Source organism: Oncorhynchus mykiss, chromosome 3 (assembly GCF_057628025.1).
Source record: "Oncorhynchus mykiss isolate SJ-2025 chromosome 3, ASM5762802v1, whole genome shotgun sequence".
Taxonomy (NCBI): domain Eukaryota; kingdom Metazoa; phylum Chordata; class Actinopteri; order Salmoniformes; family Salmonidae; genus Oncorhynchus; species Oncorhynchus mykiss.
The window spans coordinates 87,246,035-87,739,039 of NC_143024.1; the positions used below are offsets into that span (position 1 = coordinate 87,246,035).

The following is a 493,005-nucleotide window of genomic DNA, read 5'->3' on the forward strand; positions in this document are numbered from 1 at the left end:
CTCAGAAAATAGATGGGGGGCAATCAATTCACATATGGTATCGAGGGCACAGTTGAGGGCAGAGGGAGGTCTATAGCAAGCAGCAACAGTGAGAGACTTGTTTCTGGAAAGGTGAATTTTTAGAAGTAGAAGCTCGAATTGTTTGGGTACAGACTTGGATAGTAATACAGAACTCTGCAGGCTATCTTTGCAGTAGATTGCAATACCGCCCCCTTTGGCAGTTCTATCTTGGCGGAAAATGTTATAGTTTGCGATGGAGATTTCCGAGTTTTTGGTGGTTTTCCTAAGCCAGTACTGCAGTGAGAGCAGTGAGATAAACAAACTTAGGGAATAGGTTTCTAATGTTAACATGCATGAAACCAAGGCTTTTACGGTTGCAGATGTCAACAAATGAGAGCACCTGGGGAGTGGGAGGGGAGCTAGGCACTGCAGGACCTGAATTAACCTCCACATTACCAGAGGAACAGAGGAGAAGTAGGATAAGGGTATGGCTAAAGGCTATACGAACTGGCCGTCTAGTACGTTCGGAACAGAGAGTAAAAGGAGCAGGTTTCTGGGCGAGATAGCATAGATTCAATGCATAGTGTACAGACAAAGGTAAGGTAGGATGTGAGTACATTGGAGGTAAACCTAGGCATTGAGTAATGATGAGAGAGATATAGTCTCTAGAGATGTTTAAACCAAGTGATGTCATCGCATATGTAGGAGGTGGAACAACATGGTTGGTTAAGGCATATTGAGCAGGGCTAGAGGCTCTACAGTGAAATAAGACAGTAATCACTAACCAGGACAGTAATGGACGAGGCATATTGACATTAGAAAGAGGCATGTGTAGCCAAGTGAACATATGGGTCCAGTGAATGGTTGGGCTGACTGGGAACACGGCGATTCAGACAGTTAAGCAGGCCGATGCTAACAAGCTAACAGTTAGTTGGCCGGGGCTAAACAAGCTAGCAGATAATAGACCGGGGCAAGCTAGCAGTTAGCAGACCGGGTTAGCAAGCAAGCAGTTAGCAGGGGCTAGCAAGTTAGCCTTTGGGGGACGTCGCATTGGGGGTAAGGTTGTTTTTGCCTCTTCATGTGGTGACGTCGATAGACCAGTCGTGGAATTAGTAGGGTTCCAAGTAGCTCTGGGTAGCTAGCAGGCCTAGCTGGATAGCAAAATGGGCCTTCAGCGGGTGTCGCGCCTGAGGGGCCTGTTGGAGTCCTAGGGCAGATTATGTCGGTATTCCAGTCGTAGAGGATCGGCGGGGATCCGTGCCCCGTAACGGCAGTAGAAGGTGTCCAGAGTAGTAGCCCAGGAGTAGGCTTCGGTGGTAGCACAGGAGCCCTGGCTGGGCTAGCTTCAGGCTAATTGGTGCTTGCTCTGGGATGGAAACGCTAGCCAGGAGTAGTCACCCGGGATTGCGGTTAGCTAGTTGCGAAGATTCAGATGAAAATGTTCAGTTTGCATTAGGAATCCGGGGATATGGGGGGATTCCATAGTAGATCTATTTGTTGTTCGAACTGGTGAGAGCTTTCCGAGCTAAACATTAGCTGATGACCGCTAGCAATGGTTTGCTGACTGATAGCTGGTGGTTAGCTGGCTAGCTTCAGTTGAGGGATTCCAGATCCGAAGTAAATATAAATACTATTGAGAAAAAAAAACAGATCCACGCCACATTGGGTGAGGCGGGTTACAGGAGAGTATTTAGAAGTTGAGGTTTAGCAAAATAATATAAAGATATGCGAAGAAAAATATGTAAAACAATATGTACAAGGGACACGACAGGACAAAGACATCTGACTGCTACGCCATCTTGGATTTCTTTCTTATATGTAAGGGATGAATGCAGACGCTCTGTACATTATCTGGAAATGATGGACGATGTGGTAGGGATGACACGCTGCCTAGTATAAAGCCTATGTGTGTGTTATTTATTGTGTGACTCATCCTCTATTAAACATCACCTCCACTGATATGACAGGAGTCAGCTCTTATGACCAAATTCTGTCTCGTCTTTCAGCTTCAAGTCTGTCCCTGCGTGTTTGTCTGAATTCAAGAGGGAATTCAGTTCTTCCGTGTCAGTATTGTCAAGGGGCCGCAGTGTCATACAGTCGATTAGATCTCTAAGGAAGTTAACAGCGATTTTACAGGTGAATGGATTTACCAGAGTTTACTCCGCAATTTGGTCTTTTGCTATTTTCTCATTCCTGACTGGGAAGGAAAGAAGGAGTCAAATCCAGGATAGTGTGATTGAGATTGCATGTAAGTTCACAGGCAGTACATTAGAGTAGGTCCACATGCAGTACTCAACAGTAGACCTATAGGCAGTACAGGACATTAGTCCTACAGGCAGTACTCAACAGTAGGCCTACAGGCAGTACAGGACAGTTGGTCTACAGGCAGTACAGGACAATAGGCCTACAGGCAGTACAGGACAATAGGCCTACAGGCAGTACAGGACAATAGGCCTACAGGCAGTACAGGAATCTAGGCCTACAGGCAGTACAGGACAATAGGCATACATGCAGAACAGGACAGTAGACCTACAGGCAGAACAGGACAGTAGGTCCTACAGGCAGTACAATACAGTACAGTAGACCTACAGGCGGTACAAAACAGTAGGCCTACAGGCAGTAGAAGACAGTAGGCCAACATGCATTACAATACAGTAGGTCTACAGGCAGTACAGGACACTAGGTCAACAGGCAGCACAGGACAACAGGCCTACATGCAGTACAGGACAGTAGGCATACAGGCAGTACTCGACAGAAGGTCTACAGGCAGAACAGGACAGTAGATCTACAGGCAGTACAATACAGTACAGTAGGTCTAAAGGCAGTACAATACAGTAGGCATACATGCAGTACAATACAGTAGGTCTACAGGCAGTACAATACAGTACAGCAGGTCTAAAGGCAGTACAATACAGTAGGCATACATGCAGTACAATACAGTAGGTCTACAGGCAGTAAATTACACTATGCCTACAGGAAGTAGAAGACAGTGGGCCTACAGGCAGTACAGTACAGTAGGCCTGCAGGCAGTACGGGAGAGAACAGTATGTCTACAGGCAGTACAGTACAGTAGGTCTACATGCAGTACAGGACAGTAGGCCTGCAGGTATTACTGGACAGTAGGCCTACAGGCAGTACAATACAGTAGATCTACAAGCAGTACAGGACAGTAGGCCTACAGGCAGTACAGGACAGTAGATCTACAGGCAGTATAATGCACCACAGTAGGCCTACAGGCAGACAGGACAGTAGGCCTACAGGTAATACTTGACATTAGGCCTACAGGCAGTACAATAAAGTAGGTCTACAGACAGTACTCGACAGTAGGTCTAAAGGCAGTACAATACACTACATTAGGTCTACAGGCAGTATAGGATAATAGGCCTACACGCAGTACAATACAGTAGTCCTACAGGCAGAAGAGGACAGTAGGCCAACAGACAGTACAGTACAGTAGGCCTACAGGCAGTACAGTACAGTACTGTAGGACCTACAGGCAGTACGGTAGAGTACAGTAGGCCTACAGGCAGTGCAATACAGTAGGTCTACATTCGGTCCGCCATTACAGGTGTGAGGAGTGTCAGAACAGAAATGACAAGATTATTTTGTAATGAAGTTATTCCATCAAATGGCTGTTTTATGCAATAGAATAAGGGGTTATTAGAACGCTCGTCTGTGCGTGTTCTACTGAGGATGGGCCTCTGGAAGATTTACGATGTCTTTGGTTGATACCGCATTCCAGAGCATGAGTTAATGTTTCTGTTCTATAAGGTACCAGGGAGAGATGACTCCAGAGCCAGACCCTGAACTACTGTCTGCTGTGAATTATAAGTATTATAAGTAAATATACAGGGGCATAGTGACATCATATGCCTGGTATTTGTATTTGTATTTGCTATTAAAGATCCACTTGGGAGCAGCTACTCTTCCTGGGGTTCATCAACATTAAGGCAGCTTATATACAATTTTAAACATTACATAACATTCCATAACACTTAACCCAATACATTTAGTGTGATCCCTCAGGCCACTACTCCACTAAATACGTATTTACAATACAACATCCATGTGTGTGTGTGTAGAGTGTGTGTCTTAGTATGTGTACGTGTGTCTGTGCTTGCGTGTGTGTCTCTTCACAGTCCTTGTATTTAAATCTGATTCTACTGCTTGCATCAATTACCTGATGTAGTACTGTGAGCCTCCCATAGTCTGTTCTTGACATGGGGATTGTGATGAGAACTTTGGTGGCATGTCTTGTGGGGTGGACATGGGTGTCTGAGCTGTGTGCTAGTAGTTTAAACAGACAGTTCGGTGCATTCAGCAAGTCAACACTTCTTGCAAAAACAAGTAGTGATGAAGTCAACCTCTCCTCCACTTTGAGCCATGAGAGATGTACATACATATTATAAATGTTAGCTCTGAGTGTACTGTAAAGTGCCTTGCAAAAGTATTCAACCCTGTTGGCGTTTTTAAATGGATTTTTATTTGGATTTCATGTAATCGACACAAATAGTCCAAATTGGAAGTGAAATGAAAAAATTACTTGTTTCAAAAAATTCCACAAAATATAAAACGGATAAGTGGTGAGTGCGTATGTATTCACCCCCTTTGCTATGAAGACCCTAAATAAGATCTTGTGCAACCAATTACCTTCAGAGGTCACATCATTAATTAAATAAAGTCCACCTGTGTGCAATCTAAGTGTCACATGATCTGTCACATGACCTCAGTATATATACACCTATTCTGAAAGGCCCCAGAGTCTGCAACACCACTAAGCAAGGGGCACCACCAAGCAAGCGGTACCATGATGACCAAGGAGCTCTCCAAACAGGTCAGGGACAAAGTTGTGGAGAAGTACAGATTGAGATATAAAAAAATATCAGAAACTTTGAACATCCCACAGAGCACCATTAAATCCATTATTAAAAAATTGAAAGAATATGGAACCACAACAAACCTGCCAAGAGAGGGCCACCCACCAAAACTCACGGATCAGGCAAGGAGGGCATTAATCAGAGAGGCAACCAAGAGACCAAAGATAACCCTGAAGGAGCTGCAAAGCTCCACAGCGGAAATTGGAGTATCTGTCCATAGGACCACTTTAAGCCGTACACTCCAGGGAGCTGGGCATTACGGAAGAGTAGCCAGAAAAAAATAGGCAAAAATAAACACATTTGGTGTTCGCCAAAAGGCATGTGGGAGACTCCCCAAACATATGAAAGAATATACTCTGGTCAGATGAGACTAAAATTAAGCATTTTGGACATCAAGGAAAACGCAATGTCTGGCGCAAACCCAACACCTCTCACCACCTGAGAACACCATCCCCACAGTGAAGCATGGTGGTGGCAGAATCATGCTGTGGGGATGTTTTTCATCGGCAGAATTTAAGGAATGGATGGCTCTAAATACAGGGAAATTCTTGAGGGAAACCTGTTTCAGTCTTCCAGAGATTTGAGACCTGGACGGAGGTTCACCTTCCAGCAGGACAATGACCCTATGCATACTGCTAAAGCAACACTCGAGTGGTTAAGTGGAAACATTTAAATGTCTTGGTATGGCCTAATCAAAGCCCAGACCTCAATCCAATTGAGAATCTGTGGTATGACTAAAAGATCGCTGTACACCAGTGGAACCCATCCAACTTGAAGGAGCTGGAACAGTTGTGCCTTGAAGAATGGTAAAAAGTCCCAGTGGCTAGATGTGCCAAGATTATAGAAACATACCCCAAGAGACTGGCAGCTATAATTGCTGCAAAAGGTGGCTCTACAAAGTATTGACTTTGGGGGGTGAATAGTTATGCACGCTCAAGTTTTCTGTTTTTCTGTCTTATTTCTTGTTCGTTTCACACCAAAAACATATTTTGCATCTTCAAAGTGGTAGGCATGTTGTGTAAATAAAATGATACAAACCATCCAAAAATCAATTTTAATTCCAGTTTGTAAAGCAACAAAATAGGAAAAATGCCATGGGGTTGAATACTTTTGCAAGCCACTGTATATTTAAAGTCCAGCCATGCTGCCCTGTTCTGAGCCAATTGTAATTTTCCGAGGTCCCTCTTAGCACCTGACCACACGACTGAACAGTAGTCCAGGTGTGACAAACAAGAGCCTGTAGGACCTGCCTTGTTGACAGTGTTGTTAAAAAGGCAGATCAGCGCTATATTGTAGACAGACTTCTCCCAGGTTTAGTGTTTAGTGAATGATCTGTCCCAAATACAATGCTTTTAGTTTTGAAATATTTAGGACTAACTTATTCCTTGTCACCCATTCTGAAACAAACTACATACCTTTGTTAATTTAAGTGTTGCAGTGATTTCACTCGATGTAGTAGCTGACTTGTATAGTGTTGAGTCATCCGCATACATCGACACACTGGCTTTAATCAAGGCCAGTGCCATGTCATTCGTAAAGTTTGAAAAAAGTAAGGGGCCTAGACAGCTGCCCTAGGGAATTCCTAATTCTACCTCTATTGTGTTGGAAAGGCTTCCATTAAATAACCCCCTCTGTGTTCTGTTGGACAGGAAACTCTTTATCCACAATATAGCAGGGGGTGTAAAGCCATAACACATGTTTTTCCATCAGCAGAATATGGTCGATAATGTCAAAAGTCGCACTGAATTTTAACAAAACAGCTCCCACAATCTTTTTATCATCAATTTCTCTCAGCCAATGATCAGTTATTTGTGTAAGTGCTGTGCTTGTTGAATGTCATTAGTAGTAGTGTCTGAAAGTCTGCTGTCAATGTAATTACAGTAAAATTGCAAACACTGTTTTTTCCAAAAGTTTATTAAGGGTTGGTAAAAGGCTGAGGTGTTGGCTATTTGAGCCAGTTAAAGGGGCTTTACTTTTCTTGGGTAGCAGAAACCTTTTGCTTCCCTCCAGGCCTGAGGGCACACAGTTTCTAGTAGGCTTAGATTGAAGATATAGTAAATAGGATTGGCAATATCATCAACTATTATCCTCAGTATTTTTCCATCCAATTTGTATGACAGTGGATTGTCATTGTTGATAGACACTAATCATTTTTTTACTTCTTCCACACTCAATTTACAGAATTCAAAATTACCAAGCTTGTCTTTCATCATTTGATCACTTATTCTTAGATATTTAGTGTCAGCCTTTGTTGCTGGAATGTCAAACAGGGACTAGAGGAAAAACAGGAGTACAGGAAAAACGTTGACGAGATGAACTGGAAACAGACAAACAGAGAACACAGGTATAAATACACTGGGGAAAATGGGGAAGATGGGCGACACCTGAATGGGGGTGGAGATAAACACAAAATAAGTGAAACAGATCAGGGTGTGACAGAATGAGCCATCTGATTCAATGAATGATGGAGCTGAGTTTGCATTTTTGTCCAAAGTTTAATTTAAGATGCTCCAAAGCTTTTTAACTATCATTCTTCATGCCATTTATCTTTGCTTCATAATATAGTTTCTTCGTCTTTTTATTCAGTTTAGTCACATGATTTCTCAGTTTGCAGTACGTTTGCCAATCGGTTGTGCAGATAGACTTATTTGACATTCCTTTTGCCTCATACCTCTCAATAAAATTGTTCAATTCTTCATCAATCCATGGGGATTTAACCGTTTTTACAGTAATTTTTTTAATTGATACAATGGGTGCATGCTTATCAGTAACTGGAATAAGCAATTTCATAAATGTGTCAAGTGCAGAGTCTGGTTGCTCCTCATTACACACCACAGACCAACAAATATAATTACATTAACAACATAGGAATCACTACAAAACGTATTGTATAACCTCTTATACACTATTTTAGGACCAGCCTTTGGAACTTTGGTTTTCCTAGATATGGCCACTATATTGTAATCACTACATCTGATAGATTTGTATACTGCTTTAAAGCAGTATTATGCAGCATTAGTAAAGATGTGATCAATACATGTTGATGATTTCATTCCTGTGCTGTTTGTATCTATGCTGGTAGGTTGACTGATATCCTGAACCAGGTTGCAGGCATTAGTTGCATTTTTTTTTAAGTATTGAGTGGGCAGCTTGAAGAAAGTCAATCAACATTTAAATCACCAAGGAAATACCTCTCTGTTGATGTCACATACATTATTGAGCATTTCGCACGTGAAAAGGGCTTCAGGAACGGGCTTCAGGGCGTTAGCCATATTACTTCAATAGTATTTAACTTGAGATCCTCTCTAAGTTTTACAGGAATGTGGTTCTGAATATTTGGCATTTCTGTCTTTTACGTAATTTATAACCATGTATCGCTACCACTGTGTCATCAAATGTATTATCTAAGTGAGTTTCAGAGATCTGTTACTAGAAAATTATTGACTTCATTAACCTTGTTTCTTAAGCTACATATGTTAAAGTGGGCAATTTTTTAGCACATTTCTGAGATTTTTGATTGTTTTCATTGCTTTACTGGGAAGCTTAGCAGAAGTAGACATGCTCATGTTACTTCTGTTAGTGCAGTGTGCTAACTCAGTGCTAACATCATAACTCTGGTTCATAGGCACATGATACTTCATACAATAGCTGTAGAATCAGCAGAGGCATTCAGGGCAGTTAGAGAGACATCAATTAGGTTACTTACATTGTGTCTTCCAATGCCCCTGGGATAATGTACATTTGCTGAAGCATTATGAGAACTCAGCGACACAATGGTAGGGATTACCTGAGCTGGGCTTGGGTCATTGATAAGTCACTGTCTCAACGCATTCTTAAAAAGCTGTGAGTGGATCCAGGAACCTAAATGATTTGGGTGGATCCCATCCTCCTTATAAAATGAGCTTTGTTTCGAGAAGGTATCAACATTTTCAATAAAATGTTACACCCACAGAATTGCAATACTCTCCTAGCCAGTTATGGAGAGCTAAAAGTCTGCTGAAATGTTCACTGCCAAAGGGCACAGAGACAGATAGTAGACCCAGTTCTTTAAAATCCATATTCAGCTGTTCTAAGCTGCCCTTCATAATGCCATTGTATCATGCATTAACTATGATGGACACAATTTCCTGATGCAAGTTTAAAATGTTTGGGAGCAGCTTATTTATGTCTGTACTTGTGCTCCTGGATATCACAACATTTTTTGCTCCAGAGACTGAGACATTGCTCACCATTGAACTGCCCAATACAACAGCCAGAGAAGGGGATGGAGAAATCTGCCCATTCTTACCCCTCACACAATTCGTTGAACCTGTCACGGGCCTACGAGAAGCAGGATAGCATATGGCCGCTGCTCCCGGCGATAGGTCCAGACTTCCCACTGCAGGCAGTGCCCCGTCAGATCCAGAGAGAGGGAAAGGAGCCAAACTCGATGATGAAGCCACTGCTGGAGTCAGCGTAGTTGGGGTCTTCACAGCCGTTGCAGACACAGGCAATCCCAGAGAGGATGGCGCAGGTAGATCAGGCACCAGTGCAGTGAAGCTTTTCTTCATTTATATCAAATCACAGACACCCCAGTCCGCTTCGCAGCATGCTGCTGCCTTAAGTTTCAACGACTTGTGTAATGGGACCAGAGCTGATTGGAACAATCATCTTACTGTTCTCTGCCATTACAAGATGGAGGAGCAAAAGCAGATGGAGACGACTTCCTTGGCAGGCTAGTTCCAGGTAGCACAGGCCAATCGGATAGGGACAGATGACAAGGCAGGGGTAAATCCATCAGGAGTGGAGAATGAGAAATTTCCAATTTGAGTTTTCCCAATAAGTTCACGCAAGATTGTCATTTGCTTGCTAAGGATAGCCACCTCATTCCTGTAATCCTCAGAAAACAAACAATTCCCTCATTGGAACTCAATATTGTCCCCAGACAAGAGCGTAATAAACACAGATTCTACAGCGTGGAAACGTTTGTTAGCTATTCCAGGCGAAGTGGGCTCCGTTGCAACCTAGCTAGCAAGCTGGCAAGTTGGTAGCAGGTGTTGCCACAAAAACTTATGAAGAAATAAAACTAAATAAAATGTTGGAAACAACAGGATGAATCAACAGGTTCAGGAGGTATCCAAGTACATGACAGGAGATTGTGGAGTTTGTGAAGTTACGTAGCATGCCGATATAAAGAACTCAATGACAGCATACATTTGGGGGCAGCAGGTAGCCTTGTGGTTGGGCTAGTAAGTAAGGTTGCTAGATCAAATCCCCAAGCTGACAGGGTAAAAATCGGTCATTTGTCACATCCTGACCGTAGTTCTTTTTTATGTCTCTATTTTGGTTTGGTCAGGGCGTGAGTTGGGATGGGCATTCTATGGTTTTCATTCTATGTTTTGTTCTGTGTGTTGTATTTCTATGTGTTTGGCCTGGTATGGTTCCCAATCAGAGGCAGCTGTCAATCGTTGTCTCTCATTGAGAACCATACTTAGGTAGCCTGTTCCCACCTGTGTTTGTGGGTAGTTGTTTTCTGTCTCTGCACCAGACAGAACTGTTTCATGTTGGTCTATTTTTGTTATTTTGTCTTAGTGTTCTGAGTTAAAATAAATATTAACATGGATACTTACCACGTTTTGGTCCGATCTTGACTACTCTTCATCAGACGAAGAGGATCGTTACATCATTCTGCCCCTGAACAAGGCAGTTAACCCACTGTTCCTATGCCGTCATTGTAAATAAGAATGTTCTTAACTGACTTGCCTAGTTAAATAAAGGTTCAATCAAATAAAGATGCAGTGTGTAACTTCTTTGTCCTCTCGGGTCAAAGGACAAAGTCTATTCTGAAACAAAACCACACATTCATGCAGGCGCGCACAAACACATTCCAATGCTTATGTCTATGATGTACCATAACACAAATACATACAATAAAGCCTGTTTTAGAATCTCTTCCCTCTTGTTGTCCGTCTTATTGGCGGAATCCCCTTTTACATCATGGCATCCCTTCGCCCCCGCCAGTCTTAGCAATCACCTCAACATATCCTGTTGCCATCCTGTCCGCGGTTGTCCTGCTGCTCACCAAGGGACACATTAGCCTTGCTTGATGTCTGGAATATTTGACCCTGCACTCTGAGAGAAGTAAACAGTGAGAGCACATAACAATCAGAACCTAGCAAACGGTGGGGCATGGAAGCGAGCCTGTATCGTGCCATCAGGCTTCACCCACTTGAAGAGAATTATAACGTGGCTGTCACGTCCTGACCTTAGAGAGCCGTTTTTTTTCTCTATTTGGTTAGGTCAGGGTGTGATTTGGGTGGGCATTCTATGTTTTCTATTTCTTTGTTTTTGGCAGTGTGTGGTTCCCAATCAGAGGCAGCTGTCTATCGTTGTCTCTGATTGGGAATCATACTTAGGCAGCCTTTTTTCCCACCTAATGTTGTGGGTAATAATTTATTTTCTGTGAGTGTTTGTGTGCGCCACGGTTGCGTCACGTTCGGTTTCTGTTTACCTGTTTTTTGGTTAAAGTTTCACTTTATTAAAGATGTGGAATTACATGCACGCTGCGCCTTGGCTCATCAATGACAGGGAGTTTGAAGACAGTGAACGTGACAGTGGCTCATATTGGGAGGATTGCTACACTATAATTGAACTGATTAATCATACGATTATGATTGTGAGCTTAGTAAAAGTATGTATTTTACTATTAATATGGGATGCGTTGCATCATAGGCCCTACAGATCAAACATAGTAGCTAAGCTCAGGTAAACCCTAAGATAAAGTTAAGCATTCCTTTGAATTTGACTTAGAACACATTATTTTCCCAGTGCTGGCCTCCAGACTGCTAAACCATACCCCTTGCGTGAATATTTGAAAATGTCCTTCTGAGCAGCATGAGGTAACATTGGACCTTTCACTCACTCCTGAACACATTTTGTGAAATTCTCTAGCCTGGTCCCAGATCTGTTTGTGCAACATAAAATGGTCATTGTCATGCCAAATGAGTTGGCAAGCTAGAAATTCTCCCCTCCTCACATTCTTTGACAACATACTAAGCCGTTCAGGGCCTTTGACAACATACTAAGCCATCCAGGGACTTTGACAACATACTAAGCCATCCAGGGCCTTTGGCAACATACTAAGCCACCCAGGGCCTTTGACAACATACTAAGCCATCCAGGGCCTTTGACAACATACTAAGCCATCCAGGGCCTTTGACAACATACTAAGCCACCCAGGACCTTTGACAAAATACTAAGCCACCCAGGGCCTTTGACAACATACTAAGCTATCCAGGGCCTTTGACAACATACTAAGCCATCCAGGGTCTTTGACAACATACTAAGCCATCCAGGGCCTTTGACAGCATACTAAGCCACCCAGGGCCTTTAACCGCATACTAAGCCACCCAGGGCCTTTGACAACATACTAAGCTGTTCAGGGCCTTTGACAACATACTAAGCCATCCAGGGCCTTTGACAACATATTAAGCCATCCAGGGCCTTTGACAACATACTAAGCCATTCAGGGCCTTTGACAACATACTAAGCCATCCAGGGCCTTTGACAACATACTAAGCCACCCAGGGCCTTTGACAACATACTAAGCCACCCAGGGCCTTTGACAACATACTAAGCCACCCAGGGCCTTTGACAACATACTAAGCCATCCAGGGCCTTTGACCACATACTAAGCCATCCAGGGCCTTTGACAACATACTATGCCATCCAGGGCCTTTGACAACATACTAAGCCATCCAGGGCCTTTGACAACATACTAAGCCATCCAGGGCCTTTGACAGCATACTAAGCCACCCAGGGCCTTTAACCGCATACTAAGCCACCCAGGGCCTTTGACAACATACTAAGCCGTTCAGGGCCTTTGACAACATACTAAGCCATCCAGGGCCTTTGACAACATACTAAGCCATCCAGGGCCTTTGACAACATACTAAGCCATCCAGGGCCTTTGACAACATACTAAGCCATCCAGGGCCTTTGACAACATACTAAGCCATCCAGGGCCTTTGACAACATAATAAGCCACCCAGGGCCTTTGACAACATACTAAGCCATCCAGGGCCTTTGGCAACATACTAAGCCACCCAGGGCCTTTGACAACATACTAAGCCATCCAGGGCCTTTGACAACATACTAAGCCATCCAGGGCCTTTGACAACATACTATGCCATCCAGGGCCTTTGACAACATACTAAGCCATCCAGGGCCTTTGACAACATACTAAGCCACCCAGGGCCTTTTACAACATACTAAGCCATCCAGGGCCTTTGACAACATACTAAGCAACCCAGGGCCTTTGACAACATACTAAGCCACCCAGGGCCTTTTACAACATACTAAGCCATCCAGGGCCTTTGACAACATACTAAGCAACCCAGGGCCTTTGACAACATACTAAGCCACCCAGGGCCTTTGGCAACATACTAAGCCATCCAGGGCCTTTGACAACATACTAAGCCATCCAGGGCTTTTGACAACATACTAAGCCACCCAGGTCCTTTGACAACATACTAAGCCACCCAGGGCCTTTGACAACATACTGAGCCATCCAGGGCCTTTGACAGCATACTAAGCCATCCAGGTCCTTTGACAACATACTAAGCCATCCAGGGCCTTTGACAGCGTACTAAGCCATCCAGGGCCTTTGACAACATACTAAGCCACCCAGGGCCTTTGACAGCATACTAAGCCATCCAGGGCCTTTGTTGAATTCAGACAACACAATGCTTGCATATTTTAAACAGCACTGGCAGGAGACAGCTCCCTGCAGACAGTTGTATTTCCTACATTTTCAATGATGCCACAGTTGCCTTTTTTTTTTAGATGGTAGATGTGATGGAAAGGAGGTTGACAAAACTGTATGAAAGAAGATGGGTGCTTCTTAGGACCTCTTTAACGAGGACAGTAATCATTTTAAGCCTGAACACTTTCCCCTAATTATATTTTTCAGTGACATAATGTAATGTATTTGTGGAAATTGCATTTGATTATTGCCCAAAACTAAACAAACCCTATATTAGCTCATTATTAGTCAGTTTATTTGACCTTTTGAATTATTTGAACAACCATTTTTTTACCTCACTTTATTCATATTTACAGTACCAGTCAAAAGTTTGGACACACCTACTCATTAAGGGGCTTTTCTTTATTTTGATGATGTTCTACATTGTAGAATAATAGTGAAGACATCAAAACTGTGACATATGGACACATGGAATCATTTAGTAACCAAAAAAGTGTTAAACAAATCTAAATATATTTTCTATTTAAGATTCTTCAAAGTAGCCACACTTTGCATTCATGACATCTGTGCAAACTCTTGGCACTCTCAACCAGCTTGATGAGGTAGTGACCTGGAATGCATTTCAAACAACAGATGTGCCTTGTTGAAAGTTAATTTGTGGAATTTCTTTCCTTCTTAATGCGTTTGAGCCAATCAGTGTTGTGACCAGGAAGGGGTGGTATACAGAAGATAGCCCTATTTGGTAAAAGACCAAGTCCATATTATGGCAAGAACAGCTCAAATAAGCAAAGAGAAATGACAGTCCATCATTACTGTAAGACATGACGGTCAGTCAATCCGGAACATTTCTAAAACTTTGAAAGTTTCTTCAAGTGCAATTGCAAAAACCATCAAGTGCTGTGATGAAACTGGCTCTCATGAGGACCGCCACAGGAAAGGAAGACCCACAGTTACCTTTGCTGCAGAGTTCATTAGAGTTACCAGCCTCAGAAATTGCATCCCAAATAAATGCTTCACAGTGTTCAAGTAACAGACACATCTCAACATCAACTGTTCAGAGGAGACGGCGTGAATCAGGCCTTCATGGTCTAATTGCTGCAAAGTAACCACTACTAAAGGACACCAATAATAAGAAGAGACACGTTTGGGCCAAGAAACACGAGCAATGTATATTGGACCAGTGGAAATCTGTCCTTTGGTGTGATGAGACCAAATTTGCGATTATTGGTTCTAACCGAGTAGGTGAATGGATGATCTCCACATGTGTAGTTCTCACCGTGAAGCATGGTAAAGGAGGCGTGATGGTGCTTTGCTGGTGACACTGTCAGTGATTTATTTAGAAGTCAAGGCTACCACATTATTCTGCAGTGATACACCATCCTATCTGGTTTGCGCTTATTGGGACTATCATTTAGTTTTCAACATGACAATGACCCAACACACCTCCAGGCTGTGTAAGGGCTATTTGACCAAGAAGGAGAGTGATGGAGTGCTGCATCAGATGACCTGGCCTCCACAATCACCTGACCTCAACCCAATTGAGATGGTTTTGGATGAGTTGGACTGCAGAGTGAAGGAAAAGCAGCCAACAAGTGCTCAGCATATGTGGGAACTCCTTCAAGACTGCTGTAAAAGCATTTTAGTTTAAGCTGGTTGAGAGAATGTCAAGAGTGTGCAAAGCTGTCATCAAGGCAAAGGGTGGCTACTTTGAAGAATCTAAAATAGAAAATGTATTTTTATTAACACTTGTTTTGGTTACTACATGATTCCATGTGTGCTATTTCATAGTTATTTCATAGTAATATCTTCACTATTATTCTACAATGCAGAAAATAGTAAAAATAAAGAAAAACCTGTGAATGAGTAGGTGTGTCCAAACGTTTGACTGGTACTGTATGTAAACAATGTGATGGTTGGTTGTAAAAAAACGACTTAATTCATCTTAAAATTTGAAATCCTTTTAAAATATCTCTACTTGTCAAGTGAGGACTGCCTTTACTTTGCATCTTTCTATAGCTGTCTGTCTGTCTGGATGGACTGTCCTTCCTCAGGGACCTGTTTGTCCTCTGACTCCCTCGCCACGACGCTCTACGGGATGCTGTGGGCTCTGTATGATGATGTCATCACAGCTGGAGTTCATTGATTGACAGCTCGCCATTCTCTCTCGCGACCTGCTAAGACAGAGAGTTTGGGCTTATGGAGTCTGAATGTTAAGAATCAGCATTCACTTTGTGGGGGAATGGATGGGGAATGGATGGGGAATGGATGGGGAATGGATGGTGGTATTTAAAAACAAATGGGAGTCATTTCAACAACACTTGATTCTTTATCCTGTGGCAGGCGACTCAATACTGCTTCTTTCCATGAGCTCCTACGAAAAACAAAAACAAACAACCAAAACATTTTTGGCAGTAATATTGGGTAGTAATTCTTATCGTGAAATGTTTTTATAACAATTTCAGAAAAATAGGTAACTGTTACTTGACATTCTACCCTAATACCATATCACACCTATGGTGCAAGACTAATGCAGTTGTTTTTCTAACAGGAAGATAGGCATAACTACTTGACAGTGTTATGACCTCTCGGTGTGGAATGCCTTCATCTGAGCATACCAGACTCGTTTAACTAAGACGGGATGCTAAATAACAGGAATGGTGTGAATGGGTATTGTTCCTGTATTCCCTAGTGACCCCAACATGAGCACATTTTTCACATGCCACTGCCTTGCCAAGTGTTTGTAACGTGAGCCCTGGAGAGACGGACAGAACACAGAGAAGAGAGAGGGGGGAGAGAGGGGGGGAGAGAGAGAGACAGAGAGGGGGGGAGGGAGAGAGTGTGGGGGGGAGAGGGGGGGGTGGGGGGAGAGAGAGGGCGAGAGAGAGAGGGGGAGAGAGAGAGAGGGCGAGAGAGAGGGAGAGAGAGGGGGGGAGGGGGAGTGAGAGGGCGAGAGAGAGAGAGAGAGAGAGAGAGAGAGAGAGAGAGGGAGAGAGAGGGGGGGAGGGGGAGAGAGAGGGCGAGAGAGAGAGAGAGAGAGAGAGAGAGAGAGAGAGAGGGAGAAAGAGCAAGAGGGAGGGAGGTGTGAGGGAAGGAGGGGAATAGGGAATATCTGTTACCCAGTCTGGGTATCTATCGCTGCTGCTATAGATCTGTTTCAAAGGCATATACAGTGCCCTCCTAAATTATTTGCAACCTTTGAAAAGATGTCATTGTTTATCAGCTTGATTTTACACTCAACAAATCAAAAGGATTCTAACCTGAGTTAAAATTGTTTTATTATTTTATGCCAAATCATGCATCACAATTACATCCAATTATATCCCAGATGGCGTAGCAGTAAGATGTGTTTGTTTTTGTCCCGTGTAAATGTTCCGGGGTTTTTTCCCCGTTTTTTGTATACATTTCAACATATTTCAACCTCTTTTTTTCCATTTTCAGATTACATATATCACCCAATGTGGTACGGATCTGCTATTTTGTAGACCTTATAACTGGAACCTCCATCAGAAGATAACCATCAGAAGATAGCCAGCTAATTAGCTACTAGCTACTTAGTCATTGTTAGCCACTGCTAGCGGTCTTTACCTTTAGCTCAGACACCAGCCGCTTTAGCCCGGATAGAACAATAATACCTGCCAGTCTGCACAGTGCGATATCAGCCCTGAGCATATCGGTCTGCTTTTTTTCCACTATATCACCGGATTCCTGCCGCAAGCTCTAGACCATTACACCAGGTCATCGCAACTAGCTAGCTGCTACCGAGTGGCTATTGTGGCTAACGCCCTTTTCATCTATTGCTGCTCACGTGACCCTATGATCACTCGGCTACACAGCTGATGCCTGTTGGACTGTTCATTAACAAGGTACTTAATTTTGTTTATGTTTTGGCCCCAGTCTCGAACTCAGGCCCTGTGTGTAGCTAACTGACTCTCTCTGCCCATTCATCGCCATATACCCGTTGTTGTTGTCTTAGTTGCGTACCCGTTGTTGTCTTACCCGTTGTTTTCTTAGTTCTCCCAATCAACACCTGTGATTGCTTTATGCCTCTCTCTCATATCAAAATGCCTTGTATAGTGTTGTTTAGTGTAGCTCTCATTGTTTTATTTTACTGCGGAGCCCCTAGTCCCACTCAACATGCCTCAGATAGCTCTGTTGTTCCACCCCCCACACATGCGGAGACCACACCTAGCTTAACTGGCGCCTCCGGAGATGCAACCTCTCTCATCGTCACTCGATGCCTAGGTGTACCTCCACTGTACTTGCACCCTACCATACCCTTGTCTGTACATTATGCCCTGAATCTATCTTACCACGCCCAGATATCTGCTCCTTTGATTCTCTGTTTCCAACACACTAGACAAACAGTTCTTATAGCCTTTAGCCGTACCCTCATCCAACTCTTCCTCTGTTCCTCTGGTGATGTGGAGGTTAATCCAGGCCCTGTGTGTCCCCAGGCACTCTCATTTGTTGACTTCTGTAAACGTAAAAGCCTTGGGATCATGCATGTTAACATCAGAAACCTCCTCCCTAAGTTTGCTTTATTCACTGCTTAAGCACACTCCGCCCACCCTGATGTCCTGGCGTGTCTGAATCCTGGATTAGGAAGGCCACCAAAAATTCTGAAATTTCCATCCCCAATTACAACATTTTTCATCAAGATAGAACTGTGAAAGGGGGCGGAGTTGCAATCTACTGTAGAGAAAACCCTACAGGCAGAGTTCTGTCATAATATCCAGGTCTATGCCCAAACAGTTCGAGCTTCTGCTTTTAAAAACCCATCTCGCCAGAAGTAAGTCCCTCACTGTTGTTGCTTGCTATACACCCCCCTCAGCTCCCAGCTGTGCCCTGGACACCATATGTGAATTGATTGGCCACCATCTATCGTCAGAGTTCAAGCTGTTAGGTGAAGTAAACTGGGATATTCGTAACACCCCAGCAATCCTACAATCTAAGCTAGATGCCCTCAATCTCACACAAATTATCAAGGAATTTACCAGGTACAACGCCAAATCCGTAAACATGGGCACCCTCATCCTTACCAACTTGCCCTTTAAATACACCTCTGCTGTTTTCAACCAGGATCTCAGTGCTCACTGCTTCATTGCCTGCGTCTGATAAGGGTCCGCTGACAAAAGACCAGCCCTCATCACTGTCAAATGCTCCCCAAAACACTTCTGTGAGGTGGCCTTTCTAATCGACCTGGCCCGGGAATCCTGGAAGGATATTGACCTCATCCAGTCAGCAGAGGATGCCTGGTTGTTCTTTAAAAGTGCTTTCCTCAACATCTTAAATAAGCACGCCCATTTAAAAAAAAGTAGAACTAAGAACAGATATAGTCCTTGGTTCACTTCAGACTTGACTGCCCTTGACCAGCACAAAAACATCCTGTGGCATACTAGCATCGAATAGTCCCAGCGATATGCAACTTTTCAGGGAAGTCAGGAACCAATATATACAGTCAGTTAGGAAAGCAAAGGCTACCTTTTTCAAACATATACTTGCATTCTGCAGCACTAATTCCAAAAAGTTCTGGGACACTGTAAAGTCCATGGAGAATAATAGCACCTACTCCCAGCTCTCCACTGCACTGAGGCTAGGAAACACTGTCACCACTGATAAATCCACGATAATCCTAAATTTCAATAAGCATTTCTCTACAGCTGGCCATGCTTTCCACCTGGCTACCCTAACGCCGGCCAACAGCTCTGCACCCCCCTCAGCAGCTGGCCCAAGCCAGCCCCTCTTCTCCTTCACCCAAATCCAGACAGGTGTTGTTCTGATAGAGTTGCAATATCTGGAACCTTACAAATCAGCTGGGCGAGACAATCTGGACCCTTCCTAAAATTATCCGCCGCCATTATTGCAACCCCTATTACTAGTCTGTTCAACCTCTCTTTCGTATCGTCTGAGATTCCTAAAGATTGGAAAGCGGCCACAGCCATCCCCCTCTTCAAAGTGAGAGACACTCTAGACCGAAACTGTTACAGACCTATATCCATCCTGCCCTGCCTTTCTAAAGTCTTCAAAAGCCAAGTGAACAAACAGATCACCGACCAATTCGAATCCCACCATACCTTCTCTGCTATGCAGTCTGGTTTCCGAGCTGGTCACGGGTGGACCTTAGCTATGCTCAAGGTCCTAAACGATATCATAACTGCCATCGATAAGAGACAGTACTGTGCAGCTCTCTTCATCGACCTGGACAAGGCTTTTGACTCTGTCAATTACCGTATTCTTATCAGCAGACTCAACAGCCTTGGTTTCTCTAATGACTGCCTCGCCTGGTTCACCAACTGCTTCTCAGATGGAGTTCAGTGTGTAAAATCGGAGGGCCTGTTGTCCGGACCTCTGGCAGTCTCTATGGGGGTGCCACAGGGTTCAATTCTCGGGCCGACTCTTTTGTCTGTATATATCAATGATGTTGCTCTTGCTGCGGGTGATTGTTTGATCCACCTCTAAGGATACGACACCATTCTGTATACATCCGGCCCTTCTTTGGACACTGTGTTAAAACAGACCTCCAAACAAGCTTCAATGCTATACAAATCTCCTTCCGTGGCCTCCAACTGCTCTTACATGCTAGTAAAATTAAATGCATGCTCTTCAACCAATCGCTGCCCGCACCCACTAGCATCACTACTCTGGATGGTTCCGACTTAGAATATGTGGACAACTAAAAATACCTAGGTGTCTGGCTAGACTGTGAACTCTACCTCCAGACTCACATTAAGCATCTACAATCCAAAATTAAATCTAGAATCGGCTTCCTATTTCGCAACAAAGACTCCTTCACTCACTCTGCCAAACATACCCTCGTAAAACTTACTATCCTACCGATCCTTGACATCATTTACAAAATAGCCCCCATCACTCTACTCAGCAAATTGGATGCAGTCTATCACAGTGCCATCCATTTTGTCACCAAAGCCCCATATACTACCCACCACTGCGACCTGTATGCTCTCGTTGGCTGGTCCTCGCTATATATTCATCGCCAAACCCACTGGCTCCAGGTTGTCTATAACTGTCAGAGCAGCTCACAGATTACTGCACCTGTACATAGCCCACCTATAATTTAGCCCAAACAACTACCTCTTTCCCTACTGTATTTATTTTATTTATTTATTTTGCTCCTTTGCACCCCATTATTTTTATTTCTACTTTGCACATTCTTCCACTGCAAATCTACCATTCCAGTGTTTTACTTGCGATATTGTATTTATTTTGCCACCACGGCCTTTTTTTGCCTTTACCTCCTTTATCTCACCTCATTTGCTCACATCGTATATAGACTTGTTTATACTGTATTATTGACTGTATGTTTGTTTTACTCCATGTGTAACTCTGTGTCGTTGTATGTGTCGAACTGCTTTGCTTTATCTTGGCCAGGTCGCAATTGTAAATGAGAACTTGTTATCAACTTGCCTACCTGGTTGAATAAAGGTGAAATTAAAAATTAAAAATAGAATAAAAAGTCTTTGCTATGTAAAGCTCTGCCTTATCTCAGCTCACTGGTCACCATAGCAACACCCACCCGAAGCACGCGCTCTAGCAGGTATATTTCACTGATCATCCCCAAAGCCAACACCTACTTTGGCCACCTTTCCTTCCAGTTCTCTGCTGCGAATTGCAAAAATCACTGAAGTTGGATCGTTGTCCTCCTGGAAGAGCCAACGACAACCTAGTCTAGCCTCCTGGCAGAGGCAGACAGGTTTTGGCCTAAAATCTCCTGGTACTTGATGGAGTCCATGATGCCATGTATCCTAACAAGGTTTCCAGGGCCTTTGGAAGTAAAACAGCCCCACAACATCACAGATCCACACCATACTTCACAATGGGTAATAGGTTATTTTCTGCCTGACCATTGCTCTTTTTCTGTTGTTTGTTGCCAAAAAGCTCTATTTCAGACCATAGAATCTCATTCCAATCAGATTTTCAATGACATTTAGCAAACTCCAGGTACATACATTTGTGGTTTGGCGACAGCAGAGGCTTTCTTCTGGCAACCCTTTCAAATAACTTGTTGGCATGGAGGTGCTGTCTAATTGTAGTTGTGGAGACTTGTTGACCATGAGATGCAACCAACTTCTCCAATTCTCCAATTGTGATCCTTGGAGATTTGTTTGCCACTTGAACTATCCTTCTCACTGTGTGTGGGGGCAAAATACACTTGGGTCCTCTTCCAGACAGGTTCTTCACAGCTCCAGTTGTTTTACATTTCAAATTATTTTCCTAACAGTGAAGATGGGTATTTTCAGGCATTTAGCTATCTTTTTATAGCCATTGCCTTATTTGTGAAAGTCAACCTTTGTCTCATCCATTTTGATGGATGACTAAGGATGTTTAGGCTGTGTGTCACCTCATATTTGTACCCCAGTGAAACAGGAAGTCATGGATGACCACTTAAGAGTTCCCAAAGACTCAGATGAACTTTAAAAGTTAAATCTTAATTGGAATATATATAAACTAGATTTTGTTCATAAGAATTTCTAAGGGTAAAAATAATTGTGACACGAATGTTTATGATTAAAATCCTGATTTTTTGACGAGAATAATTTTTTTCTTCAAACTATTTTAACTAAATTAAAGGTTAGATTCGTATGATATTTTGAGCGTAAGATCAAGCTTATAAACAACAATAAAACATTTTCACAGCCTTTTTTGTTTATATTTACCTAGGCTGTACACTGCAGGGCACTGTGCTCTTGTGTTTGGTCATATGCGCACTTTCAAGCCTAGGCGCCCCGCTAGCGGGACAACATCCGGTGGAACTGGAGGGTGCGCAATTCAAATACATAATCATAAAAATGATGGATATTAAACATTTAGGTATATATATAAGTGTCAAATATCGGTTGAAAGCATATTTTTTTATTAATCTAGCTGTCCGATTTACAGTAGCTATTACAGCGAAAACATGCCATGCGATCGTTTGAGGACCTTCCTCTGATTTGTCATCCACAGGGGCCCAGCTATAACATGTGTCATTTTGTTAGATAAAATCCTTCTTTATATCCCAAAAAGTCAGTTTAGCTGGTGCCATCGATTTGAGTAATCCACTCGTTCAAAATGCAGAGAAAGGAATCCAAAAATCTACCCCTAAACTTTGTTTCATGTCAAAATATGTTTCTATTTACTCCTCAGATACCCTAAAATGTAATCAAACTATAATATTTCTCACAGAAAGAAGTATGTTCAATAGGAAACCGATTTTAGCAGGTATGTCCTTTCTTCATGGCGTGCGCAAATACGAACTTCCAAGACTGTGTCCCTGTTCCTAATCTGATATTTCTTATTAGTTTTGGAAGTTTCAAGCCTGATACCTTGACTATAGACTGCTGACACCCTGTGGAAGCCATAGGAATTGCATCCTGGGAGCTAGAATGGAGTATTCCTTATACTTGCCATTGCCATTGTAAGAGCATGGTCTCTCTCTCAAAAAAATTCAGGTTGGTTTTTCTTTGAATTTTTTCCTACCGTATCTATTTTAAAATTTCTACAAACTTCAAAATGTTTTCTTTCCAATGGTACCAATTATATGCATATCCTGGCTTCAGGGCCTGAGCTACAGGCAGTTTACTTTGGACACATCATTCAGGCTGAAATTGAGAAAAAAGGGGCCTAGCCCGAAAAAGTTTTAATTGGCCAACGAATGACAAGTCATCTGGCCAATCATGTGATGTAAAGAAGGGCTCAATCAAACCCTTGCCCCAAGCCCCGTTGCCGATTAGGGGTAGTTTACGCATTTAAAGCTTCCTCTTATCCAGTACTTTCAGATCTGTGAGGAGCCTGAGGCTACTCTGTAAGAACAAACATTTTGTAGTTGCTGAGAAAACTGATCAAATCCTTAAATAAATAGAACATGAAAAAAATCCTGTGAAAAAAATACATTGTTTTTTAGACACCTGTGAACAAATCACATGAGAAAAATATCACACAAAAAAATATAAACTCCTCACGAGTCAGACAACTGTCATATTTTTTTCACACGTTTATTTTTCTGCTTTTTTTCCCTCCAAAGGTTTATTTTCACCACTTCCAGCTACATCTGGTCTCCCATTCAGGGCCCTGCTAAAGGCCGCTACAAGCTCCACTTCACTGATCTACGTGTGTGGGTGCACATGGGTGGAGTCGGTGTTTTAGCTTCAGAAGCAAACCAGAAGTAGGATGGATGCAGGGTGCCATGTTGCTGGAATGAATGTGACAAATCTTGCAACTGGAAAAATGACAGCAAAAGCAACGGCCAGGGTAACAGCCAAAGACATGGAAAATTGAGGGAGGTGTTTTATTTTATCATGTTATCAAACTTTATTTTCACTTAAAACTTTCCATTTACAAATCATTTGTTATTGCATTTTCGAAATTATTTCACTGTAATATTTCGTTTTTCTATCAATATATTTATGTTTATGTTTTGCTTTCTAAATCATTATTTTTATTTGCAATACTAAGAATTTTGTTCTCAACTTCAGAAGTTTTGCTTGATATTAATGGCAAAAAAGTAACTCACTCACTAGAAGAAAAAAAAGTTTTATTGTCACATCCACTGGATAGGTGCAGTGAAATATCTTGTTCCCCTGGAACAAATTAGGGTTAAGTGCCTTGCTCAAGGGCACATAGACCAATTTTTCACCTTGTTGGCTCAGGTTTTTGTACCAGCGACCTTTTGGTTATTGGCCCAACACTCTAACTGCTAGGCTAAAGGTATTTAAAGTGGGAATCCTTAATTGAAACATCAACGAAGTGTTTCCTCGCCACAGTTTCAGTAAAAAGCTGATGGATGGGGCTGGAGAAATGCAACCATTCTCAAATCCATTCAATACACTTTGGATGCAAGGACCGACCATCCATGATATTAAAATTATATACTGAACAAAAATAGACAGGCAACATGTGAAGTGTTGGTCCCTTGTTTCATGAGCTGAAATAAAAGGTCCCAGTAATTTCCATAAGCACAAAAAGCTTATATCTCACAAATGTGTTTACGTCCATGTTAGTGAGCGTTTCTCCTTTACCAAGATAATCCCTCAACCTGGCAGGTGTGACATATCAAGGATATGCAGTTTTGTCACACAACACAATGCCATAGATGTCTCAAGTTTTGAGGAAGCGTGCAATTGGCATGCTGAATACAGGAATGTCCACCAGAGCTGTTTCCAGAGAATTTTATGTTAATTTCTCTAATGTAAGCTGCCTCCAACGTAATTTTAGAGAATTTGGGAGTACGTCCAAACGGCCTCACAACCGCAGACCACATGTACCCACGCCAGCCCAGGACCTCCACATCCGGCTTCTTCAGCGATGGGATCGTCTGAGACCAGCCACCCGGACAGCTGATGAGACTGTGGAGTATTTCTGTCTGTAATAAAGCCCTTTTGTGTGAAAAAACTTTTTTTTATTGGCTGGACCTGGCTCCGCACTGGGTGGGCCTATAATCTCCCAGGCCCACTCATGGCTGTGCCCCTGACTAAGAATGTTTAGGTTGTGTGTCACCTCATATTTATACCCCAGTGAAACAGGAAGTCATGGATGATCACTTAAGAGTTCCCAAAGACTCAGATGAATTTCAAGAAGTTCAACCTCAATTGGAATTTACATCAACTAGATTTTGTTCATATGCCCAGACATGTGAAATCCATAGATTAGGGCCTAATGAATTTATTTCAATTGATTTATATGAATTGTAGCTCAGTAAAATCTATGAAATTGTTGAATGTTGCGTTTATATTTGTATTTTATATTCAGTATAGTTTTAACCATGTTATGAGGCTATACGGCGGTTGTTTACGTTCACTTCGTTTACAAACATTGAAGTACAAAAGCTTCTATTTGAGGTTGTGATGGGGTACGTCAGTTGAACTAAGCTCATGAGGCATTTACAAGTTATATTCTTCAAGAATCAATAGGTACATATCGTTCATTTCTAAGTCCAAAAATGTATGTAGGAACAAAGGATTGCCCCTTTAATTTGTCCCAGTGACATTGAACGTGATCCATTAACCTGCCCCCCCAAAAATGTATTGTGTCCACTATTTATGTCCCGCAAAATGGTTCCCTTTATCCATAATTTGGGCTTTTTAGATGCGGTCGCTCTAATTCCACTCGTGGAAACATTGATACTGCAGTATGTGAACACGTTATTTTCATAAATTGAGAAGAATGACAGTTTTTCAACTCCAAATGTGAACATGCAATTCCACATGTGAAAGTGAGATTTTTACATGTGGAGTTTTCTTACATGTGAAAATGCAAATTAGATTTTCACTTAGGTGGAATTGCAATCTTATTAGTGACAATACATTTTCAAAACAATGCAGTTTTTCATGACTGTTTCATATGACTCTTCTTATTCGTTGCTGCTCATCTCAGCCAAGAGGCTGCAGCGGAGGGAAGCAGGGGAGAGAGTGTCGACTGACACAGTTTCAGAATCCAGGGAATTTAAAATCTGCATGCCCCGTGTGAATTGCAGCATCTTAACGATGCTTCCGAGAACTTGTCGAGCCCTCTAAATAGCATCGCCAGGCTTAGTAGGTCTCCAAAATAGTTCTCGCTTGAAAGTGGCAGTGAACTAGAGACAGTGGAAATCCCAGGCTCAGATGTCAAATCACTTCCTGTATTTTTGCCATGCCAGAGACGAAGCTGCCGAGTTGACTTAACTGCTGTCCAGAGGGTATACTATGTACCTGGTTTTATAAGTTATCGAAGTAACGGACATATGTCAAACAGACAGACAGGATCAAAGTTGCCTTGTGAACACCGTTCAAAGGAAGTCAACATGATTTATGGTCCGGCCATCATATGATTTCCACATGTTACAGCTGACTGACATATAAACACATTTCATCACATTCATGGATAGAACACACCAATGTTGCCCTGGTGTTTTTTCGCCCTGTCGGAATGCTCTCCAATATTGACATGGCCTGGGAAAGAAACGCGGAGCAGCTGTTTCTCATGCTGGTGCTGGGTTAGATGTTAGCACAACAAGATCTACAGTTTTAGGTTCGCTGGTTCATTGCCCTCTCTCTCTCTGTACAGCTACAAGTGGTTCTACTTTCTATAATCTATCCTGCAGAGAAACAGTGATTAAAATGGTCATGGGCTTCCCGTAAACGGCAAGGCGTGCTTTGATGACGGGGATGTTTTGTGACTGGGCTCGTTTAACTTGTTACAGATCGTTACAGTCCCACACTAATCAGGACTCTGTTGTTTATGTCTGTTTTCTATTATTTGGTCCCATCAACAGCAAGGGAATTAAAGTCAAGGTGTTTTTATGACAAAGAAAAGTTACTTGAATAACATTGTACTTCTAGTTCAAGACATGAACATCTTTCAGGGTTCATTTTATTATTATTTATTTGATGTACATTTTGCAGCTGATATGCCCCTCTGTTTATTCTAAAAGGCAGGACTATTTAAAAGGACAGGAAAAACATGGCCTCTCTCTGAGATTTTCGATTTATTAGGATCCCCATTGGCCGACGCCAATGGCAACAGCTGGTGTTACTGGAGTCCAGTATATAATGAAAAAAGACATTACAGACAACAGACTTCACAATTTACATACATTTAGAGAGTTGATAGAATCATGAGAAATGTCATGTGTGTCATTAGCAACAGCCGTGCAGACTATGAAACCACAACAGCCTACAGCTCCCTGTCAGAGATACTGTACAGTGGTGCCCCGGGTATGACTCTGGCGGGTCAAGCCCTTAGACCATGCCCTGTTTGCTTAGTCTGACATTTCTCATGGAAAACCCTCATCTCTTCCGTAACGCAAATGTATCGCTGTGGTACCTTGGGTCGATTCTTCAACTGTTCAAATAACGGGATACACTCCCCCGCTGTGATGATGTGTTTGGGTTGCCATGTTTGCAGTTCAACACCTGTACAGCATGTGAAAAAAAAGTCAGAGCTGAATCTGGGTTTTGACACAAAGAATGTGTACAGTGGTACAGTATAGTAAGCTAATCTTCTGACTTCCGGCGCCGACAGAGATGGCCGCCTCGCTTCGCGTTCCTAGGAAACTATGGAGTATATTTTTTTTCTTACATTGGTACCCCATGTAGTCTTAGGTTGAATTACATACAGTCGGGAGGAACTACTGAATATAAGAGCAACGTCAACTCTCCATCATTACGACCAGGAATTAGACTTTCCCGAAGCGGATCCTGTGCTTTGCCCACCACCCAGGACAATGGATCGGATCCCAGCCATCGAACCAAAACAACGTCGCGGTAAAAGGGGCAGACGGAGTGGTCTTCTGGTCAGGCGCCGGAGACGGGCACATCGCGCACCGCTCCCGAGCATACTACTTGCCAATGTCCAGTCTCTTGACAACAAGGTTGATGAAATTCGAGCAAGGGTAGCATTCCAGAGAGACATCAGAGACTGTAACGTTCTTTGCTTCATGGAAACATGGCTCACTCGGACACGCTATCGGAGTCCGTACGGCCAGCTGGTTTCTTCACGCATCGCGACGACAGAAACAAGCATCTTTCTGGTAAGAAGAGGGATGGGGGGGTATGCCTTATGATTAACGAGACGTGGTGTGATCATAACAACATACAGGAACTCAAGTCCTTCTGTTCACCTGACTTAGAATTCCTCACAATCAAATGTCGACAGCATAAACTATCAAGAGAATTCTCTTCAATTATAATCACAGCCGCATATATTCCCCCCCAAGCAGACACATCGATGGCCCTGAACAAACTTTATTTGACTCTATGTAAACTGGAAACCACATATCCTGAGGCTGCATTCATTGTAGCTGGGGATTTTAACAAGGCTAATCTGAAAACAAGACTCCCTAAATTCTATCAGCATATCGATTGTGCTACCAGGGCTGGTAAAATCCTGGATCATTATTATTCTAACCTCCGTGACGCATATAAGGCCCTCCCTCCTTTCAGAAAAGCTGACCACGAACCATTGATGGCAGCATTCGTGTAAAATTGAAAACACAAACCATTGCTTTTAACCAGGGCAAGGTGACCGGAAACATGACCGAATAAAAACAGTGTAGCTATTCCCTCCGCAAGGCAAATCAAATAAGCTAAGCGTCAGTATAGAGACAAAGTAGAGTTACAATTCAATGGCTCAGACACAAGAGGTATGTGGCAGGGTCTACAGTCAATCACGGATTACAAAAGAAAACCAGCCCCATCGCGGACCAGGATGTCTTGCTCCCAGACAGACTAAATATCTCCTTTGCTCGCTTTGAGGACCATACTGTGCCACTGACATGACCCTCCTGCGGACTCTCCTTCACTGCAGCCGACGTGAGTAAAACATTTAAAAGTGTTAACCCTCTCAAGGCTGCAGGTCCAGACGGCATCCCCAGCCGCGTCCACAGAGCATGCGCAGACCAGCTGGTTGGTGTGTTTATGGACATATTCAATCAATCCTTATCCCAGTCTGCTGTCCCCACATACTTCAAGAGGGCCACCATTGTTCCTGTTCCCAAGAAAGCTAAGGTAACTGAGCTAAACGATTACATGCCCGTAGCACTCACTTCCTTCATCATGAAGTGCTTTGAGAGACTAGTCAAGGACCATATCACCTCCACCCTACCTGATACCCTAGACCCACACCAATTTGCTTACCGCTCCAAAAGGTCCACATACGACTCAATCTCAACCACACTGCATACTGCCCTATCCCATCTGGACAAGAGGAATTAAAGAGGAATACCTATGTGAGAATGCTGTTCACCGACTACAGCTCATCAAGCTCAAGACCCCGGGTCTTGACCCCGCCCTGTGCAACTGGGTACTGGACTTCCTGACGGGCCGCCCCCAGGAGGTGAGGGTAGGTAACAACATCTCCACCTCACTGATCCTCAACACTGGGGCCCCACAAGGGTGCGTTCTGAGCCCTCTCCTGTACTCCCTGTTCACCCACGACTGCGTGGCCATGCACGTCTCCATCTCAATCATCAAGTTTGCGGACGACACTACAGTGGTAGGCTTGATTACCAACAACGACGAGACGGCCTACAGGGAGGAGGTGAGGGCCCTCGGAGTGTGGTGTCAGGAAAATAACCTCACACTCAACACCAACAAAACAAAGGAGATGATCGTGAACTTCAGGAAACAGCAGAGGGAGCACCCCCATATCCACATCAACGGGACAGTAGTGGAGAGGGTAGTACGTTTTAAGTTCCTTGGCGGACACATCACGGACCAACTGAATTGGTCCACCCACACAGACAGCGTGGTGAAGAAGGCGCAGCAGGGCCTCTTCAACCTCAGGAGGCTGAAGAAATTTGGCTTGTCACCAAAGCACTCACAAACTTTTACAGATGCACAATCAAGAGCATCCTGTCGGGCTGTATCACCGCCTGGTACGGCAACTGCTCCGCCCACAACCGTAAGGCTCTCCAGAGGGTAGTGAGGTCTACACAACGTGTCACCGGGGGCAAACTACCTGCCCTCCAGGACACCTACACCACCCGATGTCACAGGAAGGCCATGAAGATCATCAAGGACAACAACCACCCAAAGCCACTGCCTGTTCACCCCGCTATCATCCAGAAGGCGAGGTCAGTACAGGTGCATCTAAGCAGGGACAGAGAGAGTGAAAAACAGCTACTATCTCAAGGCCATCAGACTGTTAAACATTCACCAATAACATTGAGTGGCTGCTGCCAACATTCTGACTCAACTCCAGCCACTTTAATGGAAAATTGATGTAAAAAATGTATCACTAGCCACTTTAAACAATGCCACTTAATATAATGTTTACACACCCTACATTACTCATCTAATATGTATATACTGTGCTCTATACCATCTACTGCATCTTGCCTATGCCATTCTGTACCATCACTCATTTATATATCTTTATGTGCATATTCTTTATCCCTTTACACTTGTGTGTATAAGGTAGTTGTTGTGGAATTGTTAGCTAGATTACTTGTTGGTTATTAATGCATTGTCGGAACTAGAAGGACAAGCATTTCACTACACTCGCATTAACATCTGCTAACCATGTTTATGTGACAAATAAAATTTGATTTGATTTGATTTGACTGCCATCTGATTAAAACTAAATATATTTTTATAGTTGGCGAAATGTTTCTCAATATAATTTTACATGATATCTTGTATCAGTGTTGTCACATCTCCAGTCGTTTTCATTTTCTGTATTACTACAACTGGAAAGCCAAACCCTTAATTGATTTGACAGATCACAAAAAGTAGGCCAGCCAGCAGTGGCTACAATAAGCTTTCACTTTACCTTGAAGGCACCTGAACAAATGCCAGTTGAAATGTTGCCACCAAACAGGCTAGATGGATCAGACCTAGTCTGCTCGCAGGTCAAGGAGAGTTCAGGATAGTACACCAGCAGAAGGCCATCATACCAGGAGCGCCCGGTAAGAGTGAAATAAACACAAAGCTAATGTAGTGGCAAATACCAAAAGGTACAAGTTATCTGAAATTATCCCAAATACAGGTTGCCATAAAAAAGTTTGTCGGTTTGAATCTCACCCCACCCCTTAATTAAGTCTAAACCTAACCAATGAACATTTCTTAAACTCAACTAACCTTACTCGCCTAAACTGTGCCAATCACATTTCTGTCACTGCGTTATTATTTAAACACTGCACTTCTAATCTTCACTCACTTGTAGAATGTTAAACATGACTTAATCCACCTTTTAAAAACAATGCCAGATCATATGATAATATATTATGATCAAGCTAATACAGACAGAGAGTGTTTCCCCACCTCACCTTAAGCCCTAGCACTTCTTTCCCCTTCAGGTTTCAGCACAGAGATGAAGCTAAATGATCTATTTGGTGGCTGCACACATCCAGGCAGACCTTTGTGTGCGTGCCGATTGAGCTCTTTTCATCTCTAAATCAGATGAAGTGGGACAGAGGCAGCGTTTCAAATGTCACTTTAATTGAGCAAAATAATGTTGTTAGGTCCCCCAAACAAGGAGGAATAAAAAGACTGCATTGTCTGTGGCAGAAGGTAGCCATCTGGAAAGAGACGATAACAAAGTCTATTTTTTGTCTGCTGTGAACCCCTCTGACCTTTGTATAGTGCAGGATAACCTGGTTAAATAGCAGGCCTGGCTAGGGAAAAAGTGGTCAGTAATATGGGTAATTGGCTTTCATAGAGCAGGTGTGGGTGTTCTTATTTGGCCTTGAAAAGTTGTGCCTGCTTCTTTTCATGTACAATGTGTTCTGCTGTGACTACGTCGTTATGCCACCGCGTGATATAATAACATGCCTGATGATAAAGTCCCTGATGTTAATGCATAAATACAATGGGAATAAACACATTGTAACCTTTTGGCGGCTTATGGTTTTAACCTCACTGTAATCTGCAGGCTGATGTGCACAACCTGCACAGGACAACCTGCCAACATGCTATGACATATTACGCAATCTCATATGGGCCATTAGTTCCCATTAGGGAACATTCTTGCTTCAGTGAAAGAGCAAGGCAAGGGACCACCAGTGAGTACACTTTGTGGGAGCTATACATATATGGAGTTACGTATGCAAGACATCATCTCTACAGGGAGTTGAACATCAGAGCAAGTGAACAAGATGAATGTACAGTGTAGCCTACCGCATCGTGTGAATGTTCCATTTCCCACAGCATTTACCAGTTCCCATGTGGCCTAAGATTAAATTAGTCTACGACTTCAAATATTGGCTCATTTAATACTATCTTCTACCCTTCTGCCTTCTGCTTGAATCCTGGAAACATGCACTTAAGAATGCTTGGCTTGATGCTCCATTCGTAGCCAGGCACTATGCCATTCATGTACTTTGGCTAGCTGTGGCTTTCATGCATGTACTTTGGCTAGCTGTGGCTTTCATTCATGTACTTCGGCTAGCTTTGGCTTTCATTCATGTACTTTGGCTAGCTAATACTCTTCAGTAATAAAAAATGCTTCACAAAATAATTTAGAAGCAAGTGTCACTTGAGACACATTTGACAAAGCATCTGAGGTAAGGACCTACCTGTAGTACCCATGCAGTGTGATCCGGTCAGGTCAGAGAACAACATCCACACAAATATAGTATTATAGTAACAGTCAACAACAGTATGACTGTTACTATAAGTCCTGTCTTGTACCACATCACTCATGTCTGATAAATTGATACAAGTAGTTTTAAAGGTGCAGATTGCAGCTTCTATTTCCAGCCATTGCTTGCGTGTTGTTTTGGAAGACTGAATGGGGTGTGGGGTGTGGGGGAATACTGTAAGAACCTCCCAACCATAACCAATCACTTGCCTTGTACAGATCTGTACAACAAAATATTCAATAGCTCATTAGGAACAGCTGTGCGATCGAATTACAGTTGTCTAACGTATTAATTCAGCTATAATGAGTGGCTATGCAAACTCAATGTATCAACACCTTTAACAAGAAACATGAGTGTAGAACAAATAGCTCAGTTCACTGAGGCATTATCACCAATTTAAGTCAAAAGTTAGTTTGGGTTTTTAAAAACAAACCATGAAACACTTGTTAATGAAAAGGTATTTTGGTCCCCCAAAAATATGACATGCCTTTTGAAGTTAGCATATTTTATCGACCGGTACCCACAGGGTATAGATAAGGATGTATGAATTAATGAGCTCTTGTCCATCCAACTGTATAGCTTTTGACAAAGTGAAATGAAGTGTGGATTATTATTGTGTGCAGTGCACAGGAACATTTGCTTAGGAAATTATCTATTCTACGCTGTTGTCAACCTAACGTCAATGTTAAAGGTTAAACTAACATCACTATCTTTACACTTCGGCAAGAGCATGCCCTGACAAGCCAATGCAGTGGTAACTACATGTCTGTTTCCTTTAAAAGCTGCCAATTAGACCAATTAGCTATTTGAGGAGTGTAATGGGATTTGACTAATGATAAAGGAACAGTGTCTTTACAGGGTGTCAAGAATGTTTCACTGTCTGCAGAGTATAGAAAAGAAAACAATGTAGCTATGTGCAGCTATTCACAATGTTGAACATTATAATGAATTACACATAGTTCATAATGTCACGAATCCCGTTTCCTGAGTCTGTTTTTTGCCTATGTTCTTTCCTGGAGAGTTTTTTCCGGCGTCCTGGAACGCACCCTGTCTGGTTGCCGGGCAATGTAGCCAGTTGGGGTTTCTGATTACCCGCACCTGTATCCCATCAGCTATCTGCACACCTGGTCCTGATCATCATCTCTCCTCTTCATAAGCCCGGACCTGACATCCATTCCCTGCCGGATCGTTAGCCATGAACAGTATGTTGTGCCAGAGTATCAGCCTCAAGTTTGATAGAAGTTGTTTTGTTGTTTGTTACATATTGCTTGCCTTGAACTTACCTCCGTTTGTTCTGTCTTCAGTTACTCACCCGGATCATTTACCCCATTCCCGCCTGGTCGTCTGAGGATTCCGCTTCCCCATTGGATCCACCTATTTACTCCCATCAACTCACCACCGCTACCCGCTACGCCACCTGGATATATCTACCCATTCACATTCACTTGTAAATAAATACTCACCTTCTTCCTACTCTCCTTGTCCTGGTCTGCTTCTGGGTTCGATTTTGAAGAAACGTGACACATAATGCATTACGATGAGTGATTAATGAGCATTCAAAGGCTTTCCTCAGTTTGTTTGGAGTTTACCACCCCTGAGGTCTCAGACTGGAATAATTCACATCTGTACTTCTTTCCTCAAGTCGTAAGTGTCCATGGACAATTCGAAGACCAGCTTTCAAGGCTACACGGCTCATAATACTCTATTCTAAGTCATTCACATGTTTTATTTGAGAAAGTTTCTTACAATTGTCTCAATGGGATGACTGTCATTTTCCATGCTGAAATTTGTGGATGACCATTTTGAGACATTATTCATTTTCATTAGGGTAATGTGATCCCTACACAATTTGATCGCATTTAATTTGTGGTCAATTTGTTACCTCACATCCAGCCCAGATGAAGAGTTGAGTGATTACATGTACTGACCATAGGGTAAAAGGAATGCCCAATACAGAATGTCTTAATTGGAGAGATTATTATACAGGTGAAGTCGGAAGTTTACATACACTTAGGTTGGAGTCATTAAAACTTGTTTTTCAACCACTCCACAAATTTCTTGTGAACAAACTATATTTTTGGCAAGTCGGTTTGGACATCTACTTTGTGCATGACACAAGTCATTATTCCAACAATAGTTTACAAACAGATTTTTTTCACTTATAATCCAACGTATCACAACTCCAGTGGGTCAGAAGTTTACATACACTAAGTTGGCTGTGCCTTTAAACAGAAAATTAGAAAATTCCAGAAAATGATGTCATGGCTTTGGAAGCTTCTGATAGGCTAATTGACATTTGAGTCCATTGGAGGTGTACCTGTGGATGTATTTCAAGGCCTACCTTCAAATTCAGTGCCTCTTGTCTTGACATCATGGGAAAAAATTGTAGACCATAAGTCTGGTTCATCCTTGGGAGCAATTTCCAAACGCCTGAATTTACCACGTTCTTCTGTACAAAAAAATAGTACGCAAGTATAAACACCATGGGACCACAGCGATGTCATACCGCTCAGGAAGGAGACGTGTTCTGTCTCCTAGAGATGACGTGTGAAAAGTGCAAATCAATCCCAGAACAACTGCAAAGGACCTTGTGAAGATGCTGGAGGAAACCGGTTCAAAGTATCTATATCCACAGTAAAACGAGTCCTATATCGACATAACCTGAATGGCCGCTCAGCAAGGAAAAAGCCACTGCTCCAAAACTGTCATAAAAAAGCCAGACTACGGTTTGCAACTACACATGGGGACAAAGATCATACCTTTTGGAGAAATGTTCTCTGGTCTGATGAAACAAAAATATATAATGACCATCGTTATGTTTGGCTTGCAAGCCGAAGAACACCATCCCAACCGTGAAGCACGGGGGTGGCAGCATCATGTTGTTGGGGTGCTCTGCTGCAGGAGAGACTGGTGCCCTTCACAAAATAGATGGCACCATGAAGAAGGATAATTATGTGGATATATTGAAGCAACATCTTAAGACACCAGTCAGGAAGTTAAAGCTTGATTGCAAATGGGTCTTCCAAATGAACAATGACTGCAAGCATACTTTCAAAGTTGTGGCAAAATGACTTAAGGACAACAAAGTCAAGGTATTGGAGTGGCCATCACAAAGCCCTGACCTCAATCCTATAGAAAATGTGTGGGCAGAACTGAAAAAGTGTGTGCAAGCAAGGAGGCCTACAAGCCTGACTCCGTTACACCAGCGCTATCATGAGGAATGGGATAAAAATTCACCCAACTTATTGTGATAAACTTGTGGAAGGACACCCACAACGTGTGTCCGAACTTAAACAATTTAAAGGCAATGTTACCAAATACTAATAGAGTGTATGTAAACGTCTGACCCACTGGGAATGTGATGAAAGAAATAAAAACTGAAATAAATCATATTCTACTTTTATTTTGAAATGTCACATTCTTAAAATAAAGTGGTGATCCTAACTGACCTAAGACAGGGAATCTTTACCAGGATTGAATGTCAGGAATTGTGAAAAACTGAGTTTAAAACATATTTGGGCTAGGTGGGACGCTAGCACCCCATCTCGACAACATCCGGTGAAATTGCAGAGAGCGAGATTCAAATTACAAAAATCGTAATATTAAACATTCTTGAAAATACAAGTGTCATACATCATTTAAAAAAGTAACTTTTTGTTAATCCAGCCGCTTTGTAAACCAAACCTATTGTGCGCTGTTCTATGAGATTCCAGATCACAGCCGGTTGTGATACAGCCAGGAATCAAACCAGGGTCTATAGTGATCCCTCTATCACTGAAATGCAGTGCCTTAGACCGCTGCGCCACTCGGAAGCCATTTATGCACGGTTACAAACTGGGTGGTTTGTTTGAGCTCGGAATGCTGATTGGCTGAAAGCCATGATATATCATACTGTATAACAAGTGTATGACATTTGTGCGTGCTTTTTTACTGTTACATTGGTAACCAGTTTATAAAAGCAATAAGGCACATCAGAGTTTTGTGGTATATGGCCAATATACCTCGACTAACGACTGTATCCAGGAACAGCGCTTAGCTGTGGTATATTGGCCATATACCACAACCCCATCGTGCCTTATTGCTTAAATATACTATTTGGTTTATCACCAGGTCAATAATAGGTTATAGCGAGAGGTCTTTCATAGGAAATATGAAACATTTAACACGCTATTATTTTGATTTTTTATTTAGCCTTTATTTATGCAGGTGTTTCTCATTGAGATAAAAATCTATTTTTCAAGAGAGACCTGGTCCAATAGCAGCAGGGGGAACAAAGTTTCAGACAAAACAATTTACATACACTATCACAACATTGAACAAAACTATTAACATGCACACAGTACAACAATTACATATTACGTACAGAAACACAAATGTCATAACTTAAAAGCAGCTGTCCTAAAGACAATTATACTCTTCTGTAATGCTTGCATCAACCAAGTGTTTAAACTCCACCAACTTGACTAGATGTTCAGGAGAGAATTCCAGGACCAAGGAGCTGAGTAACTAAAACTATTTCTACCATCACCTGTTCTCATTCTTGGTACTGTTAAAAGCAAATGAGAATGGGACTGTAATTTATATTTATTTACTGATCTGGTTAAAAAGAACAGAGAGAGTGGTATTTTACCCAATATGGCCTTATAAATCAGTGTATACCAGTGATGAAGCCTATGCATGGTCAATGATGACCAGCCAATGGCGCTGTAGAGATCACAATGATGTGTTAGTTTGATTGGTAATAAACCTGAGGGCTGGATGATATACTGAATCAAGTACTCTCAGGGTAGTGGTTGAGGCCTGCATATACTGTAACATCACTACAACCTAAAGCCGCCAGTAATGAACATCGTACCAGCTCCTTCCTGGCCAGAGAAAAACAAGCCTCATGCCGGTAATAAAAAGCTATTCTCAGCTTGAGCTTGCTTATCAGGTTCTCCACATGAACAGTGAAGCTCAGCTTGTCATCCACCCACACTCCCAAATATGTGTACACTTTGACTTGCTATATAGTATGTCCAGCCAATGTAACAATGGCATGATTAGTAACATGCCTGGCATTTGAAAATACCATGCATTTTGTTTTACCCAAATTCAGGACCAGCTTCAAATCATACACATTCTGTTGTATGATGTTAAATGCTATTTGGGCATTTTCAAATGCTAAAGATAAACTACTACCACTTGAATAAAGAACAGTGTCACCTGCATAAAAAGTATCATCCGCTGTTTCAATATGATCCCCAATGTTGTTGATATACAAAATCAACAACAGTGGGCCCCAAATGGAAACCCTGAGCACAACTCTATGAACTCAGATTTACAGCCATCCGCCATTACACATTATGTAAAATTGTATGGGTAATTTATAAACCAATCCAGAGCATGACCAGTAATTCCACAACATTTTTACCTTTGCACTAACACAGCATGGTCCACGGTGTCAAATACCTTGGACAAATCAATGAAGACAGACACACAATGTAACTTCTTGTCAAGAGCACAGTGGATGTCATTAAAAACCTTCAATGTTGCTGAAACAGTGGTGTGGTGTGGCCAGACCTAAAACCTGATTGCATCCCATTTAAGATGTTGTTTTCTTGGAGGTTGGCCTTCAGCTGCCTACTAACTAAGGACTCCAGTACCCTAGACAGTACAGACAGTTGTGATATGGGTGGATAGTTGTCAAGTAGAGAAGGTTCTCCATCTTCCAGGAGAGGCTGTACAAAAGCAGATTTCCATAACTTGGGGATTTCCTTATCGTCAAGCGTGAGGTTAAAAATAGATGTTAAGAACAATGACATCAACAATGATATCTGCAGTTCGGTGTAGGAGACGCTTCACACACTTCTGAACCAGAGAAGGATGAGAAGGAGAACCTGGCAAAGGAGTGCACTTTGGCTGAGTTGAATGTAAAAAACTATTATACTTGAGGTCATCAACAGTGTGTCGTGGAACTTACCACCAGGGACACCTAAAGTCAACATTAAATGAATCATTATTTATTATCAGCAGGTTCCAACAAACTTAATGCACCATAGTACACATCTGTCGGGAGCTCCGCCGAGGCAGTCCCGTTAGTTCTCTATTATACTGCTTACACAGACAAGTTATATTTTCATGATTTACAATATTCATTGTTCATCATTACTTCATCATTAACGTTTGGTTCATGCAGGTAACCGACCAATACCTCACAAGGCTTCTTCTCTCCAAGCTGAGACCTTGAAACTGAGACACCCCTTTCAGTCATCAAAGCAATGTTCTGGGCATACTGTCAAATTGCTTATACTGATATTGAGGATTCCTCCCAGGCAAAATCTATCAGTCACAGTCGAATTGGTTATTAGAAAAGCACTAACATAAAATTCTCCTTCACAAGTGCTTTAACAGCCAATCATCCTATTCCTCACCATATGTCCTCTCTTTCCTCAGTTTCTTCTCTCTGACTTTGACAGCTCCTCAACCTGAACTGTCATCACAAAGCGGCAGGGGGATGCTTGAGAGAGAACCAAAGTCACGACAAACCCTCGAGGTAAGCAGTTACTGCCTGCGGTTCCCTTTGTCAATGTCAAAGCCAAGGGCAATCTTTACTGATGTTTGTGGCGGTATCTCACTGCAGGTTTGAAGTAGGCTATGCTAATGATGATCGACAACGAAGTTGAATCTGGCCACATTAATGCAATTGCACTGATAAAGCGTCACATGATATAGAGTCTTTATGTATGTGTTATGAATGACCGAAGGTGTCTGACTTTATAGTAAGTACAGCGTCACGTGATATAGAGTCTTTATGGATGTGTTATTAATGACCGAAGGTGTCTCACTTCAAGCTAAGTATTACAGGACTCTAAATAAAGTGTCAATAAATTGGTTATTAACCTTCTGCTGATTTCTGAAGGATCTCTCATGATCCACAGGTTACTGCAGGGTGAGAGAGCTATTTAAATAAGTAGATGGATCTGAAAAAGGCTGCGTTTGTGTGTGTGTGTGTGTGTGTCAGAACCAAGATGATTTGGAGTAGTCCAATCAGGTATTCCTCTTCTGTTCCCATACTGGAGACCAGGGCTTGATTACAACCTGTTACAATGGTGCCAACATTTTGTGGCTGAACTTTCAGTGGGGGGAGTGGGTGAATGACTTGACTGGGCCCAGCACCGCGCGGTAATGTTCATTTTTGTTGTGTGCGTGTTTGGGTACTGAGGAACATGTAACTCTGTTCCAAAAGAAAGACACTTTCAATTTCTTTAAGTTTCTTTCATAAAGGTAAGTGTTACTGAGTGTAACGTTGTCCCCAGGCTATGGAACACACATCACATATAAGCCTGGGATATCAACCATTCAAAGTTGGCCTTAGTGGGAGTGATCATAGAATTCTGTAGGAGTGACCTTACTGAGTAAACTATTTGTCATCGTCAACACTTAACCTTTCTGATCTCCCCATCCCGGATCCGGGATCGTGAATACAGACTCAAGCTCATTACCATAACGCAACGTTAACTATTCATGAAAATCGCAAATGAAATGAAATAAATATGCCATCTCTCAAGCTTAGCCTTTTGTAAACAACACTGTCATCTCAGATTTTCAAAATATGCTTCTCAACCATAGGAAAACAATAATTTGTGTAAAAGTAGCTAGCTAGCGTAGCATTTAGCGTTAGCATTAGCGTTAGCATCCAGCACGCAACATTTCAACAAAAACATAAAAGCCTTCAAATAAAATAATTTACCTTTGAAGAACTTCTGATGTTTTCAATGAGGAGACTCTCAGTTAGATAGCAGATGCTCAGTTCTTCCAAAAAGATTCTTTGTGTATTAGAAATAGCTCCGTTTTGTACATCACATTTGGCTACCAAAAAAACCCGAAAATTCAGTCCTCAAAACGCGAACTTTTTTCCAAATTAACTCCATAATATCGACTGAAAACATGGCAAACGTTGTTTAGAATCAATCCTCAAGGTGTTTTTCACATATCTCTTCGATGATATATCGTTCGTGGAAGTGTGCTTTCTCTCCTGAATCCCAGGAGAAAATGCCCGCACCTGAAGATTACGCACAAATTTAGACAAAGGACACCGGGCGGACCCCTGGAAAATGTAGTCTCTTATGGCCAATCTTCCAATGATATGCCTACAAATACGTCACAATGCTGCCGACATCTTGGGGAAACGAGAGAAGGTCTAAGCTTATTCCTGTCGCATTCACAGCCATATAAGGAGACATTAGAAAACAGAGCTTCAGAAATTCTGCTCATTTCCTGTTTGACGTATCATCTTGGTTTCGCCTGTAGAATGAGTTCTGGGGCACTTACAGACAAAATCTTTGCAGATTCTGAAACTTCAGAGTGTTTTCTTTCCAAAACTGTCAAGAATATGCATAGTCGAGCATCTTTTCGTGACAAAATATCGCGCTTAAAACGGGAACGTTTTTTATCCAAAAATGAAATAGCGCCCCTAGAGATGCAACTGGTTTTTAACACAGTCATAAAGTCACAATTATGGCTAAAGCCTGCTAATTTCTACAATTTGTCTTGTTAAAATGTGATTTTAAATCTAACCTTAACTAAAGACAGCCAAGCTTGATGCGTTTGTCCACCAGACCATTTGAGCGGAAGTGTCTTGGAATGAGATTAGGTGTTTTGTGATTAACATGACATCACGTATGCCAGCCTTCAGCACAACATGTCACCTTTTATAAAGCACATGTTAATATCATATTCGACATAGTGGGTTATGTCACATTTGACATTGTTGATGATGTCACACAGTTATGCCACATTTATCAACCCTGTATTAAGCAGGGCTCTCCAGAGGATGGTGCGGTCTGCACAAAGCATCACCGGGGGCAAACTACTTACCCTCCAGGACACCTACAAACCCAATGTCACAGGAAGGCAAAAAATATCATCAAGGACAATAACCTCCCGAGCCACTACCTGTTCACCCCGCTTCCATCCAGAAGGCGAGGTCAGTACAGGTGCATCAAAGCTGGGACAGAGAGATTGAAAAACAGCTTCTATCTCAAGGCCATCAGACTGTTAACTAGCCATCACTAGCACAGAGAGGCGGCTACCCTACATACAGACTTGATATCATTGGGCACTTTAATAAATGGAACACCAGTCACTTTAAGAATGCCAATTTAAGAATGATTACATATCTCACATTAGTGTACATACTATGTACTGTAGCCTTCACTCTTTATTCTTTACTATCTATTGCATCTTAGTCGCTCTGTCACTGCTCATCCATATATGTTATACTTATATATTCTCATCCCATTCCTTTACAAGATTGTGTGTATTAGGTTTTGTTGTGGAATTTGTTAGACATTAGCTTTGTTGTGTAATTGTTAGATATTACCTTGTTAGATATTACAGCACTGTCGGCTCTAGAAGCACAAGCATTTTGCTACACTCGCAATAATATCATTTTATTTGATTTTATTTGATTTGACATACGGTTATGGGGACTTTGTAACACATGTATGTAGTTCCTATGAAGGCATTATGGAGGGTTTACGAAGCCTTTATAAGCTGTATGTCATTTAAAGCGGGACCAAAAATACAGTACATTACATTCTCAGTGAACCACTACAAGGCTGTTCCCACTAGAATAGTATGGAGCACAATGTGACCCGGAGGATTCTGTACGATCCAGACACATGTACTGTATCAGAAAATATATGACCCACTTCTGTTTCTCACATTTCCACACTATCCTCTCGGGGCACTTTAAACTCAGCATTTTGCTCGACATATGGAAGCTGGAATTCATCCTCCTGCAAACTGTATAGATACTGTACAGTCTCCAATACTTCCGTTGCGCTGTCTTAAGCTGTGAACAATTGGACTCTGTCTTTCATGCATATGTCACAAGTTATCATCATTATGTGAAGGGGTTCATTTGGGATGGTTGGGCATGGGATACCCATCTTGACTTTCATTAGTTATTAGCTCTTGACCATATGGAAGTATCTCGGTTGTAAAGCAAGTGGATTGATTGTTTTACTTGAAGTCTACAGTTTCAGAGACGTGCTTTAAGATATCAGATTCAGAGAAACATGAATATACTCACGACACATAGAGGAACCATGTGTTTATTCCAGGAAGGCTTCAGTGTACAAACCAAAGAAAGCATTTTGTCCCCCTGCGGCATTGGTCTTAGCTTGTTTTGGACCTTGTGATGTTCAAACTTGTTGGTAGAAATCTTCAGGGGGTTTCAGAGTGAGAAAACAGCTGAACGGATTGACTTCACTGAATACCAGCCAGTGAAATGGAAAGATAATGAATACCCACAATGGGAAAACATCCATCTCTTCCTTATTTCAACATGCTAGTCTTTTCATTCTCTAGGCATTTGTCATTTCAAATTTTAGTTATGGAATGTTTTCAATTTCATGGTAAAGTTTGATTCCTGTACATGTCTCAGATCATTATACAAACCACTTTATTTGAGTTGATATAGGCACTTGGCACGTGTTCCAATGTAAGTCAATCATTATTTATAGTATCCTAATATCCTAATCCTAATAGTATTGACAGCGTTGTAATACAACTATTTTGGGGGGAGACATATTCGCTGAAAGAGTTGCTTTCCAAAATGCTTCAGCTTTTGGCAGTTGGAGCCCGTAGAGAAACACTGAGAGGATGCATTTCCTCCCTGTGAATCAGACTTGGGTTCAAAAACTATTTGAAATATTTCCAAAAACTTTAGCTGTGCTTGATTGAGCTTGCCTGTTGTAAAATGAACCAATAGAAAAGTCCCAACATTCCAAACACAACCCGCATGGCTGGCTCAAGCAAATCTTCAAAAGACCTTTGAAAGATTACAAATAGTAGTTGAACCCAGGTTGGCTCTGAAGTGATTTGAGTCACTATATTTTATGGCAACCACCAACCTTTGACTGGTCCTATTGTGTGCTCCTCTCTGTCTATGACAGAGCCTAGCATTAAACAGGAAAAAGCATGACAAGGGTTCAGCTAGCACGTGTTGGAAGGTCAACACACTGCTTCATAGCTTCACTCAGAGGCAGGACCTCTGTGTCTTCATGGCGACACGGGTCCGGTGTTAACGTTGATTTAGACCACACATCCATTTTCATTTTTAGTCAATGGTGAGTTAGTATCAAACAGTTCATAATCACTTGTTCTGTTGACATTAATTGTTTGCCAATAATCTGACAATGATGCTTCATTATTGCTTCGTTGTTCTTTACCATGCAGAAACAATGGATTTGACAGCTATACTCATGTACTACATTCTGCCTCTTCTGTTGCTCATACGTTGCACCCCATTTGACAATGAACCCCCCCCCCCCCCCTGTTTGAAATGAGGAACACATTAGAATTGGGAACATGTCAAAGACAGGAAAGAGATGATTACTGGGATATGAGAAAGCTGGAGCCACTCTGACAAGCACAGTAACCCATTATAACACATGAATAAAGCTGCTAGGAAGAGGTTTTATGAGGAGATATGTGTGACAATGGCAGCATTGTCACAAAGGTTGAGCGGGGGTGAATGAAAGAGAGCCGTTCCTGGAAATCTTGATTGGTGATGAAGTCCATAAGCGTTTCCCTGATTGCAGAGCTTCTACAAAGCAATTACGGGCATATTTTTAGTGCAGGCAGTGAAAGAGAGACATATTAATAGTGCATTCTCCATGGTGATTTGGGGATGTCAGAGGAGTGAAGCCCAGTGGGATTGTATCACCACTACTAACAAGCCTTTCTTTAAACTCTGTTGAATTGTATTGTCTTTTCTTGTTTTGGTCATGTCAGATGTCAGAGCATTTTGAAATGTATTAATGAGAATGTCAACACGTCTGGGAAGATGCTCATATTTTAGTTGTCGGTTCTGATGATGACATTAAACCAGAGACATGTTTTTCTTGTCACAAAGGACTTCATTGCAAGACATTTTGAGGTTAGGAAATGGTTGCACTCCTATATTACCCTAAACTGTTCCAACATTGTATTCCCAGTGTAATATACACTCTGGGAGCAGTATTTGTCATTGTACTTTGTTGATTCAGTCTTTCTACATACTGTATATGGGGGGAGGGGGATGGAGGGTGATGGAGGGGAGGGGGAGGCAGAGGGGGAGGGGGGAAGGGGGGGAACAGAGGGGGGAGGGCAGAAAGGCGGAGGGGAGAAAGGGGGTGGGGGGGCGGGGGTGATGGAGGAAGACAGAGGGGGGGGGAGAAAGGGGGGAAACAGGGGGTGAGACGGGGGGGGGGGGGGTCTAAGTCAGCAAGTAGCAAAGTCGATCTTATACAAATTATTCTAATAATTCTGTTAACATGGGGTCGAATGTTAACCTGAGATCTACACGGTTAATGTCTGACTTTGGCGTCGATGATGCATGACTGACAAGCCCATATTAAATAAATTCATTGCTAGTGTTAGAGATAGAGTTCTCTATGAAGTTGCCAAGGTACGTGGATCATTTCTTACTTTATATTTTGCAGAAACGATCCCTTTAGGCAAAAGATCAGTTCCCTGTCTAGCTGTCTGTCATTTCACTTGGGCAGACCTAAAAGCAACAGTAAATGAAACATACTCAATATGAGCTGTAAGCTATTAGGGAGACGTTCTGTGGCAAGGCATGAGGGATCGCATTTCCATTGAGCTGAGCCCTGCTCCTTAATGCCGTCTTCAGCCAATGAGCTGTTACAATATTTTTTTTAATGTTCTCACAATTCCATAGACGCTACATTTGACATAGAAAGTGTCATCTCCTTTATTTCACATTGTTGGGATGTAGAATTCTAGTTTGCTCCAAACATTCTCAAATTAACTGTATTTCAGCTCTGTTGCGAAGCATGTTATTTTGTGTTTTTTTGTGATCAACTATGCCACATCCTGTATGCAAATTATTGTGGTTGGGAGTTTTCCTTCTTTCATGAGTCAGGAGTGGTCCGGGAAAAAAAACTGTTGTGAGTGGCGAGAAAAGGTCAGAGAGCGTGTAGTACCCGAGTGGTCACTCTCGGTCGGAGTCAAAGTCTGTGTCTCAAACCAGATTAACTCTGCCCAACGGTAGATGACCAGCCTGTCTGTACCCAAAGACCTTATAACTAGCAATGCAACAAACAAAACAATGCAAGGACACCTAAACTTTAAGGACAGACAGACTGAATTCTGCAAACAAAAAATGATTAAAGGACTTTTGTTGTGTCTGTTATGTCTGTTACGCCCGTTGTGTCTGGTGTGTCTGTTATGCGCGTTTTGTGTGCTGTGTCTGTTGTGTCTGTTATGCTTTTGTTGTGTATGTTATATTATGTCTGATGTGTCTCTTATGTATGTTATGTCTGCTGTGTCTCTTATGTATGTTATGTCTGCTGTGTCTCTTATGTATGTTATGTCTGTTATGTATGTTGTGCCTGTTATGACGGTAATACATTTTGTTTCTGTTGTGTCTGTTGTGTCTGTTATGTATGCTGTGCCGGTTATGCCTTTAGTATGTATGTTAAGTCTGTTGTTTCTGTTGTGTCTGTTGTGTCTGCTAAACCTTGGTTACGTGTGTGTTGCCTTTGTTGTGTCTGTTATGTCTGTTGTGTATGCTGTGCCGGTTATGCCTTTGTTGTGTCTGTTATGTCTGTTGTGTATGCTGTGCCGGTTATGCCTTTGTTGTATCTGTTAGGTCTGCCTTGAATATTATGTATGTTATACCTGTTATACCTTTGTCGTGTCTGTTATGTCTGTTGTGTCTGTTATACATTTGATTTGTCTATTGTGTCTATTATATATGTAATACCTTGTGTCTGGTATGCCTTTTATGTATGCTATGCCTTTGTTATGTCTGTTATACACTGGTATGTCTGTTATGTCTGTTATACCTTTGTTATGTCTGGTGTGTCTGTTAAGGCTTTATTATGTCTCTTATGCCTTTGTCGTGTCCGTTATGTCGGTTGTGTCTGTTATGTCTGTTATCCCTGTGTTATGTCTGTTATGTCTGCTGTGTCTGTTATGCATGTTAAGTCTGTTGTTTCTGTTGTGTCTGTTATGCCTGTTATGTCTGGCATGCCTTTGTTATGTCTGATTTGTCTGGTATGTCTGTTATGCCGTTGTTATGTCTGTTGTGTCTGGTATGTCTGTTATGCCGTTGTTATGTCTGTTGTGTCTGGTATGTCTGTTATGCCGTTGTTATGTCTGTTGTGTCTGGTATGTCTGTTATGCCGTTGTTATGTCTGTTGTGTCTGGTGTGTATTTATTATGTATGTTATGTCTGTTGTGGCTGTTATGCCTGTGTTATGCTCTTGTTGTGTCTGTTATGTCTGTTAAGACTTTGTTATATCTGTTATGCCTTTGCTGTGTCTGTTGTGTCTTCAACCCCTTAGTGAAAGCAGAATCATAGCCTACCAGACTTGTGCCCCGCCGACCAAAGAGAGAACCATAGAAATAAAAAGTGTGGAAGTGATTCTCCCCCGTTTCTTTTTATTCAGTCGTGGTGAGAGAAATGACACAAACACTTGTCTGCCAGGGGGTAAGTGGATAGGGGGACGCACGTCACCCTGCCTTGTTGACAAGCTCAGGAAACTGATTTGAAGGAAGGAAGGAATTGTTCATGCATTTTTTTTGGGGGGGGGGGGGGGGCAAAGTGCTTTTTCAACTTTGAAGACGGGTAAACAAATAGCATTGTTAATGGGAGACCAGCCAAAAAAAAGAGCAAGGAAAACAACACAGGAAGGAGGTCATTGTGTTGCTGGCTTTCTTCCTACAATATAAAATCAAATAAGACATTGTATTTGTCACGTGCGCCGAATACAACAGTGAAATGCTTACTTCCGAGTCCTTAACCAAGAATGCAGTTTTAAAAAGTAACTAAGAAAAATGTGCTAATTAAACAAAAGGAGAAATTGTAAGAATAGAATAAAATCAATTTGCAGGGGTACGTGTCAGTCGAGGTAATTGAGGTAAAAATGTACATGTAGGTAGGGGTCAAGTGACTATTTATAAATAATAAACAGAGAATAGCAGTGTATGTGAAGAGTGTGAAGGAATGTGAACGTGTGTGTGTTTTATGTGTGTGTGTGTGTGTGTGTGTGTGTATGTGTGCGTGTGTGTGTGTGTGTGTGTGTGTGTGTGTTTTATGTGTGTGTATTTGTGCGTGTGGGTGTGTGTGTGTGTGGCATCAATATGCATGTGTGTGTGTTTTGTGTGTGTGTGTGTGTGTGTGTGTGTGTGTGTGTGTGTGTGTGTGTGGCTTCAATAGGCATGTGTTTTGTGTGTGTGTGTGCGTGCGTGCGTGCGCAAATAGTCTGGGTAGCCATTTTATTAACTGTTCAACAGTCTTATGCCTTGGGGGGAAGAAGCTGTTGAGCAGCCTTTTGGTCCCAGACTTTGCGCTCCGGTATGACTTAGGTGGCTGGAGTCTTTGACAATTTTTAGGGCCTTCCTCTGATATCTTTCCTTTTTAAAGACTGCCTAATCCAGATGACACACAGTCAGGCCATAATGATGAAAGGAGGTAGCATATTTTCCTGATTCCTTTTCTATTTCATTTGTATCGACACTTTACTTTGCACAGGCCCATAAGGTCACAGTGAAATTGTGAGCGTGAAAGAATATAAGCTGACCTAGGCAAAACGCCATTTTGACAATGAAGGTCTCAGTGGTCACCGAGGAGAATTTTGCTGTTGAACTCTATAGGCCTATGTGTTTCATTTATCAGGAATACCAACTCTGGTTGGTTAATGAATCCAGACTGCTTGAATAACTGGGACTTAAATTCACATATAAGAGTAAATAGCTCATGTTTCAGCTTCAGAGGTTAATGTCTGAATAAATAGCTCATGTTTTAGCTTTAGGGGTTAATGTAAGTATAAATGATGCACTACACTATGGGCTTTCTGATATGTATGACCATACCACAGGGGAGGACGGCTCATAATAATGGATGGAAATAATGGGGTAAATGGAGTGGTATTAAACACATGGAAACCATGTGATGTGTTCCATACCATTCCTTTCATTCAATTCCAGCCATTACTATGAGCCCGTCCTCTCAATGAAGGTACCACCAGCCACCTGTGGACCATACATTGATGCTATTTATTCCCCATGGTGAACCTTAGCTGCTTTATTAAATATGTCCTCATGTGTGCTCCGCTTGACTCCATTGTGTGTGTAAAGGTTATATTTGCCAAGTGTGTCAATTTCTTTTCCTGAAATATACCATCAGTGTCAGTGTTTCCAACGTGAGTGGAAGCACCTGTAATGTCCTCCACAGTTTCCGAGGAAGCCACATGTGTAACAGAGTGAGGAGATATTAATGACAAAGGACATTCATACAATGCCATCCTTCATATGTTGGAGATGGAAAATCTCCGAAAGGAAGAGTCTAATACATTGACCATGCTGGGGTCCAACTTCCTCCTGGAAAGTACTCAATCTATTTTATTACTATTGTATATCATCAAAACAATGATATTATAGCTGTCAGGGATGCCAAATGCTATTTTTGCTTGGATTAAATAGAGACGACTGTTATACATTGTAAGGACCACACATCTACAACTCATGCTGAAAAGATCTTTGATGAAAATGTTATTCGAACAATCAGCTTATTTTTGTATTTTTATTTCACGTTTATTTAACTAGGCAAGTCAGTTAAGAACAAATTCTTATTTACAATGACGGCCTAGGAACAGTGGGTTTCCTTGGTCAGGGGCAGAACAACAGATTTTTACCTTGTCAGCTCGGGGATTCAATCCAGCAACCTTTCGGTTACTGGCCCAATGCTCTAACCACTAGGCTACCTGCGCCCCCTATTTGCCCCACTGTTGACCTCATCCCTGTGCAGTGACAGTTTAGTCTGTTATCATCCTTATCCTTTACTATCTGAAATCAGTATTATAAAGTGCATTCGGGAAAGTATTCAGACCCCTTGACTTTATCCAAAAATGGTTTAGTCACAGTATTATTCTAAAATTGATTACGTTTTTTTTTTTCTCACGTCAATCGACACACAATACCCCATTATGATGTAGCAAAAACTGTTTTTAGAAATGTTAGCAACTGTTAAATAAATAATTATCACATTTACATAAATATTCAGACTTCTTAATCAGTACTTTTTTGAAGCACCTTTGGCAGAGATTACAGCCTCGAGTCTTCTTGGGTATGACGCTACAAGCTTGGCACACCTGCATTTGAGGAGTTTCTCCCATTCATAATCACAGACAGCTTAAACAATGTTAAACAGATGTGCTATTCTCTTGCCAGACTGTGGGGTTTCATCCCTGTCAATCATACTGTGACAGTTGCACTTGGAGCCATGTCTGAACTGTCAAATCAAGAAGCATGGATGCAGAAAAAGGTCATGAATATCACTGGCTTTCAATAAATTCCCTGGTAATCCTGAAATCCTGGTTGGGGGACTCCTGGAATCAGGAAGAAATAAGCAGGAAATTTGTAAGCCTCCATCCAGGATTTTTGGAAAACCAGGGACTATATTCAGTGGCGATTTTAGCATGTAAATATTGGTGGGGAAAACAAATTTTTTGGGGGGATGCATGCCAGCAAAGCCACTACACTACACAACACTAAACAGTACATTAAATGCACTATAACGGTGACAAACGTAGCCCACCTACATAAGGGCCTACATAAAGCTGACCCACCAGCAGAGTCCCAACACCTTACCACTGCTACACCTGGCGATCAGCAGAGCCTTGTCGGCCAGCGAAACAGTTAATTCAGCCTCATTTACTGGCTTTTAACAAAATATAGCTAATATGGCTGATTGCTTAAACAAATGTGGTGTCTAATGACAATTGAGATGTTTGAACTCTGACCTAAGGGGACGACGAGCGCATAAGAGGAAATCCGTCATTTCATTTTTTTTCACCTTTATTTAACCAGGTAGGCTAGTTGAGAATAAGTTATTATTTACAACTGCGACCTGGCCAAGAATAAAGCAAAGCAGTTCGACACATACAACAACACAGAGTTACACACGGAATAAACAAACATACATAAATTAAGACATTAACGAGCTAGCTAGGAAGGTCAATATAACTATTTGTTCAGAACATTTGAAATGTACAGCAACAGAATTCAGAACATGGGCCGTTCTTACAATATTCTCCCTGTACACCAAGTCAGAACCGTAGGATAAATAAAGGGTGCATATAAGCAGACAATGAAAGGTCTTACAACATTTGATGATTACATTTCTACATGTGCACCACCAAGTCAGAACTTTCTTAGCTACAGTATACTCATCTCCCTGGCATATTACATAATTTATGCAGCAGCATACAATACATTTTTGGACTCACTTGAACAGGAAGGTGGCACAGTGGTCCGTCGTGGGCAGATTTTGTTATCAAAGTTTGTCATTCTCTGGATTTATGGTGCTTTAAAGACAACTGGGAACTCGGGAAAAAAGCAAGGTTGAATGACATCAGTGATCTTTGAGTCTTACTCTAGAAGAGGCCCAAGTTCCGACTAACAATTCAGAGTTGGATGACCATTCAAAATGTATTTTGCCAGTTGGAGCTCATTTTTTTCAGGGTTCCCAGTTGTCTTGAACTCACTGAAGTCAAATTTCCCAGTTCCGGGTTCAGTTGTTTTGATCACGGCAGAAATCATGCTGGATTTACAGCTAGGCCAATGTTGAATGTTGATCATTTTAAGCTTGGAAAAGAGACCCTTAAACCCAAAATTGTAACCACACTCCCACTCCACTGAATAGCAGGCTAGTGATTGCTTTGAAATGCTTTCAGTTAGCCACTGATTCCTTCCGACCCTCTCATTGTTGAATTTGCGATTTCCAACTTGCTGTGTAATGATCATGTCCAATGGCCGATGAGCATCGATATGTTTTCTCTATAATATCTCTTCATTATTTATCTTCATATGACAAGAATTAAAAATGATTTGCAAGTAGATTGACGACTTGATTCATGATGATGACTGCTAGATAAGATTTTCAAAGTATGATATTGATATGATCAGTCCAATCAAATCTACTGTAGATATAACATGATTTGCTGTCATTTTATCTGTGGCCAATGACCTTGAGCCTTCTTGGATGGGCACATCTAATGTAAATTCTATGGCAGCACCCATTGGGCTTCAATTTTGTAGCTCTACCCTTAGATTTGGCAGTGACTTAGAGTCCCCATGAGTGACAGAACACTGAGCCAATCATGGTGCAACTAGAGAACATTACCAACCACTAACATTACCTCCGTATTTTCTGCTAGCTGCCCCACAACCACCATCACCATAAGCACTGAGCTAGGCTGAAACACCCGCATTTTGTAGCTGCCTTAATCAAGAAAGCAAAAAAGAGACCATGTTTGTTTGGAGGCTTTATTAACTCAATGATTTATTTAGATTTTTTTATTTGTTTGCAAACTGATATGTGACACAAATTAATGCCAAAATATTATGCATTTTTATTAATTTTTTTGCTAAAAATGTTGGGCTCAAAACAGGCTCTGCCTCAGCTGTCCTGAATGTCGGTTCACCACTGAATGTATTGAATGTTCCCAGAATGTTGTAACTTGGATAACATCTATGAGAAGTGACCTCATTTATTAGTCATTCATAATAACAGAACATTCAGGGAACTGAACTAAAATCACGGAGAACATTCAAAGAACATTAAAAAAAAAAACATAGCCAACGATCATAACCAAAGGTGACAAGCAACATTCAGAAAATGTAGTAAAAAATCATGGATAACGTTCAAGAACATAGCCAAAGATCAGGAAGAACAATCTGAGAAATGTTGGAGGACATTGGATGTTGGAGAACAATGTTGGGGAACATTCAGAGAACCTATCAAAAGATGATGGAAAACATTTTGAGAATGTAGCCAAAGATCACAGTGAAAATTCTGGGAATGTAGCCAGTGGGCAGAGAAGTGAAGGGCCTCTCCCTGGGTCAGCAGCCATCTTCTCTGGAGACTATTACAGAGGGAAATTTACATCTGCTTTACACTCCCTCTAAAGCTGTATGGAAATCCCATTGAATGAACTGTGACTAGTTAACATGTGAAAGAAGGAGATGTTGGACTCCCATACAATAAGTACTGTAGGAACAACGACAGTGTAACACGCCTTTGTGGGTTCAAACCCGGGTCTACCAGCCTGTAGGTGGACCTGATAACCACTGCTCCAATAAAGGTTTCAGTATCTCAGTATTATTACCTATAATTACCTAAGAAAATATCAACAATTGGCCATGATATAGAAAACACAGCCTTAAATCAAAAATCTAATCAAATCAAAGTTTAGTGGTCGTGTACACAGATTTTGCAGGTGTTATGGCAGGTGTAGCGAAGTGCTTATGCTCTTAATAAGTAAAGAAATCCCAATTCCTCAAGGTTTTCATTTCATTAATGCTTTTGATATTGAACTGGTACTAGTTCAGTCCCCTGTCTCATTAAATCAAATAACATTTTAAATTATGAGAAGTGCGATCCTGCTGCTCTGTGCAATTATTATCCCCGCTCTGACAGTATTTTCTGCCCTTCTCTTCCAACTTTATTCATCTAGAAATAGCTCTGGCCTACTAATGAGGCTCTTTCTGTCTCAGGCTTCATTTGGCACAGCACAGAGACTCAGCTGGCTATCCCCCACAGGTTCACTAGACTTGTCATAAAATTTGATTCCAGATTCCTCTGTGTCATCCTCTGGAAATGAAGCTTGATCCCAGATTCCTCTGTGTCATCCTCTGGAAATTAAGCTTGATCCCAGATTCCTCTGTGTCATCCTCTGGACACAAAGTTTGTTTCCAGATTACCCCTCCTCTATGATATCCTCAGAAAACGAAGCTTGATTCCAGATTCCCCCTCCTCTGTGTCATCCTCTGGACACGATTCCTGGGTTCCAGATTCCTCTGTGTCATCCTCTGGACACGATTCCTGGGTTCCAGATTCCTCTGTGTCATCCTCTGGACACGATTCCTGGGTTCCAGATTCCTCTGTGTCATCCTCTGGACACGATTCCTGGGTTCCAGATTCCTCTGTGTCATCCTCTGGACACGATTCCTGGGTTCCAGATTCATCTGTGTCATCCTCTGGACACGATTCCTGGGTTCCAGATTCATCTGTGTCATCCTCTGGACACGATTCCTGGGTTCCAGATTCATCTGTGGCATTCTATTTTCTCTGAATGATTTTAAAGAAAAAATGCATCAGGCGTTCCTCGCAAAACCCGCAGATAACGAATTCAAAAAGTCACTCGCACATCTGAGCTCTTCGTGCAGGTGAAGATGACGTAACTTAAAATAACTGCCGTTGATAGTTTCACAGTTTTTGTCACACTTACGTGTCGGCTCCAGACAAGGGGGCAAGAGAAGGAAAGGAGGAAAGAGAAAGAAAGGGGATTCAAGCCTCTTCAAGACTCTTGCACTTCTCAGTCTGCGAATCCCTGTCATTGACGATAACACCATTGACGATAATACCATGGAGGATAACATCATGGGTGGTAGTCATGGAGGAAAACATCATAGAGGATAACACCTAAAACCCTGACAAACTTTTACCGATACACAATCGAGAGCATCTTGCCAGGCTGTGTCACCGCCTGGTATGGCAACTGTACCGCACTCAACCGCAAGGCCCTCCAGGGGTGGTGCGGTCTGCACAACGCATCCCTGTGGGCAAACAACCTGCCCTCCAAGACACCTGCAGCACCTGATGTCACAGGAAGGCCAAAAAGATCATCAAAGACAACAACCACCCGAGCCACTGCCTGTTCACCCCGCTACCATCTAGAAGGTGAGGTCAGTACAGGTGCATCAAATCTGGGACCATGAGACTGAAAAACAGCTTCTATCTCAAGGCCATCAAACTGCTTAACAGCAATCACTAACTCAGAGAGGCTGCTGCCTACATAGAGACTCATATCACTGGCCACTTTAATAAATTAATCGCTAGTCACTTTAAACAACGTCACTTTAATAATGTTAACAAATCTTACATTATTCTTCTCATATGTATATACTGTACGCTATACTGTACCTATTGCACCTTGCCTATGCTGCTCGGCCATCGCTCATCCATATATTTATATGTACATATTCTTATTCCATCCCTGTAGATTTGTGTATTTTAGGTAGTTGTTGAGGACTTGTTAGATTACTTGTTAGATATTAGTGCACTGTCGGAACTAGAAGCACATGCATTTCGCTACACTCGCCTTAACAACTGCTAACCATGTGTGTATGTAACCAATACAATTGTATTTTATTTGATTTGGATGATAACCCAATGGAAGATAACATCATGGAGGATATCATGGAGGATAACACCATGGAGAATTATATCATGGGTGCTGGCCATGGAGGATGACATCATGGAGGATAACATCGTGGAGGATAACACCATGGAGGATAACATTGTGGAAGATAACACCATGGAGGATAACATTGTGGAGGATAACACTATGTAGGATAACACCGTGGAGGATAACATCGTGGAGGATAACATCGTGGAGGATAACACCATGGAGGATAACATTGTGGAAGATAACACCGTGGAGGATAACATTGTGGAGGATAACACTATGTAGGATAACACCGTGGAGGATAACATCGTGGAGGATAACATCGTGGAGGATAACATCGTGGAGGATAACACCATGGAGGATAACACCGTGGAGGATAACACCATGGAGGATAACATTATGGAGGATAACTCCGTGGAGGATAACACCATGGAGGATAACATTGTGGAGGATAACACCATGGAGGATAACACCATGGAGGATTACATTATGGAGGATAACACCATGGAGGATTACATTATGGAGGATAACATCATGGAATATAACATCATTTGATGGTGGTGGTGGTGTGGGGAGGTTCACTGAGGTTTTCCTCATAAGTGATTGAATCTGGACACATTGGCAGGCATGTTCAGTCTCACTGTGAATGGGGGAAAAAACTGTTAAAACATGGACACTGACAGCGCAAGCAGACTGACAGAGAGTCCCACTGAACCCATCGTTGTTCTAAGAAAAGAAGGACAAATGGGAGCAGTGGTCGCTCTGTTCCAAATGGTCACAGACAGATTAATCTTGCCACATGTAAGAAGTTTCCATGGGGCCTTCCCACCACAAACCACTGGGACGGCTAATTTCGGTTAACACGAACCCAACACACCCCTCTTCCTTCCCCTTCCCCAGTTGATCTGAGACTACAAAAGGGAGGGGTGGGGGACAACAATTTCTTGCTCCACAGAACACTCTTCACTCAGTTCCCTGTTGCGCTGTAGGATATTGTAAATACCTAACCCTTAGGGCAGATGTTGTGCAAATCCCGGTCGCTCTCTGTTATGCACATTACCTTAGGGATGGCTTGGCAGCCATACTAGACTCTTGCTAAGAGAGGGAGGGGGTACGGTCCACATTTTAGGACAACCTCAGCCTCACGTAAGGCGAAGCTGACGATGTCCTAAAATGTACACTGTAAAGGAGAGGGGAGTAAGCTCAGAATGACTCTGTAAAATGCCTATTTTTCCCTTCAGCTCCTCCTTGTCCTTCCTGCCCAATCCCTTGTAACTGCTAAGTCCTTGAGGACACTGTGCAGTCTCCTTCACTCAGCCACCACACCCTTGGTGTGCAGGAATTCAGGAACACTTTCACAGAAAATGTGTTGTCTAGCGAAAGCACTCTGACCTCTCCACCTCAGTGCTGTTGGATTTTCCATTTGGTCCTCGCCCTACCTCGCCTTTGTAGTCTTTGTAGTCCTCAACTCATGTTTCCATTGCATTCGCTGATAATAGCCCACAAAATGTAATCAGTGGTCATGGTTTTCTGCTATCCAAGTGTTAGTTGGTGCATGTCGTTCTAGTCTAGACATACTGTAGTTCAATTTAACATTTCAGATAAAGCTATGAGGTATCTATTTTTGAAACCTTGGATTTTTTTTTGACATACAGTCAATTGCAAATGTAATAAATATAATAAAATGTTCTAGAAGACTACTGTGTTGCCTGACTCTGGTTGGACCAGGCCTGAGAAATAACATGGCATCTAAAACTGCTCTTTAGGTTTGAGAGGTCAAGGTTCATCCTTGGGCCCACCACTGCCCCTTTATGGTGTTTGGCAAGCTCTCCACAACAGACAGTAAACTGTGTGATCCCACATTCCACCCTTTCCCAGAGCCTAGATGTATTGGGCAGGGGCAGAACAATGGCAGGAAATAGACAAAGATTACATTTTGTTCCTAGAGGTGGAAACTTCTTCGGAGGAAAACCTAACTGAAAAGGGATGCCACTCAAATCAAGCCCAGAATGGGAGGCAACCAGAATGTCCTAAAGCCAACAGTGGATCAAATCAAGGATCCTGTACTAAACTCTCCCAGTGTGCTCTTTTTCTCCACTCCTTCATTGACAAAGATTTAAAAACATGGAAAGCAATACGAAGGATGCCTTCCAGGAATATGCTTTCACCTGTACAAGGGCAAGAATAATCTGTATACTGCATATGCAGTGTGTATCATGAATGCAGTCTCTGCAAACCTGGAACATTCCCTTTAAATTTCAATTGCCATATAACGCGGATCTTCCACCACATGCATTGAATCTAGGCCCAAGTCTCTGATGTTAGATGAAAGAAAGAGACAGAATAAAGGGTAGCCTCAGCCCTACATTAAAGGCCTAAATTGGTGAAAGAAAATTGTGATAAATAAAGAAGTATACCAGTTTTATTTATTCAATTGAAATTATTATTCAAATTATTATTCAACAAATATAAAGTAATATCTATAGAGTTGAGGTGGGACGTTTACATACACCTTAGCCAAATACATTTAAACTCAGTTTTTCACAATTCCTGACATTTAATCCTAGTAAAAATATGTTGTTTTAGGTCAGTTAGGATCACCACTTTATTTAAGAATGTGACATATCAGAATAATAGTAGAGAGAATGATTTATTTCTGATTTGATTTCTTTCATCACATTCCCAGTGAGTCAGACGTTTACATACACTCAATTAGTATTTGGTAGCATTGCCTTTAAATTGTTTAACTTGGATCAAACTTTTCAGGTTGCCTTCCACAAGCTTCCCACAATAAGTTTGGTGAATTTTGGCCCATTCCTCCTGACAGAGCTGGTGTAACGGAATCAGGTGTGTAGGCCTCCTTGCTCGCATACTCCTTTCCAGTTCTGCCACAACAAATCTTCTATAGGATTGAGCTCAGGGCTTTGTGATGGCCACTCCATTAGCTAGACTTTGTTGTCCTTAAGACATTTTGCCACAGCTTTGGAAATATGCTTGGGGTCATTGTCCATTTGGAAGACACATTTGCGACCAAGCTTTAACTTCCTGACTGATGTCTTGAGATTTTGCTTCAATATGTCCGCACAATGTTCCTGCCTCATGATGCCATCTATTTTGTGAAGCGCACCAATCCCTCCTGCAGCAAAGCAACACCACAACATGATGCTGCCACCCCTGTGCTTCACGGTTGGGATGGTATTCTTCAGCTTGCAAGCCTCCCCCTTTTTCCTCCAAACATAACAATGGTCATTATGGCCGAACAGTTCTATTTTTGTTTAATCAGACCAGTGGAAAAAAGTACGATATTTGTCCCCATGTGCAGTTGGAAACCGTAGTCTGGCTTTTTTATGTTTTGGAGCAGTTGCTTCTTCCTTGTTGAGCGGCCTTTCAGGTTATGTCGATAAAGGACTCATTTTACTGTGGATAGGATAACTTTTGTACCTGTTTATTCCAGCATCTTCACATGGTCCTTTGCTGTTGTTCTGGGATTAATTTGCACTTTTCGCAGCAAAGTATGTTCATCTCTAGGAGACAGAACACATCTCCTTCCTGAGCAGTATGGCGGCTGCATGGTCCCATGGTGTACAGAGGAATGTGGTACCTTCAGGCGTTTGGAAATTGCTGGATGAACCAGACTTGTGGAGGTCTACAATTTTTTTCTGAGGTCTTGGCTGATTTCTTTTGATTTTCCCATGATGTCAAGCAAAGAGGCACTGAGTTTGAAGGTAGGCCTTAAAATACATCCACAGGTACACCTCCAATTGACTGAAATGATGTCAATTAGTCTAACAGAAGCTTCTAAAACCATGAGATCATATTCTGGAATTTTCCAAGCTGTTTAAAGGCACAGCCAACTTAGTGTATGTAAACTTCTAACCCAATGGAATTGTGATACAGTGAATTATAAGTGAAATAATCTCTTTAAACAATTGTTGGAAAAATTACTTGTGTCATGCACAAAGTAGATAGTGTCATAACCGACTTCTCAAAACTATAGTTTGTTAACAAGACATTTGTGGAGTGGTTAAAACATGTGTTTTAATGACTCCAACCTAAGTGAATGTAAACTTCTGACTTAAACTGTATATGGGGGGATATAACCATTCCAGCTCTGCAGATTTTGCTGCAAAGACAAATAATGAGATAATTTGTTTTGGTACTGTTCATATGTACTGTTGCTTGAATTTGGTCTCAGGTTCAGGAATGGCTGAAGAATTGCAACATTTACCTGGAGTCTGCAAATAGCACTGTTGGGTGGTTTAAAAAGTCATAGTCAATCTATAAATAATATAATAATACACTTAGCAAAAATGTTGAATCTTTAATTTGCCATCTGTAGAAATTATGAGAATAGAACGGTTCAGATCTTTTGTGAAACATCACAGAACAGTTGAAAAATACAGTGCATTCAGAAAGTATTCAGACCCCTTTCCTAATTCCACATTTTGTTACGTTAAAGCCTTATTCTAAAATGGATTAAATTAATTATATTCCTCATCAATCTACACACAATACCCCATAATGACAAAGCGAATATAAAAATAAAAATGGGAGAACCTTCCAGAAGGTCAACCATCTCTGCAGTATTCCACCAATCAGGCATTCATGGTTGAGTGGCCAGATGGAAGTCACTCCTCAGTAAAAGGCACATGTTTTTTAACATCAGGGACTGGGAGACTAGTCAGGATTGAGGGAAAGATGAACAGAGCAAAGTACAGAGAGATCCTTGATGAAATCCAGCTCCAGAGCACTCACGACCTGACTGGAATGAAGGTTCACCTTCCAACAGGACAACGACCCTAAGCACACAGCCAGAGCCCAACTTTAATCCCAAAAAACATCTCTGGTGAGATCTGAAAATGGCTGTGCAACGATGCTCCCCATCCAACCTGACAGAGCTTGAGAGGATCTGCAGAGGAGAATGGGAGAAACTCCCCAAATAAATGTGTGCCAAGCTTGTAGCGTCATACCCAAGAGGACTAGAGGCTGTAATCGCTGCCAAAGGGTCTGAATACTTATGTAAATGTGATATTTCATATTTTTTATTTTTAATACATTTGCAAAATATATATATATGTAAACCTGTTTTTACTTTGTCATTATGGGGTATTGTGTGCAGATCGTTGAGGGGAAAAAAAATGAATTAATACATTTTAGAATAAGGCTGTCACGTAACAAAATGTGAAAAAGTCAAGGTGTCTGAATACTTTCCGAATGCACTGTATATGGCAAATAGAAATCAAAACTGGATGGTCTTCAGAGATAGATGGGAGGGGTAGGGTGGGATGAGACTAAAAACAAACTAAATGTAACTATAGTAAAATATACTGTGTCGGTAAAATCTATATAGTGCATGTGTAGAAGCCTAAGTGTTGCCTGTTCATTTGTTTACTAGTTTAGGGGTGATAGGGCTAGGGGAAAATAATAAAGGAAAATATATTTTATATATATATACTAACAAAAACATATATATGAGGGATTAGAAACGTAGCAGACAATTACATTGACGGAAGCCACAATCTACTGTATCTGCTATATTAAAGCTTATAAAAAAAGAAAGAAGGGGAGCCGGAATTAAAGGCTGTTGGGAGGCCACTTTGGCCTAGAGTACACTTCTCCATTCATGATGAATGATGAAGCTTTAGTGTCATCACAACACCCAGAACCATGGCCTGCCTACTACAGATGCAGGATCTTAATTCGATCAAACTTTTGTTTCTGAGCAACTTTGTAATTTTCACTTTTAAATTTTAGACTTGATTTGCCCTAACAAAAAAATATATCAACCCCTAAACAAATGTCCATTAATTAGAATAATATGATATAATATTTTCCTGCTGAAACAAACAGGCTCAAATTAAGATCCTACATCTGTATGGCAACTCTCTGCTTGTGTTGACCAATATGGAAGTCAATATGGGCATTTGGAAATGGCTACACATCACCAATAGTGCAGTAGTTTCACAATTTGTTTTATTAATAGGCATGTTTTCTGACTTTATTGAACAAAATGAAACATTTCAGCTCACTCAGTCCAAGTTCATTTCAGTGTCAGCATATTGCACCCGGAAAGAGATACAACGTGTACTGGCTAGATTAGGGCCATTGTTTTAAGAAATATTAAAATTATTATTGTCTTCTCTTTCAACCAAAGTTTAGACAAACACGCATCCAATGGAGCTTCCAAGGGGAGGGTTGATGTCATCACATGCTGTAATGGGATGAGTGTGAATTTATTGCCCCGTGAATCCTTATGACATGATGATTCCGACACTTCCTGAAGCGCCACCCAAAGCAGGTCGCCACAGCAACCAGAATTCAGAGTTGTTGACTCACCCTGTCACCTTTCGCCAAGAGCTGAAACCGTTGTCCCCTAGAGTCCTAGGACTTCAATCTTGGTTAGCTGGCTAATCTTGACAGAAAAGCAGTAGACGCTACTTACTATAACATACTATAATTTATTATCTGCAGTCTGGGGATGATTGCAGAGACAGTGGCTGAGGTGTTGGCAACTGCACAACATTTGGCAGCCCTACAAGGGCTGGGTTCATCTTTCATATGCATACTCTAGAAACCACGGGTCATGGACTTGACGTGTGTACATTGAATGCCTTGGGAGCTTCAAGTCGAATAAATAGTTTCTGTTTGCTGAACTGGATTTGTACTTTGTTGGCATGTCACTGCTTTGCAGCATGGAACTTTAATACAGAGTGGGCGTCGTTACAATGAAAACTGAGTGGAAAATATATTGCATTTAATGGTTTCGACAGATGTTTTATCAGTGCTTTGACAGTGCGAACCAATCTCGTTCAGACAGTGCCACAGAGATGCTATGATAAAAGGTCAAATAATACATAACTGTTTTTAACTGCTGTCTATGTTCTTTTACAACGGTGCTTACAACAAAGATGATCAATGTTATGTTGATGGATACATTTAATAAGTGACCCTTTTCCACCAAATGTCTTGGGAATATGACACCAGGATGGCCCTGGAACTGAAGAGAACTGCTGAGCCACACACAATTTCTACTCCCCATTAGCAGGAGTCTGGGTAACGGTAACCGAAGAAACCCTGTCCGTTGGCACCTTTTAAAAAGCTTGGCAGGGGACTGTGCTTCACGGAATGGGTAATATAACTCCTAGGATATATCCTCCGTTGTGATGATGCACATCACACAGGCTGCTGGATTGTATCTTTGTCGCCACTGAACCCCCACCCTTTGGGTACTCTGTTGACCTTGCACGTCAGTGATGTGTGCTTTTTGGCAGGCTTCACAGTGAGTTACAGCCAATGAAGGGATCTAGTTCTCCCAGTGGATGCTGACTACAATCTAGGAACGGTGTCATGTTCATCACTCATCATTATTTTATTTATTTCATTTTATACTGATTATAATTTTCTAACAAATTGAAAAGTTTAATAAAGACTAAAACGTTGTTTAAACCTGACAGTTTTATAATGCAATAATAACAATGGCATTAATGTATTGTATTTATAATGTATTTATATTGTATTACTATAATCTGATGCATCCATCAATCATATCTTTATAGAAGTACAGCTGTAACTATACAGTAGCTATATTCAGTTTTATAAATAAGCTCCGATATATCCTGTATCTTAGGCAATGTCCAGGGTTTAACCAACACACAGACACAGAACCACAAAAGGTCAATTATACAAAATACTTTGTGCTCTAAAAATACAACAAATATTTCAGTGACCCAGTTTCGGTTAAAAGGCCAAATAACACCAAGTGTTCAAACCTTTCTCCAGATATTTATGGAAACCACGCGTTTGATGTATTTGATACCATTCAACTGATTCCACTCCAGTCATCACCACAAGCCGTTCTCCCCAATTAACCTAAGGTACCACTAAGCTCCTGTGTTCAACTTGCATAAGGGGTGGTGGGGGTGAGCTATTTCCCAAAGACATCAACATGTAACTAGAGAGCTCCTAAATGTGAGCGACATGACCAGTCTATTGTTTAAACATTATTATATGCTACTTGTGCAGTTCGAAGTGGATTGACAGGCCAGGTTAGTCATTGTTACCTTGACTCATTCCCGTGTATAATGCAGTCAGTACCACAGTGGTGAATAAAATACACATAACTATTATGCATTCCTGGAGAAGCTCTTCAATAAATAACACTGCTTCCCAAAAAAACACCTTTTAAATTATTGTCAATTATACCGACCATTCTTTGTAGAAATACTATTTCTGCTGTACTAGGACATTGTTGATGTTTTCATTGTACGAGTGACTGCTTTAATTTAGACATATTCTTAAAATGTGTGAATAGCAGCAAGGTTAACAACGATCTGTTGAAATCTGTTGAGAAATAGATAATGTTTCTAGTATTTCTTTCCTTAACAATGGGGAACCAGCTGGGGAGCCAGTTAAAACCATTCAACACTGACCCAATGTTAGAACATGGACACAACTTCACAACATGACTAGACTGCAACATTCTAATATCTTTGAAGACTTGGAACCTGGACACAACGTCACAACATGACTAGACATCAACATTGTCATATATTTGAGGATCCAACAAATCCAGAACCATTCCATGAAAACCACAGCTGAGGCTCTCCCATTTCATGTTCATCTCTATCTCTCTGGAATTTTCAAGGAAGTGTTTCACAATCACATGTAATACTAAAGTTAATAAGAGCCACACAGATGTTCCTGCTGGGGGAAGATGATTTGAAGTGGCACCATAATCTGACGTTTGAACTATCCTGTGGGACAGTGAAAAGGTGAATTGACATTTAATTTAATAAATGTTCCTTGTTTAAGCTTGGCAGATAATAGTTGGAATATACTGTGGGACAGTGAAAAGGTGAATTGACATTTAATTTAATAAATGTTCCTTGTTTAAGCTTGGCAGGTAATAGTTGGAATATACTGTGGGACAGTGAAAAGGTGAATTGACATTTAATTTAATAAATGTTCCTTGTTTAAGCTTGGCAGGTAATAGTTGGAATATACTGTGGGACAGTGAAAAGGTGAATTGACATTTAATTTAATAAATGTTCCTTGTTTAAGCTTGGCAGGTAATAGTTGGAATATACTGTGCGACAGTGAAAAGGTGAATTGACATTTAATTTAATAAATGTTCCTTGTTTAAGCTTGGCAGGTAATAGTTGGAATATACTGTGGGACAGTGAAAAGGTGAATTGACATTTAATTTAATAAATGTTCCTTGTTTAAGCTTGGCAGGTAATAGTTGGAATATACTGTGGGACAGTGAAAAGGTGAATTGACATTTAATTTAATAAATGTTCCTTGTTTAAGCTTGGCAGGTAATAGTTGGAATATACTGTGGGACATTGAAAAGGTGAATTTACATTTTATTTAATAAATGTTCCTAGTTTAAGCTTGGCAGGTAATAGTTGGAATATACTGTGGGACAATGAAAAGAAAGTGAAGCAAAAACATTTTCCTACTGAAGAAGATGATTTGAGGCGCACCACCATCTGGTCTTTGGAATATCCTGCGGGACAGTGAAAGGGTGAACTGAAATTTAATCATTGTTTAAGACTGGTTAGTCTCTCCTCTGGCTTGGTAGGTCTGTCCTCAGGCTTGGTAGGTCTGTCCTCAAGCTTGGTAGGTCTCTCCTCAAGCTTGCTTGGCAAGTCTGTCCACAAGCTTGGTAGGTCTCTCCTCCAGCTGGGTAGGTCTGTCCACAAGCTTGGTTGATCTCTCCTCAAGCTTGGTAGGTCTCTCCTCAAGCTTGGTAGGTCTCTCCACAAGCTTGGTAGGTCTATGAGGATAAACAGCTGCGGTCTCGATATGCTCCGTGATCCCCATTAATGTGATTTTAGCATCTTAATGGTCTTCATTTCCAAGCTAAGGGCAAAGGAGCAAGGAAACATTTCTAAATAATTCCTGCTTTGTTTATGGAGCTGTCCTATCTAAATACATGCTGGAGATTGAATATTAGGCCCATTTATTGTTGTTGGTGTGTCCAAAGGAACATACTTGGATAAATGAATACTTGAATAAATGTCAACTCAATGTTTCCATGTTGGTTTATAAACAGAATTCAAACCAACTTTGTCCAAGCAATGATTTGATTAATAATGAAGGATTGTTTCATTTGCATTGTCATGCCAAATTTAAACTACAGTGCTTCAAAGCACTGCACTAGTTTCTCTTCAAAGTACAACAGAGAAGGAGGTGTCATTTAAACCACTAACGATTGATTTGGGATTTACATTAAAGTTTGAATTGCACGCTTCTCATGTCAGGATTATGCTTACTTCAATGTAATTTCAACTCTTTCAACTCTCTATCAGGATGGATTTCCACTAGCAGTTTATCTTGTTGTCTATATGCACAAGACATTTTTTTAACCTTTATGGGACTCCATATGAAGGACATGCTTAAGTCGCCTGATGACTACAAGTAAAGACAAAAACCCCCTGGCCGGTGATTTCCCATAATCACAGGAAGGCTGCATATCGTGCTCATGACCCTCTTACTTGAGAGTGTAAAGTGACCGAAACAAATATTTCCTCTATTTACTCTAGTAGTACTCACCATTGTTAGTGGTCACCCGTCTACTGGCTCTCATAAACAGAGTCTATTACAGACTCTTCCCTGGTTTTCTTAGAGTAATCACTGCAAACGGTGCCACTGTACATTCCAAGGGGGTCAGACGATGACAGAGTTAGCTTAAGCAACTCGATGTCTTTATGAAACTTCACAAATAAACAATGCTCTCTGACTAATCATGAGATACTCAACCTTGCCCTGATACAGTAAGGACCTGATGGCACTTCCACACAGGCATACAGTCCAATCGGAAATTATTCAAATCCCTTGACTTTTTCCACATTTTGTTACGTTACAGCCTTATTTTAAAACGGATGAAATAAAAATCTACACACAATACCCCACAATCTATACACAATACCCCACAATCTACACACAATACCCCACAATGACAAAGTGAAGTAAGTTTTTGTGATGTTTTTTTGCAGATGTTTTTTTTTAAACTACAGAAATATCAAATCAAATCCAATGTTATTAGTCACATGCGCAGAATACAACAGGTACGCAGAATACAACCTTACCATGAAATGCTTACTTATGAGCCCCTAACCAACAGTGCAGTTTCAAAAGAATACAGATAAGAATAAGAGATAAAAGTAACAAGTAATTAAAGAACAGCAGAAAAAAATAACAATATATACAGGGGGTGCCGGTACAGAGTATATGTACGGGGGCAACATTTAGTTGAGATAATATGTACATGTAGGTAGAGTTATTAAAGTGACTATGCATAGATGACATCAGAGAGTGGCAGTGGTGTGGAGGGGGGGCAATGCAAATAGTCTGGGTAGCCATTTGACAGTATGTTCAGGAGTCTTATGGCTTGTGGGTAGAAGCTGTTTAGAAGCCTCTTGGACCTGACTTGACAGACCGGTACCGCATGCCGTGCGGTAGCAGAGAGAACAGTCTATGACTAGGGTGGCTGGAGTCTTTGACCATTTTTAGGGCCTTCCTCTGACTCTGCCTGAAATAGAGGTCCCGAATGGCAGGAAGCTTGGCCCCAGTGATGTACTGGGCCGTTCACACTGCCTTGCTGTCGGAGGCAGAGCAGTTGACATACCAGGCAGTGATGCAACCAGTCCGGATGCTCTCGATGGTGTATCTGTAGAACCTTTTGAGGATCTGAGGATTCATGCCAAATCTTGTCAGTCTCCTGAGGAGGAATAGGTTATCTCATGCCCGCTTCACAACTGTCTTGGTGTGCTTGGACCATGTTAGTTTGTTGGTGATGTGGACACCAAGGAACTTGAAGCTCTTAACCTGCTCCACTGCAGCACTGTCAATGAGAATGGGGGTGTGCTCGGTCCTCTTTTTCCTGTAGTCCACAATCATCTCCTTTGTCTTGATCCCGTTGAGGGAGAGGTTGTTGTCCTGGCACCACACGGCCAGGTCTCTGACCTCCTCCCTATAGGCTGTCTCGTTGTTGTCGGTGATCAAGCCTACAATTGTTGTGTCATTGGCAAATTGAATGATGGTGTTGAAGTCGTGCCTGGCTGTGCAGTCATGAGTGAACAGGGAGTACAGGAGGGTGCTGAGCACGCACCCCTGAGGGGCCCCTGTGTTGAGGATCAGTGAGGCGGATGTGTTGCTACCTATCCTTACCACCTGGGGGCGGCCCATCAGGAAGTCCAGGGTCCAGTTGCAGAGGGAGGTGTTTAGTCCATGGGTCCTTAGCTTATTGATGAGCCTTGAGGGCAGCATGGTGTTGAACGCTGAGCTGTAGTCAATGAATAGCATTCTCACATAGGTGTTCCTTTTCTCCAGGTGGGAAAGGGCAGTGTGGTGTGCAGTAGAGATTGCATTATCTGTGGATCTATTGGGATGGTATGAAAATTGGAGTGGATCTAGGTTTTCTGGGATGATGGTGTTGATGTGAGCCATGACCAGGCTTTCAACACACTTCATGGCAAAAGACATGAGTGCTATGGGTCGCTAGTCATGTAGGCAGGTTACCTTAGGGTTCTTGGGCACAGGCATCCTCTTAAGGATCGGACCCTTTTTTTCAATTTTCGTCTCAAATGACATACCCAAATCTAACTGCCTGAAGCTCAGGCCCTGAGGCAAGGATATGCATATTATTGGTACCATTTGAAAGGCTAAAATTTGAAGTTTGTGGAAAGGTGAAAGGAATGTAGGAGAATATAACACATTAGATCTGGTAAAAGATAATACGAAGAAAAATACAATCGTTTCTTGGTATTTTTTTGTAGAATCATCTTTGTAAGGAAAGAGGAAGTAATGTGTTATTCCAGCCCATGTGCACTTTATATTTTGGCCACGAGATGGCAGCAGTGTATGTGCAAAGTTTTAGACTAATCCAATGACCCATTGTTTTTCTGTTCAAAATGTTGTATCAAGACAGCCCAAATATGCCTGATTTGTTTATTAATATGTTCAAAACTCTGCACTCTCCTCAAACAATAGCATGTTATTATTTCATGCTATTGGCCTGTCTAAAGGTCTTACTCACATTGGCTGCAGAGAGTGTGATCACACAGTCTTCCGGTACAGCTGGTGCTGTCATGCATGTTTCAGTGTTATTTGCCTCGAAGCGAGCATAGAAGTAGTTTAGCTCGTCTGGTAGGCTAGTGTCACTGGGCAGCTCTCGGCTCTGCTTCCCTTTGTAGTCTGTAATAGTTTGCAAGCCCTGCCACATCCGACAGAGCCGGTGTTGTATGACTCGATCCTGTATTGACGCTTTGCCTGTTTGATGGTTCGTCGGAGGGCATAGCAGGATTTCTTATAAGCTTCCGCGTTAGTTGGGGTATGTACGTACGGTCAATGTGGGGACGACGTTGTCGGTGCACTTATTGATGAAGCCAATGACAGATGTGGTGTACTCCTCAATGCCATTGGAGGAATCCCGGAACATATTCCAGTCTGTTCCAGCAAAACAGTCCTGTAGCATCTGCTTCATCTGAACACGTTTAATGGATCTAGTCACTGGTGCTTCCTGCTTTAATATTTGCTTGTGAGCAGGAATCAGCAGGATAGAATTATGTTCAGATTTGCCAAATGAAGTATGAGGGAGAGCGTTGTATGCGTCTCTGTGTTTGGAATATAGGTGGTCCAGAGTTATTTTCCCTCTGGCTTTACATTTAACATGCTGATAGAAATTTGGTAAAACTAATTTAAGTTTCCATGCATTTTAGTCCCCGGGTACTAGGTGCACCGCCACTGGGTGAGCATTTTCTTGTTTGATAATGGCTGAATACAGCTCATTCAATGCTATCTTAGTGCCAACGTCTGACTGAGGTGGTATGTAAACAGCTACGAAGAATACAGATGAAAACTCTCTCGGTAGGTAGTGTGGTCTACAGCTTGTCATGATATACTCTACAGGCGCGCAATAGCTTGTGACTTCCTTAGATATAGTGCACCAGCAAAAATACTTAGTCCCTACACACCTTGTTTTACCAGACGCCGCTGTTCTATCCTGCCGGGACATCGTTTAACCAGCCAGCTGTATGTTGATATTGTCGTCGTTCAGCCACGACTCCGTGAAGCATAAGATGTTACAGTGTTTAATGTCCCATTGGTAGTTTAATATTTCCAGTAACTCGTAGATTTATTGTCCAAAGATTGCAGGTTTTCTAGCAGAATTGAGGGAAGTGGGGATTTATTAGATCGCCTCCGAATTCTCAGAAGGCAGCCAACTCTCTTTCTCAAGCCTCTCTTTCTCTGCCTCCTCTTCACGCAGATCACGGGGTTCAGGGCCTGTTCCCAAGGGATCCGTATATCCTCCACCTCGGGCTCGTTAGAGTCGTGAAAGAAGAAAACGGATTCTGTTAGTCCTTGGTGAGTAATCGCAGTCATGATGTCTAGAAGGTATTTTCGGTCATAAGAGAGGATATGTATGAAATGTACAACAACATGTACAAAATGAGTAAGAAAATAAGTTACATACAACGCAGATAAACTAACAAAAAAACACAATCGTTTGGGGGCACGTAAAACGTCTGCATTCTACTCCGGCGCCATCTTATTGACGTAAGTATTCAGACCCTTTGCTACGAGACTCAATTTCGCTCAGGTGCATCGTGTTTCCATTGATCTTCCTTGACATGTCTCTACAACTTGATTGTAGTCCACTTGTTGTGAATTCAATTGATTGGACATGCTTTGAAATGGCACACACCTGTCTATTTAAGGTCCCACAGTTGACAGTGCATGTCAGAGCAGAAACCATAAGGTAAAAGGAATTGTCAGTAGAGCTCAGAGACAGGAATGTGTTGAGGCACAGATCTGGGGAAGGGTAAGAAAACATTTCTGCATTATTGAAGGTCCCCAAGAACACAGTGGCCTACATCATTCATAAATGGAAGAAGTTTGGAACCACCAAGACTTTTCCTAGAGCTGGCTGCCAAGCCAAACTGAGCAAGCAGGGGAGATTAACCTTGGTCAGAGAGGTGACCAATAACCCGATAGTCACTCTGACAGAGCTCCGGAGTTCCTCTGTGGAGATGGTTGTCCTTCTGGAAGATTCTCCCTTCTCTGCAGCACTCCACCTATCAGGCCTTTATCGTACTGTGGCCAGATGGAGTTGGCAAAAGGCACATAAAGGACTCAGACAAGATTCTCGGGTCTGCTGAATCTAAGATTGAACTCTTTGGCCAGAATGTCAAGCGTCACGTCTGGAGGAACCCTGGCACCATCCCTGTGGTGAAGCATCATGCTGTGGGGATGTTTTTAAAGCAGCAGGGAATTGACAACTAGTCAGAATCGAGAGAAAGATGAATGGAGCAAAGTACAGAGAGATCCTTGATGAAAACGGCTTCGGTCTTCGGGATAAGTCTTTGAATGTCCTTGAGCGTGGAACATCCCTGGTGATACCTGAAAATAGCTGTGCAGCAATGCTCCCCATCCAACCTGACAGAGCTTGAGAGGATCTGCAGAGAAGAATGGGAGAAACTCCCCAAATACAGGTGTGCCAAGCTTGTAGTGTCATACCCAAGAGGACTCGAGGTTGTAATTTCTGCCAGAGGTGCTTCAACAAAGTACTGAGTAAAGGGTATGAATACTTATGTAAATGTGATAAACCTGTTTTTGCTTTGTCATTATGGGGTATTGTGTGTAGATTGGTGAGTGGGAAAAAACGATTCAATGCATTTTAGAATAAGGCTGTAACGTAACAACATGTGGAAAAAGTCAAGGGGTCTGAATACCTTCCGAATGCACTGTACACGTCTGTGCAGGTGAGCTCTGAAGACCTACCGTACATACCCAGGGAGAAGAAGTCACACATTGATATATGATTTCTTGACAGATTCGAAGAGGGATCATCCAGATATCCCGATAGATTCCTGACACAGAGGCGCGGACATGTAAATTATTGCTTTGAAATGGTTGACGCAAGAAATGGAACAAGACACTTATGAGCTCTTGAATTTCCTCAGGCAGTTATATACTACTGAGTCAGTAACTCTGTAATGTGTAGTAGATTGACCCAGTTGATAGTTGATGGGAATTTCAATATTTGTATCATCCCTCTTGCTTAACACAAAAGCATTCACAGTCATTTCTTAGCTCACGGAAATGTACTTGGTCACTATCAGGAGCTACCCCTTGAGATCATCTTTCACTTCAGTTCATATCTAAGTCAACAACTTGCATTCAGTGGCTGTGTCAATGATCCTTTCCTTTCAGAGGATAAAAAAATAGCCTTATTTTTTATGTATTATTTTAGAATGTTCAATTGACCCAATGTTCTGTTCCGGATGACAGTAGACGGTTTTAGCTGGGAGCAATCCAAGCAATCCAATTCAAGGCTGCATCTCTGGTCAGTGGGCACACACACACACACACACACACACACACACACACACACAGCTCTGGTTACCCACACACAAGAGCTATGTCCTGACTTCTATTCTCACTCCGTTACGATACACCTGTCTTCGCACACCAGACCGTTTGGGCTGACGCAAGTTGGCCGCTGCTTCGGAACTTCTCTCCGTTGGATCTCAGTGGATTATGCACATAGCATTGGACTTGGTGATTAAGGGCCTTGTTAGCCATACATTATTCCTGTGGGTGTGCAGGTCAAAAAAACTGGTTGGTGGGACACAATCACTACTGTAATTGTTGGGCTTCCACAACTAACCTTCTACTGATGTTTTACTCATTCTCTTTGTTTTGAGAGGATAAACTTGCAACGTGTTGTTAGGCTGCCAAAGCCATTAGAGAAGAACTGCTGTTGATTTCTCACTGCTCACAAAGGTAATGCTCACAAATAAAATCCTCACATAGGTAATGTTCACAAAGGTAATGCTCACAAATATAATCCTCACATAGGTCATGTTCACAAAGGTAATGCTCACAAATAAAATACCAAAATAGATCATGCTCACAAAGGCAATGCTCACAGAGATAATGCTACATAAAGATAATGCTCATAAGGATCATGCTCACAAATTTAATCCCCACAGAGGTAATGTTCACAAAGGTAATGCTTACAAAGATAATGCTCACAAAGTTAATGCTCTTATTTGTGCTTTTATTCATGGTGCTGGTTTGGCCTCTGGGAATGAGGGAAGAGCATCCAGGGCAGACCTTGTTGTTACAATGCCAGGGGATGAATCTGATGCTGTTCAATTTAGTGAGCTGTGCCTAGGTGAATACAGAGTTACAGTGTTTCAGGAAGATTCTACTGCTTTAACAATCTGTGCTGTTTCAGATATCTGCAACAGCCATCACAATTACACACTATGGCACAGCATTTGTGATTTGACGACACGTGTGCATTGTTAATGTAATGAGCTTATGTCAGGTAGATAGGTGCACATGTACAGAATGTTCTATAATACATGATGCATGATTTACTGTCCAGAGTAGGCGAGCTACATTGGTTATTCATTCAGTACTTATTTTTATAAGGGCACTGCAATACAATATGTGTCCTGAACACTGATTCAAATAACATACAGGGTTAGCATAGCTGCTCAGTGAAATGACAAACAAGCAGTCCATTGCCTTGGTCACATTACGCCAAAGCCTCCTTGGGTGTTTCCCGAGGCACGGAAAGACAGATCCGACCAATCCGAACCTTCCTCGCAGCAGTGACCCCTACAAAGGGACAGAGGGGGGGATGACTGAACACCCTCTCAAATATCAGCACCTGTCCCTGTTGTGTTTCTGGGGGGGGGGGGGGGGGGGGGTGTAATGGGAGAGAGGAGTGTCCTACTCTTCTCAGAAAACTGAGGTCAACCAATGAACAACTCCACGTGACGGCCCACAAGAGGATCCCCTCAAATTCATACCTGTCTCAGGCTATCGTTAACTTCTTATGGCTGCAGGGGCAGTATTGAGTAGCTTGGATGAAAATGTGCCCAGGGGTGCCCAGAGTAAACTGCCTGCTCCTCAGTCCCAGTTGCTAATATATGCATATTATTAGTAGTATTGGATAGGAAACACTCTGAAGGTTCTAAAACTGTTTGAATGATGTCTGTGAGTATAACAGAACTCATATGACAGGCAAAAACCTGAGAAAAAATCCAAACAGCAAGTGGGAAATCTGAGGTTGGTCGATTTTCAACTCAGCCCCTATCTAATACACAGTAGGATATTAGTCAAGTTGCACTTCCTAAAGCTTCCATTAGATGTCAACCGTCTTTAGGAACTTGATTGGGGATTCTACTGTGAAGTGGACCCGAATGAGAGGGGAATGAGTCCGGTGTCTGGCAGAGTGCCACAGGCTGGTCACGCGCATTTCACATGAGAGGGAGCTGCGTTCCTTTGCTTTCTGAAGACAAAGGAATTCTCCGGTTGGAACCTTATTGATGATTTATGTTAAAAACATCCTAAAGATCGATTCTATACATTGTTTGACATGTTTCTAAAGGACTGTAACTGAACTTTTTGACATTTTGCCTGCAACTAGTGAATGCGCTTCGTGAGTTTTGATTTGTTTACCAAACAAGCTAACAAAAGTAGCTATTTGGACATAAATGATGGACATTATCAAAAAAATCTAACATGTATTGTGGAACTAGGATTCCTGGGAGTGCATTCTGATGAACATCATCAAAGGTAAGTGAAAATGTATAATGTTATTTCAATCTGACACAGCGGTTACATTAAGGAGAAGTATATCTATAATTCCATGTTTAACACTTGTATTTTCATCAAAATGTATGATGAGTATTTCTGTAAAAAGAAGTTGTTAACCCTGTAACCTCAATTACACCGCGGTGTGTCAATCGTGGATATGGTAGAGCTGGTATTTGTTTTAGTGTAAATCCTACTGCTATATTCTCTCCAGTGACAGTCTAAAGATTCACTAGAACCCAAGATGTAATGGAATGAAGCAGTAGAAGTAGCAACTAGTATTCGTAAGTGGAATAGGTTAAAACACAATGAAGTAGTAGAAGTAGTAACTAGTATACGCAAGTGGAATAGGTTAGAACACAATGAAGTAGTAGAAGTAGTAACTAGTATTCGTAAGTGGAATAGGTTAGAACACAATGAAGTAGTAGAAGTAGTAACTAGTATTCGTAAGTGGAATCGGTTAGAACACAATGAAGTAGTAGAAGTAGTAACTAGTATTCGTAAGTGGAATAGGTTAAAACACAATGAAGTAGTAGAAGTAGTAACTAGTATTCGTAAGTGGAATAGGTTAAAACACAATGAAGTAGTAGAAGTAGTAACTAGTATTCGTAAGTGGAATAGGTTAAAACACAATGAAGTAGTAGAAGTAGTAATTAGTATTCGTAAGTGGAATAGGTTAAAACACATTGAAGTAGTAGAATTAGTAACTAGTATTCGTAAGTGGAATAGGTTAGAACACAGCTCTGTTCTGTAAATCCCCCGTGCACCCTTCTATCTCTCTGAAGTTCCAGCATAGTAGTAGTTCTTTCCCGCTTCCTTCCAAACCTTCTGAAATATCATGTCGTTACTAAGAGTTTAGGTCCAAATTTGTCAAACTCCCCTCCAAAATACAATACACCCTAAGAAAAACGTTGAATTATCTCCAAATCTTACAAAAAAGTTAATGTGACCATCCAAAAGTTTGAACAGTAATCTTAACATCTCAACTGTGCTTACATAATGGCTAGATCAGCAATCAAAGAGTCCAGTCATTAGTCTAACAGTCCCTAAAGTCCAGCTGCACGCAAACCACCTCTTGTTGTTCTTGTTCAAAAACTGTGTACTTTTCAGATAACCATTTCCAAGTTCCGCAAATAAACAGATGTTTATCTCCGTAAAAAAAAGTTGTCTCAGTTCCTAAGGATACATCGCCGCTATCAGCAAGGGCCTCTGTAATTGTTTTTATTGAGCAAAGACCCTTCCTTTGCCCCATTTCCTCTGCTATCATAGGGAGTGGGGGTGATTAGATAGGAAAAACACACAAGTTGGCGCCTTCCCTTCCTGCCTTGCAGCCTACAAGAGTCTGAAGCTCAGTAGGGTTAGACCGCTCTCTGCTATCCTCACTTAGGTGGTGGCCAGACTATAAACACTGGGTTTTCCTGGCACCGCTGTGATGGTGTTGCCCGATTGTTGATGAAGGACACCGGCGGTTGATTCTCATGAAGTCCTGTGTTTTGTTTGGCCAATCGTCAACAGGTTGAAGTCTGTCAGGCCACAGTATATAGGAAGGTCAGTCTGTCATTAACTTCTGATCAAACTCCCTACACATTGTTGGGGGTTACCCTGGGGGTTGGGTGTGTGGGCTACACCAATGCCATGATTACTGTATATATGTGATAACCTTTGTTTGCTTGCAATGCGCAATGACGGACAAGTACTGGGTAAATGGAGATGTGCTGCTTTAGTTCTCATGCTGAGAATTGTCTGTACCTGCTGATAGTCATGCAGCCTCAAGGCCGAGATAGCAGAGTGAGAAACCACAGACTAGACATGTTTTTCTCATCTTAGATACTTTGTATCTAATCCAATGCAACAATGTTAAGATTTGATTAACGGTAGGATAAATAAAAAATGAAATTAAAAAATGTGTCACATTTAGCAGATGTTAATGCGAGTGTAGCGAAATGTTTGTGCTTCTAGTTCCGACAATGCAGTAATAACCAACGAGAAATCTAACCTAACAATTCCACAACAACTACCTTATACGTAGTGAAAACAGAGTCAATAACACCTGAGGAAAGAACCAATGGGAGTGACAGATTTAGGGAAGATAATCAAGGAGGTGATGGAGTCCAGGTGAGTGTCATGAGGCGCAGGTGAGCGAGACGATGGTGACAGGTGTGCGAGATAATAAGCAGCCTGATGACCTAGAGACCGGAAAGGAAGTATAGGTGACAGCTGGTTTGAATCCCTGAGTCGACTAGGTGAAAAGTCTGTCCTTGAGAAAGGCACTTAACCCTATTTGCTCCTGTAAGTCACTCTGATTAATGACAAAAATATACTCTGAACAAAAATATAAACGCAATGTGTTTATGTCATGAGCTGAAGTTAAAGATCTCAGAAAAAGCTTATTTCTCTCTAATTTTGTGCACGAATTTGCTTACATCCCTGTTAATGAGTATTTCTCCTTTACCAAAATAATCCATCCACCTGACAGGTGTGTCATATCAAGGAGCTGATTAAACTGTATTATACAAGTGCACCTTGTGCTGGGGACAATAAAAGGCACTCAACACAATGCCACATACAGGTATGTCTCAAGTTTTGAGGGAGCGTGCATTTGGCCTGCTGATTGCAGGACGGTCCACCAGAGCTATTGCCTTAGAATTCAATGTTCATTTCTCTGCCATAAACCTCCTCCAACATCATTTTAGAGAATCTGGCAGTACATCCAACTGGACTAACAACCACAGACCACGTGTGGGCGAGTGGTTTGCCAATGTCAACTTTTGAACAGAGTGCCCCATGGTTGTAGTGGGGTTATTGTTAGGGCGGGCATAAGCTATAGATAACAAACACAATTGCATTTTATTGATAGGAATTTAAATGCCAAAGATACCGTGATGAGATCCTGAGGCCCAATGTCATGCCATTCATCTGCCGCCATCACCTCGTGTTTTAGCATGAGAATACACAGACCCATGTTGCAATCTGTACACATTTCCTGGAAGCTGATCATCACCCAGTTCTTCCATGGCCTGCAAACTCACCAGACATGTCACCCATTGAGCATGTTTGGGATGCTCTGGATCAACGTGTACGACAGCGTGTTCCAGTTCCCGGTACTATCCAGTAACTTCACAGAGCCATTGAAGAGGAGTGGGACAACATTCCACAGGCCACAATCAACAGCCTGACCAACTCTATGCCGAAGCAGCTGTGTCGCACTGCATGAGGCAAATGATGGTCACACCAGATACTGACGGGTTTTCTGATCCACGCCCCTACCTTTTTTTAAAGGTATCTTTGACCAACAGATGCATATCTGTATTCCCAGTCATGTGAAATCAATAGATTCGGGCCTATGGAATTTATTTCAATTGACTGATTTCCTTGTATGAATCTTCGAAATTGTTGCATGTTGAGTTTATATTTTTTTTCAGTATTCATGGGTTCCCTATTGACTACAGTGGATTCATATACAGTATACTGTATATATTCAAGAATAAACCACGTAATCTGTCAACACTATTCCCTCTTGTCCCGTTGTCTCCAAAGACCCCAAATATATTCTTAACCCTGGGCAATATTTTCCAGACATGTCAGTGGTACCATGAAGGCCAGAGACAGCGCCACAGACATCTCTTTCTTGGCACTGCCAATCCTCTGGATGTCCCTTTTTTCCCCCTCTTTTCCTCCCGCACCAGGCTTCGTTAGAGAGCCATGGGAGAATAAGAGCGCTGATCCGTGAGGGGAGAACCGGGGTTCTCTGACACATTTCACTAGCACTCATAGCGGGATGAAAACAGCTTTCTGGAGCCCACTAAGCACAATGGGAAGTTGGACAAAAGGAGGGCAGCATTTTGCCATTTGGGTGCATTGGGTGCATGTGGTTTGTTGGCTGTTTCAGCAGCAGTGCACGGCACGTGCTCTGCTTCTGTTTTACAGCATTTCGGTTATTACTGACAATAATATTGAAGGTTCATCTCCTTCCTTTAATGCATTTTGAACATGTGTCAATCAAAAGCTACTTCGTGCATTATGTGCCATTTTTTACCAGGATGTGAATGAAGACCTGTCCATGGATTTGAATTAATGTCTTGAGGTTGCGACTAAAGATTGGGCTGTTGGAGGACAAATCATTTTGTTCACTTAGAGGCTTAATACAGTCTGTCTTGCAAGAGAAAAATACTCTTGAAGTTTCATGACAGAAAAAAGTGGGAAGCTATCATGTAAGTAGCTAGAGCAAACATGAAACAAAAGAACAGTGTGCTGAGAACTTATATTTTCGCTCTACCAATTTTCATCCCACGCATCGTTCAGTCTTTGGAGATCTGAGTCACTGAAACAGAATTCAGAGTTAAACAAAAAATGCTGGAAATTATTTAACAGTAAAATGATTTGCTGGTACTTATGAGGTTTTGAAGGGCAGTCTGAGTCTGCAGTTATGTTTTGTGTAATGCATGTTACCGTCACATTTGGAAGCTAAGCGCAGGTGACAGTGGCCCAAAGGAACCTTGTCCTGCTTTATCCAACCATTGGTGTGGCAGACCATGCAATATTCAGGTCATTCTGCAGGAAGGCAAGTTGGCATTGCAGCATTAGACCGACACGAAAGCGTTCTGTCTCAGGCAATATACTGTAGAACTGGACTTAAAAGAGGAGTGCTGTGAGATGGGGGTTTTTCTCTCTCTCTTTATGCAGACTTTTAAATGAAAAGGTCTAAAAACATACGTGTGGACTGGTGTGAGAGCATTAGGAAGCGTTGTAAAGGGTCATTTGTGGACTGGTGTGAGAGTGTTAGGAAGTGTTGCGAAGGGTCATTTGAATTTCCAGACATCAACTGCAGCTAGTCGTGACCAATCCTACAGCAGTAACCTAGCTGTACAGAGTTATAATTAATAAGATAAGTTAAAAGATGTGAGGTTATGGGAACCATTTAGTTACTCATAGGTTTTATTGTCATGGTATGTTATGATGATTATACACCTTTTGTCCCTAGAGAGTTGCAAGAGGGACAGCGTTCCGATGTGGTTAATTTCTTGAGATGGTGGATTGGTGCATCCATTTAGCTTAACTAATAGTCTCAATGCCCACCCACAGAATGAGAATACTACGTGGACTGTTTGAATTCGTTAGACTTCCCTTTGGAATCTATTCAGATCCCACAATGTAAAGACCAGTACGTACAGGGCCAATTTAAGGTTTATAAAGTACTGTATTATATTGATTACTGATCAAGACTGTAAAACCTGAAACTGAAACCAGCAGGACTGTGGAACTTGAAACCAGCAGGACTGTGGAACTTGAAACCAGCAGGACTGTGGAACCTGATCCTGAAACCAGCAGGACTGTGGAACCTGAACCTGAAACCAGCAGGACTGTGGAACCTGAACCTGAAACCAGCAGGACTGTGGAACCTGAACCTGAAACCAGCAGGACTGTGGAACCTGAACCTGAAACCAGCAGGACTGTGGAACCTGAACCTGAAACCAGCAGGACTGTGGAACTGGAAGGGCCTGTGTTGTATGATCATGGTTTAAAGTCAGTAACTCAGGGTCTTCAACAACTCTCCCATGATTCTATCTCCACAGCAAAATACTAGCATTGTCATTGTTTTTCTACTGTTCCGTTTCACATAGGATGGGATTAGATGTTTTCACATAGGATAGGAGGTTTTCACATAGGATAGGAGGTTTTCACATAGGATAGGATGTTTTCACATAGGATAGGAGGTTTTCACATAGGATAGAAGGTTTACACATAGGATAGGATAGGATATTTTCACATAGGATAGGATGTTTTCACATAGGATAGGATGTTTTCACATAGGATAGGATAGGATATTTTCACATAGGATAGGATGTTTTCACATAGGACAGGAGGTTTTCACATAGGATAGAAGGTTTAAACATAGGATAGGATAGGATATTTTCACATAGGATAGGATGTTTTCACATAGGATAAGATAGGATATTTTCACATAGGATAGGATGTTTTCACATAGGATAGGATGTTTTCACATAGGATAGGATAGGATATTTTCACATAGGATAGGATGTTTTCACATAGGACAGGAGATTTTCACATTGGATAGGAGGTTTCACATAGGATAGGAGGTTTCACATAGGATAGGAGGTCCGAGTCACCTTCTGTGGTAGATGTTTCCTTGCACTGTAACTTTTGTCATTTCTCCCAACACCAAATCCCAAGCGGTTCATCAATAATCTAGGGACATGAAGTGTAGACCATTGAACTCTTGTGGATTGAGATGGAGGTTTGGAAAAGCACACTTGAATTGAATTTACATTCCCCATCAACACCCATCTGTTTCGTGAATTTTGCTGCTTTTTAAAAAATGTATTTTATTTCACCTTTATTTAACCAGGTAGGTTAGTTGAGAACAAGTTCTCATTTGCAACTGCGACCTGGCCAAGATAAAGCAAAGCAGTGTGACACAGACAACAACACAGAGTTACACATGGAGTAAACAATAAACAAGCCAATAACACAATAAACATGTCAATGACACAGTAGAAAAAAATAAAGTCTATTAACAGTGTGTGCAAAAGGCATGAGGAGGTAGGCAATAAATAGGCCATAGGAGCGAATAAATACAATTTAGCAGATTAAAACTGGAGTGATAAATGAGCAGATGATGATGTGCAAGTAGAGATACTGGTGTGCAAAATAGCAGAAAAGTAAATAAAATAAAAACAGTATGGGATGCGGTAGGTAGATTGGGTGGGCTATTTACAGATGGACTATGTACAGATGCAGCGATCGGTTAGCTGCTCAGATAGTTGATGTTTAAAGTTGGTGAGGGAAATAAAAGTCTCCAACTTCAGTGATTTTTGCAATTCGTTCCAGTCACTGGCAGCAGAGAACTGGAAGGAAAGGTGGACAAATTAGGTGTTGGCTTTGGGGATTATAAGTGGGATATACTGTACCTGCTGGAACATGTGCTACAGGTTGGTGTTGTTATCGTGACCAGTGAACTGAGATAAGGCGGAGCTTTACCTAGCATAGACTTATAGATGACCTGGAGCCAGTGGGTCTGGCGACTAATATGTTTCGAGGGACGGCCAACTAGAGCATACAGGTCGCAGTGGTGGGTAGTATAAGGTGATTTGGTAACAGAACGGATGGCACTGTGATAGACTGCATCCAGTTTGCTGAGTAGAGTATTGGAAGCTATTTTGTAGATGACATCGCTAAAGTCGAGGATCGGTAGGATAGTCAGTTTTACTAGGGTAAGTTTGGCGACGTGAGTGAAGGAGGCTTTGTTGCGAAATAGAATGCCGATTCTAGAATTGATTTTGGATTGGAGATGCTTAAAATGAGTCTGGAAGGAGAGTTCACAGTCTAACCAGACACCTAGGTATTTATAGTTGTCCACATATTCTAGGTCGGAACTGTCCAGGGTGGTAATGCTAGCCGGGCGGGCGGGTGCGGGCAGCGAACGGTTGAAAAGCATGCATTTGGTTTTACTAGCGTTTAAGAGTAGTTGGAGGCCACGGAAGGAGTGTTGTATGGCATTGAAGCTCGTTTGGAGGGGAGGATTCTAAAACAATCAATAGTTAACTGATAAACAGTACGGTCATGACAGGATTATTATAAGTAAAAGGGAGATGGGTGTTATAAAAAGGCATGAGAAACCCGCACACTTCTCTTTCTCTTGCATTCATTTCTCTAATCCAAGATGGCGTATGCATCCTTCGTATGTATTTCATATAATTTTTAAATATTTTAATCTCAGTCTCAACATACTCTCCTGCAACCCGCCTCACCCAATGTGGTATGGATCTGCTATTTTCTATACTTTAGAACCGGGAACCCCCAACAGGAACTAGCAAGCTAACTAGAGACTAGCTAATAGTCTGGTTAGCCTGGTTAACAGTCTATACCACGCATTTCAACCCAGAGCTTACCGGACTGCTCTTTCTCCACATCTCCGGTTTCCTAACGCAAGCTCTGAACTGGTTCACCTGTTTTGGTTAGTGATTATTGGTTTATTTCACTGTAGAGACTCCAGCCAAATATGCCTTAGCTTGCACTTTTCTTTTACCTCCCACACACGCGGTGACTTCACCTGGTCTAAATGATGTCTCTAGGGACAAAACCTCTCCCATCATCACCTCATCACCTCTCTCAATACCTAGGTTTACCTCCACTGTATTCACATCCTACCATACCCTTGTCTGTACATTATACCTTGAATCTATTCTTCCGTGCCCAGAAAGCTGTTCCTTTTACTCTCTGTTCCGAATGCACTAGACAAGCAGTTCTTATAGCCTTTAGCCGTACGCTTATCCTCCTCCTCCTCTGTGTCTCTGGTGATGTAGAGGTTAATCCAGGCCCTGCAGTGCCTAGCTCCACTACCATTCCCCAGGCGCTCTCATTTGTTGACTTCTGTAACCATAAAAGCCTTGGTTTCATGCATGTTAACATTAGAAGCCTCCTCCCTAAGTTTGATTTACTTACTGCTTTGGCACACTCTGCCAACCCGGATTTCCTAGTCGTGTCTGTATCCTGGTTTAGGAAGGCCACCAAAAATCCTGAAATTCCAAACCCTAACTATAACATTTCCCGACAAGATAGAACTGCCAAAGGGGGCGGAGTTGCAATCTACAATTCGAGCTTCCACCTTTCCAGAAACAAGTCTCACTGTTGCCGCTTGTTATAGAACACCTTCTGCCCCCAGATGTGCCCTGGACATGCCCCCATCTATCTTCATAGCTCTTACTGTTAGGTCACCTAAACTGGGACATGCTTACCACCCCGACCGTCCTAAAATCTAAGCTTGATGCCCTCAATCTGACACAAATTGTTAATGAATCTACCAGGTACAACCCCAAATCCGTAAAAATGGGCACCCTCATAGATATCATCCTGACCAACATGCCCTCTAAATACACCTCTGCTGTCTTCAACCAGGATCTCAGCGATCACTGCCTCATTGCCTGCGTCCATAATGGGTCTGTGGTCAAACGACCACCCCTCATCACTGTCAAACGCTCCCTAAAACACTTCAGCGAGCAGGCCTTTCTAATCGCCCTTTCCTGTGTATCCTAGAAGGATATTGACCTCATTCCGTCAGTTGACCTCATTCCATCAGCACTTTAAAAGTGCTTTCCTCACCATCTTAAATAAGCATGCCCCATTCAAAAAATGCAGAACCAGGAACAGATATAGCCCTTGGTTCACTCCAGACCAGACCGCCCTTGACCAGCACAAAAACATCCTGTGGCATTCTGCATTAGCATCGAATAGCCCCCGCAATATGCAACTTTTCAGGGAAGTTAGGAAACAATATACACAGGCAGTTAGGAAGGCAAAGGCTAGCTTTTTCAAACAGAAATGTGCATCCTGTAGCACAAATTACAAAATGTTCTGGGACACTGTAAAGTCCATGGAGAAAAATAACATCTCTTCCCAGTTTCCCACAGAGGCTAGGAAACACTGTCACCACCGATAAATCCACGAAAATTGAGAATTTCAATAATAATTTTTCTACGGCTGGCCATGCTTTCCACCTGGCTACCCCTACACGGGTCAACAGCCCTGCACCCGCCACAGCAACTTGCCCAAACCTCCCCCATTTCTCCTTCACCCAAATCCAGATAGCTGATGTTCTGAAAGAGTTCCAAAATCTGGACCCCTACAAATCAGCTGGGCTAGACAATCTGGACCCTCTCTTTCTAAAATGATCCACCGCAATTGTTGGAACCCCTATTACTAGCCTGTTCAACCTCTCTTTCGTAACGTCTGAGATCCCCAAAGATTGGAAAGCTGCTGCGGTCATCCCCCTCTTCAAAGGGGGAGACACTCTAGACCCAAACTGCTACAGACCTATATCTATCCTACCCTGCATTTCTAAGGTCTTCGAAAGCCAAGTTATACAGATCACTGACCATCATACAGATCACTGACCATTTTGAATCCCGCCGTACCTTCTCTGCTAAGCAATCAGGTTTCCGAGCTGGTCATGGGTGTACAGCAAATTGGATGTAGTCTATCACAGTGCCATCCGTTTCGTCACCAAAGCCCCATATACTTCCCACCACTGTGAACCTGTATGCTCTCGTTGGCTGGCCCTCGCTTCATATTCGTCGCCAAACCCACTGGTTCCAGATCGTCTTTTCTAGGTAAAGCCCCGCCTTATCTCAGCTCACTGGTCACCATAGCATCATCCACCCGTAGCATGCGCTCCAGCAGGTATGTTTCACTGGTCACTCCCAAAGCCAATTCCTCTTTTGGCCGCCTTTCCTTCCTGTTCTCTGCTGCCAAAGACTGAAACAAATTGCAAAAATCACTGAAGCTGGAGACTCATATCTCCCTCACTAACATTAAGCATCAGCTGTCAGAGCAGCTCACAGATCACTGCTTCTGTACATAGACCATCTGTAAATAGCCCATCCAACTACCTCATCCCCATATTGTTATTTATTTAATTTATTTTGCTCCTTTGCACCCCAGTATCTCTACTTGCACATTGATGTATACAGCACATTAATCTTCTGCACAGCTATCACTGTTTAATTGCTAAATTGTAATTACTTCGCCAAGACGGCCTATTTATTGTCTTACCTCCGTAATCTTACCTAATTTGCACACGCTGCATATAGATTTTTGTTCCTTATTGTTTTATTGACTGTACGTTTGTTTATTCCATGTGTGGTTGTTTGTGTCGCACAGCTTTGCTTTATCTTGGCCAGGTCGCAGTTGTAAATGAGAACTTGTTCTCAACTGGCCTACCTGGTTGAATAAAGGTGAAATATATATATATATATTTTTTTAATTGTTGGTATCACTTATTGTTTATTAAAGCATATGTGTCAGCCTCTTGGCCTTCGTCAGAGCTTTGTTGAGTGTTTGCAATTTGCACCCACAAATAGACATTGCTCCACCCACATCATTCCAGTGTGTCCAAAAGGATTGGAGTCAAAAGAAGCCCTTGTCTCTGAAGGTATCGCCATGCAACAAGACAGCTCAGATGTGCAGGTGCCTTTTTTTAACTCTGTTATTAAAAGACCAAACAGTTGTCCAAATGCTTCTTGCTTAAGTGATGTCATCAAGAGTAATTGCATTGAACACGATCTGGAGTCAAGATCATCTTCACTGAAAATGTTGAATTTATCTATCTATTAAACAAACACATACACCTACCATTTTGTGTAATGGCTTGTTGTGCAGTTATTGTACAAATATTTCAATATCTAACTGTTGCTGTAGCAATCCGAAGTGATCACAACAAAAGGACATTATGTGACTTTCCGATCAAAATGAGACAATTCAAATAGTGTATCTTATTTTGTCTGTTGAAATAGACAATATCAAAAAGTGATTTGCTAGTAAAGTATGATTGTCTGATATAGATTCAGATAAAAATCAGAGAGAAAAACTGATTTTACACAAATATATATTTTCACATCCAAAGAATAAAACATATACAAATGACTTTCATACAGTAGATTGGAGGCAGGGTGTGTAGACTTCCAAAGACACACATATATATATATACAGTACAGTTGTAACATACAATACAGACATTGTCCTTGAAAATACTTTGTAGCAAGTGCTACTTGAAATATCAAAGTCGTCCAATATGAAAACGGCGTTGAATACAGTTTTAAGATCAGATTAAGTCCTTTAGTGAGAAACTGTCCTGCAGTCCGTGTCACATTCTGACAAATGTTACGAAACAGGATGCATTTAATTCACTTGCCATAAATACAGCTAGCTAATATGCAGATGTATCTGAGAGTTGGTACCGACATGTGTTCTGATCCTATACACACGCGTGTGCAGTGTCATGGTGTTCATTTAGTTACCAATGGTCACGGTATGATTATGATTGAATAACGTTCCAGTGTTCCTCTTCCTACAAAAAACTGGAAAAACAACTCCAAAGGAAATTACAGATGCAATTCAGGCATCATTAACCCTCCAACGGAGGACACAGGCAACATGGAGGTGTGGCTTTGTTTGTACCCTTGTGCAAAGCTAACAGAAAGGGCACAAAGACCATTCATTTAAATGTCCGACTGATGGGTAAGGTACATACTCTAATAATCGTGCTTCCTCTAACATCAACACAAACATCAAAATGGTACAAACAAAAAAGCAAACCCCTCTGACAACCTTCCACACACTGCTACATTAGACAGCAGCTTCCTATTTCATTGCCTCGCATACACCCATAAATACTGTGGTATATACACTGCACATTCACAAAACAGTCACAGCACTCACCCCCTGCAAGATTTACAACATATTTACATCTGATTGTGAGTTGGTTCTAGCATTTGGATGAAAACATTACGTTAATAAAGTTATGAAATCCAAATGAATGATCCAAGGAGGAAATTATGTGTAATATATGAACATACTGAATGAAGTGTATATGTATCACTGAGAGGAATGTAATGTTGATCCTATGTATTCCATAGATTTAAAACAGTGCCATAACCAAATTTCATCATTGAAGTAATATTCAGTTGTACAAGGACAGATATTGGCATACATTATAATAGTTGGTAATGTTAAAGCTTGTAACTTTTCACAAGTTTCTAATCACCAAAAAAGTGACTGTACTGTATCTGTTTGTCAGGGTTTCCATTAGCTGGTAATAGCCGGCTTTTAGCCGCTAAAAAAATACAAAAGCCAATAAATAAAATTGGCACCGGCCACTTGTCTGGGAGAAAAAAATTAAATAAAATTCAAAATAATGCTTTTTAGCCTATTAATGGAAATACCAATTGATGTAAATGCATTTCACCAGTCATGCTTATAAGGCTATGCGCTAATTTGCCTAATTTAGTGGAATTAAATTGGCGCATGTGTATATTCGCAATGTATCTTATTTATCACACACTCACAGCATACAGATACAGAACCTTTGTACCTTTGTGTGAAAAACCTGTTAGACCGCTTTTATAAACCCAGTAATTGCGCAACAATTGTAAATGCAATCCTGCATTAAAAATAGATTTTGGGCCACAATTAAAATTAGTTACTATTTTTTTTCTCAACTGGTAATTGTAGCACGCTTCCCATTCGCCATTGAAATACATAGGGAACGGAAGGCAAGCTCTGTCATCATAAGGTCCTGTGTTCAGTCGGTAGAGCATGCTGCTTGCAATGCCTGGGTTGTGGGTTTGATTCCCACAGGTGACCCATACAGAAATGTGTGTACTCACTACTGTAAGGTGCTCTTGATAGATGTCATATTCTATTTGTCTCCCCTTCTCGTAAGCCTGTTATATTGGACAGTGTCATTTTTATTGATCTGTTTGTAAGTGTCAGCAGAGTAGCCTACCCTGTAATTTGTCTTATTAAAAAGATTCTGCTAATGTCTCCAGTCAAATAAAGTGTAGTAGAATTGCATGATGTGTTTTTCCCAGAAAGAATAAACGTATATAGCCCAGGCTACTATTCAATACACACTCCGCCATTAATTGAAATGTATTTTTTTGCGGACAGTAATTGAGTTATTAGCTTAAATTCTGACTATCCAATCTACTCATCACATTATGAATTGTAGACTATCTTACATAAGTCTACAAATGCAATGATGCACGGAATGCTTAATTATAAAGGTGTAATTTTTTATGGTGAACATTTGCTTCCCCAAACTTGAAACTCACGTGTCACATATACATATGCTAGCTCGTGATTTTGCTGTTCGTTACTCGTGTTGTTGGCTGAGGAAAAGTACATGTGGACAGTTATTCTAACATCTTCAAAGTGCGCAGTAAGGACACAAGTCATTGCATCCTCAATTTGCATGTTCTGTTCAGATTAATTACAATAATCTAAATGTGATTTATGTCATTCTGAGCACAGTGGGTGGAAGCCCTAATCAGGTTACGCACCCAATGCATATGTGTCCAGTAAATGTCTCGAAGATCCATTAAATTAAAATACGCCTGTCAAATTTCCAGCGACACATTTTCATAATGGAAACCCTGCTTTGTGTATGGTTGCTGCAAGTGTAACCTTGTCCTCAACTTTAGCCTAGATTCAGCTAGACTGGAGGAACACAGAACATAGCCTCATAGTGGTATAGTTGTAATGTGTAAAAATAACCGACAAGAGCGATTCTTGGTTTGGCACAAAGCAAGTCACAAATAGCATTTTTTTGGCAAACAGCCAAGCTTTATCTAAACTCATAATATCATAATTTGGATTGTCAAACCTCCTTTTGACTTGTACAGTCATGTTGAAAGGACTGCCCAATATTTAAATGCTTTAAGACAAATAATCAGAATATATACATTTGTCTTCCTCTGAAAAGTAGAAGAGCATGTTAGAACATGGATACTTAAAATATAGTGATTCTCACAAGGCAGATAAAACGATTAAGTGCCTATTCAAACATGTTAATTGAAGGTAGCAAATGTAGTTTTTTTCAGTGTGTATAATTCTTCTATTGTTTATCCCTTCTTTTTTTGGGGGGGGGGGGGGTGCTTATGCAGCAAATATCGGGAGAACAATTCAGTTCTCCAACGTCGCTGTGTGACAGTAACCCAGTAACCATAGTAACAAACTGCAGCCCCCCCCAACCTCCATTCCCAAACACCCTGCAACCCCCACCACTTCCCCCACCCCTCCCCTCATTCCCAAACACGCTGCAGCACACCCTCCCCCCTCCTTCCCCCAACCACCATTTCCAAACAAGATGCAGCCCCCACCCCCCTTCCCCACCCCTCCCCTCCATTCCCAAATACACAGCAGAGTTAGCCTTTCTTCAGGCAAACGGGTTCTCCGATTTTAAGATGGAGGTCTCGATGTCAAGGCAGCCCCCTTTGCCATTCAAGTGTTCTGTGTTGCTGTCGATGCTGTAGCAGCCCTGGACATCGGTGATGGACGAGGCTGTGTATGAGGCGGACCGCATGGCATCCGAGTGGGTCAAGGTGCTCCCGAACTGCATACGGTACTGTTTCCAATGTCTCCTCAGAACACCTTGCACCTGCCAAGACACAATGTGGACCATTTGATTCAGTACACAGAATATACATGAATACAATTAGCAATGAATTACTTTCATGAATGACTAAGAATGAATTAACCCTAATTGCAAGACCATCCATGTATCTTCATACAGTATTTGCCTCGCCATCCAGTCATTTACAAGGACCATATTGACCCTTGTCCTCTCCATGTGTTTTGTGAAGCATGGCTGTCAAAGGAGGTAAAGGGCCAAGCAAACCAAATCCATACCCAAATTACTACTTTGGTACAAAACCCTCTCTAGCACTACTGATACCACTCTGTGGACGGTCCCTTGACTGTCTCTGGATGCCTGCCAATGCTTTCATGATCTCTAGTCCAGGGGGGAATCCACTTCTGAAGCTCACACGCTCCTATGCAATGCTCTGGAAGGTCAAGGTCCCAAGATACATCCCCAGGTCAACTCCCGGGGAGGGTATGCAAAGAGGAAGTGTCCTAACCTCGGCTTATACACACAGGGGGCTGAGGACAAGGAGGTACAGGGGAGGAGAGAATTGCAAAATTCCTGAAACAGTCCTGGAAAATTCCCAGTGAATAGGCTGGCAAGGGAATCATCCAACCTAGAATTCTTTATCTGGGATTTCAGAAAACCTGATGGGCATGATTGTGGGTGAGAAACATACCTCTCCGTTGAAGAAGCAGAAGATGGTGGCCACCAGCAGCCCCTGAAAAAAAAAGTTGCCCAGTCAGGTGATAAATGCATCATAATTTCCCGAGGAGAATGTCTCAAGTTCTCTAACAGCAAAAAACTGTTGAGGCATGTGGCAGAATGCTGATTTTCCCACTTTCATGCATTTTGGCAGCAGGTCTTTCGAGGAGCATGTAAAACAAGTGTGCGAGACAGAGAGAGAGAGAGAGAGAGAGAGAGAGAGAGAGAGAGGAGGAGAGACAGAGAGAGAGAGAGAGAGACAGCGACAGACAGAGACAGAGTGTAACAGAGTGTGACAGAGAGAGACAGAGAGAGACAGAGAGAGAGACAGAGAGAGAGGGAGAGAGAGAGAGAGGGAGAGAGAGAGAGAGAAAGAGAGAGACAGTTGGAGACAGAGACAGACAGAGACATAGCGGGACAGAGCGTGACAGAGAGAGAGAGAGAGAGAGAGAGAAAGGGAGAGAGAGAGCGAGAAAGAGAGAGACAGCGAGAGACAGAGACAGACAGAGACAGACACATACAGAGCGTGACAGAGAGAGAGAGAGAGAGAGACAGAGAGAGACAGCGAGAGACAGAGACAGACAGAGACAGAGCGTGACAGAGCGTGACAGAGAGAGAGAGAGAGACAAAGACGTTGTGTTGTATGATTTATTGAGCTGAATCAGCCTGGCCCCAGAACGCTCCAACTGCATTCAACCCTCCCCTCCCAGACAGTGACTTATGTTTTTCTTCCTGCCAGTCTTCCACAGGCCATGGGATAAAGATGCAGGAGCTGAAAGGAGTCGACCTGGTCTTCGTAAATACTCACAAGCCAATAATAGGGAACACAGTGAGAGACAGTGGCTTTAGATGAATGTGTTTGATGCGCTAATAGACAGTAACTCTGGACAAGAACATCTGCCAAATGACTACGGACAACACACACATCCAATGCCATCAGAAAGTATTCACACCCCTTGACTTTTTCCACTTTTTGTTGTGTTACATCCTGAATGAAAAGTGAAACGTATTAAGTCAATAGATATTCAACCCGTTTGTTATAGAAAGACTAAATAAATTCAGGAGTAAAAATGTGCCTAACAAGTCAAAAAAGCAGACAATGAATATCCCTTTGAGCATGGTGAAGTTATTAATTACACATTGGAGGTTGTATCAATACAACCAGTCACTGCAAAGATACAGGCATCCTTCCTAACTCAGTTGCCGGAGAGGAAGGAAACAGCTCAGTGATTTCACAATGAGGTCAATGATGACTTTAAAAAAGTTACAGCATTTAATGGCTGTAAGGAAACTGAGGATGGATCAACAACATTGTAGTTACTCCACAATACTGACAGAGTGAAAAGAAGAAAGCCTGTACATAATACAATTATTACAAAACATGCATCCTGTTTGTAATAAGGCAGTAAACTAAAACTCCACAAACTGTGGCAAAGGAATGAACGAACCGGCCTTGCCCGTACCATGAAAAACAGCCCCAGACCATTATTACTCCTCCACCAAACTTTACAGTTGGCACTATGCATTGGGGCAGGTTGCGTTCTCCTGGCATCCGCCAAACCCAGATCCGTCCTTTGGACTGTCAGATGGTGAAACGTGATTGATCACTCCAGAGAACGCGTTCCCACTGCTCCAGAGTCCAATGCTTCACACAACTCCAGTCGAAGCTTGGCATTGCACACGGTGACCTTAGGCTTGTTTGCGGCTGCTCGGCCATGGAAACTCATTTCATGAAGCTCCCAACGAACATTTATTGTGCTGACATTGTTTCCCGTGGCAGTTTGGAACTCGGTAGTGAGTGTTACAACCGAGGGCAGATGATTTTTACACGCTACGCGCTTAAGCACTTGGTGGTCCCGTTCTGTGAGCTTGTGTGGCCTACCACGTCACGGCTGAGCCGTTGTTGCTCCTAGATGTATCCATTTCACAATAACAGTACTTACAGTTGACCGGGGCAGCTCTAGCAGGGAAGTTATTTGAAGAACTGATTTGTTTTAAAGGTGGCATCCTATAACAGTGCCACAATGAGTCACTGAGCTCTACAGTAAGGACATTCTACTGCCAATGTTTGTCTATGGAGATTGCATGGTTGTGTGCTCGATTTTAAACACCTGTCAGCAAAGGGGGGGCTGAAATAGCTGAAACCACTAATTTGAAGGGATGTCCATATACCTTTGTATATATAGTGTATATATTTAATCACTTTTGAATTCAGGCTGTAACAACAACAGGTGGAATAAGTCAAGGGGTATGAATACTTTCTGAAGGCATTTTACATAGAAATTCATTCTAACCTCGGTTGGAAAGATGGAAGATATATTACTGTAAGCCTAGAAATGTATCATTTCACTGAGCTGGGGTAACTAGCAGAGAATAGATAGTCTTACCTGATAATGCATTAAGATGTGCATGATGTAGTCGTAGATCTCAGAGGAGACTCGTTCCTCTGGTTTGTAGGGCAACAGGACGTACTGGATGCCCAGGAGAGGTACCAGAATCAGGGTGGCGCGCACGGCCTTCATGTAGAGGCTGGACTCAGCCTGGTTGGTCACCTTCAACTTGGTGATCAGGACACGCACAATGTTCAACAGGAAGAACAGGTTCACCTTGAAAGAGAAGGAGAGAGAAAACTGACAAATTAGTCAGAATAATATTAGCAGTCTAGAGGACATGCTTATCCAAAGGATCCGCTATAACCATACCGGAAAAATATAAGAAATACTGTTCAGGACTGTTAGCAACAGTGTGTTCACTTCTTGATGTTGGAAAATTGTGAATTCTTATGTTTCTGAATCACTGATGTCGAGAGTGGATTCACATAATCCCCATTACAATTCTCGTATTGACCAAACAAAGAGAAAACATAAAATCAAATCAAATTTTTACATTTTTACATGAGCTTTTACAGAAACCCAGCTTTAAACCCTGAACAGAAACCAATGCAGATGTAGAAGCACTGTGACTAGGAAAAACTCCATAGAAAGTCAGGAATCTAGGAAGAAACCTAGAGAGGAACCAGGCTCTGAGGGGTGGCCAGACCTCTTTTGGCTGTGCTGGGTAGAGATTATAAGAGTACATGGAAATTATTAAGGCCAGATCGTTCTTCAAGATGTTCATAGATGACCAGCAAGGCCAAATAATAATCACAGTGGTTGTAGAGAGTGCAACAGGTCAGCACCTCAGGGGTAAATGTCAGTTAGCTTTTCATAGCTGAGCATTCAGAGGTCGAGACAGCAGGTGCGGTAGGGAGAGAGAGAGAGAGAGAGAGAGAGAGAGAGAGAGAGAGAGAGAGAGAGAGAGAGAGAGAGAGAGAGAGAGAGAGAGAGAGAGAGAGAGAGAGAGAGAGAGAGAGAGAGAGAGAGAGAGAGAGAGAGAGAGAGAGAGAGAAAGAGAGAGACAGCGAGAGACAGAGACAGACAGAGACATAGCGGGACAGAGCGTGACAGAGAGAGAGAGAGAGAGAGAGGGAGAGAGAGAGAGAGAGAGAGAGAGAGAGAGAGAGAGAGAGAGAGAGAGAGAGAGAGAGAGAGAGAGAGAGGGTCAAAAACACAAAAACAGCAAGGTAGCACATCCGGTGAACAGGTCAGTGTTCCATAGCTGCAGACAGAACAGTTGAAACTGGAGTAGCAGCATGACAAGGTAGCACATTTTATGCAGAAGTCCTCAAAATACAGAAACATCAGCACATCTGATAAGACAATGCAGCTGTGTACCAGATTGGACCCTCAGATAATAATTGCAAAGCACAGGAGGATGCTTGATTTGCAGGTTTACTTTGAAAGGTGACCAGTGACATGTTGTTCTGCCAAATGACTCACGGACGGGTCAGTCCACAGAGGGACCAGCCGTTGAGGCCAAACTGCAGGTAAATGAAAGGGATAGTTCTGTGAAATTATTTACGTAGATATTACTTGGCCAATTTAACAAAACTAAACTGTGAATTTCAGTCTCTCCTTCTCAATAGGCGGCTTTCAAAGTAAGGAAATTAAATATGTAATTTCACTGAACTATCCCTTTAAAATTAAAACAACATTCTGGTACACTGCACCCCCCTTTTTATCCAAGATTGCACTCAACAGTCGCCAGAATATATTTTTTTAATTTGCATGAACCTAACTGTATTACAGACTTACCAACAGAGCAGCGCAGATAGGCCCATGGATTATGTAGAGGAGTGAAGTGTTGGAGCTTATCCAACAACTGTAGGAGGGAGAATCAGGCATTCAGGAGAATCAGGCATTCAGGAGAATCATGCATTCAGGGTCTGCTACTTTTATTGTTGAAATTTGATTTAAAAGGTGATGCTTACAGGAAACACATGAATAGAAAATGTAATTGAAAGCACTAGAAGGCAATCGATATCAGGGTAGGGAATACTGGTAGCTGTCATAGAAACTAATGACAGGAAATAGGCATTATGCTGTATGAATAGCTTGTAGTTTTAAGGAATGATCAATTCAATGAAAACAATTAAGGGAAAAAGCGATGAAAGTAACTCACTTGTCATTGTAGTAGTAACTGCGAGCGATCGCATGTATAGATGCTGGAATTAGAGGAAAGCCTGAAAAACAACAACAGACATCCTTTGTTAGTGACAAACAATGCTACTTCCATGAAATAACATCACACTTCATATCCTATAAGGGATATGACGTTGTCCCCAAAATCTACCCCACCCGTGGAGATAGTACCACATCCCCCAAAAACCTACCCCAGCCGAGGAGATAGTACCACATCCCTCAAAAACCTACCCCAGCCGAGAAGATAGTACCACATCCCCCAAAAACCTACCCCAGCCGTGGAGATAGTACCACATCCCCCAAAAACCTACCCCAGCCGAGGAGATAGTACCACATCCCCCAAAAACCTACCCCAACCGAGGAGATCCCAAAAACCTACCCCAGCCGAGGAGATAATACCACATCAAGTGCTGTTTCTCAGCGAACACGGCAACAACGATGAGGGTGTGCAGGTATATCCCTTCACATAGCATCCAGAAGTAGTTGCAGCCAAACAGATAAAGATGGATGAACACGGACACTTTACAGCTTGTCTAGAAAAAAGAACACGGGGTGAAATTTAGGGCAGGCCACACGATATACGACATCATCACCATATTTAGGTGCCGATACCATATCTATTGCGATTCTCAAGATTCTATATGTATTGCGATTCTCAAGATTCTATATGTATTGCGATTCTCAAGATTCTATATGTATTGCGATTCTCAAGATTCTATATGTTTTGCGATTCTCAAGATTCTATATCTATTGCGATTCTCAAGATTCTATATCTATTGCGATTCTCAAGATTCTATATGTATTGCGATTCGATACTGTGACTTTATTGTGATTTGATATTCCTAACATATTGCTCATAAAGTCTGCCGCAGAGAGACAAGTGAGAGCATGAGAAAATGAGTTTTGATCAGTCATGGAAATAAAAGTGCTGAAAACACGCTGGCTTATGATTTAAAAAGAAGATGGAGAACAAACTATAGTATAAAAAATAGCAGAGTTTTGACACAGGTACAGCTGACTGGCGCTAGCTGTCACTACCTAGCTAACGCAAAAATAATACTATCAATTTGGATCCACGTCATGTAGTTTTTCTGGGCTAAATATCTATAAATGAATATCTATAAATGCAGCAGTAAATTAGCAGTGTGTGTCCTACCGTTACTCTGGTGTGTGGCTGTATGATATACATTATATAGTATAATATAGATATACAATTATTTATATTTATATACAAACGCATATTATCTACCACCCACACACCTACCTACCTACCTACCACCCACCCACCCACCCACCCATCCATCCATCCATCCATACATCCATCCCTCCAACGATCCATCCATCCATCCATCCATCCATCCATCCATCCATCCATCCATCCATCCACCCATCCCTCCAACCATCCATCCATCCATCCACCCATCCAACCATCCAACCATCCAACCATCCATCCATCCATCCACCCATCCATCCATCCACCCATCCCTCCAACGATCCATAAACTCACAGGGTTTCTTTGTACCAGTTCCTGGTTATTCGCCACAGCGGTCAACCAGATGATGGTGATGACCGAGTTCAAAACAAAGGAGAAGAAGAGGTTTTTGTGGAGAGTGACCCTCTGGCAACTTAAACTCCTACACGAAAGGAGAAAAGGAGTAGACGTTGTCATTGTGGAGATAAAAACAGAAACATAAGGTGAAAAGTTATTTGTACCAGCTATCTGTGAATAAAAACAGACCGAGGAACAAAGCCTTTGTGTATTCAATTATTTATGTTGTTTGGTTAATTTATACTCACTTGAAATTGAAAAATATTCCCAGGGAAATGAATAGGGATATCAGTGACAAGCCGTGGCCAATGAGAGCCAAGTAGAATAAATTCATGGCAGTCTGGAAGAGAGTAGACACGATAAGCCTCATATTATCCTAGCATGTCTTAGCCTGGCTAACACCCTCACTACATAATGCACATAAATAATCAATATAAAATACCCTTGTTAGTTATAGTCAAAGAGCCCTGATAATCATAGAGCAGAGAGCTCAAAGCCTTAGCCAAATACTATCTCCACATGTTTTTTCAAATGCTTTATGTCCATTCAAAACAGCAATCTGCAAGTTTCTCTAGGAGGGCAAAATAACATTCCTCACATGCAGCAAGCAACTGTTTTTGAATTACTAGAACATCCATTTGATATTCTTTTGACTTTGCACTGTAAAATCTTGTGTAATTGAGAAGATTAATAAAAATATTTCAGACAGTGACGTACCATCCTGCCTTCTTTGGTGTGCTCGTTGCATCGCGTGTAGTTAGTCCACGTTCGGTTGCTGTCGGGATGCAGAAACCAGTGTCCGTTCTCACTGCAGATTTTTGTCACCATTTCTGTAGAGCATTACATCAAAATGTTGGAGATGAAACTCTAACCACATCAGATACAGGCTTCAAAATGCAGAGATCTGAAGTTCATCTTCAAAACAGGTCCTTTTTCAGAAAATGTCATCTTTCCTTGCAGTAATATAATTTGCAAGTGCTTTTAAAGCAACATAGTTTCTGAAGCCTCTGGGACTTAGTTTCTGAAGCCTCTGGGACTTAGTTTCTGAAGCCTCTGGGACTTAGTTTCTGAAGCCTCTGGGACTTAGTTTCTGAAGCCTCTGGGACTTGAATTAAATAAAAAGTAAATGGAAAAAGAAAAAAGAAAGGCATTTGATAAAAAAGGATGGGACTACCCCTCAAAATGACCAAACTAGCCCGGAAGGAGGAGCGATTGCTGTGTCTGCCTCAAACCCAGTGTTTCTCAATGTTGATCCTGGAGGATCCACTGTATGTTGGATTTCACTAGCAATGATATCACCCCATTAGACTAGGGCTGTAGAACTCCAGTCCTGGAGAGCTACATGATGTGCAGGCTTTTATTCCAGGCCAGCACTAATACACCAGATGAAACTGGTCGTGGTCCCGACTGATGACTATGATTAGGATTATTTGAAAAAGATGTGTTAGTGCTGGGCTAGAACAAAACCCTGTGGTTTATTTATATCTGCTTGGTTCGAGGGAACCAATGAACTGGAACACCTTGAATCTGCTATTTTAGAATTATTCCAAGACAGAACATATCACGTGAAATAGCTGGAATGATTCAAAGTTAAATTTTCTACATTTAATTCAGCAGGTTTTATGGGAGTTGCAGGTTGAAATGGAAACCTGCATAAAAGGTGGGTCCCCACTCCCCAGGAACTTTAGCTCATGTCGGTGGGCACATGGTGGGCCTTCGAGGGGCTCACCTGAGGGGTCAAAGTCCTGGAAGTAGTCAGGGCAGTGCTGCTCTGAAGTGAAGCCTGCCTCTGTGTCGTCCCAGCACAGCCATCCATCCCAGGTCCGGTTACACACTGGCCCTGCAGCATAGAAACCATCAGAGTTCAAATAAAGCACGTGTTCACATAAAGCAGGAGCACTGAGAGGTCACTGAGAGGTAACTGACACTGTCTGCTACAAGAATCAACAGGTCACGTCAATCAATACGCAGCTGAAATCAATATGTGATATAAGTAAAATGTTGTTTGTTGACATCACACTCAGTAGTTATTAGAGACACCTGCTGATATATTGTGTTGCTAATGCTAACGTCTTCATTTATTCTTGCATACAAATCAAGTTAAATACATTACGATTCTGCCAATACTCCTAATTGTATGGTGGAAATGAGACATTACAGTGGATAACCCAGATATTGAAATATCCCACATCCCATATCATTGTTTCCTGACTCTGTCTTCCATCAACCATAACATCAATTTTAGGGAAAAAAATTGAATGGGAAAGGAATCTTTTAAAGAAATATCAGCCAGGATGTGTTTCTACCTCTGCCACTCTCAATGTGTTAAATATCAGCCAGGATCTGTTTCTACCACTGCCTCTCTCACTGTGTTAAATATCAGCCAGGATGTGTTTCTACCACCGCCTCTCTCACTATGTTAAATATCAGCCAGGATGTGTTTCTACCTCTGCCTCTCTCACTATGTTAAATATCAGCCAGGATGTGTTTCTACCACTGCCTCTCTCACTATGTTAAATATCAGCCAGGATGTGTTTCTACCACTGCCTCTCTCACTATGTTAAATATCAGCCAGGATCTGTTTCTACCACTGCCTCTCTCACTATGTTAAGTATCAGCCAGGATCTGTTTCTACCACCGCCTCTCTCACTATGTTAAATATCAGCCAGGATGTGTTTCTACCACTGCCTCTCTCACTATGTTAAATATCAGCCAGGATCTGTTTCTACCACTGCCTCTCTCACTATGTTAAATGTCGGCCAGGATGTGTTTCTACCACTGCTTCCCTCACTATGTTAAATATCAGCCAGGATCTGTTTCTACCTCTGCCTCTCTCACTATGTTAAATATCAGCCAGGATCTGTTTCTACCTCTGCCTCTCTCACTATGTTAAATATCAGCCAGGATGTGTTTCTACCACTGCCTCTCTCACTATGTTAAATATCAGCCAGGATCTGTTTCTACCTCTGCCTCTCTCACTATGTTAAATATCAGCCAGGATCTGTTTCTACCACTGCCTCTCTCACTATGTTAAATATCAGCCAGGATCTGTTTCTACCTCTGCCTCTCTCACTATGTTAAATATCAGCCAGGATCTGTTTCTACCTCTGCCTCTCTCACTATGTTAAATATCAGCCAGGATCTATTTCTACCACTGCCTCTCTCACTATGTTAAATATCAGCCAGGATCTGTTTCTACCACTGCCTTTCTCACTATGTTAAATATCAGCCAGGATCTGTTTCTACCTCTGCCTCTCTCACTATGTTAAATATCAGCCAGGATCTGTTTCTACCTCTGCCTCTCTCACTATGTTAAATATCAGCCAGGATCTATTTCTACCACTGCCTCTCTCACTATGTTAAATATCAGCCAGGATCTGTTTCTACCACTGCCTCTCTCACTGTGTTAAATATCATCCAGGATCTGTTTCTACCACTGCCTTTCTCACTATGTTAAATATCAGCCAGGATCTGTTTCTACCACTGCCTCTCTCACTATGTTAAATATCATCCAGGATCTGTTTCTACCACTGCCTTTCTCACTATGTTAAATATCAGCCAGGATCTGTTTCTACCACTGCCTCTCTCACTATGTTAAATATCAGCCAGGATCTGTTTCTACCACTGCCTCTCTCACTATGTTAAATATCATCCAGGATCTGTTTCTACCTCTGCCTTTCTCACTATGTTAAATATCATCCAGGATCTGTTTCTACCACTGCCTCTCTCACTATGTTAAATATCATCCAGGATCTGTTTCTACCTCTGCCTTTCTCACTATGTTAAATATCAGCCAGGATCTGTTTCTACCACTGCCTCTCTCACTATGTTAAATATCAGCCAGGATCTGTTTCTACCTCTGCCTTTCTCACTATGTTAAATATCATCCAGGATCTGTTTCTACCACTGCCTCTCTCACTATGTTAAATATCATCCAGGATCTGTTTCTACCTCTGCCTTTCTCACTATGTTAAATATCAGCCAGGATCTGTTTCTACCACTGCCTCTCTCACTATGTTAAATATCATCCAGGATCTGTTTCTACCACTGCCTTTCTCACTATGTTAAATATCATCCAGGATCTGTTTCTACCACTGCCTTTCTCACTATGTTAAATATCATCCAGGATCTGTTTCTACCTCTGCCTTTCTCACTATGTTAAATATCAGCCAGGATCTGTTTCTACCTCTGCCTCTCTCACTATGTTAAATATCAGCCAGGATCTGTTTCTACCTCTGCCTCTCTCACTATGTTAAATATCATCCAGGATCTGTTTCTACCACTGCCTCTCTCACTATGTTAAATATCATCCATGATCTGTTTCTACCTCTGCCTCTCTCACTGTGTTAAATATCATCCAGGATCTGTTTCTACCTCTGCCTTTCTCACTATGTTAAATATCATCCAGGATCTGTTTCTACCACTGCCTTTCTCACTATGTTAAATATCATCCAGGATCTGTTTCTACCACTGCCTTTCTCACTATGTTAAATATCATCCAGGATCTGTTTCTACCTCTGCCTTTCTCACTATGTTAAATATCATCCAGGATCTGTTTCTACCACTGCCTTTCTCACTATGTTAAATATTATCCAGGATCTGTTTCTACCACTGCCTCTCTCACTATGTTAAATATCAGCCAGGATCTGTTTCTACCTCTGCCTCTCTCACTATGTTAAATATCAGCCAGGATCTGTTTCTACCTCTGCCTCTCTCACTATGTTAAATATCATCCAGGATCTGTTTCTACCACTGCCTCTCTCACTATGTTAAATATCAGCCAGGATCTGTTTCTACCACTGCCTCTCTCACTATGTTAAATATCATCCAGGATCTGTTTCTACCACTGCCTTTCTCACTATGTTAAATATCATCCAGGATCTGTTTCTACCACTGCCTCTCTCACTATGTTAAATATCAGCCAGGATCTGTTTCTACCACTGCCTCTCTCACTATGTTAAATATCAGCCAGGATCTGTTTCTACCACTGCCTTTCTCACTATGTTAAATATCAGCCAGGATCTGTTTCTACCACTGCCTCTCTCACTATGTTAAATATCATCCAGGATCTGTTTCTATCACTGCCTTTCTCACTATGTTAAATATCATCCAGGATCTGTTTCTACCACTGCCTCTCTCACTATGTTAAATATCAGCCAGGATCTGTTTCTACCACTGCCTCTCTCACTATGTTAAATATCAGCCAGGATCTGTTTCTACCACTGCCTCTCTCACTATGTTAAATATCAGCCAGGATCTGTTTCTACCACTGCCTCTCTCACTATGTTAAATATCAGCCAGGATCTGTTTCTACCACTGCCTCTCTCACTATGTTAAATATCATCCAGGATCTGTTTCTACCACTGCCTTTCTCACTATGTTAAATATCATCCAGGATCTGTTTCTACCACTGCCTCTCTCACTATGTTAAATATCATCCAGGATCTGTTTCTACCACTGCCTCTCTCACTATGTTAAATATCAGCCAGGATCTGTTTCTACCTCTGCCTCTCTCACTGTGTTAAATATCATCCAGGATCTGTTTCTACCTCTGCCTTTCTCACTATGTTAAATATCAGCCAGGATCTGTTTCTACCACTGCCTCTCTCACTATGTTAAATATCAGCCAGGATCTGTTTCTACCTCTGCCTCTCTCACTATGTTAAATATCAGCCAGGATCTGTTTCTACCACTGCCTCTCTCACTATGTTAAATATCATCCAGGATCTGTTTCTACCACTGCCTTTCTCACTATGTTAAATATCATCCAGGATCTGTTTCTACCACTGCCTCTCTCACTATGTTAAATATCATCCAGGATCTGTTTCTACCACTGCCTCTCTCACTATGTTAAATATCAGCCAGGATCTGTTTCTACCACTGCCTCTCTCACTATGTTAAATATCATCCAGGATCTGTTTCTACCACTGCCTCTCTCACTATGTTAAATATCAGCCAGGATCTGTTTCTACCACTGCCTCTCTCACTATGTTAAATATCATCCAGGATCTGTTTCTACCACTGCCTTTCTCACTATGTTAAATATCATCCAGGATCTGTTTCTACCACTGCCTCTCTCACTATGTTAAATATCAGCCAGGATCTGTTTCTACCACTGCCTCTCTCACTATGTTAAATATCAGCCAGGATCTGTTTCTACCACTGCCTTTCTCACTATGTTAAATATCAGCCAGGATCTGTTTCTACCACTGCCTCTCTCACTATGTTAAATATCATCCAGGATCTGTTTCTACCACTGCCTTTCTCACTATGTTAAATATCATCCAGGATCTGTTTCTACCACTGCCTCTCTCACTATGTTAAATATCAGCCAGGATCTGTTTCTACCACTGCCTCTCTCACTATGTTAAATATCAGCCAGGATCTGTTTCTACCACTGCCTCTCTCACTATGTTAAATATCAGCCAGGATCTGTTTCTACCACTGCCTCTCTCACTATGTTAAATATCAGCCAGGATCTGTTTCTACCACTGCCTCTCTCACTATGTTAAATATCAGCCAGGATCTGTTTCTACCACTGCCTCTCTCACTATGTTAAATATCATCCAGGATCTGTTTCTACCACTGCCTTTCTCACTATGTTAAATATCATCCAGGATCTGTTTCTACCACTGCCTCTCTCACTATGTTAAATATCATCCAGGATCTGTTTCTACCACTGCCTCTCTCACTATGTTAAATATCAGCCAGGATCTGTTTCTACCACTGCCTCTCTCACTATGTTAAATATCAGCCAGGATCTGTTTCTACCACTGCCTCTCTCACTATGTTAAATATCAGCCAGGATCTGTTTCTACCTCTGCCTCTCTCACTATGTTAAATATCAGCCAGGATCTGTTTCTACCACTGCCTCTCTCACTATGTTAAATATCATCCAGGATCTGTTTCTACCACTGCCTTTCTCACTATGTTAAATATCATCCAGGATCTGTTTCTACCACTGCCTCTCTCACTATGTTAAATATCATCCAGGATCTGTTTCTACCACTGCCTCTCTCACTATGTTAAATATCAGCCAGGATCTGTTTCTACCACTGCCTCTCTCACTATGTTAAATATCAGCCAGGATCTGTTTCTACCACTGCCTCTCTCACTATGTTAAATATCAGCCAGGATCTGTTTCTACCTCTGCCTCTCTCACTATGTTAAATATCAGCCAGGATCTGTTTCTACCACTGCCTCTCTCACTATGTTAAATATCAGCCAGGATCTGTTTCTACCACTGCCTTTCTCACTATGTTAAATATCAGCCAGGATCTGTTTCTACCACTGCCTTTCTCACTATGTTAAATATCAGCCAGGATCTGTTTCTACCACTGCCTCTCTCACTATGTTAAATATCAGCCAGGATCTGTTTCTACCTCTGCCTCTCTCACTATGTTAAATATCATCCATGATCTGTTTCTACCACTGCCTTTCTCACTATGTTAAATATCAGCCAGGATCTGTTTCTACCACTGCCTCTCTCACTATGTTAAATATCAGCCAGGATGTGTTTCTACCACTGCCTCTCTCACTATGTACTTTGTATCTCTTTCATCAGGTACTCAGGTGTTTCAGACTTTGTTTTTGACCACAGGGGTGGGATGTGTATTTTAAAGCTTTGGATTGAAATTAACAATCCCCTGGCATGTGTTGACAATAATGCTTGACATAACTGAAGAGCTAGAAGTTGTTTTTGAAGGGGAAAGTTATTTTGGAAAACATTTCCCTGACAAAGACTGGTAACTCTACTGACGGAGATGTGTCCTACCTCCTTACCTTGGCAACCACCCACACAAACACATTATTAAATACTGTACATATTGTAACACAAAAAAAAAAGCATTATTTGGCTAACGAGTGGCACAGCGGTCTAAGGCACTGCATCTCAGTGCTTGAAGCATCACTACAGACCCTGTGAATCCAGGCTGTATCACAACCGGCTGTGATTGGGAGTCCCGTAGGGCAGCGCACAACTGGCTCAGTATCGTCCGAGTTTGGCCGGTTTAGGCCGTCATTGTAAATAAGAATTTGTCCTTAAGTGACTTGCCTAGTTTAATTTTTTATATATATATATATATAAATACAAATAAAAGAAAGGTAGTAAATGCACTTTTCCAAATATCTCCAAATGTTTTGGTTCGATAAGTCAGATAAATCAGGATTATGTTTAGAGTCTATAAAAAGCTGTGGCATTACACCTGTAGCGTTCCCCTAACGTTAAGTATGACTGAACACAGCTAACACTTTACGTCTGTTCTGTCAGATGCTCCCTCTCTCTCCTGAAGCCTCCTGCTGCTCCCTCTCCTCACTACTCCTTACCTCTCCTCACGCACTTACAACCACCACTCTCAGACAGACACCCTAGAGCCACACCTTACTGTGTGATAGGATTTCTAATTAGCCAAGACGCCAAGCGAACACCTCCTAGCTGATTGCCGGTGTGACTGCAATGCTAATCAGACACAACGCTAGTGGATTACCATCCAAATGAGAGGTTTACAGCACCTTGTGTAAATAACATCACAGCAGCACTGGCATTCCTCTCAGTCCCTCAGTCTGGCCTAAGATGCACTGTCTCCTCACCTGCCGACTGGTTAATGTTAATGGTCTGGATACTAATAGACTGGTGGGATTATCACACTTTAGTCATTGACTACACAAAACAGATTATTTTCGTCTTCTTCTCCCTATAAAAGAGCTCCTCGTTGGACATCAGGTGCTCAACTCGAGGGCTTATGCAACATGAATCGATCCCACTTAGGATTCAAACTCATGCACTCAGTAATCAAGTTATCGTACCTAATGGGCTGAAGATGTAGCCAATAACCATTAATTTTTTGGCGTTAGGCAAACATTTTGCCTGAAAGCAGGTAATATCTGTTGTTTTTTTTACCTATTTTGTTGTGGTCGTTATCCTTCATGATTTTCTGGTAGCACTCGAACTGGGCTGTCACAATCTTGTTCCTGGTGAGTCCTATATCGTGGTAGACATTCAGCTGTAGGTGCTGCTGGGTACTGTTCACCTCTGGGCTAGCCGCAACTAAGATCTGCAAGGAGAACCCATAACATCACATACCATACCATAACACATAGCATCACACCACATACCATAACACATAGCATCACATACCATGCCATAACACATAGCATAACATACCATACCATACTACACTGCTCAAAAAAATAAAGGGAACACTAAAATAACACATCCTAGATCTGAATGAATGAAATATTCTTATTAAATACTTTTTTCTTTACATAGTTGAATGTGCTGACAACAAAATCACACAAAAATTATCAATGGAAATCAAATTTATCAACCCATGGAGGTCTGGATTTGGAGTCACACTCAAAATTAAAGTGGAAAACCACACTACAGGCTGATCCAACTTTGATGTAATGTCCTTAAAACAAGTCAAAATGAGGCTCAGTAGTGTGTGTGGCCTCCACGTGCCTGTTTGACCTCCCTACAACGCCTGGGCATGCTCCTGATGAGGTGGCGGATGGTCTCCTGAGGGATCTCCTCCCAGACCTGGACAAAAGCATCCGCCAACTCCTGGACAGTCTGTGGTGCAACGTGCCGTTGGTGGATGGAGCGAGACATGATGTCCCAGATGTGCTCAATTGGATTCAGGTCTGGGGAACGGGCGGGCCAGTCCATAGCATCAATGCCTTCCTCTTGCAGGAACTGCTGACACACTCCAGCCACATGAGGTCTAGCATTGTCTTGCATTAGGAGGAACCCAGGGCCAACAGCACCAGCATATGGTCTCACAAGGGGTCTGAGGATATCATCTCGGTACCTAATGGCAGTTAGGTACTGCTTAACATAGCATGTGGCGGTAGGTAGCCTAGTGGATAGAGCGTTGGGCCAGTAACCCAAAGGTTGCTAGATCAAATCTCTGAGCTGACAAGGTAAAAACCTGTCGTTCTGCCCCTGTTCTTAGCTGACTTGCCTGGTTAAATAAAGTACACTGTTTTTGTATTCAATGGATGTTTTGCTGTCTGATATTTTTGTTCTAGATCAGTCTGCCAGTGCCCTGACCTATATGTTATTATATTGACCACTTACTAATCATACAGGCACCTTATTGATTACTCATCAATATAAACGTTCATTCACCAAAGTTATTTAGATTTTCCACATAAAGAAATCACTAGAGCGAGAAAGGATACATACACCAATTACTGCTCCCAAACAACCATGGTGTTGTACTACTGAGCAGAGTATTAACATGGCACACATGTTATACAGTGTATGAATCCCCCCCACTGACACAGTAGACAATATGGTCCTGCATGTATGGGTGTGTGTGTGTGTGTGTGTGTGTCTGTGTGAATGTGTGTGTGTGTGTGTGTGTGTGTTTGTGTGTGTGTGTGTGTGTGTGTGTGTGCGTGCGTGTGACAGAGACAGCGACAGATAGAGATACAGAGTAAAGAGAGAAAAAGAGAGGGTAAAGAAAGTGAACTCTTGCCTCAGTAGCAGTGCCCAGTAGGAGACAGATGACCATCCAACAGTACCCAAAACAATCCATCTTCTTTTTTGGCATATCAAACGATCCACTCTTCTGGTTATTTCTCCCTCTTTAATGACTATCGATCTGTTGAAAGGAAAAAAAGGCCATTGAAACACAGACTTACATTGTCATTTACACCATTAACTGTTTCTTAGTAAGAAGAGGGTTTGGACAGGGTTTCCCAGTATTTTCAGGTTTTCTCTCACAAAAATCACAACTTATTTGTATAAAAACAACAACATTTGGATGTTCTAAGTCCACATCAATGCTAAAAACACATCAGGAAACCCATTTTGAGGTCTGAAAAAAATCGGAAAATTGTTGAATTCTGGGTGTAGTTACCCTTTAACTCAACTGGGCACCACCCAGAGACTGTTGTTTGGTTAGCTGCGTTTCTGTGGGGTTCATCTGATTGCAGAGTTTGCAAAACAAATAGCCACTGGGTCGATGCAAATAATCATGATATTATTCTAGCAGGAAGGCACAGGCTACTTTGTAGTTAACATTTAATTGAGAAGATTTTTGGGAAAGCCTTTCTATCTACCAGCAGATGGTTATCATTAGCATTATCGCTAATGGGTACAAAGTGACATACGCACGCACACACAGCATACAAAACACACAGACAGGGGCGGCAGGGTAGCCTAGTGGTTAGAGCGTTGAACTAGTAACCGAAAGGTTGCAAGTTCAAATCCCTGAGCTGACAATGTACAAGTCTGTCGTTCTGCCCCTGAACAGGCAGTTAACCCACTGTTCCTAAGCCGTCATTGAAAATAAGAATTTGTTCTTAACTGACTTGCCTAGTTAAATAAAGGTCAAATAAAGACTCTATCCTGGTTCTCTCTCCCTCAGCCCAAATCTCTATCTTGTTTCTCAATCTGGTTCTCTCTCCCTCAGCCCGTTTCTCTCTCTGGTTCTCCCACCCTCAGCCCATATCTCTATCCTGTTTCTCAATCTGGTTCTCTCTCCCTCAGCCCATAACTCTATCCTGGTTCTCTCTCCCTCAGCCCATAACTCTATCCTGTTTCTCAATCTGGTTCTCCCACCCTCAGCCCATAACTCTATCCTGTTTCTCAATCTGGTTCTCTCTCCCTCAGCCCATAACTCTATCCTGTTTCTCAATCTGGTTCTCTCTCCCTCAGCCCATAACTCTATCCTGTTTCTCAATCTGGTTCTCCCACCCTCAGCCCATAACTCTATCCTGTTTCTCAATATGGTTCTCTCTCCCTCAGCCCACAACTCTATCCTGGTTCTCTCTCCCTCAGCCCATAACTCTATCCTGTTTCTCAATCTGGTTCTCCCTCCCTCAGCCCATAACTCTATCTGGTTCTCCCTCCCTCAGCCCATAACTCTATCTGGTTCTCCCTCCCTCAGCCCATAACTCTATCTGGTTCTCCCTCCCTCAGCCCATAACTCTTGTGTGCTCTTAAAAGGGCATCCATTTAACATGAACATCACAGCAATCAACACCATTACATTTCCATTCCTCCTTCACCGCCACTTGTGCTCTCGCCTCTCACCTCTTCCCTTTGCTTGTGAACTTCAATGCACATCAGCTGTATGTGACCAGGCGAAAAAAACTTGCCCAGCCAAACAGCTACACAGTTACATAGTTGTCAACATTATTAGCTAAAGTAACGTCATAGTCAGCAAAGCTAATAGAACTAAGACGTTAGTAAACCCGCTACAATCATGCAGTAACGTTACAATATACAGTCAGTAAGCAGTTACACCGGCAGGCCCCAGGGGCAAAAAATTAGTTAAACCAAAAAGCTTGACTTGGAAGAGTTCCAGTGTTGTGTTGGATAGTCATAGCCAGCTAGCTAACATAGCATCCCTCTGTCATAGCCAGCTAGCTAACATAGCATCCCTCTGTCATAGCCAGCTAGCTAACATAGCATCCCTCTGTCATAGCCAGCTAGCTAACATAGCATCCCTCTGTTATAGCCAGCTAGCTAACATAGCATCCCTCTGTTATAGCCAGCTAGCTAACATAGCATCCCTCTGTCATAGCCAGCTAGCTAACATAGCATCCCTCTGTCATAGCCAGCTAGCTAACATAGCATCCCTCTGTTATAGCCAGCTAGCTAACATAGCATCCCTCTGTTATAGCCAGCTAGCTAACATAGCATCCCTCTGTCATAGCCAGCTAGTTAACATAGCTTCACTCTGTTTGAGCAGGGTGTGTCAGTAGGCTAAACTAGCTGGCTACATTTGCTAGCTAAGTAAGTGGAAAAAATATACACACTCTCTCTTTCTTTCTCTATTTCTCTCTTGCTTCTCCTTCATTTTAGAAGAAATGCATTTGTAAGTTTACGGAAGGGGGTGAGAACCATGAGCCTCCCAGGTATTGTATTGAAGTCAGTGTACCAAGAGGAAAACGAAAGCTAGCTGTCCTCCGGCTACACCATGGGGCTACCCTACAGAGTGCTGTTGAGGCTACTGTAGATCATTTTTGCAGATAGTGTGTTTTAATCAATTGTTTGGTGACATATGATTATATTTCGTATGGTTTTAACTAAAAATGATAACTTTTTAAATGCTTTACAATAAAAAAATATATAAAATTCACAGCGGAGGATGGTCCTCCTCTGAGGAGCCTCCACTGATATACACCCATTTGCTCTCTACCTAAATCAAATGAACTCTCAAAGGAAGTGAGCGCTCTTGTCCACCCTCCTCAGATTATTCCCAACAACGGACATCACATGGGCTCCGTAGTGCAGCTGTGGGCTGTGCTGTGCCATCACCATTACTTAAGGCAACAGAGATATGTAATCCAGTTCAGTTCTTATTGGACAGTTCTTATTGGCCTAGAGGATGTGCAGAGGGCAATGGGGACAGTGAAGAAACACCTGATGTCTAATATGTTCAAACTTGATTGACTTGGAGGCATTTTTCTTGTACATTTTCTCATCTTGGTGTAGTTCTAATGTATTTGTATATAGATCAACACTGTGGCTGAAGACATATACAGTAAAAAGCATTTGCTAGTCCACACAATCTTTGAGAAAAGTCTTTATATTGCTCTCTTTGTATTTTGAAATTCACATAGAGTATTTGCATTAACATTACATTTTGAAATTCCCAATGCATACAGTTGACACAAGTCTTTGTCAGGTGCATCCGAACACCAGTCTCTTGGACGTTATTGTATATGAATCACGATTTAGAAGCGTGGGCCCTGACACTTTGGACAGAAAAGCTTACAGATTGTCCCTTTAATATGAGTATTGTGGAATTTGTCTGGAAAGAGCCACTGAAGACTACGCATTTAAAGCAGCATGGTAACGGTTTGAGGCTGCAGCACGGCTGGTGCATAGTTCAGAAGACACAATTCAAATGTGCACATGCCCCTCAGGTTGAACAAGTTTGCTTTTCAAAATCAAGGGAAGATGAGGGAATTTCCTTGTTAGCCAAATGTGGTTGCCATATTGGCCAAGATAAGACTACATTTCTGCACAAACGCCATTTAGCAGACATTTAGTGAGTGCATACATTTTCATATTTGTTCATACTGGTCTAGCACTTAAGCAATAATCCAGCTGATTACCAAGACATGCAGACATGTTTGAAGAGTCAGAGTTCCGTATGATGCATCGGCTGAACATTGACATCATTGCAGTAATGTTGCTATTTGGACGTGACTATTGAGAAAGCAGTGAAGAGCATTCCCTGACACGTAAGCCTCCATTGTGTATACAACAGTTATAACAGAATATGTTAGCTAAATATGTATGTTTATGGAAGGGGAGCTGTGCTACTTGAGTGGACGGGTTAAGCGAACTGAAATACACTTAATGGCCTAAAGGAGTAGGACATTTTTATTCTTCAAGTTGCATGGCTAATTCAATTAAACTGGAAGGCAATTGAGCCAGGAGAATAGGAAATAATATGGCTGAGAGAAAAACATTACCGTTTGTATTCAAGAACATCCAGCCAGGGGGGCCTCCCGAGTAGAGCAGCGTTCTGAGGCAGTGCTGAGGCGCCACTCCTGCCTGGGGTTCGATCACAGCCGGTCGTGACCGGGAGCCCCATAGGGAGGCCCCCTGGCTGGAAGTTCTTGAACACAAACAGCCGTGTTTTTCTCTCAGTTGTTCATACTGGTCTAGCCAGGGGCTTTCTAGGGGCTTTCCTTGGCTCATCGCGGTCTAGCAACTCCTTGTGGATGGCTGGGCACCTGCAGGCTGACTCAGGTTGTCAGTCCAACAGTGTGTCCTCTGACACTTTGATACAGCTGACTTCCGAGATAGGCCAGCTGCAAAGTCAAAATTGGCCACAGGGCCAATTGTAAAAATGTATGAAAACAAAAATTAGATTTTTGGTCTCAATTTAACATTAGGCTTAGGAATTAGTTTTGCAGTCGGGTTAAGGTTAGGGTTTAGCATTGTGTAACATCAGGTTTTATGACTTTGTGGCTGTGCTAGATAGTGACCACTCTGCAGCGCTGCCTCCAGAACAACATTCATGACGGAAAACACTAACCTGCAGAACTTTCCTGCAATCTAGGAAATGTAAAACTTATAGTGTATTTGAGGTTTAAAAAGGATTCTGAAGTTTCTCATTTCCACTTTGAAATGTCAGACTTGATTTTCCCTTACGTAAAATGTATCAACACCCACAAAAAGGTCCCCACATTAATCACAATCCACCTAATTATTCAGATTTCCAGTTGCTGCAGTACTCTTTTCCTGCTGTAGCAAACTGGCTCAAATTAAGATCCTACATCATACCTCTGCCTCAGAGCCCATCAATCATGAACATGGGTAACTTCACTTCATCCTGCGCTATGCTATCTAGATCCAAGCCAGGGGAATGAATGCCAGCCTCCCAAGTGTGCTTTGAGTTAAAACCCCATTACACCGGGGGAACGCTGGAACTGGATTTGTAAAACATTATGGCAACGTGCAAATTGGAAACAGACCGGAAACTATCAGCTGTACTGTCACAAGCTAATGGTCCTCGCTGCCAAATCCCCCAGCTGTATTGGAGCGGCTGACTCCAGCCTTTTACAAACTGAGATTACAACCAAGAATGGATCTGTCCAATGACAACATAGGCTTAAAACTTATTACAGAATTCATACATGGTTTATCTGGATAGGATTAGATATGCAGTGCTACTTCATGATACACATCCCAGTGGGTAAAACTTGGCAAAACTGATTAAAATGAAGTCAACCAGTTTTGCCTGCTGGGGTATCGACTGAGAGGTTTGTAGAAATGTGTTATCTAATCAGCAAACCATCTTAAGATACCAATAGAGAAATACTTAGCTCTATGTGAAAAGTGGCTGGGAAACTTTTTACTGTGAAAGACAATATCTGCAAAAGCCATTCCCATTTCATTGTTTTTGTAATCTGGACATTCACAAAATATCTTCAATTGTTGCATATTTTCAAGACGAATAACCATGACTTTAACAATCCTAACGATATATCACATTGTAAGACATTAAAGGAATATATTTTCAGAATGATTTAATGTTTATAGTACATCTAAAAGTACAAGTACAACCCACAGGAATAAGTAGTTGTTAAAGTGCTTTAGGAGGACCACCCAACCCTTCCCATGAATCATGTTGCCATGGACTACAGCTATTATTTGCTATTGAAATAGCCACAATACCCTATGTCTCGCGCTGCACACTATAAGACAAATGGAGGAATACAAAGATTATGTATATACTGACAAGATACACGTCTCTCCGCCCTAACAATTGGCTGTCTAGCTCCCGCCTATCCTTTCTTTGGATTGGTGGATACATCTCATTATTGTAATCCTTTTTTAGAATGTTCGATGAGTGTTGTTGATGTCAACCGCCTGTATTCAAAATAGAGAGATGCTACTAGCCTCATGCCATAAATATGCATAGCCATCTTGAAACAACTCCGATATGAAGTTTTTTTTCTCAAAGTTGCCGGGATGTATTAAATAGGGTGAAATGTTCATTGCAGAATCAATTCTATTGTAATAAAATGAAACAGTAAAGATGATGTAATCGCGTGGAGTATCCAATCGTGTCCTTTCAATCCACTACATCTTTAGCTACAACAGGATGTATTTTCTGTCTGAAACGCGGCCCACAGGGAAGGGCCTCAGCAGGTATCGGGTTGGTTATTTATCTACTTATTTATGTTTGTCATGTACAGTACGTACGTCAGAGTAGTAGGCCAGGAAAGAGGTTAGTCACAGGGACTTTGTCATGAAACAACCTCACTTCTTCTACATCTAAAGGCCCAGTGAGTTCCCTGAGAAATATTCAGAAAAGCTGTGAGTTCTTGCCTGCCGCCAGAAGCAAAGGAAAGATCCAGCGAGCGAGTAGCCTTTGCTTATCAACTCCATTGTCCGTCAATACGGTTGTGTGTTGTAAACATCCTACTGCCCTCACAGGATGTTTACGCCCCATCCTTTCCAAGTTCCTCTGAATGGCTTTTAGAAAAGCCATTTATTTGACAATTTAGAAAACTCTCAAACATTGCGCTCTTTTTCTCACAATATGAGCAGCTGCGATTACATTTATTGGTCAATAGCACACAAAACATAGACCAATCACAAGGACACAAACATATACATTGGCCAGATCGAATGCTTACATAATTCCCAATACTGTTTAAGAAATTCAAATAGTAAAATGGCAACTGGAGCACCTAGATAAGAGCTGTGTGTGTACATATGAACAAAAACACTCTGCTGGCAAAATATTGTTAGTTGTTTATCTTTCTTTGTGAAATCGTGCAGTATTCACTACAGGTGGGTGTATTTTATGCTTCACATATTTCAAATGACTTTACGATTCACAAGTTTTAACATTGAGTTCAACAACTGTGTAGGAAGGATCGTTGGGGAGAGAGGGAGGAGGTTGTCTCATTGGTCAGTGCTGCAGTCAACATGCAGCTTTTAAACATTAAACTAGTGGCAGATGTCACATGGGAACTAGGGGAGGACTGACGGGCTTCTGGTTGCATTTAGGTCTGAAATAACCCAGAGTAGCCCAGAGAAAACCTACTCCTGGGCCTGTATTCATAAAGAGCCTCAGAGACGGAGTGCAGATTTAGGATCAGGACACCACAGTTAATTTATTATCATCTAAAAGGCAAAACTTAACCGAGATCGGCACTCCTACTCTGAGAAATTTTATGAATACAGGGCCAGGACAAAAAAAAGATACTCATTGGAGAAGCTTAGTAGAGTTTTTTATCAGGTTTTCCTTCACTGCAATACCAAGAGAAGTGGCACCTTATCTTTGACACAAGCATGGACTTTGATGAAAAGGTTTTTTCATCAAAGTCCATTTTCTCCTGATAGTGTGCAGGTGAATGACGTATGGCACTCTTTCCTACACGAGATACCGTAATTCAAGGCAACAGGTGGTTGAGTGCACAGGCATTACCAGCTGCGACCATGAAACACTTTTCTGGGGACCCGACATAAGGATTGCAGGTGGTAGATGATGTGTTTGAATGAATTTGAATCCAGCTTTATGGAGAGCAGTTCATATTATCCAGCTGGGCTGTTTATTGTGTTTACTGCTTTTAAGACCTGCTAAGAAGCCCTATGTTAATGTCAAGGGAATGCATTCGGCGAAACACCATTCAAAGACAATTTTTTGTTAGACCCATCTGTATGTCATTATTAAATATATTGAACTCTGTCTAGCAGCTATGGGGAACTTGGGTTGAAAAGGGATAGCAAATTAGCAATCATTGGTTTCTAGAATGTCTCTTGATGGGTAACGACCTTTGGTTCCTAGAATGTCTCTGGTCGGAACCAAAGATCACCCCTACCTTGTCACAACACAACGGATTGTCTCAAATGCATTAAGAAGGAAAGAAATGCCACAAATGAACTTACAACAAGGCACACCTGTTAATTGAAATGCATTCTAGGTGACTACCTCGTGAAGCTGGTTGAGAGAATGCCAAGAAGAGCGTGCAAAGCTGTGAGGACAAGGCTACTTTGAAGAACACTTTTTTGGTTACCATATGTGTTATTTCATAGTTTTGATGTCTTCAATATTATTCTACAATGTAGAAAATAGCACAAATTAAGAAAAACCCTTGAATGAGTAGGTGTGTTGGGGTCACTTAGAAATGTCCATGTTTTTGATAGAAAAGTAAATTTTTCATCCATTAAAATAACATCAAATTGATCAGAAATACAGTGTAGACATTGTTAAACACCAGTCTCAACGTCAACACTGAAGAGGTGACTATGGGATGCTGGCCTTCTAGGCAGAGTTCCTCTGTCCAGTGTCTGTGTTCCTTTGCCCATCTTAATATTTTATTTTTATTGTCCAGTCTGAGATATGGCTTTTTCTTTGCATCTCTGCCTAGAAGGCCAACATCCCGGAGTCGCCTCTTCACTGTTGACATTGAGACTGCTGTTTTTTTACGGGTACTATTTAATGAAGCTGCCAGTTGAGGATTTGGTGAGGTGTCTATTTCTCAAACTAGACATTCTAATGTACTTGTCCTCTTGCTCAGTTGTGCACCGGGGCCTCCCACTCCTCTTTCTATTCTGGTAGAGCCAGTTTGTGCTGTTCTGTGAAGGGAGTAGAACACAGCGTTGTACAAGATCTTCAGTTTCTTGGCATTTTCTCTCATGGAATAGCCTACATTTCTCAGAACAAGAATAGACTGATGAGTTTCAGAAAAAAGTTATTTGTTTCTAGCCATTTTAAGCCTGTAATCAAACCTACAAATGCTGATGCTCCAGATACTCAACTAGTGTAAAGAAGGCCAGTTTTATTGCTTCTTTAATCAGGACAACAGTTTTCAGCTGTGCTAACATAATTGCTCAAATGTTTTCTAATGATCCTCTAACGAGCCTTTTAAAATGATAAACTTGGATTAGCTAACACAACATGCCATTGGAACACAGGAGTGATGGTTGCTGATAACGGGCATCTGTACGCCAATGTGATATTCCATAAACATCAGCTGTTTCCAGCTACAATAGTCATTTACAACATTAACAATGTCTACACTGTATTTCTGATCAATTTAATGTTATTTTAATGGACAATATATATGCCCTAGGGTGGCAGGGTAGCCTAGTGGTTAGAGTGGTGGACTAGCAACCAGAAGGTTGCAAGTTCAAATCTCTGAGCTGACAAGGTACAAAACTGTCGTTCAGCCCCTGAACAGGCAGTTAACCCACTGTTCCTAGGCCGTCATTGAAAATAAGAATTTGTTCTTAACTGACTTAAATAAAGGTTAACAAAAATATATACAGTATATATATAATATATGGTGAGCTTATTATCTTAATTTCTTCAAGAAACCTGACTACATTTAGGGAACATTGTCTCAGAACATTATTTAACAACCAACTCAGAAGCAGAGGGCCAAACAAGAAAATGTTCTGCCATGTTCTCAGAACCTTCTAGGTACATTACTGACATGTCTTCTGGGCTGTGCACTAATAATTCTGTGGCATCAGACCCTCTGGGCAATCCTTACCATATGATCATGGACGTTCCTGGCCTCACATCTCAGGCGGCATCCATTTTAGCAGGACAGAACGGACGGGCCTCATCATGCTGGATCATTGTTTGCCTTGGGCACTACCAGATGTTAGGGAAAACAATAAAAAACCCACACAGACTCTAGGAAGGAGACGTTTTACAAGTGGACACGCAAGTAACCAAACGTGTTAGGCATGAATGTTATGATTAGACATCTATCATATAGAAAGAAAATCTGACCCAGTTGAGGAAAACAGCAGATAAACACAGAGGCATGCAGTATAAAGCAAACACTTATGCTGGGGCAAGAGAAGAGGCTTCATATTGGCACTGTAAGCGGGAGTGAAGGAGCTTATACCCACTTTCCTCCTCACCCAGATGCCAAGCCTCTGTCTCTTCCCACAGCGCCTGTAGATGGTTTGCCAACCCTCCCAAAGCTTGGCATGCACACTCAAGAATCTATCCACCATTGTGTTACTCACTAGAAGGCTAACTAAGACAAGGCCAGTGAAGGCATTCCGGACATTCGTTGAGAAGGAGGACGTCTCAAGGAGGTATCCCTGGTGCTAAATGACTATTGGACACACAATGGTAGAGCATGCTGTTATTACAAAAACATGGTATTAATGGACTTGACAAAAATGCTAATTCTGTTTCTGTAAGAAAATGCAAGGGTAAAGAGAAAACAAGTTTATTCGTTTTCTTCCCTTCATGAAATAGTCTTGCCAAATCACAAGTGAAGGTTAAAACTAGAGAGTTTATAAAATGTTGATGAGATTGAAGTGCAAACGTATCAAGTGCCATGTAATGTACCTTGCTGAAGTATCAGGACTGTGCCCAGAGCAAAATGAGGCGCAGAACAGTCAGGACATTCACGAGAGTAAGGACAGTCAGGACAGTCAGGAAAATAAGGACAGTCAGGAGACAGCCCTGGACAGTCAGGACAGCCAGGACGGTCAGGAAGGTCAGGACAATCAGGATGGTCAGGACAGTCAAGACGGTCAGGACGGTCAGGACAGTAAGAACAGACAGGACGGTCAGGACAGTAAGAACAGACAGGACGGTCAGGATGGTTAGGATGGTCAGGACAGTAAGGACGGTCAGGACAGTAAGGACGGACAGGACGGTCAGGTCAGTAAGAACAGACAGGATGGTCAGGACAGTAAGAACAGACAGGACGGTCAGGATGGTTAGGATGGTCAGGACAGTAAGGACGGACAGGACGGTCAGGACAGTAAGAACAGACAGGACGATCAGGACAGTAAGAACAGACAGGATGGTCAGGACAGTAAGAACAGACAGGACGGTCAGGACGGTAAGAACGGACAGGACGGTCAGGACAGTAAGAACAGACAAGACGGTCAGGACAGTAAGAACAGACAGGACGGTCAGAACAGACAGGACGGTCAGGACAGTAAGAACAGACAGGACGGTCAGGACAGTAAGAACAGACAGGACGGTCAGGACAGTAAGGAATGGAAATGCCAGAAATACGGGTCAGTATCTACTTGTAATCATACTTCAACATCCAGGTATACAGCAACAATATTATGAGATTTAAAGTAATGTAATTTGACAGAGCCTGACATCTTGTATTTCAACCATACAGACAAAGTTGACATGTCGCCCTTGTGTCATGGTAGACTAAATTAAGTTTAATTTTCTATGACATTTTTATTTATTTATTTATTTTATTTATTTTACCTTTATTTAACCAGGTAGGCAAGTTGAGAACAAGTTCTCATTTACAATTGTGACCTGGCCAAGATAAAGCAAAGCAGTTCGACAGATACAACAACACAGAGTTACACATGGAGTAAACAAACATACAGTCAATAATAAAGTATAAACAAGTCTATATACAATGTGAGCAAATGAGGTGAGAAGGGAGGTAAAGGCAAAAAAAAGGCCTTGGTGGCAAGGTAAATACAATATAGCAAGTAAAACACTGGAATGGTAGTTTTGCAATGGAAGAATGTGCAAAGTAGAAATAAAAATAATGGGGTGCATGTACATGTACATGTAATGCCTTGGAGAAGACAATCTTAAATTACTCAAGCGACAACATGAACTATCTTTCTTAATTATTATTATTATTTTATTTTTTTAAACTGAAATGTTTTCCTGAAAACAAAGTACAACACTTATTCCCACCACTTTGGTTTTCTGCCTTCAATGTCATGTCATCCTTGAACAAAGCAATGAGTAATTATATAATTTGTTTACCAGGCGAATAGGAAAAACAAGGGGAAACTCCGAAACAAAGGGAAAAACCAAAACAAGGGGAAAAACCAAAGAAAAGAAAACATACACACACACACACACACACACACACACACACACACACACACACACACACACACACACACACACACACACACACACACACACACACACAGAGAGGACACTCATAGGAAATAATCTGGTTTCAAAGGTTTGTTATGTTGCACAGAGGAGAAAAAACATCTGTAAAATGCAGGGGTATCAATACAGGGGTATCAATACAGGGGTATCAATACAGGGGTATCAATACAGGGGTATCAATACAGGGGTATACAGTGCATTCGGAAAGTATTCAGACCCTTTTACCCTTTTTCTACATTTTGTTAAATGACAGTCTTATTCTAAAATGGATTTAATACATCAATCTACACACAATACCCCATACCGACAAAGCAAAAACAGGTTTTTAGAAATGTTTGCCAATATATTACACATAAAAACAGAAATAACTTATTTACATAAGTATTCATAACCTTTGCTATGAGACTAGAAATTGAGCTCAGGTACATCCTGTTTCCATTGATCATCCTTGAGATGTTTCTACAACTTGATTGAAGTCCACCTGTGGTAAATTCAATTGACTGGACATGATCTGGAAAGACACACCTGTCTATTTAAGGTCCCACAGTTGACAGTGCATATCAGAGCAAAAACCAAGCCAATGAGTTCGAAACAATTGTCCATGGAGCTCCGAGACAGGATTGTGTCGAGGCACAGATCTGGGGAAGGGTACCAAAACATTTCTGCAGTATTGAAGGTCCACAAGAACACAGTGGCTTCCATCATTCTTAAAAGAAAGAAGTTTGGAACCACCAAGACTCTTCCTAGAGCTGGCCGCCTGGCCAAACTGAGCAATCGGGGAGAAGGGCCTTGGTCAGGGAGGTGAACTAGAAGCTGATGGTCACTCTGACAGAGCTATAGAGTTCCTCTGTGGAGCTAGGAGAACCTTCCAAAAGGACAACCATCTCTGCAGCTCTCCACCAATCAGGCATTTATGGTAGAGTGGTGAGACAGAAGCCACTCCTTAGTAAAGGGCACATGAAAGCCCGCTTGGTGTGTATCAAAAGGCACCTAAAGGACTCTCAGACCATGACAAACAAGATTCTCTGGTCTGATGAAATCAAGATTGAACTCTTTGGCCTGAATGCCAACTGTCACGTCTGGAGGAAACATGGCACCATCCCTATAGTGAAGCATGGTGGTGCCGCCATAATGCCGTGGGGATGTTTTTCAGCAGCAGGAACTGGGAGACTAGTCAGGATCAAGGGAAAGATGAACGGAGCAAAGTACATGCTCCAGAGCCATCAGGACCTCAGACTGGGGCAAAGGTTTACCTTCCAACAAGACAACGACCCTTAGCACAAAGCCAAGACAATGCAGGAGTGGCTTCGGGACAAGTCTCTGAATGTCCTTGAGTGGCCCAGCCAGAGCCCATACTTGAACCTGGAGAGACCTGAAAATAGCACTGCAGCGACGCTCCCATTGAACCTGACAGAGCTTGAGAGGATCTGCAGAGAAGAATGGGAGAAACTTCCCAAATACAGGTGTGCCAAGCTTGTGGCGACATATCCAAGAAGACTAATCGCTGCCAAATGTGCTTCAACAAATTACTGAGTAAAGGGTCTGAATAGTTATGTAATTGTGATATTTAAAAAAAAATAAAACATATATAGACATTTGCACAAATTTAAAAAATCCTGTTTTTGCTTTGTCATTATGGGGTATTGCGTGTAGATTGATGTGGGGGGGGGGGGGGGGGGGGGAGAACGATTTCATCAATTTTAGAATAAGGCTGTAACATAACAAAATGTGGAAAAATAATTTCCAAATGCACTGTAAATACATGGGTATAAATACAAGGGTATAAATAGAAGGATGAGCACCACCATACACAGAAAGTGTAGAGTTGATAACAGGGGTATGATTGAGTTACGGTATAGGCTAGTTTAAATAGCCTAACCTGCATAGCATTAGTCTAATTATTTAAGTTAAAGAAACCTGAAGCCGTAGCCTGTAGAAAACTATAGCTTCTACTTGGAGCACATTTGAATGATTCATTTGATGCTCAGATGTAGTCATGTGCAGTGGGTAAGTACGCCGTGCAGTGCTTGTCTAGTGATTACACTGACATGCTTCACTTAGGATGTTTCTGGATATATATGCCACTGTTGTTTGTTTACCTTTATGATCTGATATCTATCTTCTTATCTGTGGTTTGTTTACTTCCACGAGACATCAATTACACAGTGGGCCTTTAGCCCTTTATCATAGCTTCTAATGGGATACCATTACATAGTGGGCCTTTAGCCCTTTATCATAGCTTCTAATGGGATACCATTACATAGTGGGCCTTTAGCCCTTTATCATAGCTTCTAATGGGATACCATTACATAGTGGGCCTTTAGCCCTTTATCATAGCTTCTAATGGGATACCATTACATAGTGGGCCTTTAGCCCTTTATCATAGCTTCTAATGGGATACCATTACATAGTGGGCCTTTAGCCCTTTATCATAGCTTCTAATGGGATACCATTACATAGTGGGCCTTTAGCCCTTTATCATAGATTCTAATGGGATACCATTACATAGTGGGCCTTTAGCCCTTTATCATAGCTTCTAATGGGATACCATTACATAGTGGGCCTTCAGCCCTTTATCATAGATTCTAATGGGGTACCATTACATAGTGGGCCTTTGGCCCTTTATCATAGATTCTAATGGGGTACCATTCCCCAAAGTTGGTATCCCTCAGGGAAATGTAAAGTTATTCTATAATTCTATTATAAACAATCAAATAAAAGGTTAGTGGGGAGTGGACCTCTCAACCCACTGGAAGAGGACCGGTCCCTCCGTAGTCTCTGAAGTTTAGCATGTCAATCTAAATTTAACCATGTCACTCCATAAATCCATCCCACTGCCTGAGACAAGTACACAAACAACCTGTGGCTTACAGGTTCACATCTCCATTATACGCTAAGAAAAAGGGATTTCAACACTCCCAAAGAAACACAGAAGGGTATGAGGGCTCAGAGTAGAAGTTGGCCTTGTTGAGGACCTACCGATCAACCATCAGGTTAAAGTTCCCAAATCTTCCCGTAATCATTATAGGTGCTGAGAGTAAAACTGATTAAGTGCAACTAAAACGGATCAAATGAAACTGGTGGAGGCTTTTATGTAGCCCATCTATTGCCTTATTAACACTATAGGGCAGGCCAGCACCCGAAGCCTACAGTTTAGCCCAGTATCTCCACTTCCAGTCCAGTCCAGACTCACATTAAGCATCTCCAATCCAAAATTAAACTATTTCGCAACAAAGCCTCCTTTACTTCTGCGATGTAATTGACAAAATAGCCTCCAACACCCTACTCATCAAATTGGATGTAGTCTATCACAGTACAAGTTTGTCACCAAAGCCACATATATTACCCACCACTGCATCCTGTATGCTCTCGTTGGCTGGCCCTCGATTCATATTTGTCGCCAAACCCACTGGCTCCAGGACATCTATAAGTCTTTGCTAGGTAAAGCCCCGCCTTATCTCAGTTCACTGGTCACCATAGCAACACCCATTTTTTTATTGTGTTATTGACTGTACGTTTGTTTATGCAATGTGTAACTCTGTGTTGTTGTTTGTGTCGCACTGCTTTGCTTTATCTTGGCCAGGTCGCAGTGGTAAATGAGAACTTGTTCTCAACTGGCCTACCTGGTTAAATAAAGGTAAAATAAAAAAATAAATAAAAAACCTCTACCTACTGCCCAGACCAGAACCTCTACCAACTGTCCAGACCAGAACCTCTACCTACTGCCCAGACCAGAACCTCTACCAACTGTCCAGACCAGTACCTCTACCTACTGCCCAGACCAGAACCTCTACCAACTGTCCAGACCAGAACCTCTACCTACTTCCCAGACCAGAACCTCTACCAACTGTCCAGACCAGAACCTCTACCAACTGTCCAGACCAGTACCTCTACCTACTGCCCAGACCAGAACCTCTACCAACTGTCCAGACCAGAACCTCTACCTACTTCCCAGACCAGAACCTCTACCAACTGTCCAGACCAGAACCTCTACCAACTGTCCAGACCAGTACCTCTACCAACTGTCCAGACCAGAACCTCTACCAACTGTCCAGACCAGAACCTCTACCTACTTCACAGACCAGAACCTCTACCAACTGTCCAGACCAGAACCTCTACCTACTGCCCAGACCAGAACCTCTACCAACTGTCCAGACCAGTCCTCTACCTAATGTCCAGCCAGGTACAGCTCCTACTGTCCAAACCAGTGCCTCAACCTACTGTCCAGCCCAGTACATATACCAAATGTCCAGCCCAGTACCTCTACCTAATGTTCAGCCCAGTACCTTTACCAAATGTCCAGGCCAGTATGTATCCTACTGTCTAGCCCAGTACATCTACCTACAGTCCAGCCCAGTATGTATCCTACTGTCTAGCCCAGTACCTCTACCTACAGTCCAGCCCAGTATGTATCCTACTGTCTAGCCCAGTACCTCTACCTACAGTCCAGCCCAGTATGTATCCTACTGTCTAGCCCAGTACCTCTACCTACAGTCCAGCCCAGTATGGCTTCTACTGTCTAGCCCAGTACCTCTACCTACAGTCCAGCCCAGTATGTATCCTACTGTCTAGCCCAGTACCTCTACCTACAGTCCAGCCCAGTATGTATCCTACTGTCTAGCCCAGAACCTCTACCAACTGTCCAGACCAGAACCTCTACCTACTGCCCAGACCAGAACCTCTACCAACTGTCCAGACCAGTCCTCTACCTAATGTCCAGCCAGGTACAGCTCCTACTGTCCAAACCAGTGCCTCAACCTACTGTCCAGCCCAGTACATATACCAAATGTCCAGCCCAGTACCTCTACCTAATGTTCAGCCCAGTACCTTTACCAAATGTCCAGGCCAGTATGTATCCTACTGTCTAGCCCAGTACATCTACCTACAGTCCAGCCCAGTATGTATCCTACTGTCTAGCCCAGTACCTCTACCTACAGTCCAGCCCAGTATGTATCCTACTGTCTAGCCCAGTACCTCTACCTACAGTCCAGCCCAGTATGTATCCTACTGTCTAGCCCAGTACCTCTACCTACAGTCCAGCCCAGTATGTATCCTACTGTCTAGCCCAGTACCTCTACCTACAGTCCAGCCCAGTATGTATCCTACTGTCTAGCCCAGTACCTCTACCTACAGTCCAGCCCAGTATGTATCCTACTGTCTAGCCCAGTACCTCTACCTACAGTCCAGCCCAGTATGTATCCTACTGTCTAGCCCAGTACCTCTACCTACAGTCCAGCCCAGTATGTATCCTACTGTCTAGCCCAGTACCTCTACCTACAGTCCAGCCCAGTATGTATCCTACTGTCTAGCCCAGTACCTCTACCTACAGTCCAGCCCAGTATGTATCCTACTGTCTAGCCCAGTACCTCTACCTACAGTCCAGCCCAGTATGTATCCTACTGTCTAGCCCAATACATCTACCTACTGTCCAGCCCAGTAGCTCTACCACCTGTCCAGCCCAGAGTCTCTACCTACTGTCCAGCCCAGTAGCTCTACCACCTGTCCAGCCCAGAGACTCTACCTACTGTCCAGCCCAGTATGTATCCTACTGTCTAGCCCAGTACATCTACCTACAGTCCAGCCCAGTATGGCTCCTACTGTCCAGCCCAGTTTGGCTCCTACTGTCCAGCCCAGTATGGCTTCTACTGTGCAGCCCAGTATGGCTTCTAAGGTCCAGCCCAGTTTGGCTCCTACTGTCTAGCCCAGTACATCTACCTACAGTCCAGCCCAGTATGGCTTCTACTGTCCAGCCCAGTATGGCTTCTACTGTCCAGCCCAGTATGGCTTCTAAGGTCCAGCCAAGTTTGGCTACTACTGTCCAGCCCAGTATGGCTTCTACTGTCCAGCCCAGAATGGCTCCTACTGTCCAGCCCAGCATTGCTTCTACTGTCCAGCCCAGAATGGCTCATACTGTCCAGCCCAGTATGGCTTCTACTGTCCAGCCCAGTTTGGATCCTACTGTCCAGCCCAGTATGGCTCCTACTGTCCAGCCCAGTATGGCTCCTACTGTCCTGCCAAGTTTGGCCTCTACTGTCCAGCCCAGTATCGCTTCTACTGTCCAGCCCAGTTTTGCTCCTACTTTCCAGCCAAGTATAGCTCCTACTGCCCAGGCCAGTTTGCCTCATACTGTTCAGCCCAGGACCCGAAACCTACTGTCCAGCCCAGTATAGCTCCTACTGTCCAGCCCAGTTTTGCTCCTACTGTCCAGCCAGTACCTCTACCTACTGTCCAGCCCAGTACTTCTACCTACTGTCCATGCCAGTATCTCTACCGACTGTCCATACCAGTATGGCTCCTACTGTCCAGCCCTGTGCCTCTCCTACTGTCCAGCCCAGTACCTCTCCTACTGTCCAGCCCAGTGTGGATTTTACTGTCCAGTCCAGTGTGGCTTTTACTGTCCAGCCCAGTTTGGCTCCTACTGTCCAGTCCAGTTTGGCTCCTACTGTCCAGTCCAGTTTGGCTCCTACTGTCCAACCCAGTACCTCTCCGACTGTCTAGCCCAGTTTGGCCCCTACTGTCCAGCCCAGTATTGTGAAAGTGGTAGTCTTTCTGACAGATCCAGCCCTGATCTCAATGGAGGATAGTTTTCAGTGAACTCGGCCTGGATCTGAAAGATTGCTAGCAGGCCTGACATCTACCAAAATAACCCTGGGAGCTGGATCAAGTTCAACTCTGTTTTAAGATGACCCAGAGGCCAAAGGATCTGCCCCCATGCACACGCCACAGGCCCGTCACAAGTGCGCACACAACTACTCCCGTAACAAGTGATAGACCCATGTAGGCTACTGTTACTGTACCATCAGTATGTTTACACGTCAACTTGTAAAGAACAACCCATGGAAAGTATGTAAATACATACATGGAAACATGATGTATATAAGTGGAGGCTAGGGGTTAAGAGTGTTGGGCCAGTAACCTACAGGTTTCTGGTTTGAATCCTCGGGCCGACTAGGTGAATCATCTGTTGATGTGCCCTTGAGCAAGGCACTTAATCCTAATTGCTCCTGTAAGTCGCTCTGGATAAGTGTCTGCTAAATTACTTTAAATTTCAATTTACAAGGGATAATAGAGTACAGTGCACTGCAAACTCAAGGATGTAACCAACTTGTTGTGATGCACAAATAACAAAAGCACAGTATTGACATATGAGTAGGAGGAGAACTATAGGAGATCATAAAAATACAATGTTATTTTAAATACAGTATGTACTATGCAGACACAATCAACCTCTCTTAACAGGTTTAAATTGATATTATAGGGCTGAACTGTTCTGCCCACCGTGGGGAAGATATGCATACTAATTAAACTGGATGGGGGAGATACATACTAACTCCACTGGATGGAGAAGATACACACTAACTCCACTTGATGGAGAAGATACACACTAACTCCACTGGATGGAGAAGATACACACTAACACCACTGGATGGAGAAGATACACACTAACTCCACTGGATGGAGAAGATACACACTAACTCCACTGGATGGAGAAGATCCATACTAATACCACTGGATGGAGAAGATAAATACTAACTCCACTGGATGGGGAAGATCCATACTAATACCACTGGATGGAGAAGATACACACTAACTCCACTGGATGGAGAAGATCCATACTAATACCACTGGATGGAGAAGATAAATACTAACTCCACTGGATGGGGAAGATCCATACTAATACCACTGGATGGGGAATATACACACTAACTCCACTGGATGGGGAAGATCCATACTAATACCACTGGATGGAGAAGATAAATACTAACTCCACTGGATGGGGAAGATCCATACTAATACCACTGGATGGGGAATATACACATACTAACTCCCACGGTTCCTTTCTCGCTCTCTGTGCCCTATCAGAAGCCACCTCCTCTATATTCATGGGGCATTAGCCCCAGCCTGTAAATCAGGAGGGTCGTGTCAGCCAACGGCAGTTTGTTTCGCACGCATCAACACGGAACACGCCTGGAAACGGCCACTGTCCTCATCCTTCAAAAAGCACGTCATCTCAGATCGACTTTAGCCTAGGACTCACACACAAGCATAGAACATGTTGTCCACAGGCCTGACTGCTGCAATAAAACATGCCAAGTCCAGTCAACATGACATGGCCGTCAGTGAAACATACATAGTTATAATCAACGACATATTGCTAAGAATTTTGGTGTGTGCTTATATTTGCCTTATTCCACACATGTACACGTGTGTATTAAAATACACGTGTGAATTGGAAATGTGTTGTTTTTTTTGCATTCCCCAACTCCCCCTGAGACACCCTCGGAGAGTCACGGCAAGGGTCTGCCATTATCAACAGCGACCCTGGAGCAATTAGGGTTAATTAAGTGCCTTGCTCAAGTCATTAACTGAAAGAATCTTCTGTAATACATGTGGGGGTATGTGGGGCGGCGGATCTTTTTAACATCATTGAGATTTGACTCTGAATTAAATGCAGGAACTCGAGGGAGGTTTGAGTAGAGTGACGCATATCAGCAATCAATGCATTTGAGTGTAATGTGGTAGCCGAGGCCCAGGGAGAGAGGTAAAGATATGATGTGTGTCGAGGTTGTGTTTAGACAGGGGAATTCAATAATGGCCCTGATGCACTTGAATGAGACAGGATATGAGATGGTGGTGCTATTAGCCAGCTCTCAGATTAATGACTAAACCAAGGTCTGGTGAGAGAGAGAGAGAGAGAGAGAGAGAGAGAGAGAGAGAGAGAGAGAGAGAGACCAACAAGAGGGGAGAGAGAAACAGACAAAGAGGGAGAGAGATAGAGAGAGAGGGGGAGAGAGAAAGAGAGAGAGAGGGAGAGAGAGATGGAGAGAGAGAGACCAACAAGAGGGGAGAGAGAAACAGACAAAGAGGGAGAGAGATAGAGAGAGAGGGGGAGAGAGAAAGAGAGAGAGAGAGAGAGAGAGAGAGACCAACAAGAGGGGAGAGAGAAACAGACAAAGAGGGAGTGAGATAGAGAGAGAGGGGGAGAGAGAAAGAGAGAGAGAGGGAGAGAGAGATGGAGAGAGAGAGACCAACAAGAGGGGAGAGAGAAACAGACAAAGAGGGAGAGAAATAGAGAGAGAGGGGGAGAGAGAAAGAGAGAGAGAGGGAGAGAGAGAGACCAACAAGAGGGGAGAGAGAAACAGACAAAGAGGGAGAGAGATAGAGAGAGAGGGGGAGAGAGAAAGAGAGAGAGAGGGAGAGAGAGAGAGAGAGAGAGAGAGAGAGACCAACAAGAGGGGAGAGAGAAACAGACAAAGAGGGAGAGAGATAGAGAGAGAGGGGGAGAGAGAAAGAGAGAGAGAGGGAGAGAGAGAGACCAACAAGAGGGGAGAGAGAAACAGACAAAGAGTGAGAGAGATAGAGAGAGAGGGGGAGAGAGAAAGAGAGAGAGAGAGAGAGAGGGAGAGAGAGATGGAGAGAGAGAGAGAGGGGGGGGGGGGAGACAAGCAGGGGCCTCCAGCATGATAAAAGCATCACAATGCATTTGTGTTTGTGCGCCCCGACTTCAAAACAGGAGAGATGGCTGAGCAGCATACCCTCCTCCCCCTTGTAACTATTCCCCAGGTTGTTGCTGTAAATGAGAATGTGTTCTCAGTCAACTTACCTGGTAAAATAAGTGTTAAATCAAATAAAAAGGCATAACCTATCTGCTCCCTGGGGAGAGGGAGATAACCTGGATACACCTTCTGGGTGAGAGCATGCTGTCTTAGACTGTGTGGCAGCTGTCGGCTAAGATAATGTTCAGATATCGGAAAAGTAAGGGGAGAGTCGTGTTGAGAATTCGCTCTCAATTCGTTGAGAGATCCACTTTGCAGACCACTTTGACCACTTTTTCAGACCACTTTGCAGAACTTTGAACAATAACAGATTTGAAGGTAGCTCTTGGTATAATCCATCATATTTGTCTTGGAAGAAGGGTATCTTGTTTTGTTTATTCCTCTCATGTTATGGATGCTTTCCACACTTTTTCATAATGGTGTGAGCAGTGCGTTCATATTCACATGTATGGTATTAGGTATTTTATTAGGACCTCCATTAGCTGTTGCGAAAGCAGCAGCTACTCTTCCCGGGGTCCACACAAAACATGAAACATTACATAATACAGAACATTAATAGACAAGAACGGCTATCAACATGTAATGTGAATCTCTAGGTAAGACGATAAAGAGTTTTACTGATCAAAAACGCTGTCCATTCTGTAAATAGACCAGAGTGAGAAACAGACACATTTTCCATCGTCAACAGTTCTCCTTGTTGACTCTTCTGGACGCCTCAGCCTAGGCATACTCTGTGCCGTGTAGATGACTGAGCTTCTCGAGGCAATATCACCAAGTCACGGAGGTACCTTTAACATTTAATATCCCATTTGGAGTCAGCCTTCAATACCCACTCCACAGGACTGCTCGGGGGAGGAATCCAAATCCAATGTTTTACAGTTCAACACAAAGACTCCCCACACAAAAATGTACTTGGGTTCCTTTCACTATATGAGCTAATATATTTACTGTGAACACTTGGCCATTGAGCATTTTGAGTGAAAATCCTTGTAGACTTATCAGACACGCCTGCTTCTCATGGGGTATTCAGTCAGTCCGGAAAACACTCTCTGGCTGTCTTATATCTCCAGGCCACACAGTGAAGCGGCATCTTTTCCTCAGCTTTCAAATGGAACACATACAAATCATAAAAGATTTCATAAATGTTGAGCGAAGCAATAATATTTTTGTTTCATGTCATATTTTTTTTCATGGCGGTGGGTTATTGTGGATGTTTAATAAGTAATTGTACTTGAGAATGTGAGATAAAAGGGTGCAATCTATGGATGGGTTAAAGAGGCAGAGGACAAATATGGTGTCAGCCAAATGCATCTGGAAAGGTTTTAAAAAGTCTCAACGGTCCTGATGAACTTGAATGTTCTACAGTTCTGAGTTCGTTCATGTGTACTCTATCCTCTCCTTGATGGAGAAATATCTCTGCCTTCCTCATCGTATCATAAGCGAGATCTGCCAAATGTGAGCATCCTCATCATATTCATCACGTTCTTCCCTCTAGCTGCCCCAAAAACATTTCATCATGTCCAATCTGTGGCTTACATAACCATGCAGATGATTCAACAACAACTTGAGATTGCACTGGTGCCAAACACCAGTGTTGGGGTATACCACATGACTGAGGAGAGCGGGCACATTTACACTACAATGCTGTCAGTAGCAATCAGGTCATCTGGATGTGCCGCGCAATGTAAAAAGGCACAGTGCTTATTCTTTCACATTTTTTTTTATCAATGTTTTTATTAATATAGTTACGCTTTCAAACGTATCTGAAGACAGTTCATGATATTACAAGATACAATAATTATCATTCTCTAGACTCTCCAGTCAACTCATTATCAAACAGCAATATGACATTTAAACTTGTAGAATGCCCAGGAAATCCTTTTCGTTTTGCATTAACATGGTCATCATGCTAATTTATGATTTATAGGTTACCTACCCACCACATTTTACCCTAAAAATGTAAATGTGGGTATCCTAACACTTAGGTTCCACTGTAGCCTAAAGTTTGGAAAGGGTATAATAAGGTTGTAAAAACGCATCTTGAATGGGGTCTGAGAGTTAATACTAATGTATTATTGCAGGTGTTGTCTTCCCTATAAACATGTTATGTAGCATGTTGGAGGGCAAACGTACTTATAGGCTACCTTGCATTTGTTTAATATTCCAATCATTTCAAACCCTTTCAAATGAAAACCCTTGTCATAGATCAAACAAATCTGTCAAAAAACGAACCTAAATTAAGGATGAAGTATTAATTGGCTATGATCAATGATTGTATGATGATGACGGGAGTCATCATACACTATTTGTACACATGTACAAACCATGTACTATATATATATATATATATATATATATACATGGTTAAATAGTACATTGTTTGTACATGTGTACAAATAGTGTATGATGTGTTAATAACGAGGCTATATATATATATATAGCTGTCCTATATATATATATATATATATATATATATATATATATATATAATTTCCCTATGGAATTATGCAAAATAGTGCAAATGACTAACCTATCTGCGGTGCGCAATTGTTTTTGGAAGACTACAAGAAATAGGCTATTGTTATCCCTGTCGACAGTAGACTGAAATCTATCCAGGTAGCTTAAAAAGCACGTTTTAGGTCTAAATTTACCAGACAGAAATGCAGCAGACTCTTTCAGATTTTCATGGGCTTGAATTGGATATGTATAGGCTATTGATTTTAGAAAAGGAAAAGCAAATTACTTATGCATCGATACTGGAATCGATGCATAAGTGGACAAATAAAATAGTAATCCTAAACCAGATATGTAAATATTCCCATTATTAATACACTATTCGAATGGTTCTTACCTGATGCGATTAGTTCACAATCCAATGCTACCGCGATTTAGAAAGTCACATTAACCGACCAAACACTCCAGCGACAGCTTTTTTTCCCCACAAATGCAACCTCCGCAGCAATGGTAGTGAACCAAACCTAAAGGGTATCAACACTCAATGAATAAAGTGTCGGACTGGAGCCGCTGTCAGATTGTGGGAGGCATTCGCATTAGTCTACTTCCTGTTACATCACGAATTAGCCTACAGCTCTTCAGGAGAACCCACCAACCCATCACGCAGATGATATAGACCAGGGATGGGAAACTTTGTCAGGGGTGGGGCACACAAAACGTCTGAAATCATCATGGGGGGGGGGGGGGGCGCAGTGGCTCGCGCATATGTATACGCACATCCTTACCCACACATGTAGTCAGAGCCGGACCAAGTCTTTCACGAAATGTTGTTAACCCCATCATGCCAGCAAATGGGGTTAACAAATTGTACCTTGTGTATTTGTCACAGATCCCTCTGGAACTTTCATTGCACACACGTGTCCCCTATTCCCCCTGATTGTATTTGTATGTATGTGCCCTTCGTTCACCATGGTGGGGTCCATTATTGTTACATTGTCCGTTGTTCGTGTGAGTACCTGTGCTGTGTGTTTTGTGGATTGCGCAGATGATTATGGGTCTCCTCCCGTGTGGTAATCATTGTGCACGTGTGTTATTTATTCAAGGTACCCCTCGCTCTTTTGTTTGGGTTTCTGTCTGCAGAGTTTGATCCAATGCATTGGCTGTAAACATTCGTTATGGTTCTAAATGACAGGAACATTCCTGCAATTCGATGTCTTCGCATATGGAAGAAGCTCGCTCTGTCTACGCTTAACAAACCTGTGTTCATCTCATTATTAGACTTGGTTTATTTATCATAAGTAGGTAAACTGACTGACATACAGGTAACTATTTTTTACTTTAGTTTATTTGGTCAATATATTCTTAACTCTTTCTTGAACTGCACTGTTGGTTAAGGGCTTGTAAGTAAGCATTTCACGGTAAAGTCCACACTTGTATTCGAAACATGTGACAAATAAAGTTTGATTTGAACTGTCCAAATCATTTAAACACTTGAGTAAATGAGGGATACAAAGTATGGTGATGTGTCATGTGTAAAAAAAAATACTGGGCAGGCCATACTTTTGGCTACCATGAATATGCCCTCATAGTATGACAATGCCCCCATCCACAGAGCATGAGTTTTCACTGAATGGTTTGATGAGCATGAAAAAGATGTAAACCATATGTCATGGCCGTCTCAGTCACCAGATCTCAACCCAGTTGAACACTAATGGGAGATCCTGGAGTGGTGTCTGAGACACCGTTTTCCACCACCATCAACACAGACGAACAGGGAGGAATGAGCATGGCCGTCTCAGTCACCAGATCTCAACCCAGTTGAACACTAATGGGAGATCCTGGAGCAGCACCAGCGTTTTCCACCAAACGGTATTTCTCGTGGAAGAATAGTGTCACATCTCGAGAACTGTTTTGGACATAGTCTCATTTATAATCTATAGAGGTCATTACATTATAAAAAAAATATGAATGTAGACTATGATTGCAGAGAAATTCCCAACAAACGAATAGGTCATTTGTCAATTTGCAGTCATATATCATTCAAGTGAAGGCCATTATGGAAACGTTAGAACTATCACGATAATACAACACTGCCCCCCTGTGTCTCAGTGATGCACTTATCAGTGGAGTCAATTCCAATAGCCTGCTGTACTTCAATGTGAAAGGGGACTTGGAACAGAATTAACATATGCACAAAATTGCAATGTTGATGACTATGCCGAATTAAATGTAGTCTCCAATGGGTTGCTGATATGTTGTTTTCACCTGGGTAAAAAAAAATACCATGGAAAAAGACATTACTCACATGAAGGGGTAAAATAAACAGATAATGTACAGTAATTGATATAGCTAATGTACAGTAATTGATATAGATAATGTACAGTACTTGAAATAGATAAATGTACAGTACTTGATATAGATAATGTACAGTACTTGATATAGATAATGTACAGTACTTGATATAGATAATGTACAGTACTTGATATAGATAATGTACAGTACTTGATATAGATAATGTACAGTAATTGATATAGATAATGTACAGTGATTGATATAGATAATGCACAGTAATTGATATAGATAATGTACAGTACTTGAAATAGATAAATGTACAGTACTTGATATAGATAATGTACAGTACTTGATATAGATGATGTACAGTACTTGATATAGATAATGTACAGTAATTGATATAGATAATGTACAGTGATTGATATAGATAATGCACAGTAATTGATATAGATAATGTACAGTAATTGATATAGATAATGTACAGTACTTGATATAGATAATGCACAGTAATTGATATAGATCATGTACAGTACTTGATATAGATAATGTACAGTACTTGATATAGATAATGTACAGTACTTGATATAGATAATGTACAGTACTTGATATAGCTAATGTACAGTAATTGATATAGATAATGTACAGTGATTGATATAGATAATGTACAGTACTTGATATAGATAATGTACAGTACTTGATATAGATAATGTACAGCACTTGATATAGATAATGTACAATACTTGATATAGATAATGTACAGTAATTGATAGAGATCATGTACAGTAATTGATATAGATAATGTACAGTAATTGATATAGATAATGCACAGTAATTGATATAGATAATGTACAGTACTTGATATAGATCATGTACAGTAATTGATATAGATAATGTACAGTAATTGATATAGATAATGTACAGTACTTGATATAGATAATGTACAGTAATTGATATAGATAATGTACAGTATTTGATATAGATAATGTACAGTAATTTATATAGATAATGCACAGTAATTGATATAGATAATGTACAGTACTTGATATAGATCATGTACAGTAATTGATGTAGATCATGTACAGTAATTTATAGAGATAATGTACAGTATTTGATACAGATAATGTGCTTTATTGAATGATATTACATGTACAGTGCTTTTGGGATAATGAATGTTCATCATTTGTCAATAAAACAACTTGTCTGGTGTCCTCAGGAAGAAAGAAAAATACAATTATAGACTGGTATTTGGTATGTGACAGTAAAAAAAATGTATACAATTGTGATATTACTAAAAACATCTTCTTACAAAGTGTTAAAAGGTTACAATGAGCAATACAACATCACACAATAGGCCAAAACAAGCCTTTGATACAATTGCTGCAAGACTACAAGGACATACCAAAGTCAAATAAGAATGATATAAATAAAGACTCATTCAAAAGTAGTGTATGTAGGAAGGGTTTAAAAGGAAGTAGGAAGGGTTTAATATTAATAGGAAGTAGGAAGGGTTTAATAGGAAGTAGGAAGGGTTTAATAGGAAGTAGGAAGGGTTTAAAAGGAAGTAGGAAGGGTTTAATAGGAAGTAGGAAGGGTTTAATAGGAAGTAGGAAGGGTTTAAAAGGAAGTAGGAAGGGTTTAATATTAATAGGAAGTAGGAAGGGTTTAATAGGAAGTAGGAAGGGTTTAATAGGAAGTAGGAAGGGTTTAATAGGAAGTAGGAAGGGTTTAATATTAATAGGAAGTAGGAAGGGTTTAATAGGAAGTGGGAAGGGTTTAATAGGAAGTAGGAAGGGTTTAATATTAATAGGAAGTAGGAAGGGTTTAATAGGAAGTAGGAAGTGTTTAATATTAATAGGAAGTAGGAAGGGTTTAATAGGAAGTAGGAAGGGTTTAATAGGAAGTAGGAAGTGTTTAATAGGAGGTAGGAAGGGTTTAATAGGAAGTAGGAAGGGTTTAATAGGAAGTAGGAAGGGTTTAATATTAATAGGAAGTAGGAAGTGTTTAATAGGAAGTAGGAAGGGTTTAATAGGAAGTAGGAAGGGTTTAATAGGAAGTAGGAAGGGTTTAATATTAGTAGGAAGGGTTTAATATTAGTAAGAAGGGTTTAATAGGAAGTAGGAAGGGTTTAATAGGAAGTAGAAAGGGTTTAATAGGAAGTAGGACGTGTTTAATAGGAGGTAGGAAGGGTTTAATAGGAAGTAGGAAGGGTTTAATAGGAAGTAGGAAGGGTTTAATAGGAAGTAGGAAGGGTTTAATATTAATAGGAAGTAGGAAGTGTTTAATAGGAAGTAGGAAGGGTTTAATAGGAAGTAGGAAGGGTTTAACATTAATAGGAAGGGTTTAATATTAGTAAGAAGGGTTTAATAGGAAGTAGGAAGGGTTTAATAGGAAGTAGAAAGGGTTTAATAGGAAGTAGGAAGGGTTTAATAGGAAGTAGGAAGTGTTTAATAGGAAGTAGGAAGGGTTTAATAGGAAGTAGGAAGGGTATAATATGAAGCCTTAATTTAGACAGATCGAAACAAGATGTTGCTGTTCTTCTTCTTTATACGAATGACCCTCCCTTTGTGATGGTGATCTGAAAATGAAACAGCACAAATTAGTTATGTTTAAACACTTCTCCAGGGCACTAGTCTAAAAATGAACATTGAACTCAATTCATATCTTAACTGTTAATTTACAAAAACACTGTTAATTCAATTTATTTGTTTCAATTTTTTTTTTTAATTAAAGACATACGGGTGGAACAAGTGCAGTACGGACACACCTGTTTCAAATAATACAACTAATTATAGTCTTCAGTCTGGATATTGATCATTTGAATCAGGTGCGTTAATGCTGGGGATGGAACAAAAGCCTGCAACCCCAGGTAGCTCTATAGGGCTGGTGTTGGAGATAACAGATAACTTGGATCTTACCTGGCTTCATACACATCTTCATGCAGTGTCTCTTGTGGACAAAGTTGTTCTTGTTGCCCCCGCAGCCATTGTAGCGCAACGACTGACATCTCTTTGTCTTGGGGTTGTACACGTATCTCCTCTCAGTTCTCTCCTCTCCATCACATGTTGTGCCCTTGTCAATGGGACTGAGACACAAGTCCGGAGGATTGAAGTCTGAAAGAAATGCACAGAAGCAATTGTAAGATGAAATGACGTGCTAATAGCACAAGTCATGGTGTAAAACAATGACTCCATCATACCAAAGACACATTTTCTAAGTATGTAAGTATCTAGGCTACATCTGCAGTTTAGTTCTGATAGAACATACTTCTCTAAAAGCCTGATGTGAAGTTCATGGAAGTCTACTGTTAAAGTGACTAGTAGAACCTAGTGCTACTACTATTACCTTGTACCATAACAAAGGAAACTTAATTTTCACCACCTCAATACCACCTCAAGCGTCAAACTGCGGAGAATAAAAAGTAACTATATGTCAGCCTTTGGTTGAGGGAGTGCTGAAGATCTCCTATATCACTTGACTGGAATGACAACCACGTGTACAGAGACTCTCCTGCACTGGATTCACTGACATGGGTGGAATTCTGTAGCATGAATCACAACTACTTGTCCGTGACTGAGTGATGGCCAAAGACTCCCTGATCCCCAATGTACTGTGATGTGACCTCTGTACCAGACACGGGTGTTTCTGAGCACTAACTAACTCTCTCCCCATACCTTGTACACTCCCATTTTAATAGCAGTGAATCAATGTCACATGGAAGGAGGAGAAGGGAGGAGATATTGTGGGCACTATGCTGCCTTTATACATTGTAGGTTGTTTACCAGCAGCTAAACTATTTCTGAGATGGTGCATGTAAAATGACTGTCTCTCTCTTAACTAGCTATTGTAGTTGCCGTAGTACACATGACAAACGACTGCTTTCCTGAATTCCTGTGCTTCCTGTGGCCTGGTGTTTGTGATAGTTCTACTGCCCATGTGCAAAGCGCCTCACAGTATTAGTAGTTGTGATACTGTAGTTAACTTAAAGGGAGTGACATCACACCACCACGAGGGGCTGCCAAGAGACTGGAGCAATACAGTAGTGTTCCCAGCATTGACAGATCCACAGGGGTACAGGGTTTGTTGAATAAATAAAGATGATACAAACATGAACTCAAAATACATAAACATTGTTGTCTTACCAGTTACTTTGAGAGACTGCACACTAGGCTGGCTATGGGGTTCTGGGACGGTGACCTCCAATTTAGGGGCCACATCCAATTTAAGGGCCACAGTGGGGTTTTCTGCAATGAAACCAAAGCATGGTTAGAGTTTAATTTCATAATATGTTACTGCATTTAATAGAAATGTACTATAATACAAGCAGTGTACTACTCTGTTGTTAAAACCTGTTTACCAAGGAAGTAGCATTATAATATTAACATACAGCATAGAGAAGTTGTTACCCTTATGGACTCAGTTTAGATGAAGATAACAATTATTTTGAGCCCAAGGAAGATGGATTAAGGATTCTGATACACAATGACAATGTAATTATTTTGGAGTTATCATCCATTTTTTTTCTTACATTGTTAGGTCACTGTAGAAAAATATATTGGTAATTTTTGGGGGACAAAATGCAGTCAATGAATGTAAACAAATTCAAAATCAGGCCTATGTCTAAAATAATTGAATATGCTCATAAAAACAACAACAAAAAAGATCATTTTCAAGTAGTGCAATATTCACAACATCCACTGCAGCAAAAACGTTTGGGCTTTCAAAGAGGTAGAACTATCTTAGAACACACAGCAAACTATTAAGGCATCAGAGAAGTAATACTGTATACACCCCTAGCACATTTACATGTTAGTCATTAAGCAGACTCTCTTATCCAGAGTGACTTAGGAATTAATGTGTTCATCTTAAGATAGCTAGGTGAGACAAGCTAGCTATAGAAAGTCATAGAATGTACATTTTTCCTCAATAAAGTAGCTTCCAGCAAAGTCAGTGCTAGTAAGAAAAGGCCTATGGTTGGTTGGTCTCTTTTGGACTACCTGGGTTCTGGCATCTAGCCTGGCACTCTTTCATACTCTTGAAGTTGTTGGCATTGCCGAAGCAGCCTCCATAGTAGAAGTGCTTGCACTCCTGGCTCTGGTTGTCAAATAAGTAGCGAGTTACCAGACCTCGACATGGCCCAGGAGCCTCCTCCAGGTGACAGGGACTCTTGTCAACTAGAAACAGATGGAGAAAGAGGGAAGAGAGAGAGAGATAACATTATTGAGATAATGAAAAGGGGAGAACATTATTGAGCCTCCTCCATGTGACAGGGACTCTTGTCAACTAGAGACAGATGGAGGGACAGAGAGAAGGCAGAGAGAGAGAGATAACATTATTGAGATACTGAAAAGAGGAGAAATGAGTACCAGCTACTGAGTCATTTGAAGAGATGACAACAGGAAATGTTGAAAAAAGTACAGTATGGGAGATAGGCTTCCTGTTCCCCTAAGTCAAATACAATCTACACTACACTGCAATCTACCCTTGGACCAGTAAATTGACTTCCAGGCAAACTGTGAATAATAGAGAAAGAGGTGGCACTAACACTCTGGAGAGCTAGAGACACTGACAGAAAATATGATGAGAGGGGGAGGAGGTGGAAAGAGAGAGAACACACACTCAGGCATGGAGGAAGATAGAAGGTCGGCTGCTGACACAGTTAGTTATGAATGGATAGGGAGTTTGAGAACAGACACCTCACAAGTCCTCGACTGGCAGCTTCATTAAATAGTACCCGCAAAACACCAGTCTCAACATCAACAGTGAAGATGCTGGCCTTCTAGGCAGAGTTGCAAAGAAAAAGCTATATCTCAGACCTGCCAATAAAAATAAAAGATTAAGATGGGCAAAAGAATACAGACACGGGACAGAGGAACTCGCCTCTTCACTGACGTTGAGACTGGTGTAGACGTCATCTAGGGGGTGATTGATTTGATGTCGCCCCATCTATAGGACACATGACAAGTCCTCGACTGGCAGCTTCATTAAATAGTACCCGCAAAACACCAGTCTCAACGTCAACAGTGAAGATGCTGGCCTTCTAGACAGAGTTGCAAAGAAAAAGCTATATCTCAGACCTGCCAATAAAAATAAAAGATTAAGATGGGCAAAAGAATACAGACACGGGACAGAGGAACTCGCCTCTTCACTGACGTTGAGACTGGTGTAGACGTCATCTAGGGGGTGATTGATTTGATGTCGCCCCATCTATAGGACACATGACTTGACCAGTGCCAAGCCCCAGTAGATAAAAGTAACTTCAAATCCTGACACTTCATGGCTATGATATTGCTTTTTTTTCTCCTCTCGAAGTAATATAAATATTTCCGTCAAGTGGCTGTCCATTATCGGGCGAGACATCCCAAAAATGAAGAGGTCATGAATATATAGGTGCTGTAATTAAAGCTGTACTAATACCTCAGCCTCTCTGAGTTCTAGAAGAGACTGAGACAAACTAATAACTGTCATCCTCAAATATGTTGTGAATAATTATATATTGTATCCTACTATTTATCCCTTTGTCACCAAATATCAAGTCCTTTTTCATTTCTAAACACTACTTTTACCAGACTGTGTTAAAGCATGTCAGAGAGAATGACTTGACTTTAACAGCAACACTACCTGAAAGCAGAGACTTTTTTCCTTTGTGTTTGTGTGACCCAGCCCGTTGAATAATTCAAACCAGTGATTCAACTGAAAGGCATCTAAGTTGGAAAAAGCTATCAGTGTTATGGTGGTGAATTACTGGTGACCAATCAGAATAATATGTCCCTCTGTCTCTCAAGGTTATGGCTGCTGCCCAACTTGACATACTGGAATTTTCCAGGTGAAAGGAGTTGTCCAATACACTACGGCCCTGTTCTAATACTCATATATACAGTGGGGCAAAAAAGTATTTAGTCAGCCACCAATTGTGTAAGTTCTCCCACTTAAAAATATGAGAGAGGCCTGTAATTTTCATCATAGGTACACTTCAACTATGACAGACAAAATGAGAAAAGAAAATCCAGAAAATAACATTGTAGGATTTTTAATAAATTTATTTGCAAATTATGGTGGAAAATAAGAATTTGATCAATAACAAAAGCTTATCTCAATACTTTGTTATATACCCTTTGTTGGCAATGACAGAGGTCAAACGTTTTCTGTAAGTCTTCACAAGGTTTTCACACACTGTTGCTGGTATTTTGGCCCATTCCTCCATGCAGATCTCCTCTAGAGCAATTATGTTTTGGGGCTGTTGCTGGGCAACACAGACTTTCAACTCCCTCCAAAGATTTTCTATGGGGTTGAGATCTGGAGACTTGCTAGGCCACTCCAGGACCTTGAAATGCTTCTTACGAAGCCACTCCTTCGTTGCCCGGGCGGTGTGTTTGGGATCATTGTCATGCTGAAAGACCCAGCCACGTTTCATCTTCAATGCCCTTGCTGATGGAAGGAGGTTTTCACTCAAAATATCACGATACATGGCCCCATTCATTCTTTCCTTTCCACGGATCAGTCGTCCTGGTCCCTTTGCAGAAAAACAGCCCCAAAGCATAATGTTTCCACCCCCATACTTCACAGTAGGTATGGTGTTCTTTGGATGCAACTCAGCATTCTTTGTCCTCCAAACACAACGAGTTGAGTTTTTACCAAAAAGTTATATTTTGGTTTCATCTGACCATATGACATTCTCCCAATCTTCTTCTGGATCATCCAAATGCTCTCTAGCAAACTTCAGATGGGCCTGGACATGTACTGGCTTAAGCAGGGGGACACGTCTGGCACCGCAGGATTTGAGTCCCTGGCGGCATAGTGTGTTACTGATGGTAGGCTTTGTTACTTTGGTCCCAGCTCTCTGCAGGTCATTCACTAGAACCGTGTGGTTCTGGGATTTTTGCTCACCTTGTGATCATTTTGACCCCACGGGGTGAGATCTTGCGTGGAGCCCCAGATCGAGGGAGATTATCAGTGGTCTTGTATGTCTTCCATTTCCTAATAATTGCTCCCACAGTTGATTTCTTCAAACCAAGCTGCTTACCTATTGCAGATTCAGTCTTCCCAGCCTGGTGCAGGTCTACAATTTTGTTTCTGGTGTCCTTTGACAGCTCTTTGGTCTTGGCCATAGTGGAGTTTGGAATGTGACTGTTTGAGGTTGTGGACAGATGTCTTTTATACTGATAACAAGTTCAAACAGGTGCTATCAATACAGGTAACGAGTGGAGGACAGAGGAACCTCTCAAAGAAGAAGTTACAGGTCCGTGAGAGCCAGAAATCTTGCATGTTTGTAGGTGACCAAATACTTATTTTCCACCATTTTCCACCATAATTTGCAAATAAATTCATTAAAAATCCTACAATGTGATTTTCTGGATTTTTTTTCTCATTTTGTCTGTCATAGTTGAAGTGTACCTATGATGAAAATTACAGGCCTCTCTCATCTTTTTAAGTGGGAGAACTTGCACAATTGGTGGTTGAGTAAATACTTTTTTGCCCCACTGTATATATATATATATATATATATATATATATATATATATATATATATATATATATATATAAGTATGTGGAATTATTAGTGGATTTGGATACACCCATTGCTGACAGGTGTATAAAATCGAGCACACAGCCGTGCAATCTTCATAGACAAACATTGTCAGTAGAATGGCCTTACTGAAGAGCTCAGTGACTTTCAATGTGGCACCGTCTTAGAACAAGTCAGTTAATCTGCCCTGCTAGAGCTGCCCATGTCAATTTGTAAGCTCTGTTATTGTGAAGTGGAAACATCTAGGAGCAACAAAGGCTCAGCCGCGAAGTGGTAGGCCACTTAAAAATCGTCTGTCCTCGATTGCACGCCCAATTTTTCAGTTTTTGATTTGTAAAAAAAGTTTGAAATATCCAATAACTGTCGTTCCACTTCATGATTGTGTCCCACATGTTGTTGATTCTTCACAAAAAAATACAGTTTTATATCTTTATGTTTGAAGCCTGAAATGTGGCAAAAGGTCGCAAAGTTCAAGGGGGCCGAATACTTTCGCAAGGCACTGTATATATATATACATTACACACATATATATATATATATATATATATATATATATATATATATACACACATATATATATATATATATATATATAAAATCAGAGGAAGCTGGTGGGAGGAGCTGGAGGACGACGGGCTCATTGTACTGTCTGGAATGTAATTAATGGAACGGAGTCAAACGTCAAGGTCTACTGACTTGAGTCACAAAGGACAATACATCCTTCCCTCCTCCTATCCTTGAAGTAACTATTGATCTGGCATGACATAGATGATGAAAGCAATGCGGTGGAAATCTTGCTTACGACAATCCAGTCATGACAGATCCATGAGGGAGGGAGGGAGGCATTTCAATACTATTCCAATTGTACCATTGTATTCTGTTACAGAAGCATTAAAAACGAATGGCCACTAGATGGAGCCATTCATACTCTAATGTATCCCACAACAAGGCCTCAGCTTCATCAGGACTGACTGATAGAGAGGTTATCCTTTAAAAGAGGAATTAAGAGTTTTACAAGCTAGAAATAAAACAGGGTTAAGCCTTGACACTGACACCATCTGACGCGTTGACACTCCCATACTCACATTGACTAAGGATGTCCCCTTGTCTGAAGAGGACTCTCTGAGACTGTATCTCTGATGGTATGACATAATACTGTGTTGTAGTGTTGGAGGTGTTACCTGAGACTAGTCCTGTATCTCTGATGGTGTGACATTATACTGTGTTGTAGTGTTGGAGGTGTTACCTGAGACTAGTCCTGTATCTCTGATGGTATGACATAATACTGTGTTGTAGTGTTGGAGGTGTTACCTGAGACTAGTCCTGTATCTCTGATGGTGTGACATTATACTGTGTTGTAGTGTTGGAGGTGTTACCTGAGACTAGTCCTGTATCTCTGATGGTGTGACATTATACTGTGTTGTAGTGTTGGCAATGTAAAAATGGTTACGGGTCGTTTATAGTTGACAGTCTATGTTTTGACGAGCTTCCCACACAACACGTCTATAGTGATTAGGGGCCTGAACTGGTAGAGCTGAGTAAGTGTACGTTGGAATTTCCAGGCGCAAGTGAAATAATGGGAGCTCTGCACTACAGCTGTGATCTACACAGGGCTCCCCCATTATTCTAAACGCTCATTGTTCAGCCTGTTTGTGTGATAGGGTGTTAAAGGTGGGGGCACTAGAGTGGAAGGAGGACAGGGACCTCTGTGACATATAATGCCCTGACACAGTAGGGGTAATGAGATATGGTCCTCTGTAGCCACGGAGCTCGCAGCCAACAAAATGAGCCGTGGGCTTCGCAAAGTAATTCCATTATTCTTTGTCCTCTTTGGCAGTTTAAGATGACAACAATGCCTTGCCACAAGCTTGGAACAGTGTGTGACTTTATGACTAAGGCCTTGAGCCTACTTAATGAAGTGAGTTTTACCCATAAAACGCAATGAACACCTGGAGAAGTGTTGTATAAATCCATTATCATCATCATTATCATCATCATTATCCATTGTCTGAATTTACAGAAATTGGTGGAGAGCAGACAGATTGATTAGGTAAAAGGTAAATGAATTGTCATTACTGAAATGGTGTTCCTATTAGTTTAACATTTTCCTTTTAAGACTTTGAGAGAGAAATATGTTCCTTGAGAATTTCTGCGAAGAAGCCATTATGACATCAGTCTTCATATTATTTCCATTCAGTACATGCAGGTATTGAGAGAGTAAAATAAATGTAACATTGTGACAACATGACAATATCTGAGGTGTTTCATGTGTCCTTGACTGTTGACTCCTACATAGACTTCCTTTTCTTAGCTTGTTATTTTTCTTCTTCTCACGTGAGGTTTGGTAGCAATAGAAACACATTGTGACATTGTCTCTTGACATAATTGTGACTACTTCATTTCAGTGGAACAGGATGGCAAGATGGCGCTGATAGAGATACCAGCTTCAGTTCTAGCCCTTAGGAAACTGTGCAGTATTTCGTTTTTTTCTGTATTATTTATTATGTTGTTAGCCCAGAAAACCTTAAGTGTTATTACATGCAACCGGGAAGAATTATTGGATATCAGAGAGACGTCAACTTACCAGCACAACCAGCACTACGACCAGGAATAAAACTTTCCCAAAGCAGATCCTTTATCTGCACCTCCCAGGGCATTTAAACAGATTCCAGAGGCCGACACAAAACAACGCCACAGGAAGAGAGGGTGCCGGAGTGGTCTTCTATTGGGGCTTCGGAGGCGAGCACACAACCCACCACTCCCGAGTATATTACTCGCTAATGTCCAGTCCCTAGATAACAACGTTGATGAAATCTGGCCAAGAGTTGCTTTCCAAAGAGATATCCGGGATTGTAACATACTCTGTTTTACGGAAACATGGCTAGCTGGAGACATGCTGTCTGAGTCCATACAGCCAACGGGATTTTCAGTGCATCGCGCTGGAATAAACATAATAACAATAACAATAATCTCCAGTAAGAAGAAGGACGGGGGTGTATGTTTTATGATTTGATTCATAGTGTAATTGTAACAACATACAGGAACTCGTCATTTTGTTTGCCTGACTAGAATTCCTCACAATCAAATGCCGACCGTATTATCTCCCAAGAGAACTCTCCTCGGTTATCATCACAGCCGTGTGTATCCCCCCGCAAGCGGATACCAAGACGGCCGTCAAGGAACTTCACTGGACTTTATGCAAACTGGTAACCATATATCCTGAGGATGCATTTATTTTATCTGGGGATTTTAACAAAGCTAATTTGAGAACAAGGCTAACTAAATTCTATCAGCATATCGATTTCTGTACACAAACGAGTAACATGCTCAAACATTGCTACTCAAACTTCAGCGATGAATACAAGGCCCTCCCCCGCCCTCCTTTTGGCAAATCTGACCATGACTCCATCTTGTTGCTCCCCTTCTATAGGCATTAACTTATTTGATATAGGGGGCGCTCTTTTAATTTTTGGATAAAAAAACGTTCCCGTTTTAAACAAGATATTTTGTCACGAAAAGATGCTTGACTATGCATATAATTGACCGCTTTGGAAAGAAAACACTCTGACGTTTCCAAATCTGCAAAGATATTATCTGTGAGTGCCACAGAACTGATGCTACAGGCGAAACCAAGATGAAATTTCAAACAGGAAGTGCCCCAGATTTTGAAGGCGCTGTGTTTCATCGAGTCCTTATATGCCTGTGTATGGGTCACGAATGAGCTTAGACTTTCTGTCGTTTCCCCATAGTGTCGACAGCATTGTGACGTATTTGTAGGCATATCATTGGAAGATTTACCATTTTACACTACATATACCAGGTGGTCGCTTGGTGTCCTCCGTCGCAATTATTGCGTAATCTCTAGCTGCGTGTATTTTTCTGTTTGCTTCCGAGGAGAAACCCAACTGCCACAAATGATTTATCATCGAATAGATATGTGAAAACACCTTGAGGATTGATTCTAAACAACATTTGCCATGTTTCTGTCGATATTATGGAGTTAATTTGGAAAAAGTTCGGCATTGTAATGACTGAATTTTCAGGGTTTTTTCTTAGCCAAACGTGATGAACAAAACGTAGCATTTTCTCCGCCTTATCTCAGTTCACTGGTCACGATGGCAACACCCACCCGTAACACGCGCTCCAGCAGGTGTATCTCACTGATCATCCCTAAAGCCAACACCTCATTTGGCCGCCTTTCGTTCCAGTTCTCTGCTGCCTGTGACTGGAACAAATTGCAAAAATCGCTGAAGTTGGAGACTTTTATCTCCCTCACCAACTTCAAACATCTGCTATCTGAGCAGCTAACCGATCGCTGCAGCTGTACATAGTCTATTGGTAAATAGCCCACCCATTTTTACCTACCTCATCCCCATACTGTTTTTATTTATTTTATTTTCTGCTCTTTTGCACACCAATATCTCTACCTGTACATGACCATCTGATCATTTATCACTCCAGTGTTAATCTGCAAAATTGTAATTATTCGCCTACCTCCTCATGCCTTTTGCACACAATGTATATAGACTCCCCTTTTTTTTCTACTGTGTTATTGACTTGTTAATTATTTACTCCATGTGTAACTCTGTGTTGTCTGTTCACACTGCTATGCTTTATCTTGTCCAGGTCGCAGTTGCAAATGAAAACTTGTTCTCAACTAGCCTACCTGGTTAAATAAAGGTGAAATAAATAAAAAAATAAAAAACTTAAATAACACCCACGGTTTAGGTAACACTCAAAATGCAAAATCAAATCAAATGTTTTTGGTCACATACACATGGTTAGCAGATGTTAATGCGAGCGTAGCGAAATGCTTGTGTTTCTAGTTCACATATTATTATTATCAGCCCAATCATTTCACACGTACCACATAATATTATTATCAGCCCAATAGTCTCTACAACGAGAATGAGCCTGGATGTCTTTTTCACATAGCCAATCAGCCAACAGCGCCATTGTCCCAGGCTTGACAATAGATTTGGCTGATAGTTTGACAGAGAAACATGCAAACTTTCTCAGAACGGCACTGGGAATGTGTTTGGGAGTGAGAGTTTGGTCTGACAGTCTAACGACAGCATTCCACACAAAACCATTAAGCGCCAAAAGTATACTGCTGACTTGAACGTATGATAGAACACTGGAAACTCCCTGCTGTTCTACTATAAAACCTGCCAAACCAACTACGTCGATGATGTCATCGTGTTTACTGACTCAAAAACAGTGAGTAAGTTTACATGCACAATACTAATTCCATATTAAACTGATTATGGCAGAAGGCCGAGTATGATATTAAACTGATTATGGCAGAAGGCCGAGTATGATATTAAACTGATTATGGCAGAAGGCCGAGTATGATATTAAACTGATTATGGCAGAAGGCCGAGTATGATATTAAACTGATTATGGCAGAAGGCCGAGTATGATATTAAACTGATTATGGCAGAAGGCCGAGTATGATATTAAACTGATTATGGCAGAAGGCCGAGTATGATATTAAACTGATTATGGCAGAAGGCCGAGTATGATATTAAACTGATTATGGCAGAAGGCCGAGTCTGGCATTAAACTGATTATGGCAGAAGGCCGAGTATGATATTAAACTGATTATGGCAGAAGGCCGAGTATGATATTAAACTGATTATGGCAGAAGGCCGAGTCTGGCATTAGTCACGTAAACACTTTACTCTGCTTATCTTAAAATCGGCCTCAGGTCAAAATCCAAGAAAGCATAAGCCGATTAAAACACCTGGTTTTCTGAGGATTGTTTGAATTACTCCAGGGGTGTATTTGATCTGTGCATGTGCCAGGACCTCTTATGTGTGAGTGAAGTGTGTTTGGATTTTTTTTTACTATGCATCTTAGAAATACAATAAAATAGTTTTCGCAAAAACAACATGGTAGAACTTTTATTTTGATTGCTGATTTTCTGCATTTATCAGCGTGCCATCTGATCTCAGATGAGTCCATGGAAACAGGCTTATTAGGGAAATCGCTCTTCTTGCAAAGCATGTAATCGTTTTAATGAAACTATTATATTAACCTGACTATCAACAATAATCACATTATTGTATGCATGCAACCGTACTCGGTGTCTAATCTATTTTGATATTTTGGCAACATGGCAGATAATTGTTTTGAAAAGGACAGAAACCAACAACATAGTAATCAGTGAATTGGTTGACCAGGGAACATCTTATCATTCCTAGTAAAGGAAATAAAATCTACAAAAGATACTGTACATTTCCTGAAGAACATGTGTGCTTGCTTCATCTGTCTAAATAAAATAACACAAGTCTTTCTGAATATACAGAATGATACTTGGTACAAAAATGAATAATTTTTCACACATCAACAGAGGCCCATTTTTACATTTGACCTGCAGAGAAATCAGAGAAAGGTTTCAAAAACTCACCAGACACCAGGCACATTTCCTCACACGCCTCCAAGGTCTCAAAATTGTTGGCGTTGCCTCTGCAGCCGCCGAACTCGAAGGCCTCACAGCGGCCCGTGTCTATGTCGAAGTAGAAACGCTCCTTTAATGCCTTGCAGGGCCCTTCGTCCTTCTTCAGGGCGCACGACTGGTGGAAAATGAAGAGCTCAGGCTGGGCTCCATCTGCTATGGAGAGAAGAAAGCCAAAGTTAGCATACTGCCATGCAAAGATTCACAGAATCCATGGAAATGTTCTGGTGTAATTTAGGTCAACGCTTTAACCTGAGGCTTTGGACTAGGTAAGTACATCTCTCTGGTACGTACATTCCAGATGATTTTAATGGTTGTGTGTAGATATTGGTTGTGGGGAAGTCTGTATAAATGGTTTGACCTTACAGCCTTGCTGCTGGTCACTCATAACAATCCTGAATAGAATTCAACATGTTCAGAATTCTGATCTGCTCTACTGAGCAACATATGCCCCCACTCAGACTAAACAACAAAAATAAAACTCTCAAAAATGGAGCTGTGGCTTTAGCAGTGCTTTATACTGTAAATGCATTCCACTAAACACACGTTTTACATTGCATACCACATGTGTTCTACAAGACGTGGGAACAGATGACTTGGGATAGTATCAAAATACTGTAGCATCTTCACAGCAAGCAGCCAAGATGTTAAATCACCATCAATTTGCTGCTCGGACTCTCTCTCTCGCGCACTCTCTCTCTCTCTATCTCGCTCTCAATTAAATTACATTCAAGGGGCTTTATTGGCATGGGAAACATATGTTTACGATGCCAAAGCAAGTGAAATAGATAATAAACAATAGTGAAATAAACAATAAAAACTGAACAGTAAACACTACACTCACAAAAGTTCCAAAAGAATAAAGACATTTCAAATGTCATATGTCTATATACAGTGTTGCAACAATGTGCAAATAGTCCCCCTCCTGTTGTGTTCTGGGCAGTCGGGGTCTGGATTCAGCCTGCTGTGAAAGTCCCGTCCCTTCAGATCACACTGTGGGGAGCATAATCTCTGTCTGAGGAGGGCTGGGGCTCTGCAGATGGTGGGTTGGGGGGTGGGTGGGTTGAGTGACAGCCTCCTTCCCATTGGGTGGATCACTTAACCTTCAACATCCTGATCTTCCGGATCTGCCAAGAAGGACTGGGTTTTCCTTTTCCACACTGTAGATTAGGTTAGTTGGTTCCTGTGGTTATGCTGTAGATAGTACATACTGTAAGTAACTATGTGATACATACAGTTAACTTGATGTGTACCTTTCATCATATACAGCCGCATATAAGGTAATATAAAAAACGCAATGTGACAATCAAGCTCCATAGCCGTCTATTTGTATATATAATAATGGGAAACAGTCATTCGCTGTGTGACACTTTGTTGGCGAGGGTTGTTTTGATGGCATACAACCTGACAACTATTAAATGCTGTGGCATTACCTGCTGAATGGCATCCTCAGTACATCCAGCCCAGCAACACCTCCGAACTCCACAGCCCCACCATGCTGCCCAGGCCCCAGCCAGCCCACAGCAAGACAGCCATCTCTACAAATACCCTCTCGCATGCTAGCCTGCCTCTGGGCTTATAGTAGTTTGCTTTTGCAGGGGCGATTAAATGTTTTCTGAGCATGGCTACAGATATTGTATACAATCCTCTGTCCGGGCAGATAAGGAGAGGGAGGAGTGCCCATGCAGGGGTAATTACAGACAGGCAATCCACATGCTGTCTCCGTCTCTGTACCGCTAGGCCCTCTTTGTAAACATGTATCTGTGCTTAGCCTCCCTAAAGAGGGCAATAATGTTCCTATTGTTTGTCTTTCCCTCAAAAACCCACACCGCCCTGAGAGCAGCAGCAGTCACTTCGCTGTTCAGTCCTAAGATGTATGAAAAGACAAGGAAAAAGTGACTTCTCATCTGTTCCACTGAACTAGCTTTAAGTGGGCACTTGGTAAACACCTCATTTCATTGGAAGATGTGTAATAAGTCTGGAGGAAAAAGAAAACAGGATGTTCCTATTGATTTGAACCCCTGTGAGGTCAACAGAAGTACTGTACCACAGTCAATGTGTTCTTCCATTACTTATTGTCCAGCCTTGCTAATGTGGGCCATCCAAAAACAACACTCCTAGAGACAACCCTATTGCCTCAAGCAGAGGATGTGGGCTCAAATTCAACACTGGAAACTAAAAACAAACTTGTAGTTGCTCATAAAAGTATGATCTTTGATCTTGAAAAAGTTAGCCTTGGTGCACAGTAACTGTAAACAAATTGATGTGTTATACCTAATATAAACTATTAATAGTAAAAAAATATATTCTAATAAATTGGAAGTGAAACTTGACAGTGCATCATTTATTTTTTTCAGTACACTTCTTACTCCTTCCCTTCCAAACCTCCCTCTCTCTCCAAAAGCTATTCTCCTCCCTCCCGCTCCAAACGTTATTCTGCATCTCAACAATGGACCAATGAGTTGGAGCTATTAATATGAATCTTCCCAGAATACATCAATAAAAGCCTGGTTGGCGCCAACCAATAGATCAGCATTTTCAGGTTACTCCCAAAATATGTACTGTAGAGTCTGGCACCAAATGTACTGACACATTTTGGGCGCTTAACATTTCCTCTAGGCAGCTGCATTTTTTTGGGCCCCGCAGGCAGGTTCTGCATCGCCAAGACTCAGCCTCCACACACCTCAATTTGGATAATGGGCTGAATTACTCAATGCTGGTGGTGTGCCAAGCTCTGCGGTAATGCAGAATATGGGCAGGTTGCCCCAAGTAGGGCTTGTTTAGGGGAATGTCAAGGGGAAGGCAGCAAACATCATTCAATATCAACAATGTGAGGGGATACCAAATTATAATCCCATAATATAACAGGTTCAGTGGCGATTTTAGCATGTAAATCTTTGTGGGGAAAACCCCTCCCCCCAAAAAATGTGGAATGCATGCCAGCAAAGCCACAACACAACACTAAGCAATACATGAATTGCACTATAACGGTGACAAACGGTGCCCACAAACTGTTAGGGTGTACATAAAGCTGTCCCACCAGCAGTCCCAACACCTTACCACTGCTACACCTGGCTATCAGCGGAGCCTTGTCTGCCAGCAAAACAGTTCCTTCAGCCTCATTTACTGCCTTTCAAAAAAACATAGCTGATATGGCTGATTGCTTAAGCTGTGGTTACTACTGACAATTGAGATGTACAAACTATGGCATAAGGGGGCAACAAGCAGATAAGAGGCAATCTGTAATTTCGATTAAGACATTAATGAGCAAGCTAGGACAGACCTGGTAAAAATAACTATTTGTTCAGCACTTTTGAAATGTACAGCGACAGAATTCAGAACATGGGCCGATCTTACAGTGTTCACCCTATGCACCAAGTCAGAACCATAGGATAAATAAAGGGGGAATATAAGCAGACAATGAAAGCTCATTCAATATTCAATGATTACATTTCACTAAAACAGGCTATAGACTATATGTGCACCACCAAGTCAGAACTGTAGGGGAAATTATTAGGGGAAAAATGAACAAATTATCAGGGTGAGGCACATGGGCCGCTAACAGCTTACTACACAACATACACTTAGTATTACTTTCTTAGCTACGGTATACGTGTCTCCCTATATATATATTTTTTTACATGGTTTGCAAACTGATATGTGACACATATTAATGCCAAAATAACACAAAACAAATTGTATATATATATATATATATATATATATATATATATATATATATACATACATACATACATACATACACACAGTACCAGTCTAAAGTTTGGACACACCTACTCATTCCGGGTTATTTCTTTATTTTTTACAATTTTCTACATTGTTCAATAATAGTGAAGACATCACAACTATGAAATAACACATATGGAATCATGTAGTAAGCAAAAAAGTGTTAAACAATTAAAAAAATATGTTATACTGTATTTGAGATTCTTTAAATTAGCCACCTTTATTTGCCTTGATGACAGCTTTGTACACCCTTGTACACCCTTGGCCCTTTGTACACCCTTGGCCTCTTCTGGTATACAGAAGATAGCCCTATTTGGTAAAAGACCAAGTCCATATTATGGAAAGAACAGCTCAAATAAGCAAAGAGAAACGACACTCCATCATTACTTTAAAACATGAAGGTCAGTCAATTCGCAAAATTTCAGTGTAGTTGCAAAAACCTTCAAGCGCTATGATGAAACTGGCTCTCAACATAAGCTGTTCAGAGGAGACCGCGTGAATCAGGACTTCATGGTTGAATTGCTGCAAAGAAAACACTACTAAATTCCACCAATAAGAAGAAGAGACTTGCTTGGCTCAAGAAACACGAGCAATGGACATTAGACCAGTGGAAATCTGTTCTTTGGTTTTTGGTTCCAACCTACCGTGTCTTTGTGAGACGCAGTAGGTGTAGGTAGGTGAACAGATGATCTCCATCCACGTGTGTGGTTCCCAACATAAAGCATGGCGGAGGAAGTGTGATGGTGTGGGTGTGCTTTGCTGGTGACACTGTCAGTGATTTATTTAGAATTCAAGGCACCCTTAACCAACATGGCTACCACAGCATTCTGCAACGATATGCCATCCCATCTGGTTTGCGCTTAGTGGGACTATCATTGTTTTTTCAACAGGACAATGACCCAACACACCTCCAGGCTGTGTAAGGGCTATTTGACCAAGAAGGAGAGTGATGGAGTGCTGCATCAGATGACCTGGCCTCCACAATCACCTGACCTCAACCCAATTGAGATGGTTTGGGATGCGTTGGACCGCAGAGTTAAGGAAATTAAGCCAACAAGTGCTCAGCCTATGTGGGAACTCCTTCAAGACTGTTGTAAAAGCATTACAGTTGAAGCTGGTAGTGTCAGAAGGTGTGTGTAGCTGGTGCATGAAGTCAGGCGCAGGAGAGCAGAATGAGTGAGCAACGTACTTTACTCAACAAGGCACAAGGTAACAATTACACTTGACCAAAACAAGACGGTAAAGATAACACACGGGTGAACACAGCACCCGTCAAAAACCCAGCCATCAAAATAAACCTAACTGAACATGAAATAATCCCGCACAACACCATGGCGGAAACAGAGGGTTTAAATACAGGAACAAATCATTTTGAAATGGAGAACAGGTGTGTGAAAACAAAGACAAAACCAAAGGAAAAAGAAAAGTGGATCGGCGATGGCTAGTAGACCTGCAACGCCGACTGCCGAGCGCCGCCTGAACAAGGAGAGGCACCGACTTAGGAGGAAGTCGTGACAGGTAGAGAGAATGCCAAGAGTTTGCAAAGCTGTCATCAGGGCACATGGTGGCTACTTGAAAGAATATACAATCTCAAATATATTTTGATTGTTCAAAACTTTTTTGGATACTACATGATTCCATATCTGTTATTCCATAGTTTTGATGTCTTCACTATTATTCTACAATATAGAAAATAGTACAAATAAAGAAAAACCCTAAGTTTTCTAAACCCTGAGTAGGTGTGTCCAAACTTATGACTGGTACTGTGTATATATATATATATATTTTGCAAAACAGGTTGGGCTCTGCCCTGAATGACGGGTCGCTATTGGATAGGTTGAATAAGATCAATTGCATTGGCTTACAGTAGGTGTGTCCAAGTGATTGTTCCAACTAGTTCCAAGTCCAAGTTAGTCACTGTTATCAAAACAATAAATCATGTGGATGAAGAAGTGAGTCTTACTGTCAAGAAGTTACGGTCTTCAGAGATTAACACGAGTCAGCAATTATGTCCCTCATGACAGAGGGTTCAAGTGAACTGTCACCACAATTTATTTACGTGACCTAATGTTCACCCGAGTCATCAGGTAGGCAGATTTGGGTGGGATCACTGTAATGGGAGTTTATAAAGTAAAGGGCACATCATCCTTGTCTGTGCAATCAAAGCCTAAAAAAGTGTCCGTGTTAATCAGAGCATGGCCTTAAGGACGGTGGACAAAAGAGAGGACTTTGACTCGTCGCCAAGCAAAAGGCTGGGTTCCAATCTGTCAAATCAGCTTATATGGACCAGAGCAACAGGCTACGGTCACAACAAATGAAAGATTCATTCACAAGATTTAGGAGTAGAGTGATGCTTTCCCTGTAATGTTGAGAGAGACGTAGAGAAAGACAAAGAGGCAGAAGAGACACAGAGAGAGGAACATAAATAGATTGGTGCCACCATTTAACAAAAGTAGGATGACACAGATTGAAACTGGGAAATTGATACATAATGGTGATGATAGAACATAAGGCATTGCTCCTTGAGACAATCTCTCACATAAACTAGAGGATACCTTTCAGAAGAGACTAATGATGACCTCATAATGGCAAGCATCCCGTGATTCACATTAGAGATCAAATACGCATCAGGCACTTCCAAACCAGATCCAAGGAATCTGGGTAAAGTGTGTTTTCTACATGGAGTATACCGTTACCACTTATATTTAGGCCCTAATCTACGGATTTCACATGACTGGAAATACAGATATGCATGTGTTGGTCACAGATACCTTAAAAAAAAAGTAAGGGTGTGGATCAGAAAACCAGTCAATATCTGATGTGACCACCATTTGCCTCATTCAGCACGACACATCTCCTTCGCATAGAGTTGATCAGGCTGTTGATTGTGGCATGTGGAATGTTGTCCAACTCCTTTGCAATGGCTGTGTGAAGTTGCTGGATTTTGGCGGGAATTGGAACTCACTGTCATACTTGGTCCAGAGCATCCCAAACATGCTCAGTGGGTGACATGTCTGGTGAGTATACAGGTCATGGAAGAACTAGGACATTTTCAGCTTCCAGGAATTGTGTACAGATTCTTGCAAAATGGGGCTGTGCATTATCATGCTGATACAGCAGATGAATGGCATGACAATGGACCTCAGGATCTCATCATGGTATCTCTGTGCATTAAAATTGCCATCAATAAATTGCAATTGTGTTCATTGCCCGCAGCTTATGCCTGCCCATACCATAACCCCACCGCCACCATGGGGCACTGTTCACAACGTTGACAGCAGCAACCCACTCGCCCACACAACATCTGTCCGGTACAGTTGGATCCGGGATTCATCTCTGAAGAGCACACTTCTCCAATGAGCTAGTAGCCATCGAAGGTGAATATTTACCAAGTCAGCATGCCAATTGCACGCTCTCTCAAAACTTGAGACATCTGTGGCATTGTGTTGTGTGACAAAACTGCACCATTTAGAGTGGCCTTATATTGTCCCAAGCACAATGTGTAATGATCATGCTATTTAATCAGCTTCTTGATATGCCATACCTGTCAGGTGGATGAATTATCTTGGCAAAGGAGAAATGCTCACTAACAGGGATGTAAACAAATTTGTGCACAACATTTGAGAGAAATATGCTTTTTGTGCGTGAGGAAAATGTCTGGGATCTTTTATTTCAGCTCAAGAAACATTGGGACCAACACTTTACAACAGTTGCTTAATTTTCTTAAAGCGTACAATGAAAGCCATGCATTTTAAATCTGTGTTGCATAGACAGTTTCTCTTCATCCTTTAGGAACATCTATAGATGCAATAACAGATACATTTTGTATCACTGCTTCGCCCAATAACTTATCCCATTCGTCTGCATTGGGCCTGAGTTAGGATTCAGCACAGCCGCTCTACAATGTCTTCGGTCTTTAGGCTCAAGGCTTTGGCAAGTAATAAATCAAACTTCCAGCTTGTCAGTTGCTGTCGGTTGTAGTCGGTTGCTGAAATCCCTTCACTACATCTGCCCGAGGTCATCTCCCAATCCTGGTTTATCAGGTCCAATTCAGTCTCCCACTGACTCCCTGCCTGGGAGAAATTTCCCCCCTGCCTCCCCCTCTGTCATGGTCTTATCATCATTACCTGATATCTCAGATAAGGCTCTACCTGTTTTTACATTGAAAGATAACAAACAAGCGAAGCAGAAAAATCCTCTATGCGTCAATGACCCAGCTCATGTGAGATGGTGGGTCTGACATTTCGCAAGTCCAGGAATCAACGAACCAAATAATCTAACACTTTGCCAATTAGAGAGTAGGGACCTTCATAAGGTACAGTAGCTGATTGGGGTAGCTGGCTCTTTAACTGAGGTGGGGAAATGGCTGAACACATGGCAGCAGTTGATGTGGACATTAGTTAGTCATAAGTTCTGTAGGGCTGAGAGGGGAAAATCAAAGCACCATATGGCATCCCAGAAACCCCCCTGACAAGAGGCAGAGAGAGTTATTTGTGGCATTGCTGGCAAGGACGACCAGTGAGTCACCCAAAACGAAGGGACTTAAATGACACCAGTCGATGAGTATGTAGTGTGGAAAATCAATATGCCTCATTCAAAAGGACATTGATATGGCATATTGAAGTCCTTGGTCACCCCATCATTTTGTCACCACAAGAGAGAGAGAAGGGACATGTGTTTGCATATAGGGCTTTGTATACATACCGCAGAGCACTTAAACTTAGCATAGTTACCACACTAATTATGTATACACCGTACTTAATTGACCACTTTTCTTTCACAATAATATTTAATTGGAATATATAACCGGATTCTGTATCATAGGAATTTGACGCTATTTCCTACTTCCCAGTAGGGCTTTTTGAAATGTTTTTATACTAATTATAATCACTACCGGTCAAAAGTTTAAGAACAACTACTCATTCAATGATTTTTCTTTATCTTTACTATTTTCTACATCGTAGAATAATAGTAAAGAAATCAAAACTATGAAATAACACATGGAATCATGTAGTAACCAAAAAAGAGCTAAACAAATCAACATATATTTTTTATTTGAAATTCTTCAAAGTAGTCAACTTTAATTTGCCTTAATTACAAACTTGTTTGGATCTGTAAATATGAATACATGTATTATGTATGTGGGGGAAATCATTATTGGTTTCATGGTGGTATAGTTGTCTGGATCTTAGTTGTGTTTTCACAAAACAAGCGAGAACACAAAGCTTCTATATGTACACAGCAGACTTTGAACAATGAACAAAAATGTGACGACCGCCTCGATTCGATCTTATGTAGCAACATTTGAAATTGTGTTTTTAAAATTGGATAAAATGAGACTCAGAGCTAGAAAATTGCATATCATACACTGCAGTTGAGGAACAATGGGAAAGTAATTCTGCTTTGAAAGTTGATAAACTTGTAACCCCACTTTTGAGAAAATGGCATTTGAATGTTTTGGAACACCTACTGGAGAGCTCTTCTTTGTCTACACCCATTCAGCACCATTCACACTCTCTTAAGCCTTAGCCTCACCTATCTCTTTAAGGATTCACATGTGAGGCCATGTGGTAAACACATGCTAAAATATAAGTTTATTTGTCATATTTACTGGATACAGAAGGTGTAAATGGTACAGTGAATTGGTTACTTACATAGTAGCAATATCAAAAACAGAAAGTGTCTTAATATTTGATCATTATTAGATGATGCTTATCCGACATACAGTGGGGCAAAAAAGTATTTAGTCAGCCACCAATTGTGCAAGTTCTCCCATTTAAAAAGATGAGAGAGGCCTGTAATTTTCATCATAGGTACACTTCAACTATGACAGACAAAATGAGAAAAAAAATCCAGAAAATCACATTGTAGGATTTTTAATGAATTTATTTGCAAATTATGGTGGAAAATAACTATAAGCCCCACTGAACTTGTCTAAATTGGTCATGTGAAGGAAATGCTGTAACCACCCCCCAGCCACATCTACTAAATGGATGGGTCACTATTGTCTAAACATGTACACATGTTCTTGAAATACAATAGATGGCCGTAATCACCCCAAGACACACCTGGCTAATTTGATGGGTCCTGTAATAATCCGGCCTAAGTGGAGTCTTTTGTGTAGACATGTATCTAGCTAGCTAAATGAATGAACCGGAATAATCCCAACTCATAGTACTACCAATACAAACATTGTCATAGCTGAAGTATGAATTTGCAGGTAGCTAAAGCAAACCAACTATTTTCAATGATAGCTAGCTAACAATAAGCTATAATTAGAAACGCAAATGGATTTCTGATTCAAATAATATTACTACACAGATCATACACGTAACGTTAGCTAGCTAGCGAGCCAGCAAGCTAACGTTTGCTAGCTAACTAACAGTACGCTTTAACTTGCAATAAAAATGACTCTCTGACAAAATTAGAAACATATCTGAAAATGGAGCTAGTCTCTTACCAGTATACATGGATGAACGCGTCACGACAGACTGGAAACATTTAACTCTGTTTTGTTTGTAGCTAACTTTACATCTTGCTTGGCCAGCGTTGTGTCAAGTCACTAAGGTCCACATTGACCGTGGCAATGTGCAGAAAGTATCCCATCACTTTTTCCTACTGATCTATCGATAGCACCTGCTAAATTCAGGGCATCAATGTTGTTGAGAAAAGTAGCAAAACTTTTGTAGTTCTCGATGGATAACGTTATATCTTTCAAAAACAGTAGAAAGGACTATCAACACATACTGAGCAGTTTATAAACAGAAGTGTGCTACATGGCAGACCAATTCAAAGTAATCTCCCGGAATGTCCAGCCCATCTATTGGCTTTTTCTGTGGCTAAACCAACTGGGCTAGTAATTTAACAATTTTATTCGTATTTATGGATGGAATACAAGTTTGTTATTTAGGCACATAAATGTTTGTTTCTACCAAAAAACAAACACATTTTGATTAAAAAATGAATGTTTACGTTCAAGGGCCGTTTCTGTGAAGTAGTGACGTGCGAACATGTACCAGGTTTTCTGAAACGAGTCCCAAAGTTAGTCTGACAGGGACTATATTGGTGTTTATTGGTTAAAAAGGTCTGCACTCTGCCAAGTTGGTCTGACAGGGACTATCCTGGGAATTCTACATTTTAACAGGAAGTCTTTTAGTGGCTGGCTCTGCTAGCACATCCCAGTAAAAAGTCCTTGAATGATTTAAACCCTTTTCATCACTACACAGTAAACCCTTTGATTATGTTGTAAAAATTTGCTAAATTGGACATAAATATGATATTTAGCCTGAGTTACAAAAATTAATATTTACATGAAGCTGAAACAAGCCGACCTGAAGTAAACGAACGAGGCAAAAGTGCAAGTCAAATGTCTCTAAAGTAAGCCAATGTTTACTTTTAAGCCAATGTTGCTATGATGTTACAGAGCTGCTTTTGGACTGATATATCTGAGGATACAAGTACAAAGCAAACACTTCAGATACACCTCAAATATCATTTATCATACAAGACAGAGAGTTTCAAGGACACAAGAGGACGCAGTCCACTATTCATGTGTGAATGTTTTCCGCCTAGCAACTCAAGTCCTTCCTTGAAGAGGATGTGATTATATTGTAGAATAAATGGAAGACACCCAGAGAGAGAGCTTTCGTCTCATGTCACGCTCAGACGATCAACACTTTAGATGTGCTTGAATAAAATGGGAAGATCAATATGTTGTTCTTTTCCAGGTTATCAACACTCAGATGATACAAACGAGATAAAGGGAACCCTTTTATCTTGGCAGCAGTAAACTGAACTGCATTGGAACTCAGAGCTACATTCAATACTATTCCTTAGAGGGATTACCACTGCAGCAGCCAAGATCAGAGCACGTACTTGTTTTCCAATAACAACACATATGAATTGTGAAACTCAATGGAATTTCATAACCAGTCCAATTTGTACAACTTCAGCTCTAGAACGCCCAAATGGAATTGTCATTGTTATTTAAAGTACTGCCAACCTTTTATTGCTCGGTACTACCATATCGCAAATACGGCAAACACACACACACACACACTTCCAAAAGGGCCTCTACACTCCATCACAATGTGAGTCTAATTACTGTTACTGAGGTCCCCACAGAGGTGATCAGCAGAATCCTATCTGACATTATAAACTTGGTGGTTAGAGTCCTGAATGCTGATTGGCTGACAGACGTGGTATATCAGACCGTACACCACGAGTATGACAAAACATTTATTTTTACTACTCTAATTACGTTGGTAACCAGTTTATAATAGCAATAAGGCACCTCGGGGGTTTGTGGTATATCGCCAATATACCACGACTAAGAGCTGCGTTGCGTCGTGTCTAAGAAAAGCACTTGGCCGTGGTTTATTTGCCATTTACCACACACCCTTGTTGCCTTATTTTTTAAATATAGCATGCCCTTTCACTTTCACTTTCTTTACCCACCCCTTTCACTATCCTTACCCAATACCCATCCCTTTCACTGTCCTTACCCAATACCAGGCTAGACAATCTGGACCCTTTTTAAAAGTATCCGACAAAATTTTTGCAACCATTATTACTAGCCTGTTCAACCTCTCTTTCGTATCGTCTGAGATCCCAAAAGATTGGAAAGCTGCCGCGGTCATCCCCCTATTCAAAGGGGGAGACACTCTACACCCAAACTGCTACAGACCTATATCTATCCTACCCTGCATTTCTAAGGTCTTCGAAAGCCAAGTTAACAAACAGATCACCGACCATTTCGAATCCTTCCGTACCTTCTCCGCTATGCAATCTGGTTTCTGAGTTGGTCATGGGTGCACCTGAGCCACGCTCAAGGTCCTAAACGATATCATAACTAGAGGTCGACTGATTAATCGGAATGGCCGATTAATTAGGGCCGAATTCAGGTTTTCATAGCAATCGGATATCAGTATTTTTGGGCGCCGATCTTTTTAAAATTTTTTTTTTTAATACCTTTATTTAACTAGGCCAGTCAGTTAAGAACACATTCTTATTTTCAATGAAGGCCTAGGAACGGTGGGTTAACTGCCTTGTTCAGGGGCAGAACGACAGATTTTAAACTTGTCAGCTCGGGAGATCCAATCTTGCAACCTTACAGTTAACTAGTCCAACGCAATAATGACCAGCCTCTCTCTCGTTGCACCCCACAAGGAGACTGCCTGTTACGCGAATGCAGTAAGCCAAGGTAAGTTGCTAGCTAGCATTAACTTGTTGGTACTAGGGGGCAGTATTTTCCTTTTTGGAGAAAAAAACCGTTCCCGTTTTAAACGTGATATTTTGTCAGGACAAGATGCTAGAATATGTATATAATTGACAGCTTTGGATAGAAAACACTCTAACGTTTCCAAAACTGTAAAGATATTGTCTGTGAGTATAACAGAACTGATGTTGCAGGCGAAAGCCTGAGAAAAATCCAATCCAGAAGTGTCCCAGGTTTTGAAAGCGCTGCGTTCCAATGAGTCCCTATTCAGCTGGGAATGTGCCATCAAAGAGCTTACGCTTTCTACGTATTCCCCAAGGTGTCTACAGCATTGTGACATAGTTTTACGCATTTCTGTTGAAGAATAGCCGTAGGCGGCCACATTGCGTAAGTGGTCACATGGTGGCTCCGAGAGAGATTCTCGCATAAAATACAGAGGTAGCCATTACTCCAATCGGTCCTACTGAAAAACGAATTGTCCCGATGGATATATTATCGAATAGATATTAGAAAAACACCTTGAGGATTGATTATAAACAACGTTTGCCATGTTTCTGTCGATATTATGGAGCTAATTTTGAATATTTTTCAGCGTTGTGGTGACCGCAATTTCCGGGCGATTTCTCAGCCGTGAAGAACAAACGGAGCTATTTCGCCGACAAAAATAATATTTTGGGAAAAAATTTACTTTGGCTATCTACCTGGAAGTCTCGTGACAGAAAACATCCGAAGTTCATCAAAGGTAAACGATTTAATTTGATTGCTTTTCTGATTTTCGTGACAAGGATGCCTACTGCTAGCAAGGCATAATGCTATGCTAGTCTATCATAAACTTACAGAAATGCTTGTCTAGCGTTGGCTGTAAAGCATATTTTGAAAATCTGAGATGACAGGGTGATTAACAAAAGGCTAAGCTGTGTTCCAATATATTTCAATTGTGATTTTCATAAATAGGAAGATTTTCTAGGAAGATTTATGTCCGTTGCGTTATGCTAATTAGTGTCAGGCGATGATTACGCTCCCGGATCTGGGTTTGAGAGTCACAAGAAGTTTTAAACTTATCTTATAAAAAACCATCAATCATAATCACTAGTTAACTACACATGGTTGATGATATTACTAGATATTATCTAGCGTGTCCTGCGTTGCATATAATCTGACTGAGCATACAAGTATCTAAGTATCTGACTGAGCGGTGGTAGGCAGAAGCAGGTGGGTAAACATTCATTCAAATAGCACTTTCGTGCGTTTTGCCAGCAGCTCTTCGTTGTGCGTCAAGCATTGCGCTGTTTATGACTTCAAGCCTATCAACTCCCGAGATGAGGCTGGTGTAACCGAAGTGAATTGGCTAGCTAGTCAGCGCGCGCTAATACCGTTTCAAACGTCACTCGCTCTGAGCCTTCTAGTAGTTGTTCCCCTTGCTCTGCATGGGTAACGCTGCATCGATGGTGGCTGTTGTCATTGTGTTGCCTATAGTGCCTATAAGAACATCCAATAGTCAAAGGTTAATGAAATACAAATGGTATAGAGGGAAATAGTCCTATAATAACTACAACCTAAAACTTCTTACCTGGGAATATTGAAGACTCATGTTAAAAGGAACCACCAGCTTTCATATGTTCACATGTTCTGAGCAAGGAACTGAAACGTTAGCTTTCTTACATAGCACATATTGCACTTTTACTTTCTTCTCCAACACTTTGTTTTTGCATTATTTAAACCAAATTGAACATGTATCATTATTTACTTGAGGCTAAATTGATTTTATTGATGTATTATATTAAGTTAAAATAAATGTTAATTCAGTATTGTTGTAATTGTCATTATTACAAATAAATAAATAAATAAATTGGCCGATTAATCGGTATCGTCTTTTTTGGTCCTCCAATAATCGGTATCGGTATTGGCGTTGAAAAATCATAATCGGTCGACCTCTAATCATAACTGCCATCGATAAGAGACAATACTGTGCAGCTGTATTCTTCGACCTGGCCAAGGCTTTCGACTCTGTCAATCACCACATTCTTATCGGCAGACTCAACAGCCTTGGTTTCTCAAATGACTGCCCCACCTGGTTCATCAACTACTTCTCAGACAGAGTTCAGTGTGTCAAATTGGAGGGCCTGTTGTCCGGACCTCTGGCTGTCTCTATGGGGGTGCCACAGGGTCCAATCCTCGGGCAAACGCTCTTCTCTGTATACATCAATGATACATCAACACATCTTGCTGCTGGTGATCCTCTGATCCACCTCTACGCAGACGACATCATTCTGTATACATCTGTCCCTTCGTTGAACACTGTGTTAACTAACCTCCAGACGAGCTTCAATGCCATACAACTCTCCTTCAGTGACCTCCAACTGCTCTTAAATGCTAGTAAAACTAAATGCATGCTCTTCAACCGATCACTGCCCACACCTGCCCGCCCATCCAGCATCACTACTCTGGAAGGTTCTGACTTAGAATATGTGGACAACTACAAAAACCTAGGTGTCTGGCTAGACTGTAAACTATCCTTCCAGACTCACATTAAGCATCTCCAATCCAACGCTCTACTCAACAAATTGGATGCAATCTTTCACAGTGCCATCCATTTTGTCACTAAAGCCATAGCAGCACCCACATGTAGCACGCGCTCCAGCAGGCATATTTCACTGGTCACCCCCAAAGCCAATTCCTCCTTCGGCCGCCTTTCCTTCCAGTTCTCTGCTGCCAATGACTGGAACGAACTGCAAAAATCACTGAAGCTGGAGACTCATATCTCACTCACTAGCTTTTAGCTACAGCTGTCAGAGCAGCTCACAGATCACTGCACCTGTACATAGCCAATCTGTAAATAGCCCATCCAACTACCTCATCCCCATACTGTTATTATTATTATTTTTTGCTCCTTTGTACTCCAGTATCTCTACTTGGACACTCATCTTCTACACATCTATCACTCCAGTGTTTAATTGCGATATTGTAATTATTTCGCCACTATGGCCTATTTATTGCCTTACCTCCCTTATCCTACCTCATTTGCATACAGAGTATATAGACTTTTTCTATCGCATTATTGACTGTGTTTGTTTATTCCATATGTAACTCTCAAATCAAATCAAAAGTATTTATATAGCCCTTCGTACGTCAGCTGATATCTCAAAGTGCTGTACAGAAACACATTCTAAAACCCCAAACAGCAAGCAATGCAGGTGTAGAAGCACTGTGGCTAGGAAAAACTCCCTAGAAAGGCCAAAACCTAGGAAGAAACCTAGAGAGGAACCAGGCTATCAGGGGTGGCCAGTCCTTTTCTGGCTGTGCCGGGTGGAAATTATAACAGAACTGTAAAGAGAACTGTGTTGTTGTCTGTGTCACACTGCATTGCTTTATCATGGCCAGGTCGCAGTTGTAAATGAGAACTTGTTCTCAACTAGCCTACCTGGTTAAATAAAGGTGAAATAAATAAATAAAATACCAATCCCTTTCACTATCCTTACCCACTACCCATCCCTTTCACTTTCCTTACCCACTACCCATCCCTTTCACTTTCCTTTCACTAACCTTACCCATTACCAATCCATTTTTTCTATCCTTACCCACTACCCACCCCTTTCACTTTCCTTACCCACTACGCACCCCTTTCACTTTCCTTACCCACTAGCCACCCCTTTCACTTTCCATCCCTTTCCTTACCCACTACCAATCCCTTTCACTATCCTTACCCACTACCCATCCCTTTCACTGTCCTTACCCACTACACATCCCTTTCACTGTCCTTACCCACTACCCATCCCTTTCACTTTCCTTACCCACTACCCACCCCTTTCACTTTCCTTACCCACTACCCACCCCTTTCACTTTCCTTACCCACTACCAATCCCTTTCACTATCCTTACCCACTACCCATCCCTTTCACTTTCCTTACTCACTACCCATCCCTTTCACTTTCCTTACTCACTACCCACCCCTTTCACTTTCCTTCACCACTACCCACCCCTTTCACTTTCCTTACCCACTACCCATCCCTTTCACTTTCCTTACTCACTACCCACCCCTTTCACTTTCCTTACCCACTACCCACCCCTTTCACGTTCCTTACCCACTACCCATCCCTTTCACTTTCCTTACCCACTACCCATCCCTTTCACTTTCCTTACCCACTACCACCCCTTTCACTATCCTTACCCACTACCCACCCCTTTCACTTTCCTTACCCACTACCCATCCCTTTCACTATCCTTACCCACTACCCACCCCTTTCACTTTCCTTACCCACTACCAATCCCTTTCACTATCCTTACCCACTACCCATCCCTTTCACTATCCTTACCCACTACCCACCCCTTTCACTTTCCTTACCCACTACCCACCCCTTTCACTTTCCTTACCCACTACCCATCCCTTTCACTTTCCTTACCCACTACCCACCCCTTTCACTTTCCTTACCCACGACACATCCCTTTCACTTTCCTTACCCACTACCCATCCCTTTCACTTTCCTTACCCACTACCCATCCCTTTCACTTTCCTTACCCACTACCCACCCCTTTCACTTTCCTTACCCACTACCCATCCCTTTCACTTTCCTTACCCACTACCCACCCCTTTCACTTTCCTTACCCACGACACATCCCTTTCACTTTCCTTACCCACTACCCACCCCTTTCACTTTCCTTACCCACGACACATCCCTTTCACTTTCCTTACCCACTACCCATCCCTTTCACTTTCCTTACCCACGACACATCCGGCCCTACCCACCACCCATCCCTTTCCTTACCCACTACCCATCCCTTTCCTTACCCACTAGCTATCCCTTTCCTTACCCACTACCTACCCCTTTCCTTACCCACTACCCATTCCTTTCCTTGCCCACTACCCATTCCTTTCCTTACCCACTACGTATCCCTTTCCTTACCCACTACCTATCCCTTTCCTTGCCTTACCCAGACAAGAGACAAATGCATTGAGCAGTAAATGTGACCATAGGTTCTGAAGGTGTAGGTTCTAAATGTGTTCTGGCATCAGGAGAGAAGCTTTAATCAGATTCACTACTGAATATCCAGGCCTTGCATTATTACTAAAGGGAGTGGGGGAGGAAAATAAAGTATAAAAGCAGGACGAGCAATACAACCTATGAAACAGTCTCAAACTAAAGGTTGACTACGCCAAGCCACTAACATACATTATTATCTCAAAAAGCAGAAGCTCTTTTGCAAATCCTTTGAACAATTCCCAAGCCTTGCCCTAATACGGAGAAAATCAAGGAACCTCTACCACTCCCCATTAAAAGCACTTTACATAGTATTGCTCACTCTGTTCAGATCTCTTGTGAAAGGCAAGTGTAGACTCAGACCAACCAGGCCTCTTTTCCGCACCTTTTGTACACTCTTGGGTTTCAGCAGTTCTGCATGAGAGCTTAGCACAACATTTCACAACATCTTGTTATGACATCTCCCTACATCGTTACGTGAGAGTTCTGATCTGTTATCTCATCAAATGTATTGTAGGCTACGCTTAGCAGAACGCTTGCATCGTAGGTACTTAAACATACAGCATCTCTCTCTATATCTTGAGAACATCAGACCTGGTGTTTTCATGAGAGTTCTCTTCTCACCATGTGGCCTGTTATTTTATACAGCACATCAGGGGTACATTTTGGGGCTAGAGTATAGGGCTAGAAATGTCACTGGTTCAAATCCCGGAGCCGACAAAGTGAAAACCTGTGGCTGTGACCTTGAGCAAGGCAATTAACCCAAATTGCTCCAAGGGCGCTGGACAATGGTGACACTGGCCATGATCCCATTCGCTGCGGTCGTCTCAGGGGGAGTTGGGATATACAAAAAAATAAAATCCATTACGCAATAGTACATGTGTGCAACAGGACAAATATAAGCCCCACCCAAAATATTATTATTTTGACAAAAGAAAATTCTAAAGAGGTTGTGAAAAATCTACCATATCAATTCATATAGGCCTATTTAGGCAAGGCATTTGAATCAAACCAGGTTGGGGTTACATCACATCTTCATAGATTATCACCGGCTTTTCATGAACGTCACAGTCAAATAAGAAAGTGGGTATAAGTATGGGAAAGGCTTGAGGCAGTAAGTAATAGTGTCTTTTGACACAACGGCTGAAGAATTGAATGGTCAAAATGGGTCACTAATGTGCAGTGGAAGATCCTGGCCAATCATAGGAAAACATATGGCCTCATAGAGATAAGAGAGGGGGGAAACCCAGCTCACAGGCCACCTTTCTAGCTCCACTGTGTTCTCAAAAAATGTAATCTTAAACCATTTCATTAGGGTTTTCATTTTGTTTCCAAGTCTTCCAGTAACTCAAGCCACATGTCTGATGGAGCCCGTATCATGTAGAGACCATTGTTTCCTGACCTCAGCACTGAATCATCTGTTAGTCAGACAGGAAGAACCACCATAATCCTATCCGCTCACAGATGCTCGGTGAAATCCTCATCAGCCTACATACACACCCCACATACTGTATACTCCCCCCAACAGTTTAAGAACAAGGAAACATATATCCCTATCAACTCAGACATGCACCAGCCTGTACTGACTCATAGGAAGAGGCATGACACACAGGGCTATTAGATGGTTGAACACAAAGCAATAAGTGACATCATACAGTCTGTTACTCCCGGCAACTGCAATAAAATGTGTCATTTGGCCCTTTGTTCAGTTTGCCCAAGGTGCATCCTATTTCTATCAATTTTTAACTCCTACACTATGCACAAACCCTTGTCTTAATGATTTTGAATGACAACATTGATGTTTATAAGGCTACGGTATCATAATGACCTGGAAAGTATTGGAAGCCCCTATGAGATATAAACTTTTAATTCGAGTTTTGAAAAGTGGGACGCAGTATCTCTTTTTTAGCCCGACCAACTTTGTATTGTGGGTGAGGGAAAGCCTGATAGCTAGCCAGTCAGGGGCTGATGGAAGCAATGGGCAGGGAGTAGGCATTGCTTCTCCAGATATAGCACCGCAAGTTGAAGCACACCAATTTCTCCAAGTGACAGTGGACAGGACATTGGGATTAACCTGTGGCTGAGGCTCCAGCCAAGTACATTTGTCATCTCAACGCTGTGTCATGCATTAGTGCAAAGACATTTTCTCACATGCTCCACTGTTTGTCACTGTATCCCAATGCAGTGCCAGAGCCTTTCTGGAAGTGGTGAAACTGCACTTCATGTGTGCAACTGAACTGAATCACAAGAGAATAAATGTCTCTTTCCAGCAGAGACGTAAACATCTAGCTGAGTGTCTGTATCGCTCTGATGAAGTTAAAGCTGAATATGTAGACAATGTTTTACACCGAATATGTATTCATTTGTTCACTCTGACTGGCATGCACAAAGTGAACATTGAGGCTATGACATGAATAGGAATTGAAGGAAAGTGAAAGTAAATAACATACAAGGTTCTTAGATGGGAGACTATATATAGTATATACCGATATATAGAAAAAGCAAATTTATGTCACGTTATGGTACTGTATCTCTTGTGCAATTGATTTAACTGGGAAATGTTTTCACTTTCCGTATAGTACCAGAGCCTAGACCCTGTGTTCTTGCACTTTCCTGGTTTACTATTCAGATTGCTATCTCAATTTGTATAATTCCGGCTGCAAAAGCAAAAAACTTAACCTGTTACATTGATACGCCATACAACACTCCTTCCGTGGCCTTCAACTGCTTTTAAATGCTTGTAAACTCTCCTTCCAGACTCACATTAAGCATCTCCAATCCAAAGTTAAATATAGAATTGGCTTCCTATTTCGCAACAAAGCCTCCTTCACTTATGCCGCCAAACGTATCCTCGTAAAACTATTCTACCGATCCTTGACTTAGGAGATGTAATTTACAAAATAGCCCCCAACACTACTGAGCAAACTGGATGTAGTCTATCACAGGGCCATCTGTTTTATCACCAAAGCCCCACATACAGTGGGGCAAAAAAGTATTTAGTCAGCCACTAATTGTGCAAGTTCTCCCACTTAAAAAAGATGAGCGAGGCCTGTAATTTTAATCATAGGTGCACTTCAACTATGACAGAGAAAATGGAGAGAAAAAATCCAGAAAATCACATTGTAGGATTTTTTATTAATTTTTTTGCAAATTATGGTGTAAAATAAGTATTTGGTGACCTACAAACACGCAAGATGTCTGGCTCTCACAGACCTCTTCTTTAAGAAGCTCCTCGGTCCTCCACTCGTTACCTGTATTAATGGCACCTGTTTGAACTTGTTATCAGTATAAAAGACACCTGTCCACAACCTCAAACAGTCACACTCCAAACTCCACTATGGCCAAGACCAAAGAGCTGTCAAAGGACACCAGAAACAAAATTGAAGAATGAATCTGCAATAGGTAAGCAGCTTGGTTTGAAGAAATCAACTGTGGGAGCAATTATTAGGAAATGGAAGACATACAAGACCACTGATAATCTCCCTTGATCTGGAGCTCCACGCAAGATCTCACCCCGTGGGGTCAAAATGATCACAAGAACGGTGAGCAAAAATCCCAGAACCACACGGGGGGACCTAGTGAATGACCTGCAGAGAGCTGGGACCAAAGTAACAAAGCCTACCATCAGTAACACACTACGCCGCCAGGGACTCAAATCCTGCAGTGCCAGACGTGTCCCCCTGCTTAAACCAGTACATGTCCAGGCCCGTCTAAGGTTTGCTAGAGAGCATTTGGATGATCCAGAAGAAGATTGGGATAATGTCATATGAAACCAAAATATAACTTTTGGTAAAAACTCAACTCGTCGTGTTTGGAGGACAAAGAATGCTAAGTTGCATCAAAAAAACACCATACCTACTGTGAAGCATGGGGGTGGAAACATCATGCTTTGGGGCTGTTTTTCTGCAAAGGGACCAGGACAACTGATCCGTGTAAAGGAAAGAATGAATGGGGCCATGTATCGTGAGATTTTGAGTGAAATCCTCCTTCCATCAGCAAGGATATTGAAGATGAAATGTGCCTGGGTCTTTCAGCATGACAAGGATCCCAAACACACCGCCCAGGCAACGAAGGAGTGGCTTCGTAAGAAGCATTTCAAGGTCCTGGAGTGGCCTAGCCAGTCTCCAGATCTCAACCCCATAGAAAATCTTTGGAGGGAGTTGAAAGTCCGTGTTGCCCAGCAACAGCCCCAAAACATCACTGCTCTAGAGGAGATCTGCATGGAGGAATGGGCCAAAATACCAGCAACAGTGTGTGAAAACCTTGTGAAGACTTACAGAAAACGTTTGACCTCTGTCATTGCCAACAAAGGGTATTTAACAAAGTATTGAGATAAACTTTTGTTATTGACCAAATACTTATTTTCCAAAATAATTTGCAAATAAATACATTAACAATCCTACAATGTGATTTTCTGGATTGTTTTCTTCTAATTTTGTCTGTTATAGTTGAAGTGTACCTATGATGACAATTACAGGCCTCTCTCATCTTTTTAAGTGGGATAACTTGCACAATTGTTGGCTGACTAAATACTTTTTTGCCCCACTGTACAACCCACCACTGCGACCTCTATGCTCTCGTTGGTTGGCCCTCACTACATATCCGTCGCCAAACCCACTGGCTCCATGTGATCTGGAATTCTTTGCTAGGTAAAGCCCCGCCTTATCTCAGCTCACTGGTCACCATAGCAGCACCCACAAGTAGCACGCGCTCCAGCAGGTACAGTGCCTTGCGAAAGTATTCGGCCCCCTTGAACTTTGCGACCTTTTGCCACATTTCAGGCTTCAAACATAAAGATATAAAACTTTATTTTTTTGTGAAGAATCAACAACAAGTGGGACACAATCATGAAGTGGAACGACATTTATTGGATATTTCAAACTTTTTTAACAAATCAAAAACTGAAAAATTGGGCGTGCAAAATTATTCAGCCCCCTTAAGTTAATACTTTGTAGTGCCACCTTTTGCTGCGATTACAGCTGTAAGTCGCTTGGGGTATGTCTATCAGTTTTGCACATCGAGAGGCTCCGTGAGTGACAGCATCGTTTTGCGTATCAGTTCATAAACCATGTGGCATGGAATCGGTACGTCAAAAATCTCTCCCAACTACTTTGCAAATGTGACAGCTGTCCATTTTTTTGTCCTGAAATGAAACTGATATACTTTGTTATTTATCACAATTTTCTTTAACCAATTATAAAAATATATAAAAATAAAAAAGTCAAATAAAATGCAGGGCCGACAGTGAAGTTCCCTACTTTTTCCCCCTTCCACATTCCTCTTCCATTTTTGTGGTAATGCTGCAATTAGTTGGTTGTAATTTTGGGTATAGCAGACAAATATGTTTTTTGTTAGCTACATGTGTGACATAACTCCACCTGTCCTATTTATGATATAATTTACAAAGATTATACCTTGTTTTTTATCTACTAGTATATTGTAGTTTAATCACACTATTTGTTGTATTAAATTATGTTGTATTAGTTCTATTTTATATTTGATTGAAATTCCAACCAACTTTCTATGGCTTGTTTATAAAATAGTGATTTGTTTGGGGGGGGGGGGGGGTGATTTCCTTTTCAAATAACTGGAAGTGCCATGTTGTAATCTGAATAAAGGGGAAAAGGCCATTCTTGAACATGGGGTGCGACATTATTATTAATTTGCTAGAGAACCAGTTCAGATTTAAGTATAACTTTTTGTGCGTATGGTACATTTCTGGCATCGTTTATTTCAGCTCATGAAACATGGGACAAACACTTTACATGTCATTTTTGTTCAGTGTATAAAAACTGACATACGCGCCAGAGTTGCATATCACATTTAACAAACCAAACATTGATGTAAAAAGTAAAAACTCAAACCGGTCCGTGCATCAATATGAGTATATAGTAAAATATGGTATACCGCCCGCCCTATTGCAACATAGTAAGTATTAGTTCAATTATCTTTCTCAAATCTTGAGGGAAGGTAATGCAATTGCCTCGATGTTCAATGTTCAAGCTCGAAGTTCAGCTGCATTAACATTTCAATGTTACGGACACCAATCTATTTTGAAAACACATTTTTAAACGTTTATGACAATAATAACCCTGTTAAGATCAGTTCTAGAGGTTGACCGATTATGATTTTTCAAAGATAACGATTATTGGAGGACCAAAAAAGCCGATACTGATTAATCGGACGATTTTTTTACAATTTATTTGTAAAAATGACAATTACAACAATACTGAATGAACACTTATTTTAACTTAATATAATACATCAATAAAATCAATTTAGCCTCAAGTAAATTATGAAACATGTTCAATTTGGTTTAAATAATGAAAAAACAAAGTGTTGGAGAAGACAGTACAAGTGCAATATTTGCCATGTAAGAAAGCTAACGTTTCAGTTCCTTGCTCAGAACATGAGAACATATGAAAGCTGGTGGTTCCTTTTAACATCAGTCTTCAATATTTCCAGGTAAGAAGTTTTAGGTTGTAGTTATTATAGGAATTATAGGACTATTTCCCTCTATACTATTTGTATTTCATTAACTTTCGACTATTGGATGTTTTTATAGGCACTTTAGTATTGCAAGTGTAACAGTATAGCTTCCGTCTCTCTCCTCGCTCCTCCCTGGGCTCGAAACAGCAACACAATGACAACAGCCACCAACAACTAGAAGACTCAGAGCGAGTGACGTTTGAAACGCTATTAGCACACGCTAACTAGCTAGCCATTTCACTTCGGTTACACCTCATCTCGGGAGTTGATAGGTTTGAAGTCATAAACAGCGCAATGCTTGACGCACAACGAAGAGTTGCTGGCAAAACGCACGAAAGTGCTGTTTGAATGAATGTTTACGCGCCTGCTTCTGCCTACCACCGCTCAGTCAGATACTTGTATGCTTGTATGCTCAGTCAGATTATATGCAACACAGGACACGCTAGATCATATCTATTAATATCATCAACCATGTGTAGTTAACAAGTGGTTATGATTGATTGTTTTTTATAAGATAAGTTTAATGCTAGCTAGCAACTTACCTTGGCTTACTGCATTCGCGCAACTCCTTGTGGAGTGCAACGAGAGAGAGGAAGGTCGTTATTGCATTGGACTAGTTAACTTCTTGATGCACCCATCCCGTTAGCGGGATCATTTTCATCAACATCTGCTGAATTGCAGCACGCCAAATTCAAATTAAATTACTACACATATTTAATTTTCATGAAATCACAAGTGCAATATAGCAAAACACAGCTTAGCTTGTTGTTAATCCACCTGGCATGTCAGATTTCAATACAGCTTTTCGGCGAAAGCATAACAAGCGTTTATGTAAGAACATCTCTCTCAGTAGACAAAATATTACAAACACCTAGCAGCCAAGTAGATTGGTCACGAAAGTCAGAAAAGTAATAGATTAAATCGCTTACCTTTGATGATCTTCGGATATTTGCACTCACGAGACTCCCAGTTACACAATAAATGTTCCTTTTGTTCCATAAATATTATTTTTATATCCAAAATACCTCCATTTGTTTGGCTCGTTATGTTCAGAAGTCCACAGGCTCGAGCGGTCACGACATCGCAAACGAAAATTCCAAATAGTATCCGTAATGTCCATAGAAACATGTCAAACGTTTTTTATAATCAATCCTCAGGTTGTTTTTAAAATATATAATCGATAATATATCAATCGGGACTGTCGCTTTTTCAATAGGAGAGGGAGAGACAATGGCTGCCCCACTCTGTTGAGCAAGCAAAACTCTGCGAACACCCAGCTATCCACTGACGGGATGTTATCTTTCTCGCTCATTTTTCTAAATAAAAGCCTGAAACTATGTCTAAAGACATTTGACACCTTGAGGAAGCCATTGGAAAAGGAATATGGTTGATAGGCATCCAATGGAACAGAGAGCATTCAGGAAAAACAGCACTTCCTGTTTTGATTTTCCTCAGGTTTTTCGCCTGCAATATCAGTTCTGTTATACTCACAGACAATATTTTTGACAGTTTTGGAAACTTTAGAGTGTTTTCTATCCTAATCTGACAATTAAATGCATATTCTAGTTTCTGGGCCTGAGAAATAGGCAGTTTCAAATGGGTACGTTTTTTTGCCAAAAACGAAAATCCTGCCCCATACACTCAAGATTGGATCCCCCGAGCTGACAAGGTGAAAATCTGTCGTTCTGCCCCTGAACAAGGCAGTTAACCCACCGTCCTTAGGCCGTCATAATAAGAAAATAAGAATGTGTTCTTAACTGACTTGCCTACTTAAATAAAGGTCTAAAAAAAAATTTTAAATAAGTGAATTAAAAATAAATCGTCAAATCAGCGCCAAAAAATACCGTTTTCCGATTGTCATGAAAACTTGAAATCGGCCCTAATTAATCGTCCATTCCGATCAATCGGTCGACCTCTAATCAGTTCATCTTGCATTTATGCGATGGATGCAGATATGCTGCTTTCAGATCTGCCTAGCAGAGAAGACAGATAAAATGTTCAATGGACGGTAAGCCAGCATATTGATTGCTGTAGTTAAAGCAGTCTTATAAGCTTGTACCAGATGGCTCCTTGCCAGAACAATCCCAAGAAGCATGCTGCAGCAGCCCAGTGCAGTCAAAATTCTGTTTTTCCTCTGATTTACATCATAATGTATAACAGCTGATGAAACTAACACTGTAAAATTGTTAACGAATTTGATCTGTGTAATTTCCTGATAGTTGTTGGTTGAAAATACAATATACACAGGATCTTCTAATCAGCAGTTTGCATAGGAGTTTGGGGTTTTCATGGTGACATCACCATGCGGTACCATGCAGTAAATTAGTTAATAGACCAATAACAAAGACAGTTCCAAACCTCTGCCAATAACAGCTAGTTTTCAGTTTTCCCCTCCCCACTTAGACCACTCACAGACAAGTCCAAGCTAAATTCTTGCTTGAGAAATAGTTTTGCTAAAAAGCTATTTTTACCCATTTTAATTTAAATCTATTACAGTAAAGAACTTTATTGTTTGTCACGGCCGTCAAAAGAAGTGGACCAGTGTGGTGAGCATACATTTTCCTTTTATTTTAAAATGTCGCCAACAAAACAACAAACGAAAGAAACAGCCGTGAGGCTTACAGGGCGAAGTTTCACAAACAAAGTTAACTACCCACACTGACAGGAGGGGAAAAGGGCTACCTAAGTATGATTCCCAATCAGAGACAACGATACACAGCTGTCCCTGATTGAGAACCATACCCGGCCAAAACATAGAAATAAAGAAACATAGAAAACAAAACATAGAATGCCCACACCACATCACACCCTGCCCTAACCAAATAGAGAAATAAAACGGCTCTCTAAGGTCAGGGCGTGACATTGTTATTCAGAAATGATATGACATTGTTCCTGTTCCCAAGAAAGCTAAGGTAATTGAGCTAAACGACTACCGCCCCCGTAGCACTCACTTCCGTCATCATGAAGTGCTTTGAGGGACTAGTCAAGGACCATATCACCTCCCCCCTACCTGACACCCTAGACCCACTCCAATTTGCTTACCACCCCAATAAGTCCACAGACGACGCAATCGCAACCACACTGCACACTGCCCTAACCCATCTGGACAAGAGGAATACCTATGTGAGAATGCTGTTCATCGACTACAGCTCCGCATTTAACACCATAGTACCCTCCAAACTCGTCATCAAGCTCGAGACCCTGGGTCTCCACCCCGCCCTTTTGTCACCAAAAGCACTCACAAACTTTTACAAATGCACAATCGAGAGCATCCTGTCGGGCTGTATCACCGCCTGGTACAGCAACTGCTCCGCCCACAACCGTAAGGCTCTCCAGAGGGTAGTGAGGTCTGCACAACGCATCACCAGGGGCAAACTACCTGCCCTCCAGGACACCTACTCCACCCGATGTCACAGGAAGGCCATAAAGATCATCAAGGACAACAACCACCCGAGCCACTGCCTGTTCACCCCGCTGTCATCCAGAAAGCGAGGTCAGTACAGGTGCATCAAAGCAGGGACCGAGAGACTGAAAAACAGCTTATATTTCAAGGCCATCAGACTGTTAAAAAGCCACCACTAACATTGAGTGGCTGCTGCCAACATACTGACTCAACTCCAGCCACTTTAATAATGGAAATTGATGGAAAAAAATTGAAAAAAAAATATCACTAGCCACTTTAAACAATGCCACTTAATATAATGTTTACATACCCCACATTACTCATCTCATATGTATATACTGTACTCTATATCATCTACTGCATCTTGCCATCTTGATGTAATACATGTATCACTAGCCACTTTAAACAATGCCACTTTTATATGTTTACATACCCTACATTACTCATCTCATATGGATATACTGTACTCGATACCATCTACTGCATCTTGCCTATGCCGTTCTGTACCATCGCTAATTCATATATCTTTATGTACATATTCTTTATCCCTTTACACTTGTGTGTATAAGGTAGTAGTTGTGGAATTGTTAGGTTAGATTACTCATTGGTTATCACTGCATTGTCGGAACTAGAAGCACAAGTATTTCGCTACACTCGCATTAACATCTGCTAACCATGTGTATGTGACAAATAAAATTTGATTTGATTTGATATTGATATAAAAATGGCTATATTGGACCTTTAAATTGCCTGCAGATTATATTTATGGTCATTTTAAATTGACACTGTCCCATTAAAATTTTTTAGGGCCGAACACTGACTAAGTGTTGAAATCATTGCACATTTTCACTGGTCGAACCCAAAGGGCTGCCACTCTTTTATAGATCTCATCAGGTGATCTAGCTACTGTAGCCTACCTCACAAACTCACAACAATACACTAAAACAGAGTTACAGTAAGCTTTCCTGAAGTCACGCTCCTTAATATATAAGCTAAAAGCAAATTAAAAATGGCACATTCTAAGCAATTTCCTTTTGCATATCGCCGGGGGCTTTAGCATAGCGGACCATATCAAACAGTGAGTGAACAGCTTATTAAATTTCCCCAGAAATGCATGCTGTTTATGCTGTTCACCTCCACCAGATGACTAGAGGGGCATTAAGATTCCCGTCCATTTCAAAGTTGATACTAATGTTGTGTTTGTAAAAGGGCAGAGAATTCTTCTACTGTTTTTCCTCTAATTTACTTTTAAAAAATAGCAACGCAACATGCAACCATTTCAAAGATTTTGCTGAATAACAATTCTTATAAGGAAGTTAGTCAATTTAAATGAATTGATTAGGCCCTAATCTATGGATTTCACATGAATTGCCAGGCCAACCCACTGGAGAGCCAGACCCAGCCAATCAGAAGGAGTTTTTATTACAGACAGAAATTCCCCCCCTCCCTTCCTCTGATGATCACGCAAGTGAAGAAGCCGGATGTGGAGGTTGTGGGCTGGTGTGGTTATACGTGGTCTGCGGTTGTGAAGCCAGTTGGACGTACTGCCAAATTCTCTAAAAAGATGTTGGAGGCGGTTTATGGTAGAGAAATTAACATCAATTTCTCTGGCAACAGCTAAGGTGGACATTCCTGCAGTCAGCATGCAAATTATGGGCACTCAAGCATATTGTATACTCCAAGAAGGTCAGGGTTGTGATATAGAGGCCAATTGCTTGTTGTGTATTTGTGTTTGTGTAAATCATTACAAGTTAATAATGAGTGTGTACACTACACTGTGAGGTGCCCTAAAAATGTAAACTTGCAAAAAGGCAACAAACTTGTTAAAGACCAAACTTATAGTGTCTAAATGTACATACCAGGTTGAATTCAGTGTTTGGATTAAACAAGACCTATTTTACAGATGTAGGATCGTCATTTGAGCCAGTTTGCTACAGCAGGAAAATAATCCTACAGCAACAAGATCTGTGGAATTATTATTTGGAATTATAATTCATGGACATTTTTGTAGGAGTTTCTACATTTTTCGCAAAGTTCTCCTGCAACAGGGTGATCAAATTAAGACCTGCCATCTTTAGCAGTCATATCATGACTTTGGCCCAGATGTGGGCCATGTCCTAGGTAACACACATGACATTAAAACACATACAGTAATAAAGTGGTCATAAAATGGCAATAGTACAGTAACACGTTATATCCCAGTAAAATACCAATATGAGGGGATTTAAATTCTATTGCAGACTATTGAACTTCATATGTCTTCTACAGAACCTCAATGACAGGCCGTCGAGGATACCTGGCCAGGTTTGCCCTACAGTATATTTTGTACCATCCCTACTCATCGCGCCACCTTAACAACCTTTGAGACTATTGCAACCTGGCATAAGGAACTCCCAGCTGCAGCTCTGATCAGGGTATGAACTGTGCGCCATCTGGACAAGGAAGAAGCCACTGCTCCAAAACCACCATTAAAAAAAAGCCAGACGACGGTTTGCAAATGCATATGGGGACAAAGATCGTACTTTTTGGAGAAATGTTCTCTGGTCTGATGAAACAAAAATAGAACTGTTTGTCCATAATGACCATCGTTATGTTTGGAGGAAAAAGGGGGAGGCTTGCAAGCCAAAGACCACCATCCCAACCGTGAAGCACGGGGGTGGCAGCATCATGTTGGGGGGTGCTTTGCTGCAGGAGGAACTGGTGCCCTTCACAAAATAGATGGCTTCATGAGGAAGGAAAATTATGTGGATAAATTGAAGCAACATCTCAAGACATCAGTCAGGAGGTTAAAGCTTGGTCGCAAATGGGTCTTCCAAATGAACAATGACCCCAAGCATACTTCCAAAGTTGTGGCAAAATGGCTTAAGGACAACAAAGTCAAGGTATTGGAGTGGCCATCACAAAGCCCTGACCTCAATCCTATAGAAAATGTGTGGCCAGAACTGAAAAAGCACGAGCGAGCAAGGAGGCCTACAAACCTGACACAGTTACTTACACCAGCTCTGACAAAATTCCCCCAACTTATTGTGGGAACCTTGTGGAAGGCTACCCAAAACAATTGACCCAAGTTAAACAATTTAAAGGCAATGCTACCAAATACTAATTGAGTGTACGTAAACATCTGACCCACTGGGAATGTGATGAAAGAAATAAAAGCTTAAATAAATCTCTCTCTACTATTATTCTAACGTTTCACATTCTTGAAATAAAGTGATGATCCTAATTGACCTAAAACAGGGAATTTTTACTCAGATTAAATGTCAGGAATTGTGAAAAACTGAGTTGAAATGTATTTGGCTAAGGTGTGCGTACTCTTCCGACATCAACTGTATAGAGCCGTATTGGTGTGTATTCTCAGAAAAGTAGTTATTCTAGGGCAAACCTAAAACAGTCTTAATTTGAATCCAGGTTTCTCTGGGGTCATTATATAAGGGGCAGTGCAGTTAACTTGATTTTCCAGATCCCCCCCCCCCCCCTGATATTTCCACACTATCAGGTCGAAATAACACCCTGAAATGTTGAAAGTTATGATCATGCCCTTTTTGTGTAAGAGCTAAAAAAAATGTATCCTGAAATTTCTGCCTGTTCATGTGGGATGGAGATTTTGGCTCAGATCATGATGTCACAATCTGATCTGATTATAATACATCAATGACCATTCATCTGTGTAAGGGACAGTGGGCTCTATCACGGCTGTGTAAGTAAATACCTTCAAATTAGTTTCCTAACGCTCACACGATCAGACAGCATTTCAATGCCCAAAAGAGGCTCAGGGAAATGAATTACAAAAAAAGTTATTTTCATTAAATAAACACACAGAGTGATTTGTTAGGCATAAAGTGATGATTTCAAAATACAACTAAATAGACTGCATGGGGGCTTTAAATTGCACATATCATCATTGAGGTGGAGGTGGACCTGTATCAGTGACCTAGACCAAATAGACTGATCATCTGCAGAGATGGAGCACCTCATGCCTGTCGTTATCATTGGTTATAACTAGGTATGGCCATGTACAAAATCTAAATGACCTTAGATATATTCTTAGTGTCAGTCAAAGCTGCTGATAAAAGTCTGTCAGCGGTATGAACACTGCCTGACGACTCTGAATTCTACCGCTGCTCTATTGTTCGCTACATTCTTCAGTCTGAGACGGCCATCGTTGAAGTCGTTTGTGGTGACGTCAAAATGAGGGGTGTTGTACAAAACAAAGTCATCAGCGATTGGATTATCTCTAAGCAAACAAAGTATCAAAGCCAATGACTAATTTTCAAAATGCCCATGTGTGTTCGGACTCTGGTCCAACCCACCGTTTTCTGGAACCAATCACAATATTTAGAAAGCGTTTGCATTCTATAAATCGTCAGGGAGGTACTCAGATCCAGACTCAATGCGGAGAAGAAACTAACATCTGTGGGCGTAGCGTAGAGTTTGGCCGGCACTAGGACTCTGGGTAGTTCCGTGTAGCTCAGTTGGCAGAGCATGATGCTTGCAACGCCAGCGTTATGGGTTTGATTCCCACAGGGGACTAGTATGAAAATGTATGCACTCACAACTGTAAGTTGCTCTGGACAAGAGCGTCTGCTAAATTAAGTAAATGCAAATGTGGAGCCAGGCAAATGAATACTTGGTAGAACTGTAATATAGAAACTAGATACCCTCTGTACAAATAATGCTGAATTGTGTTCTCCCAAAAAATAGAATTCCTATAATACCCTCCAACATTCTATATGTGCAACTTGTTGGGTGCTATACCATTTGGTTTTATGCTTTTTGATGCATGTTATCATAGCCCATACGACTCCCATTGTTTCATTAACAACGTTGATAATGCTGACTTGGCTGTGCCCTGTGGTTTTTATCACATAAATATGTCAAGTTGTATATTTACTTCAAAAACAAAATGATGCTTGAATCAAATGATGGTATCTGTTTTTTTAGTACTTATGTCGATTCTACTTTGGAAAAAAACTGCACATTATATCAAGGAAGATATTTGGCGGGAGCTTTACAGAATAAGCAACTGAAGTGTTTCCCAATTTAGCTAAAATAACAGTCTGTTTTGGTAATTTTTTCCCCAGATAACATTGTTGACATGTCTAATGATATTTTGATGATAATTACATTTATATTTTGCTTTGATTGTTGCTTTTTCCAATAGTTTCTTCTTGGGGTCAAAATGACCCCAGTTGGTAATCAATGTATGTAAAATATGTTGGGAGCTTGAGGGTTAAAAACGTGGTTTGATAAATGGCCTAAAGCTTGGAAAGAGGTTGCCTACCAGGTCTTTTAAAACGTCAAGGAGAATGCACAGTATTGGAAAACGGAAATCAAATGACTTAGTCCTTAGGCTATGTAGTTAACAAGTGGCAGGATATATGGTCAACTGACCAGGCACAATTAAAATATGACAATAGATAATAATAGCCTATTTTTAAAGTAGGACGTTTAATAGTTGTCCACATGGAATTGTATGGAATTTTACGCGTGTTCGTCAAGCACATCTGCGCACAAACACTAGGCTATAATTAACTATTAACAATGGTTAAGCCCCTTACGAAAAAGATTGCAGTCAGAGTGCAGTTTAACTGTAGTACAATGCAATATAAGTGCAGTTAAAGTGCAGTCTAACTACAGTATGCTGCAAATCCTTCGTCCAAAAGAACACCGTTTTTTTACTACAATAATTCGGCGGTTTTACTGCAATTACAGTGTGGTATCGTTCAACTGCAGTTCAATTCTGCAATTACTGCGTCCAAAATACCACAGTCGACTGCAGTTACTGCACTTTTACTGCAGTTTCAAAACTGCAATACCTTTTTTGTAATGTTTTGTGTCAACATAACCGAACTAAAGCTGAGAGAAATGAGCGTGAAAGTGGCATAACTCCGTTTTCTGTTTATCCATGTTGGGGATATCAGGCGCCATCATTTGATATTGAATTGGCTAAATCCAAATTACTCCCGGGCTTCTTGACACGTGAAGTCTATTCGGGGGAAATATTGAAAGACATACATCTTGAAACAACTAACTTACACAACTGTAGATCGTTGAATGCAAAGTCCAACTCGAACTCATGGACACACAAGGGAGAAAATTATATATCAACAAGTAAAAATTATTATCTTACCTATTCCAGAGTCTGAATCACAAGATCCCAAATAAGCGGAATGAAGTAAAACAATGCATGTAATCCACCAGCTATTCATTGAAGACATGTCAGCGGTCGGGGAAGTAGACTACAGTAAAGTTGCTGTGAAACCTTCTTGAACTTTTGTTTAAAAGACTGATGATGGTAGCTGATCATCCACGCACTTCCGGTTAGTAATAGACTGGCTATATTTACTCTCCTTGATGGTGAGCTGGACACAAACTCGTAAAACGGTTCATATTACATTTTTCGAAATGAATAATAAATAACTATATTTCTAGTTCCATTATCATTATTGGTTGGACCAGTTCTCTCTTGAGATTACATATTTTTAATGTATCTAGGCAACTTCTTATTTACATTGACAGCCTATCCTGGACCAATTGTGCACAGCCCTATGGGACTCCCAATCACAGCCAGATGTGAACCAGGGTCTGTAGTGACTCCACTTGCAATGAGACGCAGTGCCTTAGACCACTGTGCCATATGTATATATCACTTTCATTATTCACTCCTAAACCTTCTACTATGGTAAGGTGTTGCATTTGTGTATGAACATTAGCTTACACTAATAATATGAATAGATTGGGCTCCTGAGTGGCACAGCAGTCTAAGGCATTGCATCTCAGTGCAAGAGGTGTCACTATAGTCCCTGGTTTGAATCCAGGCTGTCACATCCAGCCGTGATTGGGCGGCACACAATCGACCCAGTATTGCCTGGGTTCGGCCGGGGTAGGTGGTCATTATAAATAAGAATTTGTTCTTATCTGACATGCCTAGCTAAATACATTTTTAAAATGGTGTTCACACTGTATCTTCATTACATTCTGGAGGCTACTGTGACCCTACAGAAGCACCATTACATTGCCATAATGCATTGAAAGTAAGCTACAAATGCCTCAATGTGATTTAGAGTTTTTATGTTATGGTAGTGATGAGTGGTCATTGCATGTTATTCTTCTCTCTATAACACTTTTCTTTTCTAATGTTTACCAAAATCAGGTATTATACATTAGAAAGAACCTGTTGATGAGTGTAAATGTATTATTATTGTTGATCTTCCAAATGTACAGTTGTCACCTTTCATATTTGGAATTCTTTGGAAACCAAAGGAACTTCTCTCTCCATAACTTGGGATGTGATGAACAGTGGCAAGCTATGACCTCTGGTCACATCTTGTCAGCTCTCTATACACCTTAATCTGCCACTATTCATTCCACTGCAATGAAATATTCACATCTGAAGCACATTACTTGTTCAGTTTTTGCCAGAAACTCCATCAAAGTGTCTATCTCATTCAGGGAACTTGTACATGGCTGTTGGTCTTTGGGAACACTTCAGATAAAAGCTAAATCCTAGCTTGTATTGGAAATCTGGGATCTATCTGGGAAATTGGATTGTTGTAGGTTTTGGATTAAGCTGTAGGGAAAACATGCACTGTAGCGTAGGCCTGTACTCAACCAGTCTAGATCACTTGCACAATGTTAAACCGATCAAACAATGAATTACTATATGGTAGCTGATACCTGTGTAAACTAGGCCTTCATGGGGGATATTTCAGTGATAAGGCATACAAGGATGGTACTGCATCTTTCTGCCTAAGGTGAGTGCTTTTATTAGCAAGTGAAGAATAAATAGGGGACAAACTTCTTTACAATATTGACAATATAACAAACTAGAGCAAATGAATAAGTCTACAGCTAAATACTTTACCCAGGCTCCATCATGTCTGTTGTGGGACAGCACCTACCAACCACCACCTGTCTGCCCAGGACAGAACGACAAGGGTTTCAATAGTTTTTTACACATAATGCAATTCACCAGGGAACGTTCTATTATACAGTGCCAGTCAAAGGTTTGGACACACCTACTCATTCAAGGGTTTTTCTTCATTTTTACTATTTTCTACATTGTAGAATAATAGTGAAAACATCAAAACTATGAAATAACACATATGGAACAATGTAGTAACCAAAAAAGGCGTTAAACAGATATATTTTATCTTTGAGATTCTTCAAAGTAGCCATCCTTGCCTAGATGACAGCTTTACTGTAAAAGGTCTGGAAGTAGCTGGTGCAGAGGAGTCAGGCACAGGACAGCAGAGATAAGTAATAAAAGTTACATTACTCAAAATGACCAAATACATGAAGATATACCAAGCCCACACAAAAGGACTGAAATACATAAAACAAACACTCACAAAAACCATGGAGAAAACAGAGGGTTAAATAAGGAACATGTAATTGGGGAATTGAAACCAGGTGTGTAAAACAAAGACTAAACAAATGGATAATGAAAAGTGGATCGGCGATGGCTAGAAGGCCAGTGACGTCGACCACTGAACGCCGCCCGAACAAGGAGAGGGACCGACTTCGGTGGAAGTCATGACATTTACACACTCTTGGCATTCTTCTTAGGAGGTAGCCTAACTGTGAGTCAGATTTAGGGGAATTTCATTTAAATCTACCTGTATGGTATAAGCATTACGTATCACATGTAATGCTTGATGGAAGTGATGTATTATCCTGGTCCAGAAAATCCTCAGGTGGGGGAAAGTAGGGGAAAGTGAGCCATTTTTTTACATTCAGCATCACTCTGTAAAGGGAAATACTGTATAGGGTTATTTTTAACACAGCTATCTATACATATACTGTATATCAGGATGTTGTGTCCCTGAAAATAATCAGAATTCATGTAAACATTACAGTTTTGAACTTGTCCAGAACTTGTCCAAAAAAAGTGGTCCCTTGGCACAACTTAGCCTTGGTATGGGGTCAATTGGAATGCTTGAAAAGTGTAAGTTAAGGAAAGCCACCTACACATTTCTGTACTGAATTAAATATTACCAGTACCTTTTTAAAACCATGTCTATCTTTATTTTCCAAACACAATTCAACACAATTACAATCGCTTTTTGTCTGTTTTTATTTTTTATTTTTTATTTAACCTTTTTTTAACCTGGTAGGCTAGTTGAGAACAAGTTCTCATTTACAACTGCGAACTGGCTAAGGAAAAGCAAAGCAGTGCGACACAAACAACAACACAAAGTTACACATGGAATGAACAAGCAGACAGTCAATAACACAATAGAAAAAAGTCTATATACAGTGTGTGCAAATGGCACACAGTAGGGCAATAAATAGGCCATGGTAGAAAGTAATGACAATTTAGCAAATTAACACTGGAGTGATATATGTTCAGATGATGATGTGCAAGTCGAAATACTGGTGTGCAAAGGAGCAAAAAAATAAATAAAAAATAACAGTATGGGGATGAGGTAGTTGGATGGGCTATTTACAGATGGGCTATGTAAAGGTGCAGCGATCGGTTAGCTGCTCGGATAGCTAATGTTCAAAGTTAGTGAGGGAAATACAAGTCACCACATTCAGCAATTTTTGCAATTCGTTCCAATCATTGGAAAGGCAGCCAAAGGATATGTTGGCTTTGGGGATGACCAGTAAGATATACCTTCTGGAATGTGTCCTACGGTTGTTGTTATTGTGACCAGTGAGCTGAGATAAGGCAGAGATTTACCTAGAAAATACTTATAGATGACCTGGAGCCAGTGGGTCTGGCGACGAATAGTGGTGGGTCTTATATGGGGCTTTGGTATCAAAACAGATGGCGCTGTGATAGACTGCATCCAGTTTTCTGAGTAGAGTGTTGGAGGTTATTTCGTAAATGACATCGCCGAAGTCGAGGATCGGTAGGATAGTCAGTTTTACTAGGTTATGTTTGGCGGCGTGAGTGAAGGATGTTTTGTTGCGAAATAGAAAGCAGATTCTAGATTTAATTTTGGATTGGAGATGTTTAATATGAGTCTGGAAGGAGAGTTTACAGTCTAGCCAGATACCTAGGTCCACATATTCTAAGTCAGAACCGTCCGGAGTAGTGATGCTAGGAGAGCGAGGGCAGTGAACGATTGAAAAGCATGCATTTAGTTTTACTAGCGTTTAAGAGCAGTTGGAGGCCACGATGGAGTGTTGTATAGCATTGAAGCTCGTTTGGAGGTTTGTTAACACAATGTCCAAAGAAGGGCCAGATGTATACATAATGGTGTCATCTGCGTAGAGGTGGATCAGGGAATCACCCGCAGCAAGAGCGACATTGTTGATATACACAGAGAAAAGAGTTGGCCCGAGAATTTAACCCTGTGATACTCCCATAGAGACTGCCAGATGTCCGGACAACAGGCCCTCGGATTTGACACACTGAACTCTGTCTGAGAAGTAGTTGCTAAACCAGGCGAGGCAGTCATTTGAGAAACCATGGTTGTTGAGTCTGCCAATAAGAATGTGGTGATTGACAGAGTCGAAAGCCTTGGCCAGGTCGATGAAGATGGCTGCACAGTACAATCTTTTATCGATGGCGGATATGATATTGCTTAGTACCTTGAGCATGGCTGAGGTGTCACCCGTGACCAGCTCGGAAGCCGGATTGCACAGCGGAAGAGGTGGGATTCAAAATGGTCAGTGATCTGTTTATTAACTTGGCTTTCGAAGACTTTATAAAGGCAGGGCAGGATGGATAAAGTTCTATAACAGTTTGGGTCTAGAGTGTCACGCCCTTTGAAGAGGGGGATGACCGTGGCAGCTTTCCAATCTTTAGGGAGCAGGAAAGCATGGCCAGCCGTAGAGAAATACTTGTTGAAATTCTCGATAATCGTGGATTTATCGGTGGTGACAGTGTTACCTAGCCTCAGTCCAGTGGGCAGCTGGGAGGAGGTGCTCTTGTTCTCCTTGAACTTTACATTGTCCCAACATTTTTTAGAGTTAGAGCTACAGGATGCAAATTTGAAAAAGCTGGCCTTTTTCAGGGCAGTCAGGGCAGTCAGGTCTGGCGTGAACCAAGGGCTATATCTGTTCTTAGTTCTACAGTTTTTGAAAGGGGGATGCTTATTAAAGATGGTGAGGAAATTACTCTTGAAGAACGACCAGGCATCTTAGACTGACTGAGGTCAATATCCTTCCAGAATTCCTGGGCCATGTCGATTAGAAAGGCCTGCTCGCTGAAGTGTTTTAGGGAGTGTTTGTCAGTGATGAGGGGTGGTCGTTTTATCATGGACTCATAGCTGATGCAGTAATGAGGCAGTGATCCCTGAGATCCTGATTGAAAACAGTGAAGGTGTATTTGGAGGGCAATTTGGTAAGGATGATATCTATTAGGGTGCCCATGTTTATGGATTTGGGGTTGTACCTGGTACAACCCCAAGGCATAAAGCAATCACAGGTGTTGATTGGGAGAGCTAGCTAAGACAACAGCTAATCAGCTAAGACAACAACAACAGGTAAAATGGCGATGAATGGGCAGAGAGGGTCAGTTAACTACACACAGGGCCTGAGTTCGAGGCTGGGGCTGACAGATAGCAAAATGGAGTACTGTGATTAATGAACAGTCCAGCAGGCATCAGCTGTGTAGCCAAGTGATCATAGGGTCCAGTGTACAGCAATAGATGAAACAGGGAAGCCGCTGGCTAGTCATTACTACCCAGCTAACAGGAGACACAGCGTTAAAAGTTAGCAGGCCGGGGCTACGTCCGGCAAAGGCCGGTTGGGGGCACAGCGGATGGAGTTACGTCGGCAGACCAATAGTGGTGGAACGGCAGGGCTTCGTGTTGACAAAGGGTCCAGGCCAGTTGGCAAAATAGGTATTGTAGGTTTTAGTAATTTTGTTTGCTAGTCTGGAGATGCGCCTGGCTCGTGGCTAACTGGTGCTAGCTTCAGGACAGGGGCGTTAGCCACTATAGCCACTCGGTAGCAGCTAGTTAGCAGCGATGATCCAATGCAAAGGTCCAGAACTTACGGCAAGGATCCGGAGGAGTAGTGGAGTTCTAGCCATGTTGGGGAAGAGTCCGGGAGGCATCAACCGTGTAGCCGAGTGATCACTGAGCGGTCCGGGATGTGGGCCTGGCTCATAGCTAGCTTTGTGACTGGGCCACGAGGTGGCAGCTAGCTAGCTGTGATGATCAGGAGTAATGATCCAGAGCTTATGGCAGGAATCCGGCATTGTAGTGGAGAAAACAGTCCGATACTGGCAGGCTGGAGAGTATTATCCAGGCTAAAAGCGGCTGGTGTCTGTGCCAAAGGTAAAGGCCGTTAGCAGTGGCTGACAATGACTAAATAGCTAGTGGCTAATTTGCTGGTTAGCTTCTGAAAAGGTCTAAAAATAGCGGATCTGTATCACATTGGGTGAGGCGGGTTACCGGAAGCTATATTTAATTTAAAAATGGAAAAGAGATTGAAAATAAATTGAAATATATACAAAAAAGACGAAAAATACAAAATGTACAGGGGAGAACGACAAACCGCGTCTGCACTGCTATATCATCTTGGATCAGTATGTTAATAATTTTAAGCATCTTTTAACACAGGCTTAACACCTAACAAATATTTTGTACTTTTAACATAGGCCAGGCCCTGCTGTTACCTCATATCCCAGTAACAATGCCTTGATTTAGGCCTGGGAAGAAAACACTTTAATTTTCTCAACTCGCCATAGGCTCAACCATTGGCTCAACTTATTCCATGAGCTTTGGCTCAGTTTATCCCAAGGCAAACATTTTGACTATATTAGTCCACACAACTACAAGGATGCACGTTCATGCTAGGTTTAGAACCTCATATTGAAGTTTATAGATGTTTAGAAAAATCTTTACATGATCTACTTTGGTCAAGATACAAGCATCATGAAACCTCTAACATACAGTAAGTAATACATTCATTTGAAAATCCATTCTTTGGACTGAACTTGCTTACCACTTTTTCCATGTGGTTTCTTCCTCCATGGACTCCATGACATTATTACCTTTTCCTCCATATTTTGTCAAATTATTCATTTTGTGTATGGTTTCCTCGAAGCAACGGTGGCTCAACTTACCACACTCTCCCCTACCAAACAAATGACCTAGTTCCTAAGTTTCTGCTTGTGGGTGTGAAGAGGTGAATTCCTCTCTGTTCAATGTGGTTAAAAGTCATTTCAATTTGACATGATAATCAAATGTATCAGGTGTATTTTGTATACATGTGTTCACACTGGATGGTACCAACATACTGTGGCTAAACTTTAAATGGAGCAGAGTGGAGAACTCATTATTCAAACCCACAGCCCTCTGTAGCCTCTGTGACCTCTGACCTCTGTAGACTCTTGTTGGCTCAGATTAAAGCCTATTCAAACATGGAGACGTCAAGTCGCCATGACCCATTTGGCTCCAATGGGGCTTAAAGTGGCTATTAGCTGTAGCCTCTTGAGGTATCCCCTAATAAGAAGCAGATAAGAAAAGCATTTTCAGCCCTTGTAATTAAACGGTTCAAGATTAATTATCTAATGAAGCATATCTCTATGCTCTTTGTGTTGATAAATGACCTAAACGTAGCCTCTCATGATAGTCTAGATGGTGATTGTAGTTTAGGTCAAAAGGGGGACTGAAAGCTGAAGACAATGTATGCTGGCAAGGTGTCAGTGCTTAGGCCTTAGCTAGTTCATAGAATGAGTTTAAATTAGCCAAAAGCCGCTAGAAAGTACACCTTCGTGAGCTGGTGGCTATAAAGGGGAAATCTGTAGTTGAAACATAACAAAAGTGCAGTCCCTGCCATTGATTTGGTAAAAAGCTGAAGGATTGGGCTTCAGTTTTCAAATTCCTAAACAGAGTTATGGATGCAAGGACTGACCATCCATTACATCAACATTATAGTTATGAACATGTTTTGAAGCTGTACAGTTGTTGTTTACCTTTACTTTGTTTACCAACATTGGAGTGAAAGCTTCTATTTTGGGGGTTCTGATGGGCTACGCCACCTGAACTCAGCTCATTAAGTTATATTTTTCCAGAATCGATGGCTACATATCATACATTTAAACACCCAAAAAATGGATGTAGCGACTGCAGATTGGCCCTTTAATGTGAATACCCTTTCTGAACCCATGATCACCTGGAACAATTTACCAAGACATCCAAGATGAATATCACTACCATTATTACTCCGAGCTTGAGAGGAAAAGCCTTCCCTAACCTAACACGGTGCTGTTATTGCAAATAATAAAACGCCAACCCATTACCCCCGCTATGCTCCCATAAAGGTTAGCGCAATTCATTATTTAGTTTGCATGGCCGTTCCCCTCCTGATGTGTTTGAAATGGCCTCCCTAGGATTTGTGCTCACTGTCAGCACACACAGAGAGCAGGATATATACGATTGGGAAGAGCAGCCTTTCACCTTGAGGCAAAACACAAACGGCTGTTGCTTGGAAACAGAAGAGGAATCCCATTCCATCATTCATTATGAACTATGTGGTATCCTCCCCAATACTGCTCACTGATATCCCTCAGCCAGCCAGGCCATATTCAATTAGCCTCTAGCCCCGAGAGCTGAGCAGATGTATCAAACGTCCAAATGTCCTTGGAAGGAGACCTTCACGGTCATCTTAGATCAAGAGTGAAGCCATCAAGGATCTTCTTCCAAGCTCTAAGGGAAAAGGTAAACTTTTATAATATGTCAGGTTAGATTTTTGAGTGATCTGTTTTCATTCACTTTGGTAGCCAGCTAGCCCATCTATCATCAACTTAACTTGAGAATTGAGAAAAGTTGCCACGGAGTCTATTGTCTCCATGTTGCCCAACAGTTCATTGCCACAACAGTGACATAATGGTGGGAACAAAAGTTATTTTCTCGTAGTGAAATGGGTTTCTGTATCAAGATAAGGGTTGGGAGTACTGCATTATTATTTTAGGGGAAAGAAATGCATCTTGATTTGAAGAACATCGGTAATGTCTCATTTCTGACTTATTATAGACCAATACCTGGACTCAGTTGTTCGATGCTCCGTATTATATAATTTTGAATTGTGTCAGCATTAGTCATGACACTGTGGTCAATTTGCCATCAAGCATTTTGACAACAGTCCATCTTGAGGCAATCACATTCTTATAGACAGTAAGCTAACAACGTCACGAAAACAATGCGCACGCTTTAATGGAGCAGAAATCAACTTGCTGTTGGGATTCTGGATGGCCAGATAGCTAGCAAAAATGAAGACAAGAAACTGGCATGTGGGGAATCGTAGTTGTCTCGTTTCAGCAAATTTGATCTTGTTCATGATACCATGTCTTGTTTTGAGTTGTTTTAAGTTGTCACGTCTATGCTAATATGGCTCAAATTCACTCGCTAGTAAATCAACAACTGTAACAATGTATTTGAGAGACAAAAAAGTGCTCATTGTGCAAACGTATTTGCGTTTTCAATCAACATTGGAGACAAAATATAGTTTGCATGTTGTTAACAATCTAAGCCAACCCCTTCTGTTTTGCCCCATAGTTGTGCATGCGTAGATCTCGTTGCTAAACAACCAACCCGTCTATACAGAGGCAATTTAGAAAAAAGGGAAAAAAGTCATTGCAAACATGGTCTGATAAAGGTCTATGCATCTTATAGTAAGACATCAAACTGGTGCCTCCCTCTACACAAACACAACACCAGCCCCAACACACAGAGATAGCAGATGGGCTGTCCGATCCAGTTTCCTTCAAATCCATCCATGAAAATATAAGGTGGCAGCTGGAGCATTCCTGCTGTTATTTCGGTTCAACCTTAGCTAAAGCAAGGAGAATTTAACCATTATTCTAGAGTGGAAACTCAGAAGACAGGTAGAATTGTCAGCGCCATTAAAAAGAAAAGTAAAAAAAGTTACCTGATTGATATGGATTGGGGGACTAAGCTAAATGTTGAAGAATAAAGCCTAAAGACATTCCATATTATACCATTTCTTTATACACAAATGGGACTACAAAGGCTTCATGCTGCAATTAACATTCCGGCATGAATATCTGATTATGGTTCCAGGGTCAAATAGGTTAGGTTATTAAGGATCAAGATTGAAGAGAGTAACCTATCTTTAAAACATTCGATAGACTGCTATCAATATCATATAACTCTGAATTAAATACATTACAGAGGATTTGGATCTTACATTGGGTGTAGCGTTTCAACCATTATCCAACAGCCTCACTGACCTATCATGGACCTAGGCCCCAATTAAATTAACTGCAGACAAATGAAGATGGTGCTAAACGTTAACTCAAGAGTGTTTACACTGCTAGATGTTAGCTATTTTAAAACTCACACACCCTCCAAGCTCTTGGGTATAACAGGTGCTGTAACCTGTTATAAATTATAGGTCTAACAGTTTAGAATTGTTTCTTTTGATTTTCTGTGCAAATTAAATCCTGTTCATCACACCAGTTATGTCTCAATGAGGAAATGTGTAAACATCAAGTAGGGACAAAATTGTCCCACTTTGTGTAGACTTGGCCTGCACTCCTTTTGCAGTGGAATAATTAGCTGCAGGGTCAGGGTTATCTCCTGTGGACGCCTAAGGAAAGGTATTTACATAAACTGAACTCCAGTGTTGTAACATGTTGTTGTAATAGTCAGTGAGACTAGAGGGACTGGGAACAGGAAGGTCAAAGGTAAACAGTTGACCTGTGAGGCTTTTTGGTTCATGTTTTTACACACACACACAAAACAATACTCTGGAGTTCTCTCCAATTCATTTATAGGGTTTGTGATTTTCTTACCTTTTACTGATTAGAAGCTTTGCCACTTATACTTCTCTAGAGATAAACACACGGGCAACATTTAATTTGAATAAAGAGTTGTATTTTAGGGAACATTTGTAGGAAAAGGGTTTCTGTCCTCTACTAGATGTCCATCAGAGTAGGTCTAGTGATGAATAGAAGGGCACCTGTTCTGCTAAACGTTAAAGGAGCTGTTTCATTGAATTTTATTTCACTCTTATGACTATCTGAAGTCTTGTCCTAACTGTGTACTGTGAGGTTGAACCACATTGAGTTGTCTATTTTTAATCGATAGCTCCGACTGTCACTAGCCTGGGAAAAAAATGATGCTTTATTGAGAATGATTCATTATAGCAGACAATTATGATCAAACAATCAAATCAATCAAACTAGCTTTTCTCACAATCCTCAAAGGTGACTTTCTCATAGACCAGAGATATTTACTAGTGTACAGTTTAATGTAATAGGTAATCAAGTATTATTCCCATTCTCCCTCTGTATTGCACGGTGTAAGACGGTATCCAGGATATCAATGGTGCGTTGTTCTTGAAGAGAGTTTTCAGTGAGCTGGGTGACATGAACTGCGTTCAGCAGAGGATAGGTTTGTGTTTCATTTCTCCTTTTATTAAATTAAACAAGACATTCAATTCCCGTTTGTAAACAACAGCTCAGTTTAATCTCTTGGTAAGCTCTGCAAAAATAACAACTGTTTTTTGTTGTGGCCAAGAGAATCTAGAATTCTTCCCCGCGTGGGAGATCAAAACCAATAAAGCCACACAGAAGGCCAGAAAAGAGGAGAAACACTCAAAATGTGTTGACACATTGTCCAAACAGTAAGCCAGACATTATATAAACAACGATAACCACTGCTCTTCAGTCTTGTTTTGTCCTGTACTATCTCTGTTAATGTTTAAAGGAGCACTCCATTTGTGGTAAGCAGTGAGGATGACACTATCTGTCACGCTCGCTGTCGTCGTGGAAATGACCGGACCAAAGTGCAGCATGGTGAGCATACATTTCTTTTATTGGTAAATGTCGCCAACAAAACAAAGAACAAGAAAACGACCGTGAAGCTTACTTAGGCTATATTGCCACTAACAAAGACAACTACCCACACATACAAAAGGAAAAAAGGCTGCCTAAGTACGATTTCCAATCATAGACAACGATAGACAGCTGTCCCTAATTGAGAAACATAGAAACAAAGAACATAGAGTTTCCCACTCGAGTCACACCCTGACCAACCAAACATAGAGAATAAAAAGATCTCTACGGTCAGTGCGTGACACTATCACTTGTTTGTTTTCATTTGAGAGGACTGGGGGGAGAGGGGTTGCATCCTGGTTGTTGTAAATCAAACAATGATAGTGTTTTATGTGTTTATTTCATTGTATAAGAGATTTGTTGTGCAACCACCGGAAAGAAAAGCTTCTAAGTGTCTTCAAGTTTTATTTGTCAGTGATGTTGTCCACAGGAGGTTGGTGGTATCTTAATTTGGGGAGGACTGGCTTGTGGAAATGGCTGGAGTGGTATATGTGGAATGGTATAAAATACATCAAACATATGGTTTCCATGTGTTTGATGACATTCCATTCACTCCATTTTTTGTCACGACTTCCGCCGAAGTCGGTTCCTCTCCTTGGTCGGGCGATGTTCGGCGGTCAGCGTCACCGGTCTTCTAGCCATAGTCCATCCACTTTTCATTTTCCATTTGTTTTGGCTTGTTTTTTCTACACACCTGGTTTTCATTTCCCTCATTAATCGTTGTGTATTCAACCCTCCGTTCCCCCCATGTCTTTGTGTGGAATTGTTTGTTGTGAGTGCTTGTACACATGTTTACTGGTGCGAGTCGGGTTTTGTATCCATGTTGGTTATTTCTTTATGCCGGCGGTTTTGAAATTAAACAGCTCCGGCTATTACCTAGTTCTGCTCTCCTGCGTCTGACTTCCCTGCCACCAGTTACGCACACCAATTTTTTCCATTATTATGAGCTGTTCTCCCCTCAGCAGCCTACTGTTATGTAATATTTATTTGATTGATAAAACCTAATCATCTACCTTTTTATAAACATTATGGTGTTGTTGTTGTTACAAAAATGAGCAATTTGTATATTTATGCAGGCTACACTACACCTTGAAGCTTGCATGGTGTCAGACACAATGTAGGGTTCGCTTTACATTGTTATTTTGAACTCCTAATAATTTCCACATTAATAATTCCTTCTGCATGGAAATATCCAATCAGCGTAGCTAGCTCAGTCACTATAAATAACCCATTTCCCATTTTGTTTTGAAATATGTGTCGGTTGTTGTTCTCCCCGAGACTGAACCAGTGGGACTCTAAACGTCTGCTGACTCTGTTTTCCCATCCTCCATTTGCTACCTGTCACACTCAGAATCCAACAACATGACTAATGAAGTAAATAACGGAATCCTTTTTTTTTTGTTCAGTTGCTGGAAAGGCTGAGAAGATGAAAAGAAGCAGGGAGGTGAAAGTTGAAAAAGGTTGCTTCCTCAAGATGTCTGCCACGTCTCATAGAAATGGATTAGCAAAATGAAGCAGTGGGAGAGGTAGCAGAATGCAGGAGTGGGTGAGGTATCAGAATGCAGGAGTGGGAGAGGTATCAGAATGCAGGAGTGGGAGAGGTAGCAGAATGGAGGAGTGAGAGAGGTAGCAGAATGGAGGAGTGAGAGAGGTAGCAGAATGGAGGAGTGAGAGAAGTAGCAGGATGGAGGAGTGGGTGAGGTAGCAGAATGCAGGAGTGAGAGAGGTAGCAGAATGGAGGAGTGGGAGAGGTAGCAGAATGGAGGAGTGAGAGAGGTAGCAGAATGGAGGAGTGAGAGAGGTAGCAGAATGGAGGAGTGGGAGAGGTAGCAGAATGGAGGAGTGAGAGAGGTAGCAGGATGGAGGAGTGGGTGAGGTAGCAGAATGCAGGAGTGGGAGAGGTAGCAGAATGGAGGAGTGGGAGAGGTAGCAGAATGCAGGAGTGGGTGAGGTAGCAGAATGCAGGATTGGGAGAGGTAGCAGAATGGAGGAGTGAGAGAGGTAGCAGAATGGAGGAGTGGGTGAGGTAGCAGAATGGAGGAGTGAGAGAGGTAGCAGGATGGAGGAGTGGGTGAGGTAGCAGAATGCAGGAGTGGGAGAGGTAGCAGAATGGAGGAGTGGGTGAGGTAGCAGAATGCAGGATTGGGAGAGGTAGCAGAATGGAGGAGTGAGAGAGGTAGCAGAATGGAGGAGTGGGAGAGGTAGCAGAATGGAAAAGTGGGTGAGGTAGCAGAATGCAGGAGTGAGCGAGGTAGCAGAATGCAGGAGTGGGAGAGGTAGCAGAATGGAGGAGTGGGTGAGGTAGCAGAATGCAGGAGTGGGAGAGGTAGCAGAATGCAGGAGTGGGAGAGGTAGCAGAATGCAGGAGTGGGTGAGGTAGCAGAATGCAGGATGGGGAGAGGTAGCAGAATGGAGGAGTGAGAGAGGTAGCAGAATGGAGGAGTGAGAGAGGTAGCAGAATGCAGGAGTGGGAGAGGTAGCAGAATGGAGGAGTGGGAGAGGTAGCAGAGTAGAGGAGTGGGAGAAGCGAATGAAAATCATATCTAAATTCCCTCATTTTAGACCGATCTCTCTTTAACAGAAATCCCCATGCTGCCCTGTAGGGCAACGGGAGCCGTGGATAGAGAACGTCATTTTGAGCATGAATGAACCACACTAATTACCTCGAAGGAAATAGGCGATGGGGAAACATCTATGATAATTGGATGAATGTGGAGCCTAAGTATTTCTCATCATGCATCACCCCTTCCTCTGCTCATATTAACTAAAGCACATTCCTACTGAACAACCAGAGACAACAACCAGAATCACGAGAAACTGGTTGAATCAATGTTGTTTCCTCATCATTAAAAAAAATACGTTTATGCGATGATATTGGATTGGCAAAAAGGTAATCAATTTAAGGGAATTTCGGCTTTTTTTCACCCAACTTTTCACCTAAACCTATTGACAGGATACATTTTTGTTGTTGATTTGAGATTGAATTCATGCTAGTTGACAACTCAATTACATGTCAGTCAGAACTTAACATTAAACTGACTTCTTTGCCCAGTGGGATGGATTTTCTCCCCCCTCCAGGAAGAGGTCTGGAACTGGAACTAATGAATTGAGTCAATAAACTCTCCAGGCCGCTGCTTTATAATAAACAGGACTCACAGTGGGGGCCTCTTGGGATGCAAGGGAAATGCACATACTGTATAATATGGAAATCTGGACTGATGAACTCTGTGCCTCCAGAAGAGGATGTGTATCCAACTGTGCCTGGATTGGCCCTCTGAAATCCAGCAACAAATGAAAAGTGACTTGAAGATGAAAACTTCAAAAGGTCAACCATAGGAAATTAATAGAAACTAACTGTATACCACAGGCAGTATGCATTGATAGGAAAAACTGCTATGTATAGCTCTATGCAGCTCTATACTGCTCTATACAACTCTGTACTGTGCTATACTGCTCTATCCTGCTATATACAGCTCTATACTGCTCTATCCTGCAATATACAGCTCTATACTGCTCTATACTGCTATATACAGCTCTATACTGCTCTATCCTGCTACAGCTCTGTAATGCTCTATGGAGCTCTATACTGCTCTGTACTGCTCTATGCTGCTATTTACAGCTCTGTACTGCTTTTTACTGCTCTATACAGCTCTATACTCCTCTATACTGCTATATACAGCTTTTTACTCCTCTATGCAACTCTATACAGCTCTGTACTGCGCCATGCATCTCTGTACTGCTCTAAACAGCTCTATTCAGCTCAGACTGCTCCATACAGCTCTGTACTGCTCTATACTTCTTTATACAGCTCTGTACTTTTCTATGCAGCTCTATACAGCTCTTTACAGCTCTATGCAGCTCTATACAGCTCTGTCCTGCTCTATACAGCTCTGTACTGCTCTATACAGCTCTATACAGCTCTATGTAGCTCTCTACAGCTCTATTCTGCTCCATGCTGCTCTGTGCTCTCTATACAGCTCTATTCTGCTCCATACTGCTCTGTGCTCTCTATACAGCTCTATTATGCTCCATACTGCTCTGTGCTCTCTATACAGCTCTATACAGCTCTATGCAGCTCTTTACAGCTCTGTTCTGCTCCATACTGCTCTGTGCTCTCTATACAGCTCTAGACAGCTCGAGGGCTATACAGCTCTATACAGCTCTATGCAGCTCTATACAGCTCTATGCAGCTCTTTACAGCTCTATACAGCTCGAGGGCTATACAGCTCTATACAGCTCGAAGTTCCCATTCTGTACGATGCTGTAAAGTGAGCAAAAATATTACATCTCTGCCTTCGTTTTGCCAAGTGCTCCAACTCCTTTTTGGAAGTTTTCCTTGGTAAGCCATGCTCTTGATTTTTGTTGTTGTTGTTGAGCACCCCTCCTTTCCTTTGTTTGCTGAAGCACGAAGGACCATCTGAGCTCTGTACTCACCCAACATTTGTAAAGAAATGTAAAGCAGAAATGAACAAGTGGTCATAATTCTGATCTGGTCCAGACTGCCTTTCAAGTTAACATTTAACAATGGCGCTGGGGTTGAGCCCAGACAGAAAGGTCACTAAAGGTCATCATGACGTGAATACTGAGTACTAAGTCCAACAGAGTAGGGAAAAGTCCCCCTTGTGAGTCATTTACGCATCACAAGCCTAGATATGACAGAAATACATCCGGTATATTTCTTTGTCAGTTTCCATTACGTTCACGCCTTGGAGTTTTGTTTTAGTTTTTGGAGGAAAGCCCATGTTTTCATTGGTTAAGCAATCATGTTCTTTGGCCTGGGCTTGCCTGGAACAGGGAGTCCAGTCCAGGACCTATTAATTTCAAGCCAAAAATCCATTAGCTGGGAAATGACACATTTCATTCCCCTAACCGGACTCCACTCATAATGACCTTGAATCAATGTTAAACCAGGGAGCTGTGTGATTTTGGAGCCTGCAACAAAGGGTAAACAGGGTCAATTGTAATTCAGTCCCATCAATGTAAATGTCAGTTTGTGCTCCAGCTTCAGAGATTTTTGGTTCACTGCTCCCCACTCTGATTTTTGAAAAGTTCTTCACTTTGTTCCAGCATTGGGATCTAATCAAACCTATTTGTGGTTCAACTGGATCATTTAAAACCAACTGCAGATTTTCATTGTAAACTAATGTGGTGATTTGGTCAGAGACACAAGACGCCAAGACAAAGCATTGAAGTAAAACTTCCATTGAAAATGTTCACATTGCTTCACTCTGTTAGAATTAAGATGCCAACCTCTTTCGCCATGTGTTTTAATGTTCCAAAACAGGATTAAAGGGCACATTTATAAGCAATTAATAATCATATCCACTTCACATACACCATGTGGCCACACATGCAGGTTGACACTGGGTATAGTAAGCAATATCAAGTTGGTGTAATAAACGTTATATTTATTGAGAGCTGGTGAATGCGTTTGCATTGTTTATGAATATGTTGAGTCCTTGGGACTATAAGGGGCTCCGATAGTTATTGTCAAATGTTGAAACATAAAGCTTAGCAATGTAAGAGGAAGCACACTAACATGTCAGCCCTCTTACAAACTCTGACAATACCCATTGAGCAGAAAACACACTACAATTCCTATGTGTGAAAAACAAATTAAATGGAATATCTATTTAATCCAATTAAATTCAGGACGCTTTTCCCATCTACAAATGTGGGATCTTAATTGGACCAGTATTGTCGCAGCAACAGGATTTCAGCGATTAGTCCATAATATCGCTCGATCGGAGGTTAGGCTATTAGTTGGCCAAAAGTAAGCTACATGAAAAGTGCAATTCTGTTCAAATAACTGTATGTTAATGTGGTTTTCAGTGAATTTATGTAAATCATGAAGCATCATGAATTTTCAACAAAATAAGAGTGCTGAAATTAAGATCCTACATCTGTACAGCACATCAGATAGGTATTTTCAATTCAGCTCGGCTTGTCTTCTTGCCAGGTGCTCTTACTATTTTCCCAGCTGACTGGTCAGGCAGTTTCCTGGCCATTACACTACTCAGAGGGAGCAGCACCTGCTAATCCTATGAGTTCCTATAGGAGTGGGAGTACATGTATCAATGCAGCCGGGAGGGGATGAGCGATGTTTTGACCCGTAATTCAATTAAAGGAGGGGAGGGGCGGGAGGCAAACCTCAGCCAAGGCATCATTTTATAATTCTCTGTACTAATCTGGGGCAGCGCTGGAATGTGCTGTGCCAGTATTCAGTATGACAAGGCTTCATTACGCACAACACCTGAGAGAAATGACAGGATCTGAAATGAGATTCTGGGCTCTCGGCGGGTATACAACTCATTTTTTTCTACTGCTTGACATGGCAGACATCATGTGAGAGATAGGCCCTCATAGTAAAAGGTTTGATAGAGGTCTACGCAGAATTTAAGATTAAGTTTTAGCAATTTACCTGATTGCATAGTAACAAGAATCAGCTCAGTATTGTATAATGTACATTTCTGTTTTTTTTAACAAAGATGCAGGTTGAATTATGCTTCAACGTTGTGAGATTAATTATTTTATACAGCAATCTTAAACTCCTTAACAATGACCATACATGTACAGTACTGTATCATCAACAGTTGGATGCAAAAATAGTTAGTAGATATTTTTTTATTTATTTTTATTTTATTTCACCTTCATTTAACCAGTTCTCATTTGCAACTGCGACCTGGCCAAGATAAAGCAAAGCAGTGCGACGCAAACAACAACAACACAGTTACACATGGAATAAACAAACATACAATCAATAATACAGTAGAAAATCTAAATACAGCATGAGGTAGGATAAGAAGTAAGGCAATAAATAGGCCATGGTGGCAAAGTAATTACAATATAGCAATTAAACACTGGAATGGTAGGATGTGCAAAAGATGAATGTGCAAGTTGAGATACTGGGGTGTGAAGGAGCAAGATAAATAAATATAGTATGGGGATGAGGTAGATTAGATGGGCTACGTACAGGTGCAGTGATCTGTGAGCTGCTCTGACAGCTGGTGCTTAAAGCTAGTGTGGGAGATGTGAGTCTCCAGCTTCAGAGATTTCTGCAGTTCGTTCCAGTCATTTATTTTACTAGGCAAGTCACTTAAGAACAATTTTTCAATGACAACCTAGTGGGGTAACTGCCTGTTCAGGGGCAGAATGACAGATTTTTACCTTGTCAGCTCAGGGGTTTGAACTTGAAACCTTACTAGTCAGTTACAGTTACTAGTCCAATGCTCTAACCACTAGGCTACCCTGCCGCTAGTCATTGGCAGCAGAGAACTGGAAGGAAAGGCCAAAGTAAGAATTGGCTTTGGGGGTGACCAGTGAGATATATCTGCTGGAGCGCGTGCTGCTATGGGTGCTGCTATGGTGACCAGTGAGCTGAGATAAGGCGGGGCTTTAGCAGAGACTTGTAGATAACCTGGAGCCAGTGGGTTTGGCGATGAGTATGAAGCGAGGGCCAGTCAACGAGAGCATACAGGTCGCAGTGGTAGGTAGTATATAGGGCTTTGGTGACTAAACGGACGGACGGCACTGTGATAGACTGCATCCAATTTGTTGAGTAGAGTGTTGGAGGCTATTTTGTAAATGACATCGCCGAGGTCAAGGATTTTTAGGATGGTCAGTTTTACGAGGGTTTGTTTGGCAGCATGAGGGAAGGATGCTTTGTTGTGAAATAGGAAGCTGATTCTAGATTTACCGTCTCTAGGACGGTCTCTCGCCCCCTTATGGTGATAGATGGAACCATGACAACCTGATTGATTGTATGTTTGTCTCTAGGACGGTCTCTGGCGCCCTCTGGTGACAGATAAAACCATGACAACCTGATTGTCGTTAATGTCTCTAGGACGGTCTCTGGCCTCCTTCTGGTGACAGATAAAACCATGACAACCTGAGTGTCGCTAATGTCTCTAGGATGGTCTCTGCTGCCCTCTGGTGACAGGTGGAACCATGACACTCTCTCTCTCTCTCTCTCTTACATATCAATGCATACACAAAAACGGTCTAGGTCAAATAGGGGAGAGGCTTTGTGCCACGAGGTGTTGCTTTATCTGTTTTTTGAAACCAGGTTTGCTGTTTATTTGAGCAATATCAGATGAAAGGAAGTTCCATGCATTAAGGGCTCTATATAGTACTGTACGCTTTCTTGAATTTGTTCCAGATTTGGGGACAAAAATAACGTTTCTATCTTTCCATCTAAATTCTATCAAGTCAATCAGTCTTTCACCAGAGTTTTATTTTGACCGTTTGTTTACCAAACTATACGGTTTTCTTATTGTTTTGATGTTATTATTAATAATAATGTCATGATGTCTATGACCTCATCACTTTATGTCGTTTGGAAAGACACCTGATGCAGTAAGATCATTATTTTATCAACAAACATCAACAAAAGCAATGCAGAGAGGAAAGAGTGAAGGAAGGTTATTTTCTGATCAGAGATACATTGAGTATGAAATATCTTCTTGAACAATTTCCGTTCTTCCTATCTATCAATGTTGATCACACATGATTAAAGTGAAACAGTGAACCAAAAATGGACCACTTTCAGAGGGAGATATTTTCAGAATGGCTTAGGGATGATGTGAGTTCTGTACATCTGCTATCCCAGAAGATTATGTTCCCTTGTCAATACCTCTAATAAACCACAGGTGCATTTACGCCCTAGATTTGGAGCTAACCTATTTTAAAAGAACTTGAATTAAACTAAACTTAGAAAAAACTTCAACAATTGAAACCAGAATACTGGTGGTCTTTCCTAGCAGCAGGAGATGGATATTAAAGGAACATTTCACCGCTGCTCTATTTCACTGTATATGCTTTACTGGGGATGTAGTTAGAATGCAAAGGTGAGTAGCATAGAGAATGGTGTTGAGCCTCAGGAGCTGTCCATGGAGGTGAGTAGCACAGAGAATGGTGTTGAGCCTCAAGAGCTGTCCATGGAGGTGAGTAGCATAGAGAATGGTGTAGCCTCAGGAACTAACCTCTTTCAAAGAACTTGAATTAAACTAAACTTTTTAAAAACTTCAACAATTGAAACCAGATTACAGGCGGTCTTTCCTACGTAGCAGCAGGAGGTGTATATTAAAGGATAATTTCACAACTGCTGTATTTCACTACATATGCTAATATGTTATTAACAAATCATATGTGTGATAAAAATTTAGAATTTCCTCACTACACGCACAGACAAGTGTTTCCGCATCTCACCGGTAGAAACAGGTCAGCTACATTTCCAGTTTGTAAGTAAACCACAAAATCCAGAATTCATTGGCATTTCAGGACTTAGCACCACCCCGTAGAGGTTTATCCAATTGATGTGAGAAATATCAAAATGTTTGTGTTTGCATACAGCATTTTCAGCCAGAGGATTTTCGAAAAGGAACTTCAGTCACAACTGATGGGGTTGCCATGTTGTCTAACATTGAACAATTATGGTGTTTTCCCATCCGAAGGTATCCGATCAGCTAACATCAGCATAGCAGAAAATAGGTCAAGCTGAGGTAATTTAGCTAACGTTACTAGCTAGCTAGCTAGCAAACTACATTTGTTTATCTAAACCAAAATCTAGCTAGCTAGCTCTCATAATACGCTGGCTAGACATTCCAAAGCGTACAGTGCATTGGACAAGTATTCATCCGCCTTGGCGTTTTCCCTATTTTGTTGCATTACAACATGTAATATAAATGGACATACACAAAGTAGTCCAAACTGGTGAAGTGAAAGGAAAAAAATTACTTTCAAATAATGTAAATAAAACAAAATAAGTGGTGCATGCATATGTATTCACCCCCTTTGCTATGAAGCCCCTAAATAAGATCTGGTGCAACCAATTACCTTCAGAAGTCACATAATTAGTTAAATAAAGTCCACCTGTGTGCAATCTAAGTGTCACGCGATCTGTCACGTGATCTCAGTATATATTCACCTGTTCTGAAAAGCCCCAGAGTCTACAACACCACTAAGCAAGGGGCTCCACCAAGCAAGCAGCACCATGAAGACCAAGGAGCTCTCCAAACAGGTATAGATCAGGGTTGGGTTATTTAAAAAATATCAGAAAATTTGAACATCCCACTGAGCTTTTTTTTTTAAATGAAAGAATATGGCACCATAGCGAACCTGCCAAGAGAGGGCCACTCACAAAAACCCACGGACCAGGCAAGGAGGGCATTAATCAGAGAGGCAACAAAGAGACTAAAGATAACCCTGAAGGAGCTGCAAAGCTCCACAGCAGAGATTGTAGTATCTGTCCATAGTTCCACTTTAAGCCATACACTCCACAGAGTTGGGCTTTATGGAAGAGTGGCCAGAAAAAAGCCATTGCTTAAAGAAAAAAATAAGCAAACATGTTTGGTGTTTGCCAAAAGGCGTGTGGGAGACTCCCCAAACATAAACATAAAGGTACTCTGGTCAGACAAAAATTGAGCTTTTAAAACGCTATGGCTGGCTCAAACCCAACACCTCTCATCACCCCGAGAACACCATCCAGTGAAGCATTGTGGTGGCAGCATCATGCTGTGGGGATGTTTTTCATCGGCAGGGACTGGGACAATGGTCAGAATAGAAGGAATGATGGATGGCGCTAAATACAAGGATATTATTGAGGAAAATCTGTTTCAGTCTTCCAGAGATTTGAGACTGGGACGGAGGTTCACCTTCCAGCAGGACAATCACCCTAAGCATACTGCTAAAGGAACACTTGAGTGGCTTGAGGGGAAAAATTTAAATGTCTTGGAATGGCCTAATCAAAGCCCAAAACTCAATCCAATTGAGAATCTGTGGTATGAGTTAAAGATTGCTCTAAACCAGAGGAAGTCATCCAATTTGAAGGAGCTGGAGTAGTTTTGCCTTGAAGAAAGGGCAAAGATCCCAGTGGCTAGATGTGCCAAGCTTATAGAGACATACCCCAAGAGACGTGCAGCTGTAATTGCTGGAAAAAGGTGTCTCTATAAGGTATTAACTTTGAGGGGGTGAATAGTTATGCATGCTCAAGTTTTCAGTTTTTCTTTTGTTTTATTTCTTGTTTGTTTCCTAAAATATTTTGCATATTCAAGTGGTAGGCATTTTTTGTAAATCAAATGATACAAACCCCCAAATCTATTTTAATTCCAGGTTGTAATGCAACAAAATAGGAAAAATGCTAAGGGGGTGATGAGGAATTGAAACATCTTATGGTTGAGAGGGGTAATAGGTATGGAAAATACGTCTGGCAGCCCAACTGATTAATTTGCAAACAAATCAAAATCAAATCAAATTGTATTTGTCACATGCGCCGAATACAACAGGTGTAGTATAGTGAAATGCTTACTTACACGCCCTTAACCAACAATGCAGTTTTCAGAAAATACCTCCGCCCCCCCAAAAGAAAGTAAGAGAAAAGAAAGCAAATAATTAAAGACTAAATACCGATAGTGGGGCAATATACAGGGGGTACCGGTTCAGAGTAAATTTGTCAATGTGCAGTAGCAACGATGTCGAGGTAATTGAGGTAATTATGTGCATGCAGGTATAGTTATTAAAGTGGCTATACATAGATGAGTGGGGGGTGCAAATATTCTGGGTAGCCATTTGATTACCTGTTCAGGAGTCTCATGGCTTGGGGGTAGAAGTTGTTTAGAAGCCTCTAGGACCTAGACTTGGCGCTCCAGTACCGCTTGCAGTACGCTAGCAGAGAGAACAGTCTATGACTAGGGTGGCTGGAGTATTTTACATTTTTTAGGGCCTTCCTTTGACACCGCCTGGTATAGAGGTCCTGGATGGCAGGAAGCTTGGCCCCAGTGATGTTCTGGTCCATACACACTACCTCCATCCCAGTCTCAAATCTCTGGAAGTCTGAAACAGATTTCCCTCAAGAAATTCCCTGTCTTTAGCGCCATCCATCATTCTTTCAATTCGGACCATTGTCCCAGTCCGTGCCGATGAAAAACATACCCACAGCATGATGCCACCACCACCTAGCTTCGCTGTGGGGATGGTGTTCTCGGGGTGATGAGAGGTGTTGTGTTTGAGCCAGCCATAGCTGTCATGACTTCTGCCGAAGTTGGTCCCTCTCCTTGTTCGGGCAGTGTTTAACGTTTGACGTCACTCTCTCTACCTGCGGTTGACATCACTGATCCAAATTTAATTTTCCATTGGTTTTGTCTTGTCTCCTTCACACCTGGTTCCAATCCCATCAATTACATTTTGTGTATTTAACCCTCTGTTTTCCATCATGTCCTTGTAGAAGATTGTTTGTTTGTATGTTCGTGTATTATGTATTGGTGCGCGACGGGTTCTTGTACCCACTTTTATTTATTTTGTAATTTTGGTTTTGGAGTTTTTGTTAAGTTTATTAAACAAATCCATTTATACCACGTTCAATTCTCCTGTGCCTGACTTCCCTGCCACCTACACACACGTTGTTACAGAATCTCAACCACTTATGGAGTCAGCAGGAGAAGGTCATGGAGGTGGAGGAGCGCGTCCAGGATCATGCGCTAATGCTTTACCATCTGGGCACCGCCATGGATCACGTTGTCCAGACAACGGACTACTGGGAGAGACAGGGAGTTCTTCCAGCGCCTCCACCAGCACAACCGGGGTCTCTCTTGAGCGCCCCTTTCCTGCCTGAACCCAGTGGGATCCGTCTCTCCGTTCCTCAGGAGTACTACGGGAGTGCTGCCAACTTCCAAGGTTTCCACCTCCAACTAAACCTCTATCTGGCCGCAGTCCACCCAGCTCCATTGGACCGTGAGAGAGTGTCCGCCTTCATCTAGTGCCTCACCGGGAAAGCCCTGGAGTGGGCCAACGGCGTGTGGAGAGAGGGAGATGCGGCATTGGACCATTTTGACGAGGTCACCTGCCGTTTCCAGGCAGTCTTCGACCACCCACCTGAGGGCAGAGAGGCGGGTGAGTGCCTCTACCATCTGAGTTTTCCCTGGAATTTAGGCTGCCGGCGTGGGATGGAACAACAGGGCACTGGTCGACCACTACCTCTGCAGTCTGCGCGAGGACATCCGTCGGGAGCTGGCCTGCAGAGACACCACCCTCACTTTCAACCAACTGGCGGACCTGTCCATCCGGATGGACAACCTGCTGGCTACTCGTGGACGTTAAGGTCGGGGTTTGGTGGTTCCATCCTCCCGCACCCCCTCTCCGATACCCATGGAGCTGGGAGGGGCGGTGCACAGGGAGACAGGAGGGGTTTTTCGCTCGTGCACCATCTGTGGCCGCAGAGGTCACACTGCTGGTCGGTGCCGGGTTGGTTACTCTGGGAATCGAGGAAGCAGGCAGGGCGCTCTGGCGTCACCCCAGGTGAGCTGGCACCATTCTCACCCAAAGTCGTCTCTTGCACATATGTTTGTGTCTGTCACTTTTCCTGAGTTTTCCCCGCATTCCCAGCATAAGGTGCTTTCAGGTGCAGCTGGAAATGGTGCAGATTCAGGTGCAGCTGGAAATTTCATTGATAGAGCGTTAGCTCACAGTTTAGGGACCCCCATTGTTCCCGTGGATGTGCCCTTCCCCGTTCATGCCTTAGATAGTCAACCATTAGGGTCAGGGTTAATTAGGGAGGTCACCGCTCCTTTGGGTATGGTGACGCAGGGGGGTCAAACAGAGAAAATGTGTATTTTCCTTATTGATTCTCCTGCGTTTCCCATGGTGCTGGACCTACCCTGATTAGCTTGTCATAACCCCACTGTTTCTTGGCCACAGAGGACTTACGGGGTGGTCACAAGAGTGCTCAGGTAGGTGTTTAGGGGTTTCCATTGGTGCTACTACGGTAGAGAGTCCAGACCAGGTCTCCACCGTGTGCATTCCCCCTGAATATGCTGATTTGGCTCTCGCCTTCTCTGAAAAGAAGACGACTCAATTACCACCTCACTGACGGGGCGATTGTGCGATAGATATCCTGGTAGACGCTGCACTTCCCAGGAGTCATGAGTATCCCCTCTCACAGGCGGAGACGGAGTCTATGGAAACATATGTCTCCTAATCCCTGCGTCAGGGGTACATTCGGTTCTCCCCTTCACCCGTCTCCTCGAGTTTCTTTTTTGTGAAGAAGGAGGGAGGTCTGCGTCCGTGTATTGACTACCGGGGTCTAAATCAGATCACGGTGAGGTATAGTTACCCGCTACCGCTCATACCTACAGCGATAGAGTCAATGCACGTGGCGCGCTTCTTCACCAAACAAGATCTGGCTCTCGACCCAGACCCTGTCATTCCGCCTACCCTGTCGGAAGTTGGGTCAGCGGTTTGTTGGCCCTTTTAAAGTCCTGAGGAGTGTGAATGAGGTATGTTACAGGTTACAGCTTCCCCCCGATTACCGCATTAACCCCTCGTTCCATGTGTCTCTCCTCAGGCCGGTGGCGGCTGGTCCACTCCAGTAGTCTGAGGTTCGGGAGGTTCCTCCACCCCCTCTGGACATCGATGGAGCCCCGGCGTACTTCGTTCGTTCCTTGCTGGATTCAAGACGTCGGGCGAGGGGCCTTCAGTACCTCGTGGACTGGGAGGGGTATGGTCCGGAGGAGAAATGCTGGGTTCTGGTGGAGGACATGTTGGATCCTTCCATGCTGCGAGATTTCCACCGTCTCCATCCTCGCCCTACAGGTCGTCCCCGAGGTCGGTGCCGACGTGCTGCAGGAGCCGCATGTCAGGGGGTGAATACATATGCACGCACCACTTTTCAATTTTTTATTTTTTTGAATTTGAACTATTTTGTGTATGTCCATTACATGAAATCCAAATAATAATCCATTTAAATTACAGGTTGTAATGTAACAAAATAGGAAAAACTCCAAGTGGGATAAATACTTTTGCATGGCACTGTAACAGTTTATTATAGTCATTTTCTTAATGGGTGCGTGCTTATTGGTAACTGGCATAAGCAATTTCATAAATGTGTTAACCACCGACCAGCAAATATTATTTAAATCATCAACACTATATTAGGCCCAGTAAGCTTTTGGAACATTGGTTTTCCTAGATATGGCTACTATATTGTGATCACTACTGTAACGGCTCTCCTCTTCGTGTGATGATGAGGAATAGGAATCATCGGACCAAAACGCAGCGTGGTAAGTGTTCATAGTACATTTAATTAAATAAACTGAACACTGAATGACAAAAAAACAACAAAGAGAGTGAACAACAGGAAACAGTCCTGTAAGGTGAAAAAAACAGGAAACAACTACCCACAAACACCAGGTGGGAACAGGCTACCTAAGTATGGTTCTCAATCAGAGACAACGATAGACAGCTGCCTCTGATTGGGACCCATACCAGGCCAAACACAGAAATAAAACACACAGAACAAAACATAGAATGAAAAACATAGAATGCCCACCCCAACTCACACCCTGACCAAACCAAAATAGAGACATAAAAAAAGAACTAAGGTCAGGACGTGACAACTACATCCTATGGATTTGGATACTGCTTTAAAGCAAATTTCTACAAAATTTAGAAGGAAACACTGTCAGCTTTTACAAAATAAATAAACCGAGGTCTCTCGTTCAGCTTTCAGCATTCAACAACAAACAACATAGTTTGTTCATGCAAGGCTTTAAGTCTAAATTAGAGAAAAGAAGGTATTAGTAAGGAGGGGATGTGGTAGGTGACTGACTGGTTGGTGTCTGTTTGGGGTGGATATTGTGTGTGAATGTTAGTATGATTGATCTATTGAAATGAAGGGGGTGGACGTTTATAGTACATTGTTTCAGTGGGTATTGATGGGGACAAAGTAGCAAAATGTTGTCTAATCACTGACTGCCGAAAATGTTGTGGACTTCTTGTTGAAGAACCCCTTTCATTCTCTGGGGTACATGGAAAAGGTGTGAATTAAAAGTGAGGGTTGACCTCTGCCTGAGGACAGTTTCATGAAGACGGATGAAAAGGTGAGGGCGTTCAATACTAACTTGAATCAAAAGTGCAGCTGATTAACAGGGGGCCTTTCATCAGGCTGCCTGTATTGCCTGCCTTACCTGCTTTTTGGAAAGTCTGAGCCTTGGTCAAAAAGTTGGTGCAGTGACCTGAAGAACATCGATCATTTAGATAAACGAAAAAACAAAACCAGGGCATGCAAGAATTTGCTTTTAGGAGGACATGACAGGAGATAATGTTCCGTTAACAAGGGCAACTACAAGGAGCTTGCAGAGATAATTGATGTTGAAAACAATTCCAAATGATTTGATAGCTTCCATCACCTCATCCATTAAAGGTTATATTAAAAACTTCTTATGGCTGCAGGCACTAGCATTTCACTGAATCCTAAAGTGGTTAAAAACCTCTTTGGGCTGCAATCCCGTTAACGGGATGATATGACAACAGCCAGTGAAAGTGCAGGGCACCAAATTCAAAACATCAAAAATCTCATAATTAAAATTCCTCAAACATACATGTATCTTATACCGTTTTAAAGGTAGTATTGTTGTTAATCCCACCACAGTGTACGATTTCAAATAGGCTTTACGGCGAAAGCACCACAAACGATTATGTTAGGTGACCACCAAACCTTTTACAAGTGACTAAATGATTCCAGCTGTATCAGAAACCATTAAAGTGTTGACTTCAACTTCTTCATCAATTCATTGTGATATTCATGAAATGTATTTGGATCAACTAGATTCAATCTTACTGCTAAACAAATGATGCAGGGAGTTGTTGTATCATTTAACACTAGAACCACCTGGCTTTTCAGAATATAAGTACCCGCGAGAGAACATTGCTGGTTATCCCTTTATCAACCTACAAGGAGTGCAAACATGCTTGATAAATAGATGCTTGATAAATAGTGCATAAACTATTGTAAATTATTAATTGCAAAAAGAAATATTCATAGGAATATCATTAAAAAAATAACAATAACATTTTTTTGTTTAGATAGTCAAGGATATGTTTTGTATAATTCTGCAAAATTCTTACAATAAAAACATTACAGTGTGATCCATTTGATGAACTTTATTTGTTATAGTAATTAATAAAGTTCAGTTACAGCTTCTTCTGACAAAGTAGAAAAAGAATCTCAGAATTTTAGAGTACAAGCTCAATCAACGTCATTGGTTGAACTGTCCCGACACGAAAATTCTAAAATACAGCTATTGTGCATAATTATGTCTCAAACATCCTCTCATCGCTCAGAATTATGTAGGTAGATAGGAAAAACACAACAAATACGGTCTAGTGGTGAAGTTTCCCATTCATTTGACGATATACATTATGTCATTTCGATAACAGTCTTTGAGTGACATGAAAGTGGAATTTTAAAGGTACTATACTTTAACTTTTAGTATGAAGAATATGGAAAATCAATCAGAAGATGAATATCATTGTGGTGTAGAAAGATTTATGGATGGATATCATCATCATCATCTTCACCATCATCACAATCATCATCATCATCACATCATCATCAGTATCATCACCATCATCACCGTCATCATCATCACCATCTTCATCATCATCATCACCATCACCATCACCATCACCATCATCACAACCCATCATCTTGCTGCCAGTAAGAAAGGCCAGCTGAGGGCGAGAGGTAGTCTAGCAGTTAGGAGCCATGGGCCAGTAACCAAAAGGTTGATGTTTCGAATCTCTGAGCTGACTAGGTGAAAAATCTGTCTGGCTTCAGTGGAGTTTTGGTAGCCAAAGCAGCCTTCCTGCTCCTGAAATCCACAACCTGCTGTTTCATCTTCTTCCCATTGAGTTGCTTATTATTCCACCACAAGTGAAAGTTATCCACAAAGTACCTGGCATCACGGTCGTCACCCTCAATTATACACCCTACAATAGAGGAGTCATCTTCTTTTAGCTAAATGTACTCAACTGTTATTTTGCTATGTAGATTTGCACAACCCCTTCAGGTTCTGTCAACTTTAATTTCCCCTACATGACCTCTCTACGCCCCAGGTGACCTTTGTACGGTTAACGTGGGAGCAGACATTCTCTGTTAGCTTAACCCTGTTCTGTCAGAACATCTTCAGAGGCTAACACTAAATGTGGCTTTTATATTACCAGCCTAATGCTGGAGGGGAAAGTGCCAGAACGTTCTCTGTGAAGGGTGTAATTAATGCCTTTGACAGCATATTTAATCTGGAGCACTTAAAGTGAAGGATAATTCTCAGTGGGTTACACGGGGGACAGGATCCATGGTGGTTTTGACATCACCGGAGCGATCATAACATCGGCGGTCCCGAATGATTCTTCTTCTTTAAAACCTGTGCTTTATTCTGCTAAAGAACCACTACTTAACCTATGTCACCTTGTTCAAAAAATGAAAGAACGATAGACACAACTCTAAAAATATTATCCATTTCACTCTGGTAAATGCAGCTAAAAAGATCAACAAAAGAGCCGCAATGATGGGTCATTTGATTAGTTCAGTGGAGTCTGGCACAAAATAACAGTGTATTTGTTCACCACAATGGAACTGATTGGAGCAGTTGGATAAGCTGGACATAATAGCAGCAGAAGAGAACAGCAATTATTAAATTATCTTCTAATCAGAACACTGGTGAAGAAAGACAAAGCACAGCATGCTTGGGAGGTCCTACCAACAGCTGGAAAGAGCTAGATAACAAACATGGACGTCTCAGTAGCCAGTGAACAGATTGGTTCAGATTAAGCTCTGTGATATCCCATCACAGACAGTGTATCATATAATTAGTCCACTGCAATAACACATCTCTCTTTCAAAAGGAACCTGAATTGTCTGACAATATCTTTTAGAGGGACGGGATCAAGAAATGATCTAGTTCCCAGTTAAAAGATACAAAGCGATTTGATGCAACATTGGGTTCTTTCAACCACACAGGTGGATTCAGAATCTATTGGGGATGTAGTTAGAATGCAAAAGTAAGTAGCATAGGGAATGGTGTTGAACCTCAGGAGCTGTCCAACAGCGGAGTATAGTCTTTCAAAAATAGCAGACTGTACAGCTGGGGCACTTTGAACACTCACTGCATTCTCCTGTCTTCTCTTGCTTCACAGTGATGAGGAACCCTTGTTTTCACCTATCCAAACCTGTTTGTCTCATTTGTGTTAGGCCAGTGACTACTTCAAACAGAAAAACACAATTCAATAGGTCAAACCTCAGATCCCACGTGGATCACGATCCGGGTTTACTTCTAGGGAGGACCGATGGATGCACGTCAAAAGTATTCAAACAATGCCCCAGTCAATGTCATAGCATTTATCTCAATTGAATAGCGTTTAACAAATACTGTGAGTTTCCACACAATATAATGCATCTCTAAGTGTTTTTATGATGTAAGGTCCTTTTTAAAAATGGTATATCCTTGGGTTATATTTTTGTTGAAGAGAAAAATCGTTCCTTTTGAAAATGATATTAGCAAGGCTATTTGAAATATGAGGTTAAAGGGTGAGTTGGCTAAGCACACATACAACACATGCTTCTGGTTAAAGGCACAGAAAGTGCTTGTAACGTTTGAGTCCATGTGGATATGAGTTGGCCGTGGATTACTATTAGCAAAGAAAATATTTCACGTCTGATTAATCCTTTAAATGATGTATCCTGCTTTCCCACATTTGTTATCCCTTCACAAGATTGGCTAAACGTTAAAACAAAAGTGTTCAACTTGGCTCTGCAAATCTCTCAGATCATGGCACATTTGTGCAAGCCGTTCAAATAGGGGCCAAGCTGAATTTGCATCTAAGGCGGTAATCATTCTCAGCCCTTGCAAGGGTATGCAATATGGCATTACCTCCTTAGCTAATGAGATATTCCTACCTTTTGTAATTCAAAAGCAATTCACGGAACGGCGTTTCATCAAAACAATGAATGCATTTGTTCAAGCACTGTAAAACCCAGACATGAACTCAAATGTAGTTTAAAGCCTTAATCTTGATCTAAGAGCAAGATAATCTGATACAGAGATAAACCACTTTTTCAGTGGTGCCCAACTCAGTCTGGGAAATATCAGTATCAAATCAAATCAAATGTATTTGTCACATAACCATGGTTAACAGATGTTAATGCGAGTGTAGCGAAATGTTTGTGCTTCTAGTTCTGACAATGCAGTAATAACCAACGAGTAATCTAACCTAACAATTCCAAAACTACTACCTTATACTCACAAGTGTAAAGGGATAAAGATTATGTACATAAAGATATGTGAATGAGTGATGGTACAGAACAGCATAGGCAAGATGCAGTAGATGGTATCGAGTACAGTATATACATATGAGATGAGTAATGTAGGGTATGTAAACAAAGTGGCATAGTTTAAAGTGGCTAGTGATACATGTATTACATAAAAATGCAGTAGATGATATAGAGTACAGTATATACATATACGTATGAGATGAGTAATGTAGGGTATGTAAACATTATGTTAAGTAGCATTGTTTAAAGTGGCTAGTGATATATACAGTGCCTTGCGAAAGTATTCGGCCCCCTTGAACTTTGCGACCTTTTGCCACATTTCAGGCTTCAAACATAAAGATATAAAACTGTATTTTTTTGTGAAGAATCAACAACAAGTGGGACACAATCATGAAGTGGAACGACATTTATTGGATATTTCAAACTTTTTTAACAAATCAAAAACTGAAAAATTGGGCGTGCAAAATTATTCAGCCCCCGTAAAGTTAATACTTTGTAGCGCCACCTTTTGATGCGATTACAGCTGTAAGTCGCTTGGGGTATGTCTCTATCAGTTTTGCACATCGAGAGACTGACATTTTTTCCCATTCCTCCTTGCAAAACAGCTCGAGCTCAGTGAGGTTGGATGGAGAGCATTTGTGAACAGCAGTTTTCAGTTCTTTCCACAGATTCACGATTGGATTCAGGTCTGGACTTTGACTTGGCCATTCTAACACCTGGATATGTTTATTTTTGAACCATTCCATTGTAGATTTTGCTTTATGTTTTGGATCATGGTCTTGTTGGAAGACAAATCTCCGTCCCAGTCTCAGGTCTTTTGCAGACTTCAGGTTTTCTTCTAAAATGGTCCTGTATTTGGCTCCATCCATCTTCCCATCAATTTTAACCATCTTCCCTGTCCCTGCTGAAGAAAAGCAGGCCCAAACCATGATGCTGCCACCACCATGTTTGACAGTGGGTATGGTGTGTTCAGGGTGATGAGCTGTGTTGCTTTTACGCCAAACATAACATTTTGCATTGTTGCCAAAAAGTTCCATTTTGGTTTCATCTGACCAGAGCACCTTCTTCCACATGTTTGGTGTGTCTCCCAGGTGGCTTGTGGCAAACTTTAAACAACACTTTTTATGGATATCTTTAAGAAATGGCTTTCTTCTTGCCACTCTTCCATAAAGGCCAGATTTGTGCAATATACGACTGATTGTTGTCCTATGGACAGAGTCTCCCACCTCAGCTGTAGATCTCTGCAGTTCATCCAGAGTGATCATGGGCCTCTTGGCTGCATCTCTGATCAGTCTTCTCCTTGTATGAGCTGAAAGTTTAGAGGGACGGCCAGGTCTTGGTAGATTTGCAGTGGTCTGATACTCCTTCCATTTCAATATTATCGCTTGCACAGTGCTCCTTGGGATGTTTAAAGCTTGGGAAATCTTTTTGTATCCAAATCCGGCTTTAAACTTCTTCACAACAGTATCTCGGACCTGCCTGGTGTGTTCCTTGTTCTTCATGATGCTCTCTGCGCTTTTAACGGACCTCTGAGACTATCACTGTGCAGGTGCATTTATACGGAGACTTGATTACACACAGGTGGATTGTATTTATCATCATTAGTCATTTAGGTCAACATTGGATCATTCAGAGATCCTCACTGAACTTCTGGAGAGAGTTTGCTGCACTGAAAGTAAAGGGGCTGAATAATTTTGCAAGGCCAATTTTTCAGTTTTTGATTTGTTAAAAAAGTTTGATATATCCAATAAATGTCGTTCCACTTCATGATTGTGTCCCACTTGTTGTTGATTCTTCACAAAAAAATACAGTTTTATATCTTTATGTTTGAAGCCTGAAATGTGGCAAAAGGTCGCAAAGTTCAAGGGGGCCGAATACTTTAGCAAGGCACTGTATTTTCCATCAATATCCATCAATTCCCATTATTAAAGTGGCAGGAGTTGAGTCAGTGTGTTGGCAGCAGCCACTCAATGTTAGTGGTGGCTATTTAACAGTCTGATGGCCTTGAGATAGAAGCTGTTTTTCAGTCTCTCGGTCCCTGCTTTGATGCACCTGTACTGACCTCGCCTTCTGGATGATAGCGGGGTGAACAGGCAGTGGCTCGGGTGGTTGTTGTCCTTGATGATCTTTATGGCCTTCCTGTGACATCGGGTGGTGTAGGTGTCCTGGAGGGCAGGTAGTTTGCCCCCGGTGATGTGTTGTTTATTGTCCTGACACCACACTCCGAGGGCCCTCACCTCCTCTGTGTAGGCCGTCTCGTCATTGTTGGTAATCAAGCCTACCACTGTAGTGTCGTCTGCAAACTTGATGATTGAGTTGGAGGCGTGCATGGCCACGTAGTCGTGGGTGAACAGGGAGTAAAGGAGAGGGCTCAGAACGCACCCTTGTAGGGCCCCAGTCTTACCTACTCTCACCACCTGGGGGCGGCCCGTCAGGGAGTCCTGTACCCAGTTGCACAGGGCGGGGTCGAGACCCTGGGTGACGAGTTTGACGAGTTTGGAGGGTACTATGGTGTTAAATGTTGAGCTGCAGTCAATGAATAGCATTCTCACATAGGTATTCCTCTTGTCCAGATGGGTTAGGGCAGTGTGCAGTGTGGTTGAGATTGCATCGTCTGTGGACCTATTTGGGCGGTAGGCAAATTGGAGTGGGTCTAGGGTGTCAGGTAGGGGGGAGGTGATATGGTCCTTGACTAGTCCCTCAAAGCACTTCATGATGACGGAAGTGAGTGCTACGGGGCGGTAGTCGTTTAGCTCAGTTACCTTAGCTTTCTTGGGAACAGGGACAATGGTTGCCGTCTTGAAGCATGTGGGAAAAGCAGACTGGGATAAGGATTGATTGAATATGTCCGTGACTCTACTTTCTCTCTATACTGACGCTTAGCTTGTTTGATTGCCTTGCGGAGGGAATAGCTACACTGTTTGTATTCGGTCATGTTTCTGGTCACCTTTCCCTGGTTAAAAGCAGTGGTTCAAGCTTTCAGTTTCACCCGAATGCTGCCATCAATCCACGGTTTCTGGTTTGGGAATGTTTTAATCGTTGCTATGGGAACGACATCATCAATGCACTTTCTAACGAACTCGCTCACCGAATCAGCGTATTCGTCAATGTTGTTGTTGGAAGCAATGCGGAACATATCCCAGTCCACGTGACCAATGCAGTCTTGAAGTGTGGAATCAGATTGGTCGGACCAGCGTTGAACAGACCTGAGGGCGGGAGCTTCTTGTTTTAGTTTCTGTCTGTAGGCAGGGATCAACAAAATGGAGTCGTGGTCAGCTTTTCCGAAAGGAGGGCGGGGGAGGGCCTTATATGCATCGCGGAAGTTAGAATGGCAATGATCCAATGTTTTACCAGCCCTGATTGCGCAATCGATATGCTGATACAATTTAGGGAGTCTTGTTTTCAGATTAGCCTTGTTAAAATCCCCAGCTACAATGAATGCAGCCTCATGATATGTGGTTTCCAGTTTGCAAAGAGTCAAATCAAGTTTGTTCAGGGCCATCGATGTGTCTGCTTGGGGGGGAATATATATGGCTGTGATTATAATCGAAGAGATTTCCCTTGGTAGATAATGCGGTCGACATTTGATATTGAGGAATTCTAAGTCAGGTGAACAGAAGGACTTGAGTTCCTGTATGTTGTTGTGATCACACCACGTCTCGTTAATCATAAGGCATACGCCCCCGCCCCTCTTCTTACCAGAAAGATGTTTGTTTCTGTCGGCGCGATGCATGAAGAAACCAGCTGGCTGCACCGATTCCGTTAGCGTCTCTCGAGTGAGCCATGTTTCCGTGAAGCAAAGAATGTTACAGTCTCTGATGTCTCTCTGGAATGCTACCCTTGCTCGGATTTCATCAACCTTGTTGTCAAGAGACTGGACATTGGCGAGTAGTATGCTAGGGAGTGGTGCGTGATGTGCCTGTCTCTGGAGCCTGACCAGAAGACCGCTTCGTTTGCCTCTTTTACGACGTCGTTGTTTTCGGTTGCAAGCTGGGATCCATTCAGTTGTCCTGGGTGGAAGGCAGAACACAGGATCCGCTTCGGGAAAGTCATATTCTTGGTCGTACTGATGGTGAGTTGACGTTGCTCTTATGTTCAGTAGTTCTTCTCGACTGTATGTAATGAAACCTAAGATGACCTGGGGTACCAATGTAAGAAATAACACGTAAAAAAAACAAAAAACTGCATAGTTTCCTAGGAACGTGAAGCGAGGCGGCCATCTCTGTCGGTGCCGGAAGTAAACGGTCTACATCATATTCTACATCATATTAGTAAGGCAGGGATAAAAAAAGATGAAGGTTAGGGTTAGGGTTAGGGTTGTCAGGGTTAGGGTGGGCGGGTGAGGTAAGGGTTAGTATTAACTTTGGTTAGGTGGAACTGCCATCCGACACCATAGGAAATCTTTTGGCTATGCAATGTCTATTGGAAATCAACGTCATCTGCATCGTTACATTATTGTTGCCCATTTATTTGTGTATGTTTTTGGCCCACCTAACTGTCACTTGCTCAGACATTTGAATCTAATCCAAAATATGTAAGCATTACAACAGGATGCCAAGTAAATAATATAATTAGAAAACAATAGATTAATGGTACAAGTTAGGGACCATAAATTCCAGTTTGGTATGCAAATGTAAGAAGTTTCAGTGTGTCAGCATCAGGTAAGGTCTTGCTGGTTGGTATTGATTTCCTTTATCTACACCACTCCCTAGAATGCATTCTTCCCAAGAGAGAGATAAACATGGTCTCTCAACGCTTGTGAATTCTATTCCATATTTATGAGGGCAGCGCCAAGTTCTGTGAGGTGAACCTGTACTTTTGAGAAGTGGGCACTGACGGGTACTGAAACACTGTTGCTGTCATGGAAATGAACCCTGTAGTTTGATGGAAACACCACAGTCCTACGGTTTCAGCATGGAGCTGGACAACATTTTGGAATTACTCGCAATGTCCTATCAGCTCTCATGTCAAATACGTAATATCATCAAAGTTGTTTAATGAAAGGCAATACTATAGAAATATGTGGTCATCAATATGATTTTCAGAACAATTAAAAATGCAGGAGGGGTACAGAGAAGTTTTATAGTTGAGGTACTACTGTAGATAAACAGTAATTGAACATTTAAATGGCAAGCCGGAGGGGACTTACATCCAAGAAGGTATTGTTTTCTGAAAGTCCTACTCTCTGGTATAGAATACAGAGTCATTTCCCTGTAATAACTCATTTTGACGTTCAAGTGGATGCGGTCGTCTCTGTACGCCACTTATTTTCAAACTCAATTTCCCGCAACATGCACTTGTTTTTTGATACAGCATTTAGAATTCATGTAGTATCAGTGGATACACGCCCACTTCAGCAATAATTGTAACGTACGTTGTTTGAAGGAGACCAAGGCTCAGCGTAATTTGTGGTCATCGTATTTATTAAATGAGAACCAGCAACAAAATAACAACGTGAAACCAAAAGGACCGTACTGTACTGTTCCGTTCCGTAGGCTACAAGAGCTGTACAACATACAGTAGGGGGGAAAAAGGCATGATTCCCAATCAGAGACAACGATAGACAGCTGCCTCTGATTGGGAACCACACTCGGCCAAACACAAAGAAATACAAAACATAGAATGCCCACCCCACATCACACCCTGACCTCACCAAATAGAGAAATAAAACATCTCTCTAAGGTCAGGGCGTGACAATAATGTCATACAGTTTTTTTCCCAATAACTTTTCACATGTAGGTGTCTAAAACACTAAAGCCTTGTTCACAAAGCCAGTTTGACGAGACTCAAATATATCTATTTTTTAGCAGATGCAGTCTGAACATCCAAAAAGCACATGGAATCGGATATTTCTCGACACATTTTAAACCACCCTCGTGATTTGTTTGCCCTCAAGTGGTTTTTGACTGTTATTTAGCATTTCTTGTTGCATGCTAGCTACTTTGTTGACAGTTTGACAAGAACGTGGTTGATAACTAGTTTGTTAATTGTTTATAAACATATGAGAGATTGTGCTAAAAATCTAAACAGCTAGCTAATTAACTGCTGTGGCTAGCCATGCTATCTAAAATAGTGTTGGATAGCATAATGAGTGTAATCATTCTTACACTATGATTTTGAAAACTATAAGGTACTGGGAAACATCCATGGCATGGCATTGTTGTCACTTTAGCTTGCTACATATTTTCTGAGTGATAGGAAGCAGGAGCAGCACCACCAGTCAGTCTACATTACACCACTGCGCACACATTTGTCGTTACTATGACAACTAGCGTAGCCATGTCAGCAAATGACTGCTGTCTGAACACACAGACATTCTCAACTCCCTTACAAAACTATAATAGTTTACCAATACAGACGTAGGATCTTAATTTTAGCCAGTTTTTTACAGCAGTAAAATAATCCTGCAGCAACAGGAAATGTGAATTATTATGTGGATTATAGGTTGACAATCAAGTCTGATATTTCAAAGTGGAAATTACAAAACTTCTACCTCAAATACAGTACACTACAAGTTAAACAAGTTAAACATTTCCTGCATCAGGGTGATCAAATTAAGTCCTACATCGTGGTAGAAGTCTTGTCATTATTTAATTATTTATGTAAAACACTTTAGAAAGAGCTATCTGGAAAGCTGCTATCTGCAGTGAGAGAGCTATCTGGAAAGCTGCTATCTGCCGTGAGAGAGCTATCTGGAAAGCTGCTTTCTGCAGTGAGAGAGCTATCTGGAAAGCTGCTTTCTGCAGTGAGAGAGCTATCTGGAAAGCTGCTATCTGCAGTGAGAGAGCTATCTGGAAAGCTGCTTTCTGCAGTGAATAGAATCCTGACCTTACTAGTTGAACATAAATACAGAATGGAAATGACACTTTTAGTCTGTAGGATCTCAGGTAGGCTTTTATAGACATTGTTTAAAAGACAGCATTTATTACTCAGTGAGAAACTTTTTAGACCGATAAGATTCAATTAACAGTGAGGTGATCAAATGCTTATAAAAACGAATGTCGTTGAACTGCTTCATAATTCCCTGCCCCTAAAGAGGACAACTAATTTCCAATGCACATGAAACGCTGCTCGCTTAATGAACAGTTGCTACTGTCATCGAACTGAGAAGGTACAGCCACGCACAGAGATAACAAGCATTCTGTATTTGCTTGATGTGAAAGGACTTGGTGAAGGCTGATTGCTTGCTGGCACTGAAAGACCAATTCATTCAGCCATGTTGGGGCATTCAGTCAGCCATGTTTGGGAACCAGAAGTCTTCAGCCCACTGTGCTGGACAGTTTAGCTTCCACCGAGTCCAGAATATGTCAATGGGGATAAGGAAGGCAAAACTCCCCACTTTGTTTTTGTACTGGGTCATTCCGCTGGGGACACACACGGTTGGACCTCTGCCAGGAGCCATTAAAGAATCGCTCCACATTCCGGCACATCACATGGACACGGAGGATTTTGTGATTGTTTTGGTCTCTATCTTTCCCTCCTTGGGTAATGTCCACTTGCATGCTCTGTGACACTCAGGGATATGGTAAGCTTATCCGAGGAGACCATCCGACTCTCCAAAAATGCAGAAAATTGCCCCTGTTGGTCCCTTAAGCAAGGCTGGGAAATTAGATTGCCATGGTGATACACCTCTATCGCTGCCACTGTGGTTCCCACTTAGCAGCTCGCCAAGCCAGAGCAAGTATCGACCAATCCCCAGTAGACAGAAAACTTACCTCAGCAGCCTCCTGATAACCAAATAAAATCACATCAGAACTCAGGGCATGCAGGAGGATAGGGACCGTAGCCTCGCCTGTAGAATGAATCAACATCTATGATTTTATACTTTTTTTGGGTTTCTAATGAAGCTTAGCAGCCCCAATTTGTTCCATGTTTAGGAAGTGTTTTTACTGCTGAAGGAATAAAACCTTCAGGGAAGTATAATACACAGTAGAAATATTTTAAGCGCACCGCTCATCAGCAGGTTTGTGTTTTTTGTCATGAATCTTGTTCTGGACACAGCTCTGCAGAGTGGTCACTAGTTAGCACAGCCACAAAGTTGTAAAATCTGATTTTAAACCTAAACCTAACCTTATAGCTACACTGCTAACCCTAATGTCAAAACCTAACATTAAATTTAGGCCAAAAAGCACATTTTTGTTTTAATGAATTCTTAAAATATAGCCCATTTTGACTTTGCAGCTGGTCAATTTAAGGGGAAATCGCTCAGTGCTGTCTCCAGGACAAAACTCATGACAATAAAAGTCAACCTGGCACCACAGGTATTGTCATCTCCTCACATGCAATGGATTCCTGCCGGCTAGAGTGAGGCGATTGCTGAAGGCCATTTTTGTCCACAAACCAACGTGGCTGGCTTTCCAAAGACTTGTCAAGCACTCATCATGTTGTCACTGCAGTTAGAGATTAACGTGACCCATACATTTCAGGCAAAGCTGGTCAAATTAACAGCATTCTCCTGCCACTCCTGAGGTTATTGAGTATGCTGTATTCTACTGGACTCTGTGGGAAGGGTTCTACATGGAACCCAAAAGAGTTCTAACTGGAACCAAAAGTATTCTACCTGGAACCAAAAATGGTTCTTCAAGGGGTTATCCTTTGGGGAGAGCTGAAGAACCCTTTTAGATTCTAGATAGCACATTTTGTTTCTGAGTGTGGAGGGAATCACATAATTCGGATTTTAATGCTGTGTTTCTATAGGCTACATGGCTCCACACAATTCATCTGGATATTCTAAGGAATTTCCTATGGAGAGAAGCGAGATGCACAACTGTAGAGATACCCACCACTGTTGCCAGTTCCCATAATCCTCTTCAAAGTCTCTTATGGTGTCATCAGTATTGCAATGCGGTGTAATATGCTGATACCCCGCTGGTTAACCAGCTTGACACTTTTAATGAATGCTTATCTATTACAAATGTGTCAGACAATGTTTTTGTGTTTAAAGAAGCGGTTAAGGCTAAATTGGATGGACAAATCTATGTTGGCTATCCATTGAATGTGTGTTATGTGTAGCCTACCTCAGGAACTCAAGAGGTATACGAGGTCCTTTTACATTAAATGGAAGCAGATATGTTCTGCTTTCTCAAGGGAACCAAGGATTCTCAAACCTCTGAATAAAACAGAGGAGAAAACAATATCTGCGCTTATTATAGCTGGTAGTTCGGCCTAATCTGAAAAATCAACCTTCCTTATCTCTGGGGTGTGATGTTTATCTCCCAGCACAATATCCCTCACGCCCTCTGAGAGGCTGGCAATCAATCCTGAAAGCACTCATATTTTCTCCAGTGTGTCTTCCTGGGTAAAGGAAAATCAATGGCTAAACTAAGTAATGAAATCCATTGGCTATCATGTCTGTGGCACTGCCAGCTGAGCCGTGAATGTGCTGGTGAATTCCGACAGCATCGGTTCTCTCACTATTTCCCAGAAAACAATTTAGCCTCTCATGAGCCGTAAGTCACCGTTAATGACACAGTCTCATGAGATGTTTCAGTGAAGCACCATTATTCCTATGACTTTTTCCTGATTTGATGCTGAGATAATTAATTTAAGATACAGTGTCCTTGACTAATGGTTACAGTTCACCACAGAGGGATATGCTAAGAAGAGGAGGCTTTGAGGCTTGAGTGAATAAATGTCCCCTTTTTTACTTAGCTATACTCCTGGAGTGGCCTTTTGACGAACTGCCCCCTACCTAGTCCCTCCACCCTGCAGAGGGGTTAACCACATTTTGTGTTCAGCTGTGTGAAATTATGGAGAGCAATTTCACAGAAAAGCCCAATCATTTACACGTTAGGGTCATAGTGGTCTGGTTCACGCTGAATACAGATTTCGGCACAGGAAATGGGAAACACGTTCACATGAGAGGTGAGAGGTCAGAGCAGATGCAATAACTGGTCTGGATGCATCACAGCTGTTAAAGACACACCCTGCCACGTTTTCCACCAGTCTCCCCAGAACAATGGAATGGTGTCCTCCTGTTTTTGAGGTTAGGACCAAATGACAAGGTAGAAATGATAAGGTATTCCTCCCAAATGAATACATATTACTTGGATCAATAATTAAAAATTAGCTCATGCAGGTACAATTGATTCCCTTCACCCAAGCTTGCCTTTTTACAACTCCCCCAAGGCATAGAGAGGTGTGAAATTGTGAACCACTTTGTGAAAAACCTGACCTACAGTATTTTAATGCGATTTCCAATTCCACCATCTGGAGGTGATTTGGTGCTTCCTGCTTGGATGTCATCTGCTGCTGTTAACATGCCCAGGCATCTCTCTCACACTGGGGAAAGACTACACACGGTTCACACACAGCTGGACTTGATCGTTTTCATCTGCAATCAAATCCAATCAAAGTTTATTTGTCACGAGCCGAATACAACAGGTGTAAACCTTACGTTGAAATGTTTACTTACAGGCTCAAACCAACAGTGCAATTTAAGTATTATTTTTTTTTTATAAATAAAAAGAGTTGAGTGAGAGGTGTAGGCTATTTTCACCATGATGTTCTGCCGAGATCCAATACATCAAAAACTGACCGAAACAGCTGTTGGTGTGCTGTTTGGACTAAAAGGTAATCTTGAACGATTGTTATAACACATCAAAGCATTTTGTTCAGGTTCTGTATATAATATGACACTTGCTTTGATAAATTTCAAAATGTTAATTTGAGAGCAATTTGGAAAATATGATCTTGTTCCTCATTTGCGAATGTCTGTAACCATGTATCCATTTATTGGCTTTCTTTTCTCTCTGAAAGGGAATGGTTGAATAAGGTCAACTGAAGGGGAGGAACTACTCTATTGCAGTAACACAGTTGAAGAGCTGGGGGCAGTTTCCTTGTGTAGTTGGATACTATCTTCCGCCTCTCATTGTGACATAACTATATCATATTTTGTCGTTGCTTACTGAGATTTTCTGCCGCCAACCGCACCATTTAAAATTGTTATATTCCTATTTTATATTAATTGACCCTTTATATGTTACGGTGCATGAATGAGGACCCAAAAGCGAATTAACTTAAACAGAGCTTCTTTAATTACCAAACATAGGTAGGCTCAGACGGACCGGCAGATTCCGACAGGACAAGACAAGGTTACAGCAAACATGACGACAGTCTGGTTCAGGCATGAAACACAACAAACAAGAATCCGACAAGGACAGGAACAAAAACAGAGAGAGATATAGGGGACTAATCAGAGGGAAAAGGGGAACAGGTGGGAGAAGGGGTGACGAGGTAGTCAAGAGGAGACAAGGAACAGCTGGGGGAAAGCGGGGGAGAAAAGGTAACCTAACAACGACCAGCAGAGGGAGACAGGGTGAAGGGAAAGGACAGAGACAAGACACAACATGACAGTACATGACATTATATTCCTATAATATAATCACTGACCCTTTATGTTCCTATAATATAATCACTGACCTTTTATGTTCCTATTATGTAATCACTGACCCTTTATGTTCCTATAATATAATCACTGACCCTTTATGTTCCTAATATATAATCACTGACCCTTTATGTTCCTAATATATAATCACTGACCCTTTATATTCCTATTATATAATCACTGACCCTTTATGTTCCTATAATATAATCACTGACCCTTTATGTTCCTATTATATAATCACTGACCCTTTATGTTCCTATTATGTAATCACTGACCCTCTATGTTCCTATTATGTAATCACTGACCCTCTATGTTCCTATTATGTAATCACTGACCCTCTATGTTCCTATTATGTAATCACTGACCCTCTATGTTCCTATTATATAATCACTGACCCTCTATGTTCCTATTATATAAACACTGAACATTTATGGTCCTATTATATAATCACTGACCCTTTATGCTCCTATTATATAATCACTAACTCTTTATACTTCTTTTTTATACTCACAGACCCTTTTTGATCCTATCATATAGTCAATGACCATTTATGTTCCTATTTCTTAATCACTGACTCTTTATGCTCCTATTACATAATCACTGACCCTTTATGTTCCTATTTTATATAATCACTGACCCTTTATGTTCCTATTACATAATCACGGACACTTTAAATTCCTATTATATAATCACTGCAAGTGCGGGAGCTGGAACAGGCCACACTGGGCTGTGCTGGCGAACCATGGACAACGTGCGTAAAGCTGGCGCAAGATAACCTGGGCCGAAGAGACGCAGCGGAGGCCAGGAACGCTGAGCAGGCCCAATCCGTCCTGGCTGAATACCCACTCTATGTCCACTCGTCCTTTTGACCACGCTGTTTGGTCCTTCTTTGGTTGGTAGTTCTGTAACGCTTGTCGTCGGAAGGAGTGGACCAAAGTGCAGCGTGAAAAGTGTTCATGATATGTTTATTATTGAAAAAAACACTCAAACAAAGTAACAAAACGAAAGCGAACAGTTCTGTCAGGTGACAGAGACTAAACAGAAAATAACTACCCAGAAACACAGGTGGGTTAAAAGGCTGCCTAAGTATGATTCCTTATCAGAGACAATTAGATAGCCTCTAATTGGGAACCATACTCGGCCAAAACAAAGAAATAGACAACATAGAATGCCCACCCCAAGTTACACCCTGACCTAACCAAATATATAAATAAAACGGCTCTCTAAGGTCAGGGCGTGACAATGTTCAAATGATATAATCACTCACACTTTATTCTCCTATTTTATAATCACTGACCCGTTATATTCCTATTATATATTCACTGACCCGTTATATTCCTATTATAATCACTGACCCGTTATATTCCTATTATATATTCACTGACCCGTTATATTCCTTTTATATAGTCACTGACCCGTTATATTCCTATTATATAATCACTGACCAGTTATATTCCTTTTATATAGTCACTGACCCGTTATATTCCTATTATATAATCACTGACCAGTTATATTCCTATTATAGTCACATTCATGTACATACTACCTCAATTGGGCTGACCAACCAGTGCTCCCGCACATTGGCTAACCGGGCTATCTGCATTGTGGACCGCCACCCGCCACCCACCACCCGCCAACCCCTCTTTTACGCTACTGCTACTCTCTGTTCATCATATATGCATAGTCACTTTAACCATATCTACAAGTACATACTTCCTCAATCAGCCTGACTATTTGTCTGTATGTAGCCTCACTACTTTTATAGCCTTTTTACTGTATATAGCCTGTTTTTTTTACTGTTGATTTATTTCTTCACTTACCTACTGTTCACCTAACAGCTTTTTTGCACTATTGGTTAGAGCTTGTAAGTAAGCATTTCACCTTTGTATTCGGAGCACGTGACAAATAAACTTCGATTTGATTTATATAGTCTCTGTTAAGGTTTTCTTCCTCTGAAGAGGAGGTGTAGCAGGGATCGGACCAAAATGCAGCGTGGTTATCTTCATACATCTTTAATAAAGATAATGACGATACAATACAAAACAATAACCGTGAAATACCTAAACAGCCTTATCTGGTGCAAACAAACACAGAGACAGGAACAATCACCCACGAAACACTCAAAGAATATGGCTGCCTAAATATGGTTCTCAATCAGAGACAACGATAAACACCTGCCTCTGATTGAGAACCACTCTAGGCAACCATAGACTTACCTAGACAACTCTACTATACCACAATCCCAATACCTACAAAAACCCCAAGACAAAACACACCACATAAATAACCCATGTCACACCCTGGCCTGACCAAAATAATAAAGAAAACACCAAATACTAAGACCAGGGCGTGACAGTCACTGACCCTTTATATTCCTATTATATAATCTCTGACCCTTTATGTTCCTATTATGTAATCACTGACCCTTTATGTTCCTATTATATAATCACTGACCCTTTATGTTCCTATTATATAACCACTGACCCTTTATGATGTACAGCAAGTAGGCTCTGTATTCTTATACAGTATTTAGTGCATGCTGTGCTGTGCTCGCATTCACCAACTCTTATCCAATATCACTGTGCTAAATACTGGACCTTAAATCATAGATTTTTTGTTCCCTAAATCATCTATAAACCCCATGTGCTCTTATATTTTATTCAATGTTTTCTGAGGCAAATATGAAACTGGTGGCCGACTGCTGTGTGGAGACAACGATTTAATACAAGGGGAAGTTAAAGCAATGGGTAGCTAGCTATTATACTGAAATGTATTTATCTGTAATTATCTTTTTGATCTCTTACCTTTTCTATCCAGAAGAGTTACATAATGGTGGATAATTAATTATTGATTCTGTGGAATAATGTTTCCGAATTAAAATCAAGGTATTTGGTGTTTCAGAATTGTTTTATGAGTTGTTTTTTTTTTCTCAAGTTGACCTCAAATTGATCTGTGTTGACATGATCTGACATGATCTGTGCTGAAAGTTACAGGGCTGTGATCAGTGGCTACAGTATTTGTGTGTAAATTACCCCACCAGTCCATGAAAGACCTAGGTCACAGAATCCTATGATGTGGAAAGTCATTTATATACTGTAGTTCAGATATTTCCGCTTCTATAGGGGTAGTCATGGTCACTGAGCCTGGAAAAATATCTCAACAGTGTATCTGTGTGATAGTCATTAAGAAATCTGACTGGGCTACGGTTAATGTGATCTATGTTATTATCATTGAGAGACTGGACTGGACTACAGTTAATGTGATCTATGTTATAGACATTGAGAGACTGGACTGGACTACGGTTAATGTGATCTATGTTATAGACATTGAGAGACTGGACTGGACTACGGTTAATGTGATCTATGTTATAGACATTGAGAGACTGGACTGGACTACAGTTAATGTGATCTATGTTATAGACATTGAGAGACTGGACTGGACTACGGTTAATGTGATCTATGTTATAGACATTGAGAGACTGGACTGGACTACGGTTAATGTGATCTATGTTATAGACATTGAGAGACTGGACTGGACTACGGTTAATGTGATCTATGTTATGGACTGGACTACGGTTAATGTGATCTATGTTATGGACTGGACTACGGTTAATGTGATCTATGTTATAGACATTGAGAGACTGGACTGGACTACGGTTAATGTGATCTATGTTATAGACATTGAGAGACTGGACTGGACTACGGTTAATGTGATCTATGTTATAGACATTGAGAGACTGGACTTGATTTCTCTGTGCGCGTCATAGTGTTGAATGAGCCATTTTGTCTGTTGTCGTGTTGCCAACACAAGTTGTTGAGATGGTGAAAATCCCTTCACATACCTGGGGATAACCATCAACAGCATACACAACACAGCTTTATACCACTGGACTGTTGTGGTTGATAAGCATTGAGATAGCAACACACTGTTCCCCATGCACTGTGCTCCATTGCATTACAATATCAAATAGGTCTAACTGCTGCTGTTTTACTGAATAATCAACTCAGTGTTTCTGTGCAGTAGTCTATCTCCACATGCTCTCGTCTTCCAAAAATAACAAACTACGAAATGATTACGCACAGAGATAGAGAGCATTTTACAATCTAGCTGCACATGCAGTTCAATGAAAAGTCCCTTTTGTAGCCTCTGTCCTGATTAACTACTGCACTGGAGTTTAGTCAATTTATTCTCAGGTTGCAGGTATTGGTGCCTGACTGTAAGAAATCTCCTCTATTCAGCTAAATCACACCGAACAGTAACACACAGACTCACTTTACCCTACAACTGTGTGTTTTTGCCATTCATGACGCCAACTTCAGTCTTTCTGGAATTTACTGTGGATTTCAAATGTATATCATTGAGTCTTCAGTGCTGCTATGTGTTGAAAATCATTTATAGTATTATTGCTCACAAATGTATCACTGTCACGCCCTGACCTTAGAGATCCTTTTCATGTCTCTATTTTGGTTTGGTCGGGGCGTGAGTTGGGGTGGGCATTCTATGTTGTTGTTCTATGTTTTCTTTTCTATGCGTTTGTCCTGGTATGGTTGCCAATCAGAGGCAGCTGTTTATCGTTGTCTCTGATTGAGAACCATACTTAGGTAGCCTGTTCCCACCTGGTGTTTGTGGGTAGTTGTTTCCTGTTTTGTGTTGTTGTCACCTTTCAGGACTGTTTCGATTTTTCGCTGTTTCACTTTGTTATTTTGTGTTCAGTTCTATTAAATTAACATGGCCACTTACCACGCTGCGTTTTGGTCCGATCTTTCCTGTTCCTCAGATGAAGAAGATCGTTACAATCACATTGAATGCATACTGTATATATGAGGGTACATGTACTGTAATTCCCTACATGTGTCACGTTCTGACCTTAGTTCCTTCGTTTTGTCTTTGTTTTAGTATGGTCAGGGCGTGAGTTGGGGTGGGCAGTCTGTTTGTTTTTCTATGTTGGTTTTTGAGTTTGGCCTGGTATGGTTCTCAATCAGAGGCAGGTGTTGTTACTTGTCACTGAGAATCAGACTTAAGTAGCCTTTTTCCACCTGTGTTTGGTGGGTGTTTATTTTCTTTCTTTTGTGTCATCACTAGACTGGACTGTTTCGTTTGTTCGTTCTTCCTAGTTGTTATTTTGTTTAGTGTTCAGTTTTGATTATATTAAAAATCATGAACACTTACCACGCTGCCCCTTGGTCCTCACCTTCTTCCACCGACGACGGCCGTTACAAAATGTGTCTGTTTCATTGTGTATTTATCTTAAATTATAAACTGGGTGCGTCGAGCCCTGAATGCTGATTGGCTGACAGCCGGGGTATATCAGACCGTATACCACGAGTATGACATAACATGTATTTTTACTGCTCTAATTACATTGGTTACCTGCTTATAATAGCAATAGCAAGGCACCTCTGTTTTTTTATGTATGGCGAATATACCATGGCAACGGTCTGTGTCCAGGCACTCCGCATTGCATTGTTTATCTTAAAAATATACAAGTAAAACATTGTGAAGTATAACTTCAAACCATACTGCTCTAATTATATCTTCTATGATCCCATCATTGCAAATGTTCAGATCAGATTGGGACAAAACTCGCTCCATATTCATGCATCTCTGTCTATGCAGTGAAGTTAATCTGTTCGGTGCAAACCATAATCTGTATTAGAAAGGGCGGCGGTTAGTTTAGCGGTTGGGCCAGTCACCAAAAGGTCGCTGGTTTGAATCCCCGCGCCCACTCTGTGAAAATTCCATTGATGTGCCCTTGAGCAAGGCACTTAACTCTAATTGCTCTGGATAAGAGCGTCTGATAAATGCATTGACGTTTTAGTCCATCATAGATTGGCCTAGAATACTGTGCTTTTTGTTGGGTGATTTATAACATTGTGTGAAGGGAAATGCACACAGTTTATTGAAGTGATTGTAGAGAAGGAGAAAATATTTACTCTGTCTGCAAGGCTCTAATAACAGGAGGGGAGAATTGGTATCTTCGTTAGAGAGACAATTCAATTTAAGGAGTGGCTGCGGTTCTTGATTTTCTGGACTCCGACCTGCTGTTGTAAAAAAAGATGGAGATTTGTGCACATGCGGGATCCACTAGCCTACCTCCTTTCAGCTGCTGCTCAGTGCTCAGTCACTCCATAACTCCACTGCCGCTTGTACACAAAACAGTTAGAACAAACTAAGTTATTTGTCTGTTGTAACCGTAGGCTATTACAAACATAAGCACGACACAAACAGTTTTCATGTTATTTTTCAGGAGGGGAGTTACATGCAGATATTAAGGGAAAGCCTTACATTTACAAGGCTTGCTGTTTAAAGTAGCTGGAACAAAGCGTCAGAGCCTAGACTGAAAGGCAAGTTCCTCAATCTCTGATGTTTATCAGTTCTTTGAGAGTGCAGTTTTATTCATTTAGTTTATATTTATTTTTATAGTATTATTTAGGATCATCCCAGATTCTTACAAACTTTTTGAGAGATAAACCAAATCTTTTGATAACAACACAGTGTGTGAGACTAGCTATACCACCCTGCTGGCTCTCATATGAAGTTAAGTATGTCTACACCTTGTTGATACCTGGATGGGAGACCAGATTCTGCTGTAAGTGGAAGTGGTGTTGGAGAGCCAGTAGAAGATACTCATCAGTGGTGTTGGAGAGCCAGTAGAAAGTACTCATCGGTGGTGTTGGAGGGCCAGTAGAAGATACTCATCAGTGGTGTTGGAGAGCCAGTAGAAAGTACTCATCAGTGGTGTTGGAGAGCCAGTAGAAAGTACTCATCGGTGGTGTTGGAGGGCCAGTAGAAGATACTCATCAGTGGTGTTGGAGAGCCAGTAGAAGGTACTCATCAGTGGTGTTGGAGAGCCAGTAGAAAGTACTCATCGGTGGTGTTGGAGGGCCAGTAGAAGATACTCATCAGTGGTGTTGGAGAGCCAGTAGAAAGTACTCATCGGTGGTGTTGGAGGGCCAGTAGAAGATACTCATCAGTGGTGTTGGAGAGCCAGTAGAAGGTACTCATCAGTGGTGTTGGAGAGCCAGTAGAAGATACTCATCAGTGGTGTTGGAGGGCCAGTAGAAGGAACTCATCAGTGGTGTTGGAGAGCCAGTAGAAGATACTCATCAGTGGTGTTGGAGGGCCAGTAGAAGGAACTCATCAGTGGTGTTGGAGAGCCAGTAGAAGGTACTCATCAGTGGTGTTGGAGAGCCAGTAGAAGATACTCATCAGTGGTGTTGGAGGGCCAGTAGAAGGAACTCATCAGTGGTGTTGGAGGGCCAGTAGAAGGTACTCATCGGTGGTGTTGGAGGGCCAGTAGAAGGTACTCATCGGTGGTGTTGGAGGGCCAGTAGAAGGTACTCATCCCTATAACTAAGGACCAGATCCTGAAACATCAATGTATGCCATCATTGTGAATTTACACACAGGGTTTGACTCATGGTCATTAACAATCCCATGGCACTCGTTGCAAGAGAAGGGGTGCTAACCGGTGTCATGGATTAACATTTCCAACCTAGCAGCCCATAATACTATGGCTACCTCAGTTCCCAGTTGGATCATTCAATCCCTTTTATCTCTGAAATTCTTCCCCAAGTCATTGCTGCATATTTCAATGTGTTCTTATTCAACTTGGTATACTACTGAGGGTTAGCTAAAATACTGACTTACTGAAAGAAAACATAATATATAATATATGGTCTACACAATTTCCTTTGCATTGCATAATTTCAATTAAAAACTGGAGTGGCCAGTTAGTAAAGTATGCAACATTAAGCTGAGCAAAATCTAGTTTAATATAGGATGCATTTTAAAGGGAAAATCATTAGTGCTTCCATGTTGGATTCATATGAATTAAGGATATGTACTCATTGATTTGTGAAGAATATAACTTATAAATGCCTAATGAACTTAGTTCAGCTGTCGTACCCCATCAGAACCCCAAATACGAGCTTGCTTTACTCCAATTTTTGTAAATATTGTAAATGTAATAAAAACACTGCATAGACTCAATGTGCTTAACTATAATTTTGATATCTTGGTTGGTCAGACCTTGCATCAATAGCTCTGTCTATGAATTTAAGAGTGGTTACATTTCTCCAGGCCCACCTCTCAGCTTTTTACCAAACCAAAGGTGGGGTAGCCTTTGTTATTGTTTCAACTGTGGATTTCCCCTTTAAACCAATCTAAAGGTGGAATTGAATCAGGCTCATGTCATCAACGTCCAATCTATCACAAACAAACAAAACGGTATGCATCACAACTAGCTAACCAGTTTGTAGCAGTCAGAGTGTCTTTAGGTGTATTTTAGTATTTAAAAAAAGTAAACTCTGGCTTTTATGTGATACAACCATCCACCTAATCTCATTCACCATAAGGTTACCTTCCACCTTTCACACTCAGAAAACCCAACAGGGAACCCCTGCTCTCAGCATCTGTGGCAAAGGATGTTTTAAATCTGAAACTCATATCAAAATGTAAGCAATTTCCATGCTGATGGACCTTCATATCAGCCTCAGTCAGAGAAGCCTCACCTGAACATTTCTGCCATCAATATTTCAGAGACATTTCATGCGAGTCTTCTTTTGACTGCTGGTGTGATGAGCTGTGATGGTGATGGATATGGTGGAGCCGTGCTCTTCTGCACTCGTAATGCAGGGCCTCATTTCACCAATAAGAAAAAATGGCCTGATGCTTTCTGTGAGTACTCTTTTTGAAATGCAATTTTCAACTATAATGGAATCTGAATTAATGTGTTAACAACAATATGAGATCGTCGGGTGTAATATCCAGAATACAAAAAGTAGAAAGATAGAACAATCAGTGTTTCAGGGACCTATGGCCCTACTTTTTAATAATCAAATGGCCGTCCTCAGAGAGGTAGTTGATACATGATAGAGACCTTAGAGTAGAGGTGAGGCAAGTTTTAGTTAAACTATTCTTAGGTCTGTGAGTTCGGGAGATCTGGTTGAAAAACTACATTGACTAATTCAAACAGAGACTCTACCAATTATAATGAGTTAATTGTATGTGGAAATTGTTTTTTTTTGCATGTTTTCTAGCTGCAAAAAATTACCCTGAAAGGTGGCACTTGATGTCCAGATGTATGTCAATTTGTTATCACCCCATGATCTGTCGCTTTAAATGTGCAGCATGCTGGCACTTCCAGTCGATCTGCAACGTTAACCCGAGTACGTTGACGTCACTAAACTTTTCCACCATATGTGTACTGAGATGAGATGAGGGCATGAGAGGGTGGGTTGATGTGGTATCGCCGAGGACCATCTTTCAGGACAGCCCGTTAACTGTCGTGTTGTAATGTAAGTCAATTCATATTTTTTTCATACGTTTTTGGAATTGGATTAGCCTACACTTGTTTCAATAGTTTTGTGTTTGGATGTTGATCGAGTCGCATGTTTGTGTAGCCTTTTTGTTGTTTTCTGTACAAAACAGGTCCGCGCAGCCCTAGTGAAGAATAATAATGAACTTCTTGCAAGTGCAAAATATGTCGAACTTTATACATTTGCTATCAATTTATTTGTAGTGCGCATAGGTCCATTCTATTTTCACATATTCTCAATGTTACTCCGTGATGTTGACAATAAACTTTGTAGCGCGCACTCGGACAGACAGGTTTATTTGCTTCAGCGTGGATGCGAGCGTCAAGTGGCACTAAGTTTTACTGTTGGTGAACACAACGACAGAAGGCAATACTGAGTGCAATGCTACATATTTGCAATTCGTCTATTGGAATCATGTTCCACAACTGCATGCATAAATCAAGCCACCTAGACACCGTATTTCAGTGCACGCGTGAGGTGCACGCGGAAGGTACATTTTCATTATTGCAGTTTATAAAGACCATAATATAACGGTGTTATTACCAGTTGTAACGGTGTTACATTGTCATTTCACTGTGGTAAGCCATACTGCTTAAAAACAGTTGCTTATCGATTTTTCAGACTTTCAGAGAATATGTAATTGCAATACAATTATATATAGACATTTCATTAAACAGCTGATGAAAAAAAATATATAAATATATATACTACTGCCTACTACTAGGACCTATTTCAATATTGGTGATGTTGTATGTTTATTTCAGACATTTGTGACTGCAGTTGTCATTGTCACTGAGTAAGCTCTGTTTTTCACACTTTCACCATGGTACCTTCAGCAGCTTCATACTGGTCATTACTTTGCACTGTTTCATCCATGGGGGCAGTCTTTTGCATTTTGCCAAAGATCTGGATTTATTTTCTATTTATTTAAGAACAAATTCTTATTTACAATGACGGCCTACTGAGGAACACTGCTTTGTTCAGAGGCAGAATGACCGATTTTTACCTTGGGATTTGATACAGCAACCTTTCAGTTACTGGCCCAACGCTCTAACCACTAGGCTACCTGCCACCCCAATTTGTCCTCCAGTGTTTGGGGCAGTGTAGAGATACCGCAGGCACTGTAGTTTTCACCCTGAGGCTAAAGAAGAGCTCCCAATGGAAAGGACATGCAGTCCACGTTTACCTCTCAGAGAACTGTTTATTGCTCTCAGTGCCAAAATGAACTCTGTCCCACTAGAGGACATGTGGCATGTCTTTTTGTGGTCATATTTCACATGGTTAATGTACTGCATGATGCTGCTGTCTGTGTCTTTTTCACCGACCATGTCTCATACACCATTTCCATTGATGTATGTTTTGACCTCTGAAGTAGTATTGTAGTGTCTGCGGTAATTTGATGAATTGTATAGCCATTACTGCTCTGTTAAAGCTAGAAACATGACAATTTCGCTGCACCTGCGATAACATCTGCGAATCTGTGTACGCAACCAACAAACGTTGATTTGATTCGATTGATTGACTGTTTTATTAGAAACATGTCCACCTACCAAACATTGTCTGTTACAGTGACCATTACCTGAGAAACAAGGATATTTAGCCTAATGTATCTGGGCAAACAATGTTTCCATTGTGAGCAACTGAAACCTGTCTTGATGCCATGTGCAATGCCTTTAGGCTCTTACACAATGAATTCTACCCCTTTTGCAAATCATTGTGAATGAGCCTTTAAAGCCCAGGATAAAGCAGAGAGCCAACTGATCTTTCTTTCAATTTTCAGTGGGCCTCCATGACCGCGAGAGAAGTAGAAGCGGTCATGGAACTCTGGGTAGGATTGCAGCGCATAGCTAAATTAAGGTCATAATATAAGCGAGGCGACAAAAAAACAACATGTTATGGCATGTAGGCTAAGAATACAATGTGTCGTCACAGTTTTGCTGGGTTTAGGAACGTTCCACTGAACTATACCGTACGTAGTCATGCGGAGTTCTGTGAAGGATGCATTTGAAACAAGCATTTGAAACAAGTCAAGCACCGTCAGTCAGTGTGTTGTGTCTGCAATGGCACTTGTTTGAAGTGCAGTAGACTAGAGGGAGGAAGTCCCACAGTAATTTAGGTTGACACAGGTTTGGTATATTGACTCAACTGTAAAGTGTGCAGAATAACATTCTATCTGCTCTAGATTGACTCAACTGTAGAGTGTGCAGAATAACATTCTATCTGCTCTAGATTGACTCAACTGTAGAGTGTGCAGAATAACATTCTATCTGATCTAGATTGACTCAACTGTAGAGTGTGCAGAATAACATCCTATCTGATCTAGATTGACTCAACCATAGAGTGTGCAGAATAACATTCTATCTGCTCTAGATTGACTCAACCGTAGAGTGTGCAGAATAACATTCTATCTGATCTAGATTGACTCAACTGTAAAGTGTGCAGAATAACATTCTATCTGATCTAGATTGACTCAACCATAGAGTGTGCAGAATAACATTCTATCTGATCTAGATTGACTCAACCATAGAGTGTGCAGAATAACATTCTATCTGATCATCAGCGTATAGGCTAACTCAAAGCTGCCATTTTCTGCCTCTTGCTCCGTAGATCTTAGTCTTGACAAGCCTAAATGTTTTATGGTAAGTTGATGGATTTTATTTAATTTGATGTTTTAAATGTTAGAGAATGCTGTGTCATCAAAATTACATTTTATTCAGTGACTAATTGATATTGACTTAAAGAGAATGAACAGGATCTTAAACACTTACAAATAGGTCATAATATATTGTACAAATTCAAATTTATAACAAGAACAAATTGCAGGATCTTAAAAAAAAGAATTGCAGGACGTAACATATAAGAAATGGATGATTTGGCCAATCTTCTTCTTCGGGTACCTGTTTTGGCTTGTTACCACTGCTTTCAAAACTACTGACTGAAATGATACAAAAACATTTATAATGCATCTTTAATAGTTTTGTCACTTAGCCATTGTGCCAGGGTTGAGGATTTCCCTTTGCCCAACCTTACAGCAACAACAGTATTCTCCTCAGTGTACTCAGTCAACACTTTCAGTGGTCTTTCCAGTCTGTCTGAGTCTTAGACCATACTCACGCGGACTGATAACATCATCGCATTCAGCCGATGCTTACTATCCCTCACTGTCAGTGAGATCTCACTGAGATCTCCATCACTCCAAGCCTGGGAGCTGCCTCTATCACTTACTCCTGCATTCTATTGATCAGAGTTGACTTTTAACCCCATCCTTATAACAGAAACAAATATATCTTGAACCAAATAGGCCCACTCCTAATGTGATTAGTAATTGAGGTAAACTTAAAAGGTGATGGACACTCAGTGGAGAACCTGCACTCATCTCAAAGAAATGCTAATAACTAATATCATGTCTGCGTGCAGGCAATAATGACATGTCTAAATTGTTCTTTCTTTAATGGAGGACAGTGTGTGGCAGGAGCGAGTCAGTGAAACAGAGACTTTTGATGTTTTTTGTCTTGCTTGACTTGTGCATTGACTCCCTGAAATGTCAAAGCTTTGAATTTCAGACGTAATGAGTGAATTAATCCTCTCTGCACTTATTACACATCTCAATTAATCATTGCCCCTTGCCAATGATGTGGTGCAAAGTTATTAGGTCTTGTAATATTCCCCCTTCGGTGATTATAAAGTATTTTGTCTTAACTGTTCCAGGCAGATGGGCATTGTTGTTATTGAATAAAGACTTTCCAAGCTGTGATGGGAGCCTTTGTTATTCAAACAATGTATGGAACTGGAAGTCTTTTAGAACCACCCGAGCTACTGTGTCAAAGATAATACTGCTCAACTCCCAGGCACACTTTATAATGTATTTTCACAGTCAATGTTTTCTTAATGTCTCAATTGACTGCACTTTTGTGTGTTTTCTACTTCTGTACAAATACTTTGCATGGGAAAGCATTGTAAAACATCACAGACTGAGTTGTAAAAGAGTAGTACATTTCTGAAAATACATTTTGTGTGAAATCATGTTGGGATGAAAACATTCTAATATTCATGACCTCATAGAGAAAACGTATTGTGAATGCAGTAAAGAACCACAGGGATGCTGGCCCTTGTTGACTCCAAAGCTCGCCACATTTGTGTCAAGTTGTTTGGATGTCCTTTTTTTGTGGTGGACCATTCTTGATAAACACAGGAAACTGTTGAGGGTGAAAAACCCAGTGGCGTTGCAGTTCTTCACACAAACCCGTGTGCCTGGAACCTACTACCATAACCCTTTCAAAGGCACTGCAATATTTTGTCTTGCCCATTCACCCTATGAATGGCACGCATACACATACACCATGTCTGAAAGCTTAAACATCCTTCTTTAACCTGGCTCCTCCCATTAATCTACACCGTTTGAAGTGGATTTAACAAGTGACATCAAGAAGTGATCATAGCGTTCACCTGGATGCACCTGGTCAATCTGTGTCATGGAAAGAGCAGGTGTTCTTAATGTTTTGTATACTCAGTGTAAATATATATGTTATCCACCGTATAATAAAACATTTAACAGCACATACATGACAAGTAAATAAGCATTATACCTTGTTGGTTTTAAATATGTTAATTAAGTATCTTACAATGTCCTTGTTATTAACGTATTTCATGTGTACCGCTACATTCTTTGGTCTGGTACTAAATGTGTAATATTCTCTGAGCACAGCCAGACTGTCGGGATGTCCTTTAAAAACAAGCTCTCAACGGTTTGATCTCCAAGGAAGTGGTGACCACTGTACAAGGGCGGTCAGAGACACAATATATCACTTCGCATAGATTCTGGTGTTCCACCAACATCAGCGGGGAAATGGCTTTGTAAGATTTCAAAATTTGTGAGACCATACCAGAGCAACCAGAAATGAATTCTTAGAGCATTGTAATACAGTGGCAGCATGCTATGCTAAGTTAAGTACAACTATAATACATCTAAGATATATCAAACCAATTGACTGCAGCTCAGGGCTCATGTTATGCATTTGGCTAGATGTCAAGATCAGCTTTTTGGTTACAACAGAGACATTCAGTCCCCTCCTGGATCAAGATCCCTGTTGCCTAAATAGTTTTGTGTCAAAGACCTTCCCTCTCGGTCTCGAAGTGAGCCCCACCTCGGTAGGCTAGGTCCTGGGTACTCTTACCAGATCTGTCTCAGCGGAGGCGGGGTGTCCATTAATTCAGAGTTGAACATTGGCACACACGTTCAAAAGTCCTCCACGTGTTTTCCAGTCTTTGTTCATATCAGACACAGCTAAGTCATTGTTAGCAAAGAAAGGTTTACAAAGGCCTACACTATGGAGCTGCTTGCTTGTCAAGACATGAACATTATTCACACAAATCACTGGTTAAATACAAAGTGAATATTGTAATAATGCTATTCTGTAGTCTAGCACTATATAATTGTTTAAAAAACAGATTAATTCCCGAAGTCGTTCATTTATCAGCTGAACATCACCTGTTGGGTGAAAAGAACAGCAACTCCTCATACATATAGATGATTGCTGCTCAGAAAGAAATGTGTTCTAATAATCCCAGTCACTGCATAACATTCCTAAATGCAATCTCGGGAAAATACAACAGTTTTGATGGTAATTACTGAAAAGAGGGGGATCCCAGCTGCATCAGACAGGTGATCATGCTTCAGTCATGTAGCCACCATGTTGCATCAGACAGGTGATCATGCTTCAGTCATGTAGCCACCATGTTGCATCAGAAAGGTGATCATGTTTCAGTCATGTAGCCACCATGTTGCATCAGACAGGTGATCATGCTTCAGTCATGTAGCCACCATGTTGCATCAGACAGGTGATAATGCTTCAGTCATGTAGCCACCATGTTGCATCAGACAGGTGATCATGCTTCAGTCATGTAGCCACCATGTTGCATCAGACAGGTGATCATGCTTCAGTCATGTAGCCACCATGTTGCATCAGACAGGTGATCATGCTTCAGTCATGTAGCCACCATGTTGCATCAGACAGGTGATCATGCTTCAGTCATGTAGCCACCATGCTGCATCAGACAGGTGATCATGCTTCAGTCATGTAGCCACCATGTTGCATCAGAAAGGTGATCATGCTTCAGTCATGTAGCCACCATGTTGCATCAGACAGGTGATCATGCTTCAGTCATGTAGCCACCATGTTGCATCAGACAGGTGATCATGCTTCAGTCATGTAGCCACCATGTTGCATCAGACAGGTGATCATGCTTCAGTCATGTAGCCACCATGTTGCATCAGACAGGTGATAATGCTTCAGTCATGTAGCCACCATGTTGCATCAGACAGGTGATCATGCTTCAGTCATGTAGCCACCATGTTGCATCAGACAGGTGATCATGCTTCAGTCATGTAGCCACCATGTTACATCAGACAGGTGATCATGCTTCAGTCATGTAGCCACCATGTTGCATCAGACAGGTGATCATGCTTCAGTCATGTAGCCACCATGTTGCATCAGACAGGTGATCATGCTTCAGTCATGTAGCCACCATGCTGCATCAGACAGGTGATAATGCTTCAGTCATGTAGCCACCATGCTGCATCAGACAGGTGATCATGCTTCAGTCATGTAGCCACCATGTTGCATCAGACAGGTGATCATGCTTCAGTCATGTAGCCACCATGCTGCATCAGACAGGTGATCATGTTTCAGTCATGTAGCCACCATGTTGCATCAGACAGGTGATAATGCTTCAGTCATGTAGCCACCATGCTGCATCAGACAGGTGATAATGCTTCAGTCATGTAGCCACCATGCTGCATCAGACAGGTGATCATGATTCAGTCATGTAGCCACCATGCTGCATCCGACAGGTGATCATGCTTCAGTCATGTAGCCACCATGCTGCATCAGACAGGTGATAATGCTTCAGTCATGTAGCCACCATGCTGCATCAGACAGGTGATAATGCTTATTTCTAAAATGGCACAACTGCCTGATAATATGGACCATGTACATGCCCCAAAGATTTTCATCAATATGTTATTGGGCACATTTCTGGAGGGGAACATTACATTTGAAATGGTTTAATATAGGCTATAATGTATGTCATCATTGAGGTGGGGGGGGGGGGGATTTTATTTTTGTTTTCTAAACAATCAGTGTAAATATCAGATTTTATGGTAGGCTATAAAAGGTACTGGCCCAGACTGCAAATGAAACATGAGATCACCAACGATTTAAATTCTGCGTGCAAAACTAGCTTTTCATTTGATCTTGGCCCTGGCCAGTAATTTTCTCATTTGGGCCACTGTCAAATTTACAATGACTTATAGCGACCTTTAATAAAACGACTCTTGTTGACTTCATGCATATTTGGAATTGAACGTTCACTCTGCAGCACATTTTCCTCACACATGTCCTTGTAAACTGCAGTGTATTAACGAAGCAACTAAATATAAGCGTTGTAATTATTTATTTTTAGCCCTAATCTTTGACAGTAACATGAATAAACTTTTAATAGTTTGGTGTCAAAGGTGATGTAAAGCTTAATAAAAATACAGACTGTCATCATGGTTATATGATGTCAGGTCTATATTGGTGTCTCGATTCAGTCAAGCCTGCATTGCAGATCTTTTCCCCTATGGTTTAAACAGAATCACAAAATGGTTGTGGGGACTGCAAGAACCTATTTTTACAAGTTTAGCTAGTTTTCATTAGACGTGTGTGTTTTTTTATAAAAACAATTATTTACCTTTATTTAACCAGTTCGGCAAGTTGAGAACAAGTTCTCATTTACAATTGCGACCTGGCCAAGATAAAGCAAAGCAGTTCGACACATACAACAACACAGAGTTACACATGGAGTAAAACAAACATACAGTCAATAATACAGTAGAAAAATAAGTCTATATACAATGTGAGCAAATGAGGTTAGATAAGGGAGGTAAAGGCACAAAAAAAAAGGCCATGGTGGCAAAGTAAATACAATATAGCAAGTAAAACACTGGAATGGTAGATTTGCAGTGGAATAATGTGTAAAGTAGAAATAAAAATAATGGGGTGCAAAGGAGCAAAATCAATAAATAAATAAAAGAAATATAGTAGGGAAAGAGGTAGTTGTTTGGGCTAAATTATAGGTGGGCTATGTACAGGTGCAGTAATCTGTGAGCTGCTCTGACAGTTGGTGCTTAAAGCTAGTGAGGGAGATAAGTGTTTCCAGTTTCAGAGATTTTTGTAGTTCGTTCCAGTCATTGGCAGCAGAGAAGTGGAAGGAGAGGCGGCCAAAGAAAGAATTGGTTTTGGGGGTGACTAGAGAGATATACCTGCTGGAGCGCGTGCTACAGGTGGGTGATGCTATGGTGACCAGCGAGCTGAGATAAGGGGGGACTTTACCTAGCAGGGTCTTGTAGATGACCTGGGGCCAGTGGGTTTGGCGACCAGTATGAAGCGAGGGCCAGCCAATGAGAGCGTACAGGTCGCAATGGTGGGTAGTATATGGGGCTTTAGTGACAAAACGGATTGCACTGTGATAGACTGCATCCAATTTGTTGAGTAGAGTATTGGAGGCTATTTTGTTTATGACACCGCCAAAGTCGAGGATTGGTAGGATGGTCAGTTTTACAAGGGTATGTTTGGCAGCATGAGTGAAGGATGCTTTGTTGCGAAATAGGAAGCCAATTCTAGATTTAACTTTGGATTGGAGATGTTTGATGTGGGTCTGGAAGGAGAGTTTACAGTCTAACCAGACACCTAGGTATTTGTAGTTGTCCACGTATTCTAAGTCAGAGCCGTCCAGAGTAGTGATGTTGGACAGGCGGGCAGGTGCAGGCAGCGATCGGTTGAAGAGCATGCATTTAGTTTTACTTGTATTTAAGAGCAATTGGAGGCCACGGAAGGAGAGTTGTATGGCATTGAAGCTTGCCTGGAGGGTTGTTAACACAGTGTCCAAAGAAGGGCCAGAAGTATACAGAATGGTGTTGTCTGCTTAGAGGTGGATCAGAGACTCACCAGCAGCAAGAGCGACATCATTGAAGTATACAGAGAAGAGAGTCGGTCCAAGAATGGGGGACCCTGTGGCACCCCCATAGAGACTGCCAGAGGTCCAGACAGCAGACCCTCCGATTTGACACACTGAACTCTATCAGAGAAGTAGTTGGTCAACCAGGCGAGGCAATCATTTGAGAAACCAAGGCTGTCGAGTCTGCCGATGAGGATGTGGTGATTGACAGAGTCGAAAGCCTTGGCCAGATCAATGAATACGGCTGCACAGTAATGTTTCTTATCGATGGCGGTTAAGATATTGTTTAGGACCTTGAGCGTGGCTGAGGTGCACCCATGACCAGCTCTGAAACAAGATTGCATAGCAGAGAAGGTATGGTGAGATTCAAAATGGTCGGTAATCTGTTTGTTGACTTGGCTTTCGAAGACCTTAGAAAGGCAGGGTAGGATAGATATAGGTCTGTAGCAGTTTGTGTCAAGAGTGTGTCCGCCTTTGAAGAGGGGGATGACCGCAGCTGCTTTCCAATCTTTGGGAATCTCAGACGACACGAAAGAGAGGTTGAACAGGCTAGTAATAGGGGTGGCAACAATTTCGGCAGATCATTTTAGAAAGAAATGGTCCAGATTGTCTAGCCCAGCTGGTTTGTAGGGGTCCAGATTTTGCAGCTCTTTCAGAACATCAGCTGACTGGATTTGGGAGAAGGAGAAATGGGGAAGGCTTGGGCGAGTTGCTGTGGGGGGTGCAGTGCTGTTGACCGGGGTAGGAGTAGCCAGGTGGAAAGCATGGCCAGCCGTAGGAAAATGCTTATTGAAATTCTCAATTATTGTGGATTTATCAGTGGTGACAGTGTTTCCTATCTTCAGTGCAGTGGGCAGGTGGGAGGATGTGTTCTTATTCTCCATGGACTTTACAGTGTCCCAGAACTTTTTTGAGTTAGTGTTGCAGGAAGCAAATTTCTGTTTGAAAAAGCTAGCCTTGGCTTTTCTAACTGCCTGTGTATAATGGTTTCTAGCTTCCCTGAACAGCTGCATATCACGTGGGCTGTTCGATGCTAATGCAGAACGCCATAGGATGTGTGTGGGCAGTAGTTTGTAAACATAGATAAGATAAGCTGTGCAATGGAAGGTTTAAATGGATTCCAAATCCACCTGCCCTGTCTCTTATGACGACGCTTAGCCTCAGGTTGCACACATTTTTTTTTTCAGTCACTTAACTTTTAAACAGCAGATTAATCAGAAAAAACTTCCAATCATGTGTAATTTCTGTAAATGCAATTTTGATAAGCTTGTTGAGATGGGACCAACCTGCTTGCTAAATGCATAATTTTCTCATGCAGAATGTCTCAGAACCTATAAATACTGTGTATTTGGTTGGTCCTAAACTCCTGTGGGCATATTCTGTGTTTAGACCAAGAGAATTTGCCAGGGCTGAATGGGGTGCTTGAGATCAGCATTTGTTCCAGGTTATTTGGACATATCAGGGTTGGGTGAAGACAGTTTTTACACTGCTTCACCTCGAAGTGAGCCCACACGAATAGGGGGGGACTTTGGTTTTGCCACAACTCTCAATTTCTAACACGTATGAACACAGAAGTTAATCTTGCAGCTGAACAAATTCTGTGATATTAAACCTCCTGGGTTAACAGAGATTAGAATTGGATGTAGCCTAAAATATTAAACACTGCAGACCTTTCCATTCATGACCATTTTGGAGGAGCACTGCCTACTGTCACAGTTCAGAATGGTGTAGTAGTCAATTCACAGCTAAGGCAGAGAGGAAGTACATGATAAATGTTGTACAGTTTTCACATTTAGCAGACACTCTTATCCAGAGCGACTTACAGTAGTGAGTTAATACATTTTGATACTGGTCCCCTGTGGGAATTGAACCCACAACCCCGGCGTTGCAAGCATCATGCACTACCAACTGAGCCTATAAACAGTTTGTTACTGCTTGTTTTTAGGGAAACAAATTTCCACATTTTCAAGTGTAATGTTTTGTATTTTTGAGATGTTACAATGTCTTTTACTTCCTTAACCCTGATGTTTACTGTCATCTTGAATCCATGCTAAGGCCAATCCCACCACTATAACTAAGTTAGAGTAGTCGCCATGAAGTTAAATTGATAAGGCTGTTAATTGTAGAATTGATCAGGCTGTTGATTGTGGCCGGTGGAATGTTGTCCCACTCCTCTTCAATGGCTGTGCAAAGTTGCTGGAAATTGGCGGGAACTGTAAAACAGTTTCTGACAGTTTGTGTAGAAATTCTTTGGTTGTGCAAACTCACAGTTTCATCCGCTGTTTGGGTTGCTGGTCTCAGACCATCCCACAGGCGAAGAAGCCGGATGTGGAGGTCCTGGGCTGGCATGGTAACATTTGGTCTGCGGTTGTGAGGCCGGTTGGACGTACTGCCAAATTCTCTAAAATGATGCTTGAGGCGGCATATGGTAGAGAAATTAACATTCAATTATCTGACAACACCTCTGGTGTACATTCCTGCAGTCAGCATGCTAATTGCATGCTCCCTCAAAACTTGAGACATCTGTGGCATTGTGTTGTGTGACAAAACTTCACATTTTAGAGTGGCCTTTTGAGAGAAATAAGCTTTTTGTGCATATGGAACATTTCTGGGATATTTTATTTCCACACATGAAACATGGGATCAACATTTTACATGTTGCCTGTATATTTTTGTTTAGTATATTATTTGCGAGGAAGTTGCTACCATTTAAAAGTTTTGCTACCATTTATTTACAAGCTGCTGATGTCATCAATGATAATCTAATGGAGTTGTGTTGTAAATCACATCAAGATAGAACGTTCACCTCTTTTCACTGTTTTAATGTCGACCACTTATTGTCAAAACAAACTCACAGCAATTGAATATCAATGAGTTTCAAACAGTCACATCGTGGACATGGTTATACTTTTGAATTAATTAATAACAGTCTCCAAAATGTAATTTGTTGATGAATGTGTTATTGCTTTTTTTAATTGATGAGGTAATAGAATATGGAACATAGCATTGCACAATTAGCTAGTTAGAATTCAAGATGGCTGCCTGTTCTAGATTAGTTTGTGTTGTACATCTCTGCTGTACCAGAAGCTGCAACCTTCCCTACACTTCCTTATCAGGAACAGCTTTTTCCAAGGATTCACATATGTCTATCTCATTTCTGTTATGGTTAGTATTGAGTGCATTAAGGCTATGCTTGAGGCTGTTTTGCAGTGTTAGATCAAAGTATGCTGTGTTAGATCAATCTATGCTGTGTTAGATCAATCTAAGGCGTGTTAGATCAATCTATGCTGTGTTAGATCAATCTATGCTGTGTTAGATCAATCTATGCTGTGTTAGATCTGTTTTGATCTGGATTCAAAGGTTGAGTGTTTTTATCTCTTGTTCCCTTGTAATCGTGTTGCCCTCAAAACATATTTTTTTCCGTTGGAATGTTTATTTTTTACTCAAACTCAAACTCAAAGTTTTTAGTTCTCAGATCTCTTGTAGTATAGTGTGAGAACTTTATTACTTAACCACCCATCGTGGAGTTGATTACGTGTCAAGTGTCTGCATTCATGGTAGCCTGGCAGACATTCCCTTCGTTCAGCTCCACAGGAGTTGACGAACAGCGTTCGGAGCTGACGGCTCACAGAACCCAGCTAAGCAGAGCTAAGAAACAGTCTGGCATTGGCGTCACTGACATTACGACTGCTGGAAACACAGCAAGGCATGTCTTTTGTAGACCAACACCCCTTGAGAAATGACCGGCATGTATTTCTGAAAAGTTTCTCTTTCTGTTTTGGTCAAAGAGAGCTTCTGAGAAGGAATCGATTTGTGAAAATATCACACTATGTGCAAAATGGCAGCCTTTAATGTCCACATGATTCCGTAATGACTTTTTATGTCTCTTTTATTTCTAGCAGCGTGCCATTCATATCACACTCATTAGTCTTGATTTCCCATTCATTTTCAAGCTCCCCAGCCTTGCGGCGCTTTGGCATTTTTCATCGCTTCTGACAACATGCCTGTAGTATCCTACTGCTCGTAATGAATCTGGGAATTATCTGTATTTTATTGGTTTGTTTAGTGCTTTAGGGGGAAAGGGCTGATAGCTCTATTCGTCCTCTATGGGCCAGACTGCATATCTCATCGTGGCAGGCCTGAAACGTCTTTGGGTCATATATTTTGGCAAGGCTGCAGACGGTGTGATACATAACTTAGGTCCGATAAGTAAGTTATTCATTCTGGTTCCCTCAATCAGTCAAGGCTAGAGAGAACTCCCAGGCAGACGCCCTCATAAAGTTAATCCACATAAAAACTAATGAGATTTATAGGGTAACCATTACAATGCTGCCTCCTCGTGCCAAAATAATCCGTATTTACTCTGTTTAATGCTGTTGTTTATGCTCACAGTTGACTTGTCAGTTCTCGAGGCCTGCAGATCAGGGTGTTGATTCAAAACTCTGAGCATCCTTTCTCTATCCTTGGATTAGTTGATTCATGGTTGATGTTCGAAGCGATTATCTCATGATTTTCTCAAAACATATTTTCTGTATTGAACTCTGAATGGATCAGGGTCATCTTTGCAGTATAGGCTACAGGCTTAATAGTGTGATTAGCTCACTGAAGATGATTGTTTATAGTTAAATGTTATTTACTGTCATAACCAAGGGCTGTGTGAGCGTGTTAAGTCAAGTTGTACCAACGTTGTATATTGCAATTGTATTTCTCACCTGACAAAGGTACACATTTTGACTTTACGGGTGGGTGTTAGACGTGATCAACTGGCTGAATAGGGTTGCAGAATTCTGGGAACTTTCAATAAATTCTCTGTTTTTCACAAAATCACAGTTGGAAGATTCCCGGAATCAGGAGGGAATAAACTGAACATTCAGAATCTTTCAACCAGGATTTCTGGAAAACCAGAGAAAACCAAAGTCCCTGGAATTTTGCAACCCTATGGCTGACAGAATCAAAGACTTCCTTTCTCAGTGTTGTCCCACTAAGGATTTGGGAGAGTTCCTTTTGCTCCGGATACAATATTTATTTGAGCGACCGAATTAAAGTGCGATTTTAACTAGGGCTGTCAAAATGTAAAAAGAATGAATCACGATTAATCGCATGATTTTCTGAAGTTAATCGCAATTAATCTCAACTTTTGAATTTGCTCAAATTTGTCCCTAAAATATTTTTTTTCATTTAAAAAGCAGTGCATTGAGTTACAGGCATACTGTACTATGCTTCGACTTTAATGGACGGAAACACAAAACCTTCTGTGTCAGAATGTTTTTAACAGGACCATAAACAACACAAACTTCACTGTAGCGTACTATTACTTTTATTAGCTAGTAAAACTCCCAATGTTTAATTAAGTAGGCCCATTCCCCCACACACATACTGTTAAAGCTTCAGGCATTTTAAATCTGTTCTCCCAATTTCTGATTAGAGGGCTGACTATAGGAGAAAATAACTGTCTCTATGAATAACAAGAACAGAGGGCTTTTAACCCTCTACTGCACACATTTAGGTTTTTCATGAAAATAAATAGTCAATCTTATTTTTTCGAATATTTAGGCCTTTCATAGTCAAAAATACAAACACTTTCACCCCCCCCCTCCCACGCACACACACACACACACACACACACACACACACACACACACACACACACACACACACACACACACATATAATTGTTATATCGCTGTGCCATAACGGTGCTAAAACACCAAGGAAAATCTCATATTTATAATGTGAAATATAAATTAGTAGAAAAAAGCATTATTTTTACAAGGTGGGCCTGAACTAGTAATTCACTACCTCTCAAACCTGATTCTGGGTCAGTTTTTCTTTGCTGTCACTGTCCTCAAGCTGACTGGTGTCGTGTCTTTGGCTATGCCGGATTAAGTGATATGACATGCTATTCTATAAAATCCTTTCTCCGTAATTTATATTATCTGATTGAGCTAATCATGTAAATGTAATTAACTAGAGAGTCGGGGCACCACAAAATACTATTTATAGAGCTGTTATCTTCCGAATAAACTGTTAAAGACCTAGTAATATTTTACATCAATAGCAGTCAATATTAATCGTCACCTTTAATTCAGTCTCATCTGAAAGTTGTAAATTCTTGGTTATCTTCACGAAGCCTGGCTAACAAGTTGAATCAGTACAAAATTGTGTTTAATTATTTATTTACTAAATACCTGGATTACAAATGACGTCATAAAGGAAAACGTCCCTAGCGGGCGGAACAGATATGACAGCTGGTTACACAAAAGAAAAAGGTCTGGGTTTGAGTGAAAGAGCGGGAAGACTGAGGGACAAAGGGAGAAGCTGTGCTATCGTAAATACAATATCTTATGCATTCTAAATTACCGCCCATTTGGAAAAGGAAAATGCAATAAATATTTATTCTGAGCTGCGCTTCGGTAGGTTGGATGGCCGTGTTACCAAACCGAGTCCTTTGTCCTTTCAAGAAAGTCTTTGGTAGTCAATTGCATACGTTTTAGTAACGTCATTGTGTGGTAGAGGGGATACTCTGTCTGTTATTTCCTAGCCCACGTTTGCAGCTGCTGTTGCTAACTCAACGGCTAGGAGGTATCACTTCTGTAGTGAATAAGAGTTCAAAGTTCATACCATTTGCAACCAAAGCTCACGCTGAGGTTGGCTTAGTTCTGTAGTTGACATGTTAGACCTTTTAACGCAGAGGCTGCAGACCTCACATCCTTGGAACAGGAGGTATATTGTCGTCAAGGCTTTATATAGGAAGGGAGAGGAGGACATGTTTGAAAAGTTTTAACCCATGTCCCTTCACAGGGGCGGGCCACTGATTGAGCAGAGCCCTAACCTTATGAAAACCCAAATGTCTCATTTTGAAGCTAAAATTACATTTAATCTCTTCACCAGTCATTTTATATTCAAACATTTAAATTGAACAACAATTCCATGTGAATCCGATAACTACAATGTGCAGACTTCCCACTGTAGAGTTTATGTCATCTTATCATTGATGAGAATGTCTCAGATGACAACCGAACTGACATCATATTCATTAAGTACCACCGCATATGTTCAATTGTTCGGATTACCAGAATATAGTTCATTTCCCCCCACCTTCTGATGTTCCCAGAATCTCTATGTTAACCAAGGGGTTTTCAAATGTCACATCAGTTGGGTAGAGAGAGGAAACAGGTGGGAAGAGGTATTTATGACTGTCATAAACTTACCCCCCAGGCCAACGTCATGACACTGGCCATGATTCTAACTGCTCCATTAGGTCTCTTTCTTCCATAGAATGTCTCTGTGTCCATTGGGCTACTTTCTTCCGTAGAGTGTCTATGTGTCCATTAGGCCTCTTTCTTCCATAGAATGTCTCTGTGTCCATTGGGCTACTTTCTTCCGTAGAATGTCTCTGTGTCCATTGGGCTACATGTTCCGTAGAATAGCCCAATGGACACAGAGACATTCTACGGAACATGTAGCCCAATGGACACAGAGACACTTTCTTCCGTAGAATGTCTCTGTGTCCATTAGGCCTCTTTCTTCCATAGAATGTCTCTGTGTCCATTGGGCTACTTTCTTCCGTAGAATGTCTCTGTGTCCATTGGGCTACATGTTCCGTAGAATGTCTCTGTGTCCATTGGGCTACATGTTCTGTAGAATGTCTCTGTGTCCATTGCATGTGAATGTCTGTCGATATGTTGACAAAAACATTGACCAAGATCATCCTTGACCAAGGCCACATAGACCAAGGCCATCATTGACAAAGGCCATCATTTTACATCCAATTATATGTCTTTCATTCGGCATGATATTGCCCTAAAAATGTAGCCTGACTGCAATGTTGCCCTGAGTCCCAAAAAATATAAACATTTAATTATAAAATGTTTGAAACCTATAAAATATACCTCATTAGAGGTTCCTACACAAGCACATACTATTTATTGTCAAGATATCTATATTTAAATATGCAAAATAATGAAATGTATCTTACCCTTTGCTCACACCATGCACACACATCACTCTGCTTCCAGAAAGAAGGGCCCTCCCCCAGGTGATACATCAGACCAACCTCTGCACCTCATTGGATTGGTTACAGACATGTCATCACATATTGTCATGTGTAGAAATGGTTAAAAAAATATATATATGGGGGTGAGGGGCAAAAAGGTTTTCTGTTGCCTGAGGGCAATGATGTGAGGTAGAGCGGTAACACTAGAACAGCCGGGACATTCAGTCTATAAGTATCTGCTAGAGAACGTTGTCGGGCAGCCTATTAGCATACACAGGGCCTAATGAATACCTTTCATATATGCTATTGGAAGAATAATAATTTGGCTGTGTTTATGATGGTCTTAGGTAACATTAGAATAGAACATAACAACGATTTCAAAGAACATAATAACATTTTCCTTTGTTTTTGTTACTCTATTCCAAGGGTATTCAACTCTTACCCTACGAGGTCCAGAGCCTGCTGGTTTTGTGTTCTACCTGATAGTTAATTGCACCTACCTGGTGTAACAGGTCTAAATCAGTTCCTCATTGGAGGGGAATAATTAAAAAATGCAGTGGAACTGGCTTTGAGGTCCAGAGTTGAGTTTGAAGGCTCTAGGCTATAAGTTACAAACCACTAGTTCAAGGGTCAAATCCATCACAAGGAGATCCGTTATCATTTTGTTTGGGCAGGTCTAAAGAAAAATTGTGGAAATTAGAAAAGGTATATCAATATAAAAAAAAACAGTAGCAGATTTTAAGTTCATCATTTTACTAGAATTTGCTTAATAGCCTGAGCCAGTACTCATGTGCAGGTGTTTAGCTGCCGGACGAGTGCCCATGTGCTGAACACATGGACAGTGGAGTGGCCATTTGCTGAACGCATGGACAGGGGAGTTGTAATGCTCCGGGTGTCGTGGGTGTGGAGTCAAATGCAGGAGACAGAGAGTTCAATGCTGCGCGTCTTTTAATCGCACCAATGCACCACAGGGTGCTCACAAAAACGTTACGTTCCCAAAACACAGGGAATCAAAATGTACAATGGGAAACAATCCCGACCGGACACTAACACGTGCCTATACCACAGAGCCGAAGGTTTACATAGAAATAATCCCGCACAACAACCAGGCGGGCCGGCTGTCTAATAAAGACAAACTAATTAAACATTCACAGGTGCTACCACTCAACATACAAGGAGGGGAAGGAAAAACAATCAGTGGCAGCTAATAGGCCGGTGACGACGACCGCCGAGCGCCACCTGCCCGGGAAAGGGAAACACCCTCGGTCGGACTCGTGACAGTACCCCCCCCCTGACGCGTGGCTCCCGCAGCGCGCCGACACCGGCCTCGAGGTCGCCCCGGAGGACGAGGCGCAGGGCGATCCGGATGGAGGCGATGGAAATCCCTCAACATGGAGGGATCCAATATGTCCCCCACCGGTACCCAGCACCTCTCCTCCGGACCGTACCCCTCCCAGTCCACGAGGTACTGCAGGCCCCTCACCCGGCGTCTTGAGTCCAGAATGGCCCGGATCCTGTACGCCGGGGACCCCTCGATGTCCAGCGGGGGGGGAGGGACCTCCGGTACCTCACTGTCCTGCAGGGGACCAGCTACCACCGGCCTGAGGAGAGACACATGAAACGAGGGGTTAATACGATAATAGGAAGGGAGTTGTAATCGATAACACACCTCGTTTATCCTCCTCAGGACTTTAAAGGGCCCTACACACTGCGGACCCAGCTTCCGGCAGGGCAAGCGGAGAGGTACGTTTCGGGTCGAGAGCCAGACCCTGTCCCCCGGTACAAACACGGGGGCCTCACTGCGGTGGCGGTCAGCACTCCTCTTCTGCCGTCCACTCGCTTGTCGTAGAGATTCCTGGACGGCCCTCCAGGTCTCCTTGGAGCGCTGTACCCATTCCTCCACCGCAGGAGCCTCGGTCTGGCTCGGATGCCATGGTGCCAGGACCGGCTGGTACCCCAACACACACTGAAAAGGGGACACGTTAGTAGAGGAGTGGCGTAGTGAGTTCTGAGCCATTTCAGCCCAGGGAATGTATCGTGCCCACTCCCCTGGCCGATCCTGGCAATACGACCGCAGAAACCTACCCACCTCCTGGTTCACTCTCTCCACCTGCCTATTACTCTCGGGGTGATAACCGGAGGTCAGGCTGACAGAGACCCCCAAACGTTCCATGAACGCTCTCCATACCCGGGACGTGAATTGGGGGCCCCGATCAGAAACAATGTCCTCCGGCACCCCGTAGTGCCGGAAGACATGGGTGAATAGCGCCTCCGCAGTCTGTAGGGCTGTAGGGATACCGGGCAACGGGAGGAGACGGCAGGACTTAGAGAACCGATCCACAATTACCAGAACCGTGGTGTTCCCCTGAGACGGCGGGAGATCGGTTAGGAAATCTATGGACAGATGTGACCATGGCCGCTGTGGAACAGGGAGGGGTTGTAGCTTCCCTCTAGGAAGGTGCCTAGGAGCCTTACTCTGAGCGCACACTGAACAGGAGGAGACATAACCCTTAACGTCCTTAGCCAACGTAGGCCACCAATACCTCCCCTGAAGGCTCCCCACTGTCCTCGTCACCCCAGGGTGACCCGAAGAGGGTAGGACGTGAGCCCACCGAATCAGTTTGTCCCGAACACCAAGCGGCACGTACCTTCGCCCCGCTGGACACTGAGGAGGCGCGGGTTCAGCCCGTAACGCCCGCTCGATGTCCGAGTCCACCTCCCATACCACTGGGGCTACCAGCTTCGAGGCGGGAAGGATGGGAGTAGGTTCGGTGGACCCATCCTCCGTGTCATAAAGGCGGGACAGTGCGTCAGCCTTCACGTTCTGGGAGCCCGGTCTATAAGACAAAGTAAATCGGAACCGGGTGAAGAACATGGCCCACCTTGCCTGACGTGGGTTAAGTCTCCTAGCTGCCCGAATATACTCCAGATTCTGGTGGTCGGTCCAGATGAGAAAGGGGTGTTTAGCCCCCTCAAGCCAGTGTCTCCACACCTTCAGAGCTCTAACCACCGCTAGCAACTCCCGGTCCCCCACATCATAGTTACGCTCCGCTGGGCTGAGCTTCCTTGAGAAGAAAGCGCAGGGTCGGAGTTTTGGTGGCGTACCCGAGCGCTGTGATAGCACGGCACCCACCCCAGCCTCGGACGCGTCCACCTCCACTATGAATGCTAGAGAGGGGTCCGGATGCGCCAACACGGGCGCATCAGTAAACAGCGCCTTCAACTTGTTGAATGCTCCGTCCGCCTCTGCTGACCACTGCAAACGCACCGGGCCCCCCTTCAGCAGTGAGGTGATGGGAGCCGCTACCTGGCCAAAACCCCGGATAAACCTCCGGTAGTAGTTGGCAAAACCCAGAAAACGCTGCACCTCCTTTACCGTGGTCGGAGTCGGCCAATTACGCACGGCCCTAATGCGGTCACCCTCCATCACTACCCCCGAGGTGGAAATGCGATATCCCAGAAAAGAGACGGCTCGTTTAGAGAACACGCATTTCTCAGCCTTGACGTATAGGTCATGCTCCAGCAGTCTACCAAGCACCTTGCGCACCAGAGACACATGCGCGGTGTGAGTGGCCGAGTAGATCAGAATGTCATCGATATAAGCCACCACTCCCTGCCCGCACAGGTCCCTGAGAATCTCGTCTACAAAGGATTGGAAAACGGCTGGAGCATTCTTTAACCCATACGGCATGACGAGGTACTCATAGTGGCCTGATGTAGTACTAAATGCGGTTTTCCACTCGTCTCCCTTCCGAATACGCACCAAACTATACGCGCTCCTGAGATCCAGTTTTGTGAAGAACTGCGCTCCGTGGAACGATTCCACCGCCGTAGCGATGAGAGGTAGAGGGTAACTATACCCCACTGTGATGGCGTTTAGACCTCTATAATCGGGGACGGGTGAAATGGAGGACCGAATGTACCCCTGTCCCAGCGCCTCCGTGACATATGTCTCCATTGCCAACGTCTCCTCCTGGGACAGCGGGTACACGTGACTCTTGGGAAGCGCAGCGTCTACCTGGAGATCTATCGTACAATCCCTTCCCGGTCGATAAGGTGGTAATTTAGTCACTTTCACTTTACTGAAAGCGATTGCCAAATCGGCATACTCGGGGGGAATGCACACCGTGGAACCCTGGTCTGGACTCTCCACCGACGTGGCACCGATGGAAACTCCCAAACACCTTCCAGAACACTCCTCTGACCACCCCTGGAGAACCCCCTGTTTCCACGAAATTTTAGGATTGTGCCGGGCCAGCCAGGGAGTCCCCAGCACCACTGGAAACGCAGGCGAGTCAATAATAAAGAAACTGATACGCTCCCTATGATTCCCCTGCGTCACCATGTCCAGTGGGACCGTGGTCTCCCTGACCATCCCTGACCCTAATGGCCGGCTATCTAGGGAGTGCACGGGGAAAGGAGAATCTATCGGAACCAGCGGAACCCCTAACTTAAGGGCGAGTCCGCGATACATAAAGTTCCCAGCTGCGCCTGAATCGACGAGCGCCCTATGCTGGGAAGAGGGAAAAAAGCGAAGGAAAAAAGTTAAGACAAACATGTGGCCAACAGGGGGTTCTGGGTGAGTTTGATGCTGACTCACCTGGGGTGACCGAGAAGCGTTCCGCCTGCCATCTCTACTCCCAGACGGACCCCCCCCAGCACCGATCAGACGTGTGTCCTCTCCGACCACAGTTGGTGCAGGGAAGGCCTCCTCCTCCGGTACCCCTCGGCGCAGCCCCTCCCAACTCCATCGGAATGGGAGCGGAGGGGCTGGGTGGTGGAACGCACAGGACCCTCTCTGAACGCCCGCGGGCAGCCAGCAGATTATCCAGTCGAATGGACATGTCAATCAGCTGATCCAGTGACAGAGTGGTGTCCCGACACGCTAACTCCCGGCGGACATCCTCTCGGAGACTACACCTGTAGTGGTCCATGAGGGCCCTGTCGTTCCACCCAGATCCGGCTGCCAAGGTCCGGAACTCCAGCGCGTAATCCTGGGCGCTCCTCCTCTCCTGCCTGAGGTGAAATAGTCGTTCTCCCGCCGCTCGGCCGTCTAGAGGGTGATCAAACACGGCGCGGAAGCGACGGGAAAACTCTGGGTAGTGCTCCCGCGCTGAGTCTGGACCATTCCAGACCGCGTTCGCCCATTCCAGGGCACGACCCGTGAGGCAGGAGATGAGGACACTCACCCTCTCTTCTCCTGAGGGAGTGGGTCTGATGGTGGCCAGGTATAGCTCCAGCTGGAGCAGAAACCCCTGGCAACCCGCCGCCGCTCCATCATAAGCCCTCGGTAGCGTCAGACGGAGGGTGCTGGAGTCGGGAGATGGGGAGTCCGGAACCGTGGGTGCCGAAGGTGGAGAGAGGAGCCCACTCCTCTCCCATCTGTCCATTCTCTCCATCACTTGATCTATCGCGGATCCGATCCGATGAAGGACGGTGGTGTGGTGGAGAACCCGTTCCTCCATCGATGGGAGAGGGTTGGCTGCTGCTCCTGCTGACTCCATCAATTTGATAGGTGCGGGATTCTGTAATGCTCCGGGTGTCGTGGGTGTGGAGTCAAATGCAGGAGACAGAGAGTTCAATGCTGCGCGTCTTTTAATCGCACCAATGCACCACAGGGTGCTCACAAAAACGTTACGTTCCCAAAACACAGGGAATCAAAATGTACAATGGGAAACAATCCCGACCGGACACTAACACGTGCCTATACCACAGAGCCGAAGGTTTACATAGAAATAATCCCGCACAACAACCAGGCGGGCCGGCTGTCTAATAAAGACAAACTAATTAAACATTCACAGGTGCTACCACTCAACATACAAGGAGGGGAAGGAAAAACAATCAGTGGCAGCTAATAGGCCGGTGACGACGACCGCCGAGCGCCACCTGCCCGGGAAAGGGAAACACCCTCGGTCGGACTCGTGACAGGAGTGGCCATTTGCTGAACACATGGACAGTGGAGTGCTCATGTGCTGAACACATGGACAGTGGAGTGCTCATGTGCTGAACGCATGGACAGTGGAGTGGCCATGTGCTGAACGCATGGACAGTAGAGTGGCCATGTGCTGAACGCATGGACAGTGGAGTGACCATTTGCTGAACGCATGGACAGTGGAGTGGCCATTTGCTGAACGCATGGACAGTGGAGTGGCCATTTGCTGAACGCATGGACAGTGGAGTGCTCATGTGCTGAACGCATGGACAGTGGAGTGCTCATGTGCTGAACGCATTGACAGTGGAGTGCTCATGTGCTGAACGCATGGACAGTGGAGTGCTCATGTGCTGAACACATGGACAGTGGAGTGCTCATGTGCTGAACGCATGGACAGTGGAGTACTCATGTGCTGAACACATGGACAGTGGAGTGCTCATGTGCTGAACGCATGGACAGTGGAGTGCTCATGTGCTGAACACATGGACAGTGGAGTGCTCATGTGCTGAACGCATGGACAGTGGAGTGCTCATGTGCTGAAAGCATGGATATTGGAGTGCTCATGTGCTGAACGCATGGACAGTGCAGTGCTCATGTGCTGAACGCATGGACAGTGGAGTGCTCATGTGCTGAAAGCATGGACAGTGGAGTGCTCATGTGCTGAACACATGGACAGTGCAGTGCTCATGTGCTGAACGCATGGACAGTGGAGTGCTCATGTGCTGAACGCATGGACAGTGCAGATATTCTTGGAAAAAGTGACATTTGGAAATAGAGCTGCACCTCTTGAATTATGAGAGTTATTTGACAAAAGTGAGTAAGTGTCATAGAAACTGCAGAATATGCACATACTGATACTATATATAAATCAAAACGTTTTACCTGCATGCAAATCTGAAGGAGGATTTGATAAAGTGGTGCTCCTTTCCCTGCCTTGTCTTTAGGCTAACTCTTATTAGGTGTGAAATGAGTTTGGGAATAGTTTAGGTGTTGTTTCAATGGGCCAGCTATGTTGGCTGGCCTCGTTTGTTTCCCTTTGCTCATCATCTCGGATAGAGTCAAGGATATATTTGTTTCATTATTCTTTAGGCCTCCTTAAACACAGAGCATGTTTTCCTTTTGATTAGTAATAGAGTAAATGATACAGTCCAGTAACAGCTCTTCTTTTTACAAAGTAAAACGTTAAAGAGAATGATATAAACTATCAAGGCGCACGGTCAAATAATTTGCCATGAACATGAGCGCCAATGCTGATAAATAGGCATAACTAAGTTGTAAAGAATGAATTGCATAAATAAATACGGAGCATTCGGAAAGTCTTCAGACCCCTTGACTTTTTCCACATTTTGTTACGTTACAGCCTTATTCTAAAACGGATTAAATATATATATATCATCAATCTACAAAACCGCATGATGACAGAGCAAAAACAGTTTTATCAAAAACAATCTGAAATATGACATTTACATAAGTAAAAGTAAACCCTTTACTCAGTACTTTGTTGAAGCACCTTTGGCAGAGATTATAGCCTCAAGTTTTCTTGGGTATGACAAGCTTGGCACACCTGTATTTGACGAGTTTCTCCCATTCTTCTCTGCAGATCCTTTCAAGCTCTGTCAGGTTGGATGGGGAGCGTCACTGTACAGATATTTTCAGGTCTCTCCAGAGATGTTCGATCGGGTTCAAGTCCGGGTTCTGGCTGGGCCACTCAAGCACATTCATCAAGGATCTCTCTGCACTTTTCTCCATTCATCTTTCCCTTGATCCTGACTAGTCTCCCAGTCCCTTCTGCTGAGAAACATCCCTACTGCATGATGCTGCCACCACCATGCTTCACCGTAGGGATGGTGCCAGGTTTCCTTAAGATGTGACGCTTGGCATTCAGGCCAAAGAGTTTAGTCGTGGTTTCATCAGACTAGAGAATCTTGTTCCTCATGTTCTGAGAGTCTTTAGCTGCCTTTTGTCAAACTCAAAGTGGGCTTTCACGTGCCTTTTACTCAGGAGTGTCTTCCGTCTGGTCACTCTACCATAAGGCCTGATTGGTGGAGTGCTGCAGAGATGGTTGTCCTTCTGGAAGGTCTCCCATTGCCGCAGAGAAACTCTGGAGCTCTGTCAGAGTGACCATTGGGTTCTTGGTCACCTCCCTGCTAAGGCCCTTCTCCCCCAACTGCTCAGTTTTGCCGGGCGGCCAGCTCTAGGAAGAGTCCTGGTGGTTCCAAACTTCCTCCATTTAAGAATGATTTAGGCCACTGTGGTCTTGGGGACCTTCACTGCTGCAGTAATTTTGGTACACTTCCTCAGATCTGTGCCTCGACACAATCCTGTCTAGGAGCCAGATTCCTTCGATCTCATGGTTTGGTTTTTGCTCTGACATGCACTGTCAGCTATGGGATCTTATATAGACAGGTGTGTGCCTTTCCAAATCATGTCCAATCAATTGAATTTACCACAAGTGGACTCCAATGAAGTTGTAGAAACATCTCAAGGATGATAGGTAGGCTGTCATTGTAAATAAGAATTTGTTCTTAACCTCTCTAGGGTACATGGGACGGTAGCGTCCCACCTGTCAACAGCCAGTGAAAATGCAGGGCGCCAAATTCAAAACAACAGAAATCCCATAATTAAAATTCCTCAACCATACATGTATTTTACACCATTTTAAAGATACACTTGTTGTAAATCCAGCCAAGGTGTCCGATTTCAAAAAGGCTTTACGACGAAAGCAAACCAAACGATTATGTTAGGTCAGAGCCAAGTCACAGAAAAACACAAACATTTTTTCCAGCCAAAGAGAGGAGTCACAAAAATCAGAAATATAGATCAAATGAATCACTAACCTTTGATGGTATTCATCAGATGACACTCATAAGACTCCATGTTACACAATACATGTATGTTTTGTTCGGTAAAGTTCATATTTAAATCCAAATATCTGAGTTTACATTGGCGCGTTATGTTCAGTAGTTCCAAAACATCCAGTGATTTTGCAGAGAGCCACGTCAATTTACAGAAATACTCATAATAAAATTTGTTAAACGATACAAGTGTTATTCACACAATTAAAGGTATACTTCTCCTTAATGCAACCGCTGTGTCAGAATTTTTTTAAAACTTTACGGAAAAAGCAAACCATGCAATAATCTGAGTACAGCGCTCAGACGACAAATCAACCCAAATTGATATCCGCCATGTTGGAGTCATCATTAGTCAGAAATAGCATTATAAATATTCAATTACCTTTGATGACTTTCATCAGAATGCACTCCCAGGAATCCCAGTTACCACACTAAATGTTTGTTTTGTTTGATAATGTCCATCATTTATGTCCAAATAGCTACTTTTGTTAGTGCGTTTTGTAAACAAATCCAGAGTCACGAAGCGCGTACACTAGGAGCAGACGAAATGTCAAAAGGTTATGTTACAGTTCGTAGAAACATGTCAAACGATGTATAGAATCAATCTTTAGGATGTTTTTAACATATATATTCAATAATGTTCCAACCGGAGAATTCCTTTGTCTGTAGAAAAGCAATGGAACGCAGGTCGATCTCACGTGAACGTGTGAGACTGAGCTCGTGACTGCTGGCAGAACTGTTACTCATTCCCCTCTCATTCGGCACCACTTCACAGTAGAATCATCAAACAAGGTTCTAAAGACTGTTGACATCTAGTGGAAGCCTTAGGAAGTGCAACATGACCCATAGACACTGTGTATTCGATAGGGCAAGAGTCGAAAAACTACAAACCTCAGATTTCCCACTTCCTGGTTGGATTTTTTCTCAGGTTTTTGCCTGCCATATGAGTTCTGTTATACTCAAATACATCATTCAAACAGTTATAGAAACTTCAGAGTGTATATGCATATTCTAGCTTTAATGGCAGAGTAGCAGGCAGTTTAATTTGGGCACGCTTTTCATCCAAAATTCCCAATGCTGGCCCCTACCCTAGAGAAGTTAACTGACTTGCCTAGTTTAATAAAGGTTAACTTAAAAAAATGATCAATGGAAATAGGTTGCACCTGAGCTCACTTTTGGGTCTAATAGCGAAGGGTCTGAATACTTATGTAAATAAGGTATTTCTGTTTTTTATTTTAATAAATGTGCAAATAATATTTTTTTTTCCCTTTGTCATTATGGGGTATTGTGTGTAGCTTGATGAGGATTTTTTTTTAATCAATCAATTTTATAATAAGGCTGTAATGTAACAAAATGTGGAAAAAGTCAATTAGTCTAAATACTTTTTGAATCCACTGTATTTGTGAAAATATATATTCATGACAAGATTAATTGTATTGACCCTGTATTGTTACCTTACCCATATCTTTACGCATGAACCAATCACATCTCGTCTTTTCTTCTCTCTGCTCCTAATGTCACAATTGCCACAATTCTTCATCATTTTTATACTGTTCTAAATTAAATCAACCTGTTCACCTTCCTTATTCTTCAGTTAGGCCTAATTTAAATTAAATTGTGAACTAAAGTGCACAATTATCAGTTTATTTTGCCCATTCATTCATTTAGCCTACGACATTCATTCAGTGAGGCGAGAGAGACACATTAGCACCTATCTGGATACCAACGTCTTAACAGCGCATTTGTCTTGGCCCCTGAAGGTAGAAATAGGTGTGAAAACAACTCTGAAAAAAGCTCTCAATACTTTTCTGTTTGTCATTTCAAAATTCTGACTTCTGAGCAATGTTAAATAGAAACATTTAGGAAAAGTCCGGGAACGAGCAGGGGGAATTGTTCTTATTATTATAATTTTTTTTTACAAAATCAAATGTCAGCCGTCGTTGGCCTATGGTTCTGGTGTTAAACCTATCCAACAAAGTAATGAATTCCACAGAAGACAATAAAAACAGTTAAGTCTGAGTTAGAGTTCGACCGAATAATCGGAATGGCGGATTAATTAGGGCCGATTTCAAGTTTTCATAACAATCGGAAATCAGTATTTTTGGGCGCAGATTTTGCCGATATATTTTTTTGTATTATTATTATTTTTTCACACCTTTATTTAACTAGGCAAGTCAGTTAAGAACACATTCTTATTTTCAATGACGGAACGAGGCAGAACAACAGATTTTTACCTTGTCAGCTCAGGGGATCCAATCTTGCAACCTTACAGTTACCTAGTCCAACGCTCTAACCACCTGATTACATTGCACTCCATGAGGAGCCTGCCTGTTAGGCGAATGCAGTAAGCCAAGGTAAGTTGCTAGCTAGCATTAAACTTTTCTTATAAAAAACAATCAATCAACAACTGTCGTTGCTCCAATGTGTACTTAACCATAAACATCAATGCCTTTCTTAAAATCAACACACAAGTATATATTTTTAAACCTGCATATTTAGCTAAAATATATCCAGATTAGCAGGCATATTAACCAGATGAAATTGTGTCAGCTCTTGCGTTCATTGCACGCAGAGTCAGGGTACATGCAACAGTTTGGGCCGCCTGGCTCTTTGCGAACTAATTTGCCAGTATTTTACGGAATTATGACATAACATTGAAGGTTGTGCAATGTAACAGGAATATTTAGACTCATGGATGCCACCCGTTAGATAAAATACAGAACGGAATAAACGTTTTGTTTTCGACGTGATAGTTTCCGGATTTGACCTAAGGCTCGTATTTCTGTGTGTTTATTTTAGTTAAGTCTATGATTTGATATTTGATAGAGCAGTCTGATTGAGGGGTGGCATCAGAAGGCTCGTAATAGTCAAAGGTATATGGTTTAGAGAGAAATAGTCGATGCGTTATAATTCCTGTAGTTTCTTTAGACGGCTGAACTTGAAATGGGTTACTTCGTTATTTTACCGTTCATGTCTTGAATGTCTTGATCTACTTCAAATAAGGTCTGTGTTTCGTGCAGGTTAGGGGGCAGGTTAGGGTGCAGGTTAGGGTGCAGGTTAGGGTGCAGGTTAGGGTTCAGGTTAGGGTGCAGGTTAGGGTGCAGGTTAGGGTTCAGGTTAGGGTGCAGGTTAGGGTGCAGGTTAGGGTGCAGGTTAGGGTTCAGGTTAGGGTTCAGGTTAGGATGCAGGTTAGGGTGCAGGTTAGGGTGCAGGTTAGGGTTCAGGCTTAAACCTCCTCTGCGTTTTGATACCCGTGTAAATCTCACTAGGATAAGGTAACGTTTGTCAACATATTTTCATAAATCCACTCTACAAAAAAATGTATCTTTGCTTATATTTAGCCAATATCAATCAGAGTTACCTTGTACTATGGATATCTACACAGTTATAAAATTGACAAGGTGGTGTAAGCCTACACGAAACACAGACCTTATTTTAAGTGAATCTAAAAATATCCTATGGAATAAATGAATGAAGGAACCGCTTTTCAGATTTCGCTAGAAGGTGTCATGGGAATTATGACTCGCACTTTGGTAGTCAATTCTTACCATGTCCATTATTAAAATAGGATTTCCTGCATATAGAAATTACAGTTTTTGTTTTCAACATTCATCACAGGTAAATTAAACTCTATTTTTATTCAAACAGTTGAAAGTATTTGTCTCCTAAGCAGACTCTTCAGTGTCATTGTCACTTCAGAGCTGTGTGTGTTTTACAGATGGCAGAGAAAAGCAGAGCACCAGTGTGGGACTATTACATGGAATTTGCACCAGGGAAAGCCAGGTGTCTTATTTGTGATAAAGATGTAAGCATGGGGTCAGCAACGGCTAAATCAAAAAATACCACCAACCTGTGGAATCACCTTAAGAACACCCATCCAAAAGCCCATAATATGTATTATATTAAGTTAAAATAAAAGTGTTCATTGTTCATTCAGTATTGTTGCAATTGTTATTATTACAAAAATATGTGTGTGTATGTACAAGAAATATGTATGTAAAAAAATATAAAAATTGTCCGATTTAATCGGTAGCGGCTTTTTATGTCCTCCAATAATCGGTATCGGTATCGGCGTTGAAAAATCATAATAGGTCGACCTCTAGTCTGAGTTCATGTAAAATATCATACAGCTATTAGATCTAGCCTAGGCTACTTATCTATGTTCTTTAAAGTGGATAAAGGTGAATTATAGTGAGAGTTAACATGACCTCTGCTACTACAAGAACTGAGATAATTTGCTTAAATCTTTTGACCTGAGAACAACACCCCAAAACAGTAGCTAATGGAATAGATGTCCTGTTCTGATTAGTTCTGATTTAAAATCTTTGTGGGAAATTAGAGTTGAATCGAGGCATTCATCCATGGCATTGTAAACATTATTTTGGTTAGCTAGCTATCTACTTCTGTGCAAATTATGTTTTTTCGGTTATCTAAAGAAACGCCTGGGAATGGGTTCATGGTTGAACTTGCTCCAAACTGTGTGCCTAGTGCAGAGAGACAGACAGCACTGCATCAATTGCTGCTTGCTGAGAAACACAGCGTTGGCAGAGGGTATTGTGTGGTGTGCTTAAAAGGGTCTGCGATTAACGGCGCCAAAATAACGAACTGTGTTAAAAATGTATCAAAAAACTTTTACAGCCCTAACTATAACATTATCCTCTGGGGCACACGACCCCTCACCCACCAATGAGCTGAGTGCTAAAGTGCTAAGTTCCACTCCCTCAGGGGACTCAGAGTCTTGATTTGTTTTAAGCAGCGGATTCTCTTAGATGCTCTCACGAGGTGTTCCGTTTGAATTGCACGTCTGACACTGAGGTATGTAGGGTTGTGCGATGTCAACCTTTGTCCTATTGTGATTATGTACCCACAAAGCATTGTGATATACGATGCGATCACCCCTATATACGATGTACGACCCCCCCCCTACACAACCCCAAATAAACATTGCTAAAACAAGAGTTGGGCTATAGCGTAAAATCAAAAGGCAAATGGATGAATCATGGTGAAAGGTTGTTGAAAGGCTAAGTGCAGCCAATCTTTTCTACTTTTCTAATAACTTGTATAAAAGCTTTTATGATGTGTATAGCAGGAGAATAGCTTTCTGGCCATTTAGTTTCCAACCACTCATGGAGGGATTTTCCTGTTCTGTATGGATCATTTCTTTCTTAACCCTAGGATCATTTCTTTCTTAACCCTAGGATCATTTCTTTCTTAACCCTAGGATCATTTCTTTCTTAACCCTAGGATCATTTCTTTCTTAACCCTAGGATGCATACAATGACCCAGGCCTATTATTTTTTATTTGTTGCTGTATTGACCCCCCCCCCCCCCCCCGAAAAAATGTCATCATCTAATATTCCAGGAATTCATTAAATAATAAATAATGTGTCTTTAACGTTCTAACATCCTAGTTTTGTTTTTTCATTTCTTATTTTTTAATTCAAAATTGTTTTTTTTCATCAATACCCCAAGTTTTAATATTTGGGTCAAATATGACTCGCATGTATTTGCTATGGAATTCACTGCATTGCACTCGTCAAACAAACCTTTATTTTTTTGTTACAACAATTAAATCTAAGTAATTAATAAAATATTTATTAAATAAATTGTTTTTAAATGTTCATTAATCACTGTTTCAATGTCTCCTTTTTTAATTTATTGAGTGAAAGGAGTGAACTGGATTGAACACCCCCTCCCCCCCCACTAAAGGCAGGACCAGAAGCCATAACATTCTTAGTAGCTGCCCAGTGCCGGGGTCAACAGTTCATTAGTGACAACGTCATTGAGGAGATCCTAAAGTGTACAAATTTAGAAGGACGGAGAAAAGCGACAGCAAAAAGGACAGAGTGGAGAGAGGTCAACAAAGAGGAAGTAAAGGCCTTTATTAGTTTAACCCTCCCTGCCGGCATGGAGAAAAGGTAGGACGTCTCCACACGGGAGCTATTTTTGGATCCACTGTAGGATCTGATGTATAATGCCACCATGTCTGTCGGAAGATATCCGTCGCTACTTGATGCTTGATGACAAGAGGACCAGAGTGTTCAGAGAAGCAACGGAGCGAAAAGAGGAACTGGTATGTGTGATATCTTTTCCTGGCAAACTGTAGAGGAAGGTTCATCTCCAGCGACTGGGTCACAGTGGATGAGCAGCTTTCCTCCAGGTGTGATGCTTGGTATTCCATCCAAAGCGTTCAATCTTGGTTTCATCAGACCAGATAACCTTCTTTCTCATGGTCTGATTATGTCCATGGGAGATGGACATAATCACCTTCAGAAGTTTCCCGTGGTGACTAATTGAACAGCGACTTGCAATCAAAGTTGTCACTCAACAAATTGGATGCAGTCTATCACAGTGCCATCCATTTTGTCACCAAAGCCCCATATACTACCCACCACTGCGACCTGTACGCTCTCGTTGGTTGGCCCTTGCTTAGCAGCACCCACCCGTAGCACGTGCTCCAGCAGGTATATCTCAATGGTCACCCCCAAAGCCAATTCCTGTTTTGGTTGCCTTTCCTTCCAGTTCTCTGCTGCCAATGACTGGAACAAACTGCAAAAATCACTGAAGCTCACTAGCTTTATTAAGCACCAGCTGTCAGAGCAGCTCACAGATCACTGCACCTGTACATAGCCCATCTGTAAACAGCCCATCTATCTACCTACCTCATCCCCATACTGTATTTATTTATTTATCTTGCTCCTTTGCACCCCAGTATCTACTTGCACATTCATCTTCTGCACATCTACCATTCCAGTGTTTAATTGCTATATTGTAATTACTTCGCCACCAGGGCCTATTTATTGCCTTAACTCCCTTATCTTACCTAATTTGCACTCACTGTATATATACTTTTTATTTTATTTTTTCTACTCTATTATTGACTGTATGTTTTGTTTATTCCATGTGTAAACTCTGTGTTTTTGTATGTGTCGAATTGCTATGCTTTATCTTGGCCAGGTCGCAGTTGCAAATGAGAACTTGTTCTCAACTAGCCTACCTGGTTGAATAAAGGTGAAATGAAAATAATTTAAAATATCTTACATTTGTCACAAGCCATGTACTATATGAAGACAAATATGTCCTTTGTGTCATTAGCATAATGCATGTCATTAGAAGCAGCAGGAATTGACAATCTCGCCCCCTCGACTATAAAGACAGTGAATCATACTTCTAAATCAATATTAGAATGCATGAGCATGATGAGTTTTTCAATAATATTATGACCCACAATGTAATGTTGTCCTATTTCTTTAGGGTTTATTCTTAGATAGAGAAATGCATTTAGGTCAACCAATTGGTGCAGTAGTGAATGTTTTTGAATTGTATTTTAGAATTGTATTAGGATCCCCATTAGCTGACGCCATAACATCAGTGAATCTTCTTGGTGTCCAACACAGAACTAACAAGACATTACAAACAATTACAATTTACATTAAGACATTATTAAGATTTAACAAGTAGACATTACAGACAGTTAAAATACCTGACAGGTAATACATTTAACATTCAGTAGATGTACTATAGTGCCTGTCTAGTCATATGGTCCTTGACATTAGATGTTCTATAGTATCTGTCCAGTGATATGGTCCTCCACGTTAGATGTGTGCTTTTAGGTGCCTTTTGGCAAACTCCAAGTGGGCTGTCATGTGCCTTTTACTGAGGAGTGGCTTCCGTCTGGCCGCTCTACCATAAAGGCCTGATTGTTGGAGTGCTGCAGAGATGGTTGTCCTTCTGGAAGGTTCTCCCATCTCCACAGAAGAACTGAGGCAATGGAAAGATGTGGGGTGATGAAAGAAAGCCATGCCACCACCACTCAGAGCAGCCAGAAGAGGAAGAGGTGCCAGCTCTACCCACCACTCAGAGGAGCCAGGGCCAGAAGAGGAAGAGGTGCCAGCTCTACCCAAGCGCAAAGGATAGAGAAGTCAGCTTCTGGTGTTCTCAGTGCAACACACCCGTCTGCAAAGAGCACTGTCACATGCTTGTGGTTTGTAACAAATGCATGGACTAAGACAGCATAAGTAAACATCACACACATGCAAACTTTGTTCCTTTGAGTGTTCATGTTTTCGAAATTCACATTTGTTAGTGTTGCCATTTACATTGATGATGAACTTTGGATGATCAAATAAATGTTTTTAAATATTATGAAACATATTTAAGGTGTTTTTATTTTGTTCTTCACACTAAAAGGTTGAATGTGAAACTTTGATTGTAAGAAAAATATGGTCATAATTTCAATAGGTGTTATGAATTTTCATACTATTTTATCATTGAAATTTGTATCAAACTGTTAAACAGCGACTAAAAACATTTCAAACAATAAAATATTTTTGAAAAGTCCAAATCATCACTCAAAATAATTGTGTTCCACAAAATGGATAATATTTTAGACCCATTTAAAAAAAGAAATTACATTATCGGGTCATTTTGACCCGGTATATGGTTTCTTGGGGCGCCATGTTTACTATGCATCCTAGGGTCATTAAACTTGACTAAACTTGTCAATCGATTTTTCTATAGGCTACCAATATTGTTTATTCTCTCTCATTATTAGTCCCCTGGTTACTTTAAGTTGTTAGGCTATTCAAATAACTTTTAGAGATGGAACTCTATTACGTTCATTGTTTGATAGGGAGAAAGCCATGCATAAAATGATGAACCGTAACCTTCGGTTATATTCATATCCCATCGAATGGAGAGAGAAGGGAATATAGACTACGTTTTTTAAAACAGCTAGACATTCCTTGTGATTCACACATTGTGACATGTTGCGTTCCATCACTAAGCTAATTTTAAGCCTGGATCTTTATTACTTGAATGTGTATTGAACTCGTCCTCATTAACATGGCATCTTGTCTCTTCTCTTTCGTCATACAGTGTTTGCCCAATTGGCTTTGTGTCTGTTATCATTATAGATTCTCTCTATTGATGTACTGTGATAAAAAGTAGACCCACTGTATTGAATCGTTTGCATTTATATGTGACCCGTTTCAGGAAGCTAAGGAGTATGTCGCACGGTCACTACTTCACATGAGAGACATTTGAACACTTTTTTTAGGCAGAAATTCCTTCTGGAACATGTGAACTTTCATGTGCCTTAACAACAAACTTGTATGCCATCTGTAAATACGAAGAAATACATACAAATACGAGCCTAGTTGGTGTAGCTACGGAAAAAGACAGGTCTATAACATGAGCTTCTTGGTATATGTAGATCATCCTTTCTACTACAGCTTTTTTGAAGATGTCATGAGGAACTGCAAAGGTGTTGCTACTGCTCACAACTGAATTTAACAGGCGCTATCAACAAAGATCACTGGAAATAGTTGTGATGGACTACTTTCTCGAAGACAATTGTGTCGTGCTGACTCTCTCTCTCTCTCTGACTCTTAAAATGAATCAGACGATGAGGAAGTCCCTGATTTAGGTAAAAACATTTTCATTGAACCAGACATTGTAGAGTCTTCCGATGACAGTGATGGTGAAGAAATACATGTCTTAATCAGTGGAATGCCCGGTGAAAGTAGAGTATGATTGCAAATGCGTTGGAGAGTCGAGGTCAAATCATGACATCAGTGATCTTCAGGTCGGAAAGTCAGAGCTTTAGAAAGAGGCCCGAGTCCCCGAGTTGGATTTCTGAGTTAGATGACCATTCTAAACCATTTTTCCCAGTCTGAGCTTGTTTTTTTCCCCAGAGTTCCCAGTTGCCTTGAACGCACTGAAGTCGGTAGTCGGAGATTTCCGAGTTCCCAGTACCTAGTTCCCAGTTGTTTTCAACGCTGCATTATACGTTTCTAATTTTGTCAGAAAGTTATTTTCATTGGAAGTTAAAGTATATTGTTAGCTAGCTAGCTAACGTTAGCTGGCTGGCTCGCTAGCTAACTTTACATGTATGAGCTGTGTAGTAATATTATCAGAAAGCTATTTTCATTGCTAGTTATCGCCTAACATTGAACCTAGCTGGTTATCTTTAGCTACCTGCAATTTCATGCATGGTGTATGGTAGTATAGGTTGGGATTATGGCTCTAAACAAAAGACTCCACTAAGCTAGTAACCATTTCACTGTATATTTTACACTTAGATTTGATTTGATAAAGTGTGTGTTTACCAGAGACAGTAATATGAAGAACAACATGACTTGCACCAAAGTCAGATTACGATCTGGGCCAAAGACTAGATAAGGTGTATTTTTACTACTACTTTTTGCTACAACTTTCACCACTTTTAGTCTTAATCGTGGGTTGTTTACTACACTACCTTACTATGTTTAACACATGGCTTCAGAACCTAAATCCTTAAAGAGATGGGTGGGGCTAAGGCTTAAGAGGGTGTCAACGATGCCGAATGGGTGTAGACAAAGAAGAGCTCTCCAGTAGGTGTACCAAAGCATTCACGGGCCATTTTCTCAAAGGTGGGGCTACCTCTTGATCAACTTTCAAGGCAGAATTACTTTCCCATTGTTCCTCAGCTGTAGTGTTTGATATACAATTTTCTAACTTTGAGTCTACATTTATCCAATGTAAAAATCACAATTTCAAATGTTTCTACATAGGACTGAATCAAGGTGGTGGGGCACATATTCTCTGTATCTAAACTATGGTATCAAATAGCATAATTTCAGGTTGCATGGAATAATGAGCTGGCACATTTAAATCCAATTCCTTCTCAAATTTTATATTCAACTTGAAGCATAAACAGAGTAAATCTTTAGGGAAAATTCTTTGTGCGAGTATGAGTGACACATTTTTTATAGATAAGTGAGCTCAAATCCCAGTGCTTTCTGACATTTTATTAGGCGTCACTGTGCATATTTGTCAGACTTCAAACGTCAGACTTCAAAAGATATTAACATTTTGTTTTTCACCTCTTACAAAGACTGGGTACAGCGACTATAAAGAGAAGTATTTGCATTCTGTCCTGAAATGTACTCTTTAGGGTGGGGGTGGGGGGGGGTGCTTGGAAGTATTGGAAGAGATTTGAGAAGATTGCATGTCTAGGAAGAAACCTGAAAACCAATTCCTTCAAATGTCATCTAAAGGCTCTTCAGACTATGGACAGTGAGGGTCAGTTTTCTCGGAGAGGGTTAGAGAAGGTATTGACTTAGTGGTGTCGTGAGTTGTTGCCTGTTTGGGCCTTCTCCAAGATACATTGTTCTCCTGCTCAGACTCTCTTCACGCTGTGGTTGATTACAAAAGGCCCCTCGCCTCCGGGCTCCAGGATACCATTTGCACAGCGAGGATGTTGACGCTCTTTGCTCTCCAAGCGTCCAGTAAAGGGTAGCTTGGGATACATCAACATATGACAATGGAGGATGGCGTCTGACTTTTCCAAAAGCTTGTCAGATTACTCTTCTCTGTATCGTAGCCATATAACAGGCTTCTCTTAGGCTGTATGCAAGACAAACCATGGGAGATGGACATAATCGCCTTCAGAAGTTTCCCATGGTGACTAATTGAACAGCGACTTGCAATCAAAGGTTTTCACAGATCTTATTACAGTTTGTCGTGGTAGAAGACTTGCTCAACAGACATGCAAACGTGGACATTTTTGTTTACTTTACCATCTTGTTTGTGTTCCCCCATCTCAGTGCCCCAGAAAAGGCAGAACATGTCATAGGTCATGTACTATACGAAGCCAAATATGTCCTTTGCTTTGTCATTAGCGTAATGCGTGTCATTAGAAGCAGCAGGAAATGCCAACCTCGCCCCATCGACTATAAAGACAGTGAATCATACTTCTAAATCAATATTAGAATGCATGAGCATGATGGAGTTTTTCAATAATATTATGACCCACAATGTAATGTTGTCCTATTTCTTTAGGGTTTATTCTTAGATAGAGAAATGCATTTAGGTCAACCAATTGGTGCACTAGTGCATGTTTTTGAATTTTATTTTAGAATTGTATTAGGATCCCCATTAGCTGACGCCATAACGTCAGTGAATCTTCCTGGTGTCCAACACAGAACTAACAAGACATTACAAACAATTACAATTTACACTAAGACATTATTAAGATTTAAAAGTAGACATTACAGACAGTTAAAATACCTGACAGGTAATACATTTAACATTCAGTAGATGTTCTATAGTGCCTGTCTAGTCATATGGTCCTTGACATTAGATGTTCTGTAGGATCTGTCCAGTCATATTGTCCTTCACAATATTATTTTAATGTTTTCTTGAGGTAGATATACTTTTTCCTTGAGAAATGTGAGTTGGTAAATAGTTTCATTCAGTGATGGCTCTGTATAAAACTGTAGATTTGAGGAGATTTGTCCTTGGCCTAGGTTGTATCAGATGCCCTGTATTTGCCTGTCTGGTTTGGTGGTGATGTTTGTTGCTAGTATCAAATCAAATCAAATCAAAGTTTTTTTGTCATGTGCGCCGAATACAACTGGTGTAGACCTTACAGTGAAATGCTTACTTACAGGCTCTAACCAATGGTGCCAAAAAAGGTATGTGTGTGTGTGTGTGTGTGTGTGTGTGTGTGTGTGTGTGTGTGTGTGTGTGTGTGTGGGTAAGTAAGTAAAGAAATAATACAACAGTAGAAAGACATTTGAAAAAAGAGTAGCAAGGCTATATACAGACACCTGTTAGTCAGGTTTATTGAGGTGGTATGCACATGTAGGTATAGTTAAAGTGACTATGCATATATATAAATAAAGGTGAAATAAAAAAAGAGGGGTGGTGGGATACAATGCAGATATATTAATTAGGTAGTATGTACATGAATGTATAGTTAGTGACTGTGCATATAAGATAAACAGAGAGTAGCAGCAGCGTAAAAGAGGGGCTGGGGGAGGGGGGTAGGCACACAATGCAAATAGTCCGGGTAACCATAGGTTAGGAGTTTTATGGCTTGGGGGTAAAAACTGTTGAGAAGCCTTTTTGTCCTACACTTGGCACTCCGGTCCCGCTTGTCATGCGTTAGTAGAGAGGACAGTCTATGGCTGGGGTGGCCGGGGTCTTTGAAAATTTTTAGGGCCTTCCTCTGACACCGCCTGGTGTAGAGGTCCTGGATGGCAGGCAGCTTTACCCCAGTGATGTACTGGGCCGTACGCACTACCCTCTGAAGTGCCTTGCGGTCGGAGGCCAAGCAATTGCCGTACCAGGCAGTGATGCAAGCAGTCAGGATGCTCTCGATGTTGCAGCTGTAGAACCTTTTGAGGATCTCAGGACCCATGCCAAATATTTTTCGTTTCCTGAGGGGGAATAGGCTTTGTCGTGCCCTCTTCACGACTGTCTTGGTGTGTTTGGACCATTCTAGTTTGTTGTTGATGTGGACACCAAGGAATTTTATGCTCTCAACCTGCTCCATTACAGACCCGTCGATGAGAATGGGGACGTGCTCGGTGCTCCTTTTCCTGTAGTCCACAATAATCTCCTTAGTCTTGGTTACGTTGAGGGATAGGTTGTTATTCTGGCACCACCCGGCCAGGTCTCTGACCTCCCCATAGGCTGTCTCGTCGTTGTCGGTGATCAGGCCTACCACTGTTGTGTCGTCAGCAAACTTAATAATGGTGTCGGAGTCGTGCCTGGCCATGCAATCGTGGGTGAAGAGGGAGTACAGGAGGGGACTGAGCACGCACCCCTGGGGAGCTCCCTGGGGAGCTCCACTGTTGGATCAGCGTGGCAGATGTGTTGCTCCCTACCCTCACCACCTGGGGGTGGCCTGTCAGGAAGTCCAGGATCCAGTTGCAGAGGGAGGTGTTTAGTCCCAGGATCCTTAGCTTAGTGATGAGCTTTGAGGGTACTATGGTGTTGAACGCTGAGCTGTAGTCAATGAACAGCATTCTCACATAGGTGTTCCTTTTGTCCAGGTGGGAAAGGGCAGTGTGGAGTGCAATAAAGATTGCATCATCTGTGGATCTGTTTGGGCGGTATGCAAATTGGAGTGGGTCTAGGGTTTCTGGGATAATGGTGTTGATGTGAGCCATTACTAGCCTTTCAAAGCACTTCATGGCTACGGACGTGAGCGCTACGGGTCTGTAGTCATTTAGGCAGGTTGTCTTTGTGTTCTTGGGCACAGGTATTATGGTGGTCTGTTTGAAGCATGTTGGTATTACAGACTTAATCAGGGACATGTTGAAAATGTCAGTGAAGACACCTGCCAGTTGGTCAGCACATGCCCGGAGCACACGTCCTGGTAATCCGCCTGGCCCCGCAGCCTTGTGTATGTTGACCTTTTTAAAGGTCTTACTCACGTCACCTACGGAGAGTTTGATCACACAGTCCTCCGGAACAGCTGATGCTCTCATGCATGCCTCAGTGTTGCTTGCCTTGAAGCGAGCATAGAAGTGATTTAGCTCGTCTGGTAGGCTCGTGTCACTGGGCAGCTCGCGGCTGTGCCTCCCTTTGTAGTCTGTAATAGTTTGCAGTTAGTATACACTAATTGTGTTGAGAAATACTGTGGTGTCTTGAAGAATATAACATTCCCAAACTAAATCAAAAGATTAGATATGAATTTGTGTTGAACGGGTTGCCATGAGAGATTCTGATGCATTTGGTTGACATTCATTCAGATGTCAACGAAGAGCTAATCTGGCAGCCTTGTTTTTAGAGCGCTTTTAAAAATCAAATCAAAGTTAATTGGTTGTGTATAGAGATTTGCAGATGTTATCGCAGGTGGAGCGGAATGCTTGCCTTTCGAGCTCCCTTCAGTGCCGTAATACTAGATGCTAAGTACAATACACACATAATCCAGAAAATAATCAAAATCAGTTATATAGGATGAGCCATGACTAGAATACAGTATATACATATAAAGTGGGTAAAACAGTATGTATACATTAATAAAGTGACCAGTGTTCAATGACTATGTACATAGGGCAACAGTCTTTAAGCTGCAGGGTAGAGTACCGGGTGGTAGCCGGCTAGAACGGTGACTATAACGCCCTATTCGCACGGGATTGCTATAGAGTGTTGGTTATGTATTTATTACCCGGGAATGTCCGTTATTCCAGGGGACGATTCGGAAGGAATTAGTAGTGTCTCCATAATGTTTAAATTGAGGATATTTCAGTCTTCTGCCGTAGAAGACGTCTGAAATGCCCCCCGGCCTTCAGATGTGAGCTAAACAACACACTTGCACTTGATATGCATTTTTTGGATATGAATGAGGACATGAACTTGTCATTTCCAAACGTTTAGCTCAGTTGTATGCTGCTTTGCTATCTATTAACAGAAAGGGTTGCATTAAATATGCGCAATCCTTTTTTAGTGATGCCGATGTTCAATTAATTTTGTACAAAAGCATTCACCTTGAAGGTTGATACATACAGGCCCTTCATATATAGGCTATGTATATAGGCTATGAGCAGCACTTTGTTCAATTTATCAATGTTTTATTCTTTTCTTGCTCAAACCGCAAGCAACACCTGTCAAACTCCGACATTTCTCTCAATACACAGGGATGTCGATTCGCACGGGCCTCGTATTATCAGAGGACTTTTGAGTGAGCCAAAGTGTAAAAATTACTGACATGGCAGATTTGGACAGGACTAAAATTACAGATGTGGTGTTTTGTGCTCGTACACATAATGACTTTACCAGACCTCCCACAGTAAAACTAATCCGTCCGAATAGGGTTTAAGGTTCAGGGTAGGGTAATGGGCGGAGGCTGGCTAGTGATGACTGTTTAACACTCTAATGGAATCTGTTTCTCAGTCTCTCTGTACCATCTTTGATGGACCTTTACTGTGTCTGCCTTTTAGATGGTAGAAGGGTGAACAAACTGTGGCTCGGGTGGCTGAGATCCTGATGGTTTTGGCCTTCCTGTGACACCAGATACACTGACCGCACCATCCTCTGGAGAGCATTGCGGTTGTCAATGGTACAATTGCTGTACATCCCGACAGGATTGCTGATACAGCCCGACAGGATGCTCTCAATAGAGCATCTATAGAAGTTTGTGAGGGTCTTGGGGCCCAAGCCAAAGTTCTTCAGCATCCTGAGGTTGTCTAAATGACAACAATAACTGTCTAAATGACTATCTCTCCATAGCTCTCCATATCTGTAGCCATGAAATGCTTTGAAAGGCTGATCATGGCTCACATCAACACCATCATCTCAGACACCCTGGACCCACTCCAATTCGCATACCGTCCAAACAGATACAAAGATGACGCAATCTCTATTGTACTACATATGGCCATTCCCACTTGGACAGCTACAGTACCAGTCAAAAGTTTGGACACACCTACTCATTCCAATTTTCTTTATATTTACTATTTTCTACATTGTAGAGTAATAGTGAAGACATCAAAACTATGAAATAAGACATATGGACTGATGTAGTAACCAAAAAAGTGTTAAACAAATCAAAATATATTTTATATATCATGGACTTAGGGCGGCAGGGTAGCCTAGTGGTTAGAGCGTTGGACTCGTAACCGTTTAACACTTTTTTGGTTCCTACATGATTCCATATGTGTTATTTCATAGTTGATGTGTTCATATCCCCGAGCTGACAAGGTACACATCTGTCATTCTGCCCCTGAACAGACAGTTAACGCACTGTTCCCAGGCCATCATTGAAAATAAGAATTTGTTCTTAACTGACTTGCCTACTTAAATAAAGGTAAAATAAAAAATTATTCAAAGTAGCTACCCTTTGCCTTGATGACAGCTTTGCACACTTGGCATTCTCTCTACCAGCTTCATGGGGTAGAATGAATTTCAAATAACTGTTAAAAGTTTATTTGTGGAATTTCTTTCCTTCTTAATGTATATGAGCCAGTCAGTTGTGTTGTGACAAGGTAGGGGTGGTATGCAGAAGATAGTATGGACTTGGTCTTTTACCAAATAGGGCTATGGCAAGAACAGCTCAAATAAGCAAAAATAAAGGTTTACTTTCATTACTTTTTTTACCATCATTACTTTAAGTCATGAAGATCAGTCAATCCGGAGAATTTCATGAACTTTGAAAGTTTCTTCAAGTGCAGTTGCAAAAACCATCAAGCACTATGATGAAACTGAAAATGAAACTCTCATGAGGACCGCCACAGGAAAGGAAGACCCAGAGTTACCTCTTTTGCAGAGGATAAGTTCATTAGAGTTACCAGCCTCAGAAATTGCAGCCCAAATAAATGCTTCACGGACTTCAAGTAATAGACACATCTCAACATCAACTGTTCAGAGGCGACTGCGTGAATCAAGCCTTCATGGTCAGATTGCTGCAAAGGAACCACTACTAAAGGACACAAATAAGAAGAAGAGACTTGCTTGGGCCAAGACATGAGACCCGTTGGCCTGATAAGAACACATTTGAGATTTTTGGTTCCATCAGCCGTGTCTTTGTGAGATGCAGAGTAGGTGAACGAATGAGCTCTGCATGTGTGGTTCCTACCATGAAGCATGGAGGATGAGGTGTTATCGCATGGGGGTGTTTGGCTGGTGACACTGATTTATTTCAAATCCAAGGCACACTTAACCAGCATGGCTACCACAGAATTCTGCAGCAATACGCCATCCCATCTGGTTTGAGCTTAGTGGGACTATAATTTGTTTTTCAACAGGACAATGACCACACACCCTCCTGGCTATGTAAGGGATATTTGACCAAGAAGGTGGTGGGTGGAGTGCTGACCAAGAAGGAGATGGATGGAGTGCTGACCTGGCCTCCACAACCACACGACCTCAACCCAATTGAGATGGTTTGGGATGAGTTGGACCGCAGAGTTAAGGAAAAGAAACCAACAAGCTCTCAGCATATGTGGGAACTCCTTCAAGGCTGTTGTAAAAGCATTCCAGTTGAAGCTGGTAGAGAGAATGCCAAGAGTGTGCAAAGTTGTCATCAAGGCAAATGGTGGCTACTTTGAAGAATATAAAATATAAAATATATTTTGATTTGTTTAACACTTTTTTGGTTACTATATGATTTCATGTGTTGTTTCATACTTTTGATGTCTTCACTATTATTCGACAATGTAGAAAATAGTACAAATAAATAAAAACCCTTGAATGAGTAGGTGTATCCAAACTTCTGACTGGTACAGTACGTGAGAATGCTGTTCACTGACTATAGCTCAGCGTTCAACGCCATAGTGCCCTCCTTGGTGCCCTCACTAAGCTAAGGACTCTGGGACTGAATACCTCCCTCTGCAACTGGATCCCCGAGTTCCTGACGGGACGCCCCCATGTGGTGATGGTAGGCAACAACACATCTGCCACGCTGACCCTCAGCACAGGGGACCTTGAGGGGTGTGTGCTTAGTTCCCTCCTTTACTCCCTGTTCACCCGCGGCTGTGTGGACATGACAGTGGTAGACCTGATCACAGACAACGATGAGACAGCCTATAGGGAGGAGGTCAGAGAACTGTCAGTGTGGTGCCAGGACAACAACTTCTCCCTCAACGTCAGCAAGACAAAGGAGCTAATTGTGGACTACTGGGAACGGAGGGCAGAGCACATCCCCATTCACATCGACGGGGCTGTAGTGGAGCGGGTAAACAGCTTCAAGGTCCTCTGTGTCCACATCACCAAGAATCTATCATGGTCCAAACACACCAACACAGTCGTGAAGGGGGCACGACAATGCCTCTTCCCCTTAGGAGGCTGAAAAGAGTTTGGCATGGGCTCTCAGATCCTCAAAAAGTTATACACCTGCACCATTGAGAGCATCTTGACTGGCTGCATCTCCATTTGGTATGGTAACTGTTTGTCATCCGACCGCAAGGCGCTACAGAGGGTAGTACGTACGGCCCTATACATCACTGAGGCCGAGCCATCCAGGACCTCTGTACCAGGCGGGGTCAGAGGAAGGCCCTAAACATTGTCAAAGACTCCAGCCACCCAAGTCATAGACTGTTGTTTCTGCTACCACATGGCAAGTGGTACACCAAGTATGGAACAAACAGGACTCTGAACAGCTTCTACCCCAAGCCATAAGACTGCTAAATAGTTAACCAAATAGCTACCCGGACTCTCTGCATTAACTTTTATGACTCATCACATACTGCTGCTGCCACTGTTTACTATCTGTACATATCAACCTCAATTACCTCGTACCCCTGCTCACCCACTCAATGTTGGTACCCCTTGTATATAGGCAAGTTCTCATTACCCGTTGACTTGGTACTGGTATCCCTTGTAAATTGCCAAGTTAATGTTAGTAATTGTGAATCTATTATTACTTTCATTATGTGTTTTACTTTTCTATTATTTCTCTATTTTCTTTCTCCCTGCATTGTTGGGAAGGGCCTGTAGGATATGCATTTAACTGTTAGTCCACACTTACGAAGCATGTGACGAAGAAAGCTAGATTTGATTTGTCTGTGTGAATGGGCTATTTTAGGTTGTCAGTGATGTGCACGCCGAAAAACATGAAGCTTTTGACCCTCTTCACTGCGGCCCATCGATGTGGATGGGGGCCTGCTCTCCCTGCTGTCTCCTGTAGTCCACGATCAGCTCCTTCGTTTTGTTGATGTGAAGGGAGAGGTGGGCTCTCACCTCCACCCTGTAGGCTGTCTCATTGTTGTTGGTAATCAAGCCTACCACTGTTGTGTCGTCAGCAAACTAGATGATTGAGTTGGATAGGTGCGTGGCCACATGGTCATGGGTGAACAGGAAGTACAGGAGTGGGCTGGGCACGCACCCCTGGTGTGGCCCCCGTGTTGAGTATCAGCGTGGCGGAGGTGTTGTTGCCACTTGTAGTAGGCCCATCAGGAAATCCAGGACCCAGTTGCACAGGGAGGGGTTCAGACCCAGGGCCCTGAGCTTAGTGATGAGCTTGGATGTCACTATGGTCTTGAAGGCTGAGCTGTAGTCGTTTTAACAGAATTCTTATTTCTCTTGTCCAGGTGGGATAGGGCAGTGTGCATTGCAATGGCGATTGCGTCATCGGTTGATCTGTTGGGATGATATGCAAATTCTTGTAGATTTAGGGTGTACAGTAAGTTTGAGATGATATGTTCCTTAACTAGCCTCTCAAAGTGAGTGCTACAGGGTCGACAATCATTTAGTTTGGTTACCTTTGCTTTCTTGGGTACAGGAACAATGGTGGACATTTTGAAGCAAGTGGGGACAACAGACTGGGATAGGGAGAGATTAAATATGTCCGTAAACACTCTGCACATGCTCTGAGGACGTGGCTTGGTATCTGAGGACTTACCAGGTACCACCCCAAAGCTGTAAACACAGGCACCCTCATAGATATCATCCTAACCAACTTGCCCTCTAAATACACCTCTGCTGTTTTCAACCAAGATCTCAGTGATCACTGCCTCATTGCCTGCATCCGTAATGGGTCAGCGGTCAAACGACCTCCACTCATCACTGTGAAACGCTCCCTGAAACACTTCAGCAAGCAGGTCTTTCTAATCGACCTGACCCGGGTATCCTTCCTCCTGGAAGGATATTGACCTCATTCTGTCAGTTGAGGATGCCTGGATATTCTTTAAAAATGCCTTCCTCACCATCTTAAATAAGCACGCCCCATTCAAGAAATGTAGAACCAGGAATAGATATAGCCCTTGGTTCTCTCCAGACCTGACTGCACTTAACCAACGCAAACACATCCTGTGGCGTTCTGCATTAGCATCGAACAGCCCCCGTGATATGCAACTTTTCAAGGAAGTTAGAAACCAATATACACAGGGAGTTAGAAAAGCTTTTTCAAGCAGAAATTTTCTTCCTGCAACATTAACTCAAAAAAGTTCTGGGACACTGTAAAGTCCATGGAGAATAAGAGCATCTCCTCCCAGCTGCCCACTGCACTGAGGATAGGAAACTCTGTCACCACCGATAAATCCACTATAATTGAGAATTTCAATAACCATTTTTCTACGGATGGCCATGCTTTCCACCTGGCTACCCCTACCCCGGTCAACAGCACTGCACCCCCCACAGCAACTTCCCCATTTCTCCTTCTCCCAAATACAGTCAGCTGATGTTCCGAAAGAGCTGCAAAATCTGGACCCCTATAAATCAGCCGGGCTAGACAATCTGGACCCTTTCTTTCTAAAATGATCTGCCGAAATTGTTGCAACCCCTATTACTAGCCTGTTCAGCCTCTCTTTTGTGACGTCTGAGACTCCCAAAGATTGGAAAGCAGCTGTGGTCATCCCCGCTTCGAATGGGGGGACACTCTTGACCCAAACTGCTACAGACCTAAATCTATCCTACCTTGCCTTTCTAAGGTCTTCAAAAGCCAAGTCAACAAACAGATTACCGACCATTTCGAATCCCACCGCACCTTCTCCGCTATGCAATCTGGTTTCAGAGCTGGTCATGGGTGCACCTCAGCCACACTCAAGGTCCTAAACGATATCATAACCGCCATCGATAAGAAACAATACTGTGCAGCCTCATTTATTGACCTGGCCAAGGTTTTCGACTCTGTCAATCACCACGTCCTCATCGGCAGACTCAATAGCCTTGGTTTCTCAAATGATTCCCTCACCTGGTTCACCAATTACTTCTCTCATAGAGGTCAGTGTATCAAATCGGAGGGCCTGTTGTCTGGGCCCCTGGCAGTCTCTATGGGGCTGCCAAAGGGTTCAATTCTTGGGCTGACTCTCTTCTCTGATGTCGCTCTTGCTGCTGGTGAGTCTCTGATCCACCTCTACGCAGACGACACTATTCTGTATACTTCTGGCCCTTCTTTGGACACTGTGTTAACAACCCTCCAGGCAAGCTTCAATGCCATACAACTCTCCTTCCATGGCCTCCAATTGCTCTTAAATACAAGTAAAACTAAATGCCTGCTCTTCAACCGATCGCTGCCAACAACTGCCCGCCCGTTCAGCATTACTACTCTGGACGGTTCTGACTTAGAATATGTGGACAACTACAAATACCTAGGTATCTGTTTAGGCTGTAAATTCTCCTTCCAGACTCACATCAAACATCTCCAATCCAAAGTTAAATCTAGAATTGGCTTCCTATTTCGCAACAAAGCATCCACACATCCTGCCAAATATACCCTCCTAAAACTGACCATCCTACCGATCCTCGACTTCGGCGATGTCATATACAAAATAGCCTCCAATACCATACTCAATAAATTGGATGCAGTCTATCACAGTGCCATCTGTTTTGTCACCAAAGCCCCATAAACTACCCACCACTGCGACATGTACGCTCTCGCTGTCTGGCCCTCGCTTCATACTCGTCGCCAAACCCACTGGCCCCAGGTCATCTACAAGACCCTGCTAGGTAAAGTCCCCCCTTATCTCAGCTCGCTGGTCACCATAGCAGCAGCTACCTGTAGCACACGCTCCAGCAGGTATATCTCTCTAGTCACCCCCAAAGCCAATTCCTCCTTTGGCCGTCTCTCCTTCCAGATCTCTGCTGCCAATGACTGGAACGAACTACAAAAATCTCTGAAACTGGAAACACTTATCTCCCTCACTAGCTTTAAGCACCAGCTGTCAGAGCAGCTCACAGATTAGTGCACCTGTACATAGCCAATCTACAATTTAGCCCAAACAACTACCTCTTCCCCTACTGCACCCCATTATTTTTATTTCTACTTTGCACATTCTTCCACTGCAAATATACCATTCCAGTGTTTTACTTGCTATATTGTATTTACTTCGCCACCATGGCCTTTTTTTTGTGCCTTTACCTCCCTTATCTAACCTCATTTGCTCACATTGTATATAGACTTATTTTTCTACTGTATTATTGACTGTATGTTTGTTTTACTCCATGTGTAACTCTGTGTTGTTGTATGTGTCGAACTGCTTTGCTTTATCTTGGCCATGTCGCAATTGTAAATGAGAACTTGTTCTCAACTTGCCTACCTGGTTAATTAAAGGTGTTATTAAAATATATATATATTTTTTGTCATGAAACAAACACATTCCACCATTTTCTCCGGGAGAGTTATTTCTTCGTGTCCGCGCGATGGACGGAGAACCCCCCTGGCTGAATGGACAGGGACAATATATCCGGAGAGATCCATGATTCCGTAAAACATAGTATGTTACAGTCCCTGATGAATAAGATCCTTGCCCTGAGCTCAACTTTTTTATTGTTCTGGGACCGATCATTAGAGAGTAATATACTCAGAAGCGGTGTATGGTATGCATGCCTGTAGGGCCCCACCCACTTTTACTTACTACTGTTGGAGCCCGCTGGATAAATAGAGATGCCTAGGGAAGTTCAAACAAAGGCTCCAGGGCAGGGAAGTTGAATTTCTGCTCGAATATCTGTGAGTGACCATCGATCATATCCAAAAGTTCCGGATGCATGTAATAATACAAGAAACGTTCTGAGCAAATAATGTGAAAAAAGACCAACAAATATTATACTGCAAAGTTGATTGGGACCTAGAAACAGGGCGACCATGTCTGTCGGCACCATCTTGTTTTAAATATTTTTTGTTACAGCCCTTAACAATTTGATTTACGATATGATCTATGCGTCGTTTTCAACTTGCTCTACAGGCATCTCATTCATCAACTAATTTATTTGGGGTCTCCAGCAAGCATATACTGTATTTTGGTCCAAATACGATATATTTTGTTTTAAAAATATTCAACCTCAATTTGTTTATGTTAACCCACTCGGACACCATTCTTAATTCTCAGCTCAGTAGATCTGTTAGCTCATGACATGCTGATGCATTGCTATACATTGTAGAGTCATCAGCATACATAACCACTCTTGCTTTATTTATTACCGAGGGTAAAACATTAGTAAAGATAGAGTATAAAAGTGGGCCTTGGCAGCTGCCTTGAGGAACACCGCAGTGTGATCTTTACTGTCAGAAAAGCTACCATTAAAGAAAAAGTTTTGCCTTCTCCTGGATAGATAGCTTTCCATCCAGGATAGAACGGCAGACTTAAAACCATAACATTTGATAGTTAATGATCAATCACATCAAAAGCAGCAATTAAGTTTAACAACACTGCACCCAATAACTTCCTTTCATCCATGCGTCTTAAGCCAATCATATGTAATTTGCACTAAGGCCATTCTCTGTATGCATGCTGGAAACACTTATCAGACCATTAACATGAGAAATAATATTGGATTTGTGCAGATACAATTTTTTTCCAATAATTGTCAGCAAGCTTATATGATGCACATTTTTTATCCTTAGGTTGTTTCCTTTATCCTTAATACTCCATCCAGACTCCTGGTCACCCCCCACATATCAAGCACCTATAAAAGATCTGACAAATTGGAGGATATGACTTATTGTCAGAAAGAAACAACAGCATCCTTTCAACCTGTTATTTTTCTACTTGGCAAAATTCTAACTTGCAAAGCTTTCCATTCATGATACAATATTTTAGAAGTGTATATGACAGAGAGCCGTCAGTTGGATTCATGGCATTTCTTAACTTTTCCACTTTTCCTGTAAAATTGTCACTAAAGTATTTTGCAATGTCACGTGGTTTCGTAATATACATACCCCTCTGATTCAACAAAAGACATGTTGGAATTCCTACTCATTATAACATTTCTCCATCGTTTTTTGTAATGATAATATCCTTTCTTTTTACCTTTGTTTAGCTTGGTAACAAGATTTATTTGCTTATTAGACAGATCTATCTGCTGCCTTTTTGGCGTCATTATGCTGAACCACTACATTTCTCAGCCCATCATCAATCCATGTGGTACTGTTTGACCTCAAACTATGTTTTCTTAATGGGATGTGCTTATCAACAATACTCATAAATGATCTCAGACACACACTCAGTGCCATTTCAGGATCATCCTCACTACAGCCATTGCACATTCTTAACCTCATCCACAAATGAGTCCTGATTGAACCCCTCCTATGATCCTCAGTAGATTACCTTAGGGCCAACCTTTGGTACTTTGGCTTTTTCTAGTGCCACTAATACAGCTTTAGAGCAATGTTCAGCCGTATTGGTAAAAATATGATCAGTACAGGTTGATGATGATATGCCGGACCTGTAAGTGAACGATCTGATTGGTAGTGTCATAACTCGGGTTGGTTTACATAAATTGTACAGAGAAAAAAGCTTTTTTTTTCAGTATTTAACCCCCCCCCCCCCCCCTCTAAAAAATATTTTCATCAGATATCTTATCCAACATTTTCACAGCTTACATCAAGCTATTTCACATCAGCACTAGGTGGCTCGTAGCAGCAGCCAACTAGTATCAGTTTTGAATGTGATAAATGCACATGTATTCACCCAGTATTAAATCATTGCGTTGTTTGGCTGGAATGTGACTCTGGACATAAACTGCAACTACACCTCCTGTGCCAGGAATAGATCAATTGTATCCCTGTATTGAGATCTCTGCATCCAAATGAGTCTCTGATATTGCTAATTCGTCAATGTTATTTTGCCTGCACTAAAAAATTATATTTCATTCATTTCTATTCCTTAAACTGAATATATTCAAATGAGCAATCAACAGACCTTTTCTTTGGGGGGATTTAGAGTATTTGATTGCCCAAGCATGAATCAGCTGTGTGAATCTGAGAGATGCTCAGCCAGTGTGTGTGCATGTGGGGCAAGCGGGGGCTGCGATTACTGACTGTGTTTGTCACTGCTCCTAGGCTTTTTCCCCACATTCTCTCGCAGCTTTCATAGCCGATATGTTGTTTATGATGCACTCCAGGATTTGCGTGGCCGTACAGTTATTTGGTCATATTTTAGTGTGCTCATTCAGTACACATCAGATAAAAAATATCATTTGGGTATGAATATGTTTTGATAATGGCTCTAATTGAATTCTATTAGCCAGCCACAATGGATACAAACATCTCATGGGTCTGTGTTAGTGTAATTTTGTGTGAGAGGAAAATGTAATAACCCTTAATGGTCTTTGCAAATCTTAAACAACATCATTATTTTCAGTTAAGGGTGGATTGATTTGTACGACACTGTACTATCCTCTGGATTTGTTTATACAAATCCCAATCCTTCGGGATGTAATTTCCATGAAATCACATCTCCAAATGAAAATATATCTCCTGTAACTTCTATCAGATCTTATCTCCAACATTTTATTCTGGAAGTTTCCAGAAAGAAAAGCCTTTCAAAATCTTAAATCACCTCGTAGGTGACATTGCTAACAGAACATTTTCAAACGTAGGCCCTTGTAAATCACATTTTTGCACAACAGCATTGTTGTTATTTATTCCCCCCTGACTCAGAGATAGCTCCAGTCTGTCTGAGGGACAGGGTGAAATGGTTGTCTGATTGCATTTGATCAACTCAAGGTCTGTGAGGAAATCCAGTGTGTAATTGTTGCGCTAACAGTCTGGGAGTTAGCTCTTTGTGCAGGGGAAAGATACAGACCTGGACAGTTCCTCCTCTGACATTGTGCTCAGCCAAGCCTTAGCTGACAGTCTCTGTGGCCAGACGTCACCCTGGCTGAGATAGCCTCCTGGAGTGGAATTACAAACTAAATTGTCACTGAATGTGGGTCCCCATTTCTTACCACAATCCAAATAGTATACTGTAGGAATTTCTCTCTCTCTCTCTCTCTCTCTCTCTCTCTCTCTCTCTCTCTCTCTCTCACACACACACTTCAATTCAACTGAGCATTACTGTCATGAATAGAACCACCTGCTGCTGCCAAAGATATGCAATTAAGCCAGAAATGATGAATTAAACAGATTGTTCATCTGTCAAAACACATTGGAGTTAGATACTCCAATGTTGTTTTAAGTTGGCCACTAGGGGGCCAAGCAGATGTTTTCAGCTTCAAATCACAACTTCTATGCTCTCTATATCACAGGAGGTTGGTGGCATCTTAATTGGGGAGGAAGGGTTTGTGGTAATGGCTGGAGCAGAATACGTGGAATGGTATCAAATACATTAAACACATGGTTTCCATGTGGTTAATACCATTCCATTTGCTCCGTTCCAGCCATTATTATGAGCCGTCCTCCCCTCAGCAGCCTCTACTGCTTACTCTACATGGCCAAAAGTATGTGGACAACTGCTCGTCATACATCTCATACATCTCATTACAGAATCGTTGGCATTAATATGGAGGTGGTCCCCCCTTTGCCTCCATTCTGTCCTCCTCCCCTTCTGATATTCTTCATAGCATCACATGGTTTAACAGATATATTGACATATGAAGACAAGCCTGACCTCTCCCCTCTCTGGGCCCCTAGTGACTAAGCTCTGGAGAAGAGAGAGGAAAATGCAACTGAACAGGCAGTGAACCCACTGTTCCTAGGCCATCATTGAAAATAAGAATTTGTTCTTAACTGACTTGCCTAATTCAATAAAGGTAAAATAAAAAAATAGTTATTTTGTCAAGTAACCTGTCGTTACATTCAGAATCATATCTCTACTCTGCGTGTGTTTCCATGGTCCAATCTCAGCTGATTTCCTCATTTAGTTCTCGAGCGAGTGGAAAAAGATGTTTGGAAAAATGTCATTACAGCTGCTGTCCATAACAATGTATAGAGGGCGCACTTCTGAACTTTGACATCGATCGCTTCTGTGATAGCAAAGCCTGTAGAGCGCATCACTGTCTAGTGGCAAGTGTGCTGTCTATACATCTCTATGGGTCCATCTATGTGCGGTCCAACCAGAAATGGTGGCTCAAGAGGAAGATTTTGAATGAAAAGGTAGCACATTTATATAGATATTTGTCTTATAGTATACAGTACATTCGTAAAGTATTCAGACTCCTTCACTTTTTCCACATTTTGTTACGTTACAGCCTTATTCTAAAATTGATTTAATTATTTTAAACAGGTTTTTAAAAATGTTGGCAAATTTATTACAAAAAAAAACATAATTTTGTTATTTACATAAATATTCAGACCCTTTACTATGAGACTGCATCCTGTTTCCATTGATCATTCTTGAGATGTTTCTACAACTTGATTGGAGTTCACCTGTGGTAAATTCAATTGATTGGACATGATTTGGAAATGCACACCTGTCCATATAAGGTCCCACAGTTGACAGTGCATGTCAGAACAAAAACCAAGCCGTGAGGTTGGGAGAATTGTCTGTAGGACTCGTGTCGAGGCACAGATCTGGGGAAGGGTAACAAAAAACTTCTGCAGCATTGAAGGTCCCCAAGAACACAGTGGCCTCCATCATTCATAAATGGACAAAGGTTGGAACAACCAAGACGGGGAGATAAACAAGAACGCGATGCTCACTCTGACAGAGCTCCAGAGTTCCTCTGTGGAGGCAGGAGAACCTTCTGGAAAGACAACCATCTCTGCAGCACTCCATCAATCAGGCCTTTATGTTAGAGTGGCCAGATGAAAGCCACTCTTTTGTAAAAGGCACATTACAGCCCACTTGGAATTTGTCACAAGGCACCTAAAGGACTCTCAGACTATGAGAAACAAGATTTTCTTGTTTGATGAAACCAAGACTGAACTCTTTGGCCTGAATGCCAAGCATCACATCTGGAGGAAACAAGGCACCGCTCATCACCTGACCAATACCATCCCTACGGTAAAGCATGGTCATGGCAGAATCATGCTGTGGGGATTTTCTTCAGCAGCAGGGACTGGGTGATTTGTCAGGATCGAAGGAAAGATGAACGGAACAACGTACAGAGAGATCCTTGATAAAAACCTGCTCCAGAGCGCTCAGGACCTCAGACTGGGGTGAAGGTTCACCTTCCAACAGGATAACAACCCTAAGCACACAGCCAAGACAACACAGGAGTGGCTTCGGGACAAGTATTTGAATGTCCTTGAGTTGCCCAGCCACAGACTTGAACCCGATCAAACATCTCTTGAGAGACCTAAAAATAGCTGTGCAGTGTGTCGTGGTAATTTCCTGTATTACTAAACATTGAGAGAGCAAACCACACAGAAGTCAGAGTATATTATAAAGTCCATCTTTAAATATATATGAGCTTCACCATAGCCCTGTGACTCTCCGATCAATTCAGTGTCTATAAATGAATTCTCTGAGAGTGCTTACAAAACAGTTATTTGTATCATTTACAGCCAAGACACATCCATCTCAACTCACATGACGAAACACAGATCTTAGGAACATTACAAAGGAAGACTTTACTTGAGAGAGGAGTATCCCATAGCCAGACAGCATTAGCTATAAATTATCGTTCAGTTTGCTCACTTAGACAAGGTTCTAATCTTGTTCTTGATACCACTTATGACCAAAACATTACCTCATCCAATGGCATATATCAATTGTCAATTCTAGATACTTCCTTCTCAAATACACCCCCCCCCCCCCCCCCCCCGGACAAGCTCACCGAGACAGTGAGCCTCTTAGGTCATATACTAGATCAAGATAAGGGGGACATACAATAGTTACAGACACATTCCCATAAGAAGACAAGCCTCCATTCTGTCCTCCTCCCCTTCTGATATTCTTCATAGCATCACATGGTTTAACAGATATATTGACATATGAAGACAAGCCTGACCTCTCCCCTCTCTGGGCCCCTAGTGACTAAGCTCTGGAGAAGAGAGAGGAAAATGCAACTGCCAACAGTATTATCCAAAAGAAAACATCCTAATGACAAATATTTCCCATAAGCATTATTATGTAAATAAAACATCTTATTTATCAATGTTACCTAACTAATTCTGATTCAGCCACGACAAGTGACGCTCCCTATCCAACCTGACAGAGCTTGAGAGGATCTGCAGAGAAGAATGGGAGAAACTCCCCAAATACAGGTGTAAAGGGTCGATGTGCAGCAGGTGGGACGGAGTCAGGCACAGGACACAGAGGATGAGTAATAACAGACTTTTACTCAAGACGACAACAAAATAAATTCCACGCAGGGAAAACAAACCAGCTCACAAAATAGTAGCGACTGCTGAACACAGAACAAACATGCACAAAACCATGTCGGATCCAGAGGGTTAAATAGGGAATAACTAATAATGTAATGGAAACCAGGTGTGTACAATAAAGACAAAACAAATGGACAATGAAACGTAAATCGGTGGCAGCTGGAAAACCGGTGACGCTGACCGCCGAACGCCCAATTTTTCGGTTTTTGATTTGTTAAAAAAGTTTGAAATATCCAATAAATGTCGTTCCACTTCATGATTGTGTCCCACTTGTTGTTGATTCTTCACAAAAAAATACAGTTTTATATCTTTATGTTTGAAGCCTGAAATGTGGCAAAAGGTCGCAAAGTTCAAGGGGGCTGAATACTTTCGCAAGGCACTGTATACTGTATTTTGAGATCTGGCTGCGGACCCAGTTTGAGAACTCTGAACTGGTCTGTGTGTGTGTGTGTGTGTGTGTGTGTGTGTGTGTGTGTGTGTGTGTGTGTGTGTGTGTGTGTGTGTGTTCAGAGAAAGCCCCCATAGACATTGTTCTGGGTTTGTCCTAGGCTGACTGCAGTACAAACCATATTTTCATCCTTTACTGACAGCTATTTGGATTGACAGTGAAGCTCAATTACGAAGTGTTTACTGAGAAATGTGTTGCTGTTAGGATAGTTACCATTTGTTCTGTGAAGTACCAGAAATGTGTTGCCGTTTGAATAGTTACCATTTGTTCTGTGAAGTACCAGACGTGTTGCTGTTAGGATAGTTACCATTTGTTCTGTGAAGTACCAGACATGTGTTGCTGTTAGGATAGTTACCATTTGTTCTGTGAAGTACCAGACATGTGTTGCTGTTAGGATAGTTACCATTTGTTCTGTGAAGTACCAGACATGTGTTGCTGTTAGGACAGTTGCCATTTGTTCTGTGAAGTACCAGAAATGTGTTGCTGTTAGGATAGTTACCATTTGTTCTGTGAAGTACCAGAAATGACCCATTATTCCTACGTAATTTCCTAGGAAATATTAGATGAATAGGGTAACAGTACCTGTCAAATAAAGTGCTACCCATGTTCTCATACAGTGCCCAATTACGACGAAAGCTTTGTGATCCATTCATATCCCCTCTTGCTGTTGAATAACCACTTTGTTTTGCCTATGAATGTAACTGCATTGATTCAGCTGCAAGGCTGAGGGCCTCTTTTCAAGCCTTTTCTATGAGATATGGTCTGCAGAAGGTTATGACTTAATTGAAGAGGGCCTTTAAGGCTAAACGTTCATAACCTCCAAAGGCTATCTTAACAGTGGAGATTATGCTGATAAGATAATTTATGATGATTATATGCACACTTGGGCCTAAATAATGCACATAATTTTAACTTGAATAATTGATCATGTTCGTTTGGTATTTGCCATTTTATTATGGGGTCCACACAAAACACGAAACATGACATAATACAGAACGTTAATAGGCAATTACAGTTTAACCTTATTAAAGGCTTCCTCGTATTTTCTTCTCATCTCAAACTACCTCAGTCCTTGCATAATGCATGTTGGTATATCAACACAACAGATCTATGTCGTATATGTTGCGTCTTTCTGTGATGTTTGTTGCAAACATGTCTCATACGTTTTTGTCACAAGAGGTACGTTGTTTGATGAATTGAACAGATTCCATTAGAGTCTTAAACAGTCATCATTAGCCAGCCTCCACCCAATACTCTACCCTGAACCTTAAACCCTATCCGGACAGGATTAGTTTTACAGTTGGAGGTCTGGTAAAGTCATTATGTGTACGAGCACAAAACACCACATCTGTAATTTTAGTCCTGTCCGAATCTGCCATGTCAGTCATTTTTCCTCTGATAATACTAGTCCTGTGCGAATCGACATCCCTGTGTTTTGAGAGAAATGTCGGAGTTTGACAGGTGTTGCTTGCGGTTTGAGCAAGAAAACAATAAAACATTGATGAATTGAACAAAGTGTAGGCTTATAGGCTCATAGCCTATATACATAGCCTATATATGAAGGGCCTGTATGTATCAACCTTCAAGGTGAATGCTTTTGTTAATGTGTTGCGTGCGAAATTAATTGAACATCGGCATCACTAAAAAAGATTGCGCATATTTAATGCAACCCTTTCTGTTAATAGATAGCAAAGCAGCATACAACTGAGCTAAACGTTTGGAAATGACAAGTTCACGTTCTCATTCATAGCCAAAACATGCATATCAAGTGCAAGTGTGTTGTTTAGCTCACATCTGAAGGCCGGGGGCATTTCAGACGGCTTCTACGGCAGATGACTGAAATATCCTCAATTTAAACATTATGGAGACACTACTAATTCCTTCCGAATCGTCCCCTGGAATAACGGACATTCCCGGGTAATAAATACTTAACCAACATTCGATAGCAATCCCGTGCGAATAGGGCGTTATAGTCACCGTTCTAGCCGGCTACCACCCGGTACTCTACCCTGCAGCTTAAAGACTGTTGCCCTATGTACATAGTCATTGAACACTGGTCACTTTATTAATGTATACATACTGTTTTACCCACTTTATATGTATATACTGTATTCTAGTCATGGCTCATCCTATATAACTGATTTTGATTATTTTCTGGATTATGTGTGTATTGTTTTAGCATCTAGTATTACGGCACTGAAGGGAGTTCGAAAGGCAAGCATTCCGCTCCACCTGCGATAACATCTGCAAATCTGTATACACAACCAATAAACTTTGATTTGATTTTTAAAAGCGCTCTAAAAACAAGGCTGCCAGATTAGGTCTTCATTGCACTATCTGAATGAATGTCAACCAAATGCATCAGAATCTCCCATGGCATCCCGTTCAACACAAATTAATATCTAATCTTTTGATTTCGTTTAGGAATGTTATATTTTTCAAGACACCACAGTATTTCTCAGCACAATTAGTGTATACTAACTGCAAACTATTACAGACTACAAAGGGAAGCACAGCCGCGAGCTGCCCAGTGACACGAGCCTACCAGACGAGCTAAATCACTTCTATGCTCGCTTCAAGGCAAGCAACACTGAGGCATGCATGAGAGCATCAGCTGTTCCGGAGGACTGTGTGATCAAGCTCTCCGTAGCCGACGTGAGTAAGACCTTTAAACAGGTCAACATACACAATACATTTTTGTTATGTTCGATAAAGTCTCTCTTTATATCCTAAAAAAACTCAATTTTGTTGGCTCATTTTCTTCAATAATCCACAGGCTCAAACGCAGTCACAACAGGCAGATAAAAACATCTAAATTGTATCAGTAAAGTTCATAGAAACATGTCACACCATGTTTATATTCAATCCTCAGGTTTTTTTTTTGCCTAAATAATCGATTAAATTTCACCCGGACAATAACGTTGTCAATATAAAAGGTACACAAGAAAGGCGCGCTCTCGGGATTGCGCATGAAAAGCTCTGTGACACTTTAGGGTCCAGTCATTCAAAGTGGTCTTACTCCCTAACTTTTCAGAATACAAGCCTGAAACAATTTCTAAAGACTGTTGACATCTAGTGGAAGGCATAGGAACTGCAATTTGAGTCCTAAGTCAATGGCTACTGTAATGGCATTGAGTAGAAAACTACAACAAACAAAAATAAATCCTTCCTGGATGGATTCTTCTCAGGTTTTTGCAAGCCAAATCAGTTCTGTTATACTCACATACATTATTTTAACAGTTCTGGAAACTTTAGAGGGTTTTCTATCCTAATCTACCAATTATATGCATATCCTAGCTTCTGGGCCTGAGTAGCAGGCAGTACACTTTGGGCACGCTTTTCATCCGGAGGTGAAAATAGGGCCACCTATCCTATTAACGAGCACTTTATATCTGTGGCAAATAATTTCATAGATGCATATATCCTAATTTTACAGCATTGTTGCGTTAGGTATTTGTAAAAAAATCTATATAAACAGTATATATATTTTTGGGGCCTGTTAGTGGTTGTTTTTGTGATAACTGCACTATTGTTCTAAACGTTTACAATCCTGATTTTGTGTTAACGTCACACCCCTACAGTGCCTTGCAAAAGTATTCACCCCCTTGGTGTTTTTCCTATGTTGTTGCATTACAACCTGCAATATAAATTTATTTTTATTTGGATTTCATGTAAAGGACATACACAAAATAGTCAAAATTGGAGAAGTGAAATGTTTCAAGTAATTAAAAAAAAATGTAAAGCGGACAAGTGCATATCTATTCACCCCCTTTGCTATGAAGGCCCTAAATAACATCTGGTGCAACAAATTGCCTTCATAAGTCATATGATTAGCTCAACAAAGTCCACCTTGGTACAATCTAAGTGTCACATGATCTCAGTATATATAAACCTGTTCTGAAAGGCCCCAGAGTCTGCAACACCACTAAGCAAGGGGCACCACCAAGCGAGCGGCACCATGAAGACCAACGAGCTCTCCAAACAGGTCAGGGATAAAGTTGCAGAGAAGTACAGATCAGGGTTGGGTTATAAAAAATATCAGAAACTTTGAACATCCCACCGAGCACCATTAAATCCATTGTTAAAAAATGGAAAGAATATGGCACCACAGCGAACCTGCCAAGAGAGGGCCGCCCACCAAAACTAGGCAAAGAGGGCATTAATCAGAGGCATCAAAGAGACCAAAGATAACCCTGAAGGAGCTGCAAAGGTCCACAGCGGAGATTGGAGTATCTGTCCATTGGACCACTTTAAGCTGTACACTCCACGGAGCTGGGCCTTACGGAAGAGTGGCCAGAAAAAAGCCATTGCTTAAATAAAAAATAAGCAAACACGTTTGGTGTTCACTAAAAGGCATGTGGGAGACTCCCCAAACATATGGAAGAAGGTATTCTGGTCAGATGAGACTAAAATGTAGCTTTTTGGCCATGAAGGAAAACGCTATGTCTGGTGTAAACCCAACACCTCTCATCACCCTGAGAATACCATACAGTGAAGCATGCTGGTGGCAGCATCATGCTGTGGGCATGTTTTTCATCGGCAGTGACTGGGACACTGGTCAGAATTGAAGGAATGTTAGATGGTGCTAAATACGGGGATATTCTTGAGGGAAACCTGTTTCAGTCTTCCAGAGATTTGAGACTGGGGCGGAGGTTCACCTTCCAGCAGGACAATGACCCAAAGCATACTGCTAAAGCAACACTCGAGTGGTTTAAGGGGAAATATTTAAATGTCTTGGAATGGCCCAATCAAAGCCCAGACCTCAATCCAATTGAGAATCTGTTGTATGATTTAAATATTGCTGTACATCAGTGGAACCCATCCATCTTGAAGGAGCTGGAGCAGTTTTGCCTTGAAGAATGGGTAAAAATCCCAGTGGCTAGATGTGCCAAGTTAATTGACACATACCCCAAGAGACTTGCATCTGTAATTGCTGCAAAAGGTGGCTCTACAAAGTATTGACTTTGACGGGGTGAATAATTATGTATGCTCAAGTTTCTAGTTTTTTTTGTCTTATATCTGTTTGTTTCACAATAGAAAATATGTTGCATATTCAAAGTGGATGGCATGTTGTGTAAATCAAATGATGCAAACCCCCCAAGAAATCTATTTTAATTCCTGGTTGTATGGCAACGAAGTAGGAAAAATACAGAGGGGGTGAATACATTCACAAGTCACTGTAGATAAAACAATAAGAAGTATATTGTTTTTAAACTTGTGCATATTTGTTTTCCTACGGCAATACAACAACTGATCCAAAGGGGGTGTGGCAGGTATAAAAAGTCTGCTGTGGTAGGACACATGTATGCTTCCTCATCAAATGGAGGCTATCAAGGATGAGGGGACCATATTTTGTTTGCCAACTAATGAATTGTGGCACTCCTTGACCACTCAAACCCCTTATTGTTTTCTGGGTCATGGGGTAGAGTGGACAGAGGACGGACTTCCAAAATGAGAGAACCCCAATCTGTCTGTCTGAGATAACAGGCTGGGAGGAATACTAATGACTCTGGCCAAGCTGCCTCACAGACAGAGCCCTAACACACTCTGGTCAGGCCGCCTCACAGACAGAACCCAGGCAATGCCCCCACTCCACACTATGAATAAATGAGTCTCCTCTCATTGCCGGTCGATCATACCCATTAGATAAAGGTTACTGTGTTGTTTAGATTGATGGTTGCTAAGTTGAAATTGGCTTATGCCAGACCTGAGGCCAGCTGTGAGCCTGGCACAGTGTTAATGCGTTCTTCTTTGGTGGTTTGATATGGAAAGTTTTGATGACCAGGGTTGGATTTCCAGGTGACTGTAAAAGACAACTAACTGTACACATACTCTACATGAGGTGAAACATGGCAGGGAAAAGAAATATGGTGGTAAGCCACTCCTTCCCTGCTGGTCCCTCCAATGATAGTACAATTGTGAGTGTAAGTTGAGTTTCTACATATTGCTTTCATCCAGTCAGCACTTTCAGTTTCAGATAAATGCTTATAAAGGAAACATAATGGAAGGAATATTTTGAGCAGTCTTTGTGCTTGACTACGGGTTACAGATCGTTTGTTAATTCAAATCAAATCAAATGTATTTAAATAGCCCTTCGTACATCAGCTGATATCTCAAAGTGCTGTACAGAAACACAGCCTAAAACCCCAAACAGCAAGCAATGCAGGTGTAGAAGCACGGTGGCTAGGAAAAACTCCCTAGAAAGGCCAAAACCTAGGAAGAAACCTAGAGAGGAACCAGGCTATAAGGGGTGGCCAGTCCTCTTCTGGCTGTGCCGGGTGGAGATTATAACAGAACATGGCCAAGATGTTCAAATGTTCATGAATGACCAGCATGGTCAAATAATAATAATCACAGGCAGAACAGTTGAAACTGGAGCAGCAGCACGGCCAGGTGGACTGGGGACAGCAAGGAGTCATCATGCCAGGTAGTCCTGAGGCATGGTCCTAGGGCTCAGGTCCTCCGAGAAAGAGAAAGAAAGAGAGAATTAGAGAGAGCATACTTAAATTCACACAGGACACCGGATAAGACAGGAGAAGTACTCCAGATATAACAAACTGACCCTAGCCCCCCGACACATAAACTACTGCAGCATAAATGGCTGAGACAGGAGGGGTCAGGAGACACTGTGGCCCCCTCCGATGATACCCCCGGACAGGGCCAAACAGGAAGGATATAACCCCACCCACTTTGCCAAAGCACAGCCCCCACACCACTAGAGGGATATCTTCAACCACCAACTTACCATCCTGAGACAAGGCCGAGTATAGCCCACAAAGATCTCCTCCACGGCACAACCCAAGGGGCGGGGGCGCCAACCCAGACAGGAAGATCACATCAGTGACTCAAGTGACGCACCCCTCCTAGGGACGGCATGAAAGAGCACCAGTAAGCCAGTAACTCAGCCCCTATAATATGGTTAGAGGCAGAGAATGCCAGTGGAGAGAGGGGAACCGGCCAGGCAGAGACAGCAAGGGCGGTTCGTTGCTCCAGAGCCTTTCCGTTCACCTTCACACTCAGTAAAGACTTAAAGGTTAGACCGAGTTTGCGTCTCTCAAATGGGTATGCAGACCATTCCATAAAAATGGAGCTCTATAAGAGAAAGCCCTGCCTCCAGCTGTTTGCTTAGAAATTCTAGGGACAATTAGGAGACCTGCGTCTTGTGACCGTAGCGTACGCGTAGGTATGTACGGCAGGACCAAATCAGAGAGACAGGTAGGAGCAAGCCCATGTAATGCTTTGTAGGTTAGCAGTAAAACCTTGAAATCAATTCATTTTGATGCTACTAATTCATTGTTTGAGGATATTTTGAGCAATTATTTGAGTTTCTTTGTTTATTAGTCTGTTACTTGCTATATTGATTTCATACAGATTTTCAATCTACTTGGAGTGAGTGGTCTCTCAAAATGGTCTAATCTTCACAAATCAAAATGTACAATATCTTGAGATTTGTCAAATGATATGAGCTTTCTTATAAATACTTGTTAGCTTGCCAGTTGAACTCATGATTCTTTCTAATAATTTTGGAGTGAACAATATTTGCAATCTAAAATATTGATGTAAATATTTTGATGGCACATACTGTGCCTTCGGAAAGTATTCACACTTTATCCACATTTTGTTAAGTTACAGCCGGGAATTTAAAATGGATTAAATTGCGATTTTTTTGTCACTGGAATTGTGTTATTTTTTTAAATTGTATTTTTTATATATTTTTTAAATGAAAAGCTGAAATCTCTTGAGTCAATAAGTATTCAACCCTTTTGTTATGGCAAGCCTAAATAGGTTCAGGAGTAAAAATGTTCTTAACAAGTCACATAATAAGTTGCAATAACATTATTTTTGAATGACTACCTCATCTCCGTACCCCACATATAAAATGATATATAAGGACCCTCAGTCGAGCAGTGAATTTCAAATACAGATTCAACCACAACGACCAGGGAGGTTTTCCAAAGCCTCACAAAGATGGGCACCAGTTGGTAGATGAGTCGGGGGAAAAAAAAAAGTATTGACAGATTCTTGCCTTTTACATGTGAATATGTCCACGAGAGATTAGTGTGGACTTGATTCAGAACATGGACACAATGTCTAAATTATTACATTCTGACCTATTTAGCTTGTCTAGCTTTCAGTAAAATGCAATGACCTGAAACCATGTACTCTTATTTCCCACACTGGTCTTCTGCACTCATTCAGTGGGTTCACTGGGTGAATAAGCTGCTCAGTTATTTGTCTGTTTTTCTCGGCGGCCTTGATGTCTTTAAGGTCTGTGAAAAATAAGGCTTCACCTTGACTGTCAAAGGAAATGGCAATGTTTATTTGTCACGGTATGCAATGTACCAAGAAGTAACTCCGGGCAATGGGCCAAACAGATTATTATTAACAGTCCCTGTTGGTTTGAACATATTTTTCAGCTTCTTCTATCAATTCCTCCATCTAAAATACGTATTTCTAATATACATATTTCCTTTTAATGGAAATTAGTCTTATTTTGACCCAAATGTCTTGTTCCTTATTGTCTTATAGCCTATTGCTCACTCATCAAAAGTTTTCGCTAAAAAATTAAGATATGTATGCTCTATCCCAGATGCATTTTGTTAAAAAAAATGTTTTTACGTTTAAAATTATTCATGTTTGGAAATACATGTGTTATTGATTTAACAAATCCCAAAATATTTAAGCAATTGTCAAAAGCAGCACTTTGATTGATTACCTATTTATCTAGTCATCCAAATTTCTGTTGGCCTCAGGGTACCCAATATAATAGATCTCTTGTACAGTATACACCCTTCTCGAAACTGAAGGGCACACAATTTATGTTGGAGGTTTTTCCATTTACCGTCCACTTCAGCTTTGGAGATGTTGTATCACACCCAAAAAATACAAGACAAAGGCAAGGTTATCTTGTATGTTATATCTGTCAGTGACAAATGGCTCTTTCAGAGGGTTTTCTGTGCCTCTTTCTGACCTTGCAAGTAAGCCCTATTTAACCCACTAGATAAACTGATGCATGAAAACTACTGTAAGAGGTATTGATTAGTTAAACCTTGTTCAGACAAGGATCTGTTCAGACATGGTTTCCACTTCGTCCAGAGCGGACAAAACCTAAATTGTGGTTGGTCCAGCCTCACATCTACCATCCCTTTTGAAACGTTTAGGTTTCAATTAGGGCCCAAGTGCTTTGTATTTTGAAGTAGACCTTTAAATCAAAAAACAAGATGAAAGTGGCTTGAATTTGTGTTTGCTCAGACAATTCACTTTAAGGCCACGCTCTGTCAAAGCTAGCCTGCTTACTGACTGAAAAAAAGAACCCCAAGGTAGATTGTGTTGGCGACAGATTTTCATGTGAATATTCTAAAATCTGCATAATGAAAATTTGTGCATTTTCCTTCCAGTGGTATTTCCACCAACTGAACTGAGGATAAAACTCAGTGGTTGATGAAGTAGTGCACACAAAATGTACTTTTTCACTTAAGTTTTCATGTACTGAATAGAAACGGATATTTTTTTCACAAAAACTGTTGCGTTAGATAGCAAATGTGCCTTCTCTGGTCTCGGCAAGTGCGCTTTAGCCACAGCTCTCAGCTCTACGGTGTGGGTAGGCTGTGCGGGTAAGCTAGTCTACATTATGAGATTATTATGGAAAACATTTTTGTCTAATGTCAGTCAAGCATCGATCATCATGTTACCAGAATCAGACCCTCGATATTTACTGGAAAAGAGCACCAAGATTACCGTGCACTTTCACCACCCTGTGAAGTTGATAAATTATTTGATCTGTTGCCTAATAAACTGCATGGTTTCATCACGTGACTCCAGGTTTACTTCAATAGGATGGTTATTATATAAATATTTGCACATGAAGGTGTTTCCACCATCATTTCTCAAATAATTAATTTGACTGACACAAAAGATCCCACCATGTCTAAAAAACAAATGATCTTTTGGCATTTATAAAATTGTACCAAAACTTAATGTTTCCATCACAGGTTTATATATACGGTATGACTTTACTCGCATAACAACTGTGGATGGAAACATGGTTATTGTAACCAATTTTCAACATAGTCTAACCTTGTATAAAATATAGTGAAATGTGTACCTTTGAAAATATGTCAGATCTTCAATGTTATGTACACTTTCAAAAGTAGAAAAAAAAACTGTTGGCTAGAGAGCACATCTTACTGGAGAGGTAATATACAACTATTCATTTGGTCTCCCCATCCAGGGTTTTAACCAAGCCCAGCTTAGTTTTCATATTTGTCACTGACTACTAATGTGTCATTGTGAGAATGATTAGTGAGAGTTCTCTTAATTGAACATATTGCTATCAAAGTCATTCCAAAGGGTAGGTTTAACACAGCAAATTAATTGTAAGTCATGTATCATCAATTATACTACTTAGGCCTATATAGCATTTACAAAGTCATCAACAGCTATTGTTTCAATTCAACCCAGGGTTCAACTAAAATATACAATGCATAAAGGCCTAGGGTTTCAAGATCTGGTTGATTTCAAATATAATCTACAAGTTAATCATTTATATGTTGGAGTCACGTCTCCATCTCAACCAAAAATGTAAGTTAAAGAATAGAACTAAATCAAATCAAAATGTATTTTATTACACTTTTGCAAAACAGCAAACAACCTATTAACTTGTTAACAAATGATACTGTATGTTGGATTCACGTCTCCAACTAAACCAAAAATATGAGTTCAAGAATAGGATTAAGCCAGTGGATCAGATTAAACTATCCGAGCATTAAATGTCCTTTAAATTTTTTTATGAAATTAAAAATGTAATTTTGCATATTTTATCATTTTAAGCAATGTTATTATGTAAAATGATAATATGGTTTTTATTATTATCGCACTCCTGTATTAAACACACATTCAAAGTTGGGCGAAAACCAGGAAGGGAACGTTAGCAAAACCAAACCTCATTAATCACACATTTTCTGTACTAATTGTGCATAAAATGGGAAATTACAAGACTATCAAAAAATCTATCTGAAATACAAGACTATCTGAAATATAATTTTGGAATTGATCATTTATTTAAATTTTGTTTTACAATTTTAGGAACTCTTGAAAAATATGCTTTACCAGGCGGTTGAGTTGCCCATTAAGGGAATGCTATTTAGTCCAAGCTAGCTATTATGGACAGTGGAGAAATATTGTTATGGGACTTTTTGGTCTGTGCAAATAGACAAATATTTTCATATTCATATCAGTATTTGCTGTCTGCCTGTTATCTTCAATATGTTTCACAGTTTCACAATATTATTCAGTACATGTTATTTTACAGCTCCTAGGTCTGCCTTAACACAGGCACAGACACCCATACACGTGATTAGACATGCACTCTACAGACACGTATGCATGTATGTTGTATCGTAGATGTGGAGCAGTGGCCTGAGGGAACACACTAAATGTACTGGGTAAAGTGTTATGAAATGTAATGTCATGGAATATTTTAAACTGTATATAACTGTCTTAATGTTGTTGGACCCCAGGAAGAGTAGCTGCAAGCAGCAGCTAATAGGGATCCTTAATAAATACAAAAAACAAACTCAACCCTAGGTCTACCCTAGTTCTGCCCTAGTTCTACCCAAACTCTACCCTAGGTCTACCCTAGTTCTGCCCAAACTCTACCCTAGGTCTACCCTAGTTCTGCCCCAGTTCTAGCCAAACTCAACCCTAGGTCTACCCTAGTTCTACCCAAACTCTACCCTAGCGCTACCCTAGTGCTACCCTAACTCTACCCTTATGCTATCCTAACTCTACCCTAACTTTACCCTAGCTCTACCTTAACTCTACTCTAGCCCCTCGCTCTACCCCAGCTCCACCCTAACCCGAAACTCTACTCTAGCTCTACCCTAACTCTTCCCTAGTCCTACCCTAACTCTACCCTAGCCCCTAACTCTACGCTAGTTCTACCCTAGCGCTACCCTAACTCTGACCCTAGTGCTACCGTCTTCTACCCAAACTTTTCCATAGTTCTACTCTAGCTCTACCCTAGCACTAACCCATTGCTACACTATCTCTAACCTACCCCTATCTTAAATATATCTTAACTCTACCCTATCCCTACTCTAGCTCAACCCTAGCTCTACCCTACTTTTATCCTATATCTACCCAAACTTTACCAAAACTCTACCCTAGCTCTACCCGAGTCCTACCCCAGCCCTACACTAGTCCCTAGCTCTACCCTAACTCTACGCTAGTTCTACACTAACTCTGCTCTACCCTAGTTCTACCCTAACTCTACTCTATTTTTACCCTAACTCTACCCTAGCTATACCCTAACGCTAACCTAGCTCTACCCTAGCTCTACCCTAACTCTACCCCAACTCTAACCTAGCTATACCCTAACTCTACCCTAGCCCCAAGCTCTACCCTAGTTCCACCCTAACTCTACTCTAGTTCTAACTTCCGGCGCCGACAGATATGGCCGCCTCGCTTCGCGTTCCTAGGAAACTATGCAGTTTTTTGTTTTTTTACGTGTTATTTCTTACATTGGTACCCCAGGTCATCTTAGGTTTCATTACATACAGTCAGGAAGAACTACTGAATATAAGAGCAACGTCAACTCACCATCAGTACGACCAAGAATATGACTTTCCCGGAGCGGATCCTGTGTTCTGCCTTTCACCCAGGATAACGGAATGGATCCCAGCCTGCGACCCAAAACAAAGACGTCGTGAGTGGGAAAAAAGTGGGAAACGAAGCTGTCTTCTGGTCAGGCTCTGGAGACGGGCACATCGCGCACCACTCCCTAGCATACTACTCGCCAATGTCCAGTCTCTTGACAACAAGGTTGATGAAATCCGAGCAAGGGTAGCATTCCAGAGGGACATCAGAGACTGTAACGTTCTTTGCTTCACGGAAACATGGCACACTCGAGAGACGCTATCGGAATCGGTGCAGCCAGCTGGTTTCTCCACGCATCGCACCAACAGAAACAAACATCTTTCTGGTAAGAAGAGAGGCGGGGGCGTATGCCTTATGGTTAATGAGACGTGGTGTGGTCACAACAACATATAGGAACTCAAGTCCTTCTGTTCACCTGATTTAGAATTCCTCACAATCAAATGTCGACAGCATTATCTACCAAGGGAATTCTCTTCGATTATAATCACAGCCGTATATATTCCCCCCCAAGCAGACACATCGAAGGCTCTGAACAAACTTTATTTGACTCTTTGCAAACTGGAAACCACATATCCTGAGGCTGCATTCATTGTAGCTGGGGATTTTAACAAGGCTAATCTGAAAAAAAAATTGTATCAGCATATCGATTGCGCAACCAGGGCTGGTAAAATCTTGGATCATTGCTATTCTAACTTCCGCGACGCATATAAGGCCCTCCCCCGCCCTCCTTTCGGAAAAGCTGACCACAACTCCATTTTGTTGCTCCCTGCCTACAGACAGAAGCTAAAACAAGAAGCTCCCACGCTGAGGTCTGTTTAACGCTGGTCCGACCAATCTGATTCCACGCTCCAAGACTGCTTCCATCACGTGGACTGGGATATGTTCCGCATTGCTGCGAACAACAACATTGACGAATACGCTGATTCGGTGTGCGAGTTCATTAGAACGTGCATTGAATATGTCGTTCCCATAGCAACGATTAAAACATTCCCAAACCAGAAACCGTGGATTGATGGCAGCATTCGAGTGAAACTGAAAGCGCGAACCACTGCTTTTAATCAGGGCAAGGTGACTGGAAACATGACCGAATACAAACAGTGTAACTATTCCCTCCGCAAGGCAATCAAACAAGCTAAGCGTCAGTATAGAGACAAAGTAGAGTCGCAATTCAACGGCTCAGACACAAGAGGTATGTGGCAGGGTCTACAGTCAATCACGGATTATGGTTATTACTGCATTGTCAGAACTAGAAGCACAAGTATTTTGCTACACTCGCATTAACATCTGCTAACCATGTGTATGTGATCAATAACATTTGATTTGATTTGATTTTTTCATCTATTGACATTCCCAAATCCACTTGCTGTACCTTAGAATGACTATTGTACAACTTTAAATTGAAAAACAAGCTACATAGGATAAAAAGAGAATTTATCACCAACAGGGTTTGTGATGGCGGTCTAAATGTCTTAGACTTCACTCTCTTCAGTCAGATATCAAAAGTCAACTGATTTTAAGGGTACATAAAAAATCCTCATAGTTTCTGGAATATTATACCTCATTTGGTTTTTCAGAAGCTTGGAGGGCTTAATTTTTATTTTTTTTAAATAAATTTGATTGGATTTGAACCTAGCTCTACCCTAGCTCTACCCCAACTCTACTCTAGTTCTTCCCTAACTCTACCCTAGTTCTACCCTAACTCTACTCTAGTTCTACCATAACTCTACTCTAGCTATACCCTAACTCTACCCTAGCTCTACCCTAACTCTGCCTCAGCCTCTTATCTACCCCCAACAGCAGCTGACTGGCAGTGGAGCTGCTGCTGGAACCCGAACACACAAACCCTGGCTGGATGCTTGGGAAACGACTGCTGTTGCCACATCACATCCAACACCTTTTTGAATGTAAAGAAAAGGCAGGAGAAACACTTTCACAATGTAGGACAATGACATGAAAGAGAAATTACTTTTTTTTCCAAAGTTAATGTTTTAAAGGCAATGTGCTGCTGGCCAATCAAAAGTAAGTCCCTGTGGGGTTTGTTGACTGCACTAACACAAATACAGAAAGATGGATACCTGACACCCAGTAGGAATATTGTCTTGTTGCCAAGGACTAGGTTCAAGTAACTCATTTTAGGACTATGGGGATCTGGTTTTCATATTCTATTTCTACTGTTTTCATTTGATAGTTGAAGTTGAAATACTCTCATCATGCTGCTTTGTCCTTCATCATTAAGTGTATTCCGTGCAAATCCTGCCTATTTTTTTCTAAAGAGACTTACAATTGAAGTCGGGAGTTTACATATAGTTAGGTTTGAGTCATAATAACGCATTTTTCAACCACTCCACAAATTTCTTGTTAACAAACTATAGTTTTGGCAAGTCGGTTAGGACATCTTTCCAACAATTGTTTACAGACAGATTATTTCAGATTATTTCACTTATAATTCATTACAATTCCAGTTGGTCAGAAGTTTACATACACTAAGATGACTGTGCCTTTAAACAGCTTGGAAAATTCCAGAAAATGATGTCATGGCTTTAGAAGCTTCTGATAGGCTAATTGACATAATTTGAGTCAATTGGAGGTGTACCTGTGGATGTATTTAAAGGCCTACCTTCAAACGCAGTGCCTCTTCGCTTGACATCATGTGAAAATCAAAAGAAATTAGCCAAGACCTCAGAAAAAAATTGTAGACCTCCTTTGATCTGGTTCATCCTTGGAAGCAATTTACAAATGCCTGAAGGTACCACGTTCATCTGCACAAACAATAATGCGCAAGTATAAACACCATGGGACCACGCAGCTGTCATACCGCTCAGGAAGGAGACGCGTTCTGTCTTCTAGAGATTAATGAACTTTGGTGCGAAAAGTGCAAATCATTCCCAGAACAACAGCAAAGGACCCTGTAAAGATGCTGGAGGAAACGGTTACAAAAGTATCTATATCCACAGTAAAACGAGTCCTATATTGACATAACCTGAAAGGCCACTCAGCAAGGAAGAAGACACTGCTCCAAAAGCGCCATAACAAAGCCAGACTGCGGTTTGCAACTGCACATGGGGACAAAGATCGTCATTTTTGGAGAAATGTCCTCTGGTCTGATTAAACAAAAATATAACTGTTTGACCATAATGACTATTGAAGCACACCATCCCAACCGTGAAGCATGGGGGTGGCAGCGTCATGTTGTGGTGTTGCTTTGCTGCCGAAGGGGCTGGTACTCTTCACAAAATAGATGTTATCATGAGGCAGGAAAATTATAAGGATATATTGAAGCAACATCTCAAGACATCAGTCAGGAAGTTAAAGCTTGGTCACAAATGGGTCTTCCAAATGGACAAAATGACCCCAAGCATACTTCCAAAGTTGAGGCAAAATGGCTAAGGACAAGAAAGTCAAGTAATTGGAGTGGCCTTCACAAAGCCCTGACCTCAATCCTATAAAACAATTGTTCTCTTTGTTGGCAGAACTTAAAAAGCGGGTGTGAGCAAGGAGGCCTACAAACCTGACTCAGTTACACCAGCTCTGTCTGGAGGAATGGGCCAAAATTCACCCAATTTATTGTGGGAAGCTTGTGGAAGGCTACCCGAAACATTTGACCCAAGTTAAACAATTTAAAGGCAATGCTACCAAATACTTATTGAGTGTATGTAAACTTCTGACCCACTGGGAATGTGAGGAAAGAAATAAAAGCTGAACTAAATCCTTCTCTCTACTATTATTCTGACATTTCACATTCTTACAATAGAGTGGTGATCATAACTGTCCTAAAAAAGTGATTTTGTACTGGGATTAAATGTCGGGAAAAACAGAGTTTAAATGTATTTGGCTAAGGCGTATGTAAACTTTCGACTTCAACTGTATGTAACGGCATTCTTTGTTCTTTTAATCCATGTTTTTGGTACACTTAGAAAAAAGGGTTCCAAAAGAGTTCTTTGACTGTCCCCATAGGAGAACCACTTTTTGGTACCAGGTTGAACTATTTTGGGTTCCATGTAGATCCCTATTTGGAAAGGGTTCTACCTGGAACCAAAAATAGTTATTCTATGGTACGGCTGGCTGGTATACCGTTTGTACGATATAATTGTATTAATGCATGGACCGGCATGGACCGGTATTGTGTTTTACTTTACCTACTATAACGGTATTTGAACGTTTGGTTTGTTAAATGTAATGAGCGTGTGTGTAACATCCACTTTTATTGTTTACTTTGCTACTTGAGTCTTCGTTTTAAACATTTTAAATTGTGTTTTTTACATTGGGTAAAAGTCGAGACTCATAGCTAGATAGTTGAATACCTTACACTACAGTTGAGAAACAATGTGAAAGTTATTCTGCTTTCAAAGTTGATAAACTTGTAACCTCACTTTTGAGAAAATGGCCCTTGAATGTTTTGTTATCTACCAAAGAGCTCTTCCTTGTCTACACTTATTCAGCAATGTTCACACCCTCTAAAACCTTATCCCCACCCATCTCTTTTTAGAATTCACATGTGAGGCCATCTACTAAACAAGCAAAGACGTCAAGACTAAAGGCTGGTTAAAACTACGGGTGTGTCGTAAATTTAATCTGGAGTGCCAGAGTGTGCTCAGAGTGCGCTCTGGGCATTTGTAAACTTAGAACTTTGTCAGATTGTCCGTTCTAAATTCAGAGCGTATCGCTCCCGTAGCGCACACTGGGCGCTCTGGCCAAGGAGTAGGGTTTATCCAAGCATTCTGACTAAACAACGGTAGTCAAGCACCCAAGCTAACTGGATAACGTTGGCTAGCTTGCTATCTACTTCCAGACACAAATGAGAGAAAAAGCTCACTTTGACCATTTTACTCACCCTAGCAGAGTTGGCTAGGTTGTTTTTATGTGATCCAGAGCATTGGTGACTGCAACTGTGCTGCTGGCAACAATTTAATTATGCTATTTTTGACAACGTTTACTGACACCGGCCATATTCAACGGGTGTTTAGCATTCAGAAATGTCTCAGTTATTCTGCGCTTTGGTACAATCAGATGAGACAGCTCTGAAATCGGAGTAGATAGGCAAAGCAAATTTACCAGCTACGTCTATTGACAGTTGTCACAGTGACATCATTTACATTCTATTGAAATGGTTACTTGCATAATGGAGCGGACTTCAGAAGGTGGGGGGAAATGAACTATATTCTGGTAATCCGACCAATTGAACATATGCGGTGGTACTTAATGAATATGATATCAGTTTGGTTGTCATCTGAGACATTCTCATCAATGATAAGATGACATAAACTCTACAGTGGAAAGTCTACACGTCAGAGTGATCGGATTCACATGGAATTGTTGTTCAATATAAATGTTTGAATATGAAATTATTTGTGATGGGATGAAATGTGACTTTAGCTTCTAAAATGTGAGATTTGGGTTTTCATAAGGTTAGGGCTCTGCTCAATCAGTGGCCCGCCCCTGTGAAGGGACATGGGTTATAAAAAATGTCAAACACGCCCTCCTCTCCCTTCCTATATAAAGCCTTGACGACAATATAACCTCCTGTTCCGAGGATGTGAGGACGACGGTCCGATGTCAGAATGGTTCAGATAATAACTACAGAACGAAGCCAACATCAGCGTGAGCCTTGGTTGCGAATGGTATGAACTTTGAACTCTTATTCACTACAGAAGTGATACCTCCTAGCCGCTGAGTTAGCAACAGCAACTGCAAACGAGGATTAGGAAGGAACAGACAGAGTATCCCGTCTATCACACAACGACGTTACTACGTATTCAATTGACCACCAGAGACATTCTTCAAAGGACTCGGTTTTGCAACACGACCTTCCATCTACCACCAACCTACTGAAGCGCAGCTCAGAGTAAATATTTATTGCATTTTCCTTTTCCAAATGGGCGGTCATTTATAATGCATGAGATACTGTATTTACGATAGCACAGCTTCTTCCTTTGTTACTCAGTCTTCCCGCTGTCGTGACATTGTATTAGTTAATGTGACAACTGTTGTTCATCGAATGATTACAAGTTTCTAATTACATGATTAACTGAATCAAGCAATTATTAACTCATTAACCTGGGGCACCATGGGAAAACCAGTTTTTATTGAGTTTCTATTTCCCAAATTAACTCAAAGAATATCAGAATATCGATTTTACAACAGCTAATTATCCAGTTGTCTGTGTCTGTGAATCTGCATGGACCCGGGTCTCACCAATGAGTTCGTACCACACCAATTCGTACCACACCAATCTTAGTTGAATATTTATTTACTAAAAAGCTAAAATGATGATAAAAGATACACAGAGACAAAACACATTATAGGCTATTGATTAGAACTTAGTATAACGGGCCAACACACTATGGCGCGTGTTACCCAAAATGGGGATTTCAAAGAGAGAGAAAAAGAGAAAGTTCACGAGAGAAATATACATTTGTGTGAATTTGTCAGCTACAGTGCCTTGCGAAAGTATTCGGCCCCCTTGAACTTTGCGACCTTTTGCCACATTTCAGGCTTCAAACATAAAGATATAAAACTGTATTTTTTTGTGAAGAATCAACAACAAGTGGGACACAATCATGAAGTGGAATGACATTTATTGGATATTTCAAACTTTTTTAACAAATCAAAAACTGAAAAATTGGGCGTGCAAAATTATTCAGCCCCTTTACTTTCAGTGCAGCAAACTCTCTCCAGAAGTTCAGTGAGGATCTCTGAATGATCCAATGTTGACCTAAATGACTAATGATGATAAATACAATCCACCTGTGTGTAATCAAGTCTCCGTATAAATGCACCTGCACTGTGATAGTCTCAGAGGTCCGTTAAAAGCGCAGAGAGCATCATGAAGAACAAGAAACACACCAGGCAGGTCCGAGATACTGTTGTGAAGAAGTTTAAAACCGGATTTGGATACAAAAAGATTTCCCAAGCTTTAAACATCCCAAGGAGCACTGTGCAAGCGATAATATTGAAATGGAAGGAGTATCAGACCACTGCAAATCTACCAAGACCTGGCCGTCCCTCTAAACTTTCAGCTCATACAAGGAGAAGACTGATCAGAGATGCAGCCAAGAGGCCCATGATCACTCTGGATGAACTGCAGAGATCTACAGCTGAGGTGGGAGACTCTGTCCATAGGACAACAATCAGTCGTATATTGCACAAATCTGGCCTTTATGGAAGAGTGGCAAGAAGAAAGCCATTTCTTAAAGATATCCATAAAAAGTGTTGTTTAAAGTTTGCCACAAGCCACCTGGGAGACACACCAAACATGTGGAAGAAGGTGCTCTGGTCAGATGAAACCAAAATTGAACTTTTTGGCAACAATGCAAAACGTTATGTTTGGTGTAAAAGCAACACAGCTGAACACACCATCCCCACTGTCACACATGGTGGAGGCAGCATCATGGTTTGGGCCTGCTTTTCTTCAGCAGGGACAGGGAAGATGGTTAAAATTGATGGGAAGATGGATGGAGCCAAGTACAGGACCATTCTGGAAGAAAACCTGATGGAGTCTGCAAAAGACCTGAGACTGGGACGGAGATTTGTCTTCCAACAAGACAATGATCCAAAACATAAAGCAAAATCTACAATGGAATGGTTCAAAAATAAACATATCCAGGTGTTAGAATGGCCAAGTCAAAGTCCAGACCTGAATCCAATCGAGAATCTGTGGAAAGAACTGAAAACTGCTGTTCACAAATGCTCTCCATCCAACCTCACTGAGCTCGAGCTGTTTTGCAAGGAGGAATGGGAAAAAATTTCAGTCTCTCGATGTTCAAAACTGATAGAGACATACCCCAAGCGACTTACAGCTGTAATCGCAGCAAAAGGTGGCGCTACAAAGTATTAACTTAAGGGTGCTGAATAATTTTGCACGCCCAATTTTTCAGTTTTTGATTTGTTAAAAAAGTTTGAAATATCCAATAAATGTTGTTCCACTTCATGATTGTGTCCCACTTGTTGTTGATTCTTCACAAAAAAATACAGTTTTATATCTTTATGTTTGAAGCCTGAAATGTGGCAAAAGGTCGCAAAGTTCAAGGGGGCAGAATACTTTCGCAAGGCACTGTATGCTTATTCTAACCCTAGCCTTGCCCCAAACTGCCACTCTTATGGGGCAGAATATAATGATGTAATTACGTGGGGATGATCTCCGAGGATTCTCTGCATGGACCGTTCAGGGGAACGTTCAGGATGCTCGATGACACACCTCTCCGGCGCACCTCTCTGATGGTCCTCCCGATGTCAGTGTCTTTTTGGCTTAGGAGTCTGTTCCCTCACCTTTGCTATGGAAGGGGTCTTCTGAGGACAGACAGTTCTGTAGTTCAGAGCTCACAGCATAGGAATGAAACATTTTAGATACCACAATTCGCTGGGATTGGATGCTAAGGGGGTTCCGGCTTGAATTCACCCGCTTAGACAAAGCTACTCATCCGTAGCTTGGGTAGAAAAGGATTTCTTTGTCTTAAAACTTGTGTTGCGTTCTTGGTTCATTGACTTTTTAGACATTGGCTGCAGCTTGGGTCACGTTGTCTGTAAATTCTATACTCACAGGTTTTATACCCTTGGGTCAGAAGTGGGCGTGCCAAGTTAATGAGGCAAGGTCTTGATTTTACTCAAATCCAATTTTAGACAACTAACTTAACATTTCATCTTTACCAAAACATTCCCTTTGATTTGGACATTTTCCACACAACGTACAATGTATAAATATCAAACATATACTAGGAAAACTCTTCACGTTACAATGTTTTTGTAATAACGTAATCTATTAACCTTTAATAACAAAACAAAAATGACATACATTTTCATATTCCATCTATCGTCATGACCACTGACGGAAACCATTGTTCCAAAGTCCCTTTATTTCATGTTTAACTTTCTGAGGCTGGTTCTCCATAGTAACAGGAAAAATGAATTTGTCTGTAGCCTGAGATTTACCAGGGGCGTGAGGGGTCATAAAACCCCCACATCTTCAGACCCCTAGATCTCTCCTCCTCTGTTGGGGTTGAAAGATAATCTGTAGGGTTGTGGTCTCCTGTAACCTGACCTGATCAGAACATTCATGACACCGCTCTTTCACTCAAACCCAGCCCCTTTTCTTTTGTGTAACAAGCTGTCATATCTGTTCCGCCCGCTAGGGACGTTTTCCTTTATGACGTCATTTGTAATCAAGTTATGATTAATTATAAGTATGTGTAATTCTGTGTGATTAGTTAGGTATTTAGTAAATAAATAATTAAACCCAATTTTGTATTGCTGGTTTCAACTTGTTAGCCAGGGTTCGTGAAGATAACCAAGAATTTACAACTTTCAGATGAGACTGAATTAAGGTGACAATTAATATTGACTGCTATTGATGTCAAATATTACTAGGTCTTTAAGAGTTTATTCGGAAGATAACAGCTCTATAAATATTATTTTCTGGTGCCCCGACTCTCTAGTTAATTACATTTACATGATTAGCTCATATTAATATGAATTATGGAGAAATTATTTTATAGAATAGCATGTCATATCACTTAATTCGGCATAGCCAAAGACACGAACCTAGCAATGCAAATGGCTCTGAGATATAAATCATTTACACAGATCATACACGTAACGTTAGTTAGCGAGCCAGTGAGCTAACGTTAGCTAGCTAACAGTATATGTTAACTTGAAATGAAAACAACTTTCTGACAAAATTAGAAACATGTCATTTCTGAAAATGTAGCTAGCTAGACTATCTTACTCATATACATGGATGGACGCTTCTCTCTGTCTGTCATGGTTGCCATGGTTGCCCTTAGTTTGAAGATGTATAAAACACCTGTCTCGGGATTACAACAGCCTTCTGTGTGTTCTCTTTTCCACTCCGTCTGAATATTTGCAATCTAACGGCAGAATTTTCTCCATCTCCTTAGCTTTTATACTCTAATTCCACTGAGATCAAAACTCTGTCCTCCAGAAAGTGGAGAGTAACACTTATGTGATTCTACTATGTCATGTCTTTCACAAAAGCCACATTACACAGGATTACCTACACATACAGACCAGCTCATGATATAGACAGAAGCGTGCTACATGGCAGACCAATCCAAACTCATCTCTTGGCATTTCCAGCCCTCCCATTATCTTAGCCAATCATGGCTAGCAGGAAGGTTGCTTACATTTTCTGTGGTGACACCAACTAGGCTCGTAATTTTATTCATATTTACAGATGGCACATGAAAGTTCACATGTTCCAGAAGGCATTTCTGCCAAAAAAAACGCATTTTGATTTTAAAAAAAGTTTAATTTCAAGTTGCAAGTTGTGCCTAAATCTTGTTAGACGGTAATTGTTTGCCGCTAATGTTAATCGCTAATGCTAACCGTGAGCTAGCTAATTAATGTACTGAGTCATAGTAAACATAATTAGCTATACAGCCTGATAATACCAATTATGGTGTAGACATACAGTGGGGCAAAAAAGTATTTAGTCAGCCACCAATTGTGCAAGTTCTCCCATTTAAAAAGATGAGAGAGGCCTGTAATTTTCATCATAGGTACACTTCAACTATGACAGACAAAATTAGAAAAGAAAATCCAGAAAATCACATTGTAGGATTTTTTATGAATTTATTTGCAAATCATGGTGGAAAGCACTCACTTCCGTCATCATGAAGTGCTTTGAGAGACGAGTCAAGGACCATATCACCTCCACCCTACCAGACACCCTAGACCCACTCTGATTTGCTTACCGCCCAAATAGGTCCACAGACGACTTAATCGCAACCATACTGCACACTGCCCTAACCCATCTGGACAAGAGGAATACCTATGTGAGAATGCTGTTCATCGACTTCAGCTCAGCATTTAACACCATAGTATCCTCCAAACTCGTCATCAAGCTCGAGACCCTGGGTCTCGACCCCACCCTGTGCAACTGGGTACTGGACTTCCTGACGGGCCGCCCCCAGGTGGTGAGGGTAGGTAACAACATCTCCACCCCGCTGATCCTCAACACTGGGGCCACACAAGGGTGCGTTCTGAGCCCTCTCCTGTACTCCCTGTTCACCCACGGCTGCGTGGCCATGCACGCCTCCAACTCAATCATCAAGTTTGCAGACGACAGTACAGTGGTAGACTTGATTACCAACAATGACGAGACGGCCTACAGGGAGGAGGTGAGGGCCCTCGGAGTGTGGTGTCAGGAAAATAACCTCACACTCAACGTCAACAAAACAAATGAGATGATTGTGGACTTCAGGAAACAGCAGAGGGAGCACCCCCCTATCCACATCGACGGGACAGTAGTGGAGAGGGTAGTAAGTTTTAAGTTCCTTGGCGTACACATCACGGACAAACTGAATTGGTCCACCTACACAGACAGCGTCGTGAAGAAGGCGCAGCAGCGCTTCTTCAACCTCAGGAGGCTGAAGAAATTTGACTTGTCATCAAAAGCACTCACAGACTTCTACAGATGCACAATCGAGAGCATCCTGTCGGGCTGTATCACCGCCTGGTACGACAACTGCTCCGCCCACAACCTTAAGGCTCTCCAGAGGGTAGTGAGGTCTGCACAATGCATCACCGGTGGCAAACTACCTGCCCTCCAGGACACCTACATCACCCGATGTCACAGGAAGGCCATAAAGATCATCAAGGACAACAACCAACCGAGCCACTGCTTGTTCACCCCGCTATCATCCAGAAGGCGAGGTCAGCACAGGTGCATCAAAGCAGTGACCGAGAGACTGAAAAACAGCTTCTATCTCAAGGCCATCAGACTGTTAAACAGCCACCACTAACATTGAGTGGCTGCTGCCAACACACTGACTCAACTCCAGCCACTTTAATAATGGAAATTGATGCAAATTGATGTAAAAATATATTATTAGCCACTTTAAACAATGCTTCTTAATATAATGTTTACATACCCTACATTACTCATCTCATATGTATATGTATATGCTGTACTCTATATAATCTACTGCATCTTTGTGTAATACATGTATCACTAGCCACTTTAAACTATGCCACATTGTTTACATACCCTACATTACTCATCTCATATATATATATACTGTACTCGATACCATCTACTGCATCATGCATATGCCGTTCTGTACCATCACTCATTCATATATCTTTATGTGCATATTTGTTATCCCTTTACACTTGTGTGTATAAGGTAGTAGTTTTGGAATTGTTAGGTTAGATTACTCGTTGGTTATTACTGCATTGTCAGAACTAGAAGCACAAGTATTTCGCTACACTCGCATTAACATCTGCTAACCATGTGTATGTGATCAATGAAATTTGATTTGATTTGATTTTTTCATATATTGACATTCCCAAATCCACTTGCTGTAGCTTAGATAGACTATTGTACTACTTCATATGGAAAAACAAGCTACATAGGATAAAAAGAGATGTTATCACCAACAGGGTTTGTGATGGCGGTCTAAATGTCTTAGACTTCACTCTCTTCAGTCAGATATCAAAAGTCAACTGCTTTTAAGGGTACATAAAAAGTCCTCATAGTTTCTGGAATATTATACCTCATTTGGTTTTTCAGAAGCTTGGAGGGATGAATTTTTTACTGCAATGTCCAATATTTTGGGTAAACTTCCTGTGAAATTGGCGGCTTTTCACAAGCAGGCTTTAATGTGCTGGGCTTTGCGGTATAAACACAACTTTTCACCTCATAAATGTTATAAATGGAACAATGTGTCGATATTACATAGAAACAAGATATTTTACCATAACTGGTTCTCGAAAAACATTGTCCTCTTCAGCTAATTACTTAGTATTAGTGGGAATCTATTTACGCAGAGAGAATTTGATACTGTTATACCTAGTTAGCTATACCTAGTTGGATAAAAACTTTACTTCAAAATAATGAATATTTTGGAATATATCCTATTGTAAGCGATTTCCAGGTGAATGGCATAGGTCTACTAGATGCGGAGTTCAACAATCGTTTATTAAGTGATATTTTCTACAGGAAGTCTATTCTCTCTACGATATTTTGTTGGGCTTCATCATTTGATGTAAACTGGCGCCGTCTTTGGCGCACGTCACACAAATTTATGGTGACCAATACAGTAAAGGAGATCTCCTTTCAGATTATCCATAGATTCTATCTGTGTAATAGCTTGATTTCTAAATATATACCTGATGTTACTAGTGAATGCAATTTTTGTGAACTAGAAACTGAATCTATTGAACCTATATCTGAATCTATGTCTTGGCCACAAAATGCATACAACCATTGAAATTTCTAAGTTTGACATATTATTTTACTACGCTGATCCTACAATTGAACGTGAGTATGTCATAATTCTCTTTATTTTATTAGGAACGTTTTCCATACACAAATCAACATTTATGAAGAAAAAGCCCAATTTCTTGTTTTAACAGATTTAGAAAATGTATACAAAACAAAATGTTTAAAAAATGTATTCGCTACATGTCTGTATTTGAATTGATATAATGTGCATTTATTTTTCTTGTTTTTTTGTTCTCTTATTTCTTTGTGGAATTCCTCTGGCTTTTCTGTTTATGTTTTGCATGTTACTGTTTAATTAAAAAACATAATCAAAACATAACTAACGATTATATGGTCCCCTAGGAAACACTTATCAACATCCTACCCTGTCACAATAACTCCTCCCTGGCATTTTCATTCGTTGTCATGTCAAACAACACTGTATTCCAAGGTGCCCACTATTATATTCTAACTATTGAATTAGAATAATCATTCTATTTTCATTATTCCAACAGTTCACCAAGTCAAATCATAATTGCAACATTTGGTTAAAAACAAGGCCTTGATTGTTTGCTCATATCGTACAGGACAGTGTTTGATGGTATTTTATATTTTTGAATAATAATAACGCATACATTCTAAGTGATTTCAATCTGTCTTTTTCCATTCAGATTTCTTATACTGCTCAATTCAACTTAAAAAATATTAATACAATTTCCCTGCACTCATTTGAGATCTTTTTCACACTGCTGTGGTAAAATAAAATACTATGATATGATATTTTGGCCATATCGCCCAGCTCTATTCTATGGGACCGCCGAAGAACCCTTTTCGGTTCAAGAAAGCACCTTTATTTATTCCTAACAGGGTAGGACACTGAACCATCTTCTGCTCCCAGGTGATATAATCTCATAATGGAATTAAAATAGACACTGTAATGTGCTCTGCCTCAGCTCAACAGGATTCCATTTTGGGACATACGATTTGTGCTTGCACAACATTAAGCCTTATTATTGCCTGCCGACAGGAAACTGGAGAGTCAAAATGTCTTCGGGGTCTGCCAGATCCACATTTAGGTCGCGCTGTCCCGCTAGCTTGAGGGTCTGTGGATGAGATGACTGCAGCAAGACCAATAAAGCAGCCAGGGAGAGGGCCCCAGGACAATGCATTAACAATGTCTCCCTGTAGAGGGTTTTGGTATGTCTGTGCTGCAGGCTCCTTCTGTTCACACAAGCGGCTGCTGAATAGCAGATGCGTTGGAAGTCTCCATAAGTCCCTAAGCAGTACTGAGATATTAAAGTCTCATTTGAACAAATGAACCCCTCAAATGCCCCCCTTGCTAAAGAAAACTACAATTTCAAACTATATGGCTTGGTTGGGAAAGGTATAACAGTATAGCAGTTGTTTTTCATTCATATCAGCACTGAAGCAAAACAGTAACTTTTTACAACCTAGGGGTATAAACCATGTAGCTGTTGAACTGAATATTGAATTATTAATTTCAGAATATACAGCTGTAAAGGAAGTTGGACTGAAGATTAAACAGCATTTACATATTTTAGACCAAGAACATTTTGTAAACAATGGAACAAATCATCAGTGTGAATGTGCTGTGTTTCTAAATGAGCCTTGACAGAGTACTCATGCCCTGGAAGCAGCGTTTCCTGTTCATTCTGCTCCTTGACAGAGTATTCATGCCCTGGAAGCAGCGTTTCCTGTTCATTCTGCTCCTTGACAGAGTACTCATGCCCTGGAAGCAGCGTTTCCTGTTCATTCTGCTCCTTGACAGAGTACTCATGCCCCTGGAAGCAGCGTTTCCTGTTCATTCTGCTCCTTGACAGAGTACTCATGCCCCTGGAAGCAGCGTTTCCTGTTCATTCTGCTCCTTGACAGAGTACTCATGCCCTGGAAGCAGCGTTTCCTGTTCATTCTGCTCCTTTGAAGTCCTTTGTTTAATGCATGTGATCAAGCATCTACTGCTTTTTACATGAGTCTTTTATTAGGTCAGGCTATGTTTTTTTATAGCTTAGAGCAGCTATTCTCAATTGGAGGGTCAAGACCCAAGGTTTTGAATGGTTCACGAGTGTCTAAATAAAACAAACACTAAATAATCCAATAAAGTGTGTGGAAATTAGAATGAACCTATATATTTCTTTATAATTATACCTAATAATTTATTAGAAGCACTACTTAGCGTGTTTGGTTGATGTTGTGGTCTCAAACCAGTGAGCTTAACATTCTTCATCAAGAATATGGGCCAAATGCAGTTATTGACGATGAAAAAGGGTGGGACTGTTGTTCCCATGTCATATAGTTGGTACATTTTACTATCAGTATAGAATTATAACTCGTTTTCCAGATTTCATTTTGGCCATGCAAATATTGGATTGCGACATGCTGGTTCAATTTGGGTCCTGAGGCAAAACCAGATAAGAACCACATAGCTTAGATTATGTTTATTATAGCTTAGAATATGTCTATGAAATCAAATCAAATTGTATTTGTCAAATACTTCGCAAACAGCAGGTGTGGACTAACAGCGAAAAGTAAAACATGTAGTATTAATAGATACATAATGAGTAACGATAACTTGGCCATATACAAGGGGTACCAGTACCCCTGCACATAGACTCGGTACGAGGTAATTGAGGTAGATATGTATGTACATATAACGAAGAATAAAGTTACCTATAGTAAAGAGTAGCAGCAGTATATGTGATGAGTCAACAACTTTAGTGCTTAGAAGGGTCAATGCAGAAAGTCCGGGTAGCTATTCGGTTAACCTTTTAACTAACTATTTAGCAGTGTGGCTTTGGGTTAGAACAGAGGAGGCTGGTGGGAGGAGCTATAGGAGGACAGGTGCATTATAATGGCTGGAATGGAATTAATGGAACGGTATCAAATACATCAATCATATGGAAACCACCAATTTATGTTCCATAAATTCCTTTCCATTACAATGAGCCCAACCTCCTATATCTTCTCCCACCAGACCCCACTGGGGTAGAAGCTGTTCAGGGTCCCGTTGGTTCCAGACTTGGTGCCTTGGTACCGCTTGCCATGCGGTAGCAGAGATAACAGCCTATGACTTGGGTGGCTGGAGTCTTTGATGATTTTAAGCAGTGGTGGAAAAAGTACCCAATTGTCATACTTGAGTAAAAATAAAGATAACCTTTTAATAGCAAAGCAGACAGCCACATGTTCAAGTTTTTAAATGTATTTATAGATAGCTAGGGGCACACTCCAACACAGACATAATTTACAAACGAAGCATGTGTTTAATGAGTCCGCCAGGTCAGAGGCAGTAGGCATGGCAAGGGATGATCTCTTGATACCAAACTGAAATGGTCCACCCACACAGACAGTGTGGTGAATCAAATCAAATGTTATTTGTCACATGCTCCGAATACAACAGACCTTACAGAATACAACAGACCTTACAGAATACAACAGACCTTACAGAATACAACAGACCTTACACAATAAAACAGACCTTACAGTGAAATGCTTACTTACAAGTGCTTAATCAACAATGCTTTAAGAAGTTAAGTAAAAAATACAAAATAGAAAATAAAAGTAACAATTAAACAGCAGCAGTAAAATAACAAGTGAGGCTATATACAGGGGTACCGGTACAGAGTCAATGTGCAGGGGCACCGGTTAGTTGAGGTAATATGTACATGTAGGTAGAGTTATGCATAGATTATGAACAGAGAGTAGCAGCAGCATAAAATAGGGGTCTGGGTATGGGTAGCCCTTTTATTAGCCCTTTAGAAGCTGTTAAGAAGCCATTTGGACCTCGACTTGGCGCTCTGGTACCGCTTGCAGTGCGGTAGCAGAGAGAACAGTCTATGACTAGGGTGGCTGGAGTCTTTGACGATTTTTAGGGCCTTCCTCTGACATCGCCTGATATAGAGGTTCTGGATGGCAGGAATCTTGGCCCCAGTGATGTACTGGGCTGTGCGCACTACTCTCTGTAGTGCCTTGCGGTAGGAGGCCGAGCAGTTGCCATACCAGGCAGTGATGCAGCTGTAGAACCTTTTTGAGGATCTGAGGACGCATGCCAAGTCTTTTCAGTCTCCTGAGGGGGAATAGACTTTGTCCTGCCCTCTTCGGGACTGTCTTAGTGTGTTTGGACATATGATGATGATAGTTTCTTGGTGATGTGGACACCAAGGAACTTGAAGCAATCAACCTATTCCACTACAGCCCCGTCGATGACAATGGGGGCGTGCTCAGTCCTCTTTTTCATGTAATACACAATCATCTCCTTTGTCTTGATCACGTTGAGAGAGAGGTTGTTGTCCTGGCACCACACAACCAGGTCTCTGACTTCCTCCCTATCGGCTGTCTCATTGTGGTCGGTTATCAGGCCTACAACTATTGTGTCATCGGCAAACTTGATGATGGTGTTGGAGTCGTGCCTAGCAATGCAGTCATGAGTGAACAGGGAGTACAGGAGGGGACTGAGCATGCACCCCTGAGGGGCCCCTGTGTTGAGTATCAGCATGGCAAATGTGTTGTTCCCTATCCTTATCACCTGGAGGTGGCCCGTCAGGAAGTCCAGGATCCAGTTGCAGAGAAAGGTGGTTAGTCCCAGGGTCCTTGCTTATTGATCTGAGGGCACTATAGTCTTGAACACTGAGCTGCATTCTCACATACTGTATGTGTTCCTTTGGCCTATTTGGGAAAGGGCAGTGTTGAGTGCAATAGAGATTGCATCATCTGTTGGGGCGGTATGCAAATTGTAGTGGGTCTGGGGTTTCTGGGATAATGGTGTTGATGTGAGCCATGACCAGCCTTTCAAAGCACTTCATGGCTACAGAGTTGAGTGCCACAGGTCGGTAGTCATTTAGGAAGGTTACCTTAGTGTTCTTGGGCACAGGGACTATGGTGGTCTGCATGAAACATGTTAGTATTACAGACTCAGTCAGGGGCAGGTTGAAAATGTCAGTGAAGACACTTGCCAGTTGGTCAGCGCATGCTCAGCATACACATCCTGGTAATTCATCTGGCCCTGCGGCCTTGTGAATATAGACCTGTTTATAGGTCTTACTCACATCAGCTACGGAGAGCGTGATCACACAGTCGTCCGGAATGGCTGACGCTCTCATACATGTTTCAGTGTTACTTGCCTCGATGCGAGCATAGAAGTAATTTAGCTCATCTGGTAGGTTCATGTCACTGGGCAGCTTGTGGCTGTGCTTTCCATTGTAGTCTGTAATAGTTTGCAAGCCCTGCCACATCTGCAGAGCGTCGGAGCCGGTGTAGTATGATTCAATCTTAGTCCTGTTTGATGGTTTGTCGGAGGGCATAGCAGGATTTCTTATAAGCTTCCGTGTTAGAGTACTGCTTCTTGAAATCTGCAGCTCTACCCTTTAGCTCAGTGTGGATGTTGCCTGTAATCCATAGCTTCTGGTTGGGGTATGTACGTACGATCACTGTGGGGACAAAGTCATTGATGCACTTGTAAATGAAGCCAGTGACTGATGTGGTGTACTCCTCTGTTACGTTCTGTGTTTATGTATGTGTGTATTTCAGGAAATGGCTTCCTGGATTCCCCCAAGCAGCTGATTGGTCGGCCCCATTGCAGATTGGCGCTCTGATCCCGCCCTCTCATTAGGGGATTTAGCTTTTGCTTTGTTTCCGTCCAGTCCCTTTTCCCCACAATTTCTGTGTTAAGGAAATTCCCAGTAAACGGTAATATTCTCTGCCTCTGTCATCCTTACCCGCACCTACAATCACATACCTCTTTCACTCCATGGGGAGTTGAGTGTAGCAGGGTGTTTTGTTCCCTCCACCAAGAGGCGTGCGTAACATCCTCAATGCGATCAGAAGAATCCCAGAACATATTCCAGTCTGTGCTACTGGTGAATCCTGCTTTTTAGTTTTTTGCTTGTAAGCAGGAATCAGGAGGATAGAATTATGGTCAGATTTGCCAAATGGAGGGAGACCTGTGTGTGGAGTAAAGGTAGTCTAGAGTTTATTTTTTATTTTTTTACCCTCTGGTTGCACATTTAACATGCTGATAGAAATGAGGTAAAACTGATTTGAGTTTCCCTGCATTAAAGTCCCCGGCCACTAGGAGCGCCACCTGTGGATGAGTGTTTTCCTGTTTGCTTATGGCCGTGTACAACTCATTGAGTGAGGTCTTAGTGCCAGTGTCAGTCTGTGGTGGTATATGGATAGCTATGAAAAATGTAGATGTATACTGTCTTGGTAAATAGTATGGTCTACATCTTATTAGATGCTCTACCTCAGGTGAGCAAAGCCTCGAGACTTCCTTAGCTTTCTTGCACCAGCTGTTCTATACAAATATGCTGAGGCTGCCTCCCCTTGTCTTACTAGAGGCCTCTGTTCTATCCTGTCGAAAAGGCTTTAAACCCGGCAGCTCTTTATCATGTCGTTCAGCCATGACTCGGTGAAACATAATATATTATAGTATTTAATGTCCTGTTGGTCTATTTCACTATCGATTAAGTTGGCTAATGGGACCGACGGTGACGGTAGATTACCCTCTCGGCGACGGGTCCTTACAAGGCACCTGGGCGGTCGTCCACAATTCCTCCGTCTTTTCCTCCTGTGAATGACGGGGATGAGGGCCTTGTTGGGTGTCTGGTGTAAATCCTTCCCATCTGACTCGTGGAAGAATTCCTCCAGTACGGGGTTAGTAATCGTTGCCCTGATATCAAGAAGCTCTTTTCGGTCATAAGACAAGTTGGCAGAAACATTATGTACAAATAACGCGAAAAACATACACAATAGTACAATTGGTTATGGGATCGTTAAACTGCAGCCATCTCGTTCGGTGCCGTTGAGAAGGCGCAACAGAAGAAATTTGGCTTGTCACCTAAAACCCTCAACATTTTAGATGCACAATTGGTATTATCCTGTCGGGCTGTGTCACCGCCTGGTACGGCAACTACACCGCTCAGAACCGCAGGGCTCTCCAGAAGGTGGTGCGGTCTGCCGAACGCATCACCGGGGGCAAACTACCTGTCCTCCAGGACACATACAGCACCCGATGTCATAGGAAGGCCAAAAAGATAAAGGACAACAACCACCCGAGCCACTGCCTGTTCACCCTGCTACAATCCAGAAGGCGACGTCAGTACAAGTGCTTTAAAGCTGGAACCGAGAGACTGGAAAAATAGCTTCTATCTCAAGGCCATCAGAATGTTAAAGAGCCATCACTAACATAGAGGCTGCTGCCAACATACAGACTTGAAATCATTGGCCATTCTAACAAATGGATCACTAGTCACTTTATTAATTCCACTAATGATGTTTACGTATCTTGTATTAATCATCCCATATGTATATACTGTATTTTATACCATCTGTTGCATCTTGCCTATGTCGTACAGTCATTGCTCATCCATATATTTATATGTACATATTCTTATTCCATCCCTTTACTTAGATTTGTGTGTATTAGGTAGTTGTTGTTGACTTGTTAGATATTGCTGCACTGTTGGAACTAGACACAAGCGTTTCGCTACATTTGTAATAAGTGAGGTACTGGGCTGTATGCACTACCTTCTGTAGCGCATTCCCATCGGATGCCAAGCAGTGGCCATACCATACGGTGATGCAGCCAGTCAAGATGCTCTCAATGGTATAGCTGTAAAACATTTTGAAGGATCTGAGGGCCCATGCCAAATCTTTTGAGTTCCTGATGGGGAAGAGGTGTTGTCACTACTGCTTTGGTGTGTTTGGACCATGATAGATTCTAGTGATGTGGATACCGAGGGACAAGAAGACCTCGACCCGCTCCACTACAGACTTATGGATGTAAATGGGGGTGTGGTCGGCCCTCTGTTTCCGGTAGTCCATGATCATCAGCTGCTTTGTCTGGCTGCTGTTGAGGGAGAGGTTGTTTTCCAGGCACCACACTGCAAGGTATCTGACCTCTGCTTTGAAAGATTGGTCATGGCTCATAACACCACCATCCCAGGCACACTGGACCCACTCCAATTCACATACTGCACCAACAGATCCACAGATGACACAATCTCTATTGCACTCCACACTGACTTTTCCCACTTGGACTCCGACACTACCGGTCAAAGGTTTTAGAAGACCTACTCATTCCTGGGTTTTTCATTTTTAATACTCCCTACATTGTAGAATAATAATGAAGACTTCAAATATGAAATAACACACATGGAATCATGTAAACAAATCAAAATACATATTTGAGATTCTTCAAATAGCCACCCTTTGCCTGGAAGACTGTTTTACACATGCAGCTAAATTCGTCTTCGTTTGGGTCTATGGCTGGTAATAAAATGACACCACAGTATGTCTGCAGTATCTCACCATGTAAGGGCCGACGCCGGACAGGAGAAGCAGGTACAGGGAGTCAGACATTTATTTGGGAACAGACAAGGAGACAGGAACAGAGTAACAGATATGACATGACACAATTAATCCTGACAGATAGATACAGACAGATAGATATAAGATAATGACAAGTAAATTGAGTCCAATGATCGCTGATGCGCGTGACGGGGGGAAGGCAGGTGTGCGTACTGATGGTGGCTTAAGTGCGTAATGCTGGGGATCTTGGTGCCCTCGAGTGCAAGGGGGAGGAAGAGCGGGAGCAGGCGAGACAGTCCCCTAAACTTTAGGGGCTAGGGGGCACAATTTTTATGTTTGGAAAAATAACGTTCCCAAAGTAAATGGCCTATTTCTCAGGCCCATATGCTAGAATATGCATATAATTGACAGATTAGGATAGAAAACACTCTAAAGTTTCCAAAACTGTTAAAATAATGTCTGTGAGTATAACAGACCTGATATGGCAGGCGAAAACCCGAGGAAAATCCAACCAGGAAGTACTATTATTTTGAAAGGCTGTTTTTCCATTGAAAGCCTATCCACCATACAAAGACTTAGGACCCAGTTCACAAGCTCTATGGCTTCTTCTACACGTGGGCAGTTAGGCTTTGTTTCATGCTTTTACTCTGATAAATGAGGGAGATACAGCACTTTCAATGAGAGGCAAGTAGAAATTTCCAGACACCAGCCATGCGCCCGGGAACGCGCCTTTCTTGTTTCTCCTTTCCTATTGACGAAGCTTTTGTCCAGTTTAAATATTATTGCATTTTTATGACAAAAACAACCGGAGGATTGATTTTAAATATCGTTTGGCATGTTTCTACTAACTTTTATTGTACTTTTTAAAAACTTTTCGTCTGGACTTATTGCCTTGAGTTCCGCCTTGAGCATTCGGATTATTGGAAAAAACATGCAAACAAAAAGGAGGTTTTTGGTCATAACGAGGGATATTACCGAACAAAACAAACATTTATTGTCTCTCTGCACTTTGTCCGGATGATTGTTTGGGACAATGCATTTCTGAACATAACGCACAAATGTAAACTGAGATTTTTGGATATAAATATGAACTTTATCGAACAAAACATACATGTATTGTGTAACATGAAGTCCTATGAGTGCCATCTGATGAAGCTCATCAAAGGTTAGTGATTAACGCTAACGTATTATACACCATTTTAAAGATAAACTTGTTGTTAATCCCACCAGTGTCCACAAAAAAACCTAGTTAAAAAAACAGCCATTTTTCCAGCCAAAGAGAGGAGTCACAAAAATCTGAAATAGAGATAAAATGAATCACTAACCTTTTGATGATCTTTATCAGATGGCACTCATAGGACTTCATGTTACACAGTACATGTTTGTTTTGTTTGATAAATTCATATTTATATCCAAAAATCTCTGTTTACATTGGAGCGTTATGTTTTGCCTCCAAAACATCCGGTGAATGTGCAAAGAGCCAAGTGAATTTACAGAAATACTCATAATAAATGTTGATGAAAATACAACTGTTACGCATGGAATTAAATATATACTTCTCCTTAATGCAACCGCTCTGTCAGATTTCAAAAAAGCTTTACGGAAAAAGCATACCATGGAATAATCTGAGTACAGTGCTCAGAGACCAAAACATGTTATGGAGTCAACAAAAGTCAGAAATAGCATTATAAATATTCACTTACCTTTGATGATCTTCATCAGAATGCACTCCCAGGAATCCCAGTTCCACAATAAATGTTAGTTTTGTTCGATAAAGTCAATCATTAATGTCCAAATACCTCCTTTTTGTTCACGCATTTAGTACAGTTATCGAAAAGCACAAGCACTAGGTCCAGACAAAGTCAAAAAAGTTATATTACAGTTCGTAGAAACATGTCAAATGATGTATATAATCAATCTTTAGGATGTTTTTATAATACATCTTCAATAATGTTTCAACCGCAGAATTCCTTTGTCTTTAGAAATTAAAGGGAACGGAACTAACTCTCACAGGTGCTCGACTGACTGAGCACATGGCCTTCTGGCAGACCCATGACTCAATCAGCTCTCATTCTCTCCCACTTCACAGTAGTAGCCTGCAACAAGGTTCTACAGACTGTTGACATCTAGTGGAAGCCTTAGGAAGTGAAATAACCCCACAGACACTATATATTGTATAGGCTAAGACTTGAAAACCTACAAACCTCAGATTTCCCACTTACTGGTTGGATTTTTTTTGCCTGCCATATGAGTTCTGTTATACTCACAGACATCATTCAAACAGTTTTAGAAACTTCAGAGTGTTTTCTATCCAAATATACTAATATGCATATCCTAGCATCTGGGCCTGAGTATCAGGCAGTTTCCCTGGGCACGCTTTTCATCCGGACGTGAAAATACTGCCCCCTACCCCAAAGAAGTTAATTTAATCGCTATTTCTGACTTTTGTGAGCCCTCTCCTTGGCTGGAAAATGGCTGTATGGTTTTCTGTCAATAGGTGCTGACCTAACATAATCGCATGGTGTGCTTTCGCAGTAAAGCCTTTTTGAAATTGGACACTGTGGTTGGATTTACAAGAAGTTTATCTTTAAAATGGTGTATAATACTTGTATGTTTTAGGAATTTTAATTTGGGGATTTCTGTTGTTTTGAATTTGGCGCCCTGCAATCTCATTGGCTGTTGTTGAGGTGGGACGCTTGTACCAGAGAGGTTAACCTGGCTTTCGAAGACTTTAGAAAGGCTGGGCAGGATGGATAATGGTCTATAACAGTTTGGGTCTAGAGTGTCCCCCCCTTTGAAGAGGGGGATGACCGCGGAACCTTTCCAATCTTTATGGATCTCGGACGATACGAAAGAGAGGTTGAACAGACTGGTAATAGGGGTTGCAACAACAAAGAGAGAGTCTAGCCCAGCTAGACTCTCTCTTTGTACAAGTTCAGTTTCTGCAGCTCTGTCAGAACATCTGCTGTCTGAATTTGGGTGAAGGAGAAGCTGGGGAGGCTTGGTCAAGTAGCTGCAGGGGATGTGGAGCTGTTGGCTGGGGTTAGGGTAGCCAGTAGGAAAGCATGGCCAGCCGTAGAGAAATGCTTTTTGAAATTCTCGTTTATCGTGAATTTATCAGTGGTGACACCTGGGCGAGCCGGCCGAGACATGGGCGCTGGGCAAGCTGGCTGAGGGTGAACTCCCCACAAACCGGAAGGGGCATGGGAGCCTGGCGAGCTGGCTGAGGCATTGTCCACATATTCTAAGTCAGAACCGTCCAGAGCAGTGATGCTGGTCGGTCGGTCGGGCGGGTCAACGCCTGTCGATCCCGCTGCGGCATGGAAGCCCGAAGATCCGGCCGAGACTTAACAGACTGACGAGCCGGCTGGGAAAACAAGTCCTGACGATCCGGCTGAGGCCCAACGTGGGATGGGCGCATTCCGAGCCAACCGGGGCAAGGAAACCTCTCGTGCCAACTAAGGCGTGGAAGCCCGACGAGTTGGCTAGGCACCCCCGGTTCCATCGGCAGCGACCCAGGACCGACGTCACCACCAACCGTAACGCCAGGACTCCCCGATGCTTCGTGTGATGGCTTCGGGATCCTGTAAAGGCCGACGCCGGACAGGAGAAGCAAGTACGAGGAGTCATACATTTATTCGGGAACAGGCAAGGAAACAAAACAGGAACAACATCAGAACACGGGTAACACAAAGAAGGGAACAGAGCTTGGGAAGAGACAGATCTAGGGAAGGTAATGACCAGAAGGCCAGGGGGAGGAAGAGTGGGAGCAGGCTTGACACTAATCAAATCAAATCAAATGTATTTATATAGCCCTTCTTACATCAGCTGATATCTCAAAGTGCTGTACAGAAACCCACCCTAAAACCCCAAACAGAAAGCAATGCAGGTGTAGAAGCACGGTGGCTTGGAAAAACTCCCTAGAATGGCCAAAACCTAGGAAGAAACCTAGAGAGGTACCAGGCTATGAGGGGTGGCCAGTCCTCTTCTGGCTGTGGAGGTGGAGATTATAAGAGAACATGGCCAAGATGTTCAAATAATAATAATCACAGTAGTTGTCGAGGGTGCAGCAAGACAACACTTAAGGAGTAAATGTCAGTTTGCTTTTCATAGCTGATCATTAGGAGTATCTCTACTGCTCCTGCTGTCTCCAGAGAGTTGAAAGCAGTAGGTCTGGGACAGGTAGCACGTCCGGTGAACAGGTCAGCGTCCCATAGCCGCAGGCAGAACAGTTGAAACTGGAACAGCAGCACAGCCAGGTGGACTAGGGACAGCAAGCAGTCATCATGCCAGGTAGTCCTGAGGCATGGTCCTAGGGCTCAGGTCCTCCGAGAGAGAGAAAGAAAGAGAGAAAGAGAGAATTAGAGAGAGTATACTTAAATTCACACAGGACACTGGATAAGACAGGAGAAGTACTCCAGATATAACAAACTGACCCTAGCCCCCCGACACAAGCTACTGCAGCATAAATACTGGAGGCTGAGACAGGGGGGGTCAGGTGAGACTGTGGCCCCATCCGAAGATACCCCCGGACAGGGCCAAACAGGAAGGATATAACCCCACCCACTTTGCCAAAGCACAGCCCCCACACCACTAGAGGGACATCTTCAACCACCAACTTACCATCCTGAGACAAGGCCGAGTATAGCCCACGAAGATCTCTGCCACGTCACAACAAAAGGGGGGTCACATCAGTGACTCAACCCACTCAAGTGACGCACCCCTCCTAGGGAAAGAGCACAAGTAAGCCAGTAACTCAGCCCCTATAATAGGGTTAGAAGCAGAGAATCCCAGTGGAGAGAGGGGAACCGGCCAGGCAGAGACAGTAAGGGCGGTTCGTTGCTCAAGAGCCTTTCTGTTCACCTTCACACTCCTGGGCCAGACCACACTTAAAGAGATGAGTCTTCAGTAAAGACTTAAAGGTTGAGACCGAGTCTGCGTCTCTCACATGAGTAGGCAGACCATTCTATAAAAATGGAGCTCTTTTGGAGAAATCCCTGCCTCCAGCTGTTTGCTTAGAAATTCTAGGGACAATTAGGAGGCCTGAATCTTGTGATCGTAGCGTACGTGTAGGTATGTACGGCAGGACCAAATCAGAAAGATAGTTAGGAGCAAGCCCATGTAATGATTTGTAGATTAGCAGTAAAACCTTGAAATCAGCCCTTGCTTTAACAGGAAGCCAGTGTAGGAAGGCTAGCACTGCAGTAATATGATCAAATGTTTTGGTTCTAGTCAGAATTCTAGCAGCCTTATTTAGCACTACCTGAAGTTTATTTAGTGCTTTATCCGGGTAGCCGGAAAGTAAAGCATTGCAGTAGTCTAACCTAGAAGTAACAAAAGCATGGATACATTTTTCTGCATCATTTTTGGATAGAAAGTTTCTGATTTTTGCAATGTTACGAAGATGGAAAAAAGCTGTCCTTGAAACAGTCTTGATATGTTCGTCAAAAGTGAGATTAGGGTCCAGAGTAACACAGAGGTCCTTCACAGTTTTATTTGAGACGACTGTACAACCATCAATATTAATTGTTAGATTCAACAGAATATCTCTTTGTTTCTTGGGACCTAAAACAAGCATCTCTGTTTTGTCCGAGTTTAAAAGTAGAAAGTTTGCAGCCATCGCAAAATTGCGAGGGCAATTTTGGGGCTTCACCATGTTTCATTGAAATGGAAAGCTGTGTGTCGTCCGCATAGCAGTGAAAGTTAACATTATGTTTTCGAATGACATCCCCAAGAGGTAAAATATATAGTGAAAACAATAGTGGTCCTAAAACGGAACCTTGAGGAACACCAAGATTTACGGGTGATTTGTCAGAGGACAAACCATTCACAGAGACAAACTGATATCTTTCCAACAGATAAAATCTAAACCAGGCCAGAACTTGTCCGTGTAGACCAATTTGTGTTTCCAATCGCTCCAAAAGAATGTGGTGATCGATGATATCAAAAGCAGCACTAAGATCTAGGAGCACGAGGACAGATGCAGAGCCTCGGTCTGACACCATTAAAAGGTAATTTACCACCTTCACAAGTGCAGGTGCTATGATGGGATCTAAAACCAGACTGGAGCATTTCGTATACATTGTTTGTCTTCAGGAAGGCAGTAAGTTTTTTTTTTTTTTAATTGAGAGGAATGGAAGATTCAATATAGGCTGATAGTTTTTTATATTTTCTGCGGCAAGGTTTGGCTTTTTCAAGAGAGGCTTTATTACTGCCACTTTTAGTGAGTTTGGTACACATCCAGTGGATAGAGAGCTGTTTATGATGTTCAACATAGAAGGGCCAAGCACAGGAAGCAGCTCTTTCAGTAGTTTAGTTGGAATAGGGTCCAGTATGCAGCTTGAAGGTTTAGAGGCCATGATTATTTTCAACATTGTGTCAAGAGATATAGTACTAAAACACTTGAGTGTCTCTCTTTATCCTAGGTCCTGGCAGAGTTGTGCAGACTCAGGACAACTGAGCTTTGGAGGAATACGCAGATTTAAAGAGGAGTCCGTAATTTGCTTTCTAATGATCATGATATTTTCCTCAAAGAAGTTCATGAATTTACTGCTGAATTGAAAGCCATCCTCACTTGGGGAATGCTGCTTTTTAGTTAGCTTTGCGACAGTATCAAAAAGAAGACTACCTCCATATAAGGCTTGAAAAAGCTACTGTAATTATAATGTGGACACTATTCACTTTAAGCACTTTACTGGTCACAAACACAATATTTGCCTTACTTAATTCATTGAATTTAGATCTCAATATGGTTATGCTTTTGGCAGTAATCATAATAATATACGTTTTATAGATTTATGCATACTCTCATGCAAATGTTTTCTTGCCTCGGATTGCAAGAGAAATGAGTTGAGAACAAAGAACATTCAAGGAATCATCTACTGTCCTGATGCGTCTCACTTGAATAACCCTTGTAATCAAAACAGAGACGCTCAGAAAGTCCATGTGATACATTTTCTCTAGCCAGAGAAAGATTAGGAGTTTGTATTATAACACATCCTTTTGTTTTTGGGGGGAATCTGGAGATGAGTTGACAGTGTGAGAAGGAGTACAGGTTTTTACTTTCTGAAATAGCTACATTAAGTTTGTCTAATCCAACTATGGAATGGAAGGTCTATTTCCTCTCAGTCTTTAAAATAAATAAATACAAATATATACAGTGCCTTGCGAAAGTATTCGGCCCCCTTGAACTTTGCGACCTTTTGCCACATTTCAGGCTTCAAACATAAAGATATAAAACTGTATTTTTTTGTGAAGAATCAACAACAAGTGGGACACAATCATGAAGTGGAACGACATTTATTGGATATTTCAAACTTTTTTAACAAATCAAAAACTGAAAAATTGGGCGTGCAAAATTATTCAGCCCCTTTACTTTCAGTGCAGCAAACTCTCTCCAGAAGTTCAGTGAGGATCTCTGAATGATCCAATGTTGACCTAAATGACTAATGATGATAAATACAATCCACCTGTGTGTAATCAAGTCTCCGTATAAATGCACCTGCACTGTGATAGTCTCAGAGGTCCGTTAAAAGCGCAGAGAGCATCATGAAGAACAAGGAACACACCAGGCAGGTCCGAGATACTGTTGTGAAGAAGTTTAAAACCGGATTTGGATACAAAAAGATTTCCCAAGCTTTAAACATCCCAAGGAGCACTGTGCAAGCGATAATATTGAAATGGAAGGAGTATCAGACCACTGCAAATCTACCAAGACCTGGCCGTCCCTCTAAACTTTCAGCTCATACAAGGAGAAGATTGATCAGAGATGCAGCCAAGAGGCCCATGATCACTCTGGATGAACTGCAGAGATCTACAGCTGAGGTGGGAGACTCTGTCCATAGGACAACAATCAGTCGTATATTGCACAAATCTGGCCTTTATGGAAGAGTGGCAAGAAGAAAGCCATTTCTTAAAGATATCCATAAAAAGTGTTGTTTAAAGTTTGCCACAAGCCACCTGGGAGACACACCAAACATGTGGAAGAAGGTGCTCTGGTCAGATGAAACCAAAATTGAACTTTTTGGCAACAATTCAAAACGTTATGTTTGGCGTAAAAGCAACACAGCTGAACACACCATCCCCACTGTCAAACATGGTGGTGGCAGCATCATGGTTTGGGCCTGCTTTTCTTCAGCAGGGACAGGGAAGATGGTTAAAATTGATGGGAAGATGGATGGAGCCAAAACCTGATGGAGTCTGCAAAAGACCTGAGACTGGGACGGAGATTTGTCTTCCAACAAGACAATGATCCAAAACATAAAGCAAAATCTACAATGGAATGGTTCAAAAATAAACATATCCAGGTGTTAGAATGACCAAGTCAAAGTCCAGACCTGAATCCAATCGAAAATCTGTGGAAAGAACTGAAAACTGCTGTTCACAAATGCTTTCCATCCATCCTCACTGAGCTCGAGCTGTTTTGCAAGGAGGAATGGGAAAAAATTTCAGTCTCTCGATGTGCAAAACTGATAGACATACCCCAAGCGACTTACAGCTGTAATCGCAGCAAAAGGTGGCGCTACAAAGTATTAACTTAAAGGGGCTGAATAATTTTGCACGCCCAATTTTTCAGTTTTTGATTTGTTAAAAAAGTTTGAAATATCCAATAAATGTCGTTCCACTTCATGATTGTGTCCCACTTGTTGTTGATTCTTCACAAAAAAATACAGTTTTATATCTTTTTGTGTTTGAAGCCTGAAATGTGGCAAAAGGTCGCAAAGTTCAAGGGGGCCGAATACTTTCGCAAGGCACTGTATATATATATATATATTATGCAACATATTTTACTTTCAATATGGTCTGGTACGCAAATACCAGAGTTCACTGACTTTTTCTGACTGGCTATTTTTCTATTTTGGGGTAGTGTATGTACGTATGCCTGTCTGGTTTTTGCTGAGGTATTTGACACGGGGGCTATTTAAATATTACCGTAATCTGGAGGTTTCAGATGGATAAACGACTCAAACTGTCGTTTGCACTTATTTATTTTGTGTAGGCTATATTCTCTTGGTCTTGTTTGGTATCGACCAATGGCAGGTGACGGTACAGAATCAATTCTTTGAATAATAACTCAGATTTACCTAAAGCCTCAATGCTGTAAGACTAAACTTTCTTCTTCTCCCCCCCCCCCCCTACAGAGGACACAGTGCTCATGAGAAGACAGCACTTATGAGAATTATTAGGCCATTAGATGAGTGAGGCCCAACAGAGCATCCTGGTTGTTCACAGTCAAAAGTATTGGTAAGTCATTTCATCTGTTATCTTACATACTCTGGAGCTGTCCTAGACACTATTGATTGCAGCCTGTCTTCAAATCTAACTCACCCCAGGAGCTCCCAAAACAATCATTATGTGCTCAGTGTTTGTGATACAACAACAGCATATTTACATTCTTCAACAGTTCTTTTGGGGGGCAAAGACTGCCATTTATAGCATAAAGTGATCTCAGTATATGACAGTGACTGTGTATCCCGGTCATGTCCTTTCAGCCCAGTAGCCCATATCCACAAATAAGTGACAGTTGATTAAGCCTCTTACACAGTATTCTTTGACCTGTCTCCATATTTTTTTCCTAAATTATGTTCCAACTTGGGATACAGTTTCACAGTCCAGCCTCTGGCTTCACAGAGAATTCAACACATTTAAAACAGTCTCCGGCATAAAAATATGGGCTATTCTAAACAACTTGGACAGCTATTGCATCTAACTAAAGACATTTCTTATCATGCAGAAACAGTGGCGAAGATTAGAGCTAAATTATTGAAGTAGATTTTGGCCATAAACGGGTCGTTGGAATCCTTCTCTGAGATTTATGAGCGTGTGCCACCAGTGAAAGCAGCAGTCTCACTGCTGGTGAAACGCACATCTCTAATCCTCAGGCAATTTCAATGTAAAAGGAAGGCCCCCCCTTGGCATTTTTCCTATTTTGTGGCCTTACAACCTGGAATTAAAATAGATTTTTGAGGGGTTTGTATCATTTGATTTACAAAACATGTCTACCACTGTAAGATGCAAAATAGTTTTTTTTGTGAAACAAACAAGAAATAAGACAAACTGAAAACTTGAGCGTGCATAACTAGCTATTCACCCCCTCATAGTCAATACTTTGTAGAGACACCTTTTGCAGCAATTACAGCTGCATTCCTCTTGGCGTATGTCTCCATAAGCTTGGCACATCTAGCCACTGGGATTTTTGCCCATTCTTCAAGGCAAAACTGCTCCAGCTCCTTCAAGTTGGATGGGTTCCACTGGTGTACAGCAATATTTATGTTATACCGCAGATTCTCAATTGGATTGAGGTCTAGGCTTTGACTAGGCCATTCCAAGACATTTAAATGTTTCAACTTGAACCACTCCAGTGTTGCTTTAGCAGTATGCTCAGGGTCATTGTTTTGCTGGAAGGTGAACCGCTGTCCCAGTCTCAAATCGCTGGAAGACTGAAACAGGTTTCCCTCAATAATTTCCCTGTATTTAGCGCCATCCATCATTCCTTGAATTTTGATCAGTTTCCCAGTCCCTGCCGATGAAAAAAATCCCCACAGCATGATGCTGCCACCACCATGCTTCACCGTGGGGATGGTGTTCTCGGGGTGATGAGAGGTATTGGGTTTGCGCCAGACATAGCATTTTCCTTGATGGCCAAAAAGCTAAATTTTAGTCTCATCTGACCAGAGTGCCTTCTTCCATATGTTTGGGGAGTTTCCCACATTCCCTTTGGTGAACACCAAACATGTTTGCTTATTTTTTTCTGGCCACTCCTCCGTGAAGCCCATCTCTGTGGAGTGTACAGCTTAGAATGGTCCTCTGGACAAATACTCCAATCTCCGCTGTAGAGCTCCTTCAGGGTTATCGTTGGTCTCTTTGTTGCCTCTCGGATTAATGCCCTCTTTGCCTGGTCCATGAGTTTTGGTGGGCGGCCCTCTCTTGGTAGATTTGTTGTGGTGCATTATTCTTTCTATTTTTTTAACAATGGATTTAATGGTGCTCCGTGGGATGTTCAAAGTTTCAGATATTTTTGCGGGGCCAACCCTGATCTGTACTTCTCGCACGACTTTGTCCCTGACCTGTTTGGAGAGCTCCTTGGTCTTCAGTGCCGCTTGCTTGGTGGTTCCCCTTGCTTAGTGGTGATGCAGACTTTGGGGCCTTTCAGAACAGGTGTGTATATATACTGAGATCATGTGACAGATCATATGACACTTAGATTGCACACAGCTGGACTTTATTTAACTAATTATGTGACTTCTGGATGTAATTGGTTGCACCATATCTTATTTGTGGGCTTCATAGAAAAGGGGGTGAATACATATGCACGCACCACTTTTCAGTTTTTCATTTTGTATAATCTTTTGAAGCAAGTCATTTTTTAAACTTTCACTTTACCAATTTGGACTGTTTTGTGTATATCCATTACATGGAATAAAAATCGATTTTAAAATGCAGGTTGTAATGCAACAAAATAGGAAAAACACCAAGGGGTTGAAAACTTTTGCAAGGCACTGTATCATGTGCACTGAGGAGATGTATTGTCATGCACGAGGCAAGATGTTTAGCTGAGGACAGTCACAATTCCTGGACGTTTAGCTTGTTACTTATTTACGATAATTTGACAGTTTACGGATGAAGTTGTAGACCTGTTCCCATTAGTCAGTCTGTACTTCAGTGTTTCCAAAGCACCAATCGCTACGTTCAAAGTTGTAACTTTGGGTCATCTGAATGCACAGTGTAGATGACCTGATACTACTCCACTGACTCGGGGCAGAAAGGGCAGTTGCTACTACATTAAAACTTGTTCATTGTTATACAGTGCCTTTCGAAAGTACTCAGAACCCTTGACTTTTTCCACATTTTGTTACATTACAGGCTTATTCTAAAATTGATTCAAACAGGTTTTTAGAAATGTTTGCAAATATATAAAAATAAAATAAAAATAATACATTTGCATAAGTATTCAGACTCTTTACTCATTACTTTGTTGAAGTACCTTTTGCAGCGATTACAGCATTGAGTCTTGTTGGGTATGATGCTACAAGCTAGGCACACCTGTATTTGGGGAGTTTCTCCCACTTTTCTCTGCAGATCCTCTCAAGCTCTGTCAGGTTGAATTGGGAGCGTTGCTGCACAGCTATTTTCAGATCTCCCCAGAGATATTTGATCAGGTTCAATTCCCAGACTCTGGCTGGGCCACTCAAAGACATTCAGAGACTTGTCCCGAAGCCACTCCTGCGTTGTTTTTGCTGTATGCTTACGGTCATTGTCCTGTTGGAAGGTAAACCTTCGCCCCAGTCTGAGGTCCTGAGCGCTCTGGAGCAGGTTTTCATCAAGGATCTCTCTGTACTTTGCTCCGTTCATCATTTCCTCAACCCTGACAAGTTTCCCAGTCCCTGCTGCTGAAAAACATCCCCACAGCATAATGCTGCCACCACCATGCCTCACTGTAGACATGGTGCCAGGTTTCCTCCACACGTGACGCTTGGCATTCAGGCCAAAGAGTTCAATCTTGGTTTCATCAGACCAGATAATCTTGTTTCTCATGGTCTGAGTGTCTTTAGGTGTCTTTTAGCAAACTTCAAGTTGGCTGTCATGTGCTTTTTTACTGAGGAGGGGCTTCCGTCTGGCCACTTTACCATAAAGGCCTGATTGGTGGAGTGCTGCAGAAATGGTTGTCCTTCTGGAATGTTCTCCCATCTCCACAGAGGACCTCTAGAGCTCTGTCAAAGTAACCATCAGGTTCTTGGCCACCTCCCTGACCAATGACCTTCTTCCCCGATTGCTCAGTTTAGCCGGGCGGCCAGCAGATGAGTCTTGGCGGTTCCAAACTTCTTCCATTTAAGACTGATGGAGGACACTGTGTTCTTGGGGACCTTCAATGCTGCAGACATGTTTTGGTACCCTTCCCCAGATCTATGCCTCGACACATTCCTGTCTCAGAGCTCTACAGACAATTCCTTCTGCCTCATTGCTTGTTTTTTTGTCAACTGTGGGACCTTATATAGACCTGTGTGTGTCTTTCCAAATCATGTCCAATCAATTGAATTTACCACAGGTGGATTCCAATCAAGTTGTAAAAACTTCTCAAGGATGATCAACGGAAACAGGATGCACCTGAGCTCAATTTTGAGTGAAATAGCAAAGGGTCTGAATACTTATGTAAGTGAGATGTGTCGTATCTTTGGCTATGCCGGATTAAGTTATATGACATGCTATTCTATAAAATCCTTTCTCTGTAATTAATATTACCTGATTGAGCTAATCATGTAAATGTAATTAACTAGAAAGTCGGGGCACCACGAAATAGTGTTTATAGAGCTGTTATCTTCTGAATAAACTCTGAAAGACCTAGTAATATTTTACATCAATAGCAGTCAATATTAATCGTCACCTTATTTCAGTCTCATCTGAAAGTTGAAAATTCTTGGTTATCTTCAGGAACCCTGGCTAACAAGTTGAATCAGCAATACAAATTGGGTTTAATTATTTATTTACTAAATACCTAACTAATCACACAGAATTGCATATACACAGAATGCAAATTATGTCATACAGAAAACGTCCCTGGTGGACGGAGCCGACATAATTTCTGGTTACACAAAGGAAAGGGGGTTGGGTTTGAGTGAAAGATCGGGAAGACTGAGGAACAAAGGGAGAAGCCATGCTATCGTAAATACAGTATCTTATGCATTCTAAATTACCGCCCATTTGGAAAAGAAAAATGCAATAAATAGTTACTCTGAGCTGCGCTTCGGTAGGTTGGTCGTAGATGCTGGCCGTGTTGGCCAACAGAGATCTTGCTGTCCTCGGAAGAATGTCTCTGGTGGTAAATTGGTTATGTTGTAGTATCGTTGTTGTGTGTTAGACTGGATATGTCATCCGTCCTTTCCTAGCCCACGTTTACAGCGGCCGCTGCTAACTCAACGGCTAGGATGTCTCACTTCTTTAGTGAATAAGAGTTCAAAGTTCATACCATTCACAACCAAAGCTCACACTGAGGTTGGCTTAGTTCTGTAGTTGACATGTTAGTCCTTTTTAACGTATAGACCGTCGTCCTATCGTCCTCGGAAAAGCTTATTATATAAGTCCTTTTAACGTGAGGCTGCAGAACAGAAAGTTACATTTTCGTCAAGGGCTTATATAGTGGAGGGAGAGAAGGGTGTGTTTCATAGTTTATAACCAATGTCTCTTCACAGGGGCGGGCCACTGATTGAGCAGAACTCTAACCTTATGAAAACCCAATTCTCTCATTTGGAAGCTAAAATTACATTTAATCTTTTCACAAATAGTTTCATATTCAAACATTTAAATTGCACAACAATTCCATGTGAATCTGATAACTAGAATGTGTAGACTTTCCCAGATACAGTTTATGTCATCCTGTCATCAGTCATAATGTCTCAGATGACAACCGAACTGACATCATATTCATTAAGTACCAACGCATATTTTCAATTGGTTCTATTACCGAAATATGGTTCCTTTCCCCCCACTTGTTTGATGTTCCCAGACTCTCTATGTTTAACAAAGGCTATTCAAGAGTCCTTCAGTAGAGTCAGAGAGAGAGGGAAGGGAGAAAGGTATTTATGTTTTTTTTTATTTTTTTTTTATACATTTGCAAAAATGTCTACATTTGTATTCGCTTTGTCGTTAAGGAGTATTGTGTGTAGATTGCTGAGGAAATGTGTTTATTAAATTTTTTGAAAATGTCTGTTACGTGACAAAATGTGGAAAAATTTGAATTTGTTTTTGAGAAGGACGTAGTAGTGACTATTGCTGTTGCGAGGTGATACAGTTGGCACAGGATGCCCGCTCGATAAAAAGGCTTCCGAAGGTTGCAGTGGAGTTCTCGATGACTCGACAACTAGCTTTTGAGATTGACTTGATTCAGTCGTGAATGCACATATCGAGAGCTCAACGTTTTCGGTCTGATATTCAGCCAAGGTCTTCGGCCATAGCTAAGGCTCCTTAATAATGACATGAGCCAACCAAGGGTCTCAGCCCCCAGGCATCTCTACCCCCAATGCTCTAATTTATGTTAACCTGGGTCGGACCTGTTTGGGATAGGGGGCAGCATTTTCACGTTTGGATGAAAAGCATGCCCAGAGTATACTGCCTTCTACTCAGTCCCAGTTGCTAATATATGCATATTATTATTAGATTTCAATAGAAAACACCCGGAAGTTTCTAAAACTGTTTGAATGATGTCTGTGAGTATAATAGAACTCATGTGGCAGGCTAAAACCTGAGAAAAATCCAACCAGGAAGTGGGAAATCTGAGATTTGTAGTTTTTCAAAGCTTGGCCTATCGTTAACACAGTGTCTATGGAGTCAAATTGCACTTCCTAAGGCTTCCACTAGATGTCAACGTTCTTTAGAAACTTGTTTGAAAATTCTACTGTAATGGAGGGGCTCTTAAGGGCTCTTTGAGTCAGTGGTCTGGCAGATTGCCACAAGCTCGTTCACGTGAGAGGTAGCTCGCATTCCATTGCTTTTCTACAGACAAAGGAATTCTCCAGTTGGAACATTATTGAAGATTTATGTTTAAAACATCCTAAAGATGGATTATTTTCATCGTTTGACGTGTTTCTACGGACTGTAACGGAACTTTTGTTCTTTTTGTCTGGACCTAGTGCTCGCGCCTCATGAAGATGGATTACTGGGCTGAACGCGCTAACAACAAGGAGGAATTTGGACATAAATGATTAACTTTATTGAACAAATCAAACATTTATTGTGGAAGTGGGATTCCTGAGAGTGCATTCTGATGAAGATCATCAAAGTTAAGCGAATATTTATAATGCTATTATTGCATGGTGTGCTTTTTCCGTAAAGTAAAAAAAATCTAACACAGCGGTTGCATTAAGGAGAAATCTATCTTTAATTCTGTGAATAACACTTGTATATTTTATCAATGTTTATTTTGAGTATTTCTGTAAATTCATATGACTCTCTGCAAAATCACCGGATGTTTTGGAAGCAAAACATTACTGAATGTAACGTGCCGATTTAAACTGAGATTTTTTTATATAAATATGGACTTTATCGAACAAAACATACATGTATTGTGTAACATGATGTCCTATGAGCGTCATCTGATGAAGATCATCAAAGGTTAGTGATTAATTGTATCTATATTTCTGCTTTTTGTGACTCCTTTCTTTGGCTGGAAAAATGGCTGTGTGTTTTTGTGACTTGGCTCTGACCTAACACAATCATATGTTGTGCTTTCGCTGTAAAGCCTTTTTGAAATCGGACACGATGGGTAGATTAACAAGAAGTTTATCTTTCATTTGGTGTATTGCTCTTGTTAATGTGTGAAAGTTACATATTTCGTGCACTGCCTTTTCAGCAGAATGTTGTCGAGGGGTTCCGCTACCGTAAGAAGTTAAGTGATCCCAGAGGTGGCCCAGGGTAGCCCTCATGTCCATTTGTTTACTACTAGGATATGCTGAACAACACCTCGTCTGCTTGCTTCCCTGCCTGCGGTGCTCCCACAGATTCAGAGATCCATGTAATGCATCAGCAGCGGGTAATCGGATTTACAATGACTACACCAGCAAATCTGCAATGCTAATGTGCTTAATAAAAGGCTCTCAAATAGGTTAAGTTGGTTTTGTATTTCATCCTATATGGAACTGTCTCTCTCATCTATGTCCCATGGAGAAGCAATAGGCTACAGGCCAACATCACAAATATATCTTAGCAATTTCTGCACCCCCTCATGCAAATATGTTTGTCTCTCTGTGGGGAGAATGGTTAAAGTGAAGATGGGCAGTGGACTGAAATCAAAAGTTGCACTGTGTGGAGCACATGAATGGTTTCAGATGTGTGTGTGTGTGTGCGCAAGGAGGGGGTACTGGATTTTCTAAGAACAGTAAACCAAGGGAGCAAGTTGAGATTAGTGTTTTTCTAGCTATGTGTGTGGGTGTGTGATGACTCTTGCGAAATCCCCCCACTTCCCCAAACCCTATCAGCACTATGATATCACTACACGAGAAAACCAAAATGTTCTGTGTTTTTGTATGTCTGTGCCAACCTTCACAGATGTTGGTACAAAACAATATATGAAGAAGACAATTTGGCGTTCAGCTAACATTATTCCTCTAAAAAAAATGCAGACTATCATGAAAACCTTTTCTCCTCAAATAGTCATTTGAATTAATATTTTAAATTTAAAGAATACTGTCCAGCTTCAGCAGCAAAGTAGGGCTCCACATTTAGTATATGTGAATAGAAAGAAAGTTGTTTTATGATGAAGGAATATTTGATCATCTAACAAAGCATCTAATTACAGTGGCTTGAGAAAGTATTCATCCCCTTGTGCATTTTTCCTATTTTGTTGCCTTACAACCTGGAATTAAAATGGATTTTTAGGGGGTTTGTATCATTTGATTTACATAACATGCCTACCACTTTGAAGATGCAAAATGTTTTTTATTGTGAACGAACAAGAAGACAAAAAAAATGTAAACTTGACCATGCATAACTATTGACCTCGTCAAAGTCAATTTGTAGAGCCACCTTTTGCAGAAATTACAGCTGCAAGTATCTTGGGGTATGTCTCTATAAGCTTGGCACATTTAGCCACTGGGATGTTTGCCCATTCTTCAAGGCAAAACTGCTCCAGCTCCTTCAGGTTGGATGGGTTCCGCTGGTGTACAGCAATATTTAAGTCATGACCCAGATTCTCAATTGGATTGTGGTTTAAGCTTTGACTAGGCCATTCCAAGACATTTAAATGTTTCCCATTAAACCACTCGAGTGTTGCTTTAGCAGTAAGCATAGGGTCATTGTCTTGCTGGAAGGTGAACCTCTGTCCCAGTCTCAAATCTCTGGAAGATTGAAACAGGTTTCCCTCAAGCGCCATTAGCGCCATCCATCATTCCTTCAATTTTGATCAATTCCCCAGTCCCTGCCGATGAAAAACATCCCCACAGCATGATGCTGCCACCACCATGCTTCACTGTGGGGATGTTCTCAGGGCAATGAGAGGTGTTGGGTTTGCACCAGACATAGTGTTCTCCTTGATGGCAAAAAACAACAATTTTAGTCTAATCTAACCAGAGTACCTTCTTCCATATGTTTTGGGGTGTCTCCCACATGCCTTTTGGCGAACATCAAACGTGTTTTCTTATTTTTCTCTATAAGCAATGGCTTTTTTCTGGCCACTCTTCCGGTAAAGCCCATCTCCGTGGAGTGTACGGCGTAAAGTGGTCCTATGGACAGATACTCCAATCTCCGCTGTGGACTTTTTCACCTTCTTCGGGTTATCTTTGATCTCTTTGCTGCCTCTCTGATTAATGCCCTCCTTGCCTGGTATGTGAGTCTTGGTGGGTGGCCCTCTCTTGGCAGGTTTGTTGTGATGCCATATTCTTTCCATGTTTTAATAATGGATTTAATGGTGCTCTGTGGGATGTTCAAAGTTTCTGATATTTTTTTATAACCCAACCCTGATCTGTACTTTTCCACGACTTTGTCCCTAACCTCTTTGGAGAGCTCCTTGGTCTTCATGGTGCCGCTTGCTCAGTGGTGCCCCTTGCTTAGTGGTGTTGCAGACTCAGGCCACTTTCAGAACAGGTGAATATATACTGAGATCATGTGACACTTAGATTGCACACAGGTGGGCTATATTTAACTAATTGTGTGACTTCTGAAGTTAATTGGTTGCACCAGGAGGTGAATTCATATGCACCCGCCACTTTTCCGTTTTTTATTTGTATAATATTTTGAAACAAGTAATTTTAAAAGTTTCACTTCATTTTGTGTATGTCCATTTTTATTTATCTTTATTTAACTATAAAAGTCAGTTAAGAACAAATACTTTTTTCAATGATGGCCTAGGAACAGTGGGTTAACTGCCTCGTTCAGGGGCAGAACGACCTTGTCAGCTCGGATTCGATCATGCAACCTTTCGGTTACTAGTCCAATGCTCTAACCAATAGGCTACCTGCCGCCCCAGTACATGAAATCCAAATAAAAATATATTTATATTACAGGTTGTAATGCAACAAAATAGGAAAAACGCCAAATGGGATGAATACTTTTGCAAGGCACTGTTGATATCATGCTCTATAAAACAAAGCTTTATTCAAATAATGTAAAAAACATTGTTACCTCTACCCTCCGTTCCAGCTGAACCCTAGACATCTTCAGATACTGCCTTGACACATTGAGAGTGGGTCAACTTATTTACAATAACTTGAAATGCTTGAATGCATCCAAAATAGCTGCATTATATGCATATTCATTATAAAACTACAATGTAGAACATATCAACATGTAAATGTATAATAATCTCATGTATAATGCATTATTTAACCATTGGGGACAAATTGGTAGTGACATTTAATTCGAAAAATGATTTTCACATCACTGATGTCATATTTGGCAACTTGCATTTTGAGATACAACATTTGAATCATTATTAGTGTAAATGAAATTCCTCTGTCATGCAAAGTCAAGGTAATTGTGCAGAAACTTTACAGACACTTAGCGAAACCTCAATGGTTTGCAATTACTGTAGTGGCAAATGCAATGTGGCCCACAGTTTGAACCCAGTGGTCCTATGGCAGTGTATGTTGGAAACTTGATAGAATGTGAATTGAGCTTGGAGTGTATCACTATGTCAGCAAAAACTAACAGGCTAGAAAGTGTCAATGTCAATGAATTGTTAGCTAAATTACTCTGCAGAATATCTGACCTTCTTGAATGCATGCCAAGATGCTTGTCTGTGTAGGTGGAAGGATACATTTTTTATTTAATTATTTGTCGTTGACACTATAGACATTGTGGTTACTGTGATGGATCGGAGTCAAGATACAGGGGAAGCGTTACATATATCAGGGCTCCCAGACGATGACCCTTGACAGATTTGATAATTTTGTCTAAATATTTCAGAGAATTTGACATGCCTTTCCAGAAATAGTGTGCTTTGTCAGCTGTTTCCACTCGCCAAGATTCAAGAGACCCCGTGGAGAGTGAGACTCCTGTCACGCCCTGACCGTAGAGATCTTTTTATTGTCTATGTTTGGTTGGTCAGGGTGTGACTCGGGTGGGAAACTCTATGTTCTATGTTTTGGCCGGGTATTGTTCTCAATCAGGGACAGCTGTCTATCTTAGTCTCTGATTGGGAATCATACTCGGCAGCCTTTTTCCTTTTGTATTTTGTGGGTAGTTGTTTTTGTTAGTGAACTGTATAGCCCTAGTAAGCTTCACGTTAGTTTTTGTTGTTTCTTGTTTTGTTGGCGATAGTTTTAATAAAGACAAATTGACGCTCACCACGCTGCACCTTGGTCCGGTCATTTCCACGATTTTGACGAGCGTGTCAACTCCAAACATTTTCTCAATCTATTTTTGAATTGCATGTGACAATATTCCCCCTATTGACATTGTAACGGGATAACTACTCTTCCTGGATATCATTGGCCTAATAACTGTTGGTATATTAAAGACATACTGCAGCATTTTGCACATTCAGCCCTTTTTCTCTACTTACCCTGTCAGACGAACTCACGGATATCATTTTTCTGTCGGTGCGTGCAGTTTACAGGATGTTGAAGTTAGTTTTGCTAGCCAATACTAACTAGCAATAGTGCAATGACTGGAAGTCAACAAGAATAGCTAGCATTAACTCTTCACAACTCATGATTAGTCTCTCTGCTTGTGTGGTTTTTGTCTTGTCCTTTGTATCAACTGTAGACTCGTGACTTTAACATTTCTCTGTCCCGCATTGAATATGTTACTTCATACTTTTTTGATAGATTTGACTTATTTAATTGAAGGAAGGCTATTCAGATCACACGGTGCATGGTAGAATAGTAACAATTGGTAGAAGTCAGAGTAATCTTGGGATGTGAGAAGCACATTGCACACGTTTCCACTTCTTCTTTTAAGGTATGAGTCATATGTTGATAAACTCAGCTGTGATTTATTGCCACGACTTCCGCCGAAGTTGGTCCCTCTACTTGTTCGGGCGGTGACGTCACCGACCTTCTAGCCATCGCTGGTCCATTTTTCATTTTCCAATGGTTTTTTCTTGTCTCACATCACACCTGGTTTCAATCCCATCATTATATGTTGTGTATGTATAGGTGCTATGTCTGTTATGGTGTGCAACGGGTTTTATTTACCCACTTTATTTTGTATATGTTGGTTTTTGGAGTTGGTGAGCTTTCATTAAATACTCCGTTTATACCAAGTTCGTTCCCCTGGCGCCTGACTTCCCTGCCACCAACATGCACCACATTACAGAATCCCCGACCCGATATGGTGTCAGCAGGACAAGGTACCCCGGCCATAGAGGTGGAGGAGCGCGTCCAGGAGCATGCAGCAATGCTCCACCATCTTGGCATCGCCATGGACCGCTTTGTCCAGATTATGGACCTCTGGGAGAGACAGGGAGTTCTTCAGCTCCTCCACCAGCACAACCGGGGTCTCCCCCGAGCGATCTGTTTCCATCTGGTTCCAGTGGGATTCGTCTCTCCCTGCCCCAGGAGTACAACGGAGAGGCTGCGGGCTGCCGAGGGTTTCTACTGCAACTGGAGCTATACCTGGCCACCGTTCACCCGGCTCCATTGGATCGGGAGACGGTGTCCGCCCTCGTCTCATGCCTCACCGGGAAAGCCCTGGAGTGGGCCAACGCCGTGTGGCGAGAGGGAGATGCAGTGTTGGACCAGTTTGAGGAGTTCACCCGCCGAATTTTGGGCAGTCTTCGACCACCTGCCCGAGGGTAGAGCGGCGGGTTAGCGCCTCTACCATCTGAGGCAGGAGACGAGGAGCGCCCAGGACTTCGCACTAGAGTTTAGGCTCTGGCAATCGATGCAGCAGTTTAGGCTCTGGCGTCACCCCAGGTGAGCTGGCACCATCCTCACCCAGAGTCCTCTGTTGCACATGTGTTTGTATCTGTCACTTTTCCTGAGTTTCCCCACATTCCCAGCAAAAGGCGCTTGTCGATTCAGGCGCGGCTGTGAATTTCATTGATAGAAATTTTGCCCATAGTTTAGGGAGCCCCATTTTTCCTGGGGATGTTCTCTTCCCCATTCACGCCTTAGATAGTCGACCATTAGGGTCAGGGTTGATTAGGGAGGTCACAGCTCACAGGTGGGTCATACGGAGAGAATTAGTCTCTTCCTTATTGACTCTCCTGCGTTTCCCGTGGTGCTGGGCCGACCCTGGTTAGCTTGTCATAACCCCACTGTTTCTTGGCCACAGAGGGCTCTCTCGGGGTGGTCGCGAGAGTGCTCAGGTAGGTGTTTAGGGGTTTCTGTCTCCCCCCCACGTCAGGGGTGGAGATTGAGAGGGACAGCATTGCAGCCGTGCGTAATTTGCAGACTCCCACCACAGTAAAGGAGATGCAGCGATTTTTAGGGTTTTCCAACTACTACCGGAGGTTTATTCAGGGTTTTGGTCAGGTAGCAGCTCCCATTCCCTCACTGCTGAAGGGGGCCCGGTGCGCTTGCAGTGGTCAGCTGAGGCGGACAGGGCTTTTAGGCACCTGAGGCCTCTGTTTTCCTCGGCTCCTGTGTTGGCCCAACCAGATCCCTCTTTGTGTTCATAGTGGAGGTGGATGCGTCCGAAGCTGGGATTGGAGCTGTGCTCTCTCAGCGCTCGGGTACGCCACTGAAGCTCCGCCCTTGTGCCTTCGTCTCAAGGAAGCTCAGCCCGGCGGGGCAAAACTCCCGGGGGAAAAGCCTTGAAGGCGCGGAGACATTGGCTTGAGGGGGCTAGACACGCTTTTCTCATCTGGACTGACCACCGCAATCTGGAGTACATCCGGGCGGCGAGGAGACTGAACCCTCGCCAGGCAAGATGGGCCATGTTTTTCAACCGTTTTGTGTTTACCCTTTCCTACAGACCAGGCTCCCAGAACGTTAAGGTAGACGCATTGTCCCGGCTGTATGACACAGAGGAGCGGCCTATGGATCCCACTCCCATACTCCCCGCCTCTTGTCTGGTGGTGCCGGTAATGTGGGAGCTGGACGCGGACATTGAGCGGGCATCACTTGCAGAGCCCGCTCCCCTTCAGTGTCCAGCTGGGCATCTGTATGTGTCATCCACTGTCCGCGACCGGCTGATCTATTGGGCACACACGTCATCCTGGGATCAGTCGGCCGGTGCGCTGTCTTAGTGGGAAGTACTGGTGGCCCACTTTGGCTAAGACATGAGGGTTTATGTGTCCTCCTGCTCGGTGTACGCCCAGTGTAAGGCTGTAAGTTACAACCCTTACCCGTTCCACAACGGCCGTGGTCGCACCTGTCGGTGGATTTCATAACCGATCTTCCACCTTCACAGGGTAAGGGTTGTAACACAGGGCAATCCTGGTCGTTGTGGATCGTTTCTCTAAGTCCTGCCGTCTCCTCCCTTTGCCCGGTCTCCCTACGGCCCTACAAACTGTGGAAGCCCTATTTAATCGTGTCTTCCAGCACTACGGGGTGCCTGAGGATATAGTGTCTGACCGTGGTCCCCAGTTCACGTCGAGGGTCTGGAGGGCGTTCATGGAACATCTGGGCGTCTCAGTCAGCCTTACCTCAAGTTTGCACCCCGAGAGAAATGGGCAGGTGGAGAGAGTTAACCAGGATGTGGGTAGGTTTCTGAGGTCTTATTGCCAGGACCGGTCAGGGGAGCGGGCAGTGTTCGTGCCCTGGGCAGAGATGGCCCAAAACTCGCTCCGTCACTCCTCCACTAACCTCTCTCCCTTCCAATGTGTACTAGGGTATCAGCTGGTTCTGGCTCCTTGGCATCAGAGTCAGACTGAGGCTCCTGCGGTGAATGACTGGTTCCGTCGCGCCGAAGAAACATGGGACGCCGCACATGTCCACCCTCAGCGCATCGTTCTGCTCCAGAAAGTTGGTGCAGACAGTCACCGCAGTGAGACCCCGGTGTCCGCACCGGGGAACCGTGTCTGGCTCTCGACCCGAAACCTGCACCCTCCGCCTGCCCTGTCGGAAGATGGGTCCGGGGTTTTTAACTAACGCTGATACTAACAGTGTAGTGCAAGGGATTTATAGCCATAGAAATACATTATTAATTATACATGATTTACAGTATAATGTGCACCACTCACTTCTAGATTGTGACATGACCTCAGTCAGCAGCTAAACGTCTGTCATCCGCCATTAAAATTACATTATTCTGCCATTCCTGTGCACTCATCTAAGAAATTTTTCAAACTTTCATTGTAAGTGGTGGCAAATATGACCTCTGAAAGAAATATGAGGTACGATTCCAAGAGGATATACTGCCATGACCTTTTGAAAGCGTCGAAACACCCTGAAGACATCAGTCATTTTCAAGGAACTTTATAAGATTCCCGTTGGGCAAACTTTTGACACTACTAAACAACTTATTCGTATTCTTTGTTAGTCAATCAGGGGCGTAACTTTTTGGTTGGAACAAAAGCCTGCAGCCACAATGGCGCTCTCTGGAAAAGATCTAACCCTGTTTTAAGTAGTTTGGGAGCAATAGTTACTGTTAGAGTGACATCCCTGTGTCTCTTATTTCAGTTGAAACCGATTTACATCATTTCTGATGAGATAACCCTTTTGTTTTTGTAAATGTGTAATACCACATGCATACAGAGTAACACAACTACACATTTTAGACTACAGAAGTTCCGTCCCCAACTAGGGACAAAGGGTTGATCAAACCCATTATAATAAACACTGCGAGAGATGTAAATGCTCACCTCCAGTCCAGGGTTCCCTCCTAAACTCCTGCTAATTGCCAATTAGGTTCCCTCCTCACAGTGTGTACTGTTCCCCAATTCCTCTCTCATTACGTTCCATGACAGAGCAGCCAGCTAGACACATTATTCCATCAAGAAATAGTTAACCCCTCTGCTACCTCAACTTCATGTAACAGGCACTACTATTCAGGGAACATACTGTTTGTAGGGTTACATTCAATTTCATTCTTCTGGAAGTGGTGGGTTAGCCTAAAGCTTTGGACACAACATCTGTGTATTGTTAAGATAAGACAGGCTCAGCAGATGGTGGTTGTGGCTCTAACCATATGACATTTTGGATGCAAGGGGAACCAGTTGTTGTTGAGAGCATTCAGAACTGCTTGGTGATATATGCTGCTGGATCAGCATGCATAACCTTGCACAGCTTGAGAAATTGGCCCTGGGAAGTGGATGACTCCTTCTGATTGGATGTCATGTTTTATTGTTGAAGGGAGAGACAGCCGAATCCCTACCCACAGGGCAAACAGGTTGAATCAACATTGTGTCCATGTCATTTCAACCAAGAAATGATATGTGATGACATTGAATCAACGTGGAAAACTGATTAGATTTGAAAAAAGTCACCATAATTTGTAAACTAAATCCAATGACATGGTGGCATATTTGGTTGATTTCATATTGAATTCACGTTAGTTGACAACTCAACCAAATGTAAATAAAAACTAGACATCTCTTGCCAGTGGGTATTGACCGTTGGATAAAGTAGTGTTTTTCTAGTTTCCATCTGAAACATGATTTGAGCAACTATATGACATGTGCAGAGGACTGTATATCTTTGTTTGTATTACAAAGAAGGCAGATATTTGATTTTGCAGGACCACCAATAAATACAGTGGGGCAAAAAAGTATTTAGTCAGCCACCAATTGTGCAAGTTCTCCCACTTAAAAAGATGAGAGAGGCCTGTAATTTTCATCATAGGTACACTTCAACAACGAGAGACAAAATGAGGAAAAAAAACAACAGAAAATCACATTGTAGGATTTTTTTATGAATTTATTTGCAAATTATGGTGGAAAATAAGTATTTGGTCAATAACAAAAGTGTATCTCAATACTTTGTTATATACCCTTTGTTGGCAATGACAGAGGTCAAACGTTTTCTGTAAGTCTTCACATGTTTTTCACATACTGTTGCTGGTATTTTGGCCCATTCCTCCATGCAGATGTCCTCTAGAGCAGTGATGTTTTGGGGCTGTTGCTGAGCAACACGGACTTTCAACTCCCTCCAAAGATTTTCTATGGGGTTGAGATCTGGAGACTGGCTAGGCCACTCCAGGATCTTGAAATGCTTCTTACGAAACCACTCCTTCGTTGCCTGGGCGGTGTGTTTGGGATCAGTGTCATGTTGAAAGACCCAGCCACGTTTCATCTTCAATGCCCTTGCTGATGGAAGGAGGTTTTCACTCAAAATCTCACGATACATGGCCCCATTCATTCTTTCCTTTACACGGATCAGTCGTCCTGGTCCCTTTGCAGAAAAACAGCCCCAAAGCATGATGTTTCCACCCCCATGCTTCACAGTAGGTATGGTGTTATTTGTATGCAACTCAGAATTCTTTGTCCTCCAAACACGACGAGTTGAGTTTTTACCAAAAAAGTTAGATTTTGGTTTCATCTGACCATATGACATTCTCCCAATCTTCTTCTGGATCATCCAAATGCTCTCTAGCAAACTTCAGACGGGCCTGGACATGTACTGGCTTAAGCAGGGGGACACTGCAGAATTTGAGTCCCTGGCGGCGTAGTGTGTTACTGATGGTAGGCTTTGTTACTTTGGTCCCAGCTCTCTGCAGGTCATTCACTAGGTCCCCCCGTGTGGTTCTGTGATTTTTGCATTTCATTTTTTATGATTTAACCAAATCACCAGTTGGTTCAGCTGTCAAACATTTCCCCCTCCAAATAATTTCACTTTCATTGTGTTTGCGCCATGTAAGAACCATAGCCTGAATCCAAAGACAGCAAGACTATAAGTGAGATTTCCTTTTTTGCTTGGTGTTCTGTAGTTTGTGACAGGGACATGAAGACCTAACACCAAGCTCCATGCCCTGCAGTGTTCCAAGGGTTGAAAACACATGCTTCTGCCCTCCAGTACAAACAGCAGATGCCTTACGTTGTGCTTGCAGTTTTCAGGAACGTCCTGGCTTTGTTGTCTTAAGTGGAAGACTTAGACTGTGGGTGGAAAATAAAATCAAAAGCCCAAATGCTCCTGGTCACTTCACGTGGGGGTTTGCTTTGTTGGTGTAGTAGAGTATTGTAGTAGAGAATTTTAGTAGAGTTTTGTACAATTCTCAAAATAGCTCCCATGTCTTTGGTAAACCAAAGTGTAACCAGATGGTGACTTTGTTTTATTGTAGTACCTGCAGTTGATGTCATCCCGTTGGGAAAAAAAATTGGTTGAATCAATGTTGTTTCCATGCCATTTCAACCCAAAACATCTATACGATGATGTTGAATCAAAATGGAAAACTTTTTGAATTTGCAATAAGTCATCAACGTAAAGGCATTTTGTCTTTTTACATTTTTTTTACCCAACTTTTAACCTTTAATCTATTTACATGTTTTTTCTTTTTTTTTTAAAGTTGAATTAAATTAGTTGACAACTCAACCAAATGTAAATCAAAGCTAGACTTTTAACTGACGTCTGTGCCCAGTGGGATGGCCATGTAACATATGATCACTGATGGATGTACCAACGGGGTTCCTGACAACTGGCTTCTCATAACCAAAACTTTCGAAAGACTATGTGTTACCAGTAAGTCCTTCAATTACTGATTAACATATCATGCAAGAGGCCACTCTGTTTTATCATTTTACTGGACACTAAAATCCATTATTGTTTCTGATAATTTCCTTGTAGAATCAGGAAGAAATGCCAGTGCGTGTGACCAATTGAGATGTTTATGTAGTTCAATTTGGTCACATTGATTTTGGTTTCATATGTCTTTGTGAAAGGAATGCTAACAAACTTGGAGGATTGTCTGTTAGCAACTGACTATTCATAATACTATTGTGTGGGGTGTAGCACTTTTTACTCATCATGAATAAATCAGATACGTAATAAAATAATAAGATTGAGTTAGTTGTTGTTGTTGTAATTCTTGATTTACTCTATTTCCATAATAATAATTTTAAAAATGCTAATTTCCCAAGAACACTGATATTACCTCTTAAGATACATTTTATATCTTGGGAATATCAATCCTGGAGATTGATATTGATCTGATATAAATTAAGTAGATGTAATATGTTTCCCAAGGTGCCTTTGCACTCATTGAGAAAAGAGCAGCCATGGCATTAATTAGCCACAGTAGATGTAATATTTTAAAGGTGGAAGTTGGAGTAGAGGTGTGACAAGTGTCAATCATATACTGTAGTGGTCCTACTTATTTATATTTAGCCTTTAGCAGTATTAACTTGTTTAGGAAAACAGCCCTAATGTTGGAAACAAATGTCATCGAGAGTCACATGTATTTATTTTCCAAGCTATAGGACACACTACTTTACATACAGCAGGTGTTTATAGGATCAAAGAGTTTGGTCTGCTTCATTTAGCCATGGAAAAAATATTGCGCTACTGGTTTCGTCACGGCCCTAATTGATACATATTTTGGAGGGTCCTGAGTGGCGCAGTGGTCTAAGACACTGCATCTCAGCGCTAGAGGCGTCACTGCAGACCGTGGTTCAATTACAGGCTGTATCACAACTGGCCGTGATTGAGAGTCCCATAGGGCGGCGCACAATTGGCCCAGCGTGGTCAGGGTTAGGCCGGGGTAGACTGTCATTGTAAATAAGAATTTGTTCTTAACTGACTTGCCTAGTAAAATAAAGGCTAAATAAAAAATGTCCCTGATACAATTAAGGCCTGAGGGGGAGTGTTATGTGGCCAATATGCCACGGCTAAGGGCTGTTCTTAAGCACGATGGAACGCGGAGTGCCTGGTATATTGGTGGTATATTGGCCGTGGTATATTGGCCATATTGGCCATATAGCAATCAGTTTATAATCAAAAATAAGTATAGAGACAATAAAAGGTGCCACTAACTTAACAGAGAAGTTGCATTGGTGACAGCGGAACTTGTAATGAAAATTCTCTTCATACTTGATCTTTCACATTGCCACTTGTGGAAGGGCCTCCACTTTGAGAGCTAGCAAATGTCTGCACAAACCTTAACACCCTACCTCACCCCAGCTGTCCATACAAGACTGAAACATAAAATGATAGAGAGCAAACTAGAGAAAGGCGTTAGGAAAACAAAGTGTGAACAGAACCTCAGTCCTGATAGCCGGGCCCTCCCTGTTTTAAATGGTACTCAGAAGCAGAGGCCCGGGAACTCCCAGCCAAAACAAATATGGCAACACATCGGGCCTGTATTCAATCAAAACCTATACAAAGGATTCGGTGGTCAAATCCAACATTTTGTTCCCTGCAATGACATTTCTTAATGAATTAATTTTGTTTGAATTAACATGCAGTTTAGTTTATTTTTGTTTCACACTGTAAACTTGGTTTTGTTTTGAACTCGCAGTACAAGAATCCCAGGAAACCTGCTTACCAGCTTCGATTGAAAAAGGGCCCTAATGTCAAATTAAACTGGACCTGTCATAAACCAGAATAAATTACAAAAAAATGTCATCCATGTGTTTTCCTGCCTGATGCCCCTCACTTGAAAAGCTGTCCTGAGCATCGAATTGAATAAGACATGGAAGTGTCGAATTTCACTAAGGTATAACACAGTTCAAGCAGCTAGGATCCACTGTTCCTGTGCTTATGTATTTCTGCAGCTGCAGTTAAAATGCGCTTTCACAGCATAGTGTGTTCCCCAATTCTCAAACAAAGCATTTTCTCATGCTCTTTTAGTGATTCAGGGCTTCTTTTCAGGCACATTACGTTACATTGTGATTTGAATATCTAAAAGCTCAATGTATTGCCATGTCTCTCCAAAAGTGATATAAGATTGAAAGTTTAGACTGAAACCTTTGGAAAGTAGATTTTTGAAGGTAATCTCTGTATGTTTCCTCTTTGTGTAGAAAGCAATTTTCTTTTTTATGTCCTCCCAGAAAAATCTGCAGAAAAACAACTTTTGCATGAATTGTGGGTGGAGGAATTTTGACTCTGAAATCCAGGTATCGTGTTTCTGTAAAAAAGCCCTTGTTGGAATTTTGCAAACCCATCTCCTCTACCACAATCCTGAATGTATCACCATCTGGCCCACAGCTGAAAACTATTAGGCTCTGCTGGAACTTCCTTCTTCTCACTATTCCACCCGGTTTCAAAGCAAGTAAGTCGCTTTTATTTTGGTGCTGTTGCCTGGTCATCTTTGCGTAATACCACTCGAAAGCCATTCTCTTATTTTAGTTTCTCTTGGCAACGGGGTAAATCATCGGTTGGTCTGTTTGTTTGTCTCTTTTGCTGTTGGTAAGGGAGCTGGAATTTTCCTGTGTCTGATTGAATGAAAGAGAGAGAGAGCTCGGGGAGCATTGCTGTGTTTGGTTGAGGCTGATTCAACTGTGGAATGTCGGGGTAAATTAATAAAGAGTTTTTGCTATGTCTAATGTGTTTCGCGCTTAGCAAGCAAAATTCCAGAGCGGGTGAAAGCGAGTGAAGAAACAATGAAGCGCTGTTGTTTTCCGAGCGGCATTATGTTAGGGGACTGCAGTGCATGTTTTTCATCCCATGTCAAAAACTGGCTTGCTTTTTTTTTGTATGCGTATGGTTCAGATTTGCGGCTGCTAGAGAGGCTTTTAAAGGGGACATCAATTTTGGGGATTTTTTTTATTTGCGGATTGCTTTTAGGGTTCGAGAGATTTTTTTTCCCCCTGGGTTCAAAGTAGGTCATTTCTGTTTTCCAACAAATTCCAACTGTTTGAGTCAGTGAATTAGAATTGCGCAACTGGCGGCAAGTTTTTCTGAGCAAATGACGAATGATAAACCTCATGAATTAATTTCTGACACATTTAGTGAATCATTTGCTTAAGGACAATTCATTCAGGAAGTGATTTTAGTAAATAAAATTATAGCATTGAAAAACTTTTTGATATAAATAGCTTCTACTCAGTTTATTGATAATTCATTGGCAATATAAGAAATCGTTTAAATAATTGAATTGGAATTTAAGTTTACCTGAACTGACTGTCTTCAATTCTAATTATTCCAGCCTTGATTTAATTAGAAGTGTTCGCCTCAATGTGTATCAGGAAAACATAATACATACATTCTGGAATGTTATTGTTGAGTAATTAAATTGATTGCCGTTTTTTTTTTTTTTTTTTTTTTTTGTCTTTCAAACATTGTTCTTAATATGTTTGCGCATCATTGCTCCCAATTAATATCACTTTTGTGTGGTGTACACTGATTGGAAGCTGTTTAGCCATGGCATCAGCTGTCAATTTGCATTCTTTGTCCTATTTGCTTTTATGATCAGACCTGATAGTGTTTATACACTACTGTAACTACTCCGAGCATCAGCTTGTCCTCCGATGTTTTCGGTCAACTTAGCGCACTGTAAACTGTAGTGAACCGGGAAAAAACATCAATACAGTTACATATCGGGATATTATTACTGACAATATGTTGTCTCATATCATGTTATTGTTGCGGTAGTTGGCTGTACCAGCACTATAAATCCACTATTTGTCCTTCAGAGCTTGTTCTCCATCTTCTTTTTAAATAGAGTGCAAATTTTCAGCACTTATTTCCATGACTGATCAAAACTCGTTTTCTCATGGCTCTCTCTTGTACCTCTGCAGAAGATATATAGTGAGCTATAGCATATGTTAGGAACATCGAAATGCAGTAAAATCACAGTATCGAATTGCAATACACATAGAATCGTGAGACTCTCAATACATATCTTATTGGCATCTAAGTATCGTGATAATATCGTATTGTGAGGTCCCTGGCTGTTCCCTGCCCTTGTAAACTGCATAATATTATGGTCTTTGTCGTCCCCCAGGAACAATCCATTCCCTCTAACTCTCCCGGCTATAGGTTACGCTACATACACGCTCCCGGGGAATTTTAAACCCGAGCAACGCCTGTGAGAATAAGGATTGCTCAGCCGGTCTGATTCTCCAGACGGCTATATATCACCGCAACTGTGACCTCAAACATACCTGACCCCGATGCTTGCACAGTCACACTGCAGAGGGTTAATAGCAGTGGGGAGGGTTGCGACTCTGTGCTAAGATTGGGGATAAGGTTCTTCAAAGAGAGGTTGACTCACCAGCCCAGGAAGCCATTAAAAATAGCAAACAGCTTCTGTCAATCATAATGAGGGACATTAGAGTGTCAGTCCAGGCATACACAGCCCAACCATAGAGTAAGAAAATATCCACAGTGAGAGGGTATTGTAACCTGCTCTCCTATATTCCCTTGGTGGTTGCCTTTAGATACACTGTAGGCTAGCACTTGATATTTTCTCTGCCTCTGGATGCTAGAATGGTATTTTTTTCAGGCAGTCTTAGGGAGGAAAAGTTCTTGCTTTGAGTTGAGTTGTCTGATATGATTCTGCTGAAATAGTGATTTGAATGTAATGTAGGTCTTGTGCATCTTAGTCCTGATCTTCAACACAAGATATAGATGCTGTCTTCATAAGAAGAGGAGTTCAAACCAAGTTCAGACTGTAAACTGTGAAGCCACATAAACAAAATGGAATGGTAGAGTAGTAGGCATTTATAGGCAGTAATGCAGCAAGCATTTCTGATATCTTGTTTAAAACAGACAACCCACAAGGACAAGGTGGGAAACGGATATTGGCACTGGAATAGACAGATGCAGTCACACACTAGCTGTTGATGGCTTGTCTTTCTGACTCCATTATAACCTTTTATGACATAATACCCTTACTTGGTAGAGTTTTGGTGTAAAGGGAAACCATTTTTATCCCACAGTGCTGTAAGAGTGTGTTTGAATGCACTGTAAAGTAGCAATGGGGTACCTTACAATTAAGTACCTTACGGTGATTATTATTTTTTTGTTAAATTAAAATGGTCAAAAACAAACAAATAGCTTATTAGCAGAGAGCATTTTCTCAAGCAATAATTTTGCTAGTACTTTCTGGGAGTGGTCTGAGTGGGGAGGGGGAAACTGAAAATGAGCTGTTATTGGCAGAGGTTTGGAACACTCTTTTTATTTTTCAGTAAACTAATTTACCTTATGATGGTGATACCATGGAAGGCCAAAACTCCATCCCACCAAAACAGGATGAAATTGTATGCAGTCTTTTCAAACAGTTTTTACACTAAAAGGGCATTATAATTTTCCCAATTTCACAGTATTATTCCAATCTCATAGTGTGGAAATACAGTTTAAGTCAGAAGTTTATATACACTTAGGTTGATAGGCTAATTGACATCATTTGATGTAATTGGTGGGATACCTGTGGATGTATTTCAAGGTCTACCTTAATCCTCCATGCCACTTTGCTTCACATCATGGGAAAATCAAAAGAATTCAGCCAAGACATCAGAAAAAAATGATAGACCTTCACATGTCTGGTTCATCCTTAGGAGCAATTTCCAAACTCCTGAAGGTACAACATTCATCTTTCCAAACAATAGTACACAAGTATAAACACCATGGGACCACGAAGCCAACATACCACCCAGGAAGGAGACGCTTTCCTTCTCCTAGAGATGAACGTACTATGGGTGCAAAAGTATCTATATCCACAGTAAAACGAGTCCTATATCGACATCGGCACAGCAAGCAAGAAGCCACTGCTCCAAAACTGACATAAAAAAGCCAGACTATGGTTTGCAACTGCATATGGGGACAAAGATTGTACTTTTTGGTGACATGTCCTCTGGTGACATGTCCTCAAAAATAGAACTGTTTGGCCATAATGACCATCGTTATGTTTGTAGGAAAAAGGGGGATGCTTGCAAGCCGAAGAACACCATCCCCTCCGTGAAGCATGGGGGTGGCAGCATCATGTTGTGGTGGTGCTTTGCTACAGGAGGGACTTGTGCGCTTCACAAAATAGATGGCATCATGAGGCAGGGAAATTATGTGGATATATTGAGGAAACATCTCAAGACATCAGTCAGGAAGTCAAGGCTTGGTCGCAAATGGGTCCTCCAAATGGACATTGACCCAAAGCATACTTCCAAAGTTGTGGCAAAAATGGCTTAAAGTCAACAAAGTCAAGGTATTGGAATGGCCATCACAAAGCCCTGACCCTCAATCCTATAGAATATTTTGGGCAGAACTGAAAAAGCGTGTGTGAGCAAGGAGGCCTACAAACCTGACTCAGTTACACCAGCTTTGTCAGGAGGAATGGGCCAAAATTCACCCAACTTTTTGTGGAAGCTTGTGGAAGGCTACTCAAAACGTTTGACCCAAGTTAAACAATTTAAAGGCAATGTTACCAAATTCTAATTGAGTGTATGTAAACATCTGACCCACTGGGAATGTGTTGAAAGAAATAAAAGATGAAATAAATCACTCTACTATTTTTCTGACATTTCACGTTCTTAAAATAGAGTCGTGATCCTAACTGACCCAAGACAGGGAATTTTTACTAGGATTAAATGTCAGGAATTGTCAAACTGAGTTTAAATATATTTGGCTACGGTGTATGTAAACTTTCGACTTCAACTGTGTGTATATATATAAAACACAGGAAAGTCAAATTTGTTTACTGCACTGGGGCTTTTTAAGGTTGATCCCTGAAATAATTTGTACTTCCTATGGAAGTAGGTGGAAGGTGGTCTTATAGCTGTGATCGATAGGGCCTTAAGTCCTGTTGGTTAAGATCAGGAGAGGGAAGCATCAATAGTAGCACTGAAGGGACATTTCCCCTTGAGCATTGCTCTACAGAGTAACGAGTCAGTATGCTCCAATGAGGGATACATGGTTTTCCAAATGTCACGTGTGCATCACAGTAGAATATAATTTTTTGGAAGGCAATTTGTAATGCTGACGTTTTTTTCAAACTCCAGATATCGAATGGGGTTTTTTCAATCTGCCACTCGTAAAGTAGGCTAAGAATAATGAACCCTATTAAATCGTCACATGCTTTAGAACTTACAAGACGGCGCAAAAAGCTGCTTTGATACTATTTTCATCGTGCTCAGGGTGACAAAAATAACTGACTTGGTGCCTATTGCTTATTTGTCTAGCATCTTTAGATATGCAGAAAAGTGACTCCTTCTACCCTGAATTGTGGACATGGTTTTCTGGCTCTGCATCGCTCTGAGGCGGGGACAAATTCCTTGGCCGTAAATAAGAAAGACAAGATGTAATTTTAAGTGGCAAAACTATTCTGTTTTGGCAGCAGTCAGGATATCCCAATCCACACCCTCTAGCTCATTCCGCTTAAGCTTTTCACCCTGAAGGACCTTTTATAGATGGAAAGAAAACCTCTCCCAACGTCACAATGTGGTTTTAGACCTTTGTTAAATGAAGTTATATCTCTGCAGAAAATGTATATGTTTTCTTAATAATTGCATGTCTAAACATTGTCCTAGTATTCTTAGCGACTTATTGTAGGACGTATTGTAGGACGAAAACAGTCGTTTGGTGCTATAGTTCTGTCTAAAATATGGGGATTTGATCATTTTCACATTTTTCCATTTCCTTTCATAATGGGAAGAAATCATGGTCCTCAGTGGCATGCTGAAGGTTTTACACAATAGTCAGTCAGAGCTGGCATTCCCATGTAGTGACTCAGGTAATATCATAACACTATACTGCAGCTAGCATATACATTAAAGCTAGACTAATTGATGACTAAAGCTAGACTAATTGATGCTAAATGGCTCATTTCTGTTCCTGAATTACATCTCTCAAGTTGGACAAATAAGACATGGGAATGCTTGCAATTGCTTTTCTGTCATGTCCAAGTATATAAAATAATGTTGTTTATCTATTATTAATACTAAAGCTTTTGACACACTATCCAGCTCACAGTTCACATCGATTAACTTTGAGATTAAGGAGTAAGGAAACACAACTGTTATTTGCATGGAAACATTCACATGGAGCCTTCAATCACTTTTTGCACATTGTATTATTGTAGAACGGATCAGTGTCTCAGGTCTGGCTGTCAAATATCTTAGCATGTTTGGACCTGCTAGGGGCGGCAGGTAGCCTAGCGTTTAGGAGCGTTGGGCCAGTAACCAAAAGGACTCAGGTTCTAATCTCTGGGCCAACTAGGTAAAAAGTCTGATGTGCCCTTCAGCAAGACACTTAAACCTAGTCGCTCTGGATAAGAGCTTCTGCTAAGTGACTCAAATGTCAGACTCCTATTTAGCACCACACCCCTCTTTTAAAAAGTAGTCCTGAAACATAGTCCTCTTCACAGAGCTAGATGTGTGATCTTTGTCCCCCAAGTGTGAGAGTCATTATTTCCTGAATGTTGCAACGCTAATCTGCATTATGTCAGTGGATAAAAATGTCCTTCCCGAAGTCAGTTTGGCTGAACTTATGAAAAGATACAATTCTGGAACTACTGACTTTAGCTGTGCTATTGTAAGCATTTACATCTACAGTATATTCTACATATTATATACAGTGCATTAGGAAAGTATTCAGACCCATTTACTTTTTCCACATTTTGTTATGTTACAGCCTTATTCTAAAATGGATTAAAATCTTTTTTTTTTTATCAATCTACACACAATACCCCATAATGACAGAGCAAAAACAGGTATTTTTACATTTCTGCAAGTCTGGACTCTGGCTGGGCCACTCAAGGACATTCAGAGACTTGTCACTCATTGTCTTGGCTGTGTGCTTGGGGTCGTTGGCCTATTGGAAGGAGAACATACGCCCCAGTCTGAGGACCTGAGTGCTCTGGAGCACGTTTTCATCAAGAATCTCTCTGTACTTTGCTCCGTTCATCTTTCTCTCGATCCTGACTAGTTTCCCAGTCCCTGATGCTGAAAAACATCCCTACAGCATGATGCTGCCACAACCATGCTTCACCATAGGGATGGTGTCTGGTTTCCTCCAGATGTGACGATTGGCATTCAGGCCAAAGAGTTCAATCTTGTTTCTCATGCTCTGAGAGTCCTTTAGGTGCCTTTTGGCAAAGTCCGAGCGGGCTGTTATGCCTTTTACTGAGAAGTGGCTTCTGTCTGGCCACTCTACCATAAAGCCCTGGTTGGTGGAATACTGCAGCTTTAGGAAGAGTCTTGGTGGTTCCAACCTTCTTCAATTTAAAAATGATGGACACCACTGCGTTCTTGGGGACCTTCAATTCTGCAGGCATTTTTTGGTACCCTTCCCCAGATCTGTGCCTTGACACAATCCTGTCTTGGAGCTCTACAGACAATTCCTTCAGCCTAATGGCTTGGTTTTTGCTCTGATATGCACTGTCAATTGTGGGACCGTATATAGACAGGTGTATGCCTTTCCAAATCATGTCCAATCAATTAAATTTACCACAGGGGGACTCAAATCAAGTTGTAGAAACATCTGAAGGATGGTCAATGGGAACAGGATGCACTTGAGCTTAATTTCTAGTCTCATAGCAAAAGGTCTGAATACTTACGTAAATAAGGTATTTCTGTTTTATTTTTAATACATTTGCAAACATTTCTAATAATGTTTTCGCTTTGTCATTATGAGGCATTGTGTGTAGATTGATGAGGTAAAAAAATCAAGAGTACATTTTAGAGGAAGGCTGTAAAGTAACAAAATTTGGAAAAGGGGAAGGGGTCTGAATACTTTCCAAAGGCACTGTATATGCTTTACATATTAGATATTCATATTATATACACAGTGTACTTTACATTTGATATATACAGTATAATTTATATATGATTTATGCAGTATAATCTACATATTAAATATACAGTATGCTCGACATATTATATACAGTATACTTTACATATTATATCTAGTATACTCTTCATAAGATATATACTTTACATATATGTAGCGTATACTGTATATACATAAAGTATACTCTACATATTATATGTAAAGTGTATTTTACATATGATATATACAGTATACTATTCATATGTGCAGTATACTTTACATATTACTTTACATATTATATATACAGTATACTTTACACTCTACATAGTATATATGCAGTACACGCTACATTGTGTACATACAGTATACTCTACTGTGTGTGTATACATATATATACAGTAAACTCCACATATTATACAGTACACTTTACATATATACATTATACTTTATATATTATAAAGTAAATATACAGTATACTCTCCATATTATACAGTACACTGTCCATATTATATATAATAAAGTATACTCTACATATTATGTATATAATATACTCCACATTATGTATATGGTATTGTCTACATATTATATATACAGGAAATGCTGCCTATTATATATACAGTATAGTCTACATATTCAGAAATGATTCACTCCCCTAGACTTTTTCTACTTTTTGTTTCATTACAAGGTGGTATTAAAATAAAAATGTTTTTGTCAAATATCTACATAAAATACTCTGTCAAAGTGGAAGATTCGAACATAATAAATTTGTGTTTATCTTGATTACATACAGTACCAGTCAACTTTGGACACACCTACCCATTCCAGGGTTTTAATTTATTTTCACTATGTTCTAATTTGTAGAATAATAGTGAAGACATCAACTATGAAATACCAGATATGGAATCATGTAGTAACCAAAAAAGGTTTAAACAAATAAAAATGTATTTTATATTTGAGATTCTTCAAAGTAGCTGCCCTTTGCAAAAAAAACATTTTTTTTATGCTAGGGGTTGTATTAATTTGGGATCCATCGCATCCCACAACTGTCCCAGACTCTTTTGAATATTTATTTCTCACACAGAATAGGTTGACTTTTGTACTATGGGGGAAAGTGGATTGACATGGGCTAGTGCTTTTGCTGTTCGTTAGTTCTACTCATTTTGTTGGCTGACGAAAAGTAAATGTGGACAGTTCATCCAATATCTTCAATATGCACCTCGGAATTGGATAAGGACGCACACAGTTGTCCTGTCTTTGGCATCATTAAATTGAAGACTGTTATTTTTTCAAATCAATTCTCTGTAATTATTACGTGATTAAACTAATCATGTAAATGTAATTAACTAGGAAGTCGGGAAACCAAGGAAAATCTTCAGATTACAAAGTTAGATATATAACTTTTCAGATATTTTAATATCTGATCAGGGTAGCCTAGTGGTTAGAGCGTTGGACTAGTAACCGGAAGGTTGCGAGTTCAAAACCCCCGAGCTGACAAGGTACAAATCTGTCGTTCTGCCCCTGAACAGGCAGTTAACCCACTGTTCCCAGGCCGTCATTGAAAATAAGAATTTGTTCTTAACTGACTTGCCTGGTTAAATAAAGGTAAAATAAAATGAAAATAAAAAATAAAATTAGTCTTCTAATTAATGAATTATTCTATATCTCATTCCAAGCGTTGTAAATTGTTGGTTATCTGCACGAACCCAGCCTTGACTATGAATCATCTGTACATCAATTGTCCTAAACATTTATTTACTAACTAAATAATCACAGAAATACATAAACAATAAAACAGTAGATATGGTTACAAGAAAACGATAGGTTCCCTAGTGGGCCAAGCTGATATGACGGCTTGGTGGACAAAGGGAAGTGGGTGTGGACTGAGGAGGGCGGGAATTACAAGAGTCACAGTTGATAATTATACTAATTGAATTGCTAATCCTTTGCACATGAACGCTCACTCATTCGGGAATAATTGCAATCAATATATATTTACGATCAGTGTGTCGTCATGATCTCTGTTGGAATTGTCCGTCTTTCTGATCGTCTCTCTGCTTCCATTAAGTATTTCATGGTTAGAATGGGTACCTCCAGAGTACCATTCAGAAATGTTATAGAATAGGTGTTTCGGCGGTTGTCGGTCTTCGCATTCAATGGTACATTATTTCTAGCTGCAGACTAGTAATTTGTTTTGAACTGTTGCTCTTATTCTGTTGGGATTGATAGTCTGAGTTTAACCATTTGGTGTGGTTAGGAATTAAAAAATCATTACAACATTAGCTAATACTGAGGTTTTTGTGGTTTCTACTCAAACCTTTGCTCCCTCAGCTGACAGAGGTATGCATGGTCTGAAGGGGTTTCTTCAGGTGTTTTTTTTTAATTCGTAACAGCAGAAAATGGCTGTCCCATGAGCCGGATCAATGTCTGTGCTCACTGGGGCGGGCCAATGACTTAGTTAACCTTTGAAGGGAATACAATTCTCTCACATTAACGGTTCAACATCACCTTACATAATTTCACAAATAGTTTCATATTTACTCATTCATTTTATACAATAATTAGACACAAACCTCGAAACAGAGGCTCCTGTATGAACAGAGTTATGGTAATGTGGCTAAATTGTCTTTCATGAGGTCACAACATGAAACAAAACGGACCGGGTTGTAGCTGGCTACTCCACCGACCGTTTACACATTCTCCAAAACATGGATATTGTTCAGTTCTCAAGTTCTGTGATGTAGAGGAACTTCCTTTGTTCTACTGTAAAACTCTCTCTCTCTATACTGCCTGGCCATGAGGAGAGAGTCTCCTCCGGGAATTTACGACCTGAGATAACAGATCCTGGGTGTAGGAGGAGGGGGGGGGGGTGGAGAAGAGGAGAAACGATCTCGCTATACCCAAAGAGGGCCACGTTATGACAGAGTTGTGTCCCTGATGTGTCTCTCTTAACTTGTGACCTGTACGGAGAGCAGTGTGAGTGAGAGACACTTCGGATTGCGCAGTACTTAGGGAGAATGGCACAACTGACACTGGCTGCAAAAGGCATGTATGTTTTAGGGTGCATTACGGCCACAAAATTTGAGGCAATATGAAGTGCTTGTCAAATTGTGAATGAGAGACTATTTGCGTGTGTACGGCCTGTGCGGAAAAAAACAAACAAAGCAGAGCTCATGCCTTTCAAAGTACTTTTTTTCAAATCCTCATTAGTCTCATCATGCAGCCTTACAGTGGCTTGCGAAAGGATTCACCCCGCTTGGCAACCTGATTTTGGGGGGGTTTGTATCATTTAATTTACACAACATGCCTACCACTTTGAGGATGCACATATTTTTTTTCTTGTGAAACAAATAAGAAATAAGACAAAAAAACAGAACTTGAGTGTGCATAACTATTCACCCCCCCAAAGTCAATACTTTGTAGAGCCATCTTTTGCAGCAATTACAGCTGCAAGTCTCTTAGGGTATATCTCTATAAGCTTGGCACATCTAGCTCTGCGATTTCTGCCCATTCAAGGAAAAACTGCTCCAGCTCCTTCAAACTGGATGGGTTCCGCTGGTGTAAAGCAACCTTTAACTCATAGCGCAGATTATCAATTGGATTTAGGTCTGGGCTTTGATTAGGCCATTCCAAGACATTTAAATATTTCCCCTCAAACCACTTGTGTTGCTTTAGCAGTATGCTTAGTCATTGTCCTGCCGGAAGGTGAACCTCTGTTCCAGTCTCAAATCTCTGGAAGACTGAAACAGGTTTCCCTCAATAATATCATTGTATTTAGCGCCATTCATCATTCCTTCAATTCTGACCAGTGTTCCAGTCCCTGCCGATGAAAACCATCCCCACATGGTGTTCTTGGGTGATGAGAGGTGTTGGGTTTGCGCCATCTAGAAGAAAAATAAATGCACACCTATTTAGGTGAGGTGCTGGCTAGCGGAGTAGAAAACTTGAAAATAAAGGAGAGCCGCACACTCTAGGAGCTCAGATGCAAAAATGTAAAATCCAACGTTTCGACAGGCAAGCTGTCTTCATCAGGGTATAATCACAAACACTGCAGGGTGACACACAGGTGTCTGTAATCATGGCCAAGTGTGGCCTAATATCATTGGTGAATTCTCAAATTTTAAAATGACATACAAAGAACAGCTACAAAAAACAAATGGATAGCATCAATCAGATTCATTTTAGTCTACACAAGCTTACAAACAATTACAATGGCAAAAGTCACAATAATCACAAGAATGGCTTCAGATCAAAGTCTACGTTGAGACCGGAGGGACCCGGGTCTTTAATTTAAATGATCCAGGCAGCCTCTCGTTTTAACAATAAATCATCAAGGTCACCCCCTCTCCTAGGGATGGTGACATGTTCGATGCCAATATAACGCAGAGACGAAATCGAGTGGTTTGCTTGCAAAAAGTGGGTCGCAACTGGGCCGCACCTAATGGTGCTACGATGCTCTGAGATATGTACTTTTAATTTGCGCTTTGTTTTACCCACAACATTTTTACCACAAGGACAAGTTATAAGGTGAATAACACCCTTAGTGGAGCATGTGATGACACCTTTTGATTGGGATCGTTTTCCCTGTTTGTGGGTGTTTGAAGGATCTACATTTATAAGTGCCATTGCATTGAGCACAGCCATTACACTTGTAGTTTCCATCCAGAAGAGGCGTAAATAGACGTTGTTCAGGAATATCTTGGGGTGGTAAATCAGTGTACCAATTGGTCTCTGTGATTTCTGCCCCACGAGAATACGATCAAGGGAAGGTTTGAAAACACGTTACCTAGATTATCATCGGATTTTAGAATGTGCCAATGTTTGAACAATTCCCTTAATTTTTTCAGAGCACTTTGAATAGGTAGTTAGAGTTTGCGTTTGTGCCAGACATAGCGTTTTCCTTGATGGCAAAAAAGCTACATTTTAGTCTAATCTGACCAGAGTACCTTCTTCCATATGTTTGGGGAGTCTCCCACATGCCTTTTGGTGAAGATCAAATGTGTTTGCTTATTTTTGTTCTTTAAGCAATGGCTTTTTTCTATCCACGCTTCCGTAAAGCCCAGCTCCGTGGAGTGTGCGGCTTAAGGTGGCCCTATGGACAGATACTCCAATCTCCGCTGTGGACCTTTGCAGCTCCTTCAGTGTTATCGTTGGTCTCTTTGTTGCCTCTCTGATTAATGCCCTCCTTGCCTGGTCTGAGTCTTGGTGGGCGGCCCTCTCTTGGCAGATTTGTTGTGGTGCCATATTCTTTCCATTTTTTAAATAATGGATTTAATGCTGCTCTGTGGGATGTTCAAAGTTTCTGATATTCTTTTATAACCCAACCCTGATCTGTACTTCTCCACAACTTTGTCCCTGACCTGTTTGGAGCGCTCCTTGGTCTCTGTGGTGCCCCTTGCTTAGTGGTGTTGCAGACTCTGGGGCCTTTCATAACAGGTGTGTATATATACTCAGATCATGTGACACTTAGCACTTTATTTAACTGATGTGACTTCTGAAGGTAATTGGTTGCACCAGATCTTGTGTAGGGGCTTCAAAGCAAAGGGGATGAATACATATGCACGTACCACTTTTCATTTTTCTTTTTTTTAATTCTTTTTTTTAACTGCTTTTCTTTCCACTTCACTTCACCAATTTGGGCTATTTTGTGTATGTCCATTACATGACACCAAGGGGGATGAATACTTTTACAAGGCACTGTATAATATATAAAAAATCAAAACATATAGCCCAACATTTGAACAACTAAAGTTACATTAATAACTGTATATTAAGCATATAGGAGGACCTGTTTCTTTGTTAACCGCTCAACACAGAATAGCCGCATGTGCGAACTCTCTCAGATCTGGTTTAACTCAATATTAGGAAGGTGTTCCTAATGTTTGGTTTACTCAGTGTGAATACTTTCTGAATGCACTGTATCTGTCAGTGTCACAGAAAATGACATGGCACATGTTTAACTGTGCTCTTGGCCTGCTGCAGTGTCATGGTCAATTGTGTGATGCTGTGTCAAATACAAATCATCATATTCAGTATCTGTGTACTGTACATCTACTCGTCGTATGCATTCTCTGTTGAGCATCTGAATAAGGTTTCTATAGCATATTCATGTCTGCCGTGAGATCTTCAGTATGACACATTACACACAATGGTCAATGTCATCCTCATTGCATACAATTCAGAATTGAAGGACTGTAGACAGATGCTATATTATCCATCCAAGGAAGTTGTCGCCCTTCAGTTGTATCAAAGGAATACATAACAAAGGCCTTTTTAATTACTTTTCAATCATATAGACGTTTCAATTCTGTTCTATTGTTTGATTCACAACAGCTCTTATGTCTGGACAATAAAGTCATTTGTATCCTTGGGACTCATCTGAGACATTTGTATTTTGTTCCTTAGCAGAATATTTAACAGAATATGTTTGCTTGAAAGTGTAATGTACGTCCATGAGTAAAATAGTTATAACGGTGCTTCATTCCATTTAAGTTTTGCAGGAGTGGATGGTTTGAACGGAAACATATCGAGGTGTAATGAAGTTGACTCAGAAATGGGTTTCTACCTTTTCCCGAAATCACTGGCTTAGACGGGATTCTATCACCATGCAAGGGACTTAATCAATATCTGGAAGGACAGAGATGAAGAAAGAAGCAGCAACTGTCCAAATAATTGAGTCAACCTATTCTGAGGCAGAACGTATGTATAGTAGCCATCTGTGAGAGTTAAGAACATAGATTTTGCAAATTGGCATTTCAAATCCAATTTCAATTCGTCACATGTGCTGAATACAACAGGTGTAGTAGACCTTAGAGTGAAATGCTTACTTACGAGTCCCTAACCAACAGTGCAGTTTCAAAAAAATACGAATAAGAATAAGAGATAAAAGCATCAAGTAATTCAAGAGCAGCAGTAAAAAATAACAATGTATACAAGGTGCTGCCGGTACAGAGTCAATGTGCGGGGGAACCGGTTAGTTGAGGTAGTATGTACATGTAGGTAGAGTTAATTAAAGTGAATATGCATAGATGACAACAGAGAGTGGCAGTGGTGTGGAGGGGGGGGCAATGCAAATAGTCTGGGTAGCCATTTGACTAGATATTCAGGAGTCTTATGATTTGGGGGTAGAAACTGTTTAGAAGCCTCTTGGACCTAGACTTGGCGCTCTGGTAACGCTTGCAGTGGGGTAGCAGAGAGAACAGTCTATGACTGGGGTGGCTGGAGTCTTTGACAATTTTTAGGGCCTTCCTCTGACACCGCCTGGTATAGAGGTCCTGGATGGCAGGAAGCTTGGCCCCAGTGATGTCTGGGCCATTCGCACTACCCTCTGTAATGCCTTGCGGTCGGAGGCCGAGCAGTTGCCATACCAGGCAGTGATGCAATCCGTCGGGATGCTCTCAATGATGCAGCTGTAGAACCTTGTGAGGATCTGAGGACCAGCCAAATCTTTTCAGTCTCCTGAGGGGGAATAGGTTTTGTCGTGCCCGCTTCACGACTGTCTTGGTGTGCTTGGACCACGTTAGTTTGTTGGTGATGTGGACACCATTTTAAACCTTGCAAAGTTGATGTGCTCTTAATGCTTTGTTGTATCATGTCTTGATTCCTCATTCTCATTCATACGTACTCAGTAAAAAATGTTGTGGAGAGATTGCAAGGTTGCAGCAGAACTTTTAAGTTGAGCTTCTCCTCCTTATCGCCATTTACCTTTGGTATTAAAAGTTCTCACTTGGTTGGGATCATCAGCAAATGTTCAAAGAGAACATGAATGTACTGTAACCCGATAATGCCTTTACCTATTCACTGTTCATACATGAATGTACTGTAACCCGATAATGCCTTTACCTATTCACTGTTCATACATGAATGTACTGTAACCCGATAATGCCTTTACCTATTCACTGTTCATAGATGTACGTTCATTCACTGTTCATACATGTACGCTATATCCAGCAGAGTTTTTAATATGACCGCATTGAACCTCGCTTTATGTGAAAGCTACAACTTTTTCATGACTTTGCTGATATAAGAAGTCTTACGTTTTGCTGCAATAACTAATCTACTTTGGTTGGATTTATTCGTGCAGCCACCGACAAGCTTTCTCCCAGTTATACTGTAATGCAAGAGATTGTGGCAAAAATAAATACATCATAATAAAAAAGTCCAGAAAATGGTCTCAAGTGACATTTACTGTTACTACGAAGTCGACCAACAGTAGTTGATTTCTTTTGACCTTTGACCTGTTTTAGTGTGATATATCGACAGTGACCAGCCGTCTAAAATACCAAAATGGTCAACTCCCCTACTCAGATGGTAAACGGCTTTAACCCATAGGTAAACACAAGGTGTTTTGCAGGTGGGCCCAGGTATTCATTGGTGGATTTTCTGATTTCTTAAACATTGGCTTTCTGTGAGCGGGTGGGTTTCCTAAATCACAGGTTTTTTTTCCTTCAAATATTCCAGGTTATAGCCTACTACCATGTGTGCTTTGCTGTGCTTATAATGTGAATAAATAGCCTAATCGTTTATTAACATTGTAATCTAAATGTTCTAAGATGGTGCAACCGCCACATTGCATTAAAATCAATATGCTAAGGGTTGTATTAATTTGGGATCTATTGTATCCCACAACTGTCCCAGATTCTTTGGAATATTTAATTTTCGCACAGAATAGAATAGGTCGACTTTGGTACTATGGGGGATAGTAGATTGACATGGGCTAGTGCTTTTGCTGTTCGTTAGTTCTACTCATCTTGTTGGCTGACAAAAAGTAAATGTGGACAGTTCATCCAATATCTTCAATATGCACCTCCAGAATTGGATAAGGACGCACACAAGTTGTGTCCCCGATGTGTCTGTCTTAACTTGTAACCTGTACGGAGAGCAGTGTGAGTGAGAGACACTTCGGACTGCGCAGCACTCAGGGAGAATGGCACAACTGACACTGGCTGCAAAAGGCATGTATGTTTTAGCGTGAATTACGGGCACAAAGGGGATGCTGTGCTTGTCAAATTGTGAATGAGAGACTATTGGAGTGTGTACAGCCTGTATGGCAAACAAAACAAAGCAGAACTCATTCCTTTTCAAGTGACTTTTTTCAAATCATCATTAGTCTCATCATGCAGCCTTACAATGTATTAAATATCAAAACATATAGCCCGACGTTTGTAGAACAACTAAAGTTACATAAATAACTGTATATTAAAAGCATATAGGAGTACCTGTTTCTTTGTTAACTGCTCAACACAGAATAGTCGCATGTGCGCACTCCCTCAAATCGTTTGGAGAAAATGACTTATATTTTTCAGTTTTGTTTAATTGTATTCTTCATACTATTAAGTAATATAAAATAATTCCACGGAATTATAAACTAATCTTGTCTGCTAAATGAACTAGTGTAGCCAACAGCCATTTTGCGTAGCCACATCAGGACCTAAAATAAGGACAACTAAAATAAGGACAAATGCTCTTCTTTTCTTCTGAAGTAGACTACATTTTTGTCTTCAGATCATGCTTCTTTTTCATTTATTTTATTTAACCTTTATTTTAATAGGCAAGTCAATGAATAACTAATTCTTATTTACAATGACGGCCTTACCCCGGCCAAACCCGGGGTAGGCCGTAGGTAGTAACATTTTCCAGATTTAGTTTGAGGGTCTGAGATTTTAAAGGATTCTGAAACGTTATGTTTTTTCCTTCCAGGTGGAATATTCCAGGTGGAATATTGGCAAATACACAGGAGAGATCTCAAAGACACAAGGTTTTTCCAGTATGAACCGGGCTTTTAACAGGAAAAAAGGTGAGCACTCATTTTGTTTCTCTTCCCCATTTGTTAAGCAGATTAACATTAAGCCCAGATCTACTTCAAATCAAATCAAATTGTATTTGTCACATACACATGGTCAGTAGATGTTAATACGAGATCATATTACGTCTCATATTATGGCTCAGAGATTTCTAAGTCAAGTAGGCTTTGTTCAATGAGCTACTTGTTATCATACCTGGAACTAACAGGCGTAATCTACATGAACACCGTGGTACTGAACATGTCTGACTTGACCGTTGCGGTTTCGCAACAACATCTTGTTGCATTTACCTCCATCTGTCCCACCACTCCAACTCCCGTTGTCACTAGTTAACACAGACACAAAGTCATAAACCCCACCTATTTCTACAACTTCTCTTCTTAAAAACGTATTTTACATGTAACCTTAATCACAGCCTTAACCACACGGCTAACCTTATGCCTTACCCTTACCTTAAATTAAGACCAAAAAGACTGTTTTCATGATAAGTCCAAAGACCCTGCTGGACAATTTTGGTGCCCAGGCGGCCCAGGGTTTTCTTGTGATATTTGAGCTTTGTAATTTCCCCCAGCCCTGTCCGACACATAATGAGTAAATAAAGACAGTAATCAGGCTAGACAGACCACTTCTCCTGCTTCCGATTACATGACCTTTTCATGGACAATATTTAAATGCAGCTTGGCTTGAAGGTACTCCAATACTGCCCCTACTGTAATCTTTATTGGGTTTTACTTTCTCAGGAATATAAGTTGATACTTTGTCAATATCATCAACTCAGACTCAGGAGGGTGCGTTTTAAGGAGTCTATTGAGAGGTTTGGCATAACAAAGAAGTTATGGCTTCTCAGCTGACGCAGAAAGTAGTCAGTGAAGTGTTCCCCAGGCACAGTGGCTGTTTACCATTCCCTGCCTCTTAGCACCCTGTCCAGTTATGTGTGATTGTAGAGAACTACAGAGCCATCTGGCATAATAAAGAGGGCATTAAAGTCTTTCAGCAGAGGACAAAGGTTCCTCCGAACCCTCCCCGAACAAAACAGACATTTTACCCCATAGCAACACGGAACACTGGGCTTTTGGAGACAACCATTCATTACCAGAGCATTGCTCATAACTGATAAAGGGCTTCGTAAGAAAATAGAAAAGGGTATCAGTGTTTTCCATAAGCGCCGGCCGTCGGCTTAATAGCCAATAACACGCTACTGTTCCACTTCATTAATTAACTAGGCTTCTTTTAATTTTGAAGTTTCAATTCGCTAGTCATGAGTCAGTGTAGCCTTCTTCCGCAAGAACGAATGATATGCATGTTCTAGTGATCTGTTGATAGAACAGGCGCCTGTCAGTCACAAAGCGAGAAATGACAGGGGCAGAGTACTGGTTTGTTGTTCTGTCCTACCTCTCGGTACCTGTGTTATTTTAGTGCTCTCTGGTTGGCTGCAGTCACATTTCTTTTAACGGGATAGGGAGAGCATCACCGGTGAGTTTGAAGTTAGGGGAAGCAAAAAACTATATACAGTGGGGCAAAAAAGTAGTTAGTCAGCCACCAATTGTGCAAGTTCTCCCACTTAAAAATATGAGCGAGGCCTGTAATTTTCATCATAGGTACACTTCAACTATGACAGACAAAATGAAAAGAATCCAGAAAATCGCATTGTAGGATTTTTAATGAATTTATTTGCAAATTATGGTGAAAAATAAGTATTTGGTCACCTACAAACAAGCAAGATTTCTGGCTCTCACAGACCTGTAACTTCTTCTTTAAGAGGCTCCTCACTCCTCCACTCGTTACCTGTATTAATGGCACCTGTTTGAACTTGTTATCAGTATAAAAGACACCTGTCCACAACCTCAAACAGTCACACTCCAAACTCCACTATGGCCAACACCAAAGAGCTGTCAAAGGACACCAGAAACAAAATTGTAGACCTGCACCAGGCTGGGAAGACTGAATCTGCAATAGGTAAGCAGCTTGGTTTGAAGAAATCAACTGTGGGAGCAATTATTAGGAAATGGAAGACATACAAGACCAATGATAATCTCCCTCAATCTGGGGCTCCATGCAAGATCTCACCCCGTCTGGTCAAAATGATCACAAGAACGGTGAGCAAAAATACCAGAATAGTGAATGACCTGCAGAGAGCTGGGACCAAAGTAACAAAGCCTACCATCAGTAACACACTATGCCGCCAGGGACTCAAACCCTGCAGTGCCAGATGTGTCCCCCTGCTTAAGCCAGTACATGTCCAGGCCCGTCTGAAGTTTGCTGGAGAGCATTTGGATGATCCAGAAGAAGATTGGGAGAATGTCATATGGTCAGATGAAACCAAAATATAACTTTTTGGTAAAAACGCAACTCGTCGTGTTTGGAGGACAAAGAATGCTGAGTTGCATCCAAAGAACACCATACCTACTGTGAAGCATGGGGGTGGAAACATCATGCTTTGGGGCTGTTTTTCTGCAAAGGGACCAGGACGACTGATCCGTGTAAAGGAAAGAATGAATGGGGCCATGTATCGTGAGATTTTGAGTGAAAACCTCCTTCCATCAGCAAGGGCATTGACGATGAAACGTGTCTGGGTCTTTCAGCATGACATTGATCCCAAACACACCGACCGGGCAACGAAGGAGTGGCTTCGTAAGAAGCATTTCAAGGTCCTGGATTGGCCTAGCCAGTCTCCAGATCTCACTCCATAGAAAATCTTTGGAGGGAGTTGAAAATCCGTGTTGCCCAGCAACAGCCCCAAAACATCACTGCTCTAGAGGAGATCTGCATGGAGGAATGGGCCAAAATACGAGCAACAGTGTGTGAAAACCTTGTGAAGACTTACAGAGAACGTTTGACCTCTGTCAATGCCAACAAAGGGTATATAACAAAGTATTGAGAAACTTTTGTTATTCACCAAATACTTATTTCCACCATAATTTGCAAATAAATGTATTAAAAATCCTACAATGTGATTTTCTGGATTTTTTTTTTCTCATTTTGTCTGTCATAGTGTACCTAATGATGAAAATGACAGGCGCCTCTCTTTTTAAGTGGGAGAACTTGCACAATTGGTGGCTGACTAAATACTTTTTTGCCCCACTGTAGGCTTATTTTGTTAAGAACACAATCTGCCCAAATTGCGTGCTTCCCGACTAGTTTTACCCTGGCCTTGTAATTTAAATAAAAATGACAGCTAAGACTGTAATGGTCCTAAGTGGCTAAATCATGCTCTCTTGTGTAGTTTATTTTTTAAGGATTAAATTTATTTTTGTGTAGACATGAGTAATTTTGTAGTTTTGCCAAGTTCAATTCAATGTACTTTAGGGGAAGCACGACTGTGCAAATTGATACATTTGGTGTGGTTATTAAAAGCCGCCTGTCGAGATTTAATGGTTTAGTACAGATTCTTCACTGGTACTTTTCTTCCTTTTGAGATTGATGAATTAGCGTTAACATTTCTAGTGGCATATGAGCAAAGTTGTTGCATTTTGTTAGAATAGTTTTTTCTCATTCTTACACATTCCTTCAACTTGTATTTATTCATTTGGACTGATGCCAAAATGTGGTTGAAAAATCAGGAGGACAAACAAAATACCGTTACTCATTCTGCAAGGGGAAGAACAAATCACCAGTTATTTGTCTGGTCAGTCTGACTACAAGCTGAGCAAAAACATTTGTCTGATATACACTATATATACACTATATATACAAACGTATGTGGACACCCCTTCAAATTAGTGGATTCGGCTATTTCAGCCACACCCATTGCTGACAACTGTAGACAATCGAGTCAATGCCATGCAAACTCCATAGACAAACATTGGCGGTAGAATAGCCTTACTGAGGAGCTCTGTGACTTTCAACATGGCACTGTCATAGAATGCCACTATTCCAATAAGTCACTTTGTAAAATTTCTGCCCTGCTAGTGCTGCCTCGGTCAACTGTATGTGCTGTTATTGTGAAGTGGAAACGTCTAGGAGCAACAACGAGACCACCAAGTGCTGAAGTGCGTAGCACATAAATATTGTGTGTGCGAAGTTGCAACACTCACTACCAAGTTCCAAACTACTTCTGGAAGTAACATCAGCACAATAAGCTAGGCTACCCTGTGGTGGCAGGGTAGCCTAGTGGTTAGAGCTTTGGGCAAGTAACCGAAAGGTTGCAAGTTCAAATACCTGAGCTGACAATGTACAAATCTGTCGTTTTTCCCCTGAACAAGGCAGTTAACGTTCCTAGGCCATCATTGAAAATAAGAATTTTTTTCTTAACTGACTTGCCTCGTGAAATAAAAAAATAACTGTTTGTTGTGAGCTTCATGAATGGCTGAGCAGCTGCACACAAGCCTAAGATCAACGTGCTCAATGCCAAGCATCGGCTGGAGTGGTGTAAAGCTCGTCACCATTGGACTCTGGAGCAGTAGAAATGCGTTCTTTGTAGTGATGAATCACGTTTCACCATCTGGCAATCCGACAGATGAATCTGGGTTTGGCGGATGCCAGGAGAACGCTACCTGCCCGAATGTATAGTGCCAACTGTTTCTCCTGGCAACCGCCAAACCCAGATTAATCTGTCGGATTGCCAGATGGTGAAACGTGATTTGGGGAGTCTCCCAAATGCCTTTCGGTGGAACACCAAATGTGTTTGCCTATTTTTTTTCTTTACGCAATGGCTTTTTTCTTGTATCTCTTCCATAAAGCCCGGCTCCTTGGAGTGTACAGCTTAAAGTGGTCCTATGGACAGATACTCCCATCTCCGCTCTCTGGATTGCAGGAAACTTGGTCCCAGTGATGTATTGGGCCATTCGCACTACCCTCTGTAGCGCTTTACGGTCAGATGCTGAGCAGTTGCCATACCATACCATACGGTGATGCAACTGGTCAGGATGCTCTCAATGGTGCAGCTGTAGAACATTTTGAGGAGATCCATGTCAAATCTTTTTAGTCTCCTGAGGGGGAAAAATGTCACGACTGTCTTGGTGTGTTTGGACCATGATTGATCGTTGGTGATGTGGACACCAAGGAACTTGAAGCTCTCGACCCGCTCCACCACAGCGCCATTGATGTTAATGGGGGCCTGTTCAGCCCTTCCTTTTCCTGTAGTCCACGATTAGCTCCTTTGTCTTGCTCCCATTGAGGGAGAGGTTGTTCTTTTCCTGGCACCTCACTGACAGTTATCTGACCACCTGCCTGTTAGCTGTCTCATAGTTGTCGATGATTATGCCTACCACTGTTGTGTCATCGGGAAACTTAATGATGGTGTTGGAGTCATGTTTGGCCACGAAGTCATGGGTGGACAGGGAGTACAGGAGCGACTAAGTACACACCCCTTAGGGGTCCCAGTATTGAGGATCAGCATGGCAGGCATGTTGTTCCCTACCTTTACCACCTGGGGGCAGCCTGTCAGGAAGTCCAGGATCCAGTAGCAGAGGGAGGAGTTTAGTCCCCGTGTCCTTGGTGCCCATGAAGCTCATCACTAAGTTATCGTGTTGAACACTGAGCTGTAGTCAATGAACAGCATTCTCACATACGTGTTCCTTTTGTCCAGGGCTGAAAGGGCAGCGTGGAGTGTGATTGAGATTGCATCATCTGTTGAGGTGGTTTGCGTCCTGTGTGAGCCATGGCCAGGCTTTCAAAACATTTATGGCTACCGACACGAGTGCTACAGGGCGGTAATCATTTAGGCAGGTTACCTTCGCTTCCTTAGGCACTGGGACTATGGTGGTCTGCTTAAAACAAACATGTTGTTATTACAAACTCAGTCAGTTAAAGGTTGAAAAATGTCAGTTTAGACACTTGCCAGATGGTCCCTGCATGCTTTGAGTACACGTCCTGGTAGTCCATCTGGCCCCGCGTCTTCGTGAATATTGACCTGTTTAAAGGTCTTTCTCACATCGGCAACCAAGAGTGTTATCACACAGTCATCCATAACAGCTGGTGCTCTCGTGCATGCTTGCTTCGAAGCGAGCATAAAAGGCATTTAGCTTGTCTGGTAGGCTCACGTCACTGGGCAGCTCGCGTCTGGGTTTCCCTTTGTAGTCCGTAATAGTTTTCAAGCCCTGCCACATCCGACGAGCATCCTGTATTGACGCTTTGTTTTTTTGGTGGTTCGCCTGAGGGCATAGCAGGATTTCTAATAGGCATCCGGATTAGTGTCCCACTTCCTGTAAGTGGCAGCTCTAGCCTTTATCTTGATGCGGATGTTGCCTGTAATCCAACGGCTTCTGGTTGGGATATGTACGTACGGTCACTATGGGGACGACATTGTCGATACACTTATTGATGAAGCAGATGACTGAGGAGGTATACTCCTCAATGCCATTGAATGAATACCGGAACATATTCCAGCCTGCTAGCAAAACAGTCCTGTAGCGTAGCATCCGCGTCATCTGACCACTTCCATATTGAGTGAGTCACTGGTACTTCCTACTTTAATTTTTGCTTGTAAACAGGAATCAGGAGGATAGAATTATGGTCAGAAATGTCTTGTGGAGGGCGGGGGAGAGCTTTGTATGCATCTCTGCGTGCGGAGTAAAGGTGGTCTAGTTTTTCCCTCTGTTTGCACATGTGACATGCTGGTAAAAATATTGTAAAGCTTTTTAAGATTTAAGTTTACCTCCATTAAAGTCCCCGGCCACTAGGAGCGCCGCTTCTGGGTGAGCATTTTCTTGTTTGCTCATAGAGTTGGTTGAGTGCGGTCTTAGTGCCAGAATCGGTCTGTGGTGGTAAATAGACAGCTACGAATAATATAGATGAGAACTCTATTGGTAGGTAGTGTGGTCTACAGCTTATTATATGGTTCTCTACCTCAGGCGAGCAATACCTCTCGACTTCTTTAATATTGGACATCGCACACCAGCTGCAATTGACAAAAAGACACACACCCCCACCGCTCGTCTTACTCTGTTCTGCCGGTGCATTGAAAATCCCTCCAGCTCTATATTATCCTTGTCATAGTTCAGCCACGACTCTGTGAAACATAAGATATTACAGTTCTTAATGTCCCTTTGGTAGGATAATTGTAATCATAGGTCATACATTTTAACTTCCAATGATTGCATGTTAGCAAGTAGAATTGATGGCAGTGGGAGTATACTCGCTCGCCTACGGATTCTCAAAAGGCAGCCCGATCTGCGTCCTCTTTTCCTCTGTCTTTTCTTCTCGCAAATGACGGAGAGCTGGGCCTGTTCCCAGGAGAACAGTATATCTTTCTTGCCGGACTCGTTAAAGGAAAATCTTCTTCCAGTTCTTGGTGAGTAATCCCAGTTCTGATGTCCAGAAATTATTTTAAGTAATACCAGCATAGCAGCAACATTATGTACAAAATAAGTTCAAAAATAAGTTACAAACAACGCAAACAAAACAAAACAAAATAGCACTATTGGTTAAGGGCATGTAAAACGTCAGCCATCTTTGGGCAGTATGATGATGTGGGAATGTTTAAGTGAAAGACAAAGTGCTGTATAGTCTTACAGGGCAGTAATGACAGACACGGTACTGGACTGTCTTACATTGCAATAATGACAGAGACAGTACTGTACATCCTTGTAACAGTGCACAACAAAATGTATTTTGATGTTGTGCATACGCACTCGTGTGCACAGACAGACAAATGTTTCCATAGAAAGGGTAAATAATGTACAAAGTGTAACTCGTAAAAAACTAACATGTCAGAAAACAATTTTGATCCTGATTCCAAATGCTATCCTGTAATTGATCTCAGTTTGTTCAATGAGTAGACAATAAATAAAATGTGAGTGTGAGGTAAAAAAGTCTGTCGATGTGCCCTTGAACAAGGCTCTTAACTCCAATTGCTCCTGTAAGTCACTCTGAACAAGAGCTTCTGCTGAAATGTAAAAATGTACACTAGCGATAATCCAGGGTGATACTGTAAATCCATTTTTAATGCCCTCTCTTTGTAATTTGGAGATTAACAGATGAACTCACTCATGTGGAAAATTTGATTCAGAGGTAACAAAAGGCTTTTTAATTTTTCTGGACCATGTTGGCAGCTCATATCCAGACATACTGTAAAACAACGTATCAGAGGTGTTAAACTGAATTTAGCTTAACTCCTCTGACCAGCAGGCAAATGAGGCAGCTGTACAAATAATACAGGGACTTGTGCCTTGTAACAATGATAGACAACTAGCATTTTTATGGGGATGGAAGATTGTACTAAATGTCTTTAGGGCCTGTTACTGTAAGTTCCATATATGGAACATACTGTATATTAATGACATACAGAGGTTATATACAAAAGTAAAACAGCGCTGTTCCCTGTGAAATATTTGGGTCATCATTATATAGCTACTGTCTTCTGAAAAGCTGCATTCTCTTTGACAGGGAAATGATTTATGAGTATTTCTCTGCTAATGGTTCCTGCAAAGGGCACTGCCTTAATGTCATTTTAACACTTGTGAATGTTACCTAGCCTATGACATTTCCCCTAGCTGTAGATGTGAACCACTGCTTGCATGGCTGCTTTGCCCAGCAAACAGACGCATGGCGCGACGAAGAGTTTGCATACCAAGCAATCTCATTGTCAGCTTTGACTTGAGGTAATTTACCGTTTCACTGCATTGAACAACCTTATCGAAGCATTTGTGCTGCAATCACCGTACCTACAGTGTACTCTCATCTAGGTTTTAAGCTTACAAGGCATTAGAGACTGCTGCTGTCCTATGTACAATACATAGTCCATGAACACTGGTCATTTAAAAAAATGTCTGCATACTGTTTTATCCACTTCATATGTTTATGTACTGCATTCTAGTCAAGGCTCATCCTATTTAACTACTGACGTACACACCTTTTCTAATTATATACTCCCTCCATACTGTGTGTGTGTGTGTGTGTGTGTGTGTGTGTGTGTGTAATATTTTACCACGGTCAAAAGTTTGGGGTCACTTAAATGTCCTTGTATTTGAAAGAAAAGCAATTTTTTTTGCTCATTTAAAATAACATCAACTTGATCAGAAATAGTGTAGACATTGTCAATGTTGTAAATTACTATTGTAGCTGGAAACTGCAGATTTATTTATGGAATATCTACATAGGCGTACAGAGGCCCGTTATCAGCAATCATCACTCCTGTGTTAAAGGTGCTAATTGACCCTTTTGCAATTATGTCAGCACAGCTGAAAACTGTTAGGATTAAAGAAGCAATAAAACTGGCCATCTTTAGACTAGTTGAGTATCTGGAGCATCAGCATTTGTGGGTTCGATTACAGGCTCAAAATGACCAGAAACAAAGACTTTCTTCTGAAACTCGTCAGTCTCTATTCTTGTTCTGAGAAATGAAGGCTATTCCATGTGAGAAATTGCCAAGAAACGGAAGATCTTGTACAACGCAGTGTACTCCTCCCTTCACAGAACAGGGCAAACGGGCTCTAACCAGAATAGAAAGAGGATTGGGAGGCCCCGGTGCACAACTGAGCAAGAGGACAAGTACATTAGGGTTAGTTTGATAAACAGACGCCTCACAAGTCCTCAACTGGCAGCTTCATTAGATAGTACCCGCAAAACACCAGTCTCAACGTCAACAGTAAAGAGGCGACTTCGGGATGCTTGCCTTCTAGGCAAGTTCCTCTGTCCAGTGTCTGTGTTCTTTTGCCCATTTTAATCTTTTATTTTTGTTGGCCATTCTGAGATGTGGCTTTTTCTTTGCAACTCTGGCTAAAAGGCCAGCAACCCGGAGTCTCCTCTTCACTGTTGACGTTGAGACTGGTGTTTTGCGGGTACTATGAGGCGTCTGTTTATCAAACTAGACACTAATGTGCTTGTCCTCTTGCTCAGTTATGCACCAGGGCCTCCCACTCTTTTCTATTCTGGTTTGAGCCAGTTTGCGCTGTTCTGTGACTTGATTTTGATCCCCCTTTGTTTAGGGACACATTGTTCCATTTCTGTTTGTCACATGTCTGTGGAACTTGTACAGTTTATGTTTCAGTTGTTGAATCTTGTTATGTTCATACAAATATTTACACATTAAGTTTGCTGAAAATAAATGTAGTTGACAGTGAGAGGAAGTTTATTTTTCTGTTGAGTTTATACTTTTATTCTGAACCTTGCTAGTTCTAATAATTCAATATTTCTTAATTCCTTTATTTTATTTGTATGGATTTGGGTGTTGTTAGCATTTTGTGTACACGACCAATCACCATTTTTATTTGATTGAGCAATTAGCAGTGGCGCTCTTGTCAGCTTGACCTTTTGAGTTGTCCTCTGGAAGTGGGAGGAGTAACCTTTTGGGATAGTTGTAAGGCATCACTCTTGTAGCATCAATAAAGGTTGAACATTTCTTGAAAATATGATTAAAAACGGCCTTGAGATGGGTGCAACATAAAATGGGAAACCATCATCGACTGTTTAGGCAAAATTCTTTAGTGTCATCAGTTTCCTCATTACCCTAAAGGTGATGACTGTTGGACATATTAAGTGCTATGGAACACAAGAACAGTCCCCACTCCCCACTCTATTCACTGGAGTCCTATTCACTGGCATTAACAAAGAAAACTCCCCTCGTTGTATTGCATTGTGTCGGAAGAGATTGTTGGAGAAGATCCATTGTATTTTCTTTTACCCTTAATGATAAACCATTTGTGTCCGTCCACTCCATTTAATTAAAACGGATATCTGGAGTACGGACATCTAAATACTGCTGGAGGTATTTTAGACTTCAGTCCCCCGGGACCTACTGATTGATCCAGCAAAACTCTGAATTAGACAAATGTGAGATTAATTGGCCATTGTTTTCCTGTAAGGGCCCAGTTCCGGTGATGGCTACTGTCCAGCCTGGCCCATGGGAACATTAGCTGTGTAATTCATTAAAGTGAATGGGTGAGATAATGAGCTCAGACTTGGACTTGGTCTGTCTGGAACTTCTGATGGCTTTACTACTAACTGAGTTCTGAGTTCTAAGTTCACACAAAGCACTAGCTTTGTTGTAGTATTGTTTGATAACTTTCAAATACTTTGAAATATGTTTGAGTGTGTCTGGAGTGTGAAATGGGTTTGGTTTGTACTGTTGGGACTATTACATTGGTGCCACTGTGGGAGGCAAACTCAATAAAGCACAACAAAAATGGTTTTGAAAGAAAACAGATCTGTATTATTTGCATCATGTCTTTTGTGTTCTGCTTTATTGGCAGTTATAAACGGGTTGTTCGAGCCCTGAATGCTGATTGGCTGACAACCGTGGTATGTCAGACCATATACCACTGGTATGACAAAACATTTATTTTAACTGCTCTAATTACGTTGGTCAGCAGTTTATAATAGCAATAAGGTAACTTGGGGGGTTTGTGGTATATGGGCAATATACCATGGCTAAGGGCTGTATCCAGGCACTCCGTGTTGTGCCTAAGAACAGCCCTTAATTAAATGTAAGCTATGTACTGTATATGTTCAGAACTAGTCAGTCTTTAGTAGTAGTGAAGCACTGAGATGCATCGTCCCCCTAAAGTCTCCATCAGGCACCTCTTTCAACATGACAGCTGACCCTAAAGCTGTCACTGAGTTAGACTGCTGAGGAAACGAGCCACACAAGCTGACCTTCAGTCTCTCAGATGCATCCTCTCACGCCCACGCCACTTTATTTACGCCGTCTAATATTTTATGCCCCGGTGCCAGTCCATTATTTTAGTGACTTTACAGTCCACCTTTTTAACGTTTATATAAGGTGGGCACGGAGAGGTGGGGCCGCCTCTATTAATCAAGATTGGGTGCTGACACACAGAAAAACTGTCTGGGCTACCTGCCTTCACCGCAGTGAGTCCAGGACCTACCCCCATTCATCATAGTTAGAATGTACAGTTCCTTAGGCAGGGGGGCTGGGTACAAAATCTCCCATCAAGAGAGAACCACCAAGAGCTTGATCTCACTCATTTACTCTTTGATGTTAAGTAGTATGGTGGGGATGGGAGCTAGTGCTTAGCAGATGGGACAGCTGTGTTGGTCAGGGCTGTTGTGGCTAGTATGGCTATGGTATAGGTACTGGTATGGCTATGGTATAGTGGCTGGTATGGTATAGTTACTGGTATGGATATGGTATAGTTACCGGTATGGCTATGGCATGATTACTGGTATAGTTACTGGTATGGTTACTGGTATAGTAACCGGTATGGCTATGGCATGGTTACCGGTATAGTTACTGGTATGACTATGGTATAGTTACCGGTATAGTTACTGGTATGGCTATGTCATGGTTACTGGTATGGTATAGGTACTGGTATGGCTATGGTATAGTGGCTGGTATGGTATAGGTACTGGTATGGTTACCGGTATGGCTATGGTATGTTTACTGGTATGGCTATGGTATAGTTACTGGTATGGGTATGGTTACTGGTATGGCATGGTTACCGGTATGGTTACTGGTATGGCATGGTTACCGGTATGGTTACTGGTATAGTATAGGTACTGGTATGGCTATGGTATAGTTGCTGGTATGGTATAGGTACTGGTATGGCTATGGTATAGTGGCTGGTATGGTATAGGTACTGGTATGGTTACTGGTATAGTTACCGGTATGGTTATGGAATGTTTACTGGTATGGCTATGGTATGTTTACTGGTATGGTTATGGTATGTCTACTGGTATGGCTATGGTATGTTTACTGGTATGGTACTGGTATGGTATAGGTACTGGTATGGTATAGGTACTGGTATGGCCATGGTATAGGTACTGGTATGGCTATGGTATAGGTACTGGTATAGTGTTACTGTAATTTAATTATACCAATATGTATTCATGAATTTAATTCCCTTAATCTATTTTATGAAAATGTGTAAGATTCTTGTTTGCATAAAATAGACGGAGACCAGTCTTTTCAATAATAGGTAACAGAATTTATTCTCGAAGCGCGCTGCCACGTTACCACAAGCAACAGTTTATATACAATAACATGACGTCATTTCATTGCTTAACACAATCCCCTCCTCTTGACCGGGACAAAGGGAACTTTAAAAGTTCATTCTGATCCCCCCAGCACATACACAGGCCACACAACAGAATTCACTTTTGACCCCTCAACATTATCGATCACCACTTAGCTGACAGTTCTAATTAACAGAAAACCTAGGAATGCACTCACCGTCTTATCTAAAACACCCTAGAGCTCAGTTTCGTCGGTTCAACCATAGGTTAACTACCTTATCTGTTTACTTAATCCACAACCCATTTCTTTCTTCCTAGTTGGAATTGTGTTCATTAACTTTAATTACTCCTTGTCTGTGTCACACAATCCCTTCTTATGAACTCATATTGTTAATCAGATATAATAAAACAGAGTATAAGTTTACTTAGTTACAGTTCCATTTAAAATGATTTGTTCAGTCATTTAATCATAATTTTCCTAACAATAGGTACTGGTATGGTATAGGTACTGGTATGGCTATGGTATAGTGGCTGGTATGGTAGTTACTGGTATGGCTATGGTATAGTTACCGGTATGGCTATGGTATAGTTATGGCTATGGTATAGGTACCGGTATGGCTATGGTATAGGTACCGGTATGGTATAGGTACCGGTATGGCTATGGCATAGGTACCGGTATGGCTATGGTATAGTTACTGGTATAGTTATGGCTATGGTATAGTTACTGGTATAGTTATGGCTATGGTATAGTTACTGGTATAGTTACTGGCATGGTATGGCTACCGGTATAGTTTCTTGTTTGGCTAGGGTATAGGTACTGGTATGGTATAGTGGTTGGTATGGTATAGTTACTGGTATGGCTATGGTATAGATACTGGTATGGTATAGTGGCTGGTATGGTAGTTACTGGTATGGCTATGGTATAGTTATGGCTATTGTATAGGTACCGGTATAGTTACGGCTATTGTATAGGTACCGGTACAGTTACGGCTATGGTATAGTTACTGGTATGGCTATGGTATAGTTACTGGTATAGTTACTGGTATGGCTATGGTATAGTTACTGGTATAGTTACTGGTATGGCTATGGTATAGTTACTGGTATAGTTATGGCTATGGTATAGTTACTGGCATGGAATGGCTACCGGTGTAGTTTCTTGTATGGCTATGGGATAGTTACTGGTATAGTTACTGGTATGGCTATGGGATAGTTACTGGTATAGTTACTGGTATGGCTATGGGATAGTTACTGGTATAGTTACTGGTATGGCTATGGGATAGTTACTGGTATGGCTATGGGATAGTTACCGGTATGGCTATGGGATAGTTCCTGGTATAGTTACTGGTATGGCTATGGTATAGTTACCGGTATAGTTACTGGTATGGCTATGGGATAGTTACTGGTATGGCTATGGGATAGTTACCGGTATGGCTAGGGTATTGTTACTGTAATTCACATCCTAGGCTTGTTGAGAAAGGTTCTATATTGACCAGGCTCTACAGGTTTAGTGTGTTTCAAGGTTATTGTCAAGTGTATTTGTTTTGAGCTTCATTGAGAAGAAGCAGTGGAGAAATGGGGGTGACATTATTGCACCATACAAGACTATCAGTCCCTGATTGAAGGAAGAGAGTGCATAAGATATTCCATTCTCGCTTTGCATTTCATTACTTCTTTAATGTTTAGTCTTGTGCTCCATGTCAAATAAATAATAGTGTTAGGAGTCACGAGGCAAACAGTTCCTTACGTCACTGCAATGCGCCAGCCTTTAGGAATTAAAGAGAAAATCTTAGATGTATGAGCTCGGAGACTGAGCCCCAGTAATGAATAATCATCTTAAATATTTGTATTCTTCGACTGCCTTCACAATATAATTCCAATAATGTTAAGTTAGCTGTAGCCGTTTCCTAAGGGTTCAGACACACCTCTGAAGGTAATTTGCGAACCGAGTACTGAACGATCTGCAGACGACCACTAGATCCACATTCGGTGTGATGTGTGCGAGCCTTAAGATGTTTAAATTTACTTTTGTTTGAATGTTTCTTAGATTCCCTTGATTCAATCTTTTTTTTAATGATATAACGAAATAAAGAACCTTTATTCATGTTTTTGTTTAGTCTGAAGTTTTGTTTTGACTCCTGGTTGTCTTTTAAAAAATGTTTTACAATTGTTAAGGGACTTCAGGTCCATGAAAAGCCCCGTTGTTGTTGTTGTTATTATTGTTAATATTGTTGTTATTTAAAATAGGAAAATAGTGATTTATGGATGTTAACCACATCTATTTTTAGTGAGAGCCCACTGTGATATCTCTTTTCAGATAAATCCTGGATGCACACTCCAGATGCGCTGGCAAAGCATTACATACCCTACAATGCCAAGGTAATAACCTTTTTCCAGCAATCAAGATAATGTTCCCTCACAAAGTTCCACCTTACACTGATGCAGATTGATGTTCAGCATGTTCCACCTTACACTGATGCAGATTGATGTTCAGCATGTTCCACCTTACACTGATGCAGATTGATGTTCAGCATGTTCCACCTTACACTGATGCAGATTGATGTTCAGCATGTTCCACCTTACATTGATGCAGATTGATGTTCAGCATGTTCCACCTTACACTGATGCAGATTGATGTTAACCTTTCTGATCTCCCCATCCCGGATCCGGGATCGTGAATACAGACTCAAGCTCATTACCATAACGCAACGTTAACTATTCATGAAAATCGCAAATGAAATGAAATAAATATGCTAGCTCTCAAGCTTAGCCTTTTGTTAACAACACTGTCATCTCAGATTTTCAAAATATGCTTCTCATCCATTGCAAAACAAGCATTTGTGTAACAGTATTGATGGCTAACGTAGCATTTAGCGTAGCATTTAGCATTAGCATTCAGCTGGCAACAATTACACAAAAAAACAGAAAAGCATTCAAATAAAATAATTTACCTTTGAAGAACTTCAGATGTTTTCAATGAGGAGACTCTCAGATAGCAAATGTTCAGTTTTTCCTGAAAGATTATTTGTTTAGGACAAATCGCTCTGTTTTCTGCGTCACGTTTAGCTATGAAAAAACCCCTGTATCCAGGATTGTGTAAATCTATCAGCAAGCTCATTAGCATAACACAGCGTTAACTATTCATGAAAATGGCTAATGAAATGAAATTAATCTATTTGCTCTCAAGCTTAGCCTTTTGTTAACAACACTGTCATCTCAGATTTTCAAAATATGCTTTTGAACCATAGCTAAACAAGCATTTGTGTAAGAGTATTGATAGCCTAGCATTGCATTAAGTCTAGCATTCAGCATGCAACATTTTCCACAAAAAACCATAAAAGCATTCAAATAAAATAATTTACCTTTGACGAACTTCAGATGTTTTCAATGAGGAGACTCTGTTAGATAGCTAATGTTCCGTTTTTACAAAAAATATTATTTGTGTCGACTAATCACTCCGTTTTGTTCATCACGTTTGGGTAAGGAAAAAAAAAAAAAAAAAAAAGTTATTAAAACGCATACTTTTTTCCAAATTAACTCCATAATATCGACAGAAACATGGCAAACGATGTTTAGAATCAATCCTCAAGGTGTTTTTCACATATCTATCGACGATAAAATCCATCGTGGCAGTTTACTTTCAATTCTGAAGAAATGGAACGCGCATGGACTTACTGATTACGCACACAGGACACCGGGCGGGACACCAGGTAAATGTAGTCTCTTATGGTCAATCTTCCAATGATATGCCTACAAACACGTCACAATGCTGCAGACACCTCAGGGAATATACAGAAAGCGCAGGCTCATTCATGGCGCACACACAGCCATATAAGGAGACATTGGAACACAGCGCCTTCAGAATCCGGGGCATTTCCTGTATGAAACATCATCTTGGTTTCGCCTGTTGCATTAGATCTGGGGCACGCACAGATAATATCTTTGCAGTTTTGGAGACGTCAGAGTTGTGTCTTTCCAAGGCTGTCAATTCCATGCATAGTCGAGCATCTTTTCGTGACAAAATATTGCGCTTAAAACGGGCACGTCTTTTTATCCAGTAATGACACAGCGCCCCTATAGGTTCAAGAGGTTAAGCATGTTCCACCTTACACTGATGCGGATTGATGTTCAGCATGTTCCACCTTACACTGATGCGGATTGATGTTCAGCATGTTCCACCTTACACTGATGCGGATTGATGTTCAGCATGTTCCACCTTACACTGATGCAGATTGATGTTCAGCATGTTCCACCTTACACTGATGCGGATTGATGTTCAGCATGTTCCACCTTACACTGATGCAGATTGATGTTCAGCATGTTCCACCTTACACTGATGCAGATTGATGTTCAGCATGTTCCACCTTACACTGATGCGGATTGATGTTCAGCATGTTCCACCTTACACTGATGCAGATTGATGTTCAGCATGTTCCACCTTACAGTGATGCAGATTGATGTTCAGCATGTTCCACCTTACACTGATGCAGATTGATGTTCAGCATGTTCCACCTTACACTGATGCAGATTGATGTTCAGCATTTTCCACCTTACAATGATGCAGATTGATGTTCAGCATGTTCCACCTTACAGTGATGCAGATTGATGTTCAGCATGTTCCACCTTACACTGATGCAGATTGATGTTCAGCATGTTCCACCTTACACTGATGCAGATTGATGTTCAGCATGTTCCACCTTACACTGATGCAGATTGATGTTCAGCATGTTCCACCTTACAATGATGCAGATTGATGTTCAGCATTTTCCACCTTACAATGATGCAGATTGATGTTCAGCATGTTCCACCTTACACTGATGCAGATTGATGTTCAGCATGTTCCACCTTACAGTGATGCAGATTGATGTTCAGCATGTTCCACCTTACACTGATGCAGATTGATGTTCAGCATGTTCCACCTTACACTGATGCAGATTGATGTTCAGCATGTTCCACCTTACACTGATGCAGATTGATGTTCAGCATGTTCCACCTTACACTGATGCAGATTGATGTTGCATATGCCACCATTCATATAGAACCTATTCACTGGGCATATACATCATTTCAGTGTCTATTTTTGATTTACATTTGGTTGAATTGTCAACTAACGTGAATTCAACATGAAATCAACAGAAACATTCACCATGTCATTGGATTTAGTTTAAAAGTTGGGTGAAAAAAATACACAATTCCCTTTAGTTGATTACTTTTTGGAAATCCAATCAGTTTTTCACATTGATTCTTAACTTGATTCAATATCATCACATTTAATTGTTTTTGTTGAAATTATGTGGAAACAAAGTTTATTCAACCAGTTTTTGCACTGTGGGTAGGCCTTGAAAAAGTAAAGTTTACTTGGGAATAATTCTCTGATTTTGTTTTCTGTTACACACTGGTTTCGACTATGGCTTTGTCCAAAATAAAAATAAAAACACTCAGTATGAACCTATTGAGTTTTCCATATCTCTGAACAAGGTGTCTGCTTCAGACTGCAGTACAGTCAAAGAGCACAAACAAACACAGGCAGCCTAGAAACATTTCCTTACTGACTGCAAACATAGCAGTAGATTTGGACTGGAAACAGAGCGTTACTAAACAACGGATTTGTTTAGTCTTCTTTGTCTTTTCTTATGCGGCACACACCTTAAAAGCCAACTCTTGGGAACAAAGTATCCTGTCTCGGGGCTGTTTTCTGCTGTGCTTCAACCAAAGACTACCCTCTTATTTGAGGCAGAGAGCCCGTCAGTGAGCATCCAGCGCCTCCAGAGATGTCTCATTGAAGTGAAGCAAAAGGCTAAAGTACTGCCACATCTGCTGCCGCTGTAGACTGGAACATTACAGGAGAGTGAACATTACATAAGGCAGTGGGTGAGAGTGAGGTACAGCAGGGAACTGTACCTGTACCAATGAACTCCCCAAGGTGATGGATCTCAGAAGGCATCGGGTCAAGAATGAGTCACTCAGTCCCATGTAACGCATCTGTCATTCGCTGCATCCCACTATCATAACCCGACTGCGCTCATATGTGTCCTTGAGTGCAGACAGCATTTGTTACAGCAGTGTGAAACGCTTACACCATTTGAAGCTGGGGCCCATCGGTCTTTGCGTTCTATTGATAGGAGAGTGAAGGGGCCTTTTTTTTTTACATTGTTTGCCCAGATTTGTGGCATCGTTTTCACAGATTTTTGGCATTGTTTTCACAGATTTGTGTCATCGTTTGCGCAGATTTGTGTCATCGTTTGCGCAGATTTGTGTCATCGTTTGCGCAGATTTGTGTCATCGTTTGCGCAGATGTTTGGCATCGTTTGTCCATTGTTCACCCACTGTGTGTTCTGTATTGGAATGAAATGAGGAAGGAAGGAAGTGGGCACACTCATTGACCAGTGTACAGTATGGGCAGAACTACTGATATCCATGGCTTGAATGTTGAAGCAACTGTTACATAATTCATCAACATAACATGATGTATCTTAGCAAACATGCCATATGTTTATAGAAGTCCCTTGATGTTACTCCATGTCATGTTGAAACAGCATGTTGCCTTTACATGGGAGGCCCTAGCAGAAGAATGTCCAGACTCATAACTTAACCAGGCGAGCCGAAAACAAAAGTATGAAAATGTATGCACTCATTACTGTAAATCGCTCTGGATAAGAGCGTCTGCTAAATGACAAATGTAAATGAGCCATATTGGCAGAGCAACTGTTTCCATGGATAGATGAAGCTTTGGTCTGAAGGTCCTTGGCTCCATCTGTTGGAGAAACAAATGTCCTGCAAACCCTCCCACATAACTCTTTTGTTTCTTTGACACACTACATTGTGAGGGATTCATAGAAACTTTAACAGTTTTATAGTGCGTTATAATTGCATCATAAATCTGTATAGTTTTATGCCTAAAGTGAACTGGCACTTTAATTTTCCCTTTTTATTCTAGTTTCTTGGAAACACAGAAGTTGACCAACCGAAAGGCACAGAGATTGTTAAGGAAGCCGTTAGAAAGTTAAAGGTAAGTTAGCTATAGACTTTGTTTCCTTGGCAACCTCAATTAAAGCTGTATTTCAGAAATGTTTCACCTAAGGACGAGTATAAAGAGGGTCTCCGAAATTGGACCTGTTTGGACATAAATGTGAACTCCAGGTTGGGCATCTCTACGGCCACCAGCAACGGCTTAGACATTTAGGTTCGTTTTTATTTCCAGATGTTAATCCCCTAAAAATGAAGATTTTACGGTTTTCTGTAATTCAGACATATTGAACCATACTGTTTACATTCTAGACATAATTCCAGGTAAAGTATTAGCAATTAGCTTCCAAGTTATACCCTGTTTTTTGAGATCTGAGGGTGTGTGAAAAAGCATGCGGCATACCCAGGAATTTACCCAATTTTTACCCAAAAATGTACTATTGCATGGATATCATAATTATTTACTAGTCAACTAAAAATGTATCTGCTTGTAGCTAACCTCATTTTGGTATCTTTAGAAATATGGATTTTCCTAAAACGAGAGTTCAGCCAGCTGTGCTGACACTGGTCTCCTTTGCTCTGCCTCACTCTTACCTTCATAACATTTCCATTGTGAGGCCATTCAAGAGGAAACTTGTTTTCATACCAATCCACTCCTATCTTAACTTTGCTGTAAGGCTGTTCAGTGAATGGGTCACAATATCTGAGTCATCATTGGTCAACGCCAGAGCCTATCAGTACAGCTCTCCTGGTTATGTGCCACATCTCTCCTTTGATCTTCTTATCTTCTTTTTTTCTCCTTTATTTTCTGAACCTTACCCTTTTTTTTTAAAAGGGGGCAAATTAAGTCATATAATCAACATCTTGACACAAGATTCAATGGATCTACATTACCATTATGCTGTTCATACATACATTACCATTATGCTGTTCATACATACATTACCATTATGCTGTTCATATATACATTACCATTATGCTGTTCGTACATACATTACGATTATGCTGTTCGTACATACATTACCATTATGCTGTTCGTACATACATTACCCGTATGCTGTTCGTACGTACATTACCCGTATGCTGTTCGTACGTACATTACCATTATGCTGTTCGTTCATACATTACCATTATGCTGTTCGTTCATACATTACCATTATGATGTTCGTTCATACATTACCCTTATGCTGTTCGTTCATACATTACCCTTACGCTGTTCGTTCGTTCATACATTACCCTTACGCTGTTCGTTCGTTCATACATTACCCTTACGCTGTTCGTTCGTTCATACATTATCCTTACGCTGTTTGTTCGTACATACATTACCCTTACGCTGTTTGTTCGTGCATACATTACCCTTACGCTGTTCGTTTGTGCATACATTACCCTTACGCTGTTCGCTCGTGCATACATTACCCTTACGCTGTTCGCTCGTGCATACATTACCCTTACGCTGTCCGCTCGTGCATACATTACCCTTACGCTGTCCGCTCGTGCATACATTACCCTTATGCTGTTCGTTCATACATTACCCTTATGCTGTTAATGTAATGTTTCTACTCTTTGTAGTTTCAAAGGCATATCAAGAAGTCAGAGGGACAGAAGACACAAAAAGTGGAATTGCAAATCTCCATTTACGGAGTAAAGATCTTAGATCTCAAGACAAAAGTAAGTCAACTAAACATGGCCTGGATTTTAAATAAATGCTCTGTTATTTTTTGTATGCGTATTAATGTAAGCATTCACGTGAAGTGTTATCAGGAAGGTGTTGTCTCCAACTGAAGTGTTTCTTTTTATTGTCAGGATGTCCAGTACAACTGCCAGTTGCATAGGATATCCTTCTGTGCAGATGACAAGACTGATAAAAGGATATTCACCTTCATCTGCAAAGACTCCGAATCAAACAAACACCTCTGCTACGTGTTTGACAGTGAAAAATGTGTAAGAAATACACACTTTGAGAGTAAAAAAAATACACACTGAGAGTTTACGTTTTGATTTCATGTTCCACACCATCAGTTGTTGATCCAGCTATACGTGTCATCAACCCCTTGTAAATAATAAAGAAACTGACCTTCTAAAATTAAGAATTTGTTCTGGTGACTCAGGACCATTTTATAAAGAGTTTTTGTAAAAAAGTCACGGAGGATGCTGTTGTCTTCCAGGCAGAGGAGGTAACACTCACTATTGGCCAGGCGTTTGACTTGGCCTACAAGAAGTTCCTTGAGTCTGGTGGGAAAGATGTGGAGACACGGAAACAGATAGGAACCTTACAGAAAAGAGTAAGATTCAACTGTTGGACAAGTGACTGCTCCTTTATATGGGATAGGGATTAAAGATATTGTACACCTCCATGCTAATGATATTGATATTAACAGGCGATTCCCATATTAGGTGTAGGTAGCTCTAAAATAATTCTAAAACGAGCATGCTTATTTTTCACAGATTCAAGAACTGGAAACGGAAAATTCTGGGCTTAAGAAGCAGCTTTGGGAACTGGAAGAGCAATTGATGATTGCTCCTGTACCACCAGTAAGAACTGCATGGACAGCCCTTCCAGTCTCTAGACTTCCCTAAGTAACCCATATTACCCAGAGTAAGATGTCTATCATGCTGTGTGTGAACTAACAAGCCACTTTCAGTCTTCCACTAAATCGTCTGCATGTGATCTTTTCACAGCAGCTGCACATAAACTCTACTAACGAGGCCTACATGTTCTCAAGACCCTCCTCGCTCTTCTGGTGTCACAATCTGACGTCCTTCTCGTGTCTCGAGATCTCCTCGGTCACACTCACCCCTATGAGCTCGCCCGAGTCCAACCTCTCGGCAGGCCTACTAACCCCTCCTCCGGCTAAGTCTGCTCTCCTCCCAAAGCCTGCCGACGGGTGCAGCATCCCGCGGCCTCGCGTACTGTACAACTAGCTTTATCTTTCAGCCTTTCTTTCTTGAGTTCTAGTTCACTTTCTTCTAATTAACAATAGTTCATTTTGGCTGATATTTTTCTACAGTAGGCAATGCAGATACATATAAAGTATGCTTAATAAGACTTAAGTCTCAATTAGTTGATTTCATCACTCTTTATATTAGGACTACAGTCGGACTTGAAATACATATTCATAACTCTGACTTCAGAATGTAGGTCAGAGTACTACTGCTCATTGGAATGAACCAATACCTTCTACAATCACAGGCTGGCAGCATCTCCTTGAAACCCCCGATGTCCACAGACGTTTTTGACATGGTTCCCTTCTCTGCTGTCACACCCCTGGTGCCAATTCCCGCAAGCAACGGCACACCCCCTCCCCCCACTACAACATCTCCTCCAGACATGAGTGAGAACTGCTCTGGTTACCTTACAGTTCAAGGATGACAGTGAGCGTTAGAATTGAACCACACACAGAGTAAGGCATAAACCATGGGTCGTGGTGATTAGCGATAATTTATTTTAGGTTACACTTTATAATAACTGTCATGAATAATGTTTATATACTTAATAAATAAATGTTACCAATGTAAATTGATTTAAACTCCTACTACGTTGTGGCATCTCACATATTGTCTCTCTCTCTCTCACAGGTAAAGACCTTTTTGGAGCGGAACCTTTTGATCCGTTCACCTGTGGGCAAGCCGACTTCCCACCAGATATCCAGTCCAGGCTGGACGAGATGCAGGTCTGTGAATGATCTTAGGCCCTGTTTAATGGACTCGTAAGAGAGTAGTGGTTCAACCACCACATGATAAAGTGTTGGCGAGTAGACCTCCACCCTAGTAAGGGGAGTGGGGCCCTACGCTCTCATTTTTGTTTTATATAATATTAACATATCAGAAATACCAGAAATGTTTCCAACTTCAGTTGTTCATAATAGTTGCATTTTGGCTCATAAAGGTGTTGTTTTGTTTGTTTCCTGTCTATGATGCTCAATATTGGCCATGGGACTAATTTTATTTGTCTGACATTGTGAACATTTAGGCAAAATATATTTAGCAAGATGTTGAATCGTTGATCCATATTACTGCAGTTAGTCCGCTGAAAACATTGTCATAGAATAGCACTGTGTTCAAAATGCACTTTAGTCATCTTGTAATCCACATTCACTCTTATCTTTATGAGATATAGCTATTTTGTAACATCAGCCATTGGATTTTAGGGCTTGAATGGAATCTTATATTCTATATATTATCTATTTCAAAGCTATTGTTTTATGGAAACAAACTTTATGTAAATGATCAGTTGTCACTGATTGCAGATGCAAAACAATAATTTGCCACATCATGGACACCAAACAACAACTGTTAGTTGTGGTTTTATAGATGCTTATAACAATAAATATTATACTGCTTCTTTTAAAGAGGCAGGTTAGGCTTCTTGCTGCGCATGAATAGATACTTAGATTATAACTGTCATTATTATATTTGATTTAATTGTATTTAAAGTTGGAGCACAGCTTGTCTGAAATTACAAATACAATGACAGTTTGAACTGCAGTGCTCACGTCTTTTACATAAGTGCCTATGATGGCAGAGTTGTCAGAGGAATTTAACTGTAAAACTGAAGCATGGGGTTGTTTTTATATTTCAAACTCTTTGTTTTAAATGGAATTAAACTTTGGGAACATGCACAGCAAATTTGACATCAGAATTGTAACACTTTCTTAGAAATTATATGTGGCCCACCAAAATAGTGTTAAACTAACACTTTTCAAAGTGTTGACAAACTAAAAACCCTAGAGTGTTGGGTTCCTAACACCATGGATGTTGCAAATTCAGACTTAAATTAACACTTTATTAAAGTTGATGCTTTTAAGGCGTCCTCATGCTTCCCAGCCAAAACAGTTCAGTAGAGTTCATGCATATATTATGACAACGTTTTGTGACGTTCGTTTTGGACTGGAGGCAAGCCGATGTTCAGAGCCGAAGTCTATACCACTTCTTCTGTGATTGGTCAACAGTAGGGATTCTTCTGTAAAGTCATTGTTGTCATTCAAGGAGAGATGACTCGTTTTCATGCACATTTTTTTATCGAAAAATACTGCACCAAAAATCTTACTTAGATGTAGAATTGTACAACTAATATTAAAAAAATGACAGATTTCTGAGTAATCTTTTTGAGGAAATGTATACTGGCTATGGCGTCAGGAGTATATACTACATACTATTAGTTCATTTTAGCATACTGTAAATGAACGGTATCATTTCAGTTGAGCGAACTAGAGCGTTGCCTGTCTACCGGAAGTTGATGCTGTTCTATGCAACCTCTTGCTAGCATGACAAATGACTAGCCAAACATTTTACAATTTTGGGTGTGTTCGTAAATTCAATCTGGAGTGCCAGAGCGCACACTGGACGCTCTAGCCGAGGAGTAGGGTTGATCCGGGCATTCAACGGCAGTCAAGCACCCAAGCTAACTGGCTAATGTTGGCTAGCTACATCCAGACACAAATGAGGGAACGCTGCACTCTGACAATTTTTACTCACCCTAGCAGAGCTGGTTATCCAGAGCGTAGGTGACTGTAACTGTGCCGCTGGCAAGAATTTAATTACAATTTTTTTTCCCGACGTTTACTGACACCGGCCATATTCAACAGGTGTTGAGCGTTCGTAAATTCATCAGTTATTCTGCGTGAGTGGGCTCTGAAATCGGAGTAGATAGCCAGAATGTACAATGTCCATTGAAACGCACAATGACTATACCAATTAGCTAAGAATTATGTGAATAATCAAGTCAACAAACGTTGGGTAGTTCGATAGTTAATAGAAAAATATTCCAAATTAGCTCCATAATATCGACAGAAACATGGCAAACGTTGTTTATAATCAATCCTCAAGGTTTTTTTCAAATAGCTATTCGATAATATATCCACCGGGACAATTAGTTTTCCAGTAGGACCGAATGGAATAATGGCTACCTCCTGTATTTTACGCGAGAATCACTCTGGGAGCATCAGGTGACCACTTGCGCAATGTAGCCGCTTACAGGTATTCTTCAACATAAATGCGTAACAGTACGTCACCTTGGGGAATACGGAGAAAAAGTAATCTGGTTGATAGCCCATTCACTGCTCAATAGGGACACATTGGAACGCAGCGCTTTCAAAACATGAGGCACTTCCAGATTGGATTTTTCTCAGGCTTTCGCCTGCAACATCAGTTTTGTTATACTCACAGACAATATTTTCACAGTTTTGGAAACTTTAAAGTGTTTTCTATCCTAAGCTGTCAATTATATGCATATTCTAGCAGGTTTTAAGGCACATGAAAGTCCACATGTTCCAAAAGCACCCCCCCCCCCTCTCCTGTGATGTATTTAACGTGAGATATACGCCTAGTTTCCTGAAACGAGTCACAACAACTTCATTATGCTCAAAGGGATATTCATTGGTTTTTAGTTTTTTTTTACCCTTCTACTAATAGGTGCATTTCTTTGCGAGTTATTGAAAAACCTCCCTGGTCTTTGTGGTTGAATCTGTGTTTGAAATTCACTGCTCGACTGAGGGACCTGACAGATAATTGTATGTATTGGACTGCAGAGATGAGGTAGTCATCATAAAAAAAATCTGGTTAAACACTATTATTGCACACAGAGTGAGTCCATACAACTTAAGTGACTTGTTAAGCACATATGTACTCCTGAACTTATTTAGACTTGCTATAATAAAGGGATTGAATACTTACTGACTCAAGACATTTAAGTTTTTCATAGTTAATTCATTTGTAAAAAAAAAAATGTATGTATATAATTCCCTTTTGACATTATGGCGAATTGTCTGTAGGCCATTGACAAAACATCTCTATTTAATACATTTTAAATTCAGGCTGTAACGCAACAAAATGTGGAAAAAGTCAAGGGGTGTTAATACTTTCTGAAAGCACTGTATACAATACATTTCATAAGGCCTTTAGTTATGGCCTAGTTATCCTCAATATTGTGGTGTGACAAAATTGTCTCATGAGGCACATCATACCTGCAAATCACAATACGGTAGTTTGTGAAGTGGTTAATAAAACAGCCAGAGGGAGGATATCCAATATTTTATCAACTACAACCTGCATTCAGAATGACTGCTATGGTGAAAGATAAAGAAGACTACCATAACCATCTAATGGGAACAACCATCATAGTAACGAATGCAATAAGTCCAACCCACAACAAATTGGATTAGTTGTAAGTTTATTTATCTTTGTATAGTATAAGATCAATTAATCAATGTGCACGCAGAAACATTGTTATTAAACAAATAATTCTAAAAAAATCTACCTGCAAAAATGCATTCTGGGAAGAATGATAATGAGGGCCCACCATGTCTTTTTCACTCTGAGAGAGTTAATGGAAATTAAATCAACACAGTCAAGTAACAACAACACATTTATTCACCAATCCCACTCGTGTTAACCCCACTAGAATCAACACTCGGACACTCGGACATGCAAATTTGCTGTGGCATCCAGCTGCAAATTGCTATCTACAAACGTTTACATAATCCCTCTCTCTCTGTCCGTACATGATTAAGAGGTCAATTCAATGCGCAGTGCAGAAGATCTGCTTTGTGTAGTGCGGTTGAAATGTAAAGGTAACTTCCTATTGAACCAACATAATCATTGTTTACCGTGAATACAGTCTCCGTGAACGTGGAAGCCTTGCCTTTTAAATATCAATCACACTATAATGCTGATCTTCTGCGCTTCTGATTGAATGAAGCCCTAACAATTAAAAAATAAATAATAATAATAAATAAGTTTAATCTTTATTTAACTAACAAAGTCAGTTAAGAACAAATTATTATTTACAATGATAGCCTAGGAACTGCCTGTCAGCTCGGGGATTCGATCTAGTAACCTTTCGGTTACTGGCCCAACACTCTAACCACAAGGCTACCTGCTGGTTACTGGCCCAACGCTCTAACCACAAAGCTACCTGCTGGTTACTGGCCCAACACTCTAACCACAAGGCTACCTGCTGGTTACTGGCCCAACGCTCTAACCACAAGGCTACCTGCTGGTTACTGGCCCAACGCTCTAACCACTAGGCTACCTGCTGGTTACTGGCCCAACGCTCTAACCACAAGGCTACCTGCATGCTGAAGTAGTTCCTGTAGGAGGCATTAAGATACCACTCAGTGCAATGTATTTTCTTTCCTCTCCTTCCTGCCTTTAATTCTGTCTTAACTTTCTGTTTCCATCTCTCTTTTCCCCCTTTTGCTGCAGCGTCAGAGATGGTTTGTACCGTTACACTACATTGACCCTTGTAGTTATCGTGACTGTGGCATCGTGAATGGATTTGCATGTATTCAGTTTGTAACTAGTCTGCATACAGTCCAGTATCAGTAAAACCAAGCATTTTGAAATGTCACACTTTCATTGAGTTGAAGTTACATTTTCTAGTAAACAATGTGATTTAGAGTAAAATATATTTATTAACCTCGTTGGTTATGGAAGCTTTACTTTTCTCAGTTTCTTTGGTTTGATCATTCACTGCAACAATAAGGGAACATTTATTGAATAAATAACTAAGGCTGTCAAAGGATAGAAAAATGTAATGGCAGGATTTGTTGTGATTAATTGCAAATTCAGAATTTGCTCAAACTGAGCTGTAGATTTTTTTTTAATACAAAACCCATTACAAGAATATTGACGTCGTAATTTTGTCTAAGCAAAATCTGGTAAATTGATTAAGCACACTTTCTTTAACCTCAATGTCAACTAGTTTTGACATCACATCGTTGTTTTTAGCTGTATAGATGTATTTTGAATGTTTTCAGGGAATTTTGAACGCTTTCAGACAAAATAAATAGGGTTATTACCCAAAATGTACGTTAGTTGACTGATTACCTCTGATAGCCCTATGAATAACACATCTGATCTAATGTTGTGTGTACATGGCTGTCAACAGTATTTGACATTATTGCTCGTAAAGCCACTTCATCATATTTGTATTACTTGTTGTTTCTGGAACGGTCTATCGTCACATGGTGTCAGATGTATTAAAAGTCCTGTAGTTATTATTTGTTACATCCATAGGTCCGACACAGATGCTGATGTGGTTTATGGTGTAGACTGTATATGAGGGTTTTACACTTCTTTGAAGGGATTTGGGTCAAAGCTTCCTCAGATCTTGTTATTTCTCTGAGAAGTGCTTAGGCATTCTAGATTTCATATCCCCTAACCATTACTTTGTGGACTTGGATGCCTGCTATTTTGGACCGAGCAATAATAAGAACTTGGGGCCAGTATGAATATATTTTACGGTGTTTTGGTTACAGCTCACCAAGGCTGTGTCTACACTTAGCACGTACATGCGATTTCTGCTATCAGAATACAAAGATCGCATTGAAAAGACTGGATGCATTGTGTGCTGATTTCTCCTCAGTCCTGACGCAATCAGGCTATCGAAAGAGCATACAGTGGGCGAGATCATCAGCACTCTGCCCACAAGTATCAAATTAAATCAAATCACATGCGCCGAATACAACAATGTAGACCTTAACCAACAGTGCAGTTCACCAAGTACCCAGAAAACTTGTGTTTTGGGACCGAAAGGCACCATTTGTCATTAAACATTGGAGGAAATACGTTCCTAGGAACGTGTTTGCTGGCTTCATAAATCCTAGCTAGCTAGCATATTTTGAAAAGTAGTAATGTTAACCTCTTTGCAATCTCTTTGGCTTTGCTAGCTAGCTTGCTGACTAGTTACAGAGGTTAGCTACAGTAGTTGGCTACTGCCATCAAGTTGTTGTTGTGCTATTATCAGATTTAGCCTGTTCTACCGTTTGCAGAATGCATACTGGCATTTGAATATACAGCGGGAAGAGGGAATCCGGACACAATGTGGACACCGTAGACACATTTAATATGTAGCTGTAGTAGACACATTACGTGTTTGGAACTGTCAAGTCTAGACACAGCTCAAAACTCAGCAATGTCTCCCAAAGGTTGTGGACATAGAGGAACTGTAGTATTGATTATACTGACCTATACCGACCACCTCCCTTTGACGTCTTTCTTCCTATAGAGCAGATTCAGATGGGATTCATGTATTTTTCTAACAGCCATTCTCCCCCTTGTTTTACAGGAGGGGTTCAAAATGGGACTAACCCTAGAGGCCACTGTCTTTTCTCTTGAGCCACTAGGCGGTCGCTGCTGATGCAAAGAAGACATGTTTGTGTTACATACTGTAAACTCATTTGTATTAAAAAGTGCCAGAATTGGGTCTACAGTCAATATGTCAATGTTCTTCTAGTCCTTAAGGTTTATATGTATTTGCATATGAATTTGGTTTTAGAATATTCAAAAGGTAATATTCAAATCTGATAAAGAAAACAACACTATTTTTCTAAGAACTGATTTGGGAAGGAGTATTTTTGAGACCCCTTGCTTTTAAAGGCAACGAAGGATGTAAATATTATGTCCAATGGTATACTCTGTGGCAGAGTTTTCATATACATCTTATGTTGTAGAATCTGCTTTATTGAATATACACCACTTAGATCAACGCTGTTATTTGTCTGTCAGACATAATGACTTGCTCACCATCAACTCACAAGACACGGAAATGTCTTATGTCTTGTATTACCACTCATGTACCTAACTCTCAGCTTGTCCTTAATTTGACCATTTGAACATTTTCCTCTGTTATTTTTACTCATTTTATTTTTAGTGTAATTAGTTCTGTTTTGACCTGACATTTTAACTGATTTAGATTTATTGTCTCATTAAACATTTTAACAGGTGCATTTTACATATCGGTATGTATTGCCAGGGATTTACTTTCTTATGATGTATGTCAGTGTTCTCTTGCACCAGAAAGCACTTTTGAAAACCTCTGTCAGTGCTTGTTCTTTTACTTTGCTGTTACAGTTATTAAAGAAAAATTAATGCATCAGTTATCAACACTCAAATTCTTGAAATGTGTTGGCGCTACAATTAAAAAATTTAAGTTATGCATTTCAAATGTACAATTCTGAGGGATCAAGTATTTTTGCTACCACTTTACATAAAGTAATTTTTAAGTGCAGTTACAAAAGTGCTATGTAACAAAGAGATATTACAAAATTACTAGTGTAATTGCAGCATTACTGCACAGGTATAAGAAAACAGCAACTTAATGTAAATTGTTTGCATGTTGGATATTCTCAAGATGTACCTGCGGATATTCAACCATGCATCTCCACTGATGGTTAGGTTTTGATGGACTTTGTCTGTTGCTTGGTGACATCATAATAACAGTAAATAATACAAAATTAAAATAAAAGTTTTGTTGTCACATACACCAGGCAGATGCAGTTAATTGTGTTGTTTTACAGGGTCAGCCATAATTAGGGTTAAGTGCCTTGCTCAAGGACACATCAACAGATTTTCATGTTGTCGGCTCAGGTATTCAAACCAGCAACCTTTCGGTAACTGGCCCAAAGCTCTAACTACCTGTTTGAGTCGCTTGTTTACAAACTCATGAGCCCTCCTGAGTTTTGATGACAACTTTATTGTATCCATTAGGACATTCTCTCTTGGCGTCCCGCTCAATCACACAGATGCAACTGCAGTTAGTCAGTCTAATTACTGATGTAGAAGGTAATTCAGTCAGTTCTATGCAAGCTTGAAGCTGCTGTACCCTAACAATTACCAAGAGCTTGGGACGAGGAGAGTCCACTAAGAATGACAGAAGAAGGATACCGTGCCTTGCAAAAGTATTCACCTCCCTTGGCGGTTTTCCTATTTTGTTGCATTACAACCTGTAATTTAAACAGATTTTAATTTTGGATTCCATGTAATGGACATACTAAAATAGTCCAAATTGGTGAAGTGAAATTTAAAAAATGACTTGATTAAAAAAATTATACAAAAAAGAGACGGAGAAGTGGTGCATTCATATGTATTCACCCCCTTTGCTATGGAGCCCCTAAATAAGATCTGGTGCAACCAATTACCTTCAGAAGTCACATAATTGGTCAAATAAAGTCCTCTTGTGTGCAATCTAAGTGTCACATGATCTGTCACATGATCTCAGTGTATATATACACCAGTTCTGAAAGGCCCCAGAGTCTGCAACATCACAAAGCAAGGGGCACTATGAAGACCAAGGAGCTCTCCAAACAGGTCAGGGACAACGTTGTCGAGAAGTACAGATCAGGGTTGGGTTATAAAGACATCCCATGGAGCACCATTAAATCCATTGTAAAAAAATTGGAAGAATATGGCACCTCAACAAACCTGCCAAGAGAGTGCCGCCCACCAAATCTCACAGACCAGGCAAAGAGGGCATTAATCAGAGAGGCAACAAAGAGACCAAAGATAGCCCTGAAGGAGCTGCAAAGCTACACAGTGGAGATTGGAGTATCTGTCCATAGGAACACTTTAAGCCGTACACTCCAGGGAGCTGGGATTTACGGAAGAGTGGCCAGAAAAAAATAAGCAATCATGTTTGGTTTTTGCCAAAAGGCATGTGGGAGACTCCCCAATCATATGAAAGAAGGTACTCTGGACAGATGAGACTAAAATTGAACTTTTTGGCCATCAAGGCAAACGCTATGTCTGGTGCAAACCCAACACCTCTAATCACCCTGAGAATACCATCCACACGGTGAAGCATGGTGGTGGCAGAATTCTGCTTTGGGGACTGGGAAACTGGTCTGAATTGAAGGAATGATGCATGGCGCTAATTAGAGGGAAATTCTTTAGAGAAACCCATTTCAGTTTTACAGAGATTTGAGACTGGGACGGAGGTTCACCTTCCAGCAGGACAATGACCCTGAGCATACTGCTAAAGCAAAACTTGAGTGGTTTAAGGGGAAACATTTAAATGACTTGGAATGGCCTAGTCAAAGCCCAGACCTCAATGCAATTGAGAATCTGTGATGTGACTTAAAGATTGCTGTACACCAGCAGAACCCATCCAACGTGAAGGAGCTGGAGCAGTTTTGCCTTGAAGAATGGGCAAAAATCCCAGTGGCTAGATGTGCCAAGCTTATATAGACCTACTCCAAGGGACTTGCATCTGTAATTTCTGAAAAAGTTGGCTCTACAAAGTATTGACTTTGATGGGGTGAATAGTTATGCACGCTCAAGTTTTCCTTTGTTTTGTCTTATTTCTTGTTTGTTTCACAATAAATAAATGTTTTGCATCTTCAGTGGTAGACATGTTGTGTAAATCAAATGATACAAATCCCCCCAAAATCCATTTTAATTCCAGGTTGTATGGCAACAAAATAGGAAAAATGCACAAGGGGATGAATACTTATGCAGGCCACTGTAGTTTCATTTTTGGATCCCTTACTTTGGTCATAACCTTTTGAGATGATCCCTTCTGTGTGCCTACTGAAAAAGGGGAATTAAATGGATTGTTCTAGTTGTAAACATAAAAGATGACCAGCTTCCAGCTACATTCAATACAAAAGTCTTACTAATAAACAAAGAAATGTTGAAATGAAAACAGAACAAAATCTTTTCAATATTTATTTCAGTGGATGAAACTGACTTGGTTCCGGGATAGAATATCCTATTGATCTGCCTCTGAGATTGTCATAAGCAATCAGACCAATCTGCCACCAGAATATTTACAGTTTTGAAATATTTAATAAATACTATCATTATGGAAAGTGTCCTCAAACAAAGGAATTAGAAAGTTGATTTAAGAAAAGCTTAACTAAAGAGAGACATAAATCAACATCACAATGGACATAATACATGTATAATTACAAAGCTATGTTCAATTCACATGTAATATGTCTTTTACCTACGCCAATATTTCCTGTAAATATTTATATATTTATCTGTGGAGACAAATTGCTTAGTAAATGCAGAAAGGCTCAGCTTTTCCCTAAAAAGGAGAACTTTAGCTAATTAATATGACAAAAAAAAGAACTTTGGGGATAGACAAGCGTTTTGTTTAATTTGTTGCATAGCAAAAAATACATGAAGCAAATAGGCTTCGTCTCAAAAAGTTTCTATAAAACTAAGAGAATGTGACTTAAAGGGTTGACCGACATGCAGAAAAAAACAACAACACACTTGTAGTGTTAAAATGATCATATATTAAAAATATAACACATTCGTAGTGTTAAAATGATCACGATTTAAAAGATAATATGTAAAAAAAATTATCAGGAATTACAAACATAGCACACTCAAAGTGTTAAAATGACCAGGGCTAATTGAAAATTAAAGCAATTATTTAAAAAGACAATCACCACACACTGTGTACGAGACATTGATTCCACCTCTCCATCTTTATTGGTAGTCTCTAACCCTCCCCTGTACTGTATATGGGAGAGGAACACTTACAGACAGCACCAAACCTGTGAACAGGGTTACACATAATCATGGCATCCCAGTTTGTGGAGACGAGGTAGCTAACACTGAGGAATCGACAGGTAGCTAACACTGAGAAATCCACTGGTATCTAACACTGAGGAATCAACAGTCTGGTTGGATCTTTAATTTGGATTCAATGGAGTCAGTTCAGAGCTAGGATAACTTGGATACAGAAATCAGTTATTTCAAACTGTTTTTCAGTTCTGGAAAAAAAGAACAATGTCATTTCCTCAATAGCACCATAAACATTCATTGTACATTGAAAACTGTTGTTGTATGAACATAAATGAAAGAAATGATGTAAAACATTAAGAGCTTAGGAGATCTTTAGTGGTGGAATAAACCATTATAGTTACATTATTTAATAAACTGGGTGGTTTGAGCCCTGAATGCTGACTGCTATCAGATCGTATACCACGGGTATAACAAAGCATTTATTTTTACTGCTCTAATAAGTTTGGGAACCAGTTTATAATTGCAATAAGGCACCTTGGGGCGTACTGCCAAGAACAGCCCTTAGCCGTGGTATATAGGCCATATACCACACCCCCTCGTGCCTTATTGCTTAAGTAGAATGGTGTTCTCATCTTACAAACAGCAGTTAATGACTATATATATTTTTTTAAGTATTCATATTTATCAAGGACATACGGCAGCTTTTCATCTTTTATGCATAACATCAAATAGAGTATCAATGGATTGGATCTTTGTACCTTATAGATGAAATATCATTTTTGAATACTAATTTCTAATTGGCTTAAAGGGCAGTCTAGAGCAAGCATTATTACTCTATAACGCACGGTATATCAGCATGGTTGAACTCAATGGCTTTAGTTCATTCTTACATATTCTATGTTTGAGCTGGTTTTGAAAGCAAAAGTCTAATTGAAAAAACTATTGGCATTGTTGAATTCAATTTTCAAAATAACAAGCTAGTTGATTAGCTAAACTAGCAAGTCTGTTTGTTTGGTTACCAAGGCAACTACTGTAGCTGTCTAGTAAACTTTCTGGCTACTTCAGTGGATGTTGAACACATTTCTACCTGCAAATGAACACATTTCAAGAGGTAAATGTGTTTAAATTGTAGCCTTGGTATAATAGGGATAATCAATTCTGAGCTATATGCAACTCAGAGGAAGGCTAGTTCCACTCTGCTAGACCATCATGGAACACACCTTCCACGTTGTTCATTATTTTCCAGAGAACCCATAGCCCCTCGTTGATTATCCCTTACATAATGTATTTGTCAAATTCAAGCAAAGTTTCTAAATGTTTCTTACTTGATCTTTGTTTCCCCCAAACATTCATCTAACATACACAGGCCGAAAACATATCAACTACGATGGGGAATGGTTGGAAAGGCACAATAAATATCTTGCCACGAGGCGAGAATAGTCCGCAGTACTTGTATGTACAAGGCTGATCGCGTCAGCTGATAGTTCAAGAGTCTCAGGATTGTCTTCAATGTGTCCCTGTTGTTGTTGTTGTTGCAATTTAAAGGAAGCAAACAGGGCCAATATCGATACCAAACTCCTGATCTGAACCACCAATGTCCACAGGGGCCATATCCATGATGGGAAGTCTGGCTGTTTTCTGTGTCCTGTACTCAAACACTGTCTTGCCCCAGTTACCATTGGATTGCTGTAAAGAGAAAGGAATGGGAAAGGTTCAGTAAGTCAATATACCACAAACCTCTGAGGTGCCTCATTGCTATTATAAACTGGCTACCAATGTAGTTAGAGCAGCAAAAATAAATATTATTATAGTATATGGTCTGATATACCACGGCTGTCAGCCAATCAGCATTCAGGGGTTTACCCACCCAGTTTATATATATATATATATATATATATATATATATATATATATATATATATATATATATATGTATATATATATATATATATATATGTATATATATATGTATATACTGTATAATATAATAATATTACTCACTCCACAACTGTCCTCCACCACGGTGTATCTGAAGCGGCTGTTTCCCTCTGCTTTGAGCTCCAGGTCATTGGACCCCTTGAGGATGACAGCTTTCTTCAGGTTCCCAGTCGACTCGTCCTTGTAGCCCACTGTGTTCTTGCAGTGGTAGGTAATGGTCTGAGAAGCCTCTTTGGAAAGCAGACGAATGAACGTCATCTGAACCGTGACAGAGTTGGCCGGCTGGTCTTTGTTACCATAGGTGAACTGTGAATGCACAAAAAGAGAAAACAAACAAGTTGGAAAATTGCCACCATTTGATGAACTCACATTTTAGATTAAACTACATTTAAATGTGTTATCAACAGTTATCGGTAATGTCGTTATTTATCTATGTACAGGTAACATTTACATATTTATTATCAGTGATGGTAAAATGTGTGTCTGTTGCTAGATTTGTAAAATTACCAGCCGTGGTCAATCTTGCTTTACAAGTATTTTCCCTCAGCAATAACCCACTACCATATAAAATACTTGCATCCTATAATTAGGGGTGGAATTGGGTAGGAATGCATAGGAGCAGAATTCCCTCAGACTTCTGAAATGTACAATTTTAGGGGGAACATTTTGAATGCCCAGTGATCCAGCAGTTCCTGGAGTTGTTTTCCAACCTGAGTCATAGAAAAAATATGAGGATTGCAGGGTAGAAACATTGTTCTTACTTGCTGTCCTCTATTGATGTCCGCTCCAAACCACACAGGCTTATTCCTTGAGGTGCTCCACCACACTTTGCGAGGTATGCTGGCGGGATTGGCTGAGATGCAAGTCTCTCCCGTCTCCATATTACAATGTACTTTGATAGCGTCCTCTGAGCTTCCTTGGTTTGGATCGACCCAGTATTCACCTGGAACAGAGAAGGAGAACATTGTCCCACAATTGTCACATTCAAAATAAAATAGCAAATAGTTACTCGTGAATTTAGATCCCATCTGCCAGACTATTGGCTACTTTTACATGGGGGATATTTCAAATGTGAGTTAGAAAACGTGGCGACATCAGGGGTAGAAGTACTGCCAAAATAAGATTAATGAGACATGGTCTGAATACCTAATAACTACAAAAAAAACACCATAATGATGATTTCTGATGTGTAGTACATCCCACCTCATGGAAACAACAACTCACCGCTCTTTTTCAGTGGGTAGCACTGCTTTAAGTCCTCACAGGTCCTGGCCGGGTGCTTCCTGCTGCCGTCGGGGCTTTTCATGCTGTCGATCTGGCTGCTGAGGGCCTTCAGAGTGGCCTGGACACCTGGGTCCAGCTGCTGGGTGGCATTGCTGTTGGGCAAAGCCTCATCCTCATTGAACTCGGGAGGGGGAGGGGGGCCGTCATCGTAGTCTTGCATGGCGCCAAACAGGTCATCCATGGCAGCTGTGGGGGGGCCGGGAGGGCCGGGGAGACCAGTGGGGCCTGGCTCTCCAGGAGGTCCCTGGAAGCCACAGAGTAAGAGGTAAGTAATAATGTTTCATTTAAGTATGAACAAATGATGTGTCTTAACATTATGTGCCAAATGTGTTGTCGTCCCGGAAAATGTTTATTTCAGTGTACAGATCTGCTATCTTAATTTGATCACAAATTGTAATGTATTCAAGGTATATTCAAGGTTTAAAAGGGCTTCTAAAATGTGTAATTTCCACCTAAAAATGTCAGACATGAATTGCCCAACCCTGACAAAAATGTCCATCAATTATATAATGATTTTCCTGCCCGTGAGAAACTGGTCAAATTAAGGGTGAAATGACCCTCATATCAACATGCCTCAGGTCCGATCTCGCCGCTAATTCCACGGGTTCCAGGAGGTCCCATTGGTCCAGGCTGGCCGATGTACCCTTCTTTTCCTGGGGGTCCAACTGGTCCAGAGGGTCCCTATCATAACATACCATATTAAAGATACATTTTAATGAGTCACGAAATACAACATGGTTAACAATATGGAACATCATAGAACAGTGTCCTCCTGTATGGTACGTACTCTTTGTCCACTTGGCCCGACTATTCCTGATGCTCCCTGCTCTCCTGTTGTACCCTATAATAATAAATACAAAATGTAATATCAAGACAGATAGTACTTTAATGGGTATACATTCTACTCAGTAACATATACTGTATGTATTGATTTGACGTACTGGTGGTCCGGGTAAACCTTGTAAACCGGTGAATCCCCTGTGTCCCTTCTGTCCTCTATCTCCGTGGTCTCCCAGGTCACCCTTATCACCTCTGGGTCCTTGTGGTCCCTGTTGTTTAGGAGGACACCGTGCAGTCACAATGTTTATGGGAAATCCAATGAAAAAACAAGAAAGCTAATTTCTGTTTGTGATTGTGTCGTCATACAAATAAGCAAATGAGTTCTGACATGAGTCTAGTAGTTTTAACCATCACATACTGGGTAATCATTTCTGTGAATGCTCGCAGGAAATCAAATTACTTGGATTTCTATTAGGATATTAAATACATGTTTAAGATAAATTGGTGGTATAGTCATTCAAGTCAAATGAAATGATAACCTTAGATTTTTTGATTATGCATCTGTTGATGATGGTCTTACCGTTAACCCTCTCTTTCCTGTTGAACCGGGGGGACCATTTGGTCCTCTGGAACCCTGTGTTTGAATAAGACCACAGCATGACTTAGTCAGGTACTGTATATTAGTAACTGGGTTCAAATACCTTCTGTTTAATTTTTCTGTATTTAAAATGATTGTTGGATACCCTTATTTACTATTTAGTATGTATTGATTTTTCTTCTTTTTTTTCTTCTTTTTTAAAATTATTATTATTTATTTATTATTATTATTTATTAGTATTATTTATTATTAGTATTTATTTATTAGTATTAAAAAAACATTCACTCTTTATGCGATGCAAACTGCCGAGAACACCGGAAGAAGAATTATCACTGAATTATCCCAGTGAATTATTGTAATGTTTATTTGGGTCAATTAATCCCATAAGGGATGGGACGCCAACTGGCAATTTGACACAAAAATAAAATGTCATTCATTTCATTCAGTAACATGTACACATTACCATGACCCTTTCCTTTCCCCATCTTATCTCACCGTGGGATGCTCATGTATTGGCAGGGAAAGTCCAGCGTTAATGAAAAGGGCATATTACGTACAGCGTCTCCTCTCTTTCCAGAACCACCGGTGGCACCAACTGGACCCGGAGTTCCGGGTTGTCCCGGGGTCCCGATCAGTCCCTCTGGACCATGGTCCCCTCTCTCTCCCTGTGAGGGTCATCAGAACCAGAACCATTTCATTGCCACGCCTAAAAAGGTTGAAAATAATTTGTCTTGCTGTTACAGCACAGTTGGTCAAGCACAATAAACAATGGGAGACGTTCTGGAAACAGTATTGAAAATTAAAAGTGTTCAGCTCCTTCCTACCCTTTGACCAATGACTCCAGCTTTGCCTGGTGGTCCATCAGATCCAGCATGACCCTGGAGGAAAATAAATATTGTGATTAACTACTGTATTCTCCATACACTCCATACAAGAGAAGTTATGCTTCTTTAAAATGGGATAAACTTGTTTTCTAGAGAGCTCTGCTTTGTTTTTGCCCATTTAGCATCGTTCACACCCTCTTAAGCCGTAGCCCCACCCATCTCTTTAAGAATTCCCATGTAAAGGCATGAGTCAGCATTGCATTGTCCTCCAGGAAGTAGTTTCTCTATTCTCCCCCTCCATTATCTCAGCCAATCATGGAGACTGCCTTTCTCCCGACATACTGTAACTCAGTGTTTTCTCCTTGGCTAAACTAGGCTTATAATTTATCATCTTTATTATTATTTACTGCTCAAATTAAGTTTGTAATTAAGGCACATGAAAGTTCATATGTTCAAGAAGGCATTTATGCAAAAAATGTAATACAAAATATATATAAAAAAAAAATGAATGGCCCTACTGTGAAGTAGGAAATAGGGTCAAATGCCTATGATCCTAAATCCAGACACAAATGGTAACTTGTGAAGTAAAGAGTTTTGTTCAGGCAAAAAAGTGTAAGGGTCAACTTACATCAGGACCAGGATCGCCACGGGGTCCGTTGGCACCAGGAGAACCGACCGGGCCAGGGGGACCTTTGTCTCCCCCAGGTCCTGCAGTCCCCTGTTTCCCTGGAGGACCCTACAAACACCACAGGGGCATTGGAACCATGAGTCGCACTGTAACATGCAATGTAGAAGCAGTTCATATTGTGGCCACACGTGTGATCCAAATCAATACACACCGCTGGTCCTGGAAGTCCCAGCATTCCACGCTCTCCCCTCTGACCAGGAAGACCCACAATGCCTCTCTGTCCTGTTGTTCCGGCGGGACCTGGAGGCCCATCAGGACCCTGCGGGAAAAAACCCAGGTGGAGTTTATATTGACTGGATATTGTGCTGTACCAGGGTTGGGGTCAGTCCAATTCAACACGACTCAAACTTGTAATTCAGTTCATGAATTGGATGTTTCCTGATATTTTGGTTGATAATTATTTTTCTTATTCCAATGCAAATCCTGACTGAATGGAGTCGATAAATTGTATTATACAGCAATGTGTTAATTAAGAATTAACGCACGAGGGAGTGTGGTATATGGCCAATATTCCACGGCTAAGGGCTGTTCGTAGGCATGACGCAACGTAGAGACAGCCCTTAGCCGTGGTATATAGTCCATATACTACAAACCTCCAAAGGTGCCTTATTGCTATTATAAACTGGTTACCAATGTAATTAGAGCTATAGAAAATACATATTTTGTCATACCCGTGGTAGACGGTCTGATATACCACGGCTGTCAGCCAATCAGCATTCAGGGCTCGAACCACCCAGTTTACAATGTCCAATCAATTCCTGAGGTTTATATTTTTGTTCTAGCCCTGTATGAATACACCCAATTGAACTTATCAATGGCTTAGTGATGTGCATCACCTGAGATTTTCCCAGGAACCGATTGAGAAACATTGCTATTCATTGATAGTTTACCGTGGGTCCGTCCTCCCCAGAGTCTCCCTTGTCTCCTGGGCCTCCGGCTGGTCCTGGGGGGCCTCTTTCTCCTTGTCTTCCAGGGGATCCGTTCTCTCCACGAAGGCCAGGAGGACCCTCCTTCCCAGGGGGACCAAGGGGTCCGGCCTCTCCAATGGGACCCTGTCACAAACATAATTTGTTGTTATTTTGTTGTTATTGTTGTTTATCTCTATGAGAATAATGTGAAGTGCATTCACAATAGCTGGTAAGTGGTTATCATCAAAGTATTAAATTCCAGTGGCGTATTGAAATGATTGCCGATGGCTACTTCCGAATTGGTACATTTAATCAATCTAACCAAAAGTGGTTTGGTGATTACTTACAGTTGAGCCTGGTGGTCCAACCCTGCCTGCAGATCCAGGGAAACCAGTGGGGCCCTATGAGTGAAAAGATGAGAAGATCCACATGATTACTGTTCATTACATGTTTATATACTCTCTGAACTCTATGTGTCAATAACTGGACACAATCATGTCAAAGTCCCCAGAGACGGATCAAAATATAAAACATGAACTTACAGGCGCACCCTGGGTTCCTCTGCCGCCCTTCAGTCCAGCCACACCAACAATACCCTACGGAGAGATGAAGATTGTTGTATGAGATTGTTCCTCCTGATCTGTTGTCTATGTGAGACAATGTAGCACAAGATAATGTGACATGTTTACTCACAGGAGGTCCGTGGGATCCAGATAAGCCCTGAGGCCCTGGAGAACCAGCGTCACCCTTCTGACCTGGCTCTCCGGGCTCCCCCTTGACTCCTGGTTGACCATCAGGACCCTGTATAAGAATAATAAGAAAATAAGCATAAGAGCTGGAAACATCCCAAAGGCCCTACTTTTTTTATGAGACAACACAAAAGGAGGTGTAATAATATGCTATATACAAGGGGTGGGTCAAATCCTGGAGTCCACCTGTGGTGAATTCAATTGATTGGACATGATTTGGAAAGGCACACCTGTCTATATAAGGCCCCACAGTTGACAGTGCATGTCAGAGCAAAAACCAAGCGATGAGGTTGAAGGAATTGTCCATAGAGCTCTGAGACAGGATTGTGTTGAGGCACAGATCTGGGGAAGGGTACCAAAAAATGTCTGCAGCATTGAAGAATCCCAAGAACTCAGTGGCCTCATCATCTCTTAAATAGAAGAAGTTTGGGAACCACCAAGACTCATCCTAAAGCTGACCGCCTGCCCAAACTGAGCAATCGGGGGAGAAGGGCCTTGGTCAGGGAGGTACCCAAGAACCCAATGGTCAACCCAGAAGGAAAGCCATCTCTTCAGCACTCCACCAATCAGGCCTTTTTTTTACCTGTATTTTACTAGGCAAGTCAGTTAAGAACAAATTCTTATTTTCAATAACAGCCTAGGAACATTGGGTTAACTGCATTGTTCAAAGGCAGAATGACAGATTTTTACCTTGTCAGCTCAGGGATTAATTCTTGCAACCTTTTGGTTACAAGTCCAACGCTCTAACCACTAGGCTAACACTCGCCTTTATGGTAGGGTGGCCAGACGGAAGCCACTCCTCAGGAAAAGGCACGTGACAGTTTGCCAAAAGGCACCTAAAGGACTCTCAGACCACAAGAAACAAGATTATCTGGTCTGATGAAACCCAGATTGAAGTCTTTGGCATGAATGCAAGCATCGTCTGGAGGAAATCTGGCACAATCCCTAAGGTGAAGCATGGTGGTGGCAGCGGCAGGGACTGGGAGACTTTTCAGGACTGAAGGAAAGATGAACTGAGCAATGTTCACAGAGATCCTTGATGAAAACCCGATCCAGAGCGCCCATGACCTCCGACTGGGGCGAGGGTTCACTTTCCAACAGGACAACAACCCTAAGCACACAGCCAAGACAACGCAGGAGTGGCTTTGGGACAAGTCTCTGAATGTCCTTGTGTGGCCCAGCCAGAGCTCAGACTTGAACCTGATCGAACATCTCTGGAGAGACCTGAAAATAGCTGTGCAGCGACGCTCTCCATCCAACCTGACAGAGCTTGAGAGGATCCTCAGAGAAGAATGGGAGAAACTCCCAAAATTCAGGTGTGCCAAGCTTGTAGCGTCATACCCAAGAAGACTCGAGGCTGTAATTGCTGCCAAAGGTGCTTCAACAAAGGACTGAGTAAAGGGTCTGAATACTTATGTAAATGTGATATTTCAGTTTTCAAAAATGTCTAAAAACCAGTTTTGTCTTTGTTGTTATAGGGTATTGTGTGTAGATTGATGATGGAAAATAACACTAAGGCTGTAATGAAAGAAAATGTGGAAAAAGTCAAGGGGTCTGAATACTTTACGACTACGCTGTATAATATACAGTATGACATGAATTATTATAATTGCGTTATTTACATCCGTAAATAAAAAGCACTCTATAAATGTAACATATTATTATTATTAGTAGTAGTGGTATTAATATTAGTATTAGTACGATGCTAAGACAATCAATTTAATGTCATGTCATAGGCATCATGGGTTACAGTAATTAAGAATGACTTACGGGTGGCCCACCAAACCCAACAGGACCAATAGGACCAGGTTCACCACGGTTTCCCTGGTGGAACAGAATGCAAACAGATCATAATGCCATAACTGCTGATATGATCATTTCCAGGTAAATGTGTCACTGTATGGTTTTATACTGAATGTCAGGTTGTCCACTCACAGGCATCGCTCTTGATCCATGAGGTCCAGGAGGGCCTTTAGGTCCAGCTTCTCCCTGCAATTACAACAAGTTCCAGTTGTTCTAGTGTCACAACAAAATATTAGCTAACTAAAAGATTCTAGCTTTTGGCAAAATGTGTATTTACCTTTTCACCGCTGGGTCCATGGGGTCCGGGTGGGCCGAGAGGACCAGGAAGACCCTGTGGTGAGAAAAGGTTTTGTTAAAGGAAATACATTCATCCATTTTGTGACTTTGTACAATTAAATGAGCAGACATATTTCTCTGACAGAACATGCAGCTACGTGTTTCCGAGCTGACTCCTACTGTAATACTCCACTGTAGAATAACTCATCCCTTATAAGGAAGTGTCTTTGTTGTTGTTGTTTTACAACCCCGCAGTACAGATAAGCATGGTTTGCCAACTGTTTGAATAAGCTTGGTAAGCACCTGGGGCTACTGTAGCACCTTTCAAATATGAACATCTGGTATCTGTCTTCACATGATCAAAGCACAAAACTTTGTCTTAGGTCAAAATAAGAAATAACACAATGCCTCTTTGTGTTGTATTATTAAAGCGAAAGATAAAATGCATGTGTAAATTTGACTTACTCTTGCACCATCGTTTCCAGGTGTACCTTCTGATCCCTTCTCTCCACTTGTTCCCTACAATAATGGAGAATGTCACATGTCAGAATCAGATGGATAATACTATTCTCATGTTATCATAATGATTTAATTGTTTTCTTTGCCCCCCCTTTAACTACCAACATCTACTGTCCTCTTCCAAGGGTCCACACAAATCACAGTAGAAAACAATCATACACATTCAGTAGACAGAAACAACGATACACACCGTCTCCCTAGACAGGATATTATAAGATAAGGAGATGAATACACCGTCTCCCTAGACAGGATACTGTAAGATAAGGAGATAATCAAGCAGTGTGTGAATACTTACTCTGTCACCTTTAGGCCCAGGAGGACCAGAGATCCCTCTCTCACCAGGCATCCCCTGAAGACCAGGAGGTCCTAGGTCACCAAGTCCACCGTGAGGTCCAGGACTACCCTTTGGGGAAAAAAGCAATGGGATCAGTCTCATATTTGCGGCTTCAAAGATCCAATTCACATAATCCTTCGTTGAGGTTCCACATTACAACAAATACCTTTGGTCCATCGGGTCCTGGTGCTCCGGGGATTCCTTTGGGTCCAGCTAAACCGTGAGGTCCAAGTTCTCCTCTCTCTCCTGGGATTCCACGTTCTCCCTGTTTAAAAACAGAACAGGTGTCAGTCACACAACATACAATGTATATGTGTGTCTGGTGCAATACTACATGGTATATACAGTATGTTCAATATATTCCAATATATATTTATATTAGTAAGATGGTAAATGTACCCTTGGTCCAATTTGACCCACAGCACCTCCTTCTCCGGGGATACCCTAAACAAGACAAATAAAGTCAATCTATAACGTCATGATAACAATGAGGATTGCATCCCATAAAACAGAGGATCTATTTATCTTATTAGAGATATACTTCAGCTAACTCAGACTGTGCAAGTGCTCAGTTGCTAGAGCATGGAGCTTGCAACGTCAGGATGGTGGTTTCGATTCCCCCTGGGGTCAACTATGCATAGAATGTATGCATCCATGACTGTAAATCCATGTCAGAGACTATAAAAAAAGAGTCTGGTAAATGCCATATACTGTATATGATATTATATTATTCATCAAACTCACCAGATCACCTGGTTTTCCTGACTCTCCAGGGGGGCCTGGTGGTCCAGGTAATCCCTGAAACACAACAGCATATACACTTCAGATGACAACAACAGTGCGCAGTTGGTTCAATCCCTTATAAGTGACAAGCTTTGCTGACACTTTCAGTAATCAGCCAATGCTATCTTGTTCACCGTCCTTAGTGCCATTGGTAAAAATGTATGGTAACTCACCTGGAAGCCGTTCACACCGGGAGGTCCCTGTTCTCCTCTGTCACCAGCCACACCCTTCAGACAAACAGTTTACAGAACATTTTCACTCAATCGTTCATCAAGATGAGTAAATTGTGATACAGCATACTTTGAAATGAGATTGGTAATGTCTATACCAGAATGCTACTAGATAGGAGTCTTGATAATCAGAGACCAACAGGTGACTTACCGGAGGTCCAGCGGGACCTGCAGGGCCAACCTCCCCATCTTTCCCAGGAGGACCCTAGAAAGGAAATCATCATTAGTGATCGTCCTCATAAACACAATTGTTTTTGTAGACACGTACAAAGACAGAAGTAATTTAGTGCTCATTGACAAAGACACTCACTCTTTGTCCTGCCACTCCTGGAGATCCTTGTTCACCTGTCTTCCCTGGATCTCCCTTTGGGTTGAAAAGAGGTCATTTTTATTTTTTATTTCACCTTTATTTAATGATTTGATTCAAGAGGTCATGAGGAGATAGGACAAGTTTGATAGCAAGACACGCTGAGAAGATTAGAACTTTTAAAGTTCCTTACGTTAAAGCCCTTTGGTCCAGGTGTTCCCATGGTTCCTGCAGGACCTCTGGTTCCAATAGATCCTGCTGGTCCTGGGCGGCCATCTTCTCCTGCTGGGCCCTTCAGACAGAGGACACAAGCACAACACTTACCTCTGGCTGTTCATTCAGTGTTACGACATCTGACGCCAATGGTCAAACCTCGAAAAGAGGTATTGTCCACTCACTGATCGTCTGAAAAATAGACCCTGTCGCTCTAAAGCTTGTTGGTATATCAGTGAAATAATTGATTTAAGAACACTTGTTGGAGCTGTGGCAATCGCTGAGTGCATTAGCTTCTTCTCTGCAGTTTAAAAAAAAGTTGTATTAACTTGGATGTGTGTAAAGACTCTTTTTTTCCACCTATGGTCAACCTTACCAGTGGTCCTGGCTTGCCCTCTGCTCCCTGGACTCCTGGGGTACCAGTCAGACCCTATAAAACAACAGGCAAGGTTATGAGCTTCAGAAACAAAGATCCACAATATGTGGTACACCAAGACAGATTCCCATCAGCATCGTTTTTTTTTTTTATAGATATAAATCTGGGACATAAGTTAACGAGGGAAACTTGGAAATCTAGATGATGTCTTCACATTACCCTTGCGCCTGGGAGGCCTGGTTCGCCAGTGCGCCCTGGATCGCCTCCTGAACCTTTAGGCCCAGATATGCCAGATGGTCCACGATCTCCTTGAGCACCCTTCAGGAGAAACAGTATGGTGAGTTAGGTTTGGGCTTGGGGCTCCAGTCCGTAGAATCCGGTCTAATGACCACATGGTTTAGCTGTGATAGATGTCTGATCATCTGTCTGTACCTTAGGTCCAGGTAATCCATCAGCACCGGGAAAACCTCGGTTACCAGGTGACCCCTGTAATACACATGCCCATCAATAAATGAAACGAAGACACATCGAATATACAGGTACCAAGATTACAATCTATGAAACAATATACATTTGTCTGCACAGGGTTGAGGACATATTCATGGTGAATTAACTGAGGTAAATGAGAATGGAGGGCTGAAATTAATCGTGAGAAGTCTGAATTTACAGTCACTGACCTAAATCCTTATAATCTAGATGTGTTCAGTAGTAGAGAGGCCAACGGTAGACTCACCCTCTCACCAACAGGACCCAGTGGTCCTAATGAACCAGAGTCACCACGATTTCCTCTTTTTCCCTCCTCACCCTGGGGCCCAATCACTCCTTGGGAACCAGGGGGACCCTAGGAATCAAAACAAACTTTATTTAAAATGTGTTTAACTTTATCTCAATAAACTTGACATTCAACCATCTTAATACAGTTTGTACCAGGTATGACAGTGTCTCTCTTTCATCCAATGTGGAATAAGGTACATTTAGACAACCAAGTATTGTAATATATTACAATCACTGTATATAAAGTCATCTGTGAAAGGTCACATTAATTGGGCTTACAGGTTCTCCTTTGGGTCCGCCCTCTCCTTTGTATCCAGGAACACCAACATCTCCCTGAAACAAAGACGTGAGATGCATCAGTATATCACAAGTCACATTTTATTATAGATAATGCATCATAAAAATGAAAAACAAAATCCCCATCCCCTTGTCAAACAGTCAACACAACTATTTTGCAGTAAAAGTACATTGCGTAGAAGGCGCTCTGGGCCATTTCCTCTGTGCTTTGGTAAAGGCCAAAGTAACACAGCACGATGTTTATGTCTAGAGCATGCATGTCATAACATTGATAGTGTATTTATACATGTATAAGGAACATGAATGTCTGGACCTCGCAAGAGTAGAAAAAAAAAACTTTTATCCAAAGTGAAAAGACACCACATTACCAGTTGACCTTTGATCCCAGGCTGTCCAGTACTTCCCTGAGGTCCGGGTGGACCGTGGGGACCGAGGTGACCCCCGGGACCCTGCACACCCATGGTACCCTACAAAACAACAGGAGCATCTCTAAATACACACAAATCTTGATCATATATATCTTTATAAACTCTATTGGTATACTATGCGAAATTACAATTACAGTTGTTTAACTTCAAATTATTTTCTTGGTAATTAGGAGTACTAGATTAATGATAATATACACACCACTGGACCCTTAGTACCTGGGCCACCGTCAGTTCCTGAAGGACCCTAGAAATAGCAAATGTGTCATATTAATAAAATCTTAAGTGCATTACCAAAATCCATTGTGCGTATAAGGATGTTAAAGGCCCAGTGCAGTCAAAAACGTGATTCCCTGTGTGTGTGTGTGTGTGTGTGTGTATAGATATACATATATATATATATATATATATATATATATATATATATATATATATATATATATATATACATATTACCACACTATGAGGTTGGGATTATACTGTGAATGTGTGAAAATTATGACAATGCCCTTTTAGAGTGACAGCTGTTTGAAAAGACCTCCGCAAATGTCAGCCTGTTTTTATGGGATGGAGTTTTGGTCTGCCTGGTGACATCATTAGGAAATAGACCAATATGAAAGAGAGTTCCAAACCTCTCTGCCAATAACAGCTAGTTTTCAGTTTTCCCCTCCCCACTCAGACCAGACAGTCTTAGCAAAATTGAGAAAGTACTCATTGCTAAGAAGCTATTTTTGTTTCTTTTTGACAATATTAAGTGAAAACAATTAGAGTACAGTATTTAATTGTTACCCAGAAATGATTTGTTATTGAGATCAAGGTGGCTGCATTGGACCTTAAATAAATAGAGTAGGTGTTAGAAATAAGAGCCGTACTTGTAGGCCAATTGCCCCTGCCCTGCCTTGGTGTCCTGTCTCACCCCTCTGGCCCTGTTGCCCCTCGGGGCCCCGCACTCCTGTGGCACCCGGTTGGCCCTGGAGAAGAGAAACCGAAATCCTCAATGAGTCAATTTTTTATCTACATAGCCCTGCATAAACTTATTAGCTAGCAATATCTGTTGCTAGGCTACATATATAACATGATGTATACAACATTATATATACAAACTCTGAAGTCTCAATTCGTATCGTATAGATTTGAATATGGATTAAATACTTAATGTTCTACTTGACAGTCTACTTGCCTTCATTCCTGGAATTCCTGGATATCCTGGGGGACCATTGATACCTAATGGACCCTGCAAGCATAAAACCAGAAAAGTTCATTTATTCATCGCTGAAAAGCTTTAATATGCTAGTAGCAACTCCAGTGTGTTGAGTAATATGCTAGTAGCAACTCCAATGTGTTGAGCAATATGATAGTAGCAACTCCAGTGTGTTGAGTAATATGCTAGTAGCAACTCCAGTGTGTTGAGTAATATGATAGTAGCAACTCTAGTGTGTTGAGTCATATGCTAGTAGCAACTCCAGTGTGTTGAGTAATATGATAGTAGCAACTCCAGTGTGTTGAGTAATATGCTAGTAGCAACTCCAGTGTGTTGAGTAATATGATAGTAGCAACTCCAGTGTGTTGAGTCATATGATAGTAGCAACTCCAGTGTGTTGAGTAATATGCTAGTAGCAACTCCAGTGTGTTGAGTAATATGATAGTAGCAACTCTAGTGTGTTGAGTAATATGCTAGTAGCAACTCCAGTGTGTTGAGTCATATGCTAGTAGCAACTCCAGTGTGTTGAGTAATATGATAGTAGCAACTCCAGTGTGTTGAGTAATATGATAGTAGCAACTCCAGTGTGTTGAGTCATATGCTAGTAGCAACTCCAGTGTGTTGAGTCATATGCTAGTAGCAACTCCAGTGTGTTGAGTCATATGCTAGTAGCAACTCCAGTGTGTTGAGTCATATGCTAGTAGCAACTCTAGTATGTTGAGTAATATGCTAGTAGCAACTCCAGTGTGTTGAGTCATATGCTAGTAGCAACTCCAGTGTGTTGAGTCATATGCTAGTAGCAACTCCAGTGTGTTGAGTCATATGCTAGTAGCAACTCCAGTGTGTTGAGTCATATGCTAGTAGCAACTCCAGTGTGTTGAGTCATATGCTAGTAGCAACTCTAGTATGTTGAGTAATATGCTAGTAGCAACTCCAGTGTGTTGAGTCATATGCTAGTAGCAACTCCAGTGTGTTGAGTCATATGCTAGTAGCAACTCCAGTGTGTTGAGTAATATGCTAGTAGCAACTCCAGTGTGTTGAGTAATATGACAGTAGCAACTCTAGTATGTTGAGTAATATGACAGTAGCAACTCCAGTGTGTTGAGTTATTCTATGAATTTCATAAACAGTTGATAATGAGATACGTCTACTTGTCTTACCATCGGACCTGGTTTGCCAATGTTCCCAGGAGGACCTTTCATACCCTACCGTAAAAAACAAACAATTGATTGGATTCAAATAGAAATACAATCGTCAGTTCTTGTAAAAACATACATCGGAAATGTGTAATGTGTACGTTTGGCAAAGACTGTACATGGCCACAAAAAATATATTTGAAATAATAATTGAGCACTCTAGGTGAATATAAGCTTGTTATGTGGAGGTATTAAGTGTATACCTTTCATTGTGTACTGTATATAAAAAGCAGCAATACATCTGAGAATGCTATTATTGGCTGTGTGGAATAATGCACTTTATTAAAAGTGTTCTCATTCTTACCGGTATTCCATTAGCTCCTAAGCGGCCTCTCTCCCCAGGCATGCCTCTAGGACCCTAAAAAGCCATAAGTCATGATTGCTTTTACAGTGGCAGAACAATAAACATATAAATGTAAGAAAAAAGTGACCATTCGAGTAAAAGTTTTAATTGGCCGTGAGTTGACGCCCTAGGACGAGGCCTTTCTACAGTCCTGCAAATAGGTCCAACTGCTGCTCCTGAGCAACCATGAAGCAACACCATTAGGCTTCATGTCTTATTAATTAAATAAGCTTCTACGAAAAGGAAAAAAATCATTTGAAACATTTGTTGTATTTGTTTTATTTTGATAATTTATTAATTAAACTATGCCTGTTAGTTATGCATATTGCATTGTTCATTTTAGACAGCTGAAAGATATGAAAGCCAAAGGTAATCTATCAGTACAGCTTTTCTTCATGAACTGTATCCACATACTGGCTTCCTCTGCTTGTCTCTTTTCATTCTACAGCATTAGACTGTGAAGGATCTGTACTGGTCAAAGCCAACACCAGGTTAGACTGTGAAGGATCTGTACTGGTCAAAGCCAACACCAGGTTAGACTGTGAAGGATCTGTACTGGTCAAAGCCAACACCGGGTTAGACTGTGAAGGATCTGTACTGGTCAAAGCCAACACCGGGTTAGACTGTGAAGGATCTGTACTGGTCAAAGCCAACACCGGGTTAGACTGTGAAGGATCTGTACTGGTCAAAGCCAACACCGGGTTAGACTGTGAAGGATCTGTACTGGTCAAAGCCAACACCGGGTTAGACTGTGAAGGATCTGTACTGGTCAAAGCCAACACCGGGTTAGACTGTGAAGGATCTGTACTGGTCAAAGCCAACACCAGGTTAGAGTGTGAAGAATCTGTACGGGTCAAAGCCAACACCGGGTTAGACTATGAAGGATCTGTACTGGTCAAAGCCAACACCAGGTTAGACTGTGAAGAATCTGTTGTACTGGTCAAAGCCAACACCGGGTTAGACTGTGAAGAATCTGTTGTACTGGTCAAAGCCAACACCAGGTTAGACTGTGAAGGATCTGTACTGGTCAAAGCCAACACCGGGTTAGACTGTGAAGAATCTGTTGTACTGGTCAAAGCCAACACCGGGTTAGACTGTGAAGAATCTGTTGTACTGGTCAAAGCCAACACCGGGTTAGACTGTGAAGAATCTGTTGTACTGGTCAAAGCCAACACCGGGTTAGACTGTGAAGGATCTGTACTGGTCAAAGCCAACACCGGGTTAGACTGTGAAGGATCTGTACTGGTCAAAGCCAACACCAGGTTAGAGTGTGAAGAATCTGTACGGGTCAAAGCCAACACCGGGTTAGACTATGAAGGATCTGTACTGGTCAAAAGCCAACACCATGTTAGACTGTGAAGAATCTGTTGTACTGGTTAAAGCCAACACCGGGTTAGACTGTGAAGAATCTGTTGTACTGGTCAAAGCCAACACCAGGTTAGACTGTGAAGGATCTGTACTGGTCAAAGCCAACACCGGGTTAGACTGTGAAGAATCTGTTGTACTGGTCAAAGCCAACACCGGGTTAGACTGTGAAGAATCTGTTGTACTGGTCAAAGCCAACACCGGGTTAGACTGTGAAGAATCTGTTGTACTGGTCAAAGCCAACACCAGGTTAGACTGTGAAGAATCTGTTGTACTGGTCAAAGCCAACACCAGGTTAGACTGTGAAGAATCTGTTGTACTGGTCAAAGCCAACACCAGGTTAGACTGTGAAGAATCTGTTGTACTGGTCAAAGCCAACACCAGGTTAGACTGTGAAGAATCTGTTGTACTGGTCAAAGCCAACACCAGGTTAGACTGTGAAGAATCTGTTGTACTGGTCAAAGCCAACACCAGGTTAGACTGTGAAGAATCTGTTGTACTGGTCAAAGCCAACACCAGGTTAGACTGTGAAGAATCTGTACTGGTCAAAGCCAACACCAGGTTAGACTGTGAAGAATCTGTACTGGTCAAAGCCAACACCAGGTTAGACTGTGAAGAATCTGTTGTACTGGTCAAAGCCAACACCAGGTTAGACTGTGAAGAATCTGTTGTACTGGTCAAAGCCAACACCAGGTTAGACTGTGAAGAATCTGTTGTACTGGTCAAAGCCAACACCAGGTTAGACTGTGAAGGATCTGTACTGGTCAAAGCCAACACCAGGTTAGACTGTGAAGAATCTGTACTGGTCAAAGCCAACACCAGGTTAGACTGTGAAGGATCTGTACTGGTCAAAGCCAACACCAGGTTAGACTGTGAAGAATCTGTACTGGTCAAAGCCAACACCAGGTTAGACTGTGAAGGATCTGTACTGGTCAAAGCCAACACCGGGTTAGACTGTGAAGGATCTGTACTGGTCAAAGCCAACACCAGGTTAGACTGTGAAGAATCTGTACTGGTCAAAGCCAACACCGGGTTAGACTGTGAAGAATCTGTACTGGTCAAAGCCAACACCAGGTTAGACTGTGAAGAATCTGTTGTACTGGTCAAAGCCAACACCAGGTTAGACTGTGAAGAATCTGTACTGGTCAAAGCCAACACCAGGTTAGACTGTGAAGAATCTGTACTGGTCAAAGCCAACACCAGGTTAGACTGTGAAGAATCTGTTGTACTGGTCAAAGCCAACACCAGGTTAGACTGTGAATAATCTGTACTGGTCAAAGCCAACACCAGGTTAGACTGTGAAGAATCTGTACTGGTCAAAGCCAACACCAGGTTAGACTGTGAAGAATCTGTTGTACTGGTCAAAGCCAACACCAGGTTAGACTGTGAAGAATCTGTTGTACTGGTCAAAGCCAACACCAGGTTAGACTGTGAAGAATCTGTTGTACTGGTCAAAGCCAACACCAGGTTAGACTGTGAAGGATCTGTACTGGTCAAAGCCAACACCAGGTTAGACTGTGAAGAATCTGTACTGGTCAAAGCCAACACCAGGTTAGACTGTGAAGGATCTGTACTGGTCAAAGCCAACACCAGGTTAGACTGTGAAGAATCTGTACTGGTCAAAGCCAACACCGGGTTAGACTGTGAAGAATCTGTACTGGTCAAAGCCAACACCAGGTTAGACTGTGAAGGATCTGTACTGGTCAAAGCCAACACCAGGTTAGACTGTGAAGAATCTGTACTGGTCAAAGCCAACACCAGGTTAGACTGTGAAGGATCTGTACTGGTCAAAGCCAACACCAGGTTAGACTGTGAAGAATCTGTACTGGTCAAAGCCAACACCAGGTTAGACTGTGAAGGATCTGTACTGGTCAAAGCCAACACCAGGTTAGACTGTGAAGGATCTGTACTGGTCAAAGCCAACACCAGGTTAGACTGTGAAGGATCTGTACTGGTCAAAGCCAACACCAGGTTAGACTGTGAAGGATCTGTACTGGTCAAAGCCAACACCAGGTTAGACTGTGAAGGATCTGTACTGGTCAAAGCCAACACCAGGTTAGACTGTGAAGGATCTGTACTGGTCAAAGCCAACACCGGGTTAGACTGTGAAGGATCTGTACTGGTCAAAGCCAACACCAGGTTAGACTGTGAAGAATCTGTACTGGTCAAAGCCAACACCAGGTTAGACTGTGAAGAATCTGTACTGGTCAAAGCCAACACCAGGTTAGACTGTGAAGGATCTGTTGTACTGGTCAAAGCCAACACCAGGTTAGACTGTGAAGGATCTGTACTGGTCAAAGCCAACACCAGGTTAGACTGTGAAGGATCTGTACTGGTCAAAGCCAACACCGGGTTAGACTGTGAAGGATCTGTACTGGTCAAAGCCAACACCAGGTTAGACTGTGAAGGATCTGTACTGGTCAAAGCCAACACCGGGTTAGACTGTGAAGGATCTGTACTGGTCAAAGCCAACACCAGGTTAGACTGTGAAGGATCTGTACTGGTCAAAGCCAACACCGGGTTAGACTGTGAAGGATCTGTACTGGTCAAAGCCAACACCAGGTATGCATACACCATTTTCCTTTCACCTATCTTATTTTTTTGATTGGTGCAGAAGTTGAGAAATCTTCTAATGATCAAATAGCAAATTGCTATCAGCGTAACAGTCGCTCTATGTCAGTGGTCTTTGCTTTAAATTGATATCAACATTACAGTCACTCTATTTATGTCAGTGGTCTTTGCTTTAAATTGATATCAACATTACAGTCACTCTATTTATGTCAGTGGTCTTTGCTTTAAATTGATATCAACATTACAGTCACTCTATTTATGTCAGTGGTCTTTGCTTTAAATTGATATCAACATTACAGTCACTCTATTCATGTCAGTGGTCTTTGCTTTAAATTGATATCAACATTACAGTCACTCTATTTATGTCAGTGGTCTTTGCTTTAAATTGATATCAACATTACAGTCACTCTATTTATGTCAGTGGTCTTTGCTTTAAATTGATATCAACATTACAGTCACTCTATTTCTGTCAGTGGTCTTTGCTTTAAATTGATATCAACATTACAGTCACTCTATTTATGTCAGTGGTCTTTGCTTTAAATTGATATCAACATTACAGTCACTCTATTTATGTCAGTGGTCTTTGCTTTAAATTGATATCAACATTACAGTCACTCTATTTATGTCAGTGGTCTTTGCTTTAAATTGATATCAACATTACAGTCACTCTATTTATGTCAGTGGTCTTTGCTTTAAATTGATATCAACATTACAGTCACTCTATTTATGTCAGTGGTCTTTGCTTTAAATTGATATCAACATTACAGTCACTCTATTTATGTCAGTGGTCTTTGCTTTAAATTGATATCAACATTACAGTCACTCTATTCATGTCAGTGGTCTTTGCTTTAAATTGATATCAACATTACAGTCACTCTATTTATGTCAGTGGTCTTTGCTTTAAATTGATATCAACATTACAGTCACTCTATTTATGTCAGTGGTCTTTGCTTTAAATTGATATCAACATTACAGTCACTCTATTTATGTCAGTGGTCTTTGCTTTAAATTGATATCAACATTACAGTCACTCTATTTTATGTCAGTGGTCTTTGCTTTAAATTGATATCAACATTACAGTCACTCTAATTATGTCAGTGGTCTTTGCTTTAAATTGGTATCAACATTACAGTCACTCTATTTATCTTAGTGTTCTCTGCCATGATTTGCATTTTGTCAGAGACAGCACAAGTGGTTAGTACTGGTTAGTGGTTAGTGACTGTAATGTTGATATCAATACTGTATATTTAAAATATGTTACTTACCATAGGGCCAGGTGTGCCAATCGGACCAGTGGGGCCTAATGCACCCTAAGAGATCGATGACAGAAACATTGCATTCATTAATACATGCTTAGCAACACTCTACAGCACGTGCCCAAACTCATTACACGGAGGGATGAGATTCGACAGTTCTTCGCTCCACCCTTGTACTTGATTGATGAATTAAGACACAGACACACGCCTACACATGATAACACACACACACACACACGTATGGATTTTGAGTTGTAGATGTGGTAGTAGAGTAGAGACCTGAGGTAACATTTATTTTATTTTTTTTCAGTTAAGAACACATTCTTATTTTCAATGACGGCCTAGGAACAGTGGGTTAACTGCCTGTTCAGGGGCAGAACCTGAGAACCTGTACCTTGTCAGCTCAGGGGTTTGAACTTGCAACCTTCCGGTTACTAGTCCAATGCTCTAACCACTAGGCTACCCTGCCGCCTCATGTGTTGTGAAGGTCTTCATTTAAAGAAGAAAACAATAAACCTGCAGACACTCAGCCCTTCTGTGGAATGAGTTTTGACACCCTGATCTACAGGAATGCATCGTTATACGTATCATATATTATATGTTATCTGTATGAAACTGATGTATCATGACTAGAAATAACTATGGGGTCTACGTGAATCATGAAACCAGTTAGTTATAACATGATATCTATATGAATATCACTGTCAGTTATAAAACCACTTAGTTATAACATAATATCTATATGAATATCACTGTCAGTTATAAAACCACTTAGTTATAACATAATATCTATATGAATATCACTGTCAGTTATAAAACCACTTAGTTATAACATAATATATATATGAATATCACTGTCAGTTATAAAACCACTTAGTTACAACATAATATATATATGAATATCACTGTCAGTTATAAAACCACTTAGTTATAACATAATATCTATATGAATATCACTGTAATTTATAAAACCAGTTAGTTATAACATAATATATATATGAATATCACTGTCAGTTATAAAACCAGTTAATTATAACATAATATGTAGATTGTCTACCTTGGATCCGACACTTCCAGTTTCTCCTCTTAAACCCATTGGACCTGAGTGACCCTGAAAGATGGAATGTGTATTTCTCCATTAATAATAACAATAATAATAATAATAATAATAATAGATTTCATTTGTATAGTGCTTTTAATTACAGCGTTAGCTCAAAGCTCTAAATAGGCAAAAATATATATATATTGAATGGGGTTGTACTTACTCTATGGCCTTTCAATCCCGGAGGCCCTGGTGTCCCTGGAAATCCTCTAGCTCCCTGAAATACATTACATGGTATTTGAGTACAGCATTGCAGTCATTTTAGTAATAATTTCAAGCATAACACTTCTATTGATATATAACTTACTGCTGATCCAGGGAATCCCATCTCTCCTGCATTTCCAGGTTTCCCTGCTTCTCCCTAGAATGACATCACAAGAGATGAGTAGCATTTACTAAGTATAAAGGGTGACGTTTCTTACACATCGTGGGGGAGTAAGGTTAGCATGCCTTCAATCTAGAATGTTCATGTCTTTTGAGATTGTTTCTGTTGGGAAGGTTATTGTGACACAGAGCATCTGGAATGCAGTCCATCTTGGAATGCAGTCCATGGAATGCAGTCCATAGAAATGCAGTCCATCTTGGAATGCAGTCCATAGAAATGCAATCCATCTTTGAATGCAGTCGATGGAATGGCGCCAGTACTTCTGGTGAACAGAGATGAGAGTTTACTCACGTCTTCACCCGGCTTTCCTGGTGGCCCTTCAGGTCCCCTTTGTCCAGATTGACCCTACAACAGAAGATTATGATAAGACATTATAATGCATTATAATGCATTATAAATAATATATTATATCTGTCAGCTTAATGTCAAGTGTTACCAGGAGATTAAATGGTCAACATAAACAGTTGCACATATTGTATAGTCTGTCACTTTTGTGTTGTTTGTTTTCCAGAAGATGGATGTGACTACTGTGGTGCCAACATGACTCAAGGTGCTATTCTTTATAGACACATAGTTGAGAATGGTCGCAATAAACAGGGAACACCGGACCAGAAACATAACATATGACAAAGAGAAAGTTGTCATACCATGTGACCTGGATCACCAACTTCCCCATGGGGTCCTTGCGGTCCAGAATGGCCCTGAGAGAGCGAGAGAAAGAGGGAGAGAGAGAGAGAACAAAGAGAGTGAATGGCTTGCTCCAAATATAATTGTTTGAAATAATTGTTTTCAGTCGTTGTTTTTAACTTACAGGGTTTCCATTTGGCCCAGGAGGTCCTCTTGCTCCTGCCTCTCCCTAAAACACAGGTCGTATAATTGTACACAGAATCATAAACGTTATGAGCCCACTTACACCCATATTTCAACAAATTCAAAACATACACCAACTTCACCACAAAAGCTAAATTATCCAAGCCATAGTAAATAAATATGGCACAAGAAACTTGTGTGACCCAAGATGGTTCCACTGCACCCTTCTTACCCTAGTTCCTGGCATCATGGCCATTTGGCCGGCTGATTTCTCATCCCCAAATCCTCCTGCCATCTGAGCTCCCAGTCCCTTGGGAAACAGAACAGTGATTTACAGTATTGGATATTCAACCTGAAACTCAGAGGACTTCTCCTCTCCTGTCCTGTGTGTTATTAAATCTTCAGGGATCCTGTGGTTCTGTGTTGCAGCCACAGCGCCTGCAAAACCTGCCTTGAGGAGTACTGGAAACATATGGAAGACCAGGAGTGTCCAGTCTGCAGGAGGATCTCCTCAATGCCTTTCCCAGCAGTGAACCTTACCCTGAAGAGGCTGTGTGAGGGCTTCCTACAGAAGAGGAGCCCTAGAGATGCTGCTGGGTTCCAGAGGCTCTGCACTCGACACAAAGAGAAACTCAAGCTCTTCTGTCCGGAGGATCAACAGCCTGTCTGTTTAGTGTGTCGGGATTCAAGAACACACACAGGACACAAGTTCTGTCCCATATTTGAAATTGTCCAGGATCACAAAGAAAGAGTAAAGGTTGAACTGGAGCTCTTGAAGGAGAAGCTGGGTCTTTTTACTGAATCCAAACTAACCTGTCATCAAACAGCAAGGTACATTAAGACGATTTTACACAAATGCAGATCAGGATAGAGTTTGATGATCTTCGGAAAATTCTGCGAGATGAAGAGGAGGCCAGGATACGTACTCTAAGGTAGGAATAGAAGGAGAGGATTTGGATGGTAAATGAGAAGACTGAAGAGATTACCAAAGTTATCTCGAGTCTTTCAGATCAGAGCCGTAGAGGAGTGTCTAAAGGGTGACTATATCCCCTTCCAGGAGAGATACAAGGACATTCTATACAAGGCCAGATCCCAGTCCACAGTAGCGGATCCACAACTGCACTCAGGAGCACTAATAAACATGGGCAAACACCTATAGACCTCCACAAGTCTGGTTCATCCTTGGGAGCAATTTCCAAATGCCCGAAGGTACCACATTCATCTGTACAAACAATAGTACGCAAGTATAAACAGCATGGGACCATGCAGCCATCATACCGCTCAGGAAGGAGACGCGTTCTGTCTGCTAGAGATGCACGTACTTTGGTGCGAAAAGTGCAAATCAATCCCAGAACAACAGCAAAGGACCTTATGAAGATGCTGGAGCGAACGGGTACAAAAGTATCTATATCTTCAGTAAAACGAGTCATATATCATCATAACCTGAAAGGCCACTCAGCAAGGACGAAGCCACTGCTCCAAAACTGCCTTAAAAAATCCAGACTACGGTTTGCATCTGCACATAGGAACAAAGATCGTACGTTTTGGAGAAATGTCCTCTGGTCTCATGAAACATAATAGAACAGTTTGGCCATAATGACCATTGTTGTGTTTGGAGGAAAATAGGGGAGGATTGCAATCCGAAGAAAACCATCCCAACCGTGAAGCACGGGGGTGGCAGCATCATGTTGTGGGGGTGCTTTTCTGCAGGAGGGATTGGTGCACTTCACAAAATAGATGGCTTCATGGGGAAGGAAAATGATGTGGATATATTGAGGCAACATCTCAAGACATCAGTCAGGGAAGAATACACTACATGATGGTAACGCTTAACAATAACGTTGCCTTTAGAAAGGGTTTATACTTATTGACAGTCAATTAAACATTTATAGACATGTTATACACTTGAGATGATACATGCTTATGAGGGGTGGGTATTGTGGTACATACTCCTGGTGGACCCTGGTTTCCTGCAGGCCCTGGTTCTCCTGGGTTTCCAGGCACACCAGGCTCTCCGTCGTATCCTGCTTGTCCACGCAGCCCCTTTAGATAGATAATGTCATGTTAATATAAGCAACTCATAAGAAGTAAATACTGTGTCATTCATTAAGTGCCAAATCGTAAACTTGTTACTGTGTAAACTCCCCCCCCCCCCCCTCAACTCTTGTATTGATATCAGTGACCCCTGAGATTTCCATTTATGTTTAGTAGCATAATGTGTAGACAGTCATATTGTCTTGTGTTCTAAAGCAGGTTTTCTAGTTGATACGCAATAACAGTGGAGGATGAAAGTAGACACAATGAGAAAACAAAAAATGAATCATGAGAGGTACACCGAGGACATATTATGTCATAAATCATAAAGAGTAATGATGTTCTGCTAAATGTATGTCCTCAATTGGATCAGCATTCCAATGAGAGGGACATGTTCATTCATCATTTAGGTTTTTGTTGTGAACTGAATTGAAATGAAATACATACGTTTGCGGAATGGGTCTTTTGGGAGTGCATTCCAATGATAATGTAATGTCATTGAAACTGAAAATAAATGGTGTGTTGATTGTTTGTTTGTTTTTATCCCAGTGTTTTTCACCAAAGATAAAAATCTCCACACAGTGCACAGTATATCATTATTTGTCTACTGTCTTTAACAGGTCATGTACTGTTGATTATCTTTGAAGATATTGTATTCTATTTGAGCATAACAATGAAAGCCATTTAAAAAAAAAATCAATATAATTATTTTATGTCCATAATCACATACATTAGTTGCTTCTCTGAAATACCCTGATTCAATAGAGACTGAGTAGTACGTAAATTGTCATGTCTCAGCTTGGTTGTCCTGGAGTGGAAATGACACCATTAAGGCTGTGTTATACCTGCCATTATATAATGACTAAATATTCCTTTAACATATTTTCCAAATCAAGCTACATCACATTGGGTTTTTATAAGACAAGCTCTGTGTGGACTGCACAGTTGGGGCCACATCGATCACTTCTGAGGGGGTGTCACAGAAAAGAGTTGGGTGATCATACTATTTAGGTCCAGAAAAAGGAATGATTAAGGATTTGCTATTTGGCAAAGATCCAACTTGTATTGAAACTCACTATTTTTGGTTGTTGTCAACGTGTAAATGTAAATAAGTATACAGTACAGGACTCCAGCGTAGCTACAACGTGTCAATGTAAATAAGTATACAGTACAGGACTCCAGCGTAGCTACAACGTGTCAATGTAAATAAGCATACAGTACAGGACTCCAGCGTAGCTACAACGTGTCAATGTAAATAAGCATACAGTACAGGACTCCAGCGTAGCTACAACGTGTCAATGTAAATAAGTATACAGTACAGGACTCCAGCGTAGCTACAACGTGATATGTTTGCTCTACATGCATCCTAGAGGTGTGTGTGTTTTCACAAGTCATGTTTGGAACGTACAGGTCTTCCTTTCTGGCCTCGGTCCCCTCTGAATCCTGGAGATCCGGGAGGCCCCTGTTGTCGAACAAAAAGAACGGATGGGAAAAGCCACACTAATGTCCCTTCATTAATCACATGATGGCATCATTACTGATATGGAGGAAAGTCATTATTGATGCTCTGTCAAGTACAGGTAGGTAACTGTGTTGTAGGTAACTGTGCTCTTCTGCCATCTAGAGTTGACTGAAAGAGTCTTACAAAATCCACACCACAAGTGAGAAACAACTGGTAAAAAATGTAAGCCTTAAAGCTGTATTTTGGTGAATCTCGACAAAGCACTATATCACAAACTCAGTGTATAATAGATTCTGAAAACAAAGTGATCTATAAGCTTACCATAGGCCCAGGACGACCTCTGATCCCAGTCACCTGTGGTACATCTCCAGGTTCTCCTTTCTGACCCTAAAAACCAAGAGCAAGATTGCAGATGTTGCTTCACCGTTAAAATCAAGTTAGTAAAAATATATTTTAAAGATGTTTGATAATCACAAGGAGATCCTAAAGCTTACCCTGTAGACTCTGCCAACATCTGAAAATGACAGAACAGACATAAACAAATAATTATCTTACAAAAGCCTGTAGTCTACAGTGTCATGAGTGTCACGAGTGTCATGAGTGTCATGAGTGTCATCAGTGTCATCTGTGCCATGAGTGTCATCAGTGTCATGAGTGTCATCAGTGTCATCAGTGTCATGAGTGTCATCAGTGTCATCTATGCCATGAGTGTCATCAGTCTCATGAGTGTCACCAGTGTCACCAGTGTCATAAGTGTCATCAGTGTCATGAGTGTCACCAGTGTCATGAGTGTCACCAGTGTCATGAGTGTCATGAGTGTCATCTGTGCCATGAGTGTCATCAGTGTCATGAGTGTCACCAGTGTCACTAATGTCATGAGTGTCATCAGTGTCATCAGTGTCATGAGTGTCATCAGTGTCATGTGTGTCATCAGTGTCATGAGTGTCATCAGTGTCATCAGTCTCATGAGTGTCACCAGTGTCACCAGTGTCACCAGTGTCATAAGTGTCATCAGTGTCATGAGTGTCATCAATGTCATCAGTGTCACCAGTGTCATCTGTGTATTAGTGTAGTAGTAGTTACACATTCAAACACAGTTCATACTGGGTTCTCTCATAAAAAATGTGTGTCTTTGCTCACCGGGTCTGCCATTGCCACTGGTGTCTGTGCTGCCCTCGCTCTGGCAGATGGGACAGCACTCGCCCTCGGGGATGATCACTTTCTCACAGTTGGAGAGCTCATCGCACTGGATCTCGTCGCACAGGACGGCGCCGTTGTCGCACACGCAGATCCGACATGGCTCCGGTTTCCAAATGTCTCGGTTGGTGTACACCTGGCCATCAACCGTGCAGCCCAAGTCATCTCCTGTGGAGGGTGGAACAGACAGGAAAGGTTAGACAGAAAAGGTCAGACAGGAAAGGTCAGACAGGGAAAGGTCAGACACGGAAGGTCAGACAGGGAAAGGACAGACAGGAAAGGTCACACAGGGAAAGGTCGCACAGGGAAAGGTCAGACAGGGAAAGGACAGACAGGAACGGTCAGACAGGAAAAGTCAAACAGGAAAGGTCAGACTGGGAAAGGACAGACAGGAAAGGTCAGACAGGGAAAGGTCAGACAGGAAATGTCAAACAGGAAAGATCATGCAGGAAAGGTCAGAGAGGGAAGGGTCAGACAGTAGAGGTCAGACCGGAACGGTCAGACAGGTAAAGTCAAACAGGAAAGGTCAGACTGGGAAAGGTCAGACAGGGAAAGGTCAGCAGGGAACATGAGCAACAGAAAGGAACTGTGATGGGTAGGAGCATATTAGAGAGATCTGCATTTCTGTGAATAAATTGATGAGAACAGGGACAGGAAGAAGTTGAACACAAAAAATTGGACCGCTGCTCTTAAAATTCACATTAAAGCTAATGTGGTGTCATTGTTCATTTGTACAATGTATTATCGCTAGATGCTACAATCATAGGCAGAAGGCAAAGAGGATGCCTAGTTCTGGGTTACTACATTAAGATAGACGTTACATGTTGAAAAATGCAATAAATGCCACAGTCCAGAACTGAGATAGATCAACATGAAGACACTAGTCATTGAAAGCGATGCACTGGTTAAATGTTATACTTCAGACTTTTTTAGTGGCTTGTGAACATGTTCTCATAGCTCTCTTCCTATTGGCTTCCTGTGTGGCTTCATGAGAGATTACATGTTTCCTCATTGGACATCGCAAAACCTTCTGCTTTCTTTACTGGCAGGCAGTATCACCAACAACAAAATTAACACAAACCCAATTGGACACTTTAAACACAGAAGAATAAATGCAGTGTTAGTGTAACAGAATCGTATTATTCTGTATCCTTAATCAACAACAGGTTGTTTAGAGGTAATGTGGAGCATATTTTTTCCATTAGGTACTGGATAACATCTCAGTTCAACTGCAGGTAGAAGAGGGTTCTGGAAAAGGTGACTGTCGGTTGTAGTAAAGTCTCCCCACTGTCAGACATGAGCTAACTTCCTCCAAAGGAATGACTTGAAAACCTGACTTACAGACTCACAAAAAAATGACCCAGCCACCAATGAAAAATGTCCCCGCATAGATCTACCAATAAAATACTAAACGTTTATTACACACACACAGAAAAGTAGTGGAAAAGGGATATTAAACAGTAATGGTGCTCTATAAAACACAAACCATCTTGAGTGCTTATGCGAATTTACAACAAAGTTTCATGGGTTTACCTGGTCTAACTACCCCACATGCAGGAGAGACTTGGCTATATCAAGAAAAGCTCCCACTTGTTTTTAAAACAATGTATGCACATTTGCACACACCTACTCATTGATTGTGATTAATATTTGTATCTACTTCATAATTTATTGAAATTCTACTCTACCAGGTTAGTAAGTTGACTGAGAAGAACACATTCTCATTCACAGAAACAACCTGATGGAGACTTGCTGGGGAAAGGAGAGCGGTTGAACTCTACTTTAGGGCATATTAGCATTTCTAGGTAGTCATGACAACTGACACACAAAACATAAACAAACATATGATTCGACTGAGTTGATGGAGAAAAGGTGACTTGTAGGTCCTTTACCTGTTCTCGTTATAAACACCAGGTGGCATCCCTGAGCTTTATAGGTAACCATTTGACAAGAACTAGCCTCAGACTGGTCAGAGTGCCAGAGGAACATATCTATCAGACCAACAGCTCTCACAAGACTCTACTTTATGTTTCCACGTATAACTTGAGTTCCTCAGTGTGCTGTGAGATCTGACTGGGAGGAAACAGACTGAGCCGTCGGCTATGTCATCACCTTGGCACTGTGGGGGTAACGGATCATTCTAGATTAGCTCATCTGCTAAATGAACCATCTGTTATCTCACTCTGCAACATATACAAAACGGCCACAGGAAGAGTTTAGCCTAAAACTGTCGACTTCCTAAGATGGATGCCGTAGACGATGACCAACATTTTATAAAATTATGACAAAGTTATGACAAAAACTATACACAACATTTATCCTTGAATACTTAGTTCACCATGATCTTATTCTGGGAAGGCAGGGTAGCCTAGTGGTTAGAGTGTTTACCGGAAGGTTGCAAGTTCAAACCCCTGAGCTGACAAGGTAGAAATCTGTCGTTCTACCCTTGAACAAGCAGTTAACCCACTGTTCCTAGGCCGTCATTGAAAATAAGAATGGGTTCTTAACTGACTTGCCTAGTTAAATAAAGGTCAAATATAAAAAAAAATCTGAATATTAGAAGAAGATAAAGTGCATAAAAGTGTGTTGTCTACTCCAGGGGTTTCCAAACCCAGGTCGTTAACAGAGAGAACATTTTGCAGGTTTGAATATTATTTCCTGCAATTGTATGAATTTTGCCAAGAGGTGCTGTGAACATTTTGCTGACCCCCACAGTTTGGGAACCACTGGTATACTAAACAAAGAGAGGAGAGAACAGATAAGGGGAACCAAATACTCTTATTCTGGGAACTGGATCAAACTAGAGAGCCAGTGGGATGATGTAACTGATACCACCAATCATTTTTAATCATGCCTTAGCAAAACACAATGCGGACGGTATAGCCATCTCAAATTAAAGGAAACTACAGCCTTAGATAAGCTACAATATGGCTAAGTGATCCAATGTAATGGCTAATGTCTAATCTTATAATTGAGGGTACCATAATTCAAGGTATTTCGCCTGCCCTGATGAATGTCTGTGGTTATGAGTCATGCCGCCCACATCGGCCACACACACACACACACACACACGCACGCACGCACACACGCACGCACGCACGCACGCACGCACGCATGCATGCACACACACACATCACCCCCTTGGGAACACCCCCCCCCACCCCTCCAACACCATCCCACAACAGACACCCATCCCTGGGTCTCAGAAGGTTTCCCCCCTGTCAGAATTGATTCAGAGAGCCTGCCCTGCATCATGTCTCGCGTGAGATAACGGAAAACGACCCTGTGATACTCAGCAGGGTTCGCTACTCCTTTTATCATCATTCTTTATCTCTGAACCTCTGTTTGTAACCAGCTGTGTTGTCTCCACACTAGTCTAGGCTCTTCAGACAGTAGGCGGTAGGCAGTAGACAGTAGGCGGCAGGCAGTAGGTAGTAGGCAGTAGACAGTAGACAGTAGGCAGTAGACAGTAGACATTAGGCAGTAGGTAGTAGGCAGTAGACAGTAGACAGTAGGCAGTAGACAGTAGACAGTAGACAGTAGACAGTAGACAGTAGACAGTAGGCAGAAGCCAGTAGGCAGTAGGCAGTAGGCAGTAGACAGTAGACAGTAGGCAGTAGGCAGTAGACAGTAGACAGTAGACAGTAGACAGTAGGCAGTAGGCAGTAGGCAGTAGACAGTAGGCAGAAGCCAGTAGATAGTAGGCAGTAGGCAGTAGACAGTCGATAGTAGACAGTCGACAGTAGACAGTAGACAGTAGGCAGAAGCCAGTAGACAGTAGACAGTAGGCAGAAGCCAGTAGACAGTAGACAGTAGGCAGAAGCCAGTAGACAGTAGACAGTAGACAGTAGGCAGTAGGCAGTAGACAGTAGGCAGAAGCCAGTAGACAGTAGACAGTAGGGAGTAGGCAGAAGCCAGTAGACAGTAGACAGTAGACAGTAGGCAGTAGGCAGTAGACAGTAGGCAGAAGCCAGTAGACAGTAGACAGTAGGGAGTAGACAGTAGACAGTAGGCAGTAGACAGTAGGTAGTAGACAGTAGCCAGAGGCCAGTAGACAGTACACAGTAGGCAGTAGACAGTAGACAGTAGGCAGTAGGCAGTAGACAGTCGACAGTAGGCAGTAGACAGTAGGCAGAAGCCAGTAGGCAGAAGCCAGTAGACAGTAGACAGTAGGGAGTAGACAGTAGACAGTAGGCAGTAGACAGTAGGTAGTAGACAGTAGGCAGAAGCCAGTAGACAGTAGACAGTAGGCAGTAGACAGTAGACAGTAGGCAGTAGACAGTAGGTAGTAGACAGTAGGCAGAAGCCAGTAGACAGTAGACAGTAGACAGTAGACAGTAGACAGTAGACAGTAGGCAGTAGGCAGTAGACAGTAGGCAGTAGGCAGTAGACAGTGGGCAGTAGACAGTCGACAGTAGGCAGTAGACAGTAGGCAGCAGCCAGTAGACAGTAGACAGTAGGCAGTAGACAGTAGACAGTAGGCAGTAGACAGTAGGTAGTAGACAGTAGGCAGAAGCCAGTAGACAGTAGACAGTAGACAGTAGACAGTAGACAGTAGACAGTAGACAGTAGGCAGTAGACAGTAGGCAGAAGCCAGTAGACAGTAGACAGTAGGCAGTAGACAGTAGACAGTAGGCAGTAGACAGTAGGTAGTAGACAGTAGGCAGAAGCCAGTAGACAGTAGACAGTAGACAGTAGACAGTAGACAGTAGGCAGAAGACAGTAGACAGTAGACAGTAGACAGTAGGCAGTAGGCAGTAGACAGTAGGCAGAAGCCAGTAGACAGTAGACAGTAGGGAGTAGGCAGAAGCCAGTAGACAGTAGACAGTAGACAGTAGGCAGTAGGCAGTAGACAGTAGGCAGAAGCCAGTAGACAGTAGACAGTAGGGAGTAGACAGTAGACAGTAGGCAGTAGACAGTAGGTAGTAGACAGTAGCCAGAGGCCAGTAGACAGTACACAGTAGGCAGTAGACAGTAGACAGTAGGCAGTAGGCAGTAGACAGTCGACAGTAGGCAGTAGACAGTAGGCAGAAGCCAGTAGGCAGAAGCCAGTAGACAGTAGACAGTAGGGAGTAGACAGTAGACAGTAGGCAGTAGACAGTAGGTAGTAGACAGTAGGCAGAAGCCAGTAGACAGTAGACAGTAGGCAGTAGACAGTAGACAGTAGACAGTAGACAGTAGACAGTAGGCAGAAGCCAGTAGACAGTAGACTGTAGACAGTAGACAGTAGGCAGTAGACAGTAGGCAGTAGGCAGTAGACAGTGGGTAGTAGACAGTCGACAGTAGGCAGTAGACAGTAGGCAGCAGCCAGTAGACAGTAGACAGTAGGCAGTAGACAGTAGACAGTAGGCAGTAGACAGTAGGTAGTAGACAGTAGGCAGAAGCCAGTAGACAGTAGACAGTAGACAGTAGACAGTAGACAGTAGACAGTAGGCAGTAGGCAGTAGACAGTAGGCAGTAGGCAGTAGACAGTGGGCAGTAGACAGTCGACAGTAGGCAGTAGACAGTAGGCAGCAGCCAGTAGACAGTAGACAGTAGGCAGTAGACAGTAGACAGTAGGCAGTAGACAGTAGGTAGTAGACAGTAGGCAGAAGCCAGTAGACAGTAGACAGTAGACAGTAGACAGTAGACAGTAGACAGTAGACAGTAGGCAGTAGACAGTAGGCAGAAGCCAGTAGACAGTAGACAGTAGTCAGTAGACAGTAGACAGTAGGCAGTAGACAGTAGGTAGTAGACAGTAGGCAGAAGCCAGTAGACAGTAGACAGTAGACAGTAGACAGTAGACAGTAGACAGTAGACAGTAGACAGTAGACAGTAGACAGTAGGCAGAAGCCAGTAGACAGTAGGCAGTAGGCAGTATGCAGTAGACAGTTTCCAGCTCATTTATGTTCTATCTACTGTAAGACATTTGACAAGTCTGAATGCCCCGGGATAAAGCTCTGCTGTCCTGCCTCCAAGTACTGTACTTAACTAAAGCAAGCACTTTGTTTAAACTTGATTCCCCGGTAAGTTACCAGTTTCCAGGCTATTGTTCTGTGAAAATGCAAGTTTGGATGAATTTAATCAATAAAACACTGGAACAAACAAAGAAAAAACTAATATTCATATGAATCCAAAAATGTTTTTGCAGAGCAACTTATAGAGTGAGTAAATACATTTTAATTCGTACATTCCACCGTAGGAATCAAACCCACAACCCTGGCATTGCTAGTGCCATGCTCTACCAACTGAGCCACAAAGGACCATGGAGATGGATCATCTCCCTAACTGTGCAGACGTATTAGTTTCCTAACCATGTAGCTGTATTATTATTACAGGCAAGCGTATCTTAACTAGATGTACACATGATCTACACAAAATGTAACTAATTGTAAATACACTTCTATAAACTACAGAAGAATAAAAATGTCCAACTGGCCCTGTCAAGCGAAGGCATAGACCGCAGAGCCTGGAAAGTACCATTTTCCCTGTTGGGGTTTCGAAAGGGGGTGTCGGGAGCATTTGAAGTTTACAGTGAGAGAAGTGAGGTTTGCTGGGCGGTCTTAAAACCTCAGTGCAGGCCAGAGTAAGGAGGGGGTGGTTCACTTTTTCCTCCCCCTCAGCTTAATTCATCACAGGTTCCGTACTTTCAGCAGACGCCACATAAACCGGATAATCGTGACAACGGTGAAAAGGCATGCTCGTCTGATGCATATTTTCCATTAGTGTTCTCACTCAGTCTGTTGGTTTCCCCCACTGTTCTACAACATTTACTTTCTCCAGGTTTCTGAGAGAATGAGAGAATGTCTGGCTGTGTTCTTTGTACTACAGACTCACCAGACTGTTAGACGTTCCTCAGGGGGAACAAAAGCCAGATAACAATGAACCGCAACATTCGGCACTGAAACCATGTCACACATCTATGACAACTTGGAACAATCAGTGGGAAAGTGTGTAATACAATCATACAGCAGGCTGCATTTTTAAAAAAACATATTTTTAACCTTTATTTAACCAGGCAAGTTAGTTAAGAGAAAATGTGTATTTACAATGACAGCCTACCCCGTCCAAACCCTAACCCAGACAACACTGGGACAATTATGCACTGCCCTATGGGACTCCCAATCACAGCCGGTTGTGATACAGCCTGAAATTGAACCAGAGTGTTGTAGTGACACCGCTAGCACTGAGATGCAGTGCCTTACACCGCTGCGCCACTCGGGAGCCCAGGAAATGGTTACTTTATGGATTTTCCCGGGTTAATGCGGAAAAACTCATGGCACTGTGTTTGGGGAGTAGATCGCTGCAGCCAGAAGTCTAGAGGTTAAAGCATGACCTTATGGAAACAATGAGTCATTTAAACTCTCTCTTTTCCAAGGACTCAACGTCAGCCAAACTGTTTCAGAAAGTAGGCTTACGTTTGTTTAAAATGAGCAAGATGTCCCGACTGCTCTGTCAGGTGTCAGACACATTCAAAAGCAGCCTAATCCTTGTACTAAGACTTAATCCTTTTAAATATTGATGGTTTTCTTTATAGCCTGAACTGATCTGTCATCTGGCAAGACCAGAATGTTCCGGCTGACTCTGCCTTCTTTCCCAGGTCATGCAGATGAGTTCCAGCTGCTGCGGCAGCTGTGCATGCCTGCTTTGAACCATCTGGTGGCGGACATAAATCTTCCAGTTCCTGCTCCCCTTTGACCCCCCCCCCCCCTCCCCTCCTATAATTGGTTCACTGATTAATCTATCCAGGACAGTGATTGGTCACAAACAACTGGGTCACAATTTTATCTACTGAGCTTAGTGAAGGCTTCATAGCCCTTCATAACAGCTAGGTAGATGTTTCACAAACCATTTATAAGCAAATACCATAATATGAAGGCTGATATGACAGGTCCTTACATGATCTCCACGTGACAGAAGTATTATTATGTGTGAAGGTTATGAAGGCTTTATTAAGCCTTCATGACAACCTTGTGTAAAGTTTAATTCCACTGTTGTTCTGAAATTGGTGTTAAGCACTCCAACATGTTGAGCTGCCTTGTCAGCAAATAGTTACTAGAGTGTCAGTTCAAAGTGAACATAAACCCTATGATTATACCTGTCCCTTTGTTAGTGTGACTAGAAGAGATGACTCCCTTCATTTTATAAAGACATCTGTGTGTCTGTAAAAAAATAAACTACAACGTTATCTACATGTTCCAGAGTTGTGAGGTATGAGCATTGGGGATTATAGGCAAACCTTGTTGGCGCAAGAGAACATTGTTGCTTCTGGTTTGAACACGCACCTCACCTTCCCTTCTCTTCTCTTCCACAAACATGTCTAGGGGATGGGGGTGGGGCTAAGGGATGGGGGTGGGGCTAAGGGATGGGGGTGGGGCTAAGGGATGGGGGTGGGGATGGGGAAGGAAGGCCAGCCAGGAAAGTTAAATGAAAAAGTAGCTGATTACACGTCTGTGCCTCTTTTCCTTCTGGAGCTGTCTCTGACAGCCGGGTCTTCCTGTAAAGAAACACAACACACTGCAGTGGTTCCCACCATGTTGGCTTGGGAGAATGTGGTCGCTCTAAATTACCCCCTTCTACATTACCCCCTTCTAAATTACCCCCCTCAACTATGGTCAACTGCTGTCTACACTGGGTTCAAAATGTTTTCAAATCTGTCAAGGTTTGCTTCTTTGAATTTTCCTTGTAGAATGGAACCAATTGCATAATCCAAAATGTGCAAACCCTGCCTATAGATAGCACCACAAGCAGGCTCAACAAAACCCTCAAAGTCTTCGAAATCTTAGAAAGAATTCAAATGCTATTTGGCATGTTGCAATGTACACACATTTTCTCAAACTGTTGCCAAAAGTTGGAAGCACAGAATCGTCTAAAATGTACGAGAGAGCAGACAGCCAATCCGCTCAAGCCTTGTTAACATGTTGGAACAATAACACAACTTGTTTCTTCAAGAGATAACGGCTTCAGTTTTCGGTATGGCGATGGATAGTGCCTCTGTGTACATGTGCTTCCCCTGTTTCCCATTTTTGTATGCTTTAGCGTTAAGATTTTCCTTCGCTGGAACTAAGGGGCCTATTCCTCCTCCACCAAACTTTACAGTTGACACTATGCATTCGGCCAGGTAGCGTTCTCCTGGCATCCGTCAAACCCAGATTCGTCTGTCGTACTGTCAGATCGTGAAGCGTGATTCATCACAACATGGGAAGCGTTTCCACTTCTCCAGAGTCCAATCATGGCGGGCTTTACACCACTCCAGCTGACACTTGGCATTGTACATGGTGATCTTAGGTTTGTATGCGGATGCTCGGCCATGGCAACCCATTTCATGAAGCTCCTGAATAAAATGTATTGTGCTGATGTTGCTTCGAGAGGCAGTTTGGAAGTCGTTAGTGAGTATTGCAACTGAGAACAGACAATTTGTACGCTCTAAGTGCTTCAGCGCTCGGTGGTCCCGCTCTTGTGTGGCCTACCACTTCGCAACTGAGCCGTTGTTGCTCCTAGACGTTTCCACTTCACAATAATAGCACTTGCAGTTGCTCGAGGCAGCTCTAGCAGTGCAGAAAGTTGATGAGCTGACTTGTTGGAAAGGTGGAGCCATGTTGAAAGTCACTATACACCTGTCAGCAAGGGGTGTTGCTGAAATAGCCGGGTCCACTAATTTGAAGGGGTGTCCACATACTTTTGTATACATACTGTATAGTTTAAGTGCATTGCCTGAGATGTCCCTCTTAGTTAGAGGCTGGATCTTTACAGTAATACTATGGTATTCAAGACTTTTGAGTAAATATAATATGTGCAATTCATATTTAGTCGGCTATACTTATACTAGATTTGAAATGCAGCCCAGAAAGTAATGGGGCCCTGGGGAAGATTATGGGATGAGAGCAGTAAATGGGACTTCACATAATCATATCAAACATGACTAAAAGCTACAGTAACAGACTAGGTTTTTCTCTTGTGCACAACAGAATTTGTACAAAGCAAAGTTATTCCAGGGAATTAAGAGCAATGGGGAGCAAGCCATCCATCTGAAGATTGTCAACCAGCAGTGCATCAAAGGAAGAATTATAATAGCCATATACTTGGGAGGATAGAAGCATCTACTGTAGCAAGGTTCAACAATATGCCCGTTACTGAATAGAATAACCTTGAAGGACATTGGTCTTGCCTTGCCGTTGACATGACTGCAATCTTCTTTAGGCTGTGGTTTACCTCACGGTGGCATTTGGCTCTGTCACCATACATGGTTTGTGTGTTTGCTTTTTTCACTTTCAGATGAATTACAGCCCTCTGACCACAAAGTCAGTGATGTTGAGCATATGATATATAATTTACGGTATCATAACACACTCGGCACATAAACACAGGCATGACGAAGAAACACGGATCAAAGAATATGATACAATATGATTTGTCTGTATTGAAAAGCCCATGAACTCTCCTTAAGCTATACCAGCTGTGGGATACTTAGCATGTCTGTAACTGTAATGAATGTCCATTTCACTCCAAAGTTGTCTTGAATGGCATATCGTATTGTGAGATAAATGATTGTCACAATCCAGAACTAACACTACCTATAGGTTGAACGGAGGAAAACCTCTGTGTGTAATAGTGATGATCGTGATGACATCATTTGCGTATATTTTAGGCGTGAAAATTAACATACACAGGTAAAACATTTGTCTGAAAATACTGCTTGGCTTCCACAGGTGTAGGTTACCTGTTGAATTTCTAACCATGTGATTTCCACATCGTCTCAGATGGTATCCACTAGCACACTAGATTAAACCAAGCAAAACACATTGACATGCTTTAACAAATGGGAGCAACATTTTCTCCTACGTGATTTTATCCATGCAGTATACATGGTAGGCTATCCTGTAACAGACCTTCTGAATCAAACTCAGATGCGTTACAAAATCGACATTCCCTGTCTCTGATGTTTAATTAGCTTGGTATCAATTGAGCCTCATAGACAGGCAACCTTAAAAACCAATAACAAGCATCGCATTGACTACGACACACAGGGAAATAACTTCATCATTTCTCCGATAGCAATTTCAAGCTCCATTTCCTTCTTCCATCTTCCATGCATGAGAAGCCAGCCAGTCCATACATCATGCCAGGGTTGTATTATTTAGGGCAAGTAGTAATAGGAAACGTTTAAAAACATTTTGCAACACAAATCCATGTAGTCCCTCCCAGTTTCTGTCCATTTTCTTCTGTTTTCTTCTGTTGGAGCCAAATGAATACAACCCAGGTATGACTAAAGGAAACTTTACACGATGACGTACATTCCAGTTTACCAGTCTGCACTTTAACATATACACAAGGTCACGGCCTCCTGGTGTTTTATATCAACTAAGTGCATGTCCAGATGTGGGAGAATAAATGGTCTGCAGCTCTGCTCTTGAGGAGGAAGAGTAAGAGGAAAGTTATATGTACTTGTGGCTCTATTGAAACACTAGGAGGAGAAATACAACGGTTTTATTTTAGTTCATATGTTTTACATTAGAAAAGTGAGAATAAATGTAAAAGAGTGAGAATAAATGTTTGGTCTAAATGGAGATGTAAACAAAAGGGAGTTGCTCCTAATCCAAGTAGAAGAAGAAGAAGAAGAAGAAGAAGAAGAAGAAGAAGAAGTAGAAGAAGAAGAAGAAGAAGAAGAGGAAGAAAATGGCTGCCGGTGTGGCCATGCTGTGGGGGTAAGATGGAGGACAGGTGAAAAAAGGAGAGAAGTGGAACACAATATAAGTAAATATGGAGTGGGTAATGCACAAGCCTTCTGGAAGATCTGATGAAGGATAAGATGGTGGACAGGGAAAAAAAGGAGAAATGTGGAAGATGTTTATAGTGAATATAGAATGGTGGATCACACAGAACGTTTGGAAGAGCATCAGAAGGAAATTGAATGTGATAAGTGTGAGGAGGAATTAACTGTGGTGGCAGGTGCAGTGAAGACTGCAGATGTTGAAAAAGATGATTCTGGCCCAGTGGGAGTGACATATCTGGAGAGAATTGATCCTTGCCTTCTGGTAGATTCTTACGTGGTGTCAGGTTGGGTGGAGAAGTGGTTTGGGACTGAGTTGGTGAAAGTAACTTGAAATGGACTCGTGAAGATATTTTGCCTTTCCTCTGTCCAAAGGGAGTAGCCACTCCTTTGCTCTGTGGAGGAGGGCACCGTTGAAAGGAGTGATTGCATTGGTGGCATTAAGTGCGCAGGAGAATCAACTGAAATTATGAAGCTATGAATTTTAAGTATGCTCTCTCTATGCTCTCTTTAATTATCTCTCTCTTTCTCTCTCTCGGAGGACCTGAGCCCTAGGACCATGCCTCAGGTCTACCTGGCCTGATGACTCCTTGCTGTCCCCAGTCCACCTGGCCGTGCTGCTGCTCCAGTTTCAACTGTTCAGCCTGTGGCTATGGAACCCTGACCTGTTCACCGGACGTGCTACCTGTCCCAGACCTGCTGTTTTCAACTCTCTAGAGACAGTAGGAGTGGCAGAGATACTCTGAATGATCGGCTATGAAAAGCCAACTGACATTTACTCCTGAGGTGCTGACCTGTTGCTCCCTCGACAACCACTGTGATTATTATTATTTGACCCTGCTGGTCATCTAGGAACATTTGAACATCTTAGCCCATGTTCTGTTATAATCTCCACCCGGCACAGCCAGAAGAGGACTGGCCACCCTGGCCATCCTAGGTTCTGGCCTTTCTAGGGAGTTTTTCCTAGACACCGTGCTTCTACACCTGCATTGCTTGTTTAGGGTTTTAGGCTGGGTTTCTGTACAGCACTTTGTGACATCAGCTGATGTACGAAGGGCTTTATAAATACATTTGATTTGATTTGACAAGGTCAAGTTAGAATGTGTAATTTATCCCGCGGGAGCTTTTGTCCTGAACCCATTACGGTGTTTTAAGTGCCAAGGTTATGGTCATGTTGCAGCAGTGTGTAGGAGGGAGATTGCTAAATGTGAGAAGTATGCAGGCGGGCATGAGACAAAGGAATGTGTAGTGTCGTTAGAAAAAGTTATGTGTGTGTTAGCTGTGGGGGTGCCCATGGTGTTGGAGATCGGAGGTGTCCAGTGAGAGAAAGACAGGTTGAGGTTGCCGGGATCAGAGTAGTATAGAAGGTGTCATATGCTTAGGCAGTGAAGAAAGTAGTAGAGGAAGATGGGTCCAGGGCGAGAGATCCTGAGAGGATTCCTGCGAGTAGGCCGAGTCCAATAGAGAGTGATTGGAATAATATGTGTTTCAGTAAGGTGGGTTTCTTAGCATTTATAGCCATGGTTGTCAATTGTACTCTAGAAATGAAATGTAAGTCATAGAAAATGGTGGCAGCTCAGAGAGGTACTTGGGATTGCAAGATTTTACTGCAGAAGAGTTGCAGTGGGGTGTTGAGCGGCAGTGTTCTGTCCTCCCAGGCCGTCGACTTGGTGTTGGACTAGGTAGGGTTAAATAGTGGAATGGGGTGTTTTTTTTAAAATTAGGTTTCATTTGCAGGGTCGTTTTCCTTTTTTTCCCCCCAATTTTGTATTGTCCTATCACCAGGTATAATGGAATGTATGGCGGCATCCAAACATTTGTTTGTGGACCAGTATAACACTACAGAAGAAGAAGAAGATCTGATGAAGGAGAAGATGGTGGACAGGAACAAAAGGAGAAACATGGAACAAGAAGAAGAAGAAGAAGGATTAGAAAGGAAACATACCGGTAGTTAATCAGTTAAATAGGAAAAATATTATATTTGCAATGTCACTAAGCAAAAAGCAAACAACCAAAATATCAATAACCACTACTATGTGTAAACATGATTTAGTCATGAGTTCAGTACCATTTGCATGATTTTGTGGACCCACAACTACGGTGTATGGTAATTAGCTAGCTAGCTGTTAGCAACACTAGTCAGCATAGGCTGCTACATGATCATCAGTTTGTGTTAGCTAGCCAGCCTAGCATGCTCTAGTCCAATGGAAACCAATGCAACCCTGCTGGCTAACGGCTAGCTAAATAACCAGTGGTGACAAAAATGTAAGCAGGTCCCTATGAGATTCAAGGCTTTAATAAGTGCCATCGTGTAGATATACTGTAGCAAAGAAAGAATTGTGATCTGGTAGGTCCCTGAAAACTGAACACTTCTTTCCTGTGCAAGAACTACGAGCCAAATGTCAGAGAAATTGTGGACTAATCCACAATGCATTTGGAGGTATTTTGTTGTATTCGTTTTTTATGCGATAGCAAGATAATGGAGATGATGAGATGCTAGCTACTTTACAGTTTACAACATGGTCGTTCATAGCTATGTGAATTTATGTGTACTGAATGCTATTAACTACAGCTAATAAAATATTGTTGCACTGCATGAGAGCTTCATCTATGTATGTGCCAGCATTTTCGGGTCTTATAGGACAATCTGTCCTGGTTGACATGTTGACACAACATCGGAGATGGTCTACCATCTTGGCAACACTGGTCCTGCCATGCATGTAAAGCTAGCTGGCATCCTCTTTGGTAACTGGTTTACCTTTGCCAGCTAGATAACTAATAGCTTATCAAACTGTATTTTCTTTGCTACTTCTACACGATGACACTTAGCATGCTAACCTTAGCTTGCTAGCTAATGACGATACTTTTGCAAAATTAAGCAAATAGTACTGAACTCATGAAAGAAAATCATGTTTTGACATTGTATTGGCTATTGGTGTTTTGGTTTTTGCTTAGTGACATTGTGAATATCATATTTTTGGCATTTAACTCCGATCAAACTAACTATGTATCTAATCGGGTTAAGGGCATAAAAAATGTCTGAAGTTCCAAATTCCTGTGAGATTCTTTTGAGAATTTGCACACTCATCGATACGGAGCCTCAGATATAAAAGATCCGGTCACAGATGAAGAGCCACTCCTTTAACAAAAATCTTTGTACATATCTCAAATCAAATCAAATTTTATTTGTCACATACACATGGTTAGCAGATGTTAATGCGAGTGTAGCGAAATGCTTGTAAAAATATCTCTAACCTTACATAAGATAAACTACATCTAATGATGAAATACGCATGTCCGGTCATTATCATTATTTTTGGAGGGGTGGACCTGGTTTGTGTGGAAACCCATATATATGTCATGGGGAACATCCCTGGGCTAGTGAAGATATACTGCCACAACCTTTCATTTGACCACTAGGTGCTTTAACTAAATAATACCATATTACCTCACAAGCCAATGAAAACATCCTTGCCTGGTTTTTCCTTCTAATGCTAAATCTCTCTCTTCCCCCTTCTCTCCCTCCTTTCCATTCCCTCTCTGTTTGTTTGATAGTGCTGAAAGCTAGCAGATCTCATGCAGCTGGTTTGCCATGACACTGGCTTACATTACAGCGTATTACTAAGTGCAGCCTAAGGCACGGCAAAGATGTATGGTATAAATATTTACATCTTGCGCCTGGACTGCAGATTTGTGTATATTGAATACTCTCAATACTTCTCAAAGTATCGCAAATAGGTTTGATTCATGTTGGAGAATAATACAGTATTACTGCATCACAGCAACTAGGAATGAATTGGAATGCTTTTCTTGTTAGCTTGAAAATGAACTGTTGGCGATCTGACAAACACTCAAGGGAGGTAGAAAACACAGAAAGCTGTTTGCAAGAACAACAACCTATCTGCCCATTGTCTCAGATGACATTACTCAAACTAAAGCCTAGGGTGGGGGAGTGACATGGTTTTCACTTTAAAAGTAAAATGACCCCTTGAAGTTTACTGTGTCCTATATCTCTGTCAAACCTGGAGACAGAATCTAGAGCAGACACAACTCCAAATTGCACTCTTTAAAATACTAGCACACACTTGTTGTTTACTTGATTTTTGTGTTTAAACAATGCTTGAACAGATTCTGTAATTGTAGTATCCTACATAGCATAAAGAAACATTATGAGACCTAAAAAACTAATGTTGAAACCTAGACTGCCAAAATAATCTAATAGAATTTCAAGTTTTGGAGCAAATAGATTTCTAATCTAATTGTAGACAGATAATCACAGACACAGTCGCTTTGAGTTCAGGGATGAGTAAGAGCTGTGGAACATTTCAAACTATGTTTCCTACTGACCTGATAGTGAAAGTAAGGTCAAAAAGCAATTTGACAGTTACATTCCAAACCGACTATTCCGCCAAAGAGAATCGCCCCAAAGCAGGCGAGGAAATTTATCTTCTTCTCTGTTGTTATGAAAAGTACAAAACAAAACTTTACTGTAAAGTTTACATTCAATCATTCAATCAATGTTATCAACATCTGAACCAGGAATAAGAAACACCCACTGGGCTCAGACTGGTTGAATCAACGTTGTTTTCAAGTTATTTCAATTAAATGACGTTGAAACAACTCGGAATAAACACTGAATTGACGTCTGTGCCCAATGGGCATTGTCTTGATGTGTTACTGGCAAATTTAGAATGAATGCTTGTCAAGTTGTCTCCAGTATGTTGACTGCGGCTCCTCCCTTCGATGAGCAGCCATTACATATTTTCTGAATATGTCATCAGCAGCTGTGTCAGCTTCAGCAGTTCCAAAATGTCTGCTCTGAATTCAGAGTAGGGTGGACATTTTCCCAATAGGAAACAAGTTTGTTCTTCACTTATTCTCATTTGACCTGATTAAATAACCAGCAGTACATCCTATTGATGCTGATGCATGACCTAAATGGTTCAGACCCCCCTTCAGACCCATTACATTTTTCCACATTTTGTTATGTTACAGCCTTATTCAAAATGGATTAAATTGTTTTATTTCCCTCGTCAATCTTCATACAATACCACATAATGACAAAGGAAAAATGATATTTTTTTTTTACATTTTTGCAAATGTAAAGAACAAAGCAGTTTATTTATTTGTTAACATTTTTGCAAATGTATAAAAAATATAAAACGGAATTATCACATTTAAATAACTATTCAGACCCTTTACTCTGTACTTTGTTTAAGCACCCTTGGCAGCAATTACAGCATAGAATCTTCTTGGGTATGACGCTACAAGCTTGGCACACCTGCATTTGGGGAGTTTCTGCCATTCTTCTCTGTAGATCCTCTCAAGCAATGTCAGGTTGGCTGGGGAGCGTTGATACACAGCTATTTTCAGGTCTCTCCAGAGATGTTCGATCAGGTTCAAGTCCGAGCTCTGGCTGGGCCACTCAAGGACATTGAGAGTCTTGTCTCGAAGCCACTCCTGCGTTGTCTTGGCTGTGTTCTTAAGATGATTGTCATGTTGGAAGGTGAACCTTCGCTCTGGAGCAAGTTTTCCTCAAGGATCTCTCTGTACTGTGCTCCATTCATCTTTGCCTTGATCCTGACTAGTCTCCCAGTCCCTGCTGCTGAAAAAGATCCCCACAGCATGATGCTGCCACCACCATGCTTCACCGTAGGGATGGCGCCAGGTTTCCTCCAGACGTGACGCTGTGATGTTCAATCTTGGTTTTATCAAACCAGAGAATCCGTCTGGCCACTCTACCATAAATGCCTGATTGGTGGAGGGCTGCAGAAATGGTTGTCCTTAAATCTAGAAGGTTCTCCCATCTCCACGGAGGAACTCTAGAGCTCTGTCAGAGTGACCATCGGGTTGTTGGTCACCTCCCTGACCAAGGCCCTTCTCCCCAATTGCTCAGTGTGGCCGGGCGGCCAGCTCTAGAAAGAGTCTTGGTGGTTCCTAACTTCTTCCATTTAATAATGATGGAGGCCACTGTGTTCTTGGGGACCTTTAATACCACATAAATGCTTTGGTACACTTCCCCAGATCTCTTCCTCGACACAATCCTGTCTTGGAGCGCTACAGACAATTCCTTCGACCTCACGGCTTGTTTTTTCTCTGACATGCACTGTCAACTGTGGGACCTTATATAGACAGTTGTGTGACTTTCTAAATCATGTCCAATCAATTGAATTTACTACAGGTGGACTCCAATCAAGTTATAGAAACATCCAAAGGATGATCACTGGAAACAGGATGCACCTCAGCTCAATTTCGAGTCTCAAAGCAAAGGGTCTGAATACTTATGTAAATATGATATTTCCGTTTTAGTTTTTTTATGAATTTGGCAAAAATCAAAAAAACGTTTTTTCGCTTTGTCATTATGGGGTATTGTGTGTAGATTGCTGAGGAATTATATTTAATCAATTGTATAATAAGGCTGTAACGTAACAAAATGTGGATAAAGTCAAGACTATCCACAGTCTCCATGTCTGCTCCCTGCAGAGACTGCACAAGTTTAAACTGGCGAGCAGTGGATTATGGTCAATGTAGTTTATTACCACGTTTTCTGCACTAATCTATGTAGAATATTGGCCTGTTGGAAACTACAACTCCCTACGACATCGCACAGTTCAGGCTTGATCTGATTTAGCTTTACAGAAACTGCACATCGAGGTCATAGAAAAAAGAATGATGCAAAGGATGCGGGAAAAAACACGCTTTAATGTCCAAAATCAAAGGAACAAAAATAGTATTTACCCAACAGAGGCGTAACTATAAAAACAAAATAGTACCCTTAGGTAAAATACCAGGACAGCGAGGAAACCCAACCAAACACTAACACCTCTCACAAATACAGAAGTACAAGCCCGCACAAACAGAAGCGGGCTAAACTAACTTAAATAACCCCACCCTAACAACCAAACAATGAACAGGTGAAACCAATTAGACAAAACCAAACGAACACGGAACAAAGGATCGGTTGCAGCTAGTAGACCGGCGACAACGACCGCCGAGCGCCACCCGAACAAGAAGGGGAGCCACCTTCGGTAATATTCGTGACAGGTATGCTTACATCAACTCAAAGTCAGTTCATAACTGGTTGACATGAGATATGGGTGCCATAGAACATCTAAACAGAATGTTTGAACTCTAGAATATAGATGCTAAGTTCTTGGTCTACTTAACACAGATATACACTAAGTGGACAAAACATTAGGAACACCTATTTCCGTGAATCCAGGTGAAAGCTATAATCCCTTATTGATGACACCTTCAGTGTAGATGAATGGGAGAAGACAGGTTTAAAGAAGGATATTTAAGCATTGAGACAATTGAGGCACGGACTATATACTGTATGTCAGAGGTTGAGTGGGCAAAACAGAAGATTTAAGTGCCATTGAACGGGGTATGGTAGTAGGTGCCAGGCGCACCGGTTTGAGTTTGTCAAGAACTGCAACGTTGCTTTGTTTTTCACGCTCAACAGTTTTCCGTGTGAATCAAAAATGGTCCACCACCTAAAGGACATCCAGTCAACTTGACACAACTGTAGGAAGCATAGGGCCAGCATCGCTGTGGAATGCTTTCGACACCTTGTATAGTCCTTTCCCCGATGAATTGAGGCTGTTCTGAGAGCAAAAGATGGTGCAACTCAATGTTAGGAAGGTGTTCCTAATGTTTTATACACTCAGTGTATGTCCTCTAACACATACAGTGGGGCAAAAAAGTCAGCCACCAATTGTGCAAGTTCTCCCACTTAAAAAGATGAGAGAGGCCTTACATTTTAATCATAGGTACACATCAACTATGACAGACAAAATGAGAAAAAAAATCAAGAAAATCTCATTGTAGTTTTTTTAATGAATTTATTTGCAAATTATGGTGGAAAATAAGTATTTGTCAATAACAAAAGTTTATCTCAATACTTTGTTAAATACCCTTTGTTGGCAATGACAGAGGTCAAACGTTTTCTGTAAGTCTTCACAAGGTTTTCACACACTGTTGCTGGTATTTTGGCCCATTCCTCCATGCAGATCTCCTCTAGAGTAGTGAGCCACGTTTCATCTTCAATGCCCTTGCTGATGGAAGGAGGTTATCACTCAAAATCTCACGATACATGGCCCCATTCATTCTTTCCTTTACACGGATCAGTCGTCCTGGTCCCTTTGCAAAACAGCCCCAAATGTTTCCACCCCCATGCTTCACAGTAGGTATGGTGTTCTTTGGATGCAACTCAGCATTCTTTGTCCTCCAAACATGATGAGTTGAGTTTTTACCAAAAAGTTATATTTTTGGTTTCATCTGACCATATGACATTCTCCCAATCTTCTTCTGGATCATCCAAATGCTCTCTAGCAAACTTCAGACGGGCCTGGAGATGTACTGGCATAAGCAGGGGGACACGTCTGGCACTGCAGGATTTGAGTCACTGGCGGCGTAGTGTGTTACTGATGGTAGGCTTTGTTACTTTGGTCCCAGCTCTCTGCAGGTCATTCACTAGGCCCCCCCGTTTGGTTCTGGGATTTTTGCTCACCGTTCTTGTGATCATTTTGAACCCGCGGGGTGAGATCTTGCGTGGAGCCCCAGATCGAGGGAGATTATCAGTGGTCTTGTATGTCTTCCATTTCCTAATAATTGCTCCCACAATTGATTTCTTCAAACCAAGCTGCTTACTTATTGCCGATTCAGACCAAATACTTATTTTCCACCATAATTTGCAAATAAAATAATAAAAAAATTACAGGCCTCTCTCATCTTTTTAAGTGGGAGAACTTGCACAATTGGTGGCTGACTAAATACTTTTTTGCCCCACTGTATCTGCAGTACAATGGCTGTGTTTACACAGTCATCCCAATTCTGATATTTATTTCACTAATTGGTATTTTGACAAATCAGATCAGTTCAGAAAAAGATCTGACATAGACAGATATGTGATTGGCCAAAATACCAATTTGTGGAAAAAATATCCTAATTTGGCTTCATGTGTAAACGCAGCCAATGTGTCCTTGTACACAATATCCCTTAGAGACGCAGACCTAAAGTAAAGGTTTCCTGTCTCTCTCCAAGGTTTGACAGGGGCATAAACGACCGTGGACATGAATAGCCCAACCCCAGAGACAAAACACCAAACTCTTCCAGAGGAAATACCACTGTGACAGGGCTTCCTGTGATGGAGATAGCCCAGCCTGTGAGGAAGGGACTGGGCTGAGAGAGAGATGAAACTGCCCTGGATGAAATGTATTACACAGAGCTAATCCACCACCCACCCACACGTACCTTGATAACCTGCCAACGCAAATCACTGGATGACTGAAGACCTGAAGGGGAAACAACAGCATCAACATGTCTACAGTCAGATACAACAATTCAAACTAGTCATAGACTGTTCTCTCTGCTACCGCACGGCAAGCGGTTCCCGGAGCGCCAAGTCTAGGTCCAAAAGTCTCTTTAACAGCTTCTACCCCCAACCCATAAGACTGTTGAACAGACAATCAAATGGCCACTGGACTATTTGCATTGACCCCCTTTTTTTACACTGCTGCTACTCGCTGTTTATTATCTATGCCTAGTCAATTTACCCCTACCTACATGTACATATGACCTCAATTACCTCAACTAACCTGTTTATTATCTATGCATAGTCACTTTACCCCTACCTACATGTACATATGACCTCAATTACCTCAACTAACCTATTTATTATCTATGCATAGTCACTTTACCCCTACCTACATGTACATATGACCTCAATTACCTCAACTAACCTGTTTATTATCTATGCATAGTCACTTTACCCCTACCTACATGTACATATGACCTCAATTACCTCAACTAACCTGTTTATTATCTATGCATAGTCACTTTACCCCTACCTACATGTACATATGACCTCAATTACCTCAACTAACCCGCACATTGACACAGTACCGGTACCCCTTGGATGTAGCCTCCTAATTGTAATTTTATGCGTCACATTTTGTTTTCTTTCGTTTATTTAGCAAATATTTTCTTGCTCTGCGTTATTGGTTAAGGGGCTTGTTGTGTTCGGCGCATGTGAGAAATAAAATGTCATTTGATCTGATATCAACTTCTCCAGTTCCCTCACTGAGTCCGTGTGGGTAAATAAAGAATTAATAATAAAGACCCTGTATGGCTGTGTTGATGTTATGCTAACTAAAAGTATTCGCAATGGCAATTAGAAGGCAATTAAATTGTTCCCAACAGAAAACAACATGTGGATCCACTTTAAGCACTGCTCATATTTACAGCATGCGTCCAAAAGCTGTACTTAATAATACTTCACTCACTCAGGCTTTTTTGTTCTCGGTAAATTACTGCTTTCAAGATGTTTGATCCATGAATATAGCCATCAATCTTTGTTATTAATGGCTGTTGTATAGGCTAATACCGTATGTATACATGCCACGTTCTAAATGTCACCTAATGTCATCTGATGTGAAATATGTCACATCTAATGTGGAATATGTCACATCTAATGTGGAATATGTCACATCTAATGTGGAATATGTCACATCTAATGTGGAATATGTCACATCTAATGTGGAATATGTCACATCTAATGTGGAATATGTCACATCTAATGTGGAATATGCCACATCTAATGTGTCATATGTCACATCTAATGTGGAATATGTCACATCTAATGTGGAATATGTCACATAGGCCTAACCTGACATCTCTCTATAAGAAATGCAACACTCTGAGGTTTTCAAAGTGTTTTTTCATTCAAACGTACCCGTTAACAGCCCAGTTCCTTCAAATCATAGAAACTCTGGTGAAATCATCCAATTTAGTTTCCTGGTACACATGACTCAAACATTTCACTGGTCAGACGTTGACATTGGTCTTGGCTTACTGTGTAGTCTGCTTGTTGGTGTAGGAATGGACATCTGGTGGGTGACTGTCTGACACACAGTCCTACATTGTGCTGAAAGAATGCACTCATTTTCAGGATGGTTTATTTCCATGGAGGATTTCTTTATGGCCCATGACACAGTCCAGCAAGAATGACCCTGATTCATATTGGCAGCATTCTGAACTGCATGGTTTTGCACAATCTAAATTCCCTCCTCTCAACATCTTAACGTCTTTAAGGAACTCTCGTACACCATTTCAACAGAGAATCAACTCGTGTGTATGTCTCTCTCTCTGTGTGTGTGTGTGTGTGTGTTTGCCGTTGTACGTGCAGGTGTCATTACATCATCCATGACTAAGTACATGAGGTAGTAATGGTTAATTAATCATGCAACAAATCCATTGTATAGTCATGAGGACCAGAAATGCATATAACATCTATTTTTTTCATCACATCTGATACTGTCTACACTTCACATCAATCGGAGCTTGACTTGGACCTGCTTTGCTGACCATGTAAGTGTAATTGCGAGGGACATTAAGAGAGACGGTCATACTAGGAACTGTCAGATAAGTATTCTGCACTGTTACCGTTGGACTATTAAAGGTTAAATAAATAATAAATATGTAATAATAAAAATGTAACGAGTACTTTTGGGTGTCAGGGAAAATTATTGTGTAAAAAGTACATATTTTCTTTAGGAATGTAGTGGAGTAAAAGTAAAAGGTGTCCAAAATATAAATAATAAAGTAAAGTACAGATACACAAAAAACTACAGAGGTAGAACTTTAAAGTATTTTTACTTAAGTACTTTACACTACTGGTAGTAGTATAGTGGACACAGTACAGCAGCTATTCAAGGCTTGACTCAAGTCCAAGGAATTCTCTGAACCGGAATTCCAAATCACCAGAAACATCCATTAGGCAGATCTGTTCTGGGATTTGACCAGGAAGTCTAGAATCATTGCATGCTGCTGTTTATAAATGCAGTGACTCTCAAAGTCATGCAAACACAGTTTACAGTTAATGTTCACAATAACAAAATAGCCAACATAAAAGTGCTTCAGAGAAAATGAGAGGTCCTAGGGTACTCTTGAAAGGGTCCTATATTTCCCATGCTACCTGCCATTGGAACCCTTTTCACTTGAGCCAATGACCTTGGGAACTTTCACATGTAATCTTTCACCTGTGACCTTTCACCTGTCATAAACTAAGGAAAACAGACAAGCAACTGGCGTCCTATTTAAAGATGTTCTTTAAGTAGTTGAACGTAGTTGTTAAAGCCAATAACGTTGATACTTAAACATTAAGCGAACATGGTGGACAAGCTGAGTTTGAAAGGAGCTAACACATACTATGCATACTGTACTAACACATACTATACTGACACATACTGTACTAACACATACTATACTGACACATACTGTACTAACACATACTGTACTAACACATACTATACATACTGTACTAACACATTATACTGACACATACTGTACTGACACATACTGTACTGACACATACTATACTGACACATACTGTACTAACACATACTATACATACTGTACTAACACATACTATACTGACACATACTGTACTAACACATACTATACTTACACATACTATACTAACACATACTATACATACTGTACTAACACATACTATACTGACACATACTATACTAACACATACTATACTTACACATACTATACTAACACATACTGTACTAGCACATACTATACTGACACATACTATACTAACACATACTGTACTAGCACATACTATACTAACACATACTATACTGACACATACTAACACATACTGGACTAGCACATACTATGCTGACACATACTATACTGACACATACTATACTAACACATACTGTACTAGCACATACTATACTGACACATACTATACTAACACATTCTGTACTAACACATACTGTACTAACATATACTATACTAACATATACTATACTAACACATACTATACTGACACATACTATACTAACACATACTATACTGACACATACTGTACTAACACATACTGTACTAACACATACTATACTAACACATACTATACTAACACATACTATACTTACACATACTATACTTACACATACTATACTAACACATACTGTACTGACACATACTATACTAACACATACTGTACTAACACATACTGTACTAACACATACTGTATCTGACCATCTGAATAACTTAGACATGCTTCCATTCCTTTATATCATGTCCCTGACTCAGCCAACTGAACCACATGATGTCCTTCCGGGTACTGTATTTGCTCTGCTGCTAGGACATTGTGGGCTAGAGAAGGACCAGCAGAGGAGACACACGAGAGAAGGACCAGCTATCGTCAAGGAATCAACCTCTAACCCACGTCAGCTGTCAATCAAGTTTCCTACACGACAAGAGCATGGAACCTAAACATGACCACCATGACCATTGACACCCACTAGTCATTGCAGGCAGCAACCATAGACCTTAACCACAGAGTAAAGCCTAGAATTTAGGTTTGCGAAGGCTGCTTGTAGTCAAACATCAGGCAGCACATGGCCCACAGACGGCACAGTACAGACAAGCAGCTATAGGAAACCACTTATGACATCATGCTGTACACTCAGTATCCAACAAGTATAATTTAATATCAACAACGTTTCATAATTGCATTTATCAATTCAGGAAAGTATCTGTTTAGTTGTGTCGCAGACCTGGGTTCAAACAGTGTCTAAAATATTTGACTTCTGGGCAGGATTTGCACTTTTGGGACTATTCCATTGGTACCATTATGCCAGGCAAGCACAACCAAGTACAACTAATGTATTTGAAAAAAAAAAATTACTATATGAACCCAAGTATGTGGTGCTGACTCACGTTCAAGCCAACTTGGAACTCAAAACTCTCAAATTTCCGACTTAGTAACTGGTTGTAGAAAGATGAGGTCTGAGTTTCCCACTTGGAAAGTATCAAAATCAACCACTAGGAAGTTCTATGAAAAAAAGCGTACGCACATTTTTACTTGAAGGTTCAGAGGTTACGATTTGTTTTGTACGCATTGAACCCGCGTAGGAGAACCTATCCTAATGTGACATAGCATGTCATGAATTTGGAGGATCTAAACCAATTACACCAGTCTTTGAAATGGTCACCAGGGGACAGATAGAGAACATGCTCGGAGGGAGAGAACAGTATATTTAAGACTGCCAACCTCCAGCGGATCAACTCCAGAGGGCAGACGTCCTTCTTGATCTCCTCCGACAAAATACAACCAGCTGTATAAACATTCAAAACCTGCAAAGGCAACTCAAAACAACAGACGCACACCGTTCGCCAGCAAGTCTGCGTTTGTGTTCTTGAACAAGGCACACGCTTACAGACCATCTCGTCATCATCTACATTTCCTAAAACTGGACAGGTTGTTGAGTTGGTCACAAAGCTGATTGAAAAGGAAGTGCCACTCAGAGCTGACTGAGAAGGAAGTGCCACTCAGAGCTGACGCAACATGTGAGAGAGCTTTCAAAAATGATAATTTTTTACTTTCAAACCATGGAGTCTTGTGGGTGGAAAGAGGAGAGGGGGCTCCATCCCTCAGGCGTCCCACAGCCCCAGGCCCCAAGCCGTACCCTGACCTACCGCGTCTTACAGCTCTATAACTTCACCCCCAGCCTCCCTCCCTCCTTTCGGCTAAGACTTGTTTTAATATTTTCCAAATACTGCCAAAGCAACTATTTTAACATCTGGAAATCATCCCCCTCCACTCCCCTGTTTGCTGATGCTGTCATTTGGTAGTTCCCATGGAGCAGCCTCATTGGCACGAGCTGCATTAAACATCTATAATCTCCATCCATTTGGTAGTTCCCATGGAGCAGCCTCATTGGCACGAGCTGCATTAAACATCTATAATCTCCATCCATTTGGTCTATCATTGGAATCTATCATTTCCAATGAGTCCTGCAGATTCAAAGCCATGGGCTATCATGCCAGGCAGTTGATAAAACATGGATGTCTGGTACTCTGGTTGAGGTGTAATCCGACCCAAAGCACAATCTGGATTTCTTTTGGTCCGTAATCAAGTCATAGCGCAAAAATGCAGCACATGGTTCCAATCAGTCCCACGTCTGGTGGACTTCATGTGTTTGGACATTAGCTTTTGGGGAGAAAACAGCCCATTTCTTGGGATGTAAGTAACTGATGTGGCAGCAACAACTGGAACCAATTTGCGAAACAAAGTGACCTAATATATGTAGGTTTGTTGATTCAGAATACCAGCTTTGTTTGCCTCTTGCACATTACCCACAGAGCGAGAGAGAGAGAGAGGGAGAGAGAGAGAGAGAGAGAAAGTCATCAGTCATCAGTCTGGCATTTGTCTTCAATAAATACCAAAATGTTTATTAAAAACACCGAAGACCAAAATCTAATATAAACACATGTATAAGTAAGTAGAAAGAACACATGCTCCACAAAGATTAAATGGTCTAGTTCCTTTGATGTACAGTGTTGTGGCCATATTTGAAGATGTTTTAAAGGCGTGTCAGTCTGCCCGTTGGGAGGGGGAGTGTTCACACACTAACATGTTTTGCATGGTTTGGGGGTGTTATGAGGGGTATATGGATGGGTGTTATGAGAGGTGTTATGAGGAGTATATGGATAGGTATTATGAGGGGTATATGGAAGGGTGTTATGAGGGGTATATGGAGGGGTGTTATGAGGGGTGTTATGAGGAGTATATGGATGGGTGTTATGAGGGGTATATGGAGGGGTGTTATGAGGGGTATATGGAGGGGTATTATGAGGGGTGTTATGAGGGGTATATGGATGGGTATATGGATGGGTGTTATGAGGGGTATATGGAGGGGTATTATGAGGGGTATATGGAGGGGTGTTATGAGGGGTATATGGAGGGGTGTTATGAGGGGTGTTATGAGGGGTATATGGATGGGTATATGGATGGGTGTTATGAGGGGTATATGGAGGGGTATTATGAGGGGTATATGGAGGGGTGTTATGAGGGGTATATGGAGGGGTGTTATGAGGGGTATATGGATGGGTGTTATGAGGGGTATATGGAGGGGTGTTATGAGGGGTGTTATGAGGGGTATATGGAGGGGTATTATGAGGGGTATATGGAGGGGTGTTATGAGGGGTATATGGAGGGGTGTTATGAGGGGTATATGGAGGGGTGTTATGAGGGGTATATGGAGGGGTGTTATGAGGGGTATATGGAGGGGTGTTATGAGGGGTATATGGAGGGGTATTATGAGGGGTATATGGAGGGGTGTTATGAGGGGTATATGGATGGGTGTTATGAGGGATATATGGAGGGGTGTTATGAGGGGTATATGGAGGGGTGTTATGAGGGGTATATGGAGGGGAATTATGAGGGGTATTATGAGGGGTACATGGAGGGGTACTATGAGGGGTATATGGAGGGGTACTATGAGGGGAATATGGAGGGGTATTATGAGGGGTATATGGAGGGGTATTATGAGGGGAATATGGAGGGGTATTATGAGGGGAAAATGGAGGGGTATTATGAGGGGTATATGGAGGGGTATTATGAGTGGTACATGGAGGGGTATTATGAGGGGAATATGGAGGGGTATTATGAGGGGTATATGGAGGGGTATTATGAGGGGTACATGGAGGGGTATAATGAGGGGTATATGGAGGGGTATAATGAGGGGTATATGAAGGGGTACTATGAGGGGTATATGGAGGGGTATTACGAATATGAGGGGTACATGGAGGGCTATTATGAGGGGTACATGGAGGGGTATTATTAGGGGTATATGGAGGGTATATTATGAATATGAGGGGTACATGGAGGGGTATATGTAGGGATATTATGAGGGGTATATGGAGGGGTACATGGAGGGGTAATATGAGGGTATTTGGAGGGGTATTATGAGGGGTACATGGAAGGGTATTATGAATATGAGGGGTATTATGGGGGGTATATAGATGGGTATTTTGAGGGGTACATGGAAGGGTATTATGAGGGGTATTATGGGGGGTATATAGATGGGTATTATGAGGGGTACGTGGAAGGGTATTATGAGGGGTATTATGAGGGTATATAGATGGGTATTATGAGGGGTATTATGAGGGGTTTATAGAGGGGTATAATGAGGGGTATTTGGAGGGGTATTATGAGGGGCATTATTAAGGGTACATAGAAGGGTATTATGAGGGGTTTATAGAGGGGTATAATGAGGGGTATTTGGAGGGGTATTATGAGGGGCATTATGAAGAGTACATGGAAGGGTATTATGAGGGGTATATGGAAGGGTATATGGAAGGGTATTATGAGGGGTATATGGAGGGGTATTATGAGGGGTACATGGAGGGGTATAATGAGGGGTATATGAAGGGGTATTATGAGGGGTATATAGAGGGGTATAATGAGGGGTATTTGGAGGGGTATTATGAGGGGTACATGGAGGGGTATTATGAGGGGTATATGGAGGGGTATTATGAGGGGTATATAGAGGGGTATAATGAGGGGTATTTGGAGGGGTATTATGAGGGTACATGGAAGAGTATTATGAGGGGTACATGGAAGGGTATTATGAGGGGTACATGGAATGGTTTTATGGGGGTTACATGGAGGGGTATTATGAGGGGTATTATGGGGGGTATTATGCGGGGTACATGGAGGGGTATTATGGGGGGTATTATGAGGGGTACATGGAGGGGTTTCATGGGGGGTATTATGGGTATTATGAGGATTATTTGGAGGGGTATTTTGTGGGGTACTGTGAAGGGTACATGGAGAAGTATATGTTGGGTAAAATGGAGGGGTATTATGAAGGTTACATGGAGGGGTGTTATGAGGGGTATATGGAAGGGTATTATGAGGGGTATATGGAAGGGTATTATGAGGGGTATATGGAGGGGTGTTATGAGGGGTATATGGGGGTATATTGTGGGGTTCCTTTGAGGGTTATTATGAAGGGTACATGGAGGGGTATTATGAGGGGTATATGGAGCGGTATTATGAGGGGTATATGGAGGGGTATTATGAGGGGTATATGGAGGGGTGTTATGAGGGGTATATGGAAGGGCATTATGAGGGGTATATGGAAGGGTATTATGAGGGGTATATGGGGGTATATTGTGGGGTTCCTTTGAGGGTTATTATGAAGGGTACATGGAGGGGTATTATGAGGGGTATATGGAGCGGTATTATGAGGGGTATATGGAGGGGTATTATGAGGGGTATATGGAAGGGTATTATGAGGGGTGCATGGAGGGGTATTATGAGGGGTATATGGAGGGGTATTATGAGGGGTATATGGAGGGGTATTATGAGGGGTATATGGAAGGGTATTATGTGGGGTACATGGAAGGGTATTTTTGGGCTATTTGGAGGGGTATTATGAGGGGTACATGCAGAGATATTATGAGGGGTATTATGAGGGGTATATGGCGGGTATATTGTGGGGTTCCTTTGATGGTTATTATGAAGGGTACATGGAGGGGTATTATGAGGGGTATATGACAGGGTACATGGAAGTGTATTATGAAGGGTTTTATGAGGGGTACATTGAGAGGTATGTGGTGGGGTATATGAAGGGGTATTATGAGGGTTACACGGAAGGGTATTATGAGGGGTACATGGAAGGATATTTTGAAAACACAGTATAAGTGGAAGTTTAAATGAAAGGCCCCCCAATCTTCCACTAACAAATATATTATTTTATTATTTAGGTATTTTTTGGGTTGGAACTCCGAACTTCTTGCATTTCATCACATTATGCCATGAGGATGAGAAAAAATGCTGCAGTTTCAAAACTAATTTCCTGCTACTATACACATTTTGCCATGAGGCTGAGAGAAAATGCTGCAGTTTCAAAACTAATTTCCTGCTACTATACACATTTTGCCATGAGGCTGAGAGAAAATGCTGCAATTTCAAAACTAATTTCCTGCTACTATACACATTTTGCCATGAGGCTGAGAGAAAATGCTGCAGTTTCAAAACTAATTTCCTGCTACTATACACATTTTGCCATGAGGCTGAGAGAAAATGCTGCAGTTTCAAAACTAATTTCCTGCTACTATACACATTTTGCCATGAGGATGAGAGAAAATGCAGTTTTAAAGTATCTGTCCAGTGAAAACTTTAATAGTTCATATTCTGATAATTAATACCCAAATAATTGACTCACCCTATACTCATGTTTATGTCCAAAACATAAATTGCAAAAACAAAATATGCTTTTGCATGTTGTTTCCTCATAGAGGATGATGTCCTGAGGAGGATGAGCTGGTCAATCACCGGGCTACTCACATTCATATTTTTTTATGACTGGTATACGCCCACACCATTCTGTTGTTGCGATACGCCCACACCATTCTGTTGTTGCGATACGCCCACACCATTCTGTTGTTGCGATACGCCCACACCATTCTGTTGTTGCGATACGCCCACACCATTCCAACACTGAATAGCTGCTTTTTTACTTTTTAACATACTTCATTAACATTTTGGGGAAGGAAAACTATTTAATTCAGATTATAATTAATTATTGGCCATTTTTCATGGAAATCTGGAAACATTAGACAATTCCTTTAAAGGTTGACTTTGGGCAAAACTTTGGCTACAGAACTGCCATTTATTACTGATCTCTACAGCTTCTGTCCAAAAACAAATCCTCTGAAATGACATCATATTCCCCCCATCCCCCATGTTCACAAACTTGCTTGTTACAACTTGCACACTACATACTTTTATTACGGAGTGAAGACCTACCTATGTCAGAAAAAATGATTGTGTTTTGTTTGTATGTGTTAGTGCAAAGCTTAGACCTCTCGTTTGTCATCCGCAAGTCTATCAAGAATTTGAGACATCGAGCAAGCACACTTCCAACACATGTGTACACATATGGCATTCATTTAAAACTGTTCAAAAAACGATTTCAAACATTTGCTCTAAACATGTTTCCAGTCTTCAAAAGTTCATCTTGAACTCTCCCGTTCAGAAATCTAAGCAGTTTTTAAAAATATCTTTAATACCCTCCACAATCTTTTCTTCTTCATGGTTTACAGTCTCTATTTTCTAGACCCGATAAATATTACTGTTGTATTCCAACTTCTCTGAGACAGAATGTCTGTTTGCAATTCCTCACTTTAATCAACATTCAACCACACTCCATTATAAGTCGCCATTTTCCATATAAAAATCTCAATTAAATCCAGTTACACTGCTTATTATAGATGAGGTCATAGAGGTTATGATTACTATGCTGAAAACAAATCTTGGAATATTATTCTACAATGCATTTACACTTTTCAAAAAGAGCTTTTTCAATTGTGCAAAATAACATATTAAATCATTGGATGTCTCTAGAGTTTTACTCTGCAGCACATCAGCCTATTCAGAAGCTGGTCTCTGTCGCCACATGACATACTTCCCTTTTCATATCATTTCAATCTAATTGCAAATCGAAAGTCTCGTTCTGATTCAACCAAGTCTGACGGGTTCTTGAAATGACGAAGTTCTAAACACAGGGATTTGTTGCTGCTATTCTAAGGGCTAATAAACGCTTTGGAAACATAGGATGGCCTTTCTACTCACAATGACATAAAGTGGCTAAAACCTCAACTGTACCCCATACTTAACTCAACATAACCATTCAATGATAACCATACCCTAAAACATTTCTCAAAAGCAGAGTTGACTCGTTTTTCACTTAGTTGCGGGAATTTGAGAACTTTTTTGCTGCTTTGACAGGATTGAATTAGAACGTTCTTCTCCCTAGGTTGGCATCATTAATGTTCTGTGGGAACATGAGTTCAAGTTCTCTGTGCCTCGTTTCATGTGGACAAATGTGATAACCTTGGCCTCCACCCTGAGCAGAGACCAGACAGGGAAAAACGACTAGTGGGACTAGTACTCTGAAATCCAATAGAATGTAAGGGACATAACTTTCCTCTGGGGGGGATTCGTCACCGGTCGTCCATTTTGAAGAGGCATTAGATCAGGGGCCCTACATTAAATATGTCGTCTTTCGAGAATATCAGCTTTAGGTCCTCCTCTGGTCAGGCTTTGTAGATGAACACATATTCTTATAATACCTAAAGTAGTCCCATGTTTTACTGGAAGATATGCCTCTATTGTAACAGTATTGTCATAATGGTAATTAACTCAACATAAAATGTGCAGACATGTTGAACATGATTACGCTTTATACATGCTCAGATGTGAGAGGCTTCTGTTCATTTCACCACAAGGGGGAAACAAACTCCAATCGAGCCTTTAGCTAGAAGTCAAAAAGATTGACTTGACAGCACACTAAAATCAGGGGCCACTCAAGGGCCACAAAGGTACTTTCAGTAGCCTGTTTTATGTATTTTGCTCTCATGACATCAGAACATTCCATGACATCATAATATAAAAAAAATCTGTAAAAGAAGACACAACATTACTAAAACAATAACACTCAAGTGTTTCAGCTTTGGGTTTTAAGTGTTGGCCACCTAGTCTGTATAGGCTACCTATACACTCTTAGAAAAAAAGGTGCTATCTAGAACCTAAAAGGGTTCCCTGGCTGTCCCCATAGGGGAACCCTATGTATAACCCTATTGGTTCCCGCTAGAACCCCTTTGGTTCCCTTTTTGAGTTCCATGTAGAACCATTTGCACAGAGGATTCAACATGGAACCCAAAAAAGTTCTACCTGGAACCAAAAAGGGTTCTCCATGGGGACAGCCGAAGAACCCTTTTGAACCCTTTTTTTTCCGAAGAGCACAGAGAGCTCTAATGACTCAGTGAATCCAACACCATTTGCCCCTTATCCGGCTCCTCTCCTCACATCTGCCCTGCATTAGAATGCAAGCTGTGTTCCCTCCAAGACGTGTGGTGTTGAAATAGTCTCGGCAGATGTAGAATACAGAGGAAAAAACATCTGCTTGTTGGTGACAAGAGAGGTGAGGAATAAAGTTAGTCCTGAGGCACTCCTTTTCTCTCACAGAGCTTTCATCTGACACCTTAGAGGAACATGTAACATCAGTGGCATTTGACTAACACATGTTCATACAGGACACTACAGAATCTTACTGAGAGTTTATTTTCCCATGTAGGATAATCCACACTATGAAGTTACTCTCACCTCCTTTCAACCTTTCCAAAGTTGGAACGAATCTCAGAGAGCCTACCGGCTGAGGTCTGTCCCAATCATCCTTTAAACAAATCTATCTTGCGTGTTCCATGCCGTCACTCTGTCCTCAGCTGCTATCCATTAGAATGCAATAAAAAGAAAAACCCCAAACAAGGTAACGGTGCACTTCATATTGCCTTGCTATTTATTTTGGCAAAAACAGATCCAACACTTCTCATTAGCAGAACACTTCAGAACTACCATAACTAAGTAAATCCAACAACTTGAAGCAAATGAAGCTCTTCACAGATAAGTGTAAAAATTAAACACCAGAGAAGTCCTAGTCCAACAAGCTCATGTTAAAAGTTCAACTCAGCGTGCAACCAGCACCCACACTCTTAACGCTATACCAATCAACTTTAATTAAGTAAGCATTAATATAAACAAGCAGTGAGGTACTTACCACTGTTTCCATCCTGGCATTTCACAAACAAAACTTGAGTCACAGAGACAACCAGAAAAAGGCAAATCCTTGAATACACAAAGCTCATCATGTCTATAGGAAAGACATGGGCTCTCCTTGTGCGCAAAGTGAGGTGAAAATGTACAGGGTGTCACTGTACCATGTACACAGAGAACACTACCAGTAAAGCAGCGAGTAAGACAGACCCAACCCAGACTGCACCAGTGCTTTTTTTGTGGGGAAGAGTTAAAGCTTTAAATGAGAAGAACGCTGGCAACCCTAATTTTCCTCCCCCTCTTGTCAGCCCTCTCTCATAACCATCCACTCACAGGCATTTGTGGTTTTGTGAAAACTACACCCTTGTTTACAAGTTTCCATCATTCTACTGATTCTTGTGTGTTACTTTTTGTTCATCAGTCTAAAACAATTGAGATCAGAATTGGAGCAAAGATAGGAAGAAACAGATAAGAAAAGCTTAGTTTGTCACTGATTTGATTTACCCCACCCCCTCCCTGGACTGGTTGCTGGTTGCTAAGCAGGTCTGTTGAAGTACTGTTTTATGGGTTGAAAGGCAGCTTTTTTTCTTAGAAGAATAAGAATACTTTTTATGGCCCAAAGTCTCTGTGGAAAGGTGATGGGGAACCTGAACTGCTGGTGTGGTTGAAGTTGGGAGTGAGATTTCTAGATTTATAAGTGATAAATCAATGTATTAATTATGAATTATTATTAATGTATTAATTAATTAATTATTTCCATATTTTTTCTTTATCATGATGATTGCGAACATACGCTGATGTACAACAACAACATTGGGAAGTATTACACTGGAGAGACAAAGCATCATTGGGAGTATGGGTTGATAACGGTAGCCATGTTGGTAAGAACAACCAGGTTGAAATGTTAGCCAGGACTCAAGCGTTTAACTAACCATCCAATGAAAATCTCACTTGTAAACATTCCTATTCTGTTACGAATTCTCAGTTGGTAGAGCAGCTCAGTTGGGAGAGCATGGCTCTTGCGTTGCCAGGATAGTGGGTACAAATCCCCATCACCACACACCCTTACTTAAAAAAGATGTGCATGACAGTAAGTTGCATATGTTACAGTATTATACACAGAACAAAAATATAAACGCAACAATTCAAACTAATTTACTGAGTTACAGTTAATATAAGGAAATTCATTAGGCCCTAAAAAAGTTAGGGGCGTGGATCAGAAAACCAGTCAGTATCTTGAGACATAGAGCCGAGCATTATTATGCTGAAACATGAGGTGAAGGCAGTAGAATAATGGCACGACAATGGGCCACAGGATCTCATCACAGCATCGCTGTGCATTCAAATTGCCATTGATTAAATGCAATTGTGTTCCTTGTCCGTAGCTTATGCCTGCAATACCATTACCCCACCGCCACCATGGGGCACCCAAAAAACACCATACTGCCCGGTACAGTTGAAACCGGTAATCATCCGTAAAGAGCACACTTCTCCAGCATGCCAGTGGTCAGCAAAGGTGCCCACTGAAGTCAGATACGACTCCAAACTGCAGTCAGTTCAATACTCTGGTGAGGACGACGAGCACGCAGATGAGCTTCCCTGACACGGTTTCTGACAGTTTGTGCATAAATTCTTTGGTTGTGCAAACCGACAGATTCCTTATCTGTTCAGGTGGCTGGTCTTAGACAATCCCGCAGGTGAAGAAGCCAGATGTGGTGGTCTTGGGCTTGCGTGGTTACATGTGGTCTGCGGTTGTGAGGCTGTTTGGAAATGAACATTATCTTCTATGGCAAAAGCTCTGGCATTGTGCTGTGTGTCAAAACTGCACATTTTAGAGAGGCCTTTTATTGTCCCAAGCACAAATCAAATCAAATGTTATTGGTCACGTGCACATGGTTGGCAGATGTTATTGCGAGTGTAGCGAAATGCTTGTGCTTCTATATCCGACAGTGCAGCAATATCTAACATGTAATCTGACAATTCCACAACAACTACCTAATACACACAAATCTAAGTAAAGGAATGGAATAAGAATATATACATAGAAATATATGGATGAGCAATGACAGAGCGGCATAGACAAGATGCAATAGATGGTATAAAATACAATATAAACATATGAGATAAGTGATGCAAGATACGTTAACATTATTAAAGTGGCATTATTAAAGTGACTAGTTGTCACACTCTGATCTTAGAGATCCTTTTTATGTCTTTATGTTTCTTTGTGTTTGGCCGGGTATGGTTCTCAATCAGGGACAGCTGTTTATCGTTGTCTCTGATTGGGAACCATACTTAGGCGCCATTTCGGTAGGTGGCTGTATTATCCTCAAAGCGGGCAAAGAAATAGCTTAGTTTGTCTGGAAGCAAGACTTCGGTGTCCGTGTCGTGGCTGGTTTTTCTTTTGTAGTCCGTGATTGTCTGTAGTCCCTGCCACATACGTCTTGATGTCTGAGCCGTTGAATTGCGACTCCACTTTGTCTCTATACTGACATTTCGCTTGTTTGATTGCCTTGCGGAGGGAATAACTACACTGTTTCTATTCAGCCATTTTCCCAGTCACTTTTCCATGGTTAAATGCGGTGGTTTGTGCTTTCAGTTTTAGGCGAATGCCGCCATCTATCCACGGTTTCTGATTAGCGAAGGTTTTAATAGTCTCAGTAGGTACAACATCTCCAATACACTTCCTTATGAACTCACTCACCGAATCAGCGTATACCTCAATATTATTCTCTGAGGCTAACCAGAACATGTCCCAGTCCGCCTGATCAAGGTGGACCTTTGAATGATCATGCTGTTTAATCAGCTTCTTGATATGCCACACCTGTCAGTTGGATGGATTATCTTGGTGAAGGATAAATACTCACTAACAGGGATGTAACCAAATTTGTGCACACAATTTGTGATAAATAAGCTTTTTGTGCATATGTAACATTTCTGGGATCTTCTGTTACAGCTCCTGAAACATGGGACCAAAGCTGTGTTCGAATACTCATACTAACCGCACTAACCATACTATTTGTGATGTGAATTGAGTACATAGTATGCTTATTGGTCATACTATGGATATAGTTAGCATGCCAAAGATTCCCGGATGGCGTACTAAATTCGCCAAAATATGAAGTAGACACACAGAGGAAACTATTTCCGTACTTTAGGGCCCATAATGCAATTATTCAGGAAATGGGCGTGGCTTCACATCTTTTTCAGAATTGAAAGAAATGGCAAAAATATGCAACCGAAGTACAACGAGAGCGGATACAAATTCATTGGGACGGCAAGTAGCCTAGTGGTTAGAGCGTTGGACTAGTAACTGAATGGATACAAGATCAAATCCCTGAGCTGACAAGGAAAAAAATCTGTCGTTCTGCCCCTGAACAAGGCAGTTAACCGACTGTTCCTAGGCCGTCATTGAAAATAAGAATTTGTTCTTAACTGACTTGCCTGGTTAAATAAAAAATTGGTTTGACAAATGTTAAGAAAATGTTGATCAATGTAGTTACTTTTCAAATAAGTTACCTAACACGTTATGTTGGCTGACAATTTGTTAGCTACTCTGTTTTTACGAACCACATAGAATATCATTACAACAGTATGTACCAGTATGTTTGCTAACTACCTAAAGTTAGTTCGCTACTTATACATCACATTTTCCAGTATATTAACTATAGGCTGTCAAACTTCCTACCCATCGTTTATTGACTTGGTTATTCCTGTCATTCTTAGCAAAATTGTATTCCCAATGGACATTCGGGTGCGCTCTTAAATTCGCTCTGGCTATCTACTCCGATTTCAGAGAGGACTGAGTGTACCAGAGAGCAGCATAATTAATTTACAAGCTCTCAACACCCGTTGAATATGGCCAGTGTCAATAAACGTTTGCAAAAAGGGTACTTAAATTGTTACCAGCAGCACAGTTACAGTCACCAATACACCGGATAACATGAAAATAGCCTAACCAGCTCTGCTAGGGCGAGTAAACGGTCAGAGTGGTCTCATTTATGTCTGAAAGTAGCTAGCCAATGTTAGCTTGGGTGTTTGACTGCCGTTGTAAGTTCAGAACGCTCAAATCAACCTCAGCCCGAGCATCCAGTGTGCGCTCTGAGAGCGAAACAAATGGACAATCTGAAAATGCTCTGAATTTAGGAACGCACTCTGCCACTCCAGATTGAATTTAACAACACACCAGAAGTCGTAAAATGTCTAACTAGTAAATTGTTATGCTAACTAGCTAGCAAGAGGTTGCATAGCAACAGCATCAACTTCCAGTAGACAGGCGAAGATCTAGTACGCTCAACTGAAAGGATCCCATTCGTTTACAGTATACTAAAATGAACTAATAGTACAGTTGAAGTCAGAAGTCATTAAAAGTCGTTTTTCAACAACTCCACAAATGTCTTGTTGAGTTGGTAAGTTGGTTAGGACATCTTCTTTGTGCATGACAATTAATTTTTCCAACAACTGTTTACAGACATATTTTTCACTTCTAATTCACTGTATCAGTGGGTCAGAAGTTTACATACACTAAGTTGACTAACTTTAAACAGCTTGGAACATTCCAGAAAATTATGTCAAGGCTTCTGATAGGCTAATTGACATCATTTGAGTCAATTGGAGGTGTACCTGTGGATGTATTTCAAGGCCTACCTTCAAACAAAGTGCCTCTTTGCTTGACGTCATGGGAAAATCAAAAGAAATCAGCCAAGACCTTGTAGACCTCCACAAGTCTGGTTCATCTTTGGGAGCAATTTCCAAATGCCTGAAGGTACCACGTTCATAAGTACAAACAATAGTACACAAGTATAAACACCATGGGACCAGGCAGCAGTCATAACGCTCAGGAAGGAGATGTGTTCTGTCTCCTAGAGATGTGTATTTTCGTGCAAAAAGTGCAAATCAATCCCAGAACAACAGCAAAGGACCCTGTGAAGATGCTGGAAGAAACAGGTACAAAAGTATCTATTTCCACAGTAAAACGAGTCCTGTATCAACATAACATGAAAGGCCGCTCAGCAAGGAAGAAGCCACTGCTCCAAAACCGCCATATAAAATCCAGACTACAGTTTGCAACTGCACATGGGGACAAAGATCGTACTTTTTGGAGAAATGTCCTCTGGTCTGATGAAACAAAAATAGAACTGTTTGGCCATAATGAACACTGTTATGTTTGGAGGATAAAGGGGGAGGCTTGCAAGCCGCAGAACACCATCCCAAACCTGAAGCATGGGGGTGGCAGCATCATGTTGTGGGGGTGCTTTGCTGCAGGAAGGACTGGTGCACTTCACAAAATAGATGGCATCATTAGGCAGGAAAATTATGTGGATATATTGAAGCAACATCTCAAGACATCAGTTACAGCTTGGTCACAAATTGGTCTTCCAAATGGACAATGACCCAAAGCATTCTTCCAAAGTTGTGGCAAAATAGCTTAATGACAACAAAGTCAAGGAGTTGGAGTGGCCATCACAACGCCCTGACCTCAATCCTATAGAAAATTTGTGGGCAGAACTGAAAAACCATGTGCTAGCAAGGAGGCTTACAAACCTGATTCAGTTACATCAGCTCTGTCTGGAGGAATGGGCCAAAATTCAACCAACTTATTGTGGGAAGCTTGTGGAAGGCTATCTGAAACATTTGACCCAAGTTAAACAATTTAAAGGCAATGCTACCAAATACAAATTGAGTGTATGTAAACTTCTGACCAACTGGGAATGTGAGGAAAGAAATAAAAGCTGAAATTAATCATTGTCTTTACCATTATTCTGACATTTCACATTCTCAAAATAAAGTGGTGATCCTAACTGACCTAGTACAGGGACTTTTTACTAGGATAAAATGACAGGAATCGTGAAAAACTGAGTTTAAATGTATTTGGCTAAGGTGTATGTAAACTTCCGAATTAAACTGTATATAGTGTGTTGTATATACTCATTAAGTAAATAGCATACACTATCTCAGTATTTGCAGTCGGACACAGCTCAACACTCTACATGTTATAGCAGTCCAATGCACTGCATCTCAGTACAGGAGGCTTAACTGCAGTCCCTGGTACAAATCCAGGCTGCATCACATCCGGATGCAATTAGGAGTCCTATAGGGCGGCGCACAATTGGCCCAGCGTCGTCCGGGTTTGGCTGGGGTAGACCGTCATTATAAATAAGAATTTGTTCTTAGCTGACTTGCCTAGTTAAATAAAGGTTCAAATATCTTTATATACAGTGCATTCAGACCCCTTAACTTTTTTCATATTTTGTTATGTTACAGCCTTATTCCAAAACTGATTAAATAGTTGTTTTCCCCCTCATCAATCTACACACAACACCCCGTAATGACAAAGCCAAAACCTGTCTTTTAGACACTTTTGCAAATGTATTAAATATAAAAACGTAAATATCATATTTACATAAGTATTCAGACCATTTACTTCGTACTTTGTTAAAGTACCTTTGGCAGCAATTACAGCCTTGAGTCTTCTTGGGTATAATGCTACTAGCTTGGCACACCTATATTTGGGGAGTGTCTCCCATTCTCAAGCTCTGTCAGGTTGGATGGGAGCGTTGTTGCACAGCTATTTTCAGGTTCAAGTCCGGGCTCTGGCTGGGCCACTCAAGGACATTCAGAGACTTGTCCCGAAGACACTCCAGCGTTGTCTTGGTTTGTGTGCTTAGGGTCGTTGTTCTGTTGGAAGTTGAACCGTCGTCTGAGCGCTCTGGAGCAGGTTTTCATCAAGGATCTGTCTGTACATTGCTCCTTTCATCTTTCCGTCGATCTTGACTAGTCTCCCAGGCCCTGCCCCTGAAAAACATCCGCGCAGTATGATGCTGCCAACACCATGCTTCATCATAGAAATGGTGCCAGGTTTCCTCCAAACGCGATGCTTGGCATTCATGGCTTCTTATGGTCTGAGAGTCTTTAGGTGCCTTTTGGCAAACTCCAAGCGGGCTGTCAAGTGCCTTTTACTGAGGAGTGTCTTCTGTCTGGCCACTCTACCACAAAGGCCTGATTGGTGGAGGGCTGCAGAGATAGTTGTCCTTCTGGAAGGTTCTCCCATCTTCACAGAGGAACTCTGGAGCTCAGTCAGATTGATTAGTGGGTTCTTGGTCACCTCCTTGACCAAGTCCCTTCTCCCTCCATTGCTCAGTTTGGCCTTGGCGGTCAGCTCTAGGAATTGTCTTGGTGGTTCCAACCTTCTTCCATTTAATAATGATGGAGGCCACTGTGTTCTTGGTGACCTTCAATGCTGTAGAAATGTTTTGGTACCCTTCCCCAGATCTGTGCCTCGATACAATCCTGTCTCGGTGCTCGACAGACAATTCCTTTAACCTCGTTGTTTGGTGTTTGCACGGACATGCACTATTTATTATGGGACCTTACATCAACAGGTGTGTGCCTTTCCAAATCATGTCCAATCAATTGAATTTACCACAGGTGGACTCCCATCAAGTTGAAGAAACATCTCAAGTTTGATCAATGGAAACAGGATGCACGGGAGCTATATATCGAGTCTCATTGCAAAGGATTTGAATACTTATGTAAATAAGGTATTTCTGTTTTTTATTTTTAATACGTTTGCAAAAATGTCAAAAAAACTATTTTCACTTTTTTGTTATGGGTTACTGTGTTTAGATTGATGACCAGCTATACGTCATTCAATCCATTTTAAAATAAGGCTGTAAAGTAACAAAATGTGGAACAAGTCAAAGGGTCTGAATACTTTCCGAATTCACTTTGTAGGAGCACAGTAACACCTCTATTTGCTAGACCCTCTTCTGTTAGAGAAGACAATACGAAGATAACCTTTTCCAGAAATGAACATTGAGACGAGATATGCTGATTCCTAGACAGGTTTTCCCTAAACATATTAACTTTCAAACTCAGAGGAAGTTTTCATGGGACCCATCCATTTAGGGGAAAATGTTGGCCCCATGGAGATTGTTAATTTAAATTTAAAAATGAAAAGATTTGTGTAGTTTCACGCTCTGTGACAAATTACATTTACTGTAAAATGTCTACTGTGACTTTAAGGAGCTGAACAGGCACTCCCTGTACATAGGTAACCATGTTTTTTTTAAAACTTGTTATTCGTTATTCACTGTGTATTTATTCCTCATTTTTTATCTTTATCTTTAACTCTGCCTTGTTGGGAAAGGGCCCGTAAGTAAGCATTTCACTGATACACCTGTCTCACCTGTTGTTTACAAAGCAAGCGACAAATAACATTTTTATTTATTTTACTTGCCATGTGAAGGAGCTTTCTAACACTAGGTACTGATGAAGTGTTTTTAGTTGAGAAAGGAGAGAGGTTGTGGAATATGCTGTCAGTCAGACATACTTTGTTCTGAAGTTCAATGGTTATGTCCATTACCTGTGTTGTATGTATCTCAATTAGGGTTGCAAAGCTACTGGTAATTTACCAAAGTTACCGGAATATTCAGTAATTTGGGTAATTATTCTGTAATCTATGTTAACTTTGGTCATTTATACTTGAATAACTATAAAATAAATGTATTTTTCTGGGTCCGTATTGTCCATGAGTTGCTAGTAGATAGACCATTTGGTTCAAGATAAAATAGCCTAATTAATAAGAAAACGTCTTATCAAAATGTGCATTATTTTTAACTAACTTGGCAACTCTTCCAACTATTGTTTTTTTTTCCCCAACTGCCACCATTTTGGCCCCAAGACATTGACAACAAAGACATATTGACATAGTGAAATAAAAAAAAGTGTTAAAAGATATTAAGGGATATTTCATGTTTAAACCCTTATATTAAACACCAATGGTATTCACTAAGTTGAAGGTTTATATTTAAGATAATGTTTTACAACTTTTTTTTTAGGAATCTTATTTGATTGTTTTATATATGTTACCTGTGATGGCCACACAGAGGGCCAGAGATAATTACAGACACCTCTGATCATCTGAAGTACCCAAAAAGGCCACTAGATGTCATCTGATAAAATTCCATATATTTCTTGAAAGTTACCAAAATAATAATAATATTCTCAATACACATAACCAATCATAGAGTGTGGATTCATCCTATAGAACATGACGAGGCATGGGTCGTGTTCAATAGGTAGAAAACGTTTTGAAAGGCAATGAAATGGGGAGGTACTGTAGTACCTGAACCCATCCTATAAGTACACACATTTTCATTTTCTGTTGCAATTGTTTTTCCTACATTGTGCCCAACTGAACAGGGCCAGGATGTTGAGGTATATCAGCGTAGCACTTGGAACGGGACACATATGTGTAACAGTTCCTCTGCCACAGTCACAGTTCAGTCTTTGGGCCCTGTTGTAGTCTTGGCTAGTTAATGAGAGGAAACAGCTGTGGACTGTGTTCTCAAGGTGCAGAAACCATCAGGTGATTTACTTGCCATCAGGACTGGATGTTTTGGGAGCCATTGGGACTGTGGCGGAGATGGAGGAGAAAGGCAGCTGTTCCAGCTGTAGCCCTGCCCGTACATGGAGGGACCCTCAGCCAATTCAACCCCCCTCTGCAAATAGCATCAGTTTTCTTTTCACTTGAGAAAGGGGAAATGGCAAGCCTTGTGATGCTGGTTAGCATGCCTGCCAAGTATGGGATCATCAGAGAAGGTAGCCAGAGGGAGGGTATAGCTGCACAGGGAGCATACATTAGGATGAATCATGGCCTGTCTCCTCTTCTTGTTTAAGTATTGCCTGACTATCTGGCAATGGATTGCTGAAAGTAATTAATTATATTTCTGTCTGTCTGTCTGTCTGTCTGTCTGTCTGTCTGTCTGTCTGTCTGTCTGTCTGTCTGTCTGTCTGTCTGTCTGTCTGTCTGTCTGTCTGTCTGTCTGTCTGTCTGTCTGTCTGAACATCTCTGATGAATGTCTTGATCATTCATTGTACACTATTTGGAAGCTGTATGTAAATAGCCCCTAAAGTTGTCCAACACGAGCAAAAAATGTATGTCAAAATAGAAAGAAAACCTGTTGAAACAATGTCCAGCAAGACTGCAAGGCCTAGTATTTCCATGGAGCCTGGCAGCTTGTGCAAAGCACTCAACTGGACTATACATGTGATGAAAGGAGTTGTGAAAGAGATCATATTATGGGTAAATACCAACCAGTAGTTGGGGATGGTGACAAATGTTGAACTCTGAATTGCACCTTCCACTGAAATACAATGAATGATTTATCCCAAGGAATGTCTCGCCTGGACTGTAGCCAGTTACGATCAAGTACTGACTAGCTCACTGACTTTTCTATCGTTAGCAAGGCAGTCATATAAACAAATACCATGACATTGGGAAGATAGCTCTTTAGATTTCCCTCAAGGTGTTGTAGAAGAGGTGTTGATTGGACAGCAAGGAAGGGAAGGAGAGGCTAAATGTGGTACGCTACAAAGGAGAGGCTAAATGTGTTATGTAGGAGAGAATGCTTATGTCCTGGGTTTGTGAGAGTGGTAATTTTCAACTCTAACTCTCTTGATCTACAGTGTACTAGCTATCAACCCTGATCTAGTATTTGCACATCTAGCTATCAACCCTGATCTAGTATATCCACGTCAAGCTACTATAATACATCTGGTTCTGATGCAGAAAGATAATTCACTACCTTGGTTGATAAACAGTAGATCAATCTACAACCCATGGTTTGAATTTCATAAGGAGAGTGACTGCTGAGTACCATCATTATGCTGTCATCACTTGCAGTAATATAAGAAAGAGCGGAAGCAGCTAGAGTTATTTAAACCCAGATAGCAGTCTTAAGAAATAATTACAATGCTCCTTCGCTTTCTCCTTTAATATTTGTATTAAAAAATGCCTACATTATGTCCTTTCCTTACAAGAGTATAATGTTACTTACCCAAATTCACTTTCCACCATTGATTTTGAAAGAACGTATGTTAAAATAATACTCTACGCTGAAACAATAGATGTACAGTGGAGGGTGCTGAGGGGAGGATGGCTCATATTGGCTGGAACAGAGCAAATGGAATGGCATCAAACACACGGCATCCATGTGTTTGATGTATTTGATACCATTCCACTAATTCCGCTCCAGCCATTACCATGAGCCCATCCTTTCCAATTAAAGAGCCACCGGCCTCCTGTGGTGTACTAATAATACTAAGGGGCCTGTTGGTCCAAACAGTGTGGTGGGTAATGAAGAGCTTTGCCATGCTAGCTTCACCCATCCAGTCTTTACAGATTAGTAGAATAAGGAAGCATTTTAGAACTCTGACAGAGCTCAACTTGCATCCATCCTTGTTCTGACTCCTCCTATAGACGGCCGCCCCTAAAAGTGGAATGCTAATGGCAATAGCGGGAGAAACCCCATTCAATTTAATTGGTTGTTCTATAATCTAGCACCTCCCCTTACTGTAAGTAATTTCCAAGATGGAGGAATATTCACCACCTTTAACCTATGTGGCTACATCTGTGAACCATCCTAAACATTTCTGTGAGAAAGACGATTCCTTCCGAAAGTGTTTTTCTTATTCTAGAAAGATGTCCTAAAATGTTAGGCTTCAGACTGTGTTTCTTTACTGTAGCTAACTACATTTAAAGAGACACAAAACCCATGAGCTTTTCTTCAATCCTAGGAACATACATTCCCTACTTCCTTCTAAGAAATGGTTGAATCGTAGATCAAATGTAAGGGAATTGTAAAGTGGGCTTCTTTGATAGAGGCTAAACAACCTCAGACTCAGCTAGTGGACTCGAATGGAGAATGGAAATAATTAGCAACGTCTCCAAGGGAACGCCTGCCAAATATTGCTATAAACAATTTATCCAGCCAGAGCTCACACACCATCATGAAGTGAATTACTCCCCCACTTCTGAAACAAAAAACAGCATTTGTTTCCACATATGATTTTTTAAAACACTTTTCTACAAATGTTCTTTTGACTCCTGTTTGCTCCTTTGTATACAAAGCGGATGGAAGAAATATGTACCCATAACCAAGGTTTTTACTGCAGGATTGTCAAATGGTCTTTGCAGAATACGCACCGTATCCTTTCTAAAATGTGTCATGGCGTCACATTATTGTTTGGATTAGAGCAGTTCTCTTTCTGTGTCAAGAAAAACTAAATATCTTTGCAGCAAGGATTGTATTATTGGCAGAAGCCTCTCCCTGGTGATTCTCCCTGGTAATTCTCCCTGGTAATTCTCCCTGGTAATTCTTCATGGTAATTCTCCCTGGTAATTATTCCTGATAATTCTCCCTGGTAATTCTCCCTGGTAACTTTCCCTGGTAATTCTCCCTGGTAATTCTCCCTGGTAATTCTCCCTGGTAATTCTCCATGGTAATGTAAGCTGTGAGCAGACTTCCTACGGAGGAAACCTCCCTCATGCTACAGTATGTCCTGCCGTTAACATCTCCCTCCACAACAACCCCAGGATCAAAGAAGCAGTTCTACATATGACCAAGCTGCCCAGTCAAGATCCTAATCACTTTCCCTCTTCCAACTTGAAGTTTCTTGTTCATCTGCAAAAGACATCTACCTCCTTGAACCAGAGGACATGTGTGGCCAATAAACGAGAGGGAAAAAAACAGGAGATACAGTACTTTGAACAAGGCAGTGTCGTTATATAGGAGGAGAGCAATGCACGTTCAAGGTTTGGTTTGTATCTAATGTAAGTAAACATACATCCCACCATTTTTTTATGTCTCCCATACATTTGTTGTACCTGTATGTTCTTACCCTTTTTTAACATCCTCATAACTATGGGGGCCCTAAGGGTGAAAGTACATAACAGTGGCACATCTTAGTTCATGTCATGTTTCACACTACATTTTTCAAAAAAATGCAAGTAGGTCCGTCTATGCACCATAATCAACCAACATTACTGGAAACGTGAAACCATGACCTGCGCTTTCCATGGTAATTGATGAAGGTGAATTACCATGGCATTACCATGCTTTGATCATGTGATTTGAAACCCATCTAGACTCAAGAGGGTTATGTTGTTTTTAGCCCCTGGTAGGCATGTTTCTGTCAGGCATGTGTTAAGGAAGCCCCCAACGTATTCAGGGCACTTCAGTGCCAACATACAGTATGAACACCTCCTGCTGCAATGAACCCAGCATTGACTTCCAATCCCCCGATGAGAAATGAATTACTTCCTGCGGAGCTTTCCTGTTGAACTTTTGACAAGAGGCGCAGCATCCTGAGTGAACCAAGGAATTTTCAGCAATTCATGGGTCATGAAACTGGTCTTTACTTGCCACTTGTTTGTGGACATTTAGTTGATTTTCTTTTTTTTACAATGAGTAGGTTAGCGGTCCGTGTTTTTCTCAGCCCCTTAAAGAGTTTCCCTTGGAAGTATATCTGAAAGCTACAATATGTAACGCTTTGGGGATCCAACAAAACTAACATAGAAATGTGAGTTATAAATCTGTCATTCTCACCGAAAGCAAGTCTAAGAAGCAGTATATCTGTTCTATGTGCGCTATTTCTATGCTTACCGTGTTTAAGTTTTTTTTTGTTGCATCTTTTACTTTCGGTGTTGAACATCAGCTTCAAACAGCTAACAATACAATATTTTGGGTTATGGAAAATATATTTCACAGTGGTTTAGATGGTACACTGATATTCTACACTACACTTGGTTGTTGTGTCACACAAACTGAAATTAGGAAAACTATTTGAATTTTAGCAACCAGGAACAGGCAGAGCGATTTCTGCATATTGCATCTTTAAATTGCAATTAAGTTCATGGACTTTCTGTATAGTACGTAGGTAGCCCAGGTGAGTTTCCTTTGACCTGAGGTCTGTTTCTCCTTCTTTCCTCCTACTCAATAACTCCTCCTGAACGGTGAGTATCAACCCTGAACAGATTTTCAAGGTACTGTTGGAGCCCTTGGAGCACGTTCCAACAGGACTTCTCAAAACTGACCGGCTACTAAGGCTGTATGCAGTGACAGATGAGGAAATAAAGAATCAAGTGAAAACACAACAGTCATCTGTCACTTTCTCAGACAAGCTTATACAGGGAGAGAAAGGGAACCTAGGCTAGGGATTTCATTACCTGTGGGGTCATGGAAAGCACTGGCTACATCTTAGTTAATTGCATCCCATGTTCATAGGTCAGTGTATGTCTTAGCTGTGTACAGTAAAATATGTTGAACTCTACACTCAAGACAGTTACACACACATACTGTGCATTCAGAAAGTATTCACACCCCTTGACTTATTCTACATTGTGTTGTGTTACAGCCTGAATTCAAAATGTGTGAAATGCACAAAATTCCCCATAATGTCAAAGTGAAAACATGTTTTTAGAAATGTTAGCAAATGTATAAAAACTTAAATTCAGACATATCTAATTTACATACAGTTCAAAAGTTTGGGGTCACCTGAAAGAAAAGCACATTTTTTGTCCATTAAAATAACATCAAATTGATCAGAAATACATTGTAGACATAGTTAATGTTGTAAATAACTATTGTAGCTGGAAATGGCAGATTTTTTTATAAGGAATATCTACACAGGCGTACAGAGGCCCATTATCAGCAACCATCACTCCTGTGTTCCAATGGCACGTTGTGTTATCCAACTTTATCATTTTAAAAGGCCAATTGATCATTAGAAAACCCTTTTGCAATTATGTTAGCACAGATTAAAACTGTTCTTCTGATTAAAGAAGCAATAAACTGGCCTTCTTTGAGTAGTTGAGTATCTGGAGCATCAGCATTTGTGAGTTCGATTACAGGCTCAAAATAGCCAGAAACAAAGAACTTTCTTCTGAATCTCGTCAGTCTATTCTTGTTCTGAGAAATAAAGGCTATTCCATGCGAAAAATTGCCATGAAACTGAAGATCACGTACAGTGCTGTGTATTACTCCCTTCACAGAACAGCGCAAACTGGCCCTAACCAGAATAGGAGGAGTGGGATGCCCCAGTGCACGACTGAGCAAGAGGACAAGTACATTAGAGTGTCTAGTTTGAGAAACAGACGCCTCATAAGTCCTCAACTGGCGGCTTCATAGTACCCACAAAACACCAATCTCAACGACAACAGTGAAGAGGAGACTCCGGGATGCAGGCCTTCTAGGCAGAGTTCCTCTGTCCGGTGTCTGTGTTCTTTTGCCCATCTTAATCTTTTCTTTTTATTGGTCAGTCTGAGATATGGCTTTTTCTTTACAACTCTGCCTAAAAGGCCATAGCAAAGGGGTTGAATACTTACTGACTCAAGACTTTTCATTTTTTATTAATTTGTCAACATATTGAATTTTGTGTAGGAACTTTTTTTTATCTAAATCTAAGGCTGTAACAGAACAAAATGTGGAAAAAATCAAGGGGTTTGAATACTTTCTGAAGGCACTGTAGATGCATATTTCTTGTATATTGTTTGTTCTTCCTAAATTGACACGTTTAAGAGTAGGCATTGTTCCCCAAAATCACCATAAAAGTGCAACTTTAAAAAAAATCCCTTCTATCTGATCATGATTCTCAAGCTTTTAGAGAAAGCTGATCAAAACTACTAATTCAAGGCTGTAATTGAGAGCAACACAAAATGTCTGAATCTGACAACAAAAAAAGTGGAAAAAATATAGTTATCAATGCTTTTTGAGTTACACTGCTTAACGTGAGAACCACATGTATAATTGGTTTTACATGGTGGTAGGGAAATGATTTGCACCTAGTGGAAAATCTGAAGAGCGTTGGGACCACAGAGTATGACTCACTGCCCAGCTATCTTAAAGGGGGGTTAGAAGGATGTCTGACTTAGAGGGTGGGGATAGAGGGACGTCTAAGTTGGGGGATGGCGGGACCTCCCAGTCTTTGAATACTGGACTCAGACTTGTGTTTACTTTCCAGGCAGTGTAGCCTGGGAGGCTCCAGGAGGGTAACCCATAATGCAGGGCAGAAGAACACGACTCTTCAGGGTTCATTGACTCAGAGACCAGGGTCAGCGCTAAGCTATAGCTAAAGCTAGGTACAGTATGTACATACTGTAGGGGTGTCCTTATGCTGCAAGACGTGGGATGTATTATAAGCATGAAAACATTGGTAATTACCTTCCAGCTCAAGATCTAGCCCAGTCTTGTGCTATTCTGGCCTCATCACGCAGTTGCGTAAATCAAAGAGCATTACATGAAAAAAAAGAGATACTGGACATTTCTGTACCTTTTAGAGACAAAAATACTAAATGGATTGCAAAGAAACCTTGATTGTAGTTGTAAAAAACTATGCATAGTCTTTTATGTTTGACAGAATTATGATAGTTGGACTTTGTCCCTCCAGCCAACATTTTATTGAGGAGCACAGTTGTATTTTCCCTACTATTTGCATCTGGTATACCTCTCTGGGTAAAAGTAAGACTGGTGGAGTATCCTCATGTTTTGTGAGACAGACGAGACAGGGCAGAGTAACACACTGGAAAATGATGACTACAGCTCCAGTCTCAGGAACTCAACCAAGTATTTCCTGAGATGTCTGGCAGGTTCACCACAAGGGACGTAGGGGTATTACTAATCTTTAGGCCAGAAACCACAGGCTAAAATTACATCCAAATGTCATGAATTTGAACCACTTTTAAATAAATATTCATCCATAATTTCAAAGCTCAATACTTTGAATTACACATGATTTAAAAGCCCATTTCATAGAGAATGATACAAACTGGACTATATGTGCTAACTCACTTTGAAGAGATGGTGATTGGGTCTAATTAGGTGTTTGGTGATTGTTGTTTGGTCGTCTAAATTCTGTGTACCTGTCTTCAACTGCCATTTCAAGTCAGACTCGTCCCACACGCCAACAAATGTTTCTCAGCTCACGAAGCATCTATGTTCACCACATGTTGTGTGCTTATCCTTAGACGTATTCTCCAGACGTATACATAGGTTATTGTTAATAGGTTGCTCAATTTCTATTTTAGATTACATTTTCTGATTACATAAACTGTACACACAAATGTCCTCTGTGTTGTCTGTGGAAATCAGCCTTCTCTGTGTTGGTCTTGCCAACACCCATTGTCACTCTGAGAGGCAATGGTTACATCATGCAGGTCTGATATCTGATTGGAGGTTACCTTTACAGTAATACTATTGAATCCAAACAGCTCAGATGCTTACAAAAGGGTCTTAGATTAATTGTTCTTTATTTTATTTGTTCCTGACCTGCTGTGGTGAGATACTCTGTCTTTCTTTCTTTCTTTCTTTCTTTCTTTCTTTCTTTCTTTCTTTCAGTCTTTCTGTCTTTGTTTCTTTTTCTTTCTTTATTTCAGTCTTTCTGCCCTGCTAGAGCTGTAAAGTGGAAAAATCTAGGAGCAACAATGGTTCAGCCACATAGTGGTAAGCCACACAAGCTAAAAGAACGGGATTGCCGAGTGCTGAAGCGCCAAAAACTAGTCTGTCCTCAGTTGCATCACTCACTATTGAGTTCCAAACTGCCTTTGGAAGCAACATCAGCATCATTTTAATGCTGATAAATAAAACGGTTGTTGGCCTAAATACAATGAAAGACAAGCCACATTTCCTGGGGAGAAGGTTTACACTCTTCTACAACACCACAATAATCACTAGGTATAAAACAAATGTGCATGCAGCTGAGGTCATACTTTTATAGAAGGGCCCTGTGAGTGAGCTCCTTTTTTCCACAGTAGAGAGAGAAAAAAAAACTGCCGCTCCAGTAAGTTTAATCCAGATGCTTCCACAGATGCTTCAGCCACCCCCATGTGTCCAGTGAGTGAGGGGGATGGGGAGGGGGGGGGGGGGGGGGGGGTATCCTATTCTACTGTCCATAATGGAATGTTCCAGTGAGGTTTATCATGCTGAAGTCTGTGAGTCAGGAGGAACCCATTTCTATTTTTTCCTTTCGAAAAAGTAATGAACATGGGAAAGTTACTGGTAACACAGGCTAACTTACATTTTGTGAATTTTACGCAGCAAATAAAGTATCAAAAAAATAACAGTGAAAATATAATTCTGAGCTCGACTCCTGTGTACTTTTTCAATAAAAAAATTATGTTTTTTAGGGAGGTAGTTGGAACCGCCAGATCTCCTTGTGTCATCACTGCATCTCAGTGCTAGAAGCGTCACGACAGACCCTGGTTCGATTCCAGGCTGTATCACAACCGGCAGTGATTGGGAGTCCATAGGGCAGGGCTAAATTGGCCCAGTGTCGTCCGGGTTAGTGTTTCGCAGGGGTAGGTCATCATTGTAAATAAAAAATATGTTCTTAAATGACTTGCCTAGTTAAATAAAGGTTAAAAAAATAAAGTAAAGTTTTCAATAAAATCACCTTGACGTCCCTTGAATCCCAAGTCAACACTAAATCTCTCTGTTCTTCAGAGTATCCTCCCTCAAGACAGGCCTGCTGCTGCATGCCTCTACAAAGACAATGCATGTAAACCAGTCCTAAAACTGAGCATGATTGCCGCTGCAGTGGAGCTGATTGACGGATGAATGAACGGATGGATGGAGAAGGAAGGCAGAGCCTCAGGGAAGGTTATGTTACAAAGAGCTGATAGGTGAGTAATGACAACTCAGCACAACGTGATTTATATAACACTGCCGGGGCTGTGGTTGCTACAGGGAATGTGTTTGCTGTGTTACTGACTGCCAGCCTGCAGAGGTCTGTGTGAGTGTCTTGTCATTGGTCTGAGGTGTTGTTCACGGAATCCAAATCAGAATCATAAAAATCACAGCGCTCACGTACTGTACCTAGAGACATCCATCTGATGTTTGCTTCTATTTAGCTCCATCAATCCCTTCCCCTTGAGTCTGCATCCCCCCCATACCTGTGCAGTTGGACTTATTCAAAGTATTCAAAGTGTGTGCACAGCGAGTAGCCATTGATTAGACTCAAAGCCCTTTATAGAGTTGTAAAACAGTCATACATTCTCTTCTTAGGCAGACCGTCTACCTCTACCAAATAGTGTTATCTAATCCAAAGGCCTATAGCCAGCAATGATCATTTGCGATTGAGCAGGTCCACGTGTTTCTTGTTCCCCTTCTAAACTAGCTGTGCTTGGCACCACCTTCTATTTTTTTGTCTTCCAGTTGGTTTTATGTTTCTTCTGAAAATGCTGCTTTTGCATCAGTAATCAGTACTTCTAACCAACTTGTAGTTTTGTCAAACTACAGACGTGTTGTAACCGTATTTCCGCTATTCCAAGCCAAAATGACCCCAGTGTCACGGGCGTCCTCCTCTTCATCTGAAGAGGAGAGGCAAGATGGATCGGAGGACCAAAATGTGGCGTGGTATGTGTTCATGATGAAATTTAATAAAGAAAACACTGAACACTGAACCACACTATACAAAACAATAAACAAATAACGACAATGAAGCTAAATGAGAACTGTGATGACACAAGCAATCAACATAGACAATCACCCACAAACAAACAGTGAAACCCAGGCTACCTAAGTATGATTCTCAATCAGAGACAACTAATGACACCTGCCTCTGATTGAGAACCATACTAGGCCGAAACATACAAATCCCCAAATCATAGAAAAACAAACATAGGCTGCCCACCCCAACTCACGCCCTGACCATACTAAATAATGACAAAAACAACAGAAATAAAGTTCAGAACGTGACACCCAGCCATTATCACATTGGTTGCTGCAGCTTCATTCACCTCAGTCGATCTACAAATACAATATTCAATCAAAATCAAATCAAAATTCTATTTGTCACATGCTTCTTAAAAAACAACAGGTGTAGACTAACAGTGAAATGCAAACTTACGGGCCCTTCCTAACAATATTAGCTATAAAATGAGCTGCTACACATTAACTCAGCACTGGGATTAAAAAGTATACTTTAATACATACTGAGGGATCTGTTAGCAGAACATGTATTTTATTATCAAAAGGTAAAAGTTTATATTTGTTTTACAGAACTTTTTTTTGTGCAGTTTTACGTAACATTTCCTGCAATTATACCCATTTTGCCATGATTTATTTATGGTTAATATGATATCTCATCGAGAGCGACTATCAAAACCCCCTCGAAGTCAGAAAATGCTGGAGCCATGATGAGTGGAGGACAGAAGGGACGATGACCTCAGCTCTGAATATCCGTTCACCACATCAGGCTGGGAATGAGAGGCTGGTCTAATGACCTAGTAGTTAGTTGGAGCCACAGATTGACCAGAGGCCCTGGTCTGGCCTGGTCTGGCCCCTGACTGGGCTAGAATGTAGTGAAGGTCTACCCAACTTGGTAGTACTGAAATTACATTTCTTTGTAGAGGTACTGATGTGGCCTTAACCTTGACAGTAACCAACCAATTGCATTATAGATGATTAGCTAAACGGTATACTGTAAATGCAGTGCAATGGACCAACTTCAAACAATTCCCTCACAGTGTTTACATTGATATTTTCCCTCAAATATGGATGTTGGTCTAAGCAATAGCTGCAACTCATCTTTACCTGACAAAAGCTGGGAGTGGCTTTTATCATATCTTCTGTGCAGTCTGAAGACATGTTAATAACTGAACATCCTCCAGATGTGTGACATGCTGGAAAAGGGACCAGAGGGTTAAAAGTCATAGTGAAGTTTGAGATTGTCTGGTCTATGCACGATACACGATGGAATAAAATGGACTGTTCAATAATGGAAAAATCATACATTATGTATTCGAAAGGTTATTCTCACATTGAACATGTGATTTTTGAAAATGTGTCTTGAGTAGGAATTTAACACCAAAAGAGAGGGACGGCAGAGATAATATACTGCATTTTTGCCACTCCACACACCAGCGCCGTGTTCATTATGGCACACTGTGGCAAAACGTTTTTCAACAGAAAATGAGCATTTCATAATGTACAGGTCAAGTCACACACCCAGTACATCACTGGGGCCGAACTCAATCCATCTAAAACCACTATATCAGTCGGTGTGAAAGGAAGGCCCCGGAAAATTGTTAAAGACTCCAGTCACCCAAGCCATAGTCTGACACTGGTTCATGGTTCATGAACAGCTTCTATCCCCAAGCCATAAGACTGCTAAATAGCTATAAAAAAAAAAATGGCTACACTGACTATCTGCATTGACCCTTCTATTGCTTGAGTTTTTTTTGCACTGTCACTATGCACACACACACACACACACACACACACACACACACACACACACACACACACACACACACACACACACACGCACACACACACACGCACATACAATCATCAAATACGCTGCTGCTATCCTGTTTATATACTCTGAGTACACCAAGCATTAGGAACACCTTCCTAATAATATTGTGTTATGTGCATGCTATGTGTGTGTGAGCAAATGAAGTGTGTCAGTGTGAGTGAGTGCACTGAGTGTGCACTGAGTTGTCATTTTGGAGGAGTGCTTCACACTGATTGAAGCAGATTTAACAAGTGAAATCAATAAGGGTTCATAACTTTCACTTCGATTCAGCTGGTCAGACTGTGTCATCGAAAGAGCAGGTGTTCTTAATGTTTTGAATACTTATTGTATATACTGATGCATTGTCACCTTACCCCCATACATACAGTATCTAACACTACCACTTCAGTATCCATGCATATTGTAATAAGGATATTGGCACTGATCCTGGAACTGTCCCTGGATATAGCTACTGACCCTGGAACTGCCCCTGTATATAGCTACTCACCCTGGAACTGTCCCTGTATATAGCTATTCACCCTGGAACTGTCCCTGTATATAGCTACTCACCCTGGAACTGTCCCTGTACATAGCTACTCACCCTGGAACTGTCCCTGTACATAGCTACTGACCCTGGAACTGTCCCTGTATATAGCTACTCACCCTGGAACTGTCCCTGTACATACAGTGCCTTGCAAAAGTATTCGGCCCCCTTGAACTTTGTGACCTTTTGCCACATTTCAGGCTTCAAACATAAAGATATAAAACTGTATTTTTTTGTGAAGAATCAACAACAAGTGGGACACAATCATGAAGTGGAACGACATTTATTGGATATTTCAAACTTTTTTAACAAATCAAAAACTGAAAAATTGGGCGTGCAAAATTATTCAGCCCCCTTAAGTTAATACTTTGTAGCGCCACCTTTTGCTGCGATTACAGCTGTAAGTCGCTTGGGGTATGTCTCTATCAGTTTTGCACATCGAGAGACTGAATTTTTTTCCCATTCCTCCTTGCAAAACAGCTCGAGCTCAGTGAGGTTGGATGGAGAGCATTTGTGAACAGCAGTTTTCTGTTCTTTCCACAGATTCTCGATTGGATTCAGGTCTGGACTTTGACTTGGCCATTCTAACACCTGGATATGTTTATTTTTGAACCATTCCATTGTAGATGGAACTGTCCCTATATATAGCTACTGACCCTGGAACTGTCCCTGTATATAGCTACTGACCCTGGATCTGTCCCTATATATAGCTACTGACCCTGGAACTGTCCCTGTATACAGCTTACTATCTCCTATTCTTCTTATATCTATTTCTTGTGTATTTTTGTTCTACTTGACTTATATATATTTTTTATAGTACTACTGCTATTGATTACTACTGCTATTGATTACTGCTGATATTGATTACTGCTGATATTAATTACTGCTGATATTGATTACTACTGCTATTGATTACTGCTGATATTGATTACTGCTGATATTGATTACTGCTGATATTGATTACTGCTGATATTGATTACTGCTGATATGAATTACTGCTGATATTGATTACTGCTGATATTGATTACTACTGCTATTGATTACTGCTGATATTGATTACTGCTGATATTGATTACTGCTGATATTGATTACTGCTGATATGAATTACTGCTGATATTAATTACTGGTGATATTGATTACTGCTGGTATGAATTACTGCTGATATTGATTACTGCTGATATTGATTACTGCTGATATTGATAACTGCTGATATTAATTACTGCTGATATTGATCACTACTGATATTGATCACTACATTGTTGGGAAGGAGCAAGCAAGAAAGGCATTTCACTGTACTAGTGCCCGTTGACAATTAAAAGTAGAGAGACTAGGCTGGGTCCACACACACACCTATGTTTGCTCTTTGATGGGTGGGGCTTGAAGCTATGAGGGACGTATTTTGAAGGGCAGCGGTGCATTTTGAACCCACAACACAACCCTCTCCACGTTGTTCAACTGGTCGTTCGGAACAGTTTCCATTTAATTGAACGTTGCATTATGTTTTTTAACTGGTCGTTCTGAACAGCCCTGTTCCGTTTAAATGAATGTTGCATTATGTTTAGGGCTAGACTTCCGGTGAAACTGGAGTGCGCTCAATTTAAAAAAAACAATATATATATTATGGATATTAAACATTTAGGTACATATAAGTGTCTTATATGAAAGCTTAAATTCTTGTTAATCTAACTGCACTGTCCAATTTATAGTAGCTATTACAGCGAACGCATGCCATGTGATTGTTTGAGGAAGGCGCCCCACACAGGTTTCATACATTCACAAATAACAATGAAATATTCACTTACTTTTTGAAAATCTTCCTCTGATTTGTCATCCAAAGGGTAGCAGCTATAACATGTAGTGTCGTTTTGTTAGATACAATTCCTCTTTATATCCCAAAAATCTGTTTAGTTGACGTCATCGATTTGAGTAATCCACTCGTTCAACAAAAATCTACCCCTAAACTTTGTTTCAACAAGTCAAAATACGTTTCTATTTAATCCTCAGATACCCTAAAATGTAATCAAACTATAATATTTCTTACAGAAAGAAGTATGTTCAATAGGAAACCGATTGTAGCAGGTGCGTACTGTCTTCATGGTGCGCGCAAACATGAATTTCCAAGACTGTGTCCCTGTACTAAAACTGATATTTCTTATTTGTCTTTGAAGTTACACGCCTGAAACCTTGAACATAGACTGCTGACACCCGGTGGAAGCCATAGGAATTGCATCCAGGGAGCTAATTTTCAATATGACCTTTTACTTGCCTTTCTAAAAGGATGGTCTCTCTCTCAAAAAAATCTGGTTGGTTTTTCTTTGGATTTTCTCCTACCATATATATTGTGTTAGATTCTCCTACTTTATTTTAACATTTCTACAAACTTAAAAAGTTTTCTTTCCAATGGTACCAATTATACGCATATCCTGGCTTCAGGGCCTGAGCTACAGGCAGTTTACTTTGGGCACGTCATTCAGGCGGAAATTGAGAAAAAAGGGGCCTAGTCCTAAGAATTAACTGTTGATTCCGAACAGCCCTGTTCCATTTAATTGAATGTTGCATTGCATTTTTTGGAGTGCAGCTCTGGTGACTTTTCTACTCCACTCCGAATTAACATAAATTAATGGTGACGCCATTAAAATGTACTTTTCTTGAGATTAGTGCTTCCCAAACTTTTTCTGTCATGGCCCCCTTCATCATGGGGCAACATTATATGTGCTCATGAATTTACCATGTTAAATGTGACTGTACTTCTTTAGTTGTTACAAGTTAGCTCACATAATTGAGGGTTTGTTAAGAAGAGAGAGGAGAGAGAGAGAGAATGAGAGGAGTTATTGCTCCGTTCTCCTTACAAGTTTTGCGCAGCTTTGCAGTTTTTCCCCTTCACAAACCACGGCCTCCAAGGACATGTTCAACCAAAAGCATAATTGTCAGAATCCAATCAAAACATGAAGAATTTAGTAGTACTGTGTAGTTTAAAGACACAGAAAGTCAGTAGCGGCTTTGAGAAAATAATTTAGAAACCATCATTTTCCTCATGATATATTATTGAGATGGTCTGATACACACGGACTAATAAAAACTTGAAGAAAGTTAAACTTAAAACTTGAGGTAGTTCCTCCCCGTTCAATTCTATTTTCTTATTTATTTTCTCATGGTGCCAACTGAATACGTGCCAGAATGAATACCTGTTAGAATTAGTGCAGTTTGCCAGTGTTTATCCAGGTCCTTCTTGCTCCATGTCCCAGTTTTCCTCTGTGTAGACATGTCTGGGAATCTGTTTACCCTGCAGTCAGGGCCTTATACTGCCATCTCGTTAAAGAGAACTAGGGATATGTCAGGCCACAATAAGACTGACACCTTGATATATGGTTCACATGCCCCCCCCCCCCCCCTCCCCCCATGTGGATCAAAAGTCATGCTGGGGTTCATATTCATGAAA

The 493,005-nt window shown here is 41.5% G+C and overlaps 4 protein-coding genes across 28 annotated transcripts; 1 reads left to right on the plus strand and 3 right to left on the minus strand.

Moving 5' to 3' along the window:
- Nucleotides 1-84,926: 84,926 nt before the first annotated feature.
- Nucleotides 84,927-130,278, minus strand: LOC110520594 (calcitonin gene-related peptide type 1 receptor). Of its 3 annotated transcripts, XM_036975220.2 has the most exons (15): nt 130,018-130,223; nt 115,728-115,819; nt 115,241-115,344; nt 105,736-105,861; nt 104,154-104,307; nt 96,984-97,094; nt 95,972-96,084; nt 95,503-95,594; nt 95,213-95,339; nt 94,085-94,238; nt 93,686-93,746; nt 93,319-93,385; nt 91,573-91,791; nt 89,160-89,201; nt 84,927-88,495 (listed from the first exon to the last, which is right to left on the minus strand). In XM_036975220.2, the coding sequence occupies exons 4-15, from the start codon at nt 105,808-105,810 to the stop codon at nt 88,274-88,276; spliced, it is 1,437 nt and encodes a 478-aa protein (XP_036831115.1). In that variant the 5' UTR covers nt 105,811-105,861; nt 115,241-115,344; nt 115,728-115,819; nt 130,018-130,223; the 3' UTR covers nt 84,927-88,273. The 3 variants fall into 3 exon arrangements, with proteins under 3 accessions (XP_036831115.1, XP_036831116.1, XP_036831114.1); XM_036975221.2 differs by lacking the exon at nt 115,728-115,819 and having other exon boundaries at nt 130,018-130,170; XM_036975219.2 differs by lacking the exons at nt 115,241-115,344; nt 115,728-115,819 and having other exon boundaries at nt 130,018-130,278.
- A 2,741-nt stretch (nt 130,279-133,019) lies between these two features.
- On the minus strand, nt 133,020-181,318 carry LOC110520593 (tissue factor pathway inhibitor). Of its 2 annotated transcripts, none has more exons than XM_021597988.3 (6): nt 180,858-181,318; nt 146,849-147,052; nt 136,907-137,083; nt 136,052-136,153; nt 134,828-135,022; nt 133,020-134,487 (listed from the first exon to the last, which is right to left on the minus strand). In XM_021597988.3, exons 1-6 carry the CDS (start codon nt 180,943-180,945, stop codon nt 134,417-134,419), a joined length of 837 nt encoding a protein of 278 aa, XP_021453663.2. In that variant the 5' UTR covers nt 180,946-181,318; the 3' UTR covers nt 133,020-134,416. The 2 variants fall into 2 exon arrangements, with proteins under 2 accessions (XP_021453663.2, XP_036831117.1); XM_036975222.2 differs by having other exon boundaries at nt 146,849-147,049; nt 180,858-181,041.
- Nucleotides 181,319-233,150: 51,832 nt separating this feature from the next.
- LOC110520596 (PTB domain-containing engulfment adapter protein 1) lies at nt 233,151-401,355 on the plus strand. Of its 22 annotated transcripts, none has more exons than XR_016494864.1 (13): nt 233,159-233,277; nt 332,563-332,665; nt 370,564-370,660; nt 385,834-385,895; nt 390,454-390,525; nt 392,052-392,150; nt 392,286-392,423; nt 392,648-392,764; nt 392,928-393,014; nt 393,162-393,389; nt 393,673-393,883; nt 394,059-394,153; nt 400,549-401,355. XR_016494864.1 is itself a non-coding variant. In XM_036975224.2 (13 exons), exons 3-13 carry the CDS (start codon nt 370,633-370,635, stop codon nt 400,618-400,620), a joined length of 1,140 nt encoding a protein of 379 aa, XP_036831119.1. In that variant the 5' UTR covers nt 233,159-233,277; nt 332,563-332,665; nt 370,564-370,632; the 3' UTR covers nt 400,621-401,355. The 22 variants fall into 22 exon arrangements, 12 of the variants coding, with proteins under 12 accessions (XP_090086536.1, XP_036831119.1, XP_090086534.1 ...); XM_036975224.2 differs by having other exon boundaries at nt 393,673-393,814; XM_090230410.1 differs by lacking the exon at nt 393,162-393,389 and having other exon boundaries at nt 233,151-233,277; nt 393,673-393,814.
- Nucleotides 401,356-404,334: 2,979 nt separating this feature from the next.
- Nucleotides 404,335-468,409, minus strand: LOC110520599 (uncharacterized). The gene is made up of 53 exons (XM_036975225.2): nt 467,949-468,409; nt 433,710-433,934; nt 433,064-433,083; nt 432,891-432,956; nt 432,516-432,569; nt 431,024-431,116; nt 429,306-429,383; nt 429,075-429,119; nt 428,911-428,964; nt 428,555-428,608; nt 428,186-428,239; nt 428,042-428,095; nt 427,834-427,887; nt 426,786-426,830; nt 421,546-421,599; nt 421,206-421,250; nt 420,025-420,078; nt 419,717-419,815; nt 419,047-419,091; nt 418,788-418,886; nt 418,402-418,455; nt 418,082-418,189; nt 417,781-417,834; nt 417,568-417,666; nt 417,349-417,402; nt 416,953-417,051; nt 416,763-416,816; nt 416,604-416,657; nt 416,396-416,449; nt 416,184-416,237; nt 415,839-415,883; nt 415,606-415,704; nt 415,401-415,508; nt 415,052-415,105; nt 414,588-414,641; nt 414,443-414,496; nt 414,278-414,331; nt 412,452-412,559; nt 412,301-412,354; nt 412,106-412,159; nt 411,741-411,902; nt 411,002-411,109; nt 410,791-410,898; nt 410,163-410,216; nt 409,896-410,003; nt 409,321-409,374; nt 408,902-409,009; nt 408,748-408,801; nt 408,534-408,641; nt 407,901-408,204; nt 407,438-407,619; nt 406,740-406,982; nt 404,335-406,424 (listed from the first exon to the last, which is right to left on the minus strand). Exons 1-53 carry the CDS (start codon nt 468,037-468,039, stop codon nt 406,278-406,280), a joined length of 4,491 nt encoding a protein of 1,496 aa, XP_036831120.2. The 5' UTR covers nt 468,040-468,409; the 3' UTR covers nt 404,335-406,277.
- Nucleotides 468,410-493,005: the final 24,596 nt, after the last annotated feature.

Excerpts from the sequence above, each read along its gene's own strand:
- LOC110520594 (XM_036975219.2), bottom strand. The coding sequence starts at position 105,810 with ATGCCAAAAAAGAAGATGGATTGTTTTGGGTACTGTTGGATGGTCATC. Across the intron at positions 93,747-94,084 it reads GTATTATCTCCTCGGCTGGG|GCTTTCCTCTAATTCCAGCA; the intron begins GTAGGTTTTTGG and ends GTTGTTTTTCAG. Across the intron at positions 88,496-89,159 it reads TCTGCTTCTTCAACGGAGAG|GTGCAAGGTGTTCTGAGGAG; the intron begins GTATGTTTCTCA and ends GTGTCTTGGCAG.
- LOC110520593 (XM_021597988.3), bottom strand. The coding sequence starts at position 180,945 with ATGTCTTCAATGAATAGCTGGTGGATTACATGCATTGTTTTACTTCAT. Across the intron at positions 137,084-146,848 it reads GGAAATGTGCCTGGTGTCTG|TTGACAAGAGTCCCTGTCAC; the intron begins GTGAGTTTTTGA and ends ATCTGTTTCTAG. Across the intron at positions 136,154-136,906 it reads GGCTAGATGCCAGAACCCAG|AAAACCCCACTGTGGCCCTT; the intron begins GTAGTCCAAAAG and ends GTTTCATTGCAG.
- LOC110520596 (XM_021597990.3), top strand. The coding sequence starts at position 353,819 with ATGTTTTTCATCCCATGTCAAAAACTGGCTTGCTTTTTTTTTGTATGC. Across the intron at positions 392,424-392,647 it reads TGTTTGACAGTGAAAAATGT|GCAGAGGAGGTAACACTCAC; the intron begins GTAAGAAATACA and ends GTTGTCTTCCAG. Across the intron at positions 394,154-400,548 it reads CCAGGCTGGACGAGATGCAG|GAGGGGTTCAAAATGGGACT; the intron begins GTCTGTGAATGA and ends CTTGTTTTACAG.
- LOC110520599 (XM_036975225.2), bottom strand. The coding sequence starts at position 468,039 with ATGATGAGCTTTGTGTATTCAAGGATTTGCCTTTTTCTGGTTGTCTCT. Across the intron at positions 432,570-432,890 it reads GAGGTCGTCCTGGGCCTATG|GGGCCTCCCGGATCTCCAGG; the intron begins GTAAGCTTATAG and ends GTTCGACAACAG. Across the intron at positions 419,816-420,024 it reads CAGGAATTCCAGGAATGAAG|GGCCAACCGGGTGCCACAGG; the intron begins GCAAGTAGACTG and ends TCTCTTCTCCAG.